The following is a 415,939-nucleotide window of genomic DNA, read 5'->3' as shown; positions in this document are numbered from 1 at the left end:
GTATGATCTTTTTAATATGTTGTTGGATTCTGATTGCTAGAATTTTGTTAAGGATTTTTGCATCTATGTTCATCAGTGATATTGGCCTGTAGTTTTCTTTTTTTTTGTGGCATCTTTGTCAGGTTTTGGTATTAGGGTGATCGTGGCCTCATAGAATGAGTTTGGAAGTTTACCTTCTGCAATTTTCTGGAAGAGTTTGAATAGGATAGGTGTCAGCTCTTCTCTAAATTTTTGGTAGAATTCAGCTGTGAAGCCCGTCTCGACCTGGGCTTTTGTTGCTGGAAGATTTCTGATTACAGTTTCAATTTCCATGCTTGTGATGGGTCTGTTAAGATTTTCTATTTTTTCCTGCTCCAGTTTTGGAAAGTTGTCCATTTCTTCCACGTTGTCCATTTTATTGGCATATAATTGCTGATAGTAGTCTCTTCTGATCCTTTGTATTTCTGTGTTGTCTGTTGTGATCTCTCCCATTTTCATTTCTAATTTTATTGATTTGATTTTTCTCCCTTTGTTTCTTGATGAGTCTGGCTAATGGTTTGTCAATTTTATTTATCCTTTCGAAGAACCAGCTTTTGGCTTTGTTGATTTTTGCTATAGTCTCTTTTGTTTCTTTTGCATTTATTTCTGCCCTAATTTTAAAGATTTCTTTCCTTCTACTAACCCTGGGGTTCTTCATTTCTTCTTCTAGTTGCTTTAGGTGTAGAGTTAGGTTATTTATTTGACTTTTTTCTTGTTTCTTGAGGTATGCCTGCATTGCTATGAACGTTCCCCTTAGCGTTGCTTTTACAGTGTCCCACAGGCTTTGGGTTGTTGTGTTTTCATTTTCATTCGTTTCTATGCATATTTTGATTTCTTTTTTGAATTCTTCTGTGATGATTTGGATATTCAGCAGCGTGTTGTTCAGCCTCCATATGTTGGAATTTTTGATAGTTTTTCTCCTGTAATTGAGATCTAATCTTACTGCATTGTGGTCAGAAAAGAGCTAAACAGTCAATGAATATAGTAAAGTTGCAGGATATAAAATCAGCACACAGAAATCCCTTTCATTCCTATACACTAATAATGAGAAAATAGAGAAATTAAGGAAACAATCCCATTCACCATTGCAATGAAAAGAATAAAATACTTAGGAATATATCTACCTAAAGAAACTAAAGACCTATATATAGAAAACTATAAAACACTGGTGAAAGAAATCAAAGAGGACACTAATAGATGGAGAAATATACCATGTTCATGGATTGGAGGAATCAGTATAGTGAAAATGAGTATACTACCCAAAGCAATATATAGATTCAGTGCAATCCGTATCAAGCTACCAATGGTATTTTTCACAGAGGTAGAACAAATAATGTCACAATTTGTATGGAAATACAAAAAACCTCAAATAGCCAAAGCAATCTTGAGACAGAAGAATGGAACTGGAGGAATCAACCTGCCTGACTTCAGGCTGTACTACAACACCACAGTCATCAAGACAGTATGGTACTGGCACAAAGACAGAAATATAGATCAATGGAACAAAATAGCCCAGAGATAAATCCACGCACCTATGGACACCTTATCTTTGACAAAGGAGGCAAGAATATACAATCGATTAAAGACAATCTCTTTAACAAGTGGTGCTGGGAAAACAGGTCAACCACTTGTAAAAGAATGAAACTAGAACATTTTCTAACACCATACACAAAAATAAACTCAAATTGGATTAAAGATCTAAACCTAAGACCAGAAACTGTAAAACTCCTAGAGGAGAACATAGGCAAAACCCTCTCCGACATAAATCACAGCAGGATCCTCTATGACCCACCTCCCAGAATACTGGAAATAAAAGCAAAAATAAACAAATGGGACCTAATTAAACTTAAAAGTGTCTGCACAACAAAGGAAACTATAAGCAAGGTGAAAAGACAGCCTTCAGAATGGGAGAAAATAATAGCAAATGAAGCAACTGACAACTAATCTCAAAAATATACAAGCAACCCCTGCAGCTCAATTCCAGAAAAATAAACGACCCAATCAAAAAATGGGCCAAAGAACTAAATAGACATTTCTCCAAAAAAGACATAGATGGCTAACAAACACATGAAAAGATGCTCAGCCTCACTCATTATCAGAGAAATGCAAATCAAAACTACAATGAGGTACCATTTCACGCCAGTCAGAATGGCTGCGATCCAAAAGTCTACAAGCAATAAATGCTGGAGAGGGTGTGGTGAAAAGGGAACCCTCTTACCTGTTGGTGGGAAAGCAAACTAGTACAGCCACTAAGGAGAACAGTGTGGAGATTCCTTTAAAAAACTGGAAATAGAACTGCCTTATGACCCAGCAATCCCACTGCTGAGCATATACACTGAGGAAACCAGAATTGAAAGAGACACGTGTACCCCAATGTTCATCACAGCACTGTTTATAATAGCCAGGACATGGAAGCAACCTAGATGTCCATCAGCAGATGAATGAATAAGAAAGCTGTGGTACATATACACAATGGAGTATTACTCAGCCATTCAAAACAACACATTCGAATCAGTTCTAATGAGGTGGATGAAACTGGAGCCTATTATACAGAGTGAAGTAAGCCAGAAAGAAAAACACCAATACAGTTACTAATGCATATATATATGGAATTTAGAAAGATGGTAATGATAACCCTGTAAGTGAGACAGCAAAAGAGACAGATGTATAGAACAGTCTTTTGGACTCTGTGGGAGAGGGAGAGGGTGCGATGATTTTGGAGATTGGCATTGAAACATGTATAATATCATATATGAAATGAATCTCCAGTCCAGGTTCTATGCATGATACTGGATGCTTGGGGCTGGTGCACTGGGATGACCCAGAGGGATGGTACGGGGAGGTAGGATAGAGGGGTATTCAGGATGGGGAACACGTGTATACCTGTGGCAGATTCATGCTGATGTATGGCAAAACCAATACAATATTTTAAAGTAATTAACCTTCAATTAAAATAAATTTATATTTAAAAAAAATCTTTTGTTCCTATAAAATATGTTTAGATAAAACCAATTTCTGTTGTAGCTGAGGAATACAACCTTGTTTATACTTAGTGAAATTATATTATTAGTATTTCATGTACTGAAGTTGTCACACGTCACATTCTCCTTCCTTTCAGTACTGATAAGCTCAATTCCAGTATGCTAGTATTCATGTTCCCATTTGTCTATATTCACAGAAATTTCGAGCTCGTTTGTTTTTAAAGTATTATAAAGAGCAAATTGCATCAGTTTCTGGTGGGAAACAACCAGTTCCTGTCTCTGACAGAGCTATTTACATGAGCCACAACAAGCCAAATATGCCATATCATTCAGACTTGGCAGTTTGGGTGTACTCTAATAGACCACCATTTTGGATTAAGTTGAAAATTGGAATAAAGGGTCTAACTGGAAAATGGGCAGAGAATCTGAATAGACATGTTTCTTTGCTTGTCCTGGAGAATTTGGCCTGAGGGGCAGGCTTCAGATTTGTGGCCTTCCAAACTGCTCTTAAGGAACATTGGCTATGGACACCACCTTGGTACTCTGCATTTTCTTGCACCAGCTCTCTGGCATCTCCAAAATAATGAGCTCACTCACTTGTCTTGGGCTTCCCAGTTGGCACTAGTGGTAAAGGAACCTGCCTGCTAGTGCAGGAGATGTAAAGAGACATGGGTTCATTCCCTGGATTGGGAAGATCCCCTGGAGAGGGAAATGACAATCCACTCCAGTATTCTTGCCTGGATAATCCCATGGACAGAGGAGCCTGGCAGGCTACTGTCCATGGGGTCACAAAGAGTCAGACACGATTTGTCTAGGGCTCCTATTTTTGCAGTTGCTACATATGGTACACCTAGATTACCTGACTCTGGTGGCTAGTGAGACTTGGGTTTGTGGTCCTACAAGACAGTATGTGTTTGCATACTTTTAAAGCTACTGAGTGAAGGTCTGGCTTCCAGTCAGCATGAATCTAGATAATGATATCCTCCCCTTTGAGACATTGATGGGTCGTGGAGCATCTTTATGTTCTAGGAGCTATTAAAATATAATAGCTTATTGGACAAACACAAAGATTTTAAGGACAAGAGCTAGGGTGGGTTGAGTGACAAGGTTCATCTCCTATGTGCAATCACTCCTTTAGGCAGAGTGAGGTGATGATTTCATCTACTGTGTACAAAGCAATGCAGAGAGTTAAGCAAAATGAAAGAGAAATATGGTCCAAATGAAAGAATAGTATAAAACCTATACTATACAGTGGTTAAAAGCTGAAAACCTTTCCTCTAACTGCAAGAAGTTAAGTATGCCCACTTTTGTCAGTTTTATTCAACAGAGTTTTGGAAGTCCCAGCCAGAGCAGTCAGGCTAGAAAAAGAAAGAAAAAGGCATCCAAATTGGAGAGGAAGAAGTAAAACTGTCACTATTACAGATGGTATAATACTATATATAGAAAACCCTAAAGACTCCACAGAAAAAAATAAAACTGTTACAACTAATGAAAAATTAGTGAAGTTGCAGTATAGAAAATCAAAGCACAAAAATATGCTGTCTTTTTATAAACTAGTAAGAAACTACCAGAGAAATTAAGAAAATAATTTCATTTACAGTTGCATTGAAAAGAATAAAATGGCTAATATTAAATTTAAACAGTTGAAATTCTTGTATATTGAAAATTATAAGGCGTTAATGAAAGAAATTTAAGAAGACACAAATAAATGGAAAGATTCCATGCTTTTGGACTGGAAGAATTAATATTGTTTAAATGCCTATTCTACCTAAAGCAGTCTACAGATTCAGTGCACTCCTTATCAAAATTCCAATGGCATATTTCACAGAAATAGACCAAACAATCCTAAAATTTACATGGAACCACAGGAACCTAATATTGAGAAAGAAGAACAAAGCTGGAAGCATCACACTCCCTGATTTCAAACTATATTATAAAGCTATAGTAATTAGAATAGCATTGTATTGCATAAAAACCACTACACAGATACAGAATAGAGAGTCTAGAGATAAAACTATATATATATATATATAGAGAGAGAGAGAGAGAGAGTTATATATGTTAATATACATTTGTATATGTATATGTTGATTAGCTTATGCTAAGGAACCAAGGGTATACAGTGGGAAAAGAACAGCCTCTTAAATGATGCTGGGAAAACTAGACAACAACATGAAAAAGAATGTAACTTCTCCATTATCCTACACTATACACAAAAGTTAAAATGGGTTAAAGACTTGAAGTAATACCTGAAACCATAACCTCTAGAAGAAAACATAGACAGTAAGCTTCTTAACATAGGTTTGGTAGTGATTTTTTGAATCTGATACCAAAACAAAAGTAACAGAAACAAAAATGAATAAGAGAGACTACATTAAACTGAAGAACTTCTGCACAGCAAGGGGACCCATCAACAAAATGGAAAGTCAACCTATTGAACAGAAGAAAATGTTTGCAAATCATATATCTAATAAAAGCTAATATCCAAAATATATGAATTTGTAAAACTAATGATTTGACTTAAAAATGGGCAGAAGATCTAAATAGATATTTTCCAAATAAGATGGACAAAGAGTATGTGAAAAGATGATCAACATCATTAGTCATTAAAGAAAGGCAAATCAAAACCACAATGCAATATCACCTCACATCTGTTAAAATGGTGTATTTTAAAAGACAGGAAATGAAAAAAATTAAATAAAAGACAGGAAATGATAAATGTTGGAAAAGATATGAGGTAAAGAAACCATTGTGCATTGGTAGAAATGTAAATTGGTGCCACTACTATGGAAAACAGTATCAAATTTCCTCAAAAAATTAAAAATAGAATTACCGCATGATCCAGCAATTCCTTTTTGAGTATTTATTCCCCTAAAATGAAAAGTGAAAGTCACTCAGTCGTGTCCGACTCTTTGCAACCCCAAGGACTATACAATCCCGTGGAATTCTCCAGGCCAGAATACTGGAGTGGGTAGCCTTTCCCCTCTCCAGGGGATCTTCCCAGGTCTCCCACATTGCAGGTGGATTCTTTACCAACTGAGGTATAAGGGAAGCCCACAATGCTAATTCAGAGATATATGTACCTCCATGTACATTTCAGCATTATGTTTGTTTGCAATACAGTAGTCGATATGGAAACAATGTAAGTCTTCATTCATGGATGAATAGTTAGAGAATTAGAATACACACACACACACACCTATAATGAAATGGAGTAATGTGGGATTAAAAAAATATTAGGTTGGTGCACAAGTGTGGTTTTGCATTGTTGAACTTTGCCATTTGATACATTCTTGGAATACTTTCATGGAATGCATTCTTAAATGCGGTTACATTATGCATCCTTGTAATGCACATTTATTGCTTTATACTTTTTCTTAATGAATTTTTACTTACTGTTTATATTATATGTGTTTTAGGCTATGGAAATGATATTAGACAAAAAGCAAATTTGAGTGATTTTCTTATTCGAGTTCAAAATGAGTCATAGAGTAGCAGAGAGAAACTCGCAACAACGCATTTGGCCCAGGAACTGCTAATGAATGTACAGTGCAGTGGTGGTTCAAGAAGTTTTGCAAAGGAGATGAGAGCCTTGAAGATGAGCATAGTGTCCAGCCATTGGAAGTTGACAATGACCATTGAGAGAAGCTGGTCCTCTTCCAACTACAGGGGAATTTGCCCAAGAACTAAGCATCAACCATTCTATGGTTGTTTGGTTCAGTTCAGTTCAGTTGCTCAGTAGTGTCTGACTCTGCGACCCCATGGACTGCAGCACACCAGGCCTCACTGTCCATCACCAACTCACGAAGTATTTGAAGCAAATTGGAAAGGTGAAAAAGCTCGATAAGTGGGTACCTCATGAGCTAACCAAAAAAAATGTCGTTTTGAAGTGTCATCTTTTCTTATTCTGTGCAACAACAACAAATGATTTCTCAATCAGATTGTGACACGAGAGGAAAAGATTTTACGTGAAAACCAGCTCAGTGGCTGAACCGAGATGCAGCTCCAAAGCACTTCCCAAAGCCAAACTTGCACCAAAAAAAAGGGTCTTGATCACTGTTTGGTGGTCTGCTGCCTGTCTGATCCACTACAACTTTCTGAATTCCAGTGAAACCATTACATCTGACAAGTATGCTCAGCAAATCAATTAGATGCACCAAAATGCCTGCAGCCAACATTGGTGAACAGAAAGGGCCCAGTTCTTCTCCACGACAATGCCTGATCACACGTCACACAACCAGCACTTCAAAAGCTCAACGATTGGGCTACAACATTTTGCCTTATGTGCCATGTTCACCTGACTTCTTGCCAACTGACTACCACTTCTTCAAACATCTTGACTTTTTGCAGGGAAAATGCTTCCACAACCAGCAGGAAGCAAAAAATGCTTTCCAAAAGTTTGTTAAATCCTAAAGCATGGATTTTTTGTGCTACAAGAATAAACAAACATTTCTCATTGACAAAAATGTGTTGATTTGTAATGGTTCTTATTTTGATTAATAGAGATGTGTTTGAGCCTAGTTATAATGATTTAAAATTCAGGGTCCAAAATCATAGTTACTTTTGCACCAACCTAATAGCAACACTCAATAAAAAAAAAATAAAACCAAGCTCATAGATACTGAGAACAGATTAGTAGTTGCCAAAGGTAGACTGTGAGGGGTGGGCCACATGAGTGAAAAAATTTAAAAGGTAGAGACTTCCAGTTATAAAGTAAGTCATGGGGATGTAATGTACACCATGATGACTGTAAGTAATAATATTATATTGCATGTTTGAAAGTTGATAAGTGCAAATCTTAAAGGTTCTCATTATGGCGATGAGCTTCCCTGGTGACTCAGATGGTAAAAAATTTTCTTGCAATGCCGGAGACCCAGGTTCAATCCCTGGGTCAGGAAGATCCCCTGGAGGAGGGCATGGCAACTCACGCCAGTATTCTTGCCTGGAGAATCCCGTGAACAGAGGAACCTATTGAGCTACAATCCATGGGGTCACAAAGAATCAGACATAACTGAACGACTAACACTTTCATTTTTTTTTCTTTTTCATATATGGTGATGTATATTAACTAGACTTACTGTAGTGATCATTTCACAATATATAAAAATTTTAAATCCTCAAGTTTTCTACTGAAACTAATACAATGTTTGTCTATTATACCTCAGTTAAAAATGCCTCCAAAATGGAATAAATATATAATAAATATTGATTCCCTACCGCATCTGTACCTGCAAGAGTTTAAGTCAGAAAATGCCTATGAATTAGTCATTGCTATCATCTACTTGTACCACATCCTGATTATTGACATTTGTGTCTAAAGATGTGAAACCCATGTACGTAAATGATTGAAACTAACAGACTTAATGTTTTCTTCTGGGATGGTTGGACAAATAGTCTATCTTTTGAAACCTTTGGCTGTAGGATTCTAGTAGCCTTCCAAAGTGTAAAATTCAGTCATTCAAACAGCAGTTCATCCCTGATTGTTGCAGACTGTTGCAATCCATCTACTACTGTCATTTCCTGGCTCTCTGTACCAGGTTTATGTTTCTTCAGTTGTGCTTCAGATCAGATCAGATCAGATCAGTCGCTCAGTCGTGTCCAAATCTTTGCGACCCCATGAATCGCAGCACACCAGGCCTCCCTGTCCATCCATCACCAACTTCTGGAGTTCACCCAGACTCACGTCCATCGAGTCAGTGATACCATCCAGCCATCTCATCCTCTGTCGTCCCCTTCTCCTCTTGCCCCCAATCCCTCCCAGCATCAGAGTCTTTTCCAATGAGTCAACTCTTTGCATGAGGTGGCCAAATGTGCTTCAGTGCATCACTAAGGCAATCAAACTCTAATGTCTATATTCTTTGGACACTCTTAAGGTGTGTCCCCAATTTGTTTATTGAATCTCCAGCCTCCTTAAAGTCTCTTAATATCTTTGCTTACAACCAACACTGTGGCTAAGTAATGTGAATGATATTTTAAATTTCTTTTCTTCACTAGTATCAACTCTTTTTCTCTCTGCAGATCATTCAAATGGTTCATATTAGTTTTCCTTTACCATTTCATTGTAGGAGAGTATCATATTGCCCTGAAAAGAATTAAAGCATGTACATCTTGAGGCAAAAATCTTTTAAAACACAACTCTGGAAATCAAGTAAGTGTTTCTTTTCTTTGCAGATTGAGAAACTTGGCACTCAAGGAAGTTTTACATGATTGGTTTCTTTCCTATTTATTTTAGCCTTGGGGTTTGAGAAAGTAAATTATACCCACGAATATGCTATTCTTTGAGAAATTTCAAACACTTTTAATAAAATCTAGAGCTAGAAAACTTTTGCTACACAAAGAAATAATTATAATCATAGCAAGTGGTCCAAGTACAGATTTAAATGTACAGGTGCACTGACAAGATCATAAATTAACTTATGAAATTCACTGCTTATATGTCAGTGGGATCTTTATTAATGAAATTTAACAATAAAGATCATCACTCATTATAATTGGTTAAAGTTAATGCAGTTTATAATTAACCATTATCCAGTCAAATCAGAAACTATTTTTGGAAGCTGGTCTATGAGAAGGAAGGGAGAAAGTATGGAAATTCTCTTTTTCCTTGTTACAACTAAATGTGTTTAAATACAAAATAAATATTTGTCCTGAGTTTAGTACAAAAAGTATTTTTTCAGTTCCCTGAAAAATCCCTTTCCCCTCATTACATATGTACATAAATCACATAGATTATCTCCGGGAAGTGGAATCCTTTCATTCTAATAAGTTTCCCAGTTCTTCTCTCTCCAGACTGTATTCTAAACACTGCTGATCTCCACACATTCAGACATATCAGGATACTTAACAAACCTAAGGGCCTTTCATTTTCAAGATATACTTTGATTAGAAGGTTATATATATATATATATATATATATATATATATATATATATACACATATATAGATAGATAGATATTGTCCCCTGTAATTCAGGTGCTTTCTTTAACTTTGAAAGCTGAGTGTAAGATTCAGTTCAGCTCAGTCACTCAGTCATGTCTGACTCTTTGCAGCCTCAGAGACTGCAGCATGCCAGGCATCCCTGTCCATCACCAACTTCCAGAGCTTGCTCAAACTCATGTCCATCAAGTAGGTGATGCCATCCAACTATCTCATCCTCTGTTGTCTCCTCTTCCCACCGTCAGTCTTTCCCAGCATCAGGGTCTTTTCAAATGAGTCAGTTCTTCATATCAGGTAGCCAAAGTATTGAAGTTTCAGCCTCAGCATCAGTCCTTCCAATGAAAATTCAGGACTATTTTCTTTTAGAATGGACTGATTGGATATTCTTGCAATCCAAGGGACTCTCAAGAACCTTATCCAACACAACAGTTCAAAAGCATCAATTCTTTGGCGCTCAGCTTTCATTATACTCAAAATCTCACATCCATACATGCCTACTGGAAAAACCATAGCTTTGTTGGCAAAGTAATGTCTCTGCTTTTTAATATGCTGTCTAGGTTGGTCATAGCTTTTCTTTCAAGGAGCAAGCGTCTTTTAATTTCATGGCTGCAATCACCATCTGCAGTGATTTTGGAGCCCAGAAAAATAAAGTCTCTCACTGTTTTCATTGTTTCCCCATCTATTTGTCATAAAGTGATGGGACTGGATACCATGATCTTAGTTTTATGAATGTTGAGTTTTAAGCCAACTTTTTCACTCTCCTCTTTCACTTTCATCAAGAGCCTCTTTAGTTGTTCTTTGCTTTCTGCCATAAGGGTGGTGTCATCTGCATATCTGAGGTTATTGATATTTCTCCCAGCAATCTTGATTCAGCTTATGCTTCATCGAGCCTGGCGTTTCACATGATGTATTCTGAACATAAGTTAATTAAGCAGGGTGATAATATACAGCCTTGACGTACTCTTTTTCCTATTTGGAACCTGTTGTTGGAATCTGTTGTTCCGTGTCCAGTTTTAACTGTTGCTTCTTGACCTGCATACAAATTTTTCAGGAAGCAGGTCAGGTGGTCTGGTATTCCCATCTCTTGAAGTGTTTTCCATAGTTTGTGGCGATCCACACAGTCAAAGGCTTTGGCATAGTCAATAAAGCAGAATAGATGTTTTTCTGGAACTCTCTTGCTTTTTCTATGATCCAATAGATGTTGGCAACTTGATCTCTGGTTCCTCTGCCTTTTCTAAATCCAGCTTGAACATCTGGATGTTCTCGGTTCACATACTGTTGAAGCCTGACTTGGAGAATTTTGAGCATTGCTTTGCTAGCATGTGATTACTTTGCCAACAAAGGTCCATCTAGTCAAGGCTATGATTTTCCTGTGGTCATGTATGGATGTGAGAGTTGGACTGTGAAGAAGGCTGAACGCCGAAGAATTGACACTTTTGAACTTGGTGTTGGAGAAGACTCTTGAGAGTCCCTTGGACTGCAAGGAGATCCAACCAGTCCATTCTGAAGGAGATCAGCCCTGGGTGTTCTTTGGAAGGAATGATGCTAAAGCTGAAACTCCAGTACTTTGGCCACCTCATGCAAAGAGTTGACTCATTGGAAAAGACTTGATGCTGGGAGGGATTGGGGGCAGGAGGAGAAGGGGACGACAGAGGATGAGATGGCTGGATGGCATCACTGACTCGATGGACGTGAGTCTCAGTGAACTCCGGGAGTTGGTGATGGACAGGGAGGCCTGGCATGCTGCGATTCATGGGATCACAAAGAGTCAGACACGACTGAGCAACTGAAATGAACTGAACTGAACTGAGATGAATGCAATTGTGCGGTAGTTTGAACATTCTTTGCCATTGCTATTTTTGGGGATTGGAATGAAAACTGACCTTTTCCAGTCCTGTACCCCTGCTGAGTTTTTCAAATTTGCTGGAATATTGAGTGAAGCACTTTCACAGCATCATCTTTCAGGATTCGAAATAGCTCAACTGGAATTCCATCACCTCCACTAGCATTATTCATAGTGTTGCTTCCTAAGGCACACTTGACTTTGCATTCCAGGATGTCTGGCTCTGGGTGAGTGATCACACTATTCTGGCTATCTGGGTCATGAAGATATTTTTTTGTATAGTTCTTCTGTGTATTCTTGCCACCTCTTCTTAATATCTTCTGCTTCTGTTAGGTCCATAACATTTCTGTCCTTTATCAAGCCCATCTTTGCATGTAATGTTCCCTTGGTAGCTCTAATTTTCTTGAAGTGCTCTGTAGTCTTTCCCATTCTATTGTTTTCCTCTATTTCTTTGCATTGATCACCGACGAAGGCTTTCTTATCTCTCCTTCCTATTCTTGGTAGTCTTCATTCAAATGGGTATATCTTTCCTTTTCTCCTTTGCCTTTCACTTCTCTTCTTTTCCCAGTTATTTGTAAGGCCTCCTCAAACAACCATTTGCCTTTTTCATTTGTTTTTCTTTGGGATGGTCTTGATCACTGCCTGTTGTACAATTCTTCAGGCACTCTTATCTATCAGCTCTAATCCCATGAATCTATTTGTCATTTCCACTGTATAATCATAAGGGGTTTGATTTTGGTCATACCTGAATGGTCTAATGGTTTTCCCTACTTTCTTCAATTTAAGTCTGAATTTGGCAATAGGGAGTTCATGATCTGAGTCACAGTCAGCTCCTTGTCTTGTTTTTGCTGACTGTATAGAGCTACTCCTTCTTTGAGTGCAAATAATATAATCAATCTGATTTCAGTTCTGACCATCTGGTGATGTCCATGTGTAGAGTCTTCTCTTGTGTTGTTGGAAGAGGGTGTTATGATCAGTGCATTCTCTTGGCAAAAATCTGTTAGCCTTTGACGTGCTTCGTTTTGTACTCCAAGGCCAAATTTGCCTGTTACTCCAGGTATCTCTTGACCCCCTACTTTTGCATTCCAGTACCCTATAATGAAAAGGATGTCTTTTGGGGGGTGTTAGTTCTAGAAGGTCTTATAGGTCTTCATAGAACTGTTCAGCTTCAGCTTCTTCAGCATTACTGGTCGGGTATAGACTTGGATTACTCTTATATTGAATGGTTTGCCTTGGAAACAGAGATCACTGTGTTGTTTTTGCATCCAAGTACTGCATTTCAGACTCTTTTGTTGACTATGATGGCTACTCCATTTCTTCTAAGGGACTCTTGCCCACAGTAGTAGATACAATGGTCATCTGAGTTAAATTCACCCATTCCAGTCCATTTTAGTTCACTGATTCTTAAAATGTCAATATTCACTCTTGCTATCTCCTGACTGCTTCCAATTTGTCTTGATTCCTGGACCTAACATTCCAGGTTCCTATGCAATATTGCTTTTTACAGCATTGGACTTTACTTCCATCACCAGTCACATCCACAACTGGGTGTTGGTTTTGTTTTGGCTCCATCTCTTCATTTTTTCTTCAGTTATATCTCCACTGATCTTTAGTAGCATGTTGGGCACCTACTGACCTGGGGAGTTCATCTTTCAGTGTCCTATCCTTTTGTGACTCTTGGAGGGCACAAACAAAACCTTGTGCGCACCAGGACCCAGGAGAAAGGAGCAGTGACTTCACAAGAGACAGACCCAGACTTGCCCATGAGTGCCCAGGAGTTTCCAGCAGAGGCGTGGGTCAGCGGTAGCTTGCCACTTAGTGCACCCAGGGGACACTCAGTGCAGCAGTGCATACATGGGACCTTTTAAAGGAGGTTGCCATTATCTTCATTACCTCCACCATGGTTTGGCCTCAGGTCAAACAACAGGGAGGAAACAGAGCCTCACCCATCAATAGAAAATTGTATTAAAGATTTACTGAGCACGGCCCTGTCCATCAGAACAAGACCCAGTTTCCCAGTCAGTCAGTCTCTCCCATCAGGAAGCTTCCATAAATTTCTTATCCTTATCCATCAGAGGGCCAACAGAATTAAAACCACAATCACAGAAAACTAACTGAACTGATCCCATGGACCACAACCTTGTCTAACTCAATGAAACTATCAGCCATGAGGTAAAGGGCCACCCAAGGCAGATGGGACATGGTGGAGAGTTCTGACAAAATGTGCTCCACTGGAGAAAGGAATGAAAACCACTTCCGTATTCTTTCCTTGAGAACCCCATGAACAGTATGAGCATTAGGTAAACTAGTACAACCAAAAAGTCTCCCTGTGCTTAGTGACTGACTGAGTACATGTCATTACTATAAAACTTTTCTAAGTAATAGCCTGCTACATATTTTTGGATATTGATTTACTGTGATTATGGGAGGAGGCTGAAAGCTTATAAGATGCTATAAATAGTATATAAGGAGAGTTTTTTACTATAAAAACTAATATCTCTTACTCTTATCAACTGAACTTGAAGCATTTTATTTTCTACTCTCTAGAATGCCCTGTAAGGCTCTGTAATCTTGTCTGTGTCTTTTCTGTAGTATTCTAGTGACTCCAAAGAAGCTATGACTTCTGAAATGGGTTTAAGAATATAGTATAATTTTCCTAAATTTGCCTACTCTCTAATGAACATATATGTTGAGTTTTCTGAATCATCATAATTTAGCATTAAGATCTTTAAATGTGATTTTCTTTGTAATTTCACATTCTTTTGAACAAGGATCAGTTAAGTTCAGTCTCTCTATTGTGTCCGACTCTTTGCGACCCCATGGACTGCAGCACGACAGGCTTCCCTGTTCATTACCAACTCCTGGAACTTGCTCAAACTCATGTTCATTGAGTCAGTAATGCCATCCAACCATCTCATCCTCTGTTGTCCTGTTCTCCTCCTGCCTTCAAGGATACAGGAAGGAGGTGAACAAGGATAGTACACCAGCTAGTGAACAAGTATAGTACACCAGCAATTCTCTCTTCTCTCTTTTATCAACGGTTTTCCCTCTCTACTGGATCATTCTCATCGGTACACAAAAATACTGTTACTTTTCTAATTAGGATAAAAAGAATTTTTCTTAATTCCACTTTCTTCAGGTATTCTCTGCTCCCTTTACACTGAAAATCTTAAACTAAGCTATCTGCCCTTGCATTGTCTAATATCTTTTCTCTCATTCATTCTCCAACATGGTTCAGTCTTGCCCTCTATACTTCTACTCTACTGAGCTTGTTCCTCTGAGGATTTCCAGGTCTCTCCATTTTAATAAATCTAGTAATATCTTCATACAATGACAGATATTAACTAGACTTATCATGTTGATCACTTTGTAATGCATAGGAATATTAGATCTCTATATGGTACACCATTAACTAACATAGTGTTGGATATGTGCTTGGTCACTCAGTTGTGTTTGACTCTTGTCAACCCTATGGACTGTCAACTGCCAGGTTCTTCTGTTCATGGACTTTTCCAGGAAGGAATACTGGAATAGGTTGCCATTTCCTACTCCAGGGTATCTTCCTAACCCAGGGATCAAACACGTGTCTCTTTTGTCCCTGAATCGGCAGGTGGATTCTTTACCACTGTGCTACCTGAGAAAGCCATCATTACTGTTAGAAGAACATATCGAGTTGGCCAAAAAGTTCATTCGGTGTTCTCATCGTACAGAAAAATCTGAATGAACTTTTTGGCCAACCCAATACTTCAAATGAATAAATAAACAAGCTGATAGGAGAAGAGAGGAGGTTTGTGGTTACTAAGGGCAAGAGGGCCCCAACTGTATGTCTGTATTACCAAGGGAGGTTCTATCTGCTTTCTTGCACAACTACCATGCCATGGAGTTTTAAAGAAGGTCTTAATAGACTCTTTCTGCACTGCAGGAGACCTGGTTTCCATCCATGAGTTGGGAAGATCCCCTGGAGAAGGTGAGTTGGGAAAATCCCCTGGAGAAGGGCATGAAAACCGATGCCAGTATTCTTGCCTAGAGAATCCCATGCACAGAGGAGCCTGGTAAATGTAGAATTCCCTTGAGAAGTTGCTGTGAAGTTGTGTGGGCTGCTACTTTCTCTGGTAGCATAGTCCGTGGCATGCCAATGCCTCTGAAGGGAGACAGACTGGACTTGTGGCACTTTTCAGGTTTTTAAAAGTATTTGGTGACAACCCAAGGGCCAAGAAGCTCCAGAGCAAAACATACCACGCAAATTCTCCAGCAACACAGGAACATAGCCCTGAGCTTCAGTATACAGGCTGCCCAAAGTCACTCTAAACCCATTGACATCTCATAACTCATTACTGGACACTTCATTGCACTCCAGAGAGAAGAAATCCAGCTGCACCCACAAGAACACCAACACAAGCTTCCCTAACCAGGAAACCTTGATACGCCACCCTTACAACCCCACCCACAGCAAGGAAATTCCACAAAAAGAGAACTCCGCAAACTGCCAGAATACAGAAAGGCCACCCCAAACACAGCAATATAAACAAGATGAAGAGACAGAGGAATACCCAGCAGGTAAAGGAACAGGATAAATGCCCACCAAACCAAACAAAAGGGGAAGAGATAGGGAATCTACCTGATAAAGAATTCCAAATAATAATAGTGAAAATGATCCAAAATTTTGAAAACAAAATGTAATCACAGATAAATAGCCTGGAGACAAGGATTGATAAGATGCAAGAAAGGTTTAACAAGGACCTAGAAGAAATAAAAAAGAGTCAATATAAAATGAATATGCAATAAATGAGATCAAAAACACTCTGGAGGGAACCAACAGTAGAACAACGGAGGCAGAAGATAGGATTAGTGAGGTAGAAGATAGAATGGTAGAAATAAATGAATCAGACAGGAAAAAAGAAAAATGAATTAAAAGAAATGAGGACAATCTCAGAGACCTCCAGGACAATGCTAAACACCCCAACCTTTGAATCATAGGAGTCCCACAAGAAGAAGACAAAAAGTAAGACCATGAGAAAATACTTGAGGAGATAATAGTTGAAAACTTCCCTAAAATGGGGAAGGAAATAATCACCCAAGTCCAAGAAACCCAGATAGTCCTAAACAGGATAAACCCAAGGTGAAACACCCCAAGACACATAGTACTCAAATTAACAAAGATCAAACACAAAGAACAAATGAGAAAAGCAGCAAGGGAAAAACAACAAATACACACAAGGGGATTCCCATAAGGATTACAGCTGATCTTTCAGTAGAAACTCTTCAGGCCAGGAAGAAATGGCAGGAGATACTTAAAGTGATGAAAGAGAAAAATCTACAGCCCAGATTACTGTACCCAGCAAGGATCTCATTCAAATATGTAGGAGAAATCAAAAGCTTTACAGACAAGCAAAAGTGGAGAAAATTCAGCACCACCAAACCAGCTCTCCAACAAATGCTAAACGATCTTCTCTAGAAAGGAAACGCAAAAACTCGAACCCAAAACAGTAAAGTAAATGGCAATGGGATCATACTTATCAATAATTAGCTTAAACGTAAATGGGTTGAATGTCCCAACCAAAAGACAAAGACTGGCTGAATGGATACAAAACCAAGACCCCTGTATATGTTGTCTACAAGAGACCCACCTCAAAACATACGGACTGAAAGTAAAGGGATGGAAAAAGATATTCCACGCAAATAGAGACCAAAAGAAAGCAGGAGTAGCAATACTCATATCAGATAAAACAGACTTTAAAACAAAGGATGTGAAAAGAGACAAAGAAGGACACTACATAATGATCAAAGGATCAATCCAAGAAGATATAACAATTATAAATATATATGCACCCAACATAGGAGCACCGCAATATGTAAGGCAAATGCTAACAAGTATGAAAGGGGAAATTAACAATAACACAATAATAGTGGGAAACTTTAATACCCCACTCACACCTATGGATAGATCAACTAAACAGAAAATTAAGAAGGAAACACAAACTTTAAATGATACAATAGGCCAGTTAGACCTAATTGATATCTATAGGACATTTCACCCCAAAACAATGAATTGCACCTTTTTTCTCAAGCACACATGGAATCTCCTCCAGGATAGATCACATCCTGGGCCATAAATCTAGCCTTGGTAAATTCAAAAAAATTGAAATTCCAAGCATCTTTTCTGACCACAATGCATTAAGATTAGATCTCAATTACAGGAGAAAAACGATTAAAAACTCCAGTGTATGGAGGCTGAACAACACGTTGCTGAATAACCAACAAATCACAGAGGAAATCAAAAAAGAAATCAAAATATGCATAGAAACGAATGAAAATGAAAACACAACACCCCAAAACCTGTGGGGCACTGTAAAAGCAGTGCTAAGGGGAAGGTTCATAGCAATACACACATACCTCAAGAAACAAGAAAAAAGTCAAATAAATAACCTAACTCTACACCTAAAGCAACTAGAAAAGGAAGAAATGAAGAACCCCAGGGTTAGTAGAAGGAAACAAAACTTAAAAATTAGGGCAGAAATAAATGCAAAAGAAACAAAAGAGACCATAGCAAAAATCGACAAAGCCAAAAGCTGGTTCTTTGAGTGGATAAATAAAATTGACAAACCATTAGCCAGACTCATCAAGAAACAAAGGGAGAAAAATCAAATCAAAAAAATTAGAAATGAAAATGGATAGATCACAACAGACAACACAGAAATACAAAGGATCATAAGAGACTACTATCAGCAACTATATGCCAATAAAATGGACAACGTGGAAGAAATGGACAAATTCTTAGAAAAGTACAACTTTCCAAAAGTGAACCAGGAAGAAATAGAAAATCTTAACAGACCCATCACAAGCACGGAAGTAGAAACTGTAATCAGAAATCTTCCAGCAAACAAAAGCCCAGGACCAGACGGCTCCATTGCTGAATTCTACCAAAAATTTAGAGGAGAGCTAACACCTATCCTACTCAAACTCTTCCAGAAAATTGCACAGGAAGGTAAACTTCCAAACTCATTCTATGAGGCCACAATCACCGTAATACCAAAACTTGACCAAGATGCCACAAAAAAAGAAAACCAAAGGCAATATCACTGATGAACATAGATGCAAAAATTCTTAACAAAATTCTAGCAATCAGAATCCAACAACACATTAAAAAGATCATACATCATGACCAAGTGGGCTTTATCCCAGGAATGCAAGGATTCTTCAATATCCACAAATCAATCAATGTAATACACCACATTAACAAATGAAAAATAAAAGCCATATGATTATCTCAATAGATGCAGAGAAAGCCTTGACAAAATTCACATCCATTTATGATAAAAACTCTCCAGAAAGCAGGAATAGAGGGAACATACCTCAATGTAATAAAAGCTATATATGACAAACCCACAGCAAACATTATCCTCAATGGTGAAAAACTGAAAGCATTTCCTCTAAAGTCAGGAACAAGACAAGGGTGCCCACTCTCCACTACTATTCAACATAGTTTTGGAAGTTTTGGCCACAGCAATCAGAGCAGAAAAAGAAATAAAAAGAATCCAAATTGGAAAACAAGAAGTAAAACTCTCACTGTTTGCAGATGACATGATCCTCTACATAGAAAACCCTAAAGATTCCACCAGAAAATTACTAGAACTAATCAATGAATATAGTAAATTTGCAGGATACAAAATCAACACACAGAAATATCTTGCACTCCTATACACTAATAATGAGAAAGTAGAAAGAGAAATTAAGTAACATTTCCATTCACCATTGCAATGAAAAGAATAAAATACTTGGGAATGTATCTACCTAAAGAATTGCAGCATGCCAGGCCTCCCTGTCCATCACCAACTCCCGGAGTTCACCCAAACTCACGTCCCTCGAGTTGGTGATGCCATCCAGCCATCTCATCTTCTGTCATCCCCTTCTCCTCCTGCCCCCAATCCCTCCCAGCATCAGAGTCTTTTCCAATGAGTCAACACTTCCCATGAGGTGGCCAAACTATTGGAGTTTCAGCTTTAGCATCAGTCCTTCCAAATAATACCCAGGACTGATATCCTTTAGAATGGACTGGTTGGAACTCCTTGCAGTCCAAGGGACTCTCAAGAGTCTTCTCCAACACCACAGTTCAAAAGCATCAATTCTTCGGCGCTCAGCTTTATTCACAGTCCAACTCTCACATCAATACATGACCACTGGAAAAACCATAGCCTTGACTAGACGGACCTTTGTTGGCAAAGTAATGTCTCTGCTTTTGAATATACTATCTAGGTTGGTCATAACTTTTCTTCCAAGGAGTAAGCGTCTTTTAATTTCATGGCTGCAGTCACCATCTGCAGTGATTTTGGAGCCCCCCAAAATAAAGTCTGGCACTGTTTCCACTGTTTCCCCATCTATTTCCCATGAAGTGATGGCACCAGATGCCATGATCTTAGTTTTCTGAATGTTGAGTTGTAAGCCAACTTTTTCACTGTCTACTTTCACTTTCATCAAGAGGCTCTTTAATTCCTCTTCACTTTCTGCCATAAGGGTGGTGTCATCTGCATATCTGAGGTTATTAATATTTCTCCCGGCAATCTTGATTCCAGCTTGGGCTTCTTCCAGCCCAGCATTTCTCACAATGTACTCTGCATATAAGTTAAATAAGCAGGGTAACAATATACAGCCTTGATGTACTCCTTTTCCTATTTGGAACCAGTCTGCTGTTCCATGTCCAGTTCTAACTGTTGCTTCCTGACTTGCATACAGGTTTCTCAAGAGGCGGGTCTGGTATTCCCATCTCTTTCAGAATTTTCCACAGTTTATTGTGATCCACATAGTCAAAGGCTTTGGCATAGTCAATAAAGAAGAAATAGATGTTTTTCTGGAGGCCTGTTGTGCTGCAATTCATGGGGTTGCAAAGAGTCCGAAATGAATGAGCAACTGACTGAACTGAAAGAAACAAAAGACCTATATATAGAAAACTATTAAAACACTGGTGAAAGAAATCAAAGAATACACTAATAGATGGAGAAATATACCGTGTTCATGGATTGGAAGAATCAATATAGTGAAAATGAGTATACTACCCAAAGCAATCTATAGATTCAATGCAATCCCTATCAAGCTACCAACGGTATTTTTCACAGAGCTAGAAAAAATAATTTCACAATTTGTATGGAAATACGAAAAACCTCAAATAGCCAAAGCAATCTTGAGAAAGAAGAATGGAACTGGAGGAATCAACCTGCCTGACTTCAGGCTCTACTACAAAGCCACAGTCATCAAGACAGTTTGGTACTGGCACAAAGACAGAAATATAGATCAATGGAACAAAATAGAAAGCCCAGAGATAAATCCATGCACCTATGGACACCTTATCTTTGACAAAGGAGGCAAGAATATACAATGGATTAAAGACAGTCTCTTTAACAATTGGTGCTGGGAAAACAGGTCAACCACTTGTAAAAGAATGAAACTAGAACATTTTCTAACACCATACACAAAAATAAACTCAAAATGGATTAAAGATCTAAACATAAGACCAGAAGCTATAAAACTCCTAGAGGAGAACACAGGCAAAACCCTCTCCGACATAAATCACAGCAGGATCCTCTATGACCCACCTCCCAGAATACTGGAAATAAAAGCAAAAATAAACAAATGGGACCTAATTAAACTTAAAAGCATCTGCACAATAAAGGAAACTATAAGCAAGGTGAAAAGACAGCCTTCAGAATGGGAGAAAATAATAGCAAATGAAGCAACTGACAAACAACTAATCCAAAAGTCTACAAGCAATAAATGCTGGAGAGGGTGTGGAGAAAAGGAACCCTCTTACCTGTTGGTGGGAATGCAAACTAATACAGCCACTAAGGAGAACAGTGTGGAGATTCCTTTAAAAAACTGGAAATAGAACTGCCTTATGACCCAGCAATCCCACTTCTGGGCATACACACTGAGGAAACCAGAATTGAAAGAGACACATGTACCCCAGTGTTCATCGCAGCACTGTTTATAATAGCCAGGACATGGAGGCAACCTAGATGTCCATCAGCAGACAAATGGATAAGAAACCTGTGGTACATATACACAATGGAGTATTACTCAACCATTCAAAAGAATACATTTGAATCAGTTCTAATGAGGTGGATGAAAATGGAGCCTATTATACAGAGTGAAATAAGCCAGAAGGAAAAACACCAATACAGTATACTAATGCATATATATATGGAATTTAGAAAGACGGTAATGATAACCCTGTAAGCAAGACAGCAAAAGAGACACAGATGTATAGAACAGTCTTTTGGACTCTGTGGGAGAGGGAGAGGGTGGGGTGATTTTCGAGAATGGCATTGAAACACGTGTAATATCATGTGTGAAATGAATTGCCAGTCTAGGTTCATTGCATGATACAGGATGCTTGGAGCTGGTGCACTGGAATGACCCAGAGGGATGGTATGTTGGGGGAGGTTGGAGGGGGGTTCAGGATGGGGAACACGTGTACACCTGTGGCAGATTCATGTCAATGTATGGCAAAACCAATACAATATTGTAAAGTAATTAACCTCCAATTAAAATAAATAAACATATTTAAAAAAGTATTTGGTGACATAAATCAACAACTGTTTTATTATATTTAGAGATTCTCGAGGTCAGGAATTTGAACACAGTACATCCAGATTGTCTGGTTTCTTCCCAGGATGTCTGTAGTCTCACCTGGGAATACTGAAATGATTGGTAACTGGAATTCTCTTAAAGGCTTCTCTAACAAATCTAGTATGGATACTGGGATGACCTAGAATCTGGGCTCAACTGAGTCTGTTGAGTGGATCACCTACACGTGACCTTTCCAGGTGCATATCTTCCTGGTCAGTCCCTATTCCAGCCTCAAGCAAACACTGATCATCAATCTGTTATGATAGATTTATCTTTTATAGCATTTAATAAAAAATGGAGCTATAATGTATGTATACTTTTGCACCTGGATTTTTTTTTCTCTGCATAATGTTGAACATGTTACAGTTTATCAAGTTATATGTTCATGTGTGGATATACTGCATTCTGTTTATCCATTCAACTTGATAGAAATTTGAATTATTTACAGTTTTTGGTAATTATAAATAAAGCTGCTAAGAACATTTAAATACAAGTTAAAAAAAAAAAGGGCAAGAGGTAAGGGGAAAGGGAATAGAATGATGGTGGTCAGAAAGTACAAACTTCCAATTGTAAGGAAGTACTAGGAAAGTAATGTACACCATGAACAATATAATTAACCCTGTTATAAGTTAAGAATGAATGTTTTAACAGAGTAAATCCTCAGAGTTCTTATCAGAAGGAAAAAATATTTTCCCTTTCATTTCATATCTGTATGAGATGATAGATGTTTCCTAAACTTATTGTGATCATTTTTGATGTATATAAGTCAAATCATTATGCTGTACACCTTAAACTTATGCAGTAATGTATATAAATTATGTCTCAATTAAACTAGAAAAAAAAATGCAGTATTCTTTCTAGTTCTCATCTTTATGCCAAGTCAGCAGCATTTGTTTCAAGTGATCATGCCTTTGCAGTACATTCTTCATTTGGCTTCAGGGAATCCCATAGTACTAGTTCTTTTCCTGGTTCGTTCACTCTCCTTTGAAGTGTCAATAATTTGTTCCTCATCATCACTCTTACCTCATATTACTGGAAGATCACAAGTCATTGTGTTCAGGTTTCTCTACTTCTTTCATTCCTTTGGGATTTCCTTCATTTGTATATCATCTGTGTACTATCACCTCTAGAATCTATATTTCTAATTATCAAGGTATAATTCTCAAAAATGTTAAGAATGTAATTGTTCTATAAATTGTGAACATTCATCAGAATTCTATTTAATTCATTAATGATTAAATCAGTAGACTGATGAATTTGGTTTTGTATTGTTTGAGATATTACAAAGAAGAAAGTGTTCATACAGTATTAGAAATAACTTTTCCCAATAATACAGTAAATTGTCTTATTAGATAATAAGCTTCCTAATGCCAGAAATATTGAAGCAAAGTGGCTAGAAGACTAGAAGACAATTTACCCAAGAGTTTTCCCACTAAGTTCTTTTTTTTTGATAAGAGGTAGGATTAGAAAATGGCTGCTGGTTGAGTGTTCTGGAGAGCAGGATCTGAGATGGAGTCTAGAGTGCAGTGCATTTCTTAAGAAATGCTTTTGAGACTAATAATTCCTCAAGGAATGCAACAGAAGCAGGATTGAGCAGAAGGGAGAAGTCAAGCTGTGATGTAGGCCCAATGACAGTCTTGTTTGGCTAATCCAAGGAGGAGTTCTGGAGCCAGAATGGCACCTTAGTGCTATCCTGAGTTGGACCTTAGTGGCCACAACTTATAGCACTCATCAACTATCACTGGATATAGCTATCTTGGGAAGGAGCATTTTGGGCAAGATAGCTCTCTGTGGCTGAGGCAATCTTTGAATGGTGTTGACAGCTAAATATATCTATTGACAGCACTCCCGGTAGCTGAAGTAACCGAAGTAATAAGCCCTTCATAGAAGAAAAATGTGGAGGCCACATCACAGTGTCCACAACAGTAACCTATAAAGTTCAACCCAATCCAAGATTCTCTTTTTATATGCAACTATTTTAATAAAACATTGCATGTTCTGATTCAAGTTGAATTGCCATGACTTCCAAACTAAGCATGCCATATTACACATAGTTTAAGTGGACTCAATCGATGAAAAAAAGAAACTATGCTTTAGTAGATATGTCAATCATTGATTTATAGAAGCAAATTTTTATATGTCACAAATCTACATGATAATCCCAAGTGCCAGATTTTACTTTTGACTCACTGAGCAAGCTAAAATATTCATAAATTCACATGGAGCCAGATGGCTTCCCACTGAAGACGCATTTCAATGATTCCTGTATATTATTTATTCAAATACACAAAATACACCATCATTATAGCAGGGACTCCTAATAGTTTATTTCAGTAAGGAATCAAAGAATAATAGGTGGCCGGTATACTTATCATATTTTAGGGTGAGCTTTGAGTCCATGTGTGTTAAAGAGTTAAAAAAGCAAAATAAATACAGTAACTTCCCAAAGGTCTTTGAAATATCAGCAATCTGAAATAATGATGTTTCAGCAATAATGGCTAGCATTAGGTAAAGAAGAAAGTTAAACTTTGCCAAGATTTTTTAAAAATAATTTGCTAGGGGCTCTAAAAATTCAAACATATAACACTTAATAAAATTGTTAACTATTTTTTATTAAATTGATCAATATTTTTGGAGGGTGTATTTTTTATTTTCAATATGAAATTCCATGTTTGAATGTAAACTGAAAACAAAATTTAGTTGGTTTCTTAAAAATATTTTGAAAAAATGAAATGAAAAATTTCTGATTCTTAAATATTTTTTAATTCATGGGTTTCCTTTTCACTGAAGTCTGCTTTTTCCCTTGAGAGCTTCCTATTCTCTAGAGATATGTTTATTGCTGTCATGTCTCATGCTTACTCTTGTTTTCTTCCTTTAAATGTGATAAGCAAGCACAATTGTTTTATAGACTGTATTTGATAATTCCACTAGCTTCTAATTCTAGTTTTTCAGCTCCTATCACCATGCTTTCTCTTATGTCTGATTAGCATTAACTGTGGCTCATTGTCCTTGGTAAAGTATCTGTAGAAGTTCCCCACGGCCTAAGATGAATGGACCCTCCCCCCAGGGCGTTGCATTTGCTTCTGTCAGGAGACTGGAGAGGTATTACAATCTTAAATTATGTTTAGCTGAGGTTCTCTAGCCCACGCAGCTCTGCATATCCACAGGAGAAGTCCATATTGAGCATATTTAGGAATTTCTCAGGGATATTATTTTACTTTCTTTTTCATTTCCCCTGTTTTGCTCAACGCCAAAGCAGCCTTTTCCACAATCATTTTGGTCTGGAGTATAGTATGACAGATTTTACTTCTAGTTGACTTTTAATCTGAAGGCACATTTGGCAGGTGAGGGAGGAGTTTCTGCTTAATCTATCAATGATCCCGTCTAAGAATTTCTAACATGTGGGAACACTGGGCCACCCTCTGATTAAGACCAAATGTGTAGTTTTGGCTAATTCCTCCAGGCAAAAACATATTCCATTGTCCATTTACATTTCTGGGTTCAAACTTTGCCCAAAAATGGTTTTTGTATACTCTGCTATTATTTTTATTTCCTCAGATATTTGTGTTTATTACTTAAATATTTAATTTATAATTTAGAAATCAGTCATGTGTTATCATTGAAGCATACATGTTATCAATGAAGCATACATTATCATTTTTCATTTATTGACTTATTATTTAACATTTTCTCTAGTGATGGTATGTTTTTAATAGTAGAGGGCATAGTATATAAGTGGAGGGGATGGCACCAGTAGATGTTATATTTTTATAATGAATATCATGGTCATGGAATATAATGATCATTGAAATGCTAAATTTAGGAAAGTATGAAAAGGAAAAAGTGAGACAAGGTAAACATCTAGAATCTCATCCCTTTTTAGGCCATGTTAAGGAAACCACCGGAGAAGGCAATGGCACCCCACTCCAGTACTCTTGCCTGGAAAATCCCATGGTTGGAGGAGTCTGGTAGGCTGTGGTCCATGGGGTCGCTAAGAGTCGGACATGACGGAGCGACTTCACTTTCACTTTTCACTTTCAAGCATTGGAGAAGGAAATGGCAACCTACTCCAGTGTTCTTGCCTGAAGAATCCCAGGGGCAGGGGAGCCTGGTGGGCTGACGTCTATGGGGTCGCACAGAGTCGGACACGACTGAAGTGACTTAGCAGTAAGGAAACCATATATTGAGGCAAACAGCCCAGCACTTAACGTAGTGTCTCTTATGAGATGGTATGTTAGAGATGATAAACTACCTTAACTCTTCACAGAGGAAGTCAGAGGATGCATAAGCAAATAAAAATGTGCTCAATGTATGTGCTTTAAAGTAGGAAATGAATCTACATGGTTCCTTCAAAAATAAGATTATAGTTTCAAACAGATAAATAATATAGGCCACTGTTAGGCCCTCTCTGACTTCAAAGTATCAAACATATATTGAATGTTAACTATGTGTCAGCGCCTTTGCTAGACACTCTGAGGGTTTTCCAGTTTAGCAAATGATAAGACAGATGGAAAAAGGAATCCATTGCAGTAACTAATGAGTGAAAGTAAAAGTGCAGTCAGTCAGTCGTGTCCGACTTTTTGCAACCCCACGGACTGTAGCCTACCAGGCTCCTCCATCCACAGGATTTTCCAGGCAAGAGTACTGGAGTGGGTTGCCATTTCCTTCTCCAGGGGATCTTCCCAACCCAGGGATCGAACCCAGGTATCCTGCATTGTAGGCAGACGTTTTACCGTCTGAGCCACCAGGGAAGTCTGAAATTTATGATTAGAGCTACAATAAGCAACCTACAGGATTTCATCCAGCTTAAGGGACTATGTGATTAAGAAAAGCCTCTCAGGACATATGACATATATACTGAGACCTTGAGAGACAAGTAAGATTGGCCTATTTATATTTCTTTGATGGTTTTTTGGAGGGTAGGAGGAGAGACAATGAGTGCTTGAATGTATTTTAGCAGTGGGAGCAGTATTTGTGAAGATTGGGAGGAGGGAGTGCCTGGTCATGCTGCTGCTGCTGAGTTGCTTCAGTTGTGTCAGACTCTGTGCAACCCCATAGACGGCAGCCCACTAGGCTCCCCTGTCCCTGGGATTCTCCAGGCAAGAACACTGGAGTGGGTTACCATTTCCTTCTCCAATGCATGAGAGTGAAAAGTGAGAGTGAAGTCACCCAATCGTGTCCAGCTCTTCACGACCCCATGGACTGCAGCCTACCAGGCTCCTCTGTCCATGGGATTTTCCACGTAAGATAGGAGGGTCTAAAAGACGCCCAGCCTGAAGTGTAGTTTGTGAGAGTAAGATTGGTTTGAGGAAAAATCTACTCTTTAGGTTAACTTATACTCGTTTATGAAAGTGTCCAGGTACCTTCTTAGAAATTAAAATGCTGACCAAAAATAAAAGGAAGGAAGTGATGTAGTGTTAGCAGAGGTGGTAGAAGTAGTAGTAATAATAGTACTAGCAATAGTGTGTGTGATGGGTGAGGGTAATCATCCCAGTATTTGACTACCAAGTGACAAAATTGACATGAGATTCTGTTGAACAGTGAAAAATGGAGAAGTTTAAAAAATATCCAGTGTATCCCCACATATCACTTCCTAGTGAATTGATAATGGGAAAGCTGTGATTCATGTGAAAGTATTGCACGTTGAACTGTGTAGAAATGGCACAGAAAAGAAAAAACTGGGGGAAATAAAAGTTCACAAGCACATTCACATAGCATAATATTTCACAGAAGTGTGTTTGCTTTGAACTTGGGGAAAAAAAAAGTTGATTGATTTCAACACTTTTAGTGTTTAATCCTGTATTTTCAGTTCAGTTCACTCTCTCAGTTGTGTCCGACTCTTTACAACCCCATGAATGGCAGCACACCAGGCCTCCCTGTCCATCACCAACTCCTGGAGCCTACCCAGACTCCTGTCCATTGAGTCGGTGATGCCATCCAACCATCTCATCCTCTGTCGTCCCCTTCTTCTCCCGCCTTCAATCTTTCCCAGTATCAGAGTCTTTTCAAATGAATAAGTTCTTCACATCAGGTGACCAAAGTATTGGAGTTTCAGCTTCAGCATCAGTCCTTCCAATGAATATTCAGGACTGATTTCCTTTAGGATTGACTGGTTAGATCTCTTTGCAGTCCAAGGAACTCAAGAGTCTTCTCCAACACCACAGTTCAAAAGCATCAATTCTTCAACACTCAGCTTTCTTTATAGTCCAACTCTCACATCTGTACATGACTACTGGAAAAACCATAGCTTTGACTAGATGGAACTTTGTTGGCAAAGTAATGTCTCAAGTTTTTAATATGCTGTCTAGGTTTGTCATAACTTTTCTTCCAAGGAGCAAGCGTATTTTAATTTCATGGCTGCAGCCACCATCTGCAGTGATTTTGGAGCCCCCCAAAATAAAGTCTGTCACTGTTTCCACTGTTTCCCCCATCTATTTGCCATGAAGTGATGGCACCAGATGCCATGATCTTCATTTTCTGAATGCTGAGTTTTAAGCCAACTTTTTCACTCTCCTCTTTCACCTTAATCCTGTATTTTATATTCTCTTTAAACACATATTTCTGGAGAATATTTTTGTTTAGACACAAATAGCTACCTTTTGTTTTTATAAGATGTTATCATCATCTTTGCTGAACTAAAAATTCAATATGCAGGTGGCTTTTTTTTTTTTTAATAGAAAATTATTTAATTAGTATACATGTGTTCCCCATCCTGAACCCTTGGCTTTTTTATTAATATAGAAATGATACCACATATGATGTATTTTATCAATTTGATTTAAAGAGCAAAAAGATTATGTTTCTGTAGTTCGATACATAGTAGAAAGCTACACAGTGGAAAAATAGAATCAACCATAACCAAAATACTTACATAAATGCATATTTTATAGTCCATAATCAGATATTAGTAAAAGCAGTGAAAGCATCTTCTAAGTTTTCTAGTGAGTAATAACAGAATGTAATTTTCTAGTTAAGCATAAAATTTGGCATAGGGCAAAGTATAAAAATTGGACAGTGCTTTAGATTGGTTCCTAATGCTACCCTTAACTCCCTGTGATCTGCATTAGGCCGTAAGTTAAGATATCTGAACACCAAAGGCCACTAGGCAGTGTAAGTATGAAATGGTTTGATATAATTTACTGGAAAGCCTTTTGCAAATTTAAATTTAAAACAAAACACCTTCTAAATGGGTAAAAATGTACAGCCCATTCAATTATGATATCTAGGGAAATTTAATGGAATTATTAAAGGAACATTTAGAGAATATGTATAGTTACCCTCTTGAGCCAGTAATATATTTCATAACCCATTTCTGCATTTCCAAGAAAAATTTTCTTTCTTTGTTCTTTCTTTCATGATCATGAGTAGATATTGAATACTACATTTCAAATGTAATCTCAAGAGACTTACAACAAGCAAAATTTTATTATCCTCTTTAAGAAATTATGCCAGTGTTTAAACCCCTCAACTTCCTCAGTATTTCTTGCCATAATGTACCCTGATTTTCAAATATAGTTTGCATAGTCCTCTCATTGATAGACACTGGCTTATGCTTCTGCCCAGGTGCTGCTCTCCTCTGACAATTAAGGTTGTCTTAGCTTTTCTAAGCTCTCTCCTTTTAAAAATAATTATTTTTAATTGGAGGATAATTGCTGTACAAGATTGTGTTGGTTTCTGCTATGTGTCAACGTCAATCAGTCACAGTATATGTATGTCCCCTCCCTCTTTAACCTCCTGTAAGATCTCTTGATTTGACTTTTTTCCTTTTGAAACTCTTATTGTATTTCCTGTTCCTGTTTTCCACCATTGCTACCACTTTATGTACTTTCTCTATTATTTGGTAATTATGACTTTTCCTAACTTAATCTCATCCATTGTTAGTCTCAAGAAAAAATGAAAATTAAGTTTAAATTACTTTGATCCCATCATGCATGCCTGCATGCTTAGTCGCTGTCATGTCCAACTCTTTGCAACCACATAAATTGTAGCCAAACAGGCTCCTCTGTTCATTGGATTCTCCAGGCAAGTATACTGGAGTGGGTGGTCTCTTTCCCACCCAGGAATTGAACCCGAATCTTCAACATTGCAGGCAGATTCTTTACTGCCTAAGCCACCAGGGAAGCCCTACTTTGATCCCATCAGTTTTAATTTGTTTTACTCTGTAGAACAATAGTAGATGTTTTAATGAATATATTCTTAACATTTATCTGAATTGTCTCTTGATATAATGATTTAAATTGTGTCCAAGTTCTCAATTTATCATATGCTCAAGCTTAAATAGTTATTTCTGTTCCAAGATATTAAAAACACCATAAGAAGCAAGACCTATTTAAGGTTTGCTATGTTCAGAAATCCTTCTGTAAGGTCCGTCTAGTCAAAGCTGTGGTTTTTCCAGTAGTCATGTATGGATGTGAGAGTTGGACTATAAAGAAAGCTGAGCGCCAAAGAATTGATGCTTTTGAACTGTGGTGTTGGAGAAGACTCTGGAGAGTCCCTTGGACTGCAAGGAGATCCAACCAGTCCATCCTAAAGGAGATTAATCCTGGGTGTTCATTGGAAGGACTGATGTTGAAGCTGAAACTCCAATACTTTGGCCACCTGATGTGAAGAGCTGACTCATTTCAAAGCTCTTGATGCTGGGAAAGATTGATGGCAGGAGGAAAAGGGGACGACAGAGGATGAGATGGTTAGATGGCATCACCGACTCAATGGACTTGGGTTTGGGTAGACTCCAGGAGTTGGTGATGGACAGGGAGGCCTGGCGTGCTGTGGTTCATGGGGTTGCAAAGAGTCGGACACAGCTGAGCGATTGAATGGAACTGAACTGAACCAGGCTGATGTAACCCTTTCCTCTTCTTAATTTATTTATCATGGAGGTTTTTTTGCACCATTCATTAATGTACATCAAAAACTACTTTGTAGGGTAAGTGATACTTTTGAATATAAAATTAGGTTATATTCAGACATATATGTGCAGCAGACAGGGACCCTACTGTATACTTATTTTATAGACAGTGTCGTAATCACTTTGGAAGTTTTTTTTGTTTTGTTTTGTTTTTTTCCCCTAATTCAAGGGCCTGATCCCAGTGGATTCTGATTTAGTTGATCAGGTCCTGGTAATTGTGCTGCTGCTGCTGCTAAGTTGCTTCAGTCATATCCAACTCTGTGTGACCTCATAGACAGCAGCCCACCAGGCTCCCCGTCCCTGGGATTCTCCTGGCAAGAACACTGAAGTGGGTTGCCGTTTCCTTCTCCAATGCATGAAAGTGAAAAGTGAAAGTGAAGTCGATCAGTAGTGTCCGACTCTTCGTGACCCCATGGACTGCAGCCCACCAGGCTCCTCCATCCATGGGATTTTCCAGGCAAGAGTACTGGAGTGGGTTGCCATTGCCTTCTCCGCCTGGTATTGTAGGGTTTAGAAACTCTCCATGAAGTCTGATTTGTAAACTATTGCTAGAACATCATATATCTTATAAAAATGGTTATTGTTAACAACTCCAAGTAATGCAAAAACTTCTTAAGATATAGGTAAAATTTTAAAGAGAAGATGAGAAAACATAAAGAGATTAGAATTATTTATCTTTGCATGGAATTTCAAAATGCTGCCATATTTGTCTACAGAATTGGCGATGGTTTCATCTCTACTCATTTTACCTCTGAGCAATAATTCCCTTACTGAAGAGATTGAGTCTACTCAATTTAATTGTTTCAATCTAATACAGCTTGGTTCAGCTTAGTTCAATTCAATTCAAACCAAAACAATTACATTTATATCTGTGTCTGTCTGGCTCTATGCTAGGCTGTTGGGAATTCAAAAGTGAGTAAGACATAATTTCTGCTCTTAAGCTGCTCACAGCGTAACAGGAGAGATGAAGGCATTAGTTCTATCATCTGTAATAAGTGCTTTAATAGAAGTAGATGTTGCCTTCATATAGGCTTTACTCAGGGTAGGACTTCACAATGTCAGTTTGTTATATTATTGTTTTTGTGAAAAGTGTATATATATACATATATTGGGGCTTTCCAGGTGGCTCAGTGGCAAAGAATATGCCTGCCAATGCAGGAGAGCAGGTTTTATCCCTGGGTTGGGAAGATCCCCTGTAGAAGGAAACAACCCACTCCAATATTCTTGCCAGGATAATCTACAGTCCATGGAGTTGCAAAGAAATGGACACAACTGAGTGACTTTCACTCACACGAGCCCATGGACAGAGGAACCTGTTAGGCTACAGTTCATGGGGCCCCAAAGAGTCAGACAAGACTGAGTGACTGAGCACTCACTCACTCTCATATACATGTATTACATATGTATGAAATTTATGCCAATGTATGTATATATAATCTGTATGGATACACATATATAGTTATAGTACATACTTGTCAAATATAAATATATTTGACCACTGAAAATGTACAATAACTAGCCTTAATAACATTAAAGGATGCTTCCCTGATCTTAAGATGATTTTGTGAATTAGTACATGTCCAGATTTAATAGAAAATAAATTGTCTTGCAGTTCCCAATTACAGTCTATTCTGGATAATCTAAATTAAAGAAAAGACATAAAATTATGAAGAAAATGTATATAACTGTTCACAAAGTCTAATTTGAAACATAATTTTTTAATTTATACTTAGATTATTAAATTCTGGATGGGAAAGATATATTATTTGAATGCCAGTAAAATTAGGTATAAGTATATCAGGACATATATTGACTATAAAATTGGAAGCACTGAACTTGGGTTTATTATCAAAAGTCTGCCTGGTATTAAACATATACTAAAACATTACATGTAATAATAGGTCCCCTAATAATTGGCCTCAGAGACAATAGCCTCTGCAAGAAGAAATCAGATACTGTGTAGACCTATAAACTGTGACTTTCTTTTGATTCACCCAACTAAAGTATTGGTCTGTTAATGGAGCTGTGGGTAAAAATTGACTTTTTTGTACCCCCAACAACTTTACACCAATTTAACCATAACATTGCTTTTAATTTATATTCAAGATTATGTGTTGTAAAATTCAACTGTGAAGGGAGCCAGCTTAGTTCTTCTACTATAGTATAACATGGATAGAATACATTTAACAATTGAGTCAATGTCAGTTCTGATTGGTGGAATTGCTTGCTTGCTAAGTCGCTTCAGTCATGTCCAACTCTGTGCGACCCCATAGACGGCAGCCCACCAGGCTCCCCCGTCCCTTGGATTCTCCAGGCAAGAACACTGGAGTGGGTTGCCATTTCCTTCCCCAATGCATGGAAGTGAAAAGTGAAAGTGAAGTCCCTCAGTCGTGTCTGACTCTTCGAGACCCCATGGACTGCAGCCCACCAGGCTCCTCTGTCCATGGGATTTTCCAGGCAAGAGTACTGGAGTAGGGTGCCATTGCCTTCTCCGGATTGGTGGAATACCAAAGTGGAAGTTTAAACAGAAGGAAGATCAGGAACTTTGTGTACATGCCAATGAATGATGCTATTTCTAACACTGATATGATATCGAATTGAAAGGAAGATGGCATGAAACTGTATGGCATGGTAACCATTATCACTATTCTACCACTAAGAACATACAATATAGGGCATGTAACAAAAATAATGATAACTATGCTTGGACAGACTACTTACTGAGATTGTTTCTGCTTGGAGGGTCTAAGCAAAGAACTGGTCATATATAATCACTCAGCAGGCTCTTTAACAACCACATGTTACATAGATTCATTGTTTGAAGCTTTAAGTAATTTATCTTACCTACATCAAATTAGTTTTCATTTTGAGATACAGACACAAGTGGATAAATGATAAAGAAAAACTTTAATTAAGTAAAACCATTTTTTTCCTTTGTCCACCTTTTTTCCCTTTGTCTTTAAATGAAGAACCTCAGACGTGGAAATGGTATTTGCCCAAAGATAAGAAGTAGTTATTGGTGGTGGTGGTTTAGTCACTAAGTCGTGTCCGACTCTTGTGACCCCATGGACTGTAGCCCGCCAGGCTCCTTTGTCCATGGGATTCTCCAAGCAAGAATACTGGAGTGGGTTGCCATTTCCTTCTCCAGGGGATCTTCCCAACCCAGGTCTCTTGCATTGCAGACAGATGCTTTACCGACTGAGCTATGAAGGAAGCCCAAGTAGTTAATAACTGAACTATAATTGTAAAACAATAATATTTCCTTAGCAGGCCATCTGACTCTCAGGAGGAAAGAAATAGGATGATGAAAGAATGAAAGTGGTCTGAGTCATGAAGTTTAGATTGGTCTGATGGTTTTATTTTTTATTTTTATTTTTTTTTTCGTTCATTTATGTGTTTATTAAAATAAAGGTAAACTTTAGAGGTTCTTGTTCCATGAGAAAATGTAGAGAGTTAAAATAACAGTTATCCCCATATTTTTCATCACTTCTAAATGATACCTTATTGCACTAAACACACTTTGAGGAAGGCAGGTGTATTTGGAGCTATTTGGCATGCAGGTCTGATGGTTTTAATACCTCAAAGAAATATTTTCCAATTGAAAGCTTGGCTTTATTAGATGTACCTTCTCATTATGAGTCATATATATATCCATCATAAGACAGATACTATATTACAATTGCCTATTTCCATATCTGTCACTGGCCCGGTGATCTCTTTGGAGTGCTAGGTACTGTTCATGCTTATTGGGTGAATAAATGAATCAGTCAACCAATGAAGAGCTGAGCTGACAACTAAAAGAAGTCCTATCAATTTGGGAAAGAAAGGTTTAGACACTGACAGAGATATACTGTTTAATTTAGATTCTTTAATTAACTCTACTACATGTTCACTCAGCAACAAAGGAAGGTACAAGAAAGATTAAAATCTTTTCATTTTCAGTTGTAGTATATTAGAAACAAAAATAGTGATATTTTTTCTTTCTTTAATATACTTTCACAGTTAGAGATACTGAGAGCACCAGTTAAAATTAGTGTGATATTGATTTTTTTCACATTTGCTTTCATTTTTATATGATAGTTACTTTAAATATTATATAGCATATCCTATTCATTTTTGAGGATTAATCTGAATATTACCTCAACAATGTTCAGATTCCTAATGGTGATTTATAGTTCCACCCAAAATACTATAAATTTAGATATTCTATTGGAAAAGAAAGAAAATTTGTTTAACAATAATAATCTTATAAATTATGCTTGTCTAATGTAAAAGTATGTTGTTTGAAAAGAAATTAATCAAAGAATGTTTTTAATTGAATAGGTATATACGTCTTAGTGTTCAGTTTTTATTTTAAATAGCTTTGTTTCAATATGCATAATGTTTATTAAAAGAAGGCAAAAACCTAAATATATATCAATTAGTAATTCTGGCTTATTATTTTTAAAGCTATGATTCTTTAAATTGCTTGTCAACCAGATGCAACACATCAAAAATTTAAACTTTTAAAACTTGGGCACATCTTAACAAGAACTCGTATAAACAATGGAAGAGTCATCTAGGTTTAAGTGTAAGTGAATTCACAGTCCTAAATATGATAAAAATTGTTTTAAGTGCATTGGTTTAATTTCATGATGTACATATTCTTTATAATTTCTCTGTTGGAATCATAAAGATAGAAGTGTCAAGGTCAAATTTATATTTTTCATCTTGAAAGCATCCTTTAGAATATTTATGAAGAGACTAGTATAAAATAAAAATAGCAGATGTGCAAGCGTAGGTTGGGATATAAATAAATAATATAACCAAAAATAAAGGAATTCAGAAATAATGTAGATAGGCTTATTACAGAAGTATTAGAATATCTATGTATGTGCTGAAGTGTTCTGATGAATCAGTTGAAAAGATGAAGGCATTAACATTAGACTTAGGCAATTCAGTAGAATGTGAATGTTAGCCAAAAAGGAATAGTTGAAGAAATAAGGTATTTACTAAATCTACCCTGACATTTTTGAATGAAAAAACACATACATACAAGCAAGTGTAAAAGAAAAACAAATACTGTTAGTTGTGTATTCCTTAGAGATAGTCTTTCTTTATGAGTTATAAACAGACACGCCTGGAAAAATTCAAGTGGTCTTGCTAAGGAGTTACTGTTTTTGTTCATGTTTATTTATTGTTTTATATTTTCCTGAATTAAAAAAGAATAATAGACCTTTTCTACAGACTTATGGTTACCAGAGGACTAGGGAAAGGGGTTAGGGGTAAATTGTGAGATTGGGCCTGATATATATACACTACTATATATAAAATTGATAACTAACACTAGCCTCCTGTATAGCACAGGGATCTCGACTGAATACTCTGTAATGGCCTACATGGGAAAAAAAAAAATCTTTAAAACAAGAGACAAAAACAGAAGTAGAGTTGCATATGTAGAAAGCTAACTTATGATTACCAGGGAGTAAAGGGGAAAGGATAAACTGGGAAATTAGGGTTGACATATGCATACCACTATATATATAATAGATAACTAATAAGAACCCACTATATAGTACAAGAGACTCTTCTCAATACTCTGCAATGGCTTATATGGGAAAAGAATCTAAAAAAGAATGCGTGAATATTCAGTTGTTTCCAACTCTTTGTGACCCCATGGACTGTAGCCTGCCAGGCTCCTCTGTCCATGGGGTTTTCCAGAGAAGAATACCGGAGTGGGTTGCCATTTTCTCTTCCAGCGTATCTTCCCAACCCAGAAGTCAAACCCACATCTCTTGTATCTCTTACGTTGGCAGGCAGATTCTCTACCACTGAGCCACCTGGGAAGTACCCCCCAAAAAAGGAGTAGATGGTTAGACAGCATCACTGACTCAATGGGCATGAGTTTGAGCAAACTCTGGGAGATAGGGTAGGACAGGGAAGACTGGTGTGCTGCAGTCTATGGGATCACAAAGAGTTGGACACGACTTAGCGACTGAACAACAACAATATGTTTATGTATAATTGATTCACTTTACTGTACAGCTGAAACTAATACAACATGGTAAATCAACTATACTCCAATGAAATTTTTTTTTAATTAATAAAACCCTTTTGTTAAAGCAGTTGTATATTTACAAGAATTACTGAGCAGAAAGTATAGAGTTTTCATATACTCATTATTTCCTTTCCCCCAGAACAGTTTCCCCTATTATTAATATATTAAATTAGTTTGGTACATTTGTTAGCATTGCTGAACTGATATTGATACATTATTAACTAAAATTCAGAGTTTACATTACTATTTTACAGTTCTGTTTTTTCTTCCAAATATATAATGGCATATATTTACCCTTAGAATATCATGCAGAATAATTTCACTGCCCTCAAGTTTCCCTGTGTTCCACCTATTCCTCCCTCCCCTTCTCACTGCTCCCCTGGCAACCACTTATCTTTTTACCGTCACCATAGTTTTGCCTTTCCCAAAATGTAGTTGGAATCATGTGGTGTACTGCCTTATCTGACTGGCTTTTTAATTAGCAATACTCATTTAAAGTTATTCCATGACTTTTCTTGGCTTGGTAGCTCCTTTCTTTAATTGCTGAATAAGTTTCCATTGTATGAATGTACATGCACATTTGTTTATTCACCTGTAAAAGGCATCTTGGTTGTTTCCACTTTTGTGATCCAGTTTTACAGTACAGGAGTATATGCATGTGTGCGTGCTAAGTCGCTTCAGTTGTGTCAGACTCTGCGACCCTATAGACCGTAACCTACCAGGCTCCTCCATCTGTGGCAGGCAAGAATACTAGAGTGAGTTGCCATGACCTCCTCCAGGGTATTGTCCTGACCCAGGGATTGAACCTGCTTCTCTTATTTCTCCTGCATTGGCAGACAGGTTCTTTACCATTTGCACCACCTGGGAAGCCCATGGGTCTATAGATGTATAGCCAAATCACATATTGCCTCACTGATTACCATAGGATAGAACCCACTGAAAATCTTAAACAATCTTCTTTTTCTCTTTATCTCAATTTTCTCTCCTCTTTTCCGATACACGGAATTCAGAGACTCAGAAAATTCCTGGTGAGTATGCATCTCACTTTAAGCCATCTTAAAATAGTGCTCCTCAAAGCTTCAAGTAAGCATCTACTTTAGAATCACTAGGGATGCCTATTAAAATTAGATTCTAAGCCCTACTCCTGAATTTCTGGATAAAGAAATTCCACTGCATCAGAATGTCTGGGTAAAGAGCCCTGGTTTCTGTGTTTTCACAAAGCTTCTCAGGTAGTGTTTACTCTCACTAAAGTCTGAGAAGCTGAGAAAAATGACTAGAGTCATTTTTTTAATTGAGTTTTATTTTTTATAATATTTGACATTCTGCACTTCTGAAAATCTCAGAACTGGGAAGAGCAGAGTTCAATTTAGAGCATGTTATCAACTCAAGGTAAAAAGAAGTAATTTTTGCAGAGATATACAGTGCAATGAAGGAAATATTTCCTGCTTCTGTGTGGATTCCCTCCAGGATTCCTTGGGCAGGTAAAACAGGATTGTTATCCTTGATCATTTGCTTATTCCAGCCTTTTCTTCATGTCCCTGAAAGCATTTGTATTGTCCTCAACTCATGACCTTGACTCACAGTCACAAAAGGGCTAATAGATAGTGTTCCTTTGGAAGCAGGAAATTCAATAACATTTAATATTTTAGGTATCGAGATTATTATTCTCACCATTTTTAGCAAAATCTATTGCCTCAGGGTGTAGAAAAATTCAATTGAGTTGTTGATTGGGTTTTAAAACCTACTGCAGTTTAGTCGTTCAGTCTTGTCCGATTCTTTGCAAACCCATGGACTGCAGCACGCCAGGCTTCCCTGTTCATCACCAACTCCTGGAGCTTGCTCAAACTCATATCCATAAAGTTGGTGATGCCATCAAACAATCTTAGCCTCTGTCGTCCCCTTCTCCTCTTGCCTTCTTTGCTAGCATCAGGGTCTTTCCCAATGAGTTAGTTCTTCACATCAGGTACAAAGTTACAGGTCTTTTTTAAGGGGAGTGCCATTTTTTTCTTTGAAAAGTGCAAGCATGCAATGCCTTTGCATAGTGCTTTCAGATTTGGGCAATGTTTTCTCAGGATACTGGAATAGCTAAGTCTTTACTTAATATTTCTCTAATTTCCAGAAGAGCCTTATTGCTTCATGGAGGAAATGATAAACATAAAACTCCATTAATAAAAAAAAAAAAACCTACTGCAAAAATTTTAGTTTTGAAAGTCAAAGCTTTCATTTGTAAGAGCCAAGCTTTCTGAGATAATAAAAATATTTGCAAAAATTAAAAGGAAAAATCCTAAAGATCAATGCATTACATTTATGTACCGAAGGGGAATTTGAAAAGACAATGTAAGATGATATAAGAATTAGCTTTTCCTTCATTGGTAGAGGAAATGAACACCCACTTATACACTGAGATATAAGGTTTGAAATAGTGGAGAGAGAAATAAGAAAGAAGATCGGGAAAGAACAGATTTAGACGTCCTCAAGAAGGTCAAAAGCCCTGGCTCCCATCCCTGTCCCTCTCGATTCACGGTATGAAAACCATGGAAATCTGAGAGACGGGAACTTGTACTTTGCATTCCAAGGTGTAGCTCTGGGAGATTGCCAGCCTCTTTAAAAAGACTATCTAGTTTGGTCTTCAGGACTTCAGGACAGGACTGAATGCTTGGTCACCAGAACCAAGCATTTAGGAAGTCAGGTGCCTAGACCAGTGAGCCGGAGAAGAGCATGTCTGGGGAAAGGAAGGATTTTCTGACCTAAAGGGATGGGCATCACACAAGTGCTGAAAGCTGGTATAGCTGAAGTCCTCAAACAAGGAAAATGCAGAGTGCGTGGATGAAGTAATCAGAGGCCACTACAGTATAGCAGACATCAATGGCCCTGGCAGCATATACTGAGGGAGGAAAAATCAGAATTATATCCAGGGGAGGACAGAGGTTAGATACCAACTTCTCTAACTATATCTGATCAGTATAGAGACTGTCCCTCTGGAACTTAGATTACCTTTGCTGAGAAAAAGTTGTGGGAAATGATTAATTTGTCTAAGCAGTTGCTTTAAAAAGAAGAAGTTATTTGAACTCTCAATTTTAATAAATAGGAAATTGAAAGTATAGCCTCTAAAGGAGGATTTCAAGATTGACATGTGTGTATTCTAGGTATAATTACATTATCCAAAAGAAATATATAGTTGAAAATCTCTGGGTTTCCCATTTATTCTCCATCATACCCTGAGTTCATTTATATCAATAGAAATATGCATGTACAAAGAGAAAAGCCGCTGTGAAGTGTAATATCTAACTTGGACTTTAGAATCATATAGACTCAGATTCCTCTACCTGCTAGCAAATCTGGATTTTGTCATCTATGAGATGAGAATACCATACACCTTGCAGGATTGTATAAGGTATAAATGACAAAATGCATATAAAACACTTAGACTAGTGTCTGGCATGCTAAGCTTTCCATCTTATTATCTGTAATCTTATTGTTCTTGTCATTGTTATTTTATGAATTGCCGTTTGTAGAAATCACTGTCTTAGATCCTTATCTGTGACTCATGGTCAATATAATCAACGAGTGGTATAAATTAATCATGGTCTATGTTGAGAATTTCTTCCTGGAAAAATAGTTTTGTAGTTCTGCTTTAGGCCAAATTACATTCATTTCTATTAGTAGCATGCCATAGGATGTTGATTTCCATTATTTATATTCTATCGAGACGAATTCTATCACAAGTCACCATTTTCCAACAATCTTTACTTTGGCTTAGGAGAAAACGATCCTGAAAGATGATCTAGGTAGTTTTAATAGCTCTTTCTGAACCTCAGATGTAACAGAATGACTTTCTAGATTAAAAGAAATGCCCATCAAGGTGCATATGGATAGATAATCAATGGATGGAGGCAAATAATCGTATGGAAACATTTACTCTTTATCTTTGCTATAGTTCTTTTAAATAGACTGATTAATTCCTTTCATGATTTCACCCTTGAAACCACAAACTATTTAGTTCTTTGTAATTGTTGCATGACATTCCATTTGGCAGTCAGCTTATTTTTAGCCAGACTATCAAAGTATTTTTCAACTGGACTGTCACTGCACTTGTACTTGGAATCTTGCAACCTCAGGAACTGCACTGGGGAAAAGAAGAAACTTCTAACAAATGGGAAATTATAAATCCAGACCAACGCAAACTTGTACTGGTAATTATTCCTGTATCTTTAAATGTAATATAATTCAGTAGGTAGTATATATAGTTAACATTTCACTGGAATATCTGCTAATTTTTGCAAGAGGACAAGACAAAATTTATGCAAAAGTGTTAAGATTATCTGAACTCAAATTATTTTTTCTCTGAAAGATCTTTAGAAAAAAACACAAAATTTCTTATAATACTATAGTGTTTTAGTTCCTAGGTATAATGCTATAGAAAAAAATTTGGAATACTGTTGCATATAGGGATTTTAAGATTACATGTTAAGTATCTAGTACTTAAAACCTAAAAACTCTTGTCTAGCAACTAGAGATTGCTATAATTATGATGCAATAAAATCAAATGAAATAAGTCAAATATATTCTTCTATATAAATATATTATCCAGTATCAAATGGGTTTTTAATTACTACAATTCTATATGATTGCCTTTTAAATATAAACATCTGCATTTTAAACCCAATCAGTAATTTAAATTAAGTATTGTTTAATTCAGAGTAAGAACAGAGTTTTAATCACTTGTATGTTATGAGCTGTGTCTACATTTTGCAAAGCACAGCTATGAATCAGTCCCTTTTTGTTTTTCTTTACTAGATGAATGGAAGAAGAAAGTCAGTGAATCTTATGTTATTGTAATAGAAAGATTAGAAGATGATCTGCAGATCAAAGAAAAAGAACTTACAGAACTGAGGCATATATTTGGGTAAAGTTGTCAGAGTTATTATTTCTATGTATGTGTCTTCATTGTTGATCTAGTTTTTAGCTATACCTATGTGTAAAAATGCAACTCATGTAACCTTCAACATTAACCTTAGAATATAAGGTTATATTCTAACCTTTTATATAGCCCCTGACCATTCATATAGTCCCTAAAATACAAATATATTGCCTCCTTAAAATATGCCTTGCCTGTTTCGCATCACTTAAGTTTAAAGAGAGAGGAACCTGAAGGTTAGCCTTTGAAAACAAACTGTTGCTGATCTGAATAATCTTTAGAATTAGATCACTCTTATAAGCCATGCGAGCAACAAACACTAAGACTTCTCTTCTCAAATGGTGATGGAATACTGGCCACATTTTTCTTTTTGGACTACTGGAGAACTCCAGATGTATCAAACCCTTTGGTCCCTTGACATTGAAAGGCTGTCTCTTAATGAAACTGAGTATCGCTCTGCCCTTGAACAAGCATATAACAATGTGTAATATTGGCTTCAGGCTTTCACTGGGTTTTGTTCTATGATAACAAGATAAAAATAATCTGGCATAGTGTCACAACCTTGTAAGACACAAAATGTTCAGAAAAGAGGGGCAGAGCCCTTATACACACTAGCAACCTTCTGAAGAAATTGAATGTGGCATTGAGAAACAATATATTTTGGAGAGTCAATTTGAGTTAGCTGCCTGACTGAGGAAAAGTTCCATGAAGGCCAATTAGCCATGTTCACTTATAGCTGTGTTAATCATATAATACTTTTATAACAAAGAACTCTATCCATTTTACTTGGAAAATAAAGGTAATAAAGCAATGACCAAATGACATATTTTTAAGAAAAAATTTAGATATAGTAAACATACAAACCTCACATAACTGGCAAATAAAACCACCCATGTATAATAGAGTTTATATAAAATTGTCAGTGGTTTAATAAGGCCTTCACAAATACTCAGTTTATAGTTTGGGAAATAGTTAATTCTCCATGTTATTTAGCCCAAAATGATTAACTCCATTTTGACACTTTGATGAGATACCCTGGGATGGCTTTTGCAAGTATTATCACATACTGTCTTATGGGAAAACATTTGAAATTCCTATAGAGATGTGACTGACACTGTGGTATAACAGATTTATGCATACATATTAATTTTGTTGGAAAAAAGCTATGAATATAAAACTTAATCATAAATCCTCTAGTTCTTATTGACTCAGATAAATATGCTGAATAAGATGTGATTAAATTAGAGATTTTCCTCAACTTTGTCATTTTTTTTTTAATTTGGGAAGTATTATGCAAATATGTCAAGGCTAATTTAAACAGACATATCCTTCTAAGGATTAGGCTTGAAATGTACTTTTTCTCTCAAATCGTATCAACAACAAGTAGCTGTTTCTACACGTCCTGTTCTGGCCTACTTTTCTCCTAAATTTCTACTATATGTGATGAATGTGACCTCCTTTTTGCTGATTAGTATTGTAGAGGGCATAGGTGAAAGACAGGAACAAGTGTAACTTATAGTTCAGAATTTATTGTGCCAGCTATATTCAAGGTGCTATTCCAGATACATCGAATATGAACCATTCATTATTAAATCATCACCATGACCCTGTGTGATAGGAAATATTCACTGTGGTGGATAATAAACTAAGGAGTAGAGACGATGGATCTTGTCAAGATCATTTGGTCAAGTACTGGAACTATGATTTGTAGCGAGGTCTACCCAGCTCCATAGAGAGAGCTTTTCCTACCACATCCTGATTCTTGTTCCAGGAGTTCACAATCTGGTTGAGGGGAAACACATATATAAATATCTCACAGAAGACAGTCTATGACAAGCGCAAAGTGGAAGGAAAAACAGAACAGTTTTCAAATATAAAAAATATGAAGTTTGATGTCTTGATTTATTCATTGGTTTTTATACAGCATTCCAGATAAAAGGCAGAGTTAAGTAAGTATATATAGGCAAGAATGGATGAGTACCATGGAAAGTCTACTACAACCAAGAAAACTTTATGTCTTGGCCATCTTCTCTAAGTAGAGTAAAAAAGCTGTTTCAGTCAGCATTTACAGGCAATGTATCCTTAGCTATATTGCTTTATCTCCTTGAGCCTCATTTATACTGTAAAATGTAATTACAGCGTCACAGGACTTTAAAAAATGATGTCAAATTATGAATACAGGGCCTAATGCACAGTATGCATTGAATAATTGGAGGTATTGATTATCATGATTAATTGGATAAATAAGGGCAGTTTGAAAGACTGAACACCTTATTGACAAGTAGGAGTAAATTTGACAAGTTTAGTCAAAGTTAAGAAGTGAGAAAATTAGGATAAAGTGTTTTTTACATCAAGAAGACATTTTCAAAAATAAAAATGTAAAATGTTGAAACAATTCAAAATAGTGCCAAAATCTGATATATAACTTTCAAAGCTTGCGATCAAGAGGGATTGGAACATTTTTCAGACTAGAGTATTAGAAAGTTCATCAAAATGGATGTCAAAGATGATAGGGCATTTTGAGGAAAGGAAGATTGGTAGCCTGGTGCTGAAGCTGTTAAAGAAGCTGTAGAAATGTCCCATTATCCAGAAGTAATAATGAGGCTGAGGCCAGGATTACCCACAGCCTAGAATCATGTCTCTCCAAGGGCTAAGGACCTCCCACAGTTTTCTAACAAAAATTTTAGATTCCATCATTCTATCCCATATCAAGTGAATCAGAATCTCTGGGGCTGATTTCCAGAGACCTGAATTTTTAACAAGCTTCCCCAGGTAATACCTTTGCATACGAAAAATGATACTTCAGCTAAAGTTTGGAAACGACACTTCCAGAAAGATATCTAAGTTGCACTGAGAACTCTGCTTGCTGTGATATTGGTAAAGGGATGAGGAACATGAAAACAGAAAGCAAGGCAACTAGTATGGTCTATAGAGAGACAAGGAAGCAAACAAACAAAACATGAGTACTCTGCTCTGCTATCAAGGCAAACAGCATCAGAGGGAAAGAAAGTCAATCCTGCCTAAGGCAAAGTTCTGAGATTTTTTTTCTTTTCTCTAGAATAAAATGATAGATGACAAGCAAAGAAAAAAATGGAGTATTGAGAATATATTATAAATTGTCTTACTCATTGACTCACACAACAAAATTTTAAAAGTAATTAAGTTTAATCAGAATTACACGGACAGAGGAGCCTGATGGGCTACAGCCCATGGGATTGCAAAGAGTCAGACACAAATGAGTGACTGACAGCAAATATTTTATGAGATCACATTTAATTGAGCATCTAGGACATTTTAGCTGTTAAATCTTAGACTCTTTCTCATTTTGATTCATGCTTTATGTAGTGTAAGGAGTGCTTCAGTGATGGACAACTCTGTTATGCTGCTTGACATCAGGCTTCCTCTGAACAGGCAGATAGCAGGAAAACTATCAAGTACCTAAAATGAATCATTTAATACTAGAGTCATAGATGAAGGATCACTAGTGCAAACATAAGTTTGTCTGGTGTTTTGTTGTTGTTTTTTTTTTGCAGTTTTTTGGTTGTTTTCATTTGTTGAAGTTTCTTTATAGCAACTAATCCCATTCATTAAAAGAGACTTTCTGCCTCATAAAGCAAGAATTCAGTTCAGTTACTGACTTATGTCACATCAAATACACAATTTCCAGTATAGCTTTCACTCACAACATAATACAAAGCAATATAAGTGCTAAACTTAAAAAAGACAAAAAGAGCTAAAAGATGATTGATTATGCTAATTTATAGCAGCTTTGCAAAGGGAACTTGATATGGGAAAGAAGAGGAATGGAAATTGAATGTTCATTCATCTTCCATAATAAAGTTGCATTCACTCTTAATTTTGAACATTTCTTAAGATAATAGATGAGAGACTGGAAAAGATGAGTAAATAGAGAAGCAGAAGAAGGAAAGACAAAAGTGGTACCCTGAAGTACAGTGTGTGGTTATTTCCTCCTCTGCACCATTTCTGTTCTTTGTGTTTATCAATATAATAACACTTACTACTTGGTGTTATCAATTTACAGGTCTGTCTATTAACTGGTATTAATATATATGTTCACTAAAGACAGCTTCTTTGTGTATTCAGCTTTATCTATAGTTGCATTTATTTGTAATACCTATTTGTATATCACTTGAAAACAAATTGACAGTTTAATGCCTACCATTTGTCAGGCATGCACCTAGGTATTTTAAAGACTCTTGAGAGTCCCTTGGACTGCAAGGAGATTCAACCAGTCCATCCTAAAGGAGATCAGCCCTGGGTGTTCTTTGGAAGGAATGATGCTAAAGCTGAAACTCCAGTACTTTGGCCACCTCATGTGAAGAGTTGACTCATTGGAAAAGACTCTGATGCTGGAGGGATTGGGGGCAGGAGGAGAAGGGGACGACAGAGGATGAGATGTCTGGATGGCATCATCAACTCGATGGGTGTGAGTTCGAGTGAACTCCAGGAGTTGGTGATGAACAGGGAGGCCTGGCATGCTGCAATTCATGGGGTCACAAAGAGTCAGACACAACTGAGCAACTGAACTGAACTGAACTCATATAATTGTAATTGTATACATGTAAGGTGCTTTGAACACCGTAACTGTCACATGGACAACACTCAAAAATGTTAGTTAAAAACTAATCATCATTATTTATGTTCACATCTTTCTGGGGTATGTATTGCACTTACCATTTTATACCTGAAGAAAATGAGGCTAATCAAGTGAAACTGGCTTGAACCAGGTTACACATAGTTCTCTCTAACTTAGTACCTTGCTCACTTGCACTACCTTTCCCTTTTTTTTCCTCCCTCTGTTCTTCTCTCCCATCCCATACTGGAGGGAAAATAAATATGGATAATATTATCTTTGAAAACTTTTCACCTTCACAATGCCACTGTACAGTTTTGCTATGTCCTGTGTATTAGTACTGTCGCTACATGTGGTAGTGGAGGAATGTAATTTATAATCCCACTCCCACTCCTTGGTGATACATGGACTTCTTCCACGATCTTTGTAAACCACTTATAAGTTGGCTTTCCACATGCAACTTTTGAAAGACTTCCAATTTAATTGTTTTGTTTCAACGTTTTTAAGTCTTTAGAAATTTTAGAACTATGTTTTTTCTGATTTCATCATCAAGCCTACTTTTTACCTGCTTAATCTGTAATATATCTATAAAGAGATCCCCAAAGAAGTTATAATTTTTCAGTGCTATCACTTTTCAACATAATCAGAAGAACCCTATTTTTTTTCTCATTTTTAACCTTATTTTGACATTGAATAGATATACTTTGGTCAATAGTGTATTAACACTTTGAAATTGTGAAATGTCTCACTTTGAAATTGATTAGGTTTAATGAATAAAAATAGTCAAAAGTTTATCCCATGAGAAAGCAGTTGCAATGTTAAGAGGAATTAAGAAAAAAAAAAAGGAAAGAGAAAAATAATGAAGGCATTTTCTGAGTTGTATCTTCCTGCTTCTTTTCTTCCTGAAAAGTTCCTCTGGCCCCAGCTGCAGTCCACCATACTTATCCAACAAATGAAATATCTCCCCTAAATCTACTTTTTCAGAACTATAAACAATTATGAAATTTAGCTGTTATAAAATGAATAGCTCCAGAAACAATACAGGCTGATCTTGCCTAAAAAGAGTGAAATTCTCTATCAGGGCGCTAAGTAGAGTGTTGAGGGAGGAAATTACATCATAATAAAATTGAGTGAAAGATTATTTGATATGTTTGGTGAGTGCATTGTGTTAATTAACAATGAAACAGAAAACAAACAAACAAAAAGATCGCAAACCAAAAAGCAGAGAATTCACACTGTCCCAAGACTGTTTACCTCTCTATATCCTTTCTTGCTTGTCTACATAAAACTTAGTGGGGTTTACTGGTGGCTCAGATGGTAAAGAATCTGCTCACAATGCAGGAGACCCGGGTTCAATCCCTGAGTCAGGAAAATCCCCTGGAGAAGGGAATGGCAACCCACTCCAATATTCTTGCCTGGAGAATTCCATGAACAGGTGAGCCTGGTGGGCTACAGTCCATGGAGTTGCAAAGAGTTGGACAGGACTGAACAACTAACACTACTACTACTAAGTAAAACTTGTTATGAATAATAGTTTTACAGGAATATTGTGCAAAAACATTCAAGCAGCTTGATCTCAAACTCTCACTCACTCTCTCTCTCTGCCTCTTTCTCTTTAACTTCGTACTTAACTCAGTTTTACTGGCTTTCTCCATTTTATCCTCCTTCCGATCTTCCCTCCCATCCCATGCTACCTTCTTCTTCCCTTTCTACTTTCCTATCCCTCTTCTCAAATGCAAAGCAAAATAATAAAAAAGTTAAAATAATTAATACCAATAGTCTCAACACTCTAGTAAAAATAATTATTACAGCACTAGTACTTACAAAAGTTTTAAAAGATCTAACTCATTTAAACCTCAAAATAACCCTATGAGGTAAGAATTCTTATTATATCTATTTTATTTTCCTTAACTACTTTCATTTCACTTCAGTTGCTCAATCATGTCCAACTCTTTGTGACCCCATGGACTTCAGCATGCCAGGCTTCTCTGTGCATCATAAACTCCCAGAGACTGCTCAAACTAATGTCCATCAAGGTCATGATGCCATACAACCATTTCATCCTCTGTCATCCCTTTATCCTTCTGCACTCAATCTTTCCCAGCATCAGGGTATTTTCCAATGAGTCAGTTCTTAGTTCTTCTCATCAGGTGGCCAAGTATTGGAGCTTCAGCTTCAGATCAGTCCTTCCAATGAACACCCAGGACTGATCTCCTTTAGGATGGACTGGTTGGATCTCCTTGCAGTCCAAGGACCTCTCAAGAGTCTTCTCCAACACCACAGTTCAAAAGCATCAATTCAAAAAAAAAAAAAAAAAGAAATCAATTCTTCGGCACTCAGCCTTCTATATGGTTTAACTGTCACATCCATATATGATACTGGAAAAACCACAGCTTTGACCTTATGGACCTTAGTTGGCAAGTAATGTCTCTGCTTTTTAATATGCTGTTTAGGTTGCTCATAACTTTTCTTTCAAGGAGCAAGTGTCTTTTAATTTTGTGGTTGAGGTCACCATGTGCAGTAATTGTGGAATCCAAGAAAATAAAGTCTGCCACTGTTTCCATTGTTTCCTCATCTATTTGCCATGAAGTGATGGGACCAGATGCCATGATCTTCATTTTTTGAGTGTTGAGTTTTAAGCCAGCTTTTTCACTCTCCTCTTTCACTATACAAAAGGCTCCTTAATTCCTCTTCGCTTTCTGCCATAAGTAGGTGGTGTCATCTGCATATCTGAGGTGATTGATATTTCTCCCGGTGATTTTGATTCCAGCTTGTGCTTCATTCAGCCCAGCATTTTGCATGATGTAGTCTCATATAAGTTAAATAAGTCAGGTGACAATATATAGCCTTGACATACTTCTTTTCCAATTTCTACTGGTCTTTTGTCCCATGTCCAGTTCTGACTGTTGCTTCTTGACCTACGTATTTCTCAGGAGACAGGTAAGATGGTCTGGTATTCCCATCTCTTTAAGAATTTTCCACAGTTGATTGTGGTCCACAAAGTCAAAGGCTTTGGCATAGTCAATAAAGCAGAAGTAGATGTTTTTCTGGAACTTTCTTGCTTTTTCTGTGATCCAACGGATGTTGGCAATTTGATCTCTTGTTCCTCTGCCTTTTCTAAATCCAGCTTGAACATCTGGAATTTCACTGTTCATGTACTGTTGAAGCCTTGCTTGGAGAATTTTGAGCATTACTTTGCTAGCATGTGAGAGGAGTGCAATTGTGCAGTAGTTTGAACATTCTTTGGCATTGCCTTTCTTTGGGACTGGAATGAAAACACCTTTTCCAGTCCTGTGGCCACTGCTGAGTTTTCCAAATTTGCTGGCATATTGAGTGCAGCAGTTTCATAGCATCATCTTTTAGGATATGAAATAGCTCAGCTGGAATTCCATCAACTCCACTAGCTTTGTTCATAGTGATGCTTCCTAAGGCCCACTTAACTTTGCATTCCAGGATGTCTGGCCCTAGGTGAATGATGACACCATTGTGGTTATCTGGTTCATGAAGATCTTTTTTGTATAGTTCTTCTGTGTATTCTTGTCACCTCTTCTTAATATCTTCTGCTTCTGTTAGGTCCATACCATTCTGTCCTTTTTTTTTTTTTTCTTTGCTATCATTTAGCTCCAGGAATACAGTAACATGTCAAAAACTCTTCGCAACCTCATGAACTTTACAGTCCATGGAATTCTCTAGGCCAGAATCCTGGAGTGTGTAGCCATTCCCTTCTCCAGAGATTCTTCCCAACCCAGGGATCAAACCCAGGTCTCCCGCATTGCAGGCAGATTCTTTACCAGCTGAACCACTAAGGAAGCCCAAGAATACTGGAGTGGGTAGATGATCCCTTCTCCAGCAGATCTTCCTGACCCAGGAATCAAACCAGGGTATCCTGCATTACAGTCAGATTCTTTATCAGCGGAGCTACCAGGGAATCCCCAACTCTTCTTTATCTACCACCATATCTCAATAATTTTTAAATGTATAAATGAAAGAATGAATATGCTTCATAGTGTTAGTTTGCAAACTTGGTCTGGGAGATACTGGAGAAATACGTTTCTGTGTATTTCTTGGATATACATCCTGGGAATAGGTCTTATTGATGACTTTTCTGTTTTTATTAGGGTTTTTTGGGTGGGTGGGTATCAGCAGCATCCATTAAAAACTACACAAGAAGTTACAACCAGCCGTTTGAAACCTAAATGATCAATTTTGGAAACTAGATGGCCCAAAACAAAATTTGGCCTTCTTTCCAACTTTTTGCCTTTACCTACATTTCAGCCAATGAATTAATTTAAGAAATGTATCTACCTATCTTTAGATTTTGCTTTTGCCAAGTGTTCAAATGTTAAATTTTAATAAGTTTCCATTTGTGATCATGTCACATATTTCCTTGAAAGGATGGGATCATGAGAAGAAGTTTAATTGGATCACAAAACTACTACTTTTCAGGATAAAAGATAAAGGCTAAGGAAAGAGTTCATTATGTTACAACAAAGAAAGTAACCTTTGGACACAAAACAACCATTTTTAATGATTAAGGACAGAATTTATTATTAGAAGTATATTCATAATAGTGACTTAATTTTAATTAGGAACTTCATTCATGCCCCAGCAAGCACTGTGAACTTATTAGGATATGTTAAGTTACAGTATGGCATGGCAGGTGATGAAAAATGTAAGGGAGAATTAAAAAATAAATTGAGCTTAGAATATTAGAATACGTAAGTGGTATTCATTTGGCAGCGAATTTGACATGTACAGTTCCTTAGAAGAAGCAGAAGAAGAGAAAAAGAAATATCTATCCCAGGAATGATTGCTTTAAAATCTTGAATACTTTAATTGCATGTGTCAAAACAGAAATATTTGACTATAAGCAAGTGGGAAGTAAGAATTAGAATTCAAATATAGCCCCAAAGTTACTCTCATTAAAAAATTACATTCCAGTCATTAAAATTTAGATTAAAATTTTACTATTAAAATTGTACTTGACTGCCACTGTGGGAATCTATTTTCTGCTTATTCATTTTGTTGGCATTCACAGAAGCTGCATGAGTTTAGGGAGAGTAGAATTCAAGAATTCAAGAGGAAAACAAAAGTAAGAGACTACAGCTCAGTTTTGACAGAATGCTATTTAGCACTCTATACTGATTCACACCTGTAAAGAAGGATGTGCGGGTTTGATTGCTGGGTCAGGTTACAGCCCATGGAGTTGCAAGAGCAGGACACAACTTAGCGACTAAACCACCACTACTACTGATTCACTTATGAATGGTCAAGTCTAGTATAAGATTTAATAAGTTAAAGAATGATTGGTAAATAAAAAATCTCTAATTAATTCATATTTTCAGTCTTATGTAAATAGACATTCATTTGGTATTTTTAAAAAAATAAAACATTGGATGTTAGCACTTTACTTTTCTGTTTATTCAGTATGTACTTCCTTTGCAAAGCTGCATGGAGCATTAAAGATCAGGATTAATGCTAAGGTCAGTGCAGGATTCTATCTAGTACACATATTCCCAAGACTGATGCACTTAAATGATCTGGGAATTAGTGACTAGTTTCTATCAAATAGACTGTTGAAAGCAACCTGAAACAAGCATTAAGAACAGAGGTGGAGCACACAGTTGATGTTCAGTAGATGCTGTGCCAGACTGATTGAATATATCATCAAAGCTAGATCATGGAAAAAGAAAGCAATTAAGTCTATCTTCTCAGTAAAATGATTTTCAGCACAACCTTTTTTCCTTTGGATTTTGTTGTTCTTTTAATCGCTTCAGTGTTAATACCTTCCCCATAATAATGATGCTGCTGGACTTGCATCACAAAACCGTGATAGTTTGCGCTGTGAATCACTGAGTGTTGCTCTGAATCACTGATAGGTGCTAGGTGTCACGACAGTGAACTTAGTTAAAATAGGGAAACTTACAGGTTGTCAAATGTGAGAGGTCAAAGAAGGTCAAACTCGGTTTGAAAACTGTGCTAAAATTCTCTCAAGGGAGAATGGCATTGAAACATGTAAAATATCATGTAAGAAACGAGTTGCCAATCCAGGTTCGATGCACAATACTGGATGCTTGGGGCTAGTGCACTGGGATGACCCAGAGGGATGGTATGGGGAGGGAGGAGGGAGGAGGGTTCAGGATGGGGAACACATGTATACCTGTGGTGGATTCATTTTGATATTTGGCAAAACTAATACAATTATGTAAAGTTTAAAAATAAAAAAAAAAGATTTAGACTACAAAAGGAAAGTCACATATTCACAGTAAACTTGCTAAAAATCAAAATAATATTTAATAACATATCATGTACCAAATAATGTAGAAAGTACTTAATCTCATTTTCTTCACAATGCAATGTCATATGAATCATTTTAATAATTTTGTAACTGAAGAAAACGAAGCTTGAGGGGGTTAAATAACTTTCTCAAATTGGAGGGGAAAAATATACTACTTAAAAAAACAGAAACAGGATTTCAATCCTGGTGTATATACAAGGCCCATGATCTAAGTACTTACACTGCTGAAATGATTTCTTCCACTTTTAAAACATCAAAACATGGTAGGTATTGCTGCATAATATTAGAGATACACACTGACAAACTAATTTACTCAAGGGTTTATTACTCCAGAGGAACTCTCAAGTTCTATCTTCTTTCAGCATTTGCCATATATTCCATTATAGTTAGCTCACAAGACAGTACTTTCTCCCATTCTCTCTTAGGCTGAAGATTTTACATAGTTCTTTACACTTAGCAGAAGGCTTCCCTCTCCTGCCCCACTCCAATGCTCTGTATCCTGTCTTATATTCTTATTGTATGTTTCCTTTGCTGGAGGATGACAGAACCAAGGAAGAAAAGCCAAAGCAGTTCAGAGCAATCTTCAGTTGCTACTTACAGTTTTCTTTTCCTTTTTATTATGGACACTGAAAGTGAAAATGTTAGTCTCTCAGTCTTGTCTGACTCTTTAAGATCCCATAGACTGTAGCCTGCCAGGCTCCTCTGTCCATGGAATTCTCCAGGCAAGAATACTGGAGTCATTCATTCTCTTCTCCAGGGCATCTTCCCCACCCAGGGATCAATCCCAGGTCTCCTGCATTGCAGGCAGATTTTTACCATCTGAGCCATCAGGGAAGCCCATTATGGGCACTAATTTCCTACAAATTTTAAAAGAAAAATCCAATCTACCTAGCTTTGAAAGTTGAGTTCAGTTCTTCAGAAAACCAGTGTTATTTGAAATCATAACTATAGAGAAGATGTCTGTGAATGCATTTCCAAGTCTGGGCTACTGAGTGCACTTTTTTTAGGATTACCTATCAATGAAATATCTCCAACACATCTATAATACAATTAACTTTGAGAATTTAGATGTATGGCTCAGCCTAAGGCCATATATTTCCAAGAACCAAATTATTTCATAAAATTTCCATTCATACTATGAAATAGGTATACCATTTACAATTAGGCTCATTTGGGTAGACAATTTAAATAGTGGTGTTTTCATCCGACTTTTTTTTTTTTTTTCTTTTTGCATTGTTCATTGAGGTAGGAGAAAGTGCAAATAGAAGCAAGTTAAATTCTTAACTATTTTTCATGAAATCCTGGGTTCCTTGCTATATTAACAATTAGTAAAAATGACTTGGAATTTATTGTACTTCTATGTGTGGCATTCCAAAGTGAGTTGAAGTATGTTTCTCAATATGAGGAAATGTATCTATGGATTTTGCTACTGAGAAGTTGAAGCAAGAAGGCTAAGGAGGTGGAATTCTGGAATATTCTCCTGTCTCTGAAAACAAACCACTGGACTTGCCGTTGCTAATTAAACCATTTTACTGAGATCCTTCACATTCCCTAGAATTAGAGGCTTCTCTTTTTAGCAGCACTCTGGAGAATAGCACCTTTTCTTTTTCTGTTTTAAAATTTCAATAGCTTTTGAAGTTTTTAACTGGGTGCCTTGATAATAATGTTCTGAATTCATAGTACCTTTCAAGTGTACGTACTTTACGAATGATAATAGAAGGCTTATTCACCAAAGACTTTGCTATCTCACTAAAGCTGCTGGAGATTTAAATGGCAGGAGGCAGCCTGGAATTAACCTGGGAGGCCAAAGATGTGATCTCATATCTACTGAAAAAATGTCCTGGCAGTACCAGTGACCTCAAGAGGTTAAGAATTTTAGCTTTACATTTTTTTCAAAGGCTACCTATGGCTCTCTAGGGCCCTCCTGGGGCAATGGTCTTTGTTCAGACAAAGTCAAGGATTTCATTAATTGAATCAGTAACACTACTTCTCTTCTCACCTGGGACTGTATCATAGTACCCTATCAGAGTTTAGACCTTCTTTATCTGTGAAATCTGACCCAGTCAGAGTATAAGAAAATTTTCCTTCAGGCAGAATTTGTAATACATTGGGACTCTATTCCTGTCTCCAGAATCTTATCTAATGCTACTATTTTTTTTTCTTTTTGGAGAGAATTTCTTGAATTTCTCCATAAGTATTATATAAGGTGTTGATTGTAAGAGAAATGAGTTTCCTTTCAAATATCTGTGTTTTCTACTTATTCATAAATTTTAATTCATCAGGGTGCCCTGAGAAGTTCAAATTATACATAGAACATACCTTGTATGAGAATCATTAATTTAAACTTGATCTCTCAAACTTTTAATATTATTTCTCATGATTTTAATTGTTCTTCAGCTAGTTGTTGTTGATCACTAAGTCATGTCTGACTCTTTGCGACCCCGTGGACTGTAGCCCACTGGGGTCCTCTGTCCATGGCAATAATACTGGAGTGGGTTGCCATTACCTTCTCTAGGGGATCTTCCCATCCCAGGGATTGAATTCACATCTGCTGCATTGGCAGGCGGATCCTTTACTGCTGAACCATTAGGGAAGCCCCTCTTCATCTAGAGGTATAATCAAAATTATTTTTTCTAGGTACAGAAGAATCCTATAAAAGATATATTTCTGAATTTGTAGTAACAAGATTCATATTATAATTTTTCAAATGAGAAAATGATAAACTAAAAGCTGAAATTTGTAATCATCTGTAAATTTTTTTTTTTTTTTTTTTTTTTAGCTCTGATGATGCCTTCAGTAAAGTCAATTTAAATTACCGCACAGAAAATGGTCTGTCTCTGCTTCATTTATGTTGCATTTGTGGAGGTGAGTGCTTGGAACTCAATACTCTGTAAACTAGTTATATGTATACATGGTCAGTGATTTGAGCTGCTTGATAGTCTACAAGAGAATTCTATTCATACTCAGTTTTTTCTTTTGCTTTGCTTCAAGTGAAGAAGTAACTAACTTCTAGACAGATATTTCAATTGATTTAGCTCTAAATTTAAGTTTTATTGTGTTCCTACCTTGAATCAGGTATGCTTGGAAAAATTTTTAAAGACGTTTTTTCAGTATCAGGCATGCTAGCCAGGGATTAGGTTAAATTCAGATGCACTTAAAGCATTCCTCAAAACATCATCTAGCAATTGGTTTACAATCTGCAGTAAAATATATAGAAGGTAATAAATGCCAAAGACAAAATCCCAAAGTGAAAATTAGTCAAAGTGAAGACTAAGTGAAATTTGGTTCATAACTTGTTCTGTTCCATTCCTTAATGTATCCCAAGCATCTAGGATGGTCCCTGGCATAAGTAGGTACTCAGTAAATTTACTGAATTGGTAAATGAATACTTTTTTTGTTAATCCAAGCTAATATGCTTTGGACTCAGTTTTTAAAAGAAGACTAATGTATAAGTATTGACTCTAAATATATCCCATCACCACTCCCCAAACAACATATCTTCCCAAATGTAAACACACTTTTCCAACCTTAGTCATTTCCTCGATATTTCTCTGATCTAAATAAACTAATGGTGTAGTGATGTTCTGATTTCTATCTAAGCTTTTTCACAAATATTAAATCATTTACTAGGGTGAATGTTTTCATGTTTTTACTTTTTAAAGTACTATTAGAAGAGCACCAAATAAAAAATGTAGCATAAATTCATTAAAATACACAGCACTGATACAAAGTTTTATAAATGTAGTAGTAAAAATGTTCACTAATAAGTAAGGCTGTTGATTAACTGAAAACTTAACAAATGGCCTGCAGAACAGCAGTCTAGCATTTTCATTCATTGGTGTGATGTTTATAATTCCACTACAGATTAACTTAAAGATTTTTAAGTCCTTTAGTCTATCTCCACAATTTGACTTTTCTCAACTTTTTTCTCTCTAAGGCAACAAGTCACATATTAGAACCCTTATGTTAAAAGGTCTCCGCCCATCTCGACTGACAAGAAATGGATTTACAGCCTTGCATTTGGCAGTTTATAAGGTACACAAGTTTTGTATATTAGAACCAAAGATGATGGGCTTTGGTTTTTGTCTGATTTTTCAAATTAGTGATCATGGAAATATGCAGGGTGATGAGAACATTACGTTACCGGATAGAGTTCTAGCTACTTCTTTGTTGGGCAGATATCATCAGAACATATTCACTTTATTGCTTTCCATCTTTATCTCATTTAATTCTCACAAGAACCCTGGGAATAAATTACATTATTATCTCAGGGTTACATGGTTAGCTAGTGGTTAGCCAGAATTTAAGATCTGACAGCCTGGTTTTCTTGCCAGAGCTCCTTCCAAGGAGACCAAGCTGCCTCAATGTAGAAGATGATGAGGCTGCATTTGAGGATGAAAGAAGCACATTGAAGCTGCATTTTTCTGTGTATTTTCCTAATAAACAAATATCTCTAGGGCTCCTTTTAGTTTCTTTCTTTTATCATATTTATGCTTCAGTTGTTTTTGTTTTTTTTTTTCTTTCCTTTGCATCAGACCTTGGTTTTAACATAATTTCAGTACCTTAAAAAAAAAAAAAAAGTGGATTGGATAAACTGGGATACTCAGTGTTGGGGTAGATCCTTGAGACTGTCATAAATATGAATTTATTCAACATATAAATTAAACATAAAAGCTCATTTTCTGACTGTAGTAAGCTTCTACTTATTCTGTACTTATTATAAGCTAAATATCTCACTAGGTTTTATATACTTCATTTCTTTAACATTAAAATAATTTAGTGGGTTTCCTGTTAGTACTTATTTTATGGAAAAGGAAATTGAAGATTACAGTTGGATATCTAGACAGAGAAGCCTGGCATGCTGCTGTCCATAGGGTCGCAAAGAGTCAGACCTGACTGAGCGACTGAACAGCAACAAATGATTAGTATCAAGTACAGTTGGCTTTTATTGCATATATTGTTCTTTCTCAATGTTGTATGAATCTGTAACAGGATTTTATTTCAGTTTTGTATGTGCAGGTGTGATAGTGGCTGGGGCAGGGAGTGGAGAGGGGGCAGCTGTTTGCTTGTATCTGGATCACTTTCACTTTGCTTTGCAACCCTCCCCCAACCTTTAGAGAGTTTATCTCAAAGGTGTGGGGGGAGAGAGCTGATATTCCCATGATTCACATTCACATATGTTCTTGTGATTCATTATGCAAATGCTCTAATCTTTATTCTTTTTCAAGCTCAATCAGTGCTTAGTCAATTTGTCCAATTCCTTCTGGAAGAGAGTGTCAGTAAGTGCTAAGTTGTCTTTAAAACCAAAATCACCGCAGATGGTGATTGCAGCCATGAAATTAAAAGATGCTTACTCCTTGGGAGGAAAGTTATGATCAACCTAGACAGCATATTAAAAAGCAGAGACATTATTTTGTCAACAAAGGTCCGTCTAGTCAAGGCTATGGTTTTTCCAATGATCATGTATGGATGTGAGAGTTGGATTATAAAGAGGGCTGAGCACAGAAGAATTGATGCTTTTGAACTGTGGTGTTGGAGAAGACTCTTGAGAGTCCCTTGGACTGCAAGGAGATCCAACCAGTCCATCCTAAGGGAAATCGGTCCTGAGTGTTCATTGGAAGGACTGATGCTAAAGCTGAAACTCCAGTATTTTGGCCACCTGATGCGAAGAGCTGACTCACTTGAAAAGACCCTGATGTTGGGAAAGACTGAGGGCAGGAGGAGAAGGGGACAACAGAAGATGAGATGGTGGGATGGTATTACCGACTCAATGGACATGGGTTTAGGTGGACTCCAGTAGTTGGTGATGGACAGGGAGGCCTGGCGTGCTCTGGTTCATGGGGTTGCAAAGAGTTGGACACGACTGAGTGACTGAACTGAACTGAACTGAATCATCCTACAGAACTTGAATGAAAACTGAGTTCAGGGTATTGGAAACAGTGTCTGATACCAGCTTTTCTGCTAAATGGCAGGATGTGACAGTAGAAGAGCTCCAAGGAATAGGAAGCTGGAGATGGGCAGTCAAGTCAGTATTGTGCAACGCTGAATCTGACTGTCTGGAAGAGTCTTCTATATTAGTTCATTTTCCTAAGACAGCATGACACAACCACCCAAACGATTTCTGAATGATTTAGTACTACAATCTTAAGAAAATATATTTCTTCCACCTCTGTTTATGAAACCTAAATTTCCATTTTTAGAGTTTCCCTTGCTCTAGTTTTTCTGTTTTCTTATATTTTACCAAAGGATATATGGACTACAACTTTTCAATAACAAATTTAAACAAATTTAAAATCTTAGGACACAAGGTAGGCAAAAAATTTTAAGAAGCCATAATAGAATGCCTGATTACTTATTTTTTAACAAAGATAAAAACAAATGAAATTTACCATTCCACTGTAAACATGGAAACAATATAAATTAGTTATTCATACTAATGTATTATATGTAGTTCTAATTATATCTTCCCTGGACTACTGCAGTAGGCCTCTGATTCATTTGGGGCTGTAGTTTTCTTCCCCCATATAATTTTTTATTCTATTTTACTATTATTTTAAATAAAATGACTTCTAGACTATTATAAGAAATACTTTATCCAGATGAATTGTTTACATTTTGTCCCATCTCCATCATCAGTCTGTTCTTTCTCTGAATCATTTGAAAATAAATTGAAGACAACATTCCCCATAGCTACTAAAATCTATTGACATCTTTATTTCTGAAGACAAAGGAAATTCACTTATATAATCACAATACAGTTATCAAAATCAGAAAATGTAAATTGACACTATACTCTTTATCTAATCTATACTCCAAATTCAAATCTGGTCAGCTATTCCAATACTGTCATTTATAGCTATTAATTTTTTTTATTAGCATTCTGTCCAGAATCATATGTTTCTTGTTTTCTTGTCTCTGTAATCTCCTTTCATCTGAAGGAGTTTCTCTGATTTGCCTTGCCTTTCTTAATCTGAGTATTTTTGATGCGTACAGAACAATAATTGTTATATAGTTCTTTTGATTTTTAGAAATGTTACAATTGAAATTTATTTTATTCTTAATATTCACAAAAAGAATAATTTAATTTTCAAATCATTTTATTGGCCACATTCACTTATACATCCTCCAATGCTGGGCCTGCCTCAGAGCTAAGTATTTTTCACAGGTGAGGGCATGTCTGCTTTCATTAGTAAGAGACGGGAAGATGATTAGCTTTTAAAAGCCATGTGAATAGTTAGATGCCATACTTTTCTTTCTTTGTTTTTGTTTGGTTGTTTTTTTGAAGGAATCAGATTTATTGACATATAATTTATGTACAATAAAACTCACAATTTTAAGTGTAATAGTTGATGACTTTTGAAAATGTATATATTCGTGTACATCATTGTTATGATATAGGACTTTTCTATCATACACAAAAGTTCCCTCATACCTTTATGCAATTAATTCCTTCCTCCATGTCACATGGCCTCTGGAAACCACTGATGCCTTTTCTACCCCTACAGTTTCCCCCTTTTTAGGATTTTATATGAATGCAGTCCATTCAGTTTATTTTATTTCATGTATGGTTTATGATAATGTTACTGTTGTGTGATCAGTAATTCATTTCTTTTATTGGAAAGTTATATTCCCTTACAAGGGTATACCACAGTTTAACAATCTACCTGTTGAAGGATTTACTGAGAATTGTTTTTAGATTTTGACTATTATAAATAAACCTGCTACTAACATTCATATACAAATATTTGTTTGAACATATGTTTTTATTTCTCTTGCTACAATACCTATTAGCAAAATTGCTGGGTCATATGCACAGGCTTCCACGATGGCTCAGTGGTAGGCAAACTGCCTGCCAGTGCAGGAGACGCAAGAGACTCAGATTTGATCCCTGGGTCAGGAAGATCCACTAGAGGAGGAAATGACAACCACTCCAGTATTCTTGACTGGGGAATCCCATGGACAGAGGAGCCTGGAAGGCTTCAGTCCATAGGGTCCCAAAGAACTGGACACTACTGAATGACTGAGCACATACACACATAGTTAAGTCATGTTTAATTTTAATAAGATGTCAAAATCCTTACCAAACTGGCTGTATCATTTTCCATTTCCATCAGCCATGTATTAGAATCCTAGTTGTTCCACATTTTTGTCAACATTTGGTATGGTAAATATGTTTTTGTTTTAGCCATTATATTAGATGTATGTTATATTATATCATTATGAATATTTTGAATTTCCCCAGTGACTAATGAAGTTGAAAAGATTTTCATGTGTTTGTCGCTGAAAGGTTTTTTGCTATAGTGTCTGTTCAATTATTTTTCCCCATTTTAAAATTTGGTTTATTGTCTTCTTGACTTGTAAGAGACTTTTATATATCCCGGATATAGATTCTGTGTTGGATATACATTTTGCAAAAAGTTTCTCCTTTTCTATGGCTTGCTTTTTCATTTAACAGTGCCATTTAAAGAGAAAAAAGTAACATGCATTATTTTTTAATTGAGGACTCAAGTTATTACACTGTGATCCTTAATATATCACAGGTACTTTCTCTTAATATTGGCCTGTGCTGTGCTTAGTCACTCAGTCATGTCTGACTCTTTGCGACCCCATGGACTGTAGCCCACCAGACTTCTCTGTCCATGGGGATTGTCCAGGTGAGAATAATGGAGTGGGTTGCCATGCCCTCCTCCAGGGGATCTTCCCAACTCAGGGATTGATTCCAGGTCTTATGCATTGTAGGCAGATTCTTTACCATCTGAGCCACCAGGGAAGCCTATGAATACTGGAGTGGGTAGCCTATCCCTTTTCCAGGGGATCTTCATGACCCAGGAATGAAACAAGGATCTCCTGCATTACAGGCGGATTCGTTATCATCTGACCTACCAAGGAAGCCCTAATATTGGCCTACTTCACTCTAAATGTAACACCCTTTCAATGGTATAGTTCCACGTTATCTTCATTCTTTATACTACTTTTGCTATATGTCTTACATCTATACATGTATAATCTCCAATATGTTGTTAGAATTTTCCTGTTAAGCATTAATATCTTTTAAGAAAGTAGAAGAAGAGAAAATATCTTTGGTTTCGAGTAGATGGGTTATAATAATCCCATGTATGATTTCCTCTGTACAAAGCTTTTTGACCATTGAATTTCTTAAATATGTAAGTTTGTTATCATCAAATTTATAAATTTTGACCATTATTTTTTCAAACATGTGTATTAGATTGTTTGATAAACTTCCAAAGATTACCAAGTCTCTGTTCAGTTTTTCGATCCTCTTTCTCTTTGTTTTCAAATTTTGATTATTGCTGTTTATTTGAATTCAACTTTTAATACCATTTGCCATCTCCCATCTGATATTAATCTACTAAGAATTATTCATTCAGATGTAATTTTCAGTTCCAGAATTTCCACTTAGTGTAAAAATATAATTTCAAATTCTCTGCTATGATTACACTTCTGTTCATTTATGTTTCCATCAGTTCAGTTCAGTTCAGTAGCTCAGTCATGTCCAACTCTTTGTGACCCCATGGACTGCAGCACGCCAGGATTCCCTGTCCATCACCAACTCCCAGAGCTTGCTCAAACTTATATCCATCGTGTCAGTGATGCCATCCAACCAGTTCATCCTCTGGCATCTGCTTCTCCTCCTGCCTTCAATCTTTCCCAGTATCAGGGTCTTTTCCAATCAGTTGGTTCTTTCCATCAGATGGCCAAGTATTGTATTGAAGTTTTGGCTTCAGCATCAGTCCTTCCAATGAATATTCAGGACTGGTTTCCTTTAGGATTGACTGGTTGGATCTCTTTGCAGTCCAAGGAACTCTCAAGAGTCTTCTCTGACACCACAGTTCAAAAGTACTAATTCTTTGGTGCTCAGCTTTCTTTTTTTTTTTTTTTTTATTTTATTTTTAAACTTTACAATATTGTATTGGTTCTGCCATATATCGAAATGAATCCACCACAGGCACACACGTGTTCCCCATCCTGAACCCTCCTCCATCCTCCCTCCCCATACCATCCCTCTGGGTCGTCCCAGTGCACCAGCCCCAAGCATCCAGTATCGTGCATTGAACCTAGACTGCCGACTCGTTTCATATATGATATTATACATATTTCAATGCCATTCTCCCAAATCATCTCACTCTCTCCCTCTCCCACAGAGTCCAAAAGACTATTCTATACATCAGTGTCTCTTTTGTTGTCTCATATACAGGGTTATTGTTACCATCTTTCTAAATTCCATATATATGCGTTAGTATACTGTATTGGTGTTTTTCCTTCTGGCTTACTTCACTCTGTATAATAGGCTCCAGTTTCACCCACCTCATTAGCACTGATTCAAATATATTCTTTTTAATGGCTGAGTAATACTCCATTGTGTATATGTACCATAGCTTTCTTATCCATTCATCTGCTGATGGATATCTAGGTTGCTTCCATGTCCTGGCTATTATAAACAGTGCTGTGATGAACATTGGGGTACACGTGTCTCTTTCCCTTCTGGTTTCCTCAGTGTGTATGCCCAGCAGTGGGATTGCTGGATCATAAGGCAGTTCTATTTCCAGTTTTTTAAGGAATCTCCACACTGTTCTCCACAGTGGCTGTACTAGTTTGCGTTGCTACCAACAGTGTAAGAGGGTTCCCTTTTCTCCACATCCTCTCCAGCATTTATTACTTGTAAACTTTTGGATCGCAGCCATTCTGACTGGCGTGAAATGGTACCTCTTAGTGGTTTTGATTTGCATTTCTCTGATAATGAGTGATGTTGAGCATCTTTTCATGTGTTTGTTAGCCATCTATATGTCTTCTTTGGGGAAATGTCTGTTTAGTTCTTTGGCCCATTTTTTGATTGGGTCGTTTATTTTTCTAGAATTGAGCTGTAGGAGTTGCTTATATATTTTTGAGATTAGTTGTTTGTCAGTTGCTTCATTTGCTATTATTTTCTCCCATTCTGAAGGCTGTCTTTTCACCTTGCTTATAGTTTCCTTTGTTGTGCAGAAGCTTTTAAGTTTAATTAGGTCCCATTTGTTTATTTTTGCTTTTATTTCCAATATTCTGGGAGGTGGGTCATAGAGGATCCTGCTGTGATGTATGTCGGAAAGGGTTTTGCCTATGTTCTCCTCTAGGAGTTTTATAGTTTCTGGTCTTACGTTTAGATCTTTAATCCATTTTGAGTTTATTTTTGTGTATGGCATTAGAAAGTGTTCTAGTTTCATTCTTTTACAAGTGGTTGACTAGTTTTCCCAGCACCACTTGTTAAAGAGATTGTCTTTAATCCATTGTATGTTCTTGCCTCCTTTGTCAAAGATAAGGTGTCCATATGTGCGTGGTAAGAAACAAGACAAGGGTGCCCACTTTCACCACTACTATTCAACATAGTTTTGGAAGTTTTGGCCACAGCAATGAGCAGAAAAAGAAATAAAAGGAATCCAAATTGGAAAAGAAGAAGTAAAACTCTCACTGTTTGCAGATGACATGATCCTCTACATAGAAAACCCTAAAGACTCCACCAGAAAATTACTAGAACTAATCAATGATTATAGTAAAGTTGCAGGGTATAAAATCAACACACAGAAATCCCTTGCATTCCTATACACTAATAATGAGAAAACAGAAAGAGAAATTAAGGAAACAATTCCATTCACCATTGCGATGAAAAGAATAAAATACTTAGGAATATATCTACCTAAAGAAACTAAAGACCTATATATAGAAAACTATAAAACACTGGTGAAAGAAATCAAAGAGGACAGTAATAGATGGAGAAGTATACCGTATTCATGGATTGGAAGAATCAATATAGTGAAAATGAGTATACTACCCAAAGCAATTTATAAATTCAATGCAATCCCTATCAAGCTACCAACAGTATTCTTCACAGAGCTAGAACAAATAATTTCACAATTTGTATGGAAATACAAAAAACCTCGAATAGCCAAAGCAATCTTGAGAAAGAAGAATGGAACTGAAGGAATCAACTTGCCTGACTTCAGGCTCTACTACAAAGCCACAGTCATCAAGACAGTATGGTACTGGCACAAAGACAGAAATACAGATCAATGGAACAAAACAGAAAGCCCAGAGATAAATTCAGCTTTCTTTATAGTCCAAAATCACAACCATACATGACTACTGGAAAAACCACAACTTTGACAAGACAGACCTCTGTTGGCAATGTCTCTGCTTTTTAATATGCTGTCTAGGTTGGTAATAGCTCTTCTTCCAAGGAGTAAGTGTCTTTTAATTGCATGGCTGCAGTCACCATCTGCAGTGATTTTGGAGTTCCCCAAAATAAGTCTCTCACTGTTTCCATTGTTTCCCCATCTATTTTCCATGAAGTGAGGGGACTGGATGCCATGATCTTAGTTTTCTGAATGTTGAGTTTTCAGCCAACTTTTTCACTCTCCTCTTTCACTTTCATCAAAAGGCTCTTTAGTTCTTCTCTTTCTGCCATAAGGATGGTGTCAACTGCGTATCTGAGTATTGATATTTCTCCCAATAATCGTAATTCCAGCTTGTGCTTCATCCAGCCCAGAGTTTCTCATGATGTACTCTGCATAGAAGTTAAATAAGCAGGGTGACAATATACAGCCTTGATGTACTCCTTTCGCAATTTGGGAAATATGTTTCCATATTTTCATTTAAATTCTTGAGCTTTTCATTAATGGCTGTTTTAAATGCTTTATATATTTTTTCTAATACCTGGATTAAGGCAGTGTTTGTTCTATTTAATACTTTTCTGTTGACTGCATATTGCATTTTTTGTTTTCCTTACATACCAATTTTTATTGCATGTTAGACATGTGATTGTTGCAAGAAATCTTCATTATGCCATTTTCCCTTAAAAATGTTGAGTTTGTTTTGTTTTTTGGCAGTTAGTTTATATTGGTGGATTCATGTTTTATAGTTAGTCTTGATTTGAGAATGACCTATGAATATGGTCCTTATTTCTAAGGCCTGGATTTGTAGTATCTCACCTGAATGCCCAAGATACTCGATAACATCTCACCATTCTGACTGACTGAAACTCTAAAATCTGCTTGAACTATCATAACCTCTGATTTGCTTACCATTCACCTTTTGGCCATAAATCAAGTGATGATTCCTACATCCCAGAATCTTTCTCTGTAGCCCAACTAAAGAACCTATATTGAATCTCCATGCAAAGTTCTACAGTCCTCTGTCTGTGCAACTTCTTTTTCTGTTCAGTTTCCCTGTTCCTCAAATTACAGCCATTTTATAACCTTTGAACTCACTCACTCATGTTCAGTCATGTCCAACTCTGCAACCTTATGGACTGTACCCCACCATGGTCCTCTATCCTTGGAATTTTCCAGGAAAGAATACTGAGTTCAGTTCAGTTCAGTCGCTCAGTTGTGTCCGACTTTTTACGACCCCATGAATCGCAGCACGCCAGGCCTCCCTGTCCATCACCATCTCCCGGAGTTCACCCAGACTCACGTCCATCGAGTCAGTGATGCCATCCAGCCATCTCATCCTCTGTCGTCCCCTTCTCCTCCTGCCCCCAATCCCTCCCAGCATCAGAGTCTTTTCCAATGAGTCAACTCTTCGCATGAGGTGGCCAAAGTACTGGAGTTTCAGCTTTAGCATCATTCCTTCCAAAGAAATCCCAGGGCTGATCTCCTTCAGAATGGACTGGTAGGATCTCCCTGCAGTCCAAGGAACTCTCAAAAGTCTTCTCCAACACCACAGTTCAAAGGCATCAATTCTTTGGCACTCAGCCTTCTTCACAGTCCAACTCTCACATCCATACATGACCACGGGAAAAACCATAGCCTTGACTAGACGAACCTCTGTTGGCAAAGTAATGTCTCTGCTTTTGAATATGCTATCTAGGTTGGTCATAACTTTCCTTCCAAGGAGTAAGCGTCTTTTAATTTCATGGCTGCAGTCACCATCTGCAGTGATTTTGGAGCCCAGAAAAATAAGGTCTGACACTGTTTCCACTGTTTCCCCATCTATTTCCCATGAAGTGATGGGAACAGATGCCATGATCTTCGTTTTCTGAATGTTGAGCTTTAAGCCAACTTTTTCATTCTCCTCTTTCACTTTCATCAAGAGGCTTTTTAGTTCCTCTTTGCTTTCTGCCATAAGGGTGATATCATCTGCATATCTGAGATTATTGATATTTCTCCCGGCAATCTTGATTCCAGCTTGTGCTTCTTCCAGCCCAGCGTTTCTCATGATGTACTCTGCATATAAGTTAAATAAGCAGGGTGACAATATACAGCCTTGACGTACTGCATTTTCCTATTTGGAACCAGTCTGTTGTTCCATGTCCAGTTCTAACTGTTGCTTCCTGACCTGCATACAAATTTCTCAAGAGGCAGATCAGGTGGTCTGGTATTCCCATGTCTTTCAGAATTTGCCACAGTTTATTGTGATCCACACAGTCAAAGGCTTTGGCATAGTCAATAAAGCAGAAGTAGATGTTTTTTTGGAACTCTCTTGCTTTTTCCATGATCCAGTGGATATTGGCAATTTGATCTCTGGTTCCTCTGCCTTTTCTAAAACCAGCTTGAACATCAGGAAGTTCACGGTTCACATATTGCTGAAGCCTGACTTGGAGAATTTTGAGCATTACTTTACTAGCATGTGAGATGTGTGTGGTAGTTTGAGCATTCTTTGGCATTGCCTTTCTTTGGGAGTGGAATGGAAACTGACCTTTTCCAGTCCTGTGGCCACTGCTGAGTTTTCCAAATTTGCTGGCATATTGAGTGCAGCACTTTCACAGCATCATCTTTCAGGATTTGAAATAGCTCAACTGCAATTCCATCACCTCCACTAGCTTTGTTCGTAGTGGTGCTTTCTAAGGCCCACTTGACTTCACATTCCAGGATGTCTGGCTCTAGGTGAGTGATCACACCATCATTATTATCTGGGTCGTGAAGATCTTTTTTGTAGAGTTCTTCTGTGTATTCTTGCCACCTTTTCTTAATATCTTCTGTTTCTGTTAGGTCCATACCATTTCTGTCCTTTATTGTGCCCATCTTTCAATTAACGTTCCCTTTGTATCTGCGCGGGTGCAGTAGGGACTAGAGGAGCTATCCCACGTTGAAGGTCAGGAAGGGTGGCGATGAGGAGATACCCCTCATCCAAGGTAAGGAGCAGAGGCTGCACTTTTCTGGAGTAGCCATGAAGAGACACCCCACGTCCAAGGTAAGAGAACCCCAAGTAAGACAGTAGGTGTTGCAAGAGGGCATCAGAGGGCAGACACACTGAAACCATACTCACAGGAAACTAGTCAATCTAATCACACTAGGACCACAACCTTGTCTAACTCAATGAAACTAAGCCATGCCTGTGGGGCAACCCAAGACGGGCGGGTCATGGTGGAGAGATCTGACAGAATGTGGTCGACTAGAGAAAGGAATGGCAAACCACTTTAGTATTCTTGCCTTGAGAACCCCATGAACAGTATGAAAAGGCAAAATGATAGGATACTGAAAGAGGAACTCCCCAGGTCAGTAGGTGCCCAATATGCTACAGGAGATCAGTGGAGAAATAACTCCAGAAAAAATGAAGGGATGGAGCCAAAGCAAAAAGAATACCCAGCTGTGGATGTGACTGGTGATAGAAGCAAGGTCTGATGCTGTAAAGAGCAATATTGCATAGGAACCTGGAATGTCAGGTGCATGAATCAAGGCAAATTGGAAGTGGTCAAACAGGAGATGGCAAGAGTGAATGTCGACATTCTAGGAATCAGAGAGCTAAAGTGGACTGGAATGGGTGAATTTAACTCAGATGACCATTATATCTACTACTATATCTACTACTGCGGGCAGGAATCCCTTAGAAGAAATGGAGTAGCCATCATGGTCAACAAAAGAGTCTGAAATGCAGTACTTGGATGCAATCTCAAAAACGACAGAATGATCTCTGTTTGTTTCCAAGGCAAACCATTCAATATCACAGTAATCCAAGTCTATGCCCCAACCAGTTATGCTGAAGAAGCTGAAGTTGAACAGTTCTATGAAGACCTACAAGACCTTTTAGAACTAACAGCCAAAAAAGATGTCCTTTTCATTATAGGGGACTGGAATGCAAAAGTAAGAAGTCAAGAAACACCTGGAGTAACAGGCAAATTTGGCCTTGGAATACGGAATGAAGCAGGGCAAAGACTAATAGAGTTTTGCCAAGAGAACGCACTGGTCATAGCAAACACCCTCTTCCAACAACACAAGAGAAGACTCTACACATGGACATCACTGGATGGTCAGTACCGAAATCAGATTGATTATACTCTTTGCAACCAAAGATGGAGAAACTCTATAAAGTCAGCAAAAACAAGACTGGGAGCCGACTGTGGCTCAGATCATGAACTCCTTATTGCCAAATTCAGACTGAAATTAAAGAAAGTAGGGAAAACCATTCAAGTATGACCCAAATCAAATCCCTTATGATTATACAGTAGAAGTGACAAACATATTCAAAGGATTAGATCTGATGGCCACCCATTGCCTGTATAATAAAATTCAAACTCCTAAATTAGATATTCAAGATCCCTTAGTTCAGCATTTTTCAGATTTCAATTTCCAGACTTTTTTCTTACATTCTCTGAACTTCCAAAATTAATGGCTTTCAAATTTAATGGGGGTAACTACAGGTTTAAAATGAATATTTCCCTCTCCACATCACCATAATCTAATTTGGTACATCTAAAATAGGCTGAGAATATAATTTTATTTAGTAAAGAGTTAAAGCAGTTTTGATGCAAGCAGTCAAAGGCTACATGTTGAGGATTATAGTTCAAGTCTTGCAACTCAAATTGTGGTCAGAGAATCAGCTGTATCTGCCTCAAATGAGATTTGGGGGAATGAAGAATATTACTCCCTATTCAGCCAGAATGTGCTTTTTTTAAAGAAAAGAAAAATCCCACATAACAGGTTTGTGAGCTAAGGTTTGAAAAACACTATTTTAGATTACTCCATTCTTTAGATTATGTACTTTCATACTTCTGTTTTTATTGTTGTTATTTCTTCTGCTTGATATCTTTTTTAAATTTCTTTTCCTGATATAAAAGTATTATTTGTTTAAAACCAATAAAATTGAGCCTTCTTGAACTTTCTCGAACAGATGTTACTGTACTCTCTTTTGGGCTTCAGTTACAATTCGTGTTTATTTATTTATTTTTTAATCACAGCTCTTGTAATTATTAATTTGTTTATTTCACATGTGAACTTTGAGCATTGGTCTTTTTGTTTGTTTGTTTCCTCAATGTATACAAACTGTAAAAGATCCTCGATAAATACTTTTGAGGAATGAGTGGTTACTCAAACATTAGTACAAACACTGCTTGATATTTATTTATTCAATAATGTACCTTAATAAATACTTCCAGCTTAAAAGCTACACTATTCTTCTTAATATATCAGTTCTGAGACTTAACAGTGCATATCCCAGACAAATTGCCCTCTTCCTCTGTTTCTCTGAAATGGCGGAAATATAATTTCTGATTTCATTGAGTGGTTTACAGCTTAAAAAAGGAAAAACCATGTGCGGTATGACATGCAGAAAAATACCTAGTACATAGTAAGTATTTAATAGAAAGCTAATTATTATTGTTGAACTTTTATTTCATAAAACATTTATTAGACATGTACTATGTCATTCATACTGTTCGGGGGTTCTCAAGGCAAGAATACTGAAGTGGTTTGCCCTTCCCTTCTCCAATGAACCACGTTTCATCTGCCTCATGAGAAATCTGTATGCAAGTCAAGAAGCAACAGTTACAACTGGACATGAAACAACAGACTGGTTCCAGATCTGTCTGGAAAGGAGTATGACAAGGCTGTATATTGACACCCTACTTATTTAACTTATGTGCAGAGTACATCATGTGAAATGCCAGACTGGATGAAGCACAAACTGGAATCAAGATTGCCGGGAGAAATATCAATAACCTCAGATACGCAGATGACACCATCCTTATGGCAGAAAGCGAAGAAGAACTAAAGAACCTCTTGATGAAAGTGAAAGAGGAGAGTGAAAAAGTTGGCTGAAAACTCAACATTCAGAAAACTAAGATCATGGCATCCAGTCCCCTCACTTTATGGAAAATAGATTGGGAAACAATGGAAACAGTGAGAGACTTATTTTGGGGAGCTCCAAAATCACTGCAGATGGTGACTGCAGCCATGAAATTAAAATATGCTTGCTCCTTGGAAGAAGAGCTATGACCAACCTAGACTGCATATTAAAAAGCAAAGACATTACTTTACCAACAGAGGTCTGTCTTGTCAAAGTTGTGGTTTTTCCAGTAGTCATGTATGGTTGTGAGAGTTGGATTATAAAGAAATCTGAGCACTGAAGAATTGATGCTTTTGAACTGTGATGTATTTTCATCACACTTAAACCTTTAATAATTCATATCTTTTGTGAAGATATATTCAGAATCATTTCAACAAAAGCCATGAAAGTATGAACTTTCATGAGCAGTTATTATCATAGAATTAGGTCAGATTTGGGGTCAGTACATTAATATGAATATATAAACATAATTGTAAGGATATGGTATGTACTAACATTTCTACATATTTATACCATTTTGTACTCATTGCAATTACATAAGATAGATACAAGAGGCTTGCACATGAAAGGCACAATTTTTCTAGTAGAAAGGTGATTGGCAGTGGATGGTAACATATCTTACCCAGGAGACCTAAGTTCAAATTCCAGATTGGTTTTGATTTAAATGCACATTTAAATAAAACATTCTATGTTATGGTGTGCCAGTTTAGTTCTTGGGTAGCAGACCTGAAAATGATTTGGAAATACAAAGAATTTATGAGGAAGTGACATTTTAAAATGAAAAAGAAGGGAGGCGGTCCCAAGATGGCAGAGGAATAGGATGGGGAAACCACTTTCTCCCCCACAAATTCATCAAAAGAACATTTGAACGCTGAGTAAATTCCACAAAACAACTTCTGAATGCTGGCAGAGGACATCAGGCACCCAGAAAAGCAGTCCACTGTTTTCAAAAGGAGATGGAGAAGTCTTGAGGCTACTGTAAGAATAAGACTGAAAACCAGAGGCAGGAGGCTTAAGTCCAAATCCTAAGAACACCAGAGAACTCCTGACTCCAGGGAACATTAATCAACAGGAACTCATCAAATGGCTCCATACCTACACTGAAACCAAGCACCACCCAAGGGCCAACAAGTTCCAGAGCAAGGCATACCAACGCAGGAACATAGCCCTGAGCTTCAATATACAGGCTGCCCAAAGTCACTCCAAAGCCACTGACATCTCATAACTCATTATTGGACACTTCATTGCACTCCAGAGAGAAGAAATCCAGCTCCACCCACCAGAACCCCGACACAAGCTTCCCTAACCAGGAAACCTTGACAAGCCACCTGTCCAACCCCACCCACAGCAAGGAAACTCCACAATATAAAGAACTTCACAAACTGCCAGAATATTGAAAGGCCACCCAAAACACAGCAATATAAACAAGATGAAGAGGCAGAGAAACACCAAGCAGATAAAGGAACAGCATAAATGGCCACCAAACCAAACAAAAGAGGAAGAAATAGGGAATCTACCTGATGAAGAATTCCGAACAATGATTGTGAAAATGATCCAAAATCTTGAAAACAAAACGGAGGTACAGATAAATAGCCTGGAGACAAGGATTGAGAAGATGCAAGAAAGGTTTATCAAGGACCTAAAAGAAATAAAAAAGAGTCAATATATAATGAATAATGCAATAAATTAGATCAAAAACACTCTGGAGGGAACCAACAGTAGAATAACAGAGGCAGAAAATAGGATAAGTGAGGTAGAAGATAGAATGGTCGAAATAAATGAAACAAAGTGGAAAAAGAAACATGAATTAAAAGAAATGAGGACAATCTCAAGACCTCTGGGACAATGTTAAACTCCCCAACATTCGAATCATAGGAGTCCCAGAAGAAGAAGACAAAAAGAAAGACCATAAGAAAATACTTGAGGAGATAATAGTTGAAAAGTTCCCTAAATGGGGAAGGAAATAAACACCCAAGTCCAAGAAACCGAGAGAGTCCCAAACAGGGTAAACCCAAGGCAAAACACCCCAAGACACATATTAATCAAATTAACAAATATCAAACACAAAGAACAAATATTAAAAGCAGCAAGGAAAAAAACAAAAAGCAGCAAGGGAAAAACAACAAATAACACACAAGGGGATTCCCATAAGGCTAACAGTTGATCTTTCAGTAGAAATTCTTCAGGCCAGGAGGAAATGGCAGGACATACTTAAAATCATGAAAGAAAATAACCTACAGGCCAGATTACTGTACCCAGCAAGGATCTCATTCAGATATGAAGGAGAAATCAAAAGCTTTACAGACAAGCAAAAGCTGAGAGAATTCAGCATCACCAAACCAGCTCTTCAACAAATGCTAAAGGATCTTCTCTAGACAGAAAACACAAAAAGGGTGTATAAACTTGAAACCAAAACAATAAAGTAAATGGCAATGGGATCATACTTATCAATAATTACCTTGAATGTAAATGGGTTGAATGCCCCAACAAAAAGACAAAGACTGGCTGAATGGATACAAAACCAAGAACCCTATATATGTTGTCTAAAAGAGACCCACCTCAAAACATACGGACTGAAAGTAAAGGGCTGGAAAAAGATATTCCACGCAAATAGAGACCAAAAGAAAGCAGGAGTAGCAATACTCATATCAGATAAAACAGACTTTAAAACAAAGGATGTGCAAAGAGACAAAGAAGGACACTACATAATGATTAAAGGATCAATCCAAGAAGATATAACAATTATAAATATATATGCACCCAACATAGGAGCACCGCAATATGTAAGGCAAATGCTAACAAGTATGAAAGGGGAAATTAACAATAACACAATAATAGTGGGAAACTTTAATACCCCACTCACACCTATGGATAGATCAACTAAACAGAAAATTAAGAAGGAAACACAAACTTTAAATGATACAATAGGCCAGTTAGACCTAATTGATATCTATAGGACATTTCACCCCAAAACAATGAATTGCACCTTTTTTCTCAAGCGCACATGGAATCTTCTCCAGGATAGGTCACATCCTGGGCCATAAATCTAGCCTTGGTAAATTCAAAAAAATTGAAATCATTCCAAGCATCTTTTCTGACCACAATGCATTAAGATTAGATCTTAATTACAGGAGAAAAACTATTAAAAATTCCAACAATGGACTCTGAACAACACACTGCTGAATAACCAACAAATCACAGAAGAAGTCAAAAAAGATATCAAAATTTTCATAGAAAGGAATGAAAATGAAAACACAACACCCCAAAACCTGTGGGATACTATAAAAGCAGTGCTAAGGGGAAGGTTCATAACAATACAGGCATATGTCAAGAAACAAGAAAAAAGTCAAATAAATAACCTAACTCCATATATAAAGCAACTAGAAAAAAAGAAATGAAGAACCCCAGGGTTAGTAGAAAGAAATAAATCTTAAAAATTAGGGCAGAAATAAATGCAAAAGAAACAAAAAAGACCATAGCAAAAATTGACAAAGCCAAAAGCTGGTTCTTTGAGAGGATAAATAAAATTGGCAAACCATTAGCCAGACTCATCAAGAAACAAAGGGAGAAAAATCAATAAAGTTCGAAATGAAAATGGAGAGATCACATCAGTCAACACAGAAATACAAAGGATTATAAGAGACTACTATCAGCAATTATATGCCAATAAAATGAACAACGTGGAAAAAATGGACAAATTCTTAGAAAAGTACAACTTCCCAGAACTTAACCAGGAAGAAATAGAAAATCTTAGCAGACCCATCACAAGCACAGAAATTGAAACTGCAATCAGAAATCTTCGAGCAAACAAAAGCCCAGGTCCAGACGGCTTCACAGGTGAATTCTACCAAAAATTTAGAGAATAGCTAACACCTATCCAACTCAAAGTCTTCCAGAAAATTGCAGAGGAAGGTAAACTTCCAAACTCATTCTATGAGGCCACCATCACCCTAATACCAAAACCTGACAAAGATGCCACAAAAAAAGAAAACTACAGGCCAATATCACTGATAAATATAGATGCAAAAATCCTTAACAAAATTCTAGCAATAAGAATCCAACAACACATTAAAAAGATCATACATCATGACCAAGTGGGCTTCATCCCAGGGATATAAGGATTCTTCAGTATCCACAAATCAATCAAGGTAATACACCATATTAACAAATTGAAAAATAAAAACCATATGATTATCTCAATAGATGCAGAGAAAGCCTTTGACAAAATTCAACATCCATTTATGATAAAAACTCTCCAGAAAGCAGGAATAGAAGGAACATACCTCAACATAATAAAAGCTATATATGACAAACCTACAGCAAACATTATCCTCAATGGTGAAAAATTGAAAGCATTTCCGCTAAAGTCAGGAACAAGACAAGGGTGCCCACTCTCACCACTACTATTCAACATAGTTTTGGAAGTTTTTGCCACAGCAATCAGAGCAGAAAAAGAAATAAAAGGAATCCAAATTGGAAAAGAAGAAGTAAAACTCTCACTGTTTGCAGATGACATGATCCTCTACATAGAAAACCCTAAAGACTCCACCAGAAAATTACTAGAACTAATCAATGAATATAGTAAAGTTGCAGGATATAAAATCAACACACAAAAATCCCTTGCATTCCTATACACTAATAATGAGAAAATAGAAAGAGAAATTAAGGAAACAATTCCATTCACCATTGCAACAAAAAAAATAAAAATAAAATACTTAGGAATATATCTACCTAAAGAAACTAAAGACCTGTATATAGAAAACTATAAAACACTGGTGAAAGAAATCAAAGAGGACACTAATAGATGGAGAAATATACCGTGTTCATGGATCGGAAGAATCAATATAGTGAAAATGAGTATACTACCCAAAGCAATTTATAGATTCAATGCAACCCCTATCAAGCTACCAACGGTATTTTCCACAAAACTAGAACAAATAATTTCACAATTTGTATGGAAATACAAAAAACCTCAAATAGCCAAAGCAATCTTGAGAAAGAAAACTGGAACTGGATGAATCAACCTGCCTGACTTCAGGCTCTACTACAAAGCCACAGTCATCAAGACAGTATGATACTGGCACAAAGACAGAAATATAGATCAATGGAACAAAACAGAAAGCCCAGAGATAAATCCATGCACCTATGGACACCTTATCTTCGACAATGGAGGCAAGAATATACAATGGAGAAAAGACAATCTCTTTAACAAGTGGTGCTGGGAAAACTGTTCAACCACTTGTAAAAGAATGAAACTAGAATACTTTCTAACACCATACACAAAAATAAACTCAAAATGGATTAAAGATCTATATGTAAGACCAGAAACTATAAAACTCCTAGAGGAGAACATAGGCAAAACCCTCTCTGACATACATCACAGCAGGATCCTCTATGACCCATCTCCCAGAATATTGGAAATAAAAGCAAAAATAAACAAATGGGACCTAATTAAACTTAAAACCTTCTGCACAACAAAGGAAACTATAAGCAAGGTGAAAAGACAGCCTTCAGAATGGGAGAAAATAATAGCAAATGAAGCAACTGACAAAGAATTAATCTCAAAAATATACAAGCAACTCCTGTAGCTCAATTCCAGAAAAATAAACGACCCAATCAAAAAATAGGCCAACAAACTAAACAGACATCTCTCCAAAGAAGACATACAGATGGCTAACAAACACATGAAAAGATGCTCAACATCACTCATTATCAGAGAAATGCAAATCAAAACCACAATGAGGTACCATTTCACGCCAGTCAGAATGGCTGCAATCCGAAAGTCTACAAGCAATAAATGCTGGAGAGGGTGTGGAGAAAAGGGAACCCTCTTGCCCTGTTGGTGGGAATGCAAACTAGTACAGCCACTATGGAGAACAGTGTGGAGATTCCTTAAAAAACTGAAAACAGAACTGCCATATGACCCAGCAAACCCACTTCTGGGTGTATGCACTGAGGAAACCAGAATTGAGAGACACATGTACCCCAATGTTCATCGCAGCACTGTTTATAATAGCCAGGACATGGAAGCAACCTAGATGTCCATCAGCAGACGAATGGATAAGAAAGTAGTGCTACATATACACAGTGAAGTATTACTCAGCCATTAAAAAGAATACATTTGAATCAGTTCTAATGGTGTGGATGAAACTTGAACCTATTATACAGAGAGAGTGAAGTAAGCCAGAAAGCGAAACACCAATGCAGTATACTAACACGCATATATGGAATTTAGAAAGATGGTAATGATAACCCTGTATGCGAGACAGCAAAAGAGACACAGATGTATAGAACAGTCTTTTGGACTCTGTGGGAGAGGGCGAGGGTGGTATGATTTGGGAGAATGACATCGAAACATGTATATTATCATATGTGAAATGAATCGCCAGTCCAGGTTCGATGCATAATGCAGAGTGCTCAGGGCTGGTGCACTGAGATGACCCAGAGGGATTATATGGGGAGGAAGGTGGTAGGGGGGTTCAGGATGGTGAACGCATGTACACCCGTGGTGGATTCATGTCAGTGTATGGCAAAACCAATACAATTAGCCTCCAATTAAATAAATTTATGCTAAAAACAAACAAACGAAAAAAAAAAATATAATGAAAATGATTAGGCTTCCACCTACTAAATCTGAAACTGGTGGTAGAGCCAAGCCAATTGTGTTTTACTAAGCCCTCAGTGCATCTGACGCACACTCAAATTTGATAACTACTGTCTTAGCCCAGGGAGTAGCAACGATTGAAGCCATATTGCTCTTATAACTGTATAACTTAAACAAGTTAATAAAACCTCTTTGAGCAATGTTTTTTTTTTTTCCCCCTCAGTGATAATTCTATATGGCACCATTATGGCATTCAGAGATACTAGCAAGGTTCTTTTTTTTCCTTACTAAAAGCAAAGGGCAGATTTGGAGAATTAGAGTTGTCAAGTGATAAAGTGTTGAAGTAGACTCTAAAATCATCAAGAAAATCTTGGATTATATTCTGAATGTTTTATTTTAAAAGATAGAGAAAGGATGAAATTGCTAAGAGAGTAGATCTGAAAAGTTCTCATCACAGACACGAAAGAAGATAACTATGTGGGGATGAATGTTAACTGGACTTACTATGGTAATCATTTTCCAATATATAGATATGTCAAATCATTAGGCTGTACATCTAAAGCTAATGTTATATGTCATTTATATCTTAATAAAAAATAAAAGTGACAAATGAAAGCAAAAAATTAAAAAAATAAAAGGAAAAAGAAGGTAGGATTGGTCTGGAGGCGCTTTCAGACCACAGTGCAGACTTTCTGGAATCTCTACCAGCCCAGTGGGATCTCCAGAGAAAACTTTGGCCTAGGAGTGTCTCATTTAGTGGAAATGGCTAGGCTCTTTTACTACCACCTTTCTCAGTCATTGACTTGGGGCCACCTTGAAAAAAATCGTAATCTCAGCTCAAACGCTGCAGAGAATCCTGAAATAGCTGGCTGAGGGAGGCTGCCAGCTAACCACCCTCGTGGTGTAATCTTTTTGAAGGGGGATCTGAGTGGTACATCTCTGCATCTGCCAGGCATGGGAATATGCTCCTGATTTTATATTAAATGAAAAAGAGATTACTTACCTCTATATGTAATATGAGTTTAATTGTGTACCTAATAATTGATAATAAAAATTATGTTTCAAACATTATGATAAATTTATTACATTATTTGATTTAATCCACACAACTCTTATGAGATTTGTACTGTTATTAACATCATTTTACAGGAAAAAATTTATCCAGAGCTCAAGAGGTAAAGAAATGCAGGAAGTGGCCTTCAGTATGCAAGCACAGGTTTGTTTGCTGTACTAGTCTGTGCTCTATTTAGTTTTATGGAGGTACATATATAGGAAAAGAATGAAAGAAAATAAATACACACATAAATGGTGATAGTGATTATATGGTAGGTTTGTTGTTGCTTAGTTCCTAAGTTGTGTCCAACTCTTTTGTGACCCCATTGACTGTGGCCTGCTAGGCTCCTCTGTCCATGGGATTTCCCAGGCAAGAATACTGGCATGGGGTGCTCGTTCCTTCTCCAGAGGATCTTCTTGACCCAGGAACCAGACCCATGTCTCCTGCATTGACTGGTGGATTCTTTACCACTGAGCCATCGAGGAAGTCTATATGGCAGGATGCAGGTTATTAAAATTTTTATTCCTTTATTTTCTACATTTTTTACCGTGAGATACTTTGGTTATCTATTGAGGCATAACAAACTACCCCAAACTTATTTTTATCATTCAGCGATCATTTCAGAAATTCAGACAAGATATAGTGGTGATGGCTTGATGCTGCTCCACCATGTGTAGGACCTTAGCTGAAAAGACATGAATGCCTAGGAGTTACTCCATCAACTGAGGAATTGGAATCCTCTGGAGATTTCACATGTCTAATGCCTGGGATGGGATGACTATAAGGCTGGTCTTAAGTGGGTCATTTGATTGAAGAACCTTTATATGCTGTGTACATTCTCATGTGGCCTTGGATTCTGTACAGCATGGCTGCCTCAAGTTAGACTTCTTAAATGGTAGCTCAGAGCTTCAAGAGCAAATTTTCCAGAAAACACGGAGAAAGCTATGTGGTTTTCTATGACCTAGCCTTGGAAGAAATGTAGCTCATTTCTGCCATACTCTTTTGATCACAATCCACCCAGATATGAGGGGAAGGAATACAGATTTCACATCTAAATGGAAAGATTGTAAATGAATGCTTACTATATTTAATTAATAAAACATCCAGAAGATATGGGGCTTCCCAGGTGGCACTAGTGGTAAAGAACCCACATGCCAATGCAGGAGAAGCAAAAGACACGAGTTCTATCTCTGGGTTGGAAAGATCCCCTAGAGAAGGAAATGACAACCCACTCCAGTATTCTTGCCTGGAGAATTCTAGTACAGAGAAGCCTGGTGGGCTACAGTCCATAGTGTCACAAAGAGTCAGACACAGTTGAAGTAACTTAGCATGCACGCACAAGAGGACATATTTGCATAGTCAGAAAAAAGTAAAATTTAGATATTAAACAATCCCAGTTTAATTTTTATTATGGAATAGATTTGGCAAAAACGTGTGTGTGTGTGTGTATGTGTATTTTTAATTTATGTAATTTGGTAGTAGAGAATCTGAGCTGTCTCATACTAATACCTACATTTTCTGCATTTATCTATAATAATTGTAGGGTTAATAAAAGGCAAGATAGTAGATCCTGTATTCGAGTTTTGTGCATAGGAAAATGTTGAAGTCGCTACCACTATAAAAAATTTTCATCGGTTTAATAAATCTTCAAAGGTCTATTGTACCCTTAATTCTGTTTTTCACACAAGGATTTTCCTTTGTTTAAAAATCATAAGCATTTCACACATGAAAGTGTTACAGAGGCTTATTTATCACATAACTTTAGAATGCTTCTATGTATCCCACTAAATAATAATGATGTAAATTTGGCTGAAAGGGAAAAGCTAAGGGAAAGCCTGTCAGTTCCCCAGAATAATATTCCCAAACCACATCTTGAGTCTTTCTTTTAAAACACTTGCCCTCAGACACTTTTTATATATTACAGAATACAAGCAGGAAGTGAGGTCAGCTTTATAATATTTAAAATTTGCCTGATATTTTTATTTTCTATGAATTTCCTTTCTAGGATATGTGCACCAGATTGCTAAATTTTTAAATTATTCCATCAGGAAACAATATTCCTGTAGAGTAGGGGAGAAATGTTTGGCATGTGTCAATTAAATACAACAAAATGCAATAAAAGTAAATCTTCTCAATTTTTTCCTTGAGATTGAAACCAAGGAAAAATCAGTGAAAACACTATGGGTAGTCAAAAGTTAAGCATGGACTTTGGAATCAAACAGATCTGAGTTTGTATTTAGCTTCAACACTTAGACAAAGTATTTCTGGTTCTGCAAGAACTTTAAATTCTTGAGCCTGACTGTCATCAACTATAAAGTAGTTCAGTTCAGTTCAGTCACTCATTTGTGTTGGATTCTGCGACCCCATGGACTACAGCACACCAGGCCTCCCTGTCCATCACCAACTCCTGGAGCTTGCTCAAACTCATGTCCATTGAGTTGGTGATACCATCCAACCATCTCATCCTCTGTCATCCTTTTCTCCGACTGCCTTCAGTCTTTCCCAGCATCAGGGTCTTTTCCAATGAGTCATTTCTTTGCATCAGGTGACCAGAGTAGTGGAGTTTAGCTTCAACATCAGTCCTTCCAGTGAATATTCAAGACTGATTTGCTTTAGGATTGACCGGTTAGATCTCCTTGCAGTTCAAGGGACTCTCAAGAGTCTTCTCCAACACCACAATTCAAAAACATCAATTCTTTATCCCTGTAAAGTAGAGACAATAATATTTTTCTTATAGGTAAATTGTGAGGCTTGAAAGAGGTGTAGATTAAACATTTTACTTGGTACTTAGCTCATAGAAAATTATGTAAAAGTAGCAATGATTATTTTATTACATTTTAGCGTAACTTGATAGAATTGGAGTTCTATTTTTATAGTATTTAATAAAAATATATTTGGATCAATCAGAAGTCAGCTTGAGAAATCCAGCCGATATATGAAAGGGTGATTTACTACTTTAAGTTTTAACTTCACTATTTATCAGTTCTGAAGGAATCATAACATACTTTTTCTTAAAATCCACAAATTCCAGCTAAATAAGAGGACATACAAAGTCAGCTGAGAAAAAGATGAATGTGTGTTTACAAGAATCTGCCCAATAGATAAATATTTCATATGCTCAATGATTTTCATATAATTTATTTTAATTTAGCTTAGTATGGTACTTGTCATAAGGTATATATCCATTAATAAATATTCATTGAATTAAAGCATATCCATCTTTTTACTGATATATATGAGTTTTTCATATATTAAATATACAAACCACTTGTCAGTTTTATATGTTGTGAATATTATTTCTCCAATTTGTCATTTTCTTACAATATTGTTTTCCTCATGCTTTTATTTGCTTGTGTTCCCTCTATTAAAAATATTATTTTATGCTTAAAAATGCCACCTTCATCTCTTTACATTTAAATATTTTTTCATCTGCAAGGAAACGTTTTGAGGTGATATCTCTCCCATTTATCTCAGAGACTATTCATGCAGGAAATGTAAAGGGGTTATATAACTTGCCTTAGTTTATATAGTCATTAGCAGATCTGGGATTCTAACTAGGGAGGCTAATTCTAACACAATCTTAACCCTGCATTGTAAGTATCCCAATTTAATATTTGAAAAACAGAACATTTTATTTCTACCTCAGAAACTGCCTTTTCCTGTTCTTCTCTATATCAGTTACATATCATTTTACTGCTATTACACTTGGAAAAATTTGAATACCTAATACAATGGCCTGCAAAACCCTACAAGATCAGATGCCTTTGATCTCATCTTGCACAATACTCTTTCCTTCTTTTATTTTTTTTAACCTTGTATTCAGCACTGACCTTAAATACTCTAAGCTTATTTCCATCTTATTTCTGTGAAGAGTCATGTTAGAAATAAGGAGAAAAAGTGTGAGAGGTACTAGTGAGTCAAAACCAGCACAATTCTGAAACTGATTGAGTTGGAGGGACTCAAAGTCATTTTGGAATGAGAAAGTGCCATTAATGTAAATAAGGAATGCTAGGAGATGACAGTTGGAAAACACTTGGAAAATTATGAACGGTTTTCACAACAGTACTTTTGAGTTTTTAATTTGAGATGGCATTGGTAGTCAGGATATATGGAATTTGAACTTAGCAGAGAAGTCAGGACTGAAAATGAAGTTATTGGACTGTGTAAGAATAATCAAAGGTGGCAGTTAGAATGAGAAAATAGCTTGGGGCTACACTCTGAAATCACTCGATTTTTGGAGACAGAAAGGATATTGATAAAATTAGCTTACTTCAGTGGAAAAAATGGTGGGGTTTTTGGTTTGTTTTTGTTTTCGAGTGGAAGAAACATTAAGTCTGTAATTTGAGCAGAAGGAGCCAATGGAATAGTAAAGGAAGATGAATTTTTTATTTAACTTTCTTTCTAGAGCAGGTAAACAGTGAAAGATTTGGAAAATATAACATTAATCTTGCTATTTGAAGTACTTTGTCAAAGTTTTTTTTTTTTTTCCAATTTTTACAACTTCCAGATCTTCACTTATGTGTGACAACATTAAGAAATCAGACTTTGTTTTCTAATGGGAGGATTTTCTTAACTGACAGTATTTGAAATTATATGCATAAATGCAGTGGCCTATCCCATGAAGACTTGGCTTTCTTCTCACTGGGTGTGTGACATGTTGATGGTCAAGTATTATAAAGTTATGGTTTGGATTCTCCCTTTGAGGGAGAGAGTTAAACATGAAGACCTTTCTTCATATTCCCTTCAGATCTGGAATTCTGTGAATATGTGACACTCCACATTATTCTTTTGAAAGTTCTGAATTATAAAATGAAGTTTATAGTAATTTTTCTTGAGATTATTTAGATAAATTTTATTTTTAATGTGTTTTTTGTCAACAACTATTTTTGAAGTCTTACCATGTGCCAGTTTAAATGTTAGTGCATATGAAAGGTTAATTACATAATAAAAATTCAATGAATGTTCATTTCTATTAATATTATTAAAAAGTATCATGTCTGTCCAAAGACAATGGAGAGGAGTACAGTGCAAATAATAGTATGAAGAAAATAATTTGGTCATCAAATAAATTACTCTAACTTTAATGCTCAAACAATGCTTCAGACATTTTCACTGAGTGAAAATATTTTAGTGAGTCAAGTTATTAATAAGAAAATCACCACTGATTGATTATATATAGAGTCCATGACACTGTGCTTTAATTATGTATTGGACCCATGACACGTATGTGTTAGAGGAGAATCAATTACTGAACTACCATGAAATGGTCCACTGCAGCCAGTTCAATAGTGCAGTTGCTGGAAAAAGCATATTTATTGGAGTGACCTACAAGTAAGATTGAGTTGAGTTTGCAAGTGTCTTACTGTAGGTAAATGTCCTTTCTGTCTTTCATGGTCAAGTGGTAGAAGATTGATTATAACTGAACAGTCTTCATCTGTTCCTACATTTCAAACATCTGAGAACTGCTCTTTGCTTTTTCATGTGCTCTGTTGAAGAAATCACACTTAAGTTTTCTTTGGGTGCATAAACTGGCTGACAGTCAGGGAATCAATATATCCTGTTGCACAGTGTTCAAACCTGCTATTAAGAGAAAAGTAACACTAAAGATGTGTTTCCTTGCAGGATAGTGCAGAATTGATCACTTCTCTGCTTCACAGTGGAGCTGATATACAGCAGGTTGGGTATGGTGGCCTCACTGCCCTGCATATTGCTACAATTGCTGGTCACCTAGAGGTAAGTCACACCTTGGTCACCTGCAAAAACAAATCTGCCTCTTTGGAATCCTGTTTTTAACTGTTTTCAAATGCTGACTTTTGAAATTCTAGGAGTTGGCTTAATTTTAGCTAATGAATCCACACATTTTGAGGGAGACCGAAATAAGCTATATAGATGTTCTTTTGATAGTAAATTCAGTCTGTTCTGTAACAGTGTAATCAAATATTAATTAATATAAAGATGGCTAGATATACAGAGGCTATATAGCATTGAGAGACTTCCCAGGTGGTGCAGTGGTAAAGAATCCACCTGTCAAGCAGGAGGCATCAGAGATGCAGGTTTGATTCCTGGGTCAGGAATATCCCCTAAAGAAGGAAATATCAACCCACTCCAGTATTCTTGCCTGGAAAATTCCATGGACACAGTCCATAGAGCAGCAAAGAATTGGACACAACTGAGCAACTAAGTAGCAGCATATAGTAGTTATTAGAAACATAGACACTGGAGTCAGGCAACTGTTGCTACCACTTGCTATATTTACCTCAAGCAAGTTACTGTACCTTCAAGTATCTGTTTTCCTCATTATAAAATAGAAATGATAGGCCCATCATAGTGATTAAATTGGGAGAAGGCAGTGGCACCCCACTTCAGTACTGTTGCCCAGAAAATCCCATGGACGGAGGAGCCTGGTAGGCTGCAGTCCATGGGGTCGCTAAGAGTCAGACACGACTGAGCGACTTCACTTTCACTTTCCACTTTCATGCACTGTTGAAGGAAATGGCAACCCACTCCAGTGTTCTTGCCTGGAGAATCCCATGGATGGAGAAGCCTGGTAGGCTGCAGTCCATGGAGTCGCACAGAGTCGGACACGACTGAAGGGACTTAGCAGCATTAGATGATCCACATAAAAGACTTTGCAGATAGCTTCACTCAAGGTAAGGACTCAGTGAAAAATTATTCAGTAATTCATTCACTCATGCATTATTTTATTTATTAAGCATCTATTGTACACCAGATATTGTTCTAGTTGCTGAGGTGACTGTAACAAGTAAGACAAGAAATATTTTGGAATTTAGTTTTAGAGAACAAAACAAGCAATAAGGAAAAAATTATTATATAATGTTAGTTGTGAATATAAGAAAAATAATAAAATGAGGTAAAATGAAAACAGCATGAAGAAGTAGGCACCATTTTAAACAAGCTATATAGTGAAGCTATGATTAATATATGTAATAGTACCTGCAAAGCCCTGAGGCAGAGATAGCTAAGTGTATTTGAAGGGCACAAGTAAGCCAAAGTCATTAGTATATATGAGCTGGAGGTAGAGTAATGGACATAAGGTCAGGTGACGGTTACAAATAAGATCGCAAAGCGTTTTAAAGGCCATAGAAGGGACTCTGGCTCTTATCTAAAATTTAATTGGTGAAATATTATTTTATATATGAGAAACACTTTAATTTTCATTATTTAATTTATTGCAGAAATCCTTATGAAATAGTTTTTATCATCACTGCCATTTAATAGATATAAAACCAAGGCTGTTATACAGTAATTATCTTTACAGATTACAAAGCCATGGAGAAAAAAAAAGGCCATGTTTGGAATCCTGGTCATTTTACTCAAACTCCCATGATTTTCACATGCTATTAATTGTGGTACCCACATGTAGCATGTCTGACTCTTTACAACCCAATGGACTGCCAGGCTCCTCTGTCCATGGGATTCTCCAGGAAAGAATATTGGAATAAGTTGCCATTTCCTTCTTCAGGGGATCCTCTCGACCCAGGGATCAAACTTGGGTCTCCTGCACTGCAGACAGATTCTTTACCAGCTGAGCTATGAGGGAAGCCCAAAGTGAAAGTGAAAGTGACTTAGTCCTGTCTGACCCTTTGCAACCCATGGACTATATATATAGTCCATGGAATTCTCCAGGCCAGAATATTGGAGTGAGTAGCCTTTCCCTTCTCCAGGGGATCTTCTCAACCCAGGGATCAAACCCAGATCTCCCACATTGCAGGCAGATTCTTTACCAGCTGAGCCACAAGGGAAACCCATGTAAATGCAACATTGTAATAAATGAGCAGTCTTGTGTCTTCATTATTAAGTCTTTATCTATTTCTCTCTTTTAATCATGTTGCAATTTAAGGTATACCTTCCTCACTAACACACAGGCACAATTGTGAACAAATAGAACTGCATGTAAAATCACACATAAAACCTGTAAAATAGGTGTGTGTCATCCCTCTTAACAGTGTCAATTCAAAGGTCTCTTCATTCAATAAATATTAACATATCTCATTGGGGGTAAAATAATTTCCTTTGTGTTGACATTTCCACTCCTTACTGTATTTCCCTGAAAATAGATTATCTCATTTCCCAGAATATAAAGCTTTTTGATGATATTCATTATAAATATAAATGAATTTGTATTACTTATTAGGAGAAGAGAAATCCCATTAGAATCACTTAAATATAAATATTATCCAAAAAAGAAACTGACTGAGATCAGTGATGAACTAAATGGAAGGTAAATATACAGAAATCTGGGTAGAATTGATGAGGTAGACATAAAGTCCCAGTAAAATACATTCAACCTTTTAATGCCAGGAAACATTTTGCAAAACAAAATCCTTTTTGTTTAACACTGAACTGATTACATTTGTGAGTGACAGAATTATAAAAGGGTCAAAAGCAAGATGGTTAAGAGTTTGGTGTCTTATTCAAATAACTGTTTTCTTGCTTTCTAAATCATAGTAGGGAAGTAAGAATTATATTGATTTTGCCAGCCATAGGTCAAATTTTACTAAAATAATTCCAAATAGGCATCTACTCCTATGGTGCAATTCTCCAAGTTTTTCAACTTCCTTCACTGCTGCTGCTGCTAAGTCGCTTCAGTCATGTCCGACTCTGTGCGACCCCATAGACGGCAGCCCACCAGGCCCCACCATCCCTGGGATTCTCCAGGCAAGAACACTAGAGTGGGTTGCCATTTCCTTCTCCAGTGCATGTCCTTCACTAGCTCTGGTGTAATATTTAATGACTTTTATAGTCAATCATGAATACTGCCATAATAAGGTGTATATACATTAATCTTTATTCTCTTATCTATTGGACTAATTTAGTTACAGATCTTGTAGGAAAATTGTGTTTAAAAAAACCTGAAAGTATCATGTTCAAAATACAGATTTTTTCTTTGAATTATTTCTTTCATAGTTAGTAATTGCAGTACTGACTTTATATTCATTCATTCATTCATTTAACAAATATTTTTCAGCCTCTACTTTTTCCAGTCTTTTGTTAGAATATGGAAATGATACAAGAAAATAAGACATAGTTTCTCCCCCTAAAGACTTTAAATTATAGCTGAACATAGAAAATGGAAAATTTATATAAAGAATTCAAAAGTAAAATAGCAGTGTAGTCATATGTATAGGAAAGGAAAGAGTCAAAGATCAAAGCAAGTTTGATATTAGGAATAATTAGAAACATGATCATTGCATAATATGTGCAAAGAACAGAGAAAAGTATGAGGATTTCACTGGGAACTGAGATCAAGGTAGATTAGAAGATTTAGGGAAGGGTTTCTGAAAAGTTTAAAATCAGGCTGAAAAGTGGGTAGAACTGGACAGAGAAAGGAAAAGGAATTATGTCTAAAACTATGAAAGAAAAATGAGTTAAGTACATTTAGGGGAGAGTAAATAGAATGATAGCATGAAACAGATTGTGAAGAGTCCCTTTAAGTAAATGTGGGTGTTAGGAATGGACCAGATTAAGGAAACTAAAAATGGGAGTCCAAGGAGTTTAATTTAATTCAATAAGCAAATATAGTTCATGATGTCCTATACGCAAGACCAGATGGTATGGTAGATAAAAAGATGAATAGAACATACAAATTCCCACTCTTCAAGATACTTACAACAAATACGATTGTTTTCCAATAAGAAATGAGAAGACATTAAATCTTTCTGAGCGAGAGAATGATTGGATGCATGATATATAATGTGTTAAACAGGATTTCTTTGACCTCAGTGTTTTGTATTGATTCCAGAGTAATAATATGATGATTAAATAGATGAAGACAAACCGGGTAGAGGATTCAATTCTGAGGAAAAAGTATTTATCTCCAGACATGTAGATTTGCTGATAATACCCAGATTTTCAAGTGGAAAAATTTGTTAATAATTTAAAAATATACAGTTAGTACACAGTGAAGAATTTGGGACTTAATGTAAGTTTTAAGAAATTATATGGGACATTTGCAGGCATATCAGTAGCTGAAATGTGGCTGAGAACTAAGCCAATCTACAGAGACTTTAGGAATTACTGAACAGCCTTTGAGGAAGCAAAGAAGGATTGGTTGGAGTGGTATGAGGGAAACAAGCAGGTTGTAACCTCACAGTAATTAGGGGGATGGAGAGTTTCAATAGATAAAGTATTCTGGGTATCAAATAATGGAGAAAATTTGAGTGTAAGAGAATAATATATATATAATAGGAGTGGAATATGCATTAGTTTTAGTTACTAGTTTTTGTTACTCTTGGTTATCAGGAACGGTGGCAGTGGATGGGTGGGAGTTTCCTTTCATTAGTAGTCGCTTTCCTTTATTGCCCACCTTTTTTTCTGTGAAACAATGACTGATGCTGTCTGACAGCCCTCTTTGTCTACGCATATCAAATTCAGACCCTCCATTACTGTCTCAAGTGTTTTGGTTCTCCCATAATTGTGAATTCTATTAAACAATTTTGCAATAAAATTTACATTGACTAAGCAGCTGTCCCCTTCAATAACAGGGAACATGTGCTACAGATTCTGAGACATGCTGACTGCAATTTGAGACTCAGATTTAGATTTACTGTGCTTTGAAAAGCAGGCAAATATTAGTTGTCCTGGGTCTCACTACTTCTCCCTGAGTGATTTATCCATCTATCAGTACATATGCATGTGCTGCTTTATACAAGGCTAAGATCCCGTCAGCAATCAATAAACAAGCATTAAGCCCTTTTCTCCTCTTTGAGTCCAGAGGGTACACGAATCATATGCTCTCTCAAGCATGGAAATTGAGAACTATTGGCTAGCATGTGGTAGTGTTTTATCATTCTCATATATTTGTTATTTGGTTCTCTTGAGGTAGCTATCCTTAGACTCAGCTTACCAGTGAGGAAACTGAGGATTGCAGAAGTTAAGTGACTTCCACAGGATCATGCAGATAATAAATAAATGAGATGAATAAGACTCAAGCCTGGTTATCTGACTCCAAATCCCTGATTTTGTAAATAAAAAGACAATTACTCCCTTATGACTCTTGTTCAGTCGCTCAGTTGTCTGACTCTTGGCAACCATATGGACTGTAGCACGCCAGGCCTCCCTGTTCCTCACCATCTCCCAAAGTTTGCTGAAGTTCATGTCCATTGCATTGGTGATGTCATCCAGCCATCTCATCCTCTGATGCCCTCTTCTCCTTCTGTCCTCAGTCTTTCTCAGAATCAGGGACTTTTCCAATGAGTTGGCTGTTCGTATCAGATGATGACTCTTGTATATATTGCTAAAACAGGGCTTACAGCCATAAGGCACAAAACAAGTATTCAGAAAACAAAATGGAAACTGAATATGTTACTATCTGAGGCCCAGATATTGCTATGAGTACAATTAAAGCAATATTAATTGATTCAAGTATAACTTTATTTGATGCTTAGTAAATGGTCACAAGAACCCATGGGGATGTAATGCATGTATGTGAGCATTCAGTATATACATATCCCCTCACATACATATGCATGCACACATGCATACCCCAAGCGAAAACACATTATATTTAGTCAAGTATCTCTTTAAAAAGCTGTTACATTTTGATGTTTCATGCAGTTGTTTCTGCAGTTATCAGGAGAAAAATCAGTTATGTGTAGCTTTAGAAAACTGAATCGCAATGAGAAAAGCATGTCTGGGATGATGCAATGTATAATGTACAGGAATTGTGGAGTGTTTTATTTTTCACAGAAAGCTATAGTTTCATGTATGCTTTGTGCAGGTGATATATTATTTTCATAGTTGAATTTATTCTGTCCTACCTTATCCTATTTTGGGGACTGTTGAAAATCCTGCTTCAGAAATACTTCTCAGTTCTTTTGTAATTTATATATGATTTCAAGGAAATGTTGTTGTTTTTCCAGTTCATTTTTAACTAAATCTTCTGAATGCTTCAGGAGAGAGTTTTGTTTGCTAAAAATCTTCTGACTCTTGTTTCTTTAAAATGGCTGAAGTTTTCTTTCCAAAGGCACAAACAAGTGAATGCTTGGAATTATAAAATATGGTTTCTCTCTCTAAGAGATATTGTACTCATGAGTTTTATAGCTAAAAAGTATCAGATGTGCCTCCAGTTTATGACTAGGCAGTAATTCCTTATGAACTTCATTTGCAATCAGGCAAGTGACTTAATCCTCATTTGAAATTTTATATTCATTTTCCAGATTTAAAAAAACTGAGGTGCAGAGAAGTTAAGTAGCTTGTCCAAGGTGACAGAGCTAATGATTGGTACAGTAGATGTTTACATGCTGTGTGGTGTCAGAACCAGCACTCACAATGCTATACTACCCTTCTTCTAATCTGTGCAAAACCTCTCAGTCCACCTGACCAGAATTTAAGCTTCAGAAGCTCAGAATTCAAATGTCATGGAAACTTCTTATATTCTCAGTTCTGAATTGTCTCAAAGACTAAGCACATCAAGATATTCTGGTCCCTTTTTATATGAACCGCATTCTTCTAAGCTCTATTCCTAATTTCTTATATTTCTGCATTGTATTTCTAAACAGTTCTCTTGACATATAATTCATATGCCACACAATTCACCTATTTAAAGTGGACATTCAGTGGTTTTCTACCAAATTCACAGAGTTGTATAATAATTACTATAATCTAATTTTAGAAAAATTTTGTCACCCTGAAAGGAAATGTAATATCCAGTAGCATCAGTCCCATCTACCTTTCATGGCCCCCATCTAGACAACCACCAATCTACTGACCATTTCTATAGATTTGTCTAGTCTGGCTACTTCATATAAATGGAATCATAAAAGATGTGATCTTTTGTCATTGACTTCTTTTACTTAGCATAACATTTTCAAGGTTTATCTAGTGCAACAGGATTGGTTTATATCAGAATCATGTTATAATTATATATGCCTTTACTTAGCAAATTATCAAAAGGTATATAATTCAGCCAATAGTGTAACTGCAGTTCTCTTAAGCTATTCCTCTATTTTCATTATAAATTGATGCTGGAAGAAAAATTTCAACTAAACCTTCAGATGCTCAAACTATATTATGTAGTCAAAAGCATGTGCTCAAGTTGTCAGGCTAGGAACACCTCCATTAAAGAAAGTGGCTGAGTAAGGCCTGTTTCTGAATGGGCATACCACCTCTTACATGGGTACTAGACGAGACCCCAGTTCAAGGTGATCAATTCCCCTGTCTAACAGAGGCTCATTCTTTAGATTTTGAAGCACTTGTAAATTTTAAAACATCTCTAACAATGCAAAATCCCCTAATGCTTGAAGTTAGCTCTTGTAGTTAAAATCTTACTAATCAGTTCATACCCTAAAACTTCACTAATTGAACTATGATCCACTGACCAACAAAGTAGGATTGTCAGGGAGCTAGTTAAAAAAATAGAATCTTAGACCTACCTAAAATCAGCATTTTAACAAGATTCCCATGTGATTGATATACATACTCAAACTTAAGAGGCACTTCCCTGAAAAATATTAGAAGTTAGATTTAAAGGAGATATCTGTGAGAGAAGGATAGCTTGAAACTATTATGGATAATTACAAAGAAGTACTATCTTCATTTGTTTTAGAATTTTGCTTCTTACTAACCCTGACTTGAATTATTTTAGTAGCTTTTGCATCATTATCAGAGCTTATTCCAGAGCCCAGGATCATAACCATTCACTATGTATATCATATGCCTAATACTATGACACATAGTAGGCACTCTGTGCATGTTAACTTCTATTTTCCTTTCTGAGATATAAATCTTATAAGAGAAGTATTTACTATAAAAAAATTTAAAATATAATGGAGATACAACACAATAATTTGAGCTACCAGGGAAGCTATAATTATAAATAACCCAGTTTAAAAATTAACTAAGGATTTAAATTGATGTTTCTCCAAAGAAGATATACAGATGGCCAAGAAGCACATGAAAAGTTGTCCATCATTAGTCATTAGAAAAAGCAAATCAAAACCACAGTGAGATGCCACATCATATCCAACAGGATAAATATAATTTTAAAAAGACCATAACACGGACTGGTGAGGATATGGATAAACTGGAACCCTCATACATTGTTGGTGGAAATATGAAATGTTGCCGCTGCTTTGGAAAACAGTTTGGCAGTTCTTCAAGAAGTGAAACCACAGAGTTACTTATAGGACCCACTAATTCCACTCTAGGTATATACCCAAGACTCACAAAAATTTGTACATTATTATTTGTACATTTGTACAAAAAATTTGTACATTATTTGTACATTATTTGTACATTTGTACAAAAATTTGTACATTATTATTTATGATAATCAAAAAGTAGAAACAAATGTATATCAACTGATGAGTGGAATAAGTAAAATTTGGTGTAACCTATTATGGGATTTTCTTCATCAGTAAAAACGAATGAAGTACTGAGATGTGCTACAACATAGATGAACCCTGAAAATGCCATTGACTTGTGAATGCTGCTACGGTAGGAGGGCTGCAATAGACCTATCTAGCTTTGAACATCCATGATTATTTAGGCTTATATGTATAGCTGAGCAAAAGGGAATGTGAATTTTATATTTTTATTATTGCGAAAAGCCTTTCAAAAAGTAGATTTATTTACTTTTTACAGTATGAATACCTTCTTTCCTTTGCATAAAATATCAATATCCATTATCTTTTCCAATTTAAATAATAAAATCTTGTTAAGTATAAGGGATTGAGGGTTTTTTTAACTGATATATATATTGATTTTTATATTCCTTATTCTATTGATGCCTATTTTGTATTAAGTTTTTTCTTACTGACTTGGAAGAATTAAGTATTTTGAGGAATTAAGTTTTGTCATATCTGTTGCAGCCTATTTTATTAGTTTCCCCTTTCAGAATTTTTATGTGTATTTTCAAATTTTTATGACCAGATTTTTAGTCTTTTGCTTTATGGTCTCTGCTTAGAAAGTCTTGGTCCTTTAAACATGGTATAAAAAAAGGAAGTCCTAAATATTTCTTCAAGTACTTTTAATTGTTTTTCCTCCCATATGCTGATTATATCTGTAATTTTTTTCAATATATGATAAGATATAGGAATCCAGTTTTTAGTTTTCTACCCACAAAATTATCCAGGTATTCTAAATCAATGTGTACTAAATTCTCTTTGTTTTCCCCCCGTCTTAAATACTTGGGTATATCTGTGTATTCCAATGCTAATAGCAAACACAACTCTTTTATTAGTTAGTGTATATTTAGGTTATGTTTTAATACCTAGAAGTGCAAGTACTCTCTCCTGGCACCTTTTTCTTCTATTTTTTTTCTCACAGAACTTTTCTGACTCTTCTTCCATTTTTAAATGACCTTTAGAAGCACTCGCTTACAATAATAAGAGCATGAACTCCAAAGCTAGATTCTCTGAATTTAAATCTCAGAAAATATCTACAACTTACTAGTTTCATACCATTGGGAAAGACACTTTTACTGTCTGGGTCTCAGTTTTCTAATTTTAGAAAACTGATTATATTATTATGCACCTACCTTATTGGCTTTGTGTGTGTGTGTGTGTGTGTGTGTGCGTGTATTATATTGTGACCTAATATATTTTAAATTTTAGGCACTGTCTAGAACATAAAGTGCTAAGAAATTTGGCTATCATGTTTTATTTGTTTCTGATTTAATTGTTATTTGATTTTTTTCTAAGGAAAAATATGACGGTATCCTAACTAGGATTATTTAAATTGTAATATAAATCCTAATTTATAAATTAATTTAAGAAAAATTAATAATCCCATAATATTGGGTCTTCCTATTTAAGAACAATATGTTTCTTTCCATTTATTAAAGTTTCTGTAGAATATTTTCCCTGTGGTTTTGTTAAAATTTATTGCTAGGTGTTTTTTTTTTTTTTGCCACTAATGCAAATAACAGTGTATTTTTTAATTTGTTACAATTTGTTTATAGGAAACTTGTTGATTATTGATTTTTTATTTTATAACGGTTGAACTTACTGATTTATTTTACTGTTCTTAATAGATATCTCAGGTGAATCTTTTGTATATCCCTGATTGACAGTTATATTCCCCCAATGTGGTAATAATTTTGCTTCCTTCAGTTATTAAAATCTTGTTTTTCTCTTTCCTAATTTCATTGGCTGATTCTCCCAGAACAATTGTCATTCTTCTGCTGAATGATTTTGAACTTGCACAGTGACATAACTGGTCATGACATATTATTCTCTTAGCTTGCTACTGAACTTGTTTTGCTGATATTCATAAGTGAGGTTAGTCTGTGGTTTTCTTTTTTGTATTGTTATATTAGTTAGCTAGGTCTTCCATAACAAAATACCACAGACTATATGGCTTAAATCACAATTTATTTTCTCAGTTTGGAAGCTAAAAATTCAAGATCAAAGTGTAGGCAGGTTTTGTTTCTTAAGCTTCTCTCCTTGGCTTGCAGGTGGCCTTCTGCACATGTGGACATGGCTGAATCAGTGTACACATACCTGGTGTCTCTCTTTGTGTGTGTGTGTATGTGTGTGTCCTAATCTCCTCTCTTATAAGGATATCAGTTGTATTGGATTAGGGACCACCATACTTAATTATATCTTTAAAGGTACTATCTCAGAATAGAATTATATTCTGAAGGACTGAGGTTTGGGGCTTCAACGTATAAATCTGACAGCATTCAGGAGGGGCCCCACTCAATCCATTCCAATTATATTTGTCAGGCTTTGGAATAAATGCTGGATTTGTAGAAAGAGTTTACAAACTTCATGTATGTCTGTCTGTTTCTCTTTCTCTGAAATTCTGGTATATAACACTATGTGATTTCATGGTATGCAGCACTATTACCTTATCTCTGATTTCACCCAAAATTTTGCAGACAGGAATAAATCCTATGTGAACATCATGGGCTAACCACAATTCAGGTACAAAAAGCATAAACAAGGGTCAACTATACCACTCAATGCACATCATTATAAATTATTGCTTAAATATCACCCTACTGATGCCATTAATGATTGATAGGTATTCTTATCACCATTCATTGCCATTAACTCTAAACTTTGTCTGCATAGTCATTTGCAGTTCCATGATGCCAAAGTTTGAGAAAGCTTCAAGTCAAATTGGTTAAGCCCGAAACTCAACACACAGTCTTAAATAACTAGACTTGATTTAGGAACACTATATCTTATGTGGCATTCAGAAGTGGTTTTCTCGGAAACCAAAACTAGAAACTCTATGCTCCAATTACTGAATGTGCCCTGTGTTGCAGAATACTGTTTATTAAAGGCCTGAAGGCAGTCTCCTACTGTCTAGGCTTTTGGTCTGGAGATTGAGACAAGATCATAGATCATGCATCATAACCAGTAATATTATGGTCTCAGAAGCAATGCTTTAAGCATGTATCAAGTGTCAGAGAGTTGTAAGGAGATACTAGCTGAGTATCACTTTTCTTTCTGGCACTTAAGTCTTTGCCATTGATTCTATAGGATATTATTAAACATTAAGTATTGCATTTGGGGATTCGGGATAAGGTAAAATAGCATAAGCAAGGAAAGCTTTATAGGCTAATAAAAATTTAGATGAGCTATTCATCAGCTTGCTACCCTAGAAAATGATGAAAGAAACATTACTTGGGAAATTACATTCAAAGATTATTACTAATCAAATCAATCTGAATTAGAAATCCCATTGTTACCATTCAGTGTTTTTGTGAATTTGCCTCTCTATGCCAACCCTCTTATGCACTGAATTGATTCCAACACCCTAGATCCTTCACACATTTAAAAAATAGACAGATAGATGTATATAAAGATAGCAATAAGGATTTATATGTATCATTCATATGTAAATTGTATTATACAGTATATCAGCTATAGAAATTTATTTGTTAGGCATTTAAGAAACAGCTGTATATTTTGATACATCTGCATGTAAGTTTCTTTTCCCATGCTACACTCCCTAGCAGGTATTTGAAAGCTGAGTTTTGAATCAAGGTTTCTATAGCTTGCTCAAGTTATATCCCCAGAGTTTCAGACCCCCAGGCATCCTGTGTCTCAGGAGGGCCAAACATTATTATCTCCTCAATTACAGATACATTGGAAGACCAATATTTTCTACCTGACCTTCAAATCCAACAGTAAATACATACTAGTAAAGTAGACTGTGGGTGCTAACTAACTTTCGGTGATACTTCATTCTGGGATGGTATTTAGGGAGTAGAGCCCTTTAAGTATTTTATCTTCTCTGAATATTGTGTGTTATTTTCCTGATGACTTCCTTTGCTGCTGCTGCTAAGTCACTTCAGTCGTGTCCAACTCTGTGCGACCCCATAGATGGCAGCCCACCAGGCTCCTCCATCCCTGGGATTCTCCAGGCAAGAACACTGGAGTGGGTTGCCATTTCCTTCTCCAATGCATGGAAGTGAAAATTCAAAGTGAAGTCGCTCAGTCGTGTCTGACCCTTAGTGATCCCATGGACTGCAGCCTACCAGACTCCTCCTTCCATGGGATTTTCCAGGCTGGAGTACTGGAGTGGGGTGCCATTGCCTTCTCCGGATGACTTCCTTTGGTGGCTCTCAAAAAAACGTTTAGAAATTTGTTGAGTTAAGTGGAAGTAAGAGACTAAAAACCCCATGACTGGTTCTAACAATTTCCCTCTCTCATCTCTTTTCTGAGATGCCCTTTAAAGGCACTCAGCACCTCTACTTCTTATCACGTATTCTTGCACAACTATCAGACCAGAATAGCTATTATAAAGCATAGATCAATTCAGAAAGGTACATAAAGCCTTCAGTAGTTACCCTGAGAAGCAATTCAAGTGGAACCCCTTGAAGCAACTTTAACCTTTCTGCCCATTTCCCTGTTTCTGTGCCTGGAGCAGGCTACTAACTAACTCCCAAATCTCTGGGCTGAGCTGCCCCATAATTATTACAAAGCTCCACACCTGAACATGTCCTGCCAGGAATAGAAGAATCATTCTCATAATTCCCTCCTGAAAAGGTATACATTGACTGGGAAACTTGGAGGAAATTCCAAATAAATTAAGACAAAGGGCAATGGATGTACATCATTTGTCTGGAACTATCTAGAATATTCCTAGTAGTCAATATGTTGCTTCAGTCTTCCCTTCATTTGTACTGTCATCATTCTCCTGGACTTCTTGTGGTAGTACTCTGACTTATAAGGCTGTCCTCCAATCTTTTACAGGTCACTTTATCCTAAGAATTCCTAAAGATGTACTGGGTTCTCTAAAGCATGACTTTGATAAAGTCATTCCTCTGACCAAGAACCTTGGTGACACAAGATACACCTTGAAAGGGATTAGAGTGGTAATGACCCAGCTCAGCTACCTTTTCAGTCATGGATCCTCATTTTCTTAATTTTGCAACCCATGCTCTAAATTAAATTAAATGCCCCCTTTTATATTTCCTATGATTTTTATTACATCACAGCCTCTTTATAGTTTGCCTATTCCACCCACATTCAAAGATCAGCTAAAATCCCACCTTCGTTAAACTCCTGGATCCCTCCAACTTGAGATGGTTCCACGCTCTCAACAACACAGCACTTTATACTTTTTTGTAGCATTTAGTACTGCCTGTTTGATAAACATGGTTTTATTTGATTGCTTTATTATGTATTTTTCTTGTACATCAAAATGCATGTTAAAATCTTTACAGCCTTCACAGGTAAAAGTTTGTGATTTTGCATATAGTATATACCTTAAATAAATGTTTGTCAAATGACTATATTAATGATTATTCAAGTGTTGTTTTAAAAATTATGCAAAATGAGTAAAATTTTTTCTACTTTCTTTTTTTTAAATTTAATTTTATTTTTTAACTTTACAATATTGTATTGGTTTTGCCATATATCAACATGAATCTGCCACAGGTATACATGTGTTCCGCATGCAGATCAGATCAGATCAGATCAGTCGCTCAGTCGTTCCGACTCTTTGCGACCCCATGAATCGCAGCACGCCAGGCTTCCCTGTCCATCACCAACTCCCGGAGTTCACTCAGACTCAGGTCCATCGAGTCAGTGATGCCATCCAGCCATCTCATCCTCTGTCGTCCCCTTCTCCTCTTGCCCCCAATCCCTCCCAGCATCAGAGTCTTTTCCAATGAGTCAACTCTTCGCATGAGGTGGCCAAAGTACTGGAGTTTCAGCTTTAGCATCATTCCTTCCAAAGAAATCCCAGGGCTGATCTCCTTCAGAATGGACTGGTTGGATCTCCTTGCAGTCCAAGGAACTCTCAAAAGTCTTCTCCAACACCACAGTTCAAAAGCATCAATTCTTCGGCGCTCAAGCTTTCTTCACAGTCCAACTCTCACATCCATACATGACCATGGGAAAAACCATAGCCTTGACTAGATGAATCTTTGTTGGCAAAGTAATGTCTCTGCTTTTGAATATGCTATCTAGGTTGGTCATAACTTTCCTTCCAAGGAGTAAGCGTCTTTTAATTTCATGGCTGCAATCACCATCTGCAGTGATTTTGGAGCCCCCAAAAATAAAGTCTGACACTGTTTCCACTGTTTCCCCATCTATATCCCATGAAGTGATGGGACCGGATGCCATGATCTTCGTTTTCTGAATTTTGAGCTTTAAGCCAACTTTTTCACTCTCCTCTTTCACTTTCATCAAGAGGCTTTTGAGTTCCTCTTCACTTTCTGCCATAAGGGTGGTATCATCTGCATATCTGAGGTGATTGATATTTCTCCCGGCAATCTTGATTCCAGCTTGTGTTTCTTCCAGTCCAGCGTTTCTCATGATGTACTCTGCATATAAGTTAAATAAACAGGGTGACAATATACAGCCTTTACGTACTGCTTTTCCTATTTGGAACCAGTCTGTTGTTCCACGTCCAGTTCTAACTGTTGCTTCCTGACCTGCATACAAATTTCTCAAGAGGCAGATCAGGTGGTCTGGTATTCCCATGTCTTTCAGAATTTTCCACAGTTTATTGTGATCCACACAGTCAAAGGCTTTGGCATAGTCAATAAAGCAGAAATAGATGCTTTTCTGGAACTCTTTTGCTTTTTCCATGATCCAGCGGATGTTGGCAATTTGATCTCTGGTTCCTCTGCCTTTTCTAAAACCAGCTTGAACATCACGCAGAAGAGATTCTAATGATACCTTCCATAAGAAAAATAGCTTACAAAGTCACAAACAATTTTTCTGAATAGATTCATACAAATTACTTTTATAAATTCTGTAAAATGAAGTATACAGACTATGCAGACAAACTAATGATCAAGTTTCATCTTTAAAATTTTTTATCTGTCCATTCAATATATCTTTTAACCTATTTAACAAATGAGTGAGGAATTTAAACTTAATCTAATGATTAAGCTTGTCCTTAAAAAAAAATTATAGAGTTTAAATTTAATTCTACTCAACAAAATGAAATCAGCATACCCAAAAGGGAGTGCTCACAGTTAGATCTGCATGTCTCTTTCTATTACTTGGCTGAACTTTACTTAATCTCCATTGTAATCAATAATGTTTTCTCAAATCCAACATGTGAATTGTGTTCTCTAGCGTAAAATCAGTTACTGACTCACTGTCCTGTGCTATCACAGAGCCTCCACATTGGTAGCTTGTAATCCATTTGTGAACTGTCAAGATAAATGAAGATCTTTGGATTATTTATATCTAACACCCCTCCCCCCCAACACTGATCTAATAATTAGAGAATTGCTATTTGTCTAATTCCTATCCAGTTTGGGCTTCCCTGGTAGCTCAGCTGGTAAGGAACCTGCCTGCAATGTAGGAGACCTGGTAACTCAGATGGTAGAATCCGCCTGCAATGTGGGAGACCTGGGTGCAATCCCTAGGTTGAGAAGATCTCCTAAAGGAGGGCATGGCAACCCACTCCAGTATTCTTGCCTGGAGAATCTCCATGGACAGAGGAGACTGGTGGGCTACAGTCAATGGGATCGCAAAGTTGGACATGACTGAACAACAAAGTCCACACACACTCACCAGTTCTGTTTTATATCTTTTAGTGTAATTTGTAGCCAAAGTGAATGTGCAGCTTTTACACTGATGATGCTAAGAAGGGTTGAAATGTGATGTTCCAATAAGGACAGTAAGTTAGTTTAGATGGTGGGACTCCCACGAGCAACTATGACAGCATAAGTCCTTGAAAATCAATTCAAAAGGCTCTGCATTATAATATTTTATTGTAAAAGCCTCTGAATGTTTTTAGCTTGTTGTCTTGCTGTTTCTTTAGATAGTTGCTTCTAACTTTTCTGGGTTTACCCTGGAAATCCTCTGTCAACCAGGAAAACTTAGAATTTCCAGCTAAGAAAGCACTTTTTGAACATTTCCACATATGGGGTAATATACCAGGTTTGGGGTTACAGGTATGTATTTTGCCATTCTACATTTCTTTTCTTTTTGCAAGAGATCACGTCTGAGCTCTCACTGGAGCTGCTGAAATTGTTGCAATGGTGTCTAATTTTGGTAACTAAACTTTTCAAATCTCCATAAGCTTATATAACATTTGTAATTGAACAAAACACAGGACCAATATGTGAATAATAAATTTATCTTTAAATACTGCTGTCAAATTATGATGGAAACTTTCTGCATTTTTGGCCTTAAAATTTGTCATGCATTATGACATAGCAAATCCACTTCTAGAAATTTGTTTTATGGAATTATCAGTTAAATTATAAGAGTCCCCATGAAGATATTGAAAAACAAGCTAAATGCCCAGCAATAAACACTGACTAAATCAACAAGGTACATGGGCACAGTGGGATACCTTGCAATTGTGCAGTACTGTGCAATAAATGTGACATTGTGCAAGATTATACATTGACATGGAAAGAGGTAAACAAGGTGTTGTGAAGTATATATTGTGATTTAAGCTTCCTTACTACATTTACTTTTTTTTTTTTTTTTCTTTTTAGCTTGTTACCAGAGTGAAAGATTTTCTTACTACAGTGAACCAGTTCAGTTCAGTAACTCAGTCGTGTCTGACTCTTTGCAACCCCATGAATCACAGCAGCCCATGCCTCCCTGTCCATCACCAACTCCCAGAGTTTACTCAAACTCATGTCCATCAAGTCGGTGATGCCACCCAGCCATCTCATCCTCTGTCGCCCCCTTCTCCTCCTGCCCCCAATCCTTTCCAGCATCAGAGTCTTTTCCAAAGAGTCAACTCTTCACATCAGGTGGGCAAAGTATTGGAGTTTCAGCTTTAGTATCAGTCCTTCCAATGAACACCCAGGACTGATCTCCTTTAGGATGGACTCTCCTAAGGTTGGATCTCCTTTCAGTCCAAGGGACTCTCAAGAGTCTTCTCAAACACCACACTTCAAAAGCATCAATTCTTCAGCGCTCAGCTTTCTTCACAGTCCAGCTCTCACGTCCGTACATGACCACAGGAAAAACCATAGCCTTGACTAGACAGACCTTTGTTGGCAAAGTAATGTCCCTGCTTTTTAATATGCTATCTAGAATGGTCATAACTTTCCTTCCAAGGAGTGTCTTTTAATTTCATGGCTGCAGTCACCATCTGCAGTGATTTTGGAGCCCAAAAAAATAAAGTCTGACACTGTTTCCACTGTTTCCCCATCTATTTCCCATGAAGTGATGGGACCAGATGCCATGATCTTAGTTTTCTGAATGTTGAGCTTTAAGCCAACTTTTTCACTCTCCTCTTTCACTTTCATCAAGAGGCTTTTTAGTTCCTCTTCACTTTCTGCCATAAGGGTGGTGTCATCTGCATATCTGAGGTTATTGATATTTCTCCAGCAATCTTGATTCCAGTTTGTGCTTCTTCCAGCCCAGCGTTTCTCATGATGTACTCTGCATATAAGTTAAATAAGCAGGGTGACAATATACAGCCTTGACATACTCCTTTTCCTATTTGGAACCAGTCTGTTGTTCCATGTCCAGTTCTAACTGTTGCTTCCTGACTTGCATATAGGTTTCTCAAGAGGCAGGTCAGGTGGTCTGGTATATGTTATATATAGGAAACCCTAAAACATGTCATCAGAAAATCATAAGAAAAATAGATATATCCAATGAAATTGTAGGATACAGAATCAATACAGAAAAGTCTGTTGTGTTTCTATACACTAATAATGAACTATCAGAAAGAGAAATCAATAACACAATTCCATTTAAAATTGCATCAAAAATAATAAAAACACAATGGAATAAATTAACAAAGGAAATGAAAAACCTGTATATTGAAAACTAAAAGAAATTAATAAAAGAAATAGGAATACATCAAAGATATTCCATGCTTGTGGACTAGAAGAACTAATATTGTTAAATGTCCATACTGCACAAAGGAAATCACAGGTTCAATTCAATCTCCAGAAAAATGTCAATAGCATTTTTCACAAAAATAGAACAAACAATCTGAAAATTTCTATTTAACCATAAAAGATCCCAAATAGCCAAAAACAATTTTCGAGGAATAGAAGAACAAAGTTGAAGACAAAACACTTCCTGATTTCAAAATATACTACAAAGTTACAGTAATCAAAATAGCATATCTTTTGGCATAAAAAAAGACATGTACATCAATGGAAGAGTGTCACAACCCAGAAATAAACCCACACGTATACAGGTAGTTAATTTACAATGAAGGTGCCAAAAATACACAGTGAGGATAGGACAGGTATTTAATGACGGTGTTAGGAAAACTGGATGATCAAGTGCAAATGAATAAACTTCAGTTCAGTCGCTCAGTCATGTCCGACTCTTTGCAATCGCACGGACTGCAGCACACCAGGCCTCTCTGTCTATCATCAACTCTAGAAGTTTACTCAAACTCATGTCCATTCAGTCAAGGATGTCATTCAACCATCTCATCCTCTGTCATGCCTTTCTCCTCCTGCCTTCAATGTTGCCCAGCATCAGGGTCTTTTCAAATGAGTCAGTTCTCACATCAGGTGGCCAAAGGATTGGAGTTTCAGCTTAAGCATCATTCCTTCCAATGAGTATTCATGACTGATTTCCTTCAGGATAGCCTGGTTGGATCTCCTTGCAGTCCAAGGGACTCTCAAAAGTCTTCTCCAACACCACAGTTCAAAAGCATCAATTCTTTGGCACTCAGCTTTCTTTATAGTCCAAATCTCACATTCATACGTGACTACAGAAAAAAACGTAGCCTTGACTAGAAGGACCTTTGTTAGCAAAGTAATGTCTCTGCTTTTGAATATACTATCTAGGTTGGTCATAACTTTCCTTCCAAGGAGTAAGCGTCTTTTAATTTCATGGCTGCAGTCACCATCTGTAGTGATTTTGGAGCCCAGAAAAATAAAGTCTGACACTGTTTCCACTGTTTCCCCATCTATTTCCCATGAAGTGATGGGACCGGATGCCATGATCTTCATTTTCTGAATGTTGAGCGTTAAGCCAACTTTTTCACTCTCCACTTTCAAGAATCCCCAAAACACAGTTTCATGAAGCTGTTTTCTTCTTTTTTCATTTTAAAGTTTTGTGGTTTGTCTTTAATATTAAGTGATTCACCTATCTAAAATTGATTGCAGTTTATGGTGAGAGATATGGGTCCAACTTAATTTTTTTCTATGTTGTCAACATTTATTTAAAACCCCATGTGTCCCTTATGGATGATCTATAATATAAACTCTGTGATATATTAAATATCTATTTCATTGTGAGTTCTTTTCTAGATTTTATTATGTTCAGTTCGTCAGTTTGTCTCTCCATAGAACATTATCATATTATCTTAATTACTATCCATAGGAAAAAATCTTACATTTCATCTAAATATTCAAACATCACATATAATTGCTTACAATACTCTCTTAGGATTTTTAGTTTTCCACACCATCAATAGCACTATATTCATTTTCATTCCTGATACTAGTTATAGCGGTTTCTCTTTTTACTTGCCAGTCTCATCAGAAGCCTAGCATTTTTGTGAGTCTTTTCAAAGAATCAATTTCTTGCTTTGCTGTTTATTATGTTTGTTTTCTTTTTCACCAATTTTTTGCTCAAACCTTTCTTATCCTACCTTTAAATTTATTTTGGTTAACTTTTACTGTTTGTTTTGAAGTTCCTTAAGGTAGGTGCAGGGCTTAGTTCATTGATTTTTAACCTTTTTCCTAATACCCTTTAAAGAGATGCATTTCACTATTCTATTTTGACATATTTTTCAGCTTTTGATGTGTCATATTTTATTATTCAGTTCAAAATATTTTCTACTCTGAGTTCTTTTTGACCAACAAATTATTTAGAAGTAAGTTTCCAACTTTAAACACAGTATTTTTTTTTAACCTAACCTCTTATTTTTTAAATTAATTTGCACCGTGGTCAGAAAATTTTATCATTAATTTTCCCAATATTTCAAATATATTAAGTGTTGCTATATGGACCAGTATATTTTTAGAGGTATTGTAAATCTGCAATAGGTGAAGGTTGTCACTGTTTCATGTGTTCTTTAAATGAATATGCATTCTACAGTTGTTTATTACATGTTTTTTATTGCCAATTAGGTCGAATGTTTCTGTCCTTCATATCTTTATATCCTTTTGTGGGAGAGGGGCTTATTCTATCAACTATGTGTTGAAATCTCCCCCCATGACTCTGCATCTGTTTCTTGTTTTAATTCTGTAAAGTTTTACCTAGCTTCCCTGGTAGCTCAGACATTAAAGCGTCTGCCTACAATGCAGGAGACCCAGGTTCAATTCCTGTGTCAGGAAGATCTCTTGGAGAAGGAAATGGCACCCCACTCCAGTACTCTTGCCTGGAAAATCCCATGGACTGAGGATCCTGGTAGGCTACAGTCCATGGGGTCACAAAGAGTCAGACACAACTGAGTGACTTCACTTTCACTTTGGTGCTATGTGCTATTTAGGTATGCATAAATTTAACATGATTATATTTTCCTGAAGAATGAACCTTTCATTACAATGAATTGACCTTTATTTCCAGCAGTGCTTTTCATTACCTAAGAAGTCTAATTTTCTCATATCAATATACCAGTACCAACTATTCCTGCTTAGAATTTATTGGGCATATATATTTTTTATCCTTTTAGTTTAAGCCTTTATAAATACTATACTTTTGAGATATTGTTTACAAATAGCATACAATTGAATTTTATTTTATCCTTCTCAGATATTCATTCTTTTAAAGATTAATCCATTCGCACTGAATGTTATTACTTACATATTCAGTGTTAAATCTGCCAATAATTTTTTGTGCTTCCATTTGTTCTGTCTTGTTTTATGCCAAAAATTAGTTGTCTGTATTCATAACAATCTGTTTCTGGACTCTGTTTTGTCCTACTGATCTAGTTGTTTTACAGATGTCAGTATCACTCTGTCTTCACTGCTGAAGCTTTATGATGAGTTTTCATATCCAGAAGTATAAATGTGCTAATCTTGTTCTTAAGATTTTTCTTTGCCATTTTTGACTTTTGGCATCCATTATAAATTTAAAAATCAGTTTGTTAATTTCTGTGCTATTGTAACTGTACTGTTTTTCACTTCTTTACTTTAATCCCATATTCAAAATATACTTACCTCTCCAACTTCTCTACAAAAGCCATATTTCATTACTTCATCATAATCAGATTCCAGGATCTCATTAAGTGAATTAGGTCCAAGTGTGGATGAGAATCCTTGAGTTCAATGTCTCTACTATGCTTTATCTCAATCTGAATTCCTGTGAATGAAGGAGGCAAATTATCTGTCTCTAAGAAAACACCCAGCATATAGTGGTGAACTAGGCATATATTATCACAGTAGACACCTGTTCAAAAAGTAGAAAATGAAGGTGCACAACAGATAACCCAATATTTGTGTCACAAAGACCCAAACATCACAGTATAGTCAGGGAGTACAAATAGTAATGAATGATTATAGTGAGAACTCTTGTTCATTTATACAATTTTGAAAGTAAACATTAAAGTAATAAATTATTGTGTGTATATTGCATTTAAACATAAGTGTACAACTGCGAATTGATAACTCTAATTTTTATGCTGTATATTAACTAATATGTCATCATTCAATTTGGAGTTAAATCGTCTAAATTTTTAGAGGTATCATAAATCTGCAATAGATCAAGTCCTAGGTATTAGGTTAAATCATCTTCTACTGTCCTTGTAAATCCTCAAATCATATCATAATTTTATACCTATCAAGTTTGGGCTATGAAAACTGAGGTTCTCTCATATACTATATAGAACACACTTCCCTCTACCTTATATGAGATATGCATGAAGTAATAATACTTAAGATCATCAGAATAGTAGACACTTCATGTTTAATGAAAGTCCATAAAATATTTTAGTTGTTTTAATTTAAATTCTAAGGAATCAGAAAGTGTCCATCTTGGCTTCTAAAAGAACATTAGTAGCTCCTCTAACAATGCCATAAATAAGATAGCAACTGGCAGATTTATTATTGATCGATGTTTAATTTAAACTTGTTTTTGGAATATAGGAAGAGTAGTGAAAGGAAACTGACAGCTTTGAAGATATATTTTGTCTGAAACTCTGTGCTACATCACTCATTTTAAATTTAAGCTTGATGTTATTCTTTTGAATTATATTAGAGGTAGAAAGAGACAGAGTGAGGTCCTTTTCTTCAGTGGTGGGGGCGGGGACAGAAATAAAGAACTCTTGAATTATTGATTCTATGAAACATGTCAAATTATTTGCCACCAAAATGATAGCAGCCTCAAACCTGAAGTGTTCTGACTGGTGGTGACTTTATGTGTTTGGATGCTTATGGTGACTGGCTCTTGCACCTTTATGACACAACACTGAAATTTATTTTTCACTTAGATAATTTATCAATATATCTGTATGTAATCCTGTTTATCTTGCTGTTTTATCATGCTGCTAGTGTGAGCCCAATATTTACAGTTACTTAAGTAGAGACTTTAGCAATTTTGAAAGAAAAATCTTGATATAGTAGATTTCCATACTAACAGTATGTCATTGCCTAAACTATTGGGAAGTAAAATATAACACAGATTAAGCCACCTATCTGTGAAAACAACTTTTATTGAGTGTTTTCAAAATGCCAGTTATTTTCAAAGCAGTTTGCATTGATTATCTCTTTATATTCGTGTAATAACACCATAAGATAGGTGGTGGTATTATCCTCATTTTATAGATGTGGAAACTAAGTCACCCTTTTTACATGAGAACATTTAAGGTGGAGCAAACAGTATAAATAAAGTCACAGAGGCAAGAAGCATAATAGGGTATATAGGGGAATACAAGCAATTCTGTGTCTGGACTTTGAAGTTTAAAATAAGGGGATTTGGAAAGATGATGCTGGAGAAGCAGGCAGTGGCTTTTATGATGGGACTTGAATGTCACCTTATGGAGTGGGAAGTCAATATTGTATTCTATATTGTATTAAATTGAATAATTTTCTGATTTTGGCATATAAATAAACATACAAATGTATGGATGTGAGAGTTGGACTATAAAGAAAACCGAGCGCCAAAGAATTGATGCTTTTGAACTGTGGTGTTGAGAGTCCCTTTGACTGCAAGAAGATCCAACCAGTCCATACTAAAGGAGATCAGTTCTGGGTGTACATTGGAAGGACTGATGTTGAAGCTGAAACTCCAGTACTTTGGCCACCTGATGTGAAGAGCTGACTCATTGAAAAGACCCTGATGCTGGGAAAGATTGGAGGCAGGAGAAAGAGACGACAGAGGATAAGATGATTGGATGGCATCACCAACTCAATCGACGTGGGTTTGGGTAAGCCCCGGGAGTTGGTGTTGGACAGGGAGGCCTGTCATGCTGCAGTTCATAGGGTCGCAAAGAATCAGACACAACTGAGCGACTGAACTGAACTGATTTAAGTTAAAGAGGTACCAAATAACAAAGAAATGTTTTACTCTTTTTCTTCACATTCAAAAAGCTTCCCAAAATTTCTAGCTCATATTATAACCAAGAATTCAACACATTTGTTTTCATTTTGAGTCCCCACTTATGGCTATAGGACTATCTTCTTTGCCTTATCAATTATGGGGGAAGCATTAAATGGAATTCATCATAACTTCCACAAAACAAAACCTGAGCAATTCATTAGACACATAGGGACATGCTAAGAAAGAGAAACATTTCTGAAAAGAATTATTTGGCTAGATATGTGTTGAATCCAGGATGTGGACCACAAGAGTTATTTTTATATAAAAAGTTAATATTTGAAAGACCTAGAAATTTCACAAAGTCAAATATTTCATAGTGTATTTATACAGCTGTATCAGTGCCTCATTTCTAAGGATTTTCTTTTAAAAACAACTCATACTTGACCTCCAACTGTTAGTTACTATTCCTGACTGGAACTGGAGAATTTTCATTTCAATGTTAGAGCTGAATTGAATAACATAAATGATTTGCCAGAGGGCAAAGTGAAAGTCAGGAGAGTGCCTGGAGAGGAGCATGGAACACTGAAATCTTAAATGCAGAGAACTGGTGCACTTTGTCTAATAAAGACCACACTTCTACTAAGATATTACACCAGAGGTCAAATTGCCAACATTCGCTGGATCATGGAGATAGGACAGGAATGCCAGAAAAACATCTATTTCTGATTCATTGACTGTGTTAAATTATTGACTGTGTGGATCACAGCAAACTGGAAAATTTTGAAAGAGATGGGAGTACCAGACCACCTTACCTGTTGACAGAGAAATTTGTCTCCTGGTCAAGAAGCAACTGTTAGAATCGGACATGGAACAAGTGACTGGTTCAAAATTGGGAAAGAGGTGTAACAGAGCTGTATATTGTCACCCTGCTTATTTAATTTATATGCAAAGAACATCATGTAAAATGCTGGGCTGGATGGATCACAAGCTGGAATCAAGATTGCCGGGAGAAATACCAGCAGCCTCAGATTTGCAGATGATACCACACTAATGGCAGAAAATGAAGAGAAATTAAAGAACCTCTTTAAATTAAAGAACCTTTAATTTTAAAGAAATTAAATAACCTTTAGTTTTAAAGAAATTAAAGAACCTTTCACCCTCTTGATGAGGGTAAAAGAGGAGAGTGAAAAAGATGGCTTAAAACTCAACATTCAGAAAGCTAAGATCATGGCATTTGGTCCCATCACTTCATGGTAAATAGAAGGGGAAAAAATGGAAGCAGTGACAGATTTTATTTTCTTGGGCTCCAAAATCACCGCGGACAATGACTCAGCCACAAAATTAAAAGATGCTTGCTCCTTGGAAGGAAAGCTATGACAAACCTAGAAAGTATATTAAAAAGCAGAGACATCAATTTGCTGACAAATGTCCAAATAATCAAAGCTATGATTTTTCCAGTAGTCATGCATGGATCTGAGAATTGGACCATGAAGAAGGCTAAGTGCTAAATAATTGATGCTTTTGAATTGTGGTGCTGGAGAACACTGTTGAGTGTCCCTCAGACAGCAAGGAGATCAAACCAGTCAATCCTAAAAGAAACCAACTCTGAATATTCATTGGAAGGACTGATGCTGAAGCTGAAGCTCATATGTATATATGCAATATATTTATCCACTCACTGGATAAAACCCCAATGCTGAGAAAGATTGAAGGCAGGAAGAGAAGGGGGAAGCAGAGGATAAGCCAGTTAGATAGCATGGTGGACTCAATGGACATGAATTTGGGCAAACTCTCAGAGATACTGAAGGACAGGGGAGCCTGACATGCTGCAGTCCATGGGGTTGTATAGTGGGAACAACTTAGTAACCAAATAACAAATTCATAATTTCTATCCTAGTTTTGAGTAGACACCAGTCATGAGGCAATATACCTATTGGTGTAAAGTGTGATTATGCTCTGGAGACAAATTTAGGTTTCAAGTGTCAATGTTACTTTTATTAACCAGCTGGCCTTGGTGTATGGTAGGCATATTGCTTTACCTCTAACCCTAAATCTCTTTTTCTCTCACCTAATTATGATTACAGTGAAAAATAAATATAATGTAAGAGCCTAGAACCATGCCTGATATTGATAAATGCATGTTCTGTTCCCTTTATTCAACAAAAAGATGCTGATAAAGTGTGCTTGTGTATTTCAGTGGAGATGTATTTGGAGATTCTGTACAAGAATGATTATAAAATACATAAACATTCCTTTTGTTTTGTTTTCTTTGTGGTAAGAACACTTAACATGAGATCTGTCCTCTTAACGTTTTGAAGTGCACAGCAGCATGTTATTAACTATGAGCATTATATGTGCAGCAAATTTCTAGAATGTATTCATTTAGCACAACTGAAACTTCATAATTATTGGAAAACAACTCCCCATTTTCCCCATACACCAGCCCTGGCAGCCACTGTTGTATTTCTACTTGTTAGAATTTGACTTTATTAGATACCTCATGTGAGAAGAATCATGCAATATTTGTCCTTCTGACATTTCATTTAGCATGATCTCTAGATTCATGCACATTGTCACATATAGCAAAATTTCTTTTGTAAGGCTGAATAATATTTCACTGTAGTATATACCAATTTTTCTTTATCCATTCATCATTTGATGGACCCTTGGATTATTTCTATATATCAGCTATCTTGAATAGTGCTACAGTGAACATGGGAGAGATAATATCTTTTTGAGATACTGATTTCAGTTCTTTTGAATATATATTCAAGAGTGGGGATACTGAATCTGACAGTAGTTCCATTTTTAATTTTTAGGAATATCTGTACTTCCATAGCTGCTGTGCATTTTATATTCCTGCCAATAGTATACAAGGTTTCCTGTTTTTCAATAAGCTCACCCACACTTGTTCTGTCTCTCTCTTTTTGATAATAGCTATCCTAACAGGTGTAAGGTGACATCTCATTGTGGCTTTGATTTGCATTCTCTGTATAATGGCATTAAGCAATTTTTACATGCATATTGGCTCTTTGTATGTCTTCTTTGGAGAAATGTCTGTTCAAGTCCTTTGCCCATTTTTAATAGAATAGTTTGTATTTTTGCTATTGAGTTAGTACTGGATATATTTATTGCCTTGATTGTGGTGATGATACCATGAGTGTTTACATATACCCAGACTCATCAAATCATACACATTAAATATATGCAATTCTTTGTATAAAACTTATGCTTAAATAAAACTGCTTAAAAATAAAATATGTACACATTTCTCTCTTGTGTGTGTTAGTAAGGAGTAGTATGGAAGATTGGAAGTAACCTAGATAATTCCAGAAAAGAATAGAAAAAAAAAGATTAACAGCAACAGTCATATTAAATGCTTAGGTGGAGAAAGTCTAACAGAGAATAGTTCAGATTCACAGGATAGTCACAAGTCCCTAAAACACAATGAAAATTTAGTGCAGAAGAGTGACCCCCTTTGTTCTGGGAGTTAAAGTCTTTGGATAACCTTGCTGCTGCTGCTGCTAAGTCGCTTCAGTCGTGTCCTTAGTGGGGACCATAAAGAAGGCTGAGTGCCAAAGAATTGATGGTTTCAAACTGTGCTGCTGGAGAAGCCTTTTGAGAGTCCCCTGGACAGCAAGGAGATCAAACCAGTTGATTCTGAAGGAAATCAACCCTGAATATTCACTGGAAGGACTGATGCTGAAGCCAAAGCTCCAATAATTTGCCCACCTGATACAAAGAGCCAGCTCATTGAAAAAGACCCTGATTCTGGGAAAGATTGAGGGCAGGAGGAGAAGGTGGTGACAGAGAATGAGATGGTTGGATGCCATCATCAACTCAGTGGACATAAGTTTGAGAAGTTTGAGCAAACTCCAAGAGATTGTGAAGGACAGGGATGCCTGGCATGCTGCAGTCTATGGGTCACAGAGAGTCGGACATGACTGAGCTACTGAACAAGTGTAGCAGAACTGCTCACCAAAATCAATGTTCTTTCGTTCTTCCTGGATATTCAAAATGACTTCATCTTCCAGTCTTTCTGGCAGTTTGGTGTGGCCTCTCAACTGAGGACTCAGTGAAAACAAGGCACACCATTTCTAGGTGTGGATCCAAAACCCTCTCAGCTACTCTTCCATATATTTTGCCCCTTTTAGTTGACTAGAAAGAAGTTAATTCTCAGAGGAACCTTGGAAACCACTTAGTGAAAATAGCAGAAACATCCAAACAACTGTGTGGAAGAGGGCTATAATGCCAATTTGTTTGTGTATTGATTATTGGTAAATGATTAAATGTGTACTTCTATTGGGTTTGAGACATAAATTTGTATGTTACAGTAGCTGATGTTACCATATTGTAGTTATTAATTACAATGATATGTGATGGATATAATGAAAGTTACAATACACTGAAGTAGGAAATCTGCTGTTCATTTTTGTGGGCCTACACAGGAGGAGGAGGAGGCATGGAGAGGGCAGTTGAAAGAGGTAAAGGGATGGAAAGAAATTGAAGACTGTATCTCTGGGTTGTTTCTAAGTCAGATTGTCAACTTTGACATGGATTCTCAGGCAGGGTGCAAGCGGTTAGATGTTCTCTGAGAGCCAGATTAAAGTGAAAGCACCATGGAAGCCTATTGCAGGACTCATGAGAAGCAGACTCACACAGACATTAAGTTCAGGGTGTTTATCGGAGTCTGCTTTCAGGATCAGCACCTATAGTGAAGGGGAGAAAGTAGGACTGAGCTGGGGAGAGGCTGGACTGTGATATAGTTTCAACAAAAGCTCAGTCAATCCCTTAGAGAGCTCTGAAGCTGGGATGACCTTTGAGAGTTTTTCAAGTTGGAATGAGTTGGCTCAGCTTTTATACTGGCAGAATAACCTATCATTAGATTCTGGTTACAAGGCAGTTCTCTTTAGCCAAGGGAAATCCCCAGAGAAGGCAGCCAGCTGAGGACTGTGCTGTTGGTCCGGCAGCTTAGGTCATACCTTCTCAGACATTACAAACCTCTTATCTCAGGTGATCAGGACCCAAATTTAATTGATCAATTGAAAACACATTGATTAAAAAAAGAACTTATATTAAAATGCATACTATATTTCACTATGTTGTTTTAATTTGACATATAAATACACATTTATTCATCATTCTTTTGATATGAGGCCAAGGCCTTTACTTTAAATGCAGATCACTCGGTTGGTATTCAGAATCCTCTTTCCCGCTTTATCACTATTTTTATCTGGTTAGTTTTCATTAATACTCATATAAATTACATACATAAAATAACAAGTAAGCTAGCATTATCAAATTTGGGATGAAATATGACTGATTTTTGGGAAGCAGATGGTTCAGATTGGAGGAAGTGAAGTTCTTGAAAGAGACCTACCAGCTGCAAATGTTTGAGAAATATATTACCAGCCTCTGTTTTACTAGATAAGTAGCAATCACTTTGGGACAGGCTATATAAGCTCCCACTCCTGTTCTCATTGGCTGTCCCTATTTTTTATCAACTCTCTTGAGGCATGATTGAAAAATTAAAATTGTATATTTTAAGTTGTACAGCATGATGTTTTTGATATACATATATATTGTGAAATAATTACCACAATCAAGCTATTTAACATAAACGTCACCTCGCATTGTTATATTTTTGTGTGTGTGATGAGAACATTTGGAAACTACTCTTTTAGCAATTTCAAGTGTACAATACATTATTATTACTATTATAGTCATCAAGCTATACATTAGGTCTCCAGAACTTATTCATTATGTAACAGAATTTTGCCCTCTGACCAACATCATATTTCCTCCCCCACTTAGTCTCTTGTTACTACCACTCTACTGTCAGTTTCTATGAGTTTGAATTTTTTTTTTTTTGAGTCCACATATGTGAGATAAGGAAGTATTTGTCTTTTTGTGTCTGACTTAATTCACTTAGCATAGTGAAAGTGAAGTCGCTCAGTCGTGTCCAACTCTTTGTGACCTGTGGACTGTAGCCCACCAAGCTCCTCTGTCCATGGGATTCTCCAGGCAAGAATACTGGAGTGGGTTGCCATTAAATTCATCCATGTTGTTGCAAAGGGTTGGGTTTCCTTTTTCATAAGGCTAGATAATACTTCATTATATATACTGTATTTTCTTTATCCATTAGTCTGTTGATGGCACTTAGGTTGTTTCCATAATGTGGCTACTTTGTAAATAATGCTGCAGTGAACATGAATGTGAAGATACTGGTTTGAGACAATTTGTTTTTTTTTTTTTTCCCCTTGGATATATAGTCAGAAGTGGGATTCCTGGATAATATGATAGTTACATTTTAATTTTTTGAGGAACCTCCATGCTGCTTTCCATAGTTGATGTTCTGATTTACATTCTCATCAGCAGTAAACAAGGGTTCTTTTTACATATACATGAACACTTATTTTTGACTTTTGGTAGTAGCCATACAAACAGGTTGAGGTAATGTCTCATTGTGGTTTTGATTTGCATTTCTTTGATGATTAATGGTATTAAGCATCTTTCATATACCTATTGGCCATTTGTGTATCTTCTTTGTAAAAATTTCGATTCACATCCTTTGCTCATTTTTAAATTGACTTTGTTGTTGCTGTTGTTGTCATTTGCTATTGAGTTGTATGAGCGCCTTATATATTTTGGATATTAGCCCCTGACGAGACATATGCTTTACAAATGTTATCTCCCATTTATTGAGTTCTCCCTTCATTTTGCTATTTTTTTTTTCTGGTTGTGTAGAAACTACTAAGTGTGACAGAGTCCCAGTTTGTTTTTACTTTTATTGATTGTGCTTTTGGTGTCAAATCCAAAAAATCATTACTATGACCTATGTCAAGGAGCTTTCCCCTGTATTTTTAGGATGTTTATGTCTATGTTTTAAGTCTTTAATACATTTTGAATTGACTTTGTGCATAGCATAAAATAAGCATCCTATTTTATTTTTTGCATATGGATATCCAGCTTTCCCAATATCATTTATTAAAAAGGCTATCCTATCCTTTTGTGTATTCTTGGTACCCTCGTCAAAGATTAGTTGAACATGTATGCTTGGTTTTATTTCTGAGCTCTCTATTCTGTCCCATTGGTCCAAATGTCTATTTTCAAACTGCTACCATATTGTTTTAATTTTTATCAAATTAATAATTTGAATTGAGTAAGTGTGATGCCTTCAGTTTTGTTCTTACTCAAGATTGCCTTAGCTATTTGGGTTCTTGTGGTCTCCATGTAAATTGTTCTAGTTTTGTGAAAAATGCTATTGGAATTTTGATAGAGATTGCCTTGAATCTGTACACTGCCTTGAAAGGTATGTACATTTTAGCAATTGTAATACTTCTAATTCATGACCATGAAATATCTTTCCACTTACCTGTCTCTTTGGTTTATTTGTGCAATTGATTTTTATATTTTGATTTTATTTTATGTTTTGCATTTTTACTGAATTTACTTACTGATTTTAGCAGGTTGTTTTTTTTTTTTTTTTTTTGGTGGAGTCTTTAAAAGGTTTCTGTCCTCTATAGAGCAGGCCACTGGGTCCACACCAGTGGACACTGCAACACACTCCTCCAGTGAAAGCTGCTATCTTATGTAGAGGCTATTGGGCTCTTCAAAGAAAAGGCTGCTGGGATCCTCTGCAGAGCCGATAACTGAAGACCATGTGGTACCTAGTGTGGCTGATACTGATAGTGCTCACCCCTCCTTTTCCTAGCCATCTCCAGACATCTCAGCTATCTACATCTCTCCAGAAATCCTACGAGTGTGGTTATTCTCCATTTTTTGCTCCATTGTATTGCTGCAGGTTCTTATCTGGCCTTTTGGACCCTCCCAGGGCCATCTTCCTTCATGAACTGTAGTTTGATCGTTTTTCTGTTGACCAAGGGACAAAGGCTGGTATGCCCTACTCTATCATTTTGCTGATATCACTCCCAGATGATTCTTCATGATGCTGAATCTGCCTTGCTTCTAAGAATGTAGCTGACTACATGTAACGTGATGGGACATCAATTCCTTCCTGTCTGACCACAAGTACATGCCATGTCTCTTTTTTGTACTTGGTGACATGACACCTTTTATTCACTTAGTTTCACTGATGCGGTACCTCATTCAAGAGGATAGAGGATGATCCAGTACAATCATCTCTACCTCTACACTGTGCTTTCCTCTCCATACTTATAAACAAAGCAGAACTAAACTGCAGACAGCTCTAAGTCACTTCTTCCCCAGTTAAACATTATTTCTTTCAGGACAGAGATTTCAAATTATAGTTCTGCTTATTGTTGGATAAGTTCGTTTTTAATTTTTCCACAATTAATCTTAAAGTGAAAGATTCACTGACTTTGAACTATACTATATGATAAATTTAGAGCTGTTTGATATTTGAAAATATAACTTTTAGTCATTATTTGTGAATCATTTCACAAATATGGAGGAATTTAGGAGTTAAAGTGAGTTATACTAATAAGATTTTAATTATCATAACCAGACATATTAATTCAGAAGTTGTTGGTTTTTAGCTGTCAGGAAAAATAAATCTGTCATATACAATGGAGGAGTTTTAAAATTATTACTTAATTAATTTATCTTTTAGTAAAGATAGTCATTAGTCCAATTATAAATTCCCTTGATTCCAATGAAGTAGTATTAGATATGTTACACCCCCTATTTTTATATGAAAACAGTTGTAAATATATTAACACAGAAGAATATAATATCTGAAACATGACAAAAGCAGATGCAAGCCCTTTCTTTCTATAATAGACCCCCAGGGCACATTTATGGCGGTATCAAGAGCAGTAAATTATTTTTAGGATGATTCGGAAATTTCTGTTATCTGGACCAAATTTGAGATTTCTTTGTTCTTAGAGCATTTTACCATGTAAATGGGAGTGAATCTTGCCATGGGTCTGAAAATGAAATTTTGTTCTCTTTGTTCTCTCTTCCTCTCCTCTGAATACTGAAATTTTGTGCAGAGAAAATTCCCTACTTTTTATATAAAGCTATATGCTAAATGATAGATCCACTATATTTTGTGTAGGTGTATGTTTTGAGGAACTTACAACTTCACAGCTTTTTGGCCTAATCATGAATGATTAAAATGTAAACTATAAATCTTTGTGTTTTGCCTAACTTTGTAAGCTTAATAGGCTGTGATCACCTCTGTGATTTTCACTTCATGTTGTATGTATTAACATTTCTATGAGTTCCCTGTTCCCTTGATTTTTAAAAGAAAAACAGCTTTTCTGGGGATATCTGATTATTATACTTTCTGTGTTGAAATTTGCATATGTTTATTCACTTATTTACTTTTTAATTTATGAAGCATATGGTCATAAAAAGCAGGTCAGGAGGGAGACATAATTACAAAGAAATAGTGGAATGTCTCTCTTATAGATTACCAAAAATAGGATAAATCAACATCAATCCCATTTGATATATGCAGTCACCTGCCTAAGAAGCCAGCAGGTGGAATTCCTTTTGTCTTCTCAGTGATCCTCTACTCCAAGATTTATGTGTCCAGCAGTATATGGCATTGACTGTTTAACACAAGATACAAGGTGTATCACAGAATGTGTTCATGAATTTGCAGCAAGGATGAGTTAAGGGAAAATAAAACATAAGGACAAAAAACCAGGTTGTCTTCTGAAGCTCAGTCTGCTGAAGACTGATCTTGTCTTTGCAGATTTACTAGAAGTGGTGATGAGGTCTCTTTTATTTTCAATCTAAATAAACATAAAGAATTTAAATTATGAAGAGGACTTAGATCAGGAGGTCAATTCCTTATTATTCTGAACTATCTTCTAATTGGTAAAGTGTTCTAGCTAACCTTACCAAATGATCTTGTTGGCCATTTCTGTCTTCATCATCACCTTGATTAGATGGTTAGGAAAAGAAGAGATTATGACATCTGCCCTTTTCACTAGATACTAATTAAAAGTTCCAAGAGGAGAAGGGGCGAATCTTAATTAAAATGAGAATCAGGGATTCCTGGTATAATTCCCAACTCTGCTATTCTCTCTACTATTATTCTCTCTGCCCCAATTTCTTAGCCTCAACCTTCCTGGTTTATCCTATTAGGAAATTCTCCTAAGAAAATTCAGTTTTGTTTTAAGACCAATCTGAACCTAAGCAGACAGTATTCAAAGATATCAGCCACATTTTACCTGGTCCCTTCCTATGAAATTGAGACTGATTCATTGTCCTGGACTGTAGAACCTGGGATTCCTCTAGTTTTATATGTTTGGAACTTCTTTTACCCTTCTCTTGTATAACTCCCTTACATCTTTGCAAGCAAGATTATAATACATTATCTTTATAGGGGAGCCACTTCTCCTATCCAGTGTCTCATCTTTGTCTTATAACACTCCATTTCTTTTCTAGCATACTACTCTCATTATGTTTTTATCATATATTTATTTGTCTCTCACCCAAGACAATAACCTCACTAATTACAGTGTTGGTCATCTCTCTCTGTCTCCTGTGCTTGGCACAGAATAGGAATGAGATGCTTGTAAATGAATGACTGGTTGACTCAGTCTGAAATTGCCCTAGAGTCACAATTTTCTCACAGGACTTCCCAGGTCTGGCCTCTGTTTGGGTTCCTCCTTTCCTATCCTCATCTTATCAGACTTTTTCCAAAGCTTGGAGTGCTGGTTTCTGGAGCAGACTCCATGGACATGAGTTTGAGCAAGCTCCAGAAGTTGGTAATGGATAGGGAAGTCTGGCGTGCTGCAGTCCATGGGATTGCAAAATTGTTAGACACGACTGAGTGACTGAACTGAATTGAAGTTAACAGATTGCCCAGAAGATAATTATCTCCCTGCTGAACTATATTAGTGCACTCAGGACACACAACTATTGGGTTTCCTGCACAGATTCAGCCCTCGGAGTTGCCCCATTGGAGCTAAACTTGCCTTCCCTTTAGACATGGCATCAGGTGTGATTTGGATCCCGTGCCATCTCACAGAGTATCCTGTCCTGGTTGGAAGCTGCTCTCTCTAAGATGCCAGTAGAGCTGATGTTCTAACAGGAGAGATGAGGAAATGAACATTTATGAAAGATTTCCTTTAGTCAGGTCTTTTGTTTATTTTATTATTACACAATTCTCACATAACTTTATTGATGAGAAAACAAGCTCAAAGAGATGAACTAGTTTACACCAAATGACATAGCTGTTGAGTATCAATAGTGCAAATTCTAACCCAGGCTGTTTGCTCCAAAAACTCAGCTCTTAATTTTCTACAGAGCCAAAGAGAGAGGAATTTTGGAAATATTGTCTCAGTGAAACTAATAGGAAAAAGGTATATATTCTTAAGTATTTCTACTTCTAAATTTGGCTCTTTTTAAAAAATGATTCTCAAAATTCCTTACTAATAAGGTAAATCTTTGAACATTATACTTCCTATCATCCTTCAACTTGTTAAAAATATTTTCAACAGAGAACATGTCACTTTTTAGTCATTTTTAAAATCTCATTTGTTTCTGTATCTTTTGCCTCAGCTGCTATCTGGGAACCTAAAGATTTATGTTTCCACATGTTGCTTTCTTCTTTTTCAGAAAAGCTTCTATTACTGCTCTGCTTAAAGATTGGACTAGTCAGTTTATTTCATATCTTTACTGGCTACATAATTTGCAGATCTCAATGAAAAATATATGAAGTCCCTTGTTTTAAAAATAGGGATTAATTTCAGAATAGCAGCAGCAGATCATTAAAACGAGTGTGGAGATTATTTTAAGCATGGAATCCTGTGTGACTGTATAGGTTGCACAGCATGATTTGGCCCTACTTCTCATACAATTTATAAATGTTCCTGAAAATATTTCAGCAGGAAAATTATCAAAATTATAATTAAATGGAAGACTGACAGTAGAAAATTACATGTAAAAATGGTTCTGTTCTCCTCAGTTTGATTAGAATTGAGGGGGGAAAGCATACTTGGTTAATAATGACACTCCACAGCCTCTTAAGCTATATGTTTTAGTTTGCTAGAGCTTAGGAAAATTATTTGGGTTATTCATAGTTTATACTTAAGAAATTGGACAAGGGAAATAAAAGCAATTGGAAATTTGTGTTTTAGGTCTCTACCTCATTGCTTGTCCAATCATAAAAGAGTCACAAAATGTCTTTTACTAAACCTCCACTAGCTGTGACCAAAACACAAGCATATGGAAATATATTTCTGGAAAGAAGCCACAACTCTTTGAAATTTCTCTCCATATGAATGCTGCATAGTCCATGATTTGCATACAGAGTGTTTATAGAAAGAAATTAGGTTTTGTCTTGATTTAGTCACGGGGATTTGTGACATAGAGAAGGAGAGCTCACAACAGCAATTTTACAAGTAAGGTAACTTTAGAGAGAAAAAAGAAATCAGAGACAGTGAAGACTCCGTTATTGGCCTAGTTTAAATCCTATTATAAGCTGATATTTTAAAAACATTGTATATATTCAGCCCAGCAAAGAACCACTAGAGAATGAATAATGTATTTATTATATATTTCAAATGTATCAGGTATTCCCAAACAAAAATATATTATTTTTGCATACTTCAGTCAACGGATGCCTACATTTGTTTACTGCAATGTTAGTAAACTGGACTGAGACTTGATTGGTAAATACTGTAGCTTTGATTTTTCTCAGTGTATTTTTGACAAATGTGACCGAATTTTAGTTTCTTTTTTTTTAATTGGATCTGTAAGAAAACAAGATAGCTTGCCCTATTATTATTGCTTTCCTAGAGGCAATTTTGCAGCTATGATTATAAATAAATTTCTATTATAAAGTCTTATTTCCCAAAAGACAGGGAAAAAATTCATCATTGGTTCTCCCTTGTGAAAGTTTCTTAGTTTCTGGCAATGTTTAAACCTTAAGAGTTCATGTTCCCTGTTTAGAGTTTTTAAGGCTTATCTTGGCTTACAGAACTTCTGTTATTCTACAGATTTTTCTTCAAGGATGTTTATAATGTAGAAGATGTAAAAAATGACTAGGGAAAAACAATTCAAGTCAGTAAATGCTTATTGAGCATTTACACACAAGAATGTAGACTAGTTGTGGTAAAAATTGACAGAAGTATAAAATGTAACTTTAAGTATCATACTAGGAGCTTGCAATCTAGTAAAGAAATAAAAAATTGGAATACAATAGTGTACATTCGGGAGAAGGCAATGGCACCCCACTCCAGTACTCTTGCTTGGAAAATCCCATGGACGGAGGAGCCTGGTAGGCTGCAGTCCATAGGGTCGATAAGAGTCGGATACGACTGAGCAACTTCACTTTCACCTTTCACTTTCATTCTTTGGAGAAGGAAATGGCACCCCACTCTGGTGGTGTTGCCTGGAGAATCCCAGGGATGGCGGAGCCTGGCGGGCTGTCGTCTATGGGGTCGCACAGAGTCGGACACGACTGAAGCGACTTAGCAGCAGCAGCAGCAGTGTACATTCATTCTTTCTTCCACTCAATTATCCAATTACTATCTATTACACCACCCTTATGGCAGAAAGTGAAGAGGAACTAAAAAGCCTCTTGATGAAAGTGAAAGTGGAGAGTGAAAAAGTTGGCTTAAAGCTCAACATTCAGAAAACGAAGATCATGGCATCTGGTCCCACCACTTCATGGGAAATAGATGGGGAAACAGTGGAAACAGTGTCAGACTTCATTTTCTGGGCTCCAAAATCACTACAGATAGTGACTGCAAGCCATGAAATTAAAAGACACTTACTCCTTGGAAGGAAAGTTATGACCAACTGCTGAGGTCCAGCCCCGGCTGATCCAGGGTATTCGAAGGGGAGACAGCTTCGGCGATCAGGAAACAATCGCTTTAATTAAATATTAATTAGAGATGTAAAGAGTAATAGAATGAGGATAGCTCAGCAGGAAAATTCAGTGGAGAAAAGAGGCTGAGTAGCTTGGTTTACGCGGGAAACCAATAAAACTTCAAGACAAGAAGCTTGCACCACTTACGTAGGCTGCAGGCGTCCTTCCATTCTCCCGAAGGAGAGGAGACACTGAGGCCTCCCTGGTCAGATCTTAGAAGCCCACGCATAATTAGTAAGCATGGCGGGCTCCACGCTCCAGATGGAGACTCAGCCAGAGTTTAAGAGAGAGAGAGACATGGGGAGACCAGTCTTTCGAGGAACTGATCCCAATTCTTTATTTTCCAGAGTCTGTTTTTATACAGTGAGATGTTATACAAAAGTATACAGAGGTCTTAGGGGTGTTACATCATCTTCTGGCCAGGGGGGCCTGCTGACAATTTATGACCCTCTCCTTGTGACAGTGGTCAGTCAACACTTATTTCTCCAGGGGTGATTATTTTTGAAACAGACACCACCCAAATAAAGTTACATTCCTATAGGGTGAGGGTGTAGTGGGTTTTAGTTAAGGAAATAATTTACTTAGCCTAAGGTCTAACGTGATTTATATCAAAGGTTAATACGTATTTCTTCTGTATATTCATTAATGTATATAAGGGCAGGGGATGTGGAGACTTAGCAGTAAACATTGGCTCAACAAATGAAAAACCCTTCACCAATACAATTTCTAATCAGCCTACTATACTATACTAATAGTTTTCTAACTTCTCTAAAAAACCTGTTTTTAGAAGGTTTAAAGCATCTTGTGCCTCTCATGGTTGGGAGGCTGTGAGCAATCACATGTGGCTGGACAAGCCTGTCAGGAAGGCTAGAGAACCTTCAGAGGAGTTTGTAGGTTGAAACACTCCTGTCACGCCCAGGAGTTTTTATTAACTGGAGCTCTAAGTTAATTCCTTCTCTGAAAGAGGTGGTGGGGGACAGCCCCCCGTAAAGTCAGAGGTGTAGGTGAAAGTACAAAGTAGTAAAGTAGGCAGGCTCTGGTTACAGGGGTAGATGCTCGAGGATTTCCAGGGGGACTCCTGAGGCTCGATCCCGCCTTTGTGTATGTCGAGCCTCCTTCCTCATGACCTTTGCAATGGGTGGAGGTCCTCCTGCCGGCTCCCTGCAACCAACCTAGATAGCATATTCAAAAGCAGAGACATTACTTTGCCAACAAAGGTTCGTCTAGTCAAGGCTATGGTTTTTCCTGTGGTCATGTATGGATGTGAGAGTTGGACCGTGAAGAAGGCTGAGCACCAAAGAATTGATGCTTTTGAACTGTGGTGTTGGAGAAGACTCTTGAGAGTCCCTTGGACTGCAAGGAGATCCAACCAGTCCATTCTGAAGAAGATCAGCCCTGGGATTTCTTTGGAAGGAATGATGCTAAAGCTGAAACTCCAGTACTTTGGCCACCTCATGTGAAGAGTTGACTCATTGGAAAAGACTCTGATGCTGGGAGGGATTGGGAGCAGGAGGAGAAAGGGATGACAGAGCATGAGATGGCTGGATGGCATCACTGACTCGATGGACGTGTGTCTGAGTGAACTCCGGGAGTTGGTGATGGACAGGGAGGCCTGGCGTGCTTCGATTCTTGGGGTCGCAAAGAGTCGGACACGACTTGAGCAACCGATCTGATCTGATCTGAAGGAAGTAATAGATTCCAAGGTCTGTATTTGAGACTGATAATTAATGATGTGTAAAACCTAGCCTCACAGAGCTTGCAGTCTAGTGGAAAACACAGGCAATCAAAAAAAAAAAAATCACACAAACAAAATTGCCTCTGTGAGAAGAGCTGTGAATGTCAGCCTGGATCTTTATCTAAAAGAGGGTAATTTGATCCCCCTCCCTCTGTTCTTCCCCCCTCAGCCTTTTCTGACAGAAAGCCTGAGTGAGCCTTTTAAATTTTATTTCATTTAGAATTTCAAAAACTGTAATTTTCATCATTTTCTTATTTGTTGTTTTTCAACTTTAAGTTCCTTAGACAAACGAGGCATCATGCACTGCCTTAGGTCCTTTGCACTGCTCTGTCAGGTCTAAACCGCTTTTTTAATTTTTACTAACCGAATATCTTACTCCCTATCTTCTTAAGATCCTAGTTCAAATGTAATTTTCTCAATAAGGTTTTCCCAGATTATGTGTTTTTTCAAAGCTCTGGCACTCCTTTATTTACTTCTTTATTTCTTTCCAGCACTGGTCACTATATAATAGCCTATCGTTTATCTCCTTTGGTTTACTGTATGTCTCCTGTGCTAAATTTTAAGTTCAAAAAGACATAGTCTTTGTAGCTCTTCATTTTCTCTCTGTTGTCCTCAATTCCAAGCACAAGGCCTGTCTGGCCTATAGGAGACACACAATTAGCATTTCCTAAATGAATATGTCCATACTCAGTTGAGGTTAGGAGAGAATCTCTGAAGAACTGATACTTTGGCTTATAACCCAAGACCTCAGTAAATGTTTAGCAAGTTGTTGTTCAATCACTCAGTCGTGTCCAACTCTTTGCAACTCTGTGGACTGCAGTACGCCAGACTTCCCTGACCTTCACTATCTCCCAGAGTTTGCTCAAACTCATGTCCATTGAGTCGACGATGCCATCCAACTGTTTCATCCTCTGTCATTCCCTTCTTCTCATGCTCTCAATCTTTCCCAGAATCAGGGTCTTTTCCATTGAGTCTCCTTAGCAAGTAAAGAGAGGAAATAAACCTGACACTAGCAGTGGGAGCAATAGTGGCTACTTTCAGTGTTCAGTTCAGTTCAGACGCTCAGTCGTGTCTGACTCTTTGTGACCCCATGAACTGCAGCAGGCCAAACCTCCCTGTCCATCACCAACTCCCGGAGTTTACTCAAATTATTGTCAATTCAGTTGGTGATGCCATCCAACCATCTCATCCTCTGTCGCCCCCTTCTCCTCCTTCCTTCAATCTTTCCCAGCATCAGGGTCTTTTCAAAGAATCATTTATTCACATCAGGTGGCCAAAGTATTGGAGTTTCAGCTTCAGCATCAGTCCTTCTAATGAATATTCAGGACTGATTTCTTTTAGGATGGACTGGTTAAATCTCCTTGCTGTCCAAGGGACTCTCAAGAGTCTTATACAACACCACAGTTCAAAAGCATCAATTTTTTGGTGCTTAGCTTTCTTTATGGTCCAACTCTCACATCCATACATGACTACTGGAAAAACCATAGCTTTGACTGGGCGGACCTTTGTTGGCAAAGTGATGTCTCTGCTTTTCAATATACTGTCCAGGTGGGTCATAACTTTTCTTCCAAGAACCAAATATCTTTTAATTTCATGGCTGCAGTCACCATCTGCAGTGATTTTGGAGCCCCAAAAGAGAATGTCTGCCACTGTTTCCACTGTTTCCCCATCTATTTGCCATGGAGTGATTGGACCAGATACCATGATCTTCGTTTTCTGAATGTTGAGTTTTAAGCCAACTTTTTCACTCTCTTCTTTCACTTTCATCAAGAGGCTCTTTAGTTCTTCTTCACTTTCTGCCATAAGGGTGGTGTCATCTGTATATCTGAGGTTATTGATATTTCTCCCAGCAATCTTTATTCCAGCTGTACTTCCTCCAGTCCAGCAATTCTCATGATGTACTTACTCTGCCTATAAGTTAAATAAGCAGGGTGACAATATACAGCCTTGACATACTCCTTTCCCAATTTGGAACCAGTCTGCTGTTCCATGTCCAGTTCCAACTGTTGCTTCTTGACCTGCATACATATTTCTCAGGAGGCAGGTCAGGTGGTCTGGTATTCCCATCTCTTGAAGAATTTTCCAGTTTTTTGTGATCCACACAGCCAAAGGCTTTGGCATAGTCAGTAAAGCAGAAATAGATATTTTTTCTGTAATTCTCTTGCTTTTTTGATGAACCAGTGAATGTTGGCAATTTGATCTCTGGTTCCTCTGCCTTTTCTAAATCCAGCTTGAACATCTGGAAGTTCATGGTTCACATACTGTTGAAGCCTGGTTGTCTTGGAGAATTGTGAGCATTATTTTACTAGCGTGTGAGATGAGTGAAATTGTGTGGAAGTTTGAGCATTCTTTGGCATTGCCTTTCTTAGGGATTGGAATGAAAACTGACCTTTTCCAGTCCTGTGGCCACTGCTGAGTTTTCCAAATTTGCTGGCATATTGAGTGCAACACTTTCATAGCATCATCTTTTAGGATTTGAAATAGATGGAATTCCATCACCTTTTAGGATTTGAAATAGAATTCCATCACCTCCACTAGCTTTGCTTGTAGTTATGCTTCCTAAGGCCCACTTGACTTTGCATTCCAGGATGTCTGGCTCTAGGTGAGTGATCACACCATCATGATTATCTAGGTCGGGAAATCTTTTTTGTATAGTTCTTCCATGTATTTTTGCCACCTCTTCTTAATATCCTCTGCTTCTGTTAGGTTCATACTATTTCTGTCCTTCATTGTATCCATCTTTGCATGAAAAGTTCCCTTGGTATCTCTAATTTTCTTGAAGAGATCTCTAGTTTTTCCCATTCCATTGTTTCCCTATATTTCATTGCATTGATCAGTAAGTAAGGCTTTCTTATCTCTCCTTGCTGTTCTTTGGAACTCTGCATTCAAATGCATATATCTTTCCTTTTCTCCTTTGCTTTTCACTTCTCTTCTTTTCTCAACTATTTGTAAGGCCTCCTCAGACAACCATTTTGCCTTTTTGCATTTCTTTTTCTGGAAATGGTCTTGATCACTGCCTCCTGTACAATGTCATGAACCTCTCTCCATAGTTCCTCAGGCACTCCATCTATCAGATCTAATCCCTTGAATCTATTTGTCACTTCCACTATATAGTCATAAAGGATTTGATTTAGGTCATACCTGAATGGTCCAGTGGTTTTCCCTATTTTCTTCAATTTAACTCTGAATTTGGCAATAATTCTTGATCTGAGCCACAGTCAGCTCCCGGTCTTGTTTTTGCTGACTGTTTAGAGTTTCTCCATCTTTGGCTGCAAACAATATTATCAATCTGATTTTGGTATTGACCATCTGGTGATGTTCATGTGTAGAGTCTTCTCTTGTGTTGTTGGAAGAGGGTGTTTGCTATGACCAGTGCATTCTCTTGGCAAAACTTTGTTAGCCTTTGCCCTGCTTCATTCTGTATTCCCAGGCCACATTTGCCCAATACTCCAGGTATTTCTTGACTTCCTACTTTCAGTGTTGCATATATTAACTCTTAATCCTTTAAAAAGCCCTTCAAAATAGGCAAACTCATTTCCACTTTACAGATGAGAAGTTGAGACACAGAGAGAGCTTTCTAGGAAGAGGAAATCATATATATTAAACCTATCTGACTATAGGAAGTACAGCAACAAGACCATAATGTGTGTGGATGGAGCTAAGAGACCTAGGGGATGGGTGGAAAATGAAAAACAAGGAGAAAAAGGTTAGGGGTCAGGTGCCCAATAGACTTATTTGTAGAGTGATATTATATTCCTGATTCTTCAGGAAAATCCCTGATCATATTGTTGATCTAAGCTCCCTTTATTCTTTAAGTGAATACCTCTTTTACTCTCAAAATCTCCCTGGGTTGGATGACAAACTGTGTCAAGGAGTTCTCTCTCTCTCTGTCTCCTGAGAACAATGAAAAGCCTTTGAGAAGTGGTAACATGATCAGACTTGCATTCTGATAGAATAATTCTAGGTACAATGTTTAAAATCAACTGAATTTGAAGAATTTATGCAAGCAGATGTATTTGGAGTCAATAATCTATAATGATTGCTTAAGTATGGGTGGTATTAGTAGATATGCAGAGATAAGAGCAGATTTGCAAAAAGTTAAGGGGTAAAATTAAATTAATCTGCTGATGGATTATATATGAGGGGGTACACGAGATGATGGTGTCCACAAAAACTCATAGGTTTCTGGTATCAGCAACTGGATACATGATTTCCAGTTCATTGTGATGGGGAACAATGGGGGAATATATTATGTGTGTATAGAATTGGAAGTGAAGGGTTGAAGATCCTTAAATGTGTAAAGTTTAAATGTCAATTACATGATAAATGATCAAATAAGATGTCTAGTCAATAGGTGGTATTGCATTGTTTGGATATACCACAGTGTTTATCTACCTGTTGATGGACATCTGAGATTTTTCCAGTTTTTAGGAATTTCAAGTAAAGCTGCAAGGAAGATTTCTGTACAAGTCTTCATATGGATAAGTGCTTTTATTTACTTTGAACAAATCTTAAGAGTAGAAAAGCTGGATCATTTGGTAGGTTTATGTATAATTTTTTAAGAAGCTGACAAACTGTTTCAGTTCGGTTCAGTTCAGTTCAGTCACTCAGTTGTGTCTGACTCTTTGCAACCCCATGACCCACAGCACGCCAGGCCTCCCTGTCCATCACCAACTCCCGGAGTCTACCCAAACTCATGTCCATCGAGTCGGTGATGCCATCCAACTATCTTATCCTCTGTCGTCCCCTTCTCCTCCTGTCCTCAATCTTTCCCAGCATCAGGGTCTTTTCCAATGAGTCAGCTCTTCACATCAGGTGGCCAAAGTATTGGAGTTTCAGCTTCAACATCAGTCCCTCCAATGAACACCCAGGACTGATCTCCTTTAGGATGGACTGGTTGGATCTCCTTGCAGTCCAAGGGACTCTCAAGAGTCTTCTCCAACACCACAGTTCAAAAGCATCAATTCTTCAGCCCTCAGCTTTCTTTATAGTCCAACTTTCACATCCATACACGACCACTGGAAAAACCATAGCCTTGACTAGACAGACCTTTGTTGGAAAAGTAATGTCTCTGCTTTTTAATATGCTATCTAGGTTGGTCATAACTTTCCTTCCAAGGAGTAAGCGTCTTTTAATTTCATGGCTGCAGTCACCATCTGCAGTGATTTTGGAGCCCAGAAAAATAAAGTCAGCCACTGTTTCTGCTGTTTCCCCTGCTGTTTCTCCATCTATTTGCCATGAGGTGGAACTGTTTCCTTATTTCCAAATTCAGACTTAAATTGAAGAAAGTAGGGAAAACCACGAGACCATTCAGGTATGACCTAAATCAAATCCCTTACGATTATACATAGAAAGTGAGAAATAGATTCACGGGATTAGATCTGATAGACAGAGTGCCTGATGAGCTATGGACGGAGGTTCGTGACATTGTACAGGAGACAGGGATCAAGACGATCCCCAAAAAAAGAAATGCAAAAAAGCAAACTGGCTCTCTGAGGAGGCCTTGCAAATAAGTAGCTGTGAAAAGAAGAGAAGTGAAAGGCAAAGGAGAAAAGGAAAGGTATACCCATTTGAACACAGAGTTCCAAAGAATAGCAAGGAGAGTTAAGAAAGCCTTCCTTAGTGATCATTGCAAAGAAATAGAGGAAAACAATACAATGGGAAAGACTAGAGATCTCTTCAAGAAAATTAGAGACACCAAGGGAATATTTCATGCAAAGATGGGCTCAGTAAAGGACAGAAATGATATGGACCTAACAGAAGCAGAAGATATTAAGAAGAGGTGGCAAGAGCATACAGAAGAACTATTCAAAAAAGATCTTCACGACCCAGATAATCCGTGTAAGGCTAATAACCAGCTACTGAGAGAAGTCTCTTGTGAGTATTTAGCTCAGTGCCCCATGAATCAGGAGCATTTCCAGTCAGGGTGATGAGCCTAGGCATTATCCCTGGACTTGTGTGAGCACTGGGCGTAATTATCACTAATCTTCATTGGTTCTTTTCCCAGTCAGCACTAGTTGCCTCACAAGCACACACTACTCAATGCTCAGCTTTATCCTCTAATGGAACCTTCTCCAGGTCTTTGTATTTCTCTCTTTATTCAACCCTCTTGTTTCTGTACTCTCTCTTGTGAACTCTAGCTACCTTAGCTTCTCCAGAATACTCCTTGTTACTCCATATTGGATGCAAAAGGAAGTCTCTAAGAAGCTTTTTTTTTAGTTTTTAGTATCTAGGGAATTTTTGGTATCTAGGGAATCTGATTCAGTAATTCCTAAGAGGGTATCTGTAATACATTCTTATAAAGCCTCAAGGTAGTTCTAAAGATATTGGGGTATGTAATAATTTGTCTCAGTGATGAATTCAATGAACACGGAAGTCTAAAAAGATTTTAAGAGGTGAGTAGAATTTGAACTAGACTTTAAGAAATAGTAGAATTTGGCAAACATATGTTCTGTGCCAGTTACTATTGGATGATCAAATAAGTTTGAGGGATGAATTAATTGATTTATCTTCCCTTTTCCACTTAGCAACTTCTATTTCAGTTTCCAGGTACCTTCCCAGATATAGGTTTCTCTATCTTTACAGAACTAATTTATAACTTCTTTTTTTTTTTTTGATAGAGCCTTTCTTTTGTTTATTAGTCCATGTATTATCTCATATCAAATTATTTTTATTCTGCTTTATATCATAATCATTTTGTTTTGTTTCTTCCACTGACCTATGTATTACTTTTGAAAAATTAATTTATCTTTGATCCCCAGAAACTAGCACAGTGCTTAGAAAACTTAGGCTCTCATAAATATTTGCTGATTTGAACTGTTGTTCCTCTTGATATTCAGAAGTGGCCTATTTAACTATTTAATATCGATGTCAGTTGTGACTTGGATTTTTTAGTAATAAATTGAGAGGCACAACCATATATCAGCTAACTTTTGCTGCATAAAAAATTTATCTCAAAACTTTATGGCTTAAAACAGTAAACATTTTTTATCTTGCCATTTTTGTAGCTTAGGAATCTCAGGATACCTTAGCTGAGAGGTAAGGTCCCCTGGCTTAGTATCTCTTACAAGGTTTCTAATGGGGCTGCAGTCTTCTTAAGGACTGAATGAAGAGAGTCCTCTTTTGTGCTCATTCTTGTAGCTGTTGGCAGGTTTTGGTCCTCTCTGGCTATTATCTAGAGACACCAGGACCTTACCATGTGATGCTATTCTTAGGAAAGCTCATAATGAGACATCTGGTTTCCATCAGAGAGAGTCATGGAGAGATCAAGGTAGGGTAAGTGAGATGAAGTCACAGTCTTTTTGTAACCTAATCTTGGAAGTGGCATTCCATAACTTTTGTCATTTTCTATTAATATTCATGAGAAATGTCATTCCCACATTCAAGGGAACAAGTTAGCCTCATAGATAGCAATGCCACTTATATTTTCTCAAAGATGATAACAAATGTATACGTAGATGGATTTATAGGGGGATTATAAATTATGTCTGGAAGAGAAGAGCTCTATTAACCCAGGAAACTTGGCATGATTCTATATTTATATTATTTGACCCTGTCTTTTTCTTAGAATCAAAGATGACTAGCAGGTAAATGTGGTGACAATTCTGTTTTCCCCAAACTAGCAACTCTTTTGTTGAACAGTTATTTCCAGTATGTACTTTCTGGATGTCTAGTGTTCCAGAGGTACCTTGGAGCTTATTCAAGGAGAAAAGAAGGAGTTATAAGCTCATGCCTCCTACATCCAGGAGCCACCCAAGCCAATTCTATCATAGTACCCCTGCTGAGTACTTGTGCTGAGTTCATTAAGTAAAAGTTTGAAAAATGTTTGAAATGTTAGAGAAACTGGGATTCTAGAGTAATGTTTTTTGGCTACAGCAGTGTAATATATGTGGTGGTGGTGTAGTTTCTAAGTCATGTCCAACTTTTGCAACCCCATGGACTGTAGCCCTCCAGGCTCCTCTGTCCATGGGATTCTCCAGGCAAGAATGCTGGGATGGGTTGCCATTTCCTTCTCCAGGGGATCTTCCCAAACCAGTAATCAAACCTGGTCTTCTGCATTGCAGGCGGACTCCTGCACTGCAAGTGGATTCTTTACTAACTGAGCTTCGAGGGATATCAATATATAATATATAGACTAGTCATTAGGTATGTGGTCTCTAGAATCAAACTGCCTAGGTTTATTTGTATCCAGGTTCTTCTATTTACTACCCATGTGAAACAATTAGAAGTCCGGGCTTGAGTCTCACCCACAGTTATTTCTTAGCCCTTTCTGTGTCTGAAGCTGACAGGCATACTTGGTATTGCACTTTTTTCATTTTCATTGTAGGCTTCAATTGTTAGTCTCCCTGTGTTTATCTTAGTTTAACTTACTTTAATAGTTACCAGAATTATTCCTTCTGCTTTCTGTCCTGATAATAGGTCTCTGACTGAATGATGGATATTCTTTTAATAAACTTATCTAGAAAGAAAATTATCTATAATTGATCTGTATACCAGTCAATACATACTATTTCAAAATCGGCTAAAATATTTTTATGACTGGATTTACCAATATTATTGTGTCACTTATTCTAAGTTATTGCAGACCAACATTTTTAATTATGTTGTTAAATACAGAGCCTATAGGATATAATTGATTACTTAAGTTCATATCTTGCAGTTCATCAAATAATGTTTTCTGCCTTATTTAATGAGGAAGCTCAAAAAGGGAAACCCTAAACATTCTGTAGAGTGTGCTTGAAACAGGACTAACCCCTGAACCTGAGAGTTAACTGTTGTCTTTTTTGATTTTTAAATCCCTGCTGGTGGAAATAAATTGATCTTTGAAATAATTTTTAGGAAGATTCTTATTAATCATTTTTATCTAAGAGCCGAAAATCTTTATTTGGTCCTTTTGAACTGTGGTGTTGGAGAAAACTCTTGAGAGTCCCTTGGACTGCAAGGAAATCCAACCAGTCCATCCTAAAGGAGATCAGTCCTGGGTGTTCACTGGAAGGACTGATGCTAAAGCTGAAACTCCAATACTTTGGCCCCCTCATGTGAAGAGTTGACTCATTGGAAAAGACCCTGATGCTAGGAATGATTGAGGGCAGGAGGAGAAGGGGACAACAGAGGATAGATGGCTGGATGGCATCACCGACTCGATGGATATGAGTTTGGGTAAACTCCAGGAGTTGGTGATGGACAGGGAGACATGGCGTGCTGCGATTCACAGGGTCGCAAAGAGTCAGACACAACTGAGCGACTGAACTGAACTGAACTGAACTATGTTCTATTAGTTGACTGCAAATCACCTTCAAACTGTAATTTAGAATGGAACACATGTATACCTGTGGTGGATTCATTTTGATATTTGGCAAAACTAATACAATTATGTAAAGTTTAAAAATAAAATAAAATTGGAAGAATAAAAAAAAAAAGAAAAAAAAAAGAAATAGCAAAAAAAAAAAAAAATAAAGTAAATGGAGAACTTTGGAAAAAAAAAAAAAAAGAAGTTTATTTTTCAAGTAGAGGCAAATTACATGATTTCAGTAGGTGTCTTGGGCTGCAGGACAGGTCATGAGAAAATTCTTTGTCAGATTACAATGTCCAGGGTATAGGCAGTATAAGGAAAACCATCCATGAGAGTGAGCCTAACTTGTACTACAATTTTCAAGTCTCTACAACTGCAGTATAGCCGAAAAATGCTGGACCTTTGGCAAGCTATAAAAATAAATCTCATAAGGAAAAAAATTGTGGCTTTCGAAATGCATAGAACATGATGTATTCATAACACATAAACATTGAAAGCCTGTTTTCTCAGCCAGGGATTTTAAAATAAGACCCTCACATAAGGAAATGCTGCAAAAAAGAATATATGTAAGAAAGAAAATAGCACAGCAAGATGACGATTAGCTGGAAGGCTCAGAAAATTTAGCCTGTCTTTTCTTTAGAATTTCTCTTCCATGGGCTTCCTTAACAAGCATTCCTTTGTTCTCCTTTTCTTTCATGGATGACTCTTCTCTTTCCTTTGCTGGCTCCATTATTTCCCACTTTTTAGCCATAAATATCCCTCAAGTATCTGCTTTTACCTATGGAACTGGTGTGATCGCCTAACTTCAATTATTACTTCTCTAAAATGATCCCACTTGTAGCTCCAGCCTTGACCTCACAGCTTCTCACCACTCTTCATCCACCAGCTTTTCTACTTATATTATTACAATTTCCTGAGAAGCTATCGATTTATATAATCAATGGAATTCTTTTACTTTATGTATATAAGTTGATATTCCTTTAAGCTCTATTTCTACAACATATGAAGAATATGGAGTGTCCCTTTAATTTCTTTAATAATGTTATCTTGTGGAATCATTTTCTGAGTAATTTTCAGACCAGATTTAATTTTAACCTGAGATAATAAGAGAAAGATCACATAAGAGAACCTCATTTCTGTGACAGCCTGAAGAAACTATTTTCCAGTAAGTTTTTGTACTCAAATATTTAATTAGAGCTATGGCAGGTAAAATAAAAAGTCTTTACAAAAATATTCAGTTAGTGTTTTAAATGATAAGCCTCTGTAACTATATGATAGGGAGTTCTCACTTAACAGTTGTAATGGGTATAGAGAAGTCAGTATATATACAGCTAAAAAATTTTACAGAAAATAGAGCATAAAATCAAAAGAAGTGCTTATTTTAAATCTAAAGCAATGTTATGATCTAAAATACTAGGTAATGAAGGCTTAAATACAAATGGATAAGCAATTATTGGTATTTTTAATTGGCATAGCTTTTGGTAGTTGTTTAAAAACTCAGGAAATAAGTTTGCATTTTGATTGAGGGATCAACCCCAGCTGAAACAGCTGTGGTGTTGGATAAGCTCACAATGAATTGCTAAAGGGAACTGAAAGAAACTAAATATGTTAAGTGATTAACCTGAGAGAAACTATGGGTGATGTTCCTACTTCTTAAATTCACAAATTAGACACCGTTTTACCCTCATGCTTATTTCCCCTTATCGTCTTCCTCTTTTATAGTCATCATTTGTTAATAACTTCCATCATCTCTCCCCACCCCCAGTATGCTGAGTCATTCAATTGTATCATCTTAATATCTCTAAAACCCATTCTCCATCTCTTGGATACTACTACTACCTCATTTTTATCTGCTAGATCACTTTTATCATTGCCCCTGTCTTTTTAGCTGGCTGCTGAACCCTGCTAGCTGCTCACTCTGCTTCTAGTTTGCTGTCTCTTCAGTCTGTTTGCTATACTATTACCAGAAGGATCTTTTTAAGGTGCAAATCAGAATATACTTTGCTCTTGCTGGAAACCTGTGGTGAAACCCTCTATGGAAAAAATTCAGGAAAAATTCTAAAATTCTTGTCATAGTATATATGACTCTTCAAGATCCCTACCATATAACATCTACTTAGAATAACTTTTAACTTTATTTTTTTCAGTCATCTGCAAGCAATTACAAAGTCAGAATCATACTTATTGATATACTGGCTACACAGATGTCCTTGAAAATCCTTGAAGAACATCAACCAAGGGCTATATCCTGTATAGAACTGTCTGAGGTGTCAAGGAATTATAGGCTGCCCCCAAATAATAGCACATGTAAGAAGAAAAACACTGTGGAGTAGTATGATTCTTTGGACTTCTATAGATTCAAGTTTAAATTTTGGTGCTTTTCCTTAAAACTGTGTAATTCTTAACTTTTTTTTCCTATTTTTAAAATGGGATTATTAGTAACAGTGCCATGAGATTGTTGTGAGAATTAAATGAGATATCCTTATTTAGCTCATAGATGGGCTTCTGTAGTGACTCAGTCATAAAGAATCTGCCTGCAATACAGGAGGTGCAGGTTCAATTCCTGGGTTGTGAAGATCCTCTGGAAAAGGAAATGCAACCCACTCTAGTATTCTTGCCTGGGAAAGCCCATGGACAGAAGAGCCTGCTGGGCTACAGTCCATGGCCTTGCAAAAAAATCAAACACAACTGAGCAACTAAATAACAACATTCTCAAAGCACACATTCTAATGCTTCATTCACATTACCAAAAATCAAAGGGCAAGTGATAAAGATGAAATCATTGAAATAAACCCAGAGTAAAAGTAATTGGGAAACAGGGGAAATATACAACCAGTCTGCTGCTGCTGCTCAGTTGCTCAGTTGTGTCCAACTCTTTGCAACCCCATGGACTGTAGCCCAGCAGGCTCCTCTCTCCATGAAATTTTCCAGGCAAGAATACTGGAATGCCATTTCCTACTCCAGGGGATTTTCCCGACCCAGGGATCAAACCCACATCTCCTGCATCTCCTGCAGTGGCAGGCAGATTCTTTACCACTGAGCCACCTGAGAATCACCCATATAATCAAATTCTGAGTTGCTAACTAAGGTAGACCCCATATTGGAGGAATCGGTAAAATACATGCATCTGGAGAGAGAAGTGTGTCTGTGTTTGTTTGTGGGTGTGTGTTGTAGAAATAGTACCAGTATTAGTAATAGTAGCAGTAGTAGCAATAGTGATAGAAAAAATCAAGTAGAGAATGTTTAAGGCAAGATAGCTATTAACTATCACTGAACACTTCCTTTTAGGTTACCAAGTTTTGTCCTAAATGATTTCCGTGTATTATCTTAATTAATTCAAGGCAATTAAAGCAGACAAAGGAAATCAGGAGGCAATACAATGTTAGTGATAAAAAAGCAAAACCGAAGAAACACTTAAGAGATAAACAGAGAGTCACCTCTAGAGAAGGACAATAAAAAGCTGGCAGAGAGGTAGGGATCAAACTCAAAGATCATTATGTCAGTCAGTCTAAGGAAGGATAGGATCTTAAGGAGAAGACAAATAGTAAGAAATGCTGGAGAAATATTAAAATAAGGAAAAGACCCAAGGATATACATTGGAATTGACAGTTGGGCGATCTTTGATGTCATTTTCCAATGAAATTTCTCTGGAAATTCTGATCTGAAGCCAGACTATAGGTGGGCTGAGGAGTGATTAAGAGGTGAGAATATGTGAATAAAAGATGTAGACTACTCTTGAAAAACAATGAAAAGTTTAGAAGAGAGAGTAATTGTTCAATGGGACACAATTAGAGTGGGTTATTGAAAGTTAAACACAAGAGATGTGGATTCTGTCCCCGGGTCAGGAAGATCCCCTGGAGAAGGAAATGACAACCCGATCAGTATTCTTGTCTGGAAAATTCCATGGACAGAAGAACCTTTTAGGCTATAGCCCATGGGGTGGCAAAGAATTGGACATGACTGAGTGACTGAGCACACACATTGAAAGTTAGAACTGGAAACATTGAAAAATTTCAGATCTAAATGAACTTGCATATTAAAATCTTTGGGATCATTTTGAGTTCTTGAGGCATAACCTTTCAAAAACATTTTCTTCTAAAACTTTGTTAATACAGATTTTCTACTAAATGGAAGTGAGTATTATCCCCAAAGAGATTCATGATTCTGTTCTCTGTAAGTCTCAATAGTAAAGGTTAGATAAAGATCTATAGAAGAGAAAACTGTGGCTTTAAACAAACTATAAATCCTAAGGAAAACATCAGTGTAAGTATGAATTTGAGGGAGACTCCAAAGAAGTCACAAGAAATGAGATATCACTTTAAATAAAGCAAAGAAAAACTTAATTTCAAAGTGTAGATATTTATTGGAAAGTCTACTAGGTATAAAACACTTATATTTAATTTTGGGAATTTCAGCTCTGATTGATTGCCATTTTATCCCATATAGAATTTACCTTACTTTACTTTCTCTTCCATGAGATATTTAGCTCCTATTGATGTAGTCATTTTTTTCTTCTTCATCGTCAATGATTTTCATAAGATGAAGTTCAGAGTCGGAAGCCAGTTGAGTGCAAGTCAATAAGTTAAAGTCATACTGTAGCAGAAACATTCAGCAAATAAGAACAATGAGGACCTTTCTCTTGTAGGCATTACTTTTTAAATCTCTGGAATTTAAAATGATAAGGTATAACTCTTTTAGTTAGAAGGATTAAATCCCAATGTCTCAGGTGAAAAATCCTTCTTAATCTGGAATCAAAACTTCCTATACTTCATTGAGACAAGTTCAGAACATGATAAAAATAGTTTAATTAATTTTTGTATAATAGTGGTTTACACACAGTGATAATTAATGAAAAGATTAAGTTGTGAGGATAAATAATATAAGCATTTAGAGAAAGAAATGTTTAATAGAGTAAAGTATTTGTGAAAAGTTCTCAGAGGACCTGGGAACTGAGCTTGACCTTGAGACTAGGTATACTACAGTCAAAGAAAGAAAACAGAAACTTTCTAGAAGAAAGAGCAGAATGTTCGAACAAGTATTTAAATTACAACCTGGAAATTGTAGAGATTCTACTTGGATATTTTGAGAAGTCAACTAGCAAATGAAAATATTTTTAGTGTGTAATGTATAGTAATTCTTTTCCTATCAAAACCAGAGAGCTCTAACCCATTTTTTGTGCTCATAGAACAATGACTTTGTGACAGACACTTTGTCATGCTTATTCGTTTCATCAATAAAGAATAACCGAACGTCAAGGCTGTATATTGTCACCCTACTTATTTAGCTTATATGCAGAGTACATCATGAGAAATGCTGGGCTGGATGAAGCACAAGCTGGAATCAAGATTGCCGAGAAAAATAGCAATAACCTCAGATATGCAGATGACACCACCCTTATGGCAGAAAGTGAAGAGGAACTAAAGAGCCTCTTGATGAAAGTAAAAGAGGAGAGTGAAAAAGCTGGCTTAAAACTCAACCTTCAAAAAACTAAGATCATGGCATCTGGTCCCATCACTTCGTGGCAAATAGATGGGGAAACACTGGAAACAGTGGTGGGTGTTCTTTTTGGGGGCTCCAAAATCACTGCAGATGGTCACTGCAGCCATGAAATTAAAAGACGCTTACTCTTTGGAAGGAAAGTTATGACCAACCTAGACAGCATATTAAAAAGCAGAGACATTACTTTGCCAACAAAGGTCCGCCTAGTCAAGGCTATGGTTTTTCTAGTAGCCATGTATGGATATGAGAGTTGGACTATAAAGAAAGCTGATCACTGAAGAATTGATACTTTTGAACTGTGGTGATGGAGAAGACTCTTGAGAGTCCCTTGGACTGCAAGGAGATCCAACCAGTCCATCCTAAAGGAGATCAGTCCTGAGTGTTCCTTTGGAAGGACTGATGTTGAAGCTGAGACTCCAATACTTTGGCCACCAGATGCAAAGAGATGACTCCTTTGAAAAGACCCTGATGCTGGGAAAGATTGAGGGCAGGAGGAGAAGGGGAAGACAGGATGAGATGGTTGGATGGCATCACTGACTCAATGGACATGAGTTTGGGTGAACTCTGGGAGTTGGTGATGGAAAGGGAGGCCTGGTGTGCTGCGGTTCATGGGGCCTCAAAGAGTCAAACACAACTGAGCGACTGAACTGAACTGAATGTTTGAATCTTGGTTCTTTAATAATAATAATATTTATATATATATATATGTATATATATACTGATACATATGTATATATATATATCATTTATACAAATCTAAGTATAATAAAGTTCTTTTTTTTAAAGAATTTAAAGATTATTAAGACATCCTTTCTGTGATAAGACTTTTTTCTAGTATACAGTTTCACTAGTAGTTTTGTTATTGTATTGGGGGACAAAAATCAAAACTATGGATTTTCTCAAAATTATTTAATACAACAGAATTTTATGGCCAGCAGAAAACTTAATGAGACAATGTATGTAAAAATGCCAGTGACAGTTTCTGGCATGGAGCAGGCACTTGGGATTTGCTAAAGTTTAATTCAGAGTAAAGGATCAATAAATGTGTACGTTGAACTATTTAAAATTTTTCTATCATATATTTGGGTCCTAAATGTTAATGTTTAAATTCCTCTATGACTAACAGATATATATTCTTATTTTTTAACTAGAAATACAGTCCAATTCAATAATTATCTGGATGCCTATTATATTTTTAGCATAGTGGTGAATAAAAGCAATTCAGTTTGGGCCTTCATGGGCCTTCATGTAGTGGAAAGGAGATGAAATTGATCTACCCACTCTTTCAGGTTCTAGATTAGGGGAAGCATGGTTAAAATTATTTAATAGATATATGTTCCAGCCTAAGCATTAATATGAGTGTGTTTATCTTAACCACAATAACAAGCATATTTGTATATCATGATACATTGTATCCCTGTAAAATTGATAGGAGATATACTCCCTATCATGACTTGAAATATCATAAGAACCAATAGATGCATTAAATGTATATAAATAGCCTGTGAAATTATTCAGATAATTCCAGTGTACATTGGTCTCAATGGTTAACTATTTTCTTGAATTTTAAAACTAACTAAAAACTACAGTTCAATAATGACTCTGTGTGGTTTCATTAAATCTTACATTTTGACAGTTTCTCAGAAGGCCAGCACTTCATAATTAATGAATATTGAGCCAAAAGATTGACCTTCTGAATAACTGGATAAGTGCAAACTTAGGAAAAAATTACATTGGACTAAGAGCCCTTATCTTTTAGAATGAAAGTAAGTTCTGGAACTATGCCTAAGAAATTGGGTCTATATGTTAACATTTGAACATCCTTTGTTCAATAAAAATTCATGCTGTCTACTTTATTTTATGCTATGTTTAAAATAAGAGAATTTGTAAAAAGCTCCATTTACCTTGATCACATGTGACCTCCTTTAAACGTTCCTAAAATTGAACTCACAGGCATATGAAGTCTAAGATAGCAGACATTTGATATAAATGGTTCCAGCATTAAATTCCAAGCTGAATCTACAAAGCTGAATCTAACAAGCTTATACTGACAGAAAGCTTCATTTTACCTGAGATTGATTCAGCTAGTTCATTTGCTTAAAGGTTAGTGTTAATGTGATCAAGGTCACAGGAAGGATCTGATGCAAAGAAACTTCAAAGAAGCCTAAATTTGAATTCCAGTTCTGATTCTTTAATTGTATGACCTCAGATAGGTTAAAAAGCCTCCTTGAGGCTCAGTGTCTTTACCTTTAAAATGGGAGAGTGGAACCTATCTTTCTATGTTTTGGAGTGAGACAGAGGCACTCCAGTTACCATTTATGCCCTCAACTTAGGATGGAGGCATAGAAGAGAAGAGGTGTGGGAACAGATGTTCCTTGAGCTCTTTGATCCCAGCTTCATGTTCTCTCTTCTAAGACTAACAGACTTTTGAAAATTTCCCCAAATGTATATTATTTTACCAACTAAAGAACAGAGAGTACATTAGAAAAATTTACAGTGAAAAAGAACACATCTGGAGGAAATGACTTCAATCAGTTTTCTAGAGAAAAGAGGCTTGGAGATGAGTCTTTGATAGAATAAATCTAAAGGGTCAGCAGATTTGTTGGCAGTCTGTGCCTTTCCATGAAGGCAGTTGATCGATAGCTCCTGCTAGTTTTTTTTTGTTGGTTTGTTTTAATCACTCACTCATTCAACAAATTTTTATTGAATGATTACTATTTTCATGGCAACATGCTAGAGTAGGATTATATAGATGAATTTGGTACACATTTTGTCCTTAAAGAATTTGGTCTTTAATAAGGGTGATAAGGCATGTATATAAGTTTGTAAATGTTCTAAATAGTATGAAAGAAAGTTGAGTGAGATGTAAAAGGAAGAAAGACAATTTTAGCAAATAATTTGGCAACAAATGGGGGGAAAGTAAAGAAATATTGGAGGAGATGATATTTAGCTTGGGTTTAAATATCTGTAGATTGGGCAGAAGGAAACTTCTGACTGAGGAAATAATGTGAACAAAGACTCAGAGAAGTGGAAAATGGAGTGCAGTTTGATTGTACAGTTGGGTTTATGAAAGAGAGTCATGGAAAGTACATTTTAAAGGATACCATCAGATTGAGAGAACTTTGAATACCATAGTAAGCAGCTTGGCTTTTATTTTCTAGGCAAAAGCAAGCCATTGGAGATTTCAGAAAAGGGAGATGGAAAAATATTATGTTTTAGAATGGTGACTCCTAGAAACTAGTTGTATTAATACATTTTAATTGTAAAATAAGTTTGTTGGACAGATGCCCCCAATGAATCTCCTAACCTAGCTCTTTCTTATCCAGGCTGCTGATGTGCTTCTGCAACATGGAGCTAATGTCAATGTTCAAGATGCAGTTTTTTTCACTCCACTGCACATTGCAGCATACTACGGGCATGAACAGGTAAGTTAGTAAGTAAGCGTGTAGGTAAGTCCAAAGCCTGGGGCATCACTTAAGTGTTCCAGGCTTTTTCTTGAACTGTACTATATTCAAAGAAAGGCTACTTGAGATATCCTTTGAATCATTTTTGCCATCTTCTCATCAGTTTCACCCTTGAAAAGCTTTTGTAGATCCACAGAAAAATAGAAGCTACCAAGTTATTCATTTTCAATGACCATTTTCATTCTTCCTCATATTATCTCCCTAGATCTCTAGTATTACTCAGTTATGCAGCAGAATCACACCTTTGTAGAGGTCATGCTATTGCACTTCCTGAGGGCCCCAAGTTGAAAATCAAACTTATTTTTGTCTCTGTGCTGTTCCAGTCATTGTGCCTTTATTTCTTTGCTGGCTGGCATATGCCTGGACACTCTCAAGCCTGTGAAGCGTGACCTCTAGCTAGGGAAGATTGCTCATTTCATTGATGTGCTGCTCAGAGTGCACTGGAGTGCACTGGAGAGCTGGGTACTGAAAATGCTTCTGAAAGTACAGGGTCCAAAGCTCAAGTGATGAAAAACTCCAAACTTTTTCTGATTTCAGGCACAGGCAGGGTATACACAATGCACGTTGTTTGTTAAGTCATCCTCTTTGGCGATTAACCTCATCACCCAGAAGAAACATAAAGAGCTTCTCTGCATGTTATGTGGAGTGTTAAATTTGTTTACTTTCCCTGAATATATAGTCACAGTATTATAAAATTATGCTAAAATGTGGATGGCCCTTTTATGATAAGGGACTCACTTTCTATGTGCAAAGACAGCACATAAGTAATTTATGGATGCTATTGTCACTCACTAAAATATGCTGACAGGGGAATGGCACATTTGGTTTATAAATGTGCCTGATATGCCGTGTTCCTTGGCATTTGTTTATTTACTTATTTTTAAGTGGAAGAGTAGATGTTTTGTACCAAGAGCAATATTTCCTAGGTATATAATAATAGTGCTTAATAGACAATCGATTTCAACGATAGTTTAAATCTGTCCATTATAAAGTCACATAATCAGAATTTATGGAGTCTGTATAAGTGGAAATATCTGCTTAGGAGTGCAAGGTTCCTGAAACTAAATGTCTACTACTGTTCAGCTTTCTCCTGAGTTAAGCATTGGTATGCCCATTAGCCAACAAATGGATAAAACACATATTCCACATTGGTACTACCTCTTCTGATATCATTTATTGAGTACCAGGCACTTTTCTAAGTGTTTCATGTGTAATAGCTTATTTAATCCTCATGACAACCCTATGAGGTATCCCCATCTTAGTGATGAAGAAACTGAATTTTGAAAAGGCCAAATCATTTACTCAAAGTGACATAACTAATAAATAGAAGCCTAATTTCAGAACCTTTCTTCTTTACCCACTGCACACAATAAGAAGTTCTTCCACATTCCACCAGCTATTTTTTTCACCTAGATTTCTATCAAATGTATACCATATTCTTGAGAGGCTTCTGCCCAAAATACATTTATTTGCTGCCACAAAATAGTTTCAGAGCTTGAATTCACATGTATTCTAATGCGTCAGTGGTCAAGACTTGTTTTTAGAGATTTTTTTGATATGGACCATTTTTAAAGTCCTTATTGAATTTGTTTCAATACTGCTTCTGTTTTATGTTTCGGTTTTTTGGCTGCAAGGCATGTGGGATCTCAGCTCCCTGACCAGGGATCATACCCACACCCCCTGCATTGGAAGGCAAAGTCTTAACCCCAGGACCACAGCAGAAGGCCCTCAGTGGTCAAGAGTTTTGAGGAGTCCTCCCATAACTGATATTTTAATGGCACAGATACATCTTAACTTATCTCTTGGGATCACTGTGATGACTTCTGAAATTCCCAGAGGAGACAATGTCAAGTTTAGAAAAAGTATTTGAAAAATTCCTAAGTGGATGTGTAAATAATTTGGACAAATCCCTTAAATTACCAGAAACAACCCCTGGAAGACTCCTGAGCTGTGAATCTCAACCAGTGTGGGAAGATGCTAAAGGCTAGTGTGGCTATCTCCTGCTTACTCACAAATCAAAACAGGACCTAGAATCCCAGTCACAAGATGACCATTGGTGACCTATGCATGGAGTTGCTATGAATATGAAGAATCACATAAACACTGCTGACTCTGGCCAGAAGAAGATTTTAAAGAATTGTTTAGAGATGATTATGGGTGACTTTAGAGAAGACTGTTTATGTACAGTGAAGACTGAACTCTGAAATTGCTCCAGTTTTTAATTTCTTGCTAGGTGATATAATAATAAATACCTTATTGTTTAGGCCAATTGAATTAGGATTTTTTTCATGCAAAAATTAACCAAAAGAACATCTTAATGATATGTCTCCTTCCATACTGCTGAAAGCTTTGCATTATTATTTGACATTTGACACTAATCTCAAATGCTTGGATCCTTTAGGTAACTCGCCTCCTTTTGAAATTTGGTGCTGATGTAAATGTAAGTGGTGAAGTTGGAGATAGGCCCCTCCACCTAGCATCTGCAAAAGGATTCTTTAATATTGCGAAACTCTTGGTGGAAGAAGGCAGCAAAGCAGATGGTAAGATTATGGTTAGAAGAAGAATTTTGCAGTCTTTTACTTTATGTATGCTTTTTCTTCTACTTTACTTATTTACTAGAGAATAATCTTGAAGTTGATTAATTCTAGTTTTCATGTCCTAATTTGTACCTCAAGTCATAATTTATTATTTTAAATATATTAATTAAACCTATATGTTAATCCTTCTTTGCATATTTATTTCAACTTAATATATTAGGTATGACCATAAAAGTAAGGGGTTTTCTTAAGCTTTTCCTACTTGTTGTTACTCACTAATCTTTTTTTAATTGAGGTAAAACTTACATGTAGCAAAATTCTCAAATCCTAACTGAGTATTAAGTGAATATTTCCTTTTGAATACACCCACACAAAAGCCTCCAAGACCAAGATACAGTATTTTTATCTGGAAGGTTGCAGATATTTCACCTGGAAAGATCCTTTGTGCCCACTTCTTAGTAAATAGCTTTCACCACCAAAGGTAATCAATATTCTGGCTTCAATTATTGCCATAGGTTAATTTTTTTCTGTTTTTTAGAAAATGAAGATATATGTATGTGTATATATATATATATATATATATATATAGAGAGAGAGAGAGAGAGAGAGAGAGAATTGCTAAATCAAAGGTCATATACATGTTTAACTTTGGGAGAAATTTCAGACAGCTTTCCAAAATATTTACACTATTTTTCATTCCCAAAGCTATATATGAGCATTCCATGTTACTCCCCACATCCACCTCAGTATTTGAGACTACTATTATTTTAAATGGAAATAGAGTTAGAGTGTGATCAGTTTTGGAAAAAAGCTTTAGAATACACAGAAATATTTTAGATGCATTTAATAGAATAAAATTTTCTGCAACTTTTTTAGTTTTTTAATCACAAAATGTGTTTTGGAAAATTGAAAGTTTTAAAGAAAAGCACTTTATTTCTCTTTTTTTATCTTCCTCACAAACTTTATTTCTTGACACAGATTCACTCAGAGTTACATCTTGTTGTTAAATTCTCTCAGGCATATCCAGTCTTCTTCCACTGACCCTCAAGAGACCTAATTAAAAGCCCAGCTGTAAGAACTGCTGGCCTTTGCAGCAGAAATGATGCACATTTCCAAAAGCACAAGGTTGTCAAAGCTCTAGAACTGCCATTTCCTTGGTCCAAGGTTGAGATTGATATTCAGTTAATAAAACTAATCGATGTTTCCGTCTACTCATAAGGAAAACACAAAGGCTCCCAGGGACAACTGTGCCAAGAGGCTAAGGCAGTTTCATTTCCATGTTGGAAACAGGACCGTTTCATTTGGCAATGTTTGAGAAATGTAGTTTCTATCATTTTCTGAGCCAGTGTACAGTAACTCAGGAATTTTTCTATAGCATTATCATAAACAACCTGTGTTGTCAGGATGCAAGGAGCGCTGTTCCTTGGACCTTATTTAAGCAGTCTCTTTGATTCTGTTGTTTTAGAATAGTCAGAAGTACACCAGTGTGAATCACTGAGCACGTAATTGTTTCTGAAACTGCCTCACTTTTCCAACGGGTCAGGAACTGCTCACATTCTTCCTTTTATTATCAATGCCAACCTCAGCCTTTTATTCCTCTGAACAACTCCAAAGCTCAGTGGTGTCAAAATGAGTGTCATTTATGATCAGCATGTCTCCAGGATCAAAGGACTCTTCTACAAAAGGCATTGAAATGTGTGCTGCACCCGTATTCCCAGTACATACCGGCATCATATGATATAATTTTTAGCATTTTCTTTCTGACTCACAGAAGCACTCTAATGCCTCCTACTCAATCATTTAAAAAAAAAAAAATCAAGAGACATGACTCAGATTTCTAAGCATTGTATTTCCTTCTAATACACAATTGATATTTAAGTCCCTTTTGCACTTAAACCAATTGCAAAGAATAAACCAGAAAATCTTTAGTGCTAGTGGATGCTGCACAAGATTTATTATCAGCTAGTTCACTTACTCTAAAATATATCTAAGCCTTCAGATGATTTATTTTAGGTTTGAACCTTGCCTGTGGTTAATGGACATAAGGGGAGGAGTAAATGAATGACCCCAAAAGAAGCACAATTTGAAATCTGGTATTTACATTATGTTCGCATGGTAACAGAACATCACAAATGAAAATAAATTAAGGTTATAAAATTAACCAAAATATAATTCCAAAAGCATGTTCAGCATGTCTGGGAGACTGACCTATTCAGTCACATATGTTCTAAGTCCCTAGTCTTCTTTATACCTTGTAGGGAAATGAAAAAGGAGAAACACAATGCTTGTTGATTGAGATTGAAAAGATCAAATATTTCTGGACTCCATAAAAAGAAAATAGAGATACAGTTCTTTTTGTATCTGTAAAAATATAGATACAAAGTTAAATTCTTTTTGTATTTGTAAAAATAGAGATACAGTTAAAAATGGAAAATTTTAAGTTTAGAAACTATTAATTTCTGTAATCTGATGAAGATATAATTTTGTTAACATGGACATGGATATCAGAAAAAGTCACAAAAGTTTCTAGGACATGGTTAGTAAAGACAAGTAATTTATTTTTAAAAATATATCTTGTCAAAACTATCACACAGATTTATTATCACACTGAAAAATTATTTAAGATACATTTGCAAGTTGAGTTATTGGGATGTGCTAACATTAATGGGTTACTATGGAAGCATTTATTCTATCTTTAAGATCAATGAGCAGAATTAAGCAGGAAGTAGCATCCATCTACCTACATATTCATCTACTCTTCCTTTCAAAATACACTACTGAACACATATGCTCTTCAAGGTAGAGGACTAGTGACCACATATTTTTCTAATAATGATTTACATGTATTCCTTTGTTTAAATTTTTCCTTTACTTAGACCTCTAAATTATGTATTAAGTTAGAGCAAACAGAATATCATACATTCAGTTTTCCTCAGATAATAATAATAATATATGTATTTTTTTATCTTTGCAAATTGGTCTATGAAAAAATTAAGGTATCAGAATGGCTGAAGCAGAAATGGAGTTATATATAATATATAAACTCTGCATCTGGTCCAGATTTCTCCTGGCTTATCCCTTTGGTTGGTATTAATATCTTCTTTGATGGGAATAATGTCCAGGCTACTGAGGATAATTTATCAAGGAAATAATCTGCTTTGAAGTTTATTGATTCAACTAGAGAACAATGTTGGGTGGGACCAGAGATGGCCAAAGGAAAATCATGAATTAATGGAATATTGTGCTTTATTCTGTTTTACAATGTCCCCTCTGGACCTCAAGAATCCTCATGTGACCTCCTGATTCCCTGGGCTCCCTACTGTTCTCAAGCATTGACTCATGGTATTGACTTTCCCTGACTTCCAACAGAATATGAACAAAGAAAAAGAATCTTTAAAAGGAAGATAATCAAAACACCCAGGCACATTCTTCTGAAGGAAGAGTGTCCTTCTGAGCCACTCATTAATATAAAAGATTCAAAGATTCATTTTTCAATAACAGCCCTGAGAGGAGGAGTTCAGTAACTTTGTTAAAGATTTCTTTTTGGCTTAAGATCTTATAGAACAATAAAATAAGAATCATTGTCTACAAATATAGCAGCTGTAAGGCCTACAGTGCTTATTAGATGTTAAATGATTATTCTATTTGAACTTTGAAAAAAAACTAGTATCTTGCCTTTCTTTTCCTTCCTATTGCTTATTATTAAAAGAAAATCTTCCCATAAACTTTTTTGGTTCAACAGATGATTTCTATTACATACAATAATGAAAATGAATGTTAAGGGCTATTTTTTTTCTATTTTGAATAAAGCCCTCTATACAGATGGACAGAGTAATAAAATAACAAAAAGTGGCTGTAGAGCAGTTGATCTGATTATTTTTAATTTTAAAAATTGTGCTAAAGCAAATCCAAAATTTAGCAGCTTGGTGTTGACTTGTATTACTTCAAGCCTATAATTATTGACTATTCAACTAGATTGTAAATTATTTGAGGGCATAGACTCTATGCATTTATACCTTAATGGCCTTAGCATTTGGTAAATTTCTAAGAGGGAAATTAGTAAAAAGGGAAAGTAGACATTTTTATTAGATGTCTAATATGTGACGGCCATCATGCTAGATACTTTCCCAAAATTATCTCCTTTAATCCTTTCAGCATCTCTGCTGCCCAACAATGTTATTCCATCAACTGATAAGAAATCAATATCCACAACACCTAGCACAGTGCTGGTGCATATTGATCATTTATTACTTGTTGAGGAATGACTGTGTCAGTCAGGTGTTCTTATTTTCCAGATTTGGAAACTAATGCTTGCTAATTTAAACATGAAGGAAATATATTACATTGTATCAATTATCGTAGAATCTTCCCCAGAACAGAGTAGAAAACTGGATTTGGCATTCTCACAGTGAGAAATGGTGTCCAGAACCACACTCCCCAAATTAATCCTTTGAAGGCACACTGCCGCCCCTGCTAACATACACACCAGCACTTGTGTTTCTGGCACCAACAATGCAGGGTACCCAGTCTGTGGCTGGAAACACTAGTACTGGAAATTAGATGGAGCTATTCCACCTCTGCTACTTTCCCAAAACAGATGAGACTCTGCTTTTGTATGTCATGAGCTCTGATGTAAGAGTCTGAAGTAACATTTTGAATAGAAGAGCCTGCAGATAAGCACCCAACCATGGCATGGTTGAGTGCGAAAGTGTTGCTATTAAAAACTATGCTAGCGTAAGAACACTAAACTGGGACATATGGTCACCCTGTGCTAATCCTGTGCCCTAACTGCAAAGGAGACTTGGAAAGCATTTTTGCAGCTTCTATGATAAAATGTGATTTTGTTATCTAGTTAGCACTTTCAACATAGGGAATTCCCTAAATGTCAGAAGAGGCTATAAGGCTGGATTGGACAAAGAAAAAGTCAAATGATCATTACCGATTGGACAATTTAAAACTGCAGTTAATGTTAAACAGTTGTCTTGGGTAACACAATTAATGAGGTCTAAATCACTTGTTGCCTTTTCATTATACCATGCTTTGTGTACTACAGTATAACATTTTTCAGTTGAGGGAACATCAGAACCTCCTAAATAGCACCATAAACATACAGCATACTAGGCCTCATGCTAATATATTGGGCCAAAATTTGGGGAAATGATGCTCTGTCCAGAGTCTGAACTTTTTAACATCTTCCATGGGGGATGGAAGGATAATCAGTTTGAACAGTGGTACTTGTGGAAATAAGGCCATGAGTACCTTTTAGATACTTAATAGTTTCCTGAACTCTTTCATTGTGCAAGGCAGATTTGATTAGAAGTGTTCCATAGATTTATGGGAGCTAGAAGAAAGCCTGCTTCATGTGGTAATAGGCTATAGAAGAGAATCATAACTTTTTTAATCGGTTGCACTTAATTTTCTTTATTGTTGTCATTAATTGGTAATTCCAGGAGTCTCTCAGGTACTTAGAAAAGTTCCTGATACTACACATGAGGAGGTTGAGAAATAGAGAATTCTAGAAAACATATCTTTCTTTTGATGACAGTAAATGCTCAGGACAATGAAGATCACGTTCCACTCCATTTCTGCTCTCGCTTTGGACATCACAATATAGTGAAGTACCTGCTCCAGAGTGATTTAGAAGTTCAGCCACATGTTGTCAATATCTATGGAGACACCCCTTTGCACCTGTGAGTATTATGTATCGTTCCATAGGTACTCCAGGTATACTGTGTGTACCTTCCTACTATTCTCAAAATATTTTCTTTATCTCTAGGGCATGCTACAATGGCAAATTTGAAGTTGCCAAGGAAATCATTCAAATATCAGGAGTAGAAAGTCTGACTAAAGAAAACATCTTCAGTGAAACAGCTTTTCACAGGTAAAGGAATATTTAAGCACAATTGCCACTAAGCGAGTACTCTTTGACACTAGAAGTCATGTATGTAAAGCAAGAACGAATAGTGGCAGATGTTACAATCCAAGAGCAAGAGCAGAGGGTGGGCAGAGGATAGGAAGTCCAAGCTAGATGCACGGAAGAAAAGGTAGAGGCAGATGCTGCAGTCAGTACAACAGATGGGGCTGGAGCCAGATGCTGCCTTGCTGGCAGCAGCCACAAAGACAGGGGCTGATGTTGCCAAGGCAACAGGCATGTCAACATCTGTAAGCATATTGCTTCTATTCCATTCCACTCTGCAGAAAGCTGCCAAAAGGAGCAGTGCCCATAATCCTCCTCCGACAAGAATCTCATTACTAGAATTCATCAGCATCAAAAGTGACATTTTTTTTCCTTGCCACTTAAACCTTATGTGCAAATGTATCTACCTATCTAAGACATCCATCTGTCAGCCTGTAAGAGCTTAGTCAGGGTGGCCACCGAGATACATAAGAAGGCATTAACTCCTTGCTAGGAATCCATTAGAGTCCTTTAGAGTGAGCTCTGGAAAAGCACAGTGGAGGAGCATCTAGGTTTGGAAAAGTTGTGACTAAGAAAGAAAGAAAAGAGAAGGAGAGAGGGAAGAAAAGGGCTGATAAAAACTCAAGAGTCATAGGTCCCTAAAATGTCCCAAAGGAAGGCAGATATTCATATAATTTAAAACCCTCATTAACAGGCTACTGTTTTGCCTATTAAATAAAAGCATAGTCATTCAAATCGAGTAAACCTTGAATATAAGATACATTCACCCACATATTGCAGATCTCCCAGCTGGTTTGTAACACCTAAAACATGTATTTGACACTACTGTGTTATTTATATAGTGTCTGTACCTTACTGGTGAATAATAGAAATGAGAGACTAACTACTGATTAATACTGAACTAAAATTAAGCTTATACTTCTGCCTCAGGCATCAGTGTGTCAAATTTCACTTGGATTTCCAGATTTGTCTTACCAGCCAAAGAGGTCAGCCAAAGGGGAGGTGAAGACAACTTCCGATTATGGAACAGTGAATATGTGCTGGGTGATTTGCATCCATTATGTCATTTAATCCTCATCACCATTTTATGAAGTTGGATTTACTATCCCTTTTTTTACCAGTGAGAAAATTGAGGCTCAAGAAAACTAACTTGCCGAAGATTCTTATGGCTAGAAAATTATGTATTAAATGCCTCCTGCTGCTGCTAAGTCACTTAGGTCGTGTCTGACTCTGCGACCCCATAGACAGCAGCCCACCAGGCTCCCCCGTCCCTGGGATTCTCCAGGCAAGAACACTGTAATGGGTTGCCATTTCCTTCTCCAATGCATGAAAGTGAAAAGTGAAAGTGAAAGTGAAGTTGCTCAGTTGTGTCCCACTCTTAGCGACCCCATGGACTGCAGCCTACCAGGCTCCTCTGTCCATGGGATTTTCCAGGCAAGAGTACTGGAGTGGGGTGCCATTGCCTGCTCTGATTAAATGCCTAATTCCAAATCCTGTGTTTTTATGTATCTTCATGTTCATATTATTTTGAACATTTTGAACCAAAATATTTTGCCTGTTTTCTACACATTCTGTCACAGAACAGATGCATGGATTCTTTAGATCATGCCTTCAGTCAAAGTGGATCGTGGAATTTGTCCCCAAAGGGGGCAATCGGGAGAACTGATATTTGTGAGGTACTTAAGTCCACTTTTTCCAATAGGTCATTCTTATGGAAGCTGACACCTCAGTCTAGTTTTCAAATCCTTCTGCTACTCTGTGCACACACTGAAACCAGTTATAATCTGAGGATTATCATCACCTTCAGAAGATTGTCCATAGGAGAATATTAGTGGTGTTGTTCAGTTGATCAGTCATGTCCGACTCTTTGTGATCCCATGGACTGCAGCACACCAGGCTTCCCTGTCCATCAACAACTCCCGGAGCCTACTCAAACTCATGTCCATTGAGTCGGTGATGCCATCCAACCATCTAGTCCTCTATCATCCCCTTCTCCTCCTGCCTTCAATCTTTCCCAGCCTCAGGGTCTTTTCTAATCAGTTGGCTCTTCGCATCAGGTGACCAAAGTATTGGAGCTTGAGCTTCAGCATCCGACCTTCTAATGAATATTCAGGATTGATTTTCTTTAGGATTGGCTGGTTTAATGGCCTTGCAGTTCAAGGGACTCTCAAGAGTCTTCAACACCACAGTTCAAAAGCATCAATTCTTTGGTGCTCAGCTTTTTTTACAGTCCAACTCTCACAGCCATACATGACTACGGGAAAAACCATAACTTTGACTAGACAGACCTTTGTCAGCAAAGTATTGTCTCTGCTTTTTAATATGCTGCATAGGTTGGTCATAACTTTTCTTCCAAAGAGCAAGTGTCTTTTAATTTAGTGGCCGCAGTCACCATCTGCAATGATTTTGGAGCCCAAGAAAAGAACGTCCACCACTGTTTCCACTGTTTCCCCATCTATTTGCCATGAAGTGATGGGACCGGATGACATGATCTTCATTTTTTGAATGTTGAGTTTTAAGCCAGCTTTTTTACTCTCTCCTCTTTCACCTTTATCAAGAGCCTCTTTAGTTCCTCTTTGCTTTTTGCCATAAGGGTGGTGTTATCTACGTAGCTGAGGTTATTAATATTTCTCCTGGCAGTCTTGATTCCAGCTTGTGCTGCATCCAGCCTGGCATTTCACCATGATGTACTCTGCATATAAGGAGATTAGTGAAGTGAGTTAAAAGTATGTACTCAATTGTTTTATTTTGTGCAAACCTGTGGCTACTAGGAACAACATATTATTTTTATTCTATTCATTTTACGTACATATTTATTAAAAAAAAACACTCCTTTTACATGAAGAGCTCACTACAATTATGGTTTTTTCTATGTACAAATCACAGTGCTTTGCACATAGCACTCGGTACATTTCTGTTTTTATTCTCATATGCTATATGTACACACATTTGTATACACACACTCGCATATATATATATACATGTATGTATGTTCAGAACTTATAATTTCCTGTAAATAGTTACTTTGAAAGGAAACAATGAGGGAATTCAGACAAACATTAAAAGTATAGTGTTAAGAGTCCTATTTGTAATACAAATAACTAATGGTGATAGGATCTATTACACTGATAGTGACTTTATTCACTCAACTATTCAAGAAAGACTTATTAAGGACCTATATTGTGTTGTTGCTGGTAGGAACATTGACATGACACAATCCCTTCCCTCCTTAATGGAACTCTGTTGTAAGGCATCAAAGCACACACAGGTGTATCCATTACCATAACACAACATGAAAGGCGCCATAAACTGAACTAACAAGGAAGCAGAGGAGATAACAATGAACTCAACTTTTGGTCCATGAGAAGACTTCATAGAGGGAACATCAGTTCAACTAGATAAATAGTGGCATTTATTTAAAGAAAATAATAAAATTCTACAATAGAAGAAGGATTTAGGCAAAGTCATCCCAGGAAGAGGAAATAGTAAGACTCAGTCAATGTCTTCTGGAACAAACCTGGAAGGAAAAAACCCTGTTTTTCTGTACTGTCCCATAACACACAATACCTCACTTCCAAACACAGGATACCAGCTGCATATAAGGGTTTTCTACACCAAACAGTTCTCCAGTTCTCTGGAGTCACTGAGTGTGTGTCCTGCAGTTCAAATTATTTTTGACACTACCTACCTGGAATTAGCATCAGATCTCACAGGGCTGTCTCTCCTGCTTCAGATGCAATCACAAGTGTAATGTTTCATTTAAATTTCTCAGAACCTTCCTGGGTTTCTTCATTCCATTCAGTTTCCCAGCAGAATGCCTAGAAAAGAAGTCATATCATAAGAACTATTTAATAATTAATAAGAAAATGCTAGAAATTTTATACAGCTCCTTTCTTAAAGGCTCATCTTTGAGAATCTTCAGGATTGTATTGCTTTCTGTGCTTTTTTTTCTTATCACCCCTGCTTCTCTCTCCCTTCCTCCTTCTCTCTTTTCTGGCTTTTTGGCGCTCTTATGTAAACACCAGCATCTAAAATAGCCTGGGTAAATCAGGGCTGCTTTAATTTTCTAGAGCTACCATAACTAAGTACCATGCCCTAGGTGCTTTGAACACCAGAAATGGATCTTCTTATAGTTCTGGAGTCTGAAAACTCAAGATCAAGGTGTCAGGTTTGGTTTCTCCTGAGACCTTTCTCTTTGGAATGTCAATGGTCACCTTCTTTTCTGTCTCTTCATGAACTGTCCTTCTGTCCCTGTCCTAATCTTCTAATCTTTCCTTCTTATAAGGACACCAATCATATTTGATGAAGGCCCAGCCCACCCTAATTAATCCACTTTTGCTTAATTACCTCTGTAAATTATACCTCTTTAAATTATAGTCACATTGTAAGGTTATGGGAGTCAGAGCTTCAACATATTAAATTTGGAGAGCACACATTCAGTCCATAAGAGAGGTCTTCTATTTACCCTGTGTTATATCTTTGCAGTGCTTGTACTTATGGCAAGAGCATTGACCTGGTTAAATTTCTTCTTGATCAGAATGTCATAAGCATCAACCACCAAGGAAGGGATGGACACACAGGTAAGACTGTGGTGAGGACAACAGTTTCTGATGCATATCTGTGCTCAAGAGAAGTATTGTCAAGAGGGAGGGGAGCAGTGGCAGTGGTCAACCCCAGTGACGAGGAATATTTTATCAATGACATTTTTTAAATTGATGGTGCATTGGTGATAGTAGAAAGCAGACTGACCTTTGGTCAGTTTCATTTTTGTGCAAAAGTATTTACAGTCAATGCATCCATTATGACCTGCATCAGGAGCACACTGATCACACTGTCTTACCCTCGGTTTGCTGCTGAAACAAATTTTTTTTGTTTGTTTGAGGTCTTTATTCTTTGATTTATACAAAGATGCTAATGTTTGTTCTGGTAATTACAGTGGATGTAAAAATACTAAAAAGTGTGCTTAAGCAAAAGTAGTCTCTCTATATATCAAACAGATACTTCTTTAAAGTATGTATTTTTTTCTCAAAGATAGAATTAATTATCTGTCAGAGAACTCAACTTTTGTTATTTATCTCTGGCAACAATGCTATTATGTGGTAATGACTATCTTTTGAAAATTGGGGTTCAGTTTCCCCTTTTTCCTTTCATATTTTCATTCTTATTCTATTACAGGGTTGCACTCTGCTTGCTACCATGGTCACATTCGCCTGGTTCAGTTCTTACTGGATAATGGAGCTGATATGAATCTGGTAGCTTGTGATCCAAGCAGATCTAGTGGTGAAAAAGACGAGCAGACGTGTTTGATGTGGGCTTATGAAAAAGGTATATTTTTCACCATTGCATTGCTGTAGTGATAACATTGAACTGTGAGCACTGCTGATGTCACTACATCAATAGTTCTTTTGCTTCTGTGACTTGTATACTCCCATTTCCTTTGGAGATTGTATTTGAATCACTAGGAATGTGGATCAAAGAGTACAGTAGGGAAGGCAACTTTAGGGCTGCAGGTGAGCCGAAGGCACTTTTGGCATTGGCATTTTGAAGAGAGAAGGAGCTGTCACATTTCTAGTTCCTGGAGAAACAAAACTGTGATAGGCAACGTTAATTACTTTGTTAGAGGAGATGTAGAGCTAGTCTTTACCTCTTATATGGAAGAATTTGGATATGGATTTGAATTATTAAAATTAAATTAATGCAAAGAAAGAATGAACGTGTATTTGTCATATCTAACCCTGCTAACAATGCCCATATTTGAAAAAGTAAGGGAGTCAATGTTCAGTGCTTAAGTATAAACTTATTTGAGCTCAAATTGGTGAAAGCTTGGGTTGGAAGAACATGGGGTTTAAATCAAACTATAATGCTAATCTTAAACAAGTTATTTATACTTGCTGAACTTTAGTTTTTTCATCTGAAAAATGAAGACAGTAGCAACTTCATAAGATTGTAAAGATTAAATGAGATAATGTGTGCAAATTGCTTATCACGTGACTGGCACAAAATAAATACCTAATACTTGGCATTTTGGCAATGATAGTAGTGGTTATAGTAGTAGTCCATAAATAAAGAATGAAAACGAAAACTAATAAATTTTCCTTTTAAGGGAAAGGAAACTAGAGACAATCAGAAGGTAAAATATCATTTTGTCATTTTTATTGAGATATATTATACCACTTAAGCGAGCTCTACATAAACACATAAACTCAAACAGAGTTTAAATCTTCAGGTGAGATGGGACAGTATTGAAATCAGAGAGATACAACTAAATACTGTAAAATATATCAGATTTTGATGTCTGCATTGCCTTATTAGGATGTTCAAAGTATGTAAAGAAGCATTCTTATGTTTTTAAGTATTAGAACACCATGCTTATAAGAACAGTTACTAAACTGGAAGATTTCTTAGGCTGTCAAGGTGATCTAAAATATTTTCTGTCTGAAGTAGGACGTGAAAGTCCATTAATGAAAGGAGAGATGAGGTTTTATGGATAGAAATAGAGAGCTATTGTAAGCACATAGACAAGGAGAAAGAAAAGCATATAGGTCTGAAGACTGCTAGTGAGGAAATGATATACAAATTACTTTACAAAAAAGAAAAGTAAAAAGACATGGAATAACAAGGCATGAGTTAAGATATAGGCCTGTTATGTTTTTACTTTTTATTTGAGTATTGTATAAATACAGATACTCACACATATAAACACACGTCTGCACATTATAGCTCAAAGAATTTTCACTAACTGAACTCACGAAGCATTCAGATGAAGAAACTGAGAATGATCCATACCAAGAAGCCCCACTGACATTGTCTTCAGCTCACTCACCAAAAATGGTATCATAGCCTTCTTGAGGCATAGATTAGCTTTACCTCTTTCTGTACTTAATATGGATGCGGGTTCAATCCCAGGTTTAGGAAGGTTGCCTAGAGATCCCCTGGCATGGCAACCCACTCCAGTATTCTTGCCTGGAGAATCTCATGGAGAGAGGAGCCTGGTAGGCTACAGTGCATAGGGTCGCGAAGAGTCGGACACAACTGAAGCAACTGAACATGCACACATGTACTTAATACAAATGACATGCTGGGATGTATACGTCTTAATGTCTGACCTGTTTAGCCCAATGAGTTCCGAGATTCATCCATATTGTTGAATGTAGCTCCAGATCATCCATTCTTATTTTATGGTATTGTTTTTAACTATATTAAATTTATTTATTCTGCTGTTTCAGGGTATTCGGATAATTGAGAACTATTAGGAACACAGCTGTTATACATGTACATATCACATACATATCTTTTGTTAAATATCTGTGCACATTTCTGTTAGGTATAACCGCCTTCTAATTTGTATAAAGGGAAGTCCAGGTAGTTTTGTATTTGTGTGTCAGTTGGAAAATTTTACTTGTTCTTAAACTTCAAGAGGCCTTACTAAGTTCTAGTTATGTTGCATTAATTCCAGTGATTCTCTGATAACACCTCTCAAGAAATCTGAGTTTCAGAGGAAGACTTTACAAAGCATTAGTCTTTCGGCAGACAGCTCAAAAATAGCTGCTGCAGCCAGCTCTTCACAGGGTTTGGCTTTGTTTGTTTTTAGTTGATTGAGAATGATGGTTGAAAACTGGCTTTACTTTTATTTTCTGTGGAGTTCTACACTTTATAAAACCTTGAATCATTGTGCAAGCTCCTAAGATTTCCTACCAAAAGACAACAACAAAAATCCTTTAGCTTAGAGGACTTACCCACTGGTCTCTGCAACATATGCCATACTTTGTCACCCTGATTTGTTCAACTAATGTGTCAGGCATCAGTGTTGCATTTCATTATTACTATGAATTTTAACAAATTGAATGTTACCACTCAGGAGACAGATGGATGTTTTGCATATGTTCTAGGGCAAAGCAAGTCAAAGCAACAAAATAAAACTATTGCTATTTTCTCTTGCTAGAGAAACGTTTCTTTGTTTTCATGTGTTCAGGGAGGATTGAAATGTCCTTGTTAAAATATTGTCAGCAGTGCACTGTCCCTGTTTTCTTTGGATAAATAGTTTACATTCTCCTTCAGAGAGGGAGTCACCAAATTAATTGATCTGGCTTACCAAGGATTTTCTGAGCTGCTTGGAAATGGAGTTGAAAAAGCACTAAAACTTAACTTGGAGTTCTTTCTTCATGAAATAGAGATGATGTATAATAGAGGTGACCCCACCATGGTTTGCCTGTACCCTATGCAGTCCTTAAAAGAGAAAACCCAGAAAAGAGCTTTATAACCAGAGTCTATCTGTTTGAAAAGGATTACTTTTGGATGTGCCCTGTTTGAATAGCTCCTCCTAGTGTAGCTTCGAAACAGAAAACCAGGAGACTTTCTGAAAGGCACTCATCTCTGAGTGATTCTAAGGCCAATTTTGCATCTGTCCCAAACAAAATTGTTAGCTGACCCGCTCTACTATTCTGTTATCACATATTTACAGCTGCTTTGGAGTTCTGAAATAATTATCTACTGTCTTTTAGAATACTTTTAGAAAAGAGTTTGCTCACTATGGCTCCCTGTGGGATCAAGTATGAAGAATATTTTCTATTTACATAGTCCTTTTAACCTAAATATATCAAAATCAATTTTGGAAATAATTTTCCCAGTGACCTTGGTTCTATACAGAAGCCTACTGGTTAAGTTCCAATATTTCTCTGCCAGACTGCTCAGACCTCCAATTTTACAATAGTTAGTGCTTCCTCTCCCCAGTCTGTCCTCCCTCTTCTTTTTCACTCTTCTGAGAGTAGCCATATCTGGCTTACTCACTGGGATTTGTTCTGCCCTTCCCCTGGGGTACAAAGGACTTGTATGAATCAATTTAAATTGGCCAGAAGAAATAGCCAGCAGCCTGCTTATGTCCAAATCCTCTGCCCTAATCACCAGTATGGAAAACTCATTGAAAAGAGCCACACATAATCTTACATCCATTGCATTAAAGATGAAACTGCCGAATTGAAAAGATCTCAGCCAATTAGAATTGAACACATAGCTCAATAGTGTGTCTGGCAGTTAGATTTGAAAAGGCTGCCTTTGATAAAGAAAAGCACTTCTTTATGTCAGGCTGTTTAGGGTCAGAAAATAACCCAAACCAGAAACAGAACTAAAAACTTCTTATTTGCTTCAGTACTGACACCAGTTAAAGTAATTTACAGAGGCTCCTATTCCAATATCTAATTACCCAGAATACAATATTTGTATACAGCAGAACTACTCTAATTCACAGTGACAGGGAGCTGCAGTTGGAAAATTAGTGAGTAAGTGAGCAAAAACAATAAAAATCAAGGCTCCTGTACCATGATATATACTTTGTTCATTCTTTTTGACAAGTGTAGTATGGTGTGAATTATTTATAGTAAACGTACCATAGTGTATTCTCTAAAAGTAATGAAGTCTTATAGTTGTGAGTTTCTACAGTTTTCAGCCAGTAAAAAATAACTAAGAGATAAGGCTGAGGGAGGAGTAGAAGGAAGGAGAAGTGACTTCATTAAATTTTTTGATAAATCTTCATCCTTGGTTTATAAACTCCCAGTCTTTTTCTATATTGAATTCTTACCTACTTGGAGTTTAGTTACTTAGTTTAATAAACATAGTTTATTATGCCAGGGTGGATTGGGATGAGGTAAAGGAAGGAATAAACAAAACGTTTAGGTGGTGTTTAAAATTCTATGTGTAATTTTCTGTCTTCTGGTTATCTCTCTACATGTTTAGTTAGCTCTCTTTAAAAAATAAATAAAATAATACCAGCTTTCACTTTTCACTTTCATGCATTGGAGAAGGAAATGGCAACCCACTCCAGTGTTCTTGTCTGGAGAATCCCAGGGATGGGGAAGCCTGGTGGCTGCTGTCTATGGGGTTGAACAGAGTCGGACACGACTGAAGCGACTTAGCAGCAGCAGCAGCTCTCATTAAAATAGGAAGAACCTTTATTGTAGTAGGGGAATAATACAAAAAATTTTGAAACATAATAACTATATGTGAAACTGTATACGTTAATACAACTAGTAGAAGAGAACTTTACACTCGTTAATACCTTATTACATATGCATATGTACATGCGTGCATGCTCAGTTGCTCAGCTGTATCCAACTCTTTGCAACCCCATGTACTGTAGTCCGCAGGCTCCTCCGTCCATGGGATTCACCAGGCAAGAATACTGGAATGGGTTGCCATTTCCTTCTCCAAGGGATCTTTGCAACCCAGGGACTGAATCTGCATCTCCTGTTTTGTGAGGAGGATGCTTTACTGCTGAGCCACCAGGGAAACCCATTCACACTATAGCTATGCAAAATTACTTGCTCCTCCCTACACATGTCCTGTTATTCCAGTTTTTTAAATCTTTTCTCATGCCATTCTCTCTTTCACTATACCCTTCCACATTGCCTACTCCACTTCACTTTAAATTTCTGATTTCTACTTAGCCTTCAAGATTCAGTTTATGGATCCTATCTTCTAGAAAGTCTCCCCTGACGTTCCAGCCTAGTACACATGTCCATTTGTTTTACTGTGCCATACTCATACTTCTGTCTCTGGTTGAAACATTATTCCCAATAACTTTTTGAGGACAAACATTTGGGCTATTAATCTCTGTCTTCCAAAACCTTAATTCAATGGCTGATTCCTAATAGCTGCTCAATACACATTTGCTGAAGTGAAATAGGGAATGAGGAGGTATTTCAGTCATAACATTCTATCAGGATTCTCACTGCATGGCATACAATCAGTCATAATATAGTTGATCTTTTCAACAACGCTAATTACTGATATCTGTTTTCTCTGTGGGGATTTTTTTTTAATATTGTAGGTTTTTGTGTTAACTGCACAATTCTAATACTCAAAGTAATAGGTAAAAGATTTTAAAGAATATTCTAAATAAACTTCCTCTTTCTACTCATTGGAACTGCAAAATTTTTTAATCTGGCTAGAATGCTCTTATTCTCCCTTTTTGCTTAATAACTCATGCTTATCTTTCAAGTTCAGCTTAAAAGACAATTCCTCAAGGAACACTTCCCTGACCCCTCCAGCCTATTGTAAAATAACATTGTTATGCACACTCACAGCATCTTCTACCTTTCCTTCCTAAAGAATCCACCTGCCAATGCAGGATTTGATCCCTGGGTCAGAAAGACCCCTGGAGAAGGAAATGGCAACCCACTCCAGTATTTTTGCCTGGGGAAATCCCATGGACAGAGGAGCCTGGCAGGCTACGGTCCATGGGATTGCAAAAGAGTCGGACACGACTTAGTGACTAAACCAAAATATTTGTATTCTAAACAAAACATATAAAAGATATATATATGTATATACTATACAACATGCACAAAATTTACAGTGAATATATATACATATATGTTTTTCTACTACACAACATTACAAGAGTAAAGGGCATTTCTGTTTCAACATTATACTCTTATACTTTGTGCCATTCATTCATTCATTCAAAAATCTGTGTCACAAAACTAATACGTGATAGACAGTATACTCAGAATTGAGGTAAAATAGTGAGCAAAAGAGATAATATCTCCCTGCACTTTAGAAGTTTGCATTTCTAGTAGAAGAGACACATCATAAGAAGGATAACAAATAGAAACTATCAGATAATAATAAGTGCTAAGAATAAAATAAAAAGGAAACATGATAGCAAGTAAAAAGTTCAAGGACACTATTTAAAATGAAAAAGTCACAGAGGGCTTCCCTGGAAAGATATTGTTTGAGCTAGTCTCTAATGGGCACTCAATAAATATGTGTGGAAGAGAAAAGAAGGAGAAATAAAGGCAAAGTGCAAAGGGAGGAAAAAGAGGAAAGAGGAATGTTAAATGGTTTGTATAAACGTTCTTTTGCCAAAAGTTTCCATCCTTGTGGAGTCTTATCTCAAGATGAAGGAAGACTCGCGACATTCTATCTGGTCCTGGTGAACAAGGAACAAGAATTCTTAATAAAGAACAAGAATCATGGGGGGAGCAGGGAGTGTGTTCTCTTTCTCACGATATCAAATTAAATCAGTTTTCAGATTTATGTCAGAAGAACATGTCACAAGTCTGAAATTTTTGTTCCCTCTGATTTTATTGACAGTGTGAGGGACCAGGACTGTCAGGAGGAAAATGAGCCGTTGAACGGCAAACAAACATCAGGAGCCATCCTCTGATCTCACTTTTCAGTGTTTCTGGAAAATGGGTTTTTAACCTGAATGTAAGGGGGAATAGCAAAATATTGAGCAAAGCCCCATCTATCATTGCTGTGAGAGTTGTATTTTTTGAGGCAGGTATAAAGAAGGTCCAAACTGTTTTTTGATGGCCTGGACATGTGGTACATATGAGATCAATAAGAATTTCTTGGCTTCTTTATCAAGATCAAATCTCCATGTTTTCTACTTAATCTCAGACCCACAGGGCCTCACAGTTGGAAAGTCAGAGAGAAGGTCTTAATACTGGTGTCATTCACCATTAATCTTTAGATCTAGTTTTTAAAATGATTTTCATGGCAAGCTTTCTTCTGTGTTCTTAAAATAATTTCTCATAGCAGTGAACAACATTCATTGTTTCTAGGACAAAATGGTAGGGACTGGCAGACAACCTTATAGGGAAATAATAAAATTTGTACTTTCCTTTCTCAAATAATTGTGAATCCTCTTTTGTGTATGTGGCCACAATATAGATACTAAATTGTCAGTGTTCCAGCCCTTTGAATGGACTTGTAGCCTTAAAGGACAACTTAGGTTTTAAAATAAGGAGCTATTCAGAAAGTTGTGAGGGTGTGTGTGTGGAGAGGGGGGTTGTGGGGGAAATCACTCCTAATGTAAGGATTACACAAAAAGAAGACATTAAAGGGGAAGCCTGGTGCTTGGGGAATAAAGACAGGACTGGAAGAGCAGGGAGCTGGAAATGAAAGTGACTGCAAGCCAGCAGGGAAGAGTCCCATATGCCAAAACCCTCAAGGGCACCCATGAGTAATAGTCTGAAAGTGCAAATCATTATTATAACTGCATTAGGCTAATAACATAGCAACCTCCTATTTGGGTAAAACACTTGGATGTAGATAGCAAATTCTTAGATATGGGAAAACATTTTATTTAATTAGTGGAACTTCGATTATCTCTGGATGTGTTCCATTAGTATACCTTGGTTATCTGGGTATATCCATTATCAGGAGTTTGGCTCACAAGTCCATTTAGTGAGTTCCATCAAGGCCTTTTTCTGCTTAACCCCTCACAGCCAAGTATCAGGGTACTGGGCTCTAGTGGTTTTCAGGTTTCTTTGCATACACTGGTAGTTTGTCAAGCAATGCTAGTAGAGGAGAATTGCCCGTACATGTAGCAGGAGGTGGGAAATCAGGCAGAGATGCCTTCCAGAGCCAAGAGGGCCTCTTGGCATTTCCCTGGCAGCCTCGTGCTTATCATCCGCCAGAACCCAGGCACTCATTAGGCTCTTGATGAAAAGCATCCTAAGGAAAATGCCAGCAAATTGTGCCACTGTGCTGGCAGGAAATTAAAACTGCTCAGAGCAAGTGGAGCCAAGAGAGCTGTTGAGATGAAAGGTAACATCAAGGGTGTGATCACGGACTCACACAGGCATTCAAGATTCAAGATGTGGCTTTCTGCTTCACTAGGGAAAGCAGGAGGCCCTCTCAGCTGTCAGCCACTGTCAGTCCAACAGAGGGGCTGAGACTGGTGAGGAGGTGGGCTCTGTGATATAAGCTTTGTTGTGCTTGGGTAAGGGCTTGTGGTTTGGGTTCTTTTCTTTCCCCGCAGGAGCCTCTCTTAGGAAAAACAGAAATAAGAAAAAAGATTTGTTCTGTTCTTCCTGGTCCCAAACACTTAAAAATCAAATTAAGTAAAATAACAATTTCAAAAGTATCACAGGTCTTATTTAAGTAAGATCAGATAGTGTGGATAGGAGCAGATAAAACCTTAGAGCCTAAGAATCTAGCAGTGGGACAGATGAAGGGGTGTTTTAATTCTGTGGGAAATACTTGGTGGTGGTGCTAATTTGCCTGAGGCTCAAATGGTCATTAGCGGTAGAGAAGAAAGAAAAGCAGTACCAACATGCAAACATAAGTACACTGAGATTTGATTTGGTAGGCAGAGCAATGGCCCCCAAAGATGCTGAAGTCCTGTTCCCTGGAACCTGAGAGTATGCTGCCTTACATAGCAAGTGGCTAAGGGGAATTAAAGTTGCCGACTAGCTGCTGACTAACTGAAAGAGAGAAAAGAAACCTGGATCTTCCAGATGGGCCTAATGTAACATCGGGCTCCTAAAATGTAAGCAGAAGCCAGAGTGATAGGATGTAAGAAGGACTCAGCCAGCTGGTGATGGTTTTGAAGATATAGAAAGGGGGCCACAAGGCAAGGAATTTTGGTGGCCTCTAGAGGTTAAAGCGTCTGCCTGCGATGCAGGAGACCGGGTTTGATTCCTGGGTCAGGAAGATCCCCTGGAGAAGGAAATGGCAACCCACTCCAGTATTCTTGCCTGGGGAATCCCATGGAGGGAGGACCCTGGTAGGCTACAGTCCACGGGGTTGCAAAGAGTCAGACACAACTGAGCTACTTCACTTTCAGAAACTGGAATAGGAAAGAAAAGGAAACTGATATTCCCTAGGACCTCTAGGAGGAATGCAGGCCTGCCAACAGCTTGATTTTAGGCCAGTGAGAATCATGTTGGACTCTGACCTCCAGAACTACAACATGGTAGAGTTGAATTAAACCACTATATCTGTGGTAATTAACAATAGCAAAGAAAATGAATATACTGGTATTTATACTGGTATTGAATATTCATTGGAAGGACTGATGCTGAAGCTAAAACTCCAATACTTTGGCCACCTGATGCAAAGAACTGACTCATTTGAAAAGCCCCTGATGCTGGGAAAAACTGAAGGCGAAAGGAGAAGGGGACGACAGAGGATGAGATGGTTGGATGGTATCACCGACTCAATGGACATGAGTTTGAGTAAACTCCAGGAGTTGGCAATGGACAGGGAGGCCTGGTGTGCTGCAGTCCATGGGGTCGCAAATTATCAGATACGACTGAGCGACTGAACTGAACTGACTGATTTAGAAAATTTATCTGAAGTTCCAAAAATAGAGTTTCCAAGTTCATTTACAATTCTTGAAGCAAAATAGTAAGGCAAGAAAGCAGTGAAAAAATCCAAAAGGCATGTTTATGTGTTAGAACTGTTAGGCATATTACATCTATTGCCTCTCTTAATCTTTACGACAGCCTTATGAATAAGTCTCATCACCTCTAATCTGTAAACAAGGATATTTTTGAAAAGTAAAAACAAATCATGCCCTTCAATTAATCAAAATCTTCCAGCAGTCTCCCATCTTCTCTGCGTTAGTATCCAGACTCCTTATCCTCACCTATAAGCTGTAAAGCTCCTCATCAGTAGTATTAAAGTGTGGATTACTGATCAGCCTCACCTGGGACTTTGTTAGAAAAGCAACTCTCAGATCCCGCTAGAGACCTTTTCAATCAGAGTCTCTGAAGGTAGGCTCAGGAATCTGTGGTTTAACATGTCCTCCAGGGGATTCTTGTACACACAATTAAGTCTGAAAAGTCCTCCACATGATGTGCATTCATCTACTTCTCCAGCTAAATCCGGGTCAGTCATCCTTGCTTGTGACGCTCCGGCCAAACTGGCCATCTTTCATTTTCTGAACATGTCATGCTTTCTCCCATTTGGGGCTCTTTACCTTATCTCTTCTTTCTGATTAGTAGACTCTTTCTTTAGAAATTTACCTGTTGGCTTATGCCTTTCATGTTTTGCGGTTTCCCTGATGGTGAGCACATGAGAGTCCAGTAAAAGAGTATTGATGGTACTAGTTTCCCATTATTTCATCACCCATGTGTGCATGCTACATCGTTTCAGTCGTGTCTGACTCTTTTGCAACCCCATGGACCGTAGCCCACCAGGCTCCTCTGTCCATGGCATTCCCCAGGCAAGAATACTGAAGTGGTTTGCCATGCCCTCCTTACCTGTGTCGATGATTTGAGAAAACCATTGATCTGCTACAGATGATAAGATAATGGACACTAATTGTTAACTGTAGATATGTTTTTCTACAAGTTTAAACAATCATAGTTACAATTGTTTTTTTTTTTTTTTTTTTAACTTGAGGAATCTAGATCTGAAATGTTGCATTTTAAAAAGCTTTTAGTGCTGATAAATATCTTAATCATTTCATTTCATGATCCTTCATGCTGTATTAATTTTAATTCTTTTTTGAAGGGAGGATTTAATAAGCAGGTACAATTCACAGCATATTCTCTATATTCTAGCTAAATGTATCTGAAGCCATGTTAACTATGAACCCTTCATGATAGATAAGCATTTATACTTTTTCAATTTCTAAATTTTGCCCTTTATACAGTGAGTTCTGTTGCAATTCACAAGTCTCTTGGCAGGGTCTTTAAGGCTGACTTTGTTTTCTTCTTGTATAAATTAGCTACAGTAGATTATTTTCACAGTTAAAGCATAAAATAGTATCAAAGTTTAGTTCTATTGAAAATTGTCTGTCTACTCAAGGAGCACTTGACATTTTATTCTTTGTAATTTTAAGTTCATAGTGCAATTAACAAGTTCCCGAATTTTGGTGGTATTATGTAATAGAAATTTATTTCTCAGTCATGTTACAGTTCAGGGTAGGCATTTCTGGTCAGTGGATTGCTTTTTCCCCTCCCATATGGTCTCAGAGCTCTCCACATCCAGCTAGCAAATAGGGAGAGGAGAGAAGACTCACTTATTTCTCAAAGTCCAGACCTGGAAATGACATCACTTTTGCTCATATTTACTTGATGGGTATCTGTCACAAAGCCACAGTTAGATGCAATGGGAATACAGAGTTTTTGTCCCTGGATGGGTAGCCATTCTCACTGACAGATTCACTCTGAATGGGAAGTACAAATATTGGTAGGCAGCCAGCTGTCTTCTGCCACAGGAATCTATGGAAATTATCTTAATGCCTTGTTATACTGCACTTGCCAGTCAAATGTAATGCTCAGTCACAGCAAATAAATCTCTCCTTCCTGGTTACCAAATGTACTTTTCACTCTTCTAATCATGATCCTTTTATATACTCCCATTGCACTTGATGTTTACTCATTTAGAAATTCTACAATTCTTATTGTTTGTTCAATTACACTAAACTTCCTGAGAGTAGGACCACATTTGCCTTGTTCATTGCATCCCCCATACCCAACATAGTGCTTGAAATAGTGCCTCACATATAGCCGTCTTTTTTTTTAATTGAAGTGTACTTGACTTACAATATTATATTAGTTCCAGGTATATGACTTTGTGATTCGATGTTTTTATATGTTACAAAACGATGATGGAGTCTAAATGAATTATTTTGAATGAATGCATGAGTGAAAATTCTCAATTCCTATTGCAGTGTATTGCTTCTTAAGATTCATCCTGTTTCAAGCTACCTCTGATTATTTTGCAATTAGATGGTGAGCTGAATAGATCAAATAAGAATTAAGACCCTTTGCCCTTCTTTGTCTTTTCATAAAGGACATGATGCAATTGTCACACTTCTGAAACATTATAAGAGACCTCAGGATGAATTGCCCTGTAATGAATATTCTCAGCCTGGAGGAGGTACCCTCTTTCTTTTTAAATTTTCATTGTAGTGATATTGTGGCTAAAGGTAAGCCTGTGTTTCTGTTAGCAACATTTTAGGGTACAAGAGGAAGGCTTATCAGATTAGCTTTATTTTAATAAAATTTATGTCTGAGTAAGGCTGAAAATAAAGAAGCCCCCACTTAGGCTACTTTCTAACTCACCCATCTGCAGTTCCTCCAAGTTTTACATCCACTGGACTGGATGTTTATGAGGCTGGTAGATGCCTGGGAAGGCCTAGTAAGCTGAGCAGTCATTTTCCCTTTCAGCAATCTATTAAGATAGGACAAAGAATACTCATATGCAGACACAAATTAAATTTGCTGGAGTCTGCTAGACCTTGGATTTTTATTTTTAATCATTTTATGTACACTCTAAATAAATACTTGCTATACAGTTTCAGTGTCCAGAGAAAGACCTGGGCTTAAGTTACACTCTCACTGGGTGTTATTAGCAAGTTTTCTTTTGTTATGTGCTTCTTTGTATAATGTTTATCTTTTATGTAGGAAAAATCATTTTCTACTTTTAACTCTGTAATATAATTTGATTTCAGATGGCTCCTATGTGTCTGTTCCATCTCCTTTGGGGAAGATTAAAAGTATGACAAAAGGTATTTTAATATGGGACAATTGTTATATTTTATTACTGAGTAATTACTGCCTCAAATATGATAACTTCCTATTTTGTCTTACATATTACAAATGACTATTTTGCAGGCATAAGTAATATTATTAGCAGATCATTCTTTCCACGATTAACCTCATCTGCTGTTATTTTGCATATGTCCTCTTAGTTCATGAAGTGAAAATTCCAAATGAATATTAAAAAAAGATCAAATTCTCATAGACTTCTGTATTTTTAATGGAAGTTAAGTTGTAACTATTAATATCTTTCATAAGAATTGATAATAGGTTTGTCATAGGGAAAAAACTGAAAAAAAATAAATTATATTTCAAGAGATCCCAAGTAAGTAATACTTTGGGAACTTTTTGAATGTATACTACACACAGAAATTAATACCACTGAATCAGGGAAGTAAAACATATACAACTGTAAATTTATATTGAACTATTTAGAGTTTGAAATTTTAAAAAATTATTTCTGGCTTTGAATGTGTCTTCTGAATGATTCACATGCTTATTTCCTAATTGGCATCTCTTTAAGGTTGAATTTATGGCTATTTGACTAAGCTTTTTGTGACAGGTTGAAGGGATTGACCAGATAAGGCTCTTTATCATGATGTGATATGAACTGTATTCTAGAGTTGCCACATCATACAGACAAGTAGTGGTTGACCAAATCAGGTATAAACTCTCAGCCCTGATAACAAAGGTCAGGTAGCAAAGGCAGAGAGCTAACATGTTTTTAATGCACGGGGATAGGGATCATTTATGATAAGGTTTTGTATGTCCAAATAGTCAGTTACAGTTAGAAAATTAAATGGTACTAGGGAAAGATATTTTTGGTTAAGCATATATGTGCATGTGTGTTTAAATATCCACATGTTTGCTGTTTATTTTTTAAAAAATATAAAATAACAATTCCTGTTTGCAGAGAAGGCAGATGTTCTCCTCTTAAGGGCTGGCTTGCCTTCACATTTCCATCTTCAGCTCTCAGAAATTGAGTTCCATGAGATCATCGGCTCAGGTAACTAAAGAAAATACTAGTCTGTTTCAGTTTAATGAGCTCCATATGTTAACATGTGTTTACTTGTTTGTCTTACACAATTTTAGGTTCTTTTGGGAAAGTGTATAAAGGACGATGCAGAAATAAAATAGTGGCTATAAAACGGTAAGCAAGCAAATGAGAAATGTTAGCATCTGAGTAGTAAACGTTGAGAAGTGTGTGCATGGTGAGCCCCTTGTTTTGATTCATCTGGTGACTGAAGACTCCTGTTGCTGCGTTTTTCAGTTACCGAGCCAACACCTACTGCTCCAAGTCAGATGTGGATATGTTTTGCCGAGAGGTGTCCATTCTCTGCCGGCTTAATCATCCATGTATCATTCAGTTTGTGGGTGCTTGCTTGAATGATCCCAGCCAGTTTGCCATCGTCACTCAGTACATATCAGGGGGTTCCCTATTCTCCCTCCTTCATGAACAGAAGAGGTATGATCACTGATTCATCATTTTGTATGTCATTGGAATTACCGTTACAACACCTCATATGCTTTCTGCTTAGATGAGCCTTTGCTTTCTGAAATCTCTGAGTTCTAGGAAATGGGACATTCTAAAGATGGCTAATAATTTATGCCCAATAATTATTTTTTAATGAATAGAAAGACTTCTATGTTCTCTTAACAAGAATCCAATTTAAGATAACAAATTCAAGGAATTTAAATTAGTAACTGAATAATTAGGCTAAATTTGATGTACCAGGAAAGCAGATATGTGTAAGCTCAGAATAAAATAATTACTAGGGGTTGCAGTATTTATTTTTAAAAGTTTTAAGAAAAAATAATCTTGTACAAGTCTAATTTGAATTAACTTCCTAGATCTATGCATATGATAATTAGAATGTGGTTTTTACTTAGTAATTAGATTTCCATTTTATGTTATTATAAAGAAATTAAGTGTAATATTACAAATGTTATAAAATCAAGTTGAATGTTTAAATAAGAGGGGTTGGTATCTGAATTGATCTATAGTTAAGTATTATCAGGTGTAGAAAAGGCTATTTTTCTGCATTTGTTGAGTTTTTAGCTTAACCTTCAATCAAGAAAAAAGGCTGAAATTGTACAGAATAACAAATTACACACACTATTGATTTCTTGTAAAAGATGTAGTATTGGATTTGACCATTTCATCCTCATTAAATTTATTTTTAAATTCTAGGATACTTGATTTGCAGTCAAAATTAATCATTGCAGTAGATGTTGCCAAAGGTATGGAGTACCTTCACAACTTGACACAGCCAATTATTCACCGTGACTTAAACAGGTATTTTTCCCCCTAAATAATGAACCTGAAATTCTGTAACTTACCAGGAGTCTAAGATAGATTTCAGTGAAGATACACTTTATATTTATTGTAGAATACAATTTTCTACTCTGTGGGTGAGGGGATGGGCTAACATAAGCCTAGGCAATAGAATGTTGCACCATTGTCTTTTACAGAAATATAAAGCTGTATAACTGCTTCTCAGGGGTATTTCAAATCTATGAAAAATATCTAGAAAGATGATAACATCTGTAAAATTCAATAGCTAACTAGTTCTAAGGCCACTAGAGTCAGATCAAGGATTGAGATCAATGATCATTATAGAATGTCGTGTCTCATTCAAAGTTAGGTATTGTAGGAGGACCTGATATAAAATTGTTTGAAATACTACTATTGTGCTAACATTTTGATATGTTTCTTATAAGAAAAAACTCAGCCAAAACACAGCAGCTCATTTCCCTCACTATCACATGAAGATGTTTTCATATGGAATGGAGACTTCAAACAAATAGAGAATTATTGTGTCTCAGTGGTGGAATCCCAAGGTTTTGTGTTTGTTTGTTTGTTTGTCTATTTTAGTGAATGATTTCTCTAAGCAAAGTCTTACAGGGAAGCTGATACACAAAATGGAACAGCTTTAGTCGGAGGCCGAGTATACAGTAGAGAATTAATTTCTCTACTGTTCATTTCTCACTGCCAAAGAGGGAGCTCCTTGGGCCATCTCTCTGTAATTCCAGAGATGCTAAGGAGAAAAGGTGGAAAAATCTGATAAATCACTAGTTTATGAAAGAAGTCAAATTATTCAAAATCAATATGTTTATTTTATGGTTGTCAATAAGGTTCAAATAGGTCCCAAACCACTAGACCATTCAGGTATGACCTAAATCAAATCCCTTATGATTATACAGTGGAAGTGAGAAATAGATTTAAGGGCCTAGATCTGATAGAGTGCCTGATGAACTCTGGAATGAGGTTCATGACATTGTACAGGAGACAGGGAACAAGACCATCCCCATGGGAAAGAAATGCAAAAAAGCAAAATGGCTGTCTGGGGAGGCCTTACAAATAGCTGTGAAAAGAAGAGAAGCAAAAAGCAAAGGAGAAAAGGAAAGATATAAGCATCTGAATGCAGAGTTCCAAAGAATAGCAAGAAGAGATAAGAAAGCCTTCCTCAGCGATCAATGCAAAGAAATAGAGGAAAACAACAGAATGGGAAACACTAGAGATCTCTTCAAGAAAATCAGAGATACCAAAGGAACATTTCATGCAAAGATGGGCTCAATAAAGGACAGAAATGGTATGGACCTAACAGAAGCAGAAGATATTAAGAAGAGGTGGCAAGAATGCACAGAAGAACTGTACAAAAAAGATCTTCATGACCCAGATAATCACGATGGTGTGATCACTAATCTGGAGCGAGACATCCTGGAATGTAAAGTCAAGTGGGCCTTAGGAAGCAGCACTATGAAAAAAGCTAGTGGAGGTGATAGAATTCCAGTTGAGCTATTTCAAATCCTGAAAGATGATGATGTGAAAGTGCTACACTCAATATGCCAACAAATTTGGAAAACTCAGCAGTGGCCATGGGACTGGAAAAGGTCAGTTTTCATTCCAATCCCAAAGAAAGGCAATGCCAAAGAATGCTCAAACTACCACACAATTGCACTCATCTCACATGCTAGTAAAGTAATGCTCAAAATTCTCCAAGCCAGGCTTCAGCAATACATGAACCGTGAACTTCCAGATGTTCAAGCTGGTTTTAGAAAAGGCAGAGGAACCAGAGATCAAATTGCCAACATCCGCTGGATCATGGAAAAAGCAAGAGAGTTCCAGAAAAACATCTATTTCTGCTTTATTGACTATGCCAAAGCCTTTGACTGTGTGGATCACAATAAACTGTGGCAAATTCTGAAAGAGAAGGGAATACCAGACCACCTGACCTGCCTCTTAAGAAACCTATATGCAGGTCAGGAAGCAACAGTTAGAACTGGACAGGAAACAACAGATTGGTTCCAAATAGGAAAAGGAGTACGTCAAGGCTATATATTATCACCCTGTTTATTTAACTTATATGCAGAGTACATCATGAGAAACGCTGGACTGGAAGAAACACAAGCTGGAATCAAGATTGCCAGGATAAATATCACTCACCTCAGATATGCAGATGACACCATCCTTATGGCAGAAAGTGAAGAGGAACTAAAAAGCCTCTTGATGAGAGTAAAAGAGGAGAGTGAAAAAGTTGGCTTAAAGCTCAACAGTCAGAAAACGAAGATCATGGCATCCAGTCCCATCACTTCACGGGAAATAGATGGGAAAACAGTGGAAACAGTGTCAGACTTTGTTTTTTTGGGCTCCAAAATCATTGCAGATGGTGATTGCAGCCATGAAATTAAAAGATGCTTACTCCTTGGAAGGAGAGTTATGCCCAACCTAGATAGCATATTAAAAAGCAGAGACATTACTTTGCCAACAAAGGTCCATCTAGTCAAGGCTATGGTTTTTCCTGTGGTCACATATGGATGTGAGAGTTGGACTGTGAAGAAGGCTGAGCCCTGAAGAATTGATGCTTTTGAACTGTGCTATTGGAGAAGACTCTTGAGAGTCCCTTGGACTGCAAGGAGATCCAACTAGTCCATTCTGAAGGAGATCAGCCCTGGGATTTCTTTGGAAGGAATGATGCTAAAGCTGAAACTCCAGTACTTTGGCTACCTCATGGGAAGAGTTGACTCATTGGAAAAGACTATGATGCTGGGAGAGATTGGTGGCAGGAGGAGAAGGGGACGACAGAGGATCAGACGGCTGGATGGCATCACTGACTCAGTGGACGTGAGTCTGAGTCAACTCCGGGAGTTGGTGATGGACAGGGAGGCCTGGCATGCTGCGATTCATGGGGTCACAGAGTTGGACACGACTGAGTGACTGAACTGAACTGAACTGATGACCCTTTATACAAAGTCCACAGTTCTGAAACTACTAAATATTCATTAATTATGCCAGTCATTTGTTCAATATCTACTTAGGTATCTACCATGTTCGAAGCCTTTATACTTGGCACAACAGAGCCAGGTAAAACTGCCATAGACTCCATTACTCAGTATACTTAGGTATAAACCAATAAGTTATTTTAAGGATATAGTGAAATATTTTCTGTAATATTTCAGAAAGAAGAATAAAGATTATTTCTGAAGAATTTAGAAACAACTTTATGGAAGAGGTGACATTCGAGCTTGACCCTAAAGGATGGATAGAGTTTGGAAGAGCATCCCAGGCTTAAGGAAGATGTGAAAAAAATAGATGTTAGAAAGTTAAAGGCATGTTATAGGAGTACTAAATAGTTTCACTTCAGTGGATGAAATGTATAAATGTATTTAGTGTATGTAATGTATGAAGAGGACTGTTGGGAGAGAAAAATAAATTGAAACAAGAGCCAGAAATTATTAAATGCTAGAGTAAAGCAGTTTAGACTTTGCTCTAAAAGCAAGAAGGAGGCACTGAGAATATTTGAGCAAGGAGTCAGAAATTTGGGACTGTATTATGGAAAGATTAATTCATCATCTTTATAAAAGATCAGCTTGAGCAGAAAGTCAAGAAACTGGTGAAGCAGTTGTTGCAGTGATCTAGATAAGTAATGAAAAGCAGAATTTCACTAATGGCAGAGGAAATGAAAGGAAGAGACAGATATGAAATATAGGAGCGATAAAATTAGATATGAGCAGCAGCTGAATCTTAGATATTGGAAGTAAACATATATAGGACTCAATCTATTTATAATTACTTACTAGTTTTCAAATAAAATTAATTTCTTTCCTGTTATTATTTTCTTTGTGTGTTAGTAGCTCAGTTGTGTCCAGCTCTTTGTGACTCTATGGACTGTAGCCTGCAAGGTTCCTCTGTCCATAGAATTCTCCAGGCAAGAATACTGAAGTGGGTTGCCATTTCCTTCTCCAGGGGATCTCCCCAACCCAAGGATCAAACCTGAGTCTCCCACATGCAGGCAGATTCTTTACCATCTGAAGCCCCAGGGAAGCCCATTATTTTCTTTACGTCTCTTTCAAAAATATTTATGTTAATAAGCATATTTTTTTCTATGGGTTTCAGTAGCAATAGTTAGGAAATTTAGATTTAGTTGATAAATTATCAAATTCAAACTGGTGATTTGTGTTTTAGGCATATTATTGTTCATCCCAATCACCTTTGCCATGTGTCATTAAAACAAATGAGAGATCACTGAGTTTTCTCTGGCCGCAACTCTTCATTTATGGGGCAGTTGAATGTGTGTTCTGGTGCCCTGAGAGTAAGTGTAAATTGTTACCACCAGGTAATAAAGCAGGACCAAAAATATAAATGTTGTTGGTTAAAAGTTTCAATAGAACATTTATTATATAACAGAAGTTTATATTTACCATTTCTTCTGTCTCTAACCTAAGTACTTAAATTGTACCAAAAAGTCTTATGAAAGCTCATAGGAGCTTTCAATATAAATAGAGTACCAAATTATTATATTTTTTATTTATGGACATTCTTTTCTACTGCTCCTTAGTCTGAGTTCAATTCAGTTGCTCAGTCATGTCCAACTCTTTGCGACCCCATGAACCACAGCACGTCAGGCTTCCCTGTCCATCGTAACTCATGGAACTTGCTCAAACTCATGTCCATCAAGTCAGTGATACCATCCAAACATCTCATCCTCTGTCGTCCCCTTCTCCTCCTGCGTTCAATCTTTCCCAGCATCAGAGTCTTTTCCAGTGAGTCAGTTCTTCGCATCAGGTGGTCAAAGTATTGGAGTTTCAACTTCAGCATCAGTCCTTCCAATGAATATTCAGGAATCATTTCCTTTAGGATTAACTCGTTTGACCTCCTTGCAGTCCAAAGGACTCTCAAGAGTCTTCTCCAACACCACAGTTCAAAAGCATCCATTCTTCGGTGCTCAGCTTTCTTTATAGTCCAACTGTCACATTCATACATGACTATTGGAAAAACCATAGCTTTGACTAGATGGACCTTTGTCAGCAAAGTAATGTCTCTGCTATGCCAACAAAGGTCCATCTGTCTAGTCCAGTTCTTAGTCTAGTGACAATAAAACATTCAGCTTTTCAGGATTATGTAGCATGCATACTGCCCAAAACAGTCCTCTCCTCAGAGGGCTTACTACAATCTGGTTAGGTACATAAAACATATGCTCAGGAAGCAAATTAATTGCCATTTAATGGGGAATGATTAATCAGCCATTTTCAAAGGATTTTTAGTAAATTAAAAATCACAGTAGAATGGAAAATTTCCTGGAGGATATAGAGCTAAAACTAGACTTTGAAGGCTAGGCATGTGTCTTCCCTCAATCTTTTCATAACATACTGATCCTTGCATTTGCACAATGCTTACAAATCCCCTCCCACTGAAATAGGTGGAAGGAAAAATATATAAAACAGAGTGAAAAACTCAGGCATTGCATTTGTATGAAATAACCTTCTTCCATGTTTCTCTTCTCTATTCTGGGCAGGTCAGGGCTTCAGGATCAGCAATCCTGCTCTCTTCATCTCAGATTTACAAAACTGAGCATAGCGTCTCACACAATGCTGTTCAGTCAATGCATTTTTAACGGAACCAAATTCCTGAGGCATTTCTATGAACATCATTTCAGAAAGCAGTGATCTAGTTGGTACAAGTATGACTACTTGTAGATAGAGTCCAAATAACTTGCCCAGTACCTTTTATAGTTCTAAAGGAAAGAAGACGTTTTTGGTTACAGATCAACCCACACAGAGGGGAAACTTGTTTCTTTGGTTTCATGGTTATTGATTTATTTGAGTGAAAGAAAAAACTTTGCCTTTTCCCTTGTAAGTTTCTTACCATATAAATCTGAATGTTATTTTCGATTTTCAGTATATGTTAGAAATTCAAGGAGTGCTTAAGGAGGTAGTTCTTCCCAGTGATTATAATAATTTATTTAGTATATACAATGTGAAAAAGCTCTGCCACACCTTTGTCATGTATAGTTTCATTTAATTTCTTAGCAATTCTATAATTATTATTATGTCATTTTGCTGTAAGGAAATTGACAAAAGGTATTATGCCCAGAGCCACATCCTTATAGACATATTGTGCTGTCCCAACAACAACAACAAAACCAAAGTCAGTACAGAGAGATAGAAAGAAGCTGGTGATATTGGATGAGCATCAGCCGTATTTATCAACCTTGCTCTTTGTACCTCAGTCCTGTAGGCTAAATTCCTGTGACCCAAATCACTTCTCCTATCATTTCCTTGTGCTTCTTTATGTCTGCTTTATTTCTTCTTCTATACCCTATGTTCTGCAAGTATGGAGCAGAGGTTGCATATGAGGCACACGGATGTTTTCTTTGTCCCATAGTGTTCACTGTTGCTGTTCAGTCACCCAGTTGTGTCTGACTCTTTGTGACCCCATGGACTGCAGCACACCAAGGCCTCCCTATCTCTCACCATCTCCCAGAGTTTGCCCAAGTTCATGTCCATTGCATTGGTGGTGCCATCCAGCCACCTCATCCTTTGACACCCTCTTCTCCTTCTGCCTTCAATCTTTCCAAGCATCAGGGATTTTTCCAGTGAATCAGCTCTTCCCATCAGGTGGCCAAAATGCTGGAGCTTCAGTTTCAGCCTCAGTCCTTCTGAAAGGCTGTTGCTGCACCACGCAAAGATACCAGGATTCTTGGCCTCCGGAGGAGAAGAATTCAATGCGGGGCCAGAGACGAGGCTTGATCACTCAGAGCTTTTGTATAATAAAGTTTTATTAAAGTATGAAGGAGATAGAGAAAGCTTCTTACATAGGCATCAGAAGGGGGCAGAAAGAGTACCCCCTTGCTAGTGTTAGCCATGGAGTTAAATAATTAGTTATTAGTTAATAACCAATTAGAGAGCCATAACTCTCTAGTTATTACAGTGAGTCAAAAGAATGTCTGGAGGTTGTAAAGACCTCACTAGACCTACTCCCATAATTTACACCTTACAATAACAGGATTAGCCAGAAGGTTTTTTCCAGAGACTGTCTTCAAGCAGGATACATTATTGTTATATAATCCTAAGGAATGTAGAGGGACAAAAAAGTTTGTCCTTTCTTCCTCCTTCAGAATTCCAGACCCCTCTCTCCTTAGGAACCCCTAGACTTCTTATCAGCTTGCCTAGGAAATGACTCTCTCACTTCCAATGAGCATTCAGGGCTGATTTCCCTTAAGATTGACTGGCTGGATCTCCTTGCTGTCCAAGGGACTCTCAGAAGTCTTCTCCAGCACCACAGTTCAAAGGCATCAATTCTTTGGTGTTCTGCCTTCCTTATGGTCCAGCTCTCATGACCATACATGACCACTGGGAAGACCATAGCCTTGACTATTCAGACATTTGTTGGCAGAGTGATGTCTCTACTCTTCAACACACTGTCTGGGTTTGTCATAGATTTCCTGCTAAGAAGCAATCATCTTCTGATTTCATGGCTGCAGTCACCATCTGCAGTGTTTAAATATTTTTAAATGTGTAGCTCTAGACAGGAATGTACTTTTCAATTTATCATGGATCCCACCACCTACCAACTTACCATTTTATATCTGGTCCAATTTATATATTCACTTTGTGGCATTGGAGCTTGAAAAATATGGTTCACAGCTACACATTTTAATGTTTTTACTTTATACCAGCAGCTATGTTTTCTTGGAAAAGTACATTTTCCAAATTTGTTATGTTGAAACCAAACATCACTGCAAACATCAAATAAATGGTCTTTCCCCTATATAATTATATAGTATCAGTTCAATTTAGTCGCTCAGTCGTGTCCGACACATCAGGCTTCTCTGTGCATCACCAATTCCCGGAGTTTGTATATAGTATAACAACACTGTAACCAACAAAATAGTGACATTTCCAACAGAGTGGCCATGACACTCCAAAGAGCGATATAAATGAAAGCCTCTTGTATTACCACTAGCACTACCTGGGAAGCTCTGTAAACTGCGAAGCACAATACAGACATCAGTTGTTACTGCAGTTCATCCCTTACATGTTCCTTTACGAGGATGGAAAGACACTCCTCAGTATTCTCACTTATATGAATATGTATTCTTATATAACACAACTAATTAATTGGGGCTCTAGGTCTAGATGTGAGGACATTTTTGAGTGTCAGCTTATTTGAGTGACTACAAAGAAAAATAATTGGAGATGATTTAAAAACAGCCAACTTGCTGATGGCAAATGATAGGCACTAGTAAAAGAATTTTAATTTTGAAAATGCATTTAACTAAATTAGTGAAGATTTCAGAAAGTATTAAGAAAATATTGACTATAATTTTTAATAATTATTTTAAGTTGACATATGCATTTGTCTTTCTGTTGAATACAAAATATAAAAACCATGCATTAAAAAAAACAGTAATTAAGTACACATTAACGAATTATTGTTTTTCTAATTACCTATTAGTTACAATTGTATTCCTTGATTAACCTGAATAATAGAGTTCACTCTTAGCTAGTCCTTTCACTTGTGACTTTTCTAATAAGTGGTTATACGAATAGAATTTAGTGTTCACTGGCAGGTACCATCTTGCAGAGAATTCTGAATACTTGAATGTAGGCCAATTAGTTGATTACACTTCAATATTTATAGTAAGTCTTAAAAGAGAACCCTTGAAACTCATGACATTTTTCACAATTCTACTTGTGTAAATCTCTAGTAAAAAACCAGTCACAAGTGGCATTTTTAATTCTGTCAAAAAGTTTTTCATTTACTTGGACTTAAAAATTAAGGTAATTAATTAATTAATATCCATTTTGAATGATTGATATGAACTAGAGTCTATGCAATGCCTGGAAGAATGGCTTAGAATGAAAGACCAACAGCCCTTTTCCAGCAGAGCTTAGAGCCTAAGTATTATTTCCCAGCACTTCCCTGTCATAAGTATCATCTACAGGCCCTCATTTAGATAACAAATTCAGAAACCCCTTCTGAAGGCACAGATTGAGAATATCCTAAATTGGTCGGAGAACTGATACTTTTAAAAAGATTACCATATAATTCTTATAATCAAGCAAACAGAGAAAATGTTGTTCTAGTTGGAGTGGTTCTAAAATTTGGCTGCATATTTCCTGGCAGCTCAGACAGTAAAGAATCTTTCTTCTATGCTAGAGACCTGGGATCTATCCCTGGGTAGGAAAGATCCCCTGGAGAAGGGAATGCCAACCCACTCCAGTATTCGTGCCTGGAGAATTTCATGGAAAAAAGAGTTGGATGGGGTACAATCTATGAGTTGCAAAGAGTTGGACATGACTGAGTGACTAACACTAGAATTTGTAGGAAAAGTTCAAGGAAACTCTGATACTGCTTCAATCAGAATCTCAGGGTCTATGCCCAAGTGTCATATTTTCAGAGACCACTACAAGCAATTCAAACATGAGGCAGCAATGAGAATTACCTTCTAGTCTAATACCAGTTACTCCTCTTAACCATTTGCTATACAATTTCATCCTTCTCCACTGCCAGGGTGGAATAGGAATATTGGGGAATCAAGTCACAATGTAATTCTAAAGAGTTTGTGAATCATTGCCCCAAATACAGTATAATCATTCATTCATTCACTCATTCAACAACTAATACAAAAGACAGATCCACATGCTTATGATGCCTTTGCTACAGAGTAAGTTCCAAGATCCATCAGTTAATCATGGGAATTGTGCTGTGTATACTAATGCATTCTAGAGCATCTAATTTCTAATCCATAGTTAATAGTTGAAAGTTCCCAGGAGTGTAGAATCTTCACCAGTAGCCAAAAAGAAGTAAGAGTTTCAATTTTGGACAATTGCAATGTACACAGTTCATATAGGTATTCAATAAAAACCCTGGAAGGATACAGACCTGCATATAATAAATTAATATACACATACATAAAGATTTGCATAAATATGTATGTTAATATTATATATCAGTGCACAAATAAGCATGCACATTTTTATGTTTTTGTGATGCTTCCATTCTTTATCATCTGCAGTTTTGAGGAAATTAAGTCCTGAGGAAAATAATTTGAGAGATATTTTTCTCAGTTTAAGGATGAGACATATCTATCACCAGTTGGGATTTATAGAGGGAAAATTAATTCATTACATGCAAGGGGTGCCTTGGAGCTTAGGGCTTAGGGCCTAAGGGCTTAAGGGGTGCCTATAGTTGTAAAATGTCTATATCCAAATTTGTAAGGTGACATAAGATTTTCCAAAGTGTTGTTGTTTTTTTTTTTTTTTCTAATTAGAGGATAATTCCTTTACAATGTTGTGCTGGTTTCCCCTATACAACAATGTGAATCAGCCAGAAGTATAAATATATCCTCTCCCCTTTGAGCCTTCCTCTCACCTCTACCCCATCCCAGCCCTCTAGGCCATCACAGAGCACCAAGCTGAGCTCCATATGCTCTACGGCTGCTTCCCATTAGATATTTATTTTACACATGGCAGTGTGCAGATACGGAGAAGGCAATGGCCACCCACTCCAGTACTCTTGCCTGGAAAATCCCACGGACAGAGGAGCCTGGTAGGCTGCAGTCCATGGGGTCACGAAGAGTCAGACACGACTGGGCGACTTCACTTTGACTTTTCACGTTCGTGCATTGGAGAAGGAAATGGCAACCCACTCCAGTGTTTTTGCCTGGAGAATCCCAGGGACGGGGGAGCCTGGTGGGCTGCTGTCTGTGGGGTCGCACAGAGTCGGACATGACTGAAGTGACTTAGCAGCAGTAGCAGCAGCAGTGTGCATATATGAGTCCTACTCTCTCAATTCGTCTTATCCTCTCCTCCCCACACTGTGTCCTCAAGTCTGTTTCTACATCTGCATCTCTATTCCTGCCCTGCAAATAGGTTTATCAGTACCATTCTTATAGATTCCATATATATGTGTTAATATATAATATTTGTTTTTCTCTTTCTGACTTTACTCTGTTTAATAGGCTCCAGGTTCATCCAGCTCACTACAACTGATGCAAATTTGTTTCTTTTTATCGTCGATAATATTCCATTGCATATATGTACCACAACTTCTTTATCTATTCATCTATCAATTAAGTAATCAGATACAGATCTGTTTCAATTTCATTACTACTCTAAGTAATGAGGAAAAATTCTAAACTATACAGCTTTCCAAGATGAACATTGGATTTGTTTGAATAGGTTATCTACATTGGGTAGGTTCTCTACTGCAATAATAAACCTCAAAATGCATAATGGTTCAAAACAATAGAAGTTTGTATCATGATTGTGTGAATGAATAGGTTATTGGGGTTGTCCCTCATCCATGTAGTTGTTCAGGACCCATTTTCAACACGTGGTGTCTGCGGTCTACTTCATTTTCAGCTCCATTCAAGTGAGCATCAATGGAACAAGAATATGTGAGATGTGCATGAAATGTTTTACAGACCAGGCATTAGCGTGGCATATATCACTTTCAGTCACATGTTATTGGCCACAGCTCAATCAAATAGTCATGCTTGACTGCCAGGAGTTCTTAGGAATGTAGTCTAGCTGTCTGCCCAGAAGAGGAAATGAGCTTTGGTAGACAGCCAGTGGTCTGGATTACATTCACCTTCTTTGCACTAGTGATAACAGGTACTAGGGTTTGGGTAGAAAGGTGGTCTAGATTGGCATGGACTAGTTGCACAAACATAATGTTAACTGCATACTAAATATTTTTAGTCTATAAACATGTTTTCACAATGTATACACTAATACCACTAACTGGGAAATGTAGTGAAAGCTACTCAGTAAAGCATATTATATATAAATTAATCTAAAAATAATTTTCATTCACTTTGTTACATTGAAAATATAAGAATAGCTTTGGGAATGGTGGAGCTTGTCCCTGAACCAAAACATGGTTCAAGAGTAACAACATGTACTGTAGTAAGATATAACAGCATGAAATAGGCTATATAAATTCAAAAACATCTCACAATTCCATTCGCTCTGTGTCAATGAAAACACACACACATTTTTCTCTGAAAGTGAAAATTAAACACAGGCTCTGATCATGGTATACAAAGAAAGTTATTATACCATATCCATATGAAAGGGTTCTTCAAACATTTAATTCTACAAATTGATCCTATGTCGGAGCTTCACTCAGGGGTTGATATTCAGTCACATTTTCCATTCCTATTTCTGACATGTTTAAAGTCAGTCCGTCTGTCCTCAGCTCCATGAACCTCCAGAAGAAGCAGACAGTTCCCTCTGACTCTCTACCTGTTGTTTCAATAGAATTCATCGCCCAGTGCACCCTCCTCTTTTCTGATAGTTGATCTAGCCCTGCCCTCTTACCTGATTCTCACAGTTCCCAAAGCATCCTCAGTCTCCCAAACATTCTCAGCACATTTCATTTTGGTTCCTCATCCTGAACCAAATTAGCAGTTCCCCCCTCCCCTACTCTGTCCTATAATATCCCTTAGCCCTGAGTTGTCCTTTTTTGTATTTCAGTGGAAATAGAAAGTTTCCTCAGAGGCCCAGTTAAAATGTCCTTCCTCTCTCAGCTGCCTCCATTAGAACCTCTCATTTAATTTTTGGCTGCATCTACTAATTCTAAAAATAGTGTTCGTACTTAACACCCCATTAAGTAAATTCCCTTAGGAACATACTTCCTTTAAATTAAAGCAGGTATATTTAAATCAGAGGAAAGCTCTGTTCCTTTTGCCCACACTATCATATTGCTAACACAAACCTAGTGGAAGCTGCCATCTTTCACTGTAACTTCCATCAGAATCTTTGCCTTGGTCCTCCCAATTAGACACAACCCTGAATCTCACATCACAGAGGTAGAATCTAAGCCACCCTACACCATGTGACACAATACACAAGATTATGTGTGCACCCAAAATAATGTATGTGTAAAGAGAACGTAAAAGGTCATGGTTTGGCCAAACACAGAAATTCTGTCATTCCAAAATTCACTTTTGGTTTGACATAAAAATACTACTGCCCCACAATGAAACCTGGCCTCAGGCTTTCTTACATCAGTGCTTCTTGTGGTGAGCTGGTTCAGTCCACTGCTTCTTTGCTCAATACACAGCCATACCTTGGGAATTCCCAAAGCAGGAGAGCCTGGGGCAGGGCTACCTTCTCTCACCTAGTTTGGAGCTTGGAGGAAAAGCAGTACCCCTCCTGACCTGACAAAATCTTTCCAGTGCTTGCCTGTTCCAGGCTGTGAACTTACTGGCCTGCAATTTTCTAGTGTTGCTGTTTCCTCACATTGCCATTTTCCATCCTTCGGGGATACGGCCTGTACAAAGTTAGCCTTTGAAAATGTCAACAAAGGCTTTTTCCTCTAGTCGGTCTCCTTTCTTCTCTGCTCTCATTTCTTGGGAGGCACTGTGAGGGCTCCTCTTGGCACCTTGTCGATTTCCTAAGCAGCTAACCTTTCAATAATATTAATGCCGCCTTGTGGTTATCTATTTCTCAGTTCATCATTTTCAACCTTTGTTTGCTGGGATTCATTTATGAGGTTGTGTTCTTAAGATCCTGGAGTTTAATAGAGACCAACCTGATTCAGGGCCCACAACCAGAATTTCTAGCTAACAAATGAGGAACAAAATAGGTGGATATTTATTTTTCTATTGATTGAATTTCCAATAGCTCTACCTTGAATTTGATCTAGAAAAAAGAGATGCAGAAAATCATAAATGTTCTTGCCTTGTTTAATATTTTCTATCTCAAAATCCTCCTTGTCAGCCTTGTGAGAAAGTAACTTTTCCAGTAATATTAGTCTTCTTTTGAGCTTGCAGCATGGACAGTTCTGGCAATCTGTATTGCTGTGAGTTACCACCCTATTAGAAGGCTATAGGATGGAGTAATTGAGATTTCAGGCCACAAAACCATCCTGTGCAGGTTCAAGTACCAACTCTGTTACATCTTACCCGTGTCCTTCTGCAGTTTGTTTAAATAACAGTTTTCCAGTTTGCAGGATGGCAATAATAATACCTATCTTACTGGTTTTAATGAGAAAACACATTAGATATTATTGTCATTATTTTTCTTATTTATTTTTTCTGAAGGAATATTTTCACTACTTAATATTCTTGAATGCCCAAATTTCTTTACTTAATTAAATGTTTCTAAAGACCAGGCTCCCTTTTTTATTATAGTGCCACAAATTTTGTTAATGATATCTCAGATGCCTTTTTTCTTCTTGTCATAAAGATGTAAGAGCTAACTGGATTGTTTGACTGTAGATCTCTTTATGTATGGAGAAGAAAATGGCAACCCAATCCAGTATTCTTGCCTGGGAAATCCATGGACAGAGGAGCTTAGCAGGCTACAGTACATGGAGTCACAAAGGAGTTGGACATGACTTAGCTACTAAATAACAACTATTTATATATATAAAGACGGGGCCAGGGAAGTCTCATCCCATATTACTTCCTTCATTGAGACCTCTCTATCCCTTCATGGTTCAAACTTGCAGCAGGGATTCAGTCTGTCACATGGGTTGATGCAGATGTAGAACAGAATTTGGATAAAAACATAGCTAAGGGTTGACAGGGTTATTTGATTATCCGACACCCTTCTCAGTGATTTTTCTTCCTAGGGCTCATTCACACAACTTAAACATATGAAAAATGTGTATATCATTATCATAATTTATATTGTAACTGACTGTTGTAAACTATATTTTCTAAAAAAATGGGCAGTTAGGATAACTGAATATGTGACCTTTAGTCTGTGGAACATGTTATTGGGAATGGGTAATTTTCACTTTTCAAGAAGAACATTTGCTATTTTAATTAAACATAATAAAATAAAATGATATTAAATAATGTTAAAAAAAAAAAACCATACAGTTTAAACACCTGCCATTCACTCATTCAACAATCACTGCTTGGGAGCACAATGTCAGAGACGGGGAAGGCACATCCCAGAGTTCATGCAGGTAAAAAGGTCAAGTAGGAAAAACCCTGATTTTGCAGAGGATGTATGGGGTGGGGCGTCTAGGTAGGTAGGCATCTTCCCTTCCTTGCACCCAGTTAGCTCACCCAGCCACCCAGCTAAGACACTGTCCTTCTCACTCTAAGGAGAAGGGGAGAATGTTTTCAAAGTTAACATTGAGAAGGTTGCCTCTGCTCTTCCTTCAGTAGTAAAAGAAAAGGAAAAAATTCATCCTATCACACCCTCTTGATTCCCAGAAGACCATCATTTTTCTCCTTTCTATTTCTGTTCTCATCGTGTCACCCTTGTTATGTCATTTGACTTCCTTCTGCCTCAGGTTCCTCATTTGCAAATGAAGATAATGATGTCTGTGTCGACCTGTTCACAGAGATATCTTTGCAGTTAATAGGGGTGTCAGGACAAAGGTACATGGAGCACTTTAGAGAAATACTGTACAAGAAAAATCAGTATAACATTTTTATTAATCATATGGTACTGGGTTGCCAGAACGTCTCAAAGGAAGACTCATTTTGCATCCAACTGCTGGATCTCTACTATTTGTAGAGTAGTCTGAATTATCTTCCTCCCACCGAAGGTGAAAGCTGCTGTGGTTAATAAATGGTATGGGAGACAACATACTCCTTTTCTGAAAGGCTTACTATTACCTTGACCAGCGTGGAGAAAAGAGCACATGAGCCTCACAGAATGATTAGAACTCTTTAATCCTGGAGGGATGGTCTTTGTATCAATTACATTTTAAGCCTTGTATGTGAAGAACTGTATTCTGTCACTAAACCCTCTTTTAGCAGCTTTAACAACCTACAGAAAGTAAGTGAAAAGCATGCCTGGTGCCATAGATGAAACAGTGTTAGAGCATTGATGATGTCTGGTTCTTTTCTTTGGGGAGGGAAATCCCCTTCTAAATTCTTAAAATAGCAGTTGGCTTTCATTAAATCTATTCAGAGTTAAGGGTCTGAGGATCTTGAGTGACCCCTTTCTTTGGGAATGGAGCACATTTTAATAGGCTTTTTCCTGTCTGTGGTCCCAGAAAGATTTAGCCGCTGGCAGGCCTCCTGAATTGCTGGGATTTGTAAAGGAAAGAATTGATTACAGCCTTCCTCTAATTCTTTCTCTTTCTTTAATTTATTTTTTCCCATTTCACACAAAGAATGAGAAAGATATTCTGAGTTTCCTCCTATTGAGATATAGTTGGCCTTTAGGGCAGACATTTTAGCATTGAACTTTTATTAACCTCTACTGGGTTTGACAAAAATTATTTTTTTTTCTTTTCTTCCTAAATATGAGGCTAAAGAGTTCCTTTTTACTAAGCTTCTTCCCCAGAATTGTAAGTAGTAGAGAGAAAACAAAAGTTTGGGGATTTATTTTTATTATTTTATTTTGTTTTGGGTTTTTTTGTTGTTGTTTTTGTTTGGGGTTTTCTCTTTTTTTTTTTTTTTTTGGCTTTGTCCATTGAATTGCATCTATATGCTCTTAAATATAGAACTTAATATAGGAGTTAACACATGCTGATGAAAATAACCACCCCTACCCAAACCTCCTTCCTTTCTTCTTCTTAGTGCCCCTTCTCTCACCTCCTTCAATAACACCTTTCTCCTGTCTAATTCCTGCTCCTCCTTCCAAGATGCACTCCTAGGTGTTCCCCCAGCACATCCAACTTATCTCAGGATAGCACTCTTAAAATTTCTCATGTATTTCAATACCTTTCCTGCTATACACTCAGGACAGGGGCTGTGGATTTTATACCATTTTATTCCCAAATGCTTCGCACAGTGCAGTGCTGTGCTTAATCACTCAGTCATGTCCAACTCTTTGCTACCCTATGGACTGTAAGCCCGCCAGGCTTCTCTGTCCAAGGGGATTCTTCAGGCAAGATTACTAGAGTGCCATGCCCTCCTCCAGAGCATCTTCCCAACCCAGGAATCGAACCCAGGTCTCCCACATTGTAGGTAGATTCTTTACCATCCTAGCACAGTGACTGGGTCCTAATAAAAATTCAAATCATATTTATCAATTGCATGAATTAATTAATAACATTTAAAGGTATACTTGTATTCCCTGGTGGCTCAGATGGTAGAGCGTCTGCCTGCAATGCGGGAGACCCTGGTTCAATCCCTAGATTGGGAAGATCCCCTGGAGAAGGAAATGGCAACCCGCTACAGTATTCTTGCCTGGAAACGCCATAGACTGAGGAGACTGGTAGGCTACAGTCCATAGGGTCGCAAAGAGTCGGACAGGACTGAGCAACTTCACTTTTACTTCCACTTTAAAGGTATATGAGAATATCATATATTAATGTTTCTTTGTGCCAGGCACTGAGCTCAGTGTTTCTAGATATTAGCTTATTAAATATTCATAATTCTATATGATAGCTTTTTAAAAATATGTTACAGAAATGCTTAAAGAGAGTAAGTGAATTATGAAGGTGATAGAGTTAGTAAATGATGACTTAAGGTTATTCCCCATACTGTATACTCATGTAGTCTAATACATAGAGATATATAGTCATACAGTCCCTCAAACCAGGAGCAGCCCTGACTGAACAGCAAAGCAGTGTTTGAAAGATTGCCTTACCAAGGGAGGTGTAGTTTATAGAATTCATAGCAGAGATGAGAGGGTAATTTTTAGTTAATATTGAACAATTCAGTAGCATTTAATAATACGAAAGTCATTCCTGTGCTCAATTAAGACTGCTATCCCACAGGTCACTTACCTAGCTGTTTTGTGCCGTAGATAATTATTTGCGTGCTAGTCTCTAAAGCTTGTCCAAAAAACAGTGAAGACAGTAAGAAAAGAAAATGTAATCAGCTGTTTGACTGCTCTGATTTTCTAATTTACACAGGTGAAAAGTTAGCCAAACAAAGAATTGAAGACTGTCTGATGAATCTTAAGAAAAATACCATCCCCTGAAGTTCTAGTGATTTCTAGTCACTACTGACCATGTAGATTTGAACCAATACCTCCTTTTTCTAAATTGATTGATTTTCCTTCTCATAGGCAACATTTTATTTTCTAACCTGAAGCACTTCTATGCCTGACTGGAATATTTTTGCATTTGATTAATGTTTTCATTTGACTTTCAATGAGGTCTCAAAACAGTTTGGCTTGTCACAGTCAAATTATTTAAATATCCTCTGAAAAGAGTATGTGGAAACTAAAATCAGATGCATGTGAACCTGAAAAACCAGTGGTGACATTTCCTGAACTTGTTATATTTTTATGTCTAAATTAATCATTTCACAATTTTTTTAAGTTGATGTTCAGCTTCTTAAATACAGTGATTATTGGACACCTTAATGGAAAAGTTTTAATTTTTAACTGACCCAGAAGTTGTTTTCTGGTAAGGATTTATGTTCCTTTTTAAAATGTTCTTTGTAATTTCAACAGTACAAATATAGTATGTCATCGACTCATATTAAGATTTGTTTCCCTTATTTTTTTAACACACACAAAAAAAACAATTTAACACAAAAAAATTACCTAAATTATCCTTTCACCTCTTAGTTACTCTTCACTCCTAATTGATCAGAATTATCCCAAATATGGATTCAAATATGGTCTGCATTCTCTGTCTACATTCAACTTATGCCATATCAAAGAAGGCATGCATTAAAGAGTACCTACCATAAGATTTCATTTATATACAATTTTAGAAAATGCAAACTAATCTCCAGTGTCAAAAAGCAGATCATTGGTTACCTAGGGCTGAGTTGAGAGAGGAATGAACTGCAAAGGGACTGAGGAATTCTGTTGGGGTGACAGAAATATTTTGTATCTTGATTGAGACGGTGATTTCACAGGAGTATATGTCTCTCAAAATTCATTGAATTGTTGTTTTTAAATAGATGAGTTCTTCCTTCTAATATGAATACAAATGAATTCCCTAATGTAAGTGGTAAATATTAAAAGTGAAATCCTTAAAAAGAGATAGGTAAGGTAATATGAATTGTACCTTTCTAACATGAACAAAAGGTATTTATTCACTCTTTTTAAAACCTTAAAAAGGAGAAATAAACATTTACCAAATAATCTCACTGCTGCTACTGCTAAGTCACTTCAGTCGTGTCCGACTCTGTGCGACCCCAGAGACAGCAGCCCACCAGGCTCCCCCGTCCCTGGGATTCTCCAGGCAAGAACACTGGAGTGGGTTGCCATTTCCTTCTCCAATGCATGAAAGTGAAAAGTGAGAGTGAAGTCGCTCAGTCGTGTCAGACCCTCAGCAACCCCGTGGACTGCAGCCTTCCAGGCTCCTCTGTCCATGGGATTCTCCAGGCAAGAGTACTGGAGTGGGGTGTCATTGCCTTCTCCAATCTCACTGAGGATATCAAAATCAATTCTGGCTGGAGAAGAAGAATCAACATAACTGAATTGGAAGAAAAAAGGTTTACCCAGATGCCATCACTGAATACAAATCTGTATCACACTGAGGTCAAGTTAGCTGTCTGCAAATGTTAGCGTTCAGTCAGAGGACTGTAGACATTGACAGGAAGGAAGATGAGAGAATGTCTTTGAGACTGTGCACTTACCCTCTATTTATTCTTGTAGGTTCTGGTCTGATGCAAATGATATTCAGTACCAGAATTTACTCCTCAGCCAAATGTGAAAGTGCATACGTTGAATGGCAAAGAAAAGGCCCTAAGTATTTATATATCATAAAAAAGAACTGATGGAATGAAGACTTTAGGTCTCAAAAATTGCAAACTGGCAGATACAATATCTGGAAAGAAAAAATCTACCCTGATATCACTAAGTTGATTAAAAGCAATGTGCTCCTAGATCTGCAGCATGAAACTGTGGATCATGGTGATGCAGCCAACTGGCTTTTTCAGTTTTAAAAATGTCATTTATGAGAGAAGACATCTAAGGTGTCTAATGAAAATTGATGTTGTGATTCAGGAAAGATACAATGAAAGAATTAATTTACAATCAAGATTATGGAAGTGAGGTTGGATAAACAAAATAACACATGTGCAAGAAATATAAAATCAGATTTCTTCAAAATTAGAATTGTTAAACACTTTTATACAAGTGTCAATAAATGAAAAAGCACATGCCAAATACCTGCTTTGTGAAAAGTGTTCCCATTTGCACTCTGATCTGAGGTCAGTATAGCCCAAATTCAGAACATTGGGTCAGAAAATTGAAAATTAGTTGGGACAAGGGCATTACATGATCAATGTGAATGTTTACCCTTCAACAATAAACACAATGAAGGTGTGATAAACAGAATCTTCTCTTTATGACTGTAAATGGCTCAGAAATGTACAGTTTGGATGGTTCTCAGTTGAGCAGTAGTTCATTTATTTTGCTAAATTTAGCAGGATACTAAGCTATTCTACTTGTTATGAGGGCTGCTGCTGCTGCTAAGTCACTTCAGTCGTGTCCGACTCTGTGCGACCCCATAGAGGGCAGCCTACCAGGCTCCCCCGTCCCTGGGATTCTCCAGGCAAGAACACCGGAGTGGGTTGCCATTTCCTTCTCCAATGCATGAAAGTGAAAAGTGAAGTCCCTCAGTCGTGTCCAACCCTCAGCGACCCCATGGACAGCAGCCTACTAGACTCCTCCGTCTATGGGATTTTCCAGGCAGGAGTACTGGAGTGGGGTGCCATTGCCTTCAAGGCATGTTTAGTCACTTCAGCTAGCCATTTGCTTACTTTAAATGTTAAAATTTCTATATATAAGCTACATGGTAATGTATCAACTATATGTATTATTCTAATTTAGAGAATACATTTAACAAATAGTTTTTGCTACAAAAACAATTACTGAATTACTGAAGGAAACTTAGATTGTCTAGTTTAAAAGTTTAGACCTCTTTTGGTCAAATGTCTCAATAAATGGATATTGCAAGTATCTTATTATTTATATATGTATTATATATTTTTTTTACTTTGTATTTTTCAGAATGTTTTAAAGGAAAGTATGTTTTTTGTCTTTGGGGTTTTTTGGTAAATAAAAAAAAAGCTTCTACTGTAGCAAGAACAAAGAGAATATACTCTTGGTGAAAGTACACCCCCCAAAGAAACCAAGTCATAAATTTAATTAAAATTTATATTTTGAACATTTAATCAATGAAGTGCTGTTATAACCAGTAAGTTTACAGAATTTATACACAAGAAGTTTCTGCTCTGAGGGCCAGCACTCAGAAGTGTGATTTGTTGCAACAAGAAAACCTTTAAGTCTTCTAAAATTAAAGCTCTTCTCTCAAAAGCTGGGATTAGTTTGCCCACACTAGCTTACAATATCATTTCTTATACAAAAAGAAAGTTACTGTAGGCTTGGGCCAGCAATACAGAAATTAAAAATTAAAGTAGCAGTTTTAAGAGCAGTTTAGTATCAAAGAGAACATATATTCCAGATATGGCAGAAAGACTGTGTATTTTCGTCAGAAATATCAAGGCTTAATCTGCCATTCCCTAATAAATTATTTCTAAGCATCTTTCTCTTCATTTATAAAATAGGCAAGGTATCTACCTTATAGCCAGGTCTTGGCACAACTTGTTCCTTTCTCCTAAAATGGTTTCACATGTAATTTATTTGCCTGGATGTTTATTCAAGTTCCAACTCATATATTTGCTACAAATAAGAATTGCAAAGAATATTTCTCAAGGAAAAAAACTTAGTAACTATTTCTCTGACTTCTTACTCTCTCACTCAACCAAAATTCCTGGTGTTCTTAACTGTTTAATAATTAGAGGAGGGTGAGTGTGGAGAGGGAGAGAGAATAAAAAAGGAGGGGAAGGGGAGGCATAGAAAGAAGAGGAAGAAAAGAGGAGGATGACAACAATGACAATGAAGGGACTTCCCTGGTGGTCCAGTCGTTGGGACTTAGTCTTCCAATGCAGGTGGTGTAGGTTCTATCCCTGGTCAGGGAGCTAAAATTCCACATGTCTCACAGCCAAAGAACTGAAACATTAAACAGAAGCAATATTGTAACAAATCCAGTAACAACTTTGAAATGGTCCATATCAAAAATAAATGACAGTGAAGAAAATGTGCAGAGGCAAGAGCAAAAAGAACTGATAGCCTAAAGCTCATTATTAAAAACATACCTTCTAAAAGTCAAACCATAAAGAGTCAGTCTCTTTCTCCTCTCTTCTGTAGTGTCAAATCTTACCTTAATAAAACTCCTGAGATGTCAATAGGTAAAAAGGAAACATTGGCTCACCATAAGTAATTCATAGATGGATAATTGAGAATTAACATTACCCTACTTTTTTGTTTAATCATAGCTTACATCTTTTGGCTTATCTGAGGAAAAAAAGAACAAAGTAAATGGTTGTCATATTTAGACATTTTCAGGCCTTTTTACTATTGTATTTTGTGCCATGAAATCATAGGCACAGGATCCCATTTAAAACTTTCACACTGCCCAAACATATCTCAGGGATCTCGCTCCTTTAGGCTTTGAAATGAGACAAGAGCTGGTAAGTCCAAGACAGTGCAGAAGCTGCCATTCTTACTAGGAATCCTTGTTCCCCTGTCTGTAACATTTGCATGCTGCCTGCTGCAGGCAACTAATACAAAAGTTTAGCCATCTTCAAAGCACCCATACCACTGTAAGAAAATTGTTGAGAACAGACAGCATAACCCATCTCATTGCTAGCTTAATGGGCAAGAAGACAGACCACAGATTCAGGACACCATAAGATAAATTTTCAAACATACCTCTGGCAGTGTTATAGAGGGTGGCTTAGTATGGAAGGATAGGTTCACTTCAGTTCAGTTCAGTCACTCAGTCGTGTCCGACTCTTTGTGACCCCATCAAGTGCAGCACGCCAGGCCTCCCTATCCATCACCATCTCCCGGAGTTTACTCAAACTCATGTCCATTGAGTCGGTGATGCCATCCAGCCATTTCATCCTCTGTCGTCCCCTTCTCCTCTGCCCCCAATCCCTCCCAGCATCAGAGTCTTTTCCAATAAATCAACTCTTCGCATCAGGTGGCCAAAGTATTGGAGTTTCAGCTTTAGCATCAGTCCTTCCAAACAACGCCCAAGACAGATATGCTTTAGAATGGGCAGGTTGGATCTCTTGCATTCCAAGGGACTCTCAAGAGTCTTCTCCAACACCACAGTTCAAAAGCATCAATTCTTCGGCGCTCAGCTTTCTTCACAGTCCAACTCTCACATCCATACATGACCACTGGAAAAACCATAGCTTTGACTAGCCGGACCTTTGTTGGCAAAGTAATGTCTCCGCTTTTTAATATGCTATCTAGGTTTGTCATAACTTTCCTTCCAAGGAGTAAGCATCTTTTAATTTCATGGCTGCAATCACCATCTGCAGTGATTTTGGAGCCCAAAAAAATAAAGTCTGACACTGTTTCCACTGTTTCCCCATCTATTTCCCATGAAGTGATGGGACCGGATGCCATGATCTTCATTTTCTGAATGTTGAGTTTTAAGCCAATTTTTTCACTCTCCTCTTTCACTTTCATCAAGAGGCTTTTTAGTTCCTCTTCACTTTCTGCCATAATGATGGTGTCATCTGCATGTCTGAGGTGATTGATATTTCTCCCGGCAATCTTGTTTCCAGCTTGTGCTTCTTCCAGCCCAGCATTTCTCATGATGTACTCTGCATATAAGTGAAATAAGCAGGGTGACAATATACAGCCTTGATGTACTCCTTTTCCTATTTGGAACCAGTCTGTTGTTCCATGTCCAGTTCTAACTGTTGCTTCCTGACCTGCATATAGGTTTCTCAAGAGGCAGGTCAGGTGGTCTGGTATTCTCATCTCTTGAAGAATTTTCCACAGTTTATTGTGATCCACACAGTCAAAGGCTTTGGCATAGTCAATAAAGCAGAAATAGAGGTTTTTCTGGAACTCTCTTGCTTTTTCCATGATCCAGCGGATGTTGGCAATTTGATCTCTGGTTCCTCTGCCTTTTCTAAAACCAGCTTGAACATCTGGAAGTTCACGGTTCATGTATTGCTGAAACCTGGCTTGGAGAATTTTGAGCCTTACTTTACTAGCGTGTAAGATGAGTGCAAATTTGTGGTAGTTTGAGCATTCTTTGGCATTGTGTTTCTTTGGGATTGGAATGAAAACCGACATTTTCCAGTCCTGTGGCCACTGCTGAGTTTTCCAAATTTTCTGGCATGTTGAGTGCAGCACTTTCACAGCATCATCTTTCAGGATTTGAAATAGCTCATCTGGAATTCCATCTCCTCCACTAGCTTTGTTTGTAGTGATGCTTCCTAAGGCCCACTTTACTTCACATTCCAGGATGTCTGGCTCTAGGTGAGAGATCACACCACTGAGATTATCTTGGTCATGAAGATTTTTTTTTTAGGTTCATCTGTGTATTCTTGCCACTTCTTAATATCTTCTGCTTCTGTTAGGTCCATACCATTTCTGTCCTTTATTGAGCCCATCTTTGCATGAAGTGTTCCCTTGGTATCCCTAATTTTCTTGAAGAGATCTCTAGTCTTTCCCATTCTGTTGTTTTCCTCTATTTCTTTGCATTGATCACTGAGGAAGGCTTTCTTATCTCTCCTTGCTGTTCTTTGAAACTCTGCATTCAGATACTTATATCTTTCCTTTTCTCCTTTGCTTTTCACTTCTCTTCTTTTCACAGCTACTTGTAAGGCCTCCCCAGGCAGCCATTTTGCTTCTTTGCATTTCTTTTCCATGGGGATGGTCTTGATCCCTGTCTCCTGTACAATGTCACAAACCTCCATCCATAGTTCATCAGGCACTCTATCTATCAGATCTAGTCACTTAAATCTATTTCTCACTTCCACTGTATAATCATAAGGGATATGATTTAGGTCATACCTGAATGGTCTAGTGGTTTTCCCTACTTTCCTCAATTTAAGTCTGAATTTGGCAATAAGGAGTTCATGGTCTGAGCCACATTCAGCTCCTGGTCTTGTTTTTACTGACTATATAGAGCTTCTCCATCTTTGGCTGCAAAGAATATAGTCAATCTGATTTTGGTGTTGACCATCTGGTGATGTCCATGTGTAGCATCTTCTCTTGTGATGTTGGAAGAAGGTGTTTGCTATGACCAGAGCATTCTCTTGGCAAAACACTATTAGCCTTTACCCTTCTTCATTCCATATTCCAAGGCCAAATTTGTCTGTTACCCCAGGTGTTTCTTGACTTCCTACTTTTGCATTCCAGTCCCCTATAATGAAAAGGACATCTTTTAGGGGTGTTAGTTCTAGAAGGTCTTGTAGGTCTTCATAGAACCATTCAACTTCAGCTTCTTCCATGTTACTGGTTGGGGAATAGACTTGGATTACTGTGATATTGAATGCTTTGCCTTGGAAATGAACAGAGATCATTCTGTCGCATTTGAGATTGCATCCAATCTGCAATTTCGGACTCTTTTGTTGACCACAATGGCTACTCCATTTCTTCTAAGGGATTCCTGCCTACAGTAGTAGATATAATGGTCATCTGAGTTAAATTCACCCATTTCAATCCATTTTAGTTCGCTGATTCCTAGAATGTCGATGTTCACTCTTGCTATCTCCAGTTTGACCACTTCCAATAGCCCATGTCCAAGGTAAGAGAAACCCAAGTAAGATGGTAGGTGTTGTGAGAGGGCATCAGAGGGCAGACACACTGAAACCACAATCACAGAAAACTAGTCATTCTAATCTCACGGACCACAGCCTTGTCTAACTCAATGAAACTAATCCATGCCGTGTCAGGCCACCCAAGATGGGCGGGTCATGGTGGAGAAGTCTGACAGAATGTGGTCCACTAGAGAATGGAATGGCAAACCACTTCAGTATTCTTGCCTTGAGAACCCCATGAACAGTAAGAAAAGGCAAAATGATAGGATACTGAAAGAGGAACTCCCCAGGTCAGTAGGCACCCAATATGCTACTGGGATCAGTGGAGAAATAACTCCAGAAAGAATGAAGGGATGGAGCCAAAGCAAAAACAGTACCCAGTTATGGATGTGACTGGTGATAGAAGCAAGATCCAATGCTGTAAAGGACAATATTGCATAGGAACCTGGAATGTTAGATCCATGAATCAAGCATAGGTTACTAGTGAGTTTAAATAGCTCATGCCAGAAGTAATAAGGGTCTGAATTGAGGCAATGGCAGTGGAGAAATAAAGGAATAAAAGGATTAAAGATCTATGGTGGAGATAAAATTGGATTTGGTAACTGATCTGAAGTGAGGATCAAGAGGGGAAAAAATTGAAAGATATCAAAATACTGTGGGTAACTGGGGAGATGATGATTTGTACATTAAGATGCAAGTGTGTTGAAAACAGTTTCAACCATGTATGTTTGAAATACCAATGAAATAATCATCAATACTTTATGTAAAATTGTGAGAAATACAGTATAGGTCATTTGGAAATTGTCAGTAGTCTCACTGTTTTAGATGCAGAATGCTGCTGCTGCTGCTGCTGCTAAGTCGCTTCAGTCGTATCCGACTCCGCTCGACCCCATAGACGGCAGCCCATCAGGCTCCACCGTCCCTGGGATTCTCCAGGCAAGAACACTGGAGCGGGTTGCCATTTCCTTCTCCAATGCATGAAAGTGAAAAGTGAAAGTGAAGTCGCTCAGTCGTGTCCGACTCTTAGCAACCCCATGGACTGCAGCCTACCAGGCTCCTCCGTCCATGGGATTTTTCAGGCAAGAGTACTGGAGTGGGGTGCCATTGCCTTCTCTGAGATGCAGAATACCCTGTTTCAATTTCTTGTTGTAATGGATTCTCTACCAATAAGGATAATCCTCCATTTAATGTTTACTCACTTGGCTGACTTCCTATATTCCACACTCTTCCCTCAACAGGCTTTCCGGTTTCTATTTTCTGAGACTTCCAAATAAATGTGAGTTTGTGTTGTGACCAAGTACCTCCTAAAATGCATCATTTGCTCCTTTATCATTTCTGAAACAAATAGATGAATTATAAAGGGGCTATACCAAAGAGATGTTTAATTTGAGGCTTTAATTTTGTGGGTGTTGAGAGGCATAACTCAGGTTCAGGCAGTACCTAACTGTCTTCGGGAATACAAAATAAACTATTTTGTATCTAGAACTTTAAGAACATTTTCTACTTAAATACAGACCTCTTAGGGCCACTCTTCTTTGAGACACAAGTGCCTGGCAGAAGAAACACAACATGTAGTCCTCATAGAGGTGGCAAGCAAAATGCACAGTTGTGATTGTGACAAATAGTAGAAAACAGAAAATGGGGGAGAGGTGGAGGTGAACAGGAATGGGCACTGGTTTTACATTTCTTCTATTCTCATAATTGCAAGGCAGTTTTCTTCAGTTTCATTCTAGATGATCTCTCAGGTATTTCAAACAGTGAGGAGAGAAAGGAACAGTGAATCAGATGGACATACAAATAGGATAGTAAAGACTTCTGGGGAAATTTTGAGCACAGAGAAGTTTCAAAATCTTAATTTAAAAGTTATTTATAAGCACTTTGCTGGATCAGCATGCCACGTAATTATTTTTTAATGAAAAAAAGGAAAAATAGACATACACACAGAGGTGTGGCTCACCCATCAAGAATGAAGAGGGGGGGGGGAGTGAGTTTCCTTTAAATAGTGATGGAGAAAGAGCTACTGGTGTTCCAGCCCCTAAAATGGCTATTTCAGACGAAGAAATGCAAATGAAAATTTCCCAGGAAATTTCAGTCTCTTAGACAAAGTCTAAACACAGACACCTGTTTGAATAAAAATAGTATCAATAACCTCAGATATGCAGATGACACCACCCTTATGGCAGAAAGTGAAGAGGAACTAAAGAGCCTCTTGATGAAAGAGAAAGAGGAGAGTGAAAAAGTTGGCTTAAAGCCCAACATTCAGAAAACCAAGATCATGGCAACTGGTCCCAATACTTCATGGCAAATAGATGGGCGAACAGTGGAAACAGTGGCTGACTTTATTTTTAGGGGCTCCAAAATCACTGCAGATGGTGATTGCAGCCATGAAATTAAAAGATGCTTACTCCTTGGAAGCAAAGTTATGACCAACATAGACAGCATATTAAAAAGCAGAGACATTACTTTGTCAACAAAGGTCCATCTAGTCAAGGCTATGGTTTTTCCAGTGGTCATGTGTGGATGTGAGAGTTGGACTGTAAAGAAAGCTGAGCACTGAAGAATTGATGCTTTTAAACTGTGGTGTTGGAGAAGACTCTTGAGAGTCCCTTGGACAGCAAGGAGATCCAACCAGTCCATTCTGAAGGAGATCAGTCCTGGGTGTTCATTTAAAGGACTGATCTTGAAGCTGAAACTCCTTTAGCCACCTGATGCGAAGAGCTGACTCGTTTGAAAAGACCCTGATGCTGGGAAAGATTGAGTGCAAAAGGAGAAGGGGACAACAGATGATAAGATGGTTGGATGGCATCATGGACTCAATGGACATGAGTTTGGGTAAACTCCAGGAGTTGGTGATTGACAGGAGGCCTGGCGTGCTGTGGTTCATGGGGTCACAAGGAGTTGGACATGACTGAGAGACTGAACTGAACTGAACAGAACAGAACAGAACTGAAGGTGAGTCAAGTAGCAAGTACTCACAATATTGATTTTTTTTCTGCTTCTTTTGAAATAGTATTCTATAGCTACAGGATAAAAATAGTAAAAATGATCGATGCATTCATTCAATAGATACTTATTGGGCTTTTATTAGGTTGAACCATATGAAATATTTTTTTTCTGTCAGAGTGGTTGCAAACTGACAATATCATATGATTCAAGGTAATACTATCTTTAATAGTGAAAATGTCTTTTATAACTGAAGTCAATCAATATATATTTGCTGAACATGGAGTACAGATTTAGAACCTCCCCAAATGTTCCAAATCAGTGGTAACAATGATTTTGAGTATGATAATCTCTTTGAGTGTTAAAAGTTGGACAGACCTCAGGGATGCTGTTCTACCTTTAGAGTCCATCAAGTGAGAAAATGCACAACCAAGTTGGCACAATATCAGTAACACTTATAAACAATTTTTATTTATTACAGTAATGCTGTATATATTTGAAAAATAATAGCATACATATACACATATGCAAATAATATGTATACAAACATATATGTATATGTGTGGAACATGTACATTTACATATTTAATCACTAGACAAGGCTTAGTGCAAATTTGGATTGATAGGCTGTGTTAGCCTTTTTTTGCCATTAGAGTGGTATCATCCACATATCTGAGGTTGTTGATGTTTCTCACATCCATCTTGATTCCAGTTTGTAACTCATCCAGCCTGGCATTTCTCGTGATGTGCTCAGCATATAGGTTAAACAAACAGAGTGACAGCAGACAGTTCTGTTGTACTCTTTTCTCAATCTTGAATCTTTATCAGTTGTACCATACAGGGTTCCAACTGTTCACTTCTTGACCCGCATGCAGGTTTCTCAGCAGACAGGTCTGATGGTCTGGTATTCCCATCTCTTTAAGAGCTTTCGACAGTTTGTTATGGTCTACAAGTTAAAGGCTTTAGCATAGTCAATGAAACAGAGGTAGATATTTCTCTGGAATTCCCTTGCTTTATCTATGATCCAGCAAATCTTGCAATTTAATCTCTGGTTCTTCCTTTTCTAAACCTAGCTTGGATGTCTGGAAGTTCTTGGTTCACATAATGCTGAAGCCTAGCTTGCAATATTTTAAGCATGACCTTACTAGCATGGGAGATAAGTGCAATGGTCTGATGGTTAGCACATTCTTTAGTACTACCCTTCTTGGGAATTGGGATGAGGATGGACCTTTTCCAGTCCTGTGTCCACTGTTGGGTCTTCCAGATTTGCTGACATAATCAATGCAAAACCTTGGTGGCATCATCCTTTAGGGTATTGAATAGTTCTACTGGAATTCCATTGCATCTACTAGCTTTGTTAGCCACAGTGCTTCCTAAGGAAGGCTCACTTGACTTCACACTCCAGAATGTCTGGCTCTGGGTGACTGACCATACCTCAGATATGCAGATGATACCACTCTAATGGCAGAAAGCAAAGAGGAACTAAAGAGCTTCTTGATGAGGGTGAAGGAGGAGAGTGAAAAAGCAGCTTCAGACTAAATATTAAAAAAAAAAAAAAACTAAGATCATGGCATCTGCCCCCATTGCTTCATGGCAGATAGACCAGGAAAAGGTAGAAGTAGTGACAGATGTCTTCTTCTTGGGCCCTAAAGTCACTGCGGATGGTGACTGCAGACATGAAATCAGAAAACAATTTTTTTTGGCAGGAAAGTTATGAAAAACCTAGACAGTGTGTTGAAAAGCAGACACATTGCTCTGCTGACAAGGGTCCATATAGACAAGGCTATGGTCTTCCCAGTGGTAACATATGGTTGTGAGAGCTAGATCGTAAAGAAGGCAGAACACCACAGAATTGATACCTTCGAACTATGATGCTGGAGAAGACTCCTGAAAATCCCTTGGACAGCAAGGAAATAAAACCAATCAATCTTAAGGGAAATCAACCCTGAATACACATTGAAAGGACTGATGCTGAAGCTCCAATATTTTGGTCATCTGATGCAAACAGCTGACTCATTGGAAAAGTCCCTGATGCTAGGAAAGATTGAGGGCAGACGGAGAAGAGGGGGACAGAGGATGAGATGCTTGTATGGCATCACCAATGCAATGGACATGAACTTGGGCAAACTTCAGGAGATGGTGAGGAACTGGTGTGCTGTAGACCATGGGGTGGCAAAGAGTAGGACATGACTGGGCAACTAAACAACAAGGTTAGCCTTTTAAAGTTACAAATTGCAGAAAACCCAGCCTCAGACTGGCTTAAGCAAAACAGGAAATGATTTTTGCTTACATAACTGAAAAGTCCGCAAATAGATATGATTTAACCATGGCTAGACCAAGGATTTCAAATTATGTCATCAGACCTGTTTTTCCCCACGTCTAGGCTTTTTTCCGTATTGACTTACTCATTCTTGGCTTTATTCTTAATCTTCACCTGGTGGCCCTGCTGCAGAGCAAATTAATCCTCTGGTTCCACATCACCAACACATGTCCTAGAATTGTGTATCATTGGCTCTGACTGGCCTTGCTGTGGCCTCATGCTTATTCCCAAGCCAATCTCTATAGACAGGAGAATGTAATGTTCTAATTGGCCAGATAATTCATAAACCACTCCTAGAATCCTAGATGTACATGAACCTCATGAACTAAAACTGAAGAGGGAGAGAAATTCCTAAAGGAAAATGAAGACGTGTGAATGCATGCTAAACAAACAAAAATAACAGTTTTCCAACAATGTAATCCCTATGAGATAACTTCATTGCCACTAGGGACGATGGCATATGTGTTTGACATCACTCCTATAAAGATTATACAGTGAAAGATATTTGTATAGGCTTGCCTTGTTCTTACAGGTAATTGGCTTATTCATTTGCTGGGGTTAATCGCTTCAGCTGTGTCTGAATCTTTGCAAATCTGTAGATTGTAGCCAACCAGACTCCTCTGTCCATGGGATTTTCCAGGCCAGAATACTGTAGTGGGTTGTCATGCCCTCCTCCAGGGAATCTTCCCAACCCAGGGATCAAACCCACGTGTCCTATGTCTCCGGAACTACAGGTGGAATCTTTACCTCTAAGCCACCAGGGAAGCCCCAGCTTACTCCTTTATCCAGGAAGAATTAATTGAGAGTCTATTGTGTATTATGTTTTAATACCAAGAGATTCAGATTTAACTGAGATGTAATTTCCATTTCAAGGAGCTCTAGGCCTTGACAAAATTGATGAGCAATCAACCAATTGTTAGGAAAGTACAAAGGAAAGTATAACCAACTCTATACAGAGAATATGAAAGAGCTCACAGGCACAATGATATTTGAGGTAGGACTTAACAGACTAAGAATTGTATGCCAAAACAAAAAGTAAAACAGCAATGACTAAAATAAGCCAGGGTAATTTGATGCTTAAGAGGGATTTCTAAACTCTTACTGCTCTATGAGTTGAGAGAATAGGTACATGAAGGTCAGGAAGGAAAACTGAGTATTCACACATACCACAAACACAAACACCAAGGAGATAAGGAAGGTTGGGAGCAGTTTAAAACATCACGAGCATTTATAGAAAAACCCTGTACAACATCTCAGACCACTACTTGATAAGACAGCTTTTCTCAAGAGCTATTTAGCAGTGTTGTGTGTATGTGTGTTTATTCACTAAGTCATGTCCGACTCTTTGTGACCCCATGGACTGTAGCCCACCAGGCTACTCCGTCCATGGGACTTTTCAGGCAAGGACACTGTAGTGGATTGCCATTTCCTCCTCCAGGGGATCTTCCCAACCCAGGAATTGAACCCATGGCTCTAACCATGTCTCCTGCATTGCAGGCAGATTCTTTTACCCCTGAGCCACGAGGGAAGCCCCGTTAAGCAATAGAGAAGTCAATTTAAAAAGGGAGAAATAAAGAGAGTTTACCAGTGCCTCTTGGTGAGAAATAGAGGAATAGGAAGAGATTCCGATTATTGCAGCAATGTCTTTGGGAGCAGAGTACTGAACCATTTCAATTCTCATCTTATGAGGAAATAAGAAAATATCAGAAAAGTTTTGTGTGATTTTTACAATCTAAGATAGAGCTGACCTCAGTAGCACTTAGAGATAGGATGTCGGGAATATTGAAAAGTTTTAAAGTCTTAAATTCAAGATTCACTTTCTTTTCAAGGTTGATTATGAGCCTTGTACTAAAAGTAAGTTTTTAAGTAGCTGTTCTGGACCAGCAAAGGGTTTTTTTACTTCCATGCAGATATAGCTATGTGAGAGACAAACATATGTTTCCTTCTATAACATATTCAAATCCATTGCACACATATATAGGATACACTAAATGCCCATATTTGTTGATTTTTTTCAGGTCATAGCAATTCTGGTACTTTGTACATTTTTTTTGTGATGAGCTAAAGATTTTTTTAATGCATTCACAGTAGGAAAAAGATTTTCTAAAAACTTTTTTATCAGTTTTAATACTTAACTATATAATCCAGCCCTTTGTAATTCACAAGTTGTATTGAATCTTTAATAACACTATCAATGAAAATGTATGTACCTGTGTGCATTTTGTAACAAAAAGGAAAAATATATAAATAGCTTGATATTGTTTGGTAAATTCTACTGCTCAGTTATGGGAAAGCTAAATAATCCACACTCCATGTGAACAAGTTAGAAAAGAGCATTTAATGAGCTATGGAGGGAGGTATTTTCAGAGTACTACACTCATTTTCATAAATGTTGCTGGAGAGGCAATTGCTCAAATATAATTCTCCCAATAGGGAGTTAAGAGAGATAATAACAGCTAAACACAGAAGGAGATAACAAAAGAAATAAGATGTCAAATATAATCAGATCTGTCTTTGCCATATAAATTCAAACAATAAGATGGCTGTGTAATTATTTTAAAACTTTGCTTATTTTATTTTTCAATATTAAACTCTTCAAGCAATGGTTTTCTAGTACATTTGGACTTTGGATCATCCATTACTATTTGCATTTTGAGGGGAGCTCATTATTTAAGAGGAAAGAATGCAATTTTGGATCTATCCCTATTATTGCCATCCTAAATGATATTCATAAAGATGATACAAAATTTATATTGGTATATATTGAACCCTGGATGATAAACTCACAATGGAATAATCTGAGTAGCTGCATCCTTCACATTTTTAGTTTATTTCTTTGTATTTTAATAACTAACTTTTATTCCATCATAGTTATCCAAATGTATATAAATCAAAATAGCACTGGATCAAGTGACCAGACTTTTTATATCAACTCTTGACAGTAATTTGTGTGACTCTTGGAAGTAAAGGAATGGAGCAGTATTAAGATGAAATTTCAGTGGGCAATCCAGTAAGCCTACAGCCTGCCTTAATGGTGATTATACTGCTCTTCCTTTAGAAGTCCCTGAGGAAGTTTTAGTACAGAGAATTGTGACAAAGGAAGGAATAGTAAGGAATTGTTAGCTCAGAATTTGGCTCCAAAAACCTACTGAAAAACTTGTTTCTGCTGTGAACCATATGGAAAACTCATTTCCCCCATTCTAAGATATACTCTGAAGTCTTAAACAATGGAGTATCAGATCCAAGCTTGAATGGCTAAGTGTCACTCCTTCCCTGCTCCCGATATGTAACACCATAAATTAATCTTGCCTGGTTCTTAGCATTGTATATTAGATTATAGACACTCTGAAAATATCTGGCTTCCTTTGTTCCAGTCTTTTTATGAATTCATCCATTTAAAACATTAGTATTCTATTCTACAAATATACTTATTTTTCCATTTTCGTGTTGATGGGTATCTGGGCTATTTCCATAGCATAAGAATATGCTGTGCTGAACATTCTTTACATGGCTTTTGATGGTCATATGCATGTACTTCTGTTGATTATTTATTTGGGAATACAACAGGGAAATTCTCAAAGCAGGAAATTGACCCTTCAATTCTAGTGTCACAACTCTGTGTTTCCTTCTCCTCCTTATCTTATCCCCTTAATTCTACACTGATTTTTAACCATTTTATGTCTTCAAATAGATTTTTTTAAATGCTTTGTAGTGCTCCTCTCAGGCTTCCCTGGTGGCTCAGTGGTAAAGAATCTGCCTGCCAAGCAGTAGACACTGATTCAACCTCTGGGTCAGGAAGATTCCCTGGAGAAGGAAATGGCAATCCATCCAAATAATCTTGCCTGGGACATCCTATGGACAGAGGAGTCTGGCTGGCTATAGTCCATAGGGTTGCAAAGAGTTGGCCAAAACGGAGACACTAAACAGCATAGATCCTATCAGAATGAAGTTTGAGGTGCTATCACCAGAAATGGAACTCTAAAGGCACAGCCTCTTTTAACTGATTTTTAATTTGTTAACAACAAGTTTCATGTTCAATTCCATATAGCAGATAGGATTGTATTTTGTTCTGAATTTTCTTGGTTCTGAAATAACATTTGTTTCTCTTCTCTCCTGTATTACTGCCAAACTTTGGATATCTCATTGCTAATTTATTTAAGCATTGATGAACATGTATTTGGATTCAATAGACATTTGATCAATAGACTCAAAACAATAGCAAGTTACCAAAGGGAGTAAAAAACAAAAAACATTGTACTGGCCATAGCTATCAGAACACCTGCTAACAAGTGAAAATAGATCAGTGGCTTTGTTTATACAACACCAGACATTTAGATTTGGGGAAATTTCTAAATCATCTGCTGGGTTTTCTTTCTTATGTGAATCTTTGGCATCACATACACAGCCACATGGAAACTGTTGTTCTTGTTAAGAATTCTTGGGCATAGTTAATGAAAAGCATAGTTGAAAGACTTGGCTAAAGTCCATGCTAATTACATTACTATGAATGATGGAAAACAAGCTGAGTATTTGTTTTCAAGTGTTGTGCTTCATTTTGCCTACATCCTATTCTCATTACCTTCATTTGAGTAAGGAATTGAAAATTGTTTGGTCTTATTTATGTTTAATCTATTTAAGGATGTATGTCAGTCAAAAAGCTGGTTCCTACCCCCAATATCCTACTATATGAACTAGATCCACTGCTTCCTACCCATGCTTATGCTTTAGTTGTGCTCCAAGTCAGGATGTTTAGATAAGGATTATAAGAAGCTAATGCCTCTCACCGAGGAACAAATGGTAATACATATCTGAGTCACCTAGAAAGATCTTATTAAATATGAGTTCTTACTTCTGTCTATTTCATCACCCCCAAGGGTGTATCAGAATCCATACCTACCATTGCCACTAACCTATTGAGACTTACCACCTTAGGAAATATTGGCTCAATATTGCAGTCTTATTTACTTTCTTTCCCCCTGTAATTATTTCTCTGTCTCTCTATATCTGTTCAATTCCATCAGGATTGATAGCTTAACTTTTTATATCTAGTGTCTCTTAACTCCAACCTTTCTTCCCAGCAATTTTGATCCTTTAGATATTTGACACTGCTTGCTAAGCTCCAAGTGCCCCATCTTATTATCTTGGCCTATGCCAGTGGTTCTCAGACTACTATCTTGAGGACTTATTAAAGTACTGTTTCTAGACTCCATTCTCAGAGCTTCCAGTACAGTAAGTCTGGGTTAGAGCCAAAACTGCATTTCTAACAAGTTCCCAGGTGAGACTGATGCTGCTAGTTTATTAACCACACTTTGAGAACCACTGGCCTATGCCAATCCCCTAAACTTTGACTCATTCTAAGTTCAGTTCCCTATAGGTCATCCCTTATATGAATCACTTATGTTTTGGGCTCTAATTCTTATGTGTATTTACAGCCCACTGTATGCCTGCTAACTAAACTCCCAATTCTAACTCTTGATCTGTGTGTTTGGTTGGTTGGTTGGCTTTGGTTTTCTTAGACCTGAAGAACAACCAGAGCTCTGTTAACTTAATTCATTATTCATATTGTTAATTCATTCCATAATCATCACATATTATTTCATGCCTAGTATGTTACAGTCATTGTCTATGCAAATGAGAAAATGCTTGCTTTACTATAAAGAATGTTATAGTTTAAGAGGGAGAGATCATTAAAAAGCTGATGCCAATACAATACAGTAAATTTTATGATAATGTTAAGCTCAAGTTCTACAAAAACACATAAATGAGAAATCTAACTCTGACTATACAGGAGCAGAAGAGACTTCTAGATAAAAAAGGTGCCTTAGTTGTGCCCTGAGGTACCAGGTGGAGTTATCCAGTTGATGGATAAAGTCAAGACACACAGAGAGGGTGGAACATCTACAAATAACTGTGAAAAACTTAATAATCTCAGTGTGATTAATCAAAGAGTATTAGATATGAGTCTAAAAAGAACATGAGGCTAAAGAATTAAGCATGTGCTAAAATATACGAGGTTGCTGAGGTCAAGCCAGGGAGTATGGATCTGTAGAGTCATTGGATTTTAATCAGGTAGATGATCTGATCCTCAAAACCTATTTAGAATTAGAAAGTAGTGAAAAGTACTACTCTTAGGGAAATAAGCAAAGATCTAAGTGAATAATAGTGAGCAAATAAACCAAAATAGTGAAAACTGATATTCAACAAATTAAAGAGATTTTTAAAAACTGTTAATGAAATATCTCATATACAAAAAAGAAAACTCTCAAGGACTATTTCACTATCTATGGCAGAACCAATAGATACACCAGGAGGAAAAATTGAACAGGCTAGTTAGATAAAGGAATGATGGTTCATTTTAGTTGAGTCACTCAGTCGTGTCCGACACTTTGCGACCCCATGAATCTCAGCACTCCAGGCCTCCAAGTCTGTCACCAACTCCCAGAGTCCACCCAAACCCATGTCCATTGAGTCAGTGATACCATCAAACCATCTCATCCTCTGTGATCCCCTTCTCCTCCTGCCTACAATCTTTCCCAGCATCAGGGTCTTTTCAAATGAGTCAGCTCTTCGCATCAGGTGGCCAAAGAATTGGAGTTTCAGCTTCAACATCAGTCCTTCCAATGAACACCCAGGACTGATCTCCTTTAGGATGGACTGGTTGGATCTCCTTGCAGTCCAAGGGACTCTCAAGAGTCTTCTCCAACACCACAGTTCAAAAGCATCAATACTTCAGTGCTCAGCTTTCTTTATAGTAACTCTCACATCTATACATGACTACTGGAAAAACCATAGCCTTGACTAGACAGACCTTTGTTGGCAAAGTAATGTCTCTGCTTTTGAATATGCTGTCTAGGTTGGTCACAACTTTCCTTCCAAGGAGTAAGCGTCTTTTAATTTCACGGCTGCAATTGCCATCTGCAGATTTTGGAGCCCAGAAAAATAAAGTCAGCCACTGTTTCCACTGTTTCCCCATCTATTTGCTATGAAGTGATGGGACCAGATGCCATGATCTTCGTTTTCTGAATGTTGAGCTTTAAGCCAACTTTTTCACTCTCCACTTTCACTTTCATCAAGAGGCTTTTGAGTTCCTCTTCACTTTCTGCCATAATGGTGGTGTCATCTGCATATCTGAGGTTATTGATATTTCTCCCAGCAATCTTGATTCCAGCTTGTGCTTCCTCCAGCCCAGCATTTATCATGATGTACCCTGCATATAAGTTAAATAAACAGGGTGACAATATCCAGCCTTGACGTACTTCTTTTCCTAGTTGAAACCAGCCTGTTGTTCCATGTCCAGTTCAAACTGTTGCTTCCTGACCTGCATATAGGTTTCTCAAGAGGCAGGTCAGGTGGTCTGGTATTACCTTCTCTTTCAGAATTTCCCACAGTATATTGTGATCCACACAATCAAGGCTTTGGCATAGTCAATAAAGCAGCAGCAGATATTTTTTTGGAACTCTCTTGGTTTTTTGATGATCTATCGGATGTTGGCAATTTGATCTCTGGTTCCTCTGCCTTTTCTAAAACCAGCTTGAACATCTGGAAGTTCACAGTTCATGTATTGCTGAAGCCTGGCTTGGAGAATTTGAGCATTACTTTACTAGCGTGTGAGATGTGTGAAATTTTGCAGTAGTTTGAGCATTCTTTGGCATTGCCTTTCTTTGGGATTAGAATGAAAACTGACCTTTTCCAGTCCTGTGGTCACTGCTGAGTTTTCCAAATTTGCTAGCGTATTGAGTACAGCACTTTCACAGCATCATCTTTCAGGATTTGAAATAGCTCAACTGGAATTCCATCAACTCCATTAGCTTTGTTTGTAGTGATGCTTCCTAAGGCCCACTTGACTTCACATTTCAGGATGTCTTGCTCTAGGTCAGTGATCACACCATCGTGATTATCTGGGTCATGAGATCTTTTTTTGTACAGTTCTGTGTATTCTTGCCACCTCTTCTTAATATCTTCTGCTTCTGTTAGGTCCCTACCACTTCTGTCCTTTATTGAGCCCATCTTTGCATGAAATGTTCCCTTGGTATCTCTAATTTTCTTGAAGAAATCTCTAGCCTTTCCCATTCTATTGTTTTCCTCTATTTCTTTGCACTGATTGCTGAGGAAGGCTTTCTTATCTCTCCTTGCTATTCTTTGGAACTCTGCATTCAAACGGATATATCTTTCCTTTTCTCCTTTGCTTTTCACTTCCCTTCTTTTCACAGATTTTGTAAGGCCTCCTCAGACAGCCATTTTGCTTCTTTGCATTTCTTTCTCTTGGGGATGGTCTTGATTCCTGTCTCCTGTACAATGACACAAACCTCTGTCCATAGTACATCAGGCACTCTATCAGATCTAGTCCCTTAAATCTATTTCTCACTTCCACTGTATAGTCATAAGGTTACAAAATATTTTTTTAAGTGAAAATAAACATGATTTTCTTGTGATCAACTGTTAAGTTCCCTATAAAGATTTGAGTAATATTAGAATGAGCCAACTAATGTAGTATTATTCCCTTATGATTTTGAAAAAGTAAACTGAGTGCTAATTTGGATTTTTTACATCTGATGTTGACGTTTTTCTTTTTTAATGAATTTTTTTAATTGAAGAATAATTGCTTTACAATATTGTGTTGGTTTCTACTATACATTGACATCTTCACATTTACTTCTATTCATTAATTAGTTTCTGCTAATTAGTTGCTGCTATAACAAATAACCACAAATTTATTAACTTAAAAGAATATAAACTTATTACTTCACAGTTCTATGGGAGAAAATTTGGGTTGGCTTGGCTGAGCTTTTTATTTTTGGAAAAAGAAAAAAAAAATACAAAAGGGTGCCAGTCAATTAGGCTTTTATTGGGAGGCTCTGGGAAGAACCATTTCCAGAGTCATTCAGACCCAGTCCTTGTGGTCGTAGGACTAAAGTGCCTGCTTACTTGCTGGCTGTCAGTCAGAAGCTTCCTGTAGCTCCTAGAGACCTCTCTCTAGTCCTAATATGTTAACCACTACATTTCAGAGGCAACAAGGCACATCAAATCCTTCTCATGACCTGGGAGCTCTCTGACTTCTGCCATATCTCTTCTGCTTCCAGCTTCTCTGCTTCCAGAGAAATTTCTGGACTTTAAACTGGTGGCTACATTGAGCTCTTCCAGTCAGTCCAGGATGGAGAAGAAAATGGCAACCCACTCCAGTATTCTTGCCTGGAGAATCCCAGGGACGGGGGAGCCTGGTGGGCTGCCATCTATGGGGTCGCACAGAGTCGGACACGACTAAAATGACTTAGCAGCAGCAGCAGTCAGTCCAGGATAATATCTCTATTTTAATGTCTGTAATCTTAATTACATCTGCAGAGCCCTTTTTGTCACATATATAATAATGAACATAGTCACAATTAAGGGGATGAGAGTGTGGACATCTTGGGCAGCCTATTCTGCCTTTCCATTTACTAAGGTAAACATAAATTGCAGTCCAGTATGAATGGCTTGTGCCATTTACCACTGTCAGTGCAGAATTTCTCTGCTTCTCTCCTCTTGACACAAAGAGTTTCCATAAATAGGCTGCATCAGACTAACTGCTTTATAATTACCTTTTTTCTTCTTTCTTTCTTCTCCACTTTTGTCACTCCATTTGTCAAAGTTAGCATCTTTAGTATCAGTGAAAATGCATTTCTGTCAAATGCATTTTCTGAAAACAATAAATCAGTTGTTGATTTGAGCTCTTTTTAAGCTCATGAACACACAAGATTAGTATGTATATTTGAAGGCATGGTATTCGATGAAAACCAAAGTTAATGAGAGAATCAGTGAAGATTATTTGCTCACATTTTTGCCACCCCCTCTCCACTGAAAGTCAATATTGCATGACAAATAATTCAACTATTGATGATGCAGTTAATCTACACTAGAAAGTCTACCAGGGGCTTCTAAATATGCTATTAACTCAGAACTCCTTGGAAGATGTAATTGTATAATATCCTTTATTGCTGTTATTATGTTGCTTTGTCTTCCAGCAGGGATTTCTGCCATATCAGATACACAGAAATGTAATTCTGGTACCTAATGTGAAAAGGAAATGTGATGGCAGGAATCAATAGGAAATTAAATTAGTATTATATTGTTTTACAATTATAAAATTATAATTTTATAACTGTATAAATTTCTAAATTTTATAAATTATTATATAATTATAAAACTTTGTTGAAGGAACCATTTTTTTAGGTCTTATGATTGTGTGCTAAGTTGCTTCAGTCATGCCCAGCTCTTTGTGACCCCATGGACTATAGCCCACCAGGCTTCTCCAGCCATAGGATTCTCCAGGCAAGAATACTGGACTGGGTTGCCATGTCCTCCTCCAGGTTATGAAGAGTTGGGCTTGACTGAGTGATTAACATTTTCAAGGTCTTATGATTAAAGATTTGCAACTTTGCATTTGGTACAATCACAGGTTTTATTGTTATTTTGTTTTTTCTGAAAATACATATTGGAGTAGAGTTTAGCTGGATCCTATATCTTCTCCAGACTCATGCCCTGTCTTCACTTTGAAATACTTGAATTTTCATTGTTTTCTTTCAGTGTTACAGAAAACAAGGGAGCTCAAGCCACATTCCTTGGTGATTTGGAAGAATTCAGCAAGACAAATGATTATCAGAATATTTCTCCCATCTTTGCCAGCATATTTCTGGTTCTCATTTTTAAATCTCTAGAAGAGAAGAAATTTATTTTCTGTAAACCTAAATCCTTTAGCGTTAGAGATTGAGAGAAATATTTAGCAGGCCAGGGAGATGAAAAGTACTATCTCCAACATAAAAAACCAGTGTGCTCTAAGTATAGAGACTGTTACAATCCAAGAAAAGACGATGCCTTCTGATACCTGACAATTCTCTCTGGTCTCTAACCTTCACTCCCTTTCTGTATTAAGAATTGTACAGGATGGTACAAAATAGAACCTCTTCTTAGGTCCCAGTGAGAGAAGATGTTGGAGCTTTTGGCTTCTCTAGATCTACTAGAGGCTAATATAAGGAGACACCGCTTATGATTCCTAAATAAGGAGAAAGATGGAACTCTGGCATTTGGGTAGCCACCTACTTATTGTGCAGACCCTGTTGGGTGTGCCCATGGTTAGTACCAAGTTCTTGTCTCTGTTCCATGATGTCACTCATCCTCATAGATCTTGTTCACAAATGTGAGCTACTTTACTCTCTGCCTATCTCCGCTTGTACCCCTACCACCCGCCATGGCCAATATTATAACCATTTGTCTCCAAGAAATCCCTAGATTCCTAAAAACCCCTTTTACCACTTGAATAACAAGGTGATTTTCTCTCTACCCGCCGCACATGTAATGGCTAGACATGAGAGCCTTAGACTTCATAGTAACCAGTCAAACTTGCTTCCTACCAAAAAGTTCTATGGGTATGTGGGTGGGATTCTGAGTACAAAGCTGATGACAATTTTTCAGTATGACTTGTCTTATGATGTACTGACTTTAGAAAGGCCCTTTTTTTGTTCACTCAGTCATGTCTGACTCTTTGCAACCCTATGGACTGTAGCACGCCAGGCTTCCCTGTCCTTCACCATCTTGCAGAGTTTGTTCAAACTCATGTCCTTTGAGTCAGTGATGCCATCCAGTCATTTCATCCTCTATCATCCCCTTTTCCTTCTGCTCTCAATCTTTCCCAGCATCAAGGCCTTTTCCAGTGAGTCAGCTCTTTGCATCAGGTGGCCAAAGTATTGGAGCTTCAGTATCAGTCCTTTCAATGAATATTCAGGACTGATTTCCTTTAGGACTGACTGATTTGATCTCCTTGCTGTCCAAGGGACTCTCAAGAGTTTTCCAGCACCACAGCTGGAAAGCATCAACTCCTTGGTACTCAGCCCTCTTTATGGTCCAACTCTCACATCCATACATGACTACTGGAAAAACCATAGCTTCGACTACATGGACCTTCGTTGGCAAAGTGATGTCTCTGCTTTTTAATACACTCTCTAGGTTTGTCGTGGCTTTTCTTCCAAGGAGCAAGCGTCTTTTAATTTCCTGGCCATTAGCTATCACCAAAATGCTTTTATCTCTGCCACTTAGTGTTTGTGGGCAATATCAAGTATTCCATTTTATTCACTCCCACTTTCTTCTTCTATAAAAATTGAAATTAGTATTGCCATTTGCCCAGCATTCCTGTTTCAGTGAAGACTGATTGAGGATATGTTTCTAAGATACCTTTCACACTGCCAAGCATGTAACAGATATATAACAAATATGTCTCCTTTCCTCAGTTCTCTCTTTCTTACTTTTGTCAAGTATGCATTCTTATTTTTCCAATCATTCATTCTGTCTATGCAGTTATACATCTACCCTTCATATTTTATCCTCCCACAAATCAAATTTAGAAAATAAGACCCCTAATTTTGTGTTCCTTATTAATCAAGTAAACTCAAGTTAGTCTCAGGTCATAGGCCTAGAATGTTAAATCCTTCTCTATTTGGTGTGTCTTGATAAACAAATCAAAAGTCCCTGCTTCAAATCCAAATACAGCATAGTGTTAAATTTTGCAGTCCTTCAGGCTAAGGCTGCAGTTTGATGTTCAATTTGACAATTTCATAACCCAAATCTGTGTAAGTTATTTTGTGGTGTTGTACGTTTTTGTAGAACACTTATTTTAACTCATCATACATACCCATTAATTAGAAAAATCTTTCTCTTCATTATATGTTAATATAGAAGGCTTCAAGAAAGTTGACACTGATCTAATGCCTCTACATAGCCAGAAGAACAAAGGCTCTGCTTAGTGCCAAGTTTAGCTACTGCTCCATTAAATAAAATAACATTGGCACAGCACTTTGAAATCTATAAATACCTTTCCATCCATTACTCATTTGATCTTCTCAACAACTTGTAAAATAGTCAGGAAAGACACATTTATCACCAATTTACACCTGAGGAAATTGAGGCTAGGGACGTTCAGTTCAGTTCAGTTCAGTCACTCACTCATGTCCAACTCTTTGCGACCCCATGAATTGCAGCACGCCAGCCCTCCCTGTCCATCACCAACTCCCAGAGTTCACCCAAACCCATGTCCATTGAGTCGGTGATGCCATCCAGGCATCTCATCCTCTGTCGTCCCCTTCTCCTCGTGCCCCCAATTCCTCCCAGCATCAGTCTTTCCCAACGAGTCAACTCTTCGCATGACGTGGCCAAAGTAGTGGAGTTTCAGCTTTGGCATCAGTCCTTCCAATGAATACCCAGGACTGATCTCCTTTAGAATGGACTGGTTGGATCTCCTTGCAGTCCAAGGAACTCTCAAGAGTCTTCTCCAACACCACAGTTCAAAAGCATCAATTCTTATGCACTCAGCTTTCTTCACAGTCCAACTCTCACATCCATACATGACCACAGGAAAAACCATAGCCTTGACTAGATGGACCTTTGTTGGCAAAGTAATGCCTCTGCTTTTTAATATGCTATCTAGGTTGGTCATAACTTTCCTTCCAAGGAGTAAGCGTCTTTTAATTTCATGGCTGCAATCACCATCTGCAGTGATTTTGGAGCCCCAAAAAATAAAGTCTGACACTGTTTCCACTGTTTCCCCATCTATTTGCCATGAAGTGATGGGACCAGATGCCATGATCTTCGTTTTCTGAATGTTGAGCTTTAAGCCAACTTTTTCACTCTCCACTTTCACTTTCATCAAGAGGCTTTTGAGTTCCTCTTCACTTTCTGCCATAAGGGTGGTGTCATCTGCATATCTGAGGTGATTGATATTTCTCCCGGCAATCTTGTTTCCAGCTTGTGCTTCTTCCAGCCCAGCATTTCTCATGATGTACTCTGTATATAGGTTAAATAAACAGGGTGACAATATACAGCCTTGACGTAGTCCTTTTCCTACTTGGAACCAGTCTGTTGTTCCATATCCAGTCCTAACTGTTGCTTCCTGACCTGCATAGAGGTTTCTCAAGAGGCAGGTCAGGGGTCTGGTATTCCCTTCTCTTTCAGAATTTTCCACAGTATATTGTGATCCACACAGTCAAAGGCTTTGGCGTAGTCAATAAAGCAGAAATAGAGGTTTTTCTGGAACTCTTGCTTTTTCAATGATCCAGCGGATGTTGGCAATTTGATCTCTGGTTCCTCTGCCTTTTCTAAAACCAGCTTGAACATCAGGAAGTTCACGGTTCACATATTGCTTGGAGAATTTTGAGCATTACTTTATTAGTGTGTGAGATGAGTGCAATTGTGTGGTAGTTTGAGAATTCTTTGGCATTGCCTTTCTTTGGGATTGGAATGAAAACTGACCTTTTCCAGTCCTGTGGCCACTGCTGAGTTTTCCAAATTTGCTGGCATATTGAGTGCAGCACTTTCACAGCATCATCTTTCAGGATTTGAAATAGATCAACTGGAATTCCATCAGCTCCACTAGCTTTGTTCATAGTGATGCTTTCTAAGGCCCACTTGACTTCACATTCCAGGATGTCTGGCTCTAGGTCAGTGATCACACCATCATGATTATATTGGTCGTGAAGATCTTTTTGTAGAGTTCTTCTGTGTATTCTTGCCACCTCTTCTTAATATCTTCTGTTTCTGTTAGGTCCATACCATTTCTGTCCTTTATCGAGCCCATCTTTGCATGAAATGTTCCCTTGGTATCTCTAATTTTCTTCAAGAGATCTCTAGTCCTTCTCATTCTGTTGTTTTCCTCTATTTCTTTGCATTGATCGCTGAGGAAGGCTTTCTTATCTCTCCTTGCTATTCTTTGAAACTGTGCGTTCAGATGCTTATATCTTTCCTTTTCTGAGAGGTTAGGTTGCTCTAATTTGTTTTGTCCATTTTTTGTCATTATTTTGAAATATGATGAATGGGTTCTTTATTGCTTTGGTTTTTCTCAAGGTCCCATGCATAATGCTTTGAACTATGTATTCTATAGCATATAAATAGTTTATTTCATATTTCTGATTATATTTGTGTATATCTCAAAAATTTATGTAGAACTTTTGAGAATAATATTTTAGTATTATTGGCACTTGGATAGTATAGTAACTTTACTATGAAAGTCAGTGAGTAAATCTGAAAGAGTATTCTAACTGATTCAGTGGTTATTCCTAGATACTCTGAAAAACACAGGTTCTTCAGAAATACCTCAACAACTGGCTTCTGCTAAAGATGCCTGAGCATAAAGTTGTCTTAGTAGAAGTAATTTAAAGCACATATGAAAACAATTTTGTTTTAAAATAATTCTTGACTGATGAATATGATAATGGGATTCTGTATGATGAGTTAATTCTGGATAGATATTAGAGGACCCAAGCTCCTAATCACATCAGTAAAGGCAATTTCTACTTTTTAATCATATATTTCCATCTATAGACTCTCACCTCAAAATATACAATTAGAGTAACAATTAACTTCCAATTACTTATTAGCAGGTCAATTCTTATTCACTTCCCCACCAGCAAAGTCCCATTATGACTATCTTGGCTTCCCAGGTGGAGCAGTGGTAAAGTATCCACCTGCCAAAGCAGGAGATGCAGCTTCCAGGAAGATGCCCTGGAGTAAGAAATGGCAACTGGCTCCAGTATTCTTGCCTGGAAAATTCCATGGACAGAGATAACTGAGTACAGTCAGACATAACTGAGTACACACACACACACACACACACACACACACACATAAATTAATACTTCCTAGAGAGGTTGCTTTAATCCCCCTACCCAATCACCCAACAAATTAATATAAATAGAAATTAGAACTGTGCCTCAAGTCTGACTGTTAATCCTATTTTCTCCTTCCACTACTTTAGTCTCTGTCAATATTTGAATTTCCCAAATTTTATGACAGTATAAATGTTGTATCTCTTAAGAAATAGAAAGGTATACTTAATTTCTAGCAGAAAAAGAAATTTCTATTTTTATCTGCATTTCACCCTTAACCTCAAGTTATACTACAGTTCTTTCATCAACTGGGTTTTAGACCTTGTCCTGTATTTTCTTAAGAGCTTACCAGCTGTAAAATTAAGCCATGAAAGACCAGATATAAATTTGACATAGGAGGAGAATGGGAAAAAAAACCTAGTATTCCTTCCAAGATATAATAATATAATAGCCAAGATGATGAGATAACCGTCAAATGCCAATAGATTTCTTGAATCGAGATTTTTTCTTTGAAGGCCTAACTATCCTCTTAGGGTGCTCTCAAAATCAGTAGTATCTTATGAGTGATCACAGCCTGAGACTGGCTTTGAATGATCCCACCACGAGTTTCAAACAGACTGATTTCTTTCAGTGCTCACGCATGTCCTGTGGTGATTAAGAGATTGTTATAAAGAAAAGGTTTCTCTCCTTGACAAATGGTGGGTCATTGTGGAATTGGTTTTTTTTTTTTTTTTTTTTGTCTTTATGTAGTTGTACCTTAGAGCATACATTGCATGCTAAGTTTCAAGGCTGGAAGAGTTCTAATGGTCTTCTGCGTTTCAATTTTATACCATAAAATTGAAGTTTCTGGCAAAATGCATAGCATCACTAACTCTATCAGCTGCTAGGCTTTTATGATATCTATATACTGTAGGTTTTTATATTTGAAGACTTCTCAATGAAGGATAATAGTGTGACCGTTCCATTAAATAATAAGCATGACCGTAAGGCCCCTGAACAGGTAAGGTTCTATTTAAATGCTAATTATCATCATTATAAACCATTTGCGATGCAACTAAGTGTGGATACCCTGAGATAAAAACTTTTTATCTAAAAGAGAGGATAATAACCATGGGTAAAACTCACTGGCTCTTGTACATATCAACCTGAGACAACCCTCAATTAGAAATTCTCTTGGTAAAAATGCAGCATAAAGGGGTCTAATGAGTATGTCAAATAGGTAACAAACACTATGGTGTGCATTGAAAAAAATTCCCCCTCACTGCACGTACACATGTGCAGTCCTCTTGTCCAGAAATAATGGCTTTAAAGAACTCTGACTGCTGCCTGAAATTCTGCCAACACACCTATTCACTAAATCATTCTCGATTGCCTATTATGTGTCTTGCACTGAGGGAATAGAAAAATCACTACTCACAGGAAGATAGTAGGCTAGGTAAAGAAAAAACATTCAAAAGAAAGAAGAACATAAGAGATACAGGTAAAGTAGGGAAATACTAATATCTAACTGTTGGAGGAGTGGGCATGAGGGAAGAATTAATAGAGAATGTGTGCTTGAATCTGACCTTAAGGGATGATCAGGATTTGGGCACATAGAAACATGGAGAACTGGCTTTCCAGGTTGAGAGAATTAGATAAATTAGGAAACTGTTTCCTATTAATGTCCAAACACCTCTTGAACGTATTCTTATCAATTAATAGCAGGTGATTCTTAAGATTTATTTATACTAGATTCAACAATAAAACAAGGATATGAGTCAAGAAGGGCTCATGCCTTCATCTTTTCCCTGTCTTTAGAGAATTAGTGGAAAAAAAAAAAGTTTGTTACTTCACTTTTCCCTTCAGTTATCTCCATAGGTTCTCCCCCCATCACAAGCAAGCTTCTAATGAAAGTTAGAAACACCAGGCTATCACTATTACTTCTCCCATTACCTACTGTATACTCATTAATCTGAAATTCTACCTTGATTATCCCATTGCAATATTCAAAGCCATGACTTTAATTGTGACTTTAGTTATGATCTCACTTTTTTCTTTGGCGCCAACTTCTCTTCTATGCTTAAGATCTAAATATCCAACTATGTACTTGGCCTTCTCACTTGGATAACTGAAAGGAATCTCAAACTCAAGATATCCAGCAACAAACGTGATCACAGCAGTGTTCTTATCCAATGTTTCTTTTCTGCCATTTACCCAAGTACACATACCAAAAGTTTTAGAGTCATCCTGTATAATTCCCTTTTTCTCATTGCCGTATCCAATCCTACCAAGTCCTTTGATTTTTAACTCATAAATAGCTTTCAAATTTACTTGCTATTCTGTGTCCCCATGCCACCCTCTCAATTTGGGCTACTAATATCTCTCGCTTAGTGGCTGAAATAGGCTCTGAACAGGCCCTCCCAAATTTCATCTTCCTCACATTTATCTGTCCTCTACTTTGTGTCTGGGGTGCTGTTCCAGAATATATAATGAACTATATTATGCTTTGGTATGTTGTGATATTAAGCCCACCCACCCCAATAAATCATGCCTCCTGTGTATCCATTTCCCTGTGAGGTCTGTTCTTACCCCAGTTTGAGGCATGGACAAGTGATTAAATTTGACCAAAGGGAAATCAGGAAACATGACACACGCAGAGGTTTGATAAGTGCTTGTTTGTTGAGACTTGCCCTTGGGAACACTGCTGTAACCATGTAGAGAAACCCATGCTAAGAACAGGGAGAAGAAGCTGGATGCAGCTTGAACATGGGAGGGGAAAGTGGAAGCAGCCAGTGTTTTATTGTTGTTGTTTTTTAATATTTAGGATATTCAAGGTTCCTTCTAAACATTGTCTTACCTTGTCTCAATAATAAAAGTCACGTGATTTTGTACAGTTTCTTGGTCACACTCAATCTTAATTCCCTGTTCCTTAAACATAGGCCATGCATTCTAAGTGAGTCAGAAAAGCAAATGTAGGTAACTCAGGAGAAGATACTCATTATGGCTAGAAAAGCAATCCAATGCAAGGATTATATCAGTGATGTCCAATTAACAATGCCTTGTTTAATCAGTTGGTCAGTTAACTAATTCATTCATCTGTTTATTTTACTTGTATAACTGTCTATTTAAACATTTATTAAATATTTACCATGTGTCAGGCATTGTAGGAGCAGAGAAAGGCATAAGAGAGGCTCTTCTGCTGCTGCTGCTGCTAAGTCACTTCAGTCGTGTCCAACTCTATGCGACCCCATAGACGGCAGCCCACTAGGCTCCTCTGTCCCTGGGATTCTCCAGGCAAGAATACTGGAGTGGGTTGCCATTTCCTTCTACAAAGCACTAAATAACAAGTAGATAGCAACTGTATAACAACAAGATAGGAATACTGGTTACATTCATAAGTGTGTTTGTTGGACCTAGAGGACAGTCCTAGTTAGTATTAGGTAGTCACTTTGTTGTTCGTCGCTAAGTTGTGTCCGACTCTTTGCCACCCCTGGACTGCAGCATGCCAGGCTTCCCTGTCTTTCACTATTTCCAGGAGTTTGCTCAAATTAATGTACATTAAGCCGGTGATGCCATCCAACCATCTCATCCTCTGTCGCCCCCTTTTCCTCCTGTCCAAAATCTTTCCCAGCATCAGGGTCTAGAAGATGTACTTTGTTAAACTTTTCTAGCCTCTTCCCAATATACCAACACAATACATTTCACTGTAGAAAGTGTATTTCATACTTCATCCTAAACAATTCTGAGCTATAGTAGTTTCTAACATGTTGTCATTGCTTAGGCACTAAGTCACATCTGATTCTTTTGCACTTTTGACTTTTTGCAACCCCATGGACTGTAGCCCGCCAGGCTCCACTGTCCATGGGATTTCCCAGGCAAGAATTCTGGAGTGGGTTGCCATTTCCTTCTTCAAATGATCTTCCCAACCCAGACATTGACCCCACCTCTCCTGCATTTTGCAGGCAGGTTCTTTGCCACTGAGCCACCTGGGAAGCTCAGTGTCTAACATAGTGGTAATCAGTTTTAAAGGAGTGGTCACAGGAGAGACACATATTCTTCCTAAATTTCAGGAGTATTATAAAATCTGATTTGATAATGTTCAAGAAATTAACTGAGCTTCTCTGATGAAATGTCTTTAATGCAAATTGTATGAGTCATTGCATTTAACGTAATTTTGAAGATCCAGCTTTAATGGAAATTAATTGGAGGCCCTTTATGTTCTATATGAAGAATATTGAGAGTTCTGCCTAATTTGAATGCAAGGAAGTACCAAAAATGTGTTTATAGTGGGATAATGTACTTGGTTTTTCAGTGTGCATCCAGATTACTTTATTTTTTAGTGTTATTCCTAAATATGCTCAAGATGTTTTTAAAAGAGAATAGAAAAGAATCTGTAAAGTTAGAACAATATATAGATTATAGTGAAATCAGTTGTAATCAGTTTTTTCAGCTGCATGATGGCAAAGGATTTAAAGTGGGTGTATTTATTTCGCACTTAGACCGCTTTAAGATGTATACTATCTATTGGATAACATAACGACGAGCCCTTCATTTTCAGTGACTGTTTGCTACATGGTGGTAGAATAGGAACACTCTGCTAGTTTTAGTCCCATCAAAGCCTACTGTAAAAATTTTGAATTAATAGCTCATTGAGTGCTCTGAGAGTTAATGATTTTATAATCGGGCTGTTGTGTTTATTATTACTGTACTTGTAGCATCTGAATTAACCACTTATTAAAAGTCTTTTGAAGTTTTGACTTGAAAATGTTCCAACTGTACATAACCATCTATGCTGGTTATTTTACTTTGATTATATAGTGCTAAATGTATTGTGCTTTTCCTCTAAAATTTATGTTTTGACATTATGCTGTAAGATTCTAATAGCAGTTCATTTTAAAGAATAAAATATGCATGGAGTTTTGCATGAAAAATTATGTCAATGAATGAAACGTATGACCATTTGGTCCAGCGAATGAATCTCAGCCTTTCTTTTAGTTCTACGGTAGATTGTTATTCTCGTGATTTACATTGAGTAATGGGCTCATAATTCCTGGGTGACATTGAGTACATTTTATGTTTTGCTGCTTCTAATATCATCTGACAGTGCTCATTTTAAACGATCTGTATATAAAAATTAAATTAAGTTAAAAAATACCGATTGCTTATTATAGGACAAATACTATGTTAGTGCAAAGGTTATAAGCTAAATAATACATTTATTCTGTCATTGTGAAACTTAAATTCTTGTAAGGAAGACAAACAAGCAAATCAAGAGCTACAAAAGGCATCTAACCAATCTGAAAATTCTGTCAACTCTTTCTTGAACACATGTCCAGATTAGACCATTTCTCACTCTGCTCACCACTACTATCTTATCCCAACCTCTCTCATCTCTCACCTGGACTATCATAGTAAATCTAGAATTTATGTTCCTTTCCATTCTTGATCCCTTCAACTCTTCATTCTATTTCAACAAAGCAAATAAGGCATTTAAAAAAAAAAAAAAAAGCCAGATCATGTCAATCCTACCCTCAGAATGTTACAGTAACTCCCCCGGTCACTTGCAATAAAAGTCAAAATGCAGTTACCTAAGAGATCCTACATCTTCTGGTCCCAGCTAATGCTCTGATGTGAACACTAGTACTTTCCCCCTGGTTTACTCCTTTACTGTTCCTTAAACACTCCAAACTCAACCTCAGAACTTTACACATTCTGCTCCATCTGCCCAAAACCTTCTTCCCCCACTTTTCCTGCTTTCCTTATTCTGCTGGGTTTTCCTACACATCCCTTCTCATACTTTCATTTATTTAAATCAGTGGTTTGCTAAATGTTAATTTACTTATCCCACTGTACATAAATTCATGAGTGTAGGAACTTATATGTTTTTTACACTTAGATAGCACCATCAACTCAATGGACATGAGTTTGAGCAAACTCTGGGAGATAACAGAGGACTGAGGAACCTGGTGTGCTGCAGTCTGTGGGTCACAAAGAGTTGGATACAACTTAGTGACTGAAAAATAACAACAACAGATTATTTCTTGATACAGTATATATTTTTTTTAACTTTTACTATCCCTTCTGTCATGACCTGTGCACAGATTGGAAAAGAATTTCCAGATATGAGGCAGAATGAGAAGAAAATAGAGTTTATTAGTGCAGGAGATGCTATTTGAACAGTAGTCTGGCTCGTGGGAGAGCAGATCCCAAGCAGGGGTTACTAGTCAATTTTTAGAGCCTCAAGACAAAGAGAATTCCAGCTGAAAAGGTGACATGAGGTGATTGGTTAAGGGGCTATTGGGTGAGTAATAGGGTAGGTATTTTTACCTAGTACAGGGTCAGGGAGCTGGCCAGTTTAGACCTGGGGGCTCATGGCAATGGTTGCTATGGGACTCAGTCAGTTCTGGAGATGACCTTGGTGTGTGTGGTCTTGGTACAAGGCTTGGCACCTGTGACCTTGGTATAGGGATCCACACGTTCTTTGACTGTTTTTGCTGGATTTATTTATAGGATAAATCTTCCCTTACTTTAAAAAAGTCTTTTTTGTAAAAATGTTTGTCTTTTAGTACTGGCCTTAAGTACAATCACATTTATTATCATAATCTCTTTTCAGTTCAGTTCAGTCGCTCAGTCGTGTCCGACTCTTTGCGACCCCATGAATTGCAGCACGCCAGGCCTCCCTGTCCATCACCAACACCCGGAGTTCACTCAAACTCACATCCATTGAGTCGGTGATGCCATCCAGCCATATCATCCTCTGTTGTCCCCTTCTCCTCCTGCCCCCAATCCCTCCCAGCATCAGAGTCTTTTCCAATGAGTCAACTCTTCGCATGAGGTGGCCAAAGTACTGGAGTTTCAGCTTTAGCATCATTCCTTCCAAAGAAATCCCAGGGCTGATCTCCTTCAGAATGAACTGGTTGGATCTCCTTGCAGTCCAAGGGACTCTCAAGAGTCTTCTCCAACACCACAGTTCAAAAGCATCAATTCTTCAGTGCTCAGCTTTCTTCACAGTCCAACTCTCACATCCATACCTGACCAATGGAAAAACCATAGCCTTGACTAGATGGACCTTTGTTGGCAAAGTAATGTCTCTGCTTTTGAATATGCTATCTAGGTTGGTCATAACTTTTATTCCAAGGAGTAGGCATCTTTTAATTTCATGGCTGCAATCACCATCTGCAGTGATTTTGGAGCCCCCAAAAATAAAGTCTGACACTGTTTCCACTATTTCCCCATCTATTTGCCATGAAGTGATGGGACCAGATGCCATGATCTTAGTTTTCTGAATGTTGAGTTTTAAGACAACTTTTTCAATCTCCACTTTCACTTTCATCAAGAGGCTTTTTAGTTCCTCTTCACTTTCTGCCATAAGGGTGGTATCATCTGCATATCTGAGGTGACTGATATTTGTCCCGGCAATCTTGATTCCAGCTTGTGCTTCTTCCAGCCCAGCGTTTCTCATGATGTACTCTGCATATAAGTTAAATAAGCAGGGTGACAATATACAGCCTTGACATAGTTCTTTTCCTATTTGGAACCAGTCTGTTGTTCCATGTCCAGTTCTAACTGTTGCTTCCTGACCTGCATATAGGTTTCTCAAGAGGCAGGTCAGGTGTTCTGGTATTCCCATCTCTTTCAGAATATTCCACAGTTTATTGTGATCCACACAGTTAGACTTTACTAATTGGGTTGGCCTAAAAGTTCATTCAGATTTTGTAAGATGTTATGGAAAAACCTGAAAGAACTTTTTGGCCAACCCAGTGCTTCCTGGTTTCTATACTTTGGCTGCTTTATTGAATTTTTGTAATGTTTCCTTGCTATATCAGTATGTCTTTTGTATATAGAATAAGATTTCTTTGTATTTCTTTTCCCCAGTGATTTGAACAATATACACCCTGTTCTTGTTTGCAGGTTGTAGTCATCTTTACTTTTTTACAAACCACTGTTGAACTTTTTCTCCCTGTTTTTATAGGGAGGTGGGAGCCCTCGCTTTTGGCCAAGTGTCACTACTACTGATGTGTAGCCATTTCTGGTTTTCCTTTCAGGCAAGATTGTATTTTAGATGGTTTGCTTAAGGAATTCTGTGTACAAAAGAGCACAAAGAAGCGTCTGTGTGGAAAGGGGAGAACTAGCATAGATCAAGCTCAATCTGGTCCCAGACTCCTCTGAGTCTCAGTTCTGAAATCTTTAAGGGGCTCTACACTAGAGTAACAGTTACTATTTTCATAGCAGCGTGTCTGGATCTCAGATGTCCGATATGGCACATAATTGGGAGAGGGAATTTTTCCTGCTTTGATATGAAACAGCATAGATTAGAATTCAAAGGCCAGAAGAATTCAAAGAGCTGAGTCAGTTTTTCAGTGGATGATCTGCAGCAGCCTCTGGTGATAATTGCCTAGGACGTCACAGTGGGTCCTACCTAAAGGTACCATGGTGTGGTGCCCTGGAAGAGCTGCGCTGATGACAAAGCATAACAGGCAGAGCTGAAGCAGCAGGGCCTGTTGAACAGGCATGGCGCAACTGAAAAGAAGAATTTGTTAGCACACATGACATAGTTCTCAGCACCCTAGAAATTATGAGACTAAATTTTTCTAGGAGATAGACATCTTAGTAGGTGGGGTTGTGGAAAGAGAGCTTATATAAAGTGAAGAACCGTATTATAACTTTGGACTCCCCTATTTGAAAATGAGGACTCTAATATGCTTTTGTTTTTCCACTTCTTAGTATTTTCTAAAATTATTTGAAATTAGATACACTTATTTTTATTAATACATCTTTCTACTTTTATTAAATATCTTATCTTTGAAGAATAATTTTAGCTCTTGCAATTTAATTTTGTTGTATTCCCCACTCTCACTTGGAGAACCGTACCTATTTTTGCTGGTAGCAATGTTTTCTGGAGTTCTGATGTGCCACAATTTCTCCATTTCTATCTTTTTTTTTTTTCTGTTCATTTCTTCTAGAGTATATCTGTGTAAAAGACTGATGTGTGTATAATTTGAACCTTTGAATATCTGATAATCCCCTCCTAGTACTTTGAGATATTAATAAAACTTTTGCTAGGTTGCCTCTACCTTTTAACTCTGCACTGAACTCCAGAAGCTTATAGTAGTTAACTGTCCACTGGTCATCTCCACTTGAACATTTAAAAGATATCTCAGAATATATTAGATAACTGTGTCAGCATGGAAATTTCAAGGGCCTAATACTGACAATGGTAGGAGAATATTTCAGTTCTTAGGAACATAATGAACTATTAGATGTTACAGCAATGATGAAAATGTGCTGCTCAAATCTTCTATTGTAGGAGCATAGTTTACTGCTCTAGTTGCCGTTTTTGTGATTCCACCTCCAAGCAGTGTTCTTAAACCATGACACAACACATCAGAAAGAGCATAGCAGAAAAGAAAGGAGTCTGGATTCCTAATGTCTGCAGTTAGCATGGGAGCCCTAGACTTTCTACTTCCAGGATTCTTTAACAAGAGAGGGAAACTAACTCCTATCTAGTTAAAGAACTTATTTGTTATTGAGTTTCTTTAGACAGCTAATTTAAATTAACATAGAACTCAAAGGTGAAGATTTGATTTCCATCCCCACTCCCAAATCAACATTCTTCTTAGTCCATTCTTCTAGATCCTTAAGTACACCTTCTAAAACTCTGTACTTTTTTCCACTGAAGTATAGTTTCAATATTATTGTAGTTTCAGGTAAATAGCATAGTGAGTCAATATTTTTATAGATTATACTCTATTTAAATTCATTATAGAATAATGGCTTTACTTCCATGTGCTGTATCCTTGTTGCTTATTTATTTTATGCATAGCAGTTTGTATCTCTCACTACCTCACCCTCACTGTGCCCCTTTCCCCTTTCCTCTTCCCGGTGGTAGCCTGTTCTCTCACTAGTCTGTTCTCATTAATCTATTTTTGTTTGTTTTATTTACATTTATTTGTTTTATTTTTTAGATTCCACATATAAGTAAAAAAGAATTTGTTTTTAGATTCCACATATAAGTAAAAAAGAATTTGTTTTTCTCTGTCTGATTTATTTCAGTAGGCATATTGTTCTCTAGGTCTATCTGTGGCAGAATTTCATTTTTTCTTATGATGAGTAATACTCCATTATATATATATATATATATATATACATATATATATACATACACACACACACACATGTATATATGTATGTGTGTATACATGTATATATATGTGTGTGTGTATATGTGTATATGGAACTTTTTCATATGCCTATTGGCCATCTGTATATCCTCTTTGGAAAAATGTCTATTCAGTTCTGCACATTTTTTATACAGATTGTTTGTTTTTTGATATTGAGTTGTGTGAGCTGTTCATATATTTTTGCATATGAACCCCTTTTTGGTTATATAATTAGCAAATACTTTCTTCCATTCAGTGGGTTTCTCATTTTGTCTGTGGTTTCCTTTGCTGGGTATAATCTTTTAAGTTTACTCAGGTCCCATTTGTTTATTTTTGCTTTTATTTCTTTAGCCTTAGGAGAGAGATCTAATAGAATATTGCTATGATTCATGTCAAAGTATGTTCTTTGACATATGTTTTATGTTCTTTTCTAGTTTTATGTGTTTAGGTTGCACATTTAGACATTTGATTCATTTTGAGTTTATTGTGTATATAGTGTGAGGAAATATTCTAATCTGATTTTTTCTTACAGGTAGCTGTCCAGTTTTTCAAGCACTACTTATTGAAGATAACCAACCTATTATGTCACTTAAGATCTCTGTTCTCTAACTGATTTTCTGTCAGTGACTCTAATGTGTTTATGTGTTTAGCACATAGCAGAGTCTCAAAAAATAATTTTTAGTAAATGGGTGGGGATAGAACTATTTGGTTAAAATCCTATTATCCCAGAACACTACAGAACAGTATTCTATTACCTTATGGCCTACAGGTTGTCAAGAAAAAAACCTAAAGTAGATATGATTTTTATCCCTTTTTCTTAACTCAGTTTCTTTCTTGGATGCTTATAGGGTATTGTCAATGATCAAATTTTTAATCATTTATCAGGATACATTTAGATGTATCAATATCTGAATGGGCCTACATAATAGACAGGTGATGATCATTAAGGAGAAGGTGGATGCCTTCTCCTAGTTCCTCCCTTGTTTCTGGTGGTCCTCTGTGAAAATTCTGTGCTTGATTTAGCAGGGAATCAGTTTCTATCCAGTCCCACCTATGGTAGGTTCCTATGGCTGCCGTAACAAATTGTCACACTTTCAGTGGCTTCGTAGCACAAATTGATTACCTCACAATTCTGGAGACTGGAATTCCAAAATCAAGGCTAAAAGTCCAAAATCAGTTTCATTCTCTCCTGAGGATCTAGGGAAAATTCCCTACATTGCCTCCTCTAGCTTCTGGTGGTTCTTAGCCACATCATTCAATCTCTGCCTGTCTTTAAATCACTTTCCCCTCTGTGTATTTACGTCTCCTTTTCTGTCTCTGACAAAGACACTTATTGGATTTAGGACCCACCCAGATCCAAATAAGATGATGACAATATAAGATTACCAATAAGGTATTATTCACAGGGTCTGGGGATTAGAAGATGGACATATCTCTTTGAGACCACCATTCAACACACCATTCAACACTATCCATTCTACAGTTAAGGGGATTTCTTTCAAAAGATAAGCAAATCACTGATTTGAGTCATTGTGTATTATGTGTATATCATAGTGCTGTTGTGGAATGTGTGTGTGTGTGTATGTGTGTGTATCTTTATTCCATAATGAAGCTCAGGGCTACCCAGTAACAAGTGTATACAAGTTAGGTAATCAGGACCTAATTAAATGACATGGTAGTTTTTCAGGCAAAAGTTTCACCCCAGTTTTCTTCCAAAAGGTAGAAATTCTTGATAACCTACATAGAATATTATCAAAGTAGCATAATAGATGGAAACTGATGGCAAAAGCTAAGTATTATTTTATTTGTTCATTCAATACACATTTCCTAAATGGCTACTAGATACCAAGCACAATGTATACAGGAAGTTAACAAAGACTCCACAATATCTTAGAAGAGTATGATATAATATAAATGTCTATATATCAAAAGAGAAAATAATAAGTATCCAAGAAGAAATCAAGTGGCATGGGAGTCAGGGACAGACAAAAGACAAACATTTTAGGAAAGAGGTGCATTAGAAAAAAATAGACTATTTTTAGAGCAATTTTAGGATCACAGAAAAGTTGAGAGGAAGTCACAGAGACTTCCTCTCCCCACAGGTGCATTGACGTCCCACATTGTCAACATCCCCTAGCAGAGGGGTACCTTGGTTACAGTTGATGAATCTATGTTATACGTCATCATTATCACATATAATCTGTTAGTTACATTAGGGTTCACTCTTGGGGTTTGCATTCTGTAGGTTTGGCCCAATTTATAATGACATGCACCCACTATTATAGTATCATAGAGAGTAGTTGTACTACCCTAAAAATCCCCTGTGCTCTGCTTATTCATCCCTCCCTCTCCACTAACTGAGGCAACTAATCTTTTTACTGTATCCATAGTTTTGCCTTTTCATATAGTTTATGTCATATACTTGGACATACAGAGCATCATAGAATGTGCAGTCTTTTCAGATTGACTTCTTTCCCTTAGTACTATGCACTTCAGTCTCCTCCGTGTCTTTTTATGGCTCGATAGTTCATTTCATTTTAGCACTGAAAGTATCCCATTGCCAGGATGAACCACAGTTATTTATCCATGCATCAACTTTCAAGTTTTAAAAACTGTGAATAATGTTCTAGAAATTGTGATACACATCCATGTACATGTTTTTTGTGTGGACATAAGCTTTCACGTCATTTGGGTACATACTAAGGAATGCAATTGCTGGATCTTTTGGTAAGAGTTATGTTTGATTTTGTAAGAATCTGACAAACTGTCTTCCAAAATGGCTGTATTGTTTTGCACTCACACTGGCAATGAATGAGAGTTCCTGTTGCTTCAGCATTTGGTTTTGAGATGTGCGTTTTGTTCTTTTACCACATATGTATGAAATGATTGAATAAGTAGATTAGCATGCATTTTATGCATCTATAACTACCAGAGATGTAGAAATCTGTGTAAGTGTAAAGCAGAAATTATATGGAAGAAATTCTAATGTAAAACTGCAAATAAACAGTTGCTGGATGTTTTCTATGTTTAAAATTTATGGATTTAAAAGCTGCTGTTCGAAAATAAACATTTTAGATCTCATATATTCCATTCTATGCATCTAATTGCTCAAAGAAGAGGAAGAAAAGAAAAAGAAAGGATTCTAGCAAGGCTGCCAGAGGCAGGTGCTGGAATTTGCTTCCGTGAAGTGCCTTTCTTGACTTTCACTTTGCCTTTGAGGTTAGGCATCAGTTCAGTCCAGTTCAGTCATTCAGTCATGTCCGACTCTTTGTGACCCCATGAATCGCAGCACGCCAGGCCTCCCTGTCCATCACCAACACCCGGAGTTCACTCAGACTCACATCCATCGAGTCAGTGATGCCATCCAGCCATTTCATCCTCTGTCGTCCCCTTCTCTTCCTGCCCCCAATCCCTCCCAGCATCAGGGTCTTTTCTAATGAGTCAACTCTTCGCATGAGGCAGCCAAAGTACTGGAGTTTCAGCTTTAGCATCATTCCTTCCAAAGAAATCCCAGGGCTGATCTCCTTCAGAATGAACTGGTTGGATCTTCTTGCAGTCCAAGGGACTCTCAAGAGTTTTCTCCAACACCACAGTTCAAAAGCATCAATTCTTATGCACTCAGCTTTCTTCACAGTCCAACTGTCACATCCATACATGACTACAGGAAAAACCATAGCCTTGACTAGATGGACCTTTGTTGGCAAAGTAATGTCTCTGCTTTTGAATATGCTATCTAGGTTGGTCATAACTTTTCTTCCAAGGAGTAAGCGTCTTTTAATTTCATGGCTGCAATCACCATCTGCAGTGATTTTCGAGCCCGAAAAAATAAAGTCTGACACTGTTTCTACTGTTTCCCCATCTATTTCCCATGAAGTGATGGGACCGGATGCCATGATCTTAGTTTTCTGACTGTTGAGCTTTAAGCCAACTTTTTCACTCTCCTCTTTCACTTTCATCAAGAGGCTTTTGAGTTCCTCTTCACTTTCTGCCATAATGGTGGTGTCATCTGCATATCTGAGGTTATTGATATTTCTCCCAGCAATCTTGATTCCAGCTTTTGCTTCTTCCAGCCCAGCATTTCTCATGATGTACTCTGCATATAAGTTAAATAAGCAGGGTGACAATATACAGCCTTGATGTACTCCTTTTCCTATTTGGAACCAGTCTGTTGTTCCATGTCCATTTCTAACTGTTGCTTCCTGACCTGCATATAGGTTTCTCAAGAGGTGACACACTGAAACCATACTCACAGAAAACTAGTCAATCTAATCGCACTAGGACCACAGCCTTGTCTAACTCAATGAAAATAAGCCATGCCCTGTGGGGCCACCCAAGACGGGCAGGCATGGTGGAGAGGTCTGAAAGAATGTGGCCCACTGGAGAAGGGAATGGCAAACCACTTCAGTATTCTTGCCTTGAGAACCCCGTGAATGGTATGAAAAGGCAAAATGATAAGATACTGAAAGAGGAACTCCCCAGATCAGTAGGTGTCCAATATGCTACTGGAGATCAGTGGAGAAATAACTCCAGAAAGAATGAAGAGATGGAGCCAAAGCAAAAACAATACCCAGTTGTGGATGTGACTTATGAGAGAAGCAAGGTCCAGTGCTGTAAAGAGCAATATTGCATAGGAACCTGGAATGTCAGGTCCATGAATCAAGGCAAATTGGAAGTGGTCAAACAGGAGATGGCAAGAGTGAACGTCGACATTCTAGGAATCAGCAAACTAAAATGGACTGGAATGGGTGAATTTAACTCAGATGACCATTATATCTACTACTTCAGGCAGGAATCCCTTAGAAGAAATGGAGTAGCCATCATGGTCAACAAAAGAGTCCGGAATCCAGTACTTGGATGCAATCTCAAAAACGATAGAATGATCTCTGTTCATTTCCAAGGCAAACCATTCAATATCACAGTAATCCAAGTCTATGCCGCAACCAGTAACGTTGAGGTTAGGCATAGGACTCCAGAAATACTTCAGAGTTTTCTGGCCATCCATGTTTCGCCAAGCTGTTGTAGCTTTCTCAAAGCTTTCAAAATTATCAAACATCAACATACATCTCCAACACTATTACTTTATCAGGAAAAGACACAGCAAACAGCATCTCAACTTTCAAAATTCTTTTTCATGTCATTAAGCAGCTGCAGCCAAGCTGCAATGCTTCCTCTCAAGCTATAACAAAGCAATGTTGGCATTAAGACATAATGTTCCACAGATGCCAGTTTAAGCAATAGCTGTAATAAGTGTCAGAGGAAACATTATCTCATGGTAGCTCTTTCAAGTTAGCAATGTGACTTTTATCCATCTTTGAAAATAATTGTTTGACTTCAAGTTTACGTGCTACCTTAAAAGTGGGAAAGATAGTTTGTTCTTACTTGTACTGTCTGTAATTTTAATGAGTTTTCCTCTTTTTCTTATTTTGAACATATTTTATGTCTATCTATAGTCATTATCAATTACCTATTAGCTTCTAGACAGGAGAGAAATTACTAGAACTTTCTTAAGAGTTCCTATGAAGTTTAAAGGTTTTTCCTGCTATTTGACAATTCCTACAACACTGCCAGCATGGATATCTACAGAGTACCCTGCATGCAGAAAACAAGAACAAAAACTTCACCAAGTTCTAATCCCTGAAGATTCAAATACATAAAAAAGAGGGCTCATGTTGGTAAAGTGCTCATGAAGGATGCAGAAATACACCTATGTGATGAATGGTTACATTTTATAGTGTTTTGCATATTACTAAAGTCATACAAACTTGTTTTTTTTTATCTTTACCATAACCTGAAAAGATATTAATAGCTCTTAAAGATAAGAGAATTTCAGGTAACATAAATAATTTGAATCATTTTTTTTCAAAAAAGCTTCCTTATTGGGAAACTTGTATTAAAGTCGAAGTCTTGTTTCTCTAAATCTACTGTTCTTTCTATTAATGCTATAGCTGTAAGAGTTTAAACTAGGAACAAAGATGATTATAGGAAGAAGAAATTTGTAGGGACTTCACAGGAGAGGTCTAACTGCTAAGGATAAGAATACTAACATCACCTAAAAGCTGGCAGGAGTAGACATGAGTCATGTCATAGAGGTGGGTGCTCACTGGGCCCACTCTGCAGATTACCACAATCAGCATTCCTGTATGGAATGCACTCCTGACCACCAAACTCTCTATTTAGCAACCTTCTGAAAGAGTCTTCCCCAGATGAGCAAAATCTGAAAAACCAAGAGCAACATGAGAGTCAAGGAAAAAACAAGAGACCTAGATTGTTATGCTTTTTAATTTATTCAGTGCAATAGCTTCTTTTTATGGAGAAGGCAATGGCAACCCACTCCAGTACTCTTGCCTGGAAAATCCCATAGATGGAGGAGCCTGGTAGGCTGCAGTCCATGGGGTCGCTAAGAGTCAGACACGACTGGGCGACTTCACTTTCACTTTTCACTTTCATGCATTGGAGAAGGAAATGGCAACCCACTCCAGTGTTCTTGCCTGGAGAATCCCAGGGACAGTGGGGCCTGGTGGGCTGCCGTCTATGGGGTCGCACAGAGTCGGACACGACTGAAGCGACGCAGCAGCAGCAGCAGCAGCAGCAGCAGCAGCAGCAGCTTCTTTTTAGGAGCTACTCCTCCTAAGAATGAGTTTTCTAAATCTGGGGGTTAAATCAACCCTTCTGAGATATGCAATGACTTGTAATCTTTGGGGCCACTTAATGTCTTAAGTGATTTCAAGGTTATTTGTTCTTTTGCTCACAATTTAAAAGTGATCATACATCCCCATTCACATGGGGATTCTATGAGGAATTGATATCAACCAGGGTTCTTGGTCTTCTCCAATAAATAGAAATTGATTAGTGGTCAAACAAGAAATTCAGGCAAGGCTTTATTGGGGCCCGTGCTAAAGTGGCAGGGGGGTGAGAACAAACAACAGTTTTCCTTGCTTGCTCACTTCTTGAAGGGGAGCAAGCTTATACCTTAAATGGGGTAAGGGTAGGAGTGTGTCCAGGAATTGGGCCAGAGGGTGGCTTTGGTGGTTTGCCCACCCCTCCGCTGGTGTTGAGTGCAAGGAGCAAACTCTGTACCCTGCTTTGCTTGGGACAAAACAAAGTACCCTATTTTTGCTCCAGGCTCTTCAGAAGTGGCAATTGGGATTTTGGGTCTTTTTTGTATCTTTTGTCCAGAATTTGCCCCAATTGCGCATGCACGGTTTTTTGTTTTTTGTTTTTTTGTTTTTTTTTTTTCATTCTGGAGGACAGGTTTGTATTTTCTTACTGGAGGACAAGTTTATGCAGGTTCAAGCATTGCAGCACTGCAGCAAGGGGTCCCAGGTCCCCCAATGTCTCAGAATGTATCATTTATTTGTTTGCATTGTCATCTTTGTGTCAGGTTTATGTTACATGAAGTTTTTACAAGTATTATTTCATTTAATCTTTGTTTTCAAGAAGCAATCCTAAAGAAGAGAAACTTGAAGGTCAGTAAATTAACTTCTTCACTCAAGTCACTCAGTTGACTAAATGGCAGAGCTGATATTTGGACCCAATTGCTCTAATTCCCAGTGCCTTCCTCTTCCCATGTTCCATAAATGTCCTCTACCCGAACTTCAAGGGCCTAAATAGAGGTTCACTTCAAATCATCACATCCTCTGGAAACCAGACATTCAAATAGATGTTTGCATTTGTTTCCCTGACTACACAGGGTTTATGGGTAACATTTATAGGATTGTTGTTTCCATCATCAAGTTAAATAGAAGGGCTAAACACAAATCAAAACCAAAGCCAAAAGCAACAAACAAAACAAAAAACCACTAAATACTTTAGGAACAAAATGTTCTGCAGTGCTGCGTAAGTACAGAATACAAAGTATCCACAATATGCTGGATAGCTTGTAGACGTTGTTTTTAGAATACCAATCATGTGTCACTTCCACGCTGCATGCAAAGACCGGGTAGACGTTAAACTTGCATAAAATCACTGGGTAACTTTTGGCTTTGTTTCAGCTGGTAGATTCATGAGTAACCCAGTCACATAAAGCCAGAATCATGAAATATGCATGTCGTTGAACTATTTAGTCACATGTCACATTTTCTATTAACACATTCTCATTAGATTTTTTAAACACTATCAAGGCAGTTCATCCTCTCATGATCCAGCTTAGCTCCTGCTGCCCCACTCCTCCACTCTTCCACACTCCTACCTCACCTCTCTGCTTCACTCCTCTGCTTTCCTCCTCTTTCCATGTCGTCTTTTCCCTTTAGTCATTATTTTCTGTACTTTATTGCACTTACTTTCTTTAATTTATAAACTTCAATATTTTGATGCTCATCCTCTTTGCTTTCATTAGAACAATATTCAAAATGAAAATGAAAGTGAAGTTGCTCAGTCGTGTCTGACTCTTTTGTGACCCCGTGGACTGTAGCCCACCAGGCTTCTCTGTCCATGGGATTCTCCAGGCAAGAATACTGGAATGGGTTGCCATTTCCTTCTCCAGGGAATCTTCCCAACCCAGGAATCAAACCCAGGTCTCCCTCATTGCAGGCTTTAACCTCTGAGCCACCAGGGATAAATGTTCCTAAATAAATATGACAGATTAGGAATTAGTCTGTACCTTTTAATGTTTCTTGAACTCTTCCCTGTGACCTTGTTAAAGTATGTGTGGAAGACAGTAAACGAATTTGCAAAGCAACTAGATGTGGATTCCAATCATAATTCTGACACTTTTACCAAATATATAGCCTTAAGGAAAATTATTTTAAGTTTCTCAGCATTAATTCCTCAGCTATAAATTGAAATGTTAATACCACCATGTAAGGCTACTACAGAAACATAATGAAATGAGGAATTCAGAGCTCCTAGCTGTGTTACCTTAAGGGAGTTACCTAACCTTTCTATGATTCAATTTCTTCATGTTTAAAATGGTATAATTATTATACCGACCTCAGTGGGTTATGTAACTATTAGATAGGTTAACAAATATTACTTAGAACTATGCCTAGTGCACAGTTATATTTAAGTGTTACTTACTGTTATTACCTAATGCCTGACACCATGTCTAACATTGAAAGATCTCCTATAAATTGTTCTTTTCTACAAATGGGACGCTAGTAAATATTATTGACTTGTCCAAAGGGAATAGGTGCTCCAGTGTAAAAGGCATAACTGGGCAGATAGGGAACATATTAGAAAGGTAGAATTGATAGGACATGATGACTGACTTTTATGAGGGGACTGAAGGACAGGAAGCAATCAAGGTTGGTTCCCTGGTTTTTAGTTGGGTAGCTCAATTCATGGTGATATCTTTCACTAAGAGAAAAGAAGCAGGTTTGGCCAAGGAAAGCTTAAGATAGCATATGATACAAGACTAACAGCCCGTGGCATTTAGCAGAAGAGAAGTTTACAGTGGAAAGAAGGTTTATTAGAGTGGCAGAGTAAAAGTCAGACTAGTGGATTGAAAAGAGCATAGTCATTAAAAAAGCAGCAGCAGTAAATTTAAGAAAACCCTTTAAGAATATGTACCATGAAAGGGAGGAGAGAAATAGAATCTTGTCTAGAGGGTTACTTTGAAAAAATCAGGATGTTGCATTAGTGTTTATATTGATTATTCCCAACCATATTTCTTGAACTGCTATAATTTGTCAAGTCCTAGAGAGCAAAGTATAATAACATGGCTTAAGAATAGTTTTAATATATCTTAGGGAAATAAGATATAGAAGAAATAAGAAAAGAGCAAATACTAAATGCCAGATATATGGAACTGAACAATAGTGTTATAGGCATTCAGTGTCAGAGTCACTGATGTGGGCTAGAATATTTGGGCAAGCTTGTTCTTGAAGCAGCTAATAAATCAGGGGCCTGGAGAAAGGGTCAACCGGGTGAAGAATGTGTCAGGCAGAGCAGTCAGAGGGATAAAGTGAGACGTGTTTGTTCAGCTCATCTCCTTATCTTTAACAGAAAGGTGGGTTGTTCTAAAGCTTTGTCTGTGTTTAGCAGTATAGTAGATACCAAATAAATATTGACCAAATATTTGGTAAATGCAGATTTTATAGGAAACTGACAAATACGAATTTTCCTGGAATAAGGCTAAAAAGTGAAATCAAGGTCTTAAGTCTCAGAGAACTTATTCTGAGTCACAAATCTGGATCTATTATGGAAAATATACAACGACAATATGGTCAGAGTACCTACAGAATCAATTCTATGAAAATTAGGAAAAGTCACTGCTGAATATAACCACCCCATAAAATCTCCAATCATTGTAATTCTTTCTTTACCATTAGTTCTCTTGTATCAAAAAGAAAATGTAATTCAATGAGAGTTTACTGATCACTAATAATTTCCCTGGTTCATGGATCTTGTGCCTGTAGAGTTTATAGTCATACTGGGGTCAGATGCTAGGAAAACCAGGATGAGAAAAAAAATCACTGGACTGGATGCTGGAAAATGGAGCTATTTATTTAGAGGAAAAGTTAGAAGTGAATTCAAACTTGAAAGAGACAACAGGAACAAAGTGAAGGAGAGCGGGAGGAAGGGCCAAGGGGTATGTGGGGACAGCCACTCAGCATTGACAAAGGGTTAGAACTAAAATAGCCCCAAACCTTCACGGCTGATGAGTTTCGTATCTGTGACTAATACTCTAACCCACGGGGATAGACCATCTAGTGTCTTGAAAAAAACTAACAGCTCCTCTTCTCAGCAAGGGAAGAGGAGCAGAACGATTCAGAAAGTTTTAAAAAAAAATAAAAATAGACTCGTTCATTTCTTTTGAATTTTCAAAGTGTCCTTGAAGGAAGGCACACAGGATTAAGTACATTTTTAACCTGCCCTTTTGTGGATATTTAGTCTCCCTGTCCTCACGGAGAGGGATGAAGATACCATAGTAAAACCCATAGCATCCGATTAGTCCGGCAGGTCAAAGGTTTCCTTTCCTGACTTAGCTACAAATCCCTGCTTCCTGGAGGACGACAAACAAGTTCCCCTGGAGCCACACTTGTTTAAATACTCATCTGTGGCTCATTCTGAGAGTTAGAAAGAGACACTCAGAGGTCGAGCTCCGCAGGAGCGCACCTCTGTTTGTCAGAGATAGAGCCTCTTCGCCTGCTCTCAAGGAGCCTTATTTGTTGATAAAGCCCAGCTCTCCTCTCAGCTGTTATTTTTAAGCTCAGCTCTCCTCTGCTCAACACGTGTACACCTACTTCGGGGTATTTTAACAGGAAACTCGGCACATAATCGATGGTGTGTGCATGCCAAAGTCAGAGATTTTTCTTCTCTTACTTTTTCATATATTTCCATTCTTATTCTGCCCTCTCTCTGGCCTTTTCTTTCTCCCCCATCAGTGTCTAGGATCTAATTTTAACATGCAGAGATAGAGGGTTTTCACAGATCTTTTGTGTCTGAGTGTTGAATAGATGCTCAAAAGGCCCAACACTCTCAAAGAGTTGGCACTGATCCCCCAGAGGAGGGCATGGCAATTCATTCCAGTATTCTCACCTGGAAAATTCCAAGGACAGAGGAGACTCACCAGCTGGCAAAGAGTAGGACATGGCTGAGCAACTAACACTTTGACTTTCACTGCTCTCTTAAACGTGGGTGAGAAGAGTCCTGTAACATTTTGGGTACAAGTGAGTCTGGGTTACCTGTAATTGGTCTACATCTCTGAATTTAACATGAACTGGAGACTTGCTTGGATCCTTAGAGATCAGGAAAAATGAAGTAAGTGAGGCAAGAATATGAATAGTTATTAGTCAGGAGATCCAATAGTGACTTTGACAGAAAACAACACTTCAAATTCTTCCTTTATGAATATATCATTTAATAATTTCTCATATCCTTTCAAATTCTAAAATACTGCTTGCTATATCTCTTGCTTGTCCTAAGTACCCCTAGTTCTTGTTTCCATATTATAGGCTATGTTTTGTTTTGACAGACTCATGTTCTCTCCTCACAGATAAATAAATGTCCAGTGCATTTCAGAGTTTTCATACAAAGTAGGATTTGCATATGGACTTATAAGTTTAGGGTATTATTAAATACCAGAGTGTTCACTATTTGCAGGGCAGCAATAGAGACACAGACATAGAGAATAGGCTTACAGACATGGCAGGAGGAAGGAGAGGGCAGGACGAATGCAAAGAGTATCATGGAAGCATATACACGACCATATGCATGACAGATAACCAGTGGGAATTTGCTGTGTGACTCAGGGAACTCAAACTGCACTTCCATAGCAACGTGGAGGGGTAGAAAGGGATGAGAGGGTGGAGGGAGGCTCGAGAGGGAGGGGACATATGTATCACTATGGCCGACTAATGTTGATGTATGGCAGAGGCCAGCACAACATTGTGAAGCAAGTATCCCTCAATTAAAAATAAATAAACTTTAACAATCAGAGTGTTCAAAGTGGATAACCAATACGTTCCTACTGTATAGCACAGGGAACTCTACTCAGTGTTACATAGCAGCTTGAATGGGAGGGGAGTTTGGGGGAGTATGCCTCCATGTAAATGTATGTTTGAGTGGCTGAGTCCCTTTACTTTCCATCTGAAATTATCACAGCATTGTTAATCCGCGATACTCAATATAAAATAAAGTTAAAAAAAAAATCAGTGTGTTCAGAAAAGTGACTGGGAAGCAGCATTTAAATGATAGTGGAAGTAGCAAAAGCTGGAAATTTTTCAATGCTTTTGGTTTTCTGGTTTTATTTTGATAATCAGGTTAGTTAACTATTACTTGTCTAACTCTTTGTTAAGTAATAATTAACTCTTTGATAGCATACATCTTTGAATTTTTATCCTTCCTCAAAATTTTGACCATGTGCTTTGTGGGAGAAAATGCCCCCCACTGTCCTGTGACCCCCCCTCCCAAAAAAAAAAAAACAACCATAGGTTTCACAACCAACTGTCGGAAGGCAAAACCTTCTGCTCATCCATGGTCCCAGTGTATTAGGAAAATGTTAGACTCTGTGGAGAAAATGTAGTCAATATGATGTTTTCCAATTTTCCCTTTCTCAATTTTGAATTAAAATAAAACAAATGATATATAATGAACACACAGCTGTTGATGCCTGTGATATTGATTGTCACTTTCTCATTTAAAAAGGTTCCATTTTCCAGTTTGCATACTTCAGATTCCTCATAAGATTATGCCCTGTTAAGAAGCTGATAAGCAGTATGGTTAGCCATACATAGAAATGTAAATCATACTTCATTGTTATTCTAGGGCACTAGCTTGCAGAAACGTCACATCAATAGTGTGTGTGTATGTATGTGTGAGTGTGTGTGTGGGTCTGTGTGTGTGTGTGTGTCTGTGTGTGTGTGTGTGTGTGTGTGTGTGTGTGTGTGTCTGTGTCCGTGTGGTTAGATTTATTCAGTCATTCTCACTGCTCCACTTGTTTTTCATGGTGCTGAGCAAACAGTGAGTGAAAAGTATGGAGTTTTTTTTCACATTACCCTCAATAAATGGGTTTAACTACAATACAAATCTTATAATCCACCTCTTCAATCCCACTGGCAATGGGACAAATCCAGTAGCTTTAGAAGTAAGCCTTCAAATATACTTCTACTGACAGACTGGAGCTTGTTTTAAGAAAAGTCAAGGTTCTGCAGTCCTCTGCGTTTATTGGAGTTTTCTGTTTCCATGGTTTCCAAGAGTTCACTGAAATTAGGCTTTCAGTGTTTGGAAGTTCATGATATGGGACTTTAGTGAAGTCCTTCTTACTTACCTTGATTATGTTCAAGATCAGCATGTTGCTATTCGTGAATTAGCTTGAGGGGCTGTTGTTCTGTCAACATGGTTCTTCCCTACATGCCTTTTCCAAAGGATCAAGGGTAGATACAAGTCAGTTTGTATAACGTCAAACCAGGGTCACTTTTTGGCAGCATGAAAAAATAAAATTACAGTTCTTATTTTTAGTGAAGAACTACCTTCAGAGAGATTAATAGAGAAATATAGGCTTAGACTTCTCTGGCCTTTGGCAAGGAGGGTACCCTGATGAAATAAAATCTTAAAAATTGGGTTTCAGAGGCTTCATACTTCTTGAAGAAGATTGACAACAGAATTTCATGGTTGTGGTTGGCATCTCAGAATAGTTTCTATTGAGCCCCAGAGTACAAAGGAAGCATAACAAATATATGTAGAGACTTTATTTGGATATGAAGCCGAGTATGTGATTTCTGATGTTATTGTATGATTGTTACCAGGTTTCTACATGAAGCCTAAATCGTGGGACTCTCAGGTGGTTGATGAGGGTCCTCTTACCACATAACATACATACTAAGTGACTATCAGTAATTTCTCTGAACCCAAATGTGCTCTCCCCATTATCTGGGGCTCAAACCCAAGACTTCCAGCAGTTATCACTCATGAAAATAGTGAGTTTTTGATTAGTTGTAGTTATCTAATGAAGTAAGAAGTAGAGGTAGAAAGATATTCCCCCAAAAAGGGTGACTATGAGAATATGTCTAGACTACAAGAAGCTAATTTAAATGACTCAGAAGTATATTTTTAGGAAAGGGTACAAGCTCCAAAGCAAGTAAATGTGAGTTGCACTGCATTTCAAGAGTCTAGTTAGTACCTTGGATTACACTTGAAACGAATTGGAAGCAGTTCAAAGTATGGAGGTCACATATTCAGAGGTAAAGGAGCCACACTGAGTTTGGCAGTGGTAAAGGTTCAAGGATGGCTGGTGAGGAGAGAGTAATAATGTGGTTGCCTGTGCTGGAGATCAAGAGGGCAATGCTCCCCAGAGAGCAGTCTTTAGCAGGAAGAGAGTCCTGGGCCATCATGTAGTACCACCGTGCCACTGGCAAAATGTGACAGCAGGCAGTTCCAGGACTCCTCAGCATCAGGTCTGAGTGATTGCTTGTCAAACAGATGTGTTTGTAAACTAATGACTTTCACAGTGTGATGAGATTGAAAATGAAGCCTAATTGCTTCCACTGATTTAACCCTTGGAATGCTTCCAGGCATGCCGATAGCCATGTGTCTTTAATCATGTAAGTTAATCACCTTCAGGCATAGAACAGAAAACAGTGGCTTCTAGGAAGTCTGGGATGCATTTCTGTTCTGTTATTAGATTTACAGTTCTGGGGCTATCATCTCTTCAAATAAGGACACTGAGAGGTTGGTCATGGTGCCCTTAAACTAGTATTTGTTAGTAGCAACTGACATAGGCAATTACATGGTTCTATAATTCAGAAAAAAATGAATTAATATTTATGCGATTTTTAAAAGTGACTTAAAAAAACTCTTAATGGCAGTGAAGTGAGAGCTGCAAGTCACCTTGATCCTTCTAAAGCCACTATGAACCTCAGTCTGGCTCTGGAAGAAAGTCAGAATTGGAAAGTGGTCTAATAATCAGGCCAGTCTGATTAATAGTGACAATTAGTATTGGACTATAGTGCATAACCAACTGATTATGAATCATTTGAGCACTTTAGGTAAATTTTCAATACAGGCAATTAAAATGAAAAGACTCATGATGCTTACATAATGACTTCATTAAATTAATTCAGTTATGAAGTTAGAGAAAATTTTCTTTTGTTGCAAGGAACCAGCAAAATTTAACTTCCATTTGTTTGTGTTAAAAAGAAAATTGAAGAAAACACTCAAACGATATAAACACATAGACTCAGGCACACACATATCACGTTGAAAACAGCTTATTCTTTTCTAAAAGTGAACTGTGTTACTGTAGAAGACAGAAGTGAAGGTCGGAGCATCAGTTGTATTCACATCACTTATTTGTATGAAGTAAATCTTGCCCTCAGTTATATTCTGTATTCTGCTAAGTGCATGCATTGTTAAGGTTAAAAGAACATTATTGTGGAGTGATCTGTAAGGGATAGAACTTCAAAGATTTAAATACTCAGTTCTGTTACATAAACAATTGACCCAAATCATTTGCTTTCTGATGAAAGACAAAGCTAGAGCCAAGTCCAAATACTGCAGTATCAACATAGTCAGGGGAACAAAGATGCCTTTATTTGAAATGCAGTCGTTCAATCAAGAAGTGATAGTCTTGTAGACTTAGACAATGAGAACGGAAGGAGAAGGCTAAGAGTGAGTTGAAATATTTCATAAGTCAGTTTCTATTATGGTTTTGATTCAGGACTCCTATATGGCTGTGTAGTGCTTGTACAGCACATTTGCATTTAAGTCATACAAATACTCTGTAAGCTAGGTCTTAGGTTTATTAATAATAAACAATACCTATTTAGAAGTTTACAGTTGACAAAATCCCATGTGTTATCTCTTTTTAATTTCCTCATTCACCTCACAATTTTTAAAGATAGGAAAGGAAGACTCAAAAAGTTTAAGTATTATTAACTTTGATGTTATGTATTATAATTTACTCATAGGACTGGAAACAGCAAAACCAGGCATCCTGAATGTGGGCCCTTGTCCTACATACTGCCTCTTACCCCTCCTATTCCTAAGTTCCTTTCTTCTCCTTTGTTAATGATCTTTTCAGAATTAATTCTTACAGTTACTGTATTCTTCTCTGGGTCTTTCACAATGAAAACTGCTTTAAATTCTAGCTTGTGGTGATAAAGTTTATCTCTTTGAGTCTGCATTGCATTTCCAATCAGACTGCCTTCTCTTTGAAGGCAGAGACTGCAGTTTCTAGCACAAAAAACTAAGCCTTTAGAGCAGAAAGAGTGAAGCTGAGCTGCGCTCACAGGGGTGACCATCATTACAGCTTATCATTTCTCCTACAACGCAAGATGATCCATGGTGGTGAGGAAGCGTTCTGAGCTGCTGACACTGCCAGGGTGACCCGGTGGTCAGGCAAGCAGCTTGCTTCTGAGCTTCAGCCTTGCTTGTCACAACAAAATCAAAAGTTAGCAAATAACATGGACTTTTAAAATTGTACTCACTTAGATTAAATCAAAATGATAAATCCAGAACTGCCAAAAATTACTGTAAGAATTGAGGACTTGTGGACCTCTATCTGAGGTTTCCCAGGTGGCACCAGTGGCAAAGAACCCATCTGCCAATGCAGGAGATGTAAGAGATGCCGGTTCGATCCCTGGGTCAGGAAGATTCCCTGGAGGAGGGTATGGAAACACATTCCAGTATTATTGCCTAGAGAATCCCATGGACAGAGGAACCTGGTTTGCTATAGTCCTTGGGGTCACAAAGAGTCAGACATGACTGAAACGACTTAACATGGACCTTTATCTACTTGCTTTAATGGTTTGCCAAAATCACCACTATTTAGAGAGTGTTCTTTGGTGGCACTTCACCCTAAACCACATGTCTTGAGAATTTAGGAGACAAGCATGTCTATTGGTAGACATGGGTGCTATCGTGTGTACAGATTGGTATATTACAGTGGCTCTTCTCCATTTCCTCCTTCCTCTCAGAGTATCCTATCTCATGTGCCCCTTACCTGGCCTGGATTACTTTCCCAGGAGGAAGGATTTGAGCTAAGGTGCTAGCGCCAGCAGTTACTGACTGGTTTGTTTATCTATCAAGTTCGAATCAAAAGGGTCTGACTCACAGGACTGTTTCCACCAGATGTTACCATGTGGTGAAGGTGCTCTGTAAAGCATCAACTTAACCACAGACTGCCTCTCCCCAGAACCTTCGGCAAAAGCAAAGAGATAAGATGAACCTCCCAAATGGTCTTCTAGGGGAGAGGAAGTCTCAGGATTCCCATCACTGTTGTTTTGTTTCTCTCTTCTGATTCTGATGACAGTATCCAAGGTACTGGCATTCTTCCCGTGTCTAGCTTCCTCCCCAGGTCAGATTGCAAGGCTCGGTTCACAGTGACTGTGCTTCATTCCTACATATGGCCATCAATCATACTCTGAAAAGGAGGAAGGTTAGTCTTTGCCTGCTGTGTCTTGGTACAGAGGTATATTAGATTACATTCCATGTAGCTTGTTGACTTTAGTCTCATTACCTTACAGTCATACATCAAGCACAAGTATTTTGGACACTAGTTAGTAGACCTCTCTCTCTCTCTCTCTCTCTCTTTTTTTTTTCCTGGCCATACTACATAACATATGGCATATGGGATCTTAGTTCCCCAACCAGGGATGGAACCTGCAACCCCCTGCAGTGGAAACATGGTGTCTTAAACACTGGACCACAAGGGAAGTCCTCATAGACCTGTGTGTGTGTGTGTGTGTGTGTGTGTGTGTGTATTTAGTCGCTCAGTTGTGTCTGACTCTTTACAACGCCGTGGACTGTAGTCCATAAGGCTCCTCTGTCCATGGAATTTTCCCAGCAAGAATACTGGAGTAAGTTGTCATTTCCTACTCCAGGGGATCTTCCTGACCCAGGGATCAAACCCAAGTCTCTTGCATCTCAGGCATTGGCAGGCAGGTTCTTTACCTATAAACAAAATTTCTGGAATTTCTGTCCAGACATCTGGACATAGCAATTTTTGGCTCCTCAGGGTCCATCTCAATGCAAGGATCAGCTTCTCCTAGAAAGTTTACCCTAGAAAATTTCTCCTGAAAGTTTTCTCCTAGAAAATTCAGGATAAACCTTGAGTTCATCACTAATAATTATCATACAACTTCTATTATAGCAGCTGTGTCACTCCAAGGTCTTCCCTCTCCCTAGGAACCCTCCACTCTGATGCTGGTGACCCATCAGATGACCTCACTGACATAACACCTACCAGGAGGCCTTGGAGCTGTGACTGATTAGCACAGATCCCATCAATTTCATCCTACCTGCCCCTCCATTTATTTCACTCCAAATAGGAAGTATGACTTAGTAATAACTAACTAAAAAATAGATGAATCTAAAAGGAGCAGCCCCAGCAAGACAGTAGGCACTGGAGCAGCAGCTGCGTGGCTCTGGAGCAACTTTGAGAAGATACCTCACATCCAAGAGCAAAGGCGAAGCCCCAGAAAGATGGTAGGAGGGGCGAAATTGCATTTAGAATCAAACCCCGTACCCACAAGAATGCTCAGAGGGCTCAAACAAACCTTGTTTGCACCAGGACCCAGAGCCCACGGAGACTGAGACAGAACTGTGTTTAAGAGTCCCCTGTGGAGGTACGGGTCAGCAGGGGACTGCACAGGGGCAGGGGCTCTGGATGCAGCAGACCTGGGTGTGGCATAAGCCCTCCTGGAGGAAGTTGCCATTACCCCCACCATAGAGCCGCCAGAACTTACACAGGACTGGGGAAACAGACTCTTGGAGGGCACAAACAGAACCTTGTGTGCATGAGAACCCAGGAGAAAGGAGCAGTGACCCCACAAGAGACTGACCCAGACTTACCCATGAGTGCCCAGCAGTCTCTGGCAGAGGTGTAGATCAGCAGTGGCCTGCTGCAGGGTTGGGGGCACTGAGTGTAGCAGTGCATTCATGGGACCTTTTGAAGGAGATAGCCATTATTTTCATTACCTCCACCATAGTTTGGCCCCAGGTAAATAACAGGGAGGGAACACATCTCCACCCATCAACAGAAAATTGGACTAAAGATTTACTGATCATGACCCTGCCCATCAGAAAAAGACCCAGATTCCCCCTCAGTCAGTCTCTGCCATCAAGAAGCTTTCAAAAACCTCTTATCCTTCTCCGTCAGAGGGCAGACAGACTGAAAACCACATCACAGAAAACTAACCAATGTGATCACGTGGACAACAGCCTTATCTAACTCAATGAAACTATGAGCCATGCCATGTAGGGCCAACCGAGATGGACAGGTCATGGTGGAGAGTTCTGACAAAATGTGGTATACCGGAGAAGGGAATGGCAAACCACTTCAGTATTCTTGCCTTGAGAACCCCATGAAAAGTATGAAAAGGTAAAAACATAGGACAATGAAAGATGAACTCCCCCCACCAAAAAAAAAGAAAGAAAGATGAACTCCCCAGGTGAGTGGTGCCCAATATGTTACTGGAGACCAGTGGAGAAACAACTCCAGAAAGAATGAAGAGATGAAGCCAAACCAAAAACAACACCCAGTTGTGGATGTGACTGGTGATGGAAGTAAAATCTGATACTGTAAAAAGCAATATTGCATAGAAACCTAGAATATTAGATCCACGAATCAAACAAACTGGAAGTGGTCGAACAGGAGATGGCAAGAGTGAACATTGGCATTTTAGGAATCAGCAAACTAAAATGGACTGGAATGGGTTAATTTAACTCAGATGACCATTATATCAACTACTGTGGGCAAGAATCTTTTAGAAGAAATGGAGTAGCCATCATAGTCAACAGAAGAGTCTGGAATGCAGCACTCGGATGCAGACTCAAAAAGGACAAAATGAACTTTGTTCATTTCCAAGGAAAACCGTTTAATATCACAGTAATCCAAGTCTATGTCCTCACCAGTAATGCTGATGAAGCTGAAGTAGAATGGTTCTATGAAGACCTACAAGACCTTCTAGTACTATCACCCCCAAAAAAAGATGTTATTTTCATTATAGGGGACTGGAATGCAAAAATAGGAAGTCAAGAAACAACTGAAGTAACAAGCAAGTTTGGCCTTGGAGTACAGAATGAAGCAGGGCAAAGGCTAATAGAGTTTTGCCAAGAGAATGCACTGGTCATAGCAAACACCCTCTTCCAACAACACAAGAGAAGACTCTACACATGGACATCACCAGATGGTCAATACTGAAATCAGACTGATTATATCCTTTGCAGCCAAAGATGGGGAAGCTCCATACAGTCAGCAAAAAAAAGACCTGGAGCTGACTGTGGCTCATATTGAGAACTCCTTATTGCAAAATTCAGATTTAAATTGAAAGTAGGGAAAACCACTAACCATTCAAGTATGACCTAAATCAAATCCCTTACAGTGTAAGTGACAAACAGATTCAAGGAATTAGATCTGATAGACAGAGTGCCTGAAAAACTATGGATGGAGGTTTGTGTACAGGAAGCAGTGATCAAGACTATCCCTAAGGAAAAGAAATGCAAAAAGACAAAATGGTGTCTGAGGAGGCTTTACAAATAGCTGTGAAAAGAGAAGCAAAAAGCAAAGGAGAAAAGGAAAGATATACCCATTTGAATGCAGAGTTCCAAAGAATAGCAAGGAGAAATAAGAAAGCCTTCCTTAGTGATCAGGGCAAAGAAATAGAGGAAAACAATAGAATGGGAAAGCCTAGAGATCTCTTTAAGAAAATTAGAGATACTAAGGGAACATTTAATTCACAAATGGGCACAAAAAAGGACAGAAATGGTATAGACATAACAGAAGCAGAAGATATTAAGAAGAGGTGGCAAGAATACACAGAAGAACTATACAAAAAAGATCTTCACAACTCAGATAATCATGATAGTGTGATCACTCACTAAGAGCCAGACATCCTGGAATTCGAAATAAAGTGGGCCTTAGAAAGCATCGCTATGAGCAAAGCTAGTGGAGTTGATTCAATTCCAGTTGAGCTATTTCAAATCCTAAAAGCTGATGCTGTGAAAGTGCTACACTCAATAGGCCAGCAAATTTGGAAAGCTCAGCAGTGGCCACAGGACTGAAAAAGGTCAGTTTTCATTCCAATCCCAAAGAAAGGCAATGCCAAAGAATGCTCAAACTACTGCAAAATTGGACTCATCTCACATGCTAGCAAAGTAATGCTTAAAATTCTCCAAGCCAGGCTTCAACAGTACGTGAACCGTGAACTTCCAGATGTTCAAGCTGTTTTTAGAAAAGGCAGAGGAACCAGAGATCAAATTGCCAACATCCATTGAATCATCAAAAAAGCAGGAGAGTTCCAGAAGAACATGTACTTCTGCTTTATTGACTATGTCAAAGCCTTTGACTGCATGGATCTCAGCAAACTGTGGAAAATTCTGAAAGAGAAGGGAATACCAGACCACCTGACCTACCTCTTGAGAAATCTGTATGCAGGTCAGGAAGCAACAGTTGGAACTGGACATGGAACAACAGACTGGTTCCAAATAGGAAAGGGAGTATGTCAAGGCTGTACATTGTCACCTTGCTTATTTAACTTATATGCAGAGTACATCATGAAAACGCTGGGCTGGAAGAAGCACAGCAGGAATCAGATCGCTGGGAGAAATATCAATAACCTCAGATATGCAGATGACACCACCATTATGGCAGAAAATGAAAAACTAAAGAGCCTCTTGATGAAAGTGAAAGAGGAGAGTGAAAAGTGGGTTAAAACTCAACATTCAGAAAACTAAGATCATTGCACCTGGTCCCATCACTTCATGGCAAATAGATGGGAAAACAATGGAAACAGTGACAGACTTTATTTTGGGGGGCTCCAAAATCACTGCAGATGGTGACTGCAGCCATGAAATTAAAAGACACTTGCTCCTTGGAAGAAAAGCTATGACCAACCTAGACAGCATATTAAAAAACAGAGACATTACTTTGCCAGCAAAGGTCTGTCTAGTCAAGGCTATGGTTTTTCCAGTAGTCATGTACGGATGTGAGAGTTGGACTATAAAGAAAGCTGAGCACCAAAGAATTGATGCTTTTGAACTGTGGTGTTGGAGAAGGCTCTTGAGAGTACCTTGGACTGCAAGGAGATCCAATCAGTCCATCCTAAAGGAAATCAGTCCTGAATATTCATTGGAAGGACTGATGTTGAAGCTGAAACTCCAATACTTTGGCCACCTGATGTGAAGAACTGACTCATTGGAAAAGACACTGATGCTGAGAAAGCTTGAAGGCAGGAGGAAAAGGGGATGACAGAGGATGAGATGGTTGGATGGCATCACCGACTAATGGACATGAGTTTGAGTAAACTCTGTGAGTTGTTGGACAGGGCAGTCTGGTGTGCTGCAGTCGTTGGGGTTGCAAAGAGCCAGACATGACTGAGCAACTGGACTGAAAGGTAGTTCTATTTTCTCTGTTACTGAGCATTTAAAGAAGAAATGGACAAATCCAAAAGACTATCTTGAGGTGGAAAAATCATTTCATTATATTCCAGCACTTCCCAAAGTGCTCTCATTCTGCAATGGCATTTCCATAGCATTCTTTTTCACATTTGGCCCCATTTGCTGCTATGAACACACATTGTCTTTAGGTTCCTAAATTGTCACTGCCTCTTTGTTTTGTTTAATTTGCTATTGTTAAGGACACAAGAGTTCACTTTGAATATTTTTCAGTTTAATAAAAACGATAGCTGTTTATCTGGTAAGTCCAATATTGCCAAGTGCAGAAATCACTTTAGTCAAGTTCCACAGCGTCCAAAGTCATTCACTATCTTTTTCATTAAAAAAGTCATGGGATATTTAGTAAGACAGCCATTTCTAGTTGGATATGTTATCGCTTTCTGCTTAAGAATTCCAAACTAGAAAACTTGAAGCTTATCCTAAGTTTTTTGTTCCCTTTTGTTCTCTATGGCTATGCTGTCCCAAGACCTAGACTCTTTCAAATATGTTGATGGATTCATACAATTTTGTTTTTTGTTTTTCCGCTTTACCTTATTGCTTTTGTCTTTCAGTACCAAAACCCTCAAATTATTTTTGAACACTAGTCCCTTGCTTTCAGAGTATTGCACCCTCTACATAAAAACCTGCTAGCTTTTTGTATCAAGTCTGGAACTCCCTCTCTGACTTTCAAATTCTGTTGTAATCTAACACCACCACCAGTCAGTTCCCCCCTTCCCCTCATTATTCTTTAGCATGTGGTCTCCAATTTAGTAAGTACATTCTACTTCTATTCCCCTTAAAGACTACACACATTCCCAATCCTTGGCATTTACCAAGATTTCCCCTGACCTACGCTTCTTTCCCACTTTGTCTCTGCCTCATTTTCTCCTCACTTCACTGTAAGCTCATGAGGTCTTTGCCTGTTTTGGTCTCCACTATTCCAAGGGTACAGGAAATTTTCTAGCACATCATCAGATCTCAGTCAATATTTATAGACTTTCAATGCCCCTCAAGGCTCACTTAAAAACTAATTTCTTTTATAATTACACTATTTTCTTTAAGTTCTTATATACCAACACTCATCTAAGCTTTCATCAATCAATTATAAAGTCCTTGAAGATGGAATCTATAATGTGCATCACTTAGCATCTCTCATAGTGTCCTTTTTTAAAAACAATATATACTTATTATTTTACATTTGTGGAAGTCAGAGGATCAAAATCAGTTTTACTGGGCTAACCTCAAAAAATCATCAGAGACAGTACCTTCTGCAGCCTCTAGTAGAGAGATTGATTTCCTGGCTTCTTTCCACTTCCAGAAGTTGTGACAGTCATTGGCTTCTGAATGGTTTACTTTGCTTTTTTGTCTCCATCATCACTTTGCTGTATGACTGCTAAATCAGTCCAATGTTTGCATATATTTATATGGTTTGATCTCTCTTTGCTGAAAAACCCAAGCAAATGCAACCATTATTACTTGAAAGCCACTGGAGAAATAAGAAAAGAAGAACTAAATCTTAATAACCTTGAGTTATTCTTCTTTTTATGTTTTGTCATTATTCTTCTCTTAAAGTTCAGGTCATCAAAAACGTGGTGCTTAAAAGGCTGAGGTTTCTAAGGCAAAGTCAAGTTAGCAGCGTTCATATAACTTTGCTATTGAATTTGTGTTACCCTAAAATTAAATTAGTTATATAAGATTTTGACTTAAAATATAGATATAGGAAAAACCCCTCTTGGGAATGTCCTGCAAACTTAACAGAAAATGTTTAAAAACTTTTTAGAGTATAATTGATTTATAATGTTGCGTTAATTTCAGGTATACAGCAAAATGGTTCAGTTATTGGTATACATATATTCACTCCTAGGTTCTTTTCCCATATAAGCCATTGCAGACTACTGCATAGAGTTCCCTGTACTATACAGTAGGTTCTTATTAGTTATCTATTTTAATAGAGTAGTGTATATATGTCAACCCCAATCTCTCATTTTTGTCCCTCCCTGCTCCTTACCCCTGTTAACCATAAGTGTGTTTGAGTAAGCTCCGGGTGATGGACAGGGAAGCCTGGTGTACTGCAGTCCCTGGGATCACAAAGAGTCAGACATGACTGAGAGACTGAACTGAACAGAACTGAACTCTATTTCTGTTTTGTAGATAAGTTCATTTGTACCTTTTGTTAGATTCCACATATAAGCAATATCATACAATATTTGTCTTACCATGTCTGACTCATTTCACTCAGTATGACAATCTCTAGGTCCATCCATGTTGCTGCAAACAGCTTTATTTCATTCTTTTTATAACTGAGTGATATTTTCCATTGTATATACTTACATTATCTTTATCTATTCTGCTGTTCATGGACATCTAGATTGCTTCCATGTCCTGGCTATTATAAACAGTGCTGCAATGAACATTGGGGTGCATGTATCTTTTCTCTGGTGCATGCATGGTTTTCTCTGGATATATGCCTTGGAGTGGGGTTGCTGGATCATATGATGGCTCTATTTTTAGGTTTTTAAGAAACCTCTATAGTGTTCTTCACTGAGATGCTGGCCTCAATGAACTGGGTTCAGTATCTTCACTGCCCCTGTGGTGGTGCAGTTGCTCAGTCACATCTGACTCTTTGCAACCCCATGGACTGTAGCCCACCAGGTTCCTCTGTCCATGGAATTTTCCAGGCAAGAATACTGGAGAGAGTTGCCATTTCCTACTCCAGGGAATCTTCTCAACCTAGAGATCAAACCATGTCTCTCGCATCTCCTGCATTGACAGGGGGATTCTTCACCACTGTGCCACCTGGGAATCCTCACTGCCCCAAGCTACTTATATAACATCTGTCGATATACTTAGACTCTCTGAGATTTGGGCTTCACTTCTGAAGCTAAGAGGGTTAAACTAGGTTAGTTCTAGTTTATCTTCCAATCTTACAAGTATATAAAATTTAAATATTTATAAGGTGATGACCGATATTCAATAAGATCAAAATACCTCACAAAACATAGTCCACTGGAGAAGGAAATGGTAAACTACTTCAGCATTCTTGCCTTGAGAACCCCATGAACAGTATGAAAAGGCAAAAAGATTATGACACAGAAAGATTAACTCCGCAAGTCACTAGGTGCCCAATATGCTACTGGAGGTCAGCAGAGAAATAGTTCCAGAAGGATGAAGAGGCTGAGACAAAGTGGAAACAAGACCCCATTTTGGATGTGTCTGGTGGTGAAAAAAAGTTAGATGCTGTAAAGAACAATATTTCATAGGAACCTGGAATGTTAGATCCATGAATCAAGACAAATTGGAAGTGATCAAACAGGAGATGGCGAGAATAAACATAGACACTTTAGGAATCAGTGAACTAAAATGGACCAGAACGGGTGAATTTAATTCAGATGACATTATATCTACTACTTTGGGCAAGAATCCCTTAGAAGAAATGGGGTAGCCCTTATAATCAACAAAAGAGTCTGAAATGCAGTAGTTGGGTGCAGTCTCAAAATGACAGAGTAATCTCTGTTCGTTTCCAAGGCAAAACGTTCATTATCACAGTAATTCAAGTCTATGCCCCAACCACTAATGCTACATAACCTGGCATTGAACAGTTCTCTGAAGACCTACAAGACCTTCTAGAACTAATAAAAAAAAAAAGATGTCCTTTTCATCATAGCAGACTGGAATGCAAAAGTAGGAAATCAAGATATACTGGGAGTAACAGGCAAGTTTGGCCTTGGAGTACAAAATGAAGCAGGGCAAACGCTAACAGAGTTGTGCCAAGTTATACTGGTCATAGCAAATACCCTCTTCCAACAGCACAAGAGATGGCTCTACAAATGGACATCACCAGATGGTCAATACTGAAATCAGATTTATTATATTCTTTGCAGCTAAAGATGGAGAAGCTCTATATGTCAGCAAAAACAAGACCCGGAGCTGACTGTGGCTCAGATCATGAACTCCTTTTACCAAATTCAGACTTAAATTGAAGAAAGTAGGGAGAACCACTAGGCAGTTAAGTATCATCTAAATCAAATCCCTTACAATTATATAGTGGACGTGACAAATAGATTCAAGGGATTAGATCTGATAGTCAGAATGCCTGAAAAACTTGACAGAGGTTCATGACATTGTATAGGAGGCAGTGCTGAAGAACATCCCCAAAGTAAAAAAAAAAAAAAAAAAAAAAGCTGTCTGAGGATGCCGTACTAATAGCTGAAAAAAGAAGAGAAGCAAAAGAGAAAAGATATACCTATATGAATGCAGAGTTCCAAATAATAGCAAGGAGAAATAAGAAAGCCTTCCTCGGTGATCAATGCAAAGAAATAGAGGAAAACAATAGAATGGGAAAGACTAGAGATCTCTTCAAGAAAATTAGAAATACCAAAGGAACATTTCATGCAAAGATGGGCACAATAATGGACAGAAATGGTATGGACCTAACAGGAGCAGAAAATATTAAGATGAGGTGGCAAGAATACATGGAAGAACTATACAAAAAGATCTTCATGACTCAGATAATCACGATGGTGTGATCACTCACCTAAAGCCAGACATCCTGGAACGTGAATTCACATAGACCTTAGGAAGCATCACTACAAACAAAGCTAGTGGAGTTGATTGAATTCCAGCTGAGGTGTTTCAAGACCTAAAAGATGACACTATTAAAATGCTGTACTCAACTGCCAGCAAATATGGAAAACTCAGCAGTGGCCACAGGACTGGAAAACCTCAGTTTTCATTCCAAACTCAAAGAAGGGAAATGTCAAAGAATGTTCAAACTACTGCACGATTGCACTCATTTAACATGCTAGCAAAGTAATGCTCAAAATGCTCCAAGCCAGGCTTCAATGATACATAAACCAAGAACTTCCAGATGTGCAAGCTGTATTTAGAAAAGACAGTGGAATCAGAGATCAAACTGCCAACATCCGTTGGATCATCGAAAAAGCAAGAGAGTTACAGAAAAACATCTACTTCTGCTTTATTGACTACACCAAAGCCTTTGACTATGTGGATCACAACTAACTGTGGATAATTCTTAAAGAGATGGGAATACCAGACCCTCTTACCTGTCTCCTGAGAAATATGCATGTCAAGAAGCAACAGTTAGAACTGCACATGGAACAAAGGCCCGGTTGAAATTGGAAATGAAGTATGTCAAGGCTGTTTATTGTCCCCCAGCTTATTTAACTTATATGCAGACTACATCATACAAAATTCTGGGCTGAATGAAGCACAAGCTGGAATCAAGATCACTGGGAGAAATATCAATAACCTCAGATATGCAGATGACACCACCCTTATGGCAGAAAGTGAAGAGGAATTAAATAGCCTTTTGTATGGTGAAAGAGGAGAGTGAAAAAGCTGGCTTAAAACTCAACACTCAAAAAACTAAGATCATGGCATCTGGTCCCATCACTTCATGGCAAACAGATAGGGAAACAGTGGAAACAGTGGCAGACTTTATTTTCTTGGGTTCCACAGTCACTGCAGATGGTGACTGCAACCATGAAATTAAAAGACACTTGCTCCTTGAAAGGAAAAGTTATGAGCAACCTAGACAGCATATTAAAAAGCAGAGACATTACTTTGCCAACTAAGGTCTATATGGTCAAAGCTGTGGTTTTTCCAGTATCATATATGAATGTGACAGTTGAACCATATAGAAGGCTGAGCACCAAAGAATTGCTGCTTTTGAACTGTGGTGTTAGAGAAGACTCCTGAGAGTCCCTTGGAATGCAAGGAGATCCAATCAGCCCATCCTAAAGGAAATCAGTCCTGAATATTCATTGGAAGCACTGATGCTGACGCTGAAACTCCAATACTTTGGCCACCTGATGAGAAGAACTGACTCATTGGAAAAGACCCTGATGCTGGGAAAGATTGAATGCAGAAGGAGAAGGGGATGAAAGAGGATGAGATGGTTGGATGGCATCACTGACTCAATGGACATGAGTTTAAGCAAGCTCCAGGAGATGGTGAAGGACAGGGAAGCCAGGCATGCTGCAGTCCATGGAGTCACAAAGAGTGAGACAATCTGCGTGACTGAACAGCAACCGTACAGTTGTGCTCGTTTCACCTGCTAGTAAGAATATGCTCAAAATCCTTCAAGTTAGGCTTCAGCAGTATGTGAACCAGGAACTTTCCGATGTACAAGCTGGGTGTAGAAAAGGCAGAGGAAATGGAGATCAAATTGCCAACATCCGTTGGATTATAGAAAAATAGACAATTCCAGAAAAATATCTACTCTGCTTCATTGATTACACTAAATCCTTTTACTGTTTGGATCACAGCAATCTGTGGAAAAGTCTTAAATAGATGGGAATACCAGACCACATTACCTGTCTCCTGAGAAATCTGTATGCAGGATAAGAAGCAACACTTAGAACTGGACATGAAACAGTGGACTATTTCAAAATCCTAAAAGGAGTACATCAAGGCTATATATTGTCACCCTGCTTATTTCACTTATATGCATCATTTCATTGGACATGCTGGGCTGGAAGACTCACAAGCTGGAATAAAGATTTCTGGGAGAAATATCAACCACCTCAGTTATTTAGACATTACCACTCTAATGGCAAAAAAAAAAGAAGAAGAAGAGGAACCAAAGAAACTCTCGATGAGGGTTAAAGAGGAGAGTGGAAAAGCTGACTTGAAGCTCAACATTCAAAAAATGAAGATTGTGGCATCCTGTTCCAGCATTTCATAGAAAATAGATGGGGAAAAGTGGAAACAATGAGAGATTTTCTTTTCTTAGGCTCCAAAATCACTGCAGATGTGATTGTAGCCACAAAATTGAAAGATGCTTGCTCCTTTGAAGAAAACCTATGACAAACCTAGACAGCATACTAAAAAGCAGAGACATAACTTTGTCAACAAAGATCTGTATAGTCAAAGCTATGGTTTTTCCAGTAGCCATGTATAGATATGAGTGTTGGACCATGAAGAAGACTGAGCACGGAAGAATTGATGCTTTTGAATTGTGCTGGAGAAGACTCTTGAGAAGCCTGTGGCCGTCAAGGAGATCAAACCCGTCAATCCTAAAGCAAAGAAACCCTGAATATTAACTGGAAGGTCTGATGCTGAAGCTGAAGCTCTAGTACTTTGGCCACCTGATTCAAGGAACCAACCCATTACAAAAGACTCTGATGCTGAGAAAGATTGAGGGGAGGGGGGAGAGGGGAGACAGCAGATGAGATGGTTGGATGGCATCACCAACTCAGTGGACATGAGTTTGAGCAAACTCCAGGAAATAGTGAAGGTCAATGAAGCCTGGCGTGCTGCAGGTAATGAGGTCACAAAGAGTCAGACACAACTTAGTGTCTAAACAACCACAATTCAATAAGTACTTGCTTATTAACTAATGTGATCTTTACGCTACCAAACTTGTGACTTTTTATTTTAAGTTTATTTGTTTAAAAAACGTTTATGAGTATAATCAAATGTGATAAGGAGTGTAAGCAGTGTGCCCAAAATAAGCACATGCTAAAAATGCTGTAGTTACAACTATCAGCATGATCCCTGTATCCTCAGACATCCTGCCCCTCATACCACGAGGAACAGGGCAGCCCAGTGATCAAATTGTTTATTTTGCTGTTGTTTAGTCACTTCAGCTGTGTCTGATTCTTTGCAACCCCATAGACTGTACCCCATCAGGCTCCTCTGTCTATGGGGTTTTCCAGGCAAGAATACTAGAATGGGTAGGCATTTCCTTCTCCAGGGGATCTTCCCAACCCAGGGATTGAACCTGTGTATACTGCATTGCAGATGGATTCTTTACTACTGAGCCATCAGGGAAGCCATTTCTTTTGCTTGAAGAGTAAAATTATGCTAAACTATCCCAATTCCAGTTACCTGGCATTATCATCCTTATTTTTAGTAACATAAATAATTTAGAAGAAATTTAAACACGCAAATGAATAAACAAAATATGCCCAAGGCTTCTCATGGACAGAGGAGCTTGGTGGATTACCATCCATAGGATTGCAGAGTCTGACACAGCTGAAGTGACTTAACAGGCCTGCACACACAACATCCAAAATTTTAAGCTGTTGCCTCAAGGACCGTGATTTTGAAACAGGTGAAGATTAAGTAGGGTTTCTGTCAGCCTTTTCTGGTGTTCAACTAGGGCAACTTCATTTATATATCTGTTATTTGTATTGAGAATATGCTGCTAACTATTTTGATAACCATAGTTCTACATTATTAATTTGAATTAAAATTAAATTAATGGATAGGATACTATACATATAATCATTTAATTCAATTGGTAATTCATGTTTAGCATGTTTTAATGATATCTATGGACTGTGACCCTCATTATCTTTTGATAGATTAAGGGACTGTGGTATAATAACACACCTAAATCCTTCAAGTAATCTAGTGGTACAGCATTTTTGATTCATTCTTCTTTTTGTCCTTGAACTTCCAGAGAGCTCCTGATACTGGAGAGTTTTTTATCATGACAGTGTCATTCTCACTGACTGTATTAATTGGTAATTTACAGTTAAAGATAACATTTCAGGGGGCTTTTCATTTTGACATCCTCTTACTTCTCTGTTCCCAGGTGGCACAGTGATAAAAAATCGGTCTGCCAATGCAAGAAACACAGGAAACATGGGTTCTATCCCTGGGTCAAGAAGATCCCCTGGAGAAGGAGATATTCTTGCCTAGAAAATCCACTCCAATATTCTTGCCTAGAAAATCCCATGAATAGAGGAGCCTGGCAGGCTACAGTCCAGTCCAGGAGGTCACAGAGAGTTGTCCTTGAAAAGGATAGCCTTGTTCTAGCTTGAATTCTAGTTTGGAAAGGAGACTTTGAAGACCTTTCTATGTTTTCCTCTCCAAGAGCTTAAAAAGTGCTTTAGCTGGCCTCATTTCACAGGCCTTAAAAACACTTTTTTTTCTAGGATACCAGCTAGAACATATTGACCAAGACATTTTCCATAGAGAGTCCTTTTCCTATATTCATGTCAGGTCCTCCCTTGAACTGCCCTTGTACCTAGAGTTCTGGCAAACTTGTTCCCTTGCTCTGACTCTGATATGCTCACAGATACCTTTTACTACTGCCTGTAACCAAATTTTGTTAGCAACTGAACTTCAAAGAGCTGAAAAACTTATCTTCAGCTAATGGGTCTTTGACAAGTTTAGAAGGTATATCTAAAGTAAAATACTTTGAATACTTTCAAAGTCAAAGATAAGATGATCACATTATATAAACATTCCTTTCAGATTAGTAAACTACAAAAATCAGAGTCACTAACCTGAGATGTCTGTTAACTTTTGGGGAGTTGTTTAACTTCTGGGGTAAACAAATGATGATTGTCATCCTCTTCCTTGAGAGACCATTCAGACTGAAAATAGTAAACGTTACTCAAAATCTACTTTTTATTTTTTTACAGTCACAATATTCTTCTCTATGAGGATGGGCATGCTGTGGTGGCAGATTTCGGAGGTGAGATTTCAATGAATAATGCATCCTCAGTGACATCAGTTTCTTTCTTCCTTCCTCATCGGTGGAGATATTATATGATAAACCTGAAAATGGTTATCACCCCGACAGCTATATTTCTCTAAATTATTCACATTTCAAGTTGTCATGGAGGGGTACTGGGAAGTTTTCAATTAGCAAGAGGGAGGTGACATGTGTGTGCCTGTGTCTGATTCATGTCGTTGTATGGCAGAAACCAACACAATATTGTAAAGCAATTATCCTCCAATTAAAAACAAATGAATTTTTAAATTTTTCAATTAATTTTAAAAGTATGTCATTTCTTTTCAGTTTTTCCTCTTTTATATCCTCAGCTAAAAAAATGGAAGTAAAAATTTAAATGAGACAGGTTTCCTTGGGGTTTCAAACTTTTGGCTATAATCTTTGACCTTGGTTTTAAAATATTTCCTTTGACATGAATTTGTTTTCTCTTTTCCCCAGAATCAAGATTTCTGCAGTCTCTGGATGAAGACAACATGACAAAACAACCTGGGGTTTGTTGCGGCTCACGTTCCCTATAATTATGAAACAATTAGAATGTGTAAACTCAGCATGAGAGAAAAGGAGATGAAAGCAGCTTTAACTGGAAGAAATGTCATTGTCCCAGAGGCAGGATAATGTTTTATGTTTTTATTTTTAGTAAGCCCCCAAAAGAACTATTTCAAGGCTCTGTTAGAGAAATTGATTAGATATATATTTGAAAAATGTTACAGAAAAAGTAACAGAATTTGTTTCAAATCTAATTGAAAAGTACATGGCGGGCATGGATAATTGACTTTCATGTTTAGATCTCCTTATTAAGTGGTAGAGTTAAAATTTAATAGGTAACCATAAAATCCATAGTTTACCTGCATCTATTAACAATTTATAGTTTTCCATTTTAACATTGTAAGGCGATAGGTGATACAGTCAAGCATTAATGTTTAAGAAAAATATAAATTATAACTTCTGAAGCAAACATAAATTGTACTCAAAATGTCTGCATTTAGATTCATTATCTGCTTTTCCCTCTCACCTCCCCATGAAGGAGTGTACATCTCTTTCTGACTTAGCTGTGTTATTTAATTACCCAAGCTTGGGCTAACTTCTGTTCCTTCCTTTTCCTGCTTCTGCTTACACACTGCTCAATCACTTTTTATGTTTGTTTCTATTTCTTTTCTTTTTTAGTGCATCCCAAACTTTCATTTACCACTGCCTCAGTTCAGGTCTTCCCCATCTCTTTTCTGGACCGTTGTTCTAGGCTTTTAATTCCAGTCCTCTCCTCCAGTTCATTCTTTGCAACATCAGCCAAGTGTTGTGTTCTGACAATTCACTTCTTCCTGTAAATCGTCAATGATGCTTAAAATGTTGTGTGTGTGTGTGTGTGCACATTCAGTCCTGTCTGACTCTGCGACCACATGGACTATGGTCACTATGGTCCACTATAGTCCACAGGCTCTTCTGTCCATGGAATTTTCCAGGCAAGAATATTGGAGTGGGTTGCCATTTCCTCCTCCAGGGAATCTTCCTGATCCAGGGATTAAACCCACTTCTCTTGCATCTCCTGCATTGGCAGGCAGATTCTTTACCTCTAGCACCACCTGGGAAGCATTAAAATGTTACAACACTCTCCCCCCAGTCTGAACCCAAGACTCTTCTGTGACTTCATTTTCCACTAAACATTTTCTAAAGTCCCCAATGATTCCTGCAACATACATACAAGCCATCTGGCTATTCCCCAAATATTTTATTCACTTTCACAGATTTATGACTCTCCCAGGGTCATATTCTCTGCCTAAAAAACCTTTCATTACATCCCACCTCGAGAAAGTCTAATTATCTTGCATGGCCAAGAAAAGTTTATCCATTTTAAGTACCTTCCGTCCTATAAACTGCCCCTTCCACCTCCTCCCCATACACTTTTCTGTCTGTGCTTTTGTAGCACTTTTTTCACACTGCTAGGTAGTACTCTTACTCGAAAAACATTTATGAAGGGTCTACAATGTGCCAACATCCGCTGGATCATGGAAAAAGCAAGAGAGTTCCAGAAAAACATCTATTTGTGCTTTATTGACTAGGCAAGAGCCTTTGAGTGTGTGGATCACAATCAACTGTGGGAAATTCTGAAAGAGATGGGAATACCAGACCCCTTGACCTGCCTCTTAAGAAACCTGTATGCAGGTCAGGATGCAACAGTTAGAACTGGACATGGAACAACAGACTGGTTCCAAATAGGAAAAGGACTACGTCAAGGCTGTATATTGTCACCCTGCTTATTTAACTTATGCAGAGTACATCATGAGAAACGCTGGACTGGAAGAAACACAAGCTGGAATCAAGATTGCCAGGAGAAATATCAATAACCTCAGATATGCAGATGACACCACCCTATGGCAGAAAGTGAAGAGGAACTCAAAAGCCTCTTGATGAAAGTGAAAGTGGAGAGTGAAAAAGTTGGCTTAAAGCTCAACATTCAGAAAACTAAGAGCATGGCATCTGGTCCCATTACTTCATGGGAAATAGATGGGGAAACAGTGTCAGACTTTATTTTTTGGGGCTCCAAAATCACTGCAGATGGTGATTGCAGCCATGAAATTAAAAGACGCTTACTCCTTGGAAGAAAAGTTATGTCCAACCTAGATAGCATATTCAAAAGCAGAGACATTACTTTGCCAACAAAGGTTCGTCTAGTCAAGGCTATGGTTTTTCCTGTGGTCATGTATGGATGTGAGAGTTGGACTGTGAAGAAGGCTGAGCGCTGAAGAATTGATGCTTTTGAACTGTGGTGTTGGAGAAGACTCTTGAGAGTCCCTTGGACTGCAAGGAGATCCAACCAGTCCATTCTGAAGGAGATCAGCCCTGGGATTTCTTTGGAAGGAATGATGCTAAAGCTGAAACTCCAGTACTTTGGCCGCCTCATGCGAAGAGTTGACTCATTGGAAAAGACTCTGATGCTGGGAGGGATTGAGGGCAGGAGGAGAAGGGGACAACAGAGGATGAGATGGCTGGATGGCATCACTGACTCGATGGACGTGAGTCTGAGTGAACTCCGGGAGTTGGTGATGGACAGGGAGGCCTGGCGTGCTGTGATTCATGGGGTCGCAAAGAGTCGGACAGGACTGAGTGACTGAACTGAACTGAACTGAACTGACAATGCGTCAGGCATTGTACAAATGGCCAAGAATACAAAATGTGAATAAAAGCTTGTCTTTGATCTCAAGTAGCTCATTTTGTAGTGGGAAAAACCATATGCAAGTAAGGGTGAAGGCAGTATGGACATTCAATGATAGAGATGTAGCAAAGCCTCATGGGAACTCAGGTAGAATGAACAGGAATAAATCAATTCAAACAGAATGAACACATATGCAAAGGCACAGGGGAGGCAGAAACACCAGCTTTCCTTGGGGACTTTCAATAGCTTGGCATTGCTGGCATGCACTGTGTGAGAAGACAAAGTGAGAGACAAGTCAAAGAGGAAGGCAGGAACCACATCATGGATTAAGGATTAAGCATGCTGGTTTCCCCAGTTAAATTTCATTCATTCAACAGACATTTATGGAATACCTACTAAGTGTCAGACATTTTCAAGGACCTGGGACTATTACCATGAACAAAGCAAAATTCTTGTGTTTATGGGGCTAATATTTTCATGGAAGAAGATAAACATTGAACAAATTAGTAAAACATATATCAGGTGGTGATAAGTGTTATGAAGAAAAAAACAAAGCAGAGAAGATGAATGAAAAGTGATAGGGGGTGTCATTTAGATGAGTGAAATAGAAAGATAGCCTTTGATAAGAGACCTATGTGGGAGTTATCCATAAGAGGAGAAGAGCAGTGTAGAAGACGGAACAGTAAGTGCAAAGGTCCTGCAGCAGGAGAGTCCTTTGTGTGTTCAAGGCCAGATTGACTGGAGTGGAGTAAGAAAGGAGAAGTATGGTAAGATATGAGAGAGGTGGAAGAGTGGGTCCTTTTATTGACAGGAAATACAGATCTTATCTGGCATCTTTGACATAGAGATAGCTAACACAATGGATGGACCTCAACCGTGGGTGCGCATTGAAATCACTTTGGAAACGTTTGTAAAAACATTCAACCTGAATCCAGCCCCCAGAAATTCTGATCTCCTTGTCCTAGGGCTCATCTTGAGTACATGTATCTTTTAAAAGTTGCCCCAGGAGATTCTGAAATGTAGCCAATGGAGACTCTGGTTAAATATTCATTCTTGTTGAATGAAATTGAATTGAATTTCCGCAAAGCAAGTAACATTCTTCTATCCTAGGAGTGGAGTCTTTAAGCACAGCCCTACTCAAGATTTATTTTGAAGGCTATTTTATTTCTTATTAGTTATGTGGCCTTGTATAAGTTTGCTAATTATTTCTATTACCCCCTGTTAAAAAAATGGGCATATTGTATGCTTACTCCTGCTGATGCAATGTTGTGACAAAACTCATAATCTGCTATATAATTGGAGGCTACTTGGAATGTGAAAGCTCATGTGGAAGGATTGCATATAAGCACCATAATCAAAATAAAGACATTCTTGGAAAGCTGCAATTATGCATGACTTCAAAATAATGTAGACACTTCAAAAGAATTATCAGCAGGCAGCACTGCACACAGAATATCACCAAGAGTAATAAGAGAATACTAGTTTCTTTCAGGGGAAATACAAAGACAGAAGGTATTTGGCGAAGTTCATTGATATGATTATGAAGCCACGAGATTTTAGAGCTAGAAGGACCTGCGTCCTGTGTTACCCTTGAGGAATCTCAGGTCCAAGAAGCATAGGAGACTTTCTCAGAACCACCCAAATAGTTGATAGTAGGCCCAGGACTAGAATTTTCCTTCCCTACTTCTAGTATTCTTTTTCCTAAACCACACATAAATCAAATTTATGCAGTTGCATCCCATAATGGAAACTTATATTTAAAAATGAAAAAATATACAATTGCAAATAAAAAGAATGTAAATGATACCATCAAAACATGAGGGTAGAACTTTGTACGGAGAAACTTGTCATGCTTTATGGGCTTGCTTTCAGGAATATTGCACAAACAGCATTTAGAAATAACACCACTGGGCAAACAAAGGAGATATGACAGACCTGATCCTGCCAGTGAGACACCTCCTTCACACGAATATTCTGGGCACTCCCCTGAGACCCTTTCTCTCCTCAGTCATCAGGGCACTGTTTATTGGTCTAATTTAGTGACTTCCTAAATTACAACCTGAAGCTCTAAAGGGGAGATGCTTCCCCCTAGAGTGCATGGTTCACACACAGGGAGGCATAGAGTTCTTGGATGAATCCATGGATGGGTATTCAGAAGTTTTCAAGGCTTCCAAGGGAAAGATACTCAGAGATAAGCAAAACAGTACCACTGCTGTGCTCACCATTTTACTTGGCAATTAATATTGTTGCAGTATATTTGGAAGAATTATGGATTTCATGATCTTCCAATGATTAAAAAAACGTCCTTTGAAAAACTAAAAGGCAGCAGTAAACACCATTTCTGTGTAAAGGAGCCAGTTTATTATTGCACACATTGAGGGCAGTATTGATGTTATTTTATGTTTACATTTTTGAGAACATAGAATACTTAACGAATCCTCGCTAAGAAGAACACTGTCCTACAGTAGAAGAACTAAACACTTGGTCAGTGACTTGTGGATGTTTCTTGACCTGCAGAACCTCCGCTGGATGGCTCCTGAGGTGTTCACACAGTGTACACGCTACACGATCAAAGCCGACGTCTTCAGCTATGCTCTGTGTCTGTGGGAGCTTCTCACTGGAGAAATTCCCTTTGCTCATCTCAAGCCAGGTAAGCCATGCTGCAGTTAAGGTTTCTCTGAGGGAATTCCCTGGTGGTCCAGCGGTCAGGATTGTATGCTTTCACTGCCGAGGGCCCTACTTGGAGAATTAAGATCCCACAAGCTGCAGGGTGCAGCCAGGAAAAAAGAAAAGTTCCTCTGATTTCCAGAGTTCTCTGCATTTTCACAAATTCAAGAAACATCGTTCCCCCAAAATGACAGTTCTTGGTGGACTGGCAAGGTGAGAAGTAAAGAAACGGTCTCAAGGTACGTGCCCAGTCCAGAAGGCTTAACGGCCCATAACTATATGATTTTGGACGTAGACACACAGAAGGGTAGGGTTTTTTAATTAAAGTTTAAGGTTTTGATTTATCTGTTGTTAATAAAAACAAGCAGATGACGAGGCCATGTGGAATGTGGGTACAAATCATGTAAATAATGCCATATTTACTTTTTGAGATTTGATTTAGAAGTGCCTTTTTGGTGTTCATATAAGGGTGAGCTGAAATTAGCAACACATAAAAATTATCTATCAGGTCTGCTTTCAGCTTCTCACCTTATACAAAGGAGAATGGCTTTTTCTAATTTTGTATTAAATACATATAGATGTATTTGAAAACTGGGACTTTGCGAGTGAGCCTATAATTTTGTTGTTGATTATATTTGATAATATACATTATACTCTGTGTAACTGCAGAAGATGGAAGTAGGGAATCTAATCACAGGGGAAAATGTACAAATATTTGAAGTAAATTTGATTTGCATTTCTCTCCATTTTATTTGCTCTGCTCTTTTTGTCTGGTCACACTGTTTACTTACTTGTATTCACCATGAGTCTAAAAACCCCTTGACTTTGCATCCCCAAAACTTACCATGATTCAAAAGTAGTTTTCAAATTAAATCATAAATAAATTTTATAATGAACTATAGTGTAAGCTCTTTAAGTGGTCACCCTATCAGAATATATCAGAAGTGAAATTAAAGTTACTCACTTGCATCCAAACTCTTTGCAACCCCATGGACTGCAGCCTGCCAGGCTCCTCTGTCCATGGGGATTCTCCAGGCAAGAATACTGGAGTGGGTTGCCATGCCCTCCCCCAGAGGATCTTCCCAACCCAGGGATCAAACCCAGGTCTCCCTTATTGCAGGCAGATTCTTTACTGTCTGAGCCACCAGGGAAGCACAAATACGTCAGAAGGATCAAGTCAAAAGGGATGTTAGGGAAAGACATACCTTACAAATGTGGATATTCACAGAAGTTCAAAGTCTTAACCAGGATCACAATATTTATTAGTACTCATGTGCAGAGCAATAGCCATATCTCATACTGTCTTCAAGATATTTTCCTCCTAATAACCATATGGTCTTTAATTACACTCTGCATACTGTCTAACCAAGAACTTTTCACAAATGATATGCTCTGTACATAATTGTCCTAACCTTTCTCTATATGCTTTCAGAGTTTTAAATGATGGGATCGGGCCCTTATTATAGTGTGGATAAGAGGACTCTATTTTGAACTGGACAAGAATTGCTGTTTATTTCTTGTTCTGATCTGTTATCATCTCTCTACCTCTTAGAATATGATTTCTGGTAAGATTTATGAGTATATTAAAAAACCCACTGTAATTCTAGACATATTGTAGTATTTTTATCAGAGCTTCCCTTGTTCTTCCTTTGTGCTTCTCTTGGGCTTCTCTTGTGGCTCAACTGGTAAAGTATCTGCCTGCAATGTGGGAGACCTGAGTTTGATCTTGGGGTTGGGAAGATCCCCTGGAGAAGAGAAAGCCTACCTACTCCAGTATTCTGGCCTAGAGAATTCCATAGACTATATAGTTCATAGGGTCGCAAAGAGTCTGACATAACTGAGCAACTTTCACTTCACATGTCTCCCTTCTCATCTCCTGTATCAATCAGTTCACTTCTTCCTGTGCATTTTACATCATCTTCCACCATCCTAGCTCAAGCCACCATCTTCATCATTTAAATTATTGCAATTGTCATTTAAAAAAATTATGTTTAATTTATATAGTATAAATTGAGATATAACTTATATCTCAACTTATACTATAAGTTATAGTATAGTAAATGTTACCATTTTAGGCTAATAATTCAAGGAGTTTTAACAACTATATACAGCTATATAATCACAACGACAATCATGATAAACAGGAGTTTCAATACTTCAAAAGTTCCCCCATGCCTCTTTGGAATCAATTCACCTTTCATACCTCCAGCCCCTAGCAACCACTGATCTGAATTATGTCCCTGTAAGTTTGCCTTTTCCAGATGGCAAATAAATGGAGTCATGTTAGTACATTTATCAGTTATTTATTCTTTCACATTCCTGTGTAATATTCCATTGTGTTGATGTGTGTGTATGTATGTGTGATCCAGACAGTCACAGGCTTCAGAACAGTCAATGAAACAGAAGTAGATATTTTTTCTGGAATTCCCTTACATTCTCTATGATGCAACGAATGTAGGTAATTTGATCTCTGGTTTCTCTACCTTTTCTAAACCCAGCTTATACATCTGAAAATTTTCAGTACATGTACTATTGAAGCCTAGCTTGAAGGATTTTGAGCATTACCTTACTAGCATGCAAAATGAGTGCAGTTGCCCAGTAGTTTGAACATTCTTTGCATTGCCATTCTTTGGTATTGGAATGACCCTGTGATCACTCCCGAATTTTCCAAATATGCTGGCATATTGAGTGCAGTACTTTAAAAGCATCATCCTTTAGGATTTGAAATAACTCAGCTGGAATTCTATCACCTCTACTAGCTTTGTTTGTAGTAATGCTTCCTATGGCCCTCTTGACTTCACACTCCAGGATGTCTGGCTCTAGGTGAGTGACCACACCATCGTGGTTATCTAGGTCATTAAGCCCTTTTTTGTACAGTTCTTCTCTGTATTCTTGCCACCTCTTCATAATGTCTTCTACTTCTGTTAGGTCCTTACTGTTTCTGTCCTTTATCAAGCCCATCCTCACATGAAAATTTCCCTTGATATCTCCAATTTTCTTGAAGACATCTCTGGTCTTTCCCATTCTATTGTTTTTCCCTACTTCTTTGCATTTTTCATTGAAAAAAAAGCCTTCTTATCTCTCCTTGCTATTCTCTGCAACTCTGCATTCAGTTGAGTATATCTTTCCCTTTCTCCCTTGCTTTTCGCTTCTTTCTTTCCTCAGCTATTTGAGAGCCTCCTCAGACAACCACTTTGCCTTCTTGAATTTCTTTCTCTTTGGGATGATTTTGGTCACTGACTCCTATACAATGTTATGAATCTCTGTCCATAGTTGTTCAGGCACTCTGTCTATCAGATCTAATCCCTTGAATCTATTTAACACTTCCACTGTGTAATCTTAAGGGATTTGATTTAGGTCATACCTGAATGGTACAATGGTTTCCCTACTTTCTTCAAATTTGTAATAAGGAGCTCAGGATCTGAGCCACAGTTTCAGCTGCAGGTCTTGTTTTTGCTGACTGTATAGAGCTTCTTCATCTTCAGCTGCAAAGAATATAATCAATCTGATTTCAGTATGGACCATTTGGTGAGAAATGCCCAGCTGGATGAATAACAAGCTGGAATCAAGATTGCTGGGAGGAGTATCAATAACTTCAGATACACAGATGATACCACCCTAATGGTAGAAAGTGAAGAGGGACTGAAGAGCCTCTTGCTGAAGGTGAAAGAGGACAATGAATAAGCTGACTTAAAACTCAGCATTCAAAAAACTAAGATCATGACATCTGGTCCCATCACTTCATGGCAAATAGATGGGGAAAAAATGGAAACAGTAACAGACTGTTTTCTTGGGCTGCAAAATCACTGTAGACAGTGATTGCAGCCATGAAATTAAAAGATGCTTTCTCCTGAGAAGAAAAGTTATAACAAATAGAGACAGCATATTTAAAAGCAGAGATATCACTTTGCCCACAAAGGTCCATATAGTCAAAGCTATGGTTTTTCCAGTAGTCATGTACAGATGTGAGAGTTGGACCATAAAGAAAGCTGAGCACCAAAGAATTAATGCTTTCGACTGTGGTGCTGGAGAAGACTCTTGAGAGTCCCTTGGACAGCAAGGAGATCAAACCAGTCAATCCTAAAGGAAATCAACCCTGAATATTAATTGAAAGGACTGATGCTGAAGCTGAAGCTTCACTACTTTGGCCCCCTAATGCAAAGAGCTGACTCATTGGAAAAAACCCTGATGCTGGGAAAGATTGAGGGCAAGGGGGAAAAGGAGGTATAGAGGATGAGATGGTTGGATGGCATCATCAACTCAATGGACATGAGTCTGAAGAAACTCCAGGAGAGAGTGAAGGACAGGGAAGCCTGGTGTGCTGTAGTCCATGGGGTCGCTCAGTCAGGCACGACTGAGTGACTGAACAACAACAACAATGTGTAAAGTCGTCTCTTGTGTTGTTGAAAAATGTGTTTGCTATGATCGGTGTGTTCTTTTGACAAAACTCTGTTAGCCTTTGGCCTGCTTTATTTTGTACTCCAAGACCAAACTTGCCTGTTACTTGAGGTATCTCTTGACTTCCTACTTTTTCATTCCAATCTCCTGTGATGAAAAGGACATCTTTTTTTTTTTTTTTGGTGTTAGTTCTAGAACGTCTTGTCAGTCTTCATAGAACTGGTCAACTTCAGCTTCTTTGACATCAGTGATTGATGCACAGATTTGGATTACTGTGTATTGAATGGTTTGCCTTGGAAGTGAACCGAGATCAATCTGTTTTGTGATTGGACCCAAATACAGCATGTCTTGTTAACTATGAGGGCTACTTCATGTCTTCTCAGGGATTCTTGCCTACAGTAGTAGATATAATAGTCATCTGAATTAAATTCACCCATCCCCATCCATTTTAGTTCTCTGATTGCTACAGTGCATTGTTCACTCTTGCCGTCTCCTGCTTCACACCTCGAGTTTACTTTGATTCATGGACCTAACATTCCACGTTCCTATGTAATATTGTTCTTTATAGCATCAGATTTTACTTTCACCACTAGACACATCCACAACTGAGCATCCTTTCTGCTTTGGTGCAGGCCTTCATTCCTTCTGGAGCTATTAGTAATTGCCCTTCATTCTTCCCCAGTAGCATATTGGATACCTTTTGACCTGGAAGGTTCATCTTCCAGGGTCGTGTTTTATGCCTTTTCATACCATTCATGTTCATGGGGTTCTCACAGCAAGAATACTGGAGTGGCTTGCCATTCCCTCTTCCAGTGGACCATGCTTTGTCAGAACTCTCCACTGTGACCCGTCCATTTCAGGTGGCCCTGCATGGCATGGCTCATAGCTTTATTGAATTATGCAAGCCCTTTCATCACAAGACTGTGATCTATGAAGAGGTGTGTTGATGTACTTTGGTTTTATTTGTCCATTCCCAAGTTGATGATCATCTGAGTTATTCTCAGTTTGGTGATATTATGAGTGTAATTACCAAAACCATTTAGGTTTTTGTGTGTTTGTTTTAATTACTCTTGGACAAATATATATAATAATTACTAGATATTACAGTAAGATTTTTTCCAAAGCATCTTGTATGAGAAGTGTATGAGAATTTCAGTTGATACACATCCTTGCCAGCACTCTTTTTATTGTCCACTTAAAATAAATTATTAACAATTTGAGTAGGTATATTATGGCAAATAGTTGTGGTATTATTTTATATTTCTCTAATGACTAATAATATTGATAATTTTGTGTGTTTATCTGCTGTTCATATCTCTTTCTTTGGTAAATTATTTGTTTAAATTATCTTATATACTAATAAGAGTATTTAGATTCTAGGTAGACTCTTTCATCTGCTATGTATTTTGCAAATAGTTTCCTATAGTCTGTGACTTGCTTCTTCATAATCTAACCAATGCCTTTCAAACAGCAGAAGTTTTTTTTTTTTAATTTCAGTGAAATTTACCTTATCAAACTTATATTTTTATGTATCCTATCTAAAATATTCTTGCTACACTCATGATCACAAATATTTCCTCCTGTGTTTACTTATAGGAACCTTATAGGTTTAGGTTTTATATTTATAAGATCTACTAGAATTACTTTTTAATGGTATAAGGTAAGAGTTGAATTTGTATTCTTTATTAATTGTTTTTAATATGGATACCCATTTTTTTAGCATGATTTATTTAAAACACTTCCTTTATCTATTAAGTTATTTTGGTACTGTTATCAAAAATTAATTGACCACACATATAGATTCTATTCTGTTCCATCAATATAAGGCTTCCCTATGCCAATATCACACTATATTGATAAGTTATAGTGAATCTAGAAATCACATAATGCGAATCCTCCAACTTTGCTCTTCTTTGTTAAAATTGCTTTTGCTATTGTAAAGTTTTTGTTTTTCCATATAAATTTTAGAACCAGCTTGTCTATTTCTACAAAAAAATGTTGCTGGTATTTTGATTGAATTGCAGTGAATCTGTAGAGCAATTCGGGAAGAACTGACAACTTACACATATTGAATCTTCCAATTGATAAACAGTATATCTCTCCCTTCATTTAGGTCTTTGATTTCTGTCATCAGTGTGTTTGTAGTTTTCATCACAGAAACCTTACACATATTTTTTTAGAATTATTTCTATGTATTTTGTGTTTCTTGATGCTATTTTAAAGGTTTATTAATTTCAATGAATAATGATTTTTGTAAATATAGAGATATAATTAATTTTTAACAACCTAGTGCCCTATAAATTTGCTAAGTTTACTTATCAGTTCAAGTAGCTTTCCTATACATTTTTGGGGATTTTAAACATAGATGATTATGTCATCTCAGAATAAAGAATATTTTACTTATTTCTTTCAAATATGTGTATTTTTCATATATTTTCTTGCTTTCTCACACAGGCAAGGGTCTCTGGTACAATACTGAATAGAATTAGTGAAGATATACCCTATCTTCATCTAAAGTTTTACCCACCACCACCTTAGTTCCAAGTGCCATCTTTATCACTTTATTGCAATAGCTCTTTGCCCATTCTCTCTTTGTTCTTCTCTTCCTCCCCAATCTCTACACATCCACTACAATGATATTTTAAGAATATAAATGTGACTATGTTCATTTCAGTTCAGTCGCTCAGTCATGTCCGACTCTTTGTGACCCCATGAATTGCAGCACGCCAGGCCTCCCTGTCCATCACCAACTCCCGGAGTTTACCCAAACTCATCAGCCAAAGATGGAGAAGCTCTATACAGTCAGCAAAAACAAGACCAGAAGCTGACTGTGGCTCAGACCATGAACTCCTTATTGCCAAATTCAGACTTAAATAGAAGAAAGTAGGGAAAACCACTAGACCATTCAGGTATGACCTAAATCAAATCCCTTATGATTATACAGTGGAACTGAGAAATAGATTTAAGGGCCTAGATCTGATAGATAGAGTGCCTGATGAACTATGGAATGAGGTTCGTGACATTGTACAGGAGACAGGGATCAAGACCTTTCCCATAGAAAAGAATTGCAAAAAAGCAAAATGGCTGTCTGGGGAGGCCTTACAAATAGCTGTGAAAAGAAGAGAAGCGAAAAGCAAAGTAGAAAAGGAAAGATATAAACATCTGAATGCAGAGTTCCAAAGAACAGCAAGAAGAGATAAAAAAGCCTTCTTCAGCGATCAATGCAAAGAAATAGAGGAAAACAACAGAATGGGAAAGACTAGGGATCTCTTCAAGAAAATCAGAGATACCAAAGGAACATTTCATGCAAAGATGAGCTCAATAAAGAACAGAAATGGTATGGACCGAACAGAAGCAGAAGATATTAAGAAGAGATGGCAAGAATACACAGAGGAGCTGTACAAAAAAGATCTTCACGACCCAGATAATCACGATGGTGTGATCACTGACCTAGAGCCAGACATCCTGGAATGTGAAGTCAAGTGGGCCTTAGAAAGCATCACTACGAACAAAGCTAGTGGAGGTGATGGAATTCCAGTTGAGCTATTCCAAATCCTGAAAGATGATGCTGTGAAAGTGCTGCACTCAATATGCCAGCAAATTTGGAAAACTCAGGAGTGGCCACAGGACTGGAAAAGGTCAGTTTTCATTCCAATCCCAAAGAAAGGCAATGCCAAAGAATGCTCAAACTACCACACAATTGCACTCATCTCACATGCTAGTAAAGTAATGCTCAAAATTCTCCAAGCCAGGCTCCAGCAATATGTGAACCATGAACTTCCTGATGTTCAAGCTGGTTTTAGAAAAGACAGAGAAACCAGAGATCAAACTGCCAACATCCGCTGGATCATGGAAAAAGCAAGAGAGTTCCAGAATAACATCTATTTCTGCTTTATTGACTATGCCAAAGCCTTTGACTGTGTGGATCACAATATACTGTGGAAAATTCTTCAAGAGATGGGAATACCAGAAAACTTGATCTGCCTCTTGAGAAATTTGTATGCAGGTCAGGAAGCAACAGTTAGAACTGGACATGGAACAACAGACTGGTTCCAAATAGGAAAAGGAGTTCGTCAAGGCTGTATATTGTCACCCTGTTTATTTAACTTATATGCAGAGTACATCATGAGAAAAGCTGGACTGGAAGAAACACAAGCTGGAATCAAGATTGCCGGGAGAATTATCAATAACCTCAGATATGCAGATGACACCACCTTTATGGCAGAAAGTGAAGAGGAACTCAAAAGCCTCTTGATGAAAGTGAAAGTGGAGAGTGAAAAAATTGGCTTAAAGCTCAACATTCAGAAAACAAAGATCATGGCATCAAGTCCCACCACTTCATGGGAAATAGATGGGGAAACAGTGGAAACAGTGTCAGACTTTATTTTTCTGGGCTCCAAAATCACTACAGATGGTGACTGCAGCCATGAAATTAAAAGACGCTTACTCCTTGGAAGGAAGGTTATGACCAACCTAGATAGCATATTCAAAAGCAGAGACATTACTTTGCCAACAAAGGTTCGTCTAGTCAAGGCTATGGTTTTTCCTGTGGTCATGTATGGATGTGAGAGTTGGACTGTGAAGAAGGCTGAGCGCCAAAGAATTGATGCTTTTGAACTGTGGTGTTGAAGAAGACTCTTGAGAGTCCTTTGGACTGCAAGGAGATCCAACCAGTCCATTCTGAAGGAGATCAGCCCTGGGATTTCTTTGGAAGGAACGATGCTGAAGCTGAAACTCCAGTACTTTGGCCGCCTCTTGCAAAGAGTTGACTCATTGGAAAAGACTCTGATGCTGGGAGGGATTGGGGGCAGGAGGAGAGGAGGGATTGGGGGCAGGAGGAGAAGGGGACAACAGAGGATGAGATGGCTGGATGGCATCACTGACTCGATGGACATGAGTCTGAGTGAACTCCGGGAGACGGTGATCGACAGGGAGGCCTGGCGTGCTGCGATTCATGGGGTCGCAAAGAGTCAGACATGACTGAGGGACTGATCTGATCTGATGTCCATCGAGTCAGTGATGCCATCCAACCATCTCAGCCTCTGTCGTCCCCTTCCCCTCTGCCCCCAGTCAGGGTCTTTTCCAGTGAGTCAACGTGACTATGTTACCATTGCTTAAAATCATCCTATGGTTTCCCTTGTTCTTTGGAATAAATCTAAAAATTCTTAATATGTCCTGCAACACTCTATATGATTCAGGACCTCTGACCTTGCTCATAATATTTCACTTCTGTGCTCCAGCCACTCAAACCTTCTTTTGCTTTCTTGAATGTGTTGCATTTCATCTGGCCTCTAGTATCTTTCACAAGCTCAGTTTCTTCAGTAAATGCAATTAACGATGACTCCACAGAGATTACGCTGAGGATCAAATGAGATGATTCTATGACTGAATTTTATAAACTGAAATCTCTCTGCAACTGTAAGATAAAAGATAAGGGAAAATTGTAATGCAGGGTCAAGGCTTGCTATGATTCTGGGCTTAAGTAGAATTATCATTCATCAGGAGACCATATAAAAACTTTAAAATCATCCTTGACTTTTCTCTTTCCTTCTTTCTTTCCTTTTTCCTTCCTTCCATCCTTCTTTCCTTCCTTCCTTATTTACTTTTGTTTTTCACTTGTTTTCTTATTTTTCAATCCTTCTTTCTAAATATCTTTCAAATATATCCACTTACCTCCCTGTCCATGGCTACTTCCTTATTTCACAGGTAGAATTCGCAGAGTATCTTAACTGTCTTAAATGTCTCCAGTTTTGTTTACCATCTTCTTTTCACCAATTTCCATACTATAACTAGATATAGCTTTCTAAACACTCAAATTTGATCATCTAGCTCCCCTTATTTAGTCTTCAATATGTTCTTCTGTTCTTAAGATTAAAAAAAAAAAAACATTTTAAAAACAATCTATTGGTATACAGGAGTGCCAGTGATCATGGCAGGGATAGCAATGCCAGCTATTAAAGCAATTCCTATGGGAGCAATGACAAATGTGCTTAGCTTCCATGATATTTTCTTCTTTAGGCTCCAGGGTTTCTTCCCCCCAAAAGTACATCCTGATGGACTAAAGGAAAAAATTACAATGTAAAGTAACTGCTGCAAAACATCACAGTAACAGTTTACTATACAGTCCATGGAATTCTCCAGGCTAGAATACTGGAGTGGGTAGCCATTCCCTTCTCCAGGGGATGTTTCCAACCCAGGGATCAAACCCAGGTCTCTCACATTGCAGGCAGATTCTTTACCAGCTGAGCCACCCGGGAAGCCCAAGAATACTGGATTGGGTAGCCTATCCCTTCTCCAGTGGATCTTCCCAACCCAGGAATCAACCCAGGGTCTCCTGCATTGCAGGTGGGTTCTTTACCAGATGAACCCTCAGGGAAGCCCTAGATATAGCTTTCTAGACACCCGAATTTGATCATCTAGCTCCCCTTACTTAAAGTCTTCAATATGTTCCTTTGTTCTTAAGATTAAAAAAAATTCTTAAAACAATCTAAAAGCCCCTGTGGTTAGGCTTCTTCTTGCCTCTCCAGGCCCAATGCCTCCCACTTGCAGCCTCTCTATGCTCGGTCACAATGAACTGTTTCCTTTTCCCAACATGACACATTTCCTCACTTCCATGTCCCTGCACACGGGAGTTGTTTGTCAGACACACTCCTCCCCACTTTTCATCATACTAACTCCAATTTACTGTTAGGTTTTAGTTTAAATATTACTTCTTCCAAAAATAGCCTCCTGAATTCTTCAATATTCAGTTAAGTGCAGTCTCTTCCATGCCCTAGGTTGTCATTTATTATCATATTTATCATATTTTACTTATATATTTTTGCAATGTTCTCTACTCTTTTACCCTTTGCTAATTATAAAATGAATATTTCAAAAAGATAAAGATTCCCTCTCTCATGGGCCCTCAGAAATATTTACTGTTTTTGGAGGGAAAATATTATATAATAAAACAGAAGTCTCACCAAAGATAACTTGAATCCAATATCTCATATATTAGAATATATAGTACTTTATTGGAAAGAAGAGTTTCTTTATGATAGATGCTGAATTTTTTAAAGTTAGACAGTTACCATGCATCAAGAACTGAGACTGTTAATATCATTGCAGTGGTTAGGCAGTCTAGCAAATGTTCAGCAATAAATTATGTGAAGGATCAGATTCAATATAAGCTGCATATTAGCCATTTACAATGAGGAACAAATCCATGACTACAGTGTGGGACAGCATTATCAATTATGGGAACAGCAACATTACACATGGCTCATCCTTCTGGATTTAACAGAATCCTACTTCCTGGGAGGAATATATAAATAGAATGCAAATATTAGCACTGACTACAAGTGATACAAGTGATGAGTGTGCCTTTAGAAGAATTTGAAGCTAGAGTTTGTTTTACACAAAATATATTCAAATTAACCTTATAATCTCAGGTTCAGAAAAAACTGAAAAAGCCATCACATCTAGCATCCCACGATCAAATGCCCACATGATCAGGGGAAGCAAGTAAAAGCTTGATGCAGGCCAGTGTGATGGACAGGAAATCACAAGCTCTGACTCAAGGGGACAGCTGCTACCTAGCTGCAGCCAAACAGTGCCTGGAAAGAAACATAGGGATGCCTGCTCACTGTTGCCATATCAACTAACTTCTGTGTGCTTCTTCAGAAATCTAAAGATTTTTAAACATTGGCAATTAACTCAATTTTTTAGAAAATATTTTTCAGGCTAAAGAGACTTGGCATAAGTGTAAAAGCATGAGTCTTGTAATCTTACTCAAAGCTGCTTAAACAAGCTATACTTGAGTACTTCAGTGTCTTTATTTTTTAAATGGGGATAATAGTAAGACCTGCCTCAAAGGGTTGAAATGATGGCTGGTAATAATAAGCACTCAATAAATATTATCTTAAGTCATCATTAAGTACTACTCTGGCCAGAAACTGTGCTAAAGTAAGAGGGAAGACAAAGAGGAAAACAGCATTGCTTAGGACCTTGTAGTGTAGAGGGAGCATGAGAAAAAGAACCATCAGCAGAGTATATCCCAACTGGAGGGAATCAGAGAGTGCAAAGAATGCTCCCTGGAGGGCTCTCCTGCCCAGAATGGTGGTGCAATAGGATATCAGGGAAGGATTCTTAGACAGATGATACTGAACTGCATATTTAAAAGATGCGTATTATTTAATAGGTAAATAATGGGGAGATGGAAAAAGTATCCTGGCAGAAGGCAGCCTGGCTAGGATGCAGGGGCATCTTTCGGGAGGGATGAATCAGAGCATATAAGGGAATCAGCAGCAAAAGACATGCCCTAAACGAAAAGCTAGAGCTTCAGGGTAAAGAGCCTTTGTCAATAGTGGAAGTCACTGCAGGAGTTTAAGCAGGGCAGTGGTACAACTCTGTTGTCTTAGAATGTTCCCTCTTGCTGCAAAACAGAGGGTAGATTGGAGAAGTTTGAAAAAGAAGCAAGGAAACCAGGTAATCCAGAAGAGAATGTATCAAATCTTAACTAAGATTTCACTAGTGAAGAGAAAGGAGAGGCTGGTTTTGAGATTTTTAACAGGACTTGCCGACGGACTGAGGTGAGAGCACGAAGGAGAAGGAGAAGTCCTGGACTGCCTCTGGGCCTCTGACTTAGCCAGCTGGAAGATGATGGACACAGGAAGAGAGCAGATCTCTGACAGAAATGATGAGATGGGAGGGAGGAGGAGCCAAGCTATGAAGCCAAGCAGAGAAGAATCAGGCAAGATGAAAAAGAAGCTGGTATGACCTGGCAAACAAGACCTGTCCTGGATACATTTTAAAGAAGGAAACCAACACCTGCCTCCCAGATTTTCTCTCTCTCCTGGGTCTGTCTCCTCTCATATATCATGAAAAACTAAAGGAGAAGTCTGGGATGAATTAATTCATCAGTCCATATTTTATCCAGTCCCATTCCCTTATAACCAGGGACTCAATTTTGCGGGTCATTTTTGGATTATAGTTTGGAGCCAAGAAACGAGCCTCTTATTCTCCTTTTGTTTCCACGTATGCTGCCATCTGGTTCGCAAGGGGACTCAACTCGGTGTCCTGGGATTCCTTAATGCTAGACTCTTAACTAAGTTTGGGATATGGCAGGAAATTAAGAACAACTGATAATTTATCCAATTTAGCCAAATTTTGGTGAAACTTTATACTGAGGCTTTACGTCAGAGTTGCAGATCTATATAGTCCAGTAGCTAAATATGGCTTGCAAACTTTTTGTGTGTCACATGTGGTTTTAAAAAATATGAATTAATGTAATTTAGAGACCCAGTTATGTCACAGATCTCATATATTTGTAGCCATTTGCTTTTTCTACCCTTGCTTAATATTAGATGACTATGTTCTGCTCCATATATGATTGGGATCCTAAAGGGCATGATACAGAATAACCTCAAAGGGCAGAAGAAGCACATTGCAGATGTGGACAGTGCTATGGCAGTGATAGGAAAATAGGAGTGAACTAAAGTTCTGAAGTCCTATGTTTGCTGTGCTAATCCTATCAGTTTATCACTCAGAAGAGTAATGCCAGCTAGTCACTACACAGATCACAGGAAAGATCAAATCGGTCCAATGGATGGTGATATTTCTATGAATATAGCTGATATTAACATTCCAATACTTCATTACACTGACAAAGATTGCAATGAGAACAGACAATGGTGCAAATTAATCTATTCTTCTGACAGCCTGTAATGAGAATGGGATGTGGTTTAAAAAATTAAGCCATTCTTAGTACAATCTCAAGATTGCAATCTCATGGTCTCTCTCAGATGCTGTATGCTCTGGTGATACATCACTGAAAAGTGTCAGTTTAACAAAGAATGTGTCTTAGCTCTTGCTGGGATGGTAGACTGCATTTTCTTTGTTTCACCACATCCCTACCCATTAAAAAACAATGAAGTAGAATCAATTGTGTTTTTTATAACACATATACACACAAACCAGAAAAAAAAAATTCTGGCAATTTTATCTTAGTCAAAACTTACAAACAAAATATTGTACTTTGTTGCTCTCTTTTTTACTTTTATAAAACATAAGACAGGAAGTGATAGGTTCCTTGAAGAATTCAGAATATAGTACCAGTTTATCCATAAACAATGTAAAGCTAATTAAGTTCATCATGGATTACTGCATAGTCATTCTCTCCACAATGGCTGTGTCATGTTATGAACTGGGGCTGATGACAGATGAGGAGGTTTTTAGCCCTGTGATTTGCAGTAACTCAATGCAATGTGTTGGGGTCTAAAGAGAATAGAAAATATATAATATTTTTTGATATCTGGTTCTCTAGGCTCAGACTAAAAAGAAGCAGTAAGAGCCTTAGATCTGTAGGTAATGATTATAGCTACAACAACAACTAACTTTTGTTGAGAGTCAACAATGTGACAGATGCTCTATGTAGACTTTCTTCTATTTAATTCTAAGTGTATATCACAAATCAGGTTCTATCAGGATAAGATGCATGCTCAATATCATCTGCTACTAACAGGTATGGTCAAGACTTAAATTCATGGCTCCTTGTCCCCAGAACCCATGCTTGTCACCATTACAGTGTGCCCTCCCTGCTTCGTCTTACATTTAGAGAAATTAATACTCACAGAGGCAAACTGGCTTAATTGGGATCTCCCAGAGAATTAAAAGCAAAGCCAGACTGAAAATTAGGCTCCAGATATCCTAGTTAAGGGCATTTCTTACTCTTCATACTGCTTCAGTTTATTGAAGCCCCCTCCCAACATGTTTGAACAAAAAATAACATCATGGGCTCCATATGTCACATGCTCGTGCTAAGTCCCTTCAGTCATGTCCGACTCTGCAACCTTATGGATTGTGGCCTGCCAGGCTGTGCTGTCCATGGGATTCTCCAGGCAAGAATATTGGAGTGGGTTGCCATTTCCTTGTCCAACAATATGTCATGAGATAAGTATGTTTTAATTTCACATCAAACAAAACCTAATATTCATTCTACATTTCTTGATAGCTAAGCATTATGCTCTGTCCTAAAAACATAATAATGAGCAACATATTAATTGGCATTAATCCATCATCTTCATTCATTTGTATAATAAATGTGTAGCGAGTCCTATATACCATGATCTATATTTTTTCCAATGAAATCATATTTCGAACTATCACATTTATTGATTTATCATTACCTATCTATTGAATGCCTGCTAAATGCCAATCACTGTGCTAAGCACAGGAGACGATGGTGAAAAGACCACAGTCCTGACCTCAAGGAGCTTGTGATCTATTTGTAGAGACAAGCAAATAACTAGGCAATTAAGTTAAGTAATTGCTATTATAGTATAGAGTGCTATGGGAATCCATAGGAAAGGACCCCAGAGAGAGTTTATCTAAGCTAAGACCTAAAGGACAGTCGGAGAAGGCGATGGCACCCCACTCCAGTACTCTTGCCTGGCAAATCCCATGGATGGAGGAGCCTGGTAGGCTGCAGTCCATGGGGTCGCTAAGAGTCAGACATGACTGAGCGACTTCACTTTCACTTTTCACTTTCATGCATTGGAAAAGGAAATGGCAACCCGCTCCAGTGTTCTTGCCTGGAGAATCCCAGGGACGGCGGAGCCTGGTGGGCTGCCATCTATGGGGTCGCAGAGTCGGACACGACTGAAGCGACTTAGCAGCAGCAGCGGCAGCAAAGGACAGTAGATGTAATGCAGGGAAAGAAGATAGGGAAAAAGGAATCAGAGGCAAAAAGAGTCACATTTCGGAACTTATGGTTGAACTATTAAAGCAGTGAAAATTACAGTAATTCATTATTACTCATTCATTTAGTAATTTTTTGAAAAGCATAACACTTCATTTTTTCTGCCTGTCATCACTCACATAGAATGTACAATAACATTTTGAATAAATGAATGAAGGTTAATGCATGTCGTATTGAATGCTTCTTCTGTTACTAGCCTCTTTTGAGAGACAACATTCACAATCTCCTTTCATATCTTTTCTTTTCTTGGTAACAAAGAACTTGAATCCACAAATCAAACTGTGGTTATGAAAACACCTGAGGTTGACTCACAAATTTGTGTTTAATTTGTCTCACTCAGGATAATAGGAACTGTGCTCTAGAATTGTGCTGTACAGCATGGAAATCACGAGACATACATGGCTATTTAAATTTAAAATAATAGAAACCAAATAAAATTAAAAAGATTCTTAGTCACACTAGCCACATTTAAAGTTCTAAATAGACGTATGCTACTATATTGAGCAGGACAGAAGGACATTTTCATCATTGCAGAAAGTTCTATTGGACAGTCCTACTCTAGAATCTAGATTATAAATTTGCCAAACTATTGATAACTATATCAGAGTAGTACTGAAGAAATAAAAGGCACTCAATAAAAAGTTATTGATATTTTCAAATGTATCCTTATTCTCCTTTAATAGCAAAGTCTTAGTTGTGAAAGTGGAAACCAATGTTTATGTAAGTCAATTCACATATTTTATGTAGCAATCAAGGTAAAAAATTTGATTAATGGGCTGACAGTTCTCTTTCCTGAATCTGGAATACCAGAAAGTTCCCGGCTGCTAGTGTAGCATGGCCACTTAGGCAAGACTGACAAAGCAAAGCAATCTCAAAGGTGACAAATTTCAATTCCATGACCCTCACGTTGCATTGCCCACTTTCTGGCAGAGGTGCTAATGAGTAGTATCACTGCCAACAATGCATAAAGCAAAAGGGAGAAGCAGATGCCAAGGCCTTGCAGAATCTACTTTGAATAATGGAGAATTAAATATCATTCATCTTAAACTGATTTTTCAGACACAGTGCCAAGAAGCAAACAAGTAACTTTATATACTTGGTGTCAGAGTCTAAAAGAGTTTCAGAGGAGACATTTGGCACCTGCATCTGAGTTTAACTCACTTTATGAATAGTCCCTCCCCACCCATTAGGAGATGTATAATTAGTTTAAATGTGTTCTCTACACTGGTTTATGTGCTTATAGCTGTACCAGCTCAACAATATCCAAATGATCATAAGGTGAAAAAGCAGGGTTAGAAGACCAATGATCATTAACTATCAGTTTATTTGTTTGCTTATTTATTTACGTTATTCTAAAATGAATGAGAAATAGTCAAGAGTAGCCTCTGGAGGCGGAGAAGGCAATGGCACCCCACTCCAGTACTCTTGCCTGGAAAATCCCATGGACAGAGGATCCTGGTAGGCTGCAGTCCATGGGGTCGCTAGAGTCAGACACGACTGAGCAACTTCACTTTCACTTTTCACTTTCATGCATTGGAGAAGGAAATGGCAACCCACTCCAGTGTTCTTGCCTGGAGAATCCCAGGGATGGGGGAGGCTGGTGGGCTGCCGTCTCTGGGGTCACACAGAGTCGGACACAACTGAAGCGACTTAGCAGCAGCAGCGGCCTCTGGAGGAACCTAAAAAGCCTAGTTTTCTGTGACACCAAAGACATATTTTATGTCATGTTTTTAAATTTGCTAATATGTTATAAGCAGTCTTTTGTTTCTTTGTTTTCTTAGTATCAGCAACTGTAAGTCTACTTGATAGTGGCCAGAAATGGATTGAAAATGTAATAAATATATTACAAAGGGCATTGAAGACAAAAGCAGGAATGAAATTGCTGACTCTTCCTTCAGCCTGGAACCACTGTATAGTTAGATGGCTATTGGAAGGAAATATTGAAGTTCCAGGTGGGCAAAGGGAATGAACTTAAGACTTCAAACACAAATAACTAATCAATAAATATTAAGCCTAACTACTTATCAAAGAACAAAATTTAAACAGCAACGAATGAGCAGATATATTTGTGTGTGTGTGTGCATGCCCAGTCACTCAGTCATAGCCGACTCTTTGCAACCCCATGCACGGTAGCCTGCCAGTCTCCTCTGTCCATGGAATTTTTCAGGCAAGAATACTGGAGTGGGTTGCCATTCCTCACTCCAAGAGATCTTCCCAACTCAGGGATCGAACCTGTGTCTCTTGCGTCTCCTGCATTGGCAGGTGGATTCTTTACCACTCTGCCACCTGGGATATATTTACCTCTCATATTAGCAAAATATTTTATAACATGAGAAAACCTAACTCTGATGCAGGTATAATGACAATGCTCTCACACAGTTCTTATTGAGAGCATAAACTATTACAACTATTTGGGGAAAGTGTTCATTAGTATGTATCAAAAGTCTCTAAAATGGTTATAGCCTTTGACATATAAATTCACTCCTCAAAATACCTCAAAAATGATCTGTGAAATTGGGAAAGTTATACTGTAAAACATATTCTTTGAAGTGTTTACACCCAAATTTGAACAACCTAAAACTGAGAAATAATTAGGTAAATCACATTAAATGCAATCATTAAAAATATGCTAACATAGAATTTTAATAGCATGAGAAAATGCTTATATTTAATTTAGGAGAAAAATATTCCATAATTTTACATTGGACATGAGCTCAATGATGTGAAGAATATATAAGAAATGCTCAAATACTTTAACAATTGTTTCCTCTGAATACTAAAATTATAATCTTTCTAATTATTTTAATTTTCTAAACTTGTATGAAAAACAAGTATTAATTTTACATGTTGGGAAATTATGTAGTAATTCTGAATGATCCATAAAGCAAAATGTTAAGTGACATTGCATATAATTGCATTACATCTGCTGCATGTAGATCCATACACAGATTTTAATTTGAGTAAACTTTGGTAAAAGACAGGTAGTGGGTGTGGGTCATATCTTAAAAGTCATTAAGATAGAGACAGATGCTTGTGACATCATAAGAACACAGGAAGCAGTGTCCTGGAACTTTAGCCTCCCATGGGTGCAGAGCAATTTTTCAGAGGAATAAAAGAGCTTCGTGTGTTGTTTATGAAGTACTTTCAATGTGAAGTGAATGAAGAGAGCATGAAATCTGGGGGAAAAAAGAGGCTATGCTAACTACTGGTTATAGTAAAATTTTTATAAATTAAAAACTACCCACATACACACAATACACATACACATATATACACACACACAAACACGTGTAACAGTAACACCTACCTTTCATGAATAGTTTTAAAGGATTGAAATAATTTATGTATGTATCTACTATGATCAGATCAGATCAGATCAGTCACTCAGTCTTGTCTGACTCTTTGCGACCCCATGAATCGCAGCACGCCAGGCCTCCCTGTCCATCACCAACTCCCGGAGTTCACTCAGACTCCCGTCCATCGAGTCAGTGATGCCATCCAGCCATCTCATCCTCTGTCGTCCCCTTCTCCTCCTGCCCCCAATCCCTCCCAGCATCAGAGTCTTTTCCAGTGAGTCAACTCTTCGCATGAGGTGGCCAAAGTACTGAAGTTTCAGCTTTAGCATCATTCCTTCCAAAGAAATCCCAGGGCTGATCTCCTTCAGAATGGACTGGTTGGATCTCCTTGCAGTCCAAGGGACTCTATAATACTTAATGTAAAATGTGTTCAATAAAAGTAACTATAAGTTTAGTTTCCAAGGGAGTATAAAAATCACTGGTTGCACAACAGAAAAAATAATCAGCAATCATGAATCTACAAAGAAGTCCCAAGAATCACAAAACAGTGATGAGGACTTTGTGATGAGCAATATTCAGAAATCTAAGCAAGCAGGCAACACTAGGGAGTTCAATCAATGAGCAGTATTAGCTAAAATGATGGATTGGAGTATCTGAGTTCAGCAAATAATAACTACTTTATAAACATTAAAAATTAAAATGCCAACGTTCTTGTAACCAGTAACAAGATTTAAGTTTTAAAAAATAATCTTTTTTGCCCAAATGATACAAGTGATTTCAGGGGTGCAAAGTTCAGTGGTACCTCATCTTACTATGTGTAATATAAGTGCTTTAGCCTGGGATTTATGGCATCGTATAGCCTGGTCCGATCTGCCTTTCAGTCTTTACTTCCTAAAACATCATGTACATACCCAATACTAGTTGCTGCTTATATGCTCCTTTGTTTCTTTGTTCCTGTATAAACCCCCTCTGCTCACCATTTGTTGAATGAACAACCGAAAAAATGAACAATTACAAACTTACAGTAGCAATTTATCCACTGTGTTGCTTAGGCATTTAAAAAAATATCATAGAGCCCTCTTTGAATCTCTGCTGATGTTGCACAGATTGATTTTTAATGATTTCTTTGTTGTCTGTTCATATGTTTCTTGAAATAAATATGTGAATTTCAAAACTGACATGACCATTTGGTTTGCAGCGGCTGCGGCAGCAGACATGGCTTACCACCACATCAGACCTCCCATCGGCTATTCCATCCCAAAGCCCATAGCATCCCTGCTTATGCGAGGGTGGAATGCGTGTCCTGAAGTGAGTAATTTTTATTTCCTCTTAGCAAATGTGTTATGGTCAAAATCTGTCACCAGTAGTGTAGCTCCAAAGTCTACTTTCCATGTGTATTTTAAGGCTGTCAAGGCAGAAAGACTGATTTGCCTTCTGCTCTTTAGTCTCTAATTGCCTCGAGAAGTCTGAGCATCTCATATTTCTTTGCTGCTGCTCTCTGGTTCTGAAATGTTTCTCACAACTGATTAGTAAAAGAGAGACCAGGGTATGACAGATGACTCAGTCTCATCTCAGCTGCAATTTTATTAACTACGCTTGAGCCATACTTAGTCATTTTTTTAAGAAAGAAGTTTGGCACAAGATGGATTTGTGTGGGCCTTTCACCATGAGGCAGGCCTGCAAGCAAAGACTCCATGACCAGTGCTTGTTTTTTTATTTTTTTTATTTTTTATTTTTTAAATTTTCTGGCTGTGCTGGGCCTTCCTTGGTACACTGGGTCTTCCTTGATACACTGGTTTTTCTCTAGTTGCAGTATGCAGGCTTCTCGTTCTTTGGGGGCATAGGATAGATGCCCAAGTAACAGTTTGGAGAATGAGAAAGAGAAACCAGAATAGGACCAAAGGAAAATACTATTAAAGATTAAAAATAAAAATACTAAGAGGCCAAAAATTGAGTGCTTAGTAGAAGACTCTTAACTGCTAAGCAGGGGGCTGTACAAACTCTGGCTCCGGGGATGTGGTTCTTCTAGAGGAGGATGGAGAGAAAGTATAGTAGGAAAGGCCAAGTCTCGGACTGGCTGGCAAAGTCTGGGCTTCTTAGTCACTCAGTCAGGTGGGTCCTGGCTTGGCTGTGGTATCCATCTCAGCAGTCTAAATTTGAGCTGGCTCTGTATGTGACATGCCTAAGTCATCACTGCATTGCCCAGCAAGGTCTTCAGCTGGTCAGTAAGCTAAGTGGTAAGAAGAAAGGGAACAATGGGCTAGTTTTCACTCTTTCCTTAAACAACTATTAATTGAATCTCTACCGAATACAGCCTCAGGGATGGGTGAGGAGATTCAGTGGAGATGTGCTCTTCATAGCATTTAAAGGCCTAAGCAGTCATATGGAGATTAATATCATATACACATTTATGGTTTTATAGTTACAAGCAAAAATGAAGGAAACCAGGAATAGATGAGATGAGAATGGATGCTAAAGGAGTTCCAGCAAATAGGGAACAAAGAGAGCGAAGGCAAATTCTTTGTGAGAAAAGACACACGAGAGACTTATTAGTCACTGGAATGTTGTATTAATAGCTACTGAGGGACTGTCCCAGACCCTTATTTGAAACAAATTCATCTTTAGATCTAAGACACCAACATCACACTGCCTGGTCAGTGTTTGCTAGGTTATCAGCTTCACTTCACGTTCTTTCTTTTACGTCTGACTTTGCTTCATTCCTTAAATTTGAAGCACATTGTGGTCTCCTGTGCATGTCTTCTTAGCCAAGGCCCATAAAGACAGTAGAGTGCATGGGGCTTCCTGGTGGTCCAGTGGTTGAGAATCTGCCTTGAAATTCAGGGATCGTAGATTTGATCCCTGAGCAGGGAACTAGGGTCCCACATGCTGTGAAGGAACTGAAGACCACGTGTGACAACTACTAAAGCCCATGTGCTCTGGAACCTGCATGCCGCAACTAGAAAGTCCATGCACTGCAAAGAAAGATCCTGCCTGACACACGAAGATCTCGCATGCCACAGCTGATGCTCAAACAGCCAAATAAACATTTAACAAAAGAAGAGGACACTGAAAAAATTAGATAACAACAACAAAAAAAATCTGTGAAATTCATACCATAAAAAAAAAAAAAAAAAGAAGAGGACACTGAAAACATTAGCCTATCAGAGATAGAGATGCTGGTTGGAAAACAGTGAGAAGGGGGGAAGTGTTCTGATTATTAGATGGGATCAGATTTTGGAAAGCTTTGGAAACCAGAATAGAGAATTTGGACATGAAATTTTAGACAGTTATATTTTTTTCTCTAAAGTAGTGAAAGATATGACAAAAAGTAATTCTCTGGAAAGTTCACTGGAGTTTAGTATGAAAGATTTGCTCACTTAGAGAACTGTACGTAGTTCCTATGGTGAGGCACTCATTGAATTATCTCATAGGGTGCACTGGAATAGCTAAGCATTGTTTCTTAGTATAGGCTATATATTACATGCTCCAGATTACCCTGAAATGTTTGTCAAAATGAAGATTCTGGGACCCTATTCTAAATCGACTGAATCAAAATCTCTGGGATGGAGCCTGCGACTTTGCATTTTAACATGTACCGCAGGTGATTTGTTCCTAATAAAGGCAGAGGACTAGTGGGCTGAAACAGAAGCAAAAGACATTGAAGTCAGAACCTCTGACTGGGCTGCCATTGCAGTAGTAATCCAGTTGATTATAACACAAAGACTACAATGGTTACCATGGGGATTCAGGAGCAGGGCTAAACCCGAGAACTTCTTCAAAGGAAACAGAAGGAGGTCAAAGACTGGATTTAGAAATGAATGAGGAGAAAGAGTCCAGGAAAACCATCATCCCTGCCCTCTGAGTGAAAGCTAGTGACCAGAGTACTTTAGGCCCTTATGTACCAGGGGCATTATTGGCAGTGACAAGAGAACAAAGTTAAGGGGTCTGCAGTAAGATGAAGGTGTTTTTAAAAGTGGGAAAAGGAAAAAGAAAGATAGCTACAGAGAAAAAGTCTAATCAGCTCTACAAAACTGAGAGAGCTGGCAATTAGAATTGTTTAGTCTCTAAGCTGTGTCCAACCCTCTTGCTATCCCACGGACTGTAGCCTACCAGGCTCCTCTGTCCATGGAATTTCCCAAGCGAGAATACCAGAGTGGGTTGCCATTTCCTTCTCCAGGGGATTTTCCTGACCCAGGGATTGAACCCATGTCTCCTGCATTAGCAGGCAAATTCTTTACCACGCAGCCACCAGAGAAGCTCAGGAATTAGAATACAGTAAATTTATTGTGCAAGGGGTTTGCGTAGGTGCAAACTTCTCACCTTCAAGGTACTTGACAAAATGAAGTGGGATCAGGCGAGGCAGACAGATGGCGTAGGAGTTGAGCTCAAGCAGAGAGGGGAGATGAGTAGGAATTAAAGGCAAGAAAATTTTGAAACCCAGGTAAGATGGGAAAGAAAGAGAGAGAATAAGTTTAGGGACTTTTCTAAAATAAAAAGTTTGTCATTTGCTAGCAATTCTGAATAGGAAAGAAAACAGGAGACAGGTTGCCTTCTAAGCAATATTTACATTGTTCTAAAAGCTTTTAAGCTTTATAATATTGCCACATGTAGATTATAAGGATACAGAGACTTATATATGGAGATAGGGAAAAGAAAGTTGTCTTTGCAACCTTTTTTTCCCACTAGGAAATGTGAAATATATTATTCTATACCATGAAGATACGGTTTCAACATTTTACTAGGATATCATTAATAAAATTGAGTATACCTCTAACTTTGAAATAAGTGTGGCTTTGAATAAGAAATGCTTATTCTACCGTTGCTTGAAATCTAATATTTATGAAGACATTTAATCTCTGTGCACAAGGAGGAATACTCACACCAAACAGTAGTGGCATGCTAAATTCAAGAGCTCAGGCCTTAAAGCTTACACGCTAATGGGTTATTTAGTTTTCAAAATCTTAAGTTAATAACAACTGGCAATAAAGCCTGTTAAGATGCCTTTTGTTCTGAAGCTATTGTGTTGATTTTGAAGCCCCATTTGTTCTAAAATGATTGAAGTCGAGATCTCCACCTAGTGGATTTATAGGATTTAACAGATTTTATAGAAATGGCCTACTACCTCTGGAAATCTGTAATGTTTTTCCCTTTGAGAAATAACAGGTTTTAAAGACTTCTACTTAGGACCTAGCATAATTGTTAACAGAACAGTTGCAAATGGTTGAAACATGCCAATATGCATATCAGCTAGACTACAGTTAACAAAGCTCAATTTTTATTTTCATACCATAATTAGGAAAACAGATCAGGCACAAATATGAATATATAATCATCTGTGTAGAAAGCAATATTGTAATACCACTAATTGAGATGTGTATAGTAATTTCCATAAAATAATCATCAAGTATAAATCTGCTCAAGCACTTTTTCCTATTTAATCTTTCATTTGCTTAAAGCTTTTTTTTTTTTTTTTAATGTTTGCTTTCTTTTCCAGGATGAGGCCCAATTCTTCTTTCCCATTTCCCCATTCCTTAGAGATGCAAACTCAATTAATTGTGTCAAACATATCTTATGGCTTGATTTTTGTGTTATATTCAACTATGTACTTTTATTTTATTGATAACAAAGAGTCACTGAGGATTCTCCCTTCAAAATAATGCATTTGAAATGCATGCAAAGGCTAGGGGGTGTTTGTGTGTCTTTTTTAAGACAGCTGAAGTAGAAAAGGATTACTATTTGAGTTATTGTGTTCACTTTGTTCTGCCTCTAAAGGTGATGAATTAACATATTCAGCAGCTGGTGGATACAGTGTAGGTTTAGGAGCAGAGTTTTCAGCTTCATTTATTCTTCGAGGAATTAGAGGCACCTCATTTTCTGCCTCAAAACTAATGTCTTTTGACTCTGGTAATGTCTCCCCTGTCATTGCACCTTTTTTATGTGTACCTGTTATCATCTGTATCTGGTTGAATATTTTGAACTTCTTTCAAATAATGCATATTACTGTTAATTTTAAGATCTATTTCACTACAAGGTAGTCTATTTTGGGTTTCATGGGGACTCATCATTCTTAAATCTTTAGTTGCCTCAACAGAATCTGAATCAAAGAATACATGGTTTTCACTTTTTCCATTTTCCCAAGTTTGTTGCTTTTCGTCTCTGGTGCCATTTAAGGTCATCTGTGTGGTCCTAATTAACATACTAGAATCTGCCGTGCTTTCATCGAGCCTTTTTTTCTCATCTTTCCCTACTATTTTTATCTCCAGTGCTTCAGCTCCGTCATCTCTGGGCAATGCATTTATGCTGTCAATTCCTTTTTCACTACTATTGGTTAGAGGCCAGATGGCTTGAGTACTCAGAGAGGTACTGATATCCTTGGGAAGCATTATTCTATTTTGGTATGGAATAAAATTTGTCTTCATAAATGTTAAGTTGCCCTTGGATTGTGTCTGGGGAACAGGAGAGCAATCAAAAGTTTCTGTTTTAGGAAGTTTTGTTTCTACATCATTTCCCTCATCCATAACACAGCTTTCCACAATTGGATGTGATATTTTGGGTTTTGTCATTAATGTTTTCTCATTTCCAAGTTGTTCGTGACTTGAGAGTTGCTCTGTATGTTTTAAGGTTTGTTTTTGATTTAAAGTATGTTCCTCATAGGTGTCAGTCCTGCTGATTTGATTCCCTAGGGACATAGAAAACTGGCTTAGCTCACTGGTCTTCAATTTGTCCTGCTCGATGTGTTCAGTGGGCTCTGTTGCCCCTTGGTCAGTAGCCCCCCTAGAATGGTGGGATGATAAAACATCCCTTCCTATGTTTTCCAAAGTTGCTGGTAAATAACTTGGGATGCCCATTACGATGCAAGCTGTACCTCGCACATGCTCAGTTGAGAAGGAGGAGTGTGAATGCCCATGTTCAGCAACAGTGGGTGTGGGCTGAGTCAGTGTTGATGGGTCTCCATTGGGAATATGACCAGTAGGGTGACAGGTGCCTTCCATAGAGCTCTGGTTGGCCACAGACAAGTCGTTAGCACTGAGCAGAGAAGGCTTTTTCATGTTTTTTCTGTAATATGGGGTCTGCTTGGGGGCATGTTTGAGAGGCAGCCTCTTTGCAGTGAATTTAACATAGTTGTTACCTTCTGACTGTTGGCAAAAATCTGCAGAGGGCTCAAGGTTTACTCTGGCTTCTTTCTCAGAAGCTGTGGAGAATTTATCAGGAGGTAATGATGCTCGTTTGAGTTTCTTTGGGAGATCTGGCAAGGATTTTTCTGGATGGACTCTGACTTTTCTAAAAGGGCTTAAATTTAATTTTATTCTTAAATTTTGTGCTTTACTTTTCCCTTTGAAGTCAGCTGGATTGGTTCTCTTCTTTTTCAGAATCTGTGGATCAGTAAGCCCCTTTCCTCCTTTGTTTCTTTCACAAGGGTTGCTACATTTTTTGAGATCCAAGTTGGTCAGGTTACTTTCATTTTTCTGCTCTTTCCAATGGCTTGATGTTTTGGATGACATCACCAAACTATTTTTTTCTATTAAATCAGGATGATGGAAGCTAACCTTCTTAGGGGAATATGTTTTCTTGATTTTTGTTGATAACCCTGATAACTCCATGTTGTTCTCACTCAGGAGGAATTTTTCTATTGCTCTGTTAATTTGGATTTGCTCCTTCTTGGGCTTTGAATGTTTTCGACAATTTGGCTTCTTTTCTTTCATGTAATCTTGAAATTGATCACAGGGCACATATTTACAGATAAGAGAATTATTTGGCTGAAAATACCCAGGACTGCTCTGTGTTAACAGTCTACAAGGATCATCATATTTTGACCTGTGTTTTTGCAAGATCCTTTGTACAGAGTGTTCCTCAGGCTCACAAGGCTTGGATGATGAGCCTGTAATAAAATGTCTCTGCCTGTGAGGTTGTAAGCCATTGTCTCCTTTTTCCATTGGAGGCTGCCATGATTCATTTGTTAAATGCTTTTCAAGACTTCCTCTTGCCAAGGCTGAAGCCGATGTTGCATATCTTCTACTAAATGTGTCACTGCTGATATCTGCTGAACAATAAATGCAGGAATTTAGCACTGAGCATAGTTTTATTACCCCAACCAAACAGATGCTTAGAAACCTTATGAAAGGTACAAAAAGGACTCCTCCGATTATGGCAATTCTTGAATATTTCCTTAATATTTTAGCCAAATACTTAAGGGACATTTGGCAGTTTGGTGTGTTTGCAATGACTCTTTATGGACACATTTTAATCAGTTGTGATTGATGCTGATGTAAAAGTTGTGGAATTAGAAATAAAAATATTCATAGTTGTAAATCTTTAGTTGTCAGTTAGGTTAGCTTTAAATATGAATAATGTTTAAATTCTTTCCAAATAGCTATAGTAACTTTTTCTTAACTCATTTACCACTTGGAACTAAATCATTAAGAAGAATGTAATACAATATTGAGTAACAGGTTTCAAGCAGATGATAACCTCAGCTGCTGCTGCTGCTGCTGCTAAGTCATTTCAGTCTTGTCCAACTCTGTTCGACCCCATAGACGGCAGCCCATCAGGCTCCCGGGTCCCTGGGATTCTCCAGGCAAGAACACTGGAGCAGGTTGCCATTTCCTTCTCCAATGCATGAAAGTGAAAAGTGAAAGTGAAGTCGCTCAGTCATGTCTGACTCTTAGCGACCCCATGGACTGCAGCCTACCAGGCTCCTCCGTCCATGGGATTTTCCAGGCAAGAGTACTGGAGTGGGGTGCCATTGCCTTCTCCGTAACCTCAGCAGCAACAGATATACTTGTGATATTACTGGCTCCATTCATGTGGAGTCCATATCTATTTTACTTCACTTAATAGTGTATTCACTAAATATTTGTTAAATGAATGTGTTTTGGACTGTAGCCTGGTCTGTGTTGAAGACTTTTAAATGGTTTGCATTAATATAATATTAATGAACCATGTTAAATAATGTTAATGACAAAAATAATAGCAATAGTTCACCATTAATTGAGTATATACTAAGAGTTCGGCATTGTACAAAATAGTGTACATTCATTATTTCATTTAAGAGACCTGATCCATTGGATAAGTTCTATTATCCTATCACAATTACAGAGAAAGAAACAAGTTTAGAGAAGTTGAATATTCTCCCCCAGTCATGTGTCAGCTAAATGATATGGGCAGAGTTTGACCCAGATCTATCTGATACTAAACCCTATCCTCTTCCACAATGCATATTAAGTTTAAAATTACATCTTATCAGTGTTCTTTCTCTGGGTCTGTGAAATTGTTTTATCCAAAGAAGTATTTCTTGGAGCGATAGAAAGAAACAGGTGAAATAGCCCCAGCTTGCATCCAATTCTAATCTAAGATCTGCCTTCAACATTCAGAATGACCTTGGAGAAGTCATTAACTCACTGCATATCAGGAGATTAGACTAGAAGGGAACTTTTGCAGTTATAAAATTATTCTGGGGAGAGAATTTATCATATTCTAAGACAGCTCCATGGCTCAAAGATAAATATTAAAAGCTTTTGGACCAGATCATCTCCAAAGTCTCCTCTACCCCTGAAACACTGTAATTCTGTGTTTCTGACTTAGAAGGCCTAATCAGAGTGACATTGCCTCTTACAGACTTCTTTTTCAGAGTAGGTGTGGTCTTGACTGTTTTCTCTTTTTCTGGATACAGTACAATGCCTGGCATGTAGAATTTCAAGTCTTTCTTAAAGTGATTGTGTTGATTTGACAAATCCGTTTTCTCTGTGTGAAACAAAAGACTGGGTTTTAAATGGTTAAGAGACAACATTCCCTTCAGTATAGGAGTTTCCCACAGAGATGCGAAGGCTCTCGACAAAGCTAAAAGGAAACATCTGCCTAAGGTATGATTTTATGGAAAGGTTAAGTGCTTATTCCTTTATAAAATAAAACTAATCGGATCGAGTTTCTACAGCAGATGTTTCCTTTCTTGGCCATTTCTCTTTTCAATCAAATCATGATGACCCCAAAACTGGTAAGAGCTGAAGTCTGAGGGATGCAGTGGCATAAATTCACACCCTACTTTATATCACATGTGAAACAATATACAATTTTATTTATCTCCAATTGTCCCTAAATCCTTAGGGCCAGATCCCCATGGTAAGAATTTCTTGGTGCAGCACCTCTGTCATTCATGTTCTGAGAGAAAGCTCTGCTTGTTGTAAACCAATTCAAATAAATGACAGGAACCTCTTTACAGAGCGGCTGTCAAAGTTTTCACCACTAAGCCTGAGAGCATTGCCTTACTATTCAGGGAGAAAAAGGAAGACATTTAATTCATTGCTTCCACCTAAATATTGACATCGCCCATGTACAGTGGGTAGTGTCACGGCCAGATTCACTTGGCTTCCAACATGGGACGATGAATTAAGTCCTGACTTTCCCTGAACTGGGAAGTTATCATCCCTGACAGCTCAGCAAGCATAGTGTGTGTCTTGACATCATTCCTGAAATGAATCACTAGCATTAGAAGGCCCATTCTTCTAACATGTCATGCTCTGGGAAGGTTGCTTACTGCAGAACTGGCATTAGAGCTCGACGGATGTTGGAACAGAAGCCAGTACTCGGCTTCCCATAAATCTTAACAGTGCTGCTGCTGCTGCTGCTAAGTCACTTCAGTCGTGTCCGACTCTGTGCGACCCCACAGATGGCAGCCCTCTAGGCTCCTCTGTCCCTGGGATTCTCCAGGCAAGAATACTGGAATGGGTTGCCATTTCCTTCTCCACTTAACAGTGCTATTGCTATTGAAAAGTCTTCTTTAAAAAAAAAAAAAAAAAATTTAGGTGTTGGGTCATGAAATTCACTTTCCAAGGGGTACAAGATGTACTCTCAGCTCCTGAGGGTTGGAAGCATCCATGTACACCTTACTGTAAACACACATGTGCATACATACACCCAAAAATGCACATCCAGTATCTTTAGGAGAAGAATAACCTAGTTCCATGGTGACTTCTATGGCATTACTCTTTCGAGGAAATCAAAAGCGATTTAAACCAAGTGGGACTTTTCAAGCAAGACAACTCACCTGTCATTCTTGTTACATGCTGTGGCAAAGTTTGAGGTTGGCCTTCCCCAGGCTCATGATTCCTCCACCCTTCAACTCTCTGTGGACAATATCTTGTAAGTAAGCCAGCTTCATTAAAAGCTGCCATATTCCCAGAAGGCTCTGAACATCCTGACTGCAGCAATCTGCCACCAAAGCAGAAGAAAGTGCTGTCTGCCCCATGGCCCTTCCCTTTCAGGTTTCTAAATGATCCGTCAAGGGCTGTGGAGCCAGAGGCCTGTACTGCTTGATGGCTGCTTTCCTGTGAAAGTGGCATTTCCTTTCCGGCCCCCACAATGGACATGACCTTTATCTCGTTTTCCTGAGTTAAGTGGCAGTTCCAGTATCCCTGAGCGTGGTAATTTCTTGCCTCATGATCACACAGGGATTCATTGAAGGTTCTGCAAGGAAGGTTTTCTGATGTGTGTTCATTTGCTTTGCCTTGTTGAAGTTTCCAGTTAAATACAACTAAACCTAGGCAAGTGAGACCAACAGCTCCTGTGACCAATGGAGAGACTATTAACAGATAACATCATAGAAAGAAACATAAATCGTCAAATGTGAAATCCACAAGTACCAGGGTTAATGGCTTAGAGGGCACTGAAATGGGTGGGTGGTCTATCACCATGTGGGAAATATTCGTTCAGATAGAGGCTATGTAATCAACATTGTTCTGTTGTCCAATTTGGATCTTTCTTTGTATCTATTAAAAATTATAAGAAACAATACCATCTGGAATGTGTTTGACAGAAAAAGTTTTTTCACGGACTGAAATTCATTCAGATTAAAATAATTCCTACATGAACATTCTTTTCTGCCTAAGGGAACTGCAACTTCCATTTATTAATCCCATAGTTGATAAAAATAGACAATGTTTAGCATATACCCTGAAATTCTCATATACAATAACCTCCTCCCCCAAAGAAAAAAAGATTCTACAAGCTATTGCCATATTTTAATCATCCCTAAAGATTTATCCCCTACCTCAGAATACATCATTGGCTTCTATTAGTATAAAGGTCAAACTCTTTGGCATTCAAGACTCTAATTTGGCCATAACCTTCCTTCCTAGCCTTATTTTTTAAATTATTTTTCACATTCAAGCACTATGCTTCAAACTCTTCAATTCATTAGTCTTAAAATGTCCTTCTAAGCCTTTGTGTATTCTCTTACTCATGGTTATAATACTTTCTCCTATCTCTGCTTATTTGAATTTTATTTATCCTTTAAAATCTAAACCAATACCTCATGGTTTCTTGATCGTTTTGCTATTTTTTTTTATCTTGCAAAGATCACCCCCTTCTATGAACTCCCACAATAAAATGATTGACATCTAATCTCAGAATTCCTGGTACTGTCATTTCATGTTCTCTGTAGGCTAGCTTATCATCTAAATATATTAGTAAAGGGCAGTATTTCTCAGACTCGAGTGCAGAGTCTAACCTCTTTCTGCCTCACAGTTTTTCATCTTGACAAATGGCACCCTCAGCCACCTAGATGCTCAAACCAAAGTCTCAGTTACACCCAGCTCTTCCTCTGACACAATAATTTCTTTTTCTTAGCACTTATAACAATGTAAAAGTTTTCTGTTCACTTATTCATTTGCTTGTTCACTGTCTGTCCTCCCCTGTTAGAATTAAGCACTCTGAGGAAATGGACTTTTTCAGTTTGACATTGTATCTCCAGTGACCACAACACTGGCAGAGAGGAGGCACTCCAGAAATATTTATTGAATACTCTTAAGTAAACAGAAAGAATTCTGTTTTATGAATTCTAATAATGAAAAGCAGAGTGATCTAATCTCGCAAATCTCCAGAACGGTAATCAGGAGAACATGTTGTCAGTATAGACTGAGTTTGGAGCTCTGTGTTCTACATCCAGCTTTATCTATAACTTGCTGTGTGACCTTGAGCAAGTCAGTTGCCCTGTAAACTCAGTTCCCTGACTCTGGAGATAATGGCAGTGAATGAGATGTTATCAGCTTTCTAGACTCCTTGATAGCACTTTGCCTGGTTCTGTCTATGGCAGATAACTTTAGTGAAAATGTGATGATATTTCTTTAAACTTTCAAGAAAAGAGAAGGTATCAAACATAGTTGTTTCATTTTTTCTGTTAAAGATGAAGATTATCCAAATAGAATAGCACTTTCTGGTAAAAAAAAAAAAAAAAAATCAAAAACAAAAATCTGCTAACCTTTGTGTAGCTTACCATATCTTAATGTTTTGCACCCCATTTTAATTTATTTAACATCAATACACTCTTGGAGAATGTTATAACATATTGAGATAATGAAATCTCTAATAAAAACACAATATTTTTTTTTTTTTAAAGTAGTAGCCGAAGTTAGGTCAGAACATTTTAATTGCAAGATCTTATAGTCTGGGCTATTCCAAATAAAAGTTTTGATTTTTAAATGTCAAAAGTATGAAAATAATAAAATTTTAGACACATCTCTATATCTCTTACTTTCTAAGTAAGAAAGCTTAGGATTCAAAGCTCTGTCCTGATACTTTTCTTGGGCACATTTTCTAACCTCTCTAAGCCTTATTGTTTCTTTTCTATCAAACAGGAATAATTAATACCACTCAGAGATAAAGTGAGACAATATATGTGACATGTTTAACACAGTTCTTTGACATAGTGAGATTCAGTGAGTGGTCATTGTTATGTATTATTGCGGTTATAATTGTTGGTGCTGCCAAAGTAGGCTTTGTATTGTTCTATTAGATCCTAGAAGCCTCAGCTATTAGGGAGAAAAGTCCAAAACAGATTATTAAGAGAATACTTTGTATGACTGATGCAGTTACTAAACCATAATAAAGGAAGAAAAGACCTCAATTTTATTAAACAGATGATTCAGCCATTGAAACGAAAGTACATATAATTTGATTATGGGATAAAGTTTCTCTGTAATTGTGTCCAAACAGTGAGGAACCACTCACTCTCCCACTATTGATGCTAGAGCTATGTCTGTATCATGTTACCACTCAGGTATGGTCACTCACTATTAGTACAGAGAGCAAAAGCAGCGAATGAAGCTTGTAGGCAGTTTGAACCTGCTGTCAAGAAGATGGCTGAATTTTCATTGCCATGGGCATTGTTGCTATTTTTTAATTTTTTAAAAAGTGTTCTAACAATCCTTCTGAGTTAGAAAAATGCAATATTAATGATAAAAATCTCATCGAAGTATTGGCAATGTTACAGCTTCATGAAAGCTTTCTTGTTTATCCTCTAGTTCACAGAATAGGAAGGGTTAGGTGCCAATTAGCCACTTATTGGTTTAAATTCACGGGATATGATTTTATATATTCTTTGGAATTGTGATGATTTATCTATAGTCAAAGAAGAAAATAAAATCAGAGGCCAAATTTTAGTTCTAAGTCTTCTTCCCACAATCTAGAGATATAGATTATTGATCACACTTTTGCTTTAGGAAAAGTAGCACCTTAAAAGGAGTAAATTAATATCAAAAGTCAAGAGTTGTCTTAAAGATGAATCTCTCTTAAAAACAGCATCTGTAATAGTTAATCAATGAAGGGTACATTTTTCTGGTAATTTCACATGCTATAACTTAACAGGCATATAATAATATTTATAAAGTTTAGCTTCCTATCATTTTGATAAAACCTTTGGAATCTTCCAGAATTTTTATGTATCTCTACACTAATGCAGAGTTGTTAACTTGGCAAAATCTTTTCTAAAAATATATATCAAAAATACCTAGGAGATACTAAAAATTGTATCTATTGTAATATTTCCAAAGCAACCTCCTACAAAATACAAGTTCAAGGAAAATTTCCTCTGTGGGGGGAAAAAAGGTTAATGGTCAAATAAGTCTGAGAAATGCTCCACAGTATATCTTCCTCTTAGAGACTCATAATGTTTATTAGAAAAATGAAAGACACAAGAAATGCTGTGGTAAAGAAGCCTATTTCACTTTAATCCAGCATTGCTCAAATCTATTTGAACCTGACAACATATTGCTTATATGGGTATCTCTTGGTATTTTTATTGGAATGTCTATTAATTTTCCCCTTGAAGTAGGATTCTATGATAAGAAACACATTTAAGGAAAAACTCTGTTGCCCTAGTGTTTTTGCCTTTTGTAGTAAATTGTTTCTTAGCACATAAAATTACTGAGATGGTTACACATTTTCTAAAACAATTTATCTTTCTGAAAGGATTTGAACTCACTTTCAAGTGAATTTGATTACTGCTGGTGGTCGTTTCAGTGTCTAGACCTGATACTGGTTTCCATCTATCCTGATTAAAAGTATAAGTGTCAAGAGCTAAAAATCCCCCAAACACACTCACACACTTTTCATCACCATGGTACCCACAAATACAAAGGATCTTACCATGCACTGAAAGCATACAAACATCTAGATAACTCAACAAATCTCACACATATTTGGTCTTTGACTAATCACAATGAAACATTACACTATATCATAATGATATATAATGAGATGTAATGATGAATAGTTTAAAAAATTTAAAACAACTATAGAAAAATTAAAGGGTTGGATGGTATCCTTTCCTTAGTTGGGAGTGGGTGTGGTAATGGGCCAAGTATATGAACAAGTTAGATAAACAGAAATCTTTAAAAAATTCAAAATCCCCAAATGGATGGAAACCAAGGCACAGAGAAGCTAAATAATTTGCCCAAGTCACACAGCAAGTAAGAGCAGAACCAAATTTCCAACTTGGGTAACCTAACTGTGGAGTTCATGCCCTTAATCATCACTTATTTGTTTTTGTTTAGTCCCTAGACATGTCTGACTCTTTTGTGACCCCTTGGACTGTAGCCCACCAGGCTCCTCTGTCCATGGGATTTCCCAGGCAAAAATACTATAGTGGGTTATTATTTCCTTCTCCAGGGGCTCTTCGCAACCCAGGGATCAAACTTACATCTCCTGCATTAGCAGGTGGATTCTTTACCACTGAGCCAGGAGGGAAGCCCAATCATCACTTATACAAGCGCTATAAAGCAGGACACACTGGATTGTCATTATAGCCTCCCCCTGTCCTTGGTAAAGCCCACTGATTCTTACTACCACAGACAGGCACACAGATATGAGTGCCTTGAAGAAAGAGACTAGGTCTCATGGCTTTTTGAAACACCTAATACCTTAATGAATGTATCAGTACGTATCAGTAATGGATGACTGAAATATAGGGTATTCCTTCATTACACACAATTAAACTAAAGTCTGAACAGCAAAGTACTAAAGGTCGCAGTGCTAGTTATACCAGGACCAGAGCTCTTGGGACTTCCCAGGTGGCACTAGTGGTAAAGAACCCGCCTGCCAATGTGGAGAAGTAAGAGATGCCAGTTTGATCTCTGGATTGGGATGATCCCCTGGAGGAGGAAATGGCAGCCCACTCCAGTATTCTTGCCTGGAGAATGCCATGGACAGAGGAGCCTGGTGGGCAATGATCCACAGGGTCGCAAAGAGTCAGACAGGACTGAAGCTACTTAGCACACACCCACACATCGACACAGAGCTCTTGAATTCTGGCTCAAGGCCCTTTCCTCTGTGTTAGACAGTTTCTTTGCAACAGGAAATGTTTGCAACCTATGCCAAATCAGCTAGCATCTTCCCACTCTAATGACAATGTCTGTCTTCTACAAGCTCTGAAAAGGCTCCCCAGTTGCCAGAGAAAGACATCATAGTGAATTTCAAGAATATGGAGAAGAGCTGGGTACACTTCTCCCTGTCATACCTGCAAAGCCAAGGACAGTCAGCAGGACCACATCCTGCCCTGGGAAGAGGGGACTTCTGTCCTTTAGAACCAGAGTGAGGTTGGCAGCCTTGGAATCACAGTTGGTCTCAGACAGCCTTAGTACACTGTTGGTAGTGGCTGCAGCCATGGTGGACGGCTGACAACTTAGGTCCTTGGCGCTCCTGAGCGTGCGAGCAGAAGACTTTATGTAGTTTCTTAAGAATTGGGCAAGCGAGTAGAGAGCACAAGTGCAGTTCCACTGGTTCTTATCTAAACTCAGATGGATTAACTGCTTCAAGGGAGTAAAAACATCCGGCATGTGGGCCAACCTATTTCGAGAAAGGTCTACTTCCTGTAGTTGAGGCAGGGGCCGGAAGGCATCTTTCCCAATAAAGGAAATAAAATTGTTAGATAAATCCAGATGCCTGAGACTGTGGAGACGTGTGCCTCCAACAGAACTGTCCGTCAGATTAGTGATCTGATTCCCATCCAGCTGGAGCCAGGTCAGGCCCCTGGTGTTTCAGAACCAAGACCCTTGCAGGGTGTGGAGGGCGTTGTGGCTGAGCGCCAGCACCTGCAGTCTGCGAAGCTTGCTGAAGGTGTGATCGGTGAGTGAAGAGCTGGATATTCAGTTGTGCCCCAGCAACAACGACTGCAACTTTGAAAGGCTGTGCAAGGCATTTTCCCGAACATCCTCGATGCCATTTCTGCTCAAAGAGAGCAGGGCAAGATTAAACAAGAGGGACAGATTTGTACTCTATAGAGGAGAGATATCCATCAGTGATGATTAAAACCCTCGTGGTCACAGGGGCTGCTGTGGGGAAGAAAAGCACAGACTAGAAGCAAGTACACACACGTGGGAGGGGAGCACCGCGGAGAGCAGAGATAATCAATACCCTCTGAGCAATCTTATCACCTGGGTAAGAACAATAAACAAAATGAAAATGATCCTCTGATTTCTCAGTTTAAGGGGAAGGCAGCTCTTTATCAGAATGATGGATTTTTATATTTTTTGTTACCATGACATGTTTATTTGAGAAACCTAAACCCATCTGTTCCTTTAGATGTCAAATTTAATTCATTGTTTGGGATTATCATCATGAATTTTTTTTTTTTTTTTGAAAGTGGCTTCTCAGGCTTTCTGTCTGTGAAGCTGTGTACCAACCTACTCTAGCCCTGCTGGCCCAAGACAGATTCAGTCAAGAGCTGAGCCTGTGTCTGAGTTCCTAACCAGTTTTCTGCAAGCAATGTATATTTATACTGTAAAGCCAGTCATATTTTTTCTCAAACATAAAGGTGTGGGTTGGGGTGGGGGAAGTGAGAAGGAGTGCTGGTTTCTGCTTTTTAGCTTCAGGCTAAAAGTCGGCATCTTGGTAAGGATCTATATTCTCTCCAGACAAGCCGAGGATCTGTCAGTGGGGTTCTCATTATAGTCTGGGCCATCCTGGCCTCCTGTCTAATATCTGTTCCCTCCAATGAAGTCCATCATGTGATGACAGGTGGTACTCAGGGCTTCCAACTGTTAAATCCCTTCACCATAATCACCCCAGAGCTATCACTGCTCTGTCATTAGAAATCAAAGCATTTTAACTCAATAAAGATGTATTATAATCAAGAGTTATTGTAACACATCTTTATCATGCTAAAATTGTTTTGACTGCCAATGACAGTGTCATAAGGATGGAAGAGTCCATTGTCCCAGGGAGGTCTACAGGTGATATTTGAACAATCAGCCATGGGGGAAGCAAATCAGAATTCCCTTATGAAATTCAGACTATAGCATTGAAACAAAGAGAGGAAAAAAGAATGTAAAAGACAAAAGATTTCCACAGCGCCTTCTTTTGGAAGAATTGCTCTCATTTCTGTAGCAGTAGCAAGTCTATGTCATGGGGTTTTGTTTGGCAGGGTGGGGGTGCTGTTTTTTAGAATTTATTACTGATTATTTGAATTCTGTTAATTCTGGCCAGGCTGGCATTTTGTTTCTTTCATTATTGTTTTTGATATGGATTGAGAGAGGGTTTTTTTTTGTTTTTTGTTTTTTTTTAAGAATCCTCAGTCCCCTAGAGATTTCTGACTCTGAGGGAGCAAGCTATTGTTTCTGTCATTTACTTCTTGTCTAGGACCAGACAGGCTCCATTCACAAGTCATCCATTTACTTCTCTGTGTTTATGAAATCTAACTTCACAAATGTGGCATTCTGTAAATGAGAAGGAAGATATAAAGGTGCAGTATGTAGATGAGCAATATTTGTTTCTTACAGACATCAGCTATCTCTGATCAAAAAAAAAAAATGTAGTGAAGTTTATTTGAGTGGATGGGAATTTAGTGTTTTTAAAGTGTTTTCTACACAGACTGGAAACAGTGTATGACCAACTAGCCTTGAAACTGTCTCTTCCCTGTCAGGAAGGACAATGCTATTTTCCTCTTAATTCTCATGGAGTCATAGGATTTTAGAAATGAAAGAACTCATTTTCTTCTACTCCATCTTAGATTTTTTTCTGAAGTTTTTCGATTGGCAGAGTTTATAGCTTGTTTATCTCTTCTTGGATATAAGGATGTAAATCACATTCTCCTCAAATTTGTTAATAAGGTATCTTATTAAATTGTTGACTTAAGCAAGCAATATGTAATGAATACAGGCAGTGTATCTTGTTAGCATTTCTACAGCTCATTTACCACCAATAAAAAAAGACTACACTTGCAAAATTAGATGCACTTTGATAATAATCTGTTTTGCTGGTACATCACTTAATCTTACTAATACTGAACAATTGCAGTTCAGGTTTCTGATTCATTGATATTCCTTTCACCCTGTGGTAGGTTTCAAATCTGCACAAAGTATGGACAAAATATAATTAAAGTGATCTATTTTTTTCATTTATTAAATAAGTGTGCAACTGACTGAAATGATGGTATTCTTTTGTGATAGCAAGATATCTCAATTACCTCTAAAGGTCTTAACATAGTTTTGGTTGAGACCACCAGGAACTAATAGGAAAATAAAATAATATTATCAATATATAGTTACTAAAGAAGGCTTGCTCTTTAAAAATGTTTACCTCTTTCAGGCTGAGCCCAGAGATGAGGCAGGACAAAGAAGAGCATAGTAATGAATTTTCCAAGTACACTGAACACTGATTTTTAGAGTGATCGGTTTTATTACCTACTATATAGGTTAGTTGGTGACAGAGAGTTGCATCTTTGGTGCACACCGCACATGACGCAGGGCAGGCTACCACCAGCTGCAGCATGATGGCAAAGAGTATGAGCCATCCACCTGAAAGGAAAGTAGAGGCCAATGCATGTCATAATGTCAGCATTTATTATCCAAGGATTTCAGTACATTCAGTTCAGGAGGCATTTTGGTGATTTCTCCTTTCTAATGAGCAACGTGAGTTCTCATATGGTGCCAGATAAATGGCAAGAATCCTTAATCTGAATAGAATTTAAACTGAACCATTATAAGGAACAAGGATATATTGGACAGTGCAAAGAAATATAGCTATGATTTGTAATAACTTTATTTGTAAATGTATTTATTTTAATTGAAGGCTAATTACTTTACAATATTGTGGTGGTTTTTGCCATACATTGACATGAATCAGCCACAGGTGTACATGTGTCCCCCATCCCGAATGCCCCTCCCACCTCCCTCCCCATCCCATCCCTCTGCTTGTTCCAGTGCATCGGCTTTGAGTGCCCTGTTTCATGCATCAAACTTGGACTGGTCACCTATTTCACATCTGGTAATATACATGTTTCAATGCTATTCTCTCAAATCATCCTACCCTTGCCTTCTCCCACAGAGTCCAAAAGTCTTTTCTTTATATCTCTGCTGCTTCTGTTGTCTTGCATATAGGGTCGTCATTACCATCTGTCTAAATTCCATATATATGCATTAATATATTGATTTGGTGTTTTTCTTTCTGACTTACCTCACTCTGTATAATAGGCTCCAGTTTCATCCACCTCATTAGAACTGATTCAAATGGAGTAATATTCCATCATGTGTATGCACTGTGTAATAACTTTAAATGGAGTACAATCTTGGGCTTCCCAGGTGGATCTAGTGCTAAAGAACCTGCCTTCCAATTCAAGAGACATAAGAAACATGGGTTCGATCCCTGGGTTGGGAAGATCCCCTGGAGAAGGAAATGGCAACTCACTCCAGTATTCTTGCCTGAGGATCCCCATGAACAGAGGAACCTGGTGGGCTATAGACCATGGGGTCACAAAGAGTTGGACATGACTGAAGTGACTGAGCACAAGTAGTTGCTTTACAATTCTGTACATAAAGTGAATCATCTGTATGTATACATATATCCCTTCCATCTTGGCACTCCCTCCCATTCCCATCCCACCCACCTGGGTCATGACAGAGCACTCAGCTGACCTCCCTGTGCTATACAGCAAGTTCCCACTAGCTATCTCTTTTACATGTTAGTGTGTATCTATCAATGCTACTCTCATCCCACCCTTCCTTTCCCCCGCTGTGGCCACCTGTCTGTTCTCTACATCTGCATTTCTATCACTATTTTGTACACCTAAAACTAATATAATATTGTAAATCAACTGTGCTTCAATAAATACATATTCAGTTCAGTTCAGTTGCTCAGTCGTGTCCAACTCTTTGCAACCCCATGGACCACAGCATGCCAGGCATCCCTGTCCATCACCAACTCACGGAACTTACTCAAACTCATGTCCACTGAGTCGGTGATGCCATCCAACCATCTGATCCTCTGTCTTACCCTTCTCCTCCTGCCTTCAATCATTCCCAGCATAAGTTCAGTTCACTTCAGTTGCTCAGTTGTGTCCAACTCCTTGCGACTGGATGAACCGCAGCATGCCAAGCCTCCCTATCATTCACCAACTCCCGGAGTCCACCCAAACTCGTGTCCATCGAGTCAATGATGCCATCCAACCATCTCATCCTCTGTCGTCCCCTTATCCTCCTGCCCTCAATCTTTCCCAGCATCAGGGTTTTTTCCACTGAGTCAGCTGTTCGTATCAGGTGGCCAAAGTATTGGAGTTTCAGTTTCAACATCAGTCCTCCAATGAACACCCAGGACTGATCTCCTTTAGGATGGACTGGTTGGATCTCCTTGCAGTCCAAGAGACTCTCAAGGGTCTTCTCCAACACCACAGTTCAGAAGCATCAATTCTTCGGGGCTCAGTTTTCTTTGTAGTCCAACTCTCACATCCATACATGACCACTGGAAAAACCATAGCCTTGACTAGACGGAACTTTGTTGGTAAAATAATGTCTCTGCTTTTCAATATGCTATCTAGGTTGGTCATAACTTTCCTCCCAAGGAGTATGTGAATGTGAAGTCACTCAGTCGTGTCCGACTCTTTGCGACCCCATGGACTGTAGCCCACTAGGCTCCTCCGTCCATGGGATTCTCCAGGCAAGAGTACTGGAGTGGGTTGCCATTTCCTTCTCCGGGGGAATCTTCCCGATCTGGAGATCAAACCCAGGTCTCCCGCACTGCAGGCAGATGCTTTAACCTCTGAGCCACCAGGGGAGAGTGCCATTTGCCTATTCTGAGATGGGATACCAATCACTCAAACAAACAAAAACCCATCACTCTGAATAAGTGATTAATCATTTAACTCACAGGAAAGGTCAATACTGTCAATGCTAAAGGAAGGGTGTGTTACAGCAGTGCCAGTTAGGTGTCTAGAGGTGGTCATGCTCTAGACCAAGACCAAGGAGTAAGCATCTTTTAATTTCATGGCTGCAATCACCATCTGCAGTGATTTTGGAGCCCCCAAAACAGCTGCTGTTTCCATCGTTTACCCATCTATTTGCCATGAAGTGATGGGACTGGATGCCATGATCTTAGTTTTCTGAATGTTGATCTTTAAGCCAACTTTTTCACTCTCCTCTTTCACTTTCATCAAAAGTCTCTTTAGTTGTTCTTCATTTTCTGCTATAAGCTTGGTGTCATCTGCATATCTGAGGTTAGTGATATTTCTCCTGGAAATCTTGATTCCAGCTTGTACTTCATCCAGCCCAGCATTTCTCGTGATGTACTCTGCATGTAAGTTAAATGAGCAGGGTGACAATATACAGCCTTGATGTACTCCTTTTCCTATTTGGAACCAGTCTATTGTTACATGTCCAGCTCTAACTGTTGCTTCCTGACCTGCATACAGATCTCTCAAGAAGCAGGTAAGGTTGTCTGGTATTCCCATCATTTGAAGAAGTTTCCACAGTTTGTTGTGATCCACACAGTCAAAGGCTTTGGCATAGTCAATAAAGCAGAAGTAGATGTGTTTCTGGAATTTCTCTTGCTTTTTCGATGATCCAGCGGATGTTGGCAATTTGATCTCTGGTTCCTCTGCCTTTTCTAAATCCAGCTTGAACATCTGGAAGTTCACGGTTCACGTATTGTTGAAGCCTGGCTTGGAAAATGTTGAGCATTACTTTACTAGTGTGTGAGATGAGCGCAATTGTGTGGTGGTTTCAGCATTCTTTGGCATTGCCTTTCTTTGGGATTGGAGTGAAAAACTGACCTTTACAGTCCTGTGGCCACTGCTGAGTTTTCCAAACTTGCTGGCATATTGAGTGTAGCACTTTCACAGCATCATCTTTTAGGGTTTGAAATAGCTCAACTGGAATTCTGTCACCTCCACTAGCTTTGTTCATAGTGATGCTTCCTAAGGCCCACTTGACTTCACATTCCAGGATGTCTGGCTCTAGGTGAGTGATCACACCATCATGATTATCTGGGTCATGAATATCTCTTTTGTACAGTTCTTCTGTGTATTCTTGCCACCTCTTCTTAATATTATCTTCTTCTTTTGGGTTCCTACCATTTCTGTCCTTTATTGAGCCCATCTTTGCATGAAATGTTCCCTTGCTATCTCTAATTTTCTTGGAGAGATCTCTAGTCTTTCCCATTCTATTGTTTTCCTCTATTTCTTTACATTGATCACTGAGGAAGGCTTTCTTATCTCTCTTTGCTATTCTTTGGAACTCTGCATTCAAATGGGTATATTTTCCTTTTCTCCTTTGCTTTTCACTTCTCTTCTTTTCTTAGCTATTTGTAACACCTCCTCAGACAGCCATTTTTCTTTTTTGCATTTCTTTTTCTTGATCCCTGTGTCCTGTACATTGTCACGAACCTCTGTCCATAGTTCATCAGGTACTGTATCTATCAGATCTAGTCCCTTAAATCTATTTCTCATTTCCACTGTTTAATCATAATGGATTTGATTTAGGTTTTACCTGAATGGTCTAGTGGTTTTCCCTACTTTCTTCAATTTAAGTCTGAATTTGGCAATAAGGATTTCATGATCTGAGCCACCCTCAGCTCCCAGTCTTATTTTTGCTGACTATATAGAGTCCATCTTCGGCTGTAAAGAATATAATCAATCTGATTTTGGTGTTGGCCAACTTGTGATATCCATATGTAGTCTTCTTTTGTGTTGTTGGAAGAGGGTGTTTGCTAATTCCCACAATAAACAAACAAACAGAACTCTTAAAGCATTTGACCATAAGTTCAGAGAAATCACATCTAAGGCACACCTATTAGTATAGATTATTAAAAAATTAAGTTACTTGATAGTTTGTTGAGATTTTGTAAATACATTACCTGATTTAATTCTTTTAATTTGGCAACTCAATTTGTGGCCAAGAAAACTGAAGCTCAGAATGGTTAATAAACCATCCAAGGTCACAGAGCCATTACGTATTTAACATCAAGTCTTTTCATTCTAAATCCATTGTTCTTTCTAGTACGTAGAAGCTAATCTTAGGCATTGAATCTTACATAATTACAAATAAATTATTCTTTATAGCTATAGATGCCACACATAGAGAGGGAGAATGAAGGAACATTAAGATCACAAGCTCCACCTACCTTCAAATTCAGTTCTCCTATTTATTGACTATGCTATCTTAGATAAATTATTTTTCTAATTTTTCTCCTTTTCATGTTTAAAATAGAAATAATAAATGCCAACATTACAGAGTTTTATGAGTTTGATAAAATGTTAAGTGTCTAGTAAGTATCATTTGTTGTTCAGTTGCTCAGTCATGTCCGACTCAGGATCCCATGGTCTGCAGCATGCTGGCTTCCCTATCTTTCGCCATCTCTCAGAGCTTGCTCAAACTAATGTCCATTGAGTTGGTGATGCCATCCAACAATCTTGTCCTCTGTTGTCCCCTTCTCCTCCTACCTTCAATCTTTCCCAGCATCAGGGTCTTTTCCAATGAGTTAGCTCTTCACATCAAGTGGCCAAAGTATTGGAGCTTCAGCATCAGTCCTTCAAACAAATATTCAGGGTTGATTTCCTTTAAGATTAACTGCTTTGATCTCCTTGCCATCCAAACGATTCTCAAAAGTCTTCTCCAACACCACAGTTTGAAAGCATCAATTCTTTTTTTTTTTTAATTTAAACTTATTTATTTTAATTGGAGGCTAATTACTTTACAATATTGTATTGGTTCTGCCACACATCAACACGAATTTGCCACGGACGTATACGTGTTCCCCATCCTGAACCCCCCTCCCACCTCCCTCCCCATACCATCCCTCAGTGCTCAGCCTTCGTTATGGTCCTACTCTCACATCCATACAAGACTTCTGGAAAAATCATAGCTTTGACTATACAGACCTTTGTCAGAAAAGTAATGTCTCTGCTTTTCAATATGCTGTCTAGGTTTGTCATAGTTTTTCTTCCAAGAAGCAAGCATCTTTTAATTTCATGGCTACAGTCAACATCTGCAGTGATTTTTGGAGCAAAAGAAAATAAAGTCTGTCACTGTTTCCATTGTTTCCCTATCTATTTGCCATGAAGTTATACCATATTTTACAATTATTTTGATACTTTTTTAGTCCTCCAATGAAAGAGTAATGTCATTTGGATTTAATGTTCAAGAAAAGGCTATTCATTTATAATGCATTTCCTGACTGGTTAAAATAAAGAAAGTAAAGGAAATTATAATAAAAATCCTCTACCATACAAAAAGACAGTTTCAAAATAAAATGTAAATAAAATTTAAAACTAGTGATTCTATCATACTTTCAAGTATTTATTGAACACCTTCTGTTCACCAGCCACTCCTCAAGGCAATAGGGATAGAATAATCAATGATAAATCCCTACCCTTATTGAACAGTCCCAGGTAGCTCTAGTGGTAAAGAACCTGTCTACCAATGTAGGAGATGCAAGGGATGCAGGTTTGATCCCTGGGTCAGGAAGATGCCCTGGAGAAGGAAATGGCAACCCACTCCAGTATTGCTAGGAAGGGATGTAAACAACAGACCAAAAGTATGCAATATGTATTAATATGTATTAATTCATCTAATGGTTTAAGTTGTATGGAATAACGGACGATAATGGTAGACAAGAAAAAAAAGTAACATTTGAACAAAGACCTGGAAAAGGTAATAGCTCTGGTCTGTCCAGGTGGAAAGAATGAAAAAGACAAAATCCCTGAAGGCATGGTATGCTCTTTTCTCAGAAGGTCAGAGTGATCTGGTGTACAAGAGGATGCGGAGGCCAGGAAGTAGCAGGGACAGGTTGTGCATGGCCTAGAGAGGAAAGCAAGGACTTTGTTTTTTTTAATTGATATAAAATGAGAGTAACTGGAGGCTTTTTGAGTGGCATTACTTCATTTCTAGTATAGTTTTACATTGCCTTAAGTAGTATGGATATTTCAACATTATTAATTCTTCTTCTCCATGAGCATAGAACATCTTTCCATTTATTTCTGTCTTCCATTTCTTTCTTCAGTATCGTATAGTTTTCAGTGTACAGGTCTTTCACTTCCTTGGTTAAGTACACTCCTAGGTATTTCATTCTTTTTGATGTAATTACAAAGGAGATAATTTTCTTTATTTCTCTTTCTGATAGCTTGTTAATAGCATAAAAGCAAAACAAGATTTTGTATATTGATTTTTATATCCTGCAACTTTACTGCATTTGTTTGTTAGTTCTAAGAGTTTTTTGGTGGAGTCTTTAGGGTTTTCTACATCAAGTCATCCACATATAGTGAGTTGTACTTACTTTCTCCTTTCCAAGTAGGATGCCTTTTACTTCTTTTTCTTGACTAATGTATATGACTAGAACTTCCAATACTATATTGATGAGAGTGGGCATCCTTGTCTTATTCCTAACCTTAAAAGGAAAATCTTTCAATATTTCACTATTGAGTATGATGGTAGCTTTGGATTGGCTACCATGTTGAGAACACACTTTTTTTAATAGGCAGAGATTAGAAGCAGCAAAAGCAGCTAGAACGAAATTATAATAATACTAGCAAAAGATGATGGTAAGGATAAGAGGTAGTCAGATTCTGTATAATTCTTTTTATTATCATGATGCAATTTAATGTAACAAATTTAAGGTCAATTAAGCTGTTCTGTGCAATGGAACATGCTAGGTATACAGGAGTAAACAGACCTTTGCTTACCCTCAAATCATGTTTCAGCTAGTGATATATACATGTAAATATCCAGTTTTAACACAAGAAAGACTTTTAAAAATCTAAGTGAAAGTGAAAAAATCTAAGTGAAAGATATACGCATTTGAATGCAGAGTTCCAAAGAAGGAGAGAGAAAAACACCTTCTTCAGTGATCAGTGCAAAGAAATAGAAGAAAACAATAGAACAGGAAAGACAGAGATATTTTCAAGAAAATTAGATATACCAAGGGAACAATTCATGCAAACAAGGGCGTGAATGTTCTCTGTTAGGACCTAACAGAAGCAGAAGATATTAAGAAGAGGTGGCAAGAATACACAGAAAAACCATACAAAAAAGATCTTCATGACCCAGATAACCACAGTGGTGTGATCACTCACTCTTAGAGCCAGACATCCTGGAATGTGAAGTCAAGTGGGCCTTAGGAAGCATCACTACGAACAAAGCAAGTGAAGGTGATGAAATTCCAGTTGAGCTATTTCAAATCCTAAAAGATGACGCTGTGAAAGTGCTACATTCAGTATGCCAGCAAATTTGGAAAGCTCAGCACTGGCCACAGGACTGGTAAAGGTCAGTTTTTCACTCCAATCCCAAAGAAAAGCAATGCCAAAGAATGCTCAAACTACCACACACGAGCAAAATAATGCTCAAAATTCTCCAAGCCAGGCTCCAACAAAGCGTGAACCATGAATTTCTAGATGTTCAAGCTGGATTTAGAAAAGGCAGAGGAACCAGAGATCAAATTGCCAACATCCACTGGATCATTGAAAAAGTAAGACAGTTCCAAAAAAACATTTATTTCTGCTTTATTGACTACCTCAGGCCTTTGACTGTGTGCATCACAACAAACTGTGGAAAATTCTTCAAGAGATGGGAACACCAGACCACCTGAGTTGCCTCCTGGGAAATCTGTATTGGTCAAGAAGCAACAGTTAGAATTGGACATGAAACAACAGACTGGTTCCAAATAGGGAAAGGAGTATGTCAAGGATGTATATTGTCACCCCGCTTATTTAACTTATATGCAAAGTACATCGTGAGAAATGCTGGGCTGGATGAAGCACAAGCTGGAATCAAGATTTCCAGGAGAAATATCAATAACCTCAGATATGCAGGTGACACCACCATTATGGCAGAAAGCAAAGACCTAAAGAGCCTCTTGATGAAAGTGAAAGAGGAGAGTGAAAAAGTTGGCTTAAAGCTCAACATTTAGAAAACTAAGATCATGGCATCCGGTCCCATCACTTCATGGCAAATAGACGGGGAAACAGTGGAAACAGTGAAAGACTTTATCTTGGGGGCCTCAAAAATCACTGCAAATGGTGACTGCAGCCATGAAATTAAAAGATGCTTGTTCCTTGGAAGAAAAGCTATGACCAACCTAGACAGCAAGTTAAAAAGCAGAGATATTACTTTGCCAACAAAGGTGCATCTAGTCAAAGCTATGGTTTTTCCAGTAGTCATGTATGGATGTGACAGTTGGACTGTAAAGAAAGCTGAGCCCAGAAGAATTGAAGCTTTTGAATTGTGGTGTTGGAGAAGACTCTTGAGAGTCCCTTGGACTGCAAGGAGGTCCAACCAGTCCATCCTAAAGGAAATCAGTCTTGAATGTTCATTGGAAAGACTGATGCTGAAGCAAAATCTCCAATAATTTGGCTACCTGATGTGAAGAACTGACTCGTTGGAAGAGACCATAATGCTGGGAAAGATTGAAGGCAGGAGGAGAATGGGACAACAGAGGATGAGATGGTTGGATGGCATCACCAACTCTAAGGACATGAATTTGAGTAAGCTCCAGGTGTTGGTTAGGGACAGGGAAATCTGGAGTGCTGCAGCCCATGGGGGTCACAAACAGTCAGACATGACTGAGCAACTGAATTGACTGAAGTGAAAGCGAAAAATTATTTTGTGAAGTCCTTGGATACTTTCAAAAAAGATGTATCATGTAAGTTGGACTTGAAGAGGGCAAAGAATAAGGCAGAGAATAAGAGTTAGATAATTCTAGACTGAAAAAATAGTAAGAACAATGTTCTGCACTGAGCAGAAGATCCAAGTTCCCTTCTTTTAGCCTCCCTGGACTGCTTAGAGTCTGCCCTATGCATATGTGTTTCAGAGGTCAGCCAGAGAATTAGGCAGAGTCTATATACAAATGGGCTTCCCAGGTAGCCATAGTGGTAAAGAACACACCTGCCAGTGCAGGAGACATAAGAGGCAGGGTTTCAATCCTAGGTAGGAAAGATCCCCTGGAGGAGGTGATAGCAACACACTCCAGTATTCTTGCCTGGAGAATCCCATGGACAAATGGAGCCTGGCATGCTACAGCCCATGGGGTCACAAAGAGTTGGACACGACTGAAGAGACTTAGCATGCATGTATGCAAATCCAAATAATGGGGCTCCCTCTCCCAGACCCTTTTCTTCCAGGATTTCCCCCCCATTTTTAGTGCTAACATTTAATAAAGAGGATTTTAGGTTGCCCCCTCAAGATTTCTACCCCCTGGTATACATGCCAGGAATAACTCCCTTCATTTGAGTGTGAGCAGAATCTATGCATATGATGAACAATTAAGCACATAATTATGTTTTCTAATATGGCAAAACAAAGATTATCCTGGGTAGGTGTGACCTACTCAAATGACCCCTTTAAAAGCAAAGAATTTTTCTTCAGTTGGTTACAGGGGGCGAAGTTTAGAGACACACGTCCTTGCTGGCCAGAAAGAAAGCAAATGGATATGTTGTGAACTGCTTAGAGGGGCTGTGTGGCAGGGAGCTGTGGGCATCATCTGGAAGCTGACAGTCACCGCTGAACAACAGTTGGCAAGAAAATAAGGACCTGAGTCATACATCCACAAGGAAATGAGTTCTTCCTGTACCAGCAAGCTGGGAAAAGACTCAGATGATATTCACAGAGTGCACTGATGCCATAATTTTAATCTGTTGAGGCCCAGAGCAAAGGACCCAGTTAACCTATACTAAACTCTGACCCACAGAAACTGTGAGCTAATAAGTTGGCATTATTTTAAACCATGGCATTTTTGATGATTTGTTAGACAACTTTATGTGTGCTCAGTTGTTTCCAACTCTTTGCAACCCCATGGACTGTAACCTGCCAGGCTCCTCTGACAATGGGATTTTTCAGGCAAGAATACTGGAGGGGTTTGCCATTTCCTACTCCAGGGGATCTTCCCAACACAGGGATCAAACTTTCATCTCTTGTGTCTCCTGCATTGGCAGGCAGATTCTTTTGACCACTGAGCCACCTGTGAAGTGATGCAAAAAACAGAAGGAAGAATTATCCTTAGAGCAATGTCCTTGAGTAGATTAGCAGGGATAAGGTCTAGCACACAGTGAAGGAACTGCCCTTAGATAGAATCAGGCAAAGTTCATCTATAGAAAAGGAAGTGAAGGCAGATTATGTAAATTTAGACATAGGTAGGTGGTTGAAATAGTAGTAGGAGCTATCAGTCAGTTCAGTTCAGTTCAGTCGCTCAGTTGTGTCTGACTCTTTGCAACCCCATGAATCGCAGCACACCAGGCCTCCCTGTCCATCACCAACTCGAGTTCACCCAGACTCATATCCATCGAGTCAGTGATGCCATCCAGCCATCTCATCCTCTGTTGTCCCCTTCTCCTCCTGCCCCCAATCCCTCCCAGCATCAAAGTCTTTTCCAATGAGTCAACTTTTCGCATGAGGTGGCCAAAGTACTGGAGTTTCAGCTTCAGCATCATTCCTTCCAAAGAAATCCCGGGGCTGATCTCTTTCAAAATGGACTGGTTGGATCTCCTTGCAGTCCAAGGGACTCTCAAGAGTCTTCTCCAACACCACAGTTCAAAAGCATCAATTCTTCGGTGCTCAGCCTTCTTCACAGTCCAACTCTCACATCCATACATGACCACAGGAAAAACCATAGCCTTGACTAGACGGACCTTTGTTGGCAAAGTAATGTCTCTGCTTTTGAATATGCTATCTAGGTTGGTCATAACTTTCCTTCCAAGGAGTAAGCATCTTTTAATTTCATGGCTGCAGTCACCATCTGCAGTGATTTTGGAGCCCAGAAAAATAAAGTCTGACACTGTTTCCACTGTTTCCCCATCTATTGGCCATGAAGTGATGGGACCGGATGCCATGATCTTCATTTTCTGAATGTTGAGCTTTAAGCCAACTTTTTCACTCTCCACTTTCACTTTCATCAAGAGGCTTTTTGGTTCCTCTTTACTTTCTGCCATAAGGGTGGTGTCATCTGCATATCTGAGGTCATTGATATTTCTCCCGGCAACCTTGATTCCAGCTTGTGCTTCTTCCAGCCCAGCATTTCTCATGATGTACTCAGCATATAAGTTAAATGAGCAGGGTGACAATATACAGCCTTGACGAACTCCTTTTCCTATTTGGAACCAGTCTGTTGTTCCATGTCCAGTTCTAACTGTTGCTTCCTGATCTGCATACAAATTTCTCAAGAGGCAGGTCAGGTGGTCTGGTATTCCCATCTCTTTCAGAATTTTCCACAGTTTATTGTGATCTACACAGTCAAAGGCTTTGGCATAGTCAATAAAGCAGAAGTAGATGTTTTTCTGGAATCCTCTTGCTTTTTCCATGATCCAGCGAGTGTTGGCAATTTGATATCTGGTTCCTCTGCCTTTTCTAAAACCAGCTTGAACATCTGGAAGTTCACAGTTCACATATTGCTGAAGCCTGGCTTGGAGAATTTTAAGCATTACTTTACTAGCATGTGAGATGAGTGCAATTGTGCGGTAGTTTGAGCAGTCTTTGGCATTGCCTTTCTTTGGGATTGGAAACTGACCTTTTCCAGTCCTGTGGCCACTGCTGAGTTTTCCAAATTTGCTGGCATATTGAGTGCAGCACTTTCACAGCATCATCTTTCAGGATTTGAAATAGCTCAACTGGAATTCCATCACCTCCACTAGCTTTGTTCGTAGTAATGCTTTCTAAGGCCCACTTGACTTCACATTCCAGGATGTCTGGCTCTAGGTCAGTGATTACACCATCGTGATTATCTGGGTCGTGAAGATCTTTTTTGTACAGTTCTTCTGTTTATTCTTGCCATCTCTTCTTAATATCTTCTGCTTCTGTTAGGTCCATGCCATTTCTGTCCTTTATCGAGCCCATCTTTTCATGAAATGTTCCCTTGGTATCTCTGATTTTCTTGAAGAGATCTCTAGTCTTTCCCATTCTGTTGTTTTCCTCTATTTCTTTGCATTGATCGCTGAAGGTTTGAGGAAAGAGAAGGTGCAAAATAGCCACATAGAGTGTTAAACAGAATGAGCTAGGCTCTCTGAGCAGTACTAAGGGTCACTTCCGATTAGAGGGTCATAATTTTGAAATAAGACCTATCAGGATGATTTAATCAACACTAGGATTTTTCCAATTGTGTACAATTACACAGTAGGGCAAGGGAGTTGAGGCTGTGTGGAAGGGAGTGATTGTCAATGAAATCCAAGCTAAATCAGGGAGGAAATGTGGTGACCCTGTGACAGTGAAAAGATGGTAACAGGAACAGAAAGTAGGGGAGACAGATTAGATGATAGATAGAAGATAGAGCAATATTGGCAAGAATAAGGGTTTTAAGGCTGAGTAATAAACACACACACACACACTATATATTTATATACACACATGGATATTGGTTTATTGCACTGTTTTCTTCTGCTTTAGGGTATATTTGAAAATCATCACAATAAAAAGCAGGGTTTTCTTAAGTGGTGAGATGATTTATGTGGTCAAAGTTTGTTGGAGTCAGGCTTCTGGAAAAAGTGAGCTAGATAGGAAGGAGGCAGAGCCCTGAGAGTGATCTGGTGGAAAGTGTGAGGTGGAATAGCTCGGAGAAGTTGCAAGCATCGCTAGGAATGAGTCCAGCAAGCTAATTAACCAAGGGAAGGTAGAGGATAAGATCATCGAAGAAGAGGAGACAAAGGAACCCGGAAGTCAGGGGTCACCTTTGTGATTATCTGCTTGGATAATAAAAACCCTGAGAGTCATGCTAGAGAACATAACAGTGAGCCAGATGCAAAATCTTTGACCAAAGGAGAGTGGCTCTGTGGAAAAGCTTGATAAACTGGTACCTTTTCAAGGAGAAACCATTCGGAATTTGCAAAGTCAGTGGGAAAGACACAGACCCCTGCTTACCCCACCATCACCCGCACACTCCTGGAGGTACAGGAACATGTAAGACAAAACAGCTTCCTCTTGGAGAGCTCCGGGGAGGCAGTGTCCTCAGGAGAGGGCTAGATATTAAGGGAGAAATTGCTCTACTAAGAATCTAAATTAGTTGGTTACAGCACCTGAATGTTAAATTGGGCTATCCACCTCCTGGCAGTGAAAGTTTCATAAAGGGAGAAATGATAGGTTATGTAGTCCTTAGGACCTGACAAAAGGAGGCATATAATTTCTTCCAAAGAGACCGACATTTTCTAAAATCCCAAGAATTTTTCCCCCAGATCTATACTCACTTATATATCCCTAGCAACTAGAACAAAGCTTACAATATAATCAGAATACAAGAACTGTTTATTTAACCAAACTCATCTGGCAGGAAGATTCATAGTAGACAATACCTTTAATGACACTTTTTGAAGATAAAACGCTTATCTTAACCTCTAAAGTAGGGCATAGTCGTGGGGTTGCTATTGATCATAGTTTTGAATCTGAGATGCTATTTTCAAAAGTGAACCTAATTATAAAATTAGCTGTAGCAGTACTTTTCTTACAGACACATTGTACAGTGTATTATAAGGCACAGAGATAGTTAATAGTTTTTAGTATTCACTTTTATTCTTTCATTTTGAAGAGGAAAACCTGCCATTTAAAAGCATGCAAAGCTAATTAAAGCTTTTCCACTATTCCATTATCTGAATGTAGTTGCAAATGCTGACTTAAAACTCTTATCAGAGGGAGACTCAACATTCCTCCCTGAACAGCAAATGAACATTCAATTAACACTTCAATACAAGTGTATTTTAAATAAAAATATACTTGATGGTTAATCTCATTCTTTATACATGCAAATACTAAATTTTAAAATCCAAAGAGAGCTGCCTCTCTTTTATTCTTTGGGGGAAAAAAGTCTTTTCTTTATTTACAGGGAAGACCGGAATTTTCTGAAGTTGTTACCAAGTTAGAAGAGTGTCTCTGCAACATTGAGGTAAGAAATTTACCTTCTGAAATATGTCCATTAAAAAGGCTTGGATACACAGAATTCTTGGGGGATGGATGTTGCTGGTACTTATGGAAAGAATATAAGTGTGAGTGGCCATAACTCCATTCATATTTTTACCCTGTCACTTAAGTTCTAATAACTGCATCTATAGGGACAAAGGCAAATTCAGAGTGAATTTGGGCTCTTCCAAGAAATGATCAGGCAAGCAAATGCATAATTTAAAAAATTGATAAGTAAAAATTTTAAAATATAACAAAAATGTTAGAAGATGATTTAAATCAATTTTTTCTATACAAAAATTCTTACATACAATGAAATGTAAGCTAAAACATTAAGCCATTGTCCATTTATGTTCAGTAAGAACAGAAAAAAATTGTTTCTAAAATTAGCATGTTAAGTTAATCGGGAGGCATTGCTTGTGTACCACACATATGTTGCATAAAGAGATATGTGTTGGTAATGAGGCTAATGGAATTTTCTTTCCTTAATATTAAGGAGCTGTTTGCTTTAATTTTCTCTATAATTGCCTTAATCTTCTATACACCTGTTCAGGAGATAGCATTTGAAAATAGTCAAGGGAACTGGAACATCAGCACTAATTCAAAAATAATAATATATTCCCCAATGCAGGTAAGTGCTACAAGAGAGGAAGATGGACATTACACATACAGGCTCATGTATAAATGAGTGTATGAAGTGTAGGGGCAAAAATGGAGAAAGACAGCATCAATCTGAGATTGCACAACTAAATCCCAGAGTGAAACCATCCAACAAAAGTTTTCTTTTTTAAAAATTTTAGCCAAGAGTGATCTGAATGCAATCTTTTGTAGAAGTGCCCCAGGTCTGCAACTACAGCCTGCAGGGAGTGTCTCTATTTCATGACTCTTTACCGGGATTTATAAAGAGAAAGTTTTTCCTATGGAATGAAACTTTGGTCTTAGACATAAAGCTTCCTTTCCCTTCTCTTCAGTCCTGAAACATACAAACTAGAGAGAAGTAAAGGCATATTTGGTAGGGCTACAGTAGCCCCTACAAACAAGAGCATCTACCAGAGGCCTGGGATGTTGAGAAGCACTTTTAAGGCTTCAGTTTCAAGTATCCTCTCACTTTGAACCTTTGTGTTTGAAAGAGCAAGGTTGTGCCAAGCATGGGATATATCCAGTTAGATTAGAGAGTGATTTCCAGAAACAGAGATAATGGTAGGATGTACTAAACTGACCAAGCCTCTTAGCACAGTCTCCCCTAGTAGAGAAGATGAGTAACTACAGGCTATATGCAAAGAGAAGTTGCTGGAGTGGGTTGCACTAAATAATGGACTAGGATCATCTTTAAGGGGTTTAACTTGTGGAGTTCCATAAGGCTCCGTTCTCTCTACTCTTCAACTTTTGGTCAGTGGTTCAGATCTTGGTCAAGAAGTCTCTCTGCTCATCACAGTTGCAGATATAATAAAGTTGAGACAGAACAAATATTTGAAAGCAGGATTCTAGAGTATTTTGGAAGATAAAGTAGTAGGACATATCTAACAAGAATAAGTTTAACAGGAATAAATATATCATCATGCACTAGAGTCAAGGAAACAACAGTAGAAGCATCAAACAATGGAGATAATGGTTTTGGAGCACCATGATTAGTGGATAATAAACCTTGGGGGAGTTAGAATATGAAATATCTGTCTTACATCAGAATAAAGAATGTGATCATTCCTCTCTCTTCTGAGATGGCCAAACAAAATAGTACCCAACATATATCCTTACAATGGAGGAGGAAATGGCAACCCACTCCAGTATTCTTGCTGGGATAATGCCATGGACAGAGGAGCCTGGCATGCTACAGTTCATGGTGTCACAAAGAGTTGGACATAGCTGAGTGACTGAGCACATATTCTTATAAAGGGATTATTAAAACTGGAACACAAATTTTAAGGAATAGAAATCAGAATGGTGAATGGATCGACAACCAATTAGAGGAATCAAAGATGCTTATCCTGGACAAGGCAAAATTAGGATGAGTCAACAGCTGTTTATAAACATCTGAAGAACTATATCATATAGGAAAGGGATTGGCCTAGTTCTCTGTGGGCCAACAGATGGAAATGAAGTCCAGTAGTAGATGTGGTTAATTATGAGGAAGAAACTTTCCAATGGTCAGAGCCATCCTAAGATAAATGAATGGATCTGGATGTAGTAGATACCCCATCAGACTGCGTAAGGATGACAAGGATGAGACTAAATCATTGGAAAGTCTGAAGGTTCATTTCAACATTGCATGATTCTTTACTGAGAAATGTCTTGTCTACTTGAAGAGCCTAAAATTTACATATATTATTTTTTAAATAAAAATCTACTGTCTCATGAAATTATTATATCAAAGAATTAATGTTCTTCTCTGATAGTGCTTCTCTGATAGTAAAGAATCTGCCTGCAGTGCAGGAGACCAGGGTTCAATCCCTAGATCAGGAAGATCCCCTAGAGAAGGAAATGGCAACCCACTCCAGTATTCTTGCCTGGAAAATCTCATGGATCGAGGAGCCTGGTGGGCTACAGTCCAGGGGGTTGCAAGAATTAGACATGACTTAGCAACTAAACCACAACCACAGAGTGTGTAAACAGCAAGTTTATTAAAAAATTCAAGAAAACTATTATCTTATTTTTTGTTTTCTCTTTCTCATTTTCTTCCCTCACACTCTTCTATTTTCTAACTGTACTTCAGTTCAGTTCAGTCTCTCAGTAGTGTCTGACTCTTTGCGACTCCATGAATCGCAGCACGCCAGGCCTCCCTGTCCATCACCAACTCCCGGAGTTCACACCAACTCATGTGCATCAAGTCGGTGATGCCATCCAGCCATCTCATCCTCTGTCGTCCCCTTCTCCTCCTGCCCCCAATCCCTCCCAGGATCCAAGTCTTTCCCAGTGAGTCAACTCTTCTCATGAGGTGGCCAAAGTATTGGAGTTTCAGCCTCAGCATCAGTGCTTCCAATGATCATCCAGGACTGATCTCCTTTAAAATGGACTGGTTGGATCTCTTTGCAGTTCAAGGGACTCTCAAGAGTCTTCTCCAACACCACAGTTCAAAAGCATCAATTCTTCGGTGCTCAGCTTTCTTCACAGTCCAACTCTCACATCCATACATGACTACTGGAAAAACCATAGCCTTGACTAGACAGACCTTTGTTTGCAAAGTAATATCTCTGCTTTTTAATGTGCTATCTAGGTCATTCATAACTTTCCTTCCAAGGAGTAAGCGTCTTCTAATTTCATGGCTGCAATCACCATCTGCAGTGATTTTGGAGCCCCCCAAAATAAAGTCTGACACTGTTTCCACTGTTTCCCCATCTATTTCCCATGAAGTGATGGGACCAATGCCATGATCTTACTTTTCTGAATGTTGAACTTTAGGCCAACTTTTTCACTCTCCTCTTTCACTTTCAAGAGGTTTTTTGGTTCCTTTTCACTTTCTGCCAATAAGAGTGGTGTCCTCTGCATATCTGAGGTTATTAATATTTCTCCCGGCAATCTTGATTGCAGCTTGTGCTTCTTCCAGCCTAACGTTTCTCATGATATACTCTGCATATAAGTTAAATAAGCAGGGTGACAATATACAGCCTTGATGTACTCCTTTTCCTATTTGGAACCAGTCTGTTCCATGTCCAGTTCTAACTGTTGCTTCCTGACCTGCATATAGGTTTCTCAAGAGGCAGGTCTGGTGGTCTGGTATTCCCATCTCTTTCAGAATTTTCCACAGTTTGTTGTGATCCACACAGCCAAAGGCTTTGGCATAGTCAATAAAGCAAAAATAGATATTTTTCTGAAACTCTCTTGCTTTTTTGATAATCCAGCAGATGTTGGCAATTTGATCTCTGGTTCCTCTGCATTTCTAAAACCACCTTGAATATCTGAAAGTTCATGGTCCACTTAGCTATGTGTAATTATTTTTCAAAACTCTCTACATTAACTCTATTTCGTCCTCATCCTTGCTGGAAATTAAAGCATCCTTCATTTTATGAAATGGATGTATCCTTGGAAAAGTGTGTAAATTCAGTGCATGTAAAGGGAATCATTTCATGTAAGAAGGGAATAATCATAAATTCCAATTTTAAGGAACTCTCCCATGAATCTTATCACTATAGTGAAAATGTAGAGAATCTTTTAACCATTGAATAATGATCTTCTATCTGTTTTATGAATCTGACTTGAGCCTACTGTGTTTTGAGAAAGAAAAGCATAAGTTTTATGGGTCAGTTCTCAGCATATAACTGGGTCAAAAAAAGTAAATTAAGCTAGCCAAGTGTTGCCATCAGAAGCTGAAAGGAAAGGCCTGAAGCAAGCTGAGCTGAATAGAAATTAAAATATGAGAAATCCTAGAATAGAAAGCTAAAATAAATCTACATTTTATAATACTATGCTTTTAAGCCTGTTGGATTTATTAAATGATTGAAATGGCCCCTCCTTCATTCAGCTGATGTCTCCTGCTTCAAGTAACAGCAGCGGGTCTCTCTCACCTTCCTCTTCTTCTGATTGTCTGGTGAACCGCGGAGGGCCTGGCCGGAGCCATGTGGCAGCTCTACGAAGTCGTTTTGAACTGGAATATGCTCTAAATGCAAGGTCCTATGCTGCCTGGTCGCAAAGGTACGTGGTAATCTAAGCAACAGAGAAGGCAATGGCACCCCACTCCAGTACTCTTGCCTGGAAAATCCCATGGATGGAGGAGCCTGGTAGGCTGCAGTCCATGGGGTTGCGAAGAGTCGGACATGACTGAGCGACTTCACTTTCACTTTTCACTTTCATGCACTGGAGAAGGAAGTGGCAACCCACTCCAGTGTTCTTGCCTGGAGAATCCCAGGGACAGAGGAACCTAGTGGGCTGCCATCTATGGGGTCGCGCTGAGTTGGACAGGACTGAGCGACTTAGCAACATAGCAACAGCAATCTAAGCAACAGTTACACAGTGAAGTCAGATTCCAGGGCCTTCCCAACATAGTCACCTGACTTGATTAATATCTTCAGGGGATTTACCACCCCTGTGACAGGCTTCAAAAGGGGAGTTTTGAGCCTGTTTTCTTCTAATATTTTGACCAAAATGTAGAAATTTTGTTGTCTATTAGTTTAGGTTCTCTAAGCTTTAATTCATTGCCGAAGCAAGAATTGTCTAGCTACAGCAGCAAAAGGAATTTGTTGAAAGTATTCTAAGAGTTTCTTATGGAATTCAAGGGAGAATTTCTGTGTGGGAATCAGGAAATAGCTCTGAAAAATCTGAGCACCAAAATTTCAGTGTTCTGAGAATTACCATATGAGCCAGCAATTCCACCCTTAGATATATTCCCAAAAGAATTGAAAACAAATACTCAAATACCTGTACTCAAATGTTTATAGCAGCACTATTCGCAATAGCCAAAAGGTGGGGAGAAAAAAAAGAAAACTAACACAAATATCCTTCAACAGAAGAATAGATTTAAAAAAGTGGTATCCATACACTAGAACATTACTCAGTCTTAAGAAGAATGATGTAGTGATGCATACTGCAGCATGGAGGAACTCTGAAAACATGCTAAATAAAGAAAAGGGACAAAGATCTATATTGTATGACTGTATTTATACGAATATCTGGAGTAAAGTGTATTTAAGAGGCTATTGCAAAATACCATAGATTGAATGTTTTAAACAGCAGAAATTTATTTTCTTACCATGGAGCCTAGAAACCTAAGACAAGGTACCAGCATGGTTGGGTTCCAATGGGACTTACAGTGGGCCATTTTCCTAGTTTACAGATGGTCACCTTCTCACCTCACCCTCACATGGCAGAGAGAGCTCTGGAGTCTTTTTATCTTTTTATAAGGGCACCAATTCTGTCAGATCAAGGCTTCATTCTTTTGACTTCATCTCACCCTATTCACCTCTGTAAAGGCCCTATTTCAAATACAGTCACATGAGGCGTTAGGGCTCCAACATAAGAAATTGGAGGGAGGGAGACACAATTCAGTCAAGAGCAATAGGTAAATCCATAAAAACGAAAAGACTGGTGGTTGCCAGGATCTGGGTAGAGAAGGGGGAAATCAGGAAACACTGCTTCTTGGATACAGGGTTCTATTTGGGGACGATCAAAATATTTTGGAATTAGATAGAGGTGGTGGTTGCAAAATATTGTGAATGTACTAAATGCCCCTGACTTGTTCACTTTAAACTGGTTAATTTTATGTTATGTGAACTTCACCTCAATGAAAGAAAAAAGCCACAAATAAGTTTAAGCAAAAGGGCAAGTCAGAAAAAGAGGAAAGATGAGTTCAGCCTTCTTCCACAACAAACTGCCATTTACATGCCCCAGTTCCCACTAGACAGTCTCCTGTATCCTCTGGCATTCCCTGGGCAAGTCACACGGCTGAGTCTGACATTGATAGGGAGAGAAAATATATTCACCCTCTAGTGGGAGGTCCTACAAGTCATATGGCAAAGGGCATAAACACAAAAAGCAGAATGAGGAGTACAGTTAGCCATGAGAGAAAATATGATTGGTCCCTTTGGATCATATGACCACCTCTAGTCTAAACAAATGTGGTTGGAATGGAGATGGGGGTCATATTTCATTCAGTAAACATGGTTGACAATGACCTGATTGGGATAGGGACCAATAAAAGCAGTTACAGCGAGCTGGATAGATACCTTTCAAAGTGTATACTGCAACCTATGGAGAATCAGAAAAGGCTAGCTGAAAATCTCTGTCTGTCTACACACACCCGAGTACTTGCACATAAGCCATTACACACGTGCACTTACACACACATATGCACATCCACACATTCTGTCAAAATTTTTATCCTGAAGGTGGGGAAAGATTATCTAGTTTTAGCAAGGGTCTTGTACCCTCTACAAATTGTTACTATTGCCTTTTTAGCCATAGTTGTTACATTCCTGGTTTGACAAAAGGGTTGCAGCTACAGCTCTGAAGAGGTGGGAACCTTAATCATTTAGACTTTAATCTATGGAATGTCATGAAATTAAGTATCAGGAGGTCTGATTGATAACAAGGCAAACTGGACACAATTCTTTATTGGATTCCAGTCTCACATCATTTCATAAGGAGCTCACAGGCCAATATTAGATTAGGTTGAGTCCCAGCATCATCTTCTAGTTCCACCTGCTCTCCTTTTTCTTTACTTGTGGTTTTAAAATTAATTCTCTGAAGAGCCATATTTTGGTATTTCTAAAGCATACTCACCTGAGATTTGTCCAGTGAGGCAGAGGTTAAAACAATGAGCTCTTGGGTCAGACAGATCGGAGGTTCAATCTTGGCTTTGCCTCTTAACAGCTCAGATAAGTGACCTTGGGCAAGTTACCTAAGTCTTACACCTAATAGTGAGTGGCAGTTTAGTCATGAAGTCCTGTCTGACTCTTTGTGACCCCTTGGACTGTAGCCCACAAGCTTCTCTGTCTATGGGATTCTCCAGGCAAGAATACTGGAGTGAGTTGCACTTCCTTCTCCAAAGGATCTTCCCAACCCAGGTAACAAACCCCATCTCTTGCTTAACAGACAGATTCTTTACCACAGAGCAACCTGGGAAGCCCCTTATGTGTAATACACAGATAATAGTACTAGCTGTTAGGATTGTGATTGGGAGAGGCAGTATTGTCAAAAGAGAAAGCGATTGGTTGAAAAACACTTAACAGACCCAAACAAAAGATGCAAGTTCCCATAATGTAGGTAAGTCACAACTTACAACACATAGATGGCTGTGTGGAAGGGAGGCACAGCAGCACTCCCAACTGGGTGAGCTGGGGGTGGAGGGAACATAGCTTCTCTGGCCTAGGAGAACCCAGAAGGTACCAGAAGGTACACAGAGTGGGCATAAATCGTCAGGTGTTCTGAGATGCTCCCTTTGATATTCTCATAAGGGTTTTTATACCTCCCTGGCCCTTCAAGACAGTTATGGAACCCTGATAAAGTGCTTGTCTGTCTGTTTGGCACAAATTTCTTAACGGCCTAGTACACTCTGAATATTTGCTGTGAGGGTGTGGTGAAGGTCAGTTTGTAGTCATACCACTCCTCTAGAAAGCTCAGTCTTTGGACTGCTTGAAATCACCTCCAGAAATAAAGTACTTAGCTGAGTTGTAAGATGTGCCAAGATAGGAATCATGTCTGTTAAATTCGTATCTGTGTCCCTAGTAGCTAGCAGTATGATTGGAATGAAGTCAGTATGTAATAAATATTTGTTCCATGGATAAATAATTGAATAAACTGGCTCAATAATTTTTAATTATTATTATTTTGGAGTATAGTCAGTGGATAAGCTTTAATTATTTTCTGTATTCTTTCTGTTTAAACAGCTATAACTATGCACTTCTGCGGCATGTTAAGCACTATTTAGACACTTTGAACAGTCATTTAAGTAAACCTTAGAAAGGAAGTATTCCAATTTTATAGATAAGGAAACTGAGGCTGAGAAAGAGTAAGTAATTTTACTAAGTTTAAGGAAGCAGAATTGGAATTCTCACCCAGGATGCTTTCTGAATTTCTCTGGCACAGGAGGTGTCACTTTTCAGAAGTTTGATGTATTTTGCCAATACTTGTATTTGTTGAACTTCTTCCAGTGCCTCCTGGAAGTTGGTCAGGGAAAGAATTCAACTACTCTTCCCAAGCCTGTCTTTTCAGCATGTGTATATGAAAGACAGAGCACATGAGACCAGAGATCAGTAGGTTCTTAAAGTCCAAGAGCCCAAGGATCCAGCAGAGCCATGAATTTAACAGCCTGGAATTCTGTGGCTCTTTGGCTGCACATTAGAATCACCTGGGGGAACTTTGACAAGTGCCAGCGCCCAGGACCAGTTAAACCAAAATCCATGGCGATGTCACCCAGACATGGGAAGCTTTTAAAGTTTCCCAGTTGAGTCCAATATACATCCAAACATGAGAAACACTCTGGAAGAGAATGCTACAATCTAACCTTCCAGTCACTCTGATGCAACTGATAGGATAAACAAAGAGGAACCTGAGAGCCAAGGTGAAACAGCAGCTGCTACCAAAGGAGACTATTCTGAAGGCTGAGTGCCTGTGTGCGTGCATAGTTGCTTCAGTTGTGTCCGACTCTTTGTGATCCTATGGACTGTAGCCCGCCAGGCTCCTCTGTCCCTGGGAGGTTCTCCAGGCAAGAACACTTGAGTGGGTTGCCACGCCCTCCTCCAGGGGATCTTTCCCACCCAGGGATCGAACCTGCGTTTCCTGCAGCTCTTGCATTACAGGTGAGGATTCTTCAACGCTGAGCCACCACCAGTAAAGCCTGAATGCCTGTGTGGTCTCTCCCAAAAGTCCTTGCAAGGTTCTAGCAACCTCTGATCTAAGAGACAGCCTAACTAATTAATTACAATCACACAAGGTATGATTTTTAGCCCAGCATGATTTTTTTCTTAAATAGCAATAAGGTTTGACCTGTATGCTGACTAATGTACATTCCCAATTTTGGGTTCCAGAGCCCTCAACAATATATTTAAAATGGTGCATTTATTTATTTATTTTTCAATTTTGGGGTTATAAAGTTTACAGTCTGTAGTTTTGTAATTCTTGATTAGGTGGGGGTTTTGGTTTTGTTTGTTTCCACATTTGTTTTTAATTATTATCTTCCATTATAAAATAAGTATCGAGGTGGGAAACTATGTCAGATATTTTCTCCACGGGTAATAGGCATTCATTAATTCCCAAAGAAACCCCAAACTGATGAAATCTGAGTTTAAGGAAGGCACTCCCGAAGTTCTGCCTTTTTAAAAATATTTTGTGTCTCTAGATATATTTGGAAAACTAAGCATGTGGCACTTGCTCCTCCCACAGGGTATGAAATCTCCCATCTTGTACATGGATTGCATCATGTAAATTTAGAAATGACAAAGTGATACACAACCTTTCAGATGTGAAAACCAATTAGTGTTTGTGTGGGGCTGGGCTCTGAGAATAGAATGCTATGACCTAGTTAGATGTCCAGGAGAAGAAAAGCAGAGATACAGAGATTGGAACTGTGAAACAGATTCATTTGGAATTAATTTTTCACATTACAAAAGGGTCCATCAGAGGATTCCTTTAAATAGACAGCTTGCCTAGTGCACTTAGAATGCAATTCAATTTACAAAAGTTGAATATAAGGTATAAATTTTTAATTTACACATAGTTTTTCTAGAATGCAGCAATTGTATAAGATGATAGCACCACGAAACCTAGGAGGAATGAAAAAAAGAAGCAGTGAAGGGCTCATGTCCACTCACCGCTGTGGAGCAAGATGTTTATCCAGTAACAGCCATGGTTGGTGTCTCCTCCTCACTACTGAAGGGCAAATATGCCCCTTTTTAGTCTACCACTGCTCCTACATGCTTTTTTGTACTGAAAATTTCCCTCAAGCTCCTTAAATGTTCATTTTCTTTCAATCCCTTCTTCATCCCCAATTTCTCTCTCCTGCCAGCTCACCACAATCGTTTCAACCCATGGCCCCAGCTCTTTCTCTTTCTAAACTCTGCCTCTCTCTCTCTCTCTCTCTCTCCTCTCTCTCTCTCTCTCTTACACACACACACACACACACACACACACCTACACACACACACACGAAACATTAGTCCCCAGTCCCTTTGTCCAAACTTGGGCTTCCTTTGTCATGCATGTCTCTAATTTCTCTCACTCCCATTCCAGCTTCTCCATGCCCTAATCTACTCAACCTTCTACTGCCAGCACAATCCTCCTTCTGTAGACCTCCAGCTTTATCACTACCCTACTTTAAAACCACCACCAATTCCACATGGCCTCTAAAATTACGTGAAGTCATGTCATCCTGAATCCAGAGTCCAAAATGACCAGTTAGACACATTTCCAGTTCTACCTCTCCCTGAACATCAGATGTTCCAGTAGTTCTAGACAATGATCCCATCACTTCTCAAAAAATAGTCTAGAGTTTTGGGAACTATAGGAAATATTTTTTTGTGTTTTGGTATTTTTTATATTTCCCAGTGACTAGGGAGGTACTACTGATGTTTAGTGGGCAGGGCAAGTGTTGAATTTCCTACAGTGCTTTAGAAAGCCCCCCAAAATAAAGAATTATCCTGCACAAAATGACAATATCCTGGTGACACACATTATAGACAGCGAGAAGTTCTACTGTTTCCCACGCACACCCTATGTTTAACTGTCAACTGATTCCCATATCCTAGTCTTTAACCTTGACAGCTCCCCCTCCACCAAGTCTATAAGAATATGAATCAGCCATCAGTAGTATCTCAGTCAGCTTGATCACTATGTCATGTGAGAGGCTTTACTGAACCTAACTCCTTCCCACTCATGCCTTATAAATGGCCATGGCAGTTTGTGCCACTCAGTTCAGTTCAGTCGCTCAGTCATGTCCGACTCTTTGCGACCCCATGAATCGCAGCACGCCAGGCCTCCCTGTCCATCACTAACTCCCGGAGTTCACTCAGACTTACATCCGTCGAGTCAGTGATGCCATCCAGCCATCTCATCCTCTGTTGTCCCCTTCTCCTCCTGCCCCCAATCCCTCCCAGCATCAGAGTCTTTTCCAAAGAGTCAACTCTTCACATGAGGTGGCCAAAATACTGGAGTTTCAGCTTTAGCATCATTCCTTCCAAAGAAATCCCAGGGCTGATCTCCTTCAGAATGGACTGGTTGGATCTCCTTGCAGTCCAAGGGACTCTCAAGAGTCTTCTCCAACACCACAGTTCAAAAGCATCAATTTTTTGGTGCTCAGCCTTCTTCACAGTCCAACTCTCACATCCATACATGACCACAGGAAAAACCATAGCCTTGACTAGACAATGCATTTCTATATTGTCTTGTACAATGATTGTTGTTCTGCAGTTGCTCAGTCCTGTCTGACTCTTTACGACCCCATGGACTTCTGCATGCCAGCTTCCCTGACCTTCACTGTCTCCCAGAGTTTGCTCAAACTCATGTCCATTGAGTTGGTGATGCCATCCAACCATCTCATCCTCTGTTGTCCCCTTCTCCTCTTCTCCCCTTCTCCCAGCTCCTCACATCAGATGGCCAAAGTACTGGAGCTTCAGCATCAATCCTTCCAGTGAATATTCAGGGTTGGTTTCCTTTAAGATTGACTGGTTTCATCTCCTTGCTGTCCAAGGGACTCTCAAGAGTCTTCCCCAGCACCACAGTTTGAAAGAATGTATTATGATTATTTTTAATTTCCCGTTAGCTCATAATTACTTAAAGGCAGGATTTTTTTTTTTCTGGTGCCTACAGTATCTCATTTATAGTAGAACTGTATGTGATGAATGTTAAATATTTTTAACTATAATAAATTAGAGGAATCATTAATTGGGTTATGAACACCATGCTTTGTGTTTCTCAAATTTGAGTACAACTGCGACACTCAGAGTTTTTGACCCTTACCTTCTTATCAAATTCAAACTTTTTTTTGTCCGAAAGTTACAAACCACCAGTTAATTCAAGCTTATTTCCATCCCATCCCCTCAATATTAGGGCAATAAATGTCTGCCTATTTCTTTTTAATAAACCAAAGAAGAACTGGGTGCTGGAAATGAGTGAGGAGAGAAAGAATTAACACTTTTATTCCCATTGTGTTTAAAAAGGGGAGATTTCTTTGAGTTGAGGTAGTTGGGAAAGGTTTCACTGAAGAGAGAGATGATGGAAATATAGTTCAGGTAAAAACAAAACAGGGTAAACAAATGTGAAATGATGACCATGAATTTTCTTTTCCTCTTTTCTAAAAAGAATAACCATCTCTTTCCTAATGACCTGTAATAATAGTTCTTTCACATAACAAGGGTCTATATTTAGATAGGTCTGTTTTCAGTTTGTCTGTTCTTTTCCATGGGACATTTGTTTATCCCTGTGTCAGTTATATACAATTTTAATTACAATAGCATTATTAAATACTTGATATCTGATAAGGTACATCCCATCCTGACTATTCTTGATTATTCTTGACTTTTTCTCTTCCATATAAATTTTATAATCAGCTTGCATTTTCTCAAAATCATAAGCTTTTGATTATAAGTATTTTAAATCTATAGATCAATTTGGGAAGATAGTACATCTTTATGATATTGAGTCTCCGTTGCACTGAACGTGATGTTTTTGCATTTTTTAGATATTCCTTAATATCTTTTAGTTAGGTTTTATAATCTTCACTGTGAGGTTCTTATACCTTTTGCCATATTAATTCATTGTTTTTGCTGAAATAATTTGAATTCATTGCTACCATATTACTTTATTCTCTCTAGGTTTTTTCCTCACTCTATCCTTTTCTTGTTTTCTTTTGGATTATTTGAATAGACACACTGGTTTTCTATTCCTTAGGGGGTATCCTAGAAACTTGAGCATATTAAACTTAATAAATTTTATGTTAATTTATTTTTCCTACTCTCAAAAAAAAAAGAGAGATCTTAGAGAATTTTAGTCTCATTCATTCCCTCCTGAATTACATATTTCTGTCCACTGTTTTATTTTCATCATGGTTTTTCTGATTCTGCCGTCTAAGTATTATTTTGGTTTTTACATAGCTATGATTTATTTAGATTTGCCTATATATACTCTTTCACTGTTCATTATGCTTACATCTTACACCATCTTCCTAGATAATTTTCCTTTTTCTCAAACACATCTTTTAAAATTCTTTTAGCGTGACTCTGTTATTAATAGAAGTAAACATCTGAAAACACCTTTGTTTTCCCTGTCTCCTGAAAGATATTTTAGCAGATATAGGGTTTAAGGTGTTTAATTAATTTTCCCCTGCACCTTTAGGATGCGTTTCCACACCTTTGTTGTTGCAGCTGCTAAAATATCATCTGTGAACTTAATCATCATGTTTTTAATTTTTAATCTGGACTTTCTAATTGCTGTTAGAATTTTGTCTTTGGTATTGTATAGTTTAACTATGTTGTATATAGGTATGGATTTTTTTTTAAATTTATCTTGCTTTGAACTTATTAGGTGTCTAGAATATGAAGATTGATATATTGTATAAATTCTGAATAACTCTTATTCACCACCTCTTATATGTCTTTACCCCATCTCCTTTATTCTCTCTTTATGGAATTCTAATTAGATGTATTTTAGATCTTCTCACTCTGTTTTCCACATTCCTCACTCTTTTTTAAAATATTTTTTCCACCCTTTATTTTCTCTGTGCTGCTTTCTGGTAACTTCTTCAAATCTATCTAGTACCCTTGGTAGCTGGATCTAGCATGCTGCTCTCTTCATTGCAATTCTGATTCAATTCATTTCTAATATCTACTTCAATCCTAGAAATTGTATGCTTTTTTCAATTTGACTAGACTCTTTTGAAAATCCGTTTCTTCCACACACTTCTATTTTTTCACACACACTTATTTTATATTCTATCATATATCTGAATATCTTCTGTTTCTATATATGAAGTTTTTAGATATAAGTATGTAGCTTATTGTTTCTGATAATTTTTGCTCTTTATTTTGTCATGTAAACATCATGAGAGCATGAACTTCTCTCCTTTTTGATGCTGTATCTCCAGTACTTAGAACAAGGTCTGATAGGTGCTAAATACCTACTTGTGGAATTAATGAATGATCATGACAGATCTCACAATATTATTCCACTTCATCTTTAGAATTATCTTAATAAAGTTGGCCTCCTGGTTTCCATTTTCCAGATAAAACAAACTGAGACTCCAATGATTTAGGTAATTTGAATAAAACTGTATAGTGAGAAAATGGTAATTAATAGTTGAACCTGGGTCTGTCTGTAGTGTAATGTAGTGTTTCCATTACATCATGCTGTCTCTGAGGCTCTGCTTGGCCAACATGTTTGAACTATCTTTAAGAAGCAGAAACTTCTAACCTCTGGTTTACACTTTGAGGATGATCAGCAGGGAGCTATCCAGAGTACTGAACTACCTCCCTCAGATGCTCTGCCAGCTTCAATGGCACACAGCACACTCTCAGTCCATGGCCAAGCCTTTGATTGAAGGAAAAATTTCCCTTCTCACTCTGACTACCTCTGATAATAGCCACTTTATCTCAGCTTATGTCTGCTCACAACAATCCTTTATAATCAGCTGCCTGCACTGATACATACCTAACCTGAACCAAACAAACTCCACACCTGCTGCCTCATTCACCAGCAGGTCATGGCCTAACCCTGCCCTCTATCTTCTTTAGTCATGTCTCTGGAAGCCAGCCCGACTCCCTGGCCACATTTTTAGTAGCAGCAAAAACTAATCAGAACATACGAAAAGATAAACTCCTTCCTTCTAAATATTTGGGGACCAGTTTTGAAGATAACTCTACTTCAATATGGTTTGTTTATTGAATTAAGTGCCTTGTAAAAACCAGATATTTTCTCTCATTATATGTATTCTCTATTACAGTAGTCAATTGAATTCACTATTAAAAAAAAATCCTTTAGCTGACATTTTTGTGCAGTAAAAAACCTATTCAGAGGTGAGGGTTTCCATGAGTTTTTCAATCCTAGAAATGAAAAGAAATACTGCCCTTTCACTCATAAATACAATGAAGGCCCAGAATCTTTTAGCTGATTCTACACATCAGTTTCAAGATTTATAAATTTAAGGAAATAATAAAAAGATAGCATCTTTGACTTTCTGAACTGTCTTTTACTTATTAAACATTGTGTGTACAAAAGAACTCAGTGTATATCAAACCATCTCAGTTCACCAGCATCTTCTGAGCTCGTATAAAGAGTTGCCTAACTCACTTGACTTAATTCTATGGGCCTTTCTCACATTGTCTGTATAATGACTAGAGTAAGAAGTTGCTTGCCTAATCTAGATACGAGACAAGTTTTTTCCTCGGGATGGTTCTCACCTCTGGGATGTATAATTTTCGTGACACTCACTTGCTGAAGGTCAGATATCAAGCTCATTAAGGGTCTGTGCTGGCAAAATATAAAAGGCAAAGGAGAGCAGCTGGAATCTAAGCACGTGCCATGATGCCTGTCAGTTGCCTTTTATCTCTTTCTTTTTAAGCTCAAAACTGCCCATACATTTTTTCCTAATTAACAAAAGCAGAAAATTTCTTAATGTCATGGGGTATGGGGTTGAGAGAGGAAATATATAGCTATGCACGTTGATGTGAGGGTGTGAACACACTTGTTATACCTTCTCATTATGTCCCTGAATGTCACCTAATAAGGGGGGAAAATTAAAGAAAGCGGAGAGGTCTTTCAGGAAGTTAAAACTGTTTCCATAAATGTCAAACAATAAGCACATCCAGTTGTTTATATTTACAGAAAATCTCCTCACCACAGCCCTAAGGGCCACACCCAGAAAACACTAGTGAAATAAAACAATTCCCAGATGAAAACATACACACACAAAATGAAAGATGGAAGACTTTAAATTGATTGCTGGTGTCCTCTGAATCTCTTGCTGCTGATATCCTACCATCGATCAAAAATGGAAACAGTCTGTTCTGAAACGTGCCAGATCTCAATGTAAGAACTTCCTTTCAGCTTCTGTGCACCTACAGCGGTTGTTAGCTCTGTTCTAGTTGCCTTGCTCTTTAGCGCCACCTAGCATTCAGTTGACAAAGCACGGGTGAGGCCTCCGGCCTTCTGACTTGCTGTGCTGAAGAGGCTTAGAGATTTCACCAGAGGCATTCAGCTTTAAAGTTAGGAGCACGTGAAAAATGTCAGTCCTTCCCTTCAGTGCCTTGACTTTAAACCACCCATAGTTTGAAACAGCCTTTCTCCATAAAAAATATAAAAAAAAGAACATCAGACAAAATATTCTATTCCAAAGAGGAAGTGATGAAAAACAGGAAATTAATAAAAGTGAAGATATGAGAAGAGCCCTAGGTATGTCAAATTGGCATATAAGCTTTTTTTTTTTTTTAATAAGCTTTAAGGACCTGAATTATTGTCAAGCATAAAAGATTTGCACGAAAAGAGTGAGGGAGTGACATATGTAGGTTACAACATATGCACTGAAGAGAGAAAGATGTAGCTCGCACCACGGCAACTCTGATGCTGTAATCTCATTTTCTTTTCTCTCCTTCAGCAGTGCTAGTTAGCAACCTAAAATGGGTTCCCCCATAACCCAAAGGGCGATCCAGAGTGCGTGTCCCTCTTCAAGTGTTTTGTAATACTAATTAACTAATTCCCAGCCACGGGAAGGGAACCTGTAAAGATTCGCCTGAGGCAAACTGCTAAATAAATGGTGACAGATTTCTCAGTTTTCAATTAGATGAAATGACATATTGGGACAGTGAACGGCCTGATTCCTAATGATAAGAGTTTTATGAGTTTTTCATTCCTGGAAATGAAGAGGAATGCTGGTCCTTCCTCCATTCATAAACAAAAGGAGGGCCCAGACTCATCCTTGCCTTCACCAAAGCACACAGATCCTGTGATGTTTGTGCACGACCTGTAGTAAGACCTGGCCCCAAAAAGCTGCTTCTGAGACTGCTGCTGCTCTACTGAAATGTCTGACAGGACACAGCACAAGGGCCAAAGAGAAAAACCAGCCTAATTAAATCTGCACAGGCAGCTCTGTGCACTGTTCAGCTGCCCTGACTCCAGCTCCAGCCCCGCCCTGCTCCCTCCTGACTCCAGTGTTTGTGCTCTGAATCTCTTGCTCGCATAGCAACTGTTGCTATGTTTGCAGTAATAAGAAGTGCGTGATGCTGGTATCTCAGTAATGATTCAGATACAAGAGCAGTGATTTCTAAATAGACTTCTGAAGCAGCTCTTTCATTGACACTGCACAATTTAACAGGTTTAATTCCTCAGATTTTTTTTTTCTTTTCACCTTTACCTTCTTCCAGGTGGACTGAATCTAACCCTCATATAATGCAAAAATATCCTTCCTTCTGCTTGCCAGTATTTGAAACAGAAAATTTCTCACTAGAGAAAACATCTCACAAGTCATTGTTTCTTATTATCTCCTTGAAAACCATGAGATTGAGATTTTCTTAATATTTAGTTAAGCAGTTAACCTGAAAAAATCGTAACCTAGGAAAAGAAAAAGTTCCTATGTTAACCAAAGTGAAATGAAAAATATTTACCATTAATATTTGTGAAGCTTTTTCTGATGAGCTTAGTGAAATCACTCAGTCGTGTCCGACTCTGTGACCCCATGGACTGTAGCCTACCAGGCTCCTCTGTCCATGGGATTTTCCAGGCAATAGTACTGAAGTGGATTGCCATTTCCTTCTCCAGGGGATCTTCCCAACCCCAAGGATTGAACCCAGGTCTCCTGCATTGTAGACAGACGCTTTACCGTCTTTTAAAGACCTTAGATGCAAAGAAGTACCAAAAATGCACAAGTAGAATATATTTACCCTCTTAATCCTTTCACAAAGTGAAATGAAAGTGAAAGTTGCTCAATCATGTCTGACTCTTTGAGACCCCAAGGACTATACAGTCCATGGAATTCTCCAGACCAGAGTACTGGAGTGGGTAGCCTTTTCCTTCTCCAGGGGATCTTCCCAACCCAGGAATCGAACCCAGGTCTCCTACATTGCAGGTAAATTCTTTCCTAGCTGAGCCACAAGGGAAGAGACAGCAAAACAAAACAAAACAAAATTAAATGCTCTGTTTTTAGCCTTAATCAGGAATCTATTAGCCAACCTGTGTTAACGGCCCCCTATATGTCACTCGATGCTAATACAGCCTAGGCCCCAAGAGAGAGACGATGGAGATAAAGCCATGTGCACTGATAGCAGTGGTAACCTGGTCAAAAAAGCAAAAGAAGACACATTGTGTGCTTTGATCACTATGTTCCAGACACTGTTGTACATTTTTTTGTATGCCAGTCACATCACAACTCTTCTACAAGTTAGGAGTTATTTATCAGTATTCTACAAATGAGAAAACTGGAGCACAGAAAACATAAATGATCTTACCAGGGCTTTGCAACAAGTAAACAGCAGGGCCAAGACTGAGCCTAGATCAGCCTGACTCCAAGTCTTATGATCTTTTCACTACTTGCTGAGCTGCTGCAGTGTGAGACAGAGGGCTGCCCTCATACTAATCAGCTGTGTGGCATGGGCAAGTCCCTTCCTGCCCTGAGTTTCAGGATTCTCATCTATTCTAAGCATGTGAACTGGACCTTGCTAAGGTGTGGGCTACAGACCAGCAGCTTCAGCATCACCTAACTTGTAGACAGAAAATGAATAAGGTAATAGTGGCTTAAAGAGCATATTAGACCAGATGGATTTACTATATATAAATCAAATTCCATCTAAAAGCATCAGAATACACATTCTTTTTCAAGTACACATGGAACACTCTCCAGGAGAGATCTCATGCTGGACAAAATAAGTCTCTGTAGACTTAAGATTGAAATCATATCAGGCATCATTTCTGACTATAACATACGATGCTAGAAATCACCTACAAGAGAAAACAAACAAAAAAATACCACATGGAGGTTAAACAGTATGCTACTAAATAACCAATGCAGCACTGAAGAAATCAAAAAGCAAATAAAAAATACATGGATACAAATTTAAATGGAAATACAATGATCTCTGGGACACAGCTAATTCTTAGAGAATTGCAAATCAAAACTATAATGAGATATCACCTGGTACCTGTCAGAATGGCTATTATCCAAAAATCCACAAACAGTAAATGCTGGAGGGGGCATGGAGAGAAGGGAGCCCTGCTACACCGTTGGTGGGAATGTAGATTTATGTGGCCACTATGGGTTTCCCAGGTGGCTCAGTGGTAAAGAATCCGACTGAAAATGCAGGAGATGTGGGTTTGATCCCTGAGTCAGGAAGATACCCTGGAGGAGGAAATGGCAACCGACTCCAGTATTCTTGCCTGCAAAATCCCATGGACAGAGGAGCCTGGAGGGCTACAGTCCAGGGGGTCACAAAAGAGTTGGACATGACGTAGCAACTAAACAACAACTATGGAAAATAATACAGAGGTTCTTCAGAAAATTAAGAGTAGAACTACCACACAGTTTGGCATTTTCACTTCTGAGTATTTACCTGAAGAAAACAAAGGCACTAATTCAAAAGGTATATGCACCTCTGTGTTAATTGCAGCATTATATACAACAGCCAATATGTGGAACCAATCTAAATGTCCACTGATGAATAGATAAAGAAGACAAGGTATATACACACAATGGCATGTTACTCAGTCATCCAAAAACAAAATGTAATCTTGCCATTTACAATACCAAGAATGGATCCTGGAGGGTATTGTGCTAAGTGACATTAAGTCTGACAGAGTAAGACAAATGCTGCATTATGTCCCTTTTATATGGAATTGAGGGAAAAAACACAAAACAAAATGAAAATACAGATACAGAGGACAGAGGTATGGTTTTAGAAGGGAGGGGCTGGGAGGTGGGCAAAGTTATTGAATAAGATTAAGAGGTACAAGGTTCTAGCTATATAATAAATAAGTCACAGGGATATAATATACATCCTGAAGAATGTGGTCAATAATATTATAATAACTTTGGATGGGGACAGATGGTTACTAGACTTACCAAGGTGATCATTTTGTAATGTATGCAAAATGCCAAATCATATGTAGTATACCTGGAAGTAGCATAATATTGTATGTCAATTATATTTCAATGAAAGAAAAAGAAACAGGGCTGATAGGAAAATATTATAGACAGAGAAGTATCCAAGTGTATAGTCCCTTGAGCTCATGTTATCCCTCAAAATGATCAACTCTATAGAAGGATCCTATGCTTTTGCTCTCTGAATATTTAAAAGAAAAATGAAACAGGGAATATCTGGGGGACTACTTAAGGATGAAACTTCCTCTCTCTGACCTGAGAAAAGGCTTTGTTTGAAAGAGAAAGTATCCCCTCTGACCTGAGAAAGGTTTTGTTTGAAAGGGAAACTGTCTGGAGCTGACCACTATCTTGGCCCTAGGAAGATGGCCCTTTCCTAAGCTTCCACACGGGGAAAGAGAAAAGTCTCAGAACGCACCAGATTTGTCTCTCCTCAAAATGGCGTCTGGATAACGTATAGGAAGTAGGAAGGACAAGAGGTGATATTCTTCCTTGTCTCCTCAGTGCATCACTGGTTACCTAATACCTAGTTAGTTAGCTTTCTGCTCACACTGATGTATCAAACAGGAACGCTCTCAACTGAAGATAACAGAAAACTCAGTGATAGTCATTTAATAAAACAGGGGTTCATTTTTCACACATAACAAGAAGTCTGAAAGGAGATTGTTATGGGAAACGATACTGCTGCTTGACGGGCCTTCAAAGACCCAGGTTACTTGTTTTCTCCTTCATCATCTTCAGCACATTGACCTGTCTTTTTCATATTTGTGGCTCCTTGGTCACAAAATGACTGCAACAGCTCCAGGTATCATGCCTTCATTTGGGGAGCTAGCTTGTACCAGCATGTTTTTCTGTTCTATACCCTTTTAGCAGGAAATGAAAAGCCTTCGGAATATTGAGAGTTAGTTCATGGTGAGAATCTGGCCCAGCACAGGTGTCAGGTGGACGAGACGCTCAGGAGGAAGAGGATGATTTGCTGACAATGGAAGTGGAAGCTGTGTTCTAGGCTAGAAAAGGGCAAGCATTTTAGAGCCAGAGATACCTGTGTCAAATCTCAGTTCTGCCTCCTAAACCTGGGCTTGGGTTTACCAAAAGAGTTACCTTGCCTGGTTTTTGCAAGGATAGGAGAAGATACTACAAAACATTTTATATCATCCATGCGAAGTTTGTGTTGTTTTAAACTAGAGATAATTGTTCACTTTCATAGTTCTACCCAGAGATGGATAAACCTTTCTGTGGCTGAGAAGAGAAAGCCTGTGTTTGCCAGGAATTCAGAATTCTAATTCAAGCACCCTCTTCTCCCTTTTATCACGTATTCTCTTTGAGATAGTAGAACAGTTCTTTTTCTCATTAAATAGCAGCTTTACCCATAAATTTCTCATAGCTTTTCTTCTCCTTCTACACTACTTGTTTGTCAAATTCAACAGGGTTGACCATTTCCTAGTCAAGTTGCCATTTGGATTAAAGTCAAGTTTTCTGAATGTTTTCTAGCCAACAGCTATTTACGTGAAATGACAGAAATAAGGATTTCAATTTTTCTTTCTTTGAAATCCCTGAAAAGAAAACTGTAGTTAATTGTAAATGTGCCTGCTAAACACTAGAGTACTACATGAAAATGGAGAAGATTTAAAATGCTTTAAAAACAACACATCTAAATGTACTGTTTCTACGCAAATGAGCATTTTTCTTTCTATATTAAAAAAAAATCTTATTGTTCAGGGCAAGATGAGACTTATACTTTTTTTTCTTCAATAATATTTCACCAAATAAACATAGAGAAATACAATTATGGAATTATAAAATAAGTAAAACAAAAATTGATGACAAAACACTGTGTCAAAAAGTTGGTTGTTTTTGATGAACATTAAGGAATAGAGTGCTTGACTGTGAAAGATACATGTGAACTACTCTCTGATACTGAGTGGTCTGAATTTCGTTTTTTTAAACAATGCTTCTGCTGTTTGTTTATTTGACTATTTACCTTCTTTTTTAAATCGTGGGCAGTTAGAGTTTAGAGACCACTTATAAAAGTTAAGCTACATTATTGTCCTCCAGATTTTTTACTTCCCGAGATCTTTAGCACAAAGGGCGATAAATTCTCATCCATTTCTTATAGCTGACTGCAAGGAGAAAGGAGAAATAATTGAAATATTATCAGGTTTCTTGTATTGTTTTTCAGTTGCTGACCACTAAATTAGGCCAGCACCTTAAAGTATAATTTGTCCTGAAGTATAAAGATCTATGTGTTACATTTGTTTAAATGCCTCTTTATCTTAGAGAAACAGATAAAGATGCTTGAATAGTGTACCAGGTTTAATTGAATATGGCTAGAATTGGAAAATTCATGGAATTATTGTTATTCACAAATATGTGTTGGGCTCCTATTAGGTACACAGAACTACATCTGGTCCTATCTGGAGAACCTCCAGTATTTTGACAGCTAGATTTGTATACAGATGCTTGGCAAATTGAATACATTATCATTTGTTCTTTCCCCCCTCATTGTCTTTCCCTTTTTTCTTTATTTAAAGGATCAACAATATTTTACACATAGACTAAAAGAACCCAGTGCATGTGTCAAGTTCCCTTATTTCTCGAGCCTCTTCATTTATGGGGCTTGACTCTATTACTCTTTGTCTAGGTATTCCATTGGAGATGCATTCATCTAACATTTATTAAGCATCTGCTATGTGCCAGATTCTGTAATGGACATTGCAGAAGAAAAGACAGGTAACATATCTTACTAGTCCTGAGAGAATTCAGTCTAATGATGAGGTCAGAGAAACAAATAGGAAGATAAGTACTGAACCAGGTGTAGGATGCCCTGGGAGTCTGGGAAGGGTCAGAGGAGGTTTCCTGAAGCTAACGCTATTGAACTTGAGTTTGGGGGAATCAGTCAAGCAGAGGAGGGAAGAAAATGTGTACTAGGGAAAGGAAGAGGTAGGGACAAAAGTAGCTGTGTGTTGCATTTGGAAAATAGCTCAGAGTTGGGTGTGACTAGAGCAGAAGAGATACATGGAGAGTTAAATTGAGCAGAAATAGAAATATGAACATTGAGACAGAGAAGTTCATTATCCAAGGAATATTGGAAGGAAGAGAACAGCTTTCCTTTGTGTAGCTTTACTTTCAGTCACTAAGACCTCAGACTCTTCATCCAGACAGTGAGCATATACGGCTTTGGGAGGGACTGGATACAGCAACCAGCAGTCTTCATTGAGATTACACTGGAGCATGTCTTTAAATTCCAAGTGACTCTGAATGAACATGATTTCAGTAGCTGTGTGTAGAATAGGTCATTGGAAAGACTCAGGTGGGTAGAGAAAATGTGCTGATACAGATGCTATATGAGTGACATAGACACAGTAAAGTGCCACCATGAACCCAAGAGTGGCCCCTGGGACTATACAAACCAGTCAGCACTGCAGGAGTGGCTCTTGGCACTCAGCTAGTCCTGTATTGATGACACCACACACGTGATCATCTGTTTGTGAGTAAGTAAGTAAGTGAAGTTGCTCAGTCGTGTCCAACTCTTTGTGACCCTGTGGACTGTAGCCTACCAGGCTCCTCTGTCCATGGGATTTTCCAGGCAATAGTACTGGAGTGGATTGCCATTTCCTTCTCCAGCAGATCTTCCCGACCCAGGGATCGAACCCAGGTCTCCTGCATTGTAGGCAGACATTTTACCGTCTGAGCCACCAAGGAAGCCTGGCTGTCTCCTTAAATGGTGAGGAACGGGAAATGACGATGCAAAGATCCAGGTATCATGATTTTAAAAAAAAGAGAGAGAAATTAACTTACCCAAAGGTTCCGTAGCTTGTAGTTTTCTCATCTCCACATTGAAAAGTGGATGATGAAACTGAGACCTACTGAGTTAGCTGCCCAGCGTCTCAGCCATATGCCTTAGTCCTCTTTATATGCCTCTCTACTCCCACACTACTTCCATCTGCCTTCATCCTTTCAGTGCCTAGAATAGCACCTGGCACATGGTAGTTCCTCATCAAAAGTTCATTGAATGAAAGAACCAACACCTACCACTGAGAGTGCTATTTTTACTGTTCTGTGTTCCCTGTTGGGAGCTTCATACTATGTCCTTCAAAATGGGCATTCCGCTGCAGCAGGCCTCACTCCACATGGAAAACTTTTCCCTTCACAAGCCTTATGACTGGGCAGACTGCAAGAGCCCAGAGTCAGCCTTTCCTGCCTCTCATCCAGGAAGATGGCTCACCGTGGAGCACCATAGATGACTTTGCCATCTTATGATCATTACTCATGACAAGACACCAGAAGCAGGAAAGACTCTTGACTCTAAAGTTGATGCTAGTTTGGGACGGTTAACACTGGCTTTGCCAAAGGATTTTGTTGTTAGACCAACTCACCACACAGGTTGCTGTATCAGTATGGTTTGACTGGCCTGAGATCACAGCAGAGGTGCCTGAAATGAGGAACTGGATCTAGAAAGAGAGTTGGCATGACCCTTGGCAGGGCCCCATATGCTTTTCCATGTACTCAGCCAACATTTATTGAGCACTTATAATGGGATTTGGGAACCTACTTGACTAATGCCCCATCCCTTCTGTCAGTGAACAGAAAATTTTAATCCAATGCATTGAGTACTCTTGTCAGAGTGAGTCCATGGAAAGCTGGAGACGCAGGGGCACTGAGGACCTGTGAACCTGACAGAGACTCTCTGACAACATTCCCTTGGGAGAAGAGCTTTGTTCAGTAGGCACGTGCCTCTTCCACGCCCTCCACATCTGCAGAGAATTTTGCATTCTCACTGCAAGAGTAATTCCTTTTCTGTCCCTCCTTCTTCTTTTCTTCCCGCTTTTTTTCCTAAACCAAACCTAAGCAAGTCTACGTTATCCAGAGGCAGCTGGTGCTACAATGTGGGGATGTTAAATGTTTAACATCTTGTCACTTGCAAAACTGATGGAGTCATCCTTTTTGTTTCAGAGTTTCGTGTGTAGAGGTTGAAAAGCTAGATTGATGAGCATTACCAGAGAGAAATATTTTTTAGGAAGTAAGTGAAGCTGATGACACGTTACTTTACAGTTTAGTGAAATTCAGCAAATCTAATTCTATTATCCTGTCAAAGTCTCACAAAAGGGAGACCTGAAAGCATATTTAAGATGAATCTTTAAAGATTTCAGAAACCACACCACATCTGCAAAACTCAGATGCATCTGGTGCTGACAGACCTTTGTTTTTTTATAGACTAAAGGGAGTAAATAATCTTCCAGCAACTAATTAAGTTTAAATAAAGTTATCTTGGTGACACAGCGCCTGCCTCTTTTCCCTTGAAAAAGATATTCAAGCAGTAAACCATAACCACGTCTTTTTTTAATTCAAAGGCTTTTCAAAGTTTACATGGCCAGATTTACCCAGGCACACCAAAATAGAAGTTTCCTTTCTGAATCAGAGAACAGAGTACTGCAAAGCAGATTTTATAGAGCACATAAAACCAGACCATTTAGGTCCCTGTTGTATTTTCACAATCAAGTATGAGATATGGTCTAATACATGCATTCTTGCCAAAATGTCAGGAGTGAGTGTTTTAAAGCATTTATTCACAACTCTTTTTTTTTTTAAGGTTCACTGGTTGACAAAATGAAAGGGCTTATCACACTTTTGACAATTGGTGTGATTGTGTGTATACCTGTACTGAAATGTTCATTATTCATTTTTAGTAGAAAGTGCTTTTTTTCCTCTCTCTGCTATTTAATAATCTATCATTAAAGAAGGAAATTCTCAACGGAATTTATTGAGAACTTACTATGGACTACTGTAACATTCCTAGCTGACTTATATATGTATGTTCACGGTGAATGACAAAGCTGATCCAAACAGGATATATGCCCTGAGACAGTGAGTAGGGAAGCTGGGGTTGACCTCAGCTGTTCTGACATCCCAAAGCTCATGTGTGTTCTTTCCAGGGATAGCGTAAGAAATTCCCTTTGAAACTCATGATGAAAACAAGGTTGAGGCCATGGTTTTAAATGTGAGAGGGGTGTCCCAGGTTGAGTTGTGTCCCCAAAAAAGATATGTTGAAATCTTAACCCTCAGTACCTCAGAATGTGATCTTATTTAGAAATAGGATTGTTGCAGATGTAATAATTTAGGATGGGGTCATACTGGAGTGGGGTGGGCCCTTAATACAAAATGAGTTGTGTTGGTATAAGAAGGGGAGAGACACACACAGGGGAATGCCGTGTGGGGACATCAAGACAGAGATGGTGGCATCTACAAGCTGGAACTCTGAGAAGTGCCAGCAGTCACCAGAGGCTGGACACGGGCATGAGAGTTTTCAGGAGCAACCAATGCTGCCAACACCTTGATTTTGGACTTACAGCCTCCAGAACTGTGAGAAAACTAATTTCTGTTGTTTTAAGCTGTTAGTTTGTAGAATTTTGTTACAGGGCCCTAGGACCCAAACACAAGGGATAACAGAGATTTGCCAGCCTACGATTTGATGTTAGGCTGATGCACTGCCTGAGAAGTAATAGTCACTCATTTCCCCTTCATCACTTGTGGTTGTACAGAAAACCCACCCCTAACCCAGGATGAGATTTGAAATACATCATTTTGGTGACTTCTCAGAAAACAAAAATATATGACTAATTGAAACTGTGGTTAAATTATAACATTTTATAATGTCCATGCATGTCCCAAGGCTTCCCAGATGGCTCAGTGGTAAAGAATCCACCTGCCAATGCAGGAGACGTGGGTTTGATCCCTGGGTGGGAAAGATACCCTGGAGTAGGAAGTGGCAACCCACTCCAGTAGTCTTGCCTGGGAAATCCCATGGACAGAGGAACCTGGGGGGCTACAGTCCATGAGGTGGCAAAGTCTGAGTGACTGAGCACGCATGCACACATGTCTCAAGGACACTGGGAGTGGATGTGTTTTAGCTGAAGTTTTACTGGTGTCTCTCTGATGGTTGCTGTTGGCAACCCATCCTAAAAGTGAAGGCCTAATTAGGGCAGGAGTCAAGAAAAGATTGCAGGTAATTGAGGTCAAACGCAACCGAGGTCGGGCAGGTGACTGACATCCGATGTAGCCAAACTAAGGGGATCAAGGTTTGAGGCGGGCAGAGACAACAGGTGAGGACTAGAGACTGAACACTGATGGAAATCATTAAAAGCTGGCTCTGACAAGGACATCCAAGCTAAGTCAAACAGTAAATAAGACAGAATCTAAGGTAAGTTCTGAGGTTTACATCTTCAGAAATGTAGCCTCTCTCAACTGGCTTTTGCTTTAGTCTGGAGATCTTTGGTTGTTAAAAGGACTGTTCCCCTACCTATGCCAGCCTAATGCTCCATGCAGCCAGTTTACCTCCCTCGTTCCCTTGCAATGCTGATTATCAGATTCAGTTGAGAAGGAGGAATTTGCCTTCTGTGGAAAATGTGAATGGAGTATACAAGTATCGATGTCCTGAGGAGCCTCATGAAGATGAAGGAGAGATTATCCACCTACTTCCTGATGAAGTCATCCTCTGGGCATCTCTGAGCCAGAACTAGATTGTGGACTTCAAGTGCAAATCATCTGTATCTATACTTTTTTTTTTTTTTTTTTGACTGATGATACCTTCGCTATTTCAAGATTTTTTAAAAATCTGCCCATTTCTGTTTGTTTTAAACTTTCCCATTATTGAGAAACAAATTAGTGAGTTTAAGACTAGTCAGTGAATGCTGCTGTCCACTCATTCATTCAGGCTTTCCTGGTGGCTCAGACAGCAAAGAATCTGCCTGCAATGTGGGAGAGCTGGGACAGGAAGATCCCCTGGAGGAGGGCATGGCAACCCACTCCAGTATTCTTGCCTGGAGAATCCCAATGGACAGAGGAGCCTGGCGTGCTTTGCAAAGAATCAGACACGACAGAGGACTAAGCACACACACATACATACACACTCATTCATTCACGGTTTTGGTTGAGCGAATTTAATGGAATGGGAGAGGGTTCCTAACTTCCAGATAAGTTGATACATGCTGGTTCCTGACTTAAGATGATAACAGTTTGGTCAGAAAGGCATTATCAAATCCATAAACTGCAATGCAGTAAGTGCCTATAATCAAGACAGCAAATCCTTCCACTGTGGGGATCTGTGTGAGGGAAACCATAAGAAAGTTTGTTGGGGGTGGAGCCTCTATGAGGCTGGAAGCTGCTGGGTGGAGAAGTAGACCTGGTCTGGGCTGGGGACCTGAGCCTTGGGGCCTCAGCAGTAGGTGGCATGGTCAGCCGTGTTTTATAGGAAGATCATTTCCACAGTTCTGCTGCAGCCTAGATGGGGGAAGGGATTGCCTAGTGGCAGAAGAAATTAGCTATAATATTGTCAGAAACAGACTTTAGTTAAACTTGATGGGTTTTAAAGAAGAAAGATAAGACTTGGGGAGTATTATAGGTTACAAATAGAATGGTACTTTTTTTTTTTTTAATAAAAGATGGTGTTACTAATTCAAGCATTTTATTTCTCCAGTAGTTTAATAATGGATATGTGCTCTCCATATCTATACTCTTTCCCCAGTTGTTATTATGACAGGTTAAGGCAGCTTATCGGAGAAGGCGATGGCACCCCACTCCAGTGTTCTTGCCTGGAAAATCCCATGGATGGAGGAGCCTGGTAGGTTGCCGTCTATGGGGTCGCACAGAGCCAGACACGACTGAAGCAACTTAGCAGCAGCAGCAGCAAGGCAGCTTATTCCTGGAATTTTCCAGTGTTAGAATATCCTTAGATGATATGTCCTTACTGACAATTCACACAAATGATAGCAGTAATTGTTAACCACACAACAGGCAATATTTTCTTTAGCATCCTCTCTCCAAATGTGACAGAAGCCCAAAAGAAATATTTGTAGTGCATGTTCTCATAAACAGAATTAAAGGAAACACCGATAACAATTCAAATCAAAACAGAAACACCATCGTCCCTGGCTCTGCTGATTTAGATTATTCATAGCATGTCCCCATTTCAGCACATGGGATTCATTATAATGTGTCACAGGACTCATTCTCAACACCTGTGGGCACTTTTCATGTGAATCTATAGAGGTAATTCTTTTAAAGGAGGTTAACATTTTTTTTGCCAACTAAGGTCCGTCTAGTCAAGGCTGTGGTTTTTCCAGTGGTCATGTATGGATGTGAGAGTTGGACTGTGAAGAAGGCTGAGCGCCGAAGAATTGATGCTTTTGAACTGTGGTGTTGGAGAAGACTCTTGAGAGTCCCTTGGACTGCAAGGAGATCCAGCCAGTCCATTCTGAAGGAGATCAGCCCTGGGATTTCTTTGGAAGGAATGATGCTAAAGCTGAAAGTCCAGTACTTTGGCCCCCTCATGCGAAGAGTTGACTCATTGGAAAAGACTCTGATGCTGGGAGGAATTGGGGGCAGGAGAAGGGGGCGACAGAGGATGAGATGGCTGGATGGCATCACTGACTTGATGGATGTGAGTCTGGGTGAACTCTGGGAGTTGGTGATGGACAGGGAGGCCTGGCGTGCTGCGATTCATGGGGTTGCAAAGAGTCGGACACGACTGAGCAACTGAACTGAACTGAACTGAATAATATTAATCCCATTTTACAGATGGGAATAAAAGCAACTGGCTTATATTTGTTCTGATCAGATAGTAAATCAATTCTTCCTTAATGTTCATTAGAATTTTCACTCCATTCAATTTCAAACTAAGCTCCTTCCCTAAGGCACTCAATTAGTATCAAGAATTTTCTGGCATTTCCTCACTGATACTCATATAAGTTAAGCCCATATATGAGCAAAGCACTGGGTTAGTGATACAAGACCTGCCAGGAAGTGATGAGTGGGTCAGTGAGCCAGCCTGCAGAAAGTAGTTTAGGATCAATGTAGGGAGTAGCCTTTAATAAAAATAGTTAGCAATGGTGACATTTATGGAGGGCTCCATATGTGTGGACTCTGGGTTGAGCATTATATGTGATCTGTTGCTTATAACTAACACCTTGATTAGACTCCATGTTTTATTTTTATTTTTTTTAATTTTATTTTATTTTTAAACTTTACAATATTGTATTGGTTCTGCCATATATCGAAATGAATCTGCCACAGGCATACACGTGTTCCCCATCCTGAACCCTCCTCACTCTTCCCTCCCCATACCATCCCTCTGGGTCGTCCCAGTGCACCAGCCCCAAGCATCCAGTATCGTGCATCGAGCCTGGACTGGCAACTCATTTCATATATGATATTATACATATTTCAGTGCCATTCTCCCAAATCATCTCACCCTCCCCTTTACAAAGGAGGCAAGAATATACAGTGGATTAAAGACAATCTCTTTAACAAGTGGTGCTGGGAAAACTGGTCAACCACTTGTAAAAGAATGAAACTAGACCACTTTCTAACACCATACACAAAAATTAACTCAAAATGGATTAAAGATCTAAACATAAGACCAGAAACTATAAAAACTCCTAGAGGAGAACACAGGCAAAACACTCTCCGACATACATCACAGCATGATCCTCTATGACCCACCTCCCAGAATATTGGAAATAAAAGCAAAAATAAACAAATGGTACCTAATTAAACTTAAAAGGTTCTGCACAACAAAGGAAACTATAAGCAAGGTGAAAAGACAGCCTTCAGAATAAACTCTATGTTTTAAATGAGGAAATGGAGGCTCAGAGAGTGACTTGTGTATGGAATACAGCTACTAAGCAGAAAAAGGATTTGAGATTAGACCATTTGAAGCCAGAGTTCATGGTCTCAATCACTAAGCCCATAGTTCTCAAATTTTAGTATTCATCAGAATCACCTGAAAGGCTTCTTAAAGCACAGATTGCTGGGCTGTCTCCCAGAGTTTATGCCTGGATAGGTATGATGTGGTGTCAAAATTTTGCATTTCTAACCATTTCCTGGGGATGCTGAGGATGATGATCCAGATTCCACACTTTGAAGAACCACTGCTTTAACCAATGCTTATAAGCATCTTTGACTTTTTATAGCACATAGTGGGAAGCCATTCAAAGTGTTTGGACAAGTCATGACCTGGCCAGAGTTCTGCTTTTAAAAGATTAATCTGGCAGCTATGTATGGGCTTCCCAGGTGGCTCAGTGGTAAAGAATCTGCCTGCAATGCAGGAGACCTAGGTTCTGATCCAGGTAGATCCCCTAGAGAAGGGAATGGCAAACCACTCCAGTATTCTTGCCTGGGAAATCCCAGTGGACAGAGGAGCCTCACAGGCTACAGTCCCTGGGGTCACAGAGTCAGACACGACTGAGTGACTAAGCACACAGAGGACAGATGGCAGACCAGGAGGTTCCCAGCTAAGACAAATAGAAACAGAGAGACAGGAATAAAGGAGTCATCTGAGGTGACCCTCTACTTTTTGGTCTGAATGACCAGATGAATTGTTGCACCATTACTAGAAATTGAGAAGACAGAGGGAGATCTCCATGCTGGTGTATTTCATCTCCTATTTCCACATAGCTTCCTACGATTTTCTGTCTATTTACTCTTTTTATTTATGAGATTTCCAAAACATTTTCCTTCCCTTTACCTATGGGGCCGGTTGATCCAAAGTGCAACTGTAGGCTCTTACTCTCCTCTAAGCTGCTGTTCCTATTCCAGAGGACCTCGGATTCTCCCACCCGCCGTCAGCTCTTCCTTTATAGTTGGTAGTATAGCTCACACCTTGTGCAAGGATCTTAATGGATTCTACTAATCATGACTGAGTTTATGATTTCTGTGTTTACCTGCAACCCATCTTGGGAACAAACGGTCAGTGACAGAGTCCTCATAATCCATCATGAGTGGTGTTCAAAATAATGTCTGTTTATAAGTTCAAAGTTATTGTATTGGTTTTAGGCACTCACATTTTGCTTTTATGTAATTGCTTTTCCAGGAATAAAGAATGAATTTTAAAAATCCCATTTATAAATATTCATCCTTGAGGGAGTATTTAGTCTTCAATTTAAAACAAATTACCTTACCTTAAAAGTACAATTTTTAGAAGTCTTTAAATTGATTTTTCTAAACTAAAATAATTGAGGAGGTAGAATAATAGGAAAGAAAACTTCTGAGAATCTCTTTATAAAATAAATAATTTTACAAAACAATCTCACAGAGTATATCTTTAAAAGAAAATTGGATTTTACACATGGAATTTTTCTAAAGTGAGCCAAAGGTCAACATTTATCATGTTCACTATCTAGTGTGAAATGCTTGTTGTCTACGTTTTGATTAAGAATGGCGATTCATTTTTTCAAAAAGTTGACTGAACCAGGATCTTTAATGTGAAAGTGTAAATTCATGACATTTAAATACATTCACAGAATTCACCTTCTTTTCTTAAAAATCTGAGTCCATCTCCCATGATTGCCACCAACTTTCTTCCTTAGTCCCTGCAAACCTCTCAGAAACTTCATGAATACTCTTCTTTACCTTCAGATAGACAGTGCTGCTTTTTCTATAGATGGCACCTCCCACTCTCCCAGGCTTGCTCCCTGCACCAGTGTCCCCTCACCTCCTCTGCCTCTGATTCGTTCTCCCGCAGGCCCTCCTTATCTTCTCTACCTTCAACTTCTTCCTTCCTCATTAAAATTGCTGTCTCACAACTTTAAAAAAGAGACAAGTTTATTGATCCATCTCCATTTTTGATATAGTGATAGCAAAAGAGCGGGAAGGAGGAAGGGAGCTCTGAGATTAATAAGAGATAGTTAGGTGTGGTCCACTTCAGGAAGGGGCTTTCCAAGTTGCTCAGTGGTAGAGAATCTGCCTGCCAATACAGGAGACACAGGAGACTTGGGTTCGATCCCTGCGCTGGGAAGATCCCCTGGAGAAGGAAATGGTAACCCACTCCAATATTCTTGCCTGGAAAATCCTGTGAACAGAGGAGCCTGGTGGGCTACAGTCCACAGGGTTTCAGAGTTGGACATGACCGCACAACTGAACACACACATGCATGCCACCTCAGGGTGACAAAAGAAGAAGGCCCTCTGAAGTGAAGTATATGTAAGCAGCTGTGCTGGGGGGACTTGAAGTCAGGTTAACGGAAGGCATGGGAGCCCCTCACTAAACCAGACCTGGAAGTTCCATGTGTAGCTCGTTCATCTTGGAGTGTCTCCTTGGGGGCTGTAATTTGTTCAGGTGTGAATAGTGGTGATATGAGACAAGAGATAAAGAGAAACTTGGAGAGTCCCCAGCAGTCACTCGGCAGTGTGGGGCTCCTGCCTGTGGCATTGCAGATCCACTTTCTCTGTGCTCTGGCTGTGCTGATGGGACAGTGTTCTTACAGGTATTTCTCCTTTGGGCAATAGCCCAGCCCTCAGCTTCAAATCCAGAGCATCTTTGGAAACAGTCCTCTGTCTATCTCCCTGGGGGTTTGCCGGGTGAAATGATGTGCATGGAGGTTGTGTATAGTAGTGGTTAAAAACAGACTCTTTGAGTCACACTGGCTGGGTTCATGTTCTGGCAATGGCTTTTCCTCTGTGTGATGTTGTCCAAGCTAATTAAAATTAACATTTCTATTTGCTGCCTTATCTATAAAATGAGGAAATGTTTTCATTTTTTTCCTTTCTTCTTTCCTTTGTTTAGCAAATAGCTGGTAGGGACCCATTCTGTTCCAGGCACAGGGGGTACAGTGTTCAAGACCAAATCAATCCCTGTCCTCCAGAGTTGGTGAATGGGCCATTTCAGGATTTTCGTAGATGAAAAGCTTCGTGACTTTTCATGAAGGGAACAGAGTCCAAGAGGGGCACAGAGTCCAAGAAGTGAATACCTGAATGAATAAATGGAGGATGAATGTTTCTAGTTATTTTTTACTTTAATGTTAAGTGTTTTGATCCCAGAGAATAAGTAACAATTTCTTTAAAACCTGTGCCAGTTTATTCAGGCAGGCTTCCCAGGTGGCTCAGTGGTAAGAAACCCGCCTGCCAATGCAGAAGACGCAGGAGACTCAGGTTCAATCCAGTCAAGAATATCCTCTGTAGGAGGAAATACAACCCACTCCAGTATTCTTGCCTGATCCCATGGACAGAGGCGCCTCGGGGGCTGCAGTCCACAGGGTCTCAGAGAGTCAGACACAACTGAACAACTGAGCACACAGGCAGTGTATTTATAATGACATTTCTAAAATTGTTCATCATAACTGATCCAAAGCCCAAATGATTTGGGGTCTACATTCAATTGTTGTTGAATCTCAGGTAGCTGGGATCCAAGTAGAGCAAAAAGTTCAGGTAAGGAAGATATTTCAATATCCTTCCAAAGATAGATGTTGGGAAGGAATTACTGTCTGCCTCAGTTCCTACACTTCTCCCCTTTCCAGCTCTCATGCTGAGATGCACCGGCAAGGGATTTTTCTTTTTTAACAGCCTGGTTCAGACTCTATTGGAAAAAGTAAAGCGTTTAGGCCCATGATGAATCAGTTCAGTTCAGTTCAGTCACTCAGTCATGTCCGACTCTTTGCAACCCCATGGACCACATCAGACCAGGCCTCCCTGTCCATCACCAACTCCCAGAGTTTACTCAAACTCATGTCCATTGAGTCGGTGATGCCATCCAACCGTCTCATCCTCTGTCGTCCCCTTCTCCTCCCACCTTCAATCTTTCCCAGCAAGAGGGTCTTTTCAAATGAGTCAGTTCTTTACATCAGGAGGCCAAAGTATTGGAGTTTCAGCTTCAACATCAGTCCTTCCAATGAATATTCAGGACTGATTTCCTTTAGGATGGACTGGTTAGATCTCCTTGCAGCCCATAAATCAGGGCCAGACACAAACAGAAGGCTGTGGACTCAAGGGTTTCAAAGAGAGACATTAAGGGCCATTCTGCACTTGGAGCTGCTGCTTGCATTTGCTAGGGGCCGGACTCCAATGGAGGCAACTGCTGCAAATGCATATAAATAAAGGGGATATTCCTATGGGAACCTGAGCAGCTCAGGTTACCCATTCCCCAGAGGCACTCTCCTTTCAGCGTGGCATCTCATATTAAAAGGGGGACCAAGGGATACACTCCCATAGGAGTTCTTGGGGGATATTTGTAGTGGGAGTGGCCCAACTGATTATCACAACACAGTATAGAAGACTTATTCTCAAGGATATTATACATTTTAAAAGTAGCATGAAAAAAAGGGACTCTCTTTTTTCCACATATTCCAAAAATGTAAGTGGTTGTTTTTCTAAGTCCCTAAAGTGTGCAAGTGGAGAAAGATAAAGAGAGAGAAAGAAATATCTAAGGAAGTAATCTCAGAATAACATTATACATTTTCTGACTGGAGTACTGATTGTGTGATTCAAATCTGGATTAAAATTGGTGTTTGTTTCAGGTTCAAAAATCGTCTTTTTACCTTAGCCCCTGACTTTAGTGGAAATGTTGCCTGCAGAGGAAATTCGAGATTAGACTGTGAGCACATAAAACCCAGCGCTGCATGATCTAAAGTTCAGTAGGTTCATGACCAGAAGCCCGAATTTCTAGCACCAAACCCAGTTGTCCACTGGAAACTGAAAAATCCAAATGGTTAATGAGAGGAAGAACCCCATGTGTTCTCACCCCAGCAGATCACAAAGCTCTCTCCAATACAGCAACATCATAGGGCAGAAAAACAAGGGGCGACAGCGTATGTGCCCATCCTTCCCCTCCCTGTTACTGACAAGGTCACTCACCTCTGCAAACAACCTGACCTTTCTGCCCTTCAGTTTCTTCAAATCACAGTAATAGTAACAGTAGGACCACCCACCCCCATGGTTGCTGGAAATATGAAGTGAGAAATTAAATATATATGCGAAGTAGATGTTCTAACAAGGCCTGATGCAAAGAGCCAACTCATTAGAAAAGACCCTGATGCTGGAAAAGATTGAAGGCAGAAGGAGAAGGGGACAACAGAGGATGAGATGGTTGGATGACATCACCGACTCAATGGACATGAGTTTGCTCTGGGAGATGGTGAAGGATGGAGAAGCCTGGTGTGCTGCAGTCCATGGGATCACAAAGAATCGGACACAACTGAGCGACTGAACACAACAACAAGATTTTTAAAAAGTGCTTTTATAGATATTATCCTCATTGATACTTCTGTGAAACTTAATAGCTAAAGACACGTATCACAGAATTGTATGATATTTGTGTTTTGCTCTATTCTCTCAGTCATGTGTCTAAGAGAACAAGGCAGTTCTCCCAAGCCACAGTCCCAGAGGCGAGGATGCTTTCAACAGAGAAGTGTTTTTGTAAAACGTTGGCATTTGGTAACAGCTCGGCTGCGGCCAGCCACAAACACAGTCAAGTGATTTTTACTGCAGGGTCCACAAAGGCTTCAGTGAATTCTTCTATGTGAAAAGTCTTTAAAACACACAGTCACCATGTGGTACTTGGCATTAATACTGTTTGGAAGCATCAGAAGAGCCTGTTGGGTGTTTTAACAGCCTGGCCTCTGCCCCATTCAGATGGCCATGGAAACCTGCAGAGGGGCTGCCTCTGTGGGCCTGCCTGGAGGGGGCGGATTTGGCCCTTCTAATAGTGAGGTGCCAGCCCTCTGCCCCTGGCACTATATGGATCCAGGGCTGCTGCCTAATCGCACTGGCTGCGGCCAGATCTGGGTAGAGCCAACTGGTAACTCCCTACAGGGCCCCCATACAACCCTTCGCTATACAAATATTGTATAGGAAAATGCATTAACAAAAGGTCACGTAATTTTTTTTTTTTTTTTTTTGCAAGAAGAGTTTCATAAAAGATTTCCCATTTGTCTCAGTTCTGAGGACTATGAGCATTCTTCAATTTAATCATTCATTTAGTAAATGTTTTCCATGGCTTAGACTTCTAGGCTCTGTGGATACTATAGCAAATAAAATAACCCCCTCCCTTATGGGGCTTTTATTCTAGTGGGGGAGAAGAATGACACATTTTTTTTTTTTGTAAATTATATGGTATATTAAAGCAGGGATAGACAGTGAGAAAGAGATGTGGTTTTTAATTTAAATAGGATGGTCAAGGAAGGCCTCACCTAGGAGGTAACCTTGGAACAAAGCTGCTGAAGCTCCAATTCTTTCGCCACCTGATGTGAAAAGCCAGATCACTGGAAAAGACTCTGATGCAGGGAAGGATTGAGCACAGGAGGAGATGCGGGTGACAGAGTATGAGATGGTCGATGACATCACCGACTCAGTGAGCAGGAGTTTGAGCAAACTTCGGGAGATAGTGAAGGACAGGGAAGCCTGGCATTCTGCAGCCCCTGTGTTCACAAAGAGCCGAACATAACTTAACAACTGAACAACAAAGCTGTGAACAGAGTGGACAAGGAAACCACAGGCCCCCACGGAAGAGCATTCCAGATTGTAGGATCAGCAAGTACAAATGCCTTGAGGCAGGATCATGTCTGTGAATTCAGGAAACAGCCAGGAAACCAAAAGGAGCAAATTGTTCATAGGGAAAAGTAGTAGCAGACAAAGTGGAGACATAACGGGGGCCAGGTCCTCACGGGGATGTAGGCCATTAGGAGGACTTGGGATTTACTGATGTTAACAGGCCAATGCCAGTGCAGGGACTGAGCAGAGAAGTGTTGTGATTAGGCTGCTTCTTAAAAGGATCACCCTATGTGATGTGCTTTATTGTCCCAAGAAGAATGGTGGTCAATTAATTTGATTTTTTTAATTTAAAAATGGTTGGTTTACAATATTGTGTTAGTTTCAGGTATACAAGTAAGTTATTCAGATAAATATATATATATATTATTTTTTTCAGATTCTTTTCCATTATAGTTGACTACAAGGTTTTGAAAATAGTTCCCTGTGGTGTACAGTAAGTCCTCGTTGTTTGTTTTATATATAGTGGTATATATCTGTTAACCCATACCCCTAATTTATCCTTCCTTCCTCTCTTTCCTTTTAGTAACCCTAGTTTCTTTTCTATGTCTATGAGTCCTTTTCTGTTTTGTAAAAAACTTGATTTGTGTCATTTTTCTTTAGATTCCACATGTAAGTGTTACATCATATTTGCTTTTCTATCTAATTTTTTTATTCAGTATGATAATCTCTGGGTCCATCCATGTTGCTGCAAATGGCAATATTTTATTCTTTTTATGGTTGTATAATATTCCATTGTATGTCTGTGATATATAGGCCACATAATCTATATCCATTCATCTGCTGATGGACACTTAGGTACTCCCATGTCTTGGCTATTATGAATAGTGCTGATATGAACACTGGAGTACATGTATCTTTTGAATGAGAGTTTCCGTCTTTTCCAAATATATGCCCAGGAGTGGGATTGCTGGATCGTATGGTAACTTTATTTTTTTGCTTTTAAGGAAACTCTATACTGTTTTCGATGGTGGCCGCAATTAATTTACTCTTTTATATCTGCTTTCCACTTATACAATTATTTAATAAACATTTTATTTAGCACAGACTGTGAGCTATGTACCGGGGGAGGCAGACAAGTTTACAAAGCAATGATAAAAATGTGATAAAGTATGTGACAAAGAGGGCAGCTAACCAAGTGTTGGCGAGGGAAGCCCAGGCTTGAAAGCTGTGTTGCATTATCCAATGGAAGAGGAGAAGGCAAGAATGCTAGAGACTGAAGTGGTCATGAGAATGAAGATGGTATGTATCAGGGATTCTTCTACCTCCTTTCACATATAGCACCATATAATCCACACAATGACCCTATGACTATGATAGTTACTATATCATTATGCTCCATTGCACAGAAGAAAAGTGAGACATAGGAAGATGAAGCTACTTGCTGAAGGACGAGAGCTAGGAAGAGGAGGCACTGGGACTGGAAACCTGACTCTGACTCAGACCTGAGGCTGCTGACCACTCAGCCCACCTGCACAGATCACTGGGACTGAGAGATGGAGCCGCAGGAGTTCAGTTCTACCAAATTCACTTTTTAAATACATGTTGAGAGCATACTCTGTGCCAGGTCCCAAATGCCAGGACTTCAGAGATAAATAACAAAGCATGGCTCCTGTACTGAAGGGGTGTGCAGTCTGCTGTGTCACACATCAAGGCTTAATAAATAACAATATAAAAATGGCCATGCAGATCTGGCTGTGCAGATGGCCACCGAGCCTTTCTTACAGAATCCATAGTTGCGTTTCTGCCAACACAGAAGGCAGGAGCAGTGGTTGGCCCAGCAGGAAATGTCAAACCCCGGGCGGCCCTAGGATTCAAAGAAGCATCACAGCACATCACACCAGAGTAGGGGAAGAGCCCCCACATTACTGGCAAGAGAAGAGCTTTTCAATGAGAACAAGGCACCCTAGCAGCCTAACACTATTTTGTTATTCAGGGTCTGACAGCACAGGATACACAGAGGAGGAAAGGAAAGCTTTGGTGTTGTGTGATGAGGCAAAAGGTCCCAGAGGTTTGGTGTACATTCACTTAAAACAAAACAAAACAGAAAAAAAAATTGCTTGTAATTTTGTAACCTCCTTAGGGTATTTCAAATGGTTTGTGAAGATCAATGTTGTGCATGTTCAAAGAGTTTAGGGAGTTTTAAAATCTTTCCATTCAGACTGGCCTGTCATAAAGAACAAAGGGACATGGAATTTCTTGCAGGGATCTGAGTTCGTAGGATGAAGCCTAGAGATGTAAAATCAACAAAGCTGGCCTTTGAACTTTCCTCAGTCCAGAAGGGGAAAAGAATATGTACTGCTCTGTAGGCGCTTGTGTAGTTGCTCCTTTCATCTTCTATCAATAAAATAGGTTTTGTGATTTTTATTTACAAACCCATCCAGTAATGGTTAAAAGCCTGGGTTCAGGTGGACCTGAGTTCAAATTCAAGTTCTAACACTTACAAGTTATGTGATCTTGGGCTAGTTGGGTTCTCCAAGTCTCAAATGTCTCATCTATAGGATGAAAATAAGAATATCCCCTTCTTCCCGGGTTGCCATGAGGGTTAAGTGAGAATACAATTTATACATGTACAGTAAGCACTGAATAAATGTAAACCCTGTATTTTTTTTCTCATTAGCTCATATGTTTTAGTCTTGAACATTCCACTTCTAATATAAACTATTAAAATGAAAGATGAGTGGATTTTCTACTTTTACTGAGGTTGTGTTGATTGGCCCAAAGGTAGAAGGTAGCTTAGGGGAACAACACAAACAGGGCTTCTCCATTGCTCTAAAACAAAGGTTAGGAAATAAAATGACCCACAAGCCAAATCCAACTTCCTGTCTACTTTTGTAAACTTTGAATGGAACACAGTCGTACTTGATTTGTTTACATATTGTCTATGTCTGCTTTTGTGCTCAAATAGCAGCAGTAGTTGAATAGTTACAACAGAGACCACGTGGCCTACAAAGCCTAAAATATTTAGTATCTGGCCCTTTACAAGAAAAGTTTTCTGACCCCTGCTCTACAAACATAAAAAATCCAATTTTTCCAAGTCACATAACTCTGAAACTGCATACATTGGAAACTCATCTCCTCATGGAAAAATGTAAAGGCTACCTTCAGGAAGGTACCTACATTTACTTCACCTCGCTTGGTGCTGTGTAAGGCTCTTGCGGATAGAAGACTCACAAGGAGGGTCCTTCCCCATGAAGAATCCCAGTGCCCTGATTGAGAATCAGGTGAATATGCAGTGAGACAGATTTCTGTGCCAATGATCAGAGCAGATGGCTGGGGCAACACTCAGGCCACCGTGGTTTGTTATTCTTTTCCATATGGCCGTCAGCTCCATTACACAGAAAGGTGGATTTTGAACAGAGGCCCTCTGTTGTCCTCCATCTCACTTCCCTGTCTATTGGAGGGTACTGAGTGCCACCAAAAGGATGAGGACTACCAGACAGAGAATCATTCTCAGATTTTTCTGGCAATGAGGTCGGGGGTGGGATGGGCTGAGCAGGAAATAGAAGCTTGGAAACCTTCTGCAAAGGCTACTGCTCTCATACATGAACTGTCAGGGGAATACAGCTTACCCTTGAACAGTGGCTAAAAAAAAGGAAGGAGGTTGGCCCATGAATCAGGAGTGAGCAAACAAAGTTGAAAATGAATGAAATTGCGAAAGCACCATCATTCATTCATTCGTTCAATTATTCATTTTATACTTATTTATTTGTCTAGTACATGACAGTGATTTTAAGGCACTACAGATCCAGACAGAGAAATACCTAAGAACATACAAGTCCTTGCCCGATGGAATTTACATTCCAGTTGGGTGAGGCAGGCCATCTTAGTTTGCCTTTTCCCCAAAACAGACCATGAAACAAGGATATGAGTGTAAACTGCTTTTCTTGAACATAATCTCAAGAAGTACAGTGAAACAAAGGGAAGGAAGGAAAATAAATAAGGGGCATGTTTATACATAAGTCACTGCTGTATGCAATTATAATGAATAGCCTCAGAATTTTCCCCGTGAGCAGCAAGATAGCTAGAGTATTAATCCAACAACTTTTGTTCCTCATTGACTGAGGCTTATTTGAATGTGTCGGAAGGAACATTAGCTCTCACCCGTACTTAAGGATAGAGAGACACAGGAGACTGTGAGCATGTATAAAAACATCTGAAGGTACTTCCCAGGTAGGTCAAGGCATTTTGTAGACACAAGTACTATATCTACCTATCCAGGTGACCAACAATGAATAAACATTCAATAAAACTGAGATGGTGATAAGTGCTATGCAAATGAAACAGGTTGATAGGGTAAAGAATGACTGGAAAAGCTATGTTAAATGCAACACTTAGAATAGCAAATACAAGGAAGACCCTGGGAAACAGCATTAAGCAGAGATAAAAAGCAAGTGCAGTTTACAAGACAGAAACAAAGGAGAGGAATAGAAGCTCTCTGTGGTGGACAGAAGATAGGGTGCAGGGAGAGAGTAGTACAGAATGAAGTCCTAGGTTGGCAGAGGTCAGGCCATGAAGGCTTTATCAGCAAGGACATGGCACTTGGGTGGTCACTGAGGGCTTTTAAGCAAGAACATGACACGATCTGGAGAAGGAAATGGCAATCCACTCCAGCACTCTTGCCTGGAGAATCCCATGGACGGAGGAGCCTGATAGGCTATAGTCCATGGGGTCGCAAAGAGTCAGACACGACTGAGCGACTTCACTTTCACTTCACTTTCATGACATGATCTGATGAATATTTTTAAAAGTTCATCCACGTTACTCTTCTTCTCTATTTTCCCTTCCCTTCCTTTCTTGAATGTTTAATACCAAAAGCCATTAGATAGAACTGAGCAAAGTCAACTTCCCCATGGAGGTGGAGCAGGACGTCTGAACCCAAGTAGGTTGCAGAGAATGTCCACGTAGATGGTGAAAGTGGTGAGCAGCAGCTGCCTGGCACAAGGGTAGGAAGCCAGAGTGGAAGAATGAGGGGTTTCCATAGGGGTTGGGGCTGCCCTGCCAAGATGCTAGAGCCCAGGTATGAGGAGGAAGGTGTCCACATAGTAGAGAAATCTAGCACGGGATATCAGAGTCCACGTCTGAGAGGGAGCAGTCGTGAGAAGGGGCGGTGAAGCAGTGGAGCTGTGTGGAATGTCTGAGCCCATGCACAGTGAGAAAGACATTGACACAGGGAGGTTGTGGCCACTGTGCTCCCACACAGATTGAAAAGGGTGTCTGCACAGGAAGATATCTGGTGTGAATAAGTTGGGGCATGAGAGGGGTGAGGGTGTAAGTGTAGGCAGGCAGTAATAGTGCCACTGATTAGAATCCAAGCAGAGTGTAGGGGACATGCAGTTGGGGCACCCAGGTGGGGAAATCCCAGAGCAGGGTGTCAGAACACAGGATGGTAAGGAGAGCGTCCTTGTGGGGACAACAGTGGGCATGGAATGCTGGAGTCCACATGGGGTAAAGGAGGGTGTCTGTGTGCATTGAGGGGTTGGCATGCCACAGCAGCCAGAGATTTTATACATTCAGGGGCATTAATCAAATAGGTAAAGATATTAAGGGTGATGGGAATCTCTCACTGTCAGAAAAGGGCATTATAGATATGCAAAAGGGGTGCAAAAGGGGAAAGCTAGGAGAGACCCTGTTGATTTGAATTGGAGATATAGGTATGAATTTATTATTTGAGAGTTAGAGTTGAGGGAGGAGAGTCCAAATGTGTATATACAAGTGTACATAAATGTTTTTCTAGCTTTGCCTGCTCAGTGACAGGGCCTAGGATCACAACAAGCACCTGAATCTTGATTTTTAAATACTATTCTTCACTTTCCTCCTAAGGAAATAGAATGATTTGGAGAAATGGCAGATTTCAAGTCTGGGACAAGGAGTGTACAAAATATGCCTATCACATCTTATGCCAGGAAGTAAAGTGGTACTCAAAGAAAGATGGGTATATGGCAAAGGGACAGCTTAGGGGCTCCTGCCTATCAACTGTGAGAAAATTTAAGCATCAAAATAAACAATGATCATAATATCATAATCCAATGAATGAAATAGTAACTTTAAATCCATACAGATATAAATAAATAAAGATAATGAAATTTGGTTGAGATATAGAACATCTCCCCCACAAAATATCTACTCATTACAAAGAGAAAAAAAGGAGTTTTATATTGGAGAGTCCTGTCAGACACCACCTTGATCAAATAATCTAAATTATTATTTGAACACAATAATAGGATAAATCAAATGCAGTGAGATACAGTGAATAGAATACAGGATCATATCTGTGACACCTCCCACCAAAGATGCATAATTTTAAATTAATTGTTAGTAAATCTCAAATATAGCCAAATTAAAGGACACTTAGCCTTCCCAGGTGGTGCTAGTGGTAAAGAACCCACTTTCCAATGCAGGAGACATAAGGGACACAGGTTCCATCCCTGGGTCAGGAAGATCCTCTGGAAGAGGGCATAGTAACCCACTCTGGTATTCTTGCCTAAAGAATCCCTTGGCAGAGGAGCCTGGTGTGCCGCAGTCAACAGAGTCGCCAAGAGTCAGACACGACTGAAGTGACTGTACACGCACACGTGCACAAAGGACACTGCAAAATAACTGGCTCATCATCTTCAGAGAATGTCAGGAAATTCAAGTAGAGACTGAGAACTCTTCAAGATCGAAGGAGATTAAAGAAGTATAACACTGTTATTCTGAATTGGACCATTTTCCTGTAAAGAGCACTATAGAGATAACAGACAAATGGAGTCTGAGGGTAGATGGTGGAATGAAATGCTTCTATTGTGGCTATGTAAGAGAATGTCTTTATTTTAGGAGTACACTAATATATTGGGGAGATCATGGGTATCGGATTGGCAGTTTACTCTTAAATTGTTCAGGAAAAAATGTACTGTAGTTGCATCCTTTTTTATTTTGAGATTGCTTCAAAATGAAAAGTTAAAAAAATATACATTCACTTTAGCCATTTAATTTCCTGGGTCTTCACACATACCCCTATTCAGTCCTTTCCCCAGAAGTCCCCTCCCCTTGGAAACCTTTGCTTGTCTGTCATGTCATGTTTTTCTCCTCTGTGTAGAGAGGGTACCCTCTAGAATATGTATCATGGTCCCAGAATTAACATTTACCTGTCCAAGCTCACATTTCTACCACAGAGGGTAGTGTCCATGCCCAACATGCTCATATGTGAATCCATCCTACTCATAGTGCCTGGCATCTGCTTGATGAACAACCATGGGCAGAGGGATAGAGGCAAAATTATGGTATAAATTTGGGAAGCATTCCTAGAGCCAAAAAGGTTAAGTGGAGAAAGCAGATTTGTTGTTTAGTCGCTTGGAGGGCTCGAACAAACCTTGTGTGCATCAGAACCCAGAGACCCCACAGAAACTGAGCCAAAACTGTGTTTGAGTGTCTCCTGTGGATGTATGGGTCAGCGATGGACTGCTGCAGGGGCAGGGGCTCAGGGGGCAGTAGACCTGGGTATGGCATAAGCCCTCTTGGAGGAGGTTGCCATTAACCCCACCATAGAACCACCAGAACTTACACAAGACTGGGGAAACAGATGCTCGGAGGGCACTTACAAAAGCTTGTGCCCACCAGGACCCAGGAGAAAGGAGAAGTGACCCCACAAGAGATTGACTCAGACTCGCCCGTGAGTGTCCAGGAGTCTCCGGCGGAAGCGTGGGTCAGCAGTGGCCTGCTGCAGGCTGGGGGCACTGAGTGCAGCAGGGATTCCATGGGACCTTTTGAAGGAAGTCACCATTATCTTCATTACCTCCACCATACTTTGGCCTCAGGTCAAACAAAAGGGAGGGAACACAGCCCCGCCCTTCAACAGAAAATTGGATTAAGGATTTACTGAGCCAGTAAATCCTTACCCCCTCAGTCAGTCTCTCCCATCAGGAAGCTTCCATAAGCCTTTTATTCTTCTGCATCAGAGGGCAGACAGAATGAAGACCACAATCACAGAAAACTAACCAATCTAATCACATGGACCACAGCCTTGTCTAACTCAATGAAACTGTGAGCCATGCCATGTAGGGCCACCTAAGACAGACGGGTCATGCTGGAGAGTTCTGACAAAATGTGGTCCACTGGAGAAGGGAATAGCAAACCACTTCAGTATTCCTGCCTTGAGAACTCCATGAACAGTATGAAAAGGCAAAAAGGTAGGACACTGAAAGATGAACTCCCCAGGTCGGTAGGTGCCCAGTATGCTACTGGAGATCAGTGGAGAAATAACCCCAGAAAGAATGAAGAGACAGAGCCAAAGCAAAAACAACACCCACTTGTGACTGGTGATGGAAGCAAGGTCCGATGCTGTAAAGAGCAATATTGCATAGGAACTTGGAATGTTACATTCATGAATCAAGACAAATTAGAAGTGGTCAAACAGGAGATGGCAAGAGTGAAAGTTAACATTTTAGGAATCAGCGAACTCAAATGGACTGGAATGGGTGAATTTAAGTCAGATGACTATTATATCTACTACTGTTGGCAAGAATCCCTGAAGAAATAGAGTGCCATCATAGTCAACAAGAGTCCAAACTGCAGTACTTGGATGCAATCTCAAAAATGACAGAATGATCTCTGTTTCCAAGGCAAACCGTTCACAATCACAGTAATCCAAGTCTGTGCCCCAACCAGTAATGCTGAAGAAGCTGAAGTTGAACAGTTCTAAAAGACCTACAAGACCTTCTAGAACTAACACCCAAAAAAGATATCCTTTTCATTTTAGGGGAAGTCAAGAGATACCTGGAGTAACACGCAAATTCAGCCATGGAGTACAAAAGGAAGCAAGTCAAAGGCTAACTGAGTTTTTCTAAGAGAACACACTGGTCATATCAAACAACCTCTTCCAACAACACAAAAGAAGACTACATATGTACATCACCAGATGATCAGTACTGACATCAGAATGATTATATTCTTTGCAGCCAAAGATGGAGAAGCTCTATACAGTCAGCAAAAACAACGACTGGGAGCTAACTGTGGCTCAGATCATGAACTCCTTATTGCCAAATTCAGACTGAAATTGAAGAAAGTAGGGAAAACCACTAGACCATTCAAGTATGACCTAAATCAAATCCCTTATGATTAAACAGTGGAAGTGACAAATAGATTCAAGGAATTCGATCTGATAGAGTGCCTGAAGAACTATGGATGGAGGTACATATGAACATTGTACAAGTGGCAGTGTTCAAAACCATTCCCAAGAAATGTGCAAAGGCAAAATGTTTGTCTGACGAGTCCTTACAAATAGCTGAGAAAAGAAAAGAGAAAGGCAAAGGAGAAAAAGAAAGATATACCCATTTGAATGCAGAGTTCCAAAGAATAACAAGGAGAGATAAGAAAGCCTTCCTCAGTAATCAATGCAAAGAAACAGAGGAAAACAATAGAATCAGAAAGACTAGAGATCTCTTCAAGAAAATTAGAGATACCAAGGGAACATTTCATGCAAAGATGGGCTCATTAAAGGACAGAAATGTTATGGACCTAACAGAAGAAGAAGATATTAAGAAGAGGTGGAACTCTTCTTAATATAGTTCTTTATATAGTTCTTCACAGAAGAACTATACAAAAAGATCTTTATGACCCAGATAGCCAAGATGGTGTGATCACTCACCCAGAGCCAGACATTCTGCAATGCGAAGTCAAGTGGGCCTTAGGAAGCATCACTACCAACAAAACTAGTGGAGGTGATGGAATTACAGTTGAGCTACTTCAAATCCTAAAAGACAATGGTGTTAAAGTGCTGCACTCAATATGCCAGCAAATTTGGAAAACTCAGCAATGGCCACAGGACTGGAAAAAAATCTGTTTTCATTACAATCCCAAAGAAAGGCTATGCAAAGATGCTCTAACTACCGCAAAATTGTACTCATCTCATATGCCTGGTGGGCTGCAGTCCATGGGGTCACTAGGAGTCGAACACGACTGAGTGATTTCATTTTCACTTTTCACTTTCATGCATCGGAGAAGGAAATGGCAACCCACTCCAGTGTTCTTGCCTGGAGAATCCCAGGGATGGGGGAGCCTGGTGGGCTGCTGTCTATGAGGTCTCACAGAGTCGGACATGACTGAAGCGACATAACAGCAGCAGCAGCAGCAGCAGCAACATATGCTAGCAAAGTAATGCTCAAAATTCTCCAAGCCAGGCTTCAGCAATACATGAACTGTGAACTTCCAGGTGTTCAAGCTAGATTTAGAAAAGGCAGAGGAACCAGAGATCAAATTGCCAACATTCGCTGGATCATCGAAAAGCAAGACAGTTGCAGAAAAACATCTACTTCTGCTTTACTGACTATGCCAAAGCCTTTGAATGTGTAGATCACAACAAACTGTGGAAAATTCTTCAGGAGATGGGAGCACCAGACCACCTGATCTGCCTCCTGATAAATCTGTATGCAAGTCAAGAAGCAACAGTTAGAGTGGACATGGAACAGACTGGTTCCAAATAGGAAAAGGAATACATCAAGGCTGTATATTGTCACCGTGCTTATTTAACTTATATGCAGAGTACATCATGAGAAACGCTGGGCTGGAAGAAGCACAAGCTGGAATCAAGATTGCCAGGAGAAATGTCAATCACGTCAGATATGCCGATGACACCATCCTTATGGCAGAAGGTGAAGAAGAACTAAAGAGCTTCTTGATGAAAGTGAAAGAGGAGAGTGAAAAAGTTGGCTTAAAGCTCAACATTCAGAAAACAAAGATCATGGCATCCGGTCCCATCACTTCATGGCAAATAGATGCAGAAACAATGGAAACAGTGCAGACTTTATTTTTTTTTGGGGGGGGGGGGGGCTGCTCCAAAATCACTGCAGATGGTGACTGCAGCCATGAAATTAAAAGACGTTTGCTCCTTGGAAGAAAAGCTATGACCAACCTAGACAGCATATTAAAAAGCTTTGCCAACAAAGCATTGCCAACATTACTTTACCAACAAAGGTCCTTCTAGTCAAATCTATGGTTTTTCTAGTAGTCATGTATGGATGTGAGAATTGGACTATAAAGAAGGCTGAATATTCATTGGAAGGACTGATGCTGAAGCTGAAACTCCAATGCTTTGGCCACCTGATGTGAAGAATTGACTCATTTGAAAAGACCTTGTTACTGGGAAAGATTGCAGGTGGGAGGAGAAGGGGACAACAGAGGATGAGATGGTTGGATGACATCACGGACTCAATGAACATAAGTTTGAGTAAGCTCCGGAAGTTGGTGATGGACACCCAGTCCTGGAGTGCTGCAGTCCATGGGTCACAAAGAGTCGGAAACGACTGAGCGCCTGCTAAGTCATGTCCAACTAATTTTAACCCCATGAACTGCAGTACACCAGGCTTCCCTGTCCTTCACTATCTCCCAAAGTCTGCTCAAACTCATATCCATTGAGTCTATGATACCATCCATTCATCTCATCCTCTGTTCAGTTCAGTTCAGTCAGTCAGTCGTGTCCAACTCCCGGAGTTTACTCAAACTCATATCCATTGAGTCAGTGATGCCATCCAACCATCTCATCCTCTGTCGTCCCCTTCTCCTCTGGCCTTCAACCTTTCCCAGCATCAGGGTCTTTTCAAATGAGTCAGCTCTTCTCATCAGGTGGCCAAAGTATTTGGGTTTCAGCTTCAACATCAGTCCTTCCTATGAGTATTCAGGACTAATTTCCTTTTAGGATTGACTGGTTGGATTTCCTTGCAGTCCAATGGACTCTCAAGAGTCTTCCCCAACATCATAGTTCAAAAGCAGCAATTCTTCGGTGCTCAGCTTTCCTTATAATCCAACTCTCACATCCATGGCTTCCTTGGTGGCTCAGAGGTTAAAGCATCTGCCTGCAATGTGGGAGACCGGGGTTCGATCTCTGGGTCAGGGAGATCCCCTGGAGAAGGAAATGGCAACCCACTCCAGTTTTCTTGCCTGGAGAATCCCATGGATGGAGGAGCCTGGTAGGCTACAGTCCACGGGGTCTCAAAGAGTCAGACACGACTGAGCGACTTCACTTACTTTTCACTCACATCCATACATGACCACTGGAAAAACCATAGCCTTGACTAGAAGGACCTTTGTTGGCAAAGTAATGTCTCTGCTTTTTAATATGCTATCCAGGTAGGTCATAACTTTTCTCCCAAGGAGTAAGTGTCTTTTAATTTCATGGCTGCAGTCACCATCTGCAGTGATTTTGGAGCCCAAAAAATAAAGTCAGTCACTGTTTCTACTGTTTGTCCATCTATTTGCCATGAAGTGATGGGGCCAGATTCCATTATCTTAGTTTTCTGAATGTTGAGCTTAAGCCAACTTTTTCACTCTCCTCTTTCACTTTCATCAAGAGGCTCTTTAGTTCTTCTTCACTTTCTGCCATAAGGGTGGTGTCGTCTGCTTATCTGAGGTTATTGATGTTTCTCCCAGCAATCTTGATTCCAGCTTGTGCTTCTTCCAGCCTAGCATTTCTTATGATGTACTCTGCATATAAGTTAAATAAGCATGGTGACAATATACAGCCTTGATGTACTCCTTTTCCTATTTGGAACCAGTCTATTGTTCCATGTCCAGTTCTAATTGTTGCTCCCAGACCTGCATACAGGTTTCCCAGGAGGCAGGTCAGGTGGTCAGGTATTCCCATCTCTTTCAGAATTTTCCACAGTTTATTGTGATCCACACAGTCAAAAGCGTTGGCATAGTCAATAAAGCAGAAATAGATGTTTTTCTGGGACTCTTGGTTTTTCGATGAACCAGCGAGTGTTGACAATTTGATCTCTGGTTCCTCTGCCTTTTCTAAAACCAGCTTGAACATCTGGAGGTTCGTGGTTTACATATTGTTGAAGCCTGGCTTGGAGAATTTTGAACATTACTTTAGTAGTATGTGAGATGAGTGCAATTGTGTGGTAGTTTGTGCATTCTTTGGCATTGTCTTTCTTAGGGATTGGAATGAAAACTGACCTTTTCCAGTCCTGTGGCCACTGCTGAGTTTTCCAAATTTCCTGGCATATTGAGTGCAGTTCTTTCACAGCATCATCTTTTAGGATTTGAAATAGCTTAATTGGAATTCCATCACCTCCACTAGCTTTGTTCACATTGATGCTTCATACCATTCAACCATCTCATCCTCTGTAACCTGCTTCTTCTCATGCCCTCAGTCTTTCCCAGCATCAGGGTATTTTCCAATGAATCGGCTCTTGGCATTAGGTGGCCACAGTACTGGAGCATCAGCATAGGTCCTTCCAATGAATATTCAGGGTTGATTTCCTTGAGGTTTGAATTACAACTGTGTGACCCTGGACAAGACTTAGACTTTCTAAGCCTTGGTTTCCTTGCATGTAAAATGAATTTTTGGGTGGAGCAAAGATTATAGGGATTGTAAGGCATCTGATTGTGTTCCTGGCACTCAACAGATGTACTGAAAATTTTAGTTTCCCCTCTCCACTTAAGAATAAAAATCATCAAAGAAGACTAGAGGTTTACCACTCCAGCTTATATTCTTGACTTCACTCTAACCTTAGCATATGAACTTGGGTACATTAATTCACTTTACATGGCTTCAGTGTACTTCTCAGTAAAATGGGAGGTGGTTAAATGGAGAGATGAGGAGTGGGCTTAATAACTCTCATGCTACCAAGATCTTACAGTTCTGTATTTAACAAGATTTCCCTGTTTTGGATACAAACAGTGAAGAATAAGAAAGGTTCTGCTATATTTAAAGGATCTTCCTCAGTTTAGCAGGCAAAGTCCACCTCCTGCTAGACTGTACAGCTGATTCATTTATACCTGTTTAAAGCAGAGGTAAATTGAGAGGTGGTAGTGTTGTCAGGTTACTGTTGAGCACATTAATAATTTATAAACCATCAAGGAATTAATGCACACTTTCAGTACTCACTGCATTTTTCTTTATTCATAATTCTTTACCTAATTGCTTTTTCCTTTAAAATTAAGGGAGCTGAGACCTTGGCTATTTGCCTAATGGCTCAAACGCAGCCATGACCCATTGCCAAGTCTTTCAGTCTTTTTATAGCCCGGGGACATTTGCCGTTGACAGAAAGCTGATGGGCTGGATTTTCCTGAAAAAGATACTTTGCACTGACCTCTGACCCCATTAAATACTTTGGCCCTTGCCCATTTACTGTAATGGGTGCAATAAATTTGTTTTAATTTAGGACATTATCAAGTAGGGAATATTGACAAAGACAAAACAATGTTTTCAAAACAGCCAGAGGGAAATCATGAATAAATAAATATGTTGAATCTAGCTGATAAATTAACAAAGGTTTATTCATGGTAATCTGACTGGACTATTTCAAAGTTAGGCCAAAGGTGATTCTGTATCTAATAGAAGTGTCGTCTTTCTCTTTAGGCCAAAGAAAAGGTGTGTGGCATAGAGAGAAATTGCAAAGTGTACAGCGGCATTTATCCCTTCTGACAGATCTGTTTTAAATAGATGTATTTGTTTTCAGCTAAATGCCAAAAGGAATAGCCAGATGACTCTAGTAGCCTTTTCTATGGCAAGGCATTTATTTTCTTTGTGTAAACACCTTTATTAGGGATCTCAGCAGGCTGTTTCTTCACTTTTTCTTTGTATTAGTCCTTTAGATTAGTGTCAAAGCTCTGAAATTCTGGTTAAATATTGCCTGTCTTTGTTTCCTTTTGAGTGAAATAAATGACTCCTAACCTGGATATATTCCTCTGAAGGAAGGGGATGAGGGTGCATATGGCGCCGATCCTTGGGCTAATATCCTTAGATAGGTAACAGGGTTCAAACAGACGGCAAAAGGATCCACAAACCACCAAGCATATTTGCAAAGCTGTGAGGCCTTAGATGGTGCTATTTTATGCAAAATCCAAATGGCTAAATCTTCCAGGTTACAGGCCGCCCTGGAGGGCCTTTTTAGCTGCATAAAACTAACTGGAACCACTTGAAAGAAGAAAATTTTGCCTAAAGTGTTTAATCACACTGGTAGCCTAATTGTTTTCTATTCAATTTAGGACAGTGTTTAGGAAGATGAATCCATGTGTGCAGCTTAGGAAACCTTACACAAGCTCAGAGAGTCGGGGAGAATCATAAACATCTTATTTATAAAGTTTGGTGTGTGTGTCTCATGTTTTGACATCACTGCTCAGGAACGGGAAAGCCATTGTCAGACAGTGGAAAGTATACTTGTTTAAAAGGTCTAACAAAGCAAAACATGAGAAGCTGATTCTGGTCTCTCTATGATAAGGAGGCATATTCTCCATAAGAATTTTCTTGATCACTTTTGCATGCAAAGGGTCCAAAACTCTGTTAAGTCATGACTCATTCAGTGAGCTCCCCATGTGGTAACACATCAACAGTTTGACATGTGCTGTCTGGTGGGCTGCTGTCTATGGGGTCGCACAGAATCGGACACGACTGAAGCAACTTAGCAGCAGCAGCAGCTGTTACGTGCGTGTGCGTGTGTTCAGTCATGTCTGATTCTTTGTCACCCCATGGACTATAACCTGCCAGCTCCTCTGTCCATGGGATTCTCCAGACAAGGGTACTGGAGTGGGTTGCCAGGCCCTCCTCCAGGAGATCTTCCCACCTAAAGGATGAAACACATGTCTTCTTCTGTGGCTCTTGCATTGGCAGGGAGAGTCTTTACCACTAAACTACCTCAGAAGCCCATACTGCTGTTAAATGACGTGTATTTTAGAAGACAAAGCATGCACTGGAAGTATAAAGACCTGTTGATCAAGTTTTGGTTCTGCTTCTTGCTAGTTCTGTGAGTTTATGCAGGTGATTCAAACTTTTGAGCCTGGCTTTCCACCTGCATGGGATTGATGCCTTCTTGGACAACCATGGAGGTTTTAAGCTAAACTCCATGGAGGTTTTAAATTCTTTAATCAATCGAAAAGTATGTGCAAGCTATAAAGCCCTCTGCAAATATAAGAAATTATTTTTATGTCACTGTGACAGAACTTAATGTTCTAGGTTGCTTTATTTTTATCTGGTTGTTTTAATTTTACCCTTGCTTGCAAGTCATGTAGACAGTATACGTGTGCTGTAATTCACTAAGGCAAAATCCCCAGCTCGGCATAAGCCATATTTGGAAGAATATGATAAAAATGGATTGTATGCCCATCTGAAGTCTTCTTTGGAATGTAATTTCTTCAAAAGCAATTATGGCACTAACAGGTATTCCGAGAATTCATGAATCCCACAGCCAAAGCCATGATTTGCTGCTTCAATACCAGACGCATTTGGCAGGCTGTGATTTGGAAGCCACAATGTGGTGCGTGCGTGTGTGTGTGTGTGTGTGTGTGCGGGTGCCTGCTTAGTCCTGTCCAACTCTTTGTTGACTGTAGCCCTCCAGGTTTCTCTGTCTATGGGATTCTCCAGGCAAGAATACTGAAGTGGGTTGCTATTTCTTCCTCCAGGGAATCTTGACCCAGGGAATCTTCCTGACTCAGGGATCCAACCCGCATCTTACATCTCCTGCATTGGCAGGTTGAGTCTTTACCACTTGTGCCATCTGGGAAGCCACAATACTGGCTGCTTTTGAGGATCTAAATGGGGCCATTTGCACCCACTCAGGCATTGCCTGCTCCCACCACTCAGGAGAGATGGGACCCAGATTCCCCGGGATTTCTTCAAATCTTTTTCTTCCTTCCTCATGGACCTTAACAACATATCTTTCTGGATTAAGAGGTGACAGTGTTTTAGAGTTTTTCCCCACCCCTCAGGTGTTCGATATGAGTATTCTATAAATGTGCCTTATATAAAAACCCTTGTGAAGCAGCTCAGAATTTTTCAGTGCCAACCTTACACAGCCTGTCATTCAAACCCTTAATGATGGGTTATGTGAAAGTGACTTCTCTACACTTTCCTTTGCTTCATCTTAGATGGCAGCGTGGTTCTTCCTTTGAAGAAAAAAAGCACTCAAGACGATGGTTCCTTCAGGCAAATAGCATGGTTCAGTTACTATATCAAATGAAATGTATATAGACAAAAAGCTACAAACACCAGCTTGAGCAGAAGTGGTAATGTAGAGCTAGGTATGCGGTGGTGTGTGTATGGGAATCAGGCATTCAGTCCTGGCCAAATGTCAGTCAGTGCAGATAAGGAAGATAAAAATCTTCTGCCTAAGTGGGAACTGTGTAATTTCACTCTGCCTTTCCAATACATCAAAGCTAGTTTCAGAGACTACATCATTTCCAGATACCTTCTAAAGAATCATAGAATGTAAAAAATAGAGGTCATGTGACTTCCAGATGGATACCGGGATCCCTCTGTAGCACCTAGCTGGAACAAGATGTTCCAACCACAGCTGGAATATGCCTGGAGATGGGATGGTACCCGCTTCTAGAACAACTCAATCTATTTATGGACAGTTATAATGTTAGGAAATGCAGTACTTTGTTTTAACTTTTCCCAATGTCTAAACTGTAGGAGATGTCACCTACCTGAGGTCTTTGTCGATTCTGGATATTCAACCAGTGACAATCCAATCTAACCATTGTCAAGTGGCACAGACCTCCCCTCATTACTCATAAAGCAATCAGGCAAAGTTCTGCCCATGATATGAGTCTAGCTCTATGTTCTAACCTATGGATTGCCCCTTTAAGTTTATCCTTACTGAAAAGAAATAAAGCCAATCTGGCATATTTTTTTTCTTACTGACGCCATGCTAGCTTCTAGTGATCAGAACTGTCTTTAAGTGTACAGAAAACCTGTTTTCATATTCTTTTGGGGAGTTTTGCCCATCGTACGCATTAACCCACCAGCTTAGTTTGTGAACTCTGCCTAACTCCTGCTTTGGAGAGTTCAATCTATATTTGGGTGTGTTCTATCTGCTACTGCTTTTCCCACTCTTCAAGGTTCCTCTGTATCTTATGTACATATTGATTTACTTCTCCCTGGATAATATTTTTGCTTAATGTGCTTGTCATGAGAGTCATTATCTCTGCATTCATTTCAGCCAACATAGCCTCATATTTTAGTTTTGAATGTCCTTGTTGTCTTTGCTCAGGGTACATGAGTGACTATTTGCAAGCAGGCTATGTTGCGCTGACAAGCCACAGTCTGAATGGTGTGCACACACAAAAATACAAATTGTGTTATTTGGATTTGGGTGTGAACTGGCCTCGTTAGCAGCCAATCAACTAGGTAGTCTATAACATAACATGTGGACTGAGAAGCAAAAAATAACTTCTGAATTTTGGTTCAGGGTACATGAGTGACTATTTGCAAGCAGGCTATGTTGCGTTGGATAAATTATTCATTCCCTAGTGTACCTTTTGGGTATAGTGGCTCAGCTGGTAAAGAACCCGCCTGCCAGTGCAGTAGACGCAAGAGACGCGGGTTCGATCCCTGGGTCGGGAAGATCCCCTGGAGAAGGAAATGACAACCCACTCCAGTATTCTCTCCTGGGAAATTCCATGGACAGTGGGAGCCTGGTGGGCTACAGTCCGTGGGGACCACAAAGAGTCACACATGACTGACTGACTGAACAGACACACACACACGATATCTTTATAAGAGAAAGTGACTGATGATTATGCTTATCTTTGTATATCCATCACAGAGCTAATATGAACTATTTAGCCTAAAATGACTGAAACTGTTTTAGCACTAAGATATATCAATATAATGTTGTAGTATGCAAAAACTAACCTAAAGACTATCTTATTCTCTTTAAAATACAAAGTTTCATTCCATTCCCAAAAGAGGTATATATAAAATTATCATTATAACATTATATATCATTCATATATATGCTTATATATGATACATATTATCCTTTTAGCATAAAGAAAGCCTCCTAGGTGACCAGTAACATGAAGTGCTACAAAATTGAGTGTTTTACTTACCTGCCATTGGTTCAGATTTACTTTCACTGAATTCATGGGGCAGCTGCATCCTGGAAATGCCTATTTACACTGGCCATGACTTTAGCAAACAGAGGTCCTGGTGTGCCTCTGAAACTCTGGGCTTCTATGAAACTCCCACTGAAGTCTGGATACCCATGGGTTGAGGACAGTTAGTTCCACTGATCAAGGTCTGGTTTCTTCTGCTTTGTTTGCCTTGACTGTGCTTAGCTTCCATCTGTCTGTCATCCTAGAATAGCAGCCAGAGACAGCTTATGTGGTATCTCTTGGGCAGGAAGGTTAAGTCCCCTGGCACGGATTGCATTCAGCAACTAAATAAATAAGACAACTTGGAGATGGGCTTTTATTCATAGGAAACCAGATAGCCTTTTTGATGATAAAATATTTATTCCCTATTATCTTCTTGTTGCCAAGACTACTGCTTATGGCTCATTTCTTAAAAGGAGCTTGAGTGCTAAGGAGGTTACAGGAATTAGTAAGGTAATTTTGATTTTGAAAAATATCTTGAATGAGATTATGTTGTCCAAAACTGAGTGTGATTTGCCATTTAATGTTGATTGAGATCACTCTAAGTCCCACTTTAGTTTAATACTTTCTTTTTTTAATCATTGTTTTTCTCTAAGAAACAGTATCTTCACTTTATAGCTTAAGAAAGTAACCAAATATGTAATCATTTTTAAGGCAGCTAAGTGAATTAATCTATATGAATTCATGTAAGTGTTTAGAAAAGTCTAAACTTCTCCAAATGAATATTTTGTAATAATTTAACACACTTTTATTATTTTAACTATTTACAAAGTACCAGCTAGGTCCTGCAGAAGACCCACAGGTATTAGGATCTCAGACCTGCACAGGCATTCTGTTTAGTGGGGTATTAGTATGGAAATATCCAGTACTGTTGCCTGGAAACTCCCATGGACGGAGGAGCCTGGTAGGCTGCAGTCCATGCAGTCGCGAAGAGTCAGACACGACTGAGCGACTTCACTTTCACTTTTCACTTTCCTGCATTAGAGAAGGAAATGGCAACCCACTCCAGTGTTCTTGCCTGGAGAATCCCAGGGATGGGGGAACCTGGTGGGCTGCCGTCTATGGGGTTGCATAGAGTCGGACACGACTGAAGCGACTTCGCAGCAGCAGCAGTATGGAACTACAGATCATTCTACACCAAGGCAGACTCTGATAAGCCCTGTGTCTGGAGTAAAAAGTACTAGAGGGATATGGAATTCCAACTGGGAGTATCCAAGAGGACTTTGAGGAAATGCTTTGAGTTGGAACTTGATAAATAATAAAAGTAGGTAACATTTTTGAGTGCTTATTAAATGTTAGAACTGTTCAAAATACTTTAAAACTTATAAATATTTCTTTTGTTCTCTAAAATTAAACATCATAAGCAAAGTCTTGTTGTAATTCCCATTTTATAGTTGCACAAACTGAGGCACATGCCAGTTAAACAATTTGCCAAAAAGGTCGTAGAACTAATAAACAGTGGAGTGAAGACTCAAATTCAGGAGTCTTGCACCAGAAGGCTTATTGTCATTCTTAAAGGAGGCAAGAATATACAGTGGAGAAAAGATAGTCTCTTCAGTAAGTGGTTCTGGAAAAATTGAACAGCTACATGTAAAGAATGAAATTAGAACACTCCCTAACCCCATGCATGAAAATAAACTCAAAATGGATTAAAGACCTAAATGTAAGGACAGGCACTATAAAACTCTTAGAGGAAGACATGGACAGAACACTCACATAAATTGCAGCAAGATCTTTTTTGACCCACCTCTTAGAGTAATGAAAATAAAAACAAAAATAAACAAATGGAATCTAAAGCTTTTGCATAGCAAAGAAAATCATAAACAAGACAAAAAGACAACACTCAGAATGGGTGAAAATATTTGCAAACAAAGCAACTGACAAGAGATTAATCTCCTAAATACACAAACAACTCAGGCAGCTCAATATAAAACAAATGAACAGCCCAATCAAAAAATGGCTGAAAGACATTTCTCCAAAGAAGACATAGAGATGACATAGATACACATAAAAAGATGCTCAGTATCACAAATTATTCTAGTTATTAAAGAAGTGCAAATCAAAACTACAATGAGGTAAATCCTCACACGATCAGAGTACCCATAGGCAAAAAAATCTTTGAACAAAAATGCTGGAGAGGATGTGGAGAAAAGAGAGCCCTCCTATACTGTTGGTGGCTCAGACGGTAAAGCGTCTACCCGGAATGTGGAGACCCTGGTTCAATCCCTGGGTCGGGAAGATTCCCTGGAGAAGGAAATGGCAACCCACTGCAGTACTCTTGCCTAGAAAATTCCATGGATGGAGGAGCCTGGTGGGCTACAGTCCATGGGGTCGCAAAGACTCGGACAGAACTGAGCAACTTCACTTTACTTTACTTTATTTTTATACTGTTGGTGGGAATGTAGATTGGTACAGCCACTATGGAGTATTGTATAGCATTTCCTTAAAAAGCTAAAAATAGAACTACCATATGACCCAGCAATCCCATTCCTGGGCATATACCTAGAGAAAACCATTATTCAAAAAGGTACATGCACCCCATTCACTGTAGCACTATTTACAATAGCCGGGACACAGAAACAACCTAAATGTTCATCAACAGAGGAACAGATTAAGAAGATGTGGTGTGCGTATACAATGGAATATTACTAAACCATAAAAAGGAATGAAAGTTGTGCCATTTGCAGAGACATAGATGGACCTAGAGACTATACAGAGTGAAGTAAGTCAGAAAGAAAAGAACAAATTTATATTAATACATGTCTGTGGAATCTAGAGAAACTGTACAGAAGGACTTATTTGCAAAGCAAAAATAGAAATACCAATATAGAGAACAAATGTATGGATACCAAGAGGGGAAAGGAGGAGGTGGGATGAATTGGGAGATTGGAACGGACATATATGTATATACTACTATGTATAAAATAGATAACTAATGAGAACCTACTGTATAGCACCAGGAACTCTACTCAGTCCTGTGTTGACCTAACTGGGAAGGAAATCCCCAAAAGAGGGGATATGTGTATGCATATATATATGCATAGCAGAAACTAACACAGCATTGTAAAGCAGCTACAGTCCAATAAAAATTAAAAAAAAAAAAAGAAGAGAAAAAGAAAAGCATTCCAAGCAGACTTCACAAATGCAAAAGCTGTGAATTGAGAGAAAGCTTGGAAGGTTCAAAGGACGGAAAGAATGACCAAAAAAGTGCTTAGCAAAGATGGTGAGAGGGGTGTGAAACAAGGTTTGAGAGAGCATTGTATTTGAGGGCAAAGTATTTGTGTTTTATTCTAAATGAACTGGGGAGTCATTGGAAGGTTTTAAGTATGTTTTATTTATTTATTTATTTATTCATTTATTTATTTTTGGCTGTGCTGGGTATTTGTCACTGCACAAACTTCTCTAGTTGTGGTGAGCAGGGGCTACTTTCTAGTTGCGGTCCATGGGCTTTTCATTGCAGTGGTTTCTCTTGTTGTGGAGCATGGGCTCTAGGGCATGCAGGCTTCAGTAGTTGCAGCATATGGGTACAGTAATTGCTGCTCCCAGGCTCTAGAGCATAGGCTCAGTAGTTATGGCACACAGGCTTAGTTGCTCTGTGGCATGTGGGACTTTCCCAGATCAGGGATCAAACCCGTGTCTCTGGCATTAGCAGGTGGATTCTTTACCACTGAGCTTCCAGGGAAGCCCTTAAGTATGTCTTAGGTAGGTAAATGACTTCAGTTGCTCAGTCATGTCTGACCCTTTGTGACCCCATGGACTACAGCACACCAGGCCTTCCTGTCCATCACCAACTCCCAGAGCTTACTCAAACTCATGTCCTTTGAGTCAGTGTTGCCATCCAAACATCTCATCCTCTGTCTTCCCCTTCTCCTCCCTCCTTCAATCTTTCCCACCATCAGGGTCTTTTCAAATGAGTCAGTAAATGGCTTATGCTTTTATATTTTGAAAAGACCACTCTGGGTAATATATGGAGAATGAATTATAAGGGGACAGAAATAAAAGCAGGAAAATCAATTAGGAGGCAAATTGCAGCAGTCCGGACAAGAAAGATATATGGCCTAAACCTTGAAGGAGGAGAGATGGATGGATTGGGGTTACATTTTGGATGCAAAGTTAAAAAGATTTGGATTAGGTGGAAGATAAAAGAAAAAGAAAGGTGCCAAGAATGACCCCAGAATTTTGGGTTAAGTAACTGAATGGTGTAGTACCAGTAATGAGCTGGGGAGAACTGGCTTGGAGACAGGGGGAGTTACAAGTTCTACAGTGGACATAGTGGGACAGCTCTGGGCATAACTTGGGTTGCCTCTTTAAGGATGCTGAAGTATGGATGAGAGAAATGGATACAAGAGGAATTACAGATATACAACTGACAGATGTGATTTATATTAGGTTGAAAGCTCTGATAACTTCAGGTTTTGAGTCTGAAAAAGTAGAAAAGAAGCGATCCCATTAACCTGCATGGTAGAGTAGAAGTTTGGCAAAGAGAAGGATTAAGCCGAGGAATCATGAGAAAATTCCCAGTTGAATACTGGGCAAGGATATAGGCCTTAGAATATGGAAGACTTGGGTTTGAATCCTAGGTGAGCCATTTACCAAATATATGTAACAAGTTTCTTAGTTGCCCCAGCCTCCGTTTCTAATCTATGTATTCAGAGACACTCAGTCATGTCCAACTCTTTGAAACCCCATGGACTGTAGCCCGCCAAGCTCCTCTGTCCATGGGGTTCTCCTGGAAGGAATACTGGAGTGGGGTGCCATTTTCTCTTCCAGGGCATCTTCCCCACCCAGGAATGGAATCCAAGTCTCTTACATCTCCTGCATTGGCAGGCATATTCTTTACCATTAGCACCACCTGGAAAGCCCTTCTGATCTAGAAAATGAGAGAAATAATAATGATAAAGATTAAATATAATGATATATGCAAATAATACATAAGAATCATTCAATAAATACCATTATCACTATCTCTTATAATTCGTGTTATAATAATATCAATATAAAAATAACATTACCTTTTGGGATGTGTTTCATTTCTGTTGATTATGACTAAGATGATAACATTCTGGTCATTAGTTCCTTTTAAGCAAGACTTGCAAGGATATTAACCCAGATTTTATATTCAACTCTTTTTGCTATATTTAATCATCAAGACAAATTGCATATTATTTATGTATTTTCCCCGATTTTACAGATCAATACACTAAGGCTCAGAAAGGGTACTATGTCTAAGGTTATACAGCTAGGAATTGGAGCCTACCTGGATCTGACACACTTAGATCAACTTGCTGCAAATAATTCTGAATTCTTCCCCAACAAGTCAGTATAAGATAAAAGTACCATTGTATCACATTGCCAGTTCTCTGATATCTATGCTGAGAGAATAAATTCTGTTTTATAAAAATGTTATTAGCAAACGCCACTGCAATTTTCACAGTGTCTCATGGAATTTTCTAGTGCTGGACAATGTTCCACTCAAGGCCTGTCTTTGGATGACATGAAGAAAAGTCTTCAGTTCTCAACCATTGACAAATATGGTAAGTATACAGATTGACCAGACTGACTAAGAAAACTACCCTTGGGAAGGTGATATCTGTTTGATAATGAGGGAGAGAAGATTCTATTTTGTAATAAGTAGAAATGAAGGGTGCTTTGAAAAACATTATAAAAGTGGAAAATTTGCTCTTGTAGGTCATAAGTCTAGTTATCTTTGCGTTTAATAATGTGTGCATAAGTTTTTAAGTGTATGTACAAGTATATGGGAGTGTGTGTACATGTGGAAAAAGTACAACTTTTATGAAAATAATCTACATCTCATGACATTCCAAACATCTTGCTGCCACCTTATTGAGTTCACTTCCTCGAAGCCCCACATCACAGACATACAGGGAAGAGGAGAAAACAAGAGATGAGTTTCCACAATTGCACCATATCCTAGGGAAATGTTTTCTCTTTACCAAGTACCCGTGGGTAAAATGTGAACCCAGCTATTCTCTCAAAAAGCTGGAGAGGAGCTGAGGGTCTGTTTCACTGATGGGATCCATTTTGCACAGGACTACTTTAGAAAGAATTAATAGAGCTCTTTGAAATAGTTAGCACAGTTCTGTGCTTGCCCCTGGAAGCCAGAGGATGGGCAATAACCGTTATCATCAGCTCCCATATTAAAGTGCCAGGCCTGTGATGTCCTTTCTCCAACCTCTAAGCCTGAAAGGCTCTATATTTTATTGGAATTTTAGCACAATGGGCTCATTTATTCATGGGAACTTCCTTTGACAATATGTAGAACTGAAAAAAAAAATGTATGTCAGTTAAATAGATCAGATTTATTACAAGAACTGGGTTTGTGGAAGAATAAATCATGTTATGGTCCTGGCTCTGTGTTATTGATGCCAGCAGACCCTGCAGCTTTGGGATCCTCACCAATGCACTTTGTCTGTACAGTATCAGTACCTAAGGCATTAGAAAGCCTTTAAGAAATGAAAGGGAAAAATGTTCTGGATAGATACGACAAACTACTTGGGAACATTAAAGAAAGAAACCTTTGTGCTTCTGACTCCCAGTACATGTCTAGAATGCAGCCGAGTGCTTTTCATCGTCGACTTTACGACATAATTGGCCACTCCAGTAACGGAGGAAAATATGTGCTAAGTGTCACATCATCACATTTTTTTATAGATATCATATCGTTTTTTCAAACCTTTACAGATGTGACTGCACAACCACAAAATATAGGGCACCCTTTGAAGTGTGTGCTTTGACCAGGAGTCTATCCTTTCTTGGAGTTTCAAAATGAAGCACTTCTTGATCTGTTTCTTAAAGGGATAATACATTGAACAGAATTCCTCAAGATGGAAAAGTCAGACAAAAAAAGATGTAATCATACAAAAGTAGGTTTTTCTTATGTGTATATGTACCAGGGGTAGAAGAAAACATTAGGGTGTTTAAATGGAGTGAGAGTCCCAGTTGATGAAAAAGATGTTTTCGTTGTCTCCCACTAGGAACATCACATTGTACAAGACAGAACCCTTTAATTGCCCTCCATTTCCACTTCATAAACCACTTGTGGTACATAACAGCAACTTTATGAACTGTTTCTTCCCCAAAGAACAGGGCTAGAGAATGCAGATAAAATTAAGTACATAGCTGTACTTGAGACCTTTCACCCTTAAGAAACAAAACACGCAAACATGATTCAGTCTTTTCTTACAGCCATGGTCAAATTTCATTTGGTCCCTCTTAAGTCAACTGATTGCACAAAGACTGTCCCTTCAACTCTGGTGATTATGGTATCAATAATAAATGTCAGCATCTATGTCCTGCTGATTTTGCTACCCATACCCGAAGGCAAGCCTGCCCACACTAGCACGAAGGACGCTCACAATCAGATTTCCACTGGAGCCCTATGGAGAGAGAGGCATGAAGCGTTGTAGACCAGTAAAATTGCATGTGGTACGTTAGACAGTTGATTATACAGTAATGAGAGAATTACGAGCTTATTAAAGCATCTATCTATGCCTGGGATGGAGTTGCAGCTTCAGGCTGAATAAACGGAAATATTTTTGCTCCAAGATACAGATTTTTCACCCACCCAGAGTTAGGATTCAGTAATGTGACTCCCGCTTCCCCTAACTGCAGCTGGCCAGGGCCAGCCCCACTAGCAAAAGGAGCCCTTCAAGCAGCATCAGCAGTGGTGGCTCTGCCTTTCCTGAGAGTTTATGTGCTGCCTAAGAGATGCTGATGGAGACCTTTCTCATGAAAATAAATATGCCCATTGAACTGTGTATCACCAGATGTCTTAATGAAAATGTGGATGGCTGAGTTGGTTTTGAAAACTCAGCTATCAAAAGGGTGCAAAAGCAGCATTAGCTACTGACAAATGTGCCCATTTTCGCAGAAACAACGAATGGCTTCCCTGCTCAGAGTGGAAAGGTAACACTGCTTCCCTGGGCACGTCCTGCGTTCTCTAGGACCGCGGCCAGATCCTGAGGCACTAGCTCAGTTTTCTGGACACACCCAGGACTAGTGCTTCACTGAGCATCAAATGCCACTAGAATTCATACCTAAGCATTAATGCACACTTAAAAATTGGAGTCTCAGAAAGAAAAGAAAAAACAATCAGAGCCAATCTGATATACAGAATACTCTGCTTTTCTCTATTGCCGTCTATATCTCCCCTTTCCAGCAGTCATCATCTGCTTCTCACTCACTGTGTGTCAGACACTGCTAATTGTCTTATGTGTGTTACCAACTTTTTGGCTAAGTACTTTACTTCTCCCCTTTACAATGAAGAAACTGAGGTTCAGAAAGGTTAACAAAAATCACAGAACTGGTAATAGTGGAGCCAGAGCTCAAACCCAGATTTGCCTGACATGAAGCTCATCCTTTTAGCCATCATGATATACCACCTTCCTGAATTGTACCCTTCTTTACTCCAAACTGTCACCTGGCCAGCTTGGGTTCACATCAGACTCCCATCATTGATGTTCCTCTGGTCTCAGTTCTCTGTTATCCTTGTAAATTTTGCTTTTGTTTTATAATTGCTTGCCAGCAATGGGCAGGCAGACTCTTTACATGAGCCAGGAGAAGCTGCTTGGCAGCTATGTGTTACACTGGGTGAAGCTGTTAAGAAAAATGGGGAGGGGACTTCGCTGGCAGTTCAGTGGTCAAGACTCTGAGCCCCTGATGCAGGGGGCCTGGGTTCGATCCCTGGTCAGGGAACTAGGATCCCACATGCTGCATGGCACGGCCAAAACATTTAAAACAAAAAAAAAGAAAAGAAAAATGGGGAGATGGGCTGAAAGGCTAATAAGTAACATCTGAACTTCTTTCCTGATGCAGGCTACGTGTCTGATCCCATGAGCCCAATGCATTTTCATTCTTGCCGGAATAGCGGCAGCTTTGAGGATAGCAGCTGACAGCACTCCACATTTACCTAAGGAGAGTTTTCCTCCAAACTGACAGTAACAATTCCAGCCATGGCAGTCGTGCTTCCAATTATAATATTTTACCCCCTAAGGTCTCCTTAAATTGGCTTGCTCATACTGGTCCTATTTAATTCCCTACCGCAAGTTGGGCTTTGGATTTGGGGCTGAGGAATGAAATGCAAGAACCAAAACCAAATGTATTTGAAGAACTTTTTTTTAATTTTGTAAATTAAAACAATAAATTCACGTTGTTGCTTGGAGATGGGGCCTCAGTCCATGGTGGGGACGTAACGATTATTATGTCTTCCTAGACTGAATTAAGTAGACTTGTGTTTGAAAGTCATACAATTGATTTCTTAGAATTGTTCATTTTCTTATCTCATTATGTTACTTCTAGTGCCCAGTTCTGTGATTAAAGATTTTTAGTGGCATACAAAATTGATTCAGAGTGTATTTCATTCCAACAAGACTTACACGAGGTACACCTTTCTTTCAGACATACTGGTAAAAAGAAGTAATGATCTTCAGATTAAGAAGCTCGCAAATATATAGCACAATTATTTGGCCTACTGTCTACATGGTACCAAGTGCTCTGTGCTCTGCCTGAGTGACCTGCTGCTGTCATCACCAAGGTGTCATAAATGCCATCGGTACCATTATGAAAGCAACCCACAAATGCAAAGCTGTCATTCATGCTAGAGTCTGGCCTGGTGCACTGGGAGGATAGCTAAGATGCCTGCTGCCTTCAGAAAATAAGAAATCTGCCCTTCAGTCTCCCAACCAGGGGGACAGGAATACTCCCACCAAACAAAATAGTTTTGCCATTCAGAGATAGACCTGGCAAAATCAAGCCGGAAACAATGAAAATTCAGTGTTATAATTACTGCTTTGCACCTTGGTAAGAGAAATAACATTAGTAAAGGAAGATTGGGCACTCTCTCAATCAGGGTTACTGGATCTCAGAATTATTGGAGGAACTGACTCTCTGTGGGGGCTATCCTATGCACTGGGAGATTTTTAATAGCTTTCTGGCTTCTCCCCCCTGATGCCAGTAAGAGCTCCTTACGTCACAACAATAAAAAAATGTCTCCAGACTTTTCTAAATGTGTTTTGGGGGGACAAAATTGCCCCAGGTTAAGAGCCAGTGCCCTCAATCTTGAGATTAGGAGCCTGAAGAGAAATGAGAAGATAGATTCTGACTCTGGCTGGCTGCATTTAGGCAAAACTGCTTTCTCCTCCTCCTTAGTAATGTGCAATCATAGACAAACAGAGCTGAATAAGCACTGATTGCTCCTTCTGTCTGTGGCAAGCTGTTCCATCCTTACTGACCCCCTAAGAACTAGAAATTATGTTGCTTGCGGGCAATTTCTATCAGAACAGCAACCCCACCTCTAAATCCTTCTGAACATTTTCTTATGACCTGTGGTCACAAAGCTGAAAGCCCCTACATGTACTGAAGAGCTTGGTGACAGCCCAACGAGAATCCAGAGGAGGAAGTAAAAACCATGGTACTTCCAATTAGATTTATCCTTTTTTAGCCCCCAGCCTTTTCATTTTCCCACCAAATTATTCTGGAGTCTCACATACTCTATCCCACCAACCAAGTCGCCAAGGGGCTTAATAATAAGCAGGACCCAAGGAGCCTGAAGTGGCCATACAGGCAAAATACTTTCTGGCAAAGACAGAAAAAAAAGGAAGGAAAGGAAGAGGGCTGGTTAAAAAGCACCTGTCTCCACAGCTCTCCCTCTCGTCCTCGGCTCTAGCTGCTTTAGGAAATGAGCCAGCATCAGCCTGGGAAACTTTGGGGCTTTTATGAATTGAGTTGAAAGGAGTACCTTTGAAAGGTAAAAAGTTTTGAATATATACGTACATACCAATTTTAACTAAAAGATTCGCAGTAGGGGTAATGACAGATGTGGGTCTGATCAGACCTGTGCTAGGTAAAACGGGCATCCTCCCAGGTTCCCACGGAATGGAGGCCAGATCCAGAGGAATGACTGTTCCCTTCTGAAATACCCCTCTTTCAGAGAAGGATTTTCTAGAACAAATTTGTCAAGCTCCCTTTCTTTGTTTCCTCTAACCACCTCCTCTCTCCAGATTACATCTCATGTTGCTGCTTCCCTCTGGCTCTTGTCTTATCAAGTATCTGCAAATAATGAGACTAATGTATCTTGATTTCTGGGAAGGGGGACCTTTTCACAGATGCCAACCTATAACTCACAAAACCTTTTTATTACTGTGCCTTTAACGGGGCCCAGGGATTATCTCAGAGTTGTCTCGAGATCATGGGTTTTTTTTTTTTTTTTCCTCCTTGCTGGAAAAAATGTCTTACTAATTGCTTTCTTTCTATGCTGGTAAAAATGGACTTCTATGATCATGTTTTTGCATGCTTAGCACATTAAAACATTTTTTCCATGTGCATGCAGCACTGAGCTCACTTAGAAGATGTTCAATTAGCCATAATTGTAAGCCAAATTACAGCAGCACCAGGAAAGAGTTATCCCAACACAGTGATTATTTGGGTTAAATTATTTCCAAAGCTGACATTTCCCTGAGAAAGAGGGAAAAATGGGTGCCAGTAGTAAGGAAAAGGGCTAGTGACAGATAATCCATCTGAAATGAAATATCCGATTTCTTTCTCTTTATGCTCTCTGCCTTTCTTGCCTTAATTTTTTCTTTCCTCCCTTCTTTCCATCCTCCCTTCCTCCTTCTTTCCCTCCAACAATAAGCATTAAATTTGGAGTCACTCCGATTTTTTACAAAAGTTGTGTGACCTTGGGCAAGTCACTTTACCTACCCTAGCTCATTTGTTATCTGTTTGATGGTGATAATACAAATTATGGTGTAAAGTTGCTAGAAGGATTGCATTGAATATAGAATATAAATATAAACTGCATTGTAGAGTTCCTGCCACACCATAGTCAATATTGTAAATGTTGTTTATTGTTATATTTCATCATGCAGCCAAAGAGCTGTTCTACAGTAGAAGAGCATTAGAAGGGTAGAGATTTTTCTCTCTTGTCAATAACCATCGACATTCCTAAAAAACCCACCTTTGCAAACAGCAAACTGCCAAGCTTAGGCTTCTGAGGCAGTTGGAGTCAAGATCCATCAGCCTTAGACAGTGATGTCTTATTTATACTTGAAGTAAAACCTGAAGAGAAATGAAATTCTTTAAATGAAATATAAGAACCAGAAAGAATTTCCCAAACAAGGGGGCTGATAATTATAAATCTATTTTTCTGAACCCAATAGTGCAGTGGTTAAGAGTCCTCCTGCTGATGCAGGGGACACAGGTGCAATCCCTAGGAAGATTCCACATGCCTCGGAGTGACTAAGCCGTGCGCCACCACTACTGAAGCCCGAGCACTCTAGAGCCTGTGCTCCGCAGCAAGAGAAGTCACCACAGCGAGAAGCCCGCGTGCCACAACTACAGAGTGGCCCCATTCGCCACAACTAGAGAAAGGCTGTGTGAGGAAACCAAGACCCAGTACCTCCATAAATCAATCAACAGAAATCTTTTTAAAAGTAGGAAGAATATATATTTATTATCTACTGTGTGACAAGAACTGTTTTAGATGATTTTAAGGGTATTATGACAATTAGTAATAGTTCTTGGAATATCTCTGGAAAGGGAGAATGCTCTTCCTTATTTTTGAAGTGGGTAAATAATAAATCCAAGCTTCTATAGAACAGAATCAGGTTTCAAAACTCAGCTTGTCTTGCACTAGTATCCATGAGTTTTTCACTACATAGTACTGCCTCCACTGTGATGGAGAAAAAGGAATAAAAATAACAACATTCACAATCCAAAATTGTGGTAAAAACAAACAAATCTGCAGTTCTGCAGGCCTGAGGAAAATTTGGGAATTACCCAGGAGAAGTTGCATGGACCCAGAAAAATAAAAAAGCAAACCTTTCTTGATTACTATAGCTTATGATTGCAAAGTCAAGCCAAAAAAAGAAAAAAAAATTATCATCGTTTTCTCTGTTTTAATTATGGAAAAAAGAGGGCTGGAATAATCTCAAGGTTCAAAAAACATACATTGTTATTTTCTAGGCAGAAAGAACCAGAAATGATTGACAGAAGCAAGACTCTCACCACGATAAGCAGGAACAAAAAAGTTATGAGGGCAAAGCACAGCAATTAGGGAAACCAAGGAGTTTCACATTTTCCTCTCCTCATTAGCACACTGGATAGGGAAAGTGAGGCGAGATGGTATGGCCATTACCAGTAAGATTTGAATACTTTATTCCTTCCTAGTTTTGTGTTGCTTGTAGTTACTCAAGCATGCAGACTGAAAAGCTCCCCCTGATCAATTCCCTTCCATATTTCAAGAGCCACAAGGGCAAAGATGAGCCATTTGACATTTGCAATCCCTTCACAGGGGATCAGTTGAAGGCTCAGCTGCTGCTGTAACCGACAGTGGTCCAAGACTGTCAGCTCAATTAGCACCATATGCAAAACATGATGGAGAAGCAAAGTTCCTCTCCCTCCTTGGACATCCTACCTTTTAGAAGGCTAACTAGATATAAAAAAAGCAGGGGTTTTACATTTCTCCTCAGGCCCGAGATCCAAGGCAGCAAGCAGCCGACCCAGTGGCAGGGTGCTAATTAAATTAGGCCTCTTGAATTAAAACGCTGCCACGGGTGCCAGGCCCCGCTGACGAGGACAGGTCTCCAAAGCACACTCAGTCTAACTTTATGTTTAATTAGTGAGATAAAAAGAATACCATCTCAAATATCTATCTTTTAAGCAATGGACTCATATGCAGGAAAAGGTATCTTCGCCATCTTTAAAGAAGGTTTTGAAGCTCACTAATTTCACAAACTTCCATCTCTTCTTTTATCTCAACTAATCAGGAAAGGGTGATTCCAGCAAGACCACGAAATGCAATAAAAATAATTTGAATTTTGGTTTGCCCTTCAGTTTTTACTCATAATAATCCATGGTCTGCTTAACAACACTTCAGAAATTAATCCACAGTGAAGCAGAGTGTCAGGTTCTTCTTTCAGAGGAAATTTTTTTTTTTTTTTTGCCTTCCTTAAACTCAAATTAGTCAAAGGGAAAAGAATCAGTGTCAGAACTGAGGATAATTTGAGATGAGCAGAATAAACATAAATGGGACACTGGATGATGTATGTTTACCCTGTACCAGGTATGAAATTACAGGAACCTGAATAGCACAGAGCATTCTCAAACTGTGGTGTTTGTCAGAATCGGTGGAGAGTTCATTCAAATGCAGATTCCTGGGCCCCAACCCAGAGCTTTAGAATCAGAAGTCTTGGAGTGGGACCCCGAAACATGCATTTCTAAGAAGTTCCCTGGAAACTTGATGCTGCTGGTGCCAGGATGATGCTTTGAGAAGCATTGGCATTGTGGTAAAGGGTATGAGCTTTTGAGTCAAGCATAGGTGAAAGTCTAGTTCAGTCCCTCACTGTGTGTGTGACCTTCCATAGGCAGGTTACTCTGTCCCTTTGATCTTCAGATTCCCCATCTATAACGTGGAGACGATGATTATTACCTCAAAGAGAGGATTAAGTAAAATAATGCAGGAAAGTCACACATCACAGTGCCAGGCACATAATAAGTGTTCCATAGCAACTGACCATGCTTATTATAACATGACTGAGAGAGAAATCAACCAAGCACCAAGGGGGAATCATTTACTTCCTGGATGCTAATTAAAGGATTATGGTTTGAGAGAATTTAAGTGTCTGTGAGAGAAGTAAATCCTAAATTAGCATCCTATAATCAAGGCTATATAACAAAATGAATATGAAAATAATATAAAAAGCACAACATGAATAAAATTATAAAGTGCAGTTAAGTTAAATGTAAACAATTAATTACTAATGTCTCCAAGGAACATGTATTAGGCTCCTCTTTTGTGTTACCTCAAATTTTGGTCCCACCTATGCCATTGGCTACTGTGTCATCCATCACCATGGCCAACTTTCTGTGGGCACAACTTGACCACACCTTGCCTTGTACCCCTCAGATCACTGCCATGGCACACTCCTGTTATCCAAAGGAGAGATGGTCCAAGTTCTTGAAGTCTTTGCAGGTCACCTTGGCAGTCAACACTTGGGGACGTATGGAGTAAACTTCTGATTAATAGGGATCAGTGCCAAGGAATAAGTTCTCCTTTCTCCACCACATCACAAACGTCCTGAGGCACCGCCAGTCTTAGCGTCTCAGAGGACAATTCAATGAGACTAACCATCAGGTGCCCTTGATTGCAGACAGTGTCAGCTCAACTGCACTGTAGAATTGGCTCTTCCTCCCAGCTTCCCTTCCTCACTCTTGCTTCCATGGAATTGCATTTCCTAAAGAAACAGTACTACCTGAGGTTTAGGCTTGGGCTCTGCTTTCTGCTTATTTAACTTATATGCAGAGTACCTCATGCAAAATGCAGGGCTGGATGAATCACAAGCTGGAAGATTACTGGTACTGTGGCCACAGGACTGGAGAAGGTCAGTTTTCATTCCAATCCCAAAGAAAGGCAATGCCAAAGAATGTTCAACCTACCACACAATTGCACTCATCTCACATGCTAAAAAAACAATGCTCAAAATTCTCCAAGTGACGCTTCAACAGTACGTGAACCAAGAACTTGCAGATGTTCAAGCTGAATTTAGAAAAAGCAGGGGAACCAGAAATCAAATTGCCAACATCCATTGGATCATTGAAAAAGCAAGACAGTTCCAGAAAAACATCTACTTCTGCTTTACTAACTACACCAAAGCCTTAACTGCATGGATCACAACAAACTGTGGAAAATTCTGAAAAAGATGGGAATATCAGACCACCTTACCTGCCTCCTGAGAAATCTGTAGGCAGTTCAAGAAGCAACAGTTAGAAGTGGACATGGAACAACAGACTGGTTCCAAATTGGGAAAGGAGTACATCAAGGCTGTATACTGTCACCTTACTTATTTAACTTATATGTAGAATACATCATATGAAATGCTGGACTAGATGAAGCACAAGCTGGAATCAAGATTTCAGGAAGAAGTATCAATAACCTCAGATATGCAGATGACACCACCCTTATGACAGAAAGCGAAGAGGAACTAAAGAGCCTCTTGATGAAAGTGAAAGAGGAAAGTGAAAAAGCTGGCTTAAAATTTGAAATTAAGAAAATTAAGATGATGATATCTGGTCCCACCACTTCACAGCAAATAAATGGGGAAACAATGGAAAGAGTGGCAGACTTTTTTTTCTTGGACTCTAAAATCATTGCAGATGGTGACTCCAGCCATGAAATTAAGAGAACTTGCTCCTTCGAAGAAAACCTCTGACCAACCTAGACAGCATATTAAAAAGCAGAGACATTACCTTAACCACAAAGGTCCATCTAGTCAAAGCTATGGTTTTTCCAGTAGTCATGTATGGATGTGAGAGTTGGACCATAAAGAAGGCTGAGTGTCAAAGAATTGATGCTTTTGAATAGTGATGTTGGAGAAGACTCTTGAGAGTCCCTTGGACTGTAAGGAGATCAAACCAGTCAACCCTAAAGGGAATCAACCCTGAATCTTCGTTGGAAGGACTGATGCTGAAACCACAATACATTGGCCATCTGATGCAAAGAGCCGACTCATTGGAAAAGACCCTGACGCTGGGATAGATTGAGGGCAGAAAGGAAAAAAAGGTGACAAAGGATGAGATGATCAGATGGCATCACCAACTCAATGGACATGAATTTAAGCAAACTCCAGGAGACGGTGAAAGACAGGGAAGCTGCAACCCATGGGGTCACAAAGAGTTGAACACAACTTAGTGACTGAACAACAACAATAGCTTTCTAGAGTGACCAAGGTAGGATAGACAGCATGCAAATAAATGAATTTTGACTGCTAGTTACTCTTAGTAAGGAGTGGTTTGTGGAATGATGGAGTGAGCAATTGGATAATTAAATGGGAGTGAGAATGAAATTAACAAAGGAGTAAAGGGATTCAGTAGTCTGCTGGAGTGAGGTCATTATTTTAGCCTGTTTCTTTCAGCTACTTTGACTCTCCTATTATATTATCTCTGTTAAAAGATAAACCAAGGCATTTAAAAAAATTTTAAGAGAGACTTCCCCAGCTGACCAGGGGTTAAGACTCCGCTTTCAATGCATGGGCTGTGGGTACAATCCCTGTTTGGGGAACTAAGATCTCACTTGCTGCCAGGTGTGGCTAAAAACATTTAAAAATAAATAAAATAAAAATAAAAACAGAGAAATGGCCAACAATACTTTAAAAAAGAATTTAACATTTCTTTGAGCAAAATTCATTCACAGTGGGCAATAACCAATTGGGAGTAGTTAGGAGTACTCTCGGAGAAGGCAATGGCACCCCACTCCAGTACTCTTGCCTGGAAAATCCATGGATGGAGAAGCCTCATGGGCTGCAGTCCATGGGGTCACTAAGAGTCGGACACAACTGAGCGACTTCACTTTCACTTTTCACTTTCATGCATTGGAGAAGGAAATAGCAACCCACTTCAGTTTTCTTGCCTGGAGAATCCCAGGGATGGGGAAGCCTGCTGGGCTGCCGTCTATGGGGTCGCACAGAGTCGGACACGATTGAAGCAACTTAGCAGCAGCAGCAGCAGCAGCAGCAGGAGTACTCTATCTGTAGGAACCAGAGGTAAGACTTATGGAAAAGAAACAGGAACAAAGAAAAACAATTGTTTGATTGGCTTCAGCTCAAGTGATTGCCTTGGTTAGGAAAGCCTAGCCAGTTGTTTGTGATAGGTTGTCCTTAGATTTTGATTTCTTAACCTTGAGGCATTTACAGGTTTAGGTTTTGGATTGCTTAAGTAGGTTGCTAAGGCATTAGAACCACCTAAGTCTAGTGGCTTCCTTGTTTAATTAATTTAACACTGTTTTCACTCTGTCACAGTTTCTTTTTTAATGTGTGGGATGTGGTACTTAGCACTACTATGTTTGATTATGCCCTTTGTAAGTAACCCTGTCATCAGCAAAACTATTACTGTGTTGCTAGGGACTTGCTAACTTCCCTCTAAACTCCTGTAAGCTGATTTTTTTCCCCTTTCCCTCTTTGGTTGTTATTATTTCTCTCATTCTACCAATCTGCTTACTAATTTTTCTACTTTATTAGTATGTTACTATTTAGCCTTCTCTTCATTACTGCTATTCTTTTTCCTCCCTAGTTGTGTGTTCTGTGTCTCTGCAAGCTGGAAATGACTTTTTACATGACCTTCTGGAACTTCTGTCTTTTACATGAAAACGACCAGCCTCCTGGCATTGCCAGGAGGGTACTAACCTCCAAAACAAACTCTGTCTCTATGGTGCTTCTTGTTCTTTCAGTTTAAGCACCTCGAACCCCTTGCTTGGAGATCTAATGAATGAAATGCTCTGTCATTGTTTTTCCTTTTAACTCTTCAATGCTTATTAAAAATGGACTTCATGTATTTTTTCAATACCAGTCCCAAAAGAATAAGAAAGCAAAGCTCAGATTTTTGTTATTGCAGAGTCCCATCTACCATATTATAGTTCCCGCTTTAGTACAGTGATTGCTTGCCCATCCTTCAAGCCATGGCTCTTCACATAGACAACATGGAAGTTGAATGAAAAATGAACAAAATAGGGCTGGTTGAGAATGGCACCAGATTAAAGGCAAAGACCGGGATGAATAGCAATGTAATAAAGACATAGGCTTCTTAGTCTACCACTCCACTCTGCAGAACCCCAAATATCCAGATTTTTTGACATTCACATTTTCACCAAAAATCTTCCATCTACGTGTTACAAAGGCAATGCATTTTGGGGGCAAATTCAACTTATCAAATCTGTGCAAAGTAAGCACATTTTTTTTTTTAATTCCAGCAATTAAAATAATTGGCTAGCTAAGAAAAGACTGTCCTAGTTAATTGGTCTCCACTGAAGAAACATTAGGCTTAAGGGAAAATGTATGTTAATATAAGTAATAAGTTATTAATACAAATGGAAATTCTGCAAAATGTAAAATAGTGAGTTGTGAAAACTGTTCAAGTTGCTTGCTAAAGCTAAATTAGTTTGTTCCTTTTTCCTGCACTATCCATTAAGCTGTTAATTGATTTAAAATATTAATAGAGTTCAAGAATCACAGAGAAACACTTCCTTATTTGCAGTTTTTCTGTCAGATGTCTTACTACTGTATCAAAAATGATTATCCATAGTACCAGCATATGCTGCAATTAATCAAAGCCATATGCACAGCAAACAGGAGTGTTTACAAATGTTCTCAGAGTTCTTAACTTCGTTAAAAAACAGATCCTCTATCTCCTTATAATTTTAAATGATCTGCCTTAAAAGTCATATTTTCTTTCATTTTTACAGACTCCATTTTATAGGGTTCATTTTGCCTGTGGTGCTAATTTATGGTGTTTATTTGTAAACCTGGCGTTAATAACTATCAAAAAACCCACTTTGCATAAAGGGAGCTGTTAGTTGTGTCTCCAAAGGGAAGATGCCTGCTTTCTGTCCCCTCATGCAGCTACCTGTCACCCTGCTGGGCCACTCAAGGGTTTTATGATAGAGTATAAAGCAGGCAAATGAGTGTTTGTTTGTTTGTTTTGAATCATTTCTTAGGGCTTTGTTGCACACTGCCTATGGAGAACTAGGATAAGCCTTGAGGGTGCCACACAGAGCCCCTTTTCCCCAGGCTTTTTAAACAATTTTTATTTAATTGTGTATTTTTGAGTGTGCTGGGTCTTCGTTGCTGCACGGGCTTTTCTCTAGTTGTGAAGAGTGGGGCTACTCTCTAGTTGTGGTGTGTGTGGGCTTCTCACTGTGGTGGCTTCTCTTGTGGGGCACAGGCTCTAGGGGCACAGGCTTCAGCAGTTGCCACACATGGACGCAGTAGGTGAGGCCCCTGGGCTCTAAAGCACAGGCTCGATAGTTGTGACACATGGGCTTAGTTGTTCCGTGGCATGTGGGACCTTCCTGGACCAGAGATGAAACCTGTGTCTCCAGCATTGGCAAGAGGATTCTTTACCACTGAGCCATCCAGAAAGCCCTCCCACTCTTTTAAGGCCTGGTCAGAGACAGAAGCAACATCCTCCTTCACACCCTGTGGTCTCTAGGCCTTACCCTAGTTTCCACTCTGCTATTTTTTTTTTTAACTTATTTTAGATAGTGATCAATTCCTTTGAATTTACACAACAGTGTACAGGGAAGTCCTATATATTCTTCACCCAGTCTCCCCCAGTGAAATACCTTGCTAACCACAGTGCAATATCAAACCTGGAAATAGACATTGGTCTATTCCCCTTTTTGTTCTTAAAATATTTTAATTAAATTTTATTTTATTTCTTGACAGGAAAGTAAGATTTATTGATGGGTATGAGTAAGAAGGGGACAGTGCCAAGGCTTTCCTGAGTGCAGGACCTGCCGTTTGACCAGGGGATGTATATGACCCCAAAGTCATCCAGGCTGAGCCATTTTTCTGCCACCAAGTTTCTGCCACAGAACTTGAACTTGGTCTGGACAAACCAGCACAGTTGGCTGAATAGGCTGCAAGGTCTACCCCGCTTTTTAAAGGGGCCTGTTACTTAACTCTGAGTAGAAAGAGGCCAGAGCTTGTCTCCTTTTACCAGCCAGTAGACGAATTGCAAGAGAGTGAAAAAAAAATTTTAAACTGAGGTACTCAAAAGGTAGAATACTTCTTTGCTTCTGTACTAGGAAGTTTTATACAACTTAGTTGTTTCCTTGACCCATCTGTGAACTCTTCCTTGAAGTTGAAATAGGGGGAAAAATACCACTAACAAGAGCATTACAATTTTAAATGCCACTAAAAAGAGCATTACAATGTTAAATGCCAATAACAACAGCATTGCGATTTAAAAATCTCTTCACAACCATTTTAAGACAATTGTGTTAAGCTATCATTTAAGAAGCTAAAGTTGTAGAAAAATTTAGTCTCAATTGCTAGTATCTTCATAGTCAAACCAAATCTTATTCTTGGGAATTTTTAACTATGCATATTTGAAAAAATATATTCTCTTACTTCACAATTAGATGAGATAATTATTTGAAGATTATATCAAAAGTCTGCCTCTTGTAATATAGGGACTTGCTTCTTTAAAGGACTTTCTCACTACAGTACAACTGAAACCTGAATAAAATTAAAATTTTTACTGTAATGCTGAACTTGCAGGGAATAAGGAAACGCTTTAGAAAAAGGTGAGCAAAAAACTTCAGTGATCATGTAAGCAAAATGGGAGAATAAGGATGCCCTGAGAGCAGTGGGATATTAGTACTAAGATTGGTGATTAAGCCTTGTACCAATGAGGGGGAAATTTATTAAAAATTGGCACATTAAATTGGACCCTGAAAGAATTATTCTCAAACTAAAATTAACTCAGTACTGACAAATAAATGAGAAATAAACCACCAAGAAGAAAAATTAACAGAAATAATAAACTAATAGTTGCAGACACTAAAGATATCAGATGTTAGAAGAATCCATTTCAGAATACAAAGTAACTATGTGTATCAGATCAGATCAGTCGCTCAGTCATGTCCAACTCTTTGCAACCCCATGAATCACAGCATGCCAGGCCTCCCTGTCCATCACCAACTCCCGGAGTTCACTGAGACTCACGCCCATCGAGTCAGTGATGCCATCCAGCCATCTCACCCTCTGTCATCCCCTTCTCCCCCTGCCCTCAATCCCTCCCACCATGAGAGTCTTTTCCAATGAGTCAACTCTTTGCATGAGGTGGCCAAAGTACTGGAGTTTCAGCTTTAGCATCATTCCTTCCAAAGAAATCCCAGGGCTGATCTCCTTCAGAATGGACTGGTTGGTACTTAAAAAAAATCCTAAAAATAAAATGACACAAAGAGTGAAAAAATTAGCAAGCAGCATAAGACCATCAAAAATAAATAGACAGATTTGCAGTTTTGTAGTTAAAGAAGAGGGTGTTGAAGTAGATAGTACAATCACATGCCTCATGGTATAATGAAGAAATAGGTGTAATGTTGGTAGGAAACGTCTGGTGGATTGGGAGATATGCTGAATAATAAATGACAATATCATTGTGCATCTATCTTTTCATGTATGTTTAAATTTGTTTTGCTGTTATAAGAGAGTTTGCTATCTTAATACTATTGATGATTATTGCCACTGTAGTATTATCCCAGGGTTTTATCATGGAGTTTCATAGATGCTTTCTCCTCTTCAAATGTTGATAGAGGTGACATAAATATATACACCTTAGGTTTTTTGGCATGTTTAGAAATTCAATTTAGTTTCTGTATAAGTTGTTTTTATACTTCTTTTTTTCCCTGCCCTGTAGTCAATTGCATTTCATTCTTATTTTATGCCTATTACAGAAAAACATCAGAATAGTTTTTGTGCATATCAGTGACTTATACCAAATAGTTAGTTTTCACAACTTCATATCACTTTTTAGCTAGCGTTAGCTTAAACAATTCATTTTGAATATTTCAAAATCAGTATCTATTGTTATAGCTCAATGTTTCTCAATATGCTTTACTATAGAGATGATTGGACTTCCCTGGTAGTCTAGTGGTGAAGACTCTGTGCTTCCACTGTAAGGGACACAGATTTGATCTCTAGTCAGGGAACTAAGAGGCTTCCCAGGTGGCACAGAGGTAAAGAAACTGCCTTCAACACACAAGATGCAGGAGCCTCAGGTTCAGTCCCTGGGTGGGAAAGATTCTTTGGAGGAGGAAATGGCAACCCAGAAAAATTCCATGGACAGAGGACGCCGGTGGGCTACAGTCCACAGGGTGGCAAAGAGTCAATAGGAATGTACTGCGTGTCAACTGCATGACTCAGTAGGAATGTACAGGAAACTAAGATCCAGCACGCCACGTGGCTCAGCAAAAAAAAAAAAAAAAAGATGTAGAAAAAAAAGGAGAGAGAGATGAATAAGGCTTACTGATGGACTTTACATGGAATATAAAACAAACAGATGACAAGTTTTTGTGGGAAAAAAATGCACAGGTAGACTTGGATTAAAGACTAAATACAACATTAAGAAATGAAAAATAAAATTGTTAAATGGACAAGTACAGTGAATGCATTAAAAAGGAGATTAGATGAACAGAAAAGAACTGGCAGATAGCTCTGAAGAAATTACACAGAATATAACCTTAAGGAACAAAAGGTAGAAAAAATAAGGAATGAAAGGTAGAAAAATCTCAAAACTCTTGTGCTCATCTGTAAAATAAAAATTAAACTGCAGTCATTCCTCGAGGTCCATCCATCCATCCATGTTGCTGCAAATGGCAAGATTTCATCTTTTTATGGCTGGATAGTATTTCACTGTGTGTGTATATATATATGTGTGTGTGTGTGTATACACACACACATATATATATACATCACATCTTATTTATCTATTCATGTTGATGGATACTTAGGTTGTTTCCACATCTTGGCTGTTGTAAATACAGTGATGAACATAAGAGTACAGATATCATTTTCAATTAGTGTTTTCATGTTCTTTGGATAAGGACCTAGAAGCGGAATAGCTGGGTCATACGGTAGTTCTATTCTTAATTTTTTGAAGATTCTATACTGTTTTCAACAGTGGCTGCATAAAAACTAATAAACACACAAAAAATGAACAAACCAAACAAAAACAAACATAGATACAGAGTAGTGATTATCAGAGGGGAAGGGGTGGGAAGGGGAAGGGAATGAATAAAGGGACTCAACTTTATCCTTTTGGATGGATAAGTTTTAGAGGTGAGTGTATTATAGGGTATATACAAAAAGTAAAAATATAACATTATCACCTTAAAGAAAAACACACAGTGTAAAAATTATGAGTTAAGTCTTATCCAGGGTACTTACTGAGGACTATAGCCCAGGAAACAATCTTTCAGTAGCTCTGAGAGGACCACTCTGAAGAGATACGGCTGAAGTCAGTATATATATGAATTTTGGAGCTGGGAAATATGTATAATCAAGCGTGTGTGTGTGTGTGTTTGTGTGTGTGCTCAGTTGCATCAGTGGACACCCGATGGACTGTAGCCTGCCAGGTTCTTCTGTCCATGGGATTCTCCAGGCAAGAATACTAGAGTGGGTTGCCATGCCCTCCTCCAGGGGGTCTTCCCCACCCAGGGATCGAACCTCAGTCTCCTGCAGTGCAGGTGGATTCTTAACTGATGAACCACTGGGGAAGCCCATAATCAAGCATACATTTTGGTAAGAGGTTACTGTTAATTACAGAGACAGTTCATCTCAATTTAATTATTTTAGTGCTTTTTTTATGTATGAGAAGCTGAAAGAATCTGGGGTCACTGAAGTTCTTCCTTAGATATGCATCTTAACTATGAATTCCCCTTAGGGTGTTCTGTCAGTGGGTGACTGCAATGAGTTGTGACTTAACCCTTTGTGTATTGGATGATGAGCAACACTCCGCTCTTTTTGTTTATAAAACTTATATAATGTTATAAATAAGTGTTATCAATTTATAAAATACAGTCATACCTTAGTATCTGGGTTTCCAGGACCCTCCTTTGGACACCAAAATCCAAGGATGCTCAAGTCCCTTATATAAAATGTTATAGTGTTTGCATATAATCTATGTACATTCTCCCATATGCTAGTCATGTCCAGCTCTTTGCGACTCCATGGGTTGTAGCCTGCCAGTCTCCTGTGTCTGTGGGGATTCTCTAGGCAAGAATATTGGAGTAGGTTGCCATGCTCTCCTCCAGGGGGATCTTCCTGTCCCACGGATCATCCCAACCAAGGTCTCCCACAGCGCAGGCGTATTCTTTACCATCTGAGCCACCAGAGAAGCCCAAATCATCTCTAGATTGCTTATACTACCTAACACAATGTAAATGCTATGTAAATAATTGTAAATAAAATGTAAATGCAGTGTAAATAGTCGCCAGTGCATGACAAATATATGTTTTGCTTTTTGAAACTTTCTAGAATTAAAAAAAATGTAAATTTTTGATCTGTCTTTGAGTGAATCCACAAATGTAGCACCCATGACTACAGATGGCCAGCTCTACCTGCCCTATCTTATGTCTACCACTAGATTTTACTTAATGGGAACAATGCAAGGTAAATGGGGTAATAACCCATAAGTGAAAACCACTATTATATACCAAAAAGTTAGAATGGAGACTACCTTTGTCCCTTTCCATCTCTTTGCCTCAGATTGAAATTGAAAGTGTTAGTCGCTCATTCACGTCCAATTCTTTGTTATCCTATGGACTGCAGCCCAGCAGGCTCCTCTGTCTATAGAATTCTCCAGGCAGGAACACTGGAGTGGGTTGCCATTACCCTTTCTTGAGGATCTTCCTCACCCAGGGATCGAACCCAAGTCTCCTGCATTGCATTGCAGGCCGATTCTTTTCTGTCTGAGCCACCAGGGAAGCCCTCAGATTATCCTTATCTAATTTTGTTTTCTCTTTGTTGGTGCTCCTCACACCATTCTTGTTCATTATACTCTGATTTTCCCTGGACATAACTGTTGAGAGTCAGGGTGAATATAATCTATGATGTAGCCCTGCCCCGATCCCTTAGAATCAACAGAGATACCTGTTTTCCAGGTCTGGACTGGACAGATGTGGAGTTCTTTATCATACTGGTTAGAGGCACTCAGTTGAGAGGTTATCCCTTGACTGGGGTGGCTCAGGGTTCTCGACCCTTTCACACTGAGCCTTAGGAGACACATGGGCTAGGTATTGCCAGAAGCACTGGTTCTACTGAGAACTGGCACTCAGCTCTCCATGACTGTCCAGAGGCTAGGTAAGTAAGTGTTAGTCGCTCAGTTGTGCCTGACTCATTGCGACCCCATGGACTGCAGTCCACCAGGCTCCTCTGTCCATAAGATTAAAATCAGCCACAAATCTCCGGAGACTCAGCTTCACAGATTTTGCAGTTTGCAAATAGAGATTAACATTTGAAAACAACAGAAGCTAATTGCTACTGAGAAGCAATCCCCTCTAGAAGAGGCCTCAGCGGTGAAGGGAAGGACTTGTAGACTAATAGGGTATGACTCAAATACAGCCTCTTGGGTAACAGAGAATGATTCCAGCATTATGCTCACAATTATAGTAGTACTGTGTGTCAGAAGCCCTCTCTCTGTGGTGTGGAGGTTAGGATACAGAGTTCTGGCTCAGAGAGTAGACTCAAAAGCAATGGTTCTCAACCCCAGCTGCATGGGAAGTCTCTTTTAAGAAACTGGCACCCATTCCTACTCCCCAGAGAATCTAATGGTCTGGGGGCAGCCTGAATATCAGGAGCTTTCAAAACCCTCCAGTGGGTTCTAATATGCAGCCCAGGTGGAGAACCTTTGAGAAGGGTGGTTCTTATACTTCAGTGTGCATCAGTGTCACCTGGTGGGTTTTTTAAAATACAATCTGAACTCTGGGCACAAAAACTGGTCCCTGGTTTGGCAACCTCAGCATCATGTGGGGATTTGTTAGAAATACAGATTTTCAGGTGCCTTGCAGCTCTAATGAACTGAAAACTCTAGGAGTGGAACCCAGGAAATTCTAACTAAAAGGCCCTCCAGGTGATTGTAATTCAAAGATAAACTTTGAGAACTTCTGCTCCAGATGGGGCCATCTTTTTCCTGGGTTAAACCCCATTTGTGACACTTCCCAGCTTTATGACTTGAATATGTTATTTCCTCTTTTTGTTTCTCCATTTCATCAGTAAAATGGGGCTAATAGGAACTATTAGCATTGTGAGGCTTAATGAGTAAAAAAATTGAAGAGTAAAAGAAGAAAATGAGTAAAGTAGTAAACGTATAATGTGTTAAGCTGTGTTATACTGATTTAGTTTATGCTTCTGAAATCACATTTACAGTTTACCTTTTAAAGTCAATAGTTCCTCAAAATTGAGATCTGTGAGGCCAAGCCTTGAGTCCAAATAGTAATCACCTCAGGAGATTTTTTATGTCCTCATCCCCGAGTCTCACCCCCAGAGGTTTAAAAATTCTCCTTGGAGGAATTCTAATGTGCAGCCAAATTTGAGAATCAGTGATTCAGACTTGAGTTTGTTAAGCTGACTTATATATGCATAGATAGGTTTATAATTTATTGAATTCTACTGCAGAGTTCTGTGCTTAGTAGGGAGTCACTAATAATTTGCTTAGTTCAATGGGGAGAGTTTCCATTCATTTTCAAAGATTTTCTCTTCTTTAATCAACGAGAGGTGTATGTGTGTGTTTGCGAGCATGCATGTGTGTGCATAAATTAACTAGTACGTGGTATTTCTGCCATCTCTAACCATAGACCTTTGTATTCTCAGTGGGGATTGTAAACAGGCAATGACAGACCTTGGGACATCTGTAATTCAGACAGCCAAAATGTTTCAAATAAGCTGCATTTGAAAACTTGTATTTCAGGGTTTGCAAAGCAAGAGCAAAATTAGCTGCTCTAAAAACCAAAACCAAAAAAAAAAAAAAATCAAGTTTTAGAGAGTGAATTTGATTAGAAATTGGGATTCTGCATCTCTAACAAGAAAATCTGACTAACGAGGGACAGCATTGTGAAGTGAAATAAGCTCTAGACTAAAGATGGGAGTTGTAATCCTGTTTTGACCCTCACCAGGGTGTAGTCTATGGACTTCCCTCATACCTCAGTCGGTAAAGAATCTGCCTGCAATGCAGGAGACCTGGGTTCAATTCCTGGGTTGGGAAGACCCCCTAGAAAAGGAAATGGCAATCCACTCCAGTATTCTTGCCTGGAAAATCTCATGGACAGAGGAGCCTGGTGGGCTACAGTCCATGGGGTCGAAAGAGTCGGACATGACTTAGCAACTAAACCACCACCACCACCAGGGTGTAGCCTAATCCTCAGACCCACTGGGTCTCTGTTTCCTGAGTCTGGTATCTACAGAGGTGCTGGAGGAACCTTTGCTCTTTTGGGCCCCTATTACCTCTAATATTTTATGAAGATAATGACCATTTTTTTCTTCACTCCACAAATTCAGATACTCCTGCATCCTGCTGCTGCTGCTAAGTCGCTTCAGTCGTGTCCGACTCTGTGCGACACCATGGACTGCAGCCCACCAGGCTTCTCCGTCCATGGGATTCTCCAGGCAAGAACACTGGAGTGGGTTGCCATTTCCTTCTCCCTGCATCCTAGCAACGTCAATTAAATTTCGACTTAAAAATTTCAGGATAACACGTAACAGTATTACCTCTGCATTTTAGTCCGTTAGTCATCCTTTTACTGATATTTCTTGAATATGCACCATATCCAGACATTGCTTCTGGCACAGGGATTTGAACATGGACCCTAGCAGACCACGCCTGTTCACTCATGGAGCTGACATTCTATTGCAGAACAAGTCAGCCTATGTTACAGGAAATGTAATTATCACAAGTCTACAGTTCCTTTCCCTTTCCTCACAACATCTCATATTTGCATTCTAACAGATGTACCAGAGAAGATGGCAATGGTATGGAAGAAGGGCTTGAAAACCTGGCTAAAATGAAGCTTTTTAATAATAGTCTTAAAAAGAGAGGACGATTGTAATAAATCATCTTACTCCACAGAGGAGTTAAAGGGAAATTAGGTCATTTGTGCTAGTTGTTTCCTAACTTTTTCTATTAAGCCATATTTTTTTGTTTTTGTTTTGCAATATTTGCCTTATTTTTTTATTTTTTAATATAAATTTATTTATTTTAATTGGAGGCTAATTACTTTACAATATTGTATGGTTTTGCCATACATCGACATGAATGTGCCACAAGTGTACACGTGTTCCCCATCTTGGACCCCCCTCCCACATCCCTCCCCAAACCATCCCTCTGGGTCATCCCAGTGCACCAGCCCCAAGCATCCTGTATCATGCATTGAACCTGGACTGGCAATCCATTTCACATATGCTAATATACATGCTTCAATGCCATTCTCCCAAATCATCCCACCCTTGCCCTCTCCCACAGAGTCCAAAAGACTGTTCTATACACCTGTGTCTCTTTTGCTGTCTCGCATACAGGGTTATTGTTACCATCTTTCTAAATTCCATATATGTGCGTTATTATACTGTATTGGTGTTTTTCTTTCTGGCTTACTTCACTCTGTATAATCGGCTCCAGTTTCATCCACCTCATTAGAACTGATTCAAATGTATTCTTTTTAATGGCTGAATAATACTCCATTGTGTATATGTACCACAGCTTTCTTATCCATTCGTCTGCTGACAGACATCTAGGTTGCTACCATGTCCTGATTATTATAAACAGTGCTGCAATGAACATTGGGGTACACATGACTCTTTAAATTCTGGTTTCCTCAGTGTGTATGCCCAGCAGTGGGATTGCTAGATCATAGAAAGCGGTTCTATTTCCAGTTTTTTAAGGAATCTCCACACTGTTTTCCATAGTGGCTGTGCTAGGTTGCATTGCCACCAAAAGTGTAAGAGGGTTCCCTTTTCTCCACAACCTCTCCAGCATTTATTGCTTGTAGACTTTTGGATCGCAGCCATTCTGACTGGTGTGAAATGGTACCTCATTGTGGTTTTGATTTACATTTCTCTGATAATGAGTGATGTTGAGCCTCTTTTCTTGTGTTTGTTAGCCATCTGTATGTCTTCTTTGGAGAAATGTCTGTTTAGTTCTTTGGCCCATTTTTTGATTGGGTTGTTTATTTTTCAGGAATTGAGCTGCAGGAGTTGCTTATATATTTTTGAGATTAATTATTTGTCAGTTGCTTCATTTGCTATTATTTTCTCCCATTCTGAAGGCTGTCTTTTCACCTTGCTCATAGTTTCCTTGGTTGTGCGGAAGCTTTTAATTTTAATTAGGTCCCATTTGTTTATTTTTGCTTTTATTTCCAATATTCTGGGAGGTGGGTCATAGAGGATCCTGCTGTGATTTATGTTCGAGAGTGTTTTGCCTAAGCCATATTTTTGAAAACTAAAATATCTGTGGTATATGGGGCAGTGAGGGTTTAGGGAGTTTCCGTGAGGATTAGTCTACATAGTTATAGATATTGACTGCTTTTCAAGACACAGTCCTCAGGCAAAATTTGGCAGGCCACCTTTCTTTGTAAATAAAGCTTTAGTAAAACATAGCCACACCCATTTGTTGAGTACCCACACTCATTTGTTGAGTAGTTTTGAAATACTTAGAATCTGCAGAACCTGAAATAGATACTATCTGTTTGGAAAAATTGTGCTGAAACTGCTCTTTAGCACTGAATTGCTATGGGAGCACACTTGTTTTCATGATTGTGTACTCGGACACACTCAAGAGGCACACTTTCTTCCTTAGGAACAGGTAGGCATTGTCCTAGGACTCTGACTCCTTCCTTGAGACATCCCCAGGCTGCATGACCCACTCATTTATTTTTCTATCAGACATCATCCCTGTTGTAGCATGTAACCAAAACACATTTTACACATTAATAGAGATTTTTGCAATCACTTGTGATGGCTGCCACACCTTGTCCTTTACACCAGTGCTCTTTAAATATTTTTGCTCACTAACCACTAAGGGAGCTTTGAAAAACTGTCAGTCCTCTCTTACACATTTTTTACACTGACAACAAGGCATTTTCATAAATCTGAATAATAGATACAGACGTAATTTCTAGCATGTTATAAAATGGACTGTTTTAAGATGAAATGGTTACATCTCTTTTCTAAATGTATTTTAAAAATTGAAATGCCATCCCAATCTGATAGCACCTTTATCCATGTAATGGATGCTATGGCGTGCCACCCTGGTATACACTTTACAGCTGACACATTTATTCTGCCTGGAGCGGGTCTGCTGCTGGCACACATCTGAGTCTTCCACCAGAAGTGGTTTTGATGAAAGGCAGATACCTATTCAAAGGTTGTGGTCCCTCCTGGGAAGGCAGCCACATCCAGTGACTGGTTCATTGTGGGGACTGAGACGTGGCCCTGTTGCCTTCACCCTTCCATCGGAGCTCCAGAGCACCCATGGGAGGGATATAGCCCCTAGAGCAACTGTACCACAACCCCCCTTTGCTTTCAACCCATTCCTGCTTCCCTCTCCTATACCCTCCTCCCAAAGCTTAAGCCCATCCCAAAGTACAACCCAATAAGCCTTGTTGGGGGCCGGCGTGAGGCACTCCGCCCATGACAAAGGTCATGAGGAAGGAGGCTTGACATACGCAAAGGTGGGATCGAGCCTCAGGAGTCCCCCTGGAAATTCTTGAGCATCTACCCCCATAACCAGAGCCTGCCTACTTTACCACTTTGTGCTCTCCCCTACACCTCTGACTTTACGGGGGGCTGTCTCCCACCACCTCTTTCGGAGAAGGAGTTAACTTAGAGCTCCAGTTAATAATAATTCCTGGGCGTGACAGGAGTGTTTCAACCTACAAACTCCTCTGAAGGTTCTCTAGCCTGCCTGACAGGCTTGTCCGGCCACATGTGATTGCTCACAGCCTCCCAACTGTGAGAGGCATGAGATGCTTTAAACCTTCTAAAAACAGGTTCTTTAGAGAAGTTAGAAAATTATTAGTATAAGTATAGTGGGCTGATTAGAAAATGTATTGGTGAAGGGTTTTTCATTTGTTGAGCCAATGTTTGTTGCTAAGACTCCACATCCCCTGCCCTTACACACATTAATGAATATATAGAAGAAATAAGTATTAACCTTTGATATTAATCATGTTAGACCTTAGGCTAAGTAAATTCTTTCCTTAAACCCACTACACCCTCACCCTATAGGAATGTAACTTTATTTGGGTGGCGTCTGTTTTAAGAATAATCACCCTTGGAGAAAAAAGTGTTCTGGTTGACTGACCACTGTCACAAGGAAAGGGTCGTAAATTGTCAGCAGGCGCCCCTGGCCAGAAGATGATGTAACACCCCTAAGACCTCTGTATACATTTGTGTGAAGCACCTGACTTTAATAAAAGTCAGGACTGCTGTCCCCACGTGACTTTTGTATAACATCTCAGTGTATAAAAACAGACTCTGGAAAATAAAGAATTGGGATCAGTTCCTCAAAAGACTGGTCTCCCCATGTCTCTCTCTCTCACTCTGGCTGAGTCTCCATCTGGAGCGCGGAACCCGCCATGCTTACTAATTATGCCTGGGCTTCTAAGATCCGACCAGGGAGGCCTCAGTGTCTCCTCTCCTTTGAGAGAACGGACGGACGCCTGCGGCCTATGTAAGTGGTGCAAACTTCTTGTCTTGAAGTTTTATTGGTCTCCCGTGTAAACCAAGCTACTCAGCCTCTTTTCTCCACTGAATTTTCCTACTGAGCTATCCTCATTCTATTACTCTTTATATGTTTGATGAATATTTAAATAGTCGCCGAAGCCGTCTCCCCTTCGAATACCCTGGATCAGCCGGGGCTGGACCCCGGCAAAGCCTTCTGCACAAAAACCTCTATTTTTTAGCATTTCCTAGGGAACTTGACCATTTTTAAAAGTACGTGAGTAAGCTTTTCTTTAGCATTAGGAAATCTCACAGAATTTTTTCCTTAATATGCTTACATTTCCATTCCACTTTGCCCACAGAATTTTAGCCTACTGTTGTATATTTTTTATGTTTGAAAGTCTTTTATTGATCATCCTGTCATATTCCTCTGCAACTAAATTATTATATAAAAATTTATTTAAATATTTCTATGACCATAATGTTCTATATTGGAGAAGGCAATGGCACCCCACTCCAGTATTCTTGCCTGGAAAATCCCATGGATGGAGGAGCCTGGTGGGCTGCAGTCCACGGGGTCGCTAAGAGTCGGACACAACTGAGCGACTTCACTTTCACTTTTCACTTTCCTGCATTAGAGAAGGAAATGGCAACCCACTCCAGTGTTCTTGCCTGGAGAATCCCAGGGATGGGGGAGCCTGGTGGGCTGCCGTCTATGGGGTCGCGCAGAGTCGGACACAACTGGAGCAACTTAGCAGCAGCAGCAATGTTCTATATGGGGAATTTCTTTTGAACTGAGCTACCACTGCAATTGTGGTGCTGGAGCAGCAAGCAGCCAAGAGGAGATACCCCACGTCCAAGGTCAGGAGCAGTGGCTGTGCTTTGCTGGACCACCTGTGAAGAGATACCCCACATTCAAGGTCAGAGAAACCCAGTAAGATGGTAGGCGGTGGAGCAGATGTAAGGAGATACCCCACATCCAAGGGCAAAGGAGAAACCCCAGCAAGACAGTAGGAAGGGCGATTTCGTGTTAGGATCAAACCCCATTCCTGCCAGAGATGCTAAGAGGGTTCAAACAAACCTTGTGTACACCAGGACCCAGGGACCCCACAGACACTGAGACAGAACTGTGTTTGAGCATCTCCTGTGGAGGTATGGGTCAGCAGTGGACTGCCACAGGGACAGGGGCTCTGGGTGCAGCAGACTTGGGTATGGCATAAGCCCTCTTGGAGGTCGCCATTAATTCCACCATAGAGCTGCCAGAACTTACACAGGACTGGGAAATAGACTCTTGGAGGGTACAAACAGAACCTTGTGCACCAGGACACAGGAGAAAGGAGCAGTGACCCCACAAGAGACTGACCCAGGCTTGCCTGTGAATGTCCAGAAATCTCAAATAGAGGCATGTGTTGGTGGTGGCCTGCTGCAGAGTTGGGGGCACTGAGTGTAGCAGTACATGCATGGGATCTTTTGAAGGCAGTTACCATTATCTTCATTACCTCCATAATAGTTTGGCCCCAGGTAAACAGCAGGGAGGGAACACAGCTCCACCCATCAACAGAAAATTGGATTAAAGATTTACTGAGCATGTCCCTGCCCATCAAAACAAGACCCAGTTTCCCCCTCAGTCAGTCTCTCCCATCAGGAAGCTTCTATAAGCCTCTTATCCTTCTCCATTAGAGGGCAGACAGACTGAAAACCACAATCACAGAAAACTGACCATTCTAATCACATGAACCACAGCATTGTGTAACTCAGTGAAACTATGAGCCATGCTGTCTAGGGCCACCCAAGATGGACAGGTCATGGTGGAGAGTTCTGACAAATTGTGGTCCACTGGAGAAGGGAATGGCAAACTACTTCAGTATTCTTAGTTTGAGAACACCATGAACAGTATGAAAAGGCAAAATGATAGGACACTGAAAGATGAACTCCCCAGGTCAGTAGGTGCCCAATATGCTTCTGGAGATCAGTGGAGAAATAACTCCAGAAAGAATGAAGAGACAGAGCCAAAGCAAAAACAACACCCACTTGTGGATGTGACTGGTGATGGAAGTAAAGTCCAATGCTGTAAAGAGCAATATTGCATAGGAACCTGGAATGTTAGGTCCATAAATCAAGGCAGATTGGAAGTGGTCAAACAGGAGAGGGCAAGAGTGAACATTGACATTTTAGGAATCAGCAAACTAAAATGGACTGGAATGGGTGAATTTAACTCAGATGACTATTATATTTACTGCTGTGGGCAAGAATCCCTTAGAAGAAATGGAGTAGCCATCATAGTCAACAAAAGAGTCTGAATTCAGTACTTGGATGCAGTCTCAAAAACGACAGAATGATCTCTGTTCATTTCCAAGGCAAACCATTCAATATCACAGTAATCCAAGTCTATGCCCCAACGAGTAATGTTGAAGAGGCTGAAGTTAAACAGTTCTATGAAGACCTACAAGACCTTCTAGAACTAACACCCAAAAAAGATGTCCTTTTCATTATAAGGAACTGGAATGCAAAAGTAGGAAGTCAAGAAACACCCAGAGTAACAGGCAAATTTGGTCTTGGAATAAAGAATGAAGCAGGGCAAAGGCGTTATTCTGTGCCAAGAGAATACTGGTCATAGCAAACACCTTCTTCCAACAACACAAGAGAAGACTCTACACATGGACATCACCAGATGATCAACACTGAAACCAGATTGTTTATATTCTTTGCAGCCATAGATGGAGAACTCTATACAGTCAGCAAAAACAAGACCAGGAACTGACTGTAGCTCAGATCATGAACTCCTTATTGCCAAATTCAGACTTCAGTTGAAGAAAGTAGGGAAAACGACTAGACCATTCAAGTATGACCAAAATCATATCCCTTATGATTAAACAGTGGAAGTGAGAAATAGATTTAAGGAACTAGATCTGATAGACAGAGTGCCTGATGAACTATGGATGGAGGTTCGTGACATTGCACAGGAGACAGGGATCAAGACCACCCTCAAGAAAAAGAAATGCAAAAAAGCAAAATGGCTGTCTGAGGAGGCCTTAACAAATAGCTGTGAAAAGAAGAGAAGTGAAAAGCAAAGGAAAAAAGGAAGGATATACACATTTGAATGCAGAGTTCCAAAGAACAGCAAGAAGAGATAAGAAAGCCCTCTTCAGCGATCAATGCAAAGAAATAGAGGATAACAACAGAATGGGAAAGACTAGAGATCTCTTCAAGAAAATTAAAGATACCAAAGGAACATTTCATGCAAAGATGGGCACAATTAAGGACAGAAATGGTATGACCTAACAGAAGCAGAAGATATTAAGAAGAGGTGGCAAGAATACACAGAATAACTGTACAAAAAAGATTTTCATAACCCAGATAATCATGATGGTGTGATCATTCACCTACAGCCTGACATCCTGGAATGTGAAGTCAAGTGGGCCTTAGGAAGCATCACTATGAACAAAGCTAGTGGAGACGATGGAATTCCAGTTGAGCTATTTCAAATCCTAAAAGATGCTATTGTGAGAGTGCTACACTCAATATGCCAGCAAATTTGGAAAACCCAGCAATGGCCACAGGACTGGAAAAAGTATGTTTTCATTCCAATCCAAAAGAAAGGTAATGCCAAAGAATGCTCAAACTACCACAGGATTGTACTCATCTCACACACTAGTAAAGTAATGCTCAAAATTCTCCAAGCCAGGCTTCAGCAATACATGAACCATGAACTTCCAGATGTTCAAGCTGGATTTAGAAAAAGCAGAGGAACCAGACATCAAATTGCCAACATCCATTTGATCATAGAAAAAGCAAGCAAGTTCCAGAAAAACATCTATCTCTGCTTTATTGACTATGCCAAAACCTTTGACTGTGTGAATCACAATAAACTGTGGAAAATTCTGAAAGAGATAGGAAACCTAGACCACCTCACCTGCCTCTTGAGAAACCTGTATGCAAGTCAGGAAGCAACAGTTAGAACTGGACATGGAACAACAGACTGGTTCCAAATAGGAAAAGGAGTATGTCAAGGCTGTATATTGTCACCCTACTTATTTAACTTATATGCAGAGTACATTATGAGAAACGTGGGGCTGGAGGAAGCATAAGCTGGAATCAAGATTGCCGGGAGAAATATCAATGACCTCAGATATGCAGATGACACCACCCTATGGCAGAAAGTGAAGAAGAACTAAAGAGCCTCTTGATGAAAGTGAAAGAGGAGAGTGAAAACATTGGCTTAAAGCTCAACTTTCAGAAAACTAAGATCATGGCATCTGGTCCCATCACTTTATGGCAAATAAATGGGTAAACAGTGGAAACAGTGTCAGACTTTATTTTTGGGGGCTCCAAAATCACTGCATATGGTGATTTCAGCCATGAAATTAAAAGACACTTACTCCTGGAAGGACAGTTATGACCAACCTAGACACCATATTAAAAAGCAGAGACATTACCTTAACTACAAAGGTCCATCTAGTCAAGGCTATGGTTTTTCCAGTGGTCATGTATGGATGTGAGAATTGGACTATAAAGAAAGCTGAGTGCCAAAGAATTGATGCTTTTGAACTGTGGTGTTGGAGAAGACTCTTGAGAGTCCCTTGGACTGCAAGGAGATCCAACCAGTCCATCCTAAAGGAGATCAGTCCTGGGTGTTTATCGGAAGGACTGATGTTGAAGCTGAAACTCTAATACTTTGGCCACCTGATGCAAAGAGATGACTCATTGGAAAAGACTCTGATGCTGGGAAAGATTGAAGGCGGGAGGAGAAGGAGATGACAGAGGATGAGATGGTTGGTTGGCATCACTCATTGGACTCAATGGACATGAGTTTGGGAAACTCTGGGAGTTGGTAATGGACAGTGAGACCTGGTGTGCTGCAGTCCATGGGGTCACAGAGAGTCGGACACAATTGAGTGACTGAACTGAACTGACCATTGCAATAATTAGTAATGTACATCTGATCAAAATAACACACATAAATTTTGATAAACTTTATACATGAAAAGTAAATGCAGAAATGTGTGTTTAAGGTAGTGATTTCTACGTTTAATTAGTTTGTGTATCTGTGAACAAATATTATTTTCTGCTACAATGATAGTGTTCATCATTTCTGTTACATATTCTGTTTTGTTTTTTTTTGGTTTTTTTTTAAGATATACACTGGGGCTTCCCTGGTGGTTCAGATGGCAAAGAATCTGCCTGCAATGTGAGAGAGCCAGGTTTGATCCCTGGGTTGGGAAGGGATTGCTACCAATTCCAGTATTCTTGCCTGGAGAATTCCATGGACAGAGGAGCCTGGCAGGCTATAGTTCATGGGATTGCAAAGAGTTGGACACGACTGAGTGACTAACACTAACACAAGTACAGTAGCTGTGCATGTCACATATATAAACAAATGGGAATGGAGGTAGTTTGCTTGTATTGTGCAGCAATGCTCTACTTTGAACTCCTGAGTGATTTACCAAAAATGAAGGACTGATAAAATACCGAAGATGATTTAAGAGGCTTATCAGCTGACAAGTCAATTAGGTTCTCATTTAGTTTTCTTGAAAACAACTGAAAACCACTTGAATTGCAGAAGGATTTATTAACCACCCATTAAGGTCATTCCCTTTCTCAATACCTGCACCATATTTCAAATCATTTCTTTGTCATTTTGTGTCATCCCAGAGGCAACACAGTAAAACTGGTAAATGGATGAACAGCTGGCCTCTATTATGAATGAGAGTGGGACATTGGCAAAAGGGAAGACCTTGACTCAGGCTAGATCTCAGGCAGGTACATTTTATGACAAAAGTGTATATGGAGGTTGACATCCGCAAAGTAGCCTTCATGCATCCTTTGAAAACCTTCATCTCCCCTCAGAGGAACACCACACTAGCTTGAGGGTCTCTGTGTCACATTAGTACAAAGCTCCGGAACAATGTGAGATTTCTCCTATAATTTTGTCCTTCCTATACCTTTTGATTATAAGCAGATGTTAATAAGACCAGGAAATGTTTGACAAATGAGGCAGAGAGTTAGTTCTTCTATATTCTTTGGTATCAGCTTATCTGTTCCAGGTATTTCTATGTACCTCATTTTCTCTAATAAAAATGGGGGCTTGCATCACTCCAAAATATGACACCGTTGAACAGATTATTAAATAGTCTGAGACTTCTGATTGGAATTTCAAAGGGAGTATGCATTCTCAAACATCTAGCATTTTATTGTAGAGCTTATGTTTTCTGTTATTTTGAAAAGCATAGCTTTCCCGTCGCAAGGCATGATATTAGAGGGAAGGATAAAACATAATAAAAGGGGGGAAAGGGTGAGTTTGAGAGCAGCTTCTAAAGAATTCCAGTTGTATTTATTCCCTGTTCTTTTGTACCTCTTGTTTCTGGCCACGTAAATGGGAACATCTTTCAAATGACACAATCAGGTGGTTTAAGAGAGTAAAGAAAATGTTATTAAGGTCAGAAGTGTCCTCTCAAGGGCCACAGTCCTTGAAGCTGTTGGAATATTTCACATGCTAGATGAATCTTTTTTAAAGTCTTCTTTTCTCAAATAATGATTTTCCATTGCAATCTAAATTATTGATCTTAGAAGTTTTAAAGAACTCAACTATAATTTAAATTTAAAACACAAGAGTTTACAAAGTCATAGAAAAAGCTTCACTCAAGTAATTCAGGCCCTTCTTTTGTTGTCCAGTGACTAAGACTTCAAACTCCCAATGCAGGAGGCCCAGGTTCCATCTCTGGTCAGAGAACTAAATCCCACATAACACAACTAGGAGTTCAAATGCCAAAACTTGGGATCCTAAATGCTGGAAGTAAAACCTGGTGCAGCCAAATAAATAAATATTTTTAAAAATAAAATTGTTAAGAAAGAAATTCAAAACCTAAGTCTTCCTATCTTTACTTTGGTTGTCTATTTTTCTTTTGAATTATTTAAATAATCTATCATATTCTTTGGTTGATACTGACTGGAACAGTAAATAACCCTTTTCTTATTGATACATTATATATTAATGAGGTTTGATTTTTATATCTACAAAGTAAACAAAAATATGTAAAAATTCACATATAATACCTTCAGTTCAGGTCAGTCGCTCAGTCGTGTCTGCCTCTTTGCGAACCCATGAATCACAGCACGCCAGGCCTCCCTGTCCATCACCAACTCCTGGAATTCACTCAGACTCACGTCCATTGAGTAAGTGATGCCATCCAGCCATCTCATCCTCTGTCATCCCCTTCTCCTCCTGCCCCCAATCCCTCCCAGAATCACAGTCTTTTCCAATGAGTCAACTCTTCGCATGAGGTGGCCAAAGTACTGGAGTTTCAGCTTTAGCATCATTCCTTCCAAAGAAATCCCA

At 38.5% G+C, this 415,939-nt stretch overlaps 2 protein-coding genes across 6 annotated transcripts; one reads left to right on the top strand and one right to left on the bottom strand.

Moving 5' to 3' along the window:
- The first annotated feature begins 41,429 nt into the window (after positions 1-41,429).
- Positions 41,430-388,331, top strand: TNNI3K (TNNI3 interacting kinase). Of its 5 annotated transcripts, none has more exons than XM_024989528.2 (25): positions 41,430-41,534; positions 42,139-42,247; positions 55,931-56,016; positions 57,089-57,186; positions 84,486-84,596; positions 142,339-142,437; positions 144,878-145,016; positions 150,559-150,703; positions 150,790-150,894; positions 155,416-155,510; positions 156,106-156,255; positions 168,463-168,549; positions 169,124-169,180; positions 170,125-170,217; positions 170,304-170,361; positions 170,482-170,676; positions 171,403-171,507; positions 260,202-260,254; positions 260,732-260,784; positions 265,959-266,091; positions 286,738-286,847; positions 319,863-319,922; positions 324,393-324,562; positions 382,058-382,137; positions 386,021-387,832. In XM_024989528.2, the coding sequence occupies exons 1-25, from the start codon at positions 41,495-41,497 to the stop codon at positions 386,074-386,076; spliced, it is 2,487 nt and encodes an 828-aa protein (XP_024845296.1). In that variant the 5' UTR covers positions 41,430-41,494; the 3' UTR covers positions 386,077-387,832.
- LRRC53 (leucine rich repeat containing 53) lies at positions 290,545-305,576 on the bottom strand. Its single transcript, XM_059885112.1, is given in 6 exon segments — positions 290,545-291,489; positions 291,491-293,577; positions 296,581-297,096; positions 302,326-303,080; positions 303,082-303,139; positions 305,489-305,576. Coding segments are annotated over 6 exon segments (3,750 nt in total). The 3' UTR covers positions 290,545-291,243.
- Positions 388,332-415,939: the final 27,608 nt, after the last annotated feature.

Source organism: Bos taurus, chromosome 3, assembly GCF_002263795.3.
Source record: "Bos taurus isolate L1 Dominette 01449 registration number 42190680 breed Hereford chromosome 3, ARS-UCD2.0, whole genome shotgun sequence".
Lineage (NCBI taxonomy): Eukaryota > Metazoa > Chordata > Mammalia > Artiodactyla > Bovidae > Bos > Bos taurus.
The sequence above is the reverse complement of the archived record's forward strand: the minus strand, read 5'-3'. Positions and strand labels throughout refer to the sequence as shown.

Bases quoted from the DNA above. Each gene is read 5' to 3' on its own strand.
- TNNI3K (XM_024989528.2), top strand. From the start codon at position 41,495: ATGGGAAATTATAAATCCAGACCAACGCAAACTTGTACTG. The intron at 41,535-42,138 runs GTAATTATTCCT...TTTCTTTACTAG, and splicing joins ACCAACGCAAACTTGTACTG to ATGAATGGAAGAAGAAAGTC. The intron at 150,895-155,415 runs GTAAAGGAATAT...ATATCTTTGCAG, and splicing joins AGTGAAACAGCTTTTCACAG to TGCTTGTACTTATGGCAAGA.